The sequence below is a fragment of the Podarcis gaigeae genome (genome assembly GCF_964106915.1).
Source record: "Podarcis gaigeae genome assembly, chromosome: 7".
Classification (NCBI taxonomy): Eukaryota; Metazoa; Chordata; class Lepidosauria; order Squamata; family Lacertidae; genus Podarcis; species Podarcis gaigeae.
Window position 1 is genome coordinate 60361018 of NC_139683.1, and position 510640 is coordinate 60871657.

Genomic DNA, 510640 nt, shown 5'->3' on the forward strand with positions numbered 1-510640 from the left:
ACTGAGTAAAAAAATATATACAGTAGTGCCTCAAAGAATTCCTGATTTCAGGCTAGAATTAACAGTTTGTATTAGGAGTAGTAATAAATTAATACAGCCCTAGGAAAATTTAATGCCACTGCCACAGTATCGCTCATTTGGTTCTAAATGGAACTCCAGATAACCTACTTTGAGTAGTAATGTGTTCTCAGCATGTGGGAATTAGCTGCTCAGTATAATAAGTACTATTGACTGTCCCATTGCTGTACAGAGAAAGAGCAACTGTCACTAATAAAAAGAAAGGAAGAAGGAAGGGAAGGAAACAACAACACCCCAGCAGTAACATTAACAAAATGTGTGTATGGATTTTTTTTAAAAGTAAACAAACCTGCTTTTCATTACATCCATTAAATGTTATAGGTTAAAATAATCTTAAAGGGCTTAAAAATAGCAATTAAATCTTTCCATGCCTGCTTTCCAAGACTACAGCTGAGAAAAACGAAAGCAGGCCTAAGTGCCACACCGCGCTAGTCTCGCTAATAACTCTCTGTGAAAAATCTCATTAATTCAGTCTGGCTCCTCAGATCAGCCGCTAAGGCCTTGTATTGTCAGTCATCCTCTGGCCTTTTCAGAATTTCCATAGCCTAACTAGCAGTGTCTCCATGGAAACCAAGCAGCTATGCTTTGCACATCCTTGGAACTTTTTTGTTCTTGACAAAGCTTGAAAAATCATATGCAGCAAGGAGAGTTTAACATAGTGAACTAGATCCTGACCTGCACTTATAAAATGATAAACCCCAGCATTCCAGCTTTATTAGAAATGATTTCCTTACAAGATACTTGGTTAAGCTGGCAAATGCTGTAACCAGACAACATCTCAGGAACGCAGCTCTAGGCTAGAGAGAGGGGATGTAAGTAAGCAAATCAAGAAAGGAAAGGCACACCACTGGAAACTCAAACTTCTGGCTTTGACGAAGATGCCGAAGCACAGAGGAGAGCGAGTGAAAATGTGAACAGCCACATTTTCCTGGAAGTGCCGTCCTCTTACAGATCCCACTGTAAATCTCCTAAACTGCACGAGATGCCAGTTTGTGTATCTGGAATGCAGGCCTTCCTTCCCCTGCCAAGCCTGGCAGGCAGTAAAAGCAAGTAAAAGGGTCAGCCACTGATTTCATGCCAGGCACCATCCATTTCCAAGGCCTGGCAAGATGGCACGTTGCTGTTTGACTGGAGAGTTGCTCTTCAAAAATCTAAAGCCAGTGGCTACACCCTGTTGGACATCTTTCCTATATGGTGGTGGAATAACCATAGCTGAAATACCACCCTCATGTTAAACACCTTCATGGAAAACAAAACAAAAACACATTTGTTTGTTGTTTGTTTGTTTGTTTGTTTGTTTGACAAAAAACCTGAAAACTGTCATAGCTCAGCCTCTTCCTTATATATAAAATGGATTATGAATAGCAGGCGCTGGAAGCTACGGTCGTGGCCCATGCGTTGCGGCAGAGCTTCCCTCTCCAAAGCAGCATGGCTTCAGCTTACGTGGATGGGTGTCATGGACTGGCTGGAGGCAGAGGAATGGTGGGAGGAACCAGGTGGGGGACCCCCAAGGGAAGAAGGCTCAGAGCCAGGGGATTGGTGGGTGGGACAGTGATGAGTGGTTGGAGGGACAAGAGGGAAAAGGCTGGGAAGCAGAGGTGCCAGAAGCTGAAGAGATAACAGGGCTTAGTGAGCTGGGAGAGCCTGTGGCAGAGAGAAGTGCAGAATCAGAGGTAGAAGCTGAAACAGAAGAGGAGGGAAGCCAAGAGGGGAGAGACTTCATCAGGCAAGGCGTTCTTCCACCTGTCTTGCCCCACCCTCCGGTCTCTGCTTCTCAATTTGTATTGTATTATTTTATGCACTGTGACTTGCCATTGTTTTTGTTGATTATAGTTTAGAAATTATTTATTATAATTGTTAAGAGTGGATTTTTAATTTTTATATGCTGACACTTACTATTATTCTATACTATTCTAATAGATCAGGCATGGGCAAACTTAGCCCTCCAGATGTTTTGAGACTACAGTTCCCATCATCCCTGACCACTGGTCCTCTTAGCTAGGGATGGTGGGAGATGTAGTCTCAAAACATCTGGAGGGCCGAGTTTGCCTATGCCCGTAATAGATTGTTGAATATTACTTTATTTGATATAGGTAAAGGTAAAGGTACCCCTGGAGGGACGCAGGTGGCGCTGTGGGTTAAAGCCTCAGCGCCTAGGACTTGCCGATCGAAAGGTCGGCGGTTCGAATCCCTGCGGCGGGGCGCGCTCCCGCTGCTCGGTCCCAGCGCCTGCCAACCTAGCAGTTCGAAAGCACCTCCGGGTGCAAGTAGATAAATAGGGACTGCTTACCAGCGGGAAGGTAAACGGCGTTTCCGTGTGCAGCTCTGGCTCGCCAGATGCAGCTTTGTCACGCTGGCCACGTGACCCGGAAGTGTCTCCAGACAGCGCTGGCCCCTGGCCTCTTAAGTGAGATGGGCGCACAACCCCAGAGTCTGTCAAGACTGGCCCGTACGGGCAGGGGTACCTTTACCTTTACCTTTAAAGGTACCCCTGCCCGTATGGGCCAGTCTTGCCAGACTCTGGGGTTGTGCGCCCATCTCACTCAAGAGGCCAGGGGCCAGCGCTGTCCGAAGACACTTCCGGGTCACGTGGCCAGCGTGACATCGCTGCTCTGGCAAGCCAGAGCTGCACACGGAAACGCCGTTTACCTTCCCGCTAGAAAGCGGTCCCTATTTATCTACTTGCACCCGAGGGTGCTTTCGAACTGCTAGGTTGGCAGGCGCTGGGACCGAGCAACGGGAGTGCACCCCGCTGCGGGGATTCGAACCGCCGACCTTTCGATCGGCAAGCCCTAGGCGCTGAGGCTTTTACCCACAGCGCCACCCGCGTCCCCTGTTATTTGATATAAGTTGCTTATTTTAAAGTTATGTTTTATTTTCACATTTTTGTATTGGATTAGATTGTTATAAGGTGTACATTCTTTGTTTCTTCTGCTTGTAAACTGCTTTGGGTATTGTAAAATAGAAAGACGGTATACAAATTAAAAGTGAAATGAAAAAACGAAGAGGCAAAGATGAGTCAGACTGATGAAGAGTCCCAGGTGTCTCCCCTTGCTGCTGCAACAAGCTCCCCTACTCCCTGGTTTCCCAGGATCAGGAGGCATGAAACGGGAGGAGCAAAGCCAGGCACGCAGGTGCAAGTCTCTGATTGCTTGGGGAAAACCCTGGAGAGGAGGGGACTTAGTCAGCTGCTTCATGGGGGCAAGACCTGCCGGAAATGAGTTGCTGTGCTTATTAGGCCTGACACTCCTGGGCAGATCATGATCTTGATAATAAAGAGTTAACTCCAACTTGCTCGGTGTGATTTATGCCTGGCTCACGCCTGACAATGGGCATGAGGCAGGGCAGCGGAACAGTCAGAGCTGTGCAGGCACGCCAGTGGTAGCATCGGACAGACCATTGGAATGGCTCTGCTGGTGTGCTCATGGAGCCCTAACCTTACCACTGTCCCACCATGCTCCAGCTCTATCCAGATCAGTTGCAGTGATGCAAGTCAGCCTCTGCATTCATCTACCCCAGTATTTTCTATCCTGACTAGCAGCGGCTCTCCAGGGTTTCAGGACGAGGTCTTGCCCCATCATATGCTTCTTGGTCCTTCTCACTGGAGATTCCAATGGGAGCAGCCTTGGGACACAATCTGCCTGCAGAGCATGTGTGTTATCGGTGTTAGCAAGGGTAAGAGGAGAACCCATCTATAGATGATCAACACACAGTCCTGTTTTGAAGCCAGCAGCTTGTTTTTTAGAATTTGACCCTCCATAAATTTGTTTTGTTATTTATGGGTGGAAACAATTCCTCCTGATAGATTTTCACACTTGGGAACTTCCTTTAGTCACCAATAACAGCCCCGACTATAGCTATCTTTTCTACAAAAAGATTTCCTCAAGAACAATCTCATTTCGCCTGTCCTTTTTACAGTGGTACCTTGGGTTACAGACGCTTCAGGTTACAGACCCTTAAGGTTACAGACTCCGCTAACCCAGAAATAGTACCTCGGGTTAAGAACTTTTCTTCAGGATGAGAACAGAAATCGTGTTGTGGCGGTGTGGTGGCAGCGGGAGGCCCCATTAGCTAAAGTGGTGCTTCAGGTTAAGAGCAGTTTCAGGTTAAGAACAGACCTCCAGAACGATTAAGTTCTTAACCCGAGGTACCACTGTACTCACTTCAGCTGCAGGCATATTTTACTTGATCTCCCATTTCTGCCTTCAACCAGTTGCTCACTTAATGCTCTCCATACTCCTGTTAGTAAGCCCTTGGGGGCTGTTGCCTTTACCCCCAACTCAACCACTGTTTTCACCTGGGTCTCTAAGGCCAGTTTCTTACAGATATAGGAAAGCTGCATCTTGACAATTCTACTCAGGCATAAAAAATATCACCCCTTATATAGCTTCCTGCAGAGACATCTTATCAGGAGGAATTGTGCCTTTAGTATATTGGCACCTCCCCTTTGGAATTCCCTCTCCTTGAATATTAGACAGACGCCATCCCTATTATCATTTTGGTGCCTACTGAAGCCCTCCCCGATTCAACAAGCCTTTTAAGTTGAACTCTTTCCTTGAATGCATCTGAAGATGTTTCAAACTCTTGCCAAAACTCTCATTGATAGGTGTACAATTATGTGAACAACAAAGCCAGCTGCAATGTAGTTGATTACTGTTAAACTCTTTACCCTTGCTGAAATTCTAGTTGATTAATGTGAAACTACATGGACTACAAAGCCAGCTGCTTTGTAGGCAGATGTGCAAAAGTTCTTTAATGTTAAGTTCTCGCTCCAGCTGAAACTCCCCTTAATTGCCGTGAACCATGAGACCAGATCACCGGATCAAGCAGCCTTTTATCTGGCAAGTATTCTCTCTGTTGGGGTCAACAGTCTTGATTGCCTCTTGCAAACCTCTTATACGGTTGCTGCCCCTCATCCAGATCCGAAACCTCTCTTTTGTTCCTTTGTATGTTTGTTCAGAGGGGTGGTGGTGGAATTTCCAATCAACTCTCCACTGTTGGATGCTACAAGCTAAAATTTGCAGGGGGTAGTGTGATAAAATGCATTTGTGTGCAAAAAAAAAAATCACTAGAATTCAAAGAAATATATATTTTTCCAATCATTCTGCTGATGTTCATAAACGTTGACCAAATTCTGAATGCAGCTGAGAGGACTGGAGTTTGCCCCTTACAATATATTTCTTCAATATTAAGAATATGAAGGAGGGAGGGAGGGGGAGAGGGCGAGATTGTTAGTGTTCAGCTGAAGGAGCCAGGCCAGAGTAAGCATCTCAGCAGTGCTTGATGAGACTCTATTGGCGTCTTCTGTCACTTTTTACTACAGTACTGGGAGTTGCAGTACCGTACTTTGGCCATCTGCAGTGATGCTGCTGCAGCACAGCCAAGATGAGACCAGAAAATCTGTCTGTTAGTAAGGGGTTATGGTGGCGTAAGGGGTAGGATGCCTGGGCCCCACGACCACAGTATGTGGTTTGATATCCTGCTATTAAAAGGAGGTGTCCTGATTTAAGCTTAAATAATGGCATTATGACACAGGATCTTGAGACTAAGTGGGTGAAAGAATTGCTGATGATCGTGGTGACAGCAGCAGAAGGGAGCATGGTAAAATACTGGAGCTACTTATAGGGTTTTGAGCGGAGGAAGAAGGGGTTTTTAATTAATTTTTTTTTAATGCATTCTATATGTGTCACACATAAAAACAAATTTCTTATAAATTTCAGCATGGTATTCTTTCCAAGGCACTGTAGACATGTTTGTGCCTAGAAATCAAAACACAGCTGGCAGATCTAATTTTAGGCCTACCAGATCTGGCAGTGTCCATTTAGCAACTCCAGTGTGTATGATTTCCAAGAGGTAAAATCCTACAACAGTAACATACAATCAGGTAGTGTTGGCTGGAAGCCAGGGGAGAGTTGCGTGGTTATTATTGATCACATTTATCCCATGCTTACTCCAGTGTGATGGCCACTCACACACTGCCAAAAAAAGAGGAAACACACCCACAAAAAAGAGCACAAAAGGGTACAGATTTGTAGATGCTAATTCAGAGGTAGGTAGGTAGAGCCGGGAATCCCAGGCAATGTTTCCAGCATCTGATTGCTGCTGAGAGCTCTGCTTAAGAAGGTTGAAGCCAGCTGGTTCTCATCAGTGTCTTCTCCTCTGAGTCCTTGAAGGCAGATCAGCTGCAGGGGAGTCATTCCGCCTTTGTCCCCTTCAGGCTGCTGTTCAACAGGTGAAGCTGATTCCTGACCCATGACACTCAGTCCTCCCCGCCCCCCGGTGGTCTTCATTCTCTAGCCACTGAGCATCCTAAATCATCATTGGGCCATTTGGGTTTGTTTGTTTTCCCTTTCTCCTTTTCATGCTTGGTGCCATTTTGGCTACAGAAAGGCTGGCAGTCTAAGACAGAGTCTGCTGGTTAGTACATATATATAATTTATTACACAGCTGACAACCAGGATACTTCATTTAATACAACAAATTTAACAAATACCAGTACAGAAAAAATAAAGTAAAATAAAATGGTAAGCCAAATTGAAGACCTGGTAATTGAAAAGAGAGATAAACGCATTGCAGGGAGTTGAACCAGATGACCCTCAGGGTCCCTTCCAACTTTTACAATTCTATGATTCTATGACAAATGGGTCTATGTGGATCCAATCGGTAAGAGAAACTGACGTATTTTGTACATGTAATATAAAGAGGCTGCAACTACAGTATTTATTTTCATATTGAAAATTATGGATTGTGTCCAGTGCTGTGAGAGCAAAACTCACACAATGGGACTTCTTCTTACTCTCCCCTTCTTATGCCTTCTCCAGTACACCCACCCACCCACCCCGTATTTTTCCATCTATAAGATGCCCCCATGTATAAGATGCCCCCTCTTATTGGGGACTCCAAATTGAGAAAATGGGGGGAAATTGTCCCCTATGTAGAAGACGACCCCCATTTTTAAGCTTAATTTTTCAAGAAAATAACCTAGTCTTATACACAGAAAAATACGGTATTTTCCAGAGGGTTCCTCAACTCTCTGGAGCAGAGCAGATATTCATTGTGTGCAGGGGGCTGAAGGGGTGGGGAGAGGAAGAAGAAAGCACCATTGCGCAAGTGGAAGCCTGTTTCCCGAGTGGGACAGCATTGGCTACAATGCCTCACCTTTATGCTATGCTGTGGACAACATGAGTGGGTCTTGTGTGTAACTTTGCAGGCTATGTCTGACTTGCCTTAAACGTGTGTAACAGATGCTTTTCTTGCCAGTACTTAGCCTGCCAGTTGACAACTTGCACGACCCTAGAGATAATCGCTAATATATCACTCCCCTTTTGTTTTCTTGATTGCTGGAGTCATCCGATTGAATCACACATGTGAGAAACAGTCTGGGTAATTTATGGAAATAAAAATATCTACAGCGCTGAAATAAAAGACGTCGATGTGTGGCAACAGTAATGAAAGAAATTCATTTTCTGTCAGCACGTTGGCATTCTTCAGTTGTTTTTTAACCAAGACATCCTGAGTGCGTAAAAACATTAATTCTGCACACTAAAAGCAAATAAACCAAGAACACATGTACCCAGGCTCACCCAGATATTCCTGGAAGATTTCAAGGTCAAGTCATGTCTCTAGTCTATGAAACATAATGTTTTGTAATTCAGTTCTGTCCCGTACAGTTATTTCATATAATACAGTGAGTCAGCGGGCAAAACAATACCTAATAATTTGCTGGGGTTTGTTGCATTTCAGCTTTTTTCAGCATACATAAATAAAAAATGCCTAGAAATGATTTAATACTCCTTTTCAGCAGCTGTGGTTGTAAAACTTAAAAATCTGCCAGCCAACAGCTAGTAATGAAAAAATATTTCTTATTCTTTCTATTTCCCCCAAGGAGCCATCTCCCAAGCCCGACACAGCTTGTTGAAATCTATAAACAGTGGTGGTTCAGAAAGATGACTGGGGCAGGGTTGAGATGTAAGTTGTTTAGGCCTATTAATAGGACAATTAATGGTGGGGGTTTTTTTTAAGCTGTTCTTTGTCTCACACATGCAGGAATTGATGAAGAATGCAAATATACAAAGGCACAAATATTTTCACAGTTAAGAGCAGCTGTTTGTCAAAGGCTGGGCACTGTAGGTTTAGAATAGTATAAAGCCAAGCTGATGAAGTTTACCTGGGAGGAAAGTGGAAGCTAGCCATATAAGCAAACGAATTTTCGCACAGTTGCAGAAGAAAATGTGAACTGCTTTAGAAACATGGCCTTAAATTTGGCCGTGGGTTTTGAGCACATAATGATACATTTGCTTTTAATTGGGAACATGTACTTCTGAATGTTAACTTGTCGGTTCACAATGATGCAATGTCACCAAGACGGGGCTTGCAGTAATGGAGCATGCCAGGAACTGCCGCTATACAGCTGTGGGCCTGGCTACATACAGTGCAGCTTCCATTGTTGGTACTGTCCAATTATCCAACTTCATGTGCCAGTATACCTGATCTGGCAGCTATCTAAATAGTTTGTAATGAACTGGAGGGTACCAAAGGGAAGGGCTGTCTTCTTAACATATGTGGGTCAGAGCCCCTATATTCATACACCAGGAGGCCAGTCTTGTATATATACTAACTGTATCAGGGAGCAGAGATGAGCATGGGAGGGGGTTTGCTCTCCCCTGTCTGTACCTACCTGTTTATTTGGTACAGCACCAAAGTAGGCTGTAGGATTAGGGAAGGGTGATGGCTGTGGTTTATAGGAATTTTGGTTCATCTCCAGGCTTCCCACCCAGACTCCAGCTGTGTACGAAACTGGAATGCTTGTGCCTTACATTGTGCAAACAGGACAGATTGTGGATCAGTGGCACCCATACTTTGTTTTGGGCTCTTGTGCATTATACATTTGCGGGCAGGATTTCTCAATATAGTTTGATTGTATGCAATCCAGGGCTGCAAGGGCGCACTGGACGGAGCAGCAGATTGACTTTGCTGGCGCGCCCATTCAGCTCCAACCTTGCCAATGCTCTACACCATCCCAGTATATGACAATGACACCAGCATCAATAGAGTTGCTTGGTGGCCCTGCTGCACTGTGCTGGCCACTCCTGCTTTTCAAGTTAGCAAAGGAGAGGAATACATACCTTAAGCAATATACCCATTGGCCAAATCCATCCCGTTCACAGTACAATGAGAACTATGTGTTGGCTGTATACCTTTCCCTCCCTTCACAGTGACCAGTGGTATGTGGTCAGAGGACATAGGTAAGTTCCCTGGGTAGAACAATGAAGGCATTCTTGGCTATGAAGTCTTTGCATGCAGGTAAGCAGCCATCATGCACAAGGGAGGTGGTTATAAGTTGCTGCACAATTTAGGCTATACATTAGACTACAGGACACCTAAACAGCAACAACAAGAAGAAGAGTGGCAGGATTCTCCCTTGGAGAATGGAAATAGATGTGTGTGTAGAAACCTCTGACTTTAGCATGGCAGGAATGCATCCTACTCTACAAAGATACAGGTTATTTTTGGTCATTGGTCCAACTTATTTGGCCTCTGGCCCTGTTCACCACTGGCATGTTGCCCTCCAGAAAGTTGCCCTATGGGGCAATTTGGTCCTTGATCTGCAAAAGATTTTCCACCCTTGCTTTTTTCCGTTTCTTGTTTACCTTCCTCTGACTACACCTTCTTAATGTGTCTTCTCTTTGCCATCTCTAGAATAAGTAATATTTGTTGTGAGATATATAGATGAGACTGACTTTGACCACCGTTCCAGCAATGCAAGCATCAAAGAAAGATACAGTTCTGCTATTAGAAAACAAACACTCTTTTTATCAGGCAATTGTGTTGCTTTGCTGTTGTAGGAGCCACTGGTTTCCATTTGCAGAGAATCACACTGTTAAAATTACATCATTCATTGCTGTACCAGGATAATCTAAAAGGGGTGGGGAGAACAAATGCAGAAACCCCCTTAGAAATATTGGGTTTATACCTTTTATCAACGTCACTCTGCAGAACCAGCCTTTCTTATTTCCAGAACAATCAGCAACTGCAACATGAAGAATCCATGTGGCTATGTGTTATATAGCAGGGGGAAGAGAATTCCTGTCTATAAATCTCCCCCCCCCCCATGCCAATCCTCCTTTCTGTTCTGTTGTTAACAAGGCAGGAATCTGAACAGATGCATACAAGTTGTCTGTCTGTCCATCTGCCTGTCTGTCTGCCTGTCTTGAGTTGGCAATCTTGATAAGAGGTTCATTATAACCCAACACTGTCAGAAATCATTCTGGGATGCTCAGCAAAGAGGGGAAACATCACTGATGGTTTCAGGAGGGGTGTGTGTGTGTGTGTGTGTGTGTGTGTGTGTTAATTAAATGGGAAAAGTGTCAAGAAACTTTCTTCAAAGGTGCTAGGCAACTGTTTCTTCTGAGGCATGTTCATTCCCCTTTTTCTTTTCTCTCTTTAAGGCCTTGAATCTTTTGATAACAGCCCTCTAAGTGCTTTCCAGGTTAGGAGGATGAGAGAGAATAGATGGCAATCATGATGCCGCTGGATGATAAAGGCAGAGCGCAGACTAAACCCTCAGATCAATAGGAATGCAGACAGCTGTAACCATAGACTGCCTGGTGTCTGCTCCAATTTGACTCCCTCTTTTGGGCTGCGTGCAATAACATCAGGCTTTTGAGCCACAGGAAGTTTCTGCATGTCCTACAGCTAAGTGCCAGAGAGGGTCTGTGGAGGAAGCCTGCTACTTAAACCAATGTTGTCATTGGTGTTCTCCCTCCCCCCCCCTCAAATGAGGAAACTGAAGGAAGGGGGGCAGAGACACCCAGTCACATCAATGCAGTATTTTAGTTCTCTAGATTTTTTCAAAGAGCACTTTGACGCTGAAGAAAGCAGCATTTCGAAACAGTGATTGACACTCAATATGGCCAGAATGCAAGAGAATGGAAGTACAGGCATATATATATATATATATATATATATATATATATATATGCAGGTTTTGGTGTCCTCGGGTGTCTTCCCGTGTAAAAGTTGGGGTGTCTAGGCGACGTTTCGACGAGGTCTCACTCGTCATCTTCAGGCTGGTGCTTTCGGCTTCTTGTTACTGGAACAGAGCGGGATCTCAATGTTTGAGTTCCTATAAATACTGTAGAGGGGGTGTGGTGTCTAGCCTCCAATGTTCTGGGCAGAGAGGAAGTTCCCAGGCTAGTGTGCCTTTTCTTCTCTGCCCAGAACATTGGAGGCTAGACACCACACCCCCTCTACAGTATTTATAGGAACTCAAACATTGAGATCCCGCTCTGTTCCAGTAACAAGAAGCCGAAAGCACCAGCCTGAAGATGACGAGAGAGACCTCGTCGAAACGTCGCCTAGACACCCCAACTTTTACACGGGAAGACACCCGAGGACACCAAAACCTGCATTCCTGTACCCGTGAAAATCTACGAAAGCATATATATATATATATATATATATGTATATATGGCCTTAAACAAAAACAAAAACAGCTAAAGCTCTTTCCGCTGCTGAGATAAACTACTGCTCAGTTTTAAAAGATAAACTGTTATTTCACCAATGGCAATTCCTGCAGTTAAAATACCAGGCAAACCTACAGATGCACCTCTTTCCCACATGTGCATTTGATTTGATTTGTTTATCATTTAATCATATTCAACTCTTCAGCGGCTGCATGGATGGAGGTAAGATACATGCTCCAAGCTACCCAGGAAGCTTCATAGCCACTGCTCTGGTCAAATTTGGAGCCCTTTGCATTGCATTAAAATGAAAACAAAAATCAACATGTGATCCAATCATGGACCCTCATGTAATATGCAGTCTGAATAATGTCCAAGGAACGATTCTTAATGAGATGAGCCAAAGAGCAATGGGTGTAGACTACACAAAGATCTATTTAGAAAAAAAACCTTCCAAATCTGTAGGAAAAACAAAAGCAATGTAGCAATATGTTTCTGGAGGTTCTATGGTCTTGTTCTTTTCAATGAAGGATAATAGCATCTGACAGAAAAGCTTAGGGATGAGATAGAGGAGCCCAACTCTGGTTCAGAAGATGCCTATAGCCTCAGGCAACCAGAGCCATTTTCATCTTGTACTATGTGTGAAAACATCTGACAGTTGTTAATGTGGAAGAAAGTTGTTTGCCAAGCAAATGAGCATCCTGATTAGTAATGTGTGCCTTACATTCCTACTGCAAGCTAACTCCAGCAAGAACTGTTTTATGAGTGAAAATGCCCCCCCCCCAATTGCCTGCTGGGAATTTTTTTAAAATGTGAACTTGTGACTTGGGGCTTGTCTACACCAGTCTTTATTGTGTGTTGGCAGCTGTTTGCATTTCCATTTAATGAACACCAATCCCAATGCTTTCTTCCTGTAAATTTGGGTTTACCCAATACAGGGATAATCTGATATATTTGGGGAAACCAGGCTTCAAAACCACTCCACTCAAGATCATGAATGGGTGGATCAGTAGTAACTGCCTGCTATTCCCCTTTCCATACCCACTACTTCCTCAGTGCTTTCATTTATTTTCCGGCTGGGCTCATAACTATTTCCGGTGCAGTCGGGAATGGAAGATTCTTTTCCCCTTTAGATTCCTCAGATTTGCACAAAACCAGAAAACTGCACAAGCAAATTTATGATTGTCTGTGTACTTTCAGACACTTCTTAAGTAGGGACTTAATTAAAAAAAAACACACGAAAAAAACCCAAGGTGTGTTGTGTGCAGAGCTCTCTATCGGCAAGCCATATTATTGTGCCAATTAACAAATTAGAATACAGCTGCCTCAATACAGCTGCACACTTCCTTTGCTGGACTCCAATGAAAATGGCTTCTCCATGCAAACCAGGAAGTGATGAATGGAACTACTCTTCTTTTCTTATCTCTGTGGCTGCGATCTCCTGGGTGACATGAACACTGTTAGGCAGTTGAATGTGCATGTATACTCCTCCCTCCCACTTACCCATCCACATGGCCCTGGGCACTGGCAACCCACACTACACCACTGACTACTCTGGCCTAATTCAGATGTGGGGGAAGTGGATTAACAGCTAACAAGCGCATGGACTTGCCCTTGACAACCCTCCATCCTCTCTCCCACTCACATGCTTGGACAAATGAGTCTGAATAAAGAGAAACTGATTAACACCTCAAGTGATGGTCCCCTAGAGTAGGGCATTTCCATGGGATCAGTGTCCAGAACTGAGAAGCAAAAGTAAGTTAGCTGGAGGTGTGTGAAACAAGGTACAAATGGAATTTGTTGACAGAACTGAGAAAGGGGTACTCAGAAATGAGTACTGAATACTCTGCTTATGCAAGTGTGAACACATGCATTTTTTAGAAGGCTTAATACAGGGGTGGGTAGCTAGAGGCTGCTAGGCTGGACTTGGTCTGTTGAACCTCAGGAAATGGCTAACAGAATGGCTTTTGCTCCTGATCTGATCTTTAGAGAAGGATTTCTAAAAAGAAGACAGAGCGTTTTATCTCCCAGTTGGGGAGATGATTATTATTTTTATTCTTATTATTTACATCATTTCTATACCACTTGATATTGCCAAAGGAATCTCTCAGTGGTTTACAACCTCTTTGTAGGACATTACAAAATCTCAAAACGAAATGTCACAAATGGGAATCAGGTAGAAATGCAATAATGCTTCACATGTAAAGCAACATAATTAGCAGGAAAACAAAATATTCTCTTAAATAACCCCATTAGAAAGAAAAACTATGTATAAACATAGTTAATGACAAAACAGATGAAATGGAAGTTGTTCCCACCGTTCAATCCCTCTCCACTCCACAAAGACCCCAGCAGTATTAAACATAATTTACAACCAACACATTTGGAAATCTGGCCCATTCTGTGTGTCGCAGTTTGACAACACCTGGAATCCTCTGGTATGAAACCAGTTCACATCCTTGCAGAGCCATATGAGAGCCTGAACTACTGCCTCTGTTGCATTAAAAATGCTAATACTGTATTCCCCCCCCCTCCCCATGTCCATAACACAGGGATAATTAATATTGTGCATGTCTCTCTCCATGCAGCTGCTCTGTGTGCTCATTTTTTATTTTTATTTTTGCAAAACTCTCCAGCTGCTTTCAAGCTGTTCCTTTGAATCGGCCACAATACTGGCATTCCCTTCCCCCATGACAGATTTGTTTCTTAGGCTGCATACACTCACTTTTCTTTGGGGAGAGGAGAGGGGACTAGAGGGACTTCCTTCTTCCTGCTCAGCAGCACTATATTTTTATTATTTTGTTATTTATTAAATTTGTATTCTGCAGGTCTCAGGGCAGTTCACAGGATAAAGCCCTGATTCTACCAAGAGGAAGAAGATAATTTGGTGTCCAATCTTCTTACAGCTTCCTTTCCTCCTGTTTAAAAAAATATGGAATAAAAACTAGGCCTAAATACAGTGGTGCTAAGCAGCACTCACTGGTGCCATTTCCCTCTCCATGAGGGTACAAAGGAGCTTCCTGGGAATAAAGTGGGATTTCTTCCATCTTGAGATGCAGTTGTTTATCTTGCTCAGGGTGACTTGAGCAAACCTCACTTACGTTTTCCCTGCCTACTGATGAAGGAAATATTATCTTTGGCTGAAGTGAGTCCCATTGAGTTCAGTAGGACGTATTTCCAGGTAGGTGGCTATAGGATTCTAACCTTAGATTTCCATTCATTCCTCATATCAAGAAGCTGTCAATGAGCCAAGTCAACCACAGGGAAGGCACACACACACACACACAGCAGGCAGGGAATGCAATTAGCTCTTTATTAACAGAAAATAACAACACAGCAGAGTCCTCTGGTTCACCTTAATCCAGCTGAGACATTGCTGAAACTGACCACTGGCCCCACCCTTCCCCCTCTAGCCTTTCACTGGATCCCTCCCAAGCTGACAAAAGGGGTATCGAGAGGGGTGAGCTCCTCCTCTGGGCCTATCTGACTGTTGCTCAGCAATGTGCAGGAATCTCCTCGATCAAGGTGGTAGAGAGGGAGGCAAGCCAGTAAGACTGGGACTGTCCTGCTGCCATGTAGCAGGGGCAACTTCTGACTCCTCTCTGAGTCTGTGATTGTACTGTGACTCTCAGTCTCTAACCCTGTCCTGGAAGGGCCTTCTTCTCCTGACAACTCCCCCATCACTCAAACCCCTCGCTTCTAGCACCTCCCAGCTCGTCCCTTCTGCAGACTGCTCTTCAGTGTCCCACCACCAGGATCTGGGATTGTCTTCTCCTGTGCCCTCCCTGGGGGGTTCTTGGGCCAGCGGCTTCTACCACTCTTCCTTGACACCTCGGTAACTTAGAAGGAACCCTGAGGCCCCCAAACCAATGGGAGAATGAAAGCGACCCAACACCTTTCCCATTGGGCTTCTCTCTGTTGTAGAGTGGACACTATTCCTAGGGATGCACGAGGGCTAGCTTAATAGCCAGCTTCATCACCCATGGTTTGCCTTATTTGAATCTGATCAGTATTTGTTTCAATTTAGAATTTCTGGTTTGTTCATAAAGAGATTCAGAGAATTCAGGGAAGTAATATTGGCAGCTCTCTTCCTTCTAGCCATGCAGAAGGAGGGGAGGGAAAGACAAATGAGTCCAGCACTTCATTGAGGCTTGTTGGGGGTCATCTATGTAGCACTTAACTCTGGTTTAGCATTGCATGCAAGTACAGCCATAGACTTTTCAGGCTTTATAAATCCAGAATGCTGAAAAGGCCAACTTTAACCAAAGAGCCAGTCCTATAGCTAGAGACTATTCGGAATCTATTCAGAATATTTTATTTCAAAACATTTTATATCTGATTGTTATTCATATTGCAGTGGATTCTTTATTTGTCATTGCACTGTTGTTCTGTACTTCCTCCAAGGAGCTCAAGATGACATATATGGTTGTCCTCTGCTTTTATCCTGACAACAACCCTGTATAGCTGCTTAAGATGGCAGGCAGATGGCTGACCCAAAACTACCCAAGTAAGTTTCATGTCTGAGCAAGAATTTGAACCCCAAGAATTTGAGCATGAATGGCTGAAGTCCTGCTCTTTGTCCACTACTGTCTATATTCACTCTCTTCTAGACCCATTCCGTGCTTATAATTTTAGGAATGTATACTTTGCATAGGTTTTGTGAATGCAAATTGGCTGAAATGATATTTGAGAGAGCTTATTAAAAGCAATAGATCATTTCGCTCTTACTGGAATGTGTCCTTTTTGCTCCAGTACAGCTCACCACAACTCATTGTGATGGGTAACATGGATGAGCGCTGTGAGCAAGATATTTTGAAAGTTATTGATTATCCGCTATGAAAATGTCAATAAATAAACTGCCCATGGACTCTGCATGTGTTGGAGTCAGAATATTAACGAGGGCAAGATAAAGGTGCAGCTTGATCTATAGACAGGAAAAATTAATTTTTGTTGTGCAGACAACACTACACAAAAACTAATGGAAAGGGTAGAGAAGGGTAGAGGTCTTCTTCTTTGTCTGTCCTCTATTATTTACACAGGGTACAAACATATTGCCACGCCGGTCAACTTGCATTTTGTTTCTGTTCCTTCTCTCCCCATTAAGTTATAGACCTTTAAAGGCTAGCTATACATTGAAGATGGTGGTGATGCTGATAATGTAACATGAACATATGACTGGACTTGCCAACAACCCTTGGGGTTTTGTGAACATACTCACTGAGCGCCTGAAAAATCCCATGAGGTTTTACAGATGCTTGCAGGACATGGTGATAGAATGCAAGGAGAGCCCTCCTAGGTCAGGTCAAAGACCCATCTTGTCCACTATTCTGTTCTCATAGTGGCCAAACATGTGCATATGAGAAGCCCGTAAGCAGGACCTGAATGCGCCAGTGCTGTCACCACTTGTGATTCCCAGCAAAGCCATTTCCTGTTCCCAGGGAGATGTCATTGTGGGCTGGGAGCAAGCCCTCCCCATGCGTGCAGGGCGGGATCACCCCTGCACCATTGAATGGTCCTCGGCCACGTCACCCTTAGGCTGTCCAATTCGGACAGTCCGGGGGCGTGGCGCAGGCTATTAAACAGCCCACAGCCGAGGAATCACCCCTAGTTTTCTCCCTGCTTGGCCAGTTCTCCTTCCCTCTCCCCCTTAGGTTAGGCTCTTTTATTTCTTGACCTTGCTATGGAACTCGGTTGGTTGCCTTGGTTGTCCAAGGCACCTGGTAGGTATTTTTCCACTTGTCAAATTGGCACTGCCCATTTGGGGTTTTTTGCCTACCTTGTAGCAAATCGTCACAACTTTGTAAGGTTTGGCGGTTAGGCATTGGAGTATTAGGTTGAATGGGAGGAGAGGTAGTGGCCATCACCTACCCCTCCTAATTCAAGGGTATTCCGTTAAAGGAATCCAGGGGGCATGGGCCATGGCACGACCCCTAGCGGTGACTCTGGGGGAGTCCCTAGTTGATGTGCATCAGCAGGGCTCCTCCGACTGGTGGTTAACCCTTCCAAGACTCCTGCAGACGGGCAGGAGTCAGATATAGTCATGTGATTTCCAATGCCTAAGCCAATACCACTCACATTCTGAAATCAATAAAGTTGTGGCCTTTTTCACCCATTAACCAAAAATACTGTTTCATGTCTTTATTCCACTTCCCGGGAGGGTGACAGAGACATACTGTCTCCAGGAGAACATCATCATTGTGACTAGTAGCCACTGTGTTAGCCTTATCCTCCAGGAATTTGCCTAATGCTCTTTTAAAGCCAGTCAAGTTTGTGGTTACCACAACTGGTGTTTGTGAGCCTTCCCTTCCTCTCCCTGTTCCCCCTTCACAGTTAAAAGGGGCAGATGGTAGTGCAGCTCCCATTTTTGCTACTTCCTTCCCCAATGATGACAACCAAGTATTATCTGGGAAAAGTGGGAATACAGCAACCACAAGAAGTTCCAGAAAGTGTCCAGTGGCTACCAAAGGCTGTAAAGGGTGTCTCTTCCCCACTCATCAGACGCATGACTATAGAGAGACCTGTGGAGAGGAGTGAGGAGGGCCTGCTGGGGCAAGACACTGTGCCACCCCTCTAGGACTTGCACTTTAACATTCAAAGAGAGATTTTTTTCCTCGTCCAGCGGTGAGAAAACTATGGCCCTCCAGACTACAGCTCCCCTCATCAACTACCACTGGCCATTCTTGCTAGTGTTGATGGGAGCTGGAGTCCACCAACATTTGGAGGGCCACAGGATTCCCACCCCTATCCTAGTCTGTGGTGCAGGGTAGCCACGTAGGCATCACCAAAGAAGAAGGCACAGATTGGCATATATGCTGCAAATGGCAATTGATATGTTCGGATGGAAGTTTGAAGTAATTACTGTGATTTAAACAGAAAAATATCTCACTATAGTGGAGTAGACTGTGACCATGTGGCCTGTCCAGTTCCTAAATGTTGGCAGGCAAATTCATGTCCTCTGCTTGCCTTTCTTAGGGCTCACTGTCTTTAAATCAGACTTGGAACGAACAGTCCTCCAGACAGAGGATGCCTTCGGACAGAGAATTGTCCTCCGGCAGCCCTTTTGATAGAGCACTGTCCTCTGTGAAGCAGGACACCCTGCTGTAGTAGCCTATGCATGACAACCCATTCACACATGCCAGCTACCTCCAGATTCTGTATTCAGGTAAACACGCATGTGTGAACTTGCCATACGCTTGCCATTCCAACATTGCAAAGGCACAGATCTTCAGCTATTCAGGAACACTTACGTTATCTGGCTAGCTAGACAGAGAGCAGCTCTTTCCCCATCCAATAGACTTCATGATTAGCTGATACCCCACAATGCACATGCCTCCAACCTAGCATTCCTTTAACACAGATACCACATTGCCTCCCATATGCCAAATAGCTGCTGGATTCTGGGCTGCTCTGCAAGACAAGATTCCAATCATAATGCCACAGCATGACTCGTAGCATGAGATTTTGCAGAGCTTTCACACAACAGCAATCTTGCCACGAGCTCTCTCCCACCCATCAGTTTTGCAATCCTGGTTGTTGCTGTTGTTGTTTATAAAGCCTCCACACGCTGTTGTTTCCCCTCTGCTTTTTAAATTTTGTGTTGTTGTTGTTTTCCCCCTTTCCCCTGCCAGCAGTGTCTTTTGTATATTAGCAGCTATTAATCCCACTGCATCAGGCCACTTAATTGGGTTCTGCCAGCCCTGATTCCCAACCTCTCTTCTCCTGCCCTCCCTTTCTCCTGCCCTCCTTTCTCCCCATGACGTTTATAGGGATGTACCAAATCCATGGCATTTCTGCATTTGAATGGAGAAGATAAAAGCTACTGCTTCAGGTTTGGTTAATTGGAAAGGGCTTGTGATTTTGAACTAAGGGGCAAGCCTAATCAGGGATAAGGAGGGGAACAGTGGGGAGAGGGGGATTCTTTTCTTTATGTAAAATGTGGACCTCCCCACAGTAATTCCTCCTCAGCTGCTGCCTCACAGATGGACCTTTTAATTGAATTTTCTTACAGGCCTGAGGGAGGGAGTTCAGTTCAGGTCAGGTGAGACAACTGAAGTGAATCTAATGGCTGTAGTTTCTTTTCAGCCAGGAGGTGGGGGGCGGGTGTGAGTTGGGGGGGGGGAGTGTGTTGTTTTGTTTGGCCCTTTTCCATTTTGTTGAAAAAAAATCAATTAAAATAAAAATAAACACACACAAGTGCAGTGATTTCTAAGTGGCCATGTTGTCCTCCTTTCCTGCATAAGGGACATCAAGGTCATTTGATGGAGAGATACTAATCGGTTTGCATGTTCCCTGCTGCTGGTCTTCCTGGACACAAGCAAAGGTGCGAGATATGTACATTCATCAACATTGAGCTGTGAACAAATCTGGACGCTGGGTGATGATACAGCCAGGAAGCTTCTCAAGCTGAGGCTGTGTAGGGATTGTCAAGGCTTGTGGGGCCATTTGGATTTATGAGTGAGTGTTATGGGTATCACCTGTTCAGTTTCCCCACCAAGAGAGAGAGAGAGAGAGAGAGAGAGAGAGCGCATGCATATACATCCACTTTGCTTTCCCAAGGGATCTAGGTAAAAGCTGACTCTGGAAGAACTGATCTGAGCCTCAGAAGTGACCATATTAGCAACAAAGATGACTAAGGACCAGTTCACACATAGACTCATAGAATCATATAATTCTAGAGTTTGAAAGGATATTGAGGGTCATCTAGTCCAACCCCCTGCAATGCATTGGTTTCTCATCCCTTGATTGTTCAAGCCTAGTTGGCTCACAGCTGAACTTGTGAACTGACTTCATTGAAAAACACTGAAATGGAGCCAGTTTGGATGGCTCTCACCATTTGCCCAATTGACTATTTAATTTTAGGTGACACATTGGCAAATGCCACAGGAAGGAAAAGCAGCTTTGCAGAATCATGTTCTAAAGAAGTGAATTTAAATTCTATACAGATTTAATCCTGTCAAGGCACTGTGACCTCCTTTCTAGGTGAAGGCAGATCCCCATTTTGACAACGTTTTCTACATGTAGATTTAATCCAAAAAACAAGAGTAGCACAATGACTTTATTGCAACCAACTGAATTATCATAAAACGGAGAGCATTTCCCCCCCAGTTCCCAACCCCTCCTCATTAGGCAGGATGTAAATAAAAGAAAAAGAAAAGGGAGGGGGAGAGGACGCAGGGTTTCATGATGGAAAAGCCTAGACTCTGGTTTGTAATGCTCTTAAAACAGAATAGAGAAGGTGCTTTGAGTATTTAGCTCGTGCAAAACGTTTTAGGGTAACAGCAGTGCATTTTGGATTGCCAGTTTGTTTCCGGGCCCAATTAGTGCTCAAAGTCCTAAATGACTTAGGCCCCAGATATCTGAAAGATTCCCCTCATCCCTACAGACCAAAGACAGCCAACATGGTGCCCTCCAAGTGATATAGACTACAATTCCCATCACTCCTGTCCTTTGGCCATGCTGGATGTAGTCCAAAACACTTTGACAGCACCATGCTATAGACCCTCACTGTGAGCCTGGTCTCCCTCACCTACACCACACAATAGGCAGGGTGTCTGTCTTAGCTCTTCCTTCAAGCAGAAACAGATGAAACATCCCCAACAGACAGCTGTTTAGTATCTGCTTGATGACCTCTGGCAGAGAGGAACCCACCACCCCTCTAGATAATCGGTCCCATTGTCTAATTGCTCTTTCCATCAATAGCAATTAGAGGCCTCTCATAATGTTCATCCAAACTCTAGTCTCCTGTAACTGAAGCCCACTAGATACAGTCCTGCCCTATGTTACAGAAGAAATCAAGCATTTGCCCTATTTTATGTGAAGCCCTTGCAATATTTGAACAGTGCTATCATCACGACCCCCAGTTCCTTTTGCCCGCAGAGTCACATTGACAGGGCAATCCAGTAGTAGCGGGTTGGTGACATCACTGCTATTCTAGCCAATGTGCTGGGCCCAGGGGTAGCCTGAGCCATGTGGTCCAGGTCCAGTCCTGAACCCAAGGGGTCCAGTCCAGCAGGGCCAAGGAAGGAAACCAGACAAGGTCAGGCACAGGATCTCAGGCAGGTTCTGGCAAGCAGCAATGTTGCTCTCGCAACCTGGGATGGGGTCCGACAGCCTTTTATCTTTGTCGGAGTAACAGCTGGTCCTGATCCCCCAGTGACTCATCTCCCCGTCTTGCCCAAAGGCGAGCACTCCTTCTGCAAGTACTCAGGTCTCTCCTTCTCTCAGACCTTAGTCTCTGCAGCTTGGGAGATGTTGGTGGGTTACTAGACCCAGAGGCCTCCTCAGCCTCTCCTGACCCAACTGGTAGTGGAGCAGCTGTCAGGGATTGCCCAGCTGAAGGCAACGAGGTAATCCCCGCATCTGGAGCCGGGGCAGGCTCAGGCCCCTGACTCAGTCCAGCTGGTGCTTGTTGCAGGGGAACCTGTGCAGACTGGGGCTCTTCAGAATCAGCCCCCGACTTGGTTCAGACACCGCCTGAGGCGAAAGATCCGGTGCAGACTGAGATTCCTCTGGTTCCGAGTCTGAGCCCAAATCTCAGGCCATCACAGCCAATCATACACCATCAGCTCTCCCCTGGCCTTGATCCTAGGGAGAATTGTATCCATGTTTACAAATGGTGATGAGTACCCTGCTAAGCAGCCTAACCAACCAGAGCCATGTACCTTCCGCCACTAATTTATGATGGATACTTCCAAATCTTAGGTTGAAAAACCCACCATGACTCTTTCCTTGGTTCATCAAACACATTCAGTTTCCAGGCCTATTTCCAACTTGCCAGAACGCCAGTAAGCAATACTACCAAAATAGTTTTGTGGGCAGAGCTGTACACCTGTGGAGACAACCTTTTAATTGGTTTTATCTGCTTCAGTGAAAGGGCTGCGGAGGATGCTCTTTAGCTCTCCTTTTATGACTGCCGCCTTTGTTCACCCACTTTTTAGAGACCCAGATAGAAACAAACAAAGGTAACAAGCCGTTGGCCTCCTGCTGTGAGCCCAAAGAACAGGCTGCCTGGAGGGTCTGGCGTCAGATGCATCCAGTCATCCATGGCAAGGAGACTGATGGGCAGATGCTGTCCTGTGGAAGGAGGGGCAAAGGGTATCTGACCTGAAAATTTCGTCAGAGAGATATTCTGTTTGAGAGCGGAAACATATATTCCACGCCACACTCTTTCAAAGCATGAGAAATAAATAACTGGAGAAATCTGAAGACACACTTCTATAAAACTGGTGAGGATAATGCTCAGCATTCTAAGTTCTTATTAGGTAATGAAAACTGTTAATTTTTTCTCTTTCGTTGATTTCAAGATGCCGCCTTTGAGTATCATCAAAACATGCAATAGCAAGCCCAGGTTCTGATCCAAAATTGCATAGAATAGACCCACTAAAATCAATGTGACCTACGTTAGTCATGAGTCCTACTGGTTTCCATGGATCTACTGTAACCATAACTAAGTCAAGATCCAACCCAACAGGAATATGAATTATGTACTTGAGTGCAATTCTGGAGTCAATATTCCACATTTTAATTTTTGTATTCTTAGAAAATGTTTATTTAAAAAACAAACAAAAAAGATACCCTCTAGTGCCACTGTGTGGGTCAGAAAAAAATGCTTACCAGCTTTCACTTACATGACAGGAGTGATAATAAAGCAGGATTACATGTCATCCATGAAAAAACTGTATTTATGTGTCGTAATCCATTCATTGGTTTATGGATCAAGAGTCCCAGAGGGAGTGTCAGAAATCCCAACAATGTCTCCAAGCACTGATTTTGCATTTGGAATGCTGCTGTAGTTGACAGATGTGCAAAATCCCTTTGCATCACGGCAGCTCCCCTGAAACCAGACAGCTGAGGCTGTAAAACAGCAACTTTTCCACAGCTAAGTTAAGAGACATTCAGATATACTACTGTTACATCCCCATTCTGCAGCAATATGCTGCTCAGCAACAATATTTTCGAGTGGTTTTCAGTTAGCAATAACCGTACCTCGGATTAACTTCATTGGCTACAATGGTTTCCGGGCACAATTCAAAGTGTTGCTGCTGACCTTTAGAGCCCTAAATAGCCTCAGCCCAGTATAGCTGAAGGAGTGTCTCCACTCCCACTGTTCAGCCCGGACACTGAGGTCCAGTTCCAAGGGCCTTCTGGCTGTTCCCTCACTGTGAGAAGTGAGGTTACAGGGAACCAGGCAGAGGGCCTTTTCAGTAGTGGCGCCCGCCCTGTGGAATGCCCTCCCATCAGATATCGAGGAAATAAACAGCAACCTGACTTTTAGAAAACATCTGAAGGCAGCCCTGTTTAGGGAAGTTTTTAATGTTTGATGTTTTATCGTGTTTTTAATATTCTATTGGGAGCCTCCCAGGGTGGCTGGGGAAACCCAGCCAGATGGGCGGGGTATAAATAATAAATTAATAGTATTATTATTATTACTGTGCAGCATATACTGAATATGCTGTCTTAGTACCAGTGGCAAACCTTCCCATAAATGGAGGCCAAGTCAGAATGATACTGAAGGAAGAGACGAGGTTACAATTTGGCTGCCTCACCATTCCAGGCAAGGTGCAGAGACTCATGTCATGGAATCCAGCACCCAAGGCCCACACAAAATGATGCCATACCTCTACGTGTGGAAGAGCTTGTGTGCAGACCCCTCCCATACAAGAAAATAGGATTGTGCCCTAAGACGTTTGGATTCTCCAGGATTATAAAAGCAACCTTTCACTTTAACATACTTTGTGAGATGTTTTGAAAATTTATTCCATGAAAGAGAGACCTAGGTTCAATTGCTCACCTGGCCATGACATTCAGTGAGTGACTCTGGGGTTTCTTAGCTTTGATTTTATTACATGGTTCTTGGGAAGATGTAATGGGATAACTTCCAGCTTTACAATTCTATGAGCTCTATTAACTTTTTGGAGGAAGGGCAGGATACAAGCTAGATAAATGAACAAACAGCATCTAGTGATTTGATGGCATCTAATCTTATGACACTTAAATATTCATTGATTTTGAAAGTTATGCCCCACTTTTCTCGATGTGTTTTAAGTATTTTAGGATTTTATATATTGTAAGCCACTTTGAGTTTAAGTGGCTTACAATATATAAAATCATAAAATACTCAAAACAAATCAAATGCTTAAACAAAATGGATGTTTTTAAAAATGAGAGCTGAGATTCTCACGATTCCAAGAATAAGTTATGGGCTGCCAAATAACTTAATGTGTGTATATCTGACAGTCCCTGTATTTCTAGTGAACACTAAATCTTTCACTTCGGGATGATAGCCTTCCAAAATGTATGTCAAATAGTACCGTAATTCAATTTGGCAGCCAAATTTCAACCATGCAGTCTTCTTCAGTGGCATAAATGATGCAAATAGAGACTTCTTAGGAGAAATCCTCCTCTCCTCAAACATTCAAAATCTGAGTAAAAGAGGTCTAGCTGCAATTATAAATGGTCATGTGCAAGTAGGGATGGCTGAGGAGCTTGATTTCTATGATGGCCAAGGCGGGCGGGCTTGATCTGTGCCTCCTGAACTGATGTGCAAACTGGAACATAATTATCCTTTGAATTCTGCACTTCTCTGAATATTATGATATAGGTCTCACCTCAAAAAAACTACCAACAGGCATTAAAATGTGTGTTTTAGGATAAGATGTGTTTATAAATGCGTATGTTGAGATAAAACACATTTCTAAACTCAATTTTTCATAAAGTGGGTGTCCAAATAGAAATTTTCAAGCAGACTTCTTTTTTTAAAAAAATTGCAGATGGATGCAGAAATAGGACGGATTTATGAATGGACACATACAAATAACTGACACAGACCAGAAGCAGACTGATCTGTCTATCAGATTACAGATCAAACAAGTGGTTTTTCTTATGCCTCATGTGCACAGCATAGTAGGTATGTGTGGCCTTTACGCTGTTGTGCCATTTTTTTAGAAGGATAATGCACACAAATATACACAATCTTTGGATGGCAAATTCTACTCATAGCTAAGAAGATTGCTTAGATGAGTGGTGTGGGATGGAGCCTTGATGCCATTTTCCTCAGCTCTGCAGAAGGTGAACATTGTCACAATCTCACAACTGTTCATGACCTTTGCAGAATAATCTGCTGTTTTTATGTCCCCCTCCTGGGGTTTGAAGTTTTCATGTTGGCCTTGTCAAGTATGTTCAGCCAATAAAAGCTTATCCGTTTACTTTCTTTGTGTTTCTTTTCCTACCCTGGCTTCCTAGAAGTTAAAAGTGTGTATCATAAAACAAAGCTGACACAATTGACATCTTAAAATGTTTTTTCCTTAAGCCAGAAAAAGTTCTCTTTACTCACCACACCTGTACTGAGACTCTAGGCATACATGTTAATAATTTTAATGGCTGAAACCACACAATCAATGGGGAGGGGTTTCAAGGGGTGGGGTTTTCAGTGTTGTTTCAAAGCATTCATTTTTTATTCTTTAACATATGAGAACAATGGAACATTGTACACAACCTGCGCAATGAGCAGGAGGCCAAATGGCCCCACAGGCCGGGTATTTAAGCTTCCCCTGGTTGCGGTGTCAAGCACTGCTACTGGCCAGCTGGCACCATGTCCAGTGGACCTCCCTCTAAATTCCTGCTGCCACTGGCCACTTTGGTAGCAGGAAGACGATCCAGCCTGCTAGATGTCAGTTCACAGGGGGGACCTGGGGCCCACATGCAAACCGCACACCCAGTGGCGTAGCGTGGGGGGTGCAAGGGGTGCCAGCCGCACCGGGCGCAACATTTTTGGGGGCGCACTCGGAGCTCTCTGCCCCTACCTGGTCCTGGCTCACTCTCTCTCTCACAGTGCTGGCTGTGCGAATCTGATCCGAGCTGCCGGGTCGCCGCCCACTGTGGAGGGGGAGGGTGCCAGGCGTGCGTTGCGGAGCGGAGAGAGAGCGAGGGAGGGACTATCTGGGGGAGGGAAAATGCAGCGGCCGCCCAGCGCAGAGCTGAGCGCGGGAGAGAACTACATCCGACCAGCCCAGTTTTGGAGGGAAGGTGTTAGTTGCGGCGGAGCCCTGGCGCCCCGGGAGGCTGGCCGGGCCGGTAATGGGGCTGGCCGGTGGCGCCGCTGCCATCCTGCGGACAAAAGGGCTGCCGCCCCCGGCCGACCCCCCCCCCCGCCGCGAAACCAGGAGCAGCTCTCTGGTGCTCGAGGGCTTCGCAGGCCCTTCATCTCCCCTCCATTGGCGCCTCAGCCCCCAGCCCTGCCTGCGCGGCTCCTGCGTCTGGGGGCGCGCTCGCGCGGATGGGGTGCCGCTCCCCGCTTGCAAATGGTGCCCGTAAGGCCACATCAGAGACGCCCCCGGGACCCAGTTGCTGCCTTCTTCCCCGCCATGTGATTAAGCCTTGCACTACTTTGTGGCAGTGGTGTAGCGTGGGGGGTGCAGGGGGGGCCGGCCGCACCGGCCACAACATCTGGGGGTTAGGGTTAGGGGGCGCAAATCCACGGGTTAGGGGGCGCAAATTACTTGCCTTGCCCCGGGTGCTGACAACCCACGCTACACCACTGCGCACACCCAAGGAGTGCAAACAGACTTGTTAAAAGTCCTCTTCCAAAGAGCAGGAATGCAGTGCTAATGAAAATGGTGGGTATTCGCCATGGATTGAAAATGAATGACATACTCTCCAACATTTCTCTGATCAAAATAGGGACGTCCTTAGGAAAAGCGGGACATTCCTGATGAAATCAGAAACCAAGACAGCCTTTGTAAATCCGAGACTGTTCCTGGGAAATAAGGACACTTGGAGGGTCTATGATTGTTGATGAGAAGATTCATGTAGAAGGCCACCTGATTACGTGGAATAGGACCACATCGGCTATCACCTCAGAAGCAAACAAGAAGCCATTTACAATGCCACAGCCCTTGAGTGAGCCCCATTTTGTGGAAGCAATTTTCCGTGGCAATTTTGCCACATAGGAAGCAAAGACCCCTTTGTGGGGTTTGAGCGCTCCTCTTTAGAATACACTTCCAGTTCCTTATAATTACACCACACCAATTCACTGAAAGTCCACACTGCTTTTCTTTCGTCAGCAACCAATCAGCAGAACTGGAATAACGGCATTTGCTTTGCCTGCCTTGTCTAATCACTGTGACACGTACTTCAGTGCTCCGATGCCTGAACATGAATGAACCACAAAGGCCAGCCAGTGGCCTTTAAAGCTTCTCCTTGTACTAATGAGCAATGCAAGATGCTTCCTGCTAAACAGAACTCCCAGTCCCTGCTGTCCTGAGAACAGGAAATCAAGCCCAAAGCTCAGTTCCTTGACATAACAGTAAGAGCAGCTCCTTTTATTTCAGTCCAGCTCTACATTTTTCCAGTAGTCCATATTTTACGGGCCTCCACTGATATTGTTCTCACTCTGGTTTGCTGTAAAATGGTTTCTCTTAAAGTATACGCATTACAGTGGCAATGTTTATGTCTCCTGCAAGGGATCTATTCAAATCAGGATCAGCACAAGAGCTTGGATAACATGAGGCAGGTGAACCACCCTACTTCCTCCTCTTCCACCACCAACTGCCACCTCCTTCTCCTCCTTTCTTAATGCCTTTGTTTCGCAGCTCTTGCTTGAAGAGTTGGCAGTGATGGTAGTCTGCTGACCCACCCAGAAAGCTTTTATGATCAGCTTCTGAGTCCTGAATTAGCATTTGGGTGATCTCTCCTTTAAAAAAAATCCCAGCAGATACAAGAAAGCAATAACATAATTCAAACTAGAGTATCCTTGACATCTCTGTAATGGTGTTTTTAAAAATGATGTGAATGGACGAGTCAGTGGGCTCTAGCATGGGAACAGCGTCTGTTCTTTAAAATGAACAATAGAAGATGTGGACTTCCTCTCATGCACACATATAAGTTTTACAGTTGCATGAGATCAGATGATACAAAGGGAGAGGAATCACTGGAAGACGGGGAAAGCAGCTGGAGAAACTGAAATAACCCCTGCTTTACCCTCAGCTCCAGTCCCATGGCCTGATTTCCTATAAGTCGGTTTCCTACCTCTCTATGACTAGATAGGTCTTGGTCTAATTCAGGAATGGGGACTCTGTGAGTGGAATTTAACATCATGCAAATTCATTCATTCCACCAGCACACTTTCCAGACAGAAATTTTTTTCCTCTGCTCTCTGAATCCTCCAGAGCACATTTTGGGGTAGATATGAGGGAGGGGAGCAGGATGGCTCTGTTGTCCTTATCGGAGTCCTTGCACTGGCTTCTACTAGCATACTGGGTTAGCTGAATCCAGCCCTGTAGCTCTCCAGATGTTTGACTCTAGCTCCTGTCTGCCCCCCAACAACAAGGCCAATGGTCAGGGATGATGGGAATTGTAGTTCAACAATACCTGAAGGATTGGCGGTTCCCATCCCTGCAATTCTTCTATTCTTAAACTGGGGTAATATGAGACACACCACAACCTTCATAATATAAGCACAAAACAAACTTTTGCAGAAGAAAGGCTGCTTTGGGGGTATTCAGATTCCCCAAAACTGTCTAAAATCAGTCTAGCCCTTTTGTATAAACAGGGCAGGTGAAGTATGTATAGGGATGTTGCAAGGGGGATTAGATTTTCAATTAAGCTTAGGGGAAATTCTCAGGGACTTCATCATGAAAGAGGATTCAGAGTCGGTCATGCCAGAATCTGACAAGTGGGCAGATCAGGCTGGTATGACTAACAGAGCAGAAACGAACAAGGACAGGGAAGTTCAGTAGGCTGAGTCATGTGTGGGTCTGAAGGGAAGCATGAGAGTCCTGCGTTGATTACAGATGGAGATTGATTTGGACAGACTCAAGGACGAGGGAGGCAGAACGCTAGGCACAGAAGACAGCCATGGCAACAGCCAGGTTTCCAGGTGGACTGGCATGGGGCAAAGGTGGAGTGCAGAACATCCCCAAGGGCTCTGTGGGTCTTTCCAGGTGACCCTTTTGTTCAGCATTCTTCCTGATTTGTTTGCAAGGAAACTAGGAGAATTTGGCTATTTAAAGAGATTTGCTCTGATTTGTTTGCAATGGGACTACATGACATTGCATCAAAGCACACTTTCTGCTGCATTTCCCTGCCACCTTTATTTAAAAAAAGAGCCTAATCTTTTGGGGAACACCAGCACAAGACCGCCTGATCAACTATAATTGCGCAACCTGGATTTTCTGGTATGCAATTGAATACCATCCAAAACTAATGACAGTGCAGAGGCACCTTTTGAGTCAAGATGAGAAGCTGACAAAGTCCTCAAGGCAGGTTTTAGGGTACTTTCATGGATTGGCCGGGGGGCGTGATTTGGTGGAAGAAGGAGGAAGCTTAGGGCGTGCTGCTGAAATTTAAAACTTACAAACAACCACCATGAACTTTACTAAATGAAATTTCCTCCTCTAAAATCAAGACTAAAAGGTATCACTAAGCATACAATTTAAAATATACACCTAAATGCAAAAAACCAACATAACCAAAGCAAAACTAATGACTACATAATAGGAAAATTACTTTTTTTTACCATGCAAGTGTTGTTAATTGATTGAGGCAGGGGAAGGAGGAGGAGAGAATGTCAATTACGCTAACCCTAACAAGTTTAAAATATTCACCTTTCTATTTTAGGAAGTGAACTCTCAATTGGGGGAAAAGCTTTTATAAATGTGTTTGTGGGAGGTGGGTTATTGGTTTGTTTTTGTTTTCATTTTATTTTATTATGTATTTTGTATTCTCATTTTGTATTTTTCTGTTGTGATCTTCAGATGAAGGGTGATATACAAATTTAATAAATAATACTAATAAATAATAATTGGCCTTGTGCTGATATGCAGAGTGTGGGTTTCCTACCCTGCCTAACTTGAATTGACATTTGCAAAACCAGCACTCCTGGCATGCCAACACCTTTTGGGTCAAAATGGGGCCACTAAATGAGAAGGTGGAGCTTACAACATGCTTGATGAATCTCTAGGCATGCACAGGTACAAATTCCTCAAAAGGGGCTTTGTCTAAAACTGCCCATGTAGTATGTAGTATAGCAAACAGAGCAGACTAAACCCTTTCTCCCTTAGCTTTTCATTCTGTTCTGATGAGGGTTTCAGAATCCATTGCAAGTCTTGGAGAGGAGGAGGAATGTGAAAAGCACAGGACCCTGCTAGCCAGGCCAGGAGAGGAGCTGGGCTGAAGGAGGAGAAAGTGCTTGGACTTAGAATGAGGCTGGGGTGCTTCCTGGGCTGACTCACCACTCACAGCTCCATAGACATCAACAAGAAACAGCTCTAACATGAATGAAAGGGGGTTATTTTTGTTTGTTTCTGCTCAGAACTGTTTTCTGTGCTTGAATGCCTTAACATTATTAATTTTTTGTTTTATTTGCTTATATATATTTTTCACACTGTTGTTGTTTCATTTGCTTTAGCTTTATTTTGGTTTTTAATGATATCGTGTGTGTTTTTAATTGCACACTGTGGAGAGATTTTTAAAAAACATTAAGTGGTTTATAAATGCTCTTAAATAAATATTGCACCAAAATCAGAAGAATGCAAAATGTGTCTTCATTGCCCTGCTGCTTTATGATAGCTGTAGTTACAACAGCAGAATAAACGGGAAATGGATTGAGCTCTCCTCTCCCCATTTACACCTTCTTATTGCATCTTTGCCTCATGCCACTCCTTCCTGCTATATGTCCCATCCTGACCCCTACCAGCTGTAGATTTCTCACACTGTTATTGCAATAACTTCTACGTGGCCATGTTTCTTTATGTCTCGCCATCTGCCACCACAGCGGCACGACAGCCTTTGCTTTTGCTACGCCATATTCACTCCCACTTGATCAATGCCGTCTCCAGGCCTTAATTTTTCCTTCTCCCTCCCTCCTTCCCCTACCCTCTGTGTCTCTCTTATATGCCTGGGTGCTTGAAAAAGAAACAGAAAATGTGATTGCAACAAGTGCAATGCACTTTCATCTTTCTACTTCCTATCCATCTTCAGGTGTCTCAGATGACTTTTGAATCTCCTACGGAGGCTGCTTAAATTTCGGAACTCTGCTGTTGTACAATTATCACTTGAGAGCAAACCATCAACCAGCGGGTATCGTAGGCGTTGCTTCTCTGGGCATACCAGAAATAAAATTGTCATTGTTGTTGTCACTGGGGTAGTTGCTATTTGAGTGAATAAATAAATAAATAAATAAATTTGTATACAGTGGTACCTCGGGTTACAGATACTTCAGGTTACAGATGCTTCAGGTTACAGACTCCGCTAACCCAGAAATAGTACCTCAGGTTAAGAACTTTGCTTCAGGATGAGAACAGAAATCATGCAGTGGCAGAGGGAGGCCCCATTAGCTAAAATGGTACATCAGGTTAAGAACAGTTTCAGGTTAAGAACGGACCTCCAGAACGAATTAAGTTTTTAACCCGAGGTACCACTGTACTGCCCTTCATCTGAAGATCCCAGGGCAGTTCATACCAGAAAAATACAAAATGAGAATACAAATACATAACAGAACAAAAACAAACCAATACCCCGCCACACAAAAACACATTTTAAATTCTGTAGAATGTTAATCAGCTGAACATTTGGTTGAAGAGAAACATTTTCACCTGGCGCCTAAAGAGATGTAATGAAAGTGCCAGGTGGGTCTCCCTGGGGAGAGCATTCCACACATGGGGAGCCACCACAGAGAAGGCCTGTTCTCATGTTGCCACCGTCCAGACCTCTCATGGAGGAAGCACATGAAGAAGGGCCTCAGATGACAATCTGCTCCAGTGGGTGTAGCCCATTGTGCTGGGGGCAGGACAAAAGGCCCTGCTCTGTGGCAGCACTTCTTGTATCTTTGGGGTTGTGAATAACTCTGTCACTACCCAGCTTTTGGCACCACTTTAAAAATCACCTCTTCATCCAGGTCTTTGGGGGGAAACTGATGCAGCAAACTGATGCAGCAATGACTGCTGTGTTTATTATTGTTTGCTATTCCAATTGGTTTTTAATATGGGTCTTATTATTTTAGGGTCTTATTATTTTAATGTAATTGTTGGAAACCGCTCTGGGATCTTAATGGATGAAGGGCAGTTTAGAAACTGACTGAACAAATAATAAAAATGAATTCACAAAGAACATATATTTTTGGTGGTAGCAGGATATTGTGTTATTTCAAGGCAGCATTGTTTGATAAACACACTGGGTGGGATGATGATGGCAGAATGTTACTGCTGCTTCTGCTGCCACAGCTAGTAAAATGCTATCAAAAATAAAGGACCACGTGCTTGTTAATCATTCAAAAGCTTCAGTAGTCTCTGGCCAGACCACTGAAAGACTCCTTCTTTTTTAAAAAATGGGGAAGGGGCCTGCACAGACCTCCACAGGCCCGGCCCACCTAAGCAGAGCCCTATTTGTGGGTATCTGTCTGTGGAAAGCACTGGGGCCATGTGTCTTTTATCCAGTGCTCCTCTGAAATGTCTCCATTTTTGTTATGTGTGCCAGGGGGCGCTGTGAGTCAAAGTGAATGCTTTGGGGACTCTTGTTCTTCTTCTTGCTGGAGTGACTCATAGGTGGAGTTTATTTCAGACCTCCGAGGTAGCAATCAAGTGCCTTTGTGCTGCACTTGAAAAGGCCCGCTTGATCTCCGCCTGTTCTGCTATCCAGCAATGGAAGAGAACATGGCTGACGCAGCCTTCTCCCATGCAGCAGGGGAGACAATTCCACACAATTTTTCTACCAGCTAGCCCATCTGTTTCTCATAAACACACTACGTCAGTGGCTCCCAAACTTATTTTCCTCCACCTGAAAACTTCAGAAGGTCTTGGTGAACGACCTAATTGTTTTATCTGCTTGTTGCAGCAATTGTAAGGTGCTGTGATATGGCACTGTATGGTTTTTAGTTGTATTTTTATTGGTTCTTTTGTTTCTTATATTGGTATTTTATTGTATGGCCATTGGTACCTAACAGACGTCAGAATACAAAAAATAGTTAAAAGTCACTGAATATTTAATGCGGACAACGGGAATTAAGCTCACGGGCCACTGGTGGTTTACAGACCACAGACTGGGACCACTGCACTCCATTGTTGCTCTTCTGCCTTGCATTGTTATGTCCAGCGCTCTTTCCCTTCAGATGTAAATAAATAATTTGAAATAGCTACAATCCTGTTTATCAGTAACAAAATCAAGAGCTGGAACTCCTCCACTGTAATTGTTGATGAAAACATTCACTTGGCCTTATAACTCAGTCACCCCCATCTTTTCCTCAAAAAAGTAAATTGTTCACATTAGTGACTAATCATTTCCATCATGTAGGTTTCAAACAAGAGCAGTTTTGATTTTCTGGTTGCTTTTTAAAAATAATCAGGTCTACCAGCTTGCTTTTGAGGTTCTTAAATGCGCATTTTGCAAAAATTAAAAGGTCCTCATTTTTGCTAGGGGAGAATGCTTGCTTTTAAGTTGAGAAATTTTCACAGCAAAGTTCCAACCCAATCCATTAAAAAAATAAAAAAAAAGTCTGTTTCAAAGCTTTCCCAGACGGCTGTTATCAAATGCCATGGTATGATGCATTTTATTATGGCAGCAACAGCCCTGTGTTTTAAAGGTCATCTTACCCTCTGTCGCAGAGATGGAGATAGGTAGAAGCATGGCTTTATAAGTTCAGATCAATTTATTTGTTTTAAACCAATATACATCAAAAGGGAAACAGCAGCCCAGTAAACTCCTTGGACGTGAAACAGTATTAAAATAACCTAGTAGCAGATGGCTGAGATCCCAGTTACCTTTCTTCTCCTCCGCCACTCTTTTCCATTATGCCGCCTCTGCAGTTTTGAATGCAAGCCAGCTTATATAATCAGCAGAATCACCACACAGCACAGGACATTGCCACAGTTCCAGCTTTAAGTAGGAAACAATATGTAATATCTGCGTGACCACATATCCTTTTCCTAACAGGGCAAACAAGAACTTATGAAAGGAAATTATACATATGGGCAGTGCTATTTTTCCAGAGAAAGAGGTGCTGGAACTCACCATGAATGCCTTGTTCTCTTATAACGGCACATGGATCCTGATATGCATTTCACTGAGGTTCCAGAATTGAGATCCAGTGAGTTCTGGCTGAAAAAAAGCCCTGGATATGGGGAAGGAAGACTAAACTCCACTCTCACTTCACACTAGGATCCCAATTCAGATCAACACACACACATCCATTAGCTGTCCAAAAGCAGTACAGTGGTACCTCGGGTTAAGTACTTAATTCATTCTGGAGGTCCGTTCTTAACCTGAAACTGTTCTTAACCTGAAGCACCACTTTAGCTAATGGGGCCTCCTGCTGCCGCCGCGCCGCAGCTGCACGATTTCTGTTCTCATCTTGAAGCAAAGTTCTTAACCTGAGGTAATATTTCTGGGTTAGCAGAGTCTGTAACCTGAAGCGTATGTAACCCGAGGTACCACTGCAATCCAAAGGAGTTGTTGGCTGGCTAGCCTACCAGTGTACAGGGAAGAGAAGAGACAAACAGACAGGGGCACAAGCAGAAAGGCAGTGAAGTGCAAGGAGGTTTTATTAGAGTGGTGACTTTCATTTCACCCCAAAAAAGAGGACACAAATTTTGCATTAAATGTGGATGGGACTAGATGCCAATTTAGAAATAGTGAGCTGGATACAACATGACTTTTCCTCTCTTCTCCTCTGTGCCCCTCCCCCAAATTGGCTCAGGGGTGGGTGGGTTAGGAGAACCCCCAGAACAGGGGGGAAGCATCTGGCAAGCTGAAATGCTTGTGGTAACAGAACAATTCTAACAGCTCAAGGTTGCATTCCATCCATAAACTATACATTAAACAGAAATACAGTACAGAGACTGTTACAGATAGGTAGCTGTGTTGGTCTGCCATAGTCAAAACAAAAAAAATTTTTCCTTCCAGTAGCACCTTAAAGACCATATCTGAAGAAGTGTGCATGCACACGAAAGCTCATACCAAGAACTAACTTAGTTGGTCTTTAAGGTGCTACTGGAAGGGAAAAAAAAATTGTTTTGAGTACAGAGACTGTGAGCAGATGACCTGGGTGCCTCTGCTCTCCTTTCTTATGGTTTTCTAATACTAACTGGACTTGAAGTGAGAGCTGGACCATAAAGAAGGCTGATCGCCAAAGAATTGATGCTTTTGAATTATGGTGCTGGAGGAGACTCTTGAGAGTCCCATGGACTGCAAGAAGATCAAACCTATCCATTCTTAAAGGAAATCAGCCCTGAGTGCTCACTGGAAGGACAGACACTGAAGCTGAGGCTCCAATATTTTGGCCACCTCATGAGAAGAGAAGACTCCCTGGAAAAGACCCTGATGTTGGGAAAGATTGAGGGCACAAGGAGAAGGGGACGACAGAGGACGAGATGGTTGGACAGTGTTCTCGAAGCTACTAACATGAGTTAGACCAAGCTGCGGGAGGCAGTGGAAGACAGGAGTGATCCATGGGGTCATGAAGAGTCAGACACGACTAAACGACTAAACAACAACAACAACAAACTAGACTTGGAATGAACAGCCCTTCAAATAGAGGACTGTAAAGTAGGACATGTGGCCAACCGGGAAGCGTGATAGATGATCAAGACTTGAACAAAGGGATGGAATAAAGTTGGACTCCACACAGCTTGAAGTCCCAGTATTGAAATGAAAGTCAGGATTGCCCGTGGAAGTCATGTGGCATTGATCTGCCCTATGTCAACTCTATGGTGAAAGCTGTATAGACTTTGTAGTGGAAAACAGAGTAGAAAAGTAGTTTGGTTTTGTACTTAAGATGCCAGTAAGAGCAGTGCTAGGATTCTACTGCCTTGGGCCTCAACCTCCCTTCCTGGGCAAAGAAACAAATCTGGCCTAGAAGCATTTAGCCATGCTGGACTTTACCCACCTCAAAACCCTACATAGCCTAGAGTCGCTCTTCACAAGACCCATTCAGAGCCTACCTGATCCTGATATGCATCTCACTTACAGTGCTGCAAGTCACCATTTGTACCATCTAGCTATTCAACTTTGCATATTGTCTCAGTCTTAAGTACTAAAGCAATTGTTTTCCTTGTCTCAGTCTTAAGTTATTATGTAATAAAGCAATTTTTTTCCTTCACTCAGCCTCATGGCTCTTCAGTGATCACCTCCATTTCCAGAGTACAGTATCTATAAGTTAAGTCTTAGAGTGGGGAGTAGAGGCCCCATCTCTAGTGTCAACACATGTGCTGGAATACAAAGGCAGCAGGCAGTGCATAGCCTGCCAATTCACAAGGTACAAGTGGTCAGGTTGTACTATCATCATATCATCATATCATATCATATCATATCATATCATATCATATCATCATGCTGATATGATTGATAACAGATTTGAAACAACTATGCTTCTCTGGTGCATCTTTACCATTTTTGACAGTGTCAGTGCTGACCTTGTTGTCGTTTAGTCGTGTCCGACTCTTTGTGACCCCATGGATCAGAGCATGCCAGGCACTCCTGTCTTCCACTGCCTCCCACAGTTTGGTCAAACTCATGCTACCTTTTGAGCAATTAATTCAATATCTGTTGATTGCTGCATGTCTAGTGATCTCTCAAGGGTGGAACAGAATAATAGAATTGTAGAGTTGGAAGGGATTGTGAGAGTCATCTAGTCCAACCCCCTGTAACGCAGGATTTTTTTGCCCAAGATGGGGCTCAAACCCACAACCCTGAATCTCATGCTATACTGAGCTATCCCAGGACACAACTTGTTATTCTACAAATTTGTGGTTTAACCAAGTCATGTTCGTTGCCTTTTCTGAAAAATGGACGCATAAAATAGTATGTTCTGCCAGGGATGATGCAGACCCCTCCAACTTTGCTTCTGCCTAGGGGCCATTTGTGATTTATATGACTAAACAATCTCATGGTTGGCACACTCTCACTAAATGTGAGTTTAACATTCATGAATATTTGATATGTTTCGTATAAATAGGAACCACTATGGGAAATATTTTGTCATTCATTCTTTTTAAGCTTGCTATGATGATTATTTTATTATCTTGTAATTTTATTCTTCCTGATTTTTAAGTACAGGGAGAGTAAACCTAATGAATTGGCAGCTTGCTGTAATCAGCTGTTTGGAAGTTCCTTCTCTATTAAGGCCGCTTACTTTTAAGGAAAGAGCTGGTGTTTTTATTGTAAGAATCTGTATGTGATATGTGTATATATTGTATATGTGCATGTGTGTGTGTGCGTGCATGCACGTGTGCACACGCACACACACGTATATATTTTAATTGTTTCAAAATAATAATAATGATAATAAACCATAACATACAAAAAAAAAAGGTATGGGGAGGATGTGACCTATGAGTTCTTGTGAGGATAGAATGTGTGGGACAGACACCCAAGAACTGACCCCATAGGCTTGTAAATGAGGCGACCCCAGTTATTAGTTCCCCATAGTTTTGACAAGTCTGTTGACATTATTTATTTATGACACACCAGCATTAAATAAGACCAGCTCTCCCCCAGTTTACCCAAACTTTCCTGTCTAGTCTCCTGGAGACAACTCCTCTCGCCACAGGTGCCTAGGTGTGTGTCTATGAGCAAGCCTGAACCTGAAGACTTCGAGCACCAGCAAGCAAATTGAAGCTTTATGCCACAAACTGCAGTTTTCATGAGAAACACATTCTCAAATACACCTTTTTATATGTACCGGACTAGCTGAGGATATTAATTCAGGGGTTTTTTTCCTAACTCAATAAACCATCAACAATACGTTTCATCAGAGGTGTTTCCTCCTTACGCTCTCCCTGCCTTCTTGAGGGATTTTCAGGTCACCTTTGTTTACAATGAGCTTTGCATTCTTCCCACCTGTATATACCAGAGATAAAACTTGCCTCCTGTTTATAATGATCACTTCTTTTAAGAAGAAAGAGAGGTCAGTCAAGAGCCCTTGTTTTACCAGAGATTCTTCTTGCCCCTTTCAACTCACTTTGACCTCTGATCCTTTTATTGAACGTATAAACAAATCAGAAGCTGAAGCTAATCAAGTGGTTGCTATTCCAGAATAATAGCCAACCACATAGGAAAATGCTGTTTGAGGTCACCTTAAAGGTGAGGGAATGAAAACAGCATTTTCCTTTCAAACACAGTCTGTGTATGCAGAGATTTCATCAGCATGTTTTGTTAGCAAAACCACACCTGAATTCTCCCTCCCCCCATAAAGAAATATTTTTTGGTGTTTTTTTTAAGTGTACTGCTGAATTGTATCCCACCTACCCCAATGGCAGAATAATAATAATGGGCTCAGGGCAGCTAACAAGCAATAATAAATACAAGTTGAATGAATACAACTTAAAAACAACATTAAAATACAACATTAAAATACAGAAACGTTAAAATATTAAAATGTAGCCTCGTTGCAGGAGGAGAAAGGAAAAGAAAAAAGAAAGAGGGGGAGGGAATTAAATTGGCTCCAAGCCAAAGGCCCGGCAGAACAACTCTGTCTTACAGGCCCTGCAGAAAGAAGTAAGTAGTAATAATAATAATAATAATAAGCAGTAATAAATCCCATATGGCCTTGCCTGTGCAACCCACCGTTCCTTATCTGCATGATAGTCATCCAAGCAACACAACTGGAGTTACAGATCCCCGGATGAACCTGATAGGTGCTCAATCTATTTTAGTTGCAGACTGGACATGTCTGATACATCAACAGAAGAGAAAGAAACATAGAATCTAAGTATATTTTTAGACAACTGCTCTGATCCAGCAAGTCTACCTACATGGAGCCACAGGGTTAGCATTGGATAGCTCAGTTCTTTAGAGCATGGTGCTAATAACACGAAGGTTACAGGTTCATTTCCTGTATGGGACAGCTGCATATTCCTGCATTGCAGGGGGTTGAACTAGATTTGGATCGGCAAACTCCAGCCCACAGGCCGGATATGGCCCAAGGAGATTCGTTAAACCAGCCCCCGCCCACTCAGTCAGTCCCCGCTCGCAGCTAAACCACCGTGGTGTGCCGGTTTAGCTCTGCGCGGGGACTGACTTCTGGGATGCAGCCACGGCTTCCTATTGGCTGCAGGAAGCTCCTGTAGCCAATAGGAAGCCACAGACACCTACCCCCCCATGGCTCCGAAAGCCGGGGGGGGGGGAAGAGTGGCAGACATGTGTGCATGTGCATGGCTGTGCACGCTCCCGCACGCAGGTGACCTGGCCTGTCAGTGGGAAAGTTTGCTGACCCCTGAACTAGATGGACCTCCAGGTCCCTTCCAAGTCTACAATTCTGTGATTGCCAATGGCCCTGTATTGTTTCTTAGCTTGGCCAGGTCGCTTTGCACAGGCTAGCTCAAGAATTCCTCTGCAGCTTGTATTTCTCCCTTCACCTCCCAAATAATAAAAATCCTACCGTTTATTAATTTCTAGGGTTTAGGGTGTCCTGTTTTAAATTATTGTTATAAGAGTTTAGAATTTGGTTAATCTCTGGGACTTTCAGTCGGTGACAGAGAACTCAGACTGTACCTTTTTTACAGTCATTCCTCTGCCCATCGATCGAGGTACAGATGGGACTTCACTGTGATTCTAAGTGCTAACGTCTAATTATGACTGACACATCCGCCGGCCACCCGGCCATTGTTACGTATGGCTGAAATACAGCAATTCCTGGTGACACTTTGATTGTGCAGTGCAGTCAGCTCCCATCATCCTTTTGTGTCTCATATGTCTGACATGTGGATCAAACCCTCTCCATTGTGCTTCGCTTTTCTAAAGAGAACAAAGAGAAAATGACAATGAAGTGGCTGCCAGCCCATTGCCATAGTCCATATATCTACCCACCTGTCATTACATAATCAAAGCAGCCCTGCTAGCCGAAGGGAATATAAATGGCCCATCTGAGATGTGAGCGATTTTACTTATATAAAAAAAAAAGTTTCCTTTTTTATTATATCTGCAAGCGCATATACAGAAACTCAATAGCTGCAGGAGGCTTTCAAATGCACTTTGTAACCAAAGCATCCAAGTTTGGAGGAAATTCCCTTAACAAGAACAATGCTGAGTAGGCACTTAACCCTTCACCCGGAAGAGAGGGGGAAAGCATGCAGCACAACCACTGAACAAACGTATTCATTTATTACATTATAAAAGGCAGATATCCTGCTAAGGGCCAACAAAATACATTGTGGGGGGGGGGAGCAGAGAGAGCATCTAGATCACACACAGAAAGAGACACCAAAAGAAAACGTACTGAACATTCTGTTAATTGTGAGAGGGAAATACGTGGTCTCTGGTATCTCGGAGGGCATGGGAAGCATCAGTTCTTCCTCTTTGAGGGTGGAGAGAGAAGTCTTCATCTTAACTTCATCCATCACCCGCCGGCCTTCTCCAATCCTTCTCCAAAAATGGGTCTTTAAGAATGGTAAATCAGATTTTAGTTCTGTTTATTGAAATGACAACAAAAACTTTTTTTATATAAAAAAAGTTCTGGACTTAACAGCACAATCATAGTCATGATGGCACCCGTGGTGAACCACAAAATGGCTTCCCCCCCCCACACACACACTGCCAGGGAAGAAAGGGTGAGTGAAGACCTACACTGGGAAGAATTGGGGGGGGGGGAGGCATCAATTCAACCTTACCTGATAGTTGAAGTGGGAATCAAAGGGCATCGGAAGGGGTGGGGGGAAGAGGCCACTGTAAAGGCTGAGGAGGAGGCAGATCCAGCCACCAAGGAGCATGTCACAGCTGTCACTGCCACCCTCACAGCAGCAGTGGGTGATGCATTCCTTGGCAAATGGATTTGCTATCCCTGTGGATTCTGCCACCTAAGGCGGTTGCCTCATCTTGCCTCATGGGTGGGCTGGCCCTGCTCAGAAATGCAGATGCTACAATGTGATTTTATGAATGTTTGTTAAAAGAAACCAATAAAGATGAACTGCAAGAAGAAGAAGAGGAAGAGGAAGAGGAGGAAGAGGAAGAGGAAGAGGAAGAAGAAGAAGAAGAAGAAGAAGAAGAAGAAGAAGAAGAAGAAGAAGAAATAATAATGGAGATGAAAGGATCTGTCCATTTCAGTTCTCTCCATTTCCCCCCCAATCTTAAATTGAGTTCTCCAAATTCCTGCAGTAATTTTTGAATGTTTTCTTTCTTTAATCTTCATGAAAATTCATCAGCATTTTAGTGTGAACTTCACTAAAAGGTACATTTCTGTATGCAGTTTTGGCAAATGTCCACTTATTTACAAGCGATTTCTCCTATTAGAATGCATTTTTATGTTATTTTCATTAATATATTCATTTCTGTGCACACGTGTCCCTAATATATGCATCTTAGTAAACCCTGGTGGTTGGAGAACTGCATCACAACATTTGGATAAGTGTGAATTTCCAAAGGTGTTTCAGCTCACATATTATTTTGGACAGTGCAGATTTGATAGATTCTACCTCTAAATGCAAACTGAGTCAAATTTCTCCCTCATCTCTACTCAGAAGTAAGTCCAAGTGAGTTAAATGGGGCTCACCCACATGCAATTGGGTATAGGATTGCAGCCTGAATATTTGATTTAGAACCAATAGTCAAGAAATTGTTTTTTTTTGGTACTGTTATCATCCCGGCTGTGGTGTTGCAGCAGATTGTGTCAATTTTGTAGATAACAAAACCCTTTTGTAATTCTAATGCTTTAAAACAATGCATTGCCTAGCAAGGAGGGGGGTCATAGATAATTTATCATCTCTTATTGCCAGGGAGCAATATTACAAAAAAAACCACTGTAATAAAAAATTAAAATATCTACAAAAGCAAATGTTGCCACAAATCACAAAGGAGCTTTCCCTTTTTTCCTATATTGTCAAAGGTATGAAGGGGAGAGACAGATGGCGAACTGGAATCAGAAAACCAAATCTTGAACTTTTTCAATTATGACTCTTAACCCACAGCTGGTAAAAGTGCTGCTTTGTGGCAGACCTTTTGGTAGCTAGATCAAACCTAAAACACTGAAACAACAGTATGAGCCACACTGGGGGTGGGGGATATATTATTTCCTAATAAAACTACAAAGAGATGAATGATAACTTTGCAATGCTGACACGTATTGATGCCTTGCATCAAAATCTCTTTATAAAGCTGTTTGAAGAACAGAGCTGCTCAGTTCTTTGAAAGCCCTTGTTCAAAGAACTTTACAAACAGCTCTCACCATTGATAAGAGAGTGGAAGGGGGGACAAAGGAGGCTGAAACACAGGGGAAAATGATTTGCAAATACATTCCTTCGTACTACCCCCACATTATTTCTCAAGAATTCTTTTTTTCTGGAAAGAACACAAAACCAGTCGCAACCCACTATATGTTTGAATACCAATTTAAAGCAATCTGGATAATATTGGTATTCCTTGATATTCCTCCATCAACCTCCCCAAAGAAATGGTCTTAGGTATTTCCTCTGGTGATTGATCCCAACGCACTGCTACACCACTTTTGCAGTGAAGTCTGCATGGGAGAACTTTCAGATCACCATTTCACCAAACTCACTTTCAATCTATCCTGACACAAAATCAGCACAAACCGATAAAAATCCTGCAAAGATGATAGGGTCGTGATTTGCTTGCATAAATAAATTCTGCCTTTGCTCAGAACCCACTTGCTGTCTCATCCAATGCCCTGGAAGTCCTGGGAGTTGCACTGGCCTGGTCCATATGCCAAATCATGATATAGCAATAGTGAGCTCCCAGGGGGCTCCTTCCCCATCCCTCCACCATCTTATGCCCTTCTCTGCTTTACTGATTTGTTCAAGCCATAGTTTGCTGGGCCATCCAAATCAAATAAACTATGGCTAGTGCTGACCAGAAACTGTGCTTTGAAGTGGGTGGGTTTAAGTATCATAGTTGGGGAGTTTCCTAGTTAAAACTAGTTGCCTGATTCTGATGTTTCAGCAAACTATGATCTGAATTAATCAAGGAAAAGAAAGAAGGAATTGGCTTGTAAGAAGGGAGAAAGAATGGGGAGAGACCATGTCAGCCTGTGATACTATCACAAAACCATAGTTTGGCCATTACATTTTAACTGGGTCACCATTTTTACCATCCACTGTCACTCTTTGATGTGCAAGAGCAGTCTGTAGTTACTCTGAAAGGTGGCCATGAGATCCTGTGCATGATCAAAGATTCTTTGTTCTTTATGACTACTTTGCATTCCAGTGCTCAGTTGACCTCAGCACATCCTTTCCAAAGAAGGCTATCAGTGAGATCCTGCTCAGATCATTTTGCTCACCACTGGAAAATCTAAAGGTTTCTGACAGTAGATATGGCAAATTTATCACAGGCGTTCTGTTTAGGGTTCTGCTACCTTTCTCTCCATCTACCACTCAAAGCTTTCAGTGTAATTGCCATTCGACTGCAAGTCAGGCTTGTCCACAACAGAGTATGGTTGCACCCCACCCCAATCTCCGAGTGGCAAGAGATTATCGAGAATGTTTCCTTCTGGAATGAGGCACAGTGGAGTCTGTGGTGTCTTTATGAGATACGGTTTATTTACACATATATACAACCTGAGCCTATGATGGAGGGGTTCACAGCATTAAAATCCCAAAAGGGTCTTGTTTCTCCCCTAGCAGCCTTGGATTCAGACACCCAGCATTGCTCTGTCTTTCTCTTGGATCTGAGTTTCCTGCTTTGCTTCTAGTCCACATCCCTCCAACTCTCTGCTCTAAACTCTGGCTCTGTTTTTCTAATTAACCACAAGTTGAGGGAGCCAACTGCTAGGGGCTTCGGCCCCCACAATAAAATATTTGAGGGGGCTGGGCCATTCCCATTCAAATGTTGTGTGTGCAGTGCATCATGTGATCAATTATGTGGGGTGGGGCTTACCTGGGCCCCCACAATATTTTATTCAAGCACTGAAGCCTTGCTGGATCCAGGGAGTAGAAGGGTCTCAGCATACAGCCTAACACCATGAACGCATAATAACAGTATAACGTAGATTCAACATTGCTTGTGTTTTCATTAATTTTGCATTGTCCACATGATGTCCACTGTAAAGAACCGTGATCTTGCCCACTCTGGGCAGTGGCTGCTGCTCTGCACCGGGGGGAGGGATTTCCTATAGGTAGATTAACCCTTGGCTCATGTTACTACCCTTTTCATGCCCTGTTCTTTCCCCTACATTCATTTCTTTTCCAGCGGTGCTTATGTTTACTTCCAGAAGCCTCCCCTCAGTTGTGAGCACCTGGATTATTGTGATTGTTTTATTAAAATAACATTCAGATGTGTGCAAATAGGAGCATTTAAAAATAAAAATAAAATTGCCTTTGCGGGTATAGGAAGCAGGAAAGGAAAAGAAGTGGCAACCTTTTATGGGAGCGACTCCAAATACTTGCCTAGCCTAAAACATTTTTAGTTTTTGACTACTCTTTCATGCAAATCTGGAATATCAGAAAACTAGTATTCAAAAACTGATTTTTAGAAAATATACAAAGTTGTACATGCCCAGGTAAACAAATCTCTACATGCATGTCCACAATAAACCTCAGGTTCCTTGGCTTGGGCACACACACATTTCTAATTACTATTATTTAGAACTCTTCTTTGCCAATTTGGTACATTGGAAAACATGGGTAAAAAGAAAAATTAAGGTTCCCCATGCAGCTAAACAAATACCTGTGTACATGCCCACAGCTCATCCTCAGGTTTTTGAAATTTATGGTGGATGGGGAAGTCCTAAGCGAGGGAGAACAACACACAGTGTGGGCATCCCTCCAAGCACCACCCACTAGTGCAGACAGAGAATATCAGCATAGATTTTGGAGGCATTAAATTGAAAGTGTTCATGTGTGGATGAAGGCACACAACTGCACACATGAAAACAGTGACCCACATATCCATGGGTGTTGTCCTTTCTGGTTTGTGACATATACATGGTTAGACAGACACAGCGAATGGTGCTGGTTTTATGATTGGGACTGTCTGGTGCAATACACATTTAATGTGTGCCCTTTCCCATCAGGGTTCAACCAAGGACTGGCCTGAAGATGAAAGACTAGTTCAGTTCTCCCTGCGCAAGCCGTTTTGCTCTTCATTCCTCCTCTCAATTTTCATTCCCCCCTCCACGCACACCTCCTCTTCTGCTGGGGCATTTTATGTCCAATTATTTTTTGCGGCTCAGCTTCCCTTTTGCAGCCGTTTGAAAGCATCACTAATGAATTGATGCAAATGAAAGTTCATTGGTATCTGAACCGAGCATGTGTTTCAACTTTACAGCTGTGTCTGGCTATCAAAGGTATCTTTTTTTGTCAGGTAGGAGATGCTCCGGCTTCCTTGCAGCTGGGCAAAAGAGATAGAGCTGGGTTTTTGAAGAGAGACACAACAAGAGACAAGTTGGGGGCGGGGGAGGGAGAGAAAGGCCTGTTGTGTTTCCTGAAGAACAGACGTTGGCGACTGGAATATTGCTAATGCCAATGCAAAAGGGGGGAGAGGAGGGGGGGACAGAGAAAGCAATATCAAGCCCAGCGTCTACATGCTGGCACAGCAGCACGGCAGACCTTGTCAATGAAAATTAAAAAGGGATGTATTTTCTTCTTTCTGCAATTAGAAACGGCCCCCTTAAAAATCAAAGAAACTCAAAAACTAAGTTCCTTGGGATGGTCTTGCAAATTTCATCATGCCGTTCTCATGTTTCTTTTTGCTGCTAACAAAATCCATGAGAAAACACACACACATTCTCTTATTTTACATTCCACAAGCCAGAATGTTTCCCCCTGATAACAGCATCCGAATCATATTGTCTACCTTTTCTTCCATTTCTCAGTTTTGTACGTGGGCAGAATAAGCCGGATACCAATGCATGTGTGTGAAGGGGGGTTGAGGTGGTAGTAGTATCATTTAATTTCTATCTGATTCCAGAGCACAGAATGGTCGCCCACAGGGTTGGGGGAATCTCCAGCCCAGGAGCCAGATGTGGCCCTTCAGGCATCACTGTCTGGTCCTCGGTCTCTCCTAGGACATGTCAGGGACTGGCAGGGCTCTGAGGAGCATATGGCAGAGACATGGAAATGCATGCTTTTGTCAATAAAGAATTAGCTATCAGAAGTGTGCCTTACTTGGCTGGAGGTGCCTAAGACAGGACACACCCTTCACTGGCCCTGTTTTGCTAATTCCTTGAAGTTTTTTGCCCAACTGGAATGTGTCCTTGATCTTCGCTAACTGTTCTTGCCTTCCTGGGTGGAGGTTAGAGAAGGGTTGTATGGATGTATATAGAAGCCATCCTACTGTATACAGGCAAATGTCACCATCATTGCCCACCACTTTTGCCCCTGGCCCCATCCACCACTGCCATGTGGCCCCTGGAAGGTTACCCAGAAGCGAATGTGACCCTCAGCCTGAAAAAGTATCCTCACTGCTATTGGCTTCCAGACCAACCAATGGGCCCCACCTTAGCAAAATTAGTTTATTTGGAAGAAGAGCTAGAGATCTGGAGTGCGGTTATTTTTTTAATTATTAAAAAACAACACCTTCTTGCTAAAGTACATGCAGAAAAATATTTAGAGAAGGATGTAGTAACAAGCCTAGGCAGCACAGATTCCAAAATGGAAGAGCTTATGAAGTGTGGGGCCTAAATATTTTGGAATAGTTCAAGCCCCAGATTTTGTAAGTTCTGAGCAGCTAAAAAAAAGCCTCTGCAGACCTCTCTCTAGAATTCCACTCAGCCAGCAGTCTCCCTGAGCCTGAGTCGCCACATCTCCCAAGTCAACATGACTTCTAGAGCAATATATGAATTTCAGAATAGAAGCACAGCCAACTGAATGAAGAAATGGCTCCACACTGGTTTGGTCAGTAACATACAAAGATATTTGAAGATAACATTAATTATATGAAAAGGAATATTTTTTCCCCTAGCTCACTAAATATATATGGCTTTTTCATGCAGGGTATTCAGAGAATGATCAGGAAGATGCCCTTACACAGAATTGCCCACAAATACCGTATTTTTCCGTCTATAAGATGCCCCTTGTATAAGACGCCCCCTATTTTGGGGGCCTCAAAATTTAGAAAATAGGGGGATTGAGCTTTTGGGGAGGATTATTTGGGGGGAATGCAGAAAATTGCTCACCCGCCAGAACGCAGCACACAACCGCTCGCGCAACTTACAATCTCAGGCTCGGGTGAACAATTTTCAGCATCTCCCCACCCCCACCCCCAACAATCAAGCAGCCATTTGCCGCTTAAAAACTCAGGCTCGCACTTCGTTCTGGTGGGTGAGTGATTTTCGGCATTGGCCGTTTGATTTTTTTTGGGGGGGGGGGATACCGAAAATCACTCACCTGCCAGAATGTAGCACACAGTCGCTTGCGCTGCAGCTGCCTGGTCGCCACCATTGATCACACTGGCGGCAATCAGGGAACTGATAGGTGCTTTCTGTCTGAAGGGACACATGATTTTCTTCTTCTCACTTTCTGAGAGAGAATTGCCCAAGATAATGCATGTGCTCAGAAGACATATATGATCCATGGCTTGAGATTCATCTACTGACATTGTTGGCATCGTATTTACATTATCTGTAGGGATCTGTACATATACTTGGCTACATCAAAATGAAAAATAATAGGAACTGGATCTTGATGCGAAAATCTATATGTCAGAAAAATAATTAGGAGCATTAAATTATGGTGACCAAGGAGACTCAAGCTAATTTTACAAATTAAGGCCTAATAAATGTTGTCTACTTCCTACATATCTCTTTTTTAAAAAATGTTATGGAGGAGGGTGAGTGAGATAATATATGGGTTTATGGCATGAATCAACCAGAGAAATGAAAATGTACTGCACCATTAAAGAGTAATTTATTGTAAAAAGGAAATTTTAAAAAAGTAAATTATGAAAAGCCATGCTAAAGTAACACATTATTTTCTAGAAAGTGTTCAGCTACCATGGAACAACACTCTTTGGTATCTTATTTTAGATAACATCAACATATATAGAGAGAGCTCTGTCAGCCTGAAATTTGAAGGAGGACAACCATGCACATTTCTTAATTTCTACAATTATTTTTATTTATTTACATAGTACTGGGGAGTGTCTGGCACTGCCTGAGTGTTTTTTTTAGAAACCCCAAAATATTGTGTGTGTTTTAATGGATAGTGTAATTTGTGAGTTTGAGCCCAGCAAACCAAAAATCAGGTGAAGTCACACCAGTCACATTCGGTTCCGCCATCTTGATTCAAAATAGCAGCCAGCAGACAAACATCAAGAAGAGCTCCGCCCCCACAACAGGAACTCTTGTTCCAAGTTTGATGATCTCTCAGGAGACATCTGAATGTTTAGAGAGCAGACAGACAGACAACCCACTCTCCAAAATATATAGTAGGTTATTATTACATTTACATTTTAATCCTGACCTTTTTTCAAAGTTTAAGGTGGCCTCTATAGACTTTTCCTTCCCTCTTTTTATTCTCATATCCATTCTGTGAGATAGGCCAAGCTGAGAGACAGTGATTGGTTCAAGGTCACCCAATGAGCTTTCTAGATGAGCAGAGACTGGAATTTGGGTCTTATGGCAATACTTTAATCACTGCACCACCTTAGCTAATTTGAACTTGTTTACTGAACACATGATGACTGGTGATATCTGAATAAGTAACTTAGATCCAACAAAAAGGATCATGTTTGAGGTGACAACAGGTCTCTGCTGTCTCACATCTGTGGCAGCCTACTCGCACATGCAAGATATCTCTTGGCACTGCAGCTATCAAGATATTATTACCTATTCATGAACGAACCAGATCTTAGAGCATAGAAGAACCAATGAAGTTGCCGTATGCCAGGTCAGACTGTATGCCAAATTAGCTCAGTACTGTCTGCTCATACTGGCAGCAGTAAGAGGGTCTGAGCCAGTGGCCTTTCACATGACCTGCTACTTGAGCCTTTTACTTGAAGATGCCAGAGATTGAACTTCTGTCTTTCTGCATGCAGAGCATGTGCTCTACCATGCCCTTCTAAAAAAATTAAAAAGCTAATATCATTCAGCAGATAGCACTAACCTTCTTAGAGCAAAGACAAGTTTGCACATGCAAATATAGAATTTGATTTATCTCTGATGATGATCAGCTGAGTGTGTGCACAGTGCGTACTGAATAGCATTGTGTTTACAGTGATATCAGTTATGTATACCATTGCTATTTACACATGTTGCAAGCCAGTGCATGATCTTACAAGTAGCACATAAGAATGAGGGGGGGGGTCCAATTCAGTTTTATTTAATGAAAAATATGCCTAATCTGCACATTCTGAAACAAAATGAGAACTGAAAGGCAGCAGTCCTTCAAAATTCGTGGACCTCCAAATTTCTCAATGCAATTCTCCAGCCAAGTAATGTACAAAACAATGCATATTCTGGAGTGATGTGCGCCTTAAAATGTGTATCAGTGAAAATAACCTACTAAAATGCATTATATTAGGCAAAATTGCATACAAAACATGAATGTTAAGAGGAATTCACACTTAAATGCTTATGAATTTTCATGAGTCCCCCCCCCCTTTTAATTGCAAACAGATGTGCAAATGTGAATTTACATTTGGGGGGGGGAAGAATCTTGAGTGAAAAATGAAATGGACAGATGCACCCATTTCTATTAGCGGTTACCCAAGTTTCTAATCTTTGGTCAACCAATGGAAGGTTCAATATGGGTTCAACAAGGTTAAGGCAAGTTAATCTCCTGCAGTCTTTGGATCCTGCTATCTAACAGGGGAATGACGGACAGACAGAGAGCTGCATTGTCATGAGGACTAACTGGTCAAGATTCAGAAGAGCAGTTTGCACATTTCCAATTGCTACATTAATAATCATGGCTAGCTTTTAGCCATCTAATAAACATTTGCAGTGTCAATTGCTTTACAGGAGGCAGTACCATCTTCAGAAAAACAGAAAGTGGGAACAAAAGCACACCGGGAAGTATGTCTGAACTAAGAAGGTGAAAGGGAGGGGGGATTCTGAGAAGACTATCATAGGAAGGATTAGGGGAAGAAGAGGGATTAGAGGAGAAGGAGAAAAGTGATTGATGCACAAAAGACATGCCAGCTATTGCACACACCGGAGATAATATGAAAGAGGGTCACCTAAAGCAGCTTTCCCCATCCTGGTGTCCTCCAGATGTTTTAGACTCCAACTCCCATCAACCCGAGCCAGTGATTCCTTTGTTACGTCATTGTCTGGACATAATGTATTAAAAGAATACTGATGGCAGAGGCAGAATTGGGCTGAAGGCCATCAATATGCACTGGGATGGATCTAATTGGGTGCAGGGATACCGGGGGTGGACTTTGGTAATCTTTGGTAGTGTGGCACCAAAATCTGGCACCCCCAAACGAATCTTCTCAGTTATGGATCTTCTCAGTGCCTTGTGAGGGGGAACTGCCCTAAATCTGGTGTTGGGACTGCAGCCTAGTATGAAAACAAAACAAAAACAAAAACAAATGGAAGATTACCTAATCCTATTGGGATCTGGGATTATTATTATAATTACAAATTTTAATCATTGTTTTATGATCTTTGGATCATATTTTAAGAATGCCTGTAAGATACCCTGAACTGCAGCAGAAAGAAGGGTGGGGTAGAAGAAAAATAAAGAAATAGAATAAAATAACACAGAAAACAGCTGCACTGCTTAGAAAACACTAGTTAATATTAATAAAATGAATGTGTGCTTCATATTGTCAGCTTGATCAAGTTTTGGAAGCAGATGTCATTTTCAGTAGATTCCTCTGCTTTCCTTGCAATGTTAATTGAGGGAATTGTTTGCATTTTAATAACTAGTGAATTAGTTCATGCGAGGACAGCTGGCCATCACTGAGAGAAATCAGAAAATCATGCCAGACATGCTTGATGTTAAGATGTCTCCCCTCAGTGTTGTGCATCAAAGGAGAATGCTTATTAGAAATTGTGCCTGCTCCAAAGCTTTGCCAGTGACGAACAGAGCCACTGTTCGGAGGACTCACCTCTCAAAAGAAAAAGTGGTCTTTTTATTTTGTTTATGTTTTGTTTTTTTAAAAAAATTATAAGCAAGGGTTAGTGCTCTGGAGATATTCTCAAAAGCTTGGATGGCTTAGGAAAGACCTTGTGCTTCCTATGTTCCAATTGTCCCTATCTCCTTAAATGAGCCTTGTACATTAAATGCTGACCTCATTTTGGAAGGCAAGCTGAGCATGGGCTGGAAAGCTCTCAGCCAAGAGAAAAGCCCCTGGGCCAGCTTCCATGTACAGATGATCAGGGTGTCTCGGGACAAATGAAGAGTACTGCGTGCTGGATGCCGACTAACTGCTTCCTCGGAAAAGAACACTCTGTAATCTCTGCGCCTGCAGCCAGCTAGGGTTGTGTAAAAGGCACTGAACCCACTTTCATAATATCGACAATGCCGGTTGTATTTTTAGTTTCTGCCCAAGGGTATCTACTGAAAGGCTGTGTGGTACAGTACAGGAATCACATTTTTCAAGTTAAAAAAAGCAGCAGCAAAGAGTGAGAAGCGCATAAGACTCCAGTATTTTCTCTCTGAAATTTTTTTTAGTAGCAAATGTACATGAAAGGTATGTTAGCTACTTAGCTAGTCAGCCTTATCCCGAAACAATAGGAAGTCATCTGCTTCAGGTGCCAGATTCTTCCTCTGCATATCATTACAAAAATGAGCTCAAGGTGGGGTTGTAGGTCACATGGAATTTTTGCTTCGGGTTGAAAAATGTCAAAAGCTATCAAGAATTTAGCCTTGATCCAGGTAGGAGCACGTATGATGCAGGGCCTTGTCTGCATATGTGTCCCCTACTCTGTGAACATGATGCAGTACAGTATATAATGCAGCCTGTACACTGCTATGCGCAATGACGCAATGACGCCACCTTGCAAGAAAAGCAGAAGTTGAGGATACCCGCGTGACTGTCCCCAGGTCCACACTGTATGACGTGATGGTCAAAAGGGTCAGATTCAGCACCAGTTTAATCTGGCTGAATCGGGGTCAGCTGTCTTGGTGCACAGGTTGATCACATTTCCCATGTTATAAAAAAATTTGCATGGGTAATATAGTCAGAGAATGCGGTAGTAAGATTTGAACATGCACTGTAAGCAAGTTAATGAAATGATAACACTGGAAATGAAGTGAGTGGTACTTTATCCAGTTGTGTCAATCTGCTTCTGAAAGGCTGTTTGCTGCAGCGGGGGGCATCTGTGAACAGAATGAAGAGGGAGGCAACTTTGGTGGGGGGGCATGTGAATGCTCCCTTTCTCCTCCAGTCCCCTGCATGACCTTTTATGCTGTTCCAAAGAGTAAGAAACCCAGGAGTTGATCTGTGTGTGTGTGTGCGCGCACGCGCACGCGCGCAGAAACTGAAGCAGGAAGGGAGAATCAGCAAAAATCACACACACACCATGCTTCCATTCACAGAAGCCTCCGTTGGAAGCTTCTGTGAGCAGAGCAACATAACTGGGTACAACCCAGGATTTTTATTTGTTTTTGTTTTAATTAAGCACCTTTGGTTAAAAGTTTCCGAAATCAGGGCAACCCATTCCTATTCTAAGGAGTTTTCATAGTAAGTATTTCCAAAAGCTTTCTCTATAAGGATAGCAAACGGGAGCGAATTACACCCATCGTTTAAAAGACCTAGCGCATTATCTTCAATCTGCAGCTATTAACAAAGTAGGTCAGCTATGCGCAGGGCTCACAGGTGTCTATAGCAATGTAGCAGTTTCTATGCAGGCCTTTTTGCTGAGAACATGAGGACAGAGAGATTGGACCCCAAGAAGCACATTTAAGACTACTAAAGCCTATTAGGCGAAGGAGGAAATTTTTCAAAATTCTGATGAGCACTCTAGTAGTGCGGGTATTCATTGAGCAGATCATAATGCTATGCTTTTATTGCAGAATGGTACTGAACTTTCAACAAAACACTGAGAGGCCTAACATTAAAGGTAAAGGTAAAGGAACCCCTGCCCGCACGGGCCAGTCTTGCCAGACTCTGGGGTTGTGCGCCCATCTCACTCAAGAGGCCAGGGGCCAGCGCTGTCCGGAGACACTTCCGGGTCACGTGGCCAGCGTGACATCGCTGCTCTGGCGAGCCAGAGCTGCACACGGAAACGCCGTTTACCTTCCCGCTGGTAAGCGGTCCCTATTTATCTACTTGCACCCGGAGGTGCTTTCGAACTGCTATGTTTCCATGCACCTTATTCTCGCTTTCTGTCAGTAGTATCTTTCTTTGGTTGACGGATATTTTCTCTCTTCTTTTTGACCAAGGTCTCAAGAGGAGATGATCTTAAATGAGCGACAACAGGGGAGGCCTGTAAAATCTCAGTTTCGGCTTGTGCAAAGAAATGGAAAGATGTGGGGAGAGGGAGCAAGAGATTTGGGAGGGTGGTGGTTGGCGCAAAGGGGAAAAAGCAGGAGCAGGGAGAGAATAATGAAAGAGTGAGGACCTTCCAAGAGAGCAGGAGGAAGGAGAGGAGAAACAGAGAATGGAACCTAACTTTGCCAGTTAGGTCATAATTCCTTTTTCAAGAACTTGAGCAAATGGAAGAGCAAATTCACCCCAACTTGCTTGAGTTGCAGGAAATAAAAATTGCTGCCAACCTTTCAAATTATGTTTCTGGTTTCAAGGAAACCATATCTACATCTATATTTCTCTACACCAGATCCATGGACCTTGCCAGAAATGAGCCAGAAATGAGCCTGTCATAATGATAACTGCAGATCACTGAAGAGCTGAGGATAACATTTTTTGTTAAAGCATTTTTGTTAAACTTTGTGATAGACACTGCAAATAGAAAAACCCCAAAACAAACAAACGGAGTCCACAGTCCGCTTGCGTCCACATTCTATTTAACATTCACAATAGCAATGGCAGCACTGAACATTTTCCCACCACTATATCGTGCTTTGAGGCTGGGGGATTGTCCTATCACCACAGTATAAGTGCTAACCAGAAGGTAGATACCTAGACCCCTTACAGTACCAATTTTACATTGATTGTGGAGACCCAACCAAATGACCTTGAAGTTATCATATTCCACTCTATTTGACGTGTTGCTTCATTTCCATAAAATGGTACAGCCACAAACCTTTACAATAACTCATATAACTAAAAGAATAAGCTTAGTGCTATTCTTTTTCTCTTTTTTTGCTTTCTTCTTCTTTAAAAGGAAAGTTGTGCTGCTATTCAAATAATCTTTTTGAACGGCAGAGAAATCCAGTGTGTCCTTCCTTGTTTTTTATTGGCATGTGACCATGTATTCACTGCTGCATGGGTCCAACCTGTCCAATGTTTTTTAGCAACTGTAAAAAACAATCAAATGTTAGCTCCTTTAATAACTAGTTATTCTTTCCCTCTCTCTTTTTTAACTGCCTAAGGCCAGGATGAACCTGGCGAGTTCCAAAGAGTAATTAGCAAGGGAAGCCTTTTCCAATCATTTGTTTAAACAGAACTCAGAGAGAGAGAGAGAGAGAGAGAGAGAGAGAGAGAGAGAGAGAGAAACCAGAAGCGGAATGAGCATAAACTCTTGTCATAACTATTTGAACAAGATAAAAGGTTAGATCAAGTGCCTCTTGGTCAAATGGCCATAAAGAGGGATCATAACCCAGTGAATCCACCTCCTGCTTCCTGCTGCTGCTGCTACTGCTGCTACTTTGTTCCTGGCTTTTTCCCGGCTGCCACTTTTCATGTGGTTAGCCACAGCCACACAGAAAGCTGTCTTATTTTTTATGCCCTTCTTGATTTGCAACAGAAACAACCATAAATCAAACCTCCTGCTTTTTAGTACTTTGGAGAACAAATTGGTAGTTTAGTTTAGTTTAAAAGTTCAGCTGTACAGAGCAAAGCAACAAATACTGGGGTGGGTGGGAATAATGTTTTCCATGCTATCAGATATTTCTTCCAGGACAAGAGTACTCCTTGTCTTACTGCTCTCAATCTAAAAGCAAAACTGGGAAGCCACTGGAAGAACTCTACCACTTTGCCTTTTAGAATGTCAAATGTCAGTGTGTTAAGCAGGTTAGAGAATTGCACTGAGCCAATTGGCTTATTTATTAGGATCTTCGTATGGGGTCAAATTCAATTTAGTTGTGTCAGCTAGTTTCTGAGAATATGCTGTGCTTTAGAGTACGTTTTGCAGCACAAGCAAGGAGCACAGGAGGACCAGCCATAAACATTGCTATTGTTAAGCATTTAAGCATCTGAAGACCCACCAAAACAATTGGTGGAGTGTTACCGATCCAGTAACAAAGAAGGAAAACTCTGATTCTAAACCATCACTGCCTTGCTACTACAGTGGAACCTCGGGTTGCAAACATGATCCGTGCAGGAGGCACGTTCATAACCCGCAGCGTTCACAACCCGCAGCGCCACGTCTGCACATGCACGGGTCGCAATTCGGCACTTCTGCGCATGCACAAAGCGTGATTTAGTAGTTCTGCGCATGCATGAGCGCCGAAACCCGGAAGTAACCTGTTCCAGTACTTCCAGGTTCAGCGCAGTGCACAACCTGAAAACGCGTAACCTGAAGCGTCTATAACCCGAGGTACCACTGTATACTCATTTGTGAGAAAGGCTTTGGGAGTAAACCCCAAGGAAAAATCTGTACCCACTGCCTTGGGGGACATCTTCAGGAACAGAAAAGGCCACATATCCAGAGTGGAGTACCTAAGACGGTTGGATGGTGTCTTGTACACCTCCTTCTGGCATCTCCTGCAGCCAAGCTGGTGCCACAGGTATTGCTCTGCTTTCCTTTGGACCACATCAGCAAGGTCAAGGGAGGGGTGTATGTCTTGTCATCTGTGCAGCCTAGGACCTCCATACCAGGGGTATGCGCCCCAGAGAGGTAACTTTGGTGCTGCTATCACAGCAAAAAAAAAAAAAAAACGCACAGGAGGCAGCAGTTAGGAGTTACCAGTCTCTACAGCCACAGCAGGTGCTGTGATTCTCCAACAGTTTGACTTCACCCCCAGAGGCATATATGTCCTGCAAGCCTCAGTTCAGGTACTGCTACCCAGAGCTCCAGCCTGACTCTGACACACAAGCCCTAAAGTAGGAACAACACTGTGGATATCCTAAGGAGCTTGCTGCATTTCAAAGAGATCATCTGCTCCATTTGTCTTCAATTGCTGGCCTGGGTCACAGTAGCAGCAGCCACACCATACAAATATAAGGTTATATAATTAAGAAATGGGTCCCTTCTTAAGTGTTTGGACTAAAAAGTGTATCCCATGAGTGGGCAACTTGTAACCCACTAAGCCTAGTCAATTGTTTGGTGAGCAATTATAACACTTCTGAATCTAGAAACACTTGCAGTGTGCCCTGTTAATGCTCTTTCTTGAAACTACTCGCAGATCTTCCAGTGCAAACTCCCTGCAGAGGAAGCGGGGGAGACTTGCAGCGGTAAATCGCCAGTAAAGTACAAGTGTGCATGGCACTATAATATGCGTCCTTTGTAGCAGAATTAGTTTTCAAGTTTAAATCATTGTTATTACACAATTAAAGTTAACCTGCATTCCAAGACAATAATATTCTTTTTAAAAATGTAATTACCTTCTCATTTTCCAATAAACGGCAACAATTGCCTAAGGCCAAATAGAAATGTTAAATAATTCCCTTTTCAAGGGTTCTTCCCATTGGTTATTGTTCATGGGGAATGAACAATTGTAATACATGTAATGAGTGAACTATGGGAAAGGGGAAAGGCTTTGTTGTTTAATGCATCTGTTAAATAATTTGTTGTATGTGGAAATTCTTTTGTACCCATCAAATTATATTAATTCATCCCACTGAAAACATTTTCCATTTACAGTGTTTAGCACTAAGTTCCGTCATACTTCCACCATGTACTATTTTCTTAAGTGTAAAAAACCTGTATCATGGACAGCATTCATCAAAACCTTGATGACCTTGTATCTTTTCACTGATGCTACACTGATGATCCATTCAGTAAACATGGGAAATGTAGAGCTACACTAAACCAGAAAGACAAGAAACAGCATAGCTAGCCAATTAATAGAAACAAACCATTCTATGACAAAACACACATGCACACCAAAATGTGGGCATAAATCCCAGGGAAATGAATGGGCTCCTTCCCAATGCCAGTGTATTTCAATGTGTCTCACAAAGAATTCCCAGAGGATTGAGCCCAAACTGAAATATGAAAAAATCTGTAGCTCTAGGGGCAAGTTGTATGTGGAAATATGAACACATTATATCTGTGGTTCCGTGGACAGTGTGTTTGAATTATATCCCTACTACTCTGCCAAAGCCCGTGGTCTGTTGATTTGTGTTCCGTCACAGAGGAGCATTAACATTTCCCCTCCTCACTGCTGTTTCGCTGGTGACCCTGCAGGTATGCAAACAGAAGATGACTTATGCCTGTGATCACAGAAACACACAAATGGGAATGTGTTTCCTACATACCAATCAGTTTTGCTCTTGTCAACAGACAAGGTGTTGAAATTTTCATAACTCTCATTTTCACTTACGTTGCCAAGTTAGGTTTTTATCCTGTTTGCATCCATGCCCCCCATGCCCCAGCTTCAGTGAGTATCTTGATCAAATTGCAGATATATATAGGTGTGTGTGTGTGTGTGTGTGTGTGTGTGTGTATGCATCTATGTATTTTCACTTCCCCGATACGGTTTAGCTTAGCTTTCTGTTGCCTAAGGAGAAGCTCACTAGGATCAAGAGAATTTGGATGTGTAAGTTAGGGAGCCAAACCATAGGCAGAAAACATCTATGTATCTGTATTTAATTGGAATGTGAGCAGAAGCTTGAAGAATTTCCTTGAATAAAGGGTTAACTGGTGCTGTGTCATTTATTGCTTTACTGCTCCTGACACCCACTCCTGAAATTGACAGGTAGAGCTAATTCTAATTTTGTCCCTAACCTCTTGCCCACTGCATTCTTCAAAAGGCAATGCTGAGACTAAGTAGGAGACCTTGCCACCCCTGGGCTGGCTGTTAAGTAAGAAGGCAGGCAGATGGTGGCTGGTTGGGGGTAGACTGATGTTGGTGGGCAGTACTCTGTTTGCCCTAATGAACCATCCTCTACTACCTAGAACTCATTGCCTCCTCAGACAAATGTAGTTCTTCTGTCATATCTGGGTGGCTGCCCTCCCCCATGCAAGCCTGAAAATCCTTATTAGCTCTGGGGATGAAGTACACATGCAGGCATCATTGTCTTTCATATGCTTCCCCCATTTAACTGGTGTGGTTTAACTAAGCCGGATTGGGTGGTATACATGGGTGGAAGCCTAACTTTGGGGTTCGTAGATATCTGAGTGCAAGTTACGATAAATCGGGTCCTCCTCACAGAGGGCACGTGTTGTGATGAGATCAGGACTGACCTCATTGTTGGGTGGGTGGGAGCGACTGGATAGCCACAAAACCCTGATTGGAGGTCCCTTGCTTGTTGGGCAAATCTGGCCAATGAGAATTTTGTGTATTAACTGAGGGACCTTTATATACTGCTGCACATTGTGTTGAGCTTCCTCTTTGCACTTTGTGCACCAGATCACCCGCCCACCCTTCCCTATATTTAGGGTCTTGCTCTGACCTTGCTATGCCGTCCTTGGTCGTCTGCTGTTGGGGCAGGGGCCCGGTAGGAATTTTCCCATTTGGGAGATTGGCTGGTGGGTTTCGCCTGCTGCGTACCAAATCGTCACAATTTTGTAAGGTTTGGCCGTTAGGCATTGGTTAAATGGTGGTGTGGAGGGGAGGTCAGAGAACCTGGCCCCTCCAATGGCAAGAGGTATTCCGTTAAAGGAATCCAGGAACTCACCATGCTTTTGTCGACCCCTTTTGGGGGGTAGGACTACGCAAGAGTCCCTGCACTGACGATATGATGGGGCCCAGTTGTTTACCTGCACTGATGCTATAGTGCGGCCCAGTTGTCAGTGTTGTATCCTAGTCAAACCAACGCCTAAACAAACCACTCACTATCTGTAATCAATAAAATTGTGGCCAAAATTATGCCAATAACCTAAAACTAAATTCTGTGTCATGTGTGTAATTATTTATGGGGTAGCTCCTGGGATCTTCACACACAAAGACAAACTTGAATGTGAATTCAGTCAAAACTAACACTTCTTCAATTAAATTGTAGAAACAAATGTACAAGTCTAGTCCTTGGAGATTGTTTTATTGAATTTTATGTATTTTGTATTTTATTGTTGAAAAATTGCTTTGGGGTGCTTCTGGATGTGTTAAGTGATATATAAATCTAAGTAATAAACCGACTTAGCCTCTGCCAAGAATTATCCCCACAACATTCATTAAGATATTCATGCTTCAAAAAGAAGTCTTGTCCTTTTCAGAGGAAGATTATCACCATCCAACACCAAGCATTTTTTAAGTTAGTACTTTAACCAATCCTCATTTCAGCATCTCAAGAGGTTGAAGAACAGGTCGTTTCCTTTATTATGAGAAAGGACTGAAGAATTCTTAAACTTGATGAAGCCAATAATGTTGTAAAGAATTAAGCTTTCTTTACAAATGCCTATACTAACCTATAATGAGTAGGATCCTTAGTTAAGAATTCTTAAACAGTTCTCTATAGAATTCTGGGTTGAATACAAACACAGGTTGGCTTAAAATTCTATGGAAACACTTTTGTCCTTTGTCCAATTCAGTAATTCCAAAACAATTCCATGCTGGCTCCTGGCTCATTAGTGCAACTTTTGTGTGAAGGCATATACACTCATGCCACACACATATACAGACCTGGAGAAATAGGGTACAACAAGTGTTCAGTTTTAGCATTCCTTCCCACAATTCACAAAGCTTTATAGCGTCATCAGACAAGACAATAAGAATTAATGTGTTGCAGATCTGTTCCTGACATCAATTTTGGTGTTGTTCAGTGTAATGTTTATAAAGGGGGGGGGGGGGATTTTGCTTATATATAAATTCCAAATTAGTCCATCCCAGGTATTACAGGAAATATGGGGATAACAGGCCAATCACATTCAGGGGAATCTGACAGTTTGACTCTATTGTATTACAGCTTTACACAGTTTTAACAGTCATTATTACAAATGGTCAGCTTTACTCTAATTGAAAGTTGGGTGATTAAGGAATTAACTTACGATTACAAGCTAATTATAGTCACCACTTTGCACTGCTGTACAAAACCCCCCATAAATTTGAAATAAGTGATGTTTTATAGGATAGTTGCAAATGCTTAGAAGAGGCAAAGGCAATGAAGTGAGAGAGACTGAATAAACCAGCTATTATTATTATTATTATTATTATTATTATTATTATTAAAAAGGATTTGGAAGATGAGCTATTTGAAATTTCAGGAACCAAGAAAGGACAATGGCTTAAGAAATCACCGAAACCCAACACTTGGAATTTCTAGCACGTGGAAGCGCAAACAAGGGACATTCATAGCAATAAAATCACTGGGCTGCAGATCATGTAAATGTACTACAGCAGCTTGTCTGACCATATGACAGTCACTTGAATAGATTGGAATTTGGTTTTATAGAGTTCCTTTGATAATGGGGGCATCTCACGGCACTTACAGAACAATGGGTTGAGCAAGCTGATCCTATTATGCACTTAGGGATAGCACCCAGACAAATCTGAATAGTTAAGAATGTGGATTTCATCAAAAACTGATGGGCAGGGCTATGTCCTGTCTCAGTCTTAAAGACCGCTGGTTAAAAGCCCATCAGGGGACTCTTGAGGCTTTGACAAAACAACTTAGGACCAGTTAATGCAATACATTTTTCATCTGCGCAAGCAACCCCAGCAGTCAAAAGGTTGACGTTTGCTCGGGCAATGTAATCTATCAACTGAGTGGTCAGCAACAATCTGCAATCACAATGAAAGTCTACACACACACTGCCACCCAATTATGGTCTCAGGTATTGTTGCTGACCATATCTGTGACTACCAATTCTGCAAGGATGTAGTTGGGAAACATCTGGATGAATCACACAAATGAGACGTTTATTTTAAAATTAGCCCTCTATGAGAAGGGTATAATTCTTCTTACACAGTTATGAGTCTGTATACCATATCTGTGGCCAAATGAATTTGCCTCCTGATGCCAGAGAACTAACACAAGTTATATGAGCTGGACAGTTCGCTCCCTGGTGTAAGTCCAGGGAAAATGTATCTGCCTTTACGTGGTATACCACCTGCAGTCCTTTTTAAGGTGGCCATGTACCCCACTTTAGAGAGGACAGTCCTCTATTTGGAGAAGACTTCTATTTGAAGGGCTGCCATTCCATTTTTTTAAAAAAAATGTTTTTATTAAAGATTTCTTAGTTTACAAAAATACGTGCATTGTCTTTTTTTTCAAGTTGTGTTTTCTACAGATCACTTCCATTTGTTGTGAGACATTAGTGTTGCATACAGTGTTAAGTTAGGAAGAATAGAGGGGGAAAGAGAGGGAGGGGGAATGGTGAGTGTGGTGGAGTCGGGTGGCAATGGTTCTATTCTACTTAGTGTATATGTGGGGTTTTGTGTCAGCATCACTTGTGTGGGATCTCTTACTATTCGCTTGTTGTATTTCCTTGGTGGTGAAATAGGTTGGGGTGGCCTAGGATGTGGTTGGTTGTCTTTGGTTGCCTGTAGTGAGATTTGTTTTCATGTGTGAGTGGGGTATGTGTGTGCGGTTTCCTTGGATCAGGTTGGCCAGATTGATTCGTATGCTGTTGGCAGATTCTTGTTGTTGTCTTGTTGGCTGTGTATGTGATAAAGGGGAACCATACAGGGGTGAAGGAGTCTTCTTCTATTTGTCCCCATGTCAGTTTCAGTTTATTGGTTAGTTTTTCTAATAAGTCTGTTTTCCATACCATTGGTCCATGCTTACTCCTGACTGGTCTCTCCAATGTCTGGCTATGATGCTTCTGGCTGCTGAGAGTAGGTGGGTTATGTGCTCTTTATGGTGTGAGTGGGCATTATTATCTTGGAAGATGCTGGGCCGTCTTAAGCATGTCTGGCGCCGTGGTGCAAAGCTCCCTCTGGCAGCCTAGCACCCCACCCCCGTTGTCCACCTTTTTTTAGGGAGGATAGTGCTGCCGGCGGGGTTGGAGGAGGCGGGCAGCGGCTGGAGGGCAGCTCCTCTGGCAGGGAAGAGGCAGAGGCTGGACACAGCGTCTCCCGGCTCAGCTGGCTGCTTCGTGCCACAGTGGCCACGGCAGACGGAGGCTCTGGGTGCAGCGTTGCTTTGGCGCAGCATGGCAGCAGCACTCGTGGGCGGCGAGCTGATGCTGGGAGGCGCCGCGTCTAGCCTCCACCTCTTCCCCGGCGCCTTCCAGAACTTGGCTCCCTGGCGCCCTGTGCTACTAGCCTCTATGGGTAAGTCGCCCCAGGGAAGATGTTTAGTAGGGCCAGTTCTGGGGTGACTTCTAATACTTGCTTAGTTATTTTGCATATTTATTGTATGATTGATGTCCAGAAGAGTTGGACTGTGGGACATTCCCACCAAATGTGGAGGTATGTTCCTGTGGAGGTGCATCCTCTCCAGCATTTTGGTGAGGTTCCTGGGCGTATTAGTGCTAGTTTCCGTGGTGTTAGGTACCATCTGTAAGTGAGTTTCAGAGCGAGTTCTTTTCTTTTCACTGATATGGATTTAAAGGGAGGTTTTGACCACATTCTGGTCCATTGGGTGGGGTTAATCTCATAGCCTATGTCGTCCTCCCATTGTTTTTTGAGTCCATTTAAAGGTAAGAAGGGAGAGCAGGAGACCTGAAATTGCCTGTCAACAGTAGGCTTAGCAGATCCCCAGTTTGCTTTATCTCAGTCTTCACTACAGTGAGATGTGTAACATTTCTATTTAAATTATTGTTTTTATTTCTAAATGTTCAGCTATGCAAGTTAGCATATGCAAATTGTATGCAGATTTCTGCACTCTTTTGTACCCCTCCCTTTTTAGTAATGCATAAGTGGCCCACTCTGTATGGCTGGAAATGCCTATAAAATGCAGGTTGACAAGCTGTCCCCATCTATCCCATTTAAGAGTCACATAACAGTTTTTGACTATGCTGTTCATGGTGTATCTGACAAAAGTAGCTGTTCCCATGTGATGTGACAATAGTTCACCCTGATCAGATAGCACCTGATTCTAGGGCTCTTAACAAAGCTGGTGCCATGCCATTGAGTGTGCATTACCAGCACACTGGACAAAGAATCAGGTCATAAGTAAAGTGCCTCAGATGTGATATGTATGAAATAAAATAAAACAGATCTCAGCTACTTCATATGAGAAACAGACACAATGCAATAGGGCTATTTTTAGTGCGATATATGCTAGTGCCAGAACTTTTTGGACTAATTCCAGACTAGATAATTATAGTTTGCTGGCCTAAATTCCTCCTTCAGTTTCTATATTTGGATACAGAATTTCCTCCCACTGGTACTGCACACTGAATCATTCACCAGTTTAGAGTATTTTCACAAGATCATTAATTTACATGAGCCGATAAACTTCCTTCCCATCCTCCTCCTCTTTTTTTCCTTCTAATTTTTATCCACCAAAATTAGGGGGGTTACAAAGTGATGAGATGTGTATACCCCCAGTCATCCAAAAGGCATCTTAGGAGCAGCATGGCTAGTCTCATTCATGTCAACGATACATGGCGGTTAATACATACAGCCTCCCCATTGCACACGTTCATGCGCAGAAGTTGCCTAAAGCTTATTTTTGGGATGCAGGAGCTTGTAGACTTCTGCTCTTTATTTATCCTGCTTGTGTAGTGTTGAGTCAAGTAAAGAACTGGGAATTAGAATTAAGGAACTAATTTATTTATTCAATTTGTATACTGCCCTTCATCTGTAGATCTCAGAGTGGTTCCGATTCCTTACTTGGAGTGTGCTCAAGTATCTGGTTTATTAACACATACCCTTGAACTCAAACTAGCTGAAGACCTGGCAGGTTTGGCTGGAGATAGATGGAAGGAAAGTCCATCTCCTTTCCTAACTCCCTCCCCAGTTATACATCACAGAGGCCAGTGCCTCTGACACCAATGAAGAGACATTGGCTGTACACATCCAATGTGCTCCCATTGCTGATTCTGAAGTGATGTACACACAGCATCACCCACAATCCATATCCATCCTGCCTCTGCCCTGTTGTTTCTTATGAAACTCTTTTTCTTCAAACCTGCTTTGATCCAAATTGAGAAAAAGAACCAGACGGCTTTTGAGCCGGCAAGGTGTGCATCGCCATTAAGAACCAAATCAGCCCTGCCCCCAGTTCCAATTCTTAGGCTCCGTCTGCACTATACATTTAAAGTAGCATCTTTACCACTTTAAATAATCATGGCTTCCCCCAAAGGATTATGGGAGCTCTAGTTTGATATGGGTGCTGAGAGTTTTAGGAGGCCCCTATTCCCCTCACAGAGCTATGAATGCTGGTAAAACAACAACAGCCTCAAAGCAGTACACAGCTATCATGGACTAGTTTCCATTGATAGCCTTGTCCTCCATGAATTTCTCTAATCTCCTTTTAAAGGCCACCCAAGTTTGTGGACCTCACTGCTTCCTGTGGAAGTGGGTTCCAAAGTTTAACTATGTGCACTCGGATAGTTAGAAGGACAAAGCCTGAGTATGAGGACAGAGATTGTGCTTCAGGTGCCAAAACAGGACTGGCCACCCCTGCTGACTGAGAAATGGGGGGGATGGACTGGAATGGAACATCATACTCCTGGCCTGAGATTCTCCACCACTGTACAGAATGCTGGGATTGTGCAGAGAGATGGAATATTTGAAACTGTCAAAATGTTATTTGCATTGGGTTCTATCTCCACCAAGTCAATTTGCAAAGGAGAAATGTTTTCATTCAAGATAACACATAAATAGCTATAAATTTATTTGTGTCATGCAGGCTTAGGAATCTATTGCTGCGCTAGCTTTTTTTGTATGTCTTTCTGTTCATGCTCTCTCCTTTTTAATGTCATCACGTGGCTTGCAAAGACTACATTGCTTCATCACATCCAGCTCTACTAAAACTTTTATGGCTCCCCACGCTCATGAAAATGTGAATTGAAGTGCACTCGTGTTCAACCACTTTCTTGGTGCTGTATATATATAGAGAGAGAGAAAACCTGCACTGGAACAGATTATTTTAGGCTCTTTCATGCTATTTGTCTGCAGACAGGCTTTGCTGGGTTATGCTGAGCACTCTTTATTTCCCCACCCCCTTTGCAAAATGGGTCATCAAAACAGCTTTTCAATTTGTCAGCAGATGCTGTGCATGTTTCATAACCAATGGACTGTACCCTTGGGAAGATAAGATCAGATTCTCTAGCTTAAAAATGGACCTGTCTCGTAAACTCACACGAACAGAATCACACTGATTCCTACAGGCTGCAAACATGTTTATTGCTTTATTAATCATCTCTATAGCACCTTTAATGTGAGCTATACTAAGCCATCTTGATCTCATGCTTTCCCACAGCACCCCTTTCAGACAGGATTCAATGCCCCCACCCAATGGGTACTCAAGGGAAGCCCCTTCACACATACCTCAGAGGATTCAGGAACAAGCAGAGGAACAAGCAGAGAAGAGGCATCCTTTCCCTGGGCACCCAAGATATGTGAACTAACAGTAAGTTATGGCTGCGCCAATGCAGACCAAAGTAAACATGGCATGAGAGACATCAGAGCAATGATTATGTGTTTATTACTGAGTTTAAATCCAACCTTGCCTTTCCTCCTCTCTGTTTTATCCTCACAAAACCCCTGTGAGGGAGGCTAAGCTGAGAAGCAGTGGACCCTGTGAGGTTGTGGCTGGGTGGAGATCAAACCCTGGTACCCCAGGTCCTAGTCTGACACCCTGATCACTACTCCACCTTAGCTCCACAGTGATGGGCTGCAGGCTCCTTGCCTACAGGCACTTTCTGCTTTTAAAAAAATGCTTTTGTCACATATTCTGGCCCAGCAAAGTCACAGGAAGTAGCTTGCTAGCCCCCACAGCTTTATTTCCTCATTTTAGTGTTGCAGTGCTTGGCTCTGAGATAGGGAGATAAAATCCCACTGCCTGCTCTTTAGAGATGAAGAGTAAAGGGCAGCCTTTCCAACTCCCCCACCCCCACGACTGCGTAGGAAGACTGGCCCTGGAAGCACTGCCTTATGCTCTTCTTTCTGTGAAGGGTAAAAATGCAGCCACTCCCTCACACCACAATGCACCTTGTTTGCAAAAGAGTATATATAAACCTACAACTGTGTGCATGCAAGGGGAGGGACACAGGCTGTGTGCTTTATATGTGGACTTGGGTTATATGTATGTGCAGTGAGAGAGAGTGAATGAGAGTGCTGTGTGGTTTATGTTTGTGTGGCTTGTACGTGAAGTATGTGTTTGCACACATATGAATACACGGAATAAGTATACATTGGCCATGTCTACTGCTAATATGTGGCCCTCAGGGTGATTGCTAACCACCAGCACAACCCTCAAGCCAAAGTATTTTTTAGCCACCACTGGTGTGGAAGATTGCAGCCTAAGAGTCAGCAAAAATAAGTAGAGCTTGTTGCTATTTGAGCATTTTATAACTGAAAGGGATTCTGTGCTTATCTGGGCAGGATAGGTTTGCTTCTAAACTGCCTAGATACAGGTAGTCCAACTTTTCATACCAAGTGAGCTGCAAGAGTACTTTGACACAGAAGCTGTGGGCCACACACTGCCTTGTCGCATTGGGGACTGGGAAAGCGAGGCAACCTCCGCCCCCGCAACAGCCCTCATGTTGCCTTCCCAAAGTCAGATAAGCAAGACACCATGCTTTAGGAAAGAGGGATGAGGCTCTGACAGCGTCCTAGAGCCTTTCCATCTTCTTTCCAAAGCTGGGAAAGTACTAACTAGGCTTTGGGAAGAAGGTGGGAGGACTCTAGGATCCTGTCAGAGCCTCACGCCTCCTTCCCAAAGCCCAGAGCCTTGCTTACCTGACTTTGGGATGGCAGCATAAGTGCTGCAGGGCACGGCATCTCATGTTGCCGAGGGCTGCCAAGCAAAGGCCTTGTGTTGGACTACCCTGGCCTAGAACCAGCAGAAGACAATGCTACGGGCAGGATATTTTTTGCTGGGAGAGTACTACCCTAAGGCCAGTGGGAAATTTAACATTAGCTTAAACTGCTGAGATGGGCTGCTTCTTGGGAAAGAGTCCTCCCCATCCATTATCAGTAAGCCTTACAAGAATCTGCTAAGATTGGCCAGCTTTATTATACTGAAGGGTTGATACTGAGGGATAGTAGCCGAGATTCAGGGAGTTCTGAATCAAGAGCTTCAGAGATTTCTGGTGAAGCACATAAAACAGCAAAAGATGAGTGTTTGTCTAATTGTAAACTCTGGTTAACCTGCCTATCTAGTCTTGTTTCCAGCTAATATAGATGTCTTTCACAGATTGATTTGGCTCCACTTTTCTTTGCACAGCTCTGTGAAAGGCAGAACCAGAACCGCACTTCCAGTTTCCCACAGTACTGATGTCATTCACCCAAGCCTGGATGGTCAGTTTCTCCATCCCAGCATTTCTACAGGGGTTCCAGAATAACATGGCCTCTTAGTAACCTCTGCGGAACAAAAGCGTTTTCCCAAACTGCATGAAAGCTCATGAGGTTGGACCATTTGCTGTACTCTTCACATTAAATCCCCTGGCTCATATGAACTACTTGTATTCCAAGAAATATGACTATCATTTTGTTCAGAACATAGGGTTTGGGGGAGATTTATTGAGATATCGGGAAATTGTTGATTAAACAGATCACATTTGGTATCTCCTTCAAATTAAATTTATGCCCTAGAAAATTAACTCTCTTGAGTCATAAGAACTAGTCCAGGATCCTGTTCTCACAGTGGCCAACCAGATGCCTGTGGGAAGTCTTAAAACGGGCTTCCGCCCAACCTTAGCTCAACAGTAAAATGAAGGAATAGTCAAAGACTTTTATAGATTGCAGTGTATTTTTTTAAAAAAAGTATTTTCTGAGAATATGACCAAATAAATCTGTGGGTGGGTTTGTGCTTAGCTTTTTCTGGTAGGAAGTTTGTAATGCATTTTCGGAATCGGAAGTAATCTGGAATTGCTGCTATATGCTGCTGCTCTCCTCCACGCTACAAATCAAATCTCAAAAGAAGTGTCTCGGGGCCTTTGTTTCCCCCCAGTGATGTATCCTACTAGCACACTTAACCAGTATGCAGCCATAACAGGATAAAGTGAACCCAGGCAAGCAGAGAGGTTTAACAACACAGGCCAAATGTTTCTTTTAGCTGGTGTGACTCAACTCTCATAGGTAGGAGGGAAGCTTGGTTCCCTAGAATGATGATTCCTCAAAAAATGAGGCGGAAATTATGTTATATATGATAACACTTTTTGAGGACACATTCCGAGAAATATTTTGCAAATGAATAAGCATCTACATATTGGATGCTTGCAGAAACACAGGGACAATGTGATTCTATTGTTTCTTTTATTTAAACAAAATATCTATATCCCACATTTTAATTTAAAAGGCTATACAAGGGAACTCCCCCAGCCCGCCACAACAAACCTTTAAAATACAATAAAATGCACAAAATGCTGAAACAACAACAAAAACACAGCAGTAATATTTCAAAGTAGCACACAAGTCAAGGAATTTTTCACTAAAAGTCCAGACAAATAAAACAGCTTTGGCCTAATGCCCCAAACTGAACAGGTGAACATTTCTGGAAAGCCTGTTCTACAGCTGGGTGCCACGACCAAAAGGCCATCTCTCCATTTTCTGCTCACCTAACCTAACAGGGCACTCCTCCAAAGAAGGCCTCGAAAGGTCTTCAGAACCTGGCGGGTTCATATGGGTCACCGATGGAGATTAGGCCACTAGGTCTATTGGGCACAGCCCACCCAAGGAGGACGGCAAGCAATACTTAGCAGGGAGCAATCCCCATGGAATTCAGTGGGGCTAACCTAATGCAGTTCTTGTAGAATGAACCCACATTAGAAATTGTGGTAGCAGTAACCCCTTCTTTCCCCTTGGAAGGTGGTGGGCTCCCTTTTCTTTGGAGATTTTTAAACAGAGGTTGGATGGTCATCTGTCAGGGATTCTTTAATTGTGATTCCTGCATTGATGAGGGTTGGACTAGATGACCCTTGGGGTCCCTTCCAACGCTACAGTTCTATGATTCTATAAACCAAGGTGAGACACTTGGGTGCTAAGGACTGACAGAAAATAAATGTTTAAGTGTCCACTGTTTCTTCACAAAAAAGGAAGACAAGGAGAGAATCAGAACAGGTGGGGGCCACACAATTTCCCCCCAGCAGAGAAGCAACTGTGACAGAAGGGCCCATTCTGAGCCAAAGTAAGACAAAATAAAATTTAAAATTTCCTTCCAGTAGCACCCTAGAGATCAGCTAAGTTTGTTATTCATATGAGCTTTCGTGTGCATGCACACTTCTTCAGATACCAAAGTAAGACACTTCAGTTTGGTTAGGGGCTGAGTATTCATATAGCTGCAGTGCTTAAGCTCCCACAGTATCTTTGCAAAGGAGAAGGATGGGTAAGAACCTACAGCAACTTGGCCCCAGGGCCTCACATCAGCCATGCCCTTATGATCCTCTTGGAGCCCCACCAGGTTGAATGGGCTACCACTCACAGTGGGCCACAGTGTGAAGCAGTATCTTGACAAAAACTACAATCTGGGAATGGTGGTTAAAAAATTATGGAAATGCTAGAGGAAACATCCACAGTTCCTTACAAGGATATATAAATGTGACTCAGAACAGCCAAATCATGAACCAGACAGATAGCAGGATGAGGCGTAGGCACTGCATATGAATCAATCTCTTGAGCAAAACATATGAGTCTACAGGGAATAGCACATTATAATTAGATTTAATATAGGGTATGATCATCAAAGCCACTGCTACTCCACAAGCATCTCTTCTTATTCGTATCTTCTAAGAAACCTAGATAGGTACTAAGGAAAACAAAACGAGGAGGGTGTTTATACTGCCTGGTTTTGTAGATACTTACATTGCAATGGTTTGGGGCAAGGGTGGGAGGTCTGAAATTGTGGATGTTGATTGGAGAGAGCAGGGGGGAGGCACCTCAGACCCAGGCCTTGGGGTTCTCTCCAGACCATGCCCACTGTCCCTGGCCATGGCCTCCTTCTGTGTTTTTATCTGGGTGGACTGTGTCCCTGAATTGTGATAACTCCTCTTGATTGTCTGTATGAAAAGTGTGTGTAGAAGCTTTTGGTATTTGAGTGGCCAGAGTGTTGTCTGTTGTGCAGAGCTAAGAGTTCTATTCCTTCTCTCTAGCCTCACCTACATTATGCTTCTGTCCCTGCCCACCACTGGCCTGCAGGCTGCCCCCCTTGGTGTGGGAGATGCCCTTGAAGAAATGCAGACCTCAGACTGAAAAACAAACATATCAGGCAGGAATGATCCTCAGTTAGGAGAAGGGCAAATGTCGGTAAAATCCCCTTGCACCAAAGCAAGGGGAGCCAATGTGATGTCCTGCAGGTGTTGGCCTGATCATTGGCCGATTGGTTGAGGCTGATGGGACTTGTAGTCCAACATCATTTGGAAGGCACCAAATGGGGTGTCCCTAGTCTAGAGGAATTTAAACCCATTTTTCTATTATGCAAAACAGACAACTACAAGACATTTGACACAATCAAGACTGTTTTAGTGCAGCTTCACTTTTCCAGCAAGAACCACCCCGCCGTTTATTTCTTTCTGCAGCAAGAGTTAGACCCTAGCCACAGAAATAGACTTCGACTGGCTTAGTCGTTATTCCCAAGATGTTTCAAGATAAACTCTTTTTCAAGAGAAGCTGTATTGACAATTAAGTCAACACAGTAGTGTTGCTGAAAGCCACTTCAAAAATGATGATATATTTGAAGTGGGTTTGAGCAGCTCCACTGCCTTGACTTAATTGTAAAGACAGCTTCCCTTTTTACAGCTTATCTCAAAAGGCATCAGAAACTACGGATACTGGTATTTCCTTCCCCAATACAGCTGTTTACCCGTGTGTGTGTGTGTGTGTGTGTGTGTGTGTGTGTGTGCTCGCATGCACGTACACGTGTGCATGCGAGAAAGCAATGTTTCTAATTTACAGTTACCTGGGAACCCAAGAAACTGTAATACCTCTTCCACTGGGAATCCTGGGAACTGAGAATAAATTGAGGATTACTGCCAGAGAATTCAGAGCACCCGCACCAAACAACAATTCCCAGCTTTCAATGGTGGACTGAGAGAGGAAAATAAATACCACTAAGATGAAGTGCATAAAATCATCATAAATTTATGACAAATTTTCTAATCTGCACACACTATTCCAGTGTGGAATGTCTAGCCTTAGATTGTGTGTCTGAATCTGTGCTGCATTCTGGAAAGAAACACACACACACACCAAGAAAACTCCAAGGAATGGACTCTGCATGCACAGGACGGTAGCATAAGGCTTCAATCTAGATTATACAGAGCTCTTTAAAATGGGGACTTCCTGTGTGTGTCCCAAGCGTAATGTGTGCAGCTGCTTATCCCCTATTGAACTGAAGGACAAGTCTTTTTGTGCCCAGGGTGTTCCATACATGTGCTGGAATCTCCAAACTGGAATGGGGCTTAACACAAGAGCATGGAGCAGAAAACAGTGTTGCTCTAACTGGGGTTTTCTTAAATGTGCCCTCTAAGCATATACACAGCTATTTGAAATACATGAGAAGAGTGTAGCTTGCAGCTTTGGTCTGAACTCTATCCTGAGAGAGCCCTTTCTCATAAAACTCCCAGCTTTTCCACTTACGGCTTGGCAAGAAGTTGCATGAGAGCAACCTCCCTTGTGGTTCTTTGGCATTCTGGTTCCACTCCTCATTGCCAGAAAAACCACATAAGGAAACATATTTCAACTTGTACATTATCTGGACATTAGTTTACTAATATGGTTGTTTGTTTGTTTTTTGCTCCTCCAACAAGATTTCTGATGGGAGCAGCAGAAATGTGCAAAACACACAGTTCATGCATTTCAAATTAAGCAGCTGAGTTTCCACAGCAGTGTACGCCACTGTAAAGTCAAACTAACATTTTAGCAGGCCCCTGGGTCTCTGTGAAATCCAATCAATGCCACAAGACTGTTTCCCTACATTTAAGTTTGCTGGTTTTAGGACAATGTGTCTTTTTAATTCACAGGCATATATAATGTAAAACAAGCAACTGTTCACAATTTGAAATGTATAGCCCTCCATATAAGTCACCAAGCTAAATACATCACATTTATCAAAATAGGGAAGCTGAACCACAATGACAAATGCATACAGGAAATGGATTGTGGTCTCTTATTGGGAAAGGGAGACCCTGCCTCTCTCATTCACTAGCGAGGAGGATGAGCTCCTTGTAGGGTTCCATAGGCATCTGGTTGACCAGTATGAGAACAGAATGCTGGTTGGATCTCCTTGTGTTACAGCAGGTTACATTTGCAAGCTAAAGAAATTGTCATGGTAAGGGAGCCAAACACACACCACAACCTGTTCTATTGGCTAAAATAGTATGTTTCCTTCAAGGCTAATTTCAGGAAGGGGAGAGAGCCTGTGTAGCTATGGGCACCATGTTGGCAAGCCCTGCCTTATGATATTGGAAGGGAGAGTTCAAACAAGCTCCAGCAGCAGCTGGAGTGAGCTCTGATCCTCTGCTTTCCGTCTGGCATACAAACTTTGGGTGGAATCTTTTTTTCCATGTTCTGTTTACCAGTCTGTCCCCCACATGCTGGAGGTGAGCTGTCTATTGTGGGCAGGGAGGTGAGATGCCTAGCATATTTCCAGTTTCAGCTGCAAATAGGTTCCACTTGCTCTGATTCAGGTGAGAAGGCGTTTTGTGTGCCTCAGTTGTAAGGCTCTCACCACTGAAGCCACACAGCCCCAATGCATCTCAGGGCAGCCACAGTTGAGGCTCCTGTTTGCATGATCACCGTCCAAGCTCCCTTTAGAAAATAACAGCTGGAAAACACTCCTGCGAAGAACAATGAGAGCTATCCCACCAGAGCAGCAAGCAGGAGGATCAGGTCTTGGATACCCATCATGCTTACAATACAGCAGGAGCAGGAAGACACGGAGGATGTGTCACAGTTCAGTGGTGGAACATGTGCTCTGCATGCAGACAGTTCCTCCCTGGCATCTCCAGGTAGGAATGGGAGAGAACCCCGTGTGAAATCACCAAGAATTGCTGCCAGTCAGTGCAGAGACAATGCTGAGCTCAATGGACCAATTCAGCATAAGGCCAACTCTTTCTATGTTTCTTCCTATGCTGCTTCCTATTACAGGTGGTAGAGGAGGAAGTCAAGGGATGCCTACTAAGGCTGCTGTATGGTGTGCATTTCCTTGGGAGTAAGCCCCATTGCATTCATACCATTGCGTTCAAATGTGGCATCTAGTTGAAAACAGTGGCTGTGCTGGTCCTGGGGGCTAACCGGGAGGTGAGGTCTGAGTCCGGTCCGAGGTCGATGGTGCGGTATGGAGGCTGTCCATCAAAGCTGTAGCTGGGTCCAAGGCAGAGGGTCGGGTGGGGTCAGGAACTCTGGCAGAAGAGCAGGACAGGGTGCAGACAGGAACAGGCTACCAACAATGTTGCTCCCGCAACCTGGGACTGGGGCTGACTAGCTTTTATCTGCCCCAAGGCATAGGGCGGCCTCGGTCCACAGGAGACTCGCATCTCCTGGCACTCCTCCTGCAGGAACTTAATTCCCTCCACCTCTCTGCCCTGAGCCTCTGCAGCTCAGGAGAGGCTGGAGGGTTACCGGACCCAGAGGCAACCTCCTCTTCCCCTGATGGGGCAGAGAGTGGAGCACCTGCAGGCAATGGGTCCTCCATCACCTCAGGGGCCAGAGCAGACTCAGCTGGTGCCTGCACCTGAGGATCCAGCACAGCTGAGGACCCTTCAGGCTCAGGCCCCAGCCCCGGCTCAGCTGGTTCTGGAGGCGGGGACTCCTGTGCAGGCTGGGATTCCTCAGGTTCAGCCTCTGAGTCCAGATCCCAGGCCATCACACTAGCAAAGTCAGCTGGCTCCAGAGAACAAACTTGAGCTAGCCATCTGACTTCCCAGTACAGGGTGACCATGCCACACCCAAATGGCCTCCTCCAGCTGTGGATAAATCCCAAAACCAGGTCCTGCCTTTTCATCACAAAGAAATGCTAGTGTTGATGTGCTTCTGCTCTGATACTTGATATATGAAGCTGTCACCCTGCTGTGCTCATGTGGTTCTCATTTTCTGTCATTTTCCAAAGTCTTTCCTTGTACCCCCTGCAGTTCGCAGCTAATATCCATGACCATGTGGCTTTTCTTAAAGAATCCTTTCAATTTTAAGCCTTAATCTCCCTTTCCCCCGCCCTTTAGATTTGTATAATCAAGGTCTCTCTCCCACCCCCATCCCACGCCACCTCCAATTGCATATTGTCTTTCTGTCATCTCCTAGTTGAGGAACAAAAATACAAGAAAGATCCGACTGCCTTGGGATTGGGACTGCATATGACATATCCACTTTGATCAGTAGCTGTGATTTCGCAAGCTGCTGCAAGCCTTTCAGAAGTGTGGGTGGAGTGGTGGGATGCAAAAACAGCAGATCCTTTTGCTTCTGGCAAATGAATCAGATGATCCAGTCACCACGAGTGGGAAGAGGGAGCTTGGCCACCATGCACCAGTTTCGTATATATCAGTCTGCGTAGGTCCGACCCTGAGAGAAACTGAACTACTAGTGGTCGGCATTGCCCCTCTCCCTCGTGTGTCGGAATATACGTAGCACAGAGCCATCCTATTGTCTCTTGTTGCCAGTCTTTCATTTACACCCCTTGCTCTCTCCCAAACTTCTTTCGGGTCCAGAGTGGGAAGGCTGGTTCACACATGCATGCACGATGCTTGATTTCTCATCAATTGATTACTCAGCTCATCGCTATTTAATAACGGATTAGTCTACAGGAAGCATGTGCTCTGGAGGACTAGCAATTTGATGATTCACAGATGAATGCATGAACTGTCTCCGCTGAAAAGCATTGTGTTTGAAATGATTGATTTACAGGGATTCATTCACATATGTACGTCACCATTTGATGCTGCCTGAATCATATCTTGTAAATCAGTTCAGCCCCTGTGAATTAAGTTTAGCTCTATATTGATGCATTTATTTTGCTACAATTGGGGTTCTGTCACTAAATTTTACTCGGTTCAGTCTTGTCTTCTTTGATCATGGGCAGCGCAATCCAAACCCTGATCCACCACCCTGGTGAGAGTCTAGATGAAGCAGAAATGTCCTTTCATCCTCTGTTGGTGGGGTGGGGGGGATAGCTCCACCATCAGTAGGGAAGTTCTGCTGGCAAGGAGCACCTCAGTGTGCCCACCCAAACGACAGGCAGGTGAAAGCTACTGGTGCTGACATCCCTGCTGACAGTAGCCAATGGAACATCCTTTTATGCGATATTTCATGAATGGGGAGCACAGCATCCATTGGGGAGCACAGGATCCTGTTCCCAACTACTGTGCTGGTCAGTGCAAGATATGGGGCTGTGGGTACCTTACTAATGCCTGAAGGCTGGACCACCTTAAATAGACTTTAAATTGAACTCATCTGGATTAACAATTCCTTCATACAATAAATGCATGTTTTTAAAAAGTGAAATGACCTAAGTTTTTCCAAGTCATGTGATAAACTGCCAGAACATAAGTACATGGGAACACGAGAAGACCCTGCTGGATAACCAAAAGCCTATCTAGTCCATCTTTCTGTCTCCCGCAGTGGCCAACCAGATGCTTTTGAGAAGCCCAAACTGGACATTAGGGCGATATAGTCCACTCCCACTATAATGCCCCAGTGACTGGTGTTCAGAGGCTCTGAATCTGAAGGTAGTAAGCAGCCCCTTTTAATTCTGTCTAAGTTGGTGACCATCACCACAGGTTGTGGCAACAAATTCCACACTTCAACTATGTGGCTTTGTCCTTCCTAAACTTCTACCACACAGCTTCATTGGATGTTCCCAGGTACTATGGTGTTCATTTTCTCCACACCCTGCCCTGCATAACTGTATACACTCGATCACATTTCCTTACTCACCATTTTTCTAAACAAAAAAGCTCTCAAATGTTGTAACCTTTCCTCAGAGAGAAGTTCCAGCCCCTTGATCATTGTGGCTGCTCTTTTCTGCAAAACTAACTGCAACGAGGAAAGTCTCTAAAACACATTCCATATATGTTTACTCAGAAATCGCTTCTACTTAAATCAATGGGTGCTTACTCCCTAGTAACTAGGCATTATAATGCATCCAAAACAAAATAGGAAAAGGCAAAGTGTTATTGCCTGAAATTGCAAAAGGTTTAAATCATATCCTAGATATTTAATTTCTTATTATATGACAGTTAAAACATACAACCACCCCCAAGTAATATTGTTCATGGCAGAAATCTGTCTTTTTGTGTTATGGATGTCACAAGCAACCACAGGCTTATGAATGTCTTCCTGTCAGTTGTCACTCCCATAGTCAGATCAGAGAAAATTGCAAAAGCTCAGATCATGAAAGAGTCGAAAGACAAGCCCATACTCCAGCCATTCCCAGTTCTGATTAGAATACATATTCAACTTTTCCAGAGGACATATTTCATGGCTATTTCCAAACGATGCTATATCCTTTCACAACAGTACATGCCTACTAACCTTTGTTACAACACTTATTTCTAAGAAGATAAAATCTGAGCAAACTAGCAAGCCATTTATCTTCATTAAAAAGAGAGAGAGAAACCACACCTTAACAGGCTTGCACACACAACTTGTGATCCTTGATACTTAGTAAGCCTCCTTTTTGCTTGCCTGATGACCTGTAGTCAGGCTGATGGGTCACACAACAAGGGCACCACCACCAGACTGACAGTATTTTGTGAGGACACAATGGGAAATTTAGGTTTGTACAAGCAAAGTGGATTAAAGTACTCCGTTACCCTAGTACAACAAATCCACTTTAAAAAAGACATTTTTTAAAGCAGATGTTTCACAAGTAGGAAAGTAACAGGGAAGTGTATTGAAAACTATGGAATGAATGAGTGATTAACAGGAAGACATATAAATACCCCGCAAGCAAATCAGGATGAATGCAAACAGAGCAGAAGGAACATTCAAGGAAGACCAGATATAATCTAACTTCTGTGTAAGCTTTGTGTGAGCAAATCAGGATGACTGCTCAGTAAACAAGCCATCTGGAGGAGGCCTATACCAAAAGAGCGTTAAAAGAGCAACCACCCAACAGCTATTCAAGCACAGCATTTGGCTCCTCTTTGTGCCACTGGACAGTCTTGGTAGGAAGATTGCCAAATGTTGGGGAATTGTCAAAGGATGGGGAAGTAAGATGGATCAAAAGCATTGAGAACAGCCACAATGACCGAATGAGAACTGAGCTGGTGTGGCCAAGGAGACAGGATACCCCAGAGCAGAGGTTTTCAACCTTTTCTAGTCCATGTCTCCCTTGATCAACTATAGTCTTTCTGCAGCTCCCCTGTGGGGAAAGGCGCTATCAACCTCAGGATGGAAGCGCCTGCATCCCTCGCCTGCAGAGCCAGCAGCTCCTCACCCCTTTTCCAACCTTACTCACCTAAGGAAGCAACAGTGGCAGCCGCTGGACCTGCATGGTGGAAAGGCTCCCCTTTGATGTTGGGCACTCAGCTCCCAGGCAGGCATAGCACACAGAAAGCACAAGAAAAGACCAGTGTGGTGCCTGCCTGCCTGCCTGCCTGCCCAGCCTCCCATTTGTCTGTCCATTCCCAACAGCAAAGGACTGGCTGGCTGGGCTCCCTCACCCACTTGCTTGCTTGCCTATTCCAAGGCCACCTCAGCTCCTGGCAACCAGCACCCCCATTCGCCTGGGGAGATTGTGGTCAGGGCCACTGCAACAAACAGCCTCACAAGCCTTTGGGAGGCAGAGACGCGAGAAGGCATCAGAGGAGGGAGGGAAGGAAAGAGGGACAGAGGCTAGAGTTGCCTGTGGCACCCCGACCATCCTTCAAGGCACCCCAGGGTGAAATAACACACTGGTTGTAAACCACTGCACTAGAGGAATTTTTTGAATTGGAGGGTATGGAAGGAGTCCTAATATAATGTAAGCAGCCCTGGATAGAACTCAAATCGCTCCCTGGGGCTCAGACCAGGTTTCAGCCCTGCAAGAAACAGGAGGAGAACACTTACATCATGCTTTTATTTTCACAAAGGAGTAAACACAGACAGTCCCCATGCATATTTGATGAGCAGACAGGTCAGAGGATGAGACTTGCAGGCAGACTTGAGGCACGGCACCTTTAACTTTAGAAATTAAGTACTGAGTGCAAGCCAAGAGCTTCCCAGAATATAACTATGCTAACACCCAGTTCCAGGAAGGCCCTCACAAAAATAGCTGATGGCTATGCCTTGCCTTTGGTGGTGTTCGCCACCAGGAAAGGCAACTGGTAGGAGGTGTCACCACAACCCATCTCTAATTACTGTTCATTATTCCCTCTGGCTGCTTCTGAACGTGTTGTGTGAGCTTCCGCAGACTTTGGCGGAAGTCTGGCTAACATGTCTCATGACCCGAATTTACTGTTGCTTCAAGGCCCACATTAAATTAGTCTGGGCTATTCTGCATGCAGCCTAATTTCAGTTTGCCACAGTGGCCTAACACACTGTAATATGGCAGAGCCTCAGAAAAGCACCAGATTTAGCAGGGCACAAGGAGGTGTTTTGACAGAGCTACACTGTATTTCCAGTCCAATTCTGCTGTTCCCTGTTTCAGACACATACAGAGGTCATTGTGGTACCCTCCTACCCTTTCCCATATGTTTACTCTGCCATTCATTCTAATTACAGTTCTGTGCTGCAGAGGAAGTGCTCCAACGGTTGTGGAGGTAGAAGCTGCTCATCGCCTCTGCCAAATGCACCATCCTGGCACTAACCTGTTTCCCTTCTGACAATGCCAGCCGAGTGTCAACACTGCTGTTGATTTATATAGCACAGAGCATAGCAGGGTTTTATCAGAAAGAGTTTCAATTTGGTGGAGCTGCTGGGTGCAGGGGACAAAGACACAGCAATTTCAGAAACACTCATCAGCACGGTGGCGAAGCAACAACTCCAGCAACAAGGAACTAGATGGGCAGTCATTTTAAACAGTATAATTATTTCAGATACTTAAAGTAATGGAAAATCCTCAGTTTGACCACAGCATACTTAACGTAATGGTTATTTTATTAATATACTGACAGTGCAATCTGATGCATGCCCACCCAACAGCAGGTCCCATTGAGTTCAATGGGGTTTACTTCCAAGTAAAGTGGGTCTAGGATTGCAGCCTTAGGGATTGATACCCTGCCTTCCCACATATGCTTCATGGTGGCTAACAAAACCAATTAACACACACACACACACACACACACACACACATAAACAAAAACAGCAAAAACAGTATATAAAATCGAATATAATAGTAGGCTGGAATTTTTTTTTTAAAAAGGGTTAATATTATCATCCAATTTAAACGGAGACACCAGATATCATAAAAGGCAATCAAATGTAATGAAAAACACAAGTTTGCTGGCAGTTTTGTAAGAGAAACACTAGGTAGACAAGCCTAGGAAGGGAGCACCATCACTTGAAAATTATGAGCACCATCACTTACAAGGGTCTTCCTCCAGTAACCAACTGATAAGCCTTAGCATGCAGAGGTACCGAGAGAAGGGTCCCTAACACCCAACCCTGAAAAATCATTTGTTCAATTATATGGAATGCTGCTGGGAAGTCCAGGAGAATCCACAGGATTGTTGCTCTCCTATTACAGCTCATTCACCAGGGCAACCAAAATCATTTCTATCCCAAACCTGCCCCAGAAGTCAGACTGAAATATATTTAGAAAAACAGTGTCATCCTGTAGGGAAAATTCAATTTTTAAAACAAATAATAATTTATTTCCTCCACTGCACAGTATCAAAAAGAAATTTACCAGAGAAATATTACCAAAGTGTGGAATGGATAACAGGGCAATAAACTAGACTGACTCTTAAAATTGGCAGTTAGGTGCTTGAACGGGCCCTGCTTATTCCTCTCTTGGGGGATTCCTTCAGCAGTCCAAAATCAACTTAAGTTGGAATGGATAATTGGTTTTGGACTCCTTCCCTGAAAACCTTTCCTTGTCTAGTTCTTTGGCAAGGAAATATGGCCATTTCTTTCACTGGAAACCTACTTGTAAAGGTCATTTGTGAAACAAAATGGAAACCGGCGTGATAAGGACTCGATTTTATGGCAATCTGAACAACATCCAATCAAGATGGTTACGACGACGGCCTGCTAGAACAGAATTGCAATCTTACATTAATAGGCCAAGATGAATAGACGAGCGCCCGAACCCTGAGGAGACAGAGACAGAGGTCAGTGCTTAAGGCTTTGAACATGAATGCCTCTCTTCCTCCTGTCCCTTTTCACATGTGGCACCGTAACAGTAGCAGACAGATGCTACATAAAGGCAGACACACCTGATTAACCATGAATACAACAGCTGCCGTTTCCCCACTGCCCCCTCTATCCACCGCAAGGCTGTTTCCGTTTTGTTTTTCCCTTTCATGAGGAAATTAAGCCCACCATTAAAACCCAAAGTTAGTGGGAGGGTGTCAGCGTTGCGGGTCTTTGTTTCCTTCCTTGCAAATGTGTAATGGCTACCTTCTGATTTTCCCTTTCATCTGAGGCGTGGGCAAGGCCTACAGCAGGCAGAGCAGTCAACACCCAACCTCAAGCACAGGAAGAAAGGAGAGCAAGGGGCAAAAGGCTGGCGATCAGTCCAGGAAGGGAGATAAAGGACGTTTACACAAACCAGCAGCACCTGATTCCCCCACTGCCCTTTAAAATATTCACTCCATGAGCCAATGGCTTCTAATTCTTCCATATGATGCTCCTGCAGAGCTCCAAGTACAGTGGTACCTCGGGTTACATACGCTTCAGGTTACATACGCTTCAGGTTACAGACTCCGCTAACCCAGAAATGGTGCTTCAGGTTAAGAACTTTGCTTCAGGATGAGAACAGAAATTGTGCTCCGGCGGCGCAGCGGCAGCAGGAGGCCCCATTAGCTAAAGTGGTGCTTCAGGTTAAGAACAGTTTCAGGTTAAGTACGGACCTCCGGGACGAATTAAGTACTTAACCCGAGGTACCACTGTATAAGGATAATACTTTGTAAACAGCAATAGCAAGTGTGTCCCTTGCTAACAGCCTTCTAAAACATACTGCAAAATATCCCCTCCCACTGTTAATTAGATGTTACAAATCACTTTGGTAGGCAGGTACAAACAACAGTAATCACATCATCAGCTGACAGCTTAACTAGCTAGCAATAGCTCTTGCCCAGTACCAGATATGAAGGTCTTAGGAAAATGCTGGCTGCTCTAAGGAGAGGTGGTAGATACAAGAAGTGATGCCGGGTTTCAACAAGGTTAATTGTATTTTGCAGTTCTTGCTACAGTTACCGTATAGATATGCCATTCTTTGCTAACCATTCATGCGTTTGAGCACCTTCTGCTCTCTTACCCTTTAGACTTGTAGCTGTATACAATGGGGAATCGCCTCTTCTCTTTTTAGCCAGTCTAGGGCAGTTTCTTTCTTTGAAACTAAAGTGCATTGCACTCTTCACTTTCCCCTTCAAATGGGAGTAAATAGGCTGTGGCTTGCAAATTTGTTTTAAAGGGCGATAAGCATTTTACAGAGGGAAGTCCCTACACCATTCTGCGGTCACGGGTGACATACTATTCTAAGGAGCTGTTTCACAGATTACCATTTCCCTACACAAAGATAATCTCCATGAGCGAAAATGTGCTTAGCATAAATGTGTGAAGAGAGGTGTGTTTCCTGTGCTGTTTGAGCAAATGGGTCCGGCAGCCATTGCCTTCAGTGGATGCCTGGTCCATGTTCTTACAGCATGAAAACCAATTATGCCACACTTCACACATTATGGTAAACACATTTCCCTACATATGTTTCCTACATTATCTTTATGCAGAGAAATAGTAATGTGTGAAACACCCCTAAGGCTAACGCTGTGCAGAACTTTGAAATGGCGATATTACCCCAAGATTTAGAATCAAACATCAATGCACATGCAAAAAATAAAATAAATCTTATTTCAGGTGTAGCTTTAGTTCTTTATTTATATCTGTTACTCTTGGAAATAGCTCCAACAAAAAGAGATAAGAGGCTGATTCTGTATCTAAATAAGAACCTGCCTTCTCAAGATCAAAGGTCCAGCAGCAATAAGTAGTTTCCAATTTTATCCTAGGCATATTTGTTTCCAAAAAAAGTCCCTTCTCTTAAACGGTGCTTACGCCCAGATAAGCATGCACAGGATTGCAGCCTTATTTTCAGCGTTAAGCATAGGAGTGCATAGAACTGCAGCCTTCATTTATGAAATGAGGAATACACACAGGCTTTAAAATGTGGATAAAGATTTGTACACAAACTGATTTAAAAACCTAGAAGCATAAGGGTAAGCACTGACAACTCAGAGGATGAACAGTGACAGGGAACAGTTTGGGGGTTGGGGGTGATGCTGAGTAAACAGAGGAACAGTCACAAACAGGCAACTTGACAGCCGAAATTGTTTGGATTTTAAATGAGTTCAGTGAACAAAAAAGGGGAGAGATCATTGAACTGTTGCCCATAAATGACAAGCAGTGCAGTAGGAAAAAGAAGACATCCGTTCTGTTTGGCAGCAATAACTTTTAGGAGACTCTCTGAGAAGGACATAGTGCTGGCAAGCAACCGATACTGCTTGGACTATGACATATATCAAAGAAAGAGGGGAAAGGATGTCTGGAAAAGCGCCTGACCTAGGAAGAAAGATAGAGATACAAGAAGCAGTGGAGAAGTCAGTAAGGCCAGAGAAGATGAGAAGTTAAGCCCGTGGGCAACAGCAGAAAGTGCTAATGCAGCATTTAATGATGAGTTTGTGATTGCAAAGTCCTTTTGTTATATCAACTCAACAGGCAAGACAGGAAGGTCAGGGCATCACAGAGGAAAATGTCAAAGCAAATCTCTAGGAGAGCCAAATCCACAGAGTGGGTATGCCCAGATTGGGGGTGATGGAGAATTCAATTAGAAATGGAAACGGGAGAATAAGTTGCTATACTCTACATACTGGTCAGAAATCAGGCCAGTGGACATGAACACTGTATGCTGTCATCTTCTTCTTTTGTCTGCAAATGTAACATAAACAATTACATTACTTTCCCTGTTGTTTTTGACGTTCCCCTTGTACTGAAATTACTTGTGGGATTAATAGCATCATTAATTGCATTTATTTAGGTCGTAGCAGGTAGTGAGACGAATAGTGTAGGTTTTAGCAGAAGCCAAAATGTAGCAGAATGGAAACATTTCTGACTGCGACTAACACTGGAAGGGATGGAAATTGCTGTCTCCTTAACATCTTTAGAGCACATGCCACAAAACTATCATTGTCTATTGCTGAGGGAGGAATGCAAAGGGCCCTCAATGAAATACACAATACCCATCCTAGATTTTCCCCAGTTTTAGCCAAATGATGACTGTCTTGTAGCCTTCTAAAAATAGTGGCTATGGGAAGCATCATAAAAGGGGGCAAACCGTCCCCCCATTCAAGTTGTTGTTGTTGTTGTTGTTAATTATGTTTATATCCTGCCTTTCTTCTAAGGAGCTCAAAGGGGGGTACATAATTCTCTCCCTCCCCCTTTTCTCTCTGTGAAGTAGGCCAGGCTAAGAGAAAGTGACAGACTCCATTTCACCCAGTGAGCTTCATGGCTGGTCCACCAAGGTCCAAGTCCAACACTCTAACTGCTACACCACACTGCCTCTATCTGAATCTAGCATCTAACTATCACAAACGCTTGATAGAAAAAAAAATAAAATGTGTTTCCTGCTCCTCTAGCATAGTATCCCTTCTGATTTATAGCACTAGTATCTCATAACATTTTGTGCTGCTAATTTAAAGAGAATTGGGGAAGCAGAGGCTGACATTGTGGTATGAAGTCACAGGTGCTGATGAGTTAGCTCCTTTGCAATGGTTTCTTGGCCATGAAGAGAGTTCTGTCATTTGAGTGGAGTGTGACATTTGAAACCCCATTCATAGGGGCAAAGGATAGAAGAAGACAGAGTATGCGGAACCCAATGCACTAGCAGCAGAGCACCGCAAAGCAAAAGATTCATAAACATTCAGCCCACAATTTACTTTGATGTTTCTATTTCCAAAAGGATTCCATACATCAAACACTTCATTTACGAAGAAGTGACCTTAAAGGTGCATCGCCAGCTCTTAGACTTTTATTTTACACTATCCCATGCTGTTAACAAAGATCCTATGAAGGGTCTTTGTCCCAGCTGCATAGGCCAGCTCCTTTTCCTTTTTAAGCCAAAGCAATGATATTAAAGGACTATCAACATCCTGTTGTTCTGCTAAAAGCCAATATGCTTTTGCTGTGTTACCAAATCATTCTGTAATTGCAACCGACTGAAATGCCATATAAAAGAGATGATTGTAGTACTGGATATTCATCTCTCTTTTTCAATTATTTGGTTTACTACCCAATGTGCAATTCTTGTTCTCCTTCCCCTTTTTGGAAATAGTGACATTTGGAAACAATTTGGTTTTACAAGGATAATTCACATTCGTAGGAATTCGTGAAACGTTACAGTGTAAGGAAATCTGCAATAGTATATGATGATAAAGCCCATTTTTCTATTGCTACTCCTAGATAAGACATTTTATTTTATACACTACAAAGCAATCTGAATTAAATAGGCCTTAACTTTCTTTTAAAATATTCCTTTAAATGTATTGTAAAGCTCATTTAAAAAAAAAAACACCCACCAACTTTCTAGTCTTTTAAAAAACCATTTTATCACATTTTAGTTTTTCCTCCATTTATAGTTCTGTTGTTTTCCTTTCCTTTTTTGCAGTTATTGAACTAATGGCAAAATAGTGCTGAAATTAAAAAAGCCCTTTAGCACCCATTTTAACACGATTTTCAAAACTGAGTGGGGGGAAATGGTTTAAAAATGATGTGCTATAATAAGTCTTAGTTTCCCACAGATACATTTGTACTCAGAGTAGTTTACAGAAAATAAACAATCTCACTACAATCACCATTGTACATAAAAAAAATGGCGAGTGGTATCCAACAAAATTATTCCATTAGCGCCATGACTTTTGTCTGTGCAATGGGACTTCCTCTCCCTACAGACCATCTTAGCCCCCCAAATCTGCTCATTAAAATCGTCTACATATATGAAACACTATATATATATATATATATATATATATATATATGCAGGTTTTGGTGTCCTCGGGTGTCTTCCCGTGTAAAAGTTGGGGTGTCTAGGCGACGTTTCGACGAGGTCTCACTCGTCATCTTCAGGCTGGTGCTTTCGGCTTCTTGTTACTGGAACAGAGCGGGATCTCAATGTTTGAGTTCCTATAAATACTGTAGAGGGGGTGTGGTGTCTAGCCTCCAATGTTCTGGGCAGAGAGGAAGTTCCCAGGCTAGTGTGCCTTTTCTTCTTTTGTTCCTTAATTACTTGAGAGATACCTTGAGTGATTTCTTGAGTGATATCCTGAGTACCACTTAGGTGGGTCATTAGGTGTGGATTAGTTGCTAAAGTCTTTGTGTCTTGACCTCTTGAACTTTGTGAAGAGTTTTCCTGAGAAGATGGCTGTATTGCACTTAGTTGTGCTTTGGCTTGGCTTCGTGTATAGGGGCGAGCTGTGGTTTTGTGGCTTGTGTCAGCCAGATCTGTGTAGGGATTGCAGGGGGGTGCAGCATCCGGAGGTGCCACCATGGATTGGCTACTGGATGGTGTCAGTAATTCATCTGTGGAGAGGGTCTGGGTTTGGGTCTGGTGTGGTTGATTGGTGTTGGCGTTCTGTGTGCCTCTGGATCTGGTGTCAGTTTTTGTGGGGAGGGCTAATTTCCAGATGTCTGGCAAGCGGGATGTGTCGTCACGCTTGTTCATGTTGTGAGGGTGTTTCTCTATCTCGATGGCTTCCATGATTATTCTCTTGTGGTGATGTTCCGTGTTAAAGAGCAATTTGGAATCTGCAAAATTAATTTCGTGTCCTGTTTCTTTCATGTGTTGGAAAAGAGAGGAAGTTTTTTCTTCTTTTTTGACGGCATTCTTGTGTTCTGCGATACGTGCATTTATTCGTCTGTTTGTTTGTCCAATGTACGTGGCTGGGCAGACTTTGCAGGGTATTTCATAGATCCCTTGGTTTTCCAACTGGATTTTATCCTTGGGGTTTCTGAGGATATTGGCTATTTTTTGGTTGGTGCAAAAGGCTGTTTTGATATTGTGTTTATGGAGGATTTTGCTAATTTTATCTGTAGTGCCCTTGATATAAGGAAGGAGGGCCATGCCATTGTTTTCTTCTGTGTCTTGGTTTTTGGGGGGTGTATCCTTTTGGATTAGCTTCGTAATCCTGTTTTGCTGGTATCCATTGGCAATTAACACATTTGAGAGATTCTGTAACTCAGTTGTCAAGTGGTCTTTGTCAGCCAGGCGTTTGGTTCTGGAGATGAGAGTCTTGGCTACGGAGTTTATTTGTGCAGGGTGGTGGTGTGATTGTGCATGTAAGTAGCGGTTGGTGTGTGTTTTTTTCCGGTAGATAGTGTGTCCTAGGGAGCCATCAGGTTTTTTGTAGATTAGGACGTCAAGGAAGGGAAGTTGGTTGTTGGCTTCTATTTCCATAGTGAATTGTATTTTGGGGTGTAAGTTGTTGAGATGTGTGAGGAAGCTATCCAGTTTTTCCTTCCCGTGTGGCCAAATTACAAAGGTGTCGTCAACATATCTGAGCCAAAGTTTGGGTTTGTGTTCTGACTTGTCTAAAGCATTGGTTTCAAAGTGTTCCATGTACAGGTTTGCGATGACCGGTGAGAGGGGTGATCCCATAGGTGCTCCTTCTATCTGTTTGTATCTTTGTCCATTGTGGATGAAGTACGTGTTGGTTAGGCAGTGGTTGGTCAGGTCCAAGATGTATTCGGGGGGATTGTATTTGTTTTGAATAGCTGTCAAGGCTTCATTAATGGGCACTTGTGTGAAGAGAGATACAACATCGAAGCTCACAAGTAGGTCATTAGGATGTAGGTTTTGCTTCTTTATTGTTTCTATGAACTGGAAGGAGTTTGGTACGTGTGAAGAGATGGATTCTGCATAGGGCTGAAGTTGCTTGGCGAGAAATTTAGCGAGATTTTGTAGAGGTGAGCCTATGGAGCTGACTATTGGTCTGAGTGGTGTTCCTTCTTTGTGTATCTTGGGGAGGCCGTAGAGTTTGGGGCATCTGGATGATTTTTCTCTGGGGATGATTCTTAGCTGGATTTCTTCACTGATAGGAGAGGCTTTTATTTTGGATTTGGTGGTTTTTTCCAGATAGGTGGTGGGATCTGTTTTTATAGGTTTGTAGGCAGGATCTTGGAGTAGCTTTGATAGTTTTGCTTGGTAGTCCGATGTGTTCATCACCACTGTGGCATTACCTTTGTCTGCTGGGAGAATGATTATGTTGTTGTCTTTCCTCAGGTTGGTGGAAACAAGCGTGACGACACATCCCGCTTGCCAGACATCTGGAAATTAGCCCTCCCCACAAAAACTGACACCAGATCCAGAGGCACACAGAACGCCAACACCAATCAACCACACCAGACCCAAACCCAGACCCTCTCCACAGATGAATTACTGACACCATCCAGTAGCCAATCCATGGTGGCACCTCCGGATGCTGCACCCCCCTGCAATCCCTACACAGATCTGGCTGACACAAGCCACAAAACCACAGCTCGCCCCTATACACGAAGCCAAGCCAAAGCACAACTAAGTGCAATACAGCCATCTTCTCAGGAAAACTCTTCACAAAGTTCAAGAGGTCAAGACACAAAGACTTTAGCAACTAATCCACACCTAATGACCCACCTAAGTGGTACTCAGGATATCACTCAAGAAATCACTCAAGGTATCTCTCAAGTAATTAAGGAACAAAAGAAGAAAAGGCACACTAGCCTGGGAACTTCCTCTCTGCCCAGAACATTGGAGGCTAGACACCACACCCCCTCTACAGTATTTATAGGAACTCAAACATTGAGATCCCGCTCTGTTCCAGTAACAAGAAGCCGAAAGCACCAGCCTGAAGATGACGAGTGAGACCTCGTCGAAACGTCGCCTAGACACCCCAACTTTTACACGGGAAGACACCCGAGGACACCAAAACCTGCATTCCTGTACCCGTGAAAATCTACGAAAGCATATATATATATATATATATATCCTTGTTACCTGATCCTCAGGTGATAAGGAGGGCAAAATATGATTCATCACTTCAATCACCTCTCTTTGCACTTACATGCTTCTCAGAAACAGAAAACATTATTCCATCCTTACAAAGCAAGATCTAATAATAATAATAATAATAATAATAATAATAATAATAATAATTTATTTGTACCCCGCCCATCTGGCTGGGTTTCCCCAGCCACTCTGGGCAGCTTCCAACAAAGATGAAAGATACACTAAAATGTCACATATTAAAAACCTCCCTGAACAGGGCTGCCTTCAGATGTCTACTGAATGTCAGGTAGATGTTTATCGCTTTGACATCTGATGGGAGGGCGTTCCACAGGGCGGGCGCCACTACCGGGAAGGCCCTCTGCCTGGTTCCCTGTAACTTGGCCTCTCGCAGTGAGGGAACTGCCAGAAGGCCCTCAGCGCTGGACCTCAGTGTCTGGGCAGAACGATGGGGGAGGAAACACTCCTTCAGATATACTGGACCGAGGCCGTTTAGGGCTTTAAAGGTCAGCACCAACACTTTGAATTGTGCTCGGAAACATACTGGGAGCCAATGTAGGTCTTTCAAGACCGGTGTTATATGGTCTCGGTGGCCGCTCCCAGTCACCAGTCTAGCTGCCGCATTCTGGATTAGTTGTAGTTTCCGGGTCACCTTCAAAGGTAGCCCCACGTAGAGCGCATTGCAGTAGTCCAAGCGGGAGATAACCAGAGCATAATACAACTATCATTTGCTTTTCATTCTGGCACTTGCTTACATAATATAACTCCACGTGGAATATGAGTCTCCTGTTTATTCTTTGCCCACAAACAATTCTAATAGTTAAGGATATCCTCAACACTTCTCAAAAGCCCTTATCCCTAATGTTTAAAAGACATTTATATAGCCAGTTCTTCCTACCAACTCATTAACACCAGAGTGTGCGTTCCATTTCCTAACAAATGTCACTCCCAGAGCACCTTGGGAGAATCTCCTCCTTTCTTTTCTAAGCTTAAACACTCTCCATCCCTGAAAGTGGTCACCTTTTCCCCTCCCTCTTTTTAACAGGCACTCTTAACCTTCTTAGGAGATTAAGTATCCCAAGATGCCGTGCATGAAGAGAGCACTGGAGAACAGCAAGATGCTACTGTATTGTATTAATGTCACTTAATGGTAACTGTCAGTGATAGTGATGGAATAAATATGGAAAAGGAAATTGCTGTAATTGATTGACAGTCTGCAATCCTCCACATGGAGTTTAATGAGAGGGAGTTGTAAAAAGCTGCCTCTATGCAGGCTATTAATGCAAATCATGTGCACCGGGCCTACTTTCTGAATTATGCAATGCTATGCGAATGTCTGTGTCTAATCCATTTCAGCAACCTTGTCTTTATTCAGAAAAAATAGCCTACTGACATGCTGATTACTGTATTACAGGAGTATCAGAAGTTTGGAGCAAAAAGTGAGTTCCAAGAGCCATGTTATAAATTTTGCTCAGAACAAGAGAAGTGTTTTAACACTGCCCTTACGTTCACCACACAGTTCTACAAGGTACGTTTGTCAGAGCTGACAGGGATTTACGGGATGAGGGTGGTGAACCTTTGATATGTAGTAAGAATGATCAAAAATTGCTTTTGTTAGAAAACTAGGTAGTTAAACCACCATCTTGCTTTGGTGAAGTAACTAAATGTAATCTTTGTAATAATATCCTGCATTTCCAGGGAGAATATCATAAAAACTAGAATGGAAGTTTGGAAATTATGAGCCTAAATGACTTAATCATCACTATTATAATAATTTTAATAACACTTTAGAACATTTTGCTGACATTTTGGCAAAAAGATTAAAGAAGGTGTTGGTGGAAGAGATTCATAAGGACCAGGCTGGCTTTCTCCCAGGGAGACATTTGTCAGATAATGTGAGAAATATAATTGACATTATGGAATTGCTAGAAGTCAACATTAATACGAAGGCGGTATTAATATTTGTGGATGCAGAGAAAGCTTTTGATAACATTTCCTGGAATTTTATGAAGAAGAATCTCCATGGGATGGGGGTAGGCCAAAGGTTTGAAAATGGTATAGGTGCAATATATTCTGAACAAAAAGCAAAATTAATTGTGAACAATGTGGTTACTGAAGAACTTCCTATAGAAAAAGGGACACGTTAGGGGTGCTCAATATCCCCACTACTTTTTATATCTGTCCTGGAGGTTTTGTTAAATATGATCAGGGGGGACCAGCTGGTTAAAGGAATTCAGGTCGGAGTTAAACAATACAAATTAAGGGCCTTTGCAGATGACTTAGTTTTAACTTTACAACAGCCAGACACTAGTACGAAAAGAGTTCTAGAACTAATTCAAGTTTTTGGTCATGTAGCAGGATTTAAGTTGAATAAGCAAAAGACTAAAGTTTTGGAGAAAAACTTAACAAATGCTGAAAAAGAGAGATTTCAAAGTGAAACTGGATTAATGGTGGCAAAGAAAGTGAAATACTTGGGGATTAACATGACATCTAAGAATGTGAACCTATTTAAAGATAACTATGATAAATGTTAGACAGAGATAAAGAAAGATCTAGAAATATGGTCAAGTTTGAGACTTTCCTTGTTAGGCCGAATTGCTGTAATTAAGATGAATGTATTACCTAGAATGTTATTCTTGTTCCAAACATTACAGATTGTTGATAGAATGGACTGTTTCAAGAAGTGGCAGAAAGATATATCTAAATTTGTCTGGCAGGGCAAAAAGCCCAGAATAAAATTTAAGATATTAACTGATGCAAAAGATAGAGGGGGGTTTGCCTTGCCGGACTTAAAACTGTACTATGAATCGGCAGCTTTCTGCTGGCTGAAAGACTGGCTACTTCTTGAGAATACAGACATTTTGGATTGGAAGGGTTTGATAATAGATTTGGTTGGCATGCATATATATGGTATGACAAGGTAAAAACTCATAAAGGATTTAAAAACCATATTGTTAGGAAAGCACTATATAATGTTTGGATTCGATATAAAGATTTGTTGGAACATAAAACCCCTAGGTGGCTGTCACCAATGGAAGCTAAGGAGGTGAAAAAACTTAATATGGAATCGAAATGGCCAAAATATTGTGAAATATTGGAGCAAGAGAGTGGAAAAATCAAATTACAGAATTTTGAGAAAATGAAGTCCAAGGTACGAGATTGGCTTCATTACTATCAAATAATGGAAGTGTTTAAACAAGACAGGAAAATTGGCTTCCAGGTGGAGAGATCAAAATTAGAAACAGAACTGTTAGAACCCAATACTAAGAATTTGTCAAGAATGTATAACCTGCTGTTGAAATGGAATACACTAGATGAGACAGTTAAACCAGCTATGATTAAGTGGGCACAAGACATTGGTCATGATATTATGCTTGCTGACTGGGAACAGTTATGGACCACCGGTATAAAATTTACGGCATGTAATGCCTTAAGAGAAAATATTATGAAAATGATTTACAGGTGGTACATGACCCCAGTCAAGCTTGCAAAAATTTATCATCTGCCCAATAATAAATGTTGGAAATGTAATGAGACTGAAGGTACCTTCTACCACCTTTGGTGGACTTGCCCGAGGATTAAGGCCTTCTGGGAAATGATTTATAACGAAATTAAGAAGGTGCTTAAATGCACTTTTCATAAGAAACCAGAGGCATTTCTCCTGGGCATTGTTGGCCAACTGGTGCCTAAGAAGGACAGGACGTTTTTTATGTATGCCACTACAGCAGCAAGGATTCTCTTAGCAAAGTACTGGAAGACACAAGAACTACCCACATTGGAAGAATGGCAGACGAAGGTGATTGACTATATGGGACTTGCGGAGATGACCGGCAGAATCCATGACCAAGAAAAAGAGACGGTGGAAGAAGATTGGAAGAAATTTAAAGTATACCTTAAGAACTGTTGTAAAATTGAAGAGTGCTAAAATGTCAAGGGAAAAGAAAATATTGAATTATAGCTACAATTGATTAAGTATGAGAAGAAGCTAAAAAAAGAAAATAAGTAATTAGACAATTGGTGTAAGGAGCTGTTGAAAAATCTTAAAATAGGGATGCAGAAAAGGGGAGGTAAGGGGAAGTCTGGGAAGTAAGGTTTATGAAAATGAGGTTTGAAATTATACATGTTTATATGTTTTGTTTGTTTATGTATGGTGTCTTGTTTTGTCTTTAAATTTGTGTTGAAAAAAACAATAAAAAATTATATATAAAAAAATTAGAACATTTTGCAGCATTTCATATACATTCATCATCATCATCATCATTTCTTATCACCAAAATTTTTCTAATTTCTAGAGGGGTAGCCATTGGAAGAAAAAGAACAAAGAATTTTGTGGCACTTTGAAGACTAACACATTTATTAATACACAAGCTTTCTGGGCGACAGTCCACTTCATCAGATTGGTTGGCCTTTCCACTGCTGTGATATTCTTCCTGGGTGGCAAGAAGTGAAGCTTCTGAGTGGGCTACCTCTCCATGAACTGGCTGGTAGCAGAGTCGGTACTAGTGGTTCCTAAAGTGGGCTGTGATAGATAGATTAGATAGATAGATAGATAGATAGATAGATAGATAGATAGATGATAGATAGATAGATAGATAGATAGATGATAGATAGATAGATAGATAGATAGATAGATAGATAGATAGATAGATAGATGATAGATAGATGATAGATGATAGATAGATAGATAGATAGATAGATAGAGAGAGAGAGAGAGAGAGATAGATAGATAGATGATAGATAGATGATAGATGATAGATAGATAGATAGATAGATAGAGAGAGAGAGAGAGAGAGAGATAGATGATAGATAGATAGATAGATAGATAGATAGATAGATAGATATTGGTGTATATATATATATATATTTGGTCTATATAAGCTGCACCAACGGACTGCATTGTTGCAAAGAGCAGTGTGTAGGATTGCCCTAGAGGTTGATCCAGAAGCTGTAGTTGATGCAGAATGCAGCAGCTAGACTACTAACTGGAGCAGCCTTCCACCAGCATATAACATATCTATTGAGAAAGTTGGACAGGTTTCCAGTATGCTACCCAGCCACATTTAAGGCTTGGATACTTGCGTACAAGGCCCTAAACAACTCAGGACTAAGTTACTTGAAAGATCCCCTGCATCCCTGTTCAGCCACTGCATGATGGTACCTAGGTAATCTGAGGCCCACTCCATTACAGTTCAATGAAGAGCCTTCCGTGTCACAGCACCAGTGGCTGATATGGGAGGGCTGTAGCACTCACCTGACCTTCCAACAACTGAGTTGCTGCTGCTTATCGGGAGGGAGAGTTGGACAGGTGAGGTGACCAAATGTTTTGGCAGAGCCAATCCAGCACACTTGATGGTATGTTTGCACAGCACTAACCTCCTTGTCGCTTCATGTCTCCAACTCTCTCTCCTGGTATGTAGCAGCTGCTGTGCTGCTTAGAGGTCAGGTGAGCACTACTGCCTATCGCACCATCTGCTACTTCACAACACCAAAAATATGGAATTGCCTCCCTGTACAAATTAGGCACCATACTTGCTGGTTTTTCAGACCATGGTGGAAAGATTCTTCTGTAGACAAGCTTCCTCAGAGGGGTGAGAACTCAGCCGTACTGAATCATCAGGTTGAAAATATTGTTTGCCTTTTTACATTGCTTATTGTTGAATGCAAGGCTTTTTATACATTGCTTTGAATTTCTTTCTCAGATACAAAGCAGTTCACAAATTGTGTAAATATGTAAGAAAAGATGTGGCAGAGATTGGAGAGAAGGCACAATTACTCTTATATAAGATAAGGGCAATAGATGTAAAGCACGGCGATTGTAAATCATGTGCTATTTTAGAATACAGTTAACAGAGTTTTGTAATGAGGGATTGCTGTATTTAACATTCCAGTCAAAACATAATCAGGAGGAGGAGGAGAACTTATGTTTCTGGTGTCAGATTCAATTAGGACGGACAGAAGCCACAGATGAGAAATAAAAAGCATCTGTATATGGAAGTATGTTAAGCTTTGAAGCTGGTGTGGAAATATTGGCTTAGTTCTTATTTTCCCCCAAGTGTTATGCTGTTTTATGTATGATGTTCACACTTACAAGGATTCCTTGTTAAATAATTCCTCTGCACAAACAACAGGGAATAAACTCCGGCCTTTGATATCGGCAGATTAGGATCTTACAAGCTATCATCGAGATCATATAGCTTTAGATGAGCAGAAGGCATTCTCAGCCAAGGGGAGGAACAACATAAATGCAAAGTACAGAAAATAAGCCATATGATCAACAAAGAGAAACTCGTGACCACAGGAGATCTTCAGTTTGCGATGAACACACTGCAAATCACACATAAATTTCCCATTTAGGAAAAGAGAAAATAGCTTGTTTTGTGACCATTACAAAGGGTGGTTTCATCTATTTAAGCCATTAAATAAGCTTATTCGTTATGGCTATTTTACACTGTTTAAATCAGTGCAATCTTTAATGGGGCCACCTGGAAGGTTATTTTGGTGGGAAGGCAAGATAAAAATCATGTACAGTGCAATCCTACACATTGGATTGTGTTAAATGTTTTAACCGGAAGCAGGCAGCTACCAGCAGGAGCAGAAAGAGCCCAGCTGACCTCTCCTCTGTAAGTAGCAGTGACTCAGCTGCTGGGAGTTGATATGAGTGCTGTCCCTCCACCCCACCACCCACTCCTGATTTCAGTTGTACTTCAATGTAATGCTTATTGTGTTTCAAATTGTTGTGATACACCCTGAGATCATCTGTAATAAAAGGCAGGAATAAATATAACCATAATGTCTTACTCAGAAGTAAATCCCACTTGGTTCAGCTGCAACGCTCTACAGCAGCTGCAGCTTCTGCAACAATTTCAAGGGAAGCACCACATACAGCATGTTGCAGAAGTCAAATTGTGAGGCTACCAACACATGCATCGCAGTGACTAAACTATCCCTCTCCACGAAAGGGCACAGTTTGCGTAGTAACCTAAGCTACTTGCCGTTAACTTTGAAAATTGTTCAAATGCAAACAATTGTGGGTGGATGCTCAGTCACAAACATGAGGTACACGCCTCCCCAAACTCCGGGAATCTCTTGGGCAGCAAATATCTGTACTCACATCTGACTACCATTATTAAGAGGCAAGTAACAAACTCCCACAATGTTCGAGAAGCTAAAATCCAGAGTCAATGTGTTTGATGTCAGAGAAAACCCTGAGATTTAAGATACGCAGTCATTTTTCTCTCTGATTCATAACCATCTTTCCCCTCTGACTCATAACAATCTGGTACGTTGTTGGTTCAGATTTACTTCTGCCACCCTCTTGACTTCAGGAACAGGAACCAGTGCCAGCAGTTTCTCTCTCTTGTGTTTCATTAGACGCTCAAACGTCTTCTTTGCTCAAACTTCTTCTTTTTAACTTACGCCTTTCTGAGCATCTACTATGAAAATAATGGCGTCTTTAAAAAGAAATGTAGGAGGACCATAACAAAAGGGGGAAAATTTGGTGGTGCCAAATGAGCCACTGCTACTGAAAATGCCACGAGATATTGCTCTTCTATAATATTTATTTGAATCCATAACCATGAGGAAATACTTCCTTCGTACCCTCACATGGTATTGTAAAATAATTAGGTAGCTTGGATGGGAAATCCTGCAGTCTTGTCTGTTCAGACAATCAAGCTGATTGTATGATGGCAATAGCAGAACAGATCCAACAGCCACAAATCTCATTCAGGTCCTATATATGTGGCCTGTGGTGAAGAAACAGAATGCTGTTTTTACTTCACTGGTTACGTATCTGCTTCCAGATTGCACACTGCATAAGGGAAAGACGGCTGGCTCTGCCCCTTACATTACAGTAACTGAATGCAGGAATGGAGCCCACACATACAGCTACACATGTGGGGTTGGCCTATGCAATCAGGGACCTGTTTGCTGTCAGGATTCCTGGTAGCCTGGGCTGAGGCCTCAGTGAGTATAAGCATTCAGTGGAGGTGAGGGGCTGAGCAGCCCCCACTCCCCAGACACACATTAATTCAGGTCACTACCTGAATAGGGGGACGCGGGTGGCACTGTGGGTTAAACCACAGAGCCTAGGACTTGCCAATCAGAAGGTCGGTGGTTCGAATCCCTGAGACAGGGTGAGCTCCCGTTGCTCAGTCCCTGCTCCTGCCAACCTAGCAGTTCGAAAGCACGTCAAAGTGCAAGTAGATAAATAGGTACCACTCTGGTGGGAAGGTAAATAGCGTTTCTGTGTGCTGCTCTGGTTCACCAGAAGCAGCTTAGTCATGCTGGTCACATGACCCAGAAGCTGTATGCCGGCTCCCTTGGCCAATAAAGCAAGATGAGCGCCACAACCCCAGAGTCGGTCACGACTGGACCTAATGGTCAGGGGTCCCTTTACCTTTACCTGAATAGGGCAGTTGGATGGTTAGAGGGATAGTTTACAAGGGGACAACTAGAGGACAAGGGGAGTTAGCATGATTGGAAGGCACAGCAGTTTGAAAGATGAGTGGAAGCTCAAGTAAAAAGGGGGCAAGGATGACCTTCCTCACAAGCTGTCATCCTCAGTGCTAAACATAGAACATGGCAGGCAGAGCACCAACCAAGTGTGTTTTGAGGTCAGAAGCAGGAAAAGCCTGACTAGATTAGCGAGCAGGGGAGGCAGACAGAAAGGCAGGAATGGCAAGCTTTGCAGCAGCAGACTGAACAATCTACTGGTGGTAGTCAGGGCAATCTGTCAGCAGCAGAGGCAAAATTGGAGACTGCCACCAAAGCAGCAGCAAAATCAGCAGTGGCTGCAACAGTGGGAGGTTACATGGAGGACAGATGAGGGCCACATGTGGCTTGCGGATTGTCCATGTTGAAGCCAACCCAAGCTTTCAGAAGTGAGACGGGGCTATGCATATATGTATATATATATATATATATATGCCCCTCTACAGTATTTATAGGAACTCAAACATTGAGATCCCGCTCTGTTCCAGTAACAAGAAGCCGAAAGCACCAGCCTGAAGATGACGAGTGAGACCTCGTCGAAACGTCGCCTAGACACCCCAACTTTTACACGGGAAGACACCCGAGGACACCAAAACCTGCATTCCTGTACCCGTGAAAATCTACGAAAGCATATATATATATATATATATATATATGAATATATAAATAAGTGAGCCAATCAGTACCTATACGTTCTCTAAGCACCCAGACACCCAGAGAGCATTTTCTAAGCCTTGAGAGACCAGCCCCTTTCCTACCACCAACAATGCTACTCTGTCACTGACATAAATAAAAATGTCACAAGGCAGTTTCGTGAAGCCATACCATGAATGCCGGGTATTGAGCCGCAGCAGCTGCGTGGAGACTTTGTGGTTTCTCCTCCGAGACTTTCGCTGCTACTGCTGGCTCCCACTCAAGTCACTACATGCCCTGCCTCCTTGCTGCTGCTAAATTTAATCACATCCTTTTCTATATCATGTCTTCACTTCCTTGTGCTCCAAGATGGGTTAAAATTTGACCCTAGACTAAACTACCTAAACCAAAGTGTAGTAGTAATAATAGTAGTAGTAGCAGTGGTAGTAGTAATGTATCTATAAAGAGCCTAGCTTCACTAAAGCAGGGGGGTGAGAGCCTGTGGCTCTCCAGATGTTTTGGACTACAATTCCCATCACCCCTGACTTTCAACCATGCTGGCTGGGGCTGATGGGAGTTGGAGTCCTGCAACATCTGGAGGGCCACTACTGAATCACAGTTCAGTTCATAGAGTGAAATGCATGTGATCAGGCTGGTGGGTACACAACTGGCTTGGACCTGCTGGGAGCCACCAGCTCACCTGATCATATTTAACTCCGCATTTCCCCAACTATGGATTGCAAGCCACAAGTGGGTTGTGAAGTCTGTGCAAGTGGATCGTGTGCTTACAAGTAATTTTCATTTTTACCATTTCTTTTTAAATAACAAAGAGGACATTTTGCTCTCTCTCTCTTTTTTAAGGAACTCGATTTCCCTCCATCCTAGGGGAGCTGAAACTGGGGCAATTCAAAGAGGCTGTTTAGGCGGCAAATAAGAGACAACTCAGCATCAATTCCAAAGCCAAGAAAAACAAGAAGCAAGAAAATGGGCTGAACCTGCAAAGAGGAAGTGTTTAATTTAAAGGCATAGGAACCCTGTATGGCCTTAATGATTCCGTACTTTGTTGGTGACATTGGATAGGGAAGTACAACAACTGCATTTTATTACATCCCTCCCCCACTACCACCCCCAAAAACCCAACGACAAATTAGATCTGGCGGAAATGTACAAGGATAGCAGAGGGAACACTGGACTGCAATGAATTTAGAAGCTTTGTAAAAAGTAAATGAAAAAAAATATGGCAATTCCTGAGAAAAGGGGTCATGCTTGCCTCTACTCTGGTATATTTTGCTTTCCTTGATGTTTCTTGAACAAAATTATTAGTGTGTTGCCTACTGAACCTTGGAAGAGCTAAGGCTACAGTACAGGCAGGACAATACCCCAACCATCAATAATTGAACTTGGATAAAATTAAAGCAAAATTTTGGAAAATAAACTTTGGCTTGTTTTTATTTCATTTTGCTTTATTTTGTTATTGAACAGAACAATATTTAGCTTTCAGTTTGTAACTGAGTAGAGCCTTAAGCCCACGATACTTTGCCTTATTTTATTTATTTGTAAAAATGTTTATATACAGCTAAATCATTTTAAAAGAAATATCAAAGTGGTTTGCAACATAAAAGCGTAAAAAGGTTTGCAGTGAAGATAGGCAGAAGACCGAGACAAGCCCAAACGGTATTATGGTAGCGTTAATGCCCCACTCCTCTACTATAAAATTACATATGGCACAAATAGAGAAAGGTTTTCTCCCTTTCTTATAGCACTAGACTAGAACTTGTGGGCATCCATGAAGCTGAATGGTGGCTAAAGGAAGGACCTCTTCATGCAGCACAAAGCTGAACTGTGGAACCCATTCCCATAGGAGGCAGCAATGGCCACCAGCTTAGACGGCTTTAAAAGAGGATTAGACAAATTCATGGAGGATCAGTGGCTGCTAACCATGATTGCTGTCCTCTGCTTCCACAGTCAAAGGCAGTATGCTTCTGAATACCATTTGCTGGAAACCTCAGGAGGGGAGAGTGCTCTTACATTCAGGTCCTGCTTGCAGGTTTCTCATGGGCTTCTGGTTCACCCCTGTAAGAACAGGGTGCTGGACGAGATGGGCCATTGCCTGACCCAACAGGCTTTTTTTATGTTCTTATATTTTTACTTGGTGGATCACCAGCACAGGCTGGGGTGTTGGGAAGATCACCACCATCCATTGACCTTTTTCTCGCTAGGAGACCCACCTACCTGGAAACCAGATGTGAAGGATTTTACCTGATGTGGGGCTAGAGAGACGGAACATGTTTGCACTAAAATCTTGATAGATTTTTATGAGTTTTGTTTTTAGTTTTTTTTACAAGGGAGGCTGATTGCAAATTGCTGAAGAAATGTGAAGAACTTGATTTAAGCTTGGAAAAATGAGAAACTGGGAGAATCAAAATTAACAGATTTTGCCATCCCTGAAAACATATATTTTGATTAGAGTTTATGGGGTGGCTTTTTAATAACTGAAATATGCTATATAAATTTTATTTGTTTACAGAACTTTTAGACCATACTAAAGGTAGTCACAAGGCAGTTTCTGGCACAGTACATAAAAACAACATATTAGACATAAGAAAACATTGCTACAATTAAAACCACTTAGAAACCAACAACCAGAAATGACAGCAGCTGAGAATAATACTTAGACCTTGGCTAACACAGTTGTTTATTATGCAAACAGGCTGAATGTACATGCTTATCTTTACCGTACCCAGACCCGCTGAAAATATGTGCACGCTGAAAAGATAAAAACACCTAGCTGTTGAAGATGTGTTGTCTGCGCCAAACAAAGAGGACTTTGGGTGGCCTTCTGTCAATCAGCCAGGAATGTTTGGATTCCTGGTAGCAACTACTGTTTTGTTCTTGAAATGGACTACTTTCTAAAACATGCAGGCAGCATGGGAAGGGGGGGGGGCAGGCAGCAAATCCATGCTCAGGCACTCCAGCAGCATGCAAGAGAGATCTCTGAGTGGGATTTGGCATAATGGGTGGGAATACAATCAAGGGCAAGACAGGATTTTCTTCTCCCTTTTCCATCTCCAATCTTCTGTTCCACCTGACAATGTTTTCGCCCGGAGCGTACCTCAGGGCTACAGTGGAAGGTGTCCAAGTGGGGGAAGGCAACATAAAAGGCATTATTGTCTTATTAGGCTACAGTCTGTGCTAATGTCCTTTCCATATTCCATAGGAGAATGTAAGTGTCTAGAAAAGAAATGATTTTTGAAAGGAAGGGGAATTTGGGCCTGGATTTAGACCACCTGTCATCCTTCTCTCCCTCTCCACTAGTAAAAAAGAGGGAGGGAGGGATCCTTCCACAATTCTAATGCCAACCTTTCAGCAACAGCAGCAGTCACATTTTTTTTTAATGAGTCCTCCCCAAAAAGGAGAGCCACTTTTTGTTCATGTAGTAGGCTGGGGAATAGACAAGGATGAGTGAGAGGGGAGAAGATTTGGGGATCCTTCCCATACAAATGGAGAGGCATGTGAATGTGGAACTATTGTAAAGTACCCAGATGGACCTTGAAGAAAACAAACACAAAGTTCCTGCCACACGGGACTGAAGGAAGCTGACTTGCTGGCTGAGAATCTGTAGGTATCAGTAGACAGTGCAGAACAAGAGAGAGAGCAGTTGCCAAAACACAGGGAAAGGGATGGAGAAAACCCGTAGAGAAAGGTTTAAATTAATCAGTCACTCAGTCAATAGGGGAGAGGGTTAACAAACATAGGAAAACATATTTGTTGGGGGGGGGCAGTCTATGATATCTATTGCCGCAGGAAAAGAGACAGCTATTTTATACCAAGCCAGTCAATTGGTCCATGGGGCTCTCTGGGATTTCAGATGCTCTGCAACTCTGCAATGGCTGATCCGAAGGAACATAGGAAGCTACCTTATACCCAGTCAGTCCACTGGTCCTTCTTGCTCAGTACTCTAAGCTATACTGATGGGCAGCGGCTCTCCATGGTTTCAGACACATTCCTGCATTGCAGGGGGTCGGACTAGATGATCCTCAGGATCCCTTCCAACTCTACAATTCTATGATTCTAAGCTTCTCTCCCCGTCTTACTTGGAGATGATGAGGCTTGATCCTGAGGACTCTGCATGCAAAGTAGATGCTTTGCCACTGAGCTATAGGCCTTCACCCCTGTTCCTCAAGACACCAGTATTGTGGACTTCCTTCAGACCACCAGTGGCCACACTCTCCTCAAAACTCTGCAGTATATAAAAAGTCCATATAAACACCCTGCAGCTTAGGATAAGGAGCGTTTGATTGGTATTTGGCAAATGTTGAAGGAACCGCAGTCTGAATGCTAAATTGCCAGCATTTCCCTAAATAGAAAATGTCTACCACCCTTTAATTTAGGGATGCCAGATCTCTAGGAAGATGGGCAGGGTAGAGGCCTCCTCTGCATATGTTAATTCATATATAAATGTATGTTTATTACCTAGCACTGAAGCCGAGTTGTTAAACACACACACACACACACAAACACACACGTATAAGTGCACACCAGGAGTCAGAGGCAAAAGAAAACTGACCATGTGGCAATCCCACTTCCATTTACCCGTCTCAGCTGTGGGGCTTTTTGCTTAGGCAGAATTTTACACCATATGCAGGAGGAAATACATTCAGAAGCCGCAAGGAGCCTTATGAATACATTATTAATCATTAGGCACATCGGGGATATTATCATGTTATCAGCAGAACCGTGAACAAGTTTTCCCCTGCTGAGAGTGAGAAAATAGACATGTGACACCTAAATAATCTACTCTACGGGCCAATTGTACCAATCTGTTGCATTAATGACAAGGTTTTCTCCGGGAAGAGGCGTGGGAGGGGAGAGCGAGAATGGGGAAAGGATTTGCACTGCTTTCTTCATGCCTGTCACACAGACGTCTTTCCAAAAGAAAGATCCTTGCATTAAAATTGCACAGGTTCAGTCCTCTCATATCTTACTGTTGTCTGGTATTGAAGCATAGGAAATCTTTTTTTAAATGCTGTCATACCATCTATGTATTAAGCATCAATATACACACAGCTTTGGCACCTCCATTCTCTAGGCAGCAACAGAGGGGAGCATGTCTGGAATTCACTTTGTGTGCAGTTATTGTTTAGGGTTCCCACCTGCATCCCTAAGAAAGCCCCAGGTTGCCGGCCACCTAATTTTGGCCCTGCTCCTGTGCCTTTAGCAGCAGCTTGACATGCAGATATCAAGCCGGTGAAGTGTTTGCCACTACCATTATTATTTATGCAATCCTTAATCCTGGGGCAATATCATAAATATAACCTCAGTGTCGTTAAAAGAATTACATTAACACACACACACACACACACACACACACACGCCTCCAGAAGAAGCGTTTCCTACTTTTAATGTTGATATGTCGGGCTGCTGGTTAAAAGCATGGAAGAATAGCCAATAAAAATGATGGCAACTCTATACAATGCATTTCATACAAAAGAAGGAGACAAGGAAGAATTCAGGAACAGGCACCAGTTCACACTGAGTGTGATGCTCATGGAGGGGAGTGTCATGCTGCCAAACACCTTCAGCTTTTTGATCATCATGGATGATCTTGGCGGAGTGGGAGACAGGGAAAAACACAACACATACACACACAGCAACATGTCCAGAGCTGCCACTCACAGCAGACAATACTGAACTAAGGAGACCAAAATTCAGGTAGGTAGACGTGTTGGCCTGACATATATTAGTCCAGTAGCACCTTAGAGACCAACTAAGTTTGTTCTTGGTACTCTGAAGAAGTGTGCATGCACACGAAAGCTCATACCAAGAACAAACTTAGTTGGTCTCTAAGGTGCTACTGGACAATTTTTAAATTATATATATATATATATATATTTCTAAGGAGACCAACTCAGTAGAAGGCAGCCTCTTGTGTTCCCAAGACCTTTATTAGAATATATGAATGGCCACAGTGATATGCATTATTTGAGGGCAAAGTGATTCCACATTTTGTGGTTAGTTCATCAAAATTTACTGTCTCCTACCAAAACATTTTGGGCTCCTGTGTTCGAATCCTGTTTGCAGGATTCTCACAGGTACATCTTTGGCCACAGTGACTAGAGGGGCTATTGGCCAGATCCAGCAGACCCTTCATATGTTTTTATGGCATTTTGCTTTTGAAGCCTTCAGTTTTTTGAATATCATTTGGAGATGAAGGCCTTCATGGAGAAGAGTGACTGACCCTAGAAGTTCCTACTCTCCCATCAGCCATGGACTCATGGCTCTGGTGAGGCCATCTCCAATCTCATCTGCATTATGGAGAAAATAATCCCAGCCTGTCTTGTGGGACTGCTGTAGGGTATAGTAACACTTTATCAATTTTAAATAAGACGTTTTATAGGAGACAATTAATAGTATAGAGAGGGGGGAACGCAGGTGCGGCGCTATGGGTTAAACCACAGAGACTAAGGCTTGCCGATCAGAAGGTCGGCGGTTTGAATCCCTGCGATGGGGTGAGCTCCTGTTGCTCGGTCCCTGCTCCTGCCAACCTAGCAGTTTGAAAGCACGTCAAAGTGCAAGTAGATAAATAGGTACCGCTCTGGCAGGAAGGTAAACGGTGTTTCCGTGCACTGCTCTGGTTTGCCAGAAGCGGCTTAGTCATGCTGGCCACATGACCCGGAAGCTGTACGCCAGCTCCCTTGGCCAATAAAGCGAGATGAGCACCGCAACCCCAGAGTCAGTCACGACTGGACCTAATGGTCAGGGTCCCTTTACCTTTACCTATAGAGAGAGAGAGAACTTAGGCACCAGAGCCTAGCCTAAGCTGGCCCTACACCGTGTGTGGAAGGAAGGGGCCAAGCTAGGGTAGCCATGTGCCCTTCCTTAGGGAGGGCAGTTCTCTATTTGAGGAACTGCCCCATTTAAAAATAAGGATCTATAAACACAGGGACCTTGGCACTGGGACACCAGGCAAGTCACATTTATTCAGTCAGTCTTGCTCCCCACTGCAGTGAGATGTGTTAGAGACCATTTCATTAAGTTGCTGAAATAATATTGTTGAATTAAATTAGTATTCTATTTAAATTACAGTAATTGTTTCTATATGTGCATGTATAGCTTCTCTGTACTGGGCAAATATTTTAGAGTGACTGAAGCCTGAGGTTGCCTTTTCTCTCACCTGAACCTTCTCTTTCATCCATTGTACATTGGAATATTTATTGCAGGGCCCCTGCTTTAACTCAAGTGAATCCCACTCAGCTCTGCCTGACCAGATTCCTCCCCGATTGTCCCGCTGCCATCCATCCTTCCACTTTTCTTTGAGCAGACTGACCTCAAGAGCACTTTTTTGTGCTTTAAAACACCCCACACAAAATGAGAGCACAAGTTAAACAAAAGCCCACAACTGCCTTGTTTACTGGGAAGAATGATCAATGAGCTTAAATGAAAGGACAGGAAGCCAATGTTTTCGCTGTAATTTGTTAGTTAAAGAGTGGCTAGTCCAATTGTTGCTGACAAGAGATTTCCCCCTCTCCCCTTCTTTTTCAAATGAAGGTTCTGGTAGGAGGGGGGAAGCAAAGGTGTCAACAGCCCGTGAAATGGGTGACATCAGCAAGCTTATTCACCTCTTTTGTTTGTTCTGGGAGGCTGAGTTATACTGAAACTGAGTGAATGTCCAACTGAGTGAATGTCTCCTTTCCACCAAGAGAACCGACTATGAAAATTAGGAAGAAATAAGCACCACGAGAACCAAAACCGTTTCTCTCTGTTTTGTCGTAATCACTGCCATTATTATAACATCAACGTTGATATATTTGAAGATGTATGGGAGTAACTATTTTTGTTGTCAAAAAAATACTAAGAAATTAGGATTATGTGGTATGTTCACATTAGCATCCAGCGCACACTCCCACTGCTAATTTTTGAATCTTCGTTCGCATGACATTAGCCGTAATCCATATTGATCCTGCAATCTCTTGGCAAATACAGCTGTTGGATGTGTGTGTGTTTTGCGTGTTCAGACCCAGAAACCTCCCCCCTAAATAAATTCACACTTGACTCAAATTTTAGTTTTGGTTTTTGGCAGAATTTAGGCCATAACTTTATTGATTACAGAAAGTGAGTGGTCGCATAGGCTCTGGTTCAACTAGCTCCCTGCCATGCAGGTAGCACTGACCCAGGGTTCCAGCATAGGTCAGCCAAGGGTGAACACCTGGATAAGCAAAAAGTCAGGAACGGACTATGTCTGCCACCCAGATGTCCCCCTGGACTCTGGCATGGGGCACATTTGAGTCCCTGGATTCCTTTAACGAAATACCCTCCACACAGGGATGGTGAGAGCATTCTCCCATCCCTATCACCTGAACCAGAACCTATCTGCCACACAAGCACCCACGCTCACCGCCAACCACTCACATCTGTAACCAGTTCCTTAACCCCACTGACACGGAGGTCAGCCACAAATCATCCCCAGTCACAGACAGATGAACCCCATCAAGCCTGTAAAGGGACGCATCTCAGAAGGTAATGCCCAGGCGGATCACCATCCTGCCCCAGGCCAGAACCTTCTTGGCCACTGTGCTCTGGACACGCCTCCTGGCCCTCTCAGTGGCAGCTGGGCATCAGCTACCTCGCCACACACATCGCTGAAGCAGCTGCGACCAAACGATTTTGAGTCCGGGAAGAGCTACCTTCGACTCTTCCAAGTCCTCCTGCATGCGAGTCCGCAGGCTCAAGCCAGGAGCTTCCAGAAAATCGTTCTTGCCCAGCTCCACCACCATCGCCACAAGCGTGCCTTCCGCAGACACCTTCGCCCACACCGTCGGGAGAAGTTCCTTCCAACGCATTCCTTGTCTGGATATCCAGGAGGCGCACACGTGGTCGGGGAGTCCGAGCCTGCGTCCGAATCCAGACTCTGCCACCCTCCTGCTGGCCCAGTGGACTTTGCTGTTCCTGACTATCCAGATGTGCAGGGTAGGCAGACTGGGAATGAACAAAATAACATTAGCAACTGGACCTCAGCGCTATGTCCGAACATAACCCCAGTGTGCTCCAGATTTCCAGCGGCCCAGATCCTTAATCCTGTCAACGGACAGGCCCCAATGCACAGCGGTGGTAGCTGCCCCAATGCGAAAGGAATGAGGGGCAACCTCACTGGCCAACAGGCCACATGCTGCCAGCGCCTTGCGCATTACTGCAGCAAACTGATGCCTTCTTAACAGGGACCCATCCTCGTGGACCAGGAAGGGACCATCCTCAGGCGGGCAAAGTGACAAATATTTCTTGGCATCCTTCACTGGACAAGGGTCGGGCTTACCAGTGGTAGGCAGCCTCATCAAGGCGCCTCTGCCCAACTGGTCCATTTTGGAATTAAGAATAGGGAGCACTAGCTCCGCATTGGACAACTGCATGTCCTGCAAAAGCAAGCCCCTGGGAGCCCTTCCCTGCGCTGATTCCAGCACCACTTCACCAACACGCAGTGCACCAAAAAATGCAATTGAAAAGGCCACCAAAAAGAGTCTCACCTCATAAATAGACCAGCAAACTAGCCTCAGCACATAAAATGTCGAAAGTGACAGGCCTCCTACCTGGCGACTCAGGTGGCTGCAGCCTGGCCCAGCCCTCAAGAGCCTTGTGCACCACAAACTTTGTGCAAGGGTCTCTAGAATAAAGGGACTTACAGAAAAATGAAATGGCAGAATATTGAATTCGGATGGACTTCACAGCATGACTCATAAACCGCAGGTGAGCCAAATACTGCAACACCTGATGTGTGGATGGCGACTCTGTACTGTCGCTTGTCGAATGCTGTGCTCTGAAAGTTAAAAAGTCCACCCAGGCCTTCTCATAAGACCTCAGTGTAGAAGGAGAAACGAATGCCACTACTCCCTGAAGGACTAGCTGTTGCCAAGGTTTTCTTAAACTAGCTGCAATCCGCTTCAAAAACTGGATGCAATGTAAGGGGTAATGTGAACATACCCTAATAGCTGTGTGCTGGTGCAGGCACAGGTGTGCAGCTTAATAAGAGTTCTAGTGGGGTTGCAGGGGCGGGGAAACCAAAAAGGTCATGCACGTCTGGTGAACACATCACCATCCCCTCTCTAATGTGAACTGCTCCTGCAAAGGCAGCTTAAATGCAGTGGAGGTCACTGCATCTGAAGCCACAATTGTGAGCATACCCTCCAAAGGCAGTTGTGGAATAACTGGGGATTGATGAAAAATTACTTATGTATCAATCCAAGAGGCGAATCTAGTTTTTTCACAGAATTGCTTTAGGATGTGAAACCAAGGTTTATTTTTAGGGAATGGTTGTAGCAAACACTTGGTTGCGGGCAAGTCAGCTTCTTATATTCCAGTGAAAATATCAGAAGGATCCCTAAAAACAGCAGAGATTGGGTTCAAGTTTGCCTACATTTCCTGCTTCTTAAATCACAGCAGGCTACCACTTAATAACTTGGGTTACTGAAATGCACTCTATTATTGAGCTAATCTTGCACATCACATTAAGCCATAGAAGAGTTTACTATGAACGCACCTACCTGAGCTGTTTGTTGGAGCCAACCAAACTACAATGCTTGGTTCAGACATAGTGCTAAGCCAGGGATCATGGCTTGTTCCCTCTCATCGTGGGCATGGAGGAGCAAATCAGGCACTGCTCACTTGCGCATGAAAGGCCACCGTTTGTGGCATATGAAATATCTCCTTCTTGTTTCCAGATGGGAGCAGCAAAAACAACAAAAGAGTCTTCTGGCATCTTAAAGACTAACAAATTTATTATGGCATAAGCTTTCGCGAACCAGAGTCCCTTTATCAGACGCATGAAGTGTAATCCTAAATTGGCAGGCTTCCTTTGCACCAGAAGATAAGTTATTCTTATCAAGAAGCATTTGGGATGCAACTCCTTTGTGTCCATTATAACTTTCTAAAGGCTAGAGCCACAAAGCTCTGAGGACTTAAATCTGTAAGGGCCTTGGAAATACCCATATGCAGATAGACACTTGACACATTTTAATGTGGGAGGCTTAAATCATCTTTCAACTTCAGTCACATAATGCATGTCAAATGTGTCCTTGACATTAATGCAGACAGAAAAAGCAGAAGGGGAGATCTTTATAATGTGAATGAGCATTCTGGCAACATTTGCATTACAAATGCAAGGATGGCCTAATACGCATGAAAATGCCCTTCCTTCATCTTGTTTTGTGTAGGTGTTCTTGACTGCTACATTAACCCAGGTGAGCTCCAACCACTTCTCCCCATATCTCACCTTGATAGTTTATGGCTGCTGCACAGCAGATCCTTTGATTACTTCAGCTTCTGGGAGAGGCAGTGGAAAGTGTTAAATGTATTGATAAATGAACAAAGCAAGTTCCTTTCTTAGTCTGAAGGTACAGAAGAAGAATTACTAAGGATTAAGCAAACTTTAGGGATCAGCAGAGGTTCACAGCATATTGGTGTGACAGGAGAGCTCAAACACCAAAATACAGAGCGTGGTTCAAATCCAGAGCCCAAATATTGAAAGAGGGGAGGGACCCAGGTGAGAATCACCTTGCACACAGGAGGGCCCAGGTCCACCCCACCCCCCCCCAGTTCCTCTGTGTGTATAGTGAACTCCCCTTTGTTCAATAGGACTGTGTACCTCTTTCAATGAAAGGACGTCTGTGCAAAGCTCCCCCAAACTATAGCAATGGACTCTGTGCATGAACGTGGTGGGCACAAGGATACACAACAAGCCCATTGGATTCAAGCCCTCTCCATGAGTGAGTGAGCAAGTGAGTGTTTGTGTGTGCTCATCTTGCATGTTCTGCACATTAGGGATACAGTTCTGTTTTGCACGCGGAGGCCGTGTGCCGCTGACAGAAATTAAAGCGCTGTCCTACAAATAAAGCCTAGTATTTTGCAAACATGAAAAGCTTAAATCTTTTGATCTCCCGAGCCTCCCCGCCAACGTCCTACTCATAAAATTTCAGATTTCAAATCTATCGTGAGGCTTAACACAGGGGAAATGGTGATTTTTTTTTCCTAGGCGGCTCAAAGCGGAATTCAGGATTATATTAAAGGCACGAGGAAAGTTATTAGTAGCGCTGTTCTTCAAAGAATGACGGGATCTTGGGAGGATTGATGTCATGGGAAAGCACAGTAATCCGAGAAAGTGATTTAAAGAATTAACCCTTTCTTTTCTTTCTTCCTGTTCAAAAACAGGAAGGGAAAAGTGCTGTCAAATACCTCAGACTAACCAATGCGATGGTTCAACATATTGGCCTCCCCACAGTCTAGCTGCAGCAAATGTGCATGCTTTGGTGTAATCTTTCAAGTTCTCAAAACCTCATGGGTCCATGTTGGTTTTAGGTATGGTTCTGCCTCTACAATACAGAATTTTTTTTTTAAAGTCCCACCTGTTTTTGCAGGGTTTGCACTAATACAGAACTTTCAGTGTGATGCATCCCTTGATAGTTGTTTATGTCACAGAAGGTCCACTTTAGGGCCTTCTCTTTGAAGGGCTGTACAGTCCAAGAATGGCTTAAACCATAAGAAGGAAGAGGAGGGGTCCTGAAGTTGCCCACCAACCTCTGGCCACAGACTGCCACCCTCCCAGCACACCCTCCATACAGGCAGATGTACTGCATTTTTATTTGAATTATAGTAACGATATAATGAATTTGAGGCAAACCTACTAGAGTTCAGCATACATTTTATATAACCTTTGTGGTAGTCACCATTTTATAAGCTCAGGTTTTTCGCGTGTGTTTGTTTAATGATAATCCGACTGCACCAGCTACCAATTAGTTTCTGGACCCAATTCAAAGTGCTGGTTTTAACTTATAAAGCAGCAAACTTTTTCAGCAGGGGGCCGGACCACTGTTCCTCAGACTTTGTGGTGGGCCGGACTATATTTTTTTTTGGAGGGGGGGGGAATGAACCAATTCCTATGCCCCACAAATAACCCAGAGATGCCTTTTAAATAAAAGGACACATTCTACTCATGTAAAAAGACACTGATTCCCGGACCGTCTGCAGGCCAGATTGAGAAGGCGATTGGGCCATATCCACTCCACGGGCCTTAGGTTGCCTACTCATGCTATAAAGCCTTATACGGCTCAGGACTGCAATACCCCAAGGACCACCTCTTTCCATTTGAACCTACCCCCGGAACCTGAGATCATCCAAGGCCCTCCTTCATGTGCCTCCTCCTCAAGAGGTCTGGAGGGTGGCAACACGAGAACGGGCCTTCTCTGCAGTGGCTCCCCATCTGTGGAACGCTCTCCCCAGGGAGGCTCACCTGGCACTTTCATTATGCACCTTTAGGCTCCAGGCAAAAACGTTCCTTTTTAACCAGGCCTCTGCTTGATCTGATTTGCATCCTATGCCCTTTTAAAATGTGTTTTTTTGGTGGGGGGCTATTGGGTTGTTGTTTTTGTTTTTATTATGCATTTTGTGGTTTTCTATCTTGATTTTATTCTGTGAACCGCCCTGAGACCCCCAGGTATATATATTTATATATTTATATTCAATAAATAATAATAATTTAATCAGTACCAAAGTGCAGGGCTTTTTTTCAGCAGCACCCTCCCCATTAAACAGATCCACTGTACACAAGTGTTGAATACGTTGATTTATACATAAATGTTTCATGGGTAGACGTGGCCAATCACGTTTAAATGAATAAGCACTTAATAGTAAATAAATAATTGTTTTTTTAAAAGGATTGTTTGGATAGTTTTTTCTTCTTCTAACCCCCACTGAAGTGAATTGGTCCCCAGCTGCATCAGCTATCAAACCCACTAGTGTGGACAGACCATAGCTGGATGAATAGACAGGGGAGGTGCAGCATCCCCCATAGTACGGAAAGTCAATCGCAATTCTGCTTTTACCTTACAGCACAAGCGCAATGATTTATTAGCATTAGGAGCCATCCGTCTGGGAGCTGCCTTGGTCACGGGTGAAACAGTGGCACGGAGATTAGAGGAGTGAAACAAGAGTTGGGCAGGAGAAGGGGAGAGGAAAGAGTCCAGTCTTTTGCAGAATCCCAGCTGGTTTTTATGAATGACTGAGTTTATTACAACAAAATAATTATGAGTCAAGTTGAATCAGACGTTCCAGCTGTCACCACAATCCACTATTCCTTGCATCAAAAGGCAAGGTTGCTAGATTTTGTTTATTTTTGAAAAAATAATAATTTACACAGTTGTGAAAATTCAACCCCTACAACCTTCAGGATAAAAAAAATAAAAATCCCAGCAAATATATTAACAGGCAAGATTGCTACAAACACATATACTGAGCCTGCAGGAGATTAAAAGGGATTAGGGGGAGGACCTAAAAGGAATATGAAACCATACCATGCTCACATATCCCTAGGGTTAACCTATTTTCCCCAGAACAATGCAACATATGCACATTGCTAAATATGCGTTTAAAACAGGAGTGCTACACAGAAGAGGAAATTCAGTAACACTGAATCCAAAGTAGTCCAGAAGAGCCTTGCAGATTCAGAATAAAGAGTCATAGGAAGTATAATGATCCACATCTTTACTCAGATGTAAATGGGCTTGGGGTAACGAGCTTAGCCTAGTACAGCCTATCTGTTTCTGGGGATGGCAGCAAGTTAACTCTCAGTGCAGCAACAATAGAAATAGCCCTGGGTTCAAGAAAACCCACAAACCAACCAGCCAAGCAACCAGCCCCACATTTTGCTTCTTTCTGAGACTGATGCAGCCCTCCATTTTGTTTCCTAACCTTGGGTCACTCAAACTGTGGGGTCAATAATGTTTTGTAAATGCTTCTTACATCCCCACATTCTCACAAACATCCATAATCCTCTCTCTAGGCCAGCCGTCGGGAAGCATATTTGGCAATATACTTAATGGAAACTTAATAGTATCAATAGTACCACTGAACACTACAAATGTGAAGAAAGCATGAAGGACAAAGACAAAAACTCTGAGATAGAATTTGCACCATTTAATCATATATGGGTTTTGAAATATATATTGTAATTACACAAGGATAAGTGGTGCAAGCAAGCAAGCAAGCAAGCAAGCAAGCAAGCAGAGATGTTGGTGACCTTTTTGTGTCAATGGGCAAGATCCAATACAGTGCAGTTGGCCACTAGCACAACCAGAATTCTCTGGCCTCCTGGCATCTCCCCAATGGCTGCTCCCCCCAAATGTGCTCCAGGGGATTGAGGGAAACCCTCCAGATTAAATTTTGGGGTGGTGAGGAGGAGAAACCCAAAACCCTGTTCTACTGCTGCAGTCTCTGCAGGCAGACATAATTGGATCTCACGCAATACATTTATTTATTTATTTATTTTATTAAAAAATATGTGTATCCTTCCTTTCTGTTATAATCTCCAAGCTGCCTCGCAGCACGGTGCTATCATAAAACCAGGCAATGACAACAATATAACATAAAACAGAAGATAAAAAATGGTAGATAAAATTCAGCACCTAATAACACAGAGAACATTTTATGGAACTCATAGTTATTTGTTTTTGCTGTATTAACATAGCGACATCTGTTAACTTTTCACTGTACTTTCCAGAGAGTAGTTCTTGTGTGATTTTTGTTGTACTTCTTAGTCTCTGGAACCTACTTTTGTTTAAATTCTGTTGAGTTTTAAGTTCTGTTGTGTTTTAAGTTATTTATTTGTATGCTTCTGTGGATGAAATTTATATATGTGAAAAAGAAAGGTCAACAACTCAGCAGGTAAAATGCCTGCTTGGAGGATTGAGGTTGGACATAAAGCCTTCATCTGCTGATGGAATGGTCAAACTTCCTGAGGGTGGGAATTCCAAAGCCAGAAGGTGACAACCAAGAAAGCCCTCTCCATCTCTTGCATCCTCAAGGAGATGCATCTCAGATGATGGTGATGATGGAGATGCAAAGAATATTTTCTCCAGGAGATATTTAAGACCGGACAGGCTCTTATAGGGAAAGACAATCATCCAGATATGAAGCAAAGAGTCTTTTCTATATCTAACATTATGTTACTGCTGGGTTTACTGATTTATTTTGGAAGAGGCAGGATTTGTGTGATACCTTTCCTCCCCATTAGAATGGCATGCTTTCCCTATTCATGTTGTCTCTTAAATCAATAAATGTATTGTGCTAGTGAAGAGGTTTTTGCAACTCACCTTAATCTATTTGCCAGTGTAGGCCAGATATCTCCAAGCTTTTCAGACCCAAGACCCCACTCTTAACCCAAACATGCACTTGGGGACCTGTTTCTTAATCTATTGCCATATTTTTGCATGGTGGTAGTGCTCTCATTGCAACCTACTTTGGATCAAGCCACAATCCACTAGTGAGTCTTGACCCACCAGTTGCACACCAGGGACTGTAGGTGACACAGGCTGGTCCATAGCATATAAGCTGAATGAACTCTCATCTGCATTTAAAGAGAATGCTGGTACTCAGATTAACCTTCCATTTCTTTTGCAGAATGGCTGGATGACATTAGATCACACCACACCACTAGCTTGCTGGCCCACAAAAGGCCCCCTGAAAGTGTATTACCGTCAGATAGATTCATCTCCTGTAGCACAGGAGCACACATGCTTAGCACATGCCTCCCATATGCTCTATGGTTCAGCAGAATAAAACAGTGCAGATTGCAGTCTCCTTGGTACTAAGAGAAAGCAGGATTCATAAAGCAGCACTGTCTCTTTTGGGCTAGAAGGCAGAAAATAAAGTGGCTAGCTAGGTTGCATTTACGTAATTCTTAAATACAGCAAACAAGAGTTTTTTAAGGGAGATGGTATTGGCCAGTGGAACATTCCAGGGAATACACGTAGAGCCAGCACACTGAATCCAAGCAAAGTGTTTAGCTTGGTGCTGAAAGAACAGTGAATCACATGCACGGTGTTGATTGTCTAGCAGCAGTTTTAAGAAAACAAATGCTAGTGCTGCCAATTTGAAACTTTCACAGCCATCCCCCAGTTGTGCCTTTGAAGTTTCCTAACTTTAAAAAGGGACAGAGCAAAAGCAAGATGCAATTTTTAACCATCAAACAAGATACAAACAATTTAGAATTAAGTCACTTCCAGACATTCCTCCCAGCAACAGCAGTAGTGGAAGGAAGGCCTAGCTCCCCAAAGTAACCCATTAAAGGAAGTAATTCCTGTTGCAGAAGCTTTGTTCAGATGCAGCAATAGCCCACATTCCCATTGCAGACCCCGCACTAGTCCATAAGCAATAGCATCATCAGAGCAGGAAGCTCTTCCCTTCCTCCCACCCCTCCTGAATGTGTGATTCATGGGGTGGCAAGTGCTCTAATTCAGAGAGCTGATCGCTTGCAAATTGTGAGCACTCTTATCTAACCTTGCCTGATTACTATCTGCAGGGTTCAGCAGAAACAAGCACCAGCGAATCTTCAAAATGGTAAATTCCTGCTCGTTTTTGGTCATAGTTTTATACTTTTCCTGTTTTCCTTTGAATGCTGCTTTCTGTGCAGCTGGAACAGAACTGCTACTAGTTCCTAATGCAGGAGGATACATTGACCCCCACAAACATGTTCAAGGCTATAAAGTCATTAATTCCGCCAACACTGTATTACAGCAAGCTGAAATGCACTGATAAGAATTTTCAAATAAAGAGTGAACTCAGGCTTTATGGGGCATTGGCTCCTTTTACTCTGATAATTTACCTGTTATGAGTCAACTTATATAAGGTAAGTTCTCGTTAGGGCACAATTACATAAGAAGAGGCCTGCTGGATCAGTCCAGTGGCCCATCTAGTTCAGCATCACTGTTCCTCACAGTGCCAACCCAGATGCCTATGGACGGTCTATAACCAGGATCTCAGCACAATGGCACACTTATTTATGACACCCTTGTAAATAAGCCCACAAACCCTAGTCTGTCTGTGTTTCTATGCTGGCCATGGATGACTGAAAGCCCTTCTTCCATACCCAGGATGGAAACATGGCTGCTAACCCTTCAGGCTAGTAAAAAGTATTGACTTCTGTGAAGCAGAACTTCTACTAAACAGAACTATGCCACTTTCCCCACCACCATCAGCTTGCTGTAGGAAGAGACTTTCTTTCCTCCATGGCTAGCCCAGAAACCTTGTTGGGTGGGAAAAGAGGAAGAGAGTCACCCATCCTTCCTTCTCCCGCTCATTCACTCACCTGCTTGGTCCTGGGCACCAAGCAGTCATTTAAAACCAGTCTGGTTTAGGGCCACCTGCTGACCTGCAGATTATGCCTGACTATTTAAGGGTTCCGGGGCAGACATTGGTTGCTTCAAGATCTTCTTGTTTCCCTGTAAGGAAAAAGGAGTAGATACATGGAATGCTTTTATAGAGTGCTACTTTCCTAGAGTTTAGCAGGGCAGGGCAGGGCCACTACATTTGACATCGATACGGGACCTACTTGTCATTGTTTTTAAATTTAATTGTCCCACATTTGTTGGTTTTGTTTGTTATTATCATTGTTCTGCTTGTTCCACTTTTATGTACCTTAAACCTGATTTAAAAACTTAATAAATAATATTTTTAAAAAAGAATAGCTTTACAGTACTTTGCTGTGCTATACACACCTCTCAGAGTCAAGCTGCAAGCAGGCTGAGGCACACATCTGCCCAAGTCAGTGTGTTTGCTCATTCAGGAATCCCTTGAGGCTCCTCTGCCAAAATCTACATGGTTGGGTGAGTCAGACATAAAACAATTTCAGTTGCCCCAAGTGAATTTTTACACAAAAGAATAAAGCAAGTTTGTTGATGCAAGTATGGACCACCCAGTACAATGCCCTTCCTTATTAATCCATCCAGAGGCTTCAATGTCAAAAAGGAATATGAATCCACAAGCTCTCAGTTATTGGGTGGTAGCCAACTAAGCTCTGCTCAGAGTAGACCCACTGAAATTAACAAACCTAAGTTGGCCATGCCCTTTTTATTTCCAGGGGTCTATTCTGAGTATAACTAACATTGACTACAACTCACAGCAATTTTATCCCTTCAAAAAAGCCACATGGTGACCTTATGTTGTGCGTATTTGCACATGCAGAAACTGATATAGAATTTCCTGAGAATCCCTATTTGTTTTTTGTTTGTTTTTTTAAGCTAGCTTGTAGCCCCTGTGGTTGAAAATAAAAGATTGAAAACATTCATGAGAAGTAAATATAGAGTGCTGTCAGGTATTGGTAGACAGCCCTTCTCCTGCTCATGATTCTTGTCTCTACTCCTACTGACTTTAGGATCATCACATACCCTTATTGCTATGCAATATCTCCCAAGACTTTGCTGACATGCCTCCATTTTTATTTTTATTTTTTAAACATGTGACAGTGGATGGGATTCACCTAACAAGACCAATCAGTGGAAGCCCTGTGCAAGAGGGCATTCCGCCTTCTTCACCCCCTGCATACTCCCATTCCCCACACAATTGGCTTTGGTGGGTGGGTGGGGGATCAGGTGGATCCTCAGAACAGCATGTGGGAGAGGAGAGGGGGGAATCATTCTACCTGGCAAGCTGAAATGCTTGTGCAGACAGAACATTTGTCATAGAGCAACACTGAATTCCACTCAGTACCTTAGAATTCCCAAGACTAGTGGCAGAGAAATTGAGACAGTAAAGAGAGTGTAGCTCTGTCTATTCTGATAAGGCTTTCAGGGGGGTGGGAAAGAGAAATTGACCTGGCTTAGATATCACAGTCTTAAGCTAAGAAACCATTGTCCATGGACCCAAAAATGGGCTGTGTTCCTGTGTCCCCCACTTCTCCCTTCATGTACCTGTCTTGGGCACTTGTATCCTAGCTACTTAAACCACAATATCCCATAGTCAGGAACCTGTGTCTTAAGCGCTACCAAAAATCTTGGTTTGTAAGCTGTGCTACCAAAAATCTTGGTTTGTAAGCTGTGCTTAAGGCAAGTTTCCTAGTTATGAGACATAAGCCAAGACACAAATATCAAAGCCAGACATTTTGAGGGAAAGGAGAGAGATGAAGAGAAAATGCAGAGCCATACAACTCATTTTGGACAGATAGGTCATCAGCCTGATACCATTACATCTCAGCCAGCAATATGATGGGAAAGGTAGTCAGCAATACACTGAGGAACTGAGGATTTTTTTGTTAAGATTAGAAAGGAAAAGTTACTTTGCAGGCATTCTATAAATGTGCCATCAGAGAGGGCGTAGTACAATTAAAGGGGATTGCTTTAAAACATGGTGAGAAATAAAATCAAAGCCCCTTTTTATTTCCTGAAATATTTATAGTGGACAAATGTGATTTAATGTTTACTAATTTTGCGCTATGTTTATTAACTGGCAGCACAATCCTATGTATTGTGCATGTTTGTTAGAAACAAGTTCCATTGCATTTAATAGGGGGATTAAGAGTGTTTGGAATTGCAGAATTCTTAATCTTTTTTCTTAGGCATTCAATTTAAATTTTACTGATAGGCTACTGTAACATTTTAGCTATTAATTTCTGATACTGGTTGATTTTATATAAATATTAATGTTTTTGTTTTGCATTTTACTAATAGATGCTTTAAACTCTAGAAAGAAGAAAAGGTGGAATACAAACAATGAAATGAAATAAAAAAAAATCCTAAGTAGAGTGTTAAGTTTAGAAAAGCATGCATTTTTTATATACAATTGAAACATCCTGCTCATTTGTGCAAAAAGGAGCTGGGAAATTATTCAAAATGGTTATTAAAAAAACAACCCTCCCAAAATCAACTCGAGTTTCTGTTACATGAGCTCTAAATCCTATTTTCTCCCAGCTTTAATATAGGAGATTTAGTTTATGGAAGCTACAGAACATACTTGAAGAGCAGGTGTCAAGAATGTAAATTGTTTAAAAACTAACGACTTGTAGCTTCTAAGAGAAAGCAAATGAGATGTATGAGATTCACAAGGAATGCGTACCAGCTATAAGTCACACTTTTGCTTTTAAAAAACTGTTTGAGAACTCAACAGCAAAACACCTTTCACAGAAAATTGTTTGTTACTTACAAAATGTATTTAGAACTGTAATTTAAATCAGGGATGGGGAATCTGTGGCACTCCAGATGCTGTTGACCTACAGGTCCCATCCTATCTGACCACTTGCCATGCTGTGTGGGGCTCACAGGAGTCCAACATCTGGAGGTCAACAGGTTCCCCATCCCTGATTTAAATGAGAGAGAGAAAAAACTAATATGAGATTGCCACACATAAAATCCTGACATAAACATATAGTGGTTACCAGTCAGGTAGCTGTGGCCAGTTCCACCTTCCCAGAACATGCCTAGGGATGAATGTCTCTACATCACGCTTAAAGACGAAAATACAGGGGGGTGTAAACAGGGAAGCATCCCACATACACCACCAGGGCCAGCCCACTCATGAGGCAAGGGGAAGTGACTGCCTTGGGTGGCAGGATCCACAGGGGCAGGAATGTATTGCTTCCTGCAGCTGCTGTGGTGGAAGGAATTGTTGTGGCGCACTCCTTTGCAGGGGAATTGCTTTTGTTTTTATTATGAGTTTACTGGTTTTTTGTATTGTGGTTTTATGTTGTAAATCGCCCTGAGATCTATGGGTATTGGGCAGTATACAAATGGAACTAATTAATCATAATGATAATAATGATCTCATTGGCAGTGCCCCCCCCAAACACCACCTCTACAATGGCCTCTTAGCAAATAGGAATCACTGCTGGTATCCTCCCACCTTTGTACTCAATGTAGATCCTTATTCCCCCTCTTGTTTTTTTTTTGGGGGGGGCAACATTTTGTGGTTCGCCTCAGGTGTCAAAATGTCTTGGGCTGGCCCTGCACACCGTCCACATACAAACAAGCTGTTTTAGTCTGTGGCAGCTCCCTGCTTCACTCTGCACATCTGACTTCCGGCTCTGAGGGGGGCGAGGAGGTGGTATATACAGTGGTACCTCGGGTTAAGTACTTAATTTGTTCCGGAGGCCCGTTCTTAACCTGAAACTGTTCTTAACCTGAAGCACCCCTTTAGCTGATGGGGCCTCCTGCTGCCGCCACGCCGCCAGAGCACGATTTCTGTTCTCATCCTGAAGCAAAGTTCTTAACCTGAAGCACCATTTCTGGGTTAGCGGAGTCTGTAACCTGAAGCGCATGTAACCCGAGGTACCACTGTACATGGTGGGGCTTCTGCACTATGATGCGGAACAGGGTGTATCAGAAGCTGCCATCCGGGTATGATTAAGATTTAATTCAATTGAAAAGCACAATTCTAAGACACAGTTACGAAAAATATAGCTATGCCATTTCCAGATCAAAATGGTAATAATGGCAGATCCTGGACTCGGGGCAGGGGGTGGAGTGGGAGAGAGCAGGCAATAACCAGCACTGTAAAAGAATTTCAGCCCACAAATGTGATGATTGGGGGAGGAGATTGAATAAAGAAAGAGTATGTAACTAGGACTGCACTGCCTTCATGTAATCTGGATATTTACAGAACAGTTGATGCTTTATTCCATCCCTTTGCTTTGCATTCAGTTCAGTTACTAGTCAATTCGACCATGTGAGTGAAGAATTTTATCATTTTTCCTCCCTGTGTTCAGGCGCGTGTCGCCATTGTTATTTAATTAACACCACAATTACACTAGGGCCACCATTTTCAGTTAATTAGAGCTCAGTTACATCAGCTTGTTTTCTGCAATTAGCTCTCTTCTTAAATGTGTATTAATCTTGTAATGGAAAAGAGCACCACAATCAAGAAAAAGAGATGTAACTTTGCGGAAACGATATCTTTAATAACTTGTCAATCAGGCACGTTACACTTGGGTTATTTGTCCCATCAATACACTCCTGTTAGAAATATTTGCAGGATGAGATTGCAATTTAATTGATAGTCCTATCTTTATTCATGTGGGCACTTTTAGAGAGCCAGTGAGGTGTAGTGGTTAAGAGCAGTGGACTTGTAATCTGAGGAACTGGGTTCGCATCTCCGTTCCTCCACATGCAGCTGCTGGGTGACCTTGGGCTAGTCACAATTCTTTGAAGTCTCTCAGCCCCACTCACCTCACAGAATGTTTGTTGTGGGGGAGGAAGGGAAATTTTGTGACGTTTTAGTTGGCCTAACAAAGGCATTGCTGTAATATGTGACTTGCATAAGGCCAGTTAATAAGTAGGCGGCTGTGATGACATTTCAGTTCTTCATAGCCTCTTGACCACTGCGCTGTACCAGAACTCCGATCTTACCTCTGGCAATTACCATCTCAAAGGCTTAAGCTGAAGGCAGTGGGGACAGCAAAGCTCGCTCCTGATTTTTATGGAGCTGGTATTTCACCCATGATGTCTGATGCCTCTCTGTGCTTCACGCACCTTAATACTGGTATGACTCCAGCAGAGTCGAGTTGCTCTGAAGTAATAAAATGGGTGTAACATAGTGGTGAGGCAGGTTCCCAGTCCTGGTCCATTAAGCATTTACAATCTGTATTACACAAGACACTTCACTGCAAGAGACAGCAACAGGCAAGGGGATAAGAACAGCCGAGAGATTTATGCAGGGAAAGGTCATAAGGTGACATGTTTCCACATTGTCCCATTTAATGTACTGTTTAAAGGCTATCGCCGAAAAAAAGCAAACAGCGTCATGCTGATTTTTATTTACGGCAGGTGGGATGGCTCTTTGGATCAAGGGTCTACCCCTAAATATTTTCTGTTGACTTTGGTCAACTCAGAGTCAGTTAACACAAACGACAATCAAGCCAATGCTGGCAAAACCCCACAGGAACCTTTCACTTGTCACCCGTAGTCCCAGTTAACCCTCCAGGCTAGGGCAACTGACACATTCCACTTCAGGGGACACCATCTCTCCTCAACCCAAAGCAGCTCTGCAAAAGTTCACAGTTACGCTACCGGGGAGCAATGGGAGTTCTAGTCCAAAACATCTGGAAGGCACCAGACTGGGGAAGACTGAATTAGAAAACTGTAAAGACTTCAAAAGGATTGACCACAGCAGATGCTGATACTGGCCACCTATCAACATGCTTCTACTCTCTGGTTAATTCAAGCTGTTTCAACAGAAAATTTTATGTTATTTTTTAAAAAAACAGGGATGAAAGTCTTAAAGAATGAACCCAAGTGTTAATATTCAGCAAGTGAATGTAGATGGGAATGATCCATTTCCTGTTAGCAACACCATCTGGTTCTTCTTGTTGAACGTCTTCTCCACTAATTACAGTTCAGAGTGTGAAATACTGCTGTGTGGTGTTAGACATTATATAATTAATTTGGGTGGGGGGGAGAGAAGGAATGTCTATGCACTTCATTTGTTGCTTTAAAAAAAAAATCCCAAAGAACCTCACTCCCACAAAAAAGCAAGGAAATTCAAGCTGAGCCACCAGCTTGTTTGCATGGTGACTACTGCACATTACAGACGTCACTGTGGCTCAAGCACAATACCAATTCGAAGACACACGCACAATTGTATATTTACACGATGCCTTCCCAGCTAGCACACTAAGGCCAAAATCCAATGCAGTTACATAAGTGCATTTACGCCCATATATTTTAATAGAACAGATGAAGCGGCTCTATACTGAGTAAAACCACTGGTTCATTTAGCTCAGTATTGACAACTCTGGCTGACAGGATGTCAGACATGGCCCTCCTGGGGATGCTCAAGATTGAACCTGGAACCTTTTACATTCAATGCCTGTGCTCCATCACTGAGCTACAGAACGTCCCCAGTGGGTTTAAAGATGTTGCAGTTTATGTTGGATTACAGCCTTAATTGTCTCAGCAGTCATATATACGTACATATATAATTTTATTTGCATTCCGCCTTTCCACAATTCAAACCATGCTCAAGGCGGCTTACAACATGGAAGAGAATGCATAACTACCACATAAAAGCAATAAATGAAACAAGTTCCACATAAATAAAAGCAAAATCTAAAATAAGGATACATAAAACCTACGATAGCAACAACTACCACACCCCACAACAAAAAACCTCCAGCAATACCCCAGTCCAAGAGTCTGTTCAACAACCTCAGCTTTTGTAGCTGGAGTCAGTCATGGCCTGGTGGGGGAAAGCATGCAATGCAGAGAGCAGGTCTTCCAGGGCTCACAACAAAGATGGTCAGCGGAACAGTATTGCAGTTTAAGAGTTGCCAGGCCACAATCACTGTAGAAGCACTGTACTGGCTAACTTATAGCTCCCCCACTGCAGATTCTCTCACCCTATACCCCTCCCTGACCCCTTCACCCATCTTCCCTCCCACCTGTAACATGTAAGACTCTCAGGATCACATTGCACATAGCCCTGAGGCAGTTGTAGGAGGCTGCCATCTTGAGCAGAAGACTGCTGCAGGGATGTGCAGAGAGAGGCTGCCTATGGCCTTCTCATGCTGCTTTTCTGCCAGTGTGGGAAAAGATAACAGCCTCCTGCAAGCCTCTGTTAATTAAAAACAAAACAAAACACAGAGCAAAGTTACACGCAGAACTGAGTTCCAAGATTCCTTTGGTCCTTAATTTCCCTCCCAGCAGGTGGGAGCAGAGGAAGATCTGAGTCACACAAAATTCTTCAGCAACCATACTGGAAAGACAACTGTGTGGAAAGATCATGGTCTACTCAGAATGTATAATTCAGACTGTTCGGATTACGTTAGAAACATCAAACCACCAAACTGCCATGCAGGAATTGAAAAGAAAATACCACGGTTATATATATGTGACCCCACCCTCATGAATGCAAAACAAGATTATCTGATTTTATTCATCTAATCATGGGAGGGCACATTGCTGGGCACTGTTGTAATAGCCTAGCCTACTAAATACAGTGGTACCTCAGGTTAAGTACTTAATTCGTTCCGGAGATCCGTTCTTAACCTGAAACTGTTCTTAACCTGAAGCACCACTTTAGCTAATGGGGCCTCCTGCTCCCGCTGCGCCGCTGGAGCACAATTTCTGTTCTCATCCTGAAGCAAAGTTCTCATCCTGAAGCATTATTTCTGGGTTAGTGGAGTCTGTAACCTGAAGAGTATGTAACCTGAAGCATATGTAACCTGAGGTACCACTACTCTACTTCTACCTAGACTTCGAGTTAAAGACTCCGAACAGAGGTTAGTAAACTGTGTTAATCTCAATTCAATACATTTACCATTTGTTCTTAAATGCAGTTGTCTTGGTATCATTCTCTGATAGTGGAGGCTGGTCCATCAGGGTAAGTGGAGCATTTGCCCCACCAAGCACAGTCTGCCTTCAGCCAGCTCGCACCTTTCTTACAACCAGTCTAGGGGTGGCGGTGCCAGCTGTCAGTCTCCCCCTCCTCAGTCTCAGTCTTGCCTCAACAAAAGTAGAATTAGAGAGCTGTGTCTATCATTGCCTCTAGGTCCAGCAGCCATTTGCTCTGGCGCCACCTACTGTTGGCCTCCTTGCCTTCAGCCCTACCACTCCTAATGAGTACCAGCCTCCTCTGACTAACGTAAAGGTGAAAAATAAAATAAAACTAACCATAAATCAATGGAATTACAGCCACTGAAGCCAAAATATACTTTGGAATGGTAACTCCTATGAAATTTATTGCCTGTTTTTATTAAACAGAAATACATTATAATTCCCCCCTTAGGATATATTACCATGCCCACCCATAGTGATTCCATACCTATTTCAGGAACAGAACATTCTTTTTTTCACATTTTCATTAAGGTTGCACACTTAACTGGGAGAAAGCTCCTGTCTCAACAATGGCATTTACTTCTGAGTAGACATACATAGGATTGCACTGTCAGGCTGCAGTCCTAGACACACCTATTTGGTTGTAAGTCCTACTGAGTAAACATGCATAGGATTGAGCTGTTTCAAGGAATATTTTGCCTTTTGCAAGTTCCCGGCTAATAAATAGGTGAGTGATTGGGAAAAGGAAAAGGAAAAGGTATTCATTGGCTCCCACATGAACAGATTAATGTCTATGTAAATCTTAATAAACCGCCAGCTGCTTCCCATCATGCCTGTGGGAAAGCCCCACCACCACTACCAAAAAAGGCCGAAGGGGCCACCACTTCTCTCTGGTGGCCCAGACCACAAAGGACAGGAGACCAAGCACAATGTGGGAGGCAGAAGCAGGACGAAATTATATACGTCTCAAGAAAATGAACTTGGAGCTGAGATAGTGTAATGCATTTAACATGTGTGGCAATTGAGGTGTGTGCTTGCAAGGGCATGTGGGGGGCAGTGGGAGGCAGTCAACAGGAATTTGGGTAATCGCTGGTGATCTTCAGCATGCCAAAGCATAACAAGCTATGAATCAGCAAACAAATCCATTAAAGAATGGTAGAGATTAACTGCGGCTGTCAGAGATGACTGGTTAACATGCAAATGGCCGTTTTATTTAATTGAACAGGGTAGTACTTTATGTCTATTCAAAGTCAACCCAGATAATAAATGTAGGTTGAAGCAATGAATGGAAAAAATGACCGACTGCCAGCTAACAAGTGGGCATTGATTTTGAGTTCCAGCAATGAAACTGGTACATCGTTGACCCGGACAATTCGATGGAGAAAGGTCAGGGTGAAACTAGCTGTGTGTGGAAGGAAGCAGAAGCAGCCAGCAGTGATTCCTACAACAGCAAACTGGGGGAAAGTACAGCCAGGATTCTGAAAATTGCTGTCAGCCAGCGTGTGCCATATATGTGTAAATATACAGCCTGGTTCACAGTCACATCACATGGTCTTTAATACAATCTGAGGGGCTACAAGAGAGAAAAAGTTGTACTGCTTGCATATGTAGGCTGGGCCCAGATAGAAAGGCAGAGAGATTTACTACCAGAATGGTAGGTCAACATAGTACGCATGTGCCCACAACTTCCTGGCACCTAAGGTGTGCCACCCCCTCCAAAGTACCCAAAATAAGGCTATTTTTCCATCCTAATTGTTGTGGCATGGTGGCCATTTGGAGAAAGGCAGCCCAAACCCTCCAACCTTTCTCCAACAAAAAATATTATTATTGTTGTTGTTGTTGTTGTTACCACCCCACACCCACCTGACTGGGTTGCCCCAGCCACTCTGGGCAGCTTTCAACAAATATAAACACATAAAAAATCCCTATACAGTGGATGCTCGGGTTGTGAACGTGATCCGTGTGGGAAGCATGTTCGCAACCTGCAGCATCCGCAACCCGCAGAGTCTGGGCACGTGCGGGTTGCGATTCAGTGCTTCTGCGCATGCACAAGCGCCTAAACCTGGAAGTAACCCATTCCGGTACTTCCAGGTTGGCCCAGTGGGCAACCCGAAATTGCAAAACCCAAAGCGTCTGTAACCTGAGGTATGACTGTACAGGGCTCTTCAGATGTTTTCTAAAGGTTGTGTCGCCACTTACCTCCTTGGCTGGGGGGGGGGGGGTGTATGTCTGTGTGTGTTTGCATAATCTGATGAAAATAGGGATGTCCTAAGGAAAAGTGGAACATTCCAGGATCAAATCAGAAACCGGGATGGCTTCTGTAAATCTGGGACTGTCCCTGGAAAATAGGGACACTTGGAGGGTCTGACAGTCACAGCTGGGGAAGGAGATGCCCTCACATCACAGTTAAACTGGAATTATCTCTTCCATTGACAGCATTTTTCAAGCCTAAATTGCAGCAGGGGAGGGGCAAGAAAGCTCTCTTGAAACTGTAGCTGGGGAGGGTTAACCATTTCTTCTCCAGCTGCACTCTTCAGGAAGACCACCAATCCTCTCTCCACTTCACCCTGATTCTTTCCTTAGTCTTAAAACAAGTAAAAACCATGTCAGTCTAATTGCTGGCAGGGGACAGAGTAAGCGAGAGGTGTGCATGTGTGTGTGGTGCCCATGCCAGGTTCTCCGGTTTCCTAACTTGTGCGTGGCCCCCAAAAGGTTGGCGACCCCTGCAGCGGGGAATCCACACATGCAGCCTGCTGCCATTAATCAGGACTGTGTCTGAGATCTTAGCAGGAAAATACGCTAACAGGAAGACTCGAGAGGATAAACTCCTCAAAAAGCCGGTAATTTGATGGTTCTCAGCATGGTTTGTGCAAAACAAGAATGTTTAAATGGCACACTGGTTACAAATGCCTGCACTCACATTCAGCACAGCTTGCACTGCTAGGAATTAATTGGCAAAATGAAGGCTAACCACACCTTCTAGTGCAGCAATGCCCTAGTTTGAACATGTTCCCTCTGAGCCTCTATCAGAGTTTGACCAAATTTACCTTCGTGAACCTTTCAGGCGTTTTCAATGTCAATTGAGGGATGCCTGTAACTGAAAAGCACTTCTCCAATTGTCCATTCTTTCCACAGAGCAAAGGCTTTGAGAGGCTCCCCAGAGTGCCCTCATTTTATAATACTTTTGGGATTAAGAAATTCCAGACACATTTCCCCTCAGGCTGGGTCTCCTTTCAATTTGGCACAGAGAACAAGCAGCTGCACTATTTCTCTACTCAAGGGAGAGGGCTTTTAACCATCTCCCGACCATGAAGAGAATCTTATTGACAAGCAATTGGATTTCCATTCTCAAGAAAACCCACCGGGCAGGCTGGTCATTAGCTGGATTGGTCCGGCTTGAATACCACAGGACAACCACCTCATAATATGCTGGGGCTGCAAAGCCAAGAGCCACTTTGCAACTTATGCAGACAAGCAGATGTTCCAGTGGACCCCACATTTCTGATCTCCACCACTAGTTGCAAAAGGGGAGCCTCTGTGCCAGTGGGCAAACCACAAATTTTTCCTAGCTTGGGAGCAGGAATCCATTTCTGCTTTTGTTTGTCCTTGCAGGCTGTGCTGTGTGAAGCAGCCTTAGCGCTGCTTCCAGACAAATGCACTCTAGCAAACATGTAAGGTCCTTCAGGGACCCAGAAAAACCCAGAGGGCAAAGTAGGGTTTTAATAAAATAATTTTAGTACAGTGGTACCTCGGGTTAAGTACGTATTTCGTTCTGGAGGTCCGTTCTTAACCTGAAACTGTTCTTAACCTGAAGCACCACTTTAGCTAATGGGGCCTCCTGTTGCTGCCGCGCCACTGGAGCACGATTTCTGTTCTCACCCTGAAGCAAAGTTCTTAACCCGAGGTACTATTTCTGGGTTAGTGGAGTCTGTAACCTGAAGCGTAGGTAACCTGAAGCGTATGTAACCTGAGGCACCACTCTACTAAAGAGCACTAAAGAGCAGGTTTTCATGGGAAAAGGCCTGGAGAAAGAAAGAAAGAAAGAAAGAAAGAAAGAAAGAAAGAAAGAAAGAAGCACTCGAACACAGAGCATTAAAGTGCGGACCATGTCTGATAAGAGCTGAGGAAAGGTAAGTGTGGATAAGCCCTTAGACCTGCTTAACTTCAGCAAGCTGACTTCTTCATGTGCCTACAGATCTCATGTGCCTAGAACTCATTGCAAAGAAAGAACCTGAGTCCTGAATGAAACCTGGGCTGGAGCTGATCCAGATTCTGTATGTCAGAACTATGAGAGAAGCATACAAGTGGTTTTCCAAACTTTACAATACAGTATTGAGAATTCAACATGCGGCAGGAGAAACTAAATAGGCACATTTTTGTGTCATGTTTAGAAGCGACACATACAAATGAAATTATCCTCATCTTCAAAGTCCAGGAATGATGCTACTTAGAAGATATAATATTGGAAAAGGAAGAGACCATAATATGCATTTAGAAGTTTGATCATGGGTCAAGTAATGAGTGTAGGTTCTGCAGTGTACTTCAGGATTGGGGGAAGAGTCTGAAATCCCCTTTTGAAATTTCAAATATCTGCAAGAATAATAACTACATTTGTACTTCCATATATTTGGAACTTAGATTACATGGTTGTATTCTAAAAAAATAAAATATCTCAGGACATTTCAAGTTGGTTTTGCTTTGTCCCTTTTTTCAGTTCAAATAATTTGGCACTGAAATACAGATTGCCCTGACAACAGGACACCTACGTCAGAACATGTACAAGGAACAGAAAAATGGGAAAAGGTTCCTTATATATTTGGAACTCAATAGCAAAGTGGAGAGGTGACTGAATGGTATTAATAGCTCACTTTCATTCTCTCACGGGACTTCTAGCCGTACCATTCTGCTAATCTATTTTTGTATCTTTTGTGTGTGTGTTGGTTTCACTTGAAAAACCACTATCTCCAGCAGTCAGACCAAGATGCTCATTGCTTTGTTCATGTCTGGAACAAGATAAATTTATTTTTCCCACTTTGACATTGTACTGTGGAGAAAGTGGAGCTTTAAAAGCTGATGCTTATCTCTCTTCAGAATCCAGGATACTTTATGTGGCTATCCTACGGTTTCGGGGACAAGTTCCAGAAAAGTAGTAATGGTAACTCAGTCAGACAAAGAATCTCATGGCACTATAATGGACTAAGAAATATTATTGTGTCATAAGAGCCCAGTGCATCAGGAACAAGATTTAAGGATTTCCTGTTTCCACAGAGAACCATCGTATGGCATTCTGTATTTTCAAGGATGCTTTGCACCCAGCCCAACTATTCTCTTCTATCTTTGTGCCATTATTAGGGAGCTAAGTTTGAAGTCTGAAAACAGGGTATTGTTGCTTTAATGCATCACTGAGTTAAATATATAGCTAGTTTGCTCTTCTCGACTTTAATAATAGTTAGCAGTCAGTCAATCCAGCCTACACATGTTTTCAGAGGAAATTCAGGAAGAGGGAGCAGATGCTGCCTGAAAAGGTGGTCTCAACAAGCAAGCTTATTTCTCAACAGCAGATGGTCAAAGACAGACATTTTGTGCTACTTGTGTTCTTAGCCAATGTTATTTTATTGGGCCATGCATTGAAGAGGCATTTACAAAACATCTCTGTAATCTACATGGCAATAAAGTAACATTGAAAGTTCCTATATGAAGAAAAAGCATGAAGGTGGAGGTAAATGCTATATGTCACAACTCCATTTGGCAGCATACTCATGTCAAGGTAAGTCATAGTCATAGTTAATGGCTTGCCATGAACACCCAGAAGGCTCCTGACTGGCTCCTTTCCTCTATCCAATGGGAGCCTGGCTTAGCATTTTACATCCAAACCAGGGATTGTGGTTTGTTCTGCTCATGGTTTGTTGAGCAAAACAAACCACAACCCCAGGTTGGGATATAATGCTAAATCAGTGATCATGGTTTGTTGCTCCTGCTTGATAGAGGTGAGGAGCAAAGCAGGATCAATCTCTTCATTCACAGAGAGCCATTAACTATAGTTAGGCGACACGCGAACTGGGCTGTTAAGTCAATTTCCATTCATTTATCAGCAAGCCTCAGCTGCAAGTCACAAAACGATAAGATACTGAGTGATAAATATATGCATGCATGAATCATCCCCTGGCTGAGGAGGTGGAAACCATAATAGGGAACAGGCAGTGTATGGAGAGAGATGGCAAAGAAAATGGCAGAATGGAGGGTGCGAAAATACACGAATCAGCAGGCCTGACTCTAAGGTGCCTGGATGGGAAGCTGCCTGGAAAACATATGTAAACGGCTCTGAACAGGATACAAATGTAAACAAATACAAAAATCCAGATGTAGGCCCTGAGAAGAAGCACAAGCTCTAGCACAAGCATATATATATATATATATACCCCAAGGAGCAAAGTTTATACCTCCAAACCACTGAGCCCAATCTCCAGGGTTCTTTGACTTCTGTCTCCTTTCCTTAGCTCCTCGGATAAACAATACAATATAGTTAGGGAAACCCTTGGAGGTGAGGGATATGAATTATCCTGCACCTTTGAGCCTTTTGCCCCCAAAGTCTAGCATGGGGCTAAGAGGTATGTGCCCTGCCCACATTCCTTTGCAGAATATTTCCTTCCCTTCCTTAATATTTTTTTGTACTGAATTAGGTGGCAATCAGGAAAACTCTCCAGGAGGAAACAAGCTGAGATTCAGGCCAGTGGCAAAGAAATAATTTTCAGGCTAGGGCAGCAACAAAATTCCTGGAGCCTGCCCTGTATTTCATTCAGCTCTCCCTCCAGCCTCCGCAGAAGAGCAAATATGTGAGATATTATCTCCCAATTCCATGTACTTTTGTTATTTTAGTAATGATTCAGATTAAAGCTTTTGATTGGGCTTATTGAGCAGATATAGTCCTATGTGACCAAAGTCTGTAGTAGCAAAGGATTGTACATATGTAGTAGGACTTTTGTTGCTTTCTAAATAACAGTGATTAAAAAGCACCTTGCTGTTTAATCATAGTTACTATGGACCAAATTTTCTCAATCTGTTCAGAAATAGTAGGAGATATGCTTAACTATGATTAAGCTAACTTATGATAATATATATAAACCAGCCTAACAGGTTTACGGAAAAACTGGTGGTTTTTGTTATGTTTTGGAACAACAAGTTCAATAGTAATGTACAACCTTGTGCTGATTTCAGCCTGCTGTAACATAATTTCTTTAAGCTCTTTATCTTTGGTTTATTTTATTTAGTAATAAAATAAAGTATTTTTAAGCACCTTGCAGCGTTGTACTAGGGAAGAGGAAATCCAGTTGTTCAGAAAAAAGTTAAAAATAAAATAAAATCCATTGCACATAAATACAGACCTTTCTTTTATTAAAATAATAAAATTTATAAATATAAAATAAAATTTATAAAATAATAATTTTAACATCAATTTTGTACTTAGGTCTGCTTATGAAAGTGCTATCCCACTAATAACGAAAACCCATTAATAGTAACAACCTCATTTGAAAATGGAGGAAGCAGTAAATTAGATTACTGCAGTCCCCTGTTAGAGGTGGACTTGAGAAGACAAGAACCTTCCCCAACCAATTTAGTCTGTAAAGGCCAATTAAAATGAAGACAGGAGGAGCGAAACTGTGTCTACAAAGAAAACTTTCACAAATTAATATTGTACTTAGATCCATTATTTCTCCGCCAAGAATCACTCTGTCGCCTTGTCTGAGATGTTCATTATTATCAACTTTCATCAGTTTAAGGGAGAGTCTATCTCTCCCCTCCCCCTGATCTGTTCTTTTGGAAAACGTAGCAATTAGTTCAATAGTGGTGCCAAAGCATTGCTGCTGATTAACCACTTAAAACGCCCATAAGCCCTGGGAATGGGGAAATGACCTAAAGGGGGCAAGAAGCAGTGTTGCTCTGACTGCCAGTTGTTAGGATTCACAAATGGGGAGAGTGCTCTTGCACCCATGCCCTGTTTTCAGTCTTCCCATAGGTATCTGGGTGGACACTGCCAGAACAGGATGCTGGACTAGATAGGCATTTGGCCTGATCCACCAGAGCTCTTCTTACGTTACTACAAATCTCTCTGTCTGGCTGTTACCGGTGAGCGGAGATTCTAAGAATTATTCATTTGCAGTGTTGGACTGCCAACCCCAGAAACACCCGTCAAGCTTCTGCTTTTATCAGTGGCATAACTGTAAATAAGCCAATAGACACTTTTCCAGGCTCTCCTCCCATCACTTTACCTATATCACCTATATGGGAGGAAATGCAACACTGGACCTGTGACAAAAAAATGTTCTGTTAATGTTCTCTTGTGTACCATAGCCACCTGCATCTTATCCTGAATTGCTTATCTGCCCATTGCTTCCATAGGTTTATGTGATTGAAACAACATGTTACAGGGAGATGTACGTGGGTCACCGACCCACATCTCCTTACCCCACTCTGCATCTTCCCAGTAACAGGTAGCTGGAAAACTCTGTGATGAGATGACTCAGAGCAATTTGCAAGGGGCAGTAAAATGCTAACATAGAAACACTGCTGGCACCCATACATCATCTTGGTAGGGTCTTCTCGGTAGTGGCACCCACCCTGTAGAATGCCCTCTCATCAGGTGTCAAGGAGATAAGTAACTATGCAACCTTTAGGAGACATCTGAAGACAGGGAAGTCTTTTAATGTGTAGTGTTTTATTATGTTGTTATGTATGTTGTAAGCCGCCCAGAGTTAGATGGGTGAAATACTACTACTACTACTACTACTACTACTATCTCCCTACAATGTGCAGTGTGAGCCTGCGTGAGATGCATGAATCTCAGATTAATGAGATGTAACATTTATCAAGTGCCCACAACAGTAGCTGTACATAGATCATTGTAAGTAGAAGCTTTTATAATCGAAGGTCAATGCTGTCAGCTTTGACAGAGCTGATTATTTGTTTTGGGAGGGCACCAAATCCAAGCCACAAGAAAAAGTGGGTTGGGATTCAACCCTGCCCCCCAAATTGGTCATCAGCATTGTCAGAACTGATCTCACCTATCAGGGGGTTGGAACTAAGGCACATTCAGAGCACTGTCACACATTTGAGCAGGACCAGTCCAGGATTTGGCTTTCTGTTTCAGTCGAGAGATCTTTTCATGCCACGTTTGGTAGGAGCCGTTTCATAAATAAGTGCATGCCCATACGCACACAGTTTGAGAAACTGATGTGAAACAGGAGAGCTAATGATTAAAAAGAGAAAGTGCAAAGCCCCACTGTATCTTCCTGCTCATCTTTCTGGAACGCAGGCTGAGATTGTGTAGATGATGTAAGGAGATGAGAAGTAGAGACTGCATGAATGCAAGAAAGGCATCCCTGGTAGCCAAAGTGCTCAACACAAGCATGGAACATTAATCAAATGTGCTCATAAAATTAGTGGAGGGTGGGGGGAGTCGAAGATCAGATTGCAGTCTTCTGTTTTCTAGTAACGTGATGGAAACCTGAAAATATATGAAACTGTATATGGAGTGATAAATTCTATAGTCTGAAGTGATGGGGTTGTGATGGGGGGACTAGTTAAAGCTAGTTTTTTTGACAGATTAGTCACAGATACAAAGTCACATAATTATGGTAACTGTAGAATTTACCAAAAAGAGAGAGAGTACACTTCAAAATGAGTATAGTTTGCCATAAAGTCTCCTGTGAATCATTTCCTACTGTTTGTATGTATGCCTGGGAGAAGCACATTAGTAGTACATGCTATCCCCATTTAGTACAAATAGGACTTCAGTCTTCATATCACTGGGCTGATGGATATGACAAATAATAATAATAATAGAAGAAGAAGAATTTATTATTTCTACCCCGCCCATCTTGTGTTGATTGACAAGAAATGTGTTGATTGTGAACTGCAACGTTAGTTGCTGTGAAAACTGTTCTCTATTTATTATGAAATAGACGGAGGCCAATAGATGGTATCATGTGGGTCAACAACCAAGACCAGCTTTAAGCTGTTACTGACCTGGTTTGTAGAATAAATGCTGGCCTACAGTGAAAGGTATCTTCTATTCCTTTACCAGTTGTTTATAACCAACATTTTATGAAAGAGTCATAAATTAATTAAGGCAACTTCCCTGTCCTTTGCAGCATGCAGAAAATCATAATCCATAGAACATCCGAAAGGCAAATCCTGCATGCATTTTCCCTGGAATATTTCTAAAGTGTAAAACCCTGCAGCATTTCATATGCCTTTTTGTGCAGGGATACTTCAGGTTATGGATATTTTACCGCCTTAAATCCTAAGAGTTACAAGGAATGCTTTTCCGAACATTTTTCTGTGCCTTTGTGTGCAAAGTTCAGAAGTCTGATTGAAGTTGTATCCTGATAATGCTCTCGTCTAGATCTTGTGCTTTTACAATTGCTGCTAAGTAACTGGCCCTGGGTTAATGTTGCCAACTACACTGGTACATTGGTTTTCAGTGGAAGCTTTTGTGTTCCTGAAGAAGGCAGAATAGGCTTCTGTGATGTGTAAGCTTTACGGCGACAGCCGTAGCTGCTGGTGGTGGTAGAGAGTCTCAGCGCGTGTGTCGCCTGAATCCTGGCTGAAGAACAGCTCTTCATCTGCCAGGCACCCTCCTATCTATGCCAAAAGCCCAAACTCTTGTCTCTCCACGTGACAGTCTGATGCGGTGTGGGGGGGGGGGGAATGGAATTGAAGGCTTCCAGCCAGCACCGTAATGCTGGGGAATAACAGACTTGTTTGTTTGTGGCGAAGCAACAGGTGCTATCTGTGGGTGTCCTACTTTAGCCATATATTACTCTGATTTAATTTGGGAGGTAGACAGCAGTGCCCTCTCTTCACCCTGCTGGTACAGAGGGTGAGATTGTGCTTTCTTCTCTCTTCCAACCATGCCACAAGTGTAATTCCTGCCTCTCCACAGTTAAAATGTCTGAGCCATACATGTGCATTTGTGAGAGCTCAGAGATATCATGGATCATCCATCTGAGGACCTTCTGTGACACATGCATAGATATCACAGTCAGAATGTCCTGGGAAATAATAGGGCTGTTCTTTCTTTCCCTTCCTTCCTTCCTTCCTTCCTTTCCAACTATTTGGGGTGGGTAAGAAAAGCTTTCAAACAAAAGTGCTCTAAACTGGTTATTTTTTATAAATATCCAAGGTAGATAAGGCAAGCTTGGAAGGCAATTATATTAACAAGTAATTGAGTGATGAAAAACTGTTCTGAAAAAAAGTTTATAGTGGTGTTTTAATTGCTGCATTTTTATCTTCTCTTATTTTATTTTATTGCATTGTTATGATGTAGATCAGGGGTCAGCAAACTTTTTCAGCAGAGGGCCAGTCCACTGTCCCTCAGATTTTGTGGTTGGCCAGACTATATATTTTTTTTTTTGGGGGGGGGGGGGGTTGAACGGATTCCTATGCCCCACAAATAACCAAGAGATGCATTTTAAATAAAAGCACACATTCTACTCATGTAAAAACACGCTGATTCCTGGACCGTCCGTGGGCTGGATTTAGAAGGCAATTGGGCCAGATCCGGCCCCCAGGCCTTAGTTTGCCTACACATGATGTAGATGCTCTAGCCACCCCCATCCGCCTGGAACTGGAAACGATGAAGGTAGTATAGAAAGGTTTTTAATAAAACACTTCATACTGTCCCCCTTGCACTCTATCCTTCTTACACACACACACACACACACACACCCTCAGTAGACCCAGGGCCATAGTTTGCAAGGCCTGGCAGATTTCATCTCCCCTTGACAGGGCCTATCAGCCCAGAACTTCACATATGTGAATTTCGATTGCATTTAGAAAATGTTTTAAAACTTGCCATTAGCGGGCTATTCTAGTTTCACCATTAAATCACTCTGCCAGAATTTGACAAATTAGTTTTCAAATAGGTTCTCTCAAAATAAACTGACCTCACCTTCCCTACAATCCTGCTAGTTGAGTGCTCTTGGGCGACTTAGGAGAAATATAGCAGGACCACCCAGTTTTTTTCTCTTTGCCTGGGACTGAGAATGTACATTCAGTTAACTGTTTGGCTTGCGATGGTTTTCAGTAATAAATTTTTTCCTGCCAGGCACGGGCTCACCATCATATTGTTTAACAACCCCAGCTGTCAAATTTTAGCATATGTACCGGAGAGGTGGATACTGTTCTAGGTGTGAGGTCCTGACATAGAGCAATTTCTGGCTACCCACGGGAGTGGTATAAGTGTGTCTTATATTGCTTTGCTATGGCAATGGAAAGTAAGAATATGTACAGGTAGAAGTCAGGCTTTGTATGAAGAAAGTGATAGATTTCTACTACAGTGGGACCAGAGAGGCAAACAGCATTGTAGATGGTCTTCTTCTTTATTATTTATGGGCATTTATACACTGCTAATACAAAAGTTTCAAAGTGGCCTACAGCATGTTAAAAAACGAAGTAAAATATACATTCAAGACAACATGCCAGGCTGGCACTACCTCTTATCTTTTTGTCCCCTACTGAAGACCTTCCATTTTCAGCCAGCCATTTATAGTGAAGAATTTTTTTTATCCCAGTCTGCATCTGTACTGGACTTGAAATTGTTTCGATATACATTTTTATTGTTGATGTTTTTTATTGTTAAATCACGAAAGAAATAAAAGAGAACACGCATCAGCTGTGACTTTGGCATTGTATGCAAGTGCAGCACATGGGGAAAGTATCTTTGAATAGCAACTGCGTTCAGGCTGCTGTATCATCGGTTTTCTTTTTCTTGGGGATTTTAGCTCTCTCTCTTTTTTTCTTCCATACCTCAGCACAATTGTTCTTGGGAGCAGAATCTAGATGCAAAACGGTGCATCCTTTTGTGCTGATGAAATGTCCATTTCAGTTTATTCATGTGGGAGCAAATTAGGACAAAAATTCTGCTGCCATTGCAGATACATGAGCCATTTATAAAACTGAGCTGGAAGTTCCTGGAATACTGCTGCAAGAAGAGGTGGGCAAACTGTAATTAAGAAGAGATTCACTTGACTAAGTTTGCCTGCTTCATCCCTTTGTTTACATAAATGTGGGGTGATAAAATAACAGGCACCATCCACCTGGAATTCCTCCTCCGCCATTACAAGCACATGTCACTTCCACAAACTAGGTATCCTTGGCGCACTAATAACCCCATCTCATGATTTATGGGTTGTTGTTTTTAAGGCTTCATTTCTTTTAGTTTCCATTTAAAATGTGGTCACATTTAAATCTGAATGTTTATATTAATAAACTTGAAAGATATCCATCTGTCTTTATTTTCATTGTTTTCAAGCCTCTTTTCTGATGCTCAGGAAGCCTGGCTCATCATATCTGAGTGATTGGATTCAGCAAAGTACATCTTAGTGAGAGGTGAGTCTTATCCTGGCAGGTCTCCACATTGCAGTAGGGCCGTTGCGGGAAAGAAAAACTAGAGAGCAGACCTCACAGAAAGTAGAACTCGGCACAAATATTAGGCAGAATAGGCCAAATGAGGGTGTGACACTGTTTTAATCCAGCACCTTTTTACAAAAGCTACCTTGACCCCAAAAAATGAAAGCTGCTCCCAATCTGAAGCAAAAAAAAAAAAAAAAAAAAGTGGCAGCAATGCTGCCCCAGGGCTTCTTCAGGGCTAGTGCAAAAATATAAAGCAAAAGAACAACAATGCACTACTCTTAATGATTCAGCAAACCTCATTCTGCGTTTCTGGTGTTCATTGGAAGTAACATATACTTCTTCATAGTTAATACATAAAACACAGGCGCTTCCAGAATGTCACAGCTTTGGGGTGGGATTCAATCACATTCTGGCAAATTAAGGGTTTGCACAATTAAAGTTGATTGAGCACTTCTGCAACAAACCTGCTGTCTTTCCTCCCACCCCACCCCGCAAAACGGACTTCTCAAAAAGTAATGGGAAAATGCACTGGAGAGTGTGGAGTAACATTTGTACAATGAAACAAACTACAGACAAACCGGAATGAATGATTGATAACCACTTTCCTTCCTCCTCATCCTCCTCCTCCCCAAGCTCTCCTCTCTCCACACACAACTACAGCAAACAGACCTTAACTTTCATGAGTTCATTTCATTGGGAATGGTGTTAAGTGCATGCTCAATTGCTACAGCTGGCAACTGGATAAGCTCAATTGGTTAGAACATGGTGCTGATAACACCAGGGTTGCAGGTCTGATCCCCATATGGAACAGCTGCATCGCAGGGGGTTGGACTAGATGATCCTCAGGGTCCCTTACAGCTCTACGATTCTATGCTTCTGGTTCATATCATGATGTAAGAAAGTACAAAGTTAACTGCTCGTGGATCAATGTGCTTTAATCTATCATTTCCTTGCTATCCAGAATAATTCCATACCAACCTTGGACCTTAAGCCCCAGTTAGGAATCAAGAAAGTGGAGAGGGAGAGAAAGAATGAAGGGGGAAAGCAGCAGCAGTGTGCCCCAATACGTATTGGGGGAAGGGACATGCAGGTGCAGAGAAATGGGAACTGTTGCCCTACCACCTCCAGTATACTTAACCACGAGACTCCTCACCTCATGACATCTCCTGACCCTTTCAGGAAAGCCTGTTTGGTATCATTAAGTGGTGTCTTTTAGCAAAACAATTAGAACACGTTCCTAATATCAAGGCTTAGATAGAAATATATTAAAATATAGCAAAGAAAACTCCTCTCATGTACATGCTACATTTGCTCCTCAGTTGAGCTCATGTTAAACAGTTAAATGGCAGGCAAAATTGAACTATAGCACAGAGCAGCACAAATGAAGAGCAGTTCCTCTGTTGCCCTGCTCTCCAGAGTCTCCTTTCTCTCACCTTTACAGAATAAGCAACGCACTCACTTTACAGGAGTCTAATCTGGTTGAAGGAAAAAAACAGGGTGGGGATGACACTGGAAGCAAGATGTAAACTTGAAAACTCCCTGTACCGAATATCAAGAATGTTTCCAACACTGGACTTTATACCCCTGTGCCTTTCTTTCCTACAAAATGAATATTAAATAAACCCTCCAACAGGTAGTTATACTCAGCAGCCAAACTTATCTAATAACTTGAAAGTGTCTGTATAGCAACATCCCTGTCCCCGGAGCATATGACTGATGCAAATATTAGCACATTTCCCAAAGAAACAGCCTGTTGCTGATTAAGAGGAAGGAAGCCCCACAAGGGTCCAGCCATTAGTGAACAAATAAGATTTCATCACTTTCTCAGAATAAAGGACAAGCAACAGCAGGAATACAGGCAGAAGACATTGGAAATGAGAAGAATGGGCCATGCTTTTCTTCCAGCACAGTTTCCCTCTAGTTTTGGAGCTCAGCTGAAGAAAACCAACTGGTGGAGGGGTTGGGGGGGAATGTGGGAGCGTAAGCCATGAATGTGGGGAAAGTTTTACACACTTCATTTACTCACTCCTTATGTTGTTGAAGTCAGCACAAGGTATATGCACAAGGTATATGCATGACTGTGGCAGATCCAAGTTTAAACAAAATACCGGTAGGTCCATCATCACACCATTGTATCTAGTTTGGCCTGAGCAATCAATTACTAGTCCGAAACCCATATGGATGACTGACATCCACCCTCACACTTTTCTTCATTAACAGGCTTACTCTAGTTCCAAACTGTGAACAACACATTATTTTATAAATAATTGAATTCCAGATTTGAAGTAGTGCTTTTAAATATATAGATATACATACGGTATATATATTTTAAAAACCTCATCATGTGCCAGACAAACTGTAAGATTGCTTTTCAGGCTCATCAGACAAAGGTACTTTCATTGATAGGGAACATCAAAGAATGTTACCCTGACAAATATCCACTGAATGTCGCTTTGAGTAAATCGTCAGTATGATGATTTGAGATATAGAACTAATATTAGAACTGCTTAGACAAATGGCCACATGTGTTCAATGAATTCATGGAGTGGGGGAGTGGGATTGCAACAACAATTGCCTTTCAGAAAATTGTCAAGGTGATTTATGTAAGTTTTGTGTGGGCATTCCCCCCCCCCCCCCCGAGTTTCAGAGTAAGTACTGTCCTGTCTCATTTGTGCAAAGCAGATGCAGGCAACAAAATGTTTTCGGAGAGCTAGTAAGGAGAGCTGCAGTCAGGGGTGCACAAGTAATTTTAGACTCTAGGCTTAATAGTGCTACTACCCCCACCCCCAAAAACTACTCCATTATTACAATTAAAGAACCAAGACCATGAACTAGTTTGAGGTCATGTTGCCATGATGGCAATAGATGCAACAGCGCTAGGGGGAAGAGGACTCTGCACAGCCTCAGTTTAGTTGATATAGCCACTGCTTGCCTATTCAGAGCCATATAGTAGGCTCCAGTGTGACATACAAAACGAGGGACCTGCTGCACCAGACCTGTGGCCCATCAAAGTCCAGCATCCTGTTCTCATGGTGGCCAACCAGATGCCTGTCAGAAGCGGATGCCTGTAGGAACCCTGTTCAGTTTTGCCCCTGGCCACCCTAGCTTCAGATCCGAAATCAATGCATTCTCAATAACAAGATAATCATATGGAAAATGAAAAGATTCCATATCGCTATCTGCTTGAAACTGGTAAAGGTAAAGGGACCCCTGACCGTTAGGTCCAGTCGTGGCCGACTCTGACGTTGCGGCGCTCATCCCGCTTTATTAGCCAAGGGAGCCGGTGTACAGCTTCCAGGTCATGTGGCCAGCATGCCTAAGCCGCTTCTGGCGAACCAGAGCAGCGCACGGAAACGCCATTTACCTTCCTGCCAGAGCGGTCCCTATTTATCTACTTGCACTTTGACATGCTTTCTGACTGCTAGGTTGACAGGAGCAGGGACCAAGCAACGGCAGCTTACCCCATCGCGGGATTCGAACCGCTGACCTTCTGATCGTCAAGCCCTAGGCTCAGTGGTTTAGACCACAGCGCCACCCGCATCCCTGGAAACTGGTACATGACTGTAAATTAACCTCAACTGTGTTTCTTATTAAGAAGAGAATGAATGAGAACGTGGCACTATTAAGAGGAGGGGGAAAATAATTTTTGACCCGGGGAAGTATTTACTGATTTGTTCTCAAATCACTGGAATAGTTTTACTAATATTACAAGAGCAATAACAAAGAAATTGGTGTTGCTCCTGTAGCATGTAAGCCACGGACAGCGACAATAAAACTGCAGCTAATTGGTAGTTACAAAGAAGGACAAAGGCGCAAGGTGGCTGGCTTTTTATTACCGTATCATTCTTTGTGTGCTATTTGAGGAAGCCCTTGTAAACTGGAACCCCTGGGCCTGTTTTACCATCTGTCCCCTCCTCTACTGGGCAGGGATCCTGAACAGTCATTGTATAGGGAGAATTCAGCAATGCTCTGTTGCCCTAAACAAATATTGCAGAAAGGGGTGGGGAATGTACCAACAGGCCTGCTTTTTAGAGAGCACCTGTTATCACTGGAGAACCCTTATCGATAAAAGACAAATAGAACCATCTGCACCTAAGCCTAGACAGTAAATCAAACATCCCCTGCAATTAAATGGATCACATGGTGAGATAACCCTTGTAGACCTCCTTCATAAACAAACCTTAAAACAGGAGTCACCACAGAGAGGGTAAATAATATAAAACATCTCCGAGCCTTCCGTACACATATATACCTTTTCAAAATGCCTGTTGAAACACTTGTCTATATCCTGCCATGGTCTTTAATGACCTTGGTAAAAGCTGGGCTGGGGGGCTATGTATGCCACACGTTATCCTTAGCTCACTGGAAGAAGAGAATAAAAGTGTAATAAATTAATGGTATCTATGCCTTCACAATTTTCTATTTGGAGGAGAAAATATCTTCTGAAAATCCACACAATAAATAAGGCTGGACTCCAAGATGCATTTGAAAGGGATTAGGAAATAAGTACCATTGAATTCAGTGAGAATTAGGGTACTTTATATAGGGGCTGAATACTGGAAATGGTTCAGATGTTGCCAAAAAGAAATTAGCAACAGGTTATTATTTTTTAACTACCTTTACTATTATGGAATTTATATACCACTTAATGCCAAAGTAGATGTCTAAGCCATTTAGAAGTCTACAACACATACACACATTCACACAAACAAACTTAACCTGCTGGATTTTCTGCAGAAAAGAGAAATCTGGATTAAAGGGGAGAATATGGGCTGGCCTTTTAATGTTAATGATGTAATGCAGATGCTGTGAAAAGCTTTTATGCATAAGCAGTGCCAATCCCACAATAAACTCCTACCTGAAAGCATCATTACTTCTGAATAAACATGCACAAGACTGAACTGTAAATCCCAGATTGGCTAAATGTGAGCAGGACAATCTTGAAATTGCTTGAAGAAGACATGTTTTAATGTTTCTCTTTCTGCTTCTTTCTCGCCGGCTACCTTCTCACATACACTCTGTTATGTATTGAAGTGCTCACTCTGGCTACCAGGGGTATTGTGTATATACTTTTCACTCAGGTCCACGTCAGTTAATTTAGGCAGAAAACCCTGGGTTGTTGTTGTTACAAAGTTGACAGTCGGCTGCCTATGAAAGCAATCCGGCGTTTGACAAAGTATCATGGAAATTTCTAAAAATATTACTAGACCAGATGGACATGGGAGACCAAATCACAAGAGGGTTAAAAGCAATTTATGAACAACAAGAAGCAAATATAATAATAAATAACGACACAACTGATTATTTTAAAATACAGAAGGGCACCAGGCAAGGGTGCCCACTTTCACCTTTGCTATTCATTTTGGTTTTGGAAATATTAAATCAAGAAATCAGATTGGATCAAGAAATAAATGGAATATCCCTAGGAGAGAAAATATATAAAATAAGGGCATTTGCGGATGATTTAGTTTTAATGGTGGAAAATCCAAAGGAAAGCATAGCAAAGGCTCTAGAAAAAATGGAAAACTTTGGATGGGTATCAGGTTTTGCTTTGAATAAAGAAAAAACGAAACTAATGGTAAAAAATATGGGAGATCAAGAGAAAAAGGAACTGGTAGAAAAATTTGGATTACAAATTGTAAAAAAAGTGAAATATTTAGGCATACAAATAACAATGAAAAATATAAATTTGTTTGAAGATAATTATAAAAAAATTTGGGAAGAAACAAAAAGAGAAATGGAAACTTGGACAAGACTGAAATTAACACTCTGGGGTAGAATTTCGGCTATTAAAATGAATATCTTACCAAAACTTCTGTTCCTTTTTCAAATGATTCCCATAATAGGTAAAGATGATTGTTTTAAGAAATGGAAAATGGACTTAACAAAATTTATATGGCAAGGCAAAAAGCCACGGATTAAATATAAATTATTAACTGACATAAAAGAGCGGGGAGGTTTTGGACTCCCAGACCTGAGACTATATTACGATGCAGCATGCTTTACTTGGATCAAGGATTGGATCAAATTGGATAACAGCGACATTTTGGATTTGGAGGGATGGAACAACAGATATGGTTGGCATGCCTATCTAATTTATAACAAAGTGGCAGTCCATAAAGAATTTCTAAGCCATGTAATTAGAAATGCATTATACAAGGTCTGGGTGAGACATAGAAGGTTGTTAGAACCAAAAACTCCATGGTGGGTCTCACCGCTAGAAGTAATATCAGTTAAAAAGAAAAATACTACAGGAAGAATGGCAACTTACCAGCAGCTCCTAAAGGAAGAACAGGGCCAATTAAAACTAAGACCATATGACGAGGTGACCCAATACTGTACCACATGGCTTCAATATCACCAAATTGCACAAATATTTAACCAGGATAAAGTAATAGGATTTGAAAAAGAAGAATCAAAATTACAAAAAGTATTATTACAAAACTCAAAAAAATATATATCCAGAATGTATAATTTATTATTAGAATGGGAATTAAAGGATGAAGAAATAAAAGAAGTTATGATCAAATGGGCATGTGATATAGGATATGTAATTCGGCTGGATCAATGGGAGAAATTATGGAAATATGACATCAAATTCACGGCATGTTATACAATAAGAGAAAATTTTATGAAAATGGTGTACCAATGGTACTTAACTCCAGTAAAATTGGCAAAAATTTACAAATTAAAATCGAATACCTGTTGGAGATGTAAAAAAGAAATAGGAACAATGTTCCACATGTGGTGGGAATGCCGACCCATTAAACAATTCTGGAATGAAATCTATGAAGAACTCAAAAGGATGTTTAAAATATCTTTTAGTAAAAAACCGGAGGCATTCCTTTTAGGTTTAATTACAAATGATATCCCCGAAAATCAAAGGAAAATATTCCTTTATGCAACAACAGCTGCCAGGATGCTTATAGCTAAAAACTGGAAAAGCAGAAAAATTCCATCAGTGAAAGATTGGCAAATTAAATTTTGTGAATACATAAATCTGGCAAGACTTACAGCTTACATAAGGGGACAATCGGACCAGAAACTATTAAAAGAATGGGGTTGTGCTAAAGAGTATATGAAAAAACATTGTTCTGGAGTCAGTATATTGGTATGTAATGAGTGATGCTTTACAGGGTTAAAGAACAAGAAAAATGATGTAAAAAAGCATAAAGATGGAAGTAATCTAATTAGACACAACAATACAGTAAGAGTAAATATCTTTGGAGGTCTTAGAACAAAGGAAGGAAGTCAATTTATGTTTATGTATGTTATGACATGGTTTTGCTTTGTAGATGTGTGTTTTTTCGTTTTTGTGTATTCAATGTTTGTAATTTTTGTTACGATTTTGCATTGAAAATAAAAGCTTAAAAAAAAAAAAAAAAGAAAGAAAGAAAGCAATCCGGCTGAGCTGCTCAGTTCAGTTCCAGCTTACCGTACTTATAAAGAACTACTTGGAGAGATCTCTGTCCGCTTTGTCAACCCACTACTTAATACATACATACATACATACATACATACATACATACATACATGTTGTTGTTGTTTAGTCGTGTCCGACTATTCGTGACCCCATGGACCAGAGAACCCCAGGCACTTCTGTCTTCCACTGCCTCCCGCAGTTTGGTCAAACTCATACTAGTAGCTTCGAGAACACTGTCCAACCATCTCATCCTCTTTCGTCCCCTTCTCCTTGTGCCCTCCATCTTTCCCAACATCAGGGTCTTTCCCAGGGAGTCTTCTCTTCTCATGAGGTGGCCAAAGTATTGGAGCCTCAGCTTCACAATCTGTCCTTCCAGTGAGCACTCAGGGCTAATTTCCTTAAGAATGGATGCGTTTGATCTTCTTGCAGTCCATGGGACTCTCAAGAGTCTCCTCCAGCACCATAATTCAAAAGCATCAATTCTTCGGCGATCAGCCTTCTTTATGGTCCAGCTCTCACTTCCATACATCACTACTGGGAAAACCATGGCTTTAACTATGCGGACCTTTGTTGGCAAGGTGATGTCTCTGCTTTTTAAGATGCTGTCTAGGTTTGCCATCGCCTTTCTCCCAAGAAGCAGACATCTATTAATTTCGTGACTGCTGTCACCATCTGCAGTGATCATGGAGCCCAAGAAAGTAAAATCTCTCACTGCCTCCATTTCTTCCCCTTCTATTTGCCAGGAAGTGATGGGCCCAGTGACCATGATCTTCGTTTTTTTGATGTTGAGCTTCAGACCATATTTTGCGCTCTCCTCTTTCACCCTCATTAAAAAGTTCTTACATACATACATAAATATATATACATACATACATGGAATCAGTTCACACATTAATTTGCTAGTAACCATAACATTTGTAAGCTGGTCAGATGTTTGAATATACATACATTCACTTGCTACAGCTTTGGGCAGCAGCATTCAAACATCTGACCAGCTTACAAATGTTATGGTTACTAGCAAATTAATGTGTGAACTGATTCCATTTAAAAGTATTGCACTGGGAATTAGCTGAAGCACTATATGTGGGATTAGGTCTATGATAATTCCTTCACAAATGTCACCTTTTGATATTATAGCCATGCATGAATTTTTACAATATACTGTATAAAAAAAAAAGCTTAACATAGTAACAAAGAATGATCCCCACAAATAATCCAACAAAGAAACTGGTTTGACCACTTCAGCAGTTCCTTCTACAAAATAATGCAGTTTTACAGATAGCAAACCACAAGCTTGGATGGGAACCAAAAATGGCATCCAAACCAATGCACAAATCCTGCAAATCCTTGGATAAATCTTTTCTTATTTTATACTGGATTCTCAGGCCTGTTTTTCTTCATGTAAATTTTGGAATGGTCCGTGCAGCATATAAACACACTTGGCAGAGACCAAGTTACTGAGATGCAACAGAGAACTATAACCCATTCCTTGTTTATTGTTTGCATCACCGCTCCTAGTTAATGATAATACAACCATGCTGTTCAATATTTTTCTCCTATTAATCTGGTTGCCTCTAGCTTGCCATTAGGATTACTTATTAATAAGCATCTCAGATACCACAGAGAAGAACTTGAAAAACTTGCTAGAAGTGATGCAACTTTGGAAAGTATTGCAAGGCATGCCAGTTCAAACCCTCTGGGACTCAAAATTACTCCCACAGAGCTTGGTGGATATAGGAAACCTACCGTAACTCCTTACATCTCTTTCCTCAGACGAAAGCAAAGCAAGAAAGCAATCTCCTCTGACTGTCTACCCAGCCCCTGAAAAGGTTAATACTCTTCATCTGCAGAACTGCATTCAAAAACATAAAATAATACCCATTACAGCATCACTTGTGTGCTAATTGGCAAGACACACACAGCGATTTGATTGAACGTGTAGAATAATACTGATGTATATCATTCCCAAATTACCATTAGAGATTTGCAGACTTCTGCACCCATAAAACATTCACAAAAGTGTCACTGATTCAAATCAGTGTGGTTTCTGAAAAAGCCTGATAACAGTTAACATAAAGTACACTATTCTACAGCACCTCTTTTCATAGCTGATAGGGTTTTAACAGGATGCAGTTAAACAGAGTGACAACAAGAGTGCCAGATTTTGCTGACCTTGTTTAGGTGGCTAGCTCCAACCTACGTGAACCCTGATGCCAATCAGCTTCAATAAGTCCTCAAAACTTATTTTTCTTTCCAGTCTGAATTCCTGGTGTTTTCATAAAGCTCCTGTGAAATATGTGAAATGATCACTTCCGATTATAGTTTAGTAAAACAATCAGAATTTTGTCATGTAACAGAGAACTGGGAGAAAGTTCTCTGGGGGCAGAACGAGTGTGGAAATTAAAGATGGTACAACTTAAGGGGAAACGGTTGAATTTGAATCCAAATACAAATACTGAGCCTTGTGGATACAATTCAGATGTTGGGTTTTGAATACCAAATTAACCTCACAAAACCTGAAGCTGAACATTTATGTTAAATTCATATTAAAATGTTAAGCTTCACTTGGTTTCTGGGCCTGTTTGTAAAATATTGCCTTGTTCTGTTTATATTCACAATTTGCAAAACTACATTAAAAAAAACAAGTTTGTTAAATCAGTTTCTACTAGAAAGAAAGAGAAATTATAATGTTGCTAGGCAGTCGTGCCAAGACAAACTTTGTTCCCAATCTCAAAGAAGACAATGAAGCATTTCATTTAAATACACATGCAGTACCTTGAATCTGACACATATTGAAAACATTAAACACACATTGCACCACAATTTGACTTTTTTTAAAATAGAGTCCAACTTGCAAAATATACATTTTTCCGTGTCCAATTTTGTCATTGTAGCATATTCATAAATTATTTCATGGTTGGTGTATCTGCCGATCTCCTATACTGAAATTAGTTTTGATAATGAACTCTCACTAACATGACCATGTATGACATCATCTCATTCAGCCTTCACAAAGTTGGTGCCCTCCAGATGTTTTCAACTACATCTTCCATCAGTCCTCAACAACAAAGGCTGTTTTAGATCCCCCTCCCCATAAGTATATTTAAGAACAACAAATCGCTCAAAACCAACAAATGGTCCAACTTTAGATCCAAACCAGGGGTTCATATTGCCTTCCATAGCATGTACTGTCCTCCTGGTAGACTGGTAGACTAGCTGCGGCCCCTCCTAGACAGAGATAGCCTGGTCGTAGCAGGCATGTAGCAGTAAAAACACTTTTGCTGGCTGGGAGGTGAATACCTACATTCACCTCCCAGTGCTTTCTGCTACAAATGGAGAAGAGCAGCCTGTTGCAGAAACCAGGAGGCTTGGGCAGCTAGTTCCACCCGTAAAGAACAAGAGTAAGAAATATGCCACACCTGTAGTTGCTTTCCAAGGGTAGGAAAGAGGGTCTTTCTCTTTTAGCCACCTGCAGGACCTCACTAGGTGGGATTGCCACAAAGATCACCCCTTTGAGGTGTGATGAGGGCAAAGGCACTTCCCTGGGTGACTGTTGAGAGCCTTGAGAGGTGAGGAGGGAACAGGGACATAAATTAACCTAGCTTTTAAGTGAGGAATGTGATGAGAACATGAATGCAGCTCACCAGTGTATAGCCAGTGTATTCATAGCAAGTATTTAGCAATTTTGCTATTTTATATTATTCTGATGGATTGATTGGTTGTATTGGTTGTACTTTTATTGTATATGTTTCCTTTGCATTAATATTCTGGGAGCCTTTGTTCTAAAGAGTGGTGTATAAATAAAGCGTAACATAAAACGAAGTGATCCGTGATCTGATAACATCCCGTTTGGAGTTCTGTAATGCACTTTATATGGGGCAACCTTTGTAGGTGGCTGGAGATGAGGCCTTCTGATTTGTGGAGTCGTGATTTTAGACCTTTTTCATTTCCCCAGGCATTTAAAGAATTTTTGGACCGATTGAGAGTATAGTTCTGGTTTTATGACAGCCTCAATTTTTGCTTATTTCAATATTTTATGGAATGAGACCTTATTGTATTTAAACTTGAATGCTACTCTGAGCTACTCTGTAGCTGAATTATTAAATTTCTGCAATCAGCCAGTATAATGAAAAGACAGTGTGCCCCAATGTATGGAGATTCCTCCTAAAATGTAAGGATTTGTTTGTCTAAAGTAGCCAGTCTGTTTCTGGGCTCAGCTGAAAGTGCTGCTGTTATTATGATTGATTAACTGATGTTAATGTGAAAATTAATAAGATATACTCCAGAACCAGCACTAAAGTGAATTTCACAACTATGCAGGGCTCCAGAGAGCCCGGCTTAAGAATCCCCCATTTCTGTTCTGTCTCATATACAATGCAGCTATTCTTTCCTGCTCCCTGCAGAGAGTCTTTGATCTACCCTATGACATTTCATGCGCAGCCCACAAAGTTCCCTTCAGTTAAGGAATATTGCTCCCTCTTGTCCCCCGCCCCACTGCTGCACACCCTATTATGGCAACAGAGGACACACTGAACATGCTCAGTGACCCCTGATACCATCCCCGTGAGCCTAATTAATTACCATTTATGTGGGCCAGCTAGAGCACCTAGAAAATTAAATGGCCTTTGAAATTAAAACATGCACTGCTGATGAGCAATTAACACAGTGTGGAAAATAAAAGTAGTACAAGAGCACACCTAAACTAAAAGTGCAGGACATTGAATCTGCTTAATCAGATTCAATAAAAGTACAAGAGAAAACAAGGAGTGGATCCTCTTTCTGAGGAATTCTAAGACTAGTACTGTCAACAATCTTAAAGCAGCCCAAATGGTCTGTGACATCTTACAGCTGACAACATGCAAACCAGTCTTGGTGCCCTTCACAGCCTCCCTGTCTTGTTTATTCAGTGTGGGCTGCAACACTAGGTAATCCCATTAAGTTTCAGCTGCTACACTATTCACAGTGATTTACTATCACACAGCAGTGGGGTTGTTTTAAAACAAGTTAAACCCAAATTTAAACTTGGGACTTGGCACTGGACCCAGTTTGTGTCACACAGCCCAAAAGGGTGGGGTGGGGGAGCCAAGTTGCTTATAAAAGATGGATTCATTTCATTTGTCCTCTGAGCCAAACAGTCTCAATTCCTTAGGCCTTGTGGTAATAGAACAGCATGGAATATGTTTTGCTCCAGCTAACCAGCCCTGAAACAAAAATCAGAAGCAATTTTGCATGTATCTTGCCAACATCTGAAAGCCAAAAACAGGGTAGATTTATAGACTTATCCTACCATCTGCTGTGCAAGGAAAAAGCAGAGGTCGTTTTCACAAGGAAGGATAGAACCCATTTTAGTCTGAGATGTGTCACTCCTGCTTTCAGTCTTTCATTAGCAAAATTAAGAAGAGAGTCGCTTTTAAAATCAGATGTACATTGTAATCAAATCCTCCCCAACCCAACCCACATCTGAATGACAAAAGCAGGAAGTGAAAAAAACAGTTTCCTGTGATAATCCTTTGTACACCTACCTGGGAGGGAGCCTGAGCCCAAGTGAACTCAGTGAAGCTTACTTCTGAGTAGGAAGGAACAGAGTAACATCTCTTTAAGGGATATTGCAACTATAAAAATAAATGAACAAACATCAGATCACATTGCAGATTAGTAGCCAAAGGGGAATAAACTTTATATCTTACTGGTCTGAAGGGAAATGAGAAGAGGAAAGAAGTAGAAGATTTCTGAGAAGGGAGAAAATTATAATCATGTGGTGTGTAACAGAGTGGTGGAAGATCTAAATAATTAAAATCCAAAATTAGCCATAGAGCCACTATGCAATTCCAGTGCTGTTTCCCATGGTGTATCCTGGGCAGTGGGGAAATGTCCCTCTGGATTATAAATTTTCAGCCACTCTTTACTGGTGGTTTTCTGGTGGCTTCAGACCTTTAACCAGGTCTGGGTTCAGACATCATGCTAAGCTACGCTTAACAGAAACCAATGTTTATAAAAATATATATAACATTGGTTAGTGAGTGCCTATTAACCATTGTCAGTAAACCATAGTTAGTGCACAGCTTCAGACAATTGTTTTTAACTGGGGTTAACAAATGCATAAATCATGATTTAGGAAACCAGAAAAGATTGTCTGAATCAGGTCTAAGTTATACTCAAAGCTCTAATGAATGAAGTAGCTAGAAGAATTTATTTAACACAGTATTCAAATTAGGAGCATCATCATAAGGTTAGGTGTATGGTTCTGCTTTTGAATGTCACACAGTACTTAAATATCCCCCTGCATTTAACTTGAAATGTTAGATAGCAACATTACTAGTCTGGCATTCATTCACTTCTTCATCCACAGTTTCCATTCTATATTCCATATACAGTGCATGAGTGTTTTTAATGTTTTGGAAATTACTGATTTGCTAACCACCATGTTAACACATTATGGAGGGAGGAGAAATATATTAAAAATACTCTTTTCACACACTCACACATCTTGTTTTGATTGCCTTTAGAAAAATACTTTGCTTCACATACAGACATTCATGTTATCTCACTCTCCAACATTTCTCTAATGAAAATAGGGATTTCCCCCCATTATTATTATTATTATTATTATTTCCCTGCCTATCTCACTGAGTTGCCCCAGCCACTCTGAGTGACTTCCAAAATATATAAAAACATAATAAAACATTAAACATTAAAAAAAAACTTCTGTATACAGGGCTCCCTTCAGGTATCTTCTAAAGATTATATACTGTGGTTACTTATTTCCTTGACTCGGGGGTCACATAACTCCATGCCCTTCAACATTTCTCTTATGAAGACAGGGACATCCTAAGGAAAAGCAGGACATTCTGGGATCAAAACAGAAACTGGGATGGCTTCTGTAAATCTGGGACTGTCCCTGGAAAATAGGGACACTTGGAAGGTCTGTTATCTTACTGTTTGTGGCAGAATCATTTTTATATTTGACCCTCAGTCTAACAGGATGACCAAGTGCACTGGAGGGAAGTCTCCTATACCAGAAGAGGGAATTTTGGCAGGTACAGCTTGCCATGGTGTAAGACTCTTAAAAGGTACAGCAGCCCTGCCTTCCCACTGCCCAGCTTCACCTACTCTGTTCCACAGCAATCTCAAAGCTCCCCTTTTGTGTTTGTGGGCTACATCACTCCTAATGCTTTGGCAAGGCATTTGCTGCCTAACAAAGAATGAAAAGTAGGGAGCTTCACTCATACATTAAACACTGTGCCCACCAAGCTGCAGTCATGGTTTGGTAGGTGCTTGCTGTTCAACTAAAGCAATTTGCTTTTTTTAAAAAACAAAAAACTAAAACCCTGCAGGTTAGATGCAAAGGCACATTTAGCATTTAACTTCACACATAGTTTGGCCCTCAATGTCAATACAGCGGACGCTCAGGTTGCGAACGTGATCCGTGTGGGAGGCACTTTTGCAACCCGCAGCGTTCGCAACCCACAGCGCCGCATCTGCGCACACGTGGTTTGCAATTCGGCGCTTCTGCGCATGCGCCAAAACCCAGAAGTAACCAGTTCCAGTACTTCCAGGTTCGGCGCGGTGTGCAACCCGAAAACACGCAACCTGAAGCGTCTGTAACCCGAGGTATGACTGTATAAAGGAAAAGCAGCAAGACCAGTAACTTAGCTTGCTAGCATTATTCTTGCAGACAAGAAGTTGGAGGGGCTTATCCACTTTTCACTTTGGATATCTGGCTAAACTGGTAATGTCTTTTTAAAAAGTAAGATTTCCTTTAAGCAGGGGTTGTTCAACAAGAGCAATGTAATTCTCTATCCCACCTTCATTATGCACTCAAGCTTTTAAAGCCAGGAAATGAATTGCTAATGCCCCTCATAAATCTCACACTGCCCAAATACTCCAGGTGACCCCCGGGACAAGCGATTCCTTTACTTCCTCACGCTTCTCATGTCTGTCTGCCGCAGCTTCTCATCCACCTTCAGGCTTGAGAAGTTTTCTGTGAAAAGGAATGGTAGCACATAGTTCCCCAGTTCTCTCAAGAAAGGATTAGAGAGCCTACAAAAGTTAAAGTTAGGCTGCAATGCTGTCCCCTGGCTTATCTGGAAGAAGTCTTCATAGGAAAGAGTGGGACTGATGTCTAAGGAAACAAGGATAGGTGGTAAGGGTATGCTTGCTTCCAGATTTGAAGGATGCTTAGTTCTTTCAGATCAAACAAGTGACCCTCAGGAAGAACTCAATAAACTGTAAAAGGTGCCCATCATTTAAGTATTTCTATTCTGTGCATATAGGATTGCAAACCCAACTAGTCTCCCCACTACAAAACTGGTGGCAATGGGCCTTGTGAACAAGACTGTAAGAAGCACATGTGTTTACTTCCTAGAATTCAGTAAGATCTAGATTTAGGAGGGATGTGCAAGGAGGGGTGTTCATCAGAAAATATATGAAAGAAGGGGAATCAAGTGGGAAAACCAGAGGAAGAAGAAAATAAATGGTCAGGGTCTTCAGGGTCAGGAGGAGAGAGGAGCAGGTGGTGGAGCAAATCAGGGAGGTTTAATGAACTGAGTGGCTTGTCCCTAACAATGGAGGGAGAACCTAATCTTACACTTGGATCTGTACACATATGGACTTACAATAACAAATAAGTGCCACAATGGAAATCAATCCATCAGCGCCATCTAACAGGGTGGACAGGAAAGAAAAGAACCAGACTGCAAGTTTGCCTTCCTTCTCGTAAAGAAAAGAAAAGAAAAGAAAAGAGAACTCAGATAAAAGTAAATCTGTTTGCATGTATCCATTTCAGTACTTTTTTACTTTTTTGCATCTGATGGCCTTTTCACTATAATTTCTTGCTTTAATCAGTCTCACTAATAGCACCATTAGGAAGTCTCAATGGACAATAAAAACCACCAGCTTTTTTCTGGAATGAATCCTGCTTGTTTACCATTTCTTTTCTTCTTTTTAAAGTAAATTTTTAAATTAGTTTTTCAACATACTCCCAATAATAGCCAAATTATAACAACAATTAATTCCCAAAATATACAATTATCAAAGTGCCAATCAACTTCCAATTAATACATTTTAGTTAAAGTGGCTCCCCACATGGTGGATTGGGTGCATTTCCAATCTTATATCACTGTGTTCCATAATCTTTAATTAATGTCAGTTACATTTCAGTTATAATAATAACCCCTTAGTCAACAGCTACATAATTATTTCCATTCATGATGTTACAATATATAAATGTATAAAGCTTCAAATGAGAAACTCAAACTATTATCTTTATTTTGTCCTGCGTGTGAAAACTGTTATATCCATGGAGATTCCTTCTGTCCATATATGGTGTTGTCTCTTTCCCTTCTCAGCTGTCATTTTCTCCCATCGTGGTTTGGGGTGGAAGCCACAGAACTGAATCTTGAAGTTTCTCAGAGGTCTTATCCATGTGTCGGTAAACTAAGGCCTGGGGGCCGGATCCAGCCCACAGACGGTCCAGGAATCGCTGCGTGGATTGGCGTGGGGATTCTGTTTGTTTGGGCTGTGCCATATTTTTTTCCTGCACCATTTCAATTCCCACACACACACACACAATGTGGTAGTGCCTCCTCCCTCCCTCCTCCTGGCTTTCCCCTGCCCTGCCTAGAGGAGGAAGGGGGTGGGTTTTGTTGAGCCGCGGTTGGCTGAGCGCCATTTTAAGCTGCCCCTCTCCAGAGCCAGCCCTTTCGTGCCGCTCATCATCCTGCCGCCGCTGCCAGCCCCTGCTGCTCGCAACACACAGGGGCTCGTCCGGTGCTTTGGAGAAGGGAGGGGAGAGTCGGGGGGATTTTATTTCTCTTCAAAATATAGTCTGACCCCCCCCCCCAAGGTCTGAGGGACAGTGAACTGGCCCCCTGCGAACAAAGTTTGCTGACCCCTGGTCTTATCTCTCCATTCCTTGCTTTAATGTCTCAGAACAGGTGACAGTGTGCTAGAAACCATTCTGTCTCACTAGTAAAAACATGTCGCAGATCTTCACCATTTCCCCCTCAGCCTAGGAAATGATGGGCAGATGTAATACTCCTTTCCAACTCCCAGAATCTCTGCAACATTCTTATCACAGCCCCAAAATTCTTTTCCTTCCAGCAAGAGATTTATGGCCCATTTAACTTTATCTCAGATTACATTCAGTCAGTAGCACATACAAATCTCAGTCTCTCTTTTCTTGTCTGTTGTTTTTAAACGGAGGTGAGGGGAATTACTCTGCCTTTCCAACACAGCCATACTTGAGCTTCCCCTCCCCCTCCTTTCTTCATTTCAGATCACATGCAGTTTAGCTTAGCTCTGAGGAGTTTTATCCATAACCAGCACCTGGTGTGAAGTCTGGAGCCAGAGTCAGGAATGTAGCAGGGGATGAGCCAGGAAGATTTCCCACACTAGAGATTGATGAGTTCAAAAGGTGGTATGAACCTGCCAAAGGCCAGTTGGAGACTTATATAGCTAGCTGTTCTGCTACTAGATTATGTGTTAGATTAATGTTTGCAGGCAGGTTTTTGTCTTCTCCCAATCAGACCCAGGTAGACCCAGGTAGGCCATTTCTACTGAGTAGACCCCTGACAAGAGAGACATCTGGCAGCGAAACAGGCACTTCTCTGGTAACTCTTGGCTTCCTCTAGGGTCCATTGCTGTCTTTACTCTTGACATCTGCAAGAAGATGGGGGAGAATTGGGGATCAAGACAGTGTTCAGGATGGGGGAGGGCTTGGAGACCCCAGGCAAGGCACTCCAGAGATGGGTCGCTTCAGGCTACTACTGTGAGTTCCTTCTGGTCTTCTATAGGATTGGGGTTCTCTGTAGGTCCTTAAACTTTTTCATCAGAAGAGGTCTCTCCATGGTCTGGGTTAGACTGAATCCTGACAAATTTTATCCCTCTGCCTTCTATTTTAAATTGATTTGCCTCTGTGGTTTTACTTATTTGCTCTTGGCTTTGGCTTAACTGTTATGATCTTATTGTACTGTTTTTATTTGTTGCTTACATTGCCTTTTTATTCTAATGGTGTGCTTTTTTATGTTGTCAGCCCCCAGAGAACTTTTGTTATAGTGTGGCATATAAATCAGGCATATAAATCAGGTTTTTCTTAAGAAATACATTATTTGTTACCCTTTTCTTTAACTGTAGATTACTAACAAATGTGTGACATGCCCGGTATCAATCTACTCTATTAGGGACTCGGATTGGGCCTCTGCCTCTCTCTAAATTTACCTCACAGCTCAAGTCCAGATTGAATATTAGAAAGCAGCAGAAAAATTTCAGTCTTGCACTGTTCTGATGAATCAACTAAATTATGCTTTGAGCCTATGGTAAGCCATGCCTGGGCTGACAGTAATGGATAATGGATAGAAGTCTCACTGGTTATGATAAGTCAGCACAGGTTGACTGAAAAAACAATGCTGCCATGTGCTCTAAAGGTTGTATGAAATTAGTCAGGCAACATTAAATGTTGAAGCTGTAACTAAGTCTAGATGAATGTGAATAGGCCAGAAGAATCAAATGACCAACAAGTCAGTCAACATCCATGTAAAAAGTCTACTTATGCTGACTATGCGAAGAGTCGATGTAGTCCACTGGGCAAAAGGATACAAGTGAATCAGAACTCCACACCTGTTCCGATCAACTACCTGTGTTCCTATGGCAAAACTCTGAGTTTCAATATACCATCTGAAAAACAGCACACTAATCCCATTTAGAAGTTATCCTTGGGTATCTGTGATCAAGTGCAATGTAGAGTTCCATAAATCCTTGGCTATTAATATAGCAGCTGAAGCTACATAAAGAGAAGAGCCATTATTGTTTGGATACATAAATGAAAGAGCTGTTTCGGCCGAACTCAGGTGTTTGAACAAGTAGTTGCCAATTAAAGTAATTCAAACAAATCTCTTGTTCCTTTAGGAAAGAGCAGCAGAAGGGCACATGCAAAAGAATTCTGTGTAGGCACCATCACATCAAATAAGAAGAGAACAAAAGGGAGAACATTCTAGCTGTAGAGTAACCGAAGAAGCTAAATAGCAGAGCTATAAAAAAACACAAGCAAGGAGTCACTAGTATATTTGCAAATTTTTAGCAAACAGTAATATAAATGATAAAGTTGATTGATAAAGTTCACTAAGCAATTAAACAAGACCCTTTTCATATCAAAGTCATTTTAGCTAACCAAACTGAAGAAGGAATCATCTCCCATTTTTCCCATATCAGATACATTTCTTTGATGCTGTATTCAAACTTCTTCTCAAGCCAAATGGGTGTTTAGCATGGTCAGTATGAAAAGCGTTATCCCCAGTGGGAATGGGATGTCTGAATTAAGTCTTTCCACACTTGAAACAATGGCAATAATGTGATTGGTAGGACGCGGGTGGTGCTGTGGGTTAAACCACAGAGCCTAGGACTTGCCAATCAGAAGGTTGGTGGTTCGAATCCCTGCGACGGGGTGAGCTCCTGTTGCTCGATCCCTGCTCCTGCCCACCTAGCAGTTCGAAAGCACATCAAAGTGCAAGTAGATAAATAGGTACTGCTCCGGCAGGAAGGTAAACAGCGTTTCCGTGCGCTGCTCTGGTTCGCCAGAAGCAGCTTAGTCATACTGGCCGCATGACTTGGAAGCTGTACACCGGCTCCCTCAGCCAATAAAGTGAGATAAGCGCCGCAATCCCAGAGTCAGTCACGACTGGACCTAATGGTCAGGGGCCCCTTTACCTTTAAGACAGATGTGGTGCAAGAGCCTGTGTGATGTAGCAGTTAGAGTAGGATAGGGAAGTAGGTTCAAATATTCACTCAGCCACGAAATTCATTGGGTGACCTTGGGACAGTGATGTTCTCTCAGGAAAATCTATGCTGAGGTAGCCTGAGTGATGCTCTTCAGATCTTTTGGACTCTCATCAGCATCTGCAAGGATGGCCAATGTTCAGAAATTATGGGACTTCGAACCCATAACTTCTGATTAGCATTACATTGACCATCCCTGACCTACATCACTGGGCAGTTGTGAGGCAAAGAAGCTTGTATTCTGTCCTGGAAGGGCGAGATACAGATGTAATAGTACCTGAATACTATCAGCTTGAAATTCACAAGGCATATCCTGTCAGAATAGCCCATTTGATTTACTGTTCTGTGCTGTAGGGATGTAAAACATGTGACCTTCTATATTTTGTTTTGGACTCCAGTTCCCTCCAGCATCAGCCAAGATGACTAACGATCAGGAGCATGGGTAGGCAAACTAAAGCCCGGATACTGGATCTGGCCCAATCGCCTTCTAAATTCGGCCCGTGCATGGTCCGGGAATCAGCGTGATGTTACATGAGTAGAATGTGTCCTTTTATTTAAAATGCATCTCTGGGTTATTTGTGGGGCATAGGAATTTGTTCGTCCCCCCCAAAAAAAAATATTGTCCAGCCCCCCACAAGGTCTGAGGGACAGTGGACCAGCCCCCTGCTGAAAAAGTTTACTGACCAGGAGCAACAGGAGTTGTAGTCTAACATCTGAAAGGTTCCACATCCCTTGCCATACACAAAGCTCCTGCTTGTCTCTGATATTTCCCTTCCCTTTCTGTAAAACAAAACTGTTTTAAGTCTCCCCGCCCCAGCTACCATTTTCTGACAGGAAGTAGAGCCATATCATCTTTCTGCATTACATTTAACTGTGATTCAGCAGCCAATTGGGACTTGCCAACTTAATCCAGCCCTAAGAATATACTACAGGGCACTACAGGGCAAAAGAGGACACTGATTTGCAAAAAAATGTACACATGCTAATTTATATCTGGAGATGTGTGGTGATGGTTTTAACTATAATTTAAATAGAAATACTACATATCACTAGAGCAGGGAAGACTGTGACTAACTAGGTGGACAATGTGCCTGCTCTTCAGGTACTGTTGACTTTGGTACTTTTGCTCTTCCTTCTCAGGGTTTTTTTAGCTTTAAACCAAACTTGGATTGGATAGTCATTCAAACAGATGGTTCTCCTCTGCAAAATAAGACACTTTGCCACCCTAGTTTCTGGCCAAACATCCACAAACAAGAATTGTCACAACACCACATTGAATTCAAGAAACATTTTGGAACTGTGAAATAAAGGACAGTTTATGTTGGGCTTGTCCAGATTTGAGCATTATTTATCTATTAATCCACTTTTCACCCATTTGAATTAGACCAGAATAGCACACACACACGCGCACACACACACTTGAATTTGTATAGGTCTTTCCTGTTCATACCAGTAGGTGTTCCCTTTTGTGTTTGTCCCCACTTTCTAATCTGTGGGTTCTATTATGCTCATCAAGTACTGACAGGGCATGCAAACAGATAGCTGCATGCACACCTTGTTGTTGTTTTAAAAAATCCCCACCCAGGAAGTGTGCAAAATCATAGTTAGGCAATTATAATTTTTCAGCACACAGTTTTTAATATGGGTTGCTTGTGCAGTTTTCTAGTTTTGTGCAAATCAAAGGGATCAAAAGAAAATATGTAAAAGGCTTTGCTCTGGTCAGGAGCGTGCCAAAACAGTTAAAAGCATGGCCAGAAAAGAAATGAAAGCATTGAGGCAGTGGACATGGAAAGAGGAGTAGCAGAAAGTGATGATTGTTCCACCCATCCCAAAACACTAAAACAAATTGCCTGCTACCCAAAGTGGAGCAGATTGGAACCTGATTTCCCACAGTTTATCAGATTATCCTCATATCAGTAAACCTGAATTTACAGCAGGAAAGCACTGAGATTCATGGCTGAGGATAATGTCATGTGGACTGTGCAAATTAGATGGGAACGCAAACAGCTGCAAACACACAGTAAACTCGGGTGTGGACAAGTCCATTCTGTGAAAATGTTCTTACACACAAGGAATAAAAAATGAAGGCACCAGTTATATTCTATGGATATTACATGTTCAGCTCTTCAGAACACAAGCCCCCTCAAGCAAGCTCATTTCTCCTTAACGGGGTGCAAGCTTACAACTTTCAAGCAGATCTTTTAATTGCAGTACGGCTTTAGCTGAGTTATAGCAATGGAACATTTAAAAAAAAAAATCAGCAAGTAAGGCAGAATGACTTTGGAAGCACAAGTAAGAGATGCATGGATGACTCTGTGCATTAAACATTCCTCTTCTCCCCCCCCCCCCCGCAAAAGAATCTGGGTTACCAAAAAAAAAAAAAACCAGAAAAGGAAAGGGAGCTAATGTAGGAGGGGGGAGAGAGATGGGAAGCTTAACTTTTATTTATTTTTGTGTGATCATTTAGATTACGGTGGGGAGTGGGGGGGTGGGGGAAGTATTAATGTATAATCTTTTCCCTGTGCTATACAACACTGCCTGCTTTTAATTTGGTATTAAATTGAAACACTCATTTTGAGTGGCTTTGAACGGCAGCCAAAGCCTCTGCTTGCATTGTGTTGGCAGCTGGGTAGCCTTCTCAGCCTTTTATTCCCCCCTCCCTCCTCTCCTTCTTCATCTACCATGCCTTTTTCAGACCACTGAATGCACTTGTCACAATTCCAGGGTTTTAAGCTTTGCCTTGTCTTCAAGTTGACATACCAACTGACTGACAACACAGGTGAATTGGAGGGCTGCCCTGACTGCTGAAGTTTGCACACTCTTTATACAAATGCCACACTAATTCCTAACAAAATGCCAAAGCCATGAACATCTTGGCTCAGTTGTCAAGGCGGCACAAGAAGTAGAAAACCTGAAATGTAAATAGCAGAGGCACATTTGGGGTAGGGGGAACCCTGGCTTTAGTCGTTCGCTATCTTGACAGGTTTTTGGAAGCTTTCGTGCAAGTTCACATGAGGGGAAGGCACCCCAAAGAGGCATACGGTACAGGCCAAACTCTGTTGGAAGAAGCAAACATCCACTTCAATTAGCTGGTCATTCCCTTTTTATTGTATTATAAACTTTCTCTGTAGGCTACTCACAAAACAGTTGAGGTAGAGGCTTGGGGGGGGGGTGCCTTTATTTTAGACCATCAAAACACAAAGTTTTGTGAAGCTAAAGAATTCATCTCAGCTTCGACCCTTTCTCTTAATTATTAGCATTCACAAAACAGCGAGAGTGGGGGGGGGGGGAGTGGCCTCTTTTCAACTGGGCTGTGAAGGGAGCTCTGCTTATCACAACAGGTGCACAGGCCACTCACAAAACCAGAAGCAGCCCAACATTGAAATGCTAAGAAATTACTTGTTCTCTTTGTCAGCTGCTCACACAAGCAGTGTAAAGCCTACTTGGAAGGAGATATTGTGTCCTTGTAAAGGACAGAAGGTGGGAGGGGTGTGTGAAAGGTTACGATTGAAAAGGGGTGGTGAAGGCTAGAGGGAAGGGAGGAGAAGATGACAGGCAAAACTCAGCAGGCTGTTTTCAGAGGACATTTGAAATACAAAATAGGGAAGATGGTAGATTAAAATTGGGCTGGGCTGGTGCAGGAATATTTGAGCTTCCAAGCAATACCAGATTCTGGTTAGCCTGATGTAGGGTGCTGCATATTCCTATACCAACAGATAGTCTCCTAATTAAAGGTAACATCTTTCCTAATTTTGTATACAGTACCTTCTTGCAAAACTACAACAGCAGCTGTCTATTGCAAAAAGAAATTGGAAGATCTTCGCTTTTAAAAAATGCACACCAGCATGTACAAGATCAGAAGGGTAATGATTTTATAAAATATCAACCCATTGGCTGCCTTAAATAGCCAATTAAAAACTGATGAAGTTCCAAAATTCAGCTACAATATATACATAGGAAAAAACACACTAGTTGAGGTCTCTCTCAAATGACCACCTCTTCATACAGGATATGTGCACTTCAACCCACATACAGCATACCCTCCGACATTTCTCCGATGAAAATAGGCACATCCCATTCCATAATGACAATTTTACTATTTATACCCCACCAATCTGACTGGGTTGCACCAGCCACTCTGGGCAGCTTCCAACATATATTCAAAAATAATAAAACATTTTTTAAGAACTTCCCCATATAGGATTGTCTTCAGATGGGGGGTACCCCCATACCCTCCAACATTTCTCCAGTGAAAATAGGGCCGTCCTAAGGAAAAGCGGGACATTCTGGGATCAAATCAGAAACTGGGACGGCTTCTTTAAATCAGAGACGTTTCTGGGGGGAAACAGGACCCTTGGAGGGTCTGATACAGCTGGTTAACAAGGAATACCTGCTCTGCTAGGAAAGGAATACACCCATAGCCTACAACAAGGAAATGCAAGTGAATGCCGCAGACTTTTAATAGCTGAGGATATTATAATGGAGAGAGTTGAACTGCATGGCACAAGGGGGTCACAAGTATCCATTCCCGTTCTAGGGCAGTGTTACTCAATGGTGGGCCGGGCCAAACCGGTGGACCACTTTCAGGTAGGCCTCAGGGCCTCCTCCCTTGCCTTGCCCCTCAGCTGCACCACAACCTTTTGCTTAGACTAACAGCAGCACCAACAAACTCCTTGCAATCTGAGGAAAGGTGGGCAGGAGACGGGGAAGTTCAGGGGAGTGGGAACAGAAGAAAAGTTTCTCCCTTCTGAGGGGAAAGGGCCATAGCAGGTATCGAAGGAAATTAGAAAGAGAGGTGAAAGGTTAATATTAATTATCATCAATAAATATGGTTGTTGTTTTTAAAATTTGTGGAATAGAAAGGAATGGGGTTATAGGAGGAATAAGTGACATTATTATTATTATTATTACTTGTAGTAGTACAATATTTATATCCCACCTTTCCAAGATCTTCATGGCTTGAGTGGGTATTTGAACCCAGGAAGGAAGGAAGACACTGGCAGCTTTTCTTTTTTCTTTTTCTTTTCTTTTCTTTTCTTTTCTGGGTGGAGGAGATGAGGTACAAGCTGAGTGTGAAAGGAGAGTGGGAGAAGAAGTTGCAGGAAATGTGTGACAGTCCTCTGAGAGGAAAAAAATATACGTAAAAGGAAATACAGTAAAGTCTTCTTCAGTTAGAGACTCTACGCCAGCAAATTCAATACCTCCAGAGCAAATGGACTTAACTCGAGGAAAGCTGAAATATGGAATTCATTGCCACAAGGAAAAAAACAGCGGCAAAAAACCTTACCTAAGTCGTCCTTGGAAACGGCTATCAGTAGACAGCAGTGTCAGCCTGCTGGTTATGCCATCTCTGCTTCCGTTTTTGCGACTGGCTCTGTGTCTGCATCACCATTTTGCGGTGATAACAGAAGGTAACAGCTTGCTTCTCTTCCTCATAAGATTTGTATTACTTTCCAGTATCCCAGGCCTTGAAAAAGTTGTGCTTCATCCCTATTGCCTCACTTCCTGAGAGAGAAACCAGGCCCCTTCTCAACTCTGATCCCTCAGTCGCCTCACAAATTCCAAGCTTCAATCGATAAGGTAAGTTACGTTACAGATATTGTTATTGTCAATATTTAGAGCATTTGGGGATGTCCTAACATTGTGGCATAGACTACCATTTAACTACAGCTATGTTTGGCCAGTAGGATATTTCTGACAAGACACAAACGACGTATCAGTGGAACTACACACACTGTCCATAAATGATTATGTATGTGCCTCCTGCTGATGAGCCTAATATCTGACGTATTGTTTGCCTTGCACTTTTCTGTCCTCTAAGAATAAAACATCAGAAGTGCCTCCAAAGTGATGTTTTCAATCTGCAGCCTCCTCCTCCCTGGATTCTCTCTTGAGTGCTGCATAAATTTTGTTATGTCTTTCCAGAGCCTGACATTGCTTTACATCTGTTGAATCTTAATTTCCGAAGGATTATGTCCCTGTTTATTTTAAACCAGCTATGGAATTGTGTGCAAACCAGTCAGCCTCTCAGATAGCAGCAGTTGTTCCTGGAACAACTCTCTTAGAAGGCATACCATGAAAATACCCCACCACCACAACAAAACAAAACAAAACAAACAACAGCAGCAACAATAACAACAACAACAGCCCCATAGTGGGAGAAAATGCTTTTTTCTTGGCATTATGAAAACAGAACTAATATTTTATGGGCCAATATTAAATTGAGGCAAGAAGAAATTCAGGCAGAAATTCCTAGCATCAGGAGAAGGGACTCATAGGAAATCACTTCTCTTTTGCAATATGAAAATCACACTGAGGAGGCCAGCACTGACATGGAGAGTTTATTTGGCGACTTGGATTGATCCATAGGCCCAGAATATATTTCCTGGTGTGCCAATAGGATTATCAAACAATCCTTAATCATGGCTACTGTGAGGCCAGAACACTAGGTCATATCCAGCTGTGTTGTTCTGCTGTTGGAAGGCTCTTGTTGGATGCTGGAGGCCAGGGAGCAGGAATGTTTCTTAACTGTTTATTATTAAATACTTATTGCATCTTTGCTGAAAGGGCATATGCTCAGATAATCTTAATTAAGGACTACTGAGAGTCCTATTGATACTATATGTTATTGTCAATATTTTCTCTTCTAGTTAAATCATTGACAACTATTACATCCTGTGTTCCTAGAAGTTGCATTTGTATTTTAGAATGAGAATCCCAGAGTGATGCAAAATTAGATACGTACTAATTTTAGCAAAAATAGCTCTGCATAAAATGTGTGGTTCATTTCATTATTGTGCCCTGTGTGCTTTTTTCTTTTTAACTCCCATGATTCTGGAGCATGCCACCTAATATTTGTTTGCAATTGAAAGCATTTCGTTTAGAATAGCATCACTGTTAACAACTGCCACTACAAATATATCAGTTTTAAGGCATGTCTTCCCTTTGCCCATCAAATCCTGAAAATGTAGTCTGGTGGGGATACAGAGAAATTCTGTTAGAGATCATTAGACGACATCACAGAACCAGGGTTCCTTAGCAGCCAGTTTAAATCTCTAGTGTGGATAGTCTTTTGTGGAGGAAGACCACAATCCAATAAGCAAGCATAATTCTGTGCTGGATTGTGGCCAAAAAAATAATTACATGGAAATGGTTGATGATGTTGGTGTAAGCAATTTGCTAAGCTAATGACACACCCAGTTTAATAGATTAATAACTAGTGGTTGAAAATTAAAAAACAAAAGTCAGAAAAGAAATTGCAGCAGTTTAAGAGACTCATCCTGAATAAATACAATGTTTGAATATCTGACCACAGGTATAAAGACTGTTATACAAGAAGAGCCCTTTTAAAATTGGCTAACTTTTAGCAAACATTCAGTAATCTCGGTGAAATGAATGGAGAGCTTTGTCGCTGCTAAGGGTTGATGCAAAATACAGGTTTAGAATCACATATCCTGCATCTTTCTTTGGATGATAAATTTTCTAAAATAAGACCGGCTGTTGGGCAACAAAACTGAAGTTTTATTGTTGAACATCAAAGCAAAATGAATGCATTGTTCTATGTTTTACAGTTCCCTTATGGTGCTTAAACAGTGCTAAGGGGCTACCCCCTCATTTGGCTAGGTTTTCATACTAAAATAATCAAGCCAAAACTTTTCTATTTATATTTTAAAGAACTTGGAATTAAGTAAAATTCGGAAATCATACACACACTTGGCAAGAGAAGTCTGCACTGCAGTCCTTCAAGTCTTATATGTAACAGCCTTCTGCAGAAATGCCATCCATAGATGTTTACTGAATCAAGTGCTATGTCTTAAAGATTTACAGCTTTAATGGAAACCCAAATTTTTCACTGTAAAATATAAATATAAATATGCCTAGATTATATATTCCATTTTATAGGTAATGTTTTGGGTGTTCACATAATTCACATACGGTAATTCACATATGGGTTTACACATATGAGAAGTTCTCCAACCTCTCTCACCACCAAGGAAACATAACAAGCAAATAGAAAGAGAACCTACCCAAGTGACGCTGACACAAAACCCCCACACATACACTAGGTGAAAGAACATAAGCTTTAGCACCCCCCCCCCATTTGCCCTCTTTTCTTCCCAACCCTATACTGCATATAACACCAATGTCTCACAACAAATGTAACTGATCTGTAGAAAACACAACCTGGAAGAAAGAGACAATGCATGTGCAAGGAAACAAGGAAATCAAGTAAACAAGGAAAATCTTTAATAAAAATTATTTAAACATAAAAAACATGGGAAGTTCTTAAGGCATCTTACAACACCTTTAAAACACAAATAGGCGATGGTAGACTAAAGGGGAGTGAATATGTATATACATCTGCCCCTAATTCTCCAATGTTCCAACAAGTGTCACTCTGCAGCTGAATTCATGGCCTGGAACTGACTGTGCTGATCTGAAGTTGCTGAAGTCCATTAAAAATCCAAAGGTGCAATGTATGGAGCTTACAAACTGTGCCAAAGAGCTCCTGCAGGTAATTAGGAGCAGCTTTGCTCATTGGATGGGCTGGAGCATCACTTTCCTTCACTGGCAGCAGTATATTCCATTTCTTAATGCTTTTACCTTGAGCAGTGCTGATGTAACAGGAAAGGCTGCCTCAAGCCTCCTCCTCCTTCCTTACCTACTCCCCATCTGACATTTGGGAACTTTACTAAGACTTCCTCCTGGCATTTGAGACACTAGGAAAGAAGGATCATAGCCTGTTTCATGTTATCGTATTCAGAGGTGGAGATAGCTGCTCCGGCACCTGAAGCGGTGCACATTTGGGGGCAGGGCGAGCATCCCAGGGGGGCGCCGCATGCAGTGAGCATCTGACGGGGGTGCTGCCCACAGCGAGCATCTTGGGGGCAGGGAGGCGATGTCAACCCCCCTAAGGGATGACACCCGGGGCGGGCCGCACCCACCACATCCTGCTTCCTCCGCCAGTGATCATATTTATATCTTTGGTTTCCTCTGAGGAATTCAGTGCCTCGGTAATGGGAAACTGCAGGTTGTTCAAACTGCAAATGGAAGCTTTCAACTTCTGCCCATTGTGCAAGAAGGAGGGAAGGAAAAGTTGAGCATGCAACTCTCAGCACACTCTCGTAACAGGAAACTACAGTGGTACCTTGATTTCATGACAGCTTAGTTTATGAACAACTTGATTAAGAACGCTGCAAACCTGGAAGTAGGTGTTTTGGTTTGTGAACTTTGCCTTGGAATAAGAACATGTTTTGCTTCCTGTTGAGTGTGTTCCATTTGTAAATTGAGTCCCCTGCTGCCATGGGAAAGCACGGCTTGGTTTAATAACACTTTGGTTTAAGAACAGACCTCCGGAATGGATTAAGTTCGTAAACCACGGTACCAATGTATGGTTTCTCATTATCATCTCTGCTGTCTTTACTGTACATGCTTTTGTTTTAATTGTGTGTCATATAATTTTGGAGTTTTACTTTGCAAACCACTCCAAAATTAGCATTAACTCCAAGTTGCGAAATAATGTGTAAGAAATAAATAAATCATAACGTACACCATTTCTACACTACTGTTTCCAGATTACTTAATATGACTCTCAGGTTGCCACCATTATTTCTGCAGGACTTTTTCCTAATTTAACCACTGCATAACAGGTAAAGCTTTCTTAACCTGGGGCTGCAGTAATGGAAAAATATTACCTGTGATTTCTGCCTGTCAGAAGTTAGTAAAAGTCACAAAGGACATTCTTTAATTTGTTATTCTTTAATTTGTCTTAAGACATTATGGCAGGCTTCCTCAAACTCGGACCTCCAGATGTTTTTGGCCTACAACTCCCATGATCCCTAGGTTGCAGGACTAGTGGTCAGGGATGGTGGGAATTGTAGTCTCAAAACATCTGGAGGGCCAAGTTTGAGGAAGGCTGCATTATGGGATCCAGATTCCCTTGATAAACTCACTATTGGAGCAATTACTTATTGTTGTTGTTGTTGTTTACTCGTTTAGTCATGTCCGACTCTTCGTGATCCCATGGACCAGAGCACGCCAGGCACTTCTGTCTTCCACTGCCTCCTGCAGTTTGGTCAAACTCATGCTGGTAGCTTCGAGAACATTGTCCAACCATCTTGTCCTCTGTCGTCCCCTTCTCCTTGTGCCCTCCATCTTTCCCAACATCAGGGTCTTTTCCAGGGAGTCTTGTCTTCTCATGAGGTGGCCAAAGTATTGGAGCCTCATCTTCATGATCTGTCCTTCCAATTACTTATTAGCTAATGCTAATTGTCAGAAGAGGGGCCTTCAGGTTGTGTTGCAGAGGTTTGGGTGTATGTATGTGAAACTTCTGGCAGACGTGTTCTCTTGTTCCTTTTCTATAAAGAACTCTGAAAATAATCACATTTTAAAGCACAACCAGATGAAGGGGAAACTTCTCATGATGTCATTATTTTGATACCTCCATCCATTCCTTTTATGGAAGCCACAAATGGTGCTCAGTCTGCCCTTGATGCATCCCGTGTGTTCATCTTGCCCAATATGGCAGAAAAATCTGATGTCATCTGCAGCTGTTGCACTATATTTCAAAGCAGTCATTAACCATCCCCAGTAAAATCAGCTACTCAAAGAAAAGGAAGGATTTATGAAGGCAGCTTCTGCTGCTATACTATATTCTTTTCCAGTCACACATACCACACACAGATATGATGCCAATTAGATATTGCTACCAGTCCAGGCCTGGTTCTTGTGCTAATTGGCAAAGCCCTAAACAGCTTTGGCCCAATGTATTGTAATGACATCCCAATTCATAGAATCATAGAATTGTAGAGTTGGAAGGGACCACAAGCGTCATCTAGTCCACCCCCTGGCAATGCAGGAATATTTTGCCCAACATGGGGCTTGAACCCACAACCCTGAGATTAAGAGTCCCCTGCTCTACCAAGTGAGCTATCCCAGACTTCCTTTTGCTCCCCCTTGCCCCTTAGTTTCGCCCAGCCTTCACCAGGGAATGAGCCCCTAATGTGGCATTTCCTCTCCTTTGGAACTTCTTCCCAACAGAAGTCTAGCAGGAGTCATCCCTGCTTTCTTTTGGACATCTTTTTAAAATTTCAGAAGACCTTTGGGACTTGAGGTTGTTGTTGGTTTTTTTAACCAACCAGTTTTATTTATTTATATGTCATTGTTGCTTCTGCTGATGGTATTATTGTAATGCTATGTTTTTATGTTGTACCCCACCTTTTTACATTTCCTCTGAAAGTGCAGTTTGTAAATAGTTTTTTTAATGCCCAACTTTTTTTAGAAAAAAGGAGAGGGTTGTCTGAAATTGTTGTGTGGATATAAGACAATTAAGCACTGCCTCTTATAACAAGGAAAAAGAGCCTTTATTTCTCTAGACAGGGTCAGACATTTGGTGTATCAGAAGCATTTCTCCACAGGAAAGAGAATCCTGGAAGTATATGGCCTCCATAAAGAGAACATTAACCATTAACTTAGTAATCAAAGAACGTTACAGCAGTGTCAAGGTTAATTACTTAGATTGCTTTTAAGTACAAAGCACTGGAAATCCGTGCTTGGTTTCATTTTAAGAGGGTGTTTTGCTCTTCACATACTTTTGTGGGAATGAGGAACAATTCTGTGATAGCAGTGAAATTCCCTTCCCTCCCCCTACCACCGCCACCCCAGATTTTCACTAATATAATTATTTGTTTTGCTGTGATTTCGTGTGTGTGTGTGATTTGCTTGCTGTAAGCGGTTAGTCCCTCTGCAAAAAAATCAACGAACTCTTGCTCTCTCTATCATTGTCCTCTTCTTGTTGAACCTCAAAAGGACATACCCTCATCCTGCATTCATTGCTTAACAGAACTCCAAACGAAGTAAGAGACTGAAAGCTTATTTATATTGTATAATCTTAGAAGGGAGTGTTACAGAAAAATCTAGGTGCGAGGCTGCTCAGTCACCCAGCTTGTCAGGCAGAGTCTGCGGGTCCCTGCGGAATAAAGGAAGGAGTCCAGCCACCAACCAGAGCAAATAGCTATAGACCAAAGTTTATTGTGCAACAGGTTCAAAGAGGAATTTTGAACCCCGAGGATGGGGTGACAATGACTTTTAAAACTTTCCCACCATATCCCAGAATACAGTTCATACAGCATCATTGATACAGCATTGCTACATCACTGACATGTCACAAAAGGGGAGGGGTATACAGGGGTTAAAGGTAAAGGTAAAGGTACCCCTGCCCGTACGGGCCAGTCTTGACAGACTCTGGGGTTGTGCGCCCATCTCACTTAAGAGGCCAGGGGCCAGCGCTGTCCGAAGACACTTCCGGGTCACGTGGCCAGCGTGACATCGCTGCTCTGGTGAGCCAGAGCCGCACACGGAAACGCCGTTTACCTTCCCGCTAGAAAACGGTCCCTATTTATCTACTTGCACCCGGAGGTGCTTTCGAACTGCTAGGTTGGCAGGCGCTGGGACCGAGCAGCGGGAGCGCACCCCGCCGCACACTAGTTTAACCTTGGCAAACATGTCCAGACAAGTCCTTGGTACAAGATTAGCATAAGCAGACATGTCAGGGCAAGACCCAGGTATAAGATTAGCATAGGCAAACACCTCTGAAGTTCCACCATCCAAAGTATAATAGAACTTCCTTTGCATGTCTGGACCCCTGGGCAAGTCTGGTTATGGGGTTAGGCTTTCCTTGGCCAACAATCAGCTCAGCAATTGTCACCTCTAGGCACTTCCTGGAGTCCCTTTTTCAAGGGCAAAATAGCATTAGAATGAAGGAAACTGGCAAAGGAGTTATTTTATATGATTGTTAAAGCTAGGTAACTTCCCTGAGCTGTCAAGTCGAAAGGATACATTTATGCATAATATTTGTAACATGTAACAACTTTTAAGATGTGCCCCCCCCCCCCGTAATTTCCATAACAGGGGTGTGGTGTGACTATCATGAAGGAACCCAACACTTCTGAATTTGCCCCTAACAACACTTTTGCTGGGCAAAACACAGAGTTTGGATCCTAGACCAACATTTGAAAGGGCTGCTTTTAAAAAATAAAAATAAAAAGCTCAGAATGTTCCAAAGGGCTACCCTGACCACCACGCTCTGTGCGTGTGCAGAAATTCCTACCTACCAGACTCCCTCCCTTCAACAGCAGCGACGTTTTCTGGTGATGTTGGTGGCATGGAATGAGAGGTTTGGGAGAACGTAGACAGAGGCAGAAGGCCAGGCCACCACCTTTCGCAATCTTCAAAGCAGTCCTATGAGACTGCTAATTAACAAAACCTGATGGAGGATCTCCTGTGGCCCCAAATCATTTGTGTTTAGCTAAAGTAGGTGTGCAGGCTTTTAAGCCCGAGAAACAGCAGAAATGGAAAATACTATCAGTAGAGTTTCTTTCCTTTACAAAGAGAAAATATTTACAGCTGTTGGGTGGGTGGTGTTTTTTCTTTTTTTCCAAGTTAGCTGTTTTTTCCAAGTTACTGTTTTGATCTCATGCAGTTAATTACCTTCAAACTTACACTTCACAAATTCTCAAGGGAAGTGATGAATGATGCAAATTCTCCCTTCTCTTTGCAACCTGGGCTTTTGAAACCTGTACCTGCTACAGACTCAGCAAAGTGGTAATAAGCAGGCTTCTTTGTTCAGCAAACACCCCAAGTGATATAACTTTAATTGGAAATAACAATCAAGAATGTCAACTCAGGAAACATTGTAAAGCTGAAGTTCATCAGAAAACAAATGTAGCCAATTCTGGAAAATTCTGCCATTTAGTATCTATGAGTTGGGAATACAGGCTATTACTACTAATTAGAGGTCAGGAGAAAATTCCTTTTTGTCCCACAAAAGAACAAACCTTGTTAGCAGCTACTAATTAATGTGCAAATGTAGAACTGGAGATATTCAGGTGCCCCAGCCATTTCATACTGGGTATATAAGGCATGGGATATAGCATTTATGCAATGACATAACTAAGCAAGTTTGAACAGCAAAAGGCCTAAAGCAGGGTAACAACTTTTTGGATGTGTGGGCCCGATTTGTACCATGAAATGACCATCCAGTTATTGGACCAGAACTATATAAAAGTGTGTGTGTGTTTTAAGATAGTTAAGGAAAGATAACCATATATGATTGCAGTACGTCTCTTTCTCCATAATACTTTAAAGCCTTGCTAGTTTGTTAAATCAGATATGTTTAGTCCTAGTGGACTTTAGTTGGGGCAACTACTCACTCATTCAGCATCCCTAGCGAGCCCCTGGGTGCCAGGTTAAACAAAGAGATAAGGATTCTCTGAAGACCATCAGGGATGACAGTATTCCTAAAGGAAGGTCTCCAATAATCTTGACTTCACATCTTGACAAAATGATGAATGAAATCAAAACTGCAAATCAGTTGTAGTGTCATCCTAAGTGGGGTATATCCTTTCTCAAGTAAACCAGAACCGCTTTTCATTTCACCACATCTATTTTTCCCTTTAACCAAACCAACAAAATACTAGTACATTGGTCATTTGCCATCTGAAGTTGGGAGGAGCTGGGCTAGCTCTGTGGAAATGACTCATGTTTTCAAATACGTAAGTATGTTGCAGTCCGTATATAAGTTGAATGGTGCTTGTACACACCATGAGTCCTGTGGGCAGTTCACATCATCTTAAATAGCCTGCAGCAGAATGGGGAAAATGTGAAGAGAAGCTATCAGTCCTGGCATGTCTTCCATCCAAAGAAAGGCTTGAAAGATTAGGACTTGAGATGATAAATATCACTTATCCAGAGATACAATGGCACTATGTAGAATTTAAGTAATAGTTTCATGATTTGTTTGTTTTCCACCCCAGCTGTTGCATAAGATCACATTATGGTGAAATAAGGCAGCAATTTGTTTGCAGAGGTGTCAGGGAGCACGTATGTGTGTTGTTACTCCAGCTTGCGCATTACATGGACTGAATTTCTAACATTTATTTCTACATCTTCAAAGACTTGGCTAGAGATTTTATCATGTGCTTTTCATTAACATCAGCCGCGGGGGGGGGGGGTATCACATGTTAAACCCTTCAACTACTTTGGAAAATGTCCCTCCCTCTCTCCTATTCTGAAGGGGGTGGAATGCAACTTTCGTAAACTCATTTCAAATATAATAGTTTTTTATACAGAATAAATTGAATATTTTCTTAGAACAGTTTATTTTTTTTATTTAAAAAACAACAACTCAAACACAACATTTCTTAGCCTGAGCAAAATAACCCTTGGATTGCTTGCAGCACAACCACAAACATGTCTGCTTGGAAGTAAATTCTATGTTTGTCTTACTTTCAGTTAAAATGGTACTGTAAAATTTAGCAGGTAAATGGATATAGGATTGCAGCTTTAAGGATAGAGTGAACATGTGTCCTGTTTTAGAGAAGACAGTATTCTGTTTGAAATTTTTTATATCTGAAGGGCTATCCTGTCCAAATCCTGGTTAAAAGGTTTAAACCATCAGAAGAGAGAGCAAGGGCCTTGAAATTGCCCTTCAAGAATTAGTACCAGGACAGCACACAAGCCACCTGTTCAGTCTTTCCTGCTATGAGGGTTGGATTGTATTTCTTCTTAAATTATAGCTATTCCATATAAATTTGCATATATACATATAAATTAGTATGTTCAAATATTATGCAAATCTGTACCCTCTTTTGCTGGTGATGCAATTCTTTTTTCTTTTCTTTTTTGGCAATACGTATGTAGCAACCCAACCCTCTGCAGTGGGCCTTCTCCCATCCTGGTACGTTAAAAGCAAACAAAAAAAGGTAGAAATAAAATAAGCTAAAGAAGCACATTAAACCACCACAGGGCTGGAGTGGGGAATTGCATTGCCATTACAAGGGAATTGCTATTTAGTGCAACAATCTCTATGTGTCCGTTCTGCAATTAAGAATGGATGGGAATAATATTCTATGCACACGACTGATCTAATTTTGATAGGTTTAGGCCTAGTTTGTACAAAACAGCAGATAAGATGACATACCTACTGCCTGAATGTCAGAATGCCAATGGGAGGTCACTCATAACTGATTGATCCTACATATCCCCAGAAATCTCCCCTGGAATATAGGAAACTAGGTGTCGGGAAGATGGGTTCTAAGCCAGGCGTGCCAGTTACAGGGATTGCTTGATCTCGCTCGCTCTTTCTGTTTGGAGAAATGTTCAGTAATATGGAGTCCCCAATTTCTATCTGAAGCAGCACTATCCAGAAACAGGTTTAACCAATGGTAGCTGGTGCACAATGGGGCTGGTGGTGCAGCAGGCAGGGAGACCAGCAGTAGATGAAGCCACAGCCAAGGATAAGCAGAACCATTGCCTGAGTGGTTCTAAATATGAAGGTAGGCAGGTGGGGGCTGGGTGTGGACAAAGTGAAGTTGGTGGCCCAATGTCCCCTAATGGACCAGCGTCCACTGCCTCTGCCAGCCTTCCTGCTGTCTAAGTGAACTAAGCCAAAGTCTACATTTGGAGTGTTCAGACTAAGAGCAATTTATGCTCTGTGTTGTTCCCCACATTTACAGCTATTTTGCAGTCTACAACTGACCTAGACTATCTGAACAATTGAGGATGGATTAATTATTTCATTAATCGGGGACAGCTGCAGCCATTAGGAAGATAATAAGATGGTTCCTCTTGCATCTGTCATCCATTCACTCTTCGTACTGTTGAAAATCCTGGACTGGAGCCTTAATTCGCTTGGTTTGAGCTGTCACTATTTTTTCAAATAGGTATATGTAAAAATAAACACCCTTCATTGCAGCTCCAAAAATTGCACTTTAGTCTTGTAAAAAATTAAAATCAACATCCCAAAGCATGCATATTGCCTTAGGCAACTTTCCTGTGTAGAAATTTTACATTAAAACCCCCCACAATACAATGAAATGAGGTTCAACTTGATTTTAAAAATGACAATAGATATGAAAACTGAACTTTGCTTTCCAAAGGCAAGCTGTTGCAAGAACCTGACAGGAAAAGTGTTCTTGCTTCTAGCTGCTTCACAATAATCCTGTCAGAATAAAAGAGAAATGAAGTCTGCATTACAGGAAGTACTGTTGGTTGACTAGCCAACTGGACATGGGTGCTTGAGGAAACCAGAATAATATATATGTGCATATATGTATAGAAAGAGAGACAGACAGACTGCCAAGGAAAGAAAAGGGGTAGAATTGGAGCCTCTCTTTATTTTAAGGTGAAAGGAGGATTATCTTACCTGAAAATGTTCCAAAAAGATGACAACATGTCTTAATCAACGAATAAGTGTCAACCATATCTTGGCCAACATCACAAGTATCCTCCTATTTTTTATTTTACACACATAGACAAATGCTGTATAAGAGGTGAACGATATAATGAATGGACTTCATTGCAATCAGTAGGATGTGATCTTGAGCTTGATTTCGCAAGCATTAAGTTAAAAGGCTTAGGCCCTTTGTTTGTTGCTGTTGCTGTTTTAAACTGCCACTCCAGAAGACCCAAGCTGGTCTGTAATTACTGCCAATTCATTCTGGAAAGCTACAGTTCATCACAGACTAGTTCTGGTCTAGCTGCCACGACTCATCCTTGAGATTTGCCAGTGAAGGCAACCAGTCCTTTGATCCTCCTAATGGAGAAAATTGGAGAGCATGCAATTAACTTTGCGTCTTAAAAGGGCCGGTTCTGTCTGCAATCGATTCTGATTTGTCTGCAACCAGAGTCATCTGTGTAATGAGGAGGAATGAGAGTCACCATTTAGAGCAGGAGTCATTTCCAATTTTGCTTGAACAAAATTATAAGTATATATGTTCATTGTTTTGTCCATACTTCCCAAGCATACAGAACAGGGTTGGGGATCCTAAGACCCTCAAAATGTTACTCCCATCATCTTTGACCATTAGCTACACTGGCTGGGACTGATGGGAGCTGGAGTCTGACAATATCTGGGAGGCTACAGGCTCCCTATCCCTGATACAGAGCATTTACCAAGGTAGAAATATCTTAAAGGTAAAAGGAATAAACTAGGCTGCCTCCTTCTGAATGACAATTTCCCTCCTAGTGGTGGTCAGACCTGCCTGCTTGTTATGTTGAGTTGTTGGACATGAACAGAAATCAATTTTGCACACAACCCCCATTCAGTAGTTTGTGGCAGTGAGCCAATTGTGCTAGATGTTTATGACACAAACATGCAGGCACAAAGAGTGGTTACAAGCGATAGATAAGATCTAGATTAATGTAATCACTCTTTGCTATCCTCGTGAGAAGTTCAATGAGTCCCTATTGAATCCCATTTATTTAAATGGGAACTAAGTATGCCTAACTCAGGGTCAACCCAAGGCATTTCACTGCAAGAGGCAAAGGACAAGATGGTGTTGTTCCATCCTCATTTCATCTGTACATGGTGACTAGATGGCAGTTGAATTTTACTTCAACATTAGTGATGATGAGGCAGCACTGCCCACCTGAGGGCAGCATGCTAACAAGGCAGGGGTGTCTATCCTGTGCCCCACAACATGTTGTTGGACTCCCATCAGTCCCAGTTAGCATGGCCAGTGATCAGGAATTATGTAGTCCAGCAACATCTGGCAGGCCATAGGCTAGCCATCTCTGGTTTAGAGAATGCAGGGCCGGCTGCGTGGCACACTATTCCGTCCTCCGATTCTGTTGCTTCCTGCCCTCAAGTACATGCTGCCAAACTGCCTAACAGTAGGGCCAGCTGCGTTACCCAGTGTGCTCAGTGGTAGAGCAAATACTTTCTACAGTATACAAAAAGTCCCAGGTTTCCCAGCGCCCTTCGGTAGAACTGGCAAAAATTCATGTCTGAACCCTTGGAGAGCACTCCAAGTCAACGTAGACATTTTTGAGCTAGACAGAACCAATGGTGTGACCTGAGATAAGGCAGCTTCCTGTGTTCCTGTATCTGAGATTTTTATAGCTTTTAAGGTTGGATAATTGCTGACTTCAGTCAACAGTTTGTAAAGCAATTTAGATTACTTAGGCATACATTAGCATTCATCAGAGTATTGTAATTAAAATTCACTTGCCTATTTTTGTTTTGGTCATTTGGATTATTATTATTATTAGTGGGGGAAATATAACTGCATTATAGTTTATGACTTTGGAAATTTTTTTACCAAGCATTGAATTTAAAAAGGAAGGCATTAAACTCAATTTGAAAAACCGTAAGTTCAGAACCTCTATTTTATGTGCCCAGTAATCACCCATATCATGGATGGAGACTAAACATGCAAAAGCAAATATCCTTAAAAAAATTAACCTGATTTTTGGTCATTAAGTGCCATTAAAGCAAACACAAAGGAGCCTCTTTGGCCTATTTACAGGTGAATAGGGTAAGCAAGAAAGAAGATAGGCCTTAATTGTCAGGTGGTCTTATGGTATTTCAGGAGCATTATTGTGCTGAAACATGTATCAATGAAATCAATTCAGAAAGGTGGGAGGGATGTGCATTTGCATTATCATTGAAATTCACTGTGTGTGCCTTGTCATTTGGTTTGACATTCTTCTTTAGGTTACATTCCTGTCAGCAAGCTGCCAAAGAATCCCCTCAAGTAGAATGTCTGCCTCTCCCACGCTGACTGACTATAGTGCAGCCAAGCTGCTGCAATCCCAGAGAAACAGGAACTTATAATCAATTTTAAGTATTGAGTTCCTCTTCTGAGCCAGCTGTGCCATCCAATTCCATGAAGATGTATTTGCAAATAATAAAAGACTGGCAAGCTATTGTGTTACTGAATGGTGTTAGAAATGAAACAACAATGCAACTTTCATATAAATATTCAGAGAGAAGTGAACTGAAGCACTTTGTGTGTTCTGGTGGTGCACATTAATCTACTTCTTCTTGGAACACTAGATATTGGCAGCTCTTTCTATAACATTTATTAATTGCATTGCAAATCCAGACTCAATCTATGTTCACATCTGGAAGAAGAGCATTCTTAAAGAGACTTGCTACATCAGTTAAGAGCTGCAGTGATACCCAAGTATCTCAGGAGCTTGAATAAGCAACAGTTAATAAACCTAAGCCTAAATATAACCTATGTAGTTGAGACTCCATTCACATTACCCAGGCTATGTGTTTGCTCTCCACACTGCTTGGTTTCCAAGGAAGGGCAGTATATAGACTCACTGTTAAATTTATGTCACATTTCTATGCAACAAGGGCCCTCAAGACATCTCCATATAAAAATACTGCATGGAAGAACTGGCATGCAGTCACATCAATACTGAGATGAGAAAGAAGACTAGCTGAACAGTGTCAACAATGCTAAAAGCTTGGGTCTTTTACGTTACCTACAGTGCCTTCTATTCTGCTTTTCCTCTAACAAACGCAGGAAAGATTGAATAGAATGATCCTATTTTAATCCTCAGTTAGATAGGGAAACAGTGATTTTCCCAGTGGGTTCTCTAGCAATAGGAACCAGAGCAAGCCACTATTGGCCTTCCCAGTGCTATGTTTCCACCCACCACTGCTGGGAGCTGGAGGGTAGCATTACCACTACCAGCTCAGCAAGTCAGGTAGCCCAAGGGGCCAACATAATTCTACCTGTTCCTATAAAGTTATTGATTCTGGGCCTGTTCTTAAAACTGAGGGCTTATTCACACTTGCCTTCAGCCCTATTCTTTCCAAGCACAGGTCTGTGCTCTCAAGCTCTGTGTCCAGGCACCCTGGTTGTTGCTTTTCTGCAGATTGCCATTTGCTCCAATTCAGCTTTAAAGAGCGGGTTTTCGTGGGGAAAGCTCTAGAGCCAAAATAAATAAATAAATGCTTGGACATGGAGCTTTAAGGTACGGACCATACCTTTGCTTATCTTATGCTGATGCAGAGCTTTCCATAGGTTCCTGGATATTTTTAATCAACTTGACTGAATGCCTCCTGCACTAATTTCTCCTATACTTGCTAACCATGAAGCATTCATCCAGAATACTTATTTAAAAGATACCACTTTACCTGTTCAAAAATCAAGATGTCTCATCCCCTCCAGTTACTACCCAATGTAAAGATGCATCAAGCTGGCAGAGATACTTGGGGTACACACACACACACACACACACACACACACACACACACACCAGGATTTTGTGCTTTTCCTCCTACAAGTGTCTCTGGCTTCTGCTTGCCTTTCATAAAATCTTTGATGGATATACTGTCAGTTGTTATGCAGCTTCCTCATGTTTTAAGATTGCTCACTTTTTATTTTTAAAGTATTATTTGCACATTTATTCAAATAGATACACATTATCACATATTTTGTTTGTATTTAAAGCAGAATCAACAACTGTTTACAGAACAGGTTACTGATGTTACCAGTTACAGCCAATCAGCATTGCACATTTGGCTTGTGCTGCAAATATGCAGAACTGATCCCCCCTCACACACACATCAGACTTGATCCAGGGGAAACTGTGGTATGGCTGAACGATATGAAGTGAGTACAGTTCCACAGCAGGCTCATCACTCAAATTATGTATATTTGTGCATAGCCTTCAAATACTTTTCTTCCTCTGGGGAAGACAGTTTGCTGCCTGCTTTAAGTCAACTAGAAATAAATTATACAGCAAATAGTAAGTCCCCCCCCCACATTACTACATCAGGATCATATCATGAAAAAATAAATACAATGATCCTGCTCTCTTATTAGAATAAAAATGATAATAAAACTGACATCCAGTTTTCTGTAATAATTGAAGCATAACATTTATATGAGAACATAAAATACAAAACAGCTGTAAGTAAAACATGATGTGTGTTCCTGAATAATAAGAAAAGAGCTTGCCAATAAGAATATATTTTAACTAAATGAAAGATGACCTGAGATTGACTCTGGAGTTACAACCCAATTACCTATAGAACTCGGAAAAAGGAGTTCAGGGAGTACAGAGGAAAACTGATTATATGGCATTTTGATGCCTTTACACTAGAAATTTTTATCTTTGGATGAGTAATGAAACAGTGCCAGAACTACTTTTGTTCCAAGAAGGAAGATTGTCAAGGGATTTTGCATCTACCATTTCTCTGTCCACCAATTTGCTAAGCATTAGCAAGAAACATTTTAAGCCCACAAAAGAATAGAAAAAATAAAGACAGACCTTCGGCAAAGGAGCAGGGAGTTGTAATGCTGAAAAGCAAGTCCAGATGTAGTGGACATGTTGTTTCTATAAGCTCTGCAACGTTCACAAAACTGAGCACCAGTTAGGTCTTTACAGTGAAACAAATTAGGGTTGTAACTCTTCTATACATTCTTATTCAAAATCTCAAAACGACATAGGAAGGGCCAAACCAAACACCAATCTAGTTTAGCAACCTGTTCTCACAGTGGTCAGCCTCATATCTATGGGAAGTCAGAAAGCTATGCTCTCACCTCTTGTGATATCCAGCAGCTGACATTCGAAAGCAAGACTGCCTCTGAGAGTGGAAGTAGAACAAAGCCATCATGGTGAATAGCCGCTAAAAACCTATCCTCCATGAGTTTGTCTTAATTTTCTTTTAAAGGGCGCCCAATGAATGGACTCCTGACTCCCATCACCCCTAGTCAATATGAACAATAGTCAAGGATGATGGGAAGTGCACCATGTTGGCTAACCATGTGATAAGCCCTATCCTGAACCCTGCATTGCTCCAGAAAGGAGAAGTGGGAAACAATATTAAAACCACTGTCGGAATTGGTTCAGGCTTTCACTGTTGACTGCTACACAACGAAAAAGGCATTCCTGTTTAGAACTATGTCTAGAAGGCAAGGATCCTGGCCTCTGGTAGCTGGACCACAGACCTGAAAGAAAGATCTCTGTTGGATACGATACAGTGAAATATTTAATACCATGAATCTAAGCAGCATTCCACCATCTTGAGAAATGGTGTTCGTGTTTTCAGCTGCATTTTCTGTTTCAATATTTTTAAGACATGTCATGTTTGCAATGGCATCCTGTCAGCTTGTGCTCAGCTTTCGGCTTCACTTTCACAGCAGGAATGCTTCACAGGAAATTGAGGGGCCGAGGCCTACTCAAACTCAAAGCAGCACTTTGCAGTTTTATTTTCTTTGACTATGTCAATAAAAAGTCAAAGAGGGAGAGATACAAGGCGCCAATGCAGAGGTGATGTACAGAATTAAGCAGCTTCAAATATCTTAGTTGGGAAGCATTGAAGTTTCTTGAAGGGCTATAACCTTTCGGGCTGTGAGGGTTGATAAAGGGACACAATGTTTAAAAGGGGAAGATGAAATGGCCAACGTCAGATAGCAACAGACAGCTAAAACAGCATCAGGTAGCTGTATCACACAGCAAGTGCAAAGGAATCTTCATCACAGTACCACTAACAGGTTATCCTCCATGGTGACTAATTGTAGCTGCCTTCCAACCACTCCATCAGTCCATCACTATCTTTTCTTTTCTTTTCTTTTCTTTTCTTTTCTTTTCTTTTCTTTTCTTTTCTTTTCTTTGGTGCAGAGAAAGCTGCTTTCTAATAGCGAATAATAGCGAATAATCAAGAACACGGTTGAATATAGTTCCATTCCAATTTTTGAAATTGGGCAATCTGTTCTGTCCCTGAAATAAATGGAGTTCATAGGGGAGTAGATAAAGCAAAAGGGTTTAAAAGAGACAGTGGGGTGAGGGGAGCAGAATGGACATTGAAGAAAAGATACAGCTCTCATATGTCCAGACATCATCAAGGTTTGCAGGTCAGGTTCACCAGAACTCAGCAAAGCATCTGGGACACAAAATTACTGATACTGTCCAGCAAGACCTACCAGTACATTTTTGTTGTTGTTGTTTTGTTTTAATTGTGAAACCTTTCTAGATCCCCACAAGGGCCATCCTACAGCAACCTAAAGCAGGGATGGCCCTTCAGATTTTGCTGCACTAAAACTCTCACCATCTCTGACCATTTGCCATGCTGGTGGGACTTATAGGAGTTAGGAGTCCAACAACAGTTTAGCAGCTGGGAAAGCTCAGTCAGGGTTTGAGTCCCACTCTGAGAATTGTAGCTCTATGAGGGGAATAAAGGTCTCCTTACAACTCACTTAGAAGAATGGCGGCTGAGTCTACTTACTATCCATATTTTGTAAATCTAGTAGGGTAGTCAGGTACAGAAAGAGGCCAGGGCTCCTGCCAGAGGCACCAACTTGCACCCAAGATTGAGGGGGCCCAGTGCGTGTTGTGCGTGTGTGACGTGCACGCACCACGTGTGTGTGATGTCATGCACCCGGCATGCATGTGACACGCTCATGATGCACACACAACATCACATTATCGGGAGGAGGCTGAGTGCAGAGCCTAGCGTGTCATGGCTTCAATGGCCGGCAGCTTCTCTTCTTGCACTCAGGAGGAGCAGGCCACTGAAGCCGTGCCACTCTTGTTTCTGTACTCAGCCTCATCCACCCCCTCAACATGGAGGGCCCCTCCCAACAGATATTGAGGGGGATGAAGACACCTTGGCCCCGTAGAGTTGGCACACCTGGTTCCTGCATCATTATTATTTGTCTAGAAGAGGGGCTTGGGGATATTTCCTTCTTTCAGTTATTCTTCCTCGGTGGTACATCCAAGTGACCCTTGGCCTCTTTTGCACCTGGGCACCCTCCAACAACTATTTTCAATTGGTCCCACATTTACCAAAAACTCGCACCTAACAAAACTAATCCGTGCAGTGTCCATATTTTACCAGTCTAACTCATATTAACAGCAGGCGAAACTGTCAGTTGCTGTATTGGCCTGAATATAAGCTGCACCCGAATATAAACCACACTTTTAAAACTGGAGGGGGCAGGGAAGAAAAAAAAAAAGAAAAAATACCTGAATATAAGCCGCTCCCTTCCTTTCTGCTCCTGGCTGCCCCTTCCTCACTCTCTCCCTTCCCTGTCTTGGGGGAGAGGACAGGGGACTGTGCACAGGGTGGGTGCCACTTTGCTGCTCTCCTGCCGCTGTTTGCCCCACGCTCCTGGCTGCATACCATAAGGTCACAAATATAAGCCGCACTTTAATTTTTCACGGTCGGAATTTGGGAAAAAGTGAGGCTTATATTCAGGCCAATACGGTAAAACAGGGCAGCAGTTCTCATGACACAGAAATAATATTTATTAAGGCACAAAAATTTCATTGGAGAAAACATGATCTGATCTCCAGAACTGACTTATTTTCAAATCACAGAGCCTACCTATCTGATGTTCAGCCTCATTTTGTTTCTATACCAACATATATATATTTTTTTAAAAAGAAGAAATTTAATTCCCTTGTAATCCATTCCGGAAGGCATCTGCAGCAGGCCTCCTGGCAGGGGAAGAGATCACCGAGTACAATGAATCCTCTCCCAGCAGCGCTCTCTTGATGTCATGTGAGGTTCCAATAGAACAAACCTCTTTGGATTAAAAACCCATTTTTCCTTGTCCAACCCCATGGCGTGTCAGCTGTCCTCACATAGGAAAATCTGGTTTTAGAGAAGCAACACAAGGAGCTTCAGTACTTTGATCCAACAGAGAAGGCATACTGCAATTTTTATTTTTGGTCCCTCATTGCTGGAGACAGGCACGTTTTAAAACACGGCATTTCAAGCAGCACCCCACATGGAACAGATTGGCATTCACTGTGAATGTGAATAGCCCATACTAGTCTGGCTATTGAAACACAAAATTTCTTCCAGATACTTTGACCATAAAATACCAAGAGAATCCTTAAAGGTATTTGTGCTGCTGTTCAGCTAGCTCTGGAAAACTTGCAGTTCTCTATTTGTGTTTCTATTTGCCAGATGGGCGGGGTATGAATTAATAATAATAATAATAATAATAATAATAATAATAATAATAATAATAATTACTATTGATGAAGATTATTCCAGGGCACAAGAGTACAACATGAAAGTTAATTTCTGAAGACAGATCCCCTACATAACCTACCCTGAAGCCCCTTCTTGGAGAAGATTTATGAGCAGCTGGTGACAGGCCAGGTCCAGGGTGTCTTGGATAAAACCATTTTTTTTTTATCCATCGTAATCAGGTTTAGAACAGAAACTGCTTTAGTAGCCCTGTATGAGGACTTCTGTCAGGAGAGAAACAGGGTGTATGTGTCCCTGCTAATTCTCCTTGATCTCTCAGCAGCTTACAGTACCATTGACCATGGTGTTCTGGAGCAGCTCTCCAAGTTGGTGGGGCATGGCATCACTCTGACCCAGCAATTGTCATCTGAAGTGCTTCTCTGTTTACCCTCTCCAAGGAAGAGTAGCAACGTGAGAACAGGCCTTTTCAGTGGTGGCTCCCTGCTTGTGGAATGTTTTACCCAGAGGAGCTTGCCTGACACCATCTTTATCTCATTTGAGGCACCAGGCAACACTTTTTCTTTTTACCTAGGCTTTTGACCCTTTGCTTGAAGGGTTTTATAGTATTTGAGACATCTTGTCTTTTATTTGTATAAATATGAGTGTTTTGTCATAGGTTTCTATTGACTGGGTTTATTGTAATTGCTTTTAGTATTTCTATTGTGTCTATTAGTCACTTTGAGTCATTTCTGTGAGCAAAGTGACAAATACAAATAGGAATAGCCAGACCCCCCCTCCCCAAAAGCAAATTCCAATTATTTAAAAATAATTTTATTTAATAATACGTTGGCTCATAATTAAAGGGCTGGGTGATGACACATTTACTGGAACACAATTGTATCTTGAAAAAAGGAGAAATGAACAGAGTTGACATCTTTAAGTTATGAACTGGGAAACACACAAAGTGTGGCATAGAGGAGCAGGAGGGCTTACAGTCATTGCAGGAAATGAGACCCAACAGCTACACTGCTACATCACAAGGTAGCCACTGAACACTTTGATATGATAATTGATTATTGTTCATTGATTAAAGCTGACAAAGCAGCAGACACTATCCAGAGGAGTTTTGAATTACAAAGCTGCAGACTTCAAAAGCATGCTTAGGGCTTTGGATTCACACAATAAGCTAAAGTTTTTACTATTTACAATGTAAAACAGTCAACCCTGATGTATTAAGCAAGGACAGCAGGCAGCATTCTTTTTAAAAGGTACAACACAGAAATAAGGAACTAATCAATTCTGTAAAAAATGGCTTCAATCTAACCCAAGGGCTGTGATCATTTCCAGATGATAACATGGGACTGATTGGCTATGTCTGGCAGCAGTTCTTATCGGCTTGATTACGGCAACTACATCACTAAGAGAAAAATTGTCCAAGACAGGATGGACAAAACCTGAATTTTCCGCACACAGGCTGCTTTGAGCAAGCCAGCATTGTGTGCTTGGAAAAATAAGCCTAGGTCTCAGCTGTATTGCAAAGGCACAGTCATTACCTTTAGGACCAATATGCTCTCCATCCCTGTGAAGCATTTGCAAGGAGAGCCACTCCAGTCTATCCAACAAGCAGTAGCGCTTTGCCTTTCATTGACTTTGAGTATTAGGAGGATGCAGGCAGATGTCAAAAAGAGCACGGGATATGGAACTACAACCATAAGCAGCTATGTATATTACGGATATGGAATGATACTCTGATACATTTCCATGTGGTAACTTGTATATTACCCCTAAGTTTTAAATCCCTTGTTTTTTTCACTAATATTTCCAGAATTAGACCTTCCACCAGTAAGTGTAGACAATGCTGAGCTAGATAGACCAATGGTCTGACCTCATAGAAGTTAGTTTCCTTTGGGACATCATCACTATGTTGGGAATTTTTGTGCTTTTACTCAACACTCCATCTGGCCCAAAGCAAGAGATTCACAACACAGTGCTGGTGCCCTTTATGTCAAGCACCTCTGAATGTTGTGTGTTGCTGGTAGGGTGCCCACCAAAATATTTTTTTCAGTGGCATCCCTCATGGTAAATATAATCCAGCACCGAGTGAGATATTTGGGGACATGGTGACAAGGTTTATGGAAGGAAACAGGAAAGGAATCATGGAAATTAATGGTTGGCAAGATACTACCAATGCTCCCTGAACTGCAAAGTAAAACTAAAAAACCTCAAAAAAACGAATCAAGTTCCATCTAGAATAAAAGATCATCCGTTAATCTGGGTCTAACTGCTTTATTCCTGAGATGGGTCTTTTCCACATTAAAAAATCTAAGGGAATATACTCAAGTTAGAATTAGTTATCACAAGGAGTGCCAAGATGAACATAGGATCTGGAACATGTAGACAGAAAGAAAGAAGCATGATATGCTCCCCCAAGAGACATGTGTGTGAATGTGTGATGGTAGGTGTTTTCCATGGGTTAGAAAAGAAGCAACCTGTGTTCTGGAGTGGATGGGAGCACTTAAGTATGCTTCATAGTTGCCCTAGCAATAGTGCAATACATTGGAAATGAACATCAATATAGATACGCAGAAGCACTGTATTTATACAGAGTTGAATTGATATGGTTCCCACTTTTAACTTCCATGGAGAACTCCCAGCTGATGATCCTTGTCATTGCCCTGTTCAGTTCACAGTGTGGTAAAATGCCTCTAAGCAACACAATATCTCCCCTCACCCTAGATACTGATCAAGGGATCTAGATCACAAAGTCAAATCGAAATCACTAAAATCAGGCTGGGCAGAGGCTGTGAGTCAGAGCAGTGGAAGGCTGCTCAATCCTTCACACTCCAATAGTTTTTTAACTCTGAATCCCAAGCTGTTTTCTCACCGAGGGATGGAGGAAGATACAAACGCCTCAATGATTAAAAGGCAGCTTGGGGACAGTTTATGTGAGCTGCAAAATGACACCATGGACCCACGCAGTGCTTTTTTTCTTTAAAAAAATGTTTTGGGGTACTCCAATTTTGACTCAAGAAAATCACCATTTTATAGTTCAAATCAGGAAAAATAAATACATAAATGGACATGGTTAAAGCTATGGTTTTCCCAGTAGTGATGTATGGAAGTGAGAGATGGACCATAAAGAAGGCTGATCGCTGAAGAATTGATGCTTTTGAATTATGGTGCTGGAGGAGACTCTTGAGAGTCCCATGGACTGCAAGAAGATCCAACCTATCCATTCTTAAGGAAATCAGCCCTGAGTGCTCACTGGAAGGACAGATCGTGAAGCTGAGGCTCCAGTACTTTGGCCACCTCATGAGAAGAGAAGACTCCCTGGAAAAGACCCCGATGATAGGAAAGTTTGAGGGCACAAGGAGACGAGGACGAGATGGTTGGCCAGTGTTCCCGAAGCTACCAACATGAGTCTGACCAAACTGCAGGATGCAGTGGAAGACAGGAGTGCCTGGCGTGTTCTGGTCCATGGGGTCACGAAGAGTCGGACACGACTAAACAACAACAACAAAATGGACAAAAGTACAAAGATTCACAAAATGTTTAGGGGTACCCCCAGAAAAAAGGCACTGGATCCTCCCCAATGTCAGACTGGTGGGCTTTAGGAATCTAGTATCAGCTCAATTGAATGAAGCTCCAGAGCTGCCATATATTAAGCAACCTTACTCCCAAGAGGAGGCTTATGTAAGGGGAGGCACCTTATAAGCAGTAGGGAGTATGAACCTTTAAATCTGCAATCCTATAACCACTGAACTCAAAGTTTGCATTGTAAATCTTCCACCGAAGTGAGAGAGAAAAGCAGCTATAGCTCATCCCACCTGTTCCTATCTTTCACTCTCTTCACCCGCCTTTGGTTAGCACACCTGTGGACAAACTCAACAGAGGCACAGAGAGGTGAATTAAATGACAGGGTGGCAAACAGGTGGAAGAGCCATAGGCATCTTAGGTTATAAGGCAGAAGTCCTAGTGAGAGTGGGACGCGGGTGGTGCTGTGGGTTAAACCACAGAGCCTAGGACTTGCCGATCAGAAGGTCGGCGGTTCGAATCCCCACAATGGGGTGAGCTCCCATTGCTCGGTCCCTGCTCCTGCCCACCTAGCAGTTCAAAAACACGTCAAAGTGCAAGTAGATAAATAGGTACCACTCTGGCGGGAAGATAAACGGCGTTTCCGTGCACTGCTCTGGTTCGCCAGAAGCGGCTTAGTCATGCTGGCCATATGAGCCGGAAGCTGTACATCGGCTCCCTCGGCCAATAAAGCAAGATGAGCGCCATAACCCCAGAGTCTGTCACGACTGGACCTAATGGTCAGGGGTCCCTTTACCTTTACCTAGTGAGAGTGGGAACTGAGAAGAAGTTGATTAGAAAATGAACATGAATAGTTGCTTTCTTGAACTCCTTATTATAGCCAGAGACTGTAGAATCAAAATTACCAAGAAAACAGACTTGTATCTTTTTCTGTAACTCAAATACAAGTTGATGGAAAAAATAAAACAGCTTTCAAACAGAGCAAATAAGAACCCGAGTACTGAATTTTATCACTTGCAGATGGTGCGCCCAAAGACAATGTTGAAGACACCCAGTATCCATAAACTTAAGGATTTAAATATTTTTGCCTCTCTTGTCAATCAGGGAACAAAAAAAGTTGTAAGAGTTGCAAACTCTACTGTGCCTCTTTACAGAACTGGAACAACAAAGTGGAGGACTACGTTTTGAAAGAACTTCCCTAAAGTTGCACAGATCATTTTTTTTAAAAAGAACGACCTGTTGCCTTTGAGCATCACCTCATCTAGTGAATGTCCTTATAAACCTATAGGAATATGTAAAATGAGCTGCAAAATTCTGCCGCTGCTCCAGTCTTCAATGCAGAAATACTATTAACATCATGAATGCAACTAACTTGTACATTAGGATGAAGGCCAAAGAGAGAGTTAATTAATGCAACTCGATTTGGAAGGACAAAGGAAATTGATGTACTGCTATAATCTATGTTCATTGATCTGTCTCTAATTAGTATTTTTTAAATGGTCTCTTAAAGCACTGTACTACATATTTTATGGCTTTAGTGTCGTTTGACTTTAGAATCTATTGCTTAACATTTTACATTTTTGCTTCAAAATGTTCAAAATATTTGAACAAATTTATTTGCATCCTTAAAAACAATCAACAAGTTGAATTCAACCAACAAGAACACAACTTGCAATTTTTTAAAAGAACGTGGTTTATAGTTCACACAAAACCTTTTCTTTCTGACAAACTTTTATGCAGATGCTGTAGTTTGCATATTACAAATAATCTGTCAATAGCTTTATTTAAAGTTTAAAACTAGACTTTTATGTTTATTCAACAGACATGTTACTTTATCTTTGGTTTTCTAAGCTACGAAAGAAAAGTGCAACTATGTCCAGATGGATTTCTGTTGCCTTATAAGCAATATATATCCTGTTCCAGCAACTGGTTCCTTCAGCAGAGAAGGGCTGTGTTTGTGTGCAGAAGAGTGATTCTTATGGGTGCAAACTCACACTGGGAGCACAGGGGCAAAAAGTCACAATTTGAAAGATGTGTCTTTTTCATGCCTAAATCAAATAACATGTATGAATACAGGTGTGAACCCATTGAGGGCACTTTGCATACACACCGATGTGTACAGCTAACTGGTACAATGTGGTCTTCAACATTGTTCAGCATAATGCACATGAATGTGTACCTGTACTGGTCCTACATGCCTGCTTCCATGTATAGTATCTAGACCAGCATTGTAATCATATTTTGTATGTAAATCTGCATTAAAATATGATGATGCTTTCCTATTTAAACCTCAGTAGTGCTCAACTAGTGCTACAGGATATGTCCGAATTAAAAGTTCGTTAAAAGCTTCCACCAAAAGCCTCCTGTTCTTTTATATAAGAATAGAACTTTCAAATGGTTCCACTCAATATTGTATTTTTTTTAAAAGACAGTGGCTGATTGTTGACAAAATAGTGTCAGCTTTTATTTCTTAGTACAGAAAGTATTGATCTGATGTGTAGATCTCTTTCCTATTCTAATTAATTCAAGAGGGTTCTGGAAGCTTCTCTGTGTGAAACAAACAAACAGAAGGTTCATGATGTTTGGGTTATTCCTTCAGAGAAGCTGAGTACAGCTGGCTTAAACTGGTTCTGTTATATCTTCTTTCAAGGTCATTCTGACTATAATGGTAAGGCCCAAAAGAGCCTGGGTTTCACTTTTTCTCTCTGTCTTTCTTTCCTTCTGGTGTGGTGTTCTGTATATAGTGTAAAGTTTAGACATTATAAGTTATTGTGAGTTTTAGTTAAGTTGGCTGCAACTGGATTTCTTATGGACAGCGCCAATCCTGAATGTATGAGATTTGTGACCTTCAGCAGCAGTAAAGCTCTGCTGGATGAAATACAATTGCCTCTGGTCTATTTTGGGGGGAATCCTGCAACATGTTTAAGTTTTTACTCTGCTAACTACACATTGGAATCTGCTCTGGATCCATACAGTGGTACCTCGGGTTACAGACGCTTCAGGTTACAGACTCCGCTAACCCAGATATAGTACCTTGGGTTAAGAACTTTGCTTCAGGATGAGAACAGAGATCGCATGGTGGCAGTGCAGCAGCAGTGGGAGGCCCCATTAGCTAAAGTGGCACCTCAGGTTAAGAACAGTTTCAGGTTAAGAACGGACCTCCAGAACGAATTAAGTTCGTAACCCGAGGTATTACTGTATTGAGTAGAATTCCATGACAAATAGGAAGTCCTAGAAGAGCATTGGCTCTTTTCTGTAGTTGGAGAGGACATTGTAAAGGAACAATAAAGGTGCTATAGCCTGGACTGTTGCATTAAGCCTGTGTTTAAGCAAGCTGACTGGAAGGAGAAACAAATCTAAATGCTCCGAGTTCCTCATAAGGGTCTAGGGCAGTCCTTCCCTGCCACCTCAATTTCAGAATAAATATGAAAGTTTTGGACGTGTTATATTCCTATCCTATGTCCAATGCACCAAATTACAACCCTCCCCCCCCCCCCAGGAAATGGCACCCCTGCATAAAACAAGAATAAGAGAAGCAGCATATAGTATGCATGTTCATATATGAAGCTGTGAAGAGAAAAGTTTCCTAAAGAATTCCTTTTGATGGTTTAGCATAATCTACACTAAAATGTCATGAATTGAATTGCACATTTCCAATTGGATGAATAGCAGCCATCCAATTGCAACAATTTGCATTTACAAAGGTTTCAGTTTGTGAAACTGACACACAATTAAAAATATTGTCAGTGACGTTGCCCTAACAATAGGTAAGAAATTCTCATAAGGCACAGGTGTTCCTTTCATGTGCCCTTTTAACACAAATACTCCCAAGGTGTTCAAGTGTGTCTGTGTGAATATTAATATTTTTCCAGATTTTATGCTTTGAATGAGGATTAAAGTAATAAAAAGACTCTGGTTTCTGATTCTCTGAACTGATTAAATGAAGTTTGGGCAGTCATATGACCACAGCCCTGAGCCATATAAAGGGAACACCTACCCTGCTTCATGCCGTGAGGATAAGATGAAAGGAGATTGCAGCTTGAGAGCAGGATGGAGAACAGCAAGGGGCAAAGCTCTTAATATCTAGACTGTATAATTAAACCTAGTAATATCATGTATTTTATTAGGATTATATTAGTAAGCACCAAACTGCAGTGTGGAATTGCAGGTAGGCACAGAACCTTCGGTATGTGTATTGCTGCTATAAGAGGATAATGTGAAAATCAGTGCTAATTGTCAGGATATTATTATACATATAGCAAAAACTAGGCACCTTTATCTCCTAGCTACATGGAACAACATTTAGTTATTTATTATACAGCGTTGTCTGAGTTTTTAGCATGTTTCATATACTGGTACATTATTTCAGCAGTCCCTTACAGAAACCCTGAAGGGTAGGTAAATATTATTAGCCCATATAGGAGATAAAATCTGGAGGGTACGGCTGTTGTTAACTCCACGTTTTCTTCTGCTCCAGGGACCAATGGCTTCAACTTATAAGTAAGGAGATTCCAATTAAGAATCAGGAAGAATTTTTCTGATAATAGAAACTGTTCAACAGTGAAACAAACCCCCTCTGAAGGTGGTGGACTCTCCTTCATTGGAGATTTTTAAGTCCAGGTTGGAGGGTCTCTTTCATGGATGCTTTCATTGAGATTACTCCATAGCAGGGGGTTGGACTAGATCAGGCACCCCCAAACTCAGCCCTCCAGCTGTTTTGGGACTACAACTCCCACCATCCCTGGCTAACAGGACCAGTGGTCAGGGATTATGGGAATTATAGCCAAGGGCCGAGTTTGGGGGTGCCTGGACTAGATGACCCTCAAGGTGCCTTCCAGCTCTACAGTTCTATTATTCTAAGTCACTGTACAGTGGTACCTCGGGTTACATACGCTTCAGGTTACGTACGCTTCAGGTTACAGACTCCGCTAACCCAGAAATAGTACCTCGGGTTAAGAACTTTGCTTCAGGATGAGAACAGAAATTGTGCTCCGGCAACGCAGCAGCAGCAGCAGGAGGCCCCATTAGCTAAAGTTGTGCTTCAGGTTAAGAACAGTTTCAAGTTAAGAACGGACCTCTGGAACAAATTAAGTACTTAACCCAAGGTACCATTATACTATGCTAGCAAAAATTGTATAATACCAAACTCAAAAGCTTTTTCATTACTCTATGACATCTTAATTGGTCCTAACAAAAGGTTGCTTTTGGATTTATACTGTATTAGGTAAGAACATCATCGATCTAATACTTAAGGGGCACAGGGCTTTACATTCAACTCGTTCATTTTCACAGTACACCTTGTTCTTCTAAATTCCCATTTTAGAGATTAACGGAGGATGAGCTCAACCCAGCTCTCCTGGATCCAAGAGGTTCAATATGCTATTCACTGGATCACACAGGTGTTCTAATGTAACACTATATACAGATATTAAACACTGCTCATCTTTTAAAACAGGACAGTTGTGGACCAAAGCTTTATTTGAACTAAGTAACTGTTAAGAGTAAAACAGAAATCTGACAGTCCGTATGTTAGATGGGCCTTCCTCTGAGCCACTTCCTCCAACTGCGGTAGTTTTGCTACATTATGCCCCAGAATGTCCAGTTCCTTCCCCTAGGCTGCACAGAGCAGTGTAAGCAGATCTATCCTGTCTCCATGATCAAAAGGAGTTATGTCAACAATTCCAGTATACTTCTCCAGCCTTCCCCAAGTGGTTACTGTTAAACAGGAGGTACTGTGGTAGGAAATCCATGGGTATTTTATGGGCATATTTTCTGATGTCAAGTGGTAGCAAAAGAATTATAATTCTCTTCATAAGTTATGAATTCATTGTACGCTCTTTTGTAAATTGTGATCTTTCTGTTCATAAGTCACATACTGCCTATGACAGTTACCAACAGCACTAGATTAATAGGATTAGGTAGGTATCTCACTTCTACCACTGAGTGTTGCAAGCATGGTATATTTTCAGTGCCAAGTGCGTGGGTTGATTATTATTGATGCTTTTCACTGTCAGATGTGATGCTTTAACAGAAATGCTGCTTATTCTTCCTTCTAGAGAGAGGCTGTGGTATATTGCAATTCATTTCCCCCTCTGTTAGACTAGCTACCAAACTGCATTCAAATGCTTGATGATTAAGTTATTGTGCCAGGGTGTAGCCACATGGTGCAAGGATGCTTGATGCTGTGTGCCACAAAGCACACACTGTGTGCCTGGCAACAACACCTCAAAAGGCTAAGGTGATTAGCCAGGAAGCTGCCTCCATCCCTAAATTTTATTCCACATTGATGTCCTGGCTCTTGGGAGATTAGTAGGGAAAGTGGATTAGAGATCACAGAAGTGACCAAGTTGAGGACTTTTGCTGGGGGGGTATTCCTAGGCCTAGGGGCCTAAAAAGACCTACAACCTGGCACAGAACCACAGGGCTGGAAGAGGGTTGGAGCAGGATCTTTTAAATATGATTCCCAATTTAGTGCATAAGCCTATTATTTCCTGTGGATTGTGACCAACCCAGGTAGCATCCCAATCAGTCCCAGACTTGGAGCTTTCATTAAAAAAAAACAAAAAAACAAGTCTCTAGCCCTCCTCGAAAGGAATTTACATAGCAAAATGTGCAGATACCCTTCTTTTTTGCTTTCACAAGTTATTTATTGGAGATCTTATGTATTTCTACAAAAACATTCAATAACCTATTAGTCGTATTCACCAATTTACAGATAAGTAATGCAACCTGGATTCTATCCAAAAGTAAGATGTATTACAAAATAAACACAGGGGAGAAATGCTCTCCAATTTTCTAAACTCTCAGATACCCTTCTAGGTGATTTCTGGGAAATGAGTGAGCTTGGCTGCACCTGCCTGCCAGCGTTTTTGCCAGTTCTGAATAAAGTCAGAACTGTAACTGATAAGTGAGTTGTTTAGAAACCAGCCAATAAGAATCCCTGGACTGCTAAAGAGCCAGGGTTTTTCTCTACACTTTTAGTGTACTTTTTCTGCTTCTGTCTTATTTTTTAGTCCTTGGAATCTCTCTGTCCTTTTTTTACCCCCTAGCAACCAGGATGCATCTTTCCTTGATAATATCCTGCCTGGTGAGAGGCAACAAGCTCAATCCAGATAAGAATGAGACACTGTTAGTGGGTGGTTCCCTAGGCCAGGTGGGTGGGAGGTTGCCTGCTCTTCATGGGGTTACACCAAATCTGAAGGAGCGAGTATACTTCTGTATCCTTTGCTGTTGCCTGAAGCCCAGGTGGTTCGCATTTAGTGAACATAAATGGTGCCTGTTTCAGTTGTAGTTCATCCTTCTTATTCTTGCTTTCTGGAAGTCAGGGGTTAAATCTCACTTGGGGCGGCCAGTGCAAATTAGTATGGTGTAGTCACCATCCTACTCCTTTTAACACATTTGTCTGCCTTGAGATCAGAGTACATATCTGCTGAAAAGTGTGTGGAGGGGAGACTACCACCGCCTGTGCAGTGTCTGACTTTAGCAGCAGACAACAGCACTCTCTCAAGAGAACCTAATGTATTTTTAAAGAGCACTTTAACAAAGCGTAACAACATTACCACACATCTTGCTCAAGCAAAGAATTTTCCCAATCTATATTCAGTGCCAGATAGAGTGACTGCAGAAATGAGTTAGTTACTGTACCTGAGCCCTCTCACGCCTTGGCTGCCAGTGATAGAAAGTTAATTAGACAAACTTGAACAGTATCTTCCAGAATTCAGTTCACATTACTTAAAAGGAAGAAAATTATCTGCTTGTGTAGGAGTTATTGCTCCTGGAGCCAGTCAATGCAAAACAAATGAGGAATGAAGTAAAGATTATGGTCACAAAAGGGACTTTAAATCAAGGTAAAGAAAAACAGATCTAGTTCAGCTTACTCTCAACATAATTCTCTTAGCAAGGAACACTGCTACCAACCTAAAATGCACAAAACTACACCTCCTGGTTCTGCCCCAAGGTAACTCAGCACCTCTATGTTGGCCATGATCTCCAGTCTTAATACAAAAGGCCCTATTTATTTATGGGTGTAGATCTTCATAAACATGGATAGGAACCTGAGTTCAGAACGCATTAGAAGAAATTGGGCAGGAGAAATCTGTGCTGCCCAACAAGGTCAGTCTCCCTCAGTCTGAGGGTCTGCACTGTTACAAATATGCAAATGACTTTGAGAAAGATGCTTAGCAGGCAATATTCTTCCTGAGTAACACTGTCCTATCTTCATAGCCACGGAAGGCCCGCCTCCCTTCAAACAGCCAGGCCAGCTGGAGGGGCTAGGAGGATAAATCCATTAATGTTTCTGAAGCCGTAGAAGGAGAGCCATATAAGTAGCAACACAGAGAGAAGTGATTACTCCTGATTGAATGTGAAAGTAGCTGCTGACACGCTGTGTTTTGAAAATCTGGATTTACAGGTTACAAGAGGGGAAAACAGGCACTTAAGAGTCCCCTGTACTCTTCTGACCTGGAATTTCACATAAGCTCTTTCTGCTATTTTTTTTTTTTTTTTGTGTGTGTGTGTGTGTGTGTGTGTGTGTGTATAAAGTATTTTGATAAAGGGATACAGCATGTTAGTTCTATACTATCTGAGGAGAAAAGATAAACACAATAAGAAGAATGAATGGGACGATTCATTTCAGTTTCTCCGCTGGGTTATATCAACCTGCCCGGCTTTCAGTTTCAGGCATTAAGCCACTATTCTCTGTAGGATTGTAAACGTCAGGATTAACCTGAAGAGGGTGGACTGTGTATAGAAAGACAGAATTCAAAGGACAGTAATGTTGCTCCTTTCACCTCATCTTAAGAGGAAAATAGGAAAAAGTGAAGGGCCAAACAGAACTGCCTTTCTGAACATATCTGAAGGTGTTGAAGGAAACAAATTCAACCTATTTTTTTTCTTCTGCTGAGAGCAGGGAGGAAGGGAGCCTTTTCACAGTTCAGTAGCCAAGGCTGGAAGCTATTTGGACTGAAGAAGAAATTCCAGAAACAGCTCTCAAATAAGAGTGTTCTTGTGTTCCTGCGTGAAACTAGCTTGGGTTTAAAAAGAACAAATTACCTATTATAATGTCCCAGCAAAGCTTAATTCTAAGGGCATATTTACACAAACATAGCTACATTTCCCTGCTTAAGTACTGCATCCTTAGACAGGAATATAAATAGTTCATTTGTGTTTGTGTGTTGCCCTGCACTAAAAAGTATTCGTCAACTCATTCAAAGCAACAATATGAATAAAACTGGTAAGACACAGATAGCTTTGATGTTCATCAGACAATTATATAGCTCTTTCCTTCCCCTCCTGCTCCCCTGCCAGAAAGGTAGGCCTTTAAGTTTCCTAAGGAATTCAAAGGAATTCAGCAAGGCTCCATAGGCCTGAATTTTTCTTTTAGAATCAAGGAATATGCAGTTTATTACAAAAACAAGGGAATCAGTTGTTACAAAGACAGTACTCAGATTGACCTGATGATTCTTTGGTTAAAATCAAAGAGCAATAAAGCAAGAGGGAGATAGATGTCAGGCAGATTACATGGAGATCCTAATTGAGTTAAAGGAAAAACTCAGAATATGGATGCTGCCTGGAAAGAAGTAGTGTGACTTTTTTTGCAGAGCAGAGAGGATGGAGAGATGTAGGAGGAGATCAGGAGAAAGATTAGGTGGGGTGGAGGCAGCGGTGGCATCAGGGCAGGTGGGGTGGCAGAGTGGCCTCAAGCGGCAAAACAGGACATTCTGCCCCTGCACCTCCTCCACCCATCCATACCATCCATTTAAAGGACGCTTACATCACATTAACAATTATGGCTTCCCCATACACTGAAATTCAACCAGGGGGATACAAGGAATCACCTAACAATGTTATGAAGTTTGTTTCAGTTATGGTGGAGATGTATGTATGTTTGTTTTTTGTTCGTTTGTTTAAAAAAAATTCTGGGAAATTAATTAAAAAAAATGGGGGGGGACCAGTTATGGCTTCCCCAAAGATCCCTGGGAACTGTAATTTGTTAAGAGTGCTGAGAGTTGATAGGAGACACACGCACCCCTCACAGAGGTGGAATGCCCAGGACCTTTAAAAACTAAACTTCTCAGGATTCTTTAGGAGAAGCCATGACTCTTAAAGAGTTATGAGAGTGCACGGTGTGGGTGTGAGCCATGTCTTTTTGCTTGTTGTTCCTTAACGTCTACTCCAACACAACTTGTGATGCGATATCATTGCATTATGCATGTCTGATTAATATCACGTGTAGTTGGGCCTGGAGATGGGCATCAACCAACTAATAGCTGAAGTTCCACTGTAAAAGCAGAGAGGTCAAGAAGACTGATGTCAGAGCTTAATCCAGCTGCTTGAAATTAAGTGCTCCTTTTCTCTGAAGAAAAACCCAAAAGGAAAGATTAGTGTCACATTTAAAGGGATAGTTTAAGGTGCCCATCCTAAGTCTATGCCCCTTTACCTGCAAGTAATTGCCTACTGAACTCAACCTGGCTTGCTTCCAAGTAGATAGGGTTGCATTGCAAGAGTAATTATTTTCTTTTAATTCTTAAGTGTAAGAAAGCCTTGCCAGTTCCTCCTTGCACATTTTAAAATCCTGCATTTCTCTTGCTCTCCAAGTAAGCTAAAATGGACTTCCTCAGACCTGTATCAGATCCCTTTTCAACATGTTGCTCTTCAAAGCCATTGCAGAGGTACAGCTGAAACCCATTAAATTCAATTGAGCCCAAATGGCCCATAAGTCATGTGGAAACTTGTTTTCTCCTGGGATAGTTAACTACAGAGCCTTTCTTGAGCTTCCAAGTTTATCCCCCTTTTAATGATTCTGTTTAATTTTCCTGGGGAAAGTTATGAAGACTTAGACACAAGAAGAACAACATTCATGAGTCCTAAGATAAGCGAGCACCAATCTTTTAGTTGAGGTTAAAGGATTTGAAGTACTCTTTTGTTACATTCTAAAATGTCAGTCTTTAATAACCTGGAGAAATATTTTCTTAAGCCTTGAAATAAAGAGACCTTCCATACTGTAATTGAAGGCATAAATTGCTACCAACAACCCTTGCCAAAAATAAAGAAATATTATTAGCCCTTAAAACCAATATGATTCATGGATATAAAGGCATTAAGTATGTATTCAATTGTTCATCTGATCTGGTACTGTTCAAGCAGACACACTGAAATATTAACAACTCTAAATATACAGCCTTTCAGATAACTGTATATAGTCCAATAGGAACAAATCTTAAATATTGGATGGAGGAATTGAAACGAAGTAGTAATTACACAGAATTATTAGGGCTGCTTCAGCTATAATGATGGTTATAAGGAAGGTATACATGTCAAGTAAAATGAGCTATAGGAACATAAGCTTTACCTTTCTGGATTAGACAAGGGAAATATCTTGTTCAATCCCCACCCCCCACCCCAGCAGCCAACCAGGTACCTTTGGAAGTTTACAGACAGGCCACAAAGCTAATGGCTTTCCCAAGGGCCCTACAATCCAGCCAAATGAGGCAGTTGCCTCAGGTGGCAGATTCTGGGGTACAGGAACTGGTGGCAAGGTATTGGAGGATAGAGCTGTGAGTGCCATTTTGGCCTGGCAAGCACCCTCTAAGCCATGGGTGGAGCCAGGGGGGCAGCTGCCCCCCAATCAATCAATAAAAATACTTAACTAACTGACAAATTGCGTTGCAGATAACTTGGTTCTGCTCCCCCCAACATAAAGCCTGCTCCCCCTAAAATAAATCATGGCTATGCCCATGCTCTAAGCTAACCTGCCATCCTCTGGTGCATTGCAGTGTTTCCCAACCTTGTGCCTCCAGATGTTTTTGGCCTACAACTCCCATCATCCCTGACCACTGGTCTTGCTAGCTAGGGATGATGGGAGTTGTAGGCCAAAAACATCTGGAGGCACAAGGTTGGGAAACACTGCATTAGAGGATAGTATTACATTGCCGGTTGGCTTTTGTATATGGAATGTGGAAAGGTGCCATCTTGTCCCTCTGCTTCAGGCAAGCCCTGGCCTTCTTGTTTATCTCTTGTTCTTGTACATCAGGTACTCAGTAGACATTTCCTATTACTATGCTTCTGTTTCTGTTTAGCTGTCATGGCTGGTATGTGTATCCTCCAACTGTTGGAGTGGCCATTACTAGGTGACCGCATACAAAAGAGGACAGAACTCCTGTACCTTAATAGTTTATCATTTTTATATTAAGTTTATATCCTTCCCTTCCTCCCAAAGGAGCCCAAGGCGGTAAACAACAAATAATAAAAACTAAACCATTTATTTAAAAAAAAAAATTCAATACAGATGCAGACTGGAAAATATTTCAACTTGAAAAGGACTGTTGAAAGAGAAGGGTATTCAGTAGGCACTAAAAAGACAAGAGAGATGGTGCCTGTCCAATATCCAAGGGGTAGACTTTCCAAAAGGTAGGTGCCGCAACACTAAAGGCCTGATTCCTGCTTTGTATGGAATGGGCCTCCTAAGATGGTCTCTGCAAGAGGCCCTCAGCCCTCACCAGCTGAAACAAATGATCAATTAGGTATATAAGAGATGAGGTGACCATTCAGGTATTTTGGTCTCAAGTGATAACACTAAAGGTCTGATTCCTACTTTGTATGGAATGGGCCTCCTCAGATGGTCTCTGCAAGAGGTCCTCAGCCCTCACCAGCAGAAACAAATGATCAATTAGGTATATAAGGGGTGAGGTGACCATTCAGGTATTCTGGTCTCAAGTGATATAATTGTACACGTAAAAAGTGCAGAAGCCCTCTCCTCCTTTGCATCTTGCCATCCTATGCATCTAGCTGGTTAAAATATTCCTAGTTTTAATTTACACTACTTCTTAGATGGGATTTAGATAGTCAGTTACCATTGAAAGTCTGTAAAAGCAAGGGGAAACAGTTGAGCACTCGTAGTGTTAAACCCAGTTTCAACTTCAGTGTACAAACATTTGGCGAGCTGGGGGACAATGGGCTTTACTCCTCTGTCAGAAGCGTTCGGGAAAATCCAGATGTATGGCAGCCCAGCTCAACAACTTGTCTGGATTTTCACTGTTTGAAATACGGCAACCCTAGTCTGTAGCTACATGTGACCAACTCTCCATGTGGTTACAGCAGCCACAGAGTAAAGATTTAGGTAACTGCCATGTGATTACTAGTTGTCCAAATTCTATACTAAACTGCTTTCATGTCAGAATTAGCAATATGTCCAACATTATAATGGGAAGTCTTGCAAGGTCCCATAAGGAGACCAGGGCAACTCTGTGGACCTTTACAAGAGACATGTAGCATATTCTCCATTCTGAAGGATGGATCTCCCAATACTAGGGATCAAGAGCAAGGTTTGACCTCATCACAATGGTATTCCCAAGTGCAGTGCTTTCCTCTATAGGAATGAATGAACCATTCACTTACATGGAAGGAATTTAAATGATCCTGTTTGTGACTCTGTTAGAGTCCTCTCTGCTCCAGTGATCCCTGGCAAACCTGCTCCCTCATTTACATAGCCCTTTCCTAGTTCTGCTTCTTGATCTTAGTACACTGTGATGGAATGTCAAGAGAGTGAAAGTTGAAATATACTAGCAAAATATATTATGATGGGAGGGGGTATGTGCATGGCCTGTCTATTGCAAGGACCCCGGGCAGGTTCAATTAATCCCTGTCTGATTTTGCCTGTTTCCTTCGCCCAGTGTCCAGAGTGGAGGCTTTGACCTCATGACACTGAATTTTGAGTATACTGTTGTCATGAGGGCAAAACCTGCTGTCTGCTGCTGACACCAGGATTTCTGCTGTATGCATGCTATTTTTCAAACACACCTCATCTGTCATAATGACAAGCAGTTCCCTACACTGGGGTGCCAACTTGAATAAAATATTGGGGGGGGGCAGATAAGCCCCACCCCACATCATGAATCACATGATGCAGTGCACACACACCATTTTAATGGTAATGCGCATCAACTTTGGAGGGGCCCAGTACCTTTACCTTATAACAGAGGAGTTTGGTTCATTACATGCAGGAAAAGAGAGCATATTGTATAGAACTGGATCACTCAGTAGTCCTGGTCGCCATATACAGACATTTTACCCATGTGTTGTCCCAATGTGGGGCTACACCACATGCCTACTGGCTCTGCCCCCTGGCAGCATGAATATCTGCCCCTCACATATACAGTGACATATGTTTTATGTCTCTTTTGTATAGAATGTATACTTCTGTGTGTGTTCTGCAATCTCCACATATACAGTGCTGTATGTGAAGTAAAGGGATGCGGGTGGCACTGTGGGTTAAACCCCAGAGCCTAGGACTTGCCGATCAGAAGGTCGTCGGTTCGAATCCCCGTGACGGGGTGAGATCCCGTTGCTCGATCCCTGCTCCTGCCAACCTAGCAGTTCGAAAGCACACAAAAAAGTGCAAGTAGATAAATAGGTACCTCTCCGGCGGGAAGGGAAACACCATTTCCTTGTGCTGCTCTGGTTTGCCAGAAGCGGCTTAGTCATGCTGGCCACATGACCCAGAAGCTGTACGCCGGCTCCCTTGGCCAATAAAGCGAGATGAGTGCCACAACCCCAGAGTCAGCCACGGCTGGACCTAACCGTCAGGGGTCCCTTTACCTTTATGTGAAGTAAAACCTGTGCATAGCCCATTTGAAAGCTCTGCCTGTGGGTTTTGATAGGTTCTCACATGCTAGTCTTCACTTGACATTGTCATTACTGTATCAAGAATTCAAGGGGTAAACTAGCATGTATGGGGAAACTTCAGCCAGCATCCCTCTGGTATCCTGGAAGGGGCAGAAGACACAGCTGCTCTTTGATCTGCAATTAACTATTGCTTAATTCTAAGGCAGCAATTAGTAATAAAGCTCAAACTGTTCATGCATTATGTAGATTACCTTTATCACACTACACACTATGCACTTCACAAGATACATTGCGTCGTGAGAGCAATAACATATTTGCATGTTAAGAGCCGTCTATGGTAATTACAATGTTATAAAGGCAAAATTAGTATTTTTTCAGAGTGTCATAAAATGTTACAAATGTGCATGGATTGCCTGAGATCTAAATGCAAGGGTTGGAGCTCATCCTCATGCTAGAAGATCAATAACTGGCTTTTTCTAAGTTAAAGTATGTGAAACACTTTGAACACTAAACTCCAAAAGCACTATGTAAATGCTCAGATTATGCTCTAACATTACAACTACGTATAAAAATACATACGACAAAATCAGTGATTACTGCTGATTCATGTATATAGTGTACTTATCGTTTTTGTGTACTTGTTCCATTTTGTATCCATAATTATACAGCATAATATACAACACTGACCTGTACCTAAATATCCACAATAATTTCCTATCCTTGGTCTACATACTATAGTTCTATGAAATTAATAGCTCACTTGTGATATAAAAAAGGCCATCAATCTGGATTCCATGAGTCGTATACAATGTTCATCTCACAGATACAGGAAACCACTCTCTCAGGCTATCTGAACATACTAGCTCAACATTTGAACTGATAAGCAAGCATACATGAGAGCTAGGCAAATATTTGGATTTATATCTGATTAGATTTATTCCACATTTCACCCAGTCTCTATATTCTTGTGCTTGATAAATTAGGTTTCATGAGAAAAAAATAATATTAATTAAATTCACCTGCCAAATTTGTTCTCTCTGTGTCCAAGGCTTCAGCAATGACATTGCGTATGGATGCTAGACCCCTGGTAATGTCTAAACAAATTTGTTTATATGTACTTTTTAGCTAAACATCTTACTGTTTTGCACATATCTTGTCCTCTACAGATACTTTTGGAAAATCTGTTTTGTAACTAAAAGGTTTACTTTCCTGAATGGAAGCTCACATCATGATGGATTCCATGTGCTAAAATGTCTTTCATCTACTTGAGAATTGGATCATATGTGATTCATGGTGTTGGTTTTGATGTATAAAGCCCCTCTTGGTCCCAGCATATGAAAGAGATTGCTACCTCGTCTTTTGAGCCCTATTGTGATTTTTCAAACAAATTGAGGATACCCTCTTATAAACACCATCTGTGTGTCAGGGTAAACCATCAAAAACATGGAGGGCCTCATTCTTCGTGGTTCTCTTAAAATTGCAGAGACTCTTCCCGCAGAGACCCTAAGCTCAATTCTAATTATCTGTCAACTTTTTTTTTAAAGGTAGCAATTAGTTTGTGTGTGTGTTAATGTTTGAGATATATTACTGGTTTTCAAAATGCTTCTTTTATATATGATTAATTCATCTGCCACCTTCTTGGACAGATATGCTAGATGCACACCTATATGTTAACATCATCTCTTAACTTGAAGCACTTAGAAATGGAAAATCATATGCCACTTCTGGTTCTGTATGTCTGTTGCCACACTGTCAATTTCTCCTGGAATTGCCATCCTTTCTTCACTTACTTTTTACATAGCGTATGGATTACATGTTTGTTGCAGTCGATATGTTGTTATTACACTTTATATCCCACCTTTTTTCAAAGGATCTCAAAGTGGCATACATTGTTCTCCCTCTCCCCATTTTATCTTTGCAACAACCTTGTGAAGTAGGCTTGGCAGATTCTCCTAAGGTCACCCAGTGAGCTTTATAGGTAAATGGGGATTTGAACCCTTGCCTCCTGGGACCTGGTCAAATACTCTAAGTGCTACACCTCACTGACTGTGTATTGTGCTAGTGGGAGCTTTTCCCCTAAGCTTCATAGCCACACAAGGGGTGTTTTTCATCAGAATCACAGCTGGAGAGGTCAGGGTTAAACCTCACCCTGTTGCTTTGGTCCTGATTAAAACTGAGGGAAGGGGAACATTGCAAATATTAAGTTTTTTAAAACTCCTGGCATAGTAGCTAACTGTGCATTAAAAGTCACATTGAACTTGGCCCTCAATTTCTGTGGGAGGCTTTAGTTACAGAGTTCCTTATTTTTTCATACACACACACACACAGCAAAATAGCCTGTGCATATCAGGAAGCAATAAAAGAGGCTGAGACTATGAGGGGGGAGCTTCTAATAAACATTTCTGGAAAGCTTTGCTGAATGAAATTTATCCGCGAGCAAACATTTAAAGGCAGCTCTTCCCACAAGAGGCAGTGATCACCATCAGCTTGGATGTTTTTAAGACAAGAGTTGGCAAGTTCATGGAGGAAATGGCTATCACAACCTCCACCGGCAGAGGCAATGTGCCTTGGGATTACTAGTTGCTAGTAATCGTAGGCATGTAGTTGTTCACTATAATAACTAGATGCTGGACTGAATTGGCCTTTGGCCTGATTCAGCTGGCACTTTATGCTCTTAGACATGGGAAAGGGAATATTAGGCTAATATGGCACTATATTAAATTCTTGTGTGGAATCTCTGTTTTAATTGAGCTTCCCACTAATTGTGGGCAACTAATGCCTCAGCAGCAGTAAAGGGCTTTATTGTAGAAGCCACCTAAATTAAAGCCTCATTCCATTTTTATGCGTCAACTTCTTCAAATAAACAAGCTTTTATAAGGATGAGAAATCCATTAATATGTCTGTCTTGCTTGGTTGCTCAACATGATCATCCTCACGTAGTCAGTTTTATACCCACAGTACAGATTATACCCACAGTACAGGCTCTACTCTTCCTTTTAGATTGCATGCTACTGTGCTTTTCTGTCCTAGCTTTGCCAGATCTTTATCAGGAATGGCAGCTATACCTTTAAATACACAAAGTCCTGCAGCCTAATCCTTCACCAGTCTCTCTCACACCCTCCTGCTTGCAGTGGCCAACAGGATTCTAGTTTCTCCCTGCAGCAGGCAGAGGAGGAGGGTGAGTAAGAAGACTGATGAAAGAACAAGGTGTGGGAGACCTATTTAAAGGTGTAGGTGTCAACTCAGGGCAAGGCCTTGGCAAGCCGAACTGAGAATTCGTTGAGAAAAGTATGATTGGACCAAACAACAGTATAAGCTGCAGGTGCACGTGTCTCACAGAAGGCAAGTGCATCTTTGATGATCTTGCCCTAAAAAGCTTAAAAGGTTTCAAAGATTACTCTGGATAACTCTCTACCATGGCTTGCTATTGATTAGATGCTTAGGCTGTAGTCCCATAAACACTCACATCGGAGCTCACAGCCCTGTTGAGGGAAGTTTTTAATGGCTGATGTTTTAATGTATTTTTAATCTTTTGTTGGAAGCCACCCAGAGTGGCTGGGGAGACCCAGTCAGGTGGGTGGGAAATGAATGAATGAATAAACAAATAAAAGTAAGTCACATTGGGTTCCCTTGGAGCAGGCTTGCACTGGAAATGTATTGTTTTAACTTTCTATTGCTCAATAGGCATACCCTCCAACATTTACCCGATGCAAATAGGGACATCCTATTCCGTCACCATCATTATTTTATTATTTATATCCCACCCATCTGGCTGGGTTGCCCCAGCCACTTTGGGCAGCTTCCAGCATATATAAAAAACATAATGAAACATTAAACATTACAAACAAAACTTCCCTATACAGAGCTGCCTTCAGATGTCTTCTAGAGGTTGTACTGTATAGTTACTTACCTCCTTGGCTCGCATAACTCCATACCCTCCATTTATCCAATGAAAATGGGAAGGCTTCTGTGAATCTGGGACTATCCCTGGAAAATAGGGACACTTGGAGGGTCTGGGATTGCTTGCACTAGCAATTGTTTCTTAGAGATGCCTGTATATCTGCATTTCTAGTTAAAATGCGGCCATTCATATGTAAGCACTGGTTTTGCCACAGATCTTGCTTTTTCCATAAAAAGTTGTAAGAAGATCTTAAACATGATTCACTCCCCAATAAAGGTTGTTATAGGAAATTCACTAGTCTTCTTTACTCACCACTGCCACATCACAGACAAATTCTACTCTGGAATCAAATAAAGACCTTAAAATATTTATGGCGTTCTCCAATAAAGTCTATTTCATCTCAGCTTGGCTATTACTTGCTAACTCTGTTATGCATGGAAGCTGACCCTGTAGACATTCCCATCAGAAAAAGGGGTGGGAAGTGAATTTTGCCAGTTCCCTTTTTCTCTCACAAGCCACAGCTGCACTTTCCATGCTGTTGCAGAGGGACTCCCCAACCCTGTGTGGCAAAACAGGCTTCCTCCCTGCCCCATCCCCCTTCCTCGAGTGCACAACACTGCTTCACTGGATGTCTGGATCTAGCATATCCTATATGTGTGTTGTAAGTTGCATTGACTTAAAGGGTGCTGACTTTTAAGCAAGAGTGCATAGGAACTGGATTTTTCTAGTCTTTCAGACTTGCTTTTAAGCCTACGCTACTACTTTTCACAAGTACATGATTTCATTATTATTTTCCCTCCTAAAAAGTAAGGGGAGATTTGTGTGCGTCTTATAGAGCAAATGCAGGCTGTGCAGCTATCCTAGAAGTCACAACAGCAAGAGGGATCACTGCTTTCGCTGCACAGCGATCCCTCTTGTTCTGGCTTCTGAGATTCAGAATATTTTTTCCTTGTTTTCCTCCTCCAAAAACTAGGTGTGTCTTATGGTCTGGTGCGTCTTATAGAGCGAAAGTACGGTATATTTTTAATCCGTTTTACATAACAAATTTAAATTCAAACAAATCAGCCACGACGTTATTTAGAATTCTCTGAATCCTTTGACTTCCCTCCACCCTTCCATGGTTACTGTTAACAATTTTTCCAACTGTTTATCTTATTTTCTCTAATTTTTTTAAAGAATAGTAATCCATTTTTCCATAGTTTTTTGTACATTACAAGCATTACTCAAATCCTGCCAAAGTTTTTAGTTGTTTACAGTGTTCTCTTAAATACATTATAATTTTTTTCCATTCCTTCTTAAAATTCTTCTGTTCCTGGTTACAAGTACATTATTTCAAGTCAACACAAGATAAATTATTTAGTACTACAGGAATGTAGAGGGGAAAACTGCTACAGGAAGTAAGGCCTTATTGATACCAATTGATAATGCCAGGTTTAAATGAAGAGCTTACAAGAAATTTTGATGTAGACCAAGTGGACCCAAACTGTGGTTCGTGGACCACCAATGGTCCACAAGCTTCATTGAGGTGCCCTGTGGCAATGTTTTGTGAAGAATTCAAACTGTAAGCCAATAGTAAGAAATAAAAGCGATTAAAATACAATTAAAAATAATGCAGCACCTCACGCAGCTGATTGTAATTGCTACAACAGGAAGGAAAATCATTAAGTGGTCTGCCAAAACCCTCACCAATGTCAAGTGGTTTGTTGCAAGCGGGTGGGGTGGGAACCCCTGATGCAGACCAATTATTAGGCTTTTATTTTCTGTGAAATGTGGCATCAGCAGTCATGTTTACACAGTCTCAATTTTATTATGAACACCTCCACACAGTTTTTCAGGTTTTAGTAGCTGTGTTGGTTCCTGTGCATGTACAACCATCATTAGCAAAAACTTAGCAGTTGCATTGGCCCCATTGATGAGGGCAAATGAGATGGTGCTAGCATTAACAATGTGGGGTGGATGCTTTCTTGCTATTTTCAACTTATTTGTTAGTAAAAGTAATTTTCGGTACAATCGAACTGAAATTGTGCACTATTAAATCCCATTGATTTCAAAAGCAGAGAGTCAGGTCTCCCACTATAATCAATGGAACACAAGATTTGTTTTGTCTAAATTGGGCCCAAAGTCCTTAGATTAACTTATTTTGTTAGCATTTGGGGATGATTCCAGGAAAAAAATATAAGCCCTTTCTTCTGAGTATATATACATAAGTCAATGACTTTTTCATTCAGACACTGGCTGCAATCATATATACCTTTATCTGGGAATAAGCCCCACTGAATACAGAATGACTTGCTTTTGATTTTTTTTTTTTACTTGCTTTTGAATTAACATGTATAGGATTTGAGTGGTTGTCTTGCATATTCCGCATAGTAATGTATCACTACACATATATCCCTCATCATTGCCATGTGTTCTGTGGTGGTGATGTTTTTTAAAAAAAATATTGTTTCTACTGGGTTTCATTCTAGACGCATGCCATGAAGTAGGATTAATCCAATCCTAAATTATCAAATAGACAATTCTGCAATATTATTTCTGATTTCTTATGAGTAAAAAGAACCAGGCTTCAACATTCGATGTAAATGTTAAGAAGCAACTAAGCTTTTTTGTTGTTGTAGACCAGTAAGCCAAGGTAAATCAGGCAGGGAGATTGATAAAGAATTCCATTAAACGAAATCATCTTTTAAAAGCAAAAGTCTTTTAAAACTGATTGTACTTATTCAACATCTGGATGCTTTCTTTCATACCATACCCACTTGAAATTGGGTAGTTATGCTCAGTAGATGGCATCACCAAACCTTTAAAAAGATAGTAGCCATCATTACTCTGTGCAATTTGGGACAAAAGTACATTTCTTTCTTCATTCCATTACGATTCCCGGATACTCCATTGCTAGCTACCACATTGATTATTTTGTAAAGTATCACAGAATAATAGTAATAAGAGGAGAGAAAAGAGCAAGTAAATTACTTGTCCTTCTGTCTGTAAATGGAAGATTACTTCTCTCAGTCATTTTCCTGAATTTGTCCTGTCTGGGGGATCCAGGCTACAACGCTATTCTGATTTACCTGGGTGTAAGCCCTACTGGACTTAATGGGACTTACTTCTGAGTAGACACATATAGGATTGTGCTGTCAGATGCTTGATGCCCCACTTTCCCCCTTGGATTATTCTGCAGTTTCATAGATCTTGCTAGCAAGTCCTTCCCCTGCCCCCAAGGTTCAGTTTCCCAGTGCTTGTGTTTTCTATTGTGCTTGCTGCTGATGTAAATGTTGCCATGCACATATGGTGCCCAAATTAACACATCTATGCAATAAAAATAAAATGGCAATGTCTGGAGAATGAAGAGAGGCTGGATAAAATAGCTGTCGTAATTTGCATGTTTAGATTTGTGACTCTGTGGTGCGTTTTACAGCCATCCCGTGACAAGCTGATTTTCCCGGCCTGCCTTATCTGTGTTATGCCATGATAGTCTTGCCTAGCTGTGTTCTTTTCTACCAGTCCTCAACTGAAAAAGAAAGGGTCAGGGAAGGTAATACATCCTGCCCACAGGGCTGAATAAAGCCAGGCTGACAGAACCAGAAATGGCCCAGGATATTCCGCCAACTGAGGCAGAAAATCCAAATAAGCCCTCCTTCTCCTTCAACACACCACTAATATAAGGATCAATCCCCTGTGTAAACTTACTTTAAATCAACTGTGTTCCTGTTCAATTTTTTACTTCAAATATTTCTTAGTTGCCTTGGAGGCAAGCCTTTCCAAGGGGGCATGCAATACAACATTTAACAATAATACAGTAAGACTGAGTAATAATGACTAAACAGCAGCAAAGGAACAACACAGCTACTGAATGTTTTTAGGCACCCCAATATATAGGACATCACTTGTTTCCATGGCACTGTAATCATAGTCGTTTGCTATAAGGTTTATTTATTTATTCCCTGTTTCATACTCGGGCAAATCTTCACAGGTTTATCAGGAACATTTTTTTAATTAAAAAAATTAGCATTTCCAACCCTGGGCTAAGCTCACTTAGAATGTGTGACATCATATGGTGTGTTTTTCCCCAATTGGCAATGTAAATCAATGATGAATGTAGTTATATAATAGCAAAACTGAGGAGGGGGAACCTTGATTCTACCAGAGGTAGAACATACAGGGACACTCCCTGCCAAACTCCAAAGCAGATCAGATGTACATTAACTGTTGCTGCATATGAAACTTACAACATCTGAAATAATAATAATAATAATAATAATAATAATAATAAAAAAAAAAAAAATCTTGTTATTTAGACCCCCCAATCTGGCTGGGTTTCCACAGTGACTCTGGGCAGCTCACAGCATATATCAGAACAAACTAAAACATCAAACACCCAAACTTCCCAATACAAGGCTGCCTTCAGATATCTTCTGAAAGGTATATGGTTGTTTATTTCCTTGACATCTGATGGGAGGGTGTTCCACAGGGAGGGCGCCACTACCAAAAAGGCCCTCTGCCTGGTTCCCTGTAACCTCACTTTTCGTAGTGAGGGAAATAGGGAGCTGGACCTCAGTGTTGAGGCTGAACAATGGGAGTGGAGACGCTCCTTCAGGTATACTGGGCCAAGGCTGTTTAGGGCTTTCAAGGTCAGCACCAGCACTTAGGATTGTGCTTGGAAACATACTGGGAGCCAATGTAGGTCTTTCAGGACCGATGTTATATTGTCCCGGCGGCCACTCCCAGTCACCAGTCCAGCTGCCACATTCTGGATTAGTTCTAGTTTCTGGGTCACCTTCAAAGGTAGCCCCATGTAGAGCATATTGCAGTAGTCCAAGCGGGAGATAACCAGAGCATGCACCACTCTGGCAAGACAGTCAGCGGGCAGGTAGGGTCTTAGCCTGCGTACCAGGTGGAGCTGGTAGACAGCCGCCCTGGACACAGAATTAACCTCCATGGACAGCTGTGAGTCCAAAATGACTCCCAGGCTGCGCACCTGGTCCTTCAGGGGCACAGTTGCCCCATTCAAGACCAGGGAGTCCCTAGGGAGTCATATAACAACAGCAAATCAAGCCCTGGGGGCTGTCATTACCTGAATTAAAGACTGTATGATACAGCGTAGTGTTTCTGTTACATCAAAACACGTGTAGGAACACAAAAGCTGCTGTAATCGGATCTCTGAAGACCTTGATGACTGTTCTGGTAAGTAAAGGAAAGTGACATTTTAAACAGACAAATACAGTGGGAGACTTCAGTTTCCCTCAAGACTCCTGAAGCAGCATTTGTGTGTGTTTACATTGGAAGCACTACATATGCTATTTTAATAGTGGAATAACAGGAATGGTGGGAATGATCTTCAGTGTGCCAACTGTGACAGAAGCAGGAGGCTAGGAGAACTTGCTTATGCTCTTCCTTGCAGAACTGCCTTGCAAGGTAGGCCAGTTGTGACTCACTATCTGATAATGCTGCCATTACACTCCCTAGTAACTCCTACAACTCCCAGGCAGGGTGAATTCTTTGAAATGAAAGCAATTGCTTCTAAAGAGACTCTGAAATAGTGCACCCTGCACTTCTCAGCCAAATCCCTCTAGGTTTATCAGGAACATCAGGGCTTGTATCCAGCTGCCTTTCGCACTGGGATGTTCAGTGCACACACGGGAGATTATGAGAATCCTAGAGTTTAAACACACTTCAGATGCCAACAGCAAAATTATATGAAGTTTTATGAAGAGTAAAAGAGAGAGAGAGAGAGAGAGAGAGAGAGAGAGAGAGAGAAGAGAAGGCAGATTACAAAGCTGGATTTGGAAAATAAAAGGAACCTGTAGGTTTAAACATATCTAACCTTACCTTAGTTAAATATAGGATTCTGATCTCCCCATGAGCAATGCAGCCTGCGTGGTCAGTTGCAGTTTTCTGATGGCCAAGAAGGGGTGAGGGACCCTGATGTATGGGATGAGGACTGCATGACAACAGCCCACTTTTAAGGGTTTCCTGCCCACATTAGGTTGAGTGATAGGCAGCAGCTTTTCACCCAGATGACTTTTGCCAGGTACTCAGTACACACCTTCAGGGAAGTTGGAGGGCTGCCATGGCTGACCCCTTTTGGGATCTGGGGAGATGATTATCCGTGGTGTAAATTGCTATTGAGATTCCTTCCTCTTCCCATCATACAGAACCTAGGCTGTGTTTATGGGTTGGGAACTTTGTGGGAGGACGTACCTGACTCCTTCAGGTGAAATGGACAGCAAGATGACACAACCAGTTACTTAGATTTCAACATCTACAATAAAAGGGTGTTACAGAGCATCCTGTCTGAACTCTATAAAGCATTTGTAATAGCATTTGGCAATAAAGCTCTACTAGGACATTAGTGGGAAGGGGTGTAGCTCAGCGGTAGAGGAACTGCTCTGCATGCAGAAGCTCCAGAGTTCAATCCCTGGCATCTCTAGGTAGGGCCAGGAATGTCCGCTGACTGAAACGCTGGAGAACTGCTGCCAGTCAGTGTAGACAAAGCTGAGCTAAATGGAGCAATGGTTTAACTCTTTCTGAGGCAGTTTCTTGTGTAGCTCCTGTTCTTCAGTGGTTGAACATTAGGGTTTATTTGTGATTGGAAGCTGGGACAGGGATCTTCTAGCTGTAATCTGTATCTTCCTTATTTTCCCCATTCCCTTTTTTGTGACAAACCTTGTGGCTCTTTTTAGGAAACACTGCACTTTGGTAGGACACACTTCTACAAACTGAACCATCTAAAAGGTACAGGGCTTTACTCAGAAACTCTGGAAACTCTGAAGAAAAACATCCCAACAGAGGATGCTGGCACATCTATCTGAGACAGAGTTCTGCATAACTTGAAAATAACATTTTTATCATGGACTGACTCAAAGGATGGTATTCAGCTATGTTTTACTCAGGGTAGACCCACTGAAATAAATAAAGATGACTAAGGTCATTTAAATGGGTCTACTCAGAGTAAGGCTTAAATAACTACCACTCTAATAAAGGAAATATTTTTTCTGAACCTATATATGTTTAATAATATTAATACTAGGCCTACAGCTATAAAACATGGAGCAAACGCTTGACAACATGGGCACAATTGTTTTATTTCTCATCTTCAAGACTGGTTCAAGACTTGGAGAGCCAGTGTGGTGTAGTGGTGTAGTGGTTAAGAGCGGTGGACTTGTAATCTGGTGAACCGGGTTCGTGTCTCTGCTCCTCCACATGCAGCTGCTGGGTGACCTTGGGCTAGTCACACTTCTCTGAAGTCTCTCAGCCTCACTCACCTCACAGAGTGTTTGTTGTGGGGGGAGGAAGGGAAAGGAGATTGCTGGCCGCTTTGAGACTTCTTAGGGTAGCGATAAAGTGGAATATCAAATCCAAACTCTTCTTCTTCTCCCTTCTGCCACACTAGCCAGGTTATGGCTTCCCCCCACATGAATGAAGGGTGTAGCCACAAAATTTGCTACACCTTTGTAAAGCCTTCTGGGCCAACTTCTTAGTTTGTATAAGGAAGAAGGCATGCCAGAAGCAACACATAGATGATGGCCTAAGATATTTTGTTGTCTAAATCAGAGCCCAATTCCCTGGCCAGAATCAGAATGTTTGGTCTTCACTTCACTAGGTAAAGGTAAAGGTACCCCTGCCCGTACGGGCCAGTCTTGCCAGACTCTGGGGTTGTGCGCCCATCTCACTCAAGAGGCCAGGGGCCAGCGCTGTCCGAAGACACTTCCGGGTCACGTGGCCAGCGTGACATCGCTGCTCTGGCGAGCCAGAGCTGCACACGGAAACGCCGTTTACCTTCCCGCTAGAAAGCGGTCCCTATTTATCTACTTGCACCCGAGGGTGCTTTCGAACTGCTAGGTTGGCAGGCGCTGGGACTGAGCAACGGGAGCGCACCCCGCCGCGGGGATTCGAACCGCCGACCTTTCGATCGGCAAGCCCTAGGCGCTGAGGCATTTACCCACAGCGCCACCCGCATCCCTTCTTCACTAGGCAGACATAAACTTCACTAGGCAGACATAAGTTCCTGCCTTCATCCATCCTCCCAACCCGTTCCAATTGCATGGTGCCATCAGAAGCATGTCTCTACACCCTGCTATGTGGCAAGGGTAGCCTTGGCAATATGAACACCTGACCTGCGTCTTCTAATATGGCATGCACCGTTTGGATTTGCTACCCTGGCAACTGCCCAGTCTCTGCCTTTGTGCTTTTCTTATCTTCAGTACGAATTATATCATGATGTACACTAATACTGCACAAAGAAGAAGGACAGACTTCCCTATTCCCTGACATATCTCTCTCTCTCTCTCTCTCTCTCTCTCTCTCTCTCTCTCTCTCCCTTTCGTGTGTGTGTGTGTGTGTGTGTGTGTGTGTGTGTATGTATTAGACAAAGAGGGATCCAGAATCAACATACATTACTTCACTCTAACAGAGATGCTTGTTTCTCCTTTGGAAAGCAGAACCAGAAAACGAAAACGAATGGCATAGCTATGGACTTGCAAAGTCAACTTATTGATTTTTATATGAGTCTCTAGAGACATTAGACTGGCAGAAAGATGTCATATCAAACACAATGCTCATAAGTCTCTTAGAGTGGCGTGTTTCCACACTTCTTTATGTAAATGGCATGGCTGTGCTGTGGTTTTGCTCTGACCTAAAACGTAAGGCAGCGTTTTCTGAATAGAGGCATTTTTGTATTGTGCTTGGTGTGGATTCAAGGAGTTAAGGAATAACACATGGACTAGGTATAAATTGGGTCAGTTCCAGTATCTGCAGTGTTATTCCCGAATAACACTCTTTGTAAGACAGTTAAAATTGTTATTATTGTTTATTATTTCTAGGGTCTGCCCATACTGAGCTTTTTAAAATTAATTAAATGGGAAAACCTTCTATAGATAAAGGTTCGGCACACCAAATCAGCTGGACTTGTGCCGCCACAAGGCAACTTGTGATAGATGACATGTTTACAGTTAGGCGGATTTCTCCCACTGGAGAGCCTGATTGCTCAGAAAATGTAGCCAGCAGGGCTTAAATGCTATGTTATGCAGGTCTTTTAATGACCCATCAGGTGGGTCTATTCAGAAAAGAGCCCAAGGAAGTGAAACAGTCTTAAGAATTTCAAATCCAAGACTACAACATCTGCTTTCAATCCTAGATCCCCCCCTTTCTCTCTGAAGAAAGGCCTTATGCAACTCTAGCTATTGCTCATGAAAAAGTAGCTGCAACAGAAGTGGAGAAAGAATATTCTTGCCATTACATAAGTTGCATGGTCTCTACTGGATTGCATTAGTAGTCATAGTTATATGTCTTCTTATGTCCTCTTAAGGCAGGTGTGGGAAGCCTTTGGGCCTCCAGATGCTGATGAACTACAACTCCTATCGATCCCAGCAAGCATGGCCAATGGCCAGAGATGATGGGAGTTGTAGCTGTAGCAGCTTCAGAAGGGCCAAAGATTCCCCACACCCGTCCTAGGCATTAAAACCAATGAAGCAAAATGGGTTTGCACCACAGAAGCTCTTGGAAATACGTAACACAGCAGTTATGCCCCATTATGCAGCACTGCCTCAAAACTTAAGAATGTAAGGAAAGCCCTGCTGGATCAGACCAAAGACCTACGTAGTCCAGCTTCCTGCTTCCCGCAATGGCCCACCAGGTGCATCTGTGAAGCCCAAAGCATGGCGCAAAGGCAACATTCCTGTCCTCCCCACTTGCGATTCGCAGCAGCTGCTACACAGAGGCATAGTGCTTCTGACAGGGTAGGTACAAGATAGCTATTGTGGCTAGTAGCCGCTGATAGCTTCATCTTCCCTAAACTTCTATAACCCCTCTTTTGGTGTGCTCCACGTTGGAGGCCATCCCTGCATCTTGTGGGAGCAAATTTCTTAGTTTAACCACATTATGGTCACCAACTTGGATCGCTTTAAAAGAGGATTTGACAAATTCACGGAGGGTAAGGCTCCCAATGGCTACTAGTCATGATGGAGGCTAAGCCTCTGAAGACTGGTTGCTGGAGACAGAGGCAGGTTTAGGGCAGCGTAACTGGTTCCACCACATTGGGATTCCTGCATTGCAGGGAGTTGGGACTAGATGACCCTGGGGGTGCCTTCTAACTCTACAATTCTATGATAATGTTTGGATTATTGTTCAGGATTAGCACGGCTTAACCGGAGGCAGAACAACTGGTAAATCCGCTTGATGAGTAAGAGGGATTTCAGCACCCCCATCTCTCACCCCTGTTAGAAAGAGGTTACTGCAATTCAATCTATAAAACGTGTATGCTCTGCAGGAATTATTATCATTATTCATTATTATCAACACCACCACGCCTCTGCTCCCATAAAGGTCTCAAGCACACAGTGAAAATGTATGACTTCAAGTTTAAGAGTTCATTTCTGAAGATACTGTGTCCCAAACATACCCTCTAAATTGAAACGAAGGAAGCAATTTATGTTTGGGTTATGTTCTGGGGGTTCGCACATAGAGGAAATTACATGGAGGTAAATATGTTTATTTATTATTGTTCCATTTCTATCCCACCTTTAATTCAAGGTGCTCAAGGTGACAGGTATATATGGTGCTTCCTCTCCCTCTGAGACGGGTTAGGCTGAGAGACTCTGACTGGCCCAAAGTCACCCAGCGAGCTTCATGGTTGAGTGGGATCAAAACCCCATTCTTCCAGGTCTTAGTCCAAGATTCTAACCACTACACCACACAGGCAATGTGCATGTTCCTCTCCCACACTCTCACCAGAACCATGTTTAAATAAACTGCCTTGTCAAGTTTGGCCTTGTGCTGCTGCTATCTGCACAGGAAGCCAATGCAAGGGTTCTGAGCCCAGGGTTCTTCCTGTTCAGAGAGAGCTCATTCTTGCAGGCCTTCCTACAGGCTCACGGCAGGGAAGGTGGATGCGTGCTTTAAGACAAGGCACTGCTTGTGATCAGTGCTGTACATAAGCTGTGCTAAAAAGTGTCTACAAAATTTTATTTTTGCCTGTCTGTCCTAGGCATAAAGTACTCAGCTCAAAGCTTCAAGGCCCTAGATGGTTCTGTTTCCAGGTTTGCACCCAGCAGACAGAGACGGGTAGGTTCCTAAGTAGATTCCTTTTTATTATGAATAACACCTATAGAAACACAACTGTTCCCCAGCCATTGCCTAGCAGCAGCTATTCCATTAGGCTGCAGAGCAGAAGGAAGGAATGGATGCAGACCTATTCTATTGCCTCTGTTGAGATTACCAGCTGCCTTTGGCCCTCCATCAACTGTTTCATAACAGCTGATCTGGCTACCTGATCTGTTTCCATCCCACTTCACAATCTGGTGCCTGAGCTTGCCTTTGTTTTCACCTTGTCCTCCCTCCCGGTCCCCTTTTCCTCATTTGCCATGTCTTCTGGATTGCAAACATGAGGGAAGGGACTTCCTACAGATTTGTAACGCCCCTCAGGAGCCTTTTCTAGTCCTTCCCACTAAACCCTTGTCATATGTTGTCACTCCAATCCCTGCCAAAATATTATGAATGTTGCATGCACACACAAAATTAGTCTGGAATTAATTGAGAACATATGCTAATTTGCGCAATATATTATTCATCGTGTATCATTTGCCATTATAATATAGCATTTTTGTGCACATAGCCAAATTTGATCCATAAAACCTAGCTGAGAATATATGGAATCTTTCTATCTTGGGTTTTGAGTCAAACCCTTAATATCCTTTTAATACAGTTTTAGGTGAATTATTTATTACGCTGATACTTTCATTGATGATCCCAGGCAACTTCCTCCAAAGTCAGTGGGGCTTTTGAGTGCAAATCAATAGCAGCATTTAAAGGTAATACTGTCATCCTTTGATGCATTGCATGTAAATCAATTCAAAACTAATTTAGATATAATTTAGATACTACAGCCTTTAAACTTTGTGTAAAACAGTTTTGTGTTTTTTTTAAAAAGAAAAGGAAATTGCAGTAGGTTGCTGAGGTTTGAGCATAATGGTGTTCAAGAATATACCTAGGGAAATGCTATTTTTGTCAATGTAGAAATTAGATTTCTGTACAATTTTCTGTAGAGAATACAATCTTGGCATTTTTTTGGTCATTTTTGTTTTCTTCCTTATGGGGATACAGTTATGAGCCATACTTTAGAGCAAATGTATGGAACAGCATTCAAGGAATTGTACAGTAACCAACAGCATTACATGGACCAAATCCTATGCCTAGCTATTAAGGCTCTTTGAAAGTCAGTTAATTTATTAAGAAACTGAATTATTTTCACCAAGAAAAAATACACCTAAAAACAACGGGTAGTCATGAATTGGCAGAACCTCTGCATTCGAACTGATGAGGTTAAACAAATGCTAACATCTGTCAGGTATAAATTTATGTGGCATTTTAAGGGCCAAGGTTCTGCAAGTTTCTTCTCCTCCCCCTGCACCATACATTTCCCCCTCTTTCAGCTAAACCTTGGGTCTAGTGACTGGGAAGTGGGTTTAGAAAGAAAGATGTTACTATGCTTGGCCTAAATCCAGCACACAGCTAAGTGTTTCAGGCTTAAAGCCATGAAATCAATGGCTTTAAGTATGCCCAGCCCTCTGTTAGATTAGGACATAGTTTTCTATGAGATCTTCATTAATGCTAAAATTCAGTGCATTTGTGCTGGGGGAAAATAGTTGTGGCTTTTGTAAGATGGCATTGAAAACCAAACATACTATTTCTCTCTATATAACTCTCACAGTTATCATGTAACCGTTGTAGGATTGCTGCTTTTCCCAAAAAGGACAGGGGTATCGTGTGATATCAATTGCTCTTTTATGCATGTTAATTCAGAGATGTGGAAACTTGCACTATTACTACAAGTCCCCTCACACTATTTATACTGTATATTGTACCTCCTAGATCCTCTTGATCCAAATACAGTTCCAGCCTTTTAAACGTCAATATAAAAGGAAGCGCATCTGCCTTTTTCACGATGAAAAAAGACTTAACATTGAGTAATGTACAATCCTGAAATAATAGTACACACTTTGCTGAGATGGGAGATTTTAGGATAAATTTGTGGATTCGATTACAGTATTTCCGATTTTATCTAGCAGATTTTATTTTCACTTCCTTGTGAGGTGAGCTTTCCTGTCCTTTAATGAACCAGGACATATAACAAAGAAGCCACCAAATTTTATGGGCACTGTCATATAAGACTGAAATCTGTCATACTAATTGCTAACATATGTCCTTTTAAATGTGTTTGTGGGAGGATGTTATTGGTTTGGTTTGTTTTGGTTTGGTTCTTGTTCTTATTCCTATTATGCATTTTGTGTTCTCATTTTGTGTTTTTATGTTGTTAACCACCCTGTGATCTTCGGATGAAGGGCGGTATACAAATTTAATAAACAACAACAGATTCTGATTACTTCTGTCCTCTAACATTACTGTTGCAATCCTATACTCACTTACCAGGAATAAGTCCCATTGAACTTGGTAGGGCTCAGCTTCCAAGTAAACATATAGGATTGCAGATCAGTAGAAATCCATGATAGTAAAGGAAACTGTTTTCCATGGTCAATCCATCTGCTCTAGCCTATGTGGCTAAAGTAGCTGAGGCTGATGACAGCACCAGGTTAACAAAGGCTGAGATAAAGTATAGTACCTTCTAAGTTAAAACAAAAAACTTGAAGCATCCAAACCCTGTAAAATGTTAACAGTCCTAGAAATATTATTTTAATATTTGCCACCTTTATGCCTTTGAAATCTAGCCAGTGTCCAAGCAATGTCTTGTTGTTTGCAATCACTCTCATTAAACTAATAAAACAATGTTTTCTCAATAGCTAGTCTGAGTGATCAAAAATAAAAGAGCGAAGCAATAAGGTTAACAAGTCAACGAGCCACTTCATGTTTGCAATCTGTAGCTCCCTACATACTGTGTGCAAGAAGATTTAAGAATGTATTTCTTTTCCCCTCCCGCCCACCTTACAGTGCCCTAGGCACAAATGGTTCGTTTACAAGAATCATATCAATTTTAATAAGCCATTGTCTTATTTTATTGTGAGTCAGGGAGAAGGTCAACACAGCAAAAATGTGGATGGGTGGGTTGGAATCTCCCGGTATAAAATCTTAAGGACATTAACTTACAGCAGAGGAGTTTATCTTATTTATTATTCAAGGTCATTGACCAAGATTTACCTCCAAATAGAAACTGCTTCTAGCAGGGTTGGCCTATCCATGAGGTGGACTGAGGCAGCTACCGAGGGCATCCTGCCTGTCCCCACTGGAGAAGCGAGAAGTGGCAGCTTCTGGGTTCCGGTGAGCCCTTGCAAGATTTTGATGGAAGCCACTGCTGCTTCTCCTTACTACTCTGGTCGCACCATGGGCGCTGCCATGCCACCACTGGAAAAGAAAAGTGGCTGCAGCAGCGGCTTCTAGCGAGATTTTGCAGGGCTCTCGCAAGAGTTGATGCAGAATCCTTGCATATATTGTCTCACATCTTATCTGCAGCATCATAGGACAATTGCAGTAAGTAAACTGTAACAGGACACTGACTTTCTGAAAACCGAATCTGTGTTTGGTACAAAAAGGGTTTCAAACACCTAATCTGCACACCTCAACTACTGTTCCTGCTAACCTGCTCTGTTTCAAAATACAACACTGATGAACAGAAATTCAGCCCTAGTCACCCCCAAGTTAGGATGTAGACACATAAAAATAATTTTACAGTTGAAAGAGAATTTAGGAGTTGGGTGGAAACCAAATTACATCAGTACAGAGGCCCCAATAAAACAAACTGCATAAGCCTCTGGGTACAAAAACACAGAAGAGGCTTACGATCAGATAAGAGTCAATCCCACTGTTATCATTTCTCCATCCCTTTTCAGTGTAGAAAAGCCCTTCATAATTCTTCTTTCTTTTCACAGAAATCCAGTAAAATAGGTTGAGATACAGTGATGCCAATGCCCCAAACTATCCATTAAGATTCATAGCTGAATCTTGCCCTGGCAAGTGGCAGAAGAAATATACCCGCATCTCTTTTTTTCCTCACCAGGTGCAGATTCCTCCCTGGGGGTGGTTGAAGAGACCTTTATTATATCAATTTGGCTAGCCTCAAGATGACTTTACTCATGATTTATTTAATGAAGCGAATACCTTTATCTCAACTCAAGAGAAGCCTCAATATTAATAAATGAGAGGCTAACTGAGCACACTGTAGCCAATGTCCATCAGTGCAGTTCGCTACCAGATGGATCCCAGCTTAGCTTTCAGTTAGGTAAAATGAGGACACAACAGAATTGAATTAGGAATCATGCACGCAGCCCTAATCACAACCAGGGCAGTGGCAGCTTATGAGATCAGCCCTGGCTGGCCAGATGCCCAAAGTGTCATGACCCTCCTATGGTCCCTGTGAAAGAAGAGCATCTTCTGGGCCTGTCTGGCATCATGGGGGAGGAGAGGGGAGGCCACAAAGACTGACAGCTTTCCTTTTGAACTATAATTGTTTCATTATAACTGTTAAACATCTTCCCTATGACAAATTAAATTGCTGCATGAAACGGTGCCAATCAGCATAAGTAAATTACATTTTCAATTATTATGCTCCAAGAGTTGTGCTACACAGAAGCTGCTTATCGGGAGATTATGCTTCCCCTTTGCTCCTTGTTGTGGCAGAGGGGCCGTTTCATCAATATCCACTGGGAGACCACTGGTGTCAATGGAAACAAGGAGCATGGTATTCACGCCAACCATGCTCAAGTTTGTGGTGACTTCCAGCGCCTTTTTCTAGAAAAATAGCACTGGTTACTAGGGGTTCAGATGCCTGATGGAAGTTGAAATGGCATAATGGTGTGTTTTGAACTGGAAGAAAGATTCATTGGAGGAAAAGGACAAAGAAAGGAGCTAAAGGCACTCTGACAACTTTTGTTAAATATCTGGTGCCCCATCTTTGTCTCAACCTTACTGAAATAAGGTTGTATTCCTGAGATGAAAAATGTACTACAGTGCAAAAAAGGGTACTGTGTTATAATACACTGGAAATATAACCCCCAGGTCAAGTTTACAGTGGGTGGCATTGTAGTATTCAAATGCATTCATTGAAGGTATGTTTGCTAGTTCAGGGCTCCCAAGGCTAATATTGGCTTACCAGCTAGAGCACAGCAAGTAAAAGGTACTGGTCTAAAGCCAAATCAGAATGCAAATCTTCCAGTATCTATTCCAGGCTTGACTAATCCAAAGGTGTCATACAACTTCCCAATTACTGGAGCTAGTATTGCCCATCCCTACACAGGCAAGATCTCACCCTAATATTAATTTGCATGGAAGAAAGTCTCATTCAGCAAAAGTCCCACTTACCCTGGCTACCAGTCCTTTAATTAGTTGCTTCCTTCTCTTACTTAAATCAGACTTGTAATTAGTCAATTCCTGTTTCTTGCTGGGGTCTGTGTACAGCTTTAATTACTTATTTCCTCTTTACAGCCAAAGCAACTATTTGGTTTTTTTAAATAATGATTGCACTTGTGGAACTACAATAATAACAAATAAAATTTAGAAACTAACAAGGAATTGGCCTGGCTGCAATAATGATTAAAGGGCTGATTCATGAATGCCATGGTCACAAGTGAAAGGAAACAGCTACTTAAAAAGTCAGTAGCTTCTGCTATTTTTATTGTTGTTTTGGTTGCATTGTATTTCTTATATTTAACTTATTGTGAGCCACCTTAAGTTAGGATATGCCTGTAAAGTTGAGATATAAATTTCATAATAAACATTGAAAACACTGGAATGCTAAGTTTGGGCATCAACAATGTTCATATTGTTGGTAAAAATTATTCCATGTGTATGATGGATACAGTATCTGATTTGTGCAATCCATTGTCCCTATGGTTCCTTACTGTTTCTGTTTCTCCAGTCTCTTTTTCTTTGTGTAATACTGTTTGTTTTGTCATAAAATCAATAAGAAACAAACCCTCAATGTGCCACCAGGGCACTGTTCTGGCAGTGACTTTTTAGCTCAGCATAAGCCCACATGGTGCCCTCCATGTTGTTGGATTTCAGCTCCCATCAGCCCCAGCTAGCATGCCCAAGTCATGAATGATGGGAGTTGTAGTTAACAACATCTGAAAGGTTATCCCAATCTCAGCTGTGCTGCACCACCACCATTGCTCTTATGGTCAGTGATGGTTCTATGCTTTGTCTGTCCAGATGACCAGAGGCTGGGCTACTATATATACCCATCTCACCTGCTCCAGAATCTGTTTGCAGAACCTGACCGCACCACTTGCCTCTGGGCCTTGACAACAAGCCATTCATCATTGAGGAACATTTCACCTCCCATGACCCCCAAACAATTCTTGGCAGTGCTACTGTCTATAGTCACCATTAGGATCACTTCCATGTGTTTGCTTTACAACAGAATATGAAATGATATGCCATGTGTGACATACAAAGCTTACAATGTTAATTTATAAGATCCATAATGAAAACCTGGCTTTTGAAGTAGCTACAGCTCTCCCTTTCCTCAAGATTCCCAAATATAAAAGCAAAAAAAAGTTATTTCTCAGCAAGTTTTGAACATGTGTGCTTGTGAGGTGCTATTAATCGTGATTCATTTTAAAATAGCCATGGGCTAGTCATCTTCACCCCCAAGGTAACTTCTCACATCCTCTACGATGATAAAGCATTTCATCAGTTTGGTGGGGAAAGCAAAACACTACCCACAGACTTGCAACCTCATATCATCCTTGCCTTGTGGAACAGTGAAAATCCCACAACATCCTTATCCACAATGTGTTACGCAAAGCAACATTAAAAGTCATTGAAGTGTCAGTTGGTGATTTCATCATGTGTCAAGCCTCCTACTTGTGAATGATTCATCTTACTTGTCGCAAAAAGGGGAAGGGAGGAGGAAAAGTAAGAAACTTCAGATTTGGTTAGCATTGTTCCGATAGCTTAACGTTCTAAACAAATGAGCATACAGAACCAGTGATGGTTTGTGAAGTGAAGTTTTAATACATAGTAACATTTAAAAGCAAAAAGCATTTTAAAGCAGTTTTTTTAATAAATGCAAGCGACAATACAATGCTAAGGTTGGTTTGCACTATAGCAAAAGCACAGAGGCCAAATGTTATCAGTCTGAATGTTGTAATTCAGGCGTTCCCGTCTCCCGCACTTAAGCGGGGGTTACGTTCCCAGACTCTGTACATATATGTGAAATTGCATAAAGTGGGGAGGGTGCTGTTGAGAGAGGCTGGGAAGTGGCTCTCTTGGCAGATCCCATCCAACCCACCCACCTTCCCGGGGGGGGGGGGGATGCACCCTTGCGTGTGCACACATACCCTGCCTGCCTCCAGTAGCCATTAAGTTGAGCTGGGGATCAATGGGTTGGTGGCTCCTAGTGCCCAGAGCTGCTGTGGACCTCTTGGCACTCTCCTTGTTGGTCCTGGAAATCAATGGTGGTGGTTTCTTTTTATCTAGTTTCTCCCCCACTACCCCCAAATAATGTTGTTGCCTGCTTGTAAAGCAGCAAGGGAGAGGGCAATGGCAATCAGAGGGACTCTCAGAACCTTCCCCAGGAGCAAAACTGACATTCGAGCGAACGAGGGACGGGCAGGAGGGCAGAGGCATGGAGCACTCCCTACACAACAGCTCTGAAAACATTGTGGACCAAAGAAAAAACTTTAGGGCTTTTTAGAGTAATCGGTTGTGCTTGCTGAAATTAAACATATGATGCGGTTTATGGCTATCCTTACATTTAGGAATCCTATACTCACAAATGTGAACTGAGAAAGATTGTCATGCTGAGCACTGAAATCTATGGGTCAAATAATGCACTCAGGATAATGATGTTAGTTCCATTTACCAGTCAGCAGATTCTGCTTAAGATACTTCAGAGCCCCACTCATGTAGTTCACATAATGCACAGCACTGCAGAAATGTACTGTATCTTGGTCGAGATGACATCTATGTATCCCAAGGCTGTAGTGTTGCTCGTTTACATTTCTTGGCCATGCATCTTTAAAAAACATCTGGTGGATAGGTTTTAGTGGAATTGTGCAATTGGGTCAATAGCACAAGAGAAAAGATTTTATCAATCTTGAAACTGAAACTGAATCTCTTGAGCTTGTGATCTTTCACCTTTAAACCTAAGTGAGAGTAAAGATTAGCAGGTGAGACAAAAATAAAACATAATTATTTGTCAACAGATAAGCATGTTAATAGCTTACAGTTGGTGCACATTCCATTTCTTTACATGACTTTAGAGTTTATAACAACCCAGTCAGCTGTAAAATTCAACCTTTGAGGTCTACGAAGCTGTGACAAAAGGAAGACAAATAACAGGACAATGAAATCTTGCTCTTTGTCCCTTTTTCCAGAGAAAGAGATGAGGTTAAGAAAATAATTCTTTTCTAAATTTGGTCTTGTCAGCTGGAGCGATGGCCTTGGAACTGCAACAGCTAGAAGAAAAAGATACTTGCCATACACCTTTGGCCTATCTTTTGGTTAAACAAGAACACCAAAGGTGTTGGCAACAGCCAATGAAAATACAGTGGCACACTGACTGAGCAGATACTATTTATTCAGAGAGTAGCTGCACTGAAGGTCACAATCCTAGAAACCTGTTCATAATGTTGACGCTGCACTGACATGGTCAAAGCACCATATCAGGTACCTGTTTGCTCTAGTTGTTTAAATAGAGCTTACTCTAACGTAAATCCTATGTAAAACATTTAGGCCTGGGAGTAAGTCTCACTGTGTTCAGTGGGATTTACCTCTGAGTAAAACAGGGTCAGCATTGGATATTTTACTGCAGAAGGTGGAACAGCAGATGCTGACCTCCCAACAGCTCCCAAGAGGGAGCAGGGAAGGCAGAGGGAGGGTTATCACAGTGCGAACTTACTAGCAAGAATGCCAGATTGACTCCACTAGTGTATTTGTACCTGGTGTATTTGTACCACACTGACCTCACCACCTTGCCTCTCCCCACCCTGTGAGCAGCAGTGACTAAAGTGTTTGGAGGTTAGGTAAGCACTGCTTATCATGCAATCGGTTACTGGCTACATACTACCAAAGACCACTCACGCTCTCCTGTTACCTGAGGCAGGAAATCCCAGCAATGCTTCCTGCCTCTTGAGAAGTAAAAATACAATATTAATAAATTAATGAACAGTTTGCTGTCATATCGTTTTAGGCTGGTAGTAGGATCTATTTCCAAAACACCTCACACTTAAGGTTGTTTCTCCCTTGCAATCCAGTCTTTGTTCTGGAAGTGACGTAGCTGCACCTGCAAGTTGCAGAATATTAGCTACAACTGAAGATTTATACTTGGGGATGCATGCATGACTTTGTGAGACAAGGAAAGAAATGATTGGAAATAAAATACATTGGAAGCTTAGCAGAGCAATCCCAACCATGTCTACTCAGAAGTAAGTCCTGTTGAAGTGAATGGGACTTACTCTCAGGCAAGTGGATTTAGGGTTGCAACCTTAAAAGAACTTATATCACAACCCCCCCCCCTGTGTTAAATCAGTAATGATAAAGCCTGGTATAATTTAAATATGTTTCTTTTAATCTACACATTTGTCGCATTAATCACTTATGCTTGCCCTGCTTCACAATTTAATTTGTTATGAGAAACAGAACAATCTGTGCACATTTTTGTTGACACCTAGAAAGTGCTAGATTCAGTAGGCACAGTAAATATATCAAGTTGCCTTACACTGAGTCATACCTGTGATCCTGTCTTCACCAATGAGGGGGAACATTTTTTTCTGCTATGGTGCTGCAGTCCCTTGACAGTAATCTGTCAGGGGGTGCATGTGGGCAGGGGCATGGAGGGGTGAAATACAACAGTGGTCTGGTCTTACCTCTTTTCCCCAACTTCTCCCTTTCTCTCCTCACCCAGTGGACTGCTGGGAGAAGGTAAAGATCCTTCTTGCCAGAGGTCTGACAACTTTCAGAAGGTCTCATTACTCCTCCTCCCATCATTCCTCCATCTGCTTTGGTTCCTCAGGGCACTCTCCATGGGACTCCTTAAACTGCAAGGCATGAGGCATGTGAACCCAGAATTCTCACATGTTGCTTCCAACCATTTCATGTGTCATGTGCAAATTGAAAATAGTGGCCTTACTGGTGAGATAGGCTCTTTGTCATTTTATGGTGTAGGCAAAACCTGCACACCAGCCCTGGCAGGTTATGGGTACCAACCCCTATGAACGGAAAACTCTATGGACAGCCTTCTCCCTGCAATACACATGCCCTTTATTCTGCACACCCTCTAGTGCAAAATTAAAATAAGTTAAGAATAAATGTGGAAGAGGTAGCAGAAATAGTATGAAGGTGGGGAGGATAATTTACACAAAATCACCTAGTAAAGGCATTCCTAAACTAGGCAGCAGATGCAGTATAGCATTTATGAATATTTTGATGGAAGCTTCTTGCACATAAATAACAAAAATAATGAAGGAAAAGCTAGAAGGTTTTTTTACTTGATGTGTTAGTTTTCCACATGCAAGGAAGTTGTTGCTGTTGATTTTTAATTGGAGTTAACGAAAAAACACACAGACCATACTTCCCCACCTGTCACTGTATAAACTAGGAAGGACTCTACCACATGAATTTACTAACTATGTTATCTGGCTAAAAGATGGGAAGAATACACAAGAAAACAGGTATTTTCAGGGGCACTGTTTAAAGCTTGCCGCAGCAGACACAACATACCAGGAAGTCAATTGACTCAGCACCTTTCAAATGGGATGCCAGCCAACTTGCGCAATGCCTTTTGCTGTCCAATAGAGGAACAAATAAGTTATCTTTCAGACAAGACCATTTGCATCCTTTCAAGACCACATGAATGGATCGCCTTCCCAGCAGCAAGTACATGTTCTATTCCTCCTCTATACTTTGTTCATTAGAATAAACTTGCTAACTCACTTTTGAGGCCTACCACAATTAGTCTCTCTAATTGGCTTATGGAGAGTGCTGCATGAATGTATCAGGCTTTTTACTTAAATTGTTTGTTTTATTAAAGTCTTCATATGGATGACTGATCACAAGAGAAACGTGTTTTTCCAAGTCTGCTTATTAGGAAGAGAGGAGTGTAGAATACTGATCAGATCATTCCCGAAACAGAGCGCTAGTGCCTGCCTCTTCCAAAGTATAAAGCTGGGATCAAGAGGGTATACATACACCAATTTTTTTCCATGCATCATGGACAAAGCTAACCTTCTTACATGTTAAAAGCACTTTACTATTCCACTGACCTAGCTCAAATAGATTTCAATTAAATCACAGCTTTTTATTAAAGACAACAGTAAGATGCATTTGACAATGTCGCCAGCTTAATCCAAAAGCAATCAAATGTTAAAATGGTAGCATAAAAATCTCGTAAAATTAGAAGGCCTGGGGGAAATAAAGTTAAGAAGCCTTTTAAGAAGACAAATGAAGGTGCCAGGCCTACATTCTTCAGGGGAAACTGGGGTGTCCCAAACAAGAAGGCCCAGTCGCTGTCTGATGATGGGATACTTGGTATTTGGTATCTGAAGGTATTTAATTTGGAAGTAGGTATCCCTTTCCAAGGTTGCGGACAACTTTTAAAGCAAGCCTCAGTGCGCGGAATTGTGTCTGAAATTGGCCTGCGAGTTAGTGTAGCTCTTTAAGCATCACTGAAATGTCTTCTCAATGACTAGACCCTGAAGCTAATTGCAGTTTGAGAGCAGTCTTCAAAGGTAGTCCCTCATATAACTTACAGCTTAGAAAACTCCTTAACAGTTTTCTGTAGCAATTAATACCTTAATCATTTCTAGACCGGAGTATTGGAATGCTCTCTCTCTTTGGGGCTGCTTCTGAATAGCCTGGAAACTGCAACAGGTAAAAAATGTGGCTGCTGGGGGATTGACTGCTGCAGGGCAAATAAAGCATATAACAAGGGTTGCCATATGTCCAGAATTCCCCGAACGTAGCTGGGATTCGGTTGTCAGAAACGGGGATTCAGTTGCCAGAAAAATCTGGACGTATAGATTTTGCAGATTTTAAAAAGGACACATTCTACTCATGTAAAAACACGTTGATTCCTGGACCGTCTGCGGGCTGGATTTAGAAGGCGATTGGGCCAGATCCGGCCCCCGGGCCTTAGTTTGCCTACCCATGCTTTAAGTCCTAAATGGTCTAGAGACGCAGGATATCTGAAAGAACACCTACCACCCTATGATACTAATCACATGGTGAAATCTTAATTGGATACCTGGCTTAGTGTGTACCCACTGTTTAAAGTGTGGCTGGTGGTAATGTGAGACAGGGCCTTCTTTGTGGTGATGCTGAAGCTGTGATATTCCTTCCCTATGGAAGTTCTGAGTAGATGTGCATAGGATTGATTTGTTTGGAACAAGCCCTATAAATGGACCCACAAGATGAATTAGACCATGATAAAGAAAGCAAGAGGCCAAGTAAGTGCCAAACTTACAGTTTATAGCAGGAAGAGACTAAAACGATCCTTTACTGTCCTGTGCCATATTTATTAAAGGTGTTTTTGCTATCCATACCAATTTTATTTAATTTTTTTATCTGAGATTGCTACTGGTAGCAAAAAGCCCTGGAAACTTATACATAAATACATTCATTAAAATATGCCCTTTGCACTGGGCTGCCTGATGCTATATACAAGCTAAACACACACACACAATATGATACAGCAGGGTTTCCTACAGCATTAGAGAAAGGCGGAGGGGTATGACCTTAGAATACCTTGGAGACATGTTGAGCAAGTTTTCTATAAACCAGGCTTATTGTCCTGAGGTAACACTGGCTGGAAACCCAAGCTGTAGTCTCCCAACGACTACTTAGCAACCAGCAAGAGGTATTTTCTGTCCAGCTTGTAATTTAGATAAATGCTCTTTTTATTGCTGCTTTTTAAAAGGCAATGTAATCCTTATTTTCCCAAGAAAAAGCCTGCCTCTAGAATGTGGCCCTTTTGAGTATTCCCCTTCTAGGAAAAGCGCATCCTTCTCAGACGATTTTCTCTCTCCTCCTCCAGTCAAATAAGACCCATTCTCTGCATGGGCCACGGTGTGATCCTATGCATGCTTCGTTGCAACTGGAGAGATGAGGGATGGGGGCTCAGGCTGCATGGCAACCCCATGGCAACTCCTTACCAACGTCCCCCACCCCACCCCACCCCATTATGAACTTTTCCACTTTTTCCTCAGTTCCTCCATATGCTATCGATGATTCTTAGGTTGCATTTCCTGCCCTTGACCTCCTCATCCGCGCCGGCCTGGCCTCCTCTTTTTTCCATAGCCGTCCAATCGAACAGCCCACAACTCCCTCACCCTCTTCTGTCTCCAGCATCCCCTTTACTTAAACCGCATGGACGCAGTACTAAATATAAAACGAGAGAGAGATATATACACACACAAACACATACATATGCATATACATATATATACATACATATGCATATACACACACACACACACACACACACACACATATATGCATATATATTTGCATATGCATTATGTATATTAACCAGGCAGCCCCGTCTCCCCCTTGGCTGACGCCTCCTCGCCGAAGCCACGACCTCGCTGCCAGCGCAGCCGGACTCGTCACGGCGCCGCACGCGCGCAAGAGCCGCCTCCGCTTGCGCCCAGGCTTGGCACCGAAAGGGGGCGGGGCGGGAGGTGAAAGAAAGGTGCCTCGAGGACAATCCCTCTCCCGGCGCCCAATCAGGCCATCCCTGCCGCAGCTGCGCGCGCCGCCCAGCCTGGGACTTGTAGTTTCTCCCTGCAATTATTGTAGCCATTTTGTGGTGAGGGGACTACAACTTTTCCGGAGACCAAGGGCGATTCGAACGCACCCGTGCGCCGAGCTGCTGCTGTTGCTGCTGCTTCTCCTGCTTCTCCCCCTCCTCTTTCTCCTTCTCCCTCTCCTCCTCCTCCTCCTCCTCCTTGCTTCCTCCCCTCCCGGGCACGCGAGGCAGAGCCCCCCCCCCCCAGGACCGCGACCCGGGCCCTTTGCGCACGGAGAGCGGGAGATGTAGCCGGGCGAGGAGGTCGCGTTTGCTCGCCAGGCGAAGGGGGAGGGAGGGCAAGGGAGGACAATTAAAGAGCTTTGCAGACACAGAAAGGAGAAGAGCTGGCGGCGGAGCGTGTCGCGGGCGCAGGGATTGTCCTCAAATTCTGCACCGGGATTCCTCGCCCCGGCGGCGTCAGCTGCGCTCGGCGCCTTCGGCTGGAGAGCGGCCCCCGGGCGGGTGAGGGCGGAAGGACGACCGGGGCACGGCTGTCCAGCGGCACGGCACGGCTGGGCTTGCAGCTGCGGGGATGCAGCCGGAGTGATCTCTTTGCGGCTGGGACCACGTTAAGAATTGAGGCGAAGCCCTAACCCTTCTCTCTCCTCTCTCTCTCTGCCGCCCCCTCTCCCTCATCCCCTCCCGCCCCCCCCTCACTCCGGTCTGCCTGCCTGCCTGCCTGTCTATCTATATACATATTATAATATTTTTAAAAAATCGGGCCATTTAAAGTTGCTGCTGGAGAGCTAGCTGCTCTCATTGGTGGGGCGGAGGGGGAAACTGAAGAAGCAGACTCCTACGGGGTGTGTGTGCGTGCGTGTGTGTGAGTGCAGCCTTCAGTGCTGCTGGAGTTGTCTGTGCTGCAGCAGTAGAAACGTGACTTCCAACATTAAAAAAAATACCTTCCCCTTTCAAATCTTTTCTCTGCTCTTCAAGATGTAAACTACGCCTCGGACACTACGGGCCTACGGATCGCTTTGGTGGCCTGGGAAAAAGAAAAAGAGGACATCAAGGGCGGTTTTGTGTGTCTGTAGGGTGTAAAATTTACATTATGAATCTCTAAAGTGATTTTTCTTTTTTGGTGGTTTGCTCTACATTTGTATTTTTTCTTCTTTTTTGACCCCGCCACCCAACATATTGGATTTATTGCAAGGAGGATTGTATTGTGTGCGAAGAAAATCGGATTACAAGAAACCACTACAAACAAGAAACAAAAAAAAGGGATTTTTTTTCCTGCAAATTGGTTGCGGCTTTTAATTCATGAAGCAATTTCCCCCATTTGCAATCAGAATCTGGATATCAGAATGAGCAAAGAAAGACCCAAGAGGAATATAATTCAAAAGAAATACGTAAGTGGTTATACCGGATCATTTATCTCTTTGATTTTTTTGGAAATGTTCATGAATGTCAAGTTTACAGCTAGCGGTGGCTTTAAAGAATATCTAGAAATGTTGGCTTTTCGTCCGCTGGGAATGGGGGGGGGGCGGGAATTCTCAAAAGCCTCTTTTAACTGTAAAGCGGGTTTAAAAACGAGATTCGTGTAGCGATACCTCAAGTGAATAAATGTATTGACCTCAAATGACACAATCATAATCTAGTTTTAGAAGATGAAAGACACGGTGCTTGGGGGGCTGCTGCGATAATGCAACTAAACTGCTTTCTCAAGCGGATTTACTAATATTTCACTTTGCATGCAAATGATCACATTATTATAACATATATTTAGGGGTTTGAGAAGGCATTGTGGTTGTTCGGCGAGACTGTTAACTTGAAATCTAATACCTGGTTATGGCGTGCTTGCTTCTTCTACTCCCCCATCAAATCTCGTGTATGTGATCGTTGGCTTATCTAGCTTGCAATAGAACCAAGCCAGTTGGGGATCCTGTTACAAGGAATGTATTTGCAAGGCCTGACTTTAATATTCGGGGAAATGGTTTGGAGTTTTGTTAATTTGGTGTGGGCTCACGGAGAAATTGGTTTACCGTTCAGAAAGATGCTTTGAAATTTGAAGAGCCAACGATCTAGCTAATGGTGTGTGCCTTCGTATCGTGTAGTCAGTCACGGGATAACCTTTTCCAATTGTAGAAATGTGTAGAAATTGCTGAGGCCGTGCCTTTTTTTCTTGGCTCTAGCCATGGTTTGATTGGGATGGGGGAGTTATTTTCAGTTTGCAGCAACAGAGTGGATTAGTCAGATGTGCAGGCAGTCCTAATGGTGGTTTAAAAACAAAAACAAATGCAGCTTTTGCTATGGTTAGAATACCTTTCTTGAATATAAGTGGCTCAAGATGACAAAAAGTTGCTTACAGTATAGTGTGTTTGTCGTTTGTAAGCAGAACATTTGTTATGGGGCGCCTGTGTCCTGATGGTGGGGGTATTCTTCTGACTTCCCCATTGATTTTAATAAATACTTCATAAAGTCACAGTAGACTTCGACAGAGTTTTTCCTCCTATTTTTGACGTCTGGAAATGTATTTTTTTGAGAAACGTGACTCCAGATAACAATGGGTAACTTTTAAGAAAATTCGCCAACGAACTTGCGAATTAGAAATACATCCGCATTGCAGAGGAACTGAGAATCTGAAGCAAAAGTATTTTTGTCCAAAAGGGATTGTTTCTGTAGGAAGCCCCCTGATGAACACGCGACTTGTGACTTATGCCTTGCGCACGTTTCCAGTGCAGCGAAACAAAGCAGGAAAAGGGGTGGGGAATTCGCGGCGTGTTTTCCTTTTTCCAAGCCAAAATCTGTTTTTAGATACTCTTACGTCTGCACGACTGAACAATGCAACTCTATCGCGTTCATGAGGCTTGCTGTGGAAAAAGAAGAGAAGTGATGCCACTCCTCTCTCTCCAGGACCTGTTTGGAAAGACACGCTATACTGGAAAAGCCAGACAGCGTTTCGTGTGTTCACACAAGTTTCAGGATTGTCATGTTACGAGAGGGGGGGCGGCGGAGGGAGAGAGAGAGAGAAGAGGGCAGGCTGGTGGGGAAAGCGAGACCCGGGAGGCTCTTTTGGCCATGGCAGTGAATCGCGGCCGCAGACAGCAGGCATGGCTGCTGTTGCTCCGGCCCTCGGCGGCGCGTGCTGCTCCTGGTTGCATCCGTCCTCTCTCCGGCGGCAGCAACAGGTTAAGCGGGATGTCAGCGCGAGCCCCCGGGTTTCCGGCCACTCAGCTCAGCCCAGCCGGGGCCAGGTTCTTGTTGTGCTCGTGACGTCACAAAAGGAAGGGCCTGGGCTCGCCGAAAAAAATCTCCCGTCTCCTCAGCGTCCCGAATGCCCCGCCCACCGGTCTGACGTCATGCGCGAGACCCGGTGCGGGCGGACGGATGAGGGAAAGCGGGCTGCTGAGGGGACGGGCCGCTTTGCCGGGGGCGGCGGGGGCGGCAGCAGCAGCGAAGGGCGGCTGCGGAGCCCATGGTGCCACCGCTGGCTTAGGCCTCCCTGGCGAGGTGAGCAGGTGTAGCAAGTATTCACATACCTCTGACGTGTCCCTCCGCCTCACCTGCCTACCAGGCTGTCTGAACTGGGCAGTTATTCTGCTTCCTCCTTGCAGACTTTCTGGTGAAGGGAGGATGGCTGGCCCCATTTCCGTTTGCACAGATGCTGTGAAGAAAGCCCACTCTCCTTTCTCAAAAGTAAGGTGTTTGCACCTTCTGCTATCACATAAATAGCATGTAGTGGCAGAAGCTGATTCTTCCTTCTGAGTTATGGGCCTGCTGGAATTTTTTGGGTGCGCAATCCTACCATTTTTATTAGGTGCCCCCCGGGGCTGATTGAAGTGCCAGTTCACCTGGCTGGCTTTCAACCTCCCATCTCAGTCAGCCTTTTCCTGTGGCCTTCTTGTCCCAAACACTTAACATTGAGTCCTTCCGTTGCTAGGCCACTGAAAGGGAGAAATTCATGGAGGACTGTATGCCAAACAGAATGCTTGAAAAGCATTATGAAAGACTGCTAAAATGTTTTGCCCACATCCACTCCACAGTTCAAGAATTCTAAAAACACATGTAACTCATTTGCATCACTGTCTCGAACATCATAATATTCCTGTGTAACCAGTGTGTGGATTGTGTCTAGTCATTTAGTTGATCTTTCAGTGGGAGAAATCACTGATGAGGAATTCCAGTATAGAATTAATGTATTTCAGCTTGAACAATGGTCCACCTAGTGTCTATATTGCCTCTGTTACTGGCTGGCTCATGACATTTTACACAGTAAGTATAGATTTGAAGTGGAAGTTTAATGTATCAGTGACTCAAATTCTGTAAGGCTAGATAGTGCTGGAACTCACCAGAGCTATTTTGTCAAATGAAAATGTTTCCTGCTGATGCAGAAATTAGAAAGTACCGTATAGCTGTGTACTGTATAGAGATTGTCACCATTCATCAAGAGCCTTTTGAAAAATGCTGTATAGTGATCCCCCCACCCTTAGCATGTATTTTAAATGTGAATACAGGCATCAACAAAGATGCTTCTCACATGATTTGCTGGTTTTACAATGGCAATAAGCAGTATGTTTCAATTTGTAGTGCATTAATAGATTTGTAATTACCCATAAACACAATACATGGGTGTATTTCACTTTTGTTATTTTTTCTGTCAAATTTCTCTTGAATTAATTAGCTATATTAATTAGTTCATTATGGTGGTCTGCTGTGCTCTATTTCCTAAGTATTTTCCCACATGAAGTAGTCTAATTTTGGCTTAAACTTGAGGGAACCAATATCCTCGCTTGCATACAGAGAACTTTGTAGTTCTTCAACAATATTGAAGTTCTAAACCTGACTTTCATAGATGCCAATTCCTGTATTGTTCTTGAAGGTGATTAACCAACTGTTTTAAATTCACCATAGTACCTACAGCTGAAGAAAGCATCTTCTCTCACCTGCTCTGGGAAGTCAGCACATTGTAGTGAAGAAGGCACTGGACTCTTCCCTGGGAGGCCTCTGTTCAAATGACAGTTCAGCCATGAAGCTCACTATGCAACTTTAGGTTGCAATATATCAGTCAAACCTACTTCACGAAGTTGTGGATTTGGAGGAGAGCTGTGAGCTCCTTGGATGAAAGACAAGCTTACTGATGTTTTAAAAATAATTAATAAATTAAAATGCACACAGTTGGCTGATCCTATGAGCCATTGTGCCAGCAAATATGTAATATTAGTGCTGTAACTCAATGGATGTAGCCATTAGAGTTGTTGCAGGGCTATGTATGTTACAAATGGGATGCAGGTACAGAGGACTCATTTTAAAATTATGTCTGCGGCAGAATTTGAAGCCATGGTCCGCTAAACGGAACATGTTCTTGTATTGTATGATAGTTTCTTGCCTCTGCAGAGGTGGTTGTGGAGGATCCATCTGTGTACAGTGATGGTCAAATCCTGAGTATCTGGGGTTTATGACACTGTTCAGGTTCAGTAGAGTTCTTAAAATATTTTATAAATCTTGTTAATTTAATGTGGTGTTATTTAATGGCATGGGAGCAGAAGACGTTTCCCATGAGAGTAGCATGTCTTGTAGAATGTTAAAGCACTAAAGAAATGTACTGGAATGTGCTTTGAATTTAGCCTAGAAGAGTGGAATTCATCTCTTGTTGGCACTTGAGCTACTCCTGCTAAGTGAGATCAAGGTTATTTTCCTTATTGTGGTGGCATCCATTGAGGAAGGAGAATTGTTCAGTCTTTGGCTACTGAATGTTATTTATGTCCGTTTATGAGGACTAAGCTGTCTTTTTTATTGTTTGGAAACTAAGCCTAGTGTTTCACCATTTGAAGGGGCTGGACTTCTGAGAATATACCCATGCTCCAGGGCTTGTACTGTATTCTAGTAGCATTCCTGGTACAAATTGATGTGCTTAGCAAATCCCTAAATAGCTTGAGCCATACATAACTTGTAACTACTTATTATATCCTATTGCAATTCCTAAGATTGCCAGGAGTATTTTCTTTAGTATACCATCATTGCCTTGGGCTTGAACATCAAAGACAGCCTTCTCCAACTTGGTGTAGTGGCTGGAGTGGTGGATTTAGCCTGAGTTCAAATCCTCATTCAGCTGTGGCATTTGATAATCACTCTTTCTCAGCATCATTCTCCTCCTCTGTGTAATGGAAATAACAAAAGCCTAAAAGAGATCTGCACATCCAACATAGATCTTCCCATTTATTTATGTAGAGTAGTCCTTCCAAAGATGCTCGCTGCTTCACTTTTGACTTTTACAAAATCATTTCTGGTGCAAATGTGGGACAGGGTGCCGTATCCATATCTAAGTAGTAGAGAATTCTCCAGATTGGGAAGTGACCATACTAAGTTCTAGTTCAGTGGTTTTCAGCTATGTTTCAGAGGCTTATTGGGGGTTCAGGGTTCCTCAATAAGCAAATATGAATTGGTAAACTCGGGGGGGGGGGCAAACTCACCCTGAACAGCTAAAAGAGGCTCTTGGGAGGCCGGAGGGACATTGCTGTTGCCTGAGTGCTGGAAGAAAGATCTGATCGCTGCTGCAAGGCCCATTTTCACTTGGCCTAGGGGCAGGGCCCAGACTCACCGTCTACAGCTAAAAGAGGCTTCTGGGAGGCCACTGGGACATTGCTAGAACAGCTCTTGGTTTGCTGTGGTCAGTGGGCACTGGCTAAAATGTTTTAAAACATTTTACATGGTTCTCATTTTGGTCCCTCTGTTTAGTTTTTGTTGAGTTGCTGTTGGTTAAATGTTTAGTTGGAGTTGGTGGTTACTGTATTTTAATTTGAGTATAACTGTAAACTGTTTATTGTTGTTGTTGATTTCTATTTATTTATTGGTCTGTTTGTTGCTTGTATAGGATATCCCCCCCCCAAAAAAAAGTTTGGTTGTATTTTTATATATGTTGCAAGCCACTCGGAGTGGCTGGAGAAACCCAGCCAGATGTGTGGGTTATAGATTAAAATTATTGTTAGACAAACCTCTGAGAGCTTGCCTGCTACTGCTCATCTTCCCTTTGCTTGTGCACTAGGCCCAGGAGAGTGTTGGATGCATTCTAGGTTGCACTGTTGATTCTCGTAGGACAGTGGTGAGGCCCAGCAGGCTTTGAAAGCATCCTGTCACAGGCAACTCCCCCCTCCCCCAAACACTTTCCAGAAACTTCTATAACATACAGGAATTCCTTAACAGACATGTTTGTATGGAAAAGGGTTCCTTGAAGCGAGAATGTTTTGAATGCCACAGCTGCAAAAAACTGACGGATCATTCCTTTTGTTAGAAATTACCCCCCTCACACACTCCGCAACTGGAAATGTTGCCATTTAGGAATCAAGCTATTCCTTTAGCTGGCCATTTCAAAATCTCAGTCAGTGGCAGCAAGTCAAAAGTACTATAAATGGGTCATATTTTTTTTTAGTGTTTTTGTGGCCTCCTTGCTGCTTCCATTGGTCACAGTCCAACACAAAGGCACACTTTATGCATGCCTAACTCAGCATTGAATTGTAGCCCATAAGTTTTGCTGGTCTACTGATTTCTTCAAATGTAAACAGGCTTTTCCCTAGCAGATAAGAATCTGCAGTACATTTTGAACTGCAAAAACCAGACAATTCTTTCCTTTGTTATACAGACTTAATATATATATTACAGTGCTACCTGTATGGCATAGAATTTCCATTAGCTTTACAGGCCGTCCTACACCGTGCAAAAGTTTGTTTTTCTGCCTTTCAAGATGTGCAGTACATTCCTATACATGTTTACATAGAAGTAAATTGCACTGAGTTCAGTAAGCTTTACTCCCAGGAAAGTGTGCTTAGTATTACAGTTTAAGGCAAAAGATTTTGCTGTCAGGTATCTGTCTTTAAATCAGGCAAACTGTTCTTTTAAATTCAACAAGAGTTCTGACATTAACAATATTTGTCATATGCACCTGGTGGTACAAAAACTGCCTGAGAAGGGAAGGAGTTTTGTAGCCAACTCCACCTCTATTATCTTGAGCAGGCATCAAATCGGGTGCTATTTAATTCTGGGAACTGCTCCTAATTTTAATTGACCCATCTGCTGGCATCTTCTTAAAACTGTAATGAAATTTCCCAGGCTGTATTTTTGAGGAGGAGCTGAACTTTGCTTTAAACAATCTAACCTGCATCTATTTTGAAGGTACTTTTGATGGTCAGAATTTGGACTTCTATATATATTGGTGTTGAGCTACATCATGTATTGAATTTGGCATTGGAAGTTGAGGCTCTCAGATGTGCAAAGCAGCAAACATAACTTTTCAGTCCAATGTATGTGCCAAGACAATTAACTTTGTTGAACTGCAGCTGAGGAAAATTTTTTAGGACTGCTCATATTTCTGTGTCAGAAATACAGGCTTCCAAGCCAAGTTTCAGTTCAAAAAATTCCTACTCAAATTAGGACAATCCTCTCTGTAGTTTTGAGGTTGTTCAACAGTTAGGCCCAGAACGTTCAAGTGCTTTTTGGAGTGGCATTGAATAATTATGAAAATGTATATTACTTTTTACCTCAGAAGGAAGATAATACTTGTATTTGTGAAGCTGAAGCTGTAGTTGTCTGGGGATCAATGGTATTCATTCTACATAAGCTGCGATGGTGAAAGTTTCATTGTTTCTGAGAGGCATTGAGACAGTAATTTGTTGCCCAAAATGTGATTTAGGTGTGATTTAGAGCAGGGTTTCCCAAACTTGGGTCTCCAGTTGTTTTTGGACTACAATTCCCATCATCCCTGACCATTGGTCCTGCTAGCTATGGATGATGGGAGTTGTGGTCCCAAAAAAGCTGGAGACCCAAGTTTGGGAAACCCTGATTTAGAGCAATCTTATCTAATATTTGGTGGTTAGCTTGTTTTTAATCTATATCTTGCAAGTATATCTTGCTGAATTGCAGCTTGCTTCTTTGTGGCCTGTGTTACACAATCAAATGAAGTGAGGAAAGATCTAGAATGACTACTTAATGATTGGCTTAAAAATAAATGCGAGTTAGATATAGATAAGAGAGACAGGGCCAGAAAGTGACCTTGCTGCTCCATCCTGCCCCATAACCCCTTGAGCTCCCTCTCCAAATGTTTCTTCTTGAGGGTAGGGAGACTCTGCTGAAGGCACTGAGGGGGAATTGCTGAAAAACTAGGCCAGAGGCACCTTATGCACCTCAACACTTAAGCTATAACGATGTTGCTTTAATATACGTTTTTTGCTATTTAAGTTACACTTGTATATAGCGCCCTTTAGCACTTGGGAAATGCAGCTCATATTTTATGAATAGATAGTATCTCATTAGGACTTTGCGATCCATCTGTATAAAATGCACCTAGCTAGTAAGTTTGATGTTGCTCTGTGTTGCTTACTGTCTCACAGTTCAGTCCTACACATATCTACTGAGAAGCAAGTCCTGTTGAGTTCAGTGGGGCTTGCTCCCACATGTGTGAGGTGCAATATTGTGGTCTACATTGACAATGTTTACAAAGGAAAGTTACATCAGAAAGGCAGGGATGCAATGTGACTTAATCAGTTTCTGTGACACCTTAAAATAATCACTACCATTTTTATTGTGGCATAAGCTTTCTTGGACTAGAACTCACCAACCTGTAACTGCACCAAAATTGTTACTTTATAGTGTCAGGACTCATGTCGAGCTTCCTGCAGTGAGTTAACATGGCTACCTGCCTATGACTTGGTGTTTGTCAGCCAGTATACCAGGGCTAGCCACTGTAGTATCCTCCACATGCTGTTGGACTCCAACTCCAACTACATCAGCTGGGGCTGATGGGAATTATAGTCCAACAGCATCTGGAGGGCACTGCCTGGATTACAAATTCAGCTATATAGATCATATCAGGCATGGCCAAACTTAGCCCTCTAGCTGTTTTGGGACTACAATTCCCATCATCCCTCATTACTGGCCCTGTTAGTTGGGGATGATGGGAGTTGTAGTCCCCAAACACCTGGAGGGCCAAGTTTGGTCATGCCTGGGTTACATGGTCTCTTTTAAATCATTGCGTTGGAGCCAGAGATCCTATGATTGACTTACTCATGAAGCGTCCTGTGAATGAAAGTGGGTGGGGGTGATTTTAACTGATTCCCCCCTTGATCCATTGGAATTTCCAGAAATCTGCTCTGAACAGTTGGAGAGCCCTCTGGGAAGAGTATGGAAGCTAGCATAGGAGAAGGGGAAATTGGCAAAACTTGCCTCTCCTCCATGAATGGATGAAGCCACTGTTATTTTTGCTACATTTCCCAGACATGCTAATTCACATATTTTATAGTAATTGAATATAAAATTATTTTTCCAGGAATGTCTGGTGATTACTGTTGAAGGCTTCATATTAAGTTTAATTATCTGAGTTTTCTCAGTTTAATTTTTATAAACTTGTTATAGCAAAAATTCTTCACTTGTTGATTTTATATGGGAAGGAAGGACTGGAAATCAGAGTTTGATATTGCATGTTGGTGGAACTCTGATTTATAGTTCTGAATTTCCCCCCTACAAACCATAGTTTGCCAGTTCAGAAGTAACTGTTGCAAATCAAGAGTTGCACAAAAAACAAGAAACAAGGACATTGTTAATCCATACAGGCAGGGAGTGGCAGGGTGAGTGCATAAACACAGGACTCATGGTGCTTCTGAACTGACTTGAATGAGGTCATAGCGACTATAGCATCAAGTGACAACTTGAATGTGTGCAAAATGCTGTTGCAGATCAAGCACAGCTGACAATATGGTGGAGAGCCTACCCCCCCACCCCTTTGTCTTTTTTACAGGCCAGTTGCCTATTCTCATCCTGTGCTTTCCGTAGAATGCAAGACAACAGTTTTTTTTTCTATGATAGGCAGAAAGGGAACCAGTGGACCACAAAGCAGAAGGTGTGGTTACTGCATCATTTTGTGCTACCTCAGAACTCCTAAAGAATAAGGCTGGATCTCTGGTCTATTGGCAAACTCGAAAACACAGCTTTTTGCTGGTTGCTGTTAACACACTCAGCACACAATCCATCAAGAGATGTTCATGCATGTGCAAATCGGTTCACAGTCTGAGTAATGGATTGCTTTTGAGTAACGGAGTGCTTTTTTCCCTAAAAAGATATTTAGGGGTACTGTCATTTTGACTCAAGAAAATCACTGGGAAAGGAAATGAAGCCACCATTGGATTCACAAAAGGTTTAGGGGTATGCGTCCCCCTGCATCCCCCCAGAAAAAAGCACTGCCTATATAATTGCCTATATTTCCATTTATTTATTTTTAATCCTGTAGTTTCCCTCCCCCTGCTTGGGTCAGTTTCATTTATAGTGCTGTAAATGTAGCAGTCTGTTGTTTGCATGGCTTGTGTTCCAATGCAATTTCAGCTCTAAATCCTTCACTGGTCTCCTGTGGGTTTTGGAACCTAGTGGTCAGGGATTCTTAAATTGCGGTGACCAGAAATGGACACAGTACTCCAGGTATGGTCTGACCAAGGCAGAGAGGTATTACTACTTCCATCGATTTGGACAATATACTTCTGTTGGTTCAGCCTAGACTAGCATTAATTTTTTTTATTTTTTTTTTGCTGCTGCTGCTGCATCACAGTGTTGACTCATGTTATGCTAGGGGTCTACTGAGACCCCTAGATTCTCTTCACATTTACTACTGGCAAGCCTAAGAACACCTAAAGCCAGCCTGCTGCTTTGCAATGATGGGGCATAAATGGAACAAAACAATCATTTTACCAGAAATGGCAACACTGATTTTTTTAACCCACGTTCTTCAGAGGCAAAAAAAAAGAAAAAAAAGTCTCTCCTGGCATGCTTGTTGTAGAGGCAAAAGCATTCAGTAATTGAATGTTTTGAGACGTTTTGTATTCTTATATCGGGAATTAACTGTATTTCCTCTCTTCATAAGATATATTTCTCTTTGAATTTCCCTTTAAAGAGTATGTCCAGACAAGGAATATCCTGACCACAATCCCTGGTTTACCCGGTGTCTTTTAAAGTTATAGCTAAATTACAAAGATATCTCAGATGTGGGTTTGAACTTCCTTCCATCTGCTACAAGCCTCCCTATTTTGTGGCTCTTTGCCTTGTTTTTCCCCTCGCCACCCCCAGCCAAGAAAGAAAAAAAGGTAAAGAAAAGTTGTATCTGAAAAAAGCTCTGGAAGATTAGCAGATCTAATAGCTTAAATATTAAAATCTTTATTCATAATACCACTGCATTTATGTTTCATGTGTGCCTCAGATCCTGTTAATAAAGGAAGGTCCCCTGAGTCCATAGTTCCTAGGAGATTCAGCAGAATTCAAACTCTGCATGTAGTACATCTGGATGTTATAGAAAACAGGTTGATGGATAACCCAGCAGGGTTGCTCTTGCCTTATTGCCTGCTAGATATCCTAATGATGCTAAAGCTTTCCCTTCTCTCTTCCACTCTCCGAAACATGCACATAAGACTAACATAATGCCAATAATGTATTAGTTAAATGGCAGTTTAGTCTTAAATACACTTACCAGGGAGTAGGCCTCTTTGAGCATAGTGACCCTTGCTTCTAAGTAAATATGCCTAGGATTGTGCTGTCATAGTATTTTTCTGGGTTGCAGGAAGTTCATGCAGAGTCTGAGGCTCCACATACAAACAATTGAAGTTTACTTCTTAGCAACATAAAAATTGCAGCAGTTGCTAGATAACCTGAAGGCGTGAAATGGCTAGAATTGGTCACCATGCTGTGAATTGACATGGAGATTGCCTCTTTTTGCAGTTTCAGGCAGAAACCCCAAATTGTGAGCCAAGCTGAGGTGCTTTTAAGACATTTCCTTACCAAGAGGAGACTAGTGCTAGCCATTTAAATTTTTTAATTGACTCCTCAAGCAAGTTACAGTCCACAGAGTGTACATTACGTTAGGGATATAATATAGGTGAAAGGTGGTTGTTGTTTTTTAGTTCTTTGCCTTCTGGTTACCGACAGTTGATGTCTGATCCCGGTTCCAGTCTCTTCCACAGGGAGGAGGAAACTGCAGGTGGACTCATTGACTGGCTGATGTCAAAAGATGCCAACCCACAGAAAAAAGCCTTGAGATCTCCAGTGCAATTGCCTGAACTTGCTCTAAGCCTGCCTTTATAAGCACAGAGGGTTCCATTAAGCCATTGCCGCGTGATTTCTCAGGACCAAGTGCATTTAGATTTAATGTACCTGGCTCAGGACACTTCTCTGTTTAATCAAGCGGCTGCTTATTTTGGCTGATTTTTAAGGTGCTATTTGTTAATTGTGACATTTACTCAGCCCCACGTGGGTTAGCCAGCTCCTGATTATCATTCCATGTTAAAACTGTTGAAGTAGCCGCTGCGACTCCTAGCAGAGACTCCAGAGGCGGAAACCTTAGTGTGAACAGGCTGCAGCAGGCTAAGGGCCCAGCTATGCATTACATGCACATGTGTGTTAACCAAAACCTGACAGCTGCTTCCTTGGAAAGCGCTTATGGGGCTGGATGTGTTTTGAGTTGAGAGAGTAATCTTTTGGGGCCAGAGGAAGGCTGAGCTGCTTAACCCATATGCATCTGGAAGGAAAGTGTTTCTTAAACGCATTGGCGCAAGCCATGCAGTTCTCCCTTCAATTGCTTGTTGCAGCCCCTCTCCGCAAGAAGCAAAACGTTTTGTTTATTCATTCATGGCAACCTACATCCATCCCTCCATCTCTGCACAAGGGAGAGTTTTGGCAAGTAGTGATATTTCAGGTATAATGGAGAATAAGATGGAAGATTTGGCTGCAGAAGCCTTAAACATGCTGGGAATCCCTTGTCAACCCTTTCCATGTATGCCAAGAATGGAAATTTCTTACTTATATACCACACTAAATGATAATCTTTCTTGCTGAATGCTGCTGCTTGGCTTTTGGGGGTGACAGTGGTGATGGGGGGTAGGAACATCTTGGAAATCTGTTTCATATAGAAGTGACCTTTATTAAGAGTCTTTCCGGCCTGCTTTTTCATTTTTCTTGTGTTCAGTAAACTGGGATCTGTCTATCTATACCTCTCTTTTCAGTTGATCACTCTGCTGAGATGGCCAGCTTTGTCTTTCATATCCTTGCAACGTGAAACTTGTAATCAGCCCAGGCTGTGCTATCAAATTTGTTTTTAAATATATTAAAAATGCTTACAAGAGCTAATTTTGTAGGGTGTAGTTCTCACACTGAATGTCATGTGGAATATTTTGCAATAATGCCTAGGTTAACAATGATAGTCTTGCTGTATTGTGGAGAAAAAAGAAGGCTTCTGTTCAAACCCAGCTGGATTTCAGGCTTAATTCATTGCTCTATGGTGGGATCACCACAGCTGCTATGGGGGCCTTTACAAATGCAAAAAAGCTGTCAATGTTCGTTTTATCCAATGCATAAGCGATGAGGCCAAGTTGAGGAATCCATTCCAACATGCAGTGTACATGCTGTAGGCGTTGTTTTTACAGCATTGCTGTTTTATTTTGAACTTTAAAATAACTTGACACACAAGGGGCTTGAGGGTGGGTGGGGGGAAACAGTCTTGGGATGGGGAAAAATACAATTTAAACAACTTCTGTCGTGTTCTCTCTCTTTTTTTTTTTAGGATAACCACCAAGCACAATTGATTTTCTGTTAATGGTTGTAAGCGGCCATAAAATTATTTGGGAAGATTCCGAAATTAGTATCATGCTTGAAATCAGTGAAGGGCTGTTTTTCTGTTTTTAGTCATATATTGGTTTCCCTCATTTTATTAGTCTTCCTAATGTGGGTGTGGGGGAGAGAGAGAGAGAGAGAGAGAGAGAGAGAGAGAGAGAAAGAGCCTAAAGTGATGAAGCTGTCATAGCTTGCTCCTCCTCCAGGAATCCTGGGACTTCTGTGAGCAGGTTAATTTACCTCTAGCAGAATTATTAGTGCCTTCAAAAACGTTATAATCCCTTGAGAAAATTGAAGATGGTGAAAGATTTTTAGGGCACGTATGCCTTGAGCTGTAGTAGTTCTTTCTATAGTAGTGACTAAGGCCACACAGACAGAAGCAACAGATGTGTATTGGCACTTTTATTTTTTGGTTGTACAGTTAAAAAATCTCTCTGTAAAATAAAACTGAATGCAGTTTTTTTAGTTTCAAGTGGATACAATACTTCATCCCAGTGACATTGGTGTCGACGTTGTTTTTTCTTTTAGAAATCCATCTGACCACTTCATTCTCTACTTTCCCTTCTGTTTGCCAAATACTAAGTAGAACTCCTTCCAGCCAATTAAAGAATAACATTGATTCATTTCACACATTGCTGCTTATCAATGCAAGTCATGGCATTTCACTTGGGGCTGAGAATTTTTTTTTGCCTCCGTGTGACATCCAGTTCTTTTTAGCTCCAAAAATACTGGGACTCTTGCCTGGAGTTCTCTGCACCATGTGCCAGGCTAATGTGTCATATATTTACAATATCATTCTTTGCCCATTTCCTAGGTTTCCCCCCATCAGTCTTTCTCCAGCTATTAATATATATCAGTTTTTATTTTTAATTTGCACCTACAGTGGTAACTGCAGGCCATGGTCCAGGTGTGGACAATCACGTGGTATTTCCCCCATCCATAGCTTATCACAGTTTTGGATTTCATTGCCTATAATCCTGTCTTTAAAACTGGATCATAGTTTTGACATAGTTTGTAGGTTGTAAAATGGAAAATAAGCCTCCAGATGTTGAAAATTACAGCCCGAGAGTGCAGTCCAGGGAAAGTAAGATACATCTAAGTGTGCAATCCTGCATCCTATTACATGGCTTAAATCCCATTGAAATTTTAAGCAACCTACCTCTGTGTGTAGGATTGCAGCTTCCAAATCCACTGAAGTCTGAGTGGGTCAAGTATTGAAATGTATACGCCTGTTTTCTCTGGGTTGTACCACCAGCCTCAGCTATTCATGTTTCTTCAAATCCCAATAAAATCAATACATGTCGGGATAATTTTATCTTTACTTTGGGGTGGAAACTGTGTGGTGTGGGTTTATGGTTTAGGAAAAATGTTTGCAGCTTCTGCCCAAGGGAAAGTTACCTCCATATGAATTTCCTCAAGGGTAACTGGAATGGTGTGGGCAAATCGCTGTGAACTTGGACTAGTAAGGAATGGTGTTCCTTGCAAAATGATCACTGGCACAATCTGAGTAACATCATATGTGACAGAGTCTCATAATGACTCTGGGAGACTTTAAAAACAACAACATAGGATCTGACATAAGTTTCGTTTTAATGTTTATGCTCAATGAAGGCAATGTAGTTCAAGGATTCTGTTGATTTCTAAGAATTTCTAACTAGTCTTCTCCACCTCCACCCTTGAAAATGGCTGAAAGGTGTGGGAACACATTGTTCAGTAGTGACTGACTTGTACTACGTGGTGCTTAATTTCTTTTTGTGTTGACATTTTAAAAACAACAACAGTGTTTTAAAAATGCATTTGTGGATACAGTACAGACAATTGACGAAGTGCTTACTTGACACCTACTCCTGCTGGCTAGAATGGGAATTTTGCTTGATTTCCAGGAATATACTTCTGCCGCAGCCACTTCTGTCCTCTTACCTTGTGGCTTTTCGTGGTGCCATCTGTGATATTAATGGTTTGAAGGGGGTGTGAAGTGCTTGTTCAATCAGGAGTCAGTGGGAGTTATTTACAGGGAAGCTGGAATCTACAAAAATGGCTGGTTTCCTTACGAGATGTTTGCCTTTATGGGACCCCCCCCCCAATCCCCACTCAGGGAGCTGACCAGTTCATTTAGGCGTACCTGTGACTGATGGTTTCAAAGTCAAATATTACAAGGATGTGAACTGAACACGCTCATTGTTTTTGTTTCACTTCTGAGTTTTATCACTAAGTTGAAGAGATCAGGATTTCCCCGTTTGGGTTATTGTGGGCAGATGGAGCCCGTTTCAAAATTTCCATATAAATTTGTGGCATTTAGGGCAGCCCCTTGAACTGGGGAATAATCAAAACATAGGTTTTGTATGTCTGGAAAGACAGGCTGGACATCTGGTAACATTAGTGTATTACAGTTGTTAGACTTAGAAGTATATTTGTTCTAGAGCAGCTGGTGACTGCAATAAAGACTCTCACCAGTTTTAAAGGGTTTGCAATGTTGAGGCTCTGCTGGTGCAACAGGGTTCCTCTCCTGACCCCTCTGGGTGCCCTCAAAAAGGGGGAGGAGAGGAAACGGAAGTCCTGTTGTGCCAACAAAACTAAGTGCATGGAACCTTGGATGCAACTCTAGATGTATGTCCTGCCCTTCCTCCCTAGGGAGTCCATGATGGCGGACAGCACAAACAACAACAACAACAACCCTTTTAAACTAAAAACGTTTTTATGCTTCTGCTTTTCTAAAATCCCTAATGACAGAAATATTGATATGTTTCTGGAACTATGTCTTCAGTAGGACACAGTTTCTTTACCTTGTCCCATCTTGGCATCTGTTGGAAGTATCCCTACTTCTTGTGCAGGTTGAGAAAGTTGCCTTCCACCAGCAAGAGGAGGAAGACAAGCCTCTTTAAATTAACACATGGGTAAGAAAGGGCATGACACACCCTGCTTTGTCCTTGCATGCATCAGGGTGTGTCAGCAGATACTAGAGGTGTGCTGTCTTGTGGGCAGGTGAAGTGCAAGGAGTGAAAGGTAAGCAAGAGGTGGAAGGCAAGGCTTGGCAACACCTACTTTATTCACGCCCCAGAAACTAAGCTATATAGCAGTGGAGTTAAAAGAGCAGAACATGGTGAATTTGGATAATTATGGTTTTTATATCCTGCGGTGGTTTCTGTAACTCCTAGTTTATTGCAAATGTGCAGGGACTTCCAAGAGGTATGTGGACTGTGCTCTTGATTGTAACAAAAACACATTTTCATTCCTTTTCATGCCTTCTTCAAATAAGCCACAAACAAGTAAAATTAATTTAATTAACCACTTAATTCTGACAGTCATATGTTTCAGCTGAATCTCCCTCTGATTGCAGGTCTGCCTTTTATGCTTTCAAAGCACTGGATGAAAAACTGATTTTTGTTTCATGTGGCATTAAAAATTCCTAACAAAGTTAGATCTAAATTTGGATGAAAAATGGATATACTTCCTGTTGGGGGGGGGGGAGGCACAAAAAAGGACTTATCTTTTCATCTTTAAAGAGATAGTCATAGCAATAGATTTCTACTGTTTCTGAACTACTTTTAATGGCATGTCTTTTATGTTTACTCCCGATTTATTTTTGTTCATGTGTGCTAACTCAGAAGGTCGGTTACACCTCAAAAAAACACACACTATTTTGAGATAACAGTGATATTTTCTTAACCAACTCTTTCAAAAATATTAAAGTTCACAATTGACTAACTGTATTTGTAATTGCTCTGCATGCGTTTAGATTGTTAGGAGGAATGGCAGCCAAGGTTAGTTTCCATTAGTACAAGGAGGGAGAAGCCAGTGGCAATGAGGGACTGGAATGAACACAGGCCTTACTGAAGGGACAAGTTTAACATTAGTCTCAGCCACTCAGCTGCAAGCTCCTTTTGGTGAACCTTGTTCATTGGTCCCAATAGAGCATTGGGCACTGGCAGGAAGCTGCCTTGTATCAAATCAGACCATGGGTCAATCTAACTCAAAGTCAGTCTATTCCATGCTTTCTGGCTGCAGTTCTCCAGGGTTTCAGATGGGAGTCTTTCCCAGCTAAACCTGGAGATGCCAGAAATTGAAGTTGGGACCCTTTTGCATACAAGGGTTTGCATACAGTGTTCTGTCACTGAGCTATGACTCTTCTCCAAGATGCTTGCCTTTTTGCTGCCCATCTCTGACTCTTCTGTACAGGGGGACCAAAATTGGGCCCAGCCTAGCTTCTTTCTCTAGTCTAGAGGAAGGATTGTGTGACTATATTGTGTGAGTGAGTTGAAGAGGAGAGTAGACTGTGCCTCTTCTTACTTTTTAAAAGCATTAATAGAACCACAAAACAGAAATGGAAAGGTAGAGACTTTCAGAACTTGGAGCCAAGTATAATTAAAAGCTAAGGAAGTTCTGGTTAAGGGTGCTTCATCTTTTTTGTATGTTTTTTTTGGGGGGGAGGACATCCTCTTCAAACATGAAATTTAGCTGTTTAGACTCTCAGATGAAAAATGCAAGCAGTTGTGTACATGCATCAAATAAGTCTTTAATTTTGGCGTGTCCACCTGTATTAGTCCACAGGCTGCCTTAATGAGCTCAGTCTGGAGGTGTGTGCTGATGTCTTCAGTTGACAGTTCTGCTACAAGGGAGAGAACATTAACTTCGGTTGTGTGATCCCCGCCTCCAAATGTCATGTTATGACAAATGAAGTAATGCTCATAACTAAGCACCCAAAAGTTCAAAGGAACACAAAGGGTCTGAATTAAGCCATGAGTACCGGACGGACAGCATCTACAACAAAACTAAATAAAGGCAAGAATCCATTCACTTTTGTCGCTGGAGTCAGTCAGCGCCCCCCCCCCCCCCCCGCCAGGTGGGGAAAGGACTGCAAGGCAGATACCAGGTCCCTCAGGGCTTACAGCAATCCTGCTGCAGATCTACTCTTATGTTTCAATCACATGAAATCTCTTTCCATTTTACTGCATGCTAAAAGCAGCATCGGTTTTTAAAATTATTTTTGTTTTATTAGGAGCTGTTGCTTTTTGTGTAAGCATTAGATGATAGTCAGTGGGTTTGTTTTCCTCAGCATATGTGTCCTCCCCCTTTTCTTTTTGGAAAGTCTTTACCCGTCATGCTGGCTTCTGTTCTCTCTCCTTTTTTTGTTTGCTCGTGTTCTTTTTGTTAATGGAATGTGTTTTCTGCCCCCACCCTTGAATACCGTATGTGGGGTGTCATTTTGAATTCGTTTTACAAAGTGATTATACAGAAACTTTTCAAATAAGAAAAGCACATGTTTTTAGAAAGCAGCAGCAGCACCTGTCCTGTTTCATTGCTCAAGCAATCTAGCCAGCAAGATGCCATTTGATGCCTGTGATATCCAAGCTCTATTGATGTGACTTAATTACATGGGCGTTTGAGTTCCAATTTTCAGGTCTCCCATGTCCTCCTTAGCACCCTGGCTTAAGGCTGCCCAAGCCACACTGTCCCATCAGAGCAAGTAACCTAATGACAGCCAAAGGCGTTATGCACCCCTGTCTGACTGTGATATCAGAGGAAATCATCCAGTGGTAGGGCAGGCAGACAAGACAAGGCTGAGGCTGAAGGGGCTGTTGCAGGAGTGGATACATCAGAGGAAGGGGTCTTTGGGGAGAATGGAAAATGCAGTACTTATGGGTCCTTGGCTAGTATCTAAATAAACTGTCCTGCTCTTTTTACTTTTAAACTGCATTTATTGAATTGAATTATAAATGCTGTCTTTTGACAGAATATCTAGAGCAGCTCATGAGACTCTTTTAATCTGAGGGTTGGGGTTTGAGTCCTACGTTGGGGGGTTGAACTAGATGAGCCCTGTGACCCCTTTCAACGCTATGATTCTAAAACTAAGAGTGCTTAAGTAGGACTACGACACCATTTTAATAAGATGTAAGGCGTGCCTGTTTCAGAAGCCAACTATACTGCCAAAATTGTTCATCAACATGTAATTTCACTGTGTTTCTCTCCTTCCTAAACAAACAAACAAAAAATCTAAACTGTCACATCACCTGCATTTTACTCTTCTGTATGATACATACTAAATGTACTTTCTTAAGTAATAACCTTTTCCGTTTTATCTTTGACTGTTGGCTTTTATGAGCTGATGTGAACATGGTGTTTTGCATGGTCAGTTTCATTATGCAGAACTATGTGGGACTGGCATTTTCTAAAAGGCTGTCATTTCCAGAGGACGATGGCTCTGTTCATGCATTAAGCCAGATGATAATAATAAAAATCAGTTAGCATGCCAAATCATGGCTTGCTGAACTCATAATTTAGAACCCAGACAGTGGTTTGAGTTTATTAACAAACAGGCAAACCATGGTTTGTCTCATGTTTTAATGGTTTCTTATTCTATTTGTCTAATTTCATTTTCTGTTGAGTTAGCACCCTAGTTTTTAGCTATGATGTCCCCCAAAGGTGGTACAGCAGCTACAACTGGCTAAATGACTATATGTACCTTTTGTTTTGGGAGTGTTTTTTTAAAAAAAGATCATTAAATCTGAACTATTCCGGCTATTAAACCATGATTTCGTACACGGAGAATGAATGTTGTATTTTTTTCTTGGGTACCTTAATGAAAGACAGCTAGTGTTTTGTTAAACCAAGGTCAGAATTCAACACTCAAACCCTGATCAATGAAGCTCCTTTGCACCAGTCACTGTCTTTCAGCCTAACCTACCTCTCAAAGTTGTTGTGAGGATAAATGGTGAGCAGAGGAACCATGAATACCATCTTGAACTTTGGCCTTGAGGAAAGTTGGGATAGAAATGTAATAATAAGCAAAATTGGGGAAAGGACGGAATGGGAGACTGTGGTTGAATGAACCATGACTGATGTGCTGAAGCAAGATTTGTAGTCGGAAGTGGAAATATAAAGCAGCATAGAAATTCAACCCTCTTCTGTTTGTGACCCGCAGCAGTTGCTATTTGGAGGCAGTGGTTCTGATTTATTAGACTCCTTATACAGTATCTGAATCAGGCTAGTGAACATTCTGTTGTCATCCAGAGCTGATACACTGCTGCTGTAGAATTCCAGTTTTCCATTTGTATCACTGCCTTTGGATCGTGTGACTGGTACCAGAGAGAGAGAGAGTTTGACTTTCTGCTCTGTAGTGTGAGGTTCTAGAAGTCAAATAACATAATGCAGTCAATTTCTCTTATTACTTCTCTCAGCTTCAGAGAAAGAAAAGTCTATTGTGCTTCATGTATTTAACATTGCATCACATCTGTCAGCAATTTAGACTTAGACAGTGGCAGCACCATCTTCCTGACATCAGCTTACTTAATACTGCTTAGAAAAGAAAAATACAGAACTAGGTTATTTCTGGTGAAATGCAAAACACACCTTTAAAGCATGCTATGTGCACATTAGGCTGTGTGCAAATAAGGTGGGATGTCGACAGCTACACCGAGGAGAATAAATAACTGACTAAAAGGAAGCCTTTGGGATTTTCATTTTTGTTTTTCTGTCCATAGTGACATGGAACGGTTTGCAAGTAACAGTGCTGTGGCGTTGGCTGTTGCTACAACTTACCTGCTCCCAGATAGGCCTATTCTCATTGTGCAGGTTGGGCTTCTGAGGGGTAAATCTGGCAATGCAGGTTGGTTCAGCGATTTTTTGCATGGAAGTCAGTGCAGCTTAAGTCAGTGTAGAGTTGTTGAGCTGTCGACTTTATTATCCACTTAATCCCAACCTTCACTTTCCGACAGTGTTCAAAATTTGTCAGGCGCCAGGCCCATTTTGCACTTGGCTATAGACCATTTGTGACCAAGTGAAGGTGCCCAGTCGCCAGGATGGCACCTGACATCCCTACCATCTGGAGGGGCATGCCTGAGGATCCTTGGATCTTGCCTGTTTTCACATACAAACAGCACATCTTGTAGAATTCTCTCTGTGATATTTTATCTGTACAATGTAAACGAATTTCAGGAATGAAAAGGTCGTATTCAAAAATATCACTTTTGAACCGTCTGGCTCTAAAATGGTGACCAGACATTCCGTTTGGGTGACTGTAACCCTGGTTTAAGGAGCCATTTGGCACCTAGTTTATATATCTGAGTTTCTAATACTGCTTTCCAACATCAGTGCTAGGTAGAAGTGTGGCTGCATGACAGTGCATCTTTGTGTTAAGAGCAGCACACCAGAAGTTTTCAGTGTATGGGTTTATTGGGATTTATCTAATGATTCATGCAGTGCTGAATCATGGGTTCACCTTTTGGATTCTGGCCGAGTCCTGTGGGTATGTGTGTTTATGTATGCACAAGTAAGCTTGTTGCTGCACAATCATTTAAAAAGTTTTCTATGCATCCTGAGGGTGTAGCGGGGTAATAAACCGACAGCGCTGTTTTATCAAAACAAGAGCGATTACGTTTGGCAGCAGATGTTTTTTGAAGCCAACTTTTGTATTTTTATGGTGTGTCACCTCCCTTTGTAAAAACATATTTTCCTATCCTGACGATTGTGTAAGGGTTCTTTGTTCTACCACCAGGCATAAAGGCCAGCCCAAGGATTTTGGATAGGATTTAGTGAGATGATGATTGATTTATACCCACTGTTAAGCATGACTAGTTTTCACTTCATTTCTTAATTTACCCTACCCTGCTTAGCACCTTTTGGGCTTTGTGCATTTCCATTATCAAGAACATACCATAACAGACACTGACAGCTTGCTTCAGTGGTGTAGACCTCACTGAAAACGTGCCAAAGGGCAACAGCTAATGTGCATCTTATCAGTGCATGTACTCAAGGGCCAGAGGGGCACAGCTAACTTCAATATTATGAACAGAACTGCTTCTTGCTTCCATTAACTTGCACAAGGGCATACTATGGTTGCTGAATACATTAGCTACTGTAAATGTTCTCAGTTCAATGTACTATCCTTGAAATATTCAAACCTTGACTCAAGCTGGAAATATTTGTTGTTGTCGTTAATAAATAAATAGCAACAGCCACCAAGAAGAACCCCTTGTCTCCTGGGTATTTTCTGAAAGGTGCCAATGGCAGCCTGAGATAACATTTCATTTGCCCAGCAGCCAAGCTAGCTTGTCCGGTCATGGACAAGAGCAGGGTGGGGAAGCCATGTGATTAGGTCTGGGTATATCACACTAGAGATTCTACTGTGTGTTCTGAAGTGTAACACACTGGATCAATATGATTAGCCCCTAGATCAAAGTGCTTAGATCAGCCTTGCCCAACCCGATTCCCTCAACATGTTTTTTTAACAATAGCTCCCATCTTTTCTGACTGTTAGATATGCTGGCTGGGACTGATGGGAGTGTTATAGTCCCAATGTGGGAACCAGTTGGGTGAAGGCTGCCTTATCGCATGGTTGTTGTGAAGATAAAATGCAGGAGCAGGGTAGAATCATGTACAGCCAACTCTCCAGAACGTGTAAGTTGAAAGTCAACTGTATACCAGCTTGAGCTCCTTGGAGAGAAGGCAGTCCACAAATGTGACAAACATAAACAAGTGGGACTGCCGGGGGCAAGAGAGGCAGTCTTGCTGTAATCTCTTAAATATGCAGCCGCTGCCTGGCCCTCGTGTTTTAATCCAGCCTTTTCATTTTGTATTATGGAATAATAGAATAATGTGCTGTTGCTCCTGCTAGCACTTTAGCTGTAATAAAAAGAGAGTAAAAAATCAATGACTAGGGTATGAACTGCCAGAATTAATATTAGCATCATATCAAAAGTGATAATGTAGCTGTTCCCTAGATTTGTTTGCATTTAAGCTAAAGCTGGGCCAAGCCGAGAGATTGATTTCTCATCACTGCTAACTCCAGTTCCAAAAACGCTGTTTCCCTTTTCCTCTCATGCTATTGTAATAGCACATTGAGTTCAAAGAGTCTGGGGAGAGCCGTGTCTGGTGAGAAAGGCCTGTGACTCAGTGAGGTGCCCTTGGGGGGGATGTTAGTGAGGTTTAGCATCCTTTTTGGTGGCATGATCTGGTGGTGGTGACAAAGCCTGGAATGCTTTGACCTGAGATTGTGCTGCAGTTTTGAGTGGCGATGCAGGGGAAAGGCAAGAACCTTTGGAGCAACTCTTTGGTGGGAAGAATCTGGCCTGCCATCTGTAGCTGGTTAACTCTGCTGCCTGACATCTGGATTTGTTTCAGGATTTGTAGACATGATTTTGGAATGTACTGGATTTGTGTCTAGGACGCTGCTGCATTAAAATGATAAATTCAGAAATATTTAATGGCTTGTGTCATATGGGAACCAGGCAGGGGGATGCGGTATATAAATTTGTAAGCGCACACGTAGATAAAAGGATATATTTGGAAGCGGTTTGGTGTTGCTTCTCCAAATAATAATATTTGGAGAGGCCACGCTAGTCAGTACTTTAAAGGGAACCTTTACTGTGTGTAATAAAGAAGCCTGCAGCAGTCGTGATCTCCATTACAGTTGTGATCAATATGCATGCTTTTTCTTCCCAATGCACTGTATCCTGTTTTGGCTCATCTAGTCCCTAGCCTCTCTCTGAAGTGTCCTGGGTGGGAGACTAGATAATAGTCTCTGAACCCTGTCTTGTGAAGCAGAAATAACCTGTTGTAATTTGTAAAAATGTGCACTATTTCTCCAGACGCATAAAATGTGTTTGAGCTGTAAGGCTCTATAAACATCAAGTCAGTCAGCCTTTCCCCCTTGTGGTTTGTGTGCCATCATCAAGAATTGCTCAATCTCTTCAGAGCCTACAAATGTTTGCATAGCCTTGTTGCTCAGGTATGTATTTTTTTTTATCTATCTCATGGAAGCCTTAAGCGAGAAGAATGCTTTCTAGAAATCCTCGATTACAGTAGACTGCTGCCCAATATCTTGTATTAGGGTCTGATTAGGTGGCCTTCTGTTCCTCTGTTTCCAATATTTCCTAACTGAGCAAATATCCAAGGTGCAGGGAAGATGTGGTGACAGACTGCGTGCTTATATATGTTATGAATTCAGTCACCAATGAGTGCCCTCCCCTATCTAGCAAGAACCCAAGTACAGTGCTTGCTTTGGGAACAGAAGACACCCCCCACACATCTTTTTCTCTGTTTTCCTGCGGGATTTTTGCATTAGGCAACAGCAGCAAGATGTTTCGTGCATGCTCTGCTGAGGCCTGGTGCCAAGGGTAAATGTATCTCCCTTTTCCAAGTTCTCTGCACGTGCTGCGGACAATGGGTCTGTGTCTACTGCAGATAATGGATTATATAGCAGAGTTCATGCTAGTGCACTTGGCTTCATTTAAAATGCAAAACAGCTTTGGGAAGTGCTAGAGAGGAGATGTGGCCCAGGATGAATCCATTCAGGATGCACATGAACACTCTCTGCACCTACATGCAGCCCATCTGCTGCTGCTTTGTTCTTTGCTTCATGTGAGTGGTCAAACAAGCCACAGTTAACCATAGTTTTCTGTTATGTGTGAACTGGGAACTGTGGTTAATGGCTTCCAAACAAGCCAGGATTTGAACGCCAACTTTTAAAATCAGGATTCAATTCTGCAAACATAGTTAGCTTGTGTGGCTTGTTTTGTTTGTTTATGGCTTTCTCCCTTCCAGCCAGCTCTCCCCCTCCCCGCCCCCTCCGCAAATAAAATCACCTTTCTTTTTTGCACCTTGGAGTTCCAGTTGCATGAACATGAGAGTGAAGCATCACCACCTATGCCCTGAAAACTTCAGCCTTCCGAGACTGCTTTGCATTAAAAAAAAAAAAATACCCCAAAGGAACTTGAATAATGACAAATTCACTGTTTCCTGGTAAATTACAATGTTGGGTTTTGTTGATGCTGGGAAATTGTTGTTTGGGGGCTGTGTACATTTAATAAGCCAGGCCTTTATAGAATAGGTAATTAGCAAGATAGTTTGGGCTAGTTTTAGTCCTTCCTACAATATATTCAGTATACCTTTGTTGATGTGTATATGTAAATGCCTGGAAGTTGTATGTGAGCATGTGAGTCAGCTCTCTCCAAAGCTGATACCTGGGACATCATGTGAAAGTTCTCTAGCCAGGATGGTTATGTAAATTAAATATTATATATGTGCCTCATAGTCCTTTGGCAATTAAATATAAACAGATGGGGCTGTATAACTATGAAGGAATACATTATTGCCTCTGCTAGATTTTGCCCTTAAGTCTGGTTGACAAAAAAGGCTACCTTTAAATAAACAATGGATTTGAAATCTTACGAACCTTTCTGGCATAAGGTAATGTACCTTGCTACACAATGGACCAGTTTTCTTCCCTCCCCTTCATAGACGTTCTTCTCTCTGCCAAGAAGCAAAACTTTTGCATCTCTTTCAGACTAGGCAGTTAAATGAAGGTGGTACGCTTGGGAGGAAGTGGCTACAGGAAGATTGTGTGTGGTGGTGTGTGAGAATCTGCCAAAGGTGACCCAGCTGTACTGCTATTTTTGGCTAATTCGATGCACTTAGTTGGAGCCTGCGTTTTAATTAAAGGGGAAAGGTATATTTAATGATCATTAAAGCTCCCGTTAAAAAGTCTGCTCCTTGCTTTAAGTAATGGGAATGGTGGTGGAAAAAGGAAGACAAGAGGTGGCCAACTAATCCTGACTTTTGTCTTTTTACCCAGAATGCACGGGGGTACCCTTGGCTTTGTTCTTTTGAGGATTTAATGCGCACTTTGAGTAAGTTGGGTGTGTTATTACAGTCCACCTACCCCATTAGTTTTGGCTTTTGTGCTCTGTGATAGAAGATGGTGCTAGCAGAAGTATTCAGTTGAAGCAGGGGTGAGCAAGAATCTGTAGATGTACACAGAGAGGCCGTGTATATGATAACCAGGTGCAGTTAGCTGGCATTTATATGGGCACATTCTACGGTATACAGCTACCTTCCACAACCCTGTTTCCTTCAAGATTTTTTTCTGGACTATGTAATGCTGCTCTGTAGTATTGTAATTAGAGCTGAGTCACAATGACTTCTGGCATCAGTTCACAGACTGTAAATTTGGAGAGAAAGCATCTTGGTGTTTTTTGGGGGGGGCACAAATTGCTGGGGAGGAGGGGAGATTTGACCAGAAGTGAAGTTTCCCCTTCAGTGTCAGTGGTGATCGCACCTGCTGCTTCAAGCTGCCATTTTCCCCATTTCCTTGCCTATTGGATGCCAGTGTGAGGGCAGAAAATATTTTTCCTTGGTCAGCTTTTACCAAAACAGTCAAAATCTGTTTTCTTCATCGTGACGAAGCCAAATCCAAGGGCCGGGCAATGTTTCTGCTGTCAGGATAGTCTGAGAAAACTTTTCATCTGAGCCTTAACTGTAATATGTTCACTTGCACCACAAAAGGACTGAGGATAGCATTTGCTGAAATTTAAAGTGGAGTGTAACATTTGATTAGAATGTCGTTGTTTTTCAGAGCTTCCTTCCATTCAAACTTGGCATGCATTGGGAACTGATTGGGTCCCTCAGTATGGGGATCAGTAATTGCTTTGAATGACAGTTTGGCAACTACTTGGTGGTCTTCCCCTTGTGTTGTGCAGCCACAGGAGTTGAGTGTGTGTTTTCAGCAAAGCCCAACAGACCTGGCCAGAGGATGAGTCAATGCGAAATGGGTTTCCTGGAGCTGGAAAGTTTAGAAAACTACTGGATTAGAACATGAGCTTTGGCTGCAAAACAAGCTGGGAAAATGTAGAGCTTGCTTTTTTTTTTTTTTAAGAAAAAAAGGGCTAGTAAATATTGCCTGCCTATCCTCCTTATTACTGTACTGTTCCGTCAGTTGCCCTCGGATTACAAACTCCCTTTTTTTGAATTAGGTGATTTGGCAAACATTCTTATGCCCTCTGACATGAGGATAGACAACTCAAAGCACACAGAGTAACACTGTTAAAAGCTTATTTTTTATTTTATTTAAAAAAGGGGCCATTAACAGCTTAAGCAAATAAACAAACTAAACTGGTCTGTCTGTCTGGCAGACAAGGCTATTCATAGAATCCTAATCCCCCTTAATTAAGTAATATACTTTCGAAAACGGTCCTCATAAGGCCCCTTTTCTCTGTGGAATCGAATGCCTCTGGTCTCTGAGGGAATGAAACGAAAAGCAAGAATAATTCAATTTTGGAAAACGACTAACGAGAGTAAAACTTGATAGCCTTAGTTGAACATGAAACGCAAACTAGTGCAGAATGTTTACTTTTAAATATTACAGTTAAATGACTGGAATTGTATTCTGATAAATAACTTGCTCTAGGGCTGAATTGTATTTGAGCAGCTTCCTCATCAACAGAAGGATGAGGTTATTCGTTCAGTAGCCCACCGAATGCTACAATTCCAAGAAAGCAATGCTTTCTGGGAGACTTTAAAAAGCCCACAGTGTGCTGTGGGAGGATTGTTTGCCTGAGCCATCTGCACATTATATTATTGACCTCTACCCATATGGAACCTGAAACAAAGACTAATGGATTTCCTGGCATCCCCCCCTTTTCTATTTTTCCTCTTTTTTTATTAATAAAAAGAGAGGGGAGAGACTGCTTTCATGTGATAGCTGGGGTGCTAACCAGACGTTTACTTCCTGGCACAAGAGTGTCTTTTTTTAAAAGAAACAACAACAGCCCAAACTCTAGTTACAGATAGGTAACCGTGTTGGTCTGCCATAGTCAAAACAAAAAAAAATTCCTTCCAGTAGCACCTTAAAGACCAACTAAGTTAGTTCTTGGTATGAGCTTTCGTGTGCATGCACACTTCTTCAGATACACTGTATCTGAAGAAGCCCAAACTCTAGGTACTTTCAGCAGTTGGGGGACTCTTTCTGACGTTCACCAGGATTACATTTGCGACTGTTGCTTCTTCTGATGGATTCCTAGAAATTAGCTCAGAATTCATTACATTAGCTTTCTGCACAGTTCTTTGTTGGTGGTGGCACTTCTCGGGGGCATGTTTTCTGCTTCAGTGGCCAAATTTGCGTGTGATGCTAAACCATGTGCATGATCCTCAGGCTCACATGCTCCTCCTCACAGCACTTTGAATTGGCCACAAGCTTTTGCTTCCATCTTCAACTAACTACAATTTCTCATTGGCTCCAAACCCAAACTGTGGTTAGGATTAAAAGGTAAAGGTAAAGGACCCCTGACAGTTTAGTCCAGCCGCAGACGACTCTGGGGTTGCAACAATCATCTTGCTTTACAGGCCGAGGGAGCCAGCATTTGTCTGCAGACAGTTTTTCCGGGTCATGTGGCCAGCATAACAAAGCCGCTTCTGGTGAAACCAGAACAGCACACGGAAACGCTGTTTATCTTCCTGCTGGAGTGGTACCTATTTATCTGCTTGCACTTTTGGGCATGCTTTCGAACTGTTAGGATGGCAGGAGCTGGAACTGAGCAACGGGAGCCAACCCCGTCACACGGATTAAAACTGCCGACCTTCTGATTGGCAAGCTCAGGAGGCTCAGTGGTTTAGACCACAGCGCCACCCGCGTCCTACATGTTTAGGGTTAGTTCCCAGTTTAGACATAACTAATAACCACAGTTAGTTCAAAATGGGAGTAAGATCTTCTGATTTCTTCCAGAGGAGAAGAAGAGGGGCGTGCAGAAGCCTGAGATTTGTAACCGTAATACAGAAATGATGCTTTATTACTATCTGTTAATGTAGACAAATGTACATTTCGGGCCTATGTTAGAAGCAAATAACAGTTTGCTGCCCTAAGCAAGGCAGCTTTTTTTTTTTTAAGCACTCTGACCAAAATGTCACCATGTAAATTAGAAATGTCATTAAAACGGCAGTTGGTTGTTAACAGCATTTATTTAAAAAGTTTTACTTCTGCTGGACTCCAGCCATCAGTTCTAGCTATTTATCTCCAAGATCAATATAGGAACTGTATGAACTTTTTCGGGTTGAAATTTAGCCCACGAACAAAATTAATGGTCAGCTGCATTTTGTCGCATGCTGAAAATTAACAGAGACAAGCTCTCAAAAATAAGTATCAGTAGTGAAGTCAGATTGGTTAACCCTTTTAACAACTTTGAATTTAGGAGAAGTCAAACACTGTTATGACTGATAACAATCTGGGTTCTTCCTCCACATTATGTGCATTATTATTGCTTAAAGATAGAAACAGTTGAGATTGTGGAAATGGAACTGGGGCAAAATAGCTGTAATAGATTACACGCTGAAAAATCCCTGGTGATTTTTTAAAAAAATAAATAAACATAAAGTACGGAAGCATAGCTTTCTCAGAGATACAGCACAGCACAGCACTGGGTACTTAATTGGCGGGTTAAGGTGTTAATTGGAGCTGTTTTTCCTTCAGGCCTCATCCCTAAAATCTGTTTTCAGCATGGTGGCTAAAATCTAGAAGTAGGTGATCAATAAAGAAATACTTCTGAGCTTGTGCAGAGTGCTTTCTCCCTTCTCTATTGCAACAAATCAGGATAACGGAGCACCTTGGGCATCTTCTCTTCAATAGTGTTGCTCCCAGACAGATTTGAGTCTCAGGCTGCCACCTCTTTTGAAATTATGTGGTTGATGTGATGTTCTGGCCTCTTCCTAGTTGCTCAGAAGGGATTCATGTGTGGGAGTGAGTGTGGCAATTCTCAGTGAAGTCTTGCACATTTCCCCTCTTTGCTCTATCCTCCCTTTCATCTTCCACCTTCTCATTTGCACTGCAATTTCAAGTGGCTTCCACAACCACCCCTCCTCTCCTCATAGGTCTCTCTCAATTTTCTTGCCATCCTGTCCCCCCCCCCCCTGTCTTGCCTCTCCATTTCTGCTTCCTGACTTTTTCTTGCTTGCTTTGGATTGATTCCTTTTTTTTTAACTTCAAAGGAACATGCTCTTTCCCACCCCTCCTCTGACTGCCTTCTGATTCTTCCTCATCCTCAGAGCTCAACTCGCTCAGCAGGAAATGAGTTTGATGGATACTGAGGTTGCACTGCTTAGTGTTCCATTCTTGTTAAAAAAAGAAAATGCCCCTCTCTTTCAGCTCTGCTTGATGTGAGAGTTGTTGATTAGTTGGTTTTTAAAAGGGGGTGGGACTGGGGAAGGACGATTTTAAAAACCTGCCAGCTTTTAATGGTGGCTTAAAATATTTGCGCTCTGGAGTCTAGCAAGTGCAGGCTTATAAGCCAGGAAGTTTACTTCTTTTACATGCAGGAAATGCACAGAACATGCATCAACAGTCCTTTCCCTTCTAACTTTTGAACCTGGAATGCTGGCCTACCAGATGATGGCTTCTCAGTGGTACAGCATCCACAGAAGATCCCTAGTTCATTCTGTGGCATTTCCAGGAACGGCTGGGAATGTTCCCTATCTGAAAACCTGAAGACCCAACAATGGATGGGGCAGACTATATAAACCAGATACCTATGCTTGTGTGCAGATGAAAGATGCATGGTGGGCAATGGCTGTCTTAGAAGTGGTATTCACACACACACACACACACACACACACACACACACACACTTGTCTTAGGCTTTTGCTGCCAAGCACAGGGTGCTATCCCCCCCCCTTCAACTTGCAGAAAGGAAAGTGGGGTGGGCAGCTCCCAAGAACTTGTGTTCTTGTAATAGTGAGGCAGCCTGCTCTATCATACTTCCTGGTAAAGCCTGCCAAAGCGTAAATGTGCTGTGTTTAGATTTGGCCCTTGCATTCAGTCTGCGTTGGTATGGGCTGGGTTTTTTCTGCTGCAGGAGTGTTCTGTTTAAATTTAATGGGGATTGATATGCCCTTCAGCATAATAAGAACTGAGTAATTTGCATGGAGAGCAATCATGACTGTAATCTGAAACAGGTGTTTTCTCTGGCCTTGCAACTACAACTCAGAGCTTGTATTTTTGATTATCTGGAAGCTTCTCCAATATCTCCTATGTCTGTGGTGAGATAGCCAAAAGTGGTTGTGTACTTTGTTTCTGATTATTGGATCTTTACATGGTTTCTGCACTGTTTCAATTTAGTATTTAAATCAGTAGTGTTGGAACACAAAACTAGTCTCTCCCCCCCCCACTGCTTTATGCAAAAATAGAAATGAAATTAACTTCATGTTAATGTGCTTTTCCTCCTATCTCTCTGCATTTCCAGAACAAACTCCTCATTTCTGCTTACAACTGCTGGCATTTCCATTTATAAATGTGGTAGCAAATGTGCTGTGTTGTTGTTGTTGTTTTAAAAAAACAACACACTTTTGTGTAAACTTTCAAAAACTTCTGAATGTTTTCCGCAATAGCTAAAAGCACATATGAAGACCTTTCAGTTTAATTACTACATTTTCCTTTGGTTTTTTTTGTCCCAAAAGAATTTGACAGAGTCCAGAAACCATTATAATTTGATATTAATGCATAACAGCAAAGTAAATGCATGAGTATTAATGATTACATGATATTTTATGTTCCGGTTTTTGTGTGTAGCAAAGAGTGGTGTTTCAATTAATGTTTTGTGAATGTGTTTCCTTGTTTCCCCCCTCCCCCGCCCAGCTTTTTGGCTTCCACTCATTTGCTTTCTAATAATGAAAGTTTCCCTTTCAAGTCCCACAGAATTGTCTAAATGAGCTGAACGAAAGCCATGCGCGGAATTCCTTTTGACAATAACGCTGTGCCTGTAAGATAGTTTTGATCCCTGCTCACTGAGCAAGAATTGGGGCAGGTGTTGGGGATGGGGATGCACTGAGGGAGGTGGAGGGGACTGTGTGGCTTGGCCAAGTGGCTTGCAAATCCTGGATTGCCTGCAAATTGTGTCACTTTTGATTAACTGACCCATTGGTCGCAGAACTCTGGATTCAGCAGTCGTCTCCGGAGAGGTTTTGGTTCTACTTGGGGCTTGTGGAGGTATAAAATTAAATACACCAGTGATTCGAGCACTCAATACACCAGACTCTCTCCTCTTCTGAAACTGCTTGCCGAACAGGAGAGTAATGACAAATATTTTACAAAGGCAGATAGTTCATTTTAACCCCGTTCCATTTCAACTTATGAGTGAAATTTATGAGCCAATTATGAGATGGTGGAGTCTGTTTGAACGGCTAATCAGCCCCATGTTCTCCTCATAGCAACATCCCCCTTTAAACTGGGGAAAAACAGGCCCCCTTCTAGCTCCCTTGTTCAAAGGTTACATAGGATCATATAACCACATGGGAGTCTAGCAGTGCCTCCTGTAATTAACAGCACAAGGTCCACATTCTCAGCCTGGAGACTGTTTTAAGCAAAGGTTAATGCTGCCCAGGCCTGCTAGGAAATGTACTGCTTAATAAACTCTTCTGCAAATGACAGAAATGCATAGGCATAACAAACAGAACAGGGGTGATTTAAAAACAAACAAACCCTAGTATTCATTATGCTGTATGCAGTTTCCAGATCTGCGGGACTACCATCAACTTGGTCTACACTATTCCTAGCAGTTGCTGGACTGTAACAAGAATTGAATTTTCATGATGGGGGCAGGGAAAGGAGGGTGTGAAATTGGATTAAAGCCTATAAATGTAGATTGCATTTTGAATGCTGCCTTTCTTACACCCCACCCAACTTCCCTTTCTGAACTTTTGTGAACACATGGAGCTCTAATTGCAAGGAGGCAAGAACAGAAACGTTTTGTGCTGCTGGTATGGCAGATATGTTCTGTTGGTGCCCAAATAAGATAATTTTAATTGTCTCGCTCCAGTCACGACTTCAAGGCTATCACTTTCATAATAAGCTTTCAGATGGAGAGGAAAGCATCACCTTCAACCTCTTAAACGAATGCAACCTTAGATTGCTGATGTGCAGTTGTTCAGGAACAGAGAAGTTTGGTCTCGGTCTTACCTCACTGTGTGCCTCTTATTTAATGGCATTTTGGTGGCATGCCAAGTTGCAGAGTATTTAATCTTTGTACTAGAAGTTTCATCCATACTGTGTACTATAGGCTTGTAAGGGCAGAGCTAAGTCTGCTATAGGAAATTTCGGTGTAATTATCCCAATGACTATGAGACTTGGCATTGATACCAAGGCTACGCATTTTTAGTTTAATGTAGCTACTTGGTCCTCTCCAAATATTACATTTTAAACAGTATATGTGTTGGAAGCTGCCCAGAGTGACTGGGGCAACCCAGCCAGATGGATGCGGGTATAAATAATTAAATGATATTGTTATCATTAGTGGTGATGGGGAAATGGGGAAAACTTCCAGTTGAGATTGCATAGGGGTTAAATGGAGGCTAACTTTGATGTTTCTTATGTAAAAATAGCTATGGAATTTTGTTGCACCAGGCAAGATGTTGGCCACCAGTTTAGAAGGCTTTAAAAGGGAGTTACCCAAATTCATGGAGGATAAGCCTCTCTGTGGCTACTATGCCTGTGTTCCACCTCTGGCTTTCGCTTGCTGAGGATCACAAGTGGAGAGTGCCATTATGCTCACACCTTGCTTAGTGGACGACTTATATGGAATCTAGTTGGCCACAAGAAACTGGGCTGGAAAGGCTTTTCCTCTGATCTAGCAGGGCTCGTTTATGTTCTAGACTGTTTTAGATGCTTTCAACCGGAACTTGTTTCCTGTGGGCTGTATTAACCTCTTGGCCTCATTACAGGCAGCTCATTGATATGGGGTGATGCACACAGAAGGGAAATAGAGTGGGAGAGAGAAAGTTATGCAGTATTGCAAACTCTGTCCGTTTTCAGCTCTGGACCCCCCTCCCCCACCAGTTACTTTGGCCCCTGATTTGACCATAGGTCACCCCAGGTGTCCATAGGGAAAAGCTTATTCACCCTCACTTGAAATCCTTCATTGCCTTATATATGGAGGAAGCAACACGGCCATGCTGATGCCAAGTCCTGCTGCTGGTTCCTATAAGCGCGCCCTCTCTTTACTTTTTTTACATTTGTATTTGTCTCCCCGCTAGAAAAACAAAAACTAATACTGTAGCATCTTAAAAGATGGAAATTTTATTATGGAGTCTGCTCTGTCACATGTGTTGAATGGTCACTGCTCATGGGTTTATATATGCAGGAAGTGGTGCTTATCAGCCGGGTTGCGCATGACTTGTGTCACGTTTCGTGTCTATGGGGATGCTCTGGGAAGAGGGTGTATGAGTGATGGAGCCAGCTCATAAAGAGTCTGAACTTGTAAGGGAAACAGGTGTGTGGGGTGGTGATTGCCAGATTGTATCTGCATAGAGGAGACAAAGTAATTATGAAGTTTGTGTGGTTAGCATTAAAAAAGTGTAGATTAGCATCTTCACACTTCACAGTAGGAAACCACCTTAAGGCAAGAGACCAGAGAACACCATTTCCTTATGATGCAGTCATCTTGGGACTCTTGCTCCACAATCCATCTTTGTCTAATCTTCTTTTAAAGTCATCCAAGTTGGTGGCTATCTCTGCCTCCTGTGGGAGTCAGTGCCATTATTTTAATAATGTGCTGTATGAAGAAGTCCTTTATTTTATCCATCCTGAATCTCCCAGTGTTCTACTTCATTGGATATCCACAATATTATGATGGGGGTAGAAAAACTTCCCTATCGACTTTCTCCATACCATGAATACCATATTTACCCAAATCTAATGCTCACCTTTTTTGGCAAAATTATGTTGCAGAAATTAAGGTGCACATTAGATGTAATGGGACATTTATACGTTCACCAGTAAATACTTTTTTTGGTTTCAAGGTTCTGAAAATTGAGCTGCGTATTAGATTCGCGATGGAACATTAGACTCAAGTAAATACGGTAATTTTATAAATATAAATCTCACCTCTGACATCTCTTACTAGTAAATTCCTGAGACAGGGCTTGCCCTTACAGAAACCATGCTGCTCTGCTTCAGCAAGGCCTGTTCTTCTATATGTTAGGTTGTTTTGTCTTTAACAATACTTTCCACCAATTTTCTAGGGACTGATGTTAAGCTTCTAATCCCCTTATCTCTGCTGGCATAAGCATTTCATAAGAACTGGCAAGGTTATGTCTTTGAAATTTCCAGAAATGTGTTTCTGTTTTGCTCCGCTGCTGAGGATGCATTGCTTGTATGATGCATTGTTTTTGTTTTGTGTAATTTTAAAAAGATCTTGTTGTTATGTGATGTTAGCTGATCTGAGGAACCATTTTTGTTGGCACACACATTTAAAACAAAAATGATGATTATGTGATTAAGGAATACATGGTGATTCTCTCCCCCACCCCCCGTGAAAACTGTGGCTTCAGCTTATTAGTTTTCCCTCTTATATACATCTTATATACACAGTTATCCAGTGGAAAGCCTGAAGGAAATCCAGCTTCAACTTTGCATATGCTGTGGTGTAACAATCAAGGGGTTGAATACAGTTGAAAGAGAGGCATACAAGTTTTTAATTAGGAACTGTTTCTAAGTTTCTTGATTATGTTTAAGGCATGTTGTTCTCACAGTCGCACATGCTACACAGTGTTCGAAATTCTCAAGGCACATTTTGCTACTGGCGCAGGTCCAATTGCAACTACTTGGAGATTTCTGGGCTCTACATTGGCGACCACAGTTTAAAAACCTCTGCCTTAGTCCATAGTTAATACCATTTCCATTTCTACTGTGTGTGCATCTCCTTCTTGCGTATTGGGACAAGTGATTTCTAGTTAGAGCAAGCTATAGCCAAGCAGTATAGTTGAGATCATAGAATTGGAGAATTGTAGCATTGGAAGGGACACCGAGGGCCATCTAGTCCAACCCCCTGGCGAAAAGGCATCCCATTGTGGCAGCCATAACCTAGATCTAAGGTGCCATCTGGTGCCTAGCTTATATATGTAAGTTTCCAACCCTGATGCTGCGTTTCCCACGGAAAGTTATGGATGCATCATCTAGGGTTGCTTAGGCAGAATATGTTAACTAGCCTGTGGTCAGAATAGGAGGTGGGTGGGGGACCTCAAGCCCAAATGGAGCTGGCTCTCAGATCTGTCCCCTCTCCAGGCCCCACACCTTGCGGTCCCTGCTTCATATCCTCAATGTTTTTGCCTGGCTGGAATGTATCTTTGAACTCTGGATAATGTATCTTGGTTGTCTGAATGATGGATAGGGGAATGTGTGTTTGTGCATGTATATAAAAACTACCCTGCCAATTTTTTTTTTTTTTGCCTCTGGCCCTATGTACACTCACTGGCATGTGCCCCTTGGAAGATTGTTCAGAAAAGAACACAGCCCTTGGGTTCTGTATCTTTGAATTATGGACTACTTCTGTTGGGTAAAGTACATATGATCTGTGTGGGTAATTGCAGAATTGACTGATGATAGCCATTCCAAATTATTGCTGTTTAGAACCTGATGCAGGACTGTATGAACAAGACCAAGGCGTTTGGGGTTATAACTTCAGTTTAATAACTCAAAAAACAACAACAACTTTGGTATCTTCTTTTATTTTTGAACAGACTCTTAAGATTCTTATGCTGCTGCTTGCATTTCTAGATTTATCTTCATTTGTTAAAACAAAAATGTCTGAGGCTGATTGGTTATACAACTTATTTCATAATTTTTATAGAGGATGAATGTTCTTAAAATGAGGATCAGGAAGGTGCTGTGAAATGAGCTTAAAGGTCACAAGGTTGGATAGTGGAAGAAGAAATCAGATTTTCTTTCTGAAAGAAAGTGGCGCTGTGGGACGCGGGTGGCGCTGTGGGTAAAACCTCAGCGCCTAGGACTTGCCAATCGCATGGTCGGCGGTTCGAATCCCCGCGGCGGGGTGTGCTCCCGTCGTTCGGTCCCAGCGCCTGCCAACCTAGCAGTTCGAAAGCACCTCCAGGTGCAAGTAGATAAATAGGGGCCGCTTACCAGCGGGAAGGACAAACGGCGTTCTGTGTGCTGCGCTGGCTCACCAGATGCAGCTTGTCACGCTGGCCACGTGACCCGGAAGTGTCTGCGAACAGCACTGGCTCCCGGCCTATAGAGTGAGATGAGCGCACAACCCTAGAGTCTGGCAAGACTGGCCTGTACGGGCAGGGGTACCTTTACCTTTACCTTTAGAACATCATTTGTGTGTGGGAAGTGGTGGTTTCTTGAGGAAGCTCACAATTTTAAGTTTGTTTTGCTGGAAACCTGGGGTACTCAAGGACACGGGATTGCCTTCTTTTTTTTTGTCTCTTGCAACAGCTCTGTGATGTTTGCTGGCATGAATTCTGCTTGAGACTGAGCAGCAACTGGGTACTGTTTTAAATGTAGTGCTCTGTGTACTCCACCACACTGCTAAAAACTCCCTTTTTTCTCTGCACCCCCTTTCCCTCTCAACCCCTGCCCATGGACTCGTGGCACATTTTGTTATGTAAACTGCTTTTTGACTGAAGAGCAGGGTAAAAATGCTTAAAATAAAATAAAACTTAAGCTTGCAGTTCCACTGAAGTCAGTGGAACAGTAGGATTCTGATTTAAGTGTGGTTGTAGCCTTATCCCATTTCCCATGTAGGGAATTGCCACTTATTCCAGATGTATTTTCTTGTGAATCATCATGAACAGAATTCATCCCAATATATCATTTGAAGAAATATCTAAAATAAGTATTCATACAATGCAGATTCTTTATATGCCTTCTGCGTTCTCTTGTTGTTTGCTCTGTATTTGTATGACACATTTCCTTGTATTGTTTATAACAATTATTATTTCCTTACAAGTACTACAATTCCTTGGAGATTTGCCTAGTCAACTATTGTGCTCTTTTAACCCAGCTACTGAAAAATGCAAGTTGAGTTGACCATGAAATTAGCAGGTCATTTTGGGAATTTAAATGAAGGCTACTAGCAGCCTGCAAATGACTGTTCTAGCCAGTTTGGGATCTTCAGCTTTTCCTGCCACAGGCTGCATTTATTGCCCTTTCCTTCTTTTCTAAGGATTAACTCATAATAAAATTCAGGCTTTCCATGTGAATGAGTACCAGAGAATGAATATATATTCGCAAGCTTGTATATCTAGTTTGCTGAAATGTCATTCTTATTATTGCCCTTTCAACACACATTTTACGATAGTGCTAATACCAAAGAAGATTGTGGTTACCTTTTATATATGCCATGATTAGTAGAAGTTTGTATATAAAATTGCATGGATGGCTTTTTTAAAAAGCAGAGTCTTATGCCACTTTAAAATCTAACAAGTTTATTGTTGCATAAGTTGTTACCAGCTAGTGTCAGCTTCTATCAAATGCATGAGGATACCAGAGAGTTTTCCTATGTTAAGGCAGCTTTATGGATCTGTGCCTCTTGGGCCTTTTCATCAAGACAATTCACAAACAGATTTTTGTGTCTGTCTTGAAACCTGCATCTGGGTGTTAACTCCTGATTTTGAAGTAAACTCTCCTGGCTCTTTGCGGTCTATTTAACAGAGAGAGGCTGCAGTTCTCTGCATCCTTACTTGGGAGTAAGCGTCATTAAACTTAGTTGTACTTACAAGCAAGCATGCAAAGGATTGCCCTGTTAACCTTATGCTTTGGTGCCAAAAGGTGCAGGGGGACACAAATTTTACTTGACAATAGACCAGACTTTCACAACCTGGTGCCCTCCATATGTTTTGAACTACAGCCCTTATCATCCATGACTATATTGGCCATGCTGGCTGGGGCTGATGGGAGTTGGAGGCCAGTGACATCTGCAAGGAACCATTCTGGGAAAGTCTCATGAAAAAAAATCTATCTCTGAATTTTGTCCATATTTTGTGACAGACCACAGAAAGGGATGTATGCAAACTTTGATGTTTTGTGTTTGCCTTGTTTCTTTTCTGCACTTTTGATGCCACTGATTTGGAAGCTGTTTTGGATTACCAGTGTTAGAAACTCAGGTATAGAAGCCAGGATCCAAAAGGCTCCTTAAACCAGGGTTACAGTCACTGAAAGTGAATGCCTAGTTCCCATTTTGGGGCCAGATGTCTCGAAAATCATATTTTTCAATATGACTTTTTGGTTCCTGAAGTTCATTCTGATTTTGCGGATAAAATATAATGGATAGAATTCTACAGGACGTGTTGCTAGTGTGTGAAAACAGTCGAGATCCAAGGATCCCCAGGTATGCATCTCCAGATTGTGTTGACGTCATGTGCCATTCTGGTGCCCAGGTATCTTCACTTGGTTGCACGTGGCTGATAGCCAGGTGCAAAATGTGCTTGGCAAATTTTGAATGCTTGATTGATATAGTGGTTTTGCCCATTTATAAATATTATTCCTCTTCAAATCCTAGGGTACTTTTGGGAATGGGTAGGTGAGGATTACTCTACTTCCACAATTCAATAAAAAAATGTACAAACTAAGAAGCAGGAAACATCCCTCAATACACCATGTGTAATTATGGACTGGCAATAGTTGGCTAGCATATAAAAAACTTTTTTTTTCACATTGTGGAAGGCAAATGAAAACAGACAATAAATGAAACAACACTATTTTTTCCTAGCTGGCAAATCATGATTTTTACACCAATATAGTGTGTCATTTTTATTGGGTGTATGGCTGCACTTTGAATCAAAATGTATGCATGGTCTTTCTGGTTGCAGGGTGTTCTTTAACAAATTGAGTTTTGTGTTTCTATCCCTTGCAAATTTCTCTCCAAATAAGTTGAAAGATTGGAGAAAACACGAACATTTTCTTCCTTTATTTTATGTTATTTTAAATGGTATACAGTCATTCCTTTCCTGGTTTGCTGGAACTGCTCTATATGTTTGTATTCTCATTTGTACATTTGGTTTTTTAAAAAAATCGGAATCTATCTTTTTTAAAAAAAAAGGGGGAGGAGGGGAGCTGGGAAACAATAAACTTTGGAGCAAAAGCAGTTGCTAGTCAGAGCTGCATCAGCATATACACTACATTTTGCCTCTCACTGCTGTGTTTAAACACATCTGAAAATATTCTGCAAACCTCATAGTTACTGATATAAACTTTTGGGTCTGGGGCAGATATTTCTTAAAATGCTTTTTCTTTTGGCGGTCAACGTTTATTGCTTTTTCTGTGGATGTTAATTATTATATATTGTGGGGTTTTTTTAAAAAAAAATCCTTGCTTGTAAGGTACTCGCAGACTATTTCTTGATATTTAGAAAATAAATAAAATAGAGCGAAAACCGGTATTCCTAAGTTGTGTAAAGTTGCTGTCTCCCCACTTAAAAAAAATGAATTCTAGGCTTCTTTTAAAGGAGAGCTCGTGCTTATTGAGCATCCCAGGGCCGAGGAAAAGCAATATTGCTCTTCCCCTGCTTTGCAAACATTAATAGCCATTTGATAAGGTCAGTGCAGAGTAAAGTGGCTATTTGTTCTGTTTGTTTTTTAAAGCTTCAAGAATGAGACAAGTGTCGAAAGGTCAAATGTAACAAACAAAAGTAGTCCCTGGTGGGATGAGCAAATTGTGTAACCACTCATTTTATGCCCTTTTGGAAACGTCTCCCTCAGATATGTTAGCGTGGTTTTTTTCCTGGCAGTGTTGATTTCTCCAGACTATTCGTCTTTCAAAGATTTCTGGTGGTCTTCAGGATCTCTGGAATCAGGGTGGCATTGCTAAAAGTTTCCTGTCTTAACTACGTACAGAAGGGTTTGGGGTGGGCAGTTCGACGTTCCTGTTGACCATAAAGCTTTTTCTTAGTCAGGCCGTCCTTCAAATGATAGAAGACACAACACAGCTTGACGCATATCAGAATTGATATGGGTCATCCTCATGAGCCTCTCTGGTGAATATGAAACTGATAATGGTTGGGTCGGTTCTTACGTCAATTATGTAGCAAAATATGTTATCTGGGATCCAGAGTGCAGTGTTAGATAAATTCAAGGACTTGGGAATGCCAGAAGTGAGTTCTCTAGACTTCAATTGCATTGTAAAAATCGTGGCTGAACTTTGTCTTTTTCTTTTAATGCTTTCTTTTTGGATGTCCTCACTGCATGTTTATAAATCAGCTCTTTTTAAGCAAAGATGCTAATTAGGGTTCCATAAGTAATTGGTTCTCCTTGTAACTTCCTTCTGATGTTGGGAAACGAAAGGTTTACGCCTCTCCTACCTTTTCAGCCTTTGCTTTTAACTAATTTCATATACAGTTGATGTGGGATCAAGTGGCTAGAACTTACTACCAAATAAAAAATAAATTAGATATAAGGACTTGCCGTGAATTTTGTCAGTTCATGCAGTAGTCAAGTAGTTGAACCAGCTGGTGTTGCCTTGCTAGTGGGGAGTGAATTTGAGTGAGAGTTAGGGCCCCTTTTGAGCATTAAATCCTCCAAAGGAAAACAAGAAACATTGAGCATTTAGAGCATACCACTGGGCCTCAACTCTGGGCAAAACGACTCTTCCAAAAGCTGTTCTCATTGATCATTAGCCACCAGGTGGCTTAATTGACACTTAGAGAGAAATTGGAGATCACATTTCTTCTTGAAACTGTTTGCTTCCATTGGTTTAAGAATTCCAGCCTCCTTGTTCTTTCTTCTACAAGGAAACTCCCTATCTTCCCCATGTTTTCTCCCCACTGTCTGTCTGTCTAACTAGCCAAATTTTGATGTCATAATATGCTTAGAACAGTTTGAGCCTACTAATACGAATATTGCTCATTTCTTGAGAAACTTCTGTTCCTTTTTCTGATAACTTGCAAGTCCTTGTTTCTAACTAAAATTGTTGATAGTAGGCTCTATGAGTTTGGCTCTACATTTATTATGTGGTGTATGGAACTGGTTGAAGCAAAAGCTGGAGAGGTTGGCCCAATAGCTTTCTTGAGAAGGAAAGTTTTTGTAATATGCAGAGAACGGAGAGCAAGTATAGGACTTGGTGAAGGCATCTAGAATAGGATATGTGAAATAACTCTGATGTACTTTGTTGTTGCTGCTGAAACTACCCAGCTAAAGTGTACTTCTGTCAAAGGCATTCTTAGTAATAGGATTTATTTAACAAATTTCCTCCACTGTGTAAACTTTTTAAATGTCGTTAAATATTTTACTCTAGGAGTCTAGGAATTTCTTCCTTCTTAAAAATGTATTGTGGCTGGACTCCGAGGAACAATAAATGGAGCTCTTTTCATTTCAGTCTGGTAGATAGTCTGAAGAAGCCTTCCTAATCCTCTTTCTCTTTATTATACACGGCTATGTCTAGAAATATAAATGCTTTTGAGATGGCCTGTCATCCAAAGGAACATTAAACATTTTGTGTCTTTGTTTCCCTCCTGAAATGTATTTACCTCACTTCTGGAATAATAAGGAACAAAGACTACTCAAGTGTGCTTTGGCATTTCACAGGGATGCTGTAGGAACATAAATAGTACGTAAGGGGTATGCAAGGAGGTCAGGGATAGGAGATGGCGGAAGAGCATAAAGCTGCAGGCCTAAACTCTCAGAAGGGCTTTGCCAGATTGATTTCATTGAGAGCAGAGGTATAAGATTGGTTCTGAATCCGCATCTAGCACAGTAATGTGGGGTTGGCAACTTCTTCAAACGGTTCTGCTCTTGTGCCTAAAACACACAAGTTGGTTTAGCAAAGCTGTTCCTGGAATGGAGGTAAAGCGATGGGAAATGCTTCACCACCCTAATTTTTTCATCTGCTTGCTTTCATAAGGCACACAAGAGCGTGTCCAATAGAAAAACTGGCCACCCAGCTATCAAGCAAATCTGTGCACATTTACAACTTCATGTTACCAAGCGGCAACAGTGTTAACCGACAACTTAATGATTATATAAAACATTTTACTCTTTTAATTCTTATTTGTGACAGAATACTGCAGGTATAGGGAACCTTTGGCCCTCCAGATGTTGCTCAGCGACTCCCATCATGTGCTAGAAGCATCTGATGGGCAAGAGGTTCCCTACTCATGGGAATTGACTTAAAAATAATATGCCACCCCCTCAGAGTTGTTGGAAAATAAAAAAGTTTATAACAGAAAATATTACGGTGTAGCCATTATCAGGACTAAGTAAAATTTTAAATGTCACAAAGAAAACAAGATTTCTTGTTTCCTACAAAAAAGTAAAAGAGACTTTCGATGATGAATATTAAATAACTATCTCAGTATTGGATGCCACACTAATACTGCTAATAGTTATTTTAATCTTATTTGTCACATTAGCGACAGATTAATATAACTTAGAAATGTCTTTTTAAGGGTAGAATTCCTTTGCTTCCCCTCCACATGTGTTACATAACTTGAGCACTGTTTGCAGGTCACATGATGGCTTTTAATAAAATGCTTAGCAAGCAACAACCCAAACAAGAAGACTTAGTACCACTGCAAATAAAGCTGCTATTCCTCACCCATTCCTGCTATATTTATGTAAAAGGGAGCGGGGCAGATTAAATGGTTCCTCATGCATGTATTTCATTGTGCAACACAATATACAAACCAGTGCTTGTTAAAGCTAGTGATTCGCCATAGTTTTCCAAAATGGATGCTCTCCAAGTGATACGGACTAGCAAAAAGGACAGGCCTGTTTGCTAATGTTACAAAAGCAATGGAAAATTTTACAATTGTACCATTCTGTAATACAGTTTACTACTGTTTCTTTATAAATTATTACATGCTTTGCAAAGTATAACATCAATAATAATAATAATAATAATAATAATAATAATAATAATAATAATAATGTTAATAATAATGTATGTCAGAACCAAATGGGAGAATACCATTCAGACCTCAGCCCTACCACAAAACCATTTAAGCAGGAATGACCAGTATAAGTTTCCTCAGTGTGTGGTCTGCGGAGTTATAGTAGCTTTTGTTTAACTTATGCCGCACACACACTATTCAGAGCACCCTTTTAAAAATGCCCTGTTGAAAGAGGATTGGAAGCAAACGGACAGTCTGTTTATTACACAGTTTGTAATGTACCCAAACAACTTCATTTCTCTCTCTTTGCGGTTGTGACTTGTCATTTCTATTTGGCAAATCCTAATAATGACAAGACAGAAAGCAGCTATTATTGGCTTTTTTCTGAGCCTGATCAACGATAGCATAAATTAGGTGTCTGTTCTTTATGCTGGCACTGCATAAATCAATTTTTGCTTAATTAGGGACTGGCTGTATTGGTTTATCTTCAGAAATGTTGGAACCTTCTGTACAGTCTTATCTTTACCCATTTTGATGTGAGGAGTAAGGTGCATTTTCAGTAGACTTTTTTTCCCTTTTATCGCCAGGGGAGTCACAGAAGCACAAGTATTTTTCTGTTCATGCACTTACAAAAACAACAATTGTTTTGTTGAAAATATTATTTTTTTTGCCTGTGTTTCAGTCAGAAAGACTCTCAAGGCAGCTGACGGCAAAATATAATAAAACAGCAATTAGAAACATGAAAACCCGCATCAAGTATAAAACTATAAAGAATAAAGATCTGATAAAGAAGCAGATCCATTAGCAAGAAACCAAAATGCATGCTAAAATAATCACTTATTCTCTGCATGCTGACAGGAAAGTAGAGATGGTGTTGGATGAACTCCTTTGGGAGGGTTCTCCAGAGGTAAGTTATGGTAGATGAAAATGCCTTGGGGTCAGCAACCTTTTTCAGCCGTGGGCTGGTCCACCGTCCCCCAGACTATGTGGTGGGCCAGACTATATTTTTTTTTTGGGGGGGGAAATGAACTCCTATGCCCCACAAATAACCCAGAGATGCATTTTAAATACAAACGCACATTCTACTCATATAAAAACACCAGGGAGGCCCCACAAATAACCCAAAGATGCATTTTAAATAAAAGCACACATTCTACTCATGTAGAAACATGCTGATTCCCAGACCATCCACAGGCCAGATTGAGAAGGCGATTGGGCCACATCCGGCCCCTGGGCCTTAGGTTGCCTACCCCTGCATGTACATGCATGCTGCACCTGAGATGCTGGGGGGTACGCAGGTCAGGCCATCTGATAGGGTCATAGGGAAGGAGGTAGTCCCAGACCACTTAGAGCAGGATTGGGACCCTATATCTCCCCCGCTGTTTCCCTCGATGATACAGTTCCCATTATTCCTGACCATTGACTAAGCTGGCTGAAACTCATGGCTGAAACACCTTATTTTAAAGTGGTTGTTGCTGCCCACAGTGTTAATGAATACTTGTATTTTAACTTTTAATCAAGCTGCAGATTTATTAAAAATTGATTTATTTTAGAATAATTGCCCAATAGCACAAGCTTTTAAACCTGAAATGCTTCTTTCCATTGTAGCACCTCGGTGGGTTGATAAATATCCCAACTAGATTATATTCTGATCTGCCATATATGGTGTTATTTAAATTTAAAGGAATGTTTATTTCTGTCCCTCTGAACAGTATCCAATTTTTCTTATTCAGGCTCCTGGAATCGGCAGCTATTGTTAATTAAAAGACCTAGTTAGTTATTTAAAGGGTGGTGTTTGGGGGCACTTTATCCATGTACTGCTGAAAATGTTAAGAATATTATTGCCACAATACTATGACATCCACACGTTATCTTAGTTTTCATTTTTCAGGAAGGTGGGGCACAGAACCCAATGGAAAAGCTTCATATTTTAAAATTGCACCCTTCTTTTAGGTTTTGATTTTGACGTGCATTTCACAAGTTTGTAAAGCTATGCCTGAGCTCATTTGCTCCTTGACTATGAAGCCTTTACCGTTAACAAGGTCCCAATGCCCTTGGCCCTCAAAACACTGTGGCAGCAAAAACATACTAGCTGGTAATTTGCGATTTAGGTAAATATGACCTTTCTTTGTCTTACTGTCATTGCATTTCCATGCGTTACCAGTTCAGATCTCATTGCGGGCATCCAAGGGCATTACTAGGTCCTACCTAAAAGACTTTGGGCACAAGGCCATGATGATACATGGGCAAACAAAGCTGATGGGTGGCAGGAGGTCTGGGGCTGGACAGTGCAAAAGGTGTGGGGCTCTGGCCCCATAGGCCACCCTTTTAACAGTGTCCCTAGTGGGAAGAGTCAATTTCAAGTACTCAGGGGCATAATTCACAGCAGTGTCCAAAGACCTGCTTTTGTGTGTTCAAAATATTAAATAAGGGGCGGGGGGAGAGACTGCTTGTGTGTATGCTGAGAGCCATTTATTGTGGTTACACTTTTATGCCTCATAACAGTGTTATCAAAACAGGTCAAAACAGTCACCCGTTCCCCGCCCTCTTTTGTAAACTGCACTTGTAAAATAGTTTTATGGGTGAGAATTTCCCAGACAGCAGGCAGTGAGATAATGGAGTCCTACCCCAATTTTTACAAGCTCTAGCTACTATCTCATGTTAAGTCTTTAGGAGACACTTCCTTTTGCCAGACTTGGTTGAGTATTTTTCTTCCTGGCCATTACTTTGGCAAGAGAACTCCCCCTTTTTAAAAGCTTGTTGAATTCCCTTATTTCTGCTTCCAAGCAAATGTTTTCTCTTTTGCCCTTGTAAAAAACACTAGAGCTGCATTTGGACATCTTTCTGCCTGAACTGTAAATATCCTGCCAGTTTTATGTAATGGGTTTTTACATTGTATGAGCTAAAGACTGTTGAGTTATAATTTTTGCTCGTAAGTGAATGGAAAAAATATTTATTTGCACAATGCTACAGCTTTCATTATCCTCCTAGCAAAAAGTTCTTAAGCAGATCTGTGTGCTAACTAGATTAATCCAAAAGACATCAAAGTATATTTATCTTGCTGTAAGCAGCAGGGAGTATCTGTATGAATGAAGCTATGTACATAGGTGTTAACTTTGCTTTCCTGTTTTTACTCCCATCAGCTGAATGGTGTAAGTAGAAGTGGAGATGGCTTTACTGTGCGAGCACCATTTCTGGTCTATCAGGTTTATTTAATGGAACGTCAGTTTAAAGATGTGTGTGCTCTATAAAATTGTTGCTATTATAAAGCAATGGAATAAACGTGGGTCACATGCCAGCTATTTACTGATTCTCCCATTCCTAGCAGAAAATAAGGTGCGGCAGGTCAAAATGTCAAAAACAAAAGGAGATTATGAAGTCTTGAGTTCCTTTCAGCCGAGTGTCTGGAAATGCAGCACTGTGAAACAAGACTCTGAATTATAGCAACAAGACTCTCTTTGATGACCAGTTGGAAACACAACACAAAAAAGCAGAATACCATACCCTACAAATTCACACTCTTGGTCCTGGTGGATTGAGTTCTATATCATCCGGCATAAGTTCTCACTGAAAGAAATTGGGAATTGTGGAAGAGATGTTTGGGTTCCCATGGGTCAGATTTCTTTGTCTCTCACTTCATTACCTTTAATGCCATCCCAAATATTCTGCCTGAGGCCATCATTGCCTTCCCTCTGCTGGTCCATATTTTCCCATACATGTGTGCCTGAGAAGGTGGAATGTTGTTGTTGTTGTTTAGTCGTTTAGTCGTGTCCGACCCTTCGTGACCCTATGGATCAGAGCACGCCAGGCACTTCTGTCTTCCACTGCCTCCCGCAGTTTGGTCAGACTCATGTTTGTAGCTTCGAAGACACTATCCAACCATCTCGTCCTCTGTCGTCCCCTTCTCCTTGTGCCCTCCATCTTTCCCAACATCAGGGTCTTTTCCAGGGAGTCTTCTCTTCTCATGAGGTGGCCAAAGTATTGGAGCCTCAGCTTCACGATCTGTCCTTTCAGTGATCTGAAGGTGGAATAGTTAGTAGCAAATCCGGTGTTTTCATTCCACTTCAGTGACTACTTGGCATAATTTAAATAGGTTTCACTGACAATGGCAACAATCCATGTCCTATTTGAAAATAATATAAAATACATTAATAAATGTGTAAACTGGAGTGGGATAGAATATGCAGGCTTTAATCAAGCAAAATGTAAGCACATTGATCCTATTGACTGGACAGGTTTTACACATGTGCACTCTCTTTCTCTCTCTCTCTCACCCCCCACCCGATACTGCTAGCATTTAAAGTGCTTAATTTTAGCTGAATCAAGTTCATAGTGTAATTTGTTTTGATATTTACCTGCTCCCCATTGCTGCTCATGTGAGAAAATCAGAAATGCAGTGTTAGAGATTTGGGGTAGACCCTAAAATTAATAAATACTAGGATGTTGGGTGATAGGAAGGGGATTCCTGGGTTGCCTTAGGCAAGCCAGTCTGGCTGGCTGAGGGAAGAGCAGAGCTGTCAGCATTGCAATAGAGAGCCATTGAGGGTCCTCAGCAAATCTTTCTCCCAGGTGTGACCAGAGACTGGAGATTTGGAAGGTTGCCAGGGTAACTGCTTGGGGGAAGGGCATAGGGCTTTTGAGAAGAAGAAAGGGGGAGATCCATCTTGTCTAAAGAAAGGACTGCCTGCACTGCTGTGGACCATGCTGCAAGATCTTGACTGCCTCCATGCAGATGGAAGGTGTAAATAGGTGAATAAACCCTATTTCTTAAAGCATGACAGCCTCCAATGCGGCTTCTATTCTCAAAAGGGACACAGATCCTTTGTGGGCACCTGAGATCCCATGCGCTATTGCCACGGTTTGGCAGAGAGAGGGACAGGTGCCAGGCTTTTGTAACAGCAGCTTTTGTGAAGGACCTACAATTCCAAATCTAATTGGGGAGGGTGTGGGTGTGTGTGGATTGTGAAGGATGAGAACAATGGTGACATTTCCGGTAGCAACAGTAAGTTTAGTTTTTGTGACTCATACCACAATAATTGCTAACTAAACCTACAATTTGTGGTGATTGCTGATTTAGCTTTGCCCAATGTGAGCACTCTTAAAGTCTACAAGGCATAGATATTTCTGTATGTGTGCCTGTCTGGATGATATAAAAATCCATACATACACCAGTAATCAGTTGACTTGACAATATTTTGTGCTGAGAAGTTGGTGAGAAATCTAAGCAATTGGAATGAGTATGCTGCAGTTTTGCTTCTCATTTTAAAGAGATGCTATTTGTGATTATCAACTTGGCTTTTTGGTATTTCTGAGTAAGAAAGAGGAAAAGCTGGGGGAGTCCAACAAAATGAGGCCCTCTAATAATAGTTTGTGGTATTTTATGCATTGTGATTTGCTGTTATTTTTATTGATTGTAGATTAGCAATTCTTTATTGTAATTGATAGGTATAAACTGTTTAATTATTATTTGCTGATGTTTAATTTTACTGTTTTCTATTGGATTCTAATGGATTATTGAATGTTGCTTTTTTGATATAAGTTATTTATTTTAAAGTTATTGCGACTTTTTAATATTGGATCAGATTGTTACTATTAATGTTTATTATTATTATTATTATTATTATTATTATTATTATTATTATTTATTATTATTATTAGTGTTGGAAGCTGCCCACTGTGGCTGGGGCAACCCAACCAGATGGGTGGGGTATAAATAATAAAAATTATTATTATTAGTCAAGGGTAGATAAATGGTCTGGAGGTACATAGTTCTATAACATCATTGGGGCTAAGCTGGTGTGAAAGCTCATTGGGGATAAGTAGTTAATAATGGGGAAATGGTGAGCCAAGAAAGAGTGAAGGACCACCTTTCCTTGCTGCTTTTCTGTGCCCAGTCTTCACCAGAAGTAGCCTTTTAAAATCCAGAATAGCTGTTGGACCACCATTGCATGCATCTGCATATACAGTGGAACCTTGGTTGTCGAACATAATCCATTCTGGAAGACTGTTCAACTTCTGAAACATTTGACAACTGAGGCGCAATCGCCAATTGGCAAAACTCATTGCAAAAATGGAGAAACGTGCCTCGAAAGCCGTTCGACTTCTGAGGCGTGTTTGAAAATGGAAGCATTTACTTCCAGGTTCGACTTTCAAAGGTTTCAACAACCAAGGTTCCACTGTAATGGGTATGGGGTGGCCAATCACATCACCAAGAAAGAGGAAATGCACCTCCAAAGGGGAGGTAGATTTGCATAAAATTTGGACATGCTAATTTATAAGTATGAATGCAAATTTAGAAAGAATTACTCTCAGAAATACAAGACTCTTAAAAATACAAGACTGATTTGTGAGAGACTCGTGCGCTTGCTCAGTTTGTTATCCAGATGTACTTACTGCTGATGGGCAACTTCAAGACTCCTGCTCTTGTCTTACAATTCTTTGTGTTTTAACTGGATTTGGACCAGACAAACATTCAAATAAGAGACTGTCCTCTATAACACAGGGCATATGGCAACTCTAAATATGTTGATTGGCCTAAATCCAAGAGCTAGTTCTTTAATTCTAAGAGAAAAGTAACTTCTTTCTAGTTTTAGAGCAAGAAGAGTTCTGGTACTGATGTCAATAAACTTCAAAACAAATAGGTTTCTCTTTTTTTGGCTAGGGTTGCCTTACATTTGTGAGAGCCATTAGCAAAACAAATGTTTCCTATGTACATAGGAAGCATACCTTTAAAATTAAATACAGCCCTTGCTCCTGGCTTTTTCAGACTTGGGGGAAAATTGTATGTAGAGATAATGTTCAGTTCAAGGTATCTGATTCGGCGCTACAGTTTGCACTTTTAGGGACATTTTCTGAAAGCATATTGTTACAAGCTCGCCAAATACAGCAGAGATCCACAAAGCAGTTAAGGGGGATTGAGAGAAGCTGTTTTGCAGAAAAAGCTGTGCTTAATAGGTTTGGGAATCAGTCTGTACGTGCATGTTAAGATGTCTTCTTATATCTTTCTGCTGTATCGAAGTGTTTCTGAGGTGTCAGTAAAATACGTTGTTATTTCACAGGCAAAAATAATACAGTGAAAAATTCACACAGATCATTTTGGTATTTTGCTTTTGCTCTGGGTTCTGTTGCGGCATTGACAATGAATTTATAGTGGAAATGGAGGTGCATGTTTGGAATAAGCATGTTGTTTGTGGTGTTTTTGTTGTTGCTAATGTTGTTCCCAGAGGAAACTCAAGAACACTGAGAAATCAGTTTGGCACCCCAGTATTTAGGCCAGCATCTTGCATTGGCAGGCTAATGTCATGTTTTGTGGTGCTGTGCTGGCACAGCAGTTGGCATGCCCTGGCCTATCCATTTATTTACTGGCACAGTAGGTGTGAAGATCAAGCCTTTAGTATATTGTATTTGAACTGGCTTTTTCTATATGCAGTCCTGCTGTTTAGATAATGGCTTGGATTTTTAAATGTCTGAGGAAGAAATGAAACCATGCATATGGCTATAAATATGCGCATCTAGGAAATGAGTGGTGAAAACCATCACAGGAGAGTTCCCTGTAAACATGAAGGTTTGCACCTTGAACATTTTAGCATTCAAGACCAAAAGGATTGCTGCACTTCTTTGGTTTTGTTCTGCAGGATTGACAGAACGATTAAGATTTTGACTTGTATTATTATGTGTTCTCACATAGGACATCCACAAGATCACTAATAGATAAAGAAATATGAATTTACATCCCACAGCAGTTTGTAGGAAATTGGAAATTGCTACTGTACTCTATATGGTCATTTACTTCACTAATACTAATAAGTAATAATATAAAAGCCACTGTTTTGCTGTCATGCATGAATTCAGTTTCTAAGCTCTCTGAACATGTGTGTCTGCCATAAATACAGCTAGGTTTCGTGGCACTTTTAAGACGTAACACATTTATTTTACCATGAGCATTCATGGACTAGTCCACATGTAGTTTTTTTTTAAAAAAACAATCTTGGGAACAATTTGCTGTAATTGCATTTTCTTCTACTAAATGCAAAATAAAAGCTGCTGAGTTTGTGACATAAATGAAAGTGACCGTAAATGTCAGACAGCAGAATTGAAAGACATGGGAGGGAAACTTCATATAGAGCAAGTTCTTGGAACATCCGCTGCACTTAGCAAATACTCATGTTTTGAGTCTTCCTCCTTCCCAAAAGTGACTTAAAATTAGAATATCTGACTTCGAAAAACTCTGTCCTAGTGTACTTCTGGGAAGTAGAGAATGGTTACAGGAACCACAGCCTCATGAATGTAGGTGTAAACAAACCTTTCCTTTCAACAGAAGGCTTTTTGAATAAATTACTTGAAGAACTGGGAAGGCGGAAGCACTTGGTCCTCTCAGTGCATTTAAATCGCCTTCTGCAAGCAAGCCTGACTCCTGATTATAAACTCATAAACTTGTAGTACCTTCATTAGAAGCAATAGACTTTAAAAGGGGAGCTAAGGAGGAAGCAATGTCTGCTGGGATTCCTAAATTGCTCAGGATGTTGTAAACACAAGTGCCTTTGTTTGATCTTGTGCTGGTTGGGGAATGAGAGATGCAGCAAGTTTGACCAGAGGATGTTAAGAGGCAAGTAGCTAAAATCAGCAAGCCTCCAACTCCTCTTCTGTTCCCTGGCCCCTTTGCTTCCCTCCACCCACAGCCTCCTGTTTCCACTTCTTCTTGCTTGCAGCTGGCCTCATTAAGAAGGTGTAAGGAAGCAACCCAGACAGGGCTTCCCTTTTAGCTTTTATGGGCTAACTAGAAAAATGCTTTTTTTAAAAAAAAAGTCTGTAATTAAAGAAAAAAGCTTATTTTCATCACAAGGCAGAGTTAGACAACTCTTAGAGGATTTTCTTTCAGTGCATATGCTTTTCAGTTGCAAAAGTCATGGAGGCCACCCATATTCAATAGTAAAGAGGGGAAGGCTGCAGTTCTAAGCATATTTAGTTAGAAGCAAGGTCTATATTGAAACCAGTGGGGAGTGCAAGAAAATCAATGTACAATGTTAGGTTACAGGAAGCATTCCCCCCTCCTGTTGTCACATTGGCCCAGTATGCATATGATAGTAAATCATAGTTAACCTTGGCTGCAGACCATTATTTGTTAGGAATGAAACAAACCACAACATCCCAGTTTGGATGTAATGCTAATTGTGGCTTGTTTCTCCAGCATGCTAGGGATGAGGAGCAAATCAGGCAAGACCAGCCCATTCATGGTATGCCATCAACTATGGTTTATTTTAACATGCAAATGAGGCAACTGTTGGAACAGTTAGAACAAGCGTCCCTCAAACTAAGGGCCACGGGCTGGATCCGGCCTGCCAGGGTCCTGAACCCGGCCCACCCGGGGTCAGGAGCGGATTGCGGAGGAGAGAGGCGCCCCACATGCTTCAGACCCCGTGCGCCCCGTCTCCCGCTCATGGCCTCCTTGCCCACCTGTGAATGTGCTGTCTGGGCAGCCCGGGCCTCTCCCTGCCTCCCGGGGTGCCTGCCTGCCCTCCCCAGGGCCCGGGGCTGGCTCCAATCCCCCGATCTGGTGCGCCTGCAATACCGTGACGTGGAGTTTGTGGTGTGCCAGAGGAGCTGCCCCCGCAGTAAGTCGGAAATCGTGGGGACAGGTGACATACGGGCAGGCTGCACCATGGGGATTGGGGGTAGGGAGAGGCTGGTGTGTGGGGATTTGGGGTTAGAGGACAGGTGTGCAAGCTGGGGGCAGTGGATGGGGGTTAGGGTAAGGTTACCAGATGTCCCCGTTTCCCCGGGTCAGTCCCCGGATTTACAAATCAGTCACTGTACAAAATCCATTGAAGTTGAAAAGTGTGCCCGGATTCATTGAAAAAAATCTGGTAACCTTAGGTTAGGGAGACACACGGGCAAGTTGGGTCATGAGGATGTGGCTTAAGGAGAAATGGGTGTGGGCTGGGTCGTGAGTATCTCGGTTAGGGAAGCACATGCATAGGCTGGGTCGTGGGGATGGGGACATGGAAGGCCTGCATGTAGACTGGGCCATGGGGGTGAGGGAGATCCATGTGTAGACTGGGTTGTAGGGACGAGCATTAGCGATATTAACCATCTCATTAGCCAAAAGCAGGCCCATATTTCCCATTGAAATACTTATAAGTTTATGCTGATTAAAATTGTTATTCATTTTAAATATTGTATTGCTTTCATGTTTTTTGTGCACTACAAATAAAATACATGCAGTGTGCATAGGAATTCGTTGATATTTTTTTCAAATTATAGTCCGGCCCCTGACATTGCCGGAGGGACAGTGAACCGGCCCCCTGTTTAAAAAGTTTGGGGGCCTCTGAGTTAAAATATAACATGCTTTAAAAATGCTGTTCTGGTTATACCCAGCAGTTTTACATTAGGCATTTTTATTATGCTCACTTGTATAATAATCTAGGTTAGGGGTTATTACTAGGTGAGTCAGAGACCAAATCCTTTGCTGTTTGGGCCTCTGGCATGTACCCAATCCCGTTGTAGGAAAAGTAACATGAGAGGGGTGGATGCAAGACGCTGGAGTATACCCTAAACCCCTCTGTGCTGCACCAACTTAATGCAATGCAGTAGCATCAGATGAATCGAAAGCAGCATAGTAGAGCCTTGTGTGCTGCTTCTGAAACGGCCCACTGTCCCTGCCTGGCGCTCTTGTCTTCTACTACCCATGCAGAGTAAGCCAGGGTCACATCTAGGTGTTGGCATGCAGATCTAACTCTTTCCTGTTCCTTAACTCTGACTCTGGAGTGTCTCAAGGGGTTGTGTGCTCTGTTGCATCTTTTCCTTATGGCTATTTCCTCAATACTGCTAGTAAGGGTTACCAAGTGTTTGAAGCTGGTTTCAAATTGTAATAAAAAAATATGCACTTATTCCCTTATGGGGGACACAAGAGCCCTTATAGAGTCCTTTGTAGGTTCTCCATTGGTAGGAGAAAATAACAGAGGCCAACCAGAGAATATTGAGAAGCAAAGCAGCTAGTAAGCCTGATCTTTATTGAACTGTTGCAACAGGGTGCTCCCCTCACATGCAGGAAAGGAGGAGGACCCAGAACAAAGGTGTGCGTGCCCTTATATAGATATTTTAAATTGCCTGCCCTGGAGTCCGAGACCACCACTAGGAACATCATACATACATCACAGAAAAGGTGGTCTACAACAGAAATCTGAGTGCGTTGTTTATCTCCTGTCTGGCAGGTTACCTGTTAATGGTCACTTGATTGGATACCCTGGGGAGCCTGGCTAGTCTTTTGTAATGATAAACACTTAGTTCCTGAGCCAGGTCACAGGCTCACTCTATTCATACACAGACATACTCTTAAGACAGGATTTGTGAACAAAAAGACAATGAGGAGGCTTTTCCATTTTCCTTCGACCTTGCAGAGAAATATTTGAGGTCAATTTGGGAGGGACAAAATGGTTTCAGGACTTTTTCTGTGGGGTTTCAGACATGTGGTCCACATATCTATGTAAGTGCTTGGTTGGTACATTTATTATATATATAAGACCTTAATTTTTTTATTTGAAAATCCTGGATGAGGAACCAAAGCTTATTAGCTAAAGGCTAATATTGATGCAGATGTAGGGAAAGATGGGGAAAATTCACTCCAAAAGGAACATCAATCTCATGGCCTGCTCAGTGTTCCTTTAACTGTGAGAAGTAATATATCTGTATTGGATGAAGTCCAAAGGGATATCTGTGACAGTGAGTGTTCATGTGAGAGATGTTTTATGTAGTGGATGACAATTAGCTGGCTTCTGAGAGGAGAAGAGTGGATCTCTATTTAAGTTCTTAGAGCATAATTAATTAATTCCCATTACATGCTAAGTCTGCATAGTTCAAAATTATCTTTCCTTAAAGGAGTGTGATAAATAATAAAAGAACAAAAAAAGAATAAAACATGCATTTTGGTCACTTTTGTCGCATTTAACGTTTTCCAACCTTGTAAAGAAGGAAAAGAACCGATCCTAAGTGAAATTGGGGATATGAAGGGAATGTTACAAAACTGTGAAAAAATACTTTTGAACCATTAAGCAGAAAATATATAATGGATGTTTATTTTATTTTTAATGGTGGTGCTTGTGTTTTATAGCTGTTGAATTTTCTCCCCAATGGCCTGCATTATGGTGCAGTTACTAAACGAGATACAATCATGTAGCTAACATTTCCTGCTTTAGTTTAATCAGAATTCCATCTTGAGTTCCTGGTTTAAACCACCACACCGAAGAAAATGCTGGAAACAGCCACTGATTTATTTATTTTTCCTTTTGGCAATTGGCCATGTGAATGCTTTCATTTCCTAGTTTCTCTGGATAAAAGTCCTAGTGGTATTTTTTTTTTTTAAAGATTAGATCTCAAGTGCAGAATATACCCATTAAATGTATCATAGAAAGTATGTGAAAAATCTTCCTTTCCTTGTTATCTAGGTGTTTTGGACAAAAAGAGTAGAAACTGGTGATATTTTGCTGATTTGGGATATACTGTCCTGCATTTTGCAGTAGATGGGCAATGGTTAAAGCTTAGCAAAGAAGAAATACATTTTTTCCTTTTCCAAAAAGCATATAAAAGAAGTAGGAGAAGTCTCCCAATCCTTGTGAGCGATGGCAAGAATACTTGAAAGCACAATTAGGTGGGGAACCTCGGTTCCAGACATCAAACTTGGTCCCCCAAACCCTCTCTGTCTGGCCCCCAGGACTCTTTCCAAGCCAGACCCCCCTCCTCTGGTGTTTTACCCTGTATGGAATATGTCCTTGTTCCTGGTTGGAAGATAGAGAGGTATATGTGTAAAAACTAGCCTACTGTACAAAGGTAAGATTTAAACACATTGCTCTGACCACTTTTGCCCCTGGAAGGTTGATTCTTCCTAGATTGAAAGAAAGTACACAGACTCATATGGAGTGGAGGAACAAGTGGAAAATGGAAATGGTTTTGTCACCTAAAGCATTAATGGAAAAGTTTCAATTATTTTATCCTAAAAATGTGCATGTTAGCGGTCTAAATTGTGTACTTGACGACTTTTGTGTATAGAGTCAGCGGTGATATTAATTTTAGAATAAAAAGGAGGGGTGGTGGTGTTTTTTTGAAGGCCCTCTGAAGCCAGGCAGAAAGTACCCTTGTGGATTTCCTTTAATCTGATTAAAGTGATGTGAAATGAATGCCTTGTGAGGAAATGATGTTTATTTCCGTCGCTTGTGCTCTTTGTTTCCATAACTTACGACGTTTGACTGGAACCTTGACAGAGGAGGGGAGCGGGGACTCTGCCAACCATATCCTCTTGGTAAACTGATCCTCTGTCTCAAACCCCCACCCCCGGCAGCAAATGCTGAGGAAAATCTTACCACATGTTTCCACCTGGTCAGAAAATCTGGAGAAGCCGAGGCATTATAGCAGATTTCCTCGCCGCATGGCAGGATGTTACCAAGTATAGGGAAATGGCTGTTCTCATTTTTATTTTGTCGACGTATTCCCCCCCTACTCACCCATTCCCCATTTCTGCCTTGTTGTTGTATCTGCCTGCAACCTCTGATTTATAGGTCTGGCTGCTTACAGTTACTGCAGGGAGGGCAGAGAAATCTCTGCGGGGCATATCAGCTGGCGGTGACCGCGCAGCAAAACTGTAGTGTGGGAGCCGTTCCGAGGCCCAGCGATGTCGGCCGTAACGGTTTTGTGGAGCGCTTTCTTTTTCTTTCAGAAGCCGAAGAGCTAAGCATGATGTGCTGAAATAAATTCTGTTATGATGATGACAGCACATTCTTGAAGGACTTAACTGAAAACCACAGTTATGTGTCTGTGTGTCTCTCTCTCCCCCCCTCCACCCCTTTTTTGTATAAGCAGATTAGTTAATGGCTGCCTTCTCCTCAGCGGAGGCTTTTCATCCTTTTAAATACCAGGGCTAAACTGAATTTAATCTGTCCAGATTCTGTGAAGGTCAGGCTATATAATTTTAACTTGCTCTTGCGCTCGGAAAGTCTGCCTGACCTTGTGGGGTAGCGGTGTGAACTGAGATCATCTTTTTGCAGAGAGCAGAGGTTTGTTCCCATTATTCTCTCCCTCTCTCCCCCCCCTTCCCTTTAGAGGCTTATTGTGCCGCATTGTAGTTGGCGCTTGCCTCCCTCCTCCTGCTCAGCCAACCGCCCACCTTCCATTTGATGATATTAGCGCTTTTATGCACCTCATTAAATATTCAAGTTTGAAAGTGGCAATGTGGAAGGGGAAGTAGGATATGTGCACTTTCTGTTCCCAGTTAAGATACCATGGAGCGACTTAAATGGGCAATAAAACCCTTCTCTTGTCAGGTCTTGGTGAAAGGGGATGCAGTGAAATTTAATCTCAATACCCTCTTATTCCAGGACTCTTACTATAAAGGAGAATTTGAGCAAGAACCCCCGCCCCCCGCCAGTCAAGCATTAAACTGATTGTATTACGAGTAGATAATCTTTTTTCCCTTTTCCTCTTTCCTTTATAGTAGCCTCTTCCTCCTCGATACGTCCAAGTAATGTTGCGCCCCATTGTGACTGGCTAAACTGAACCTTTGTCTGTTACTTATTTCAAATTTTTTTTTAAGTTCACCATCTGGTTTTGAACCCAATTTAGACTGGAGTGTTTTTTCAATTATTTTCCGCTTGTGTGGTCAGAAGGTAATTTGGTCTATCGAGAAGTACATTTTGAAAGGTTTTCTTTCCTTAATGCCACTTGGTGCAAAATGGGCATGAGGACTAGAATAGTTCATTGATCCACTTGTGTGGCCATCTGTTGATAAGGCACCACGGCCGGAATGCAGACTAGGCCGCTACAGTGTAGTACGCAAAGTACACAAGGCTTGTGTTGCGTTTCGTTCTTCCAGTACTCACTGTTTATATATGCATTTTGAGGCTTGGCTCAAACTGCAAGTCTAAGTATATATTTAAAAGCAAGCATGTTTGCTAGGTTTTCCCCCTTGCACTCCACAATTTTTGTAAGGCTGCAAGCAAATTGAAAAAAAAAGTTAAGTGATTTAAGCTATTGAGTAAATGGTAGCCATTTACCATATATGTATGATAAATAGATTTCTCAACCAATAAGCTTTTTTGTTTTTGTTTTGATATGATGCCATAGCAGGCATGTTGTGTATGTGAGACGAGGGAAATGTGTCTTTTAAAGGTAGTGGCTCTTTTAAGAAGCTGGATGTTTATCCGTAGTTCTTATGAACCCAGTATTTTTTTAAAAACCGATTTTAAAAACCTGCTTTCTGGTTAATCCAATACACTTCTTTAGTCATTAAGTAATAGATTATAAAAATGTGTGTGTGTGTGTGTGTGTGTGTGTGTGTGTGTGTGTGTGTAGATTAATTAATTTACCATAGCTAGTAGCTGTGCCGGCTGTGAGCAACTTTCAGTGTTGGAGGCAGTTTGCCTTTGTATTCCAGTTGGTGGGGAGAGTGCTGTTATGCTCATGTGCTGCTTGCGGACTTCCCCAACGCATCTGGTTGAACACTGCGAAAATGGGATACTAGACTTTTGCAAAACCATAGTTCTGATTTTATTGTTCTTAAAAACCCTTCGCTTAACAGCAAGCAATGGAAGGATTGAAGGAGATTTTGACAGGTACATTGAGGGGAACAAGGGGATGTATGGCAGGTGACTTGACAGTATGAGAGGTTTCACTATGGAAGAGGTCATCATCCCTGTTCATTGGCTGTGCTTGCTGGGCCTGGTTGGAGTAGTGGCATGTCTCCTGTAATAAAGTAAACCTTCTGGCATCATACTGATATTGATGCAAGGGGAGGTGTTGGCTTGGTTTTGTAGCTATAAATTTGCTTTGATTGCTGGAAGAGTGGCAGATCCTCCTCTTTCCCTCTCTGTCTTTAGTTAAGTCACAAAACAGCATATTCTGTGAGGCAGCTGAAGCAAGCTGCCAAAATAGGCAGAAGCGTCAGCCTTGTCTGGTGGCCCTGGGCCACTACCCTAATGATCACCACAGGGCTACCTTGCTTGCTATTGAAGCTATTATTTTCCAACATCTCTTTCTCTCTCTTCACTTCTACTTCTTTACTACTTGTTTACAGATGCCATTTTGGAATCTGGATACAGTGTGAGCTCCACCTTTAAACAAGGAGGTCTGGCTGGAAGGAATATGGATATTATAGAGAGAGTGCCCCTCCGAGACTTGGTGTTAAATATAAGGGACTTTCAAAGAAACCGGCAGAGAGGGACTGAGAGAGATTTAAGGGCCTCGGACGTGAGGCTGCCAGGCTGATAGTAGATGGACTAATGGACTATGGCTCTGGGATCAAAACCGGGGAAGGGAGGGTGGGGTTAGGAAATCTAAAGGGTGTTTGACTTTTTCCATTCTGTTTTTAATTTTGTGTTGTTATTAGTATAAGAATGGGGAATTCGTGGAAGGGAAACAGGGTCGACCTTAGAAAAAGTTTTCAAGCATAAATGATTTAGGGTTAGAAGTTAAAAGTTGATATATAAATTGAACTAAATATAATAACAAATTAAGGTTAAAAATATAACATAAATAAATATAATAACAAATTAAGGTTAAAAAACTAGGGATAAGAACTTGTTGGATAAATATTTGGACATGGAATACAAGAAGGGGAGGTGAGGGGAAGTCGCGGAAAAAAGTTATTGAAAATGGGATTGTAAAGGATGAATCTTTTTTTTCTTTTTTTTCTTTTTTCTCTTTTTTGTTTTTTGTATTATTTGAAACTCTAATAAAATATTATTTAAAAAAAAGAATCTGGATACAGTGGTTGTATTGAAGATTATATTTCTGCTATTCTGAACCCGATTCCATTTTATAGAGAAAGCAGTACAAAGAAACACATCCTCTGACATAATGAAAACAACACAGACCAACCTGAAAACTGAAAACAGGATATGGGCGGGGGGCGGGGCGGGGTGTAATTCACACCAGAAAAATGGCACGGGGGGGGGGGGGCAGCTGCCTCCACCTCCGCTAAAGCCACAGTCCAGACCAAATTGTGCTCCGCTTAAACCAGGTTATCTCCATTTTAATTCACATTACCTTGCATCGACTAGAACTGTGCGCAAATGGCCTCTTGAAATTCTCTACCCTATTAGTGGGCAGAGAAGTTTGGAGGACCATCTCACCAAACATATCCAAAGCGGGTAGGAATTTATATATCACTAAGGCAGCAGAGCTACTACCATTGGTATTCGCTTAGTTCCAAACGTTAGACTCAGTCTGTTGAAGCTCAGATAGCTTTAAAAATAATACTTCTCTATTTCTCTCACTGCCCATCAGAATTTCTTTTTCAGAATTAAATTTTACTCAATTTTCCTGCAAAATTGCCAGTGTGAGTTATGTGCAATTATACTAGGAGTGAGGGTGGGGAGCCGGGACTGGAAAAAAATCCCACATGGACATTTAAATATTTTGATGATGGTGCCTAGGAATTTGAAAAGCAGGCATGCCTCCGAGATATTGCATGTTCAGTTCCAGACCACCAACAATAAAGCAAATATCTCAGTAAAGCAAGTCACACAAATGTTTTGGTTTCTCGGTGCATATAAAAGTTATGTTTACACTATACTGTTGTAGTCTATTAAGCCAGGTCCCCCTGGCTTCAGGGGTGGGAGAGGGAAAAAACCCAGCTTCAGCCCTAGCCAGCTCCCATTTCCGTAGCCAGAAGATGAGCAGGGAAAGAGGACTTCCTTTCCCTGAAAGTGGCTGAGCTGCCTGCAGCTGCACCCAGGTTCCCATAAGGAGCAATATCTGTGGAGCGCAATAAAGTGAGGTATGTCTGTACTTCTTCACTGCCAGATTGGCACATCAGAATGTGATTTTTCTTTTCTAGATGTGTGAAGCTCATGTATTGGATCTAAAACATGTGTCTGCCTCCCCCCCAAAGATAGCACATTGTATGTTTTATGTGAGGGAAATTCTTTTTGAAAATTTTGGATTTCTGCATTAAAGGTGTTCTTACCGTTTTTAAAATTCAGCTCCATTGTGTAGCAGTGGCTGTCTCCAGTGTGATTTATTTTTCTTGGCCTTCGTTACATGAGCACTTATAAAGCACTGCTAGATGGAAAGGGAGAGAAAAAAGTGTGTGTTGGAGGAAGAGATTAACAGTGTCCAGATGGCAATTAAATTTACAACTGAGTTTTGGGGAACACAAACTTGGAGGAATGAGCTAATTGGAATAATGTAAACATGGATAAAAGAACAAAGCCTGGATTCTAGAAACAAAATCTCTAGGATGGCTCATTTGTGTTCAAATTGTAGTTGAGCGAGAGTTGACTGTTACATTTTCATAATGTAAGTTTCATGTTGTGTAATGGTCCAGATGTAGTGATGGTTTGAAGATTGTGCAATTTAAAAACCAGTAAGAATCCCTTAAAAAAAGGTAAAGGACCCCTGACAGTTAAGTCCAGTCACAAACGATTCTGGGGTTGTGACGCTCATCTTGCTTTACTGGCCGAGGGAGCCAGCGTTTGTCCACAGACAGTTTTTTCGGGTCATGCGGCCAGCATGACTAAGCCGCTTCTGGCGAACCAGAGCAGCACACGGAAACGCCGTTTACCTTCCAGCCAAAGCAGTACCTATTTATCTACTTGCACTTTGACGTGCTTTTGAACTGCTAGATTGACAGGAGGGACCGAGCAACGGGAGCTCACCCCGTCGCAGGGATTCGCACCGCCGACCTTCCAATTGTTAAGCCCTAGTCTCAGTGGTTTAGACCACAGTGCCACCCGCGTCCCTATAAGAATCCTTTATGATGGCATTTATTCCTTTGTGTAGGTTTAGAAGGCAAAGTGAGGTTACTGGCCTGTTTGTTGTTTTAATCAGTAAGTGGAGTTTCGGGTGAATTATGAATTAAATTTTGAGGAGTTATGTAACTTTTTACAAAATGTGTGGGTTTTGTCTTTTTTTTTGTCCATTAGGTAGCAGATGTTTCTCCGTGGTGTTGGTTTTCACTATCTCTGTCAGGAGCAGGATCTGCTTAACATCAGAGGTTTAGATTAATGTACATTGATCTTGGCAGGAACAATATAAACTCTTCGTGCCTACTAATGCACTAACAGAACTGCAAATTGTTGAATTCACAAAGCGATTAATTAATAAGTCAGAACTTGGCATAACCCCTGAGGCAGTTTGCAACACTACTGTAGTCTCGTGTGTACAAAATGGGTACTGCTTTCATATCGGACAAAAAGATACTTGTTTTTAAACAAGAAATATTTAAAAGTGTCCATTTTTCAACCTCAGGTGCTTGATCTGATGTGACAGTTGTCAGTAGTAGAGACAAGAGAGACTTCCTCTTGCATTTTGACCCTGATAATGATGTTGCTTTCATAACTAGTGTGGGATTTTCAGAAATAGGTTAAAGGCTTCTCTGTGCCAGAAGGCTACTGCAGGGCTTCTGCCAAGGTGAAGCAGTTCTTGATGTGTATCTGACTTGAATGCTCTGCTGTGAAGACATCTGGGAACGAATTGGCATTGGTGTGCTATAAATCTGGCTTGGCACTTTTGAATGGCAGACTTCCTTTCTTTGGCCTATCGTAATACTAGGCTATGCATAGTTTTGAGACCAACAATCAAACGTCAACCCCAAGACTCTGATATCGTGGTTCTTCTGTTTAGGAAAAGCCAGATAGTCACTGTGCTTGTCTTGTTTGTCTGCTGTAGTTCTCCATCCTATTCCCACCACCCTCAAAAAAGCATAATAGATGATCTGTAAAAAGCAAAAACTGGTAGCTTGTGCAGTTGCAGCAGGGGATTGTTGGGTTGTTGTGGTTTTGGAAATACAAATCCGCATTTATTCAAGGAGAATTAGAAGATGAAATAATCTAGGAAGGCATTCAACAAATAAAGCCTGTCTTCAGGGCTACACAGGAGTAGCAAGGGTGCCAGCTACCAGTTACTTAGCTATTCTGCCCTCTGTGTCTCCTGGCTTCATTTGCAGACGTGTGTGTGTGTGTGTGTGTGTGTGTGTGTGTGTGTGTGTTCTAGTCCAAACCCCTGCAATGCAATGTCCTGTACAGGAATCAAACCTGCAACCTTGGTATTATGAGCACCTGGCTCCAACCAGCAGAGCTATTCATATTTTGCCAAACACTGGTACTTTTGTATCTTTGTGTCCTTTTGGGTGTCCTTTGTGTCCTATTTTGGGTCTGTCTTTGCCTTATCACAAAAAAATTCCTTCCAGTAGCACCTTAAAGACCAACTAAGTCAGTTCTTGGTATGAGCTTTCGTGTGCATGCACACTTCTTCAGATACACTTCTTCGTATCTGAAGAAGTGTGCATGCACACGAAAGCTCATACCAAGAACTGACTTAGTTGGTCTTTAAGGTGCTACTGGAAGGAATTTTTTTTGTTTTGACTATGGCAGACCAACACGGCTACCTATCTGTAACTTTGCCTTATCACCTGAGATGTTACAGCAGGCCTTTGGCTGCCTGATGTTGTGATTTGCCACTCCATATTTTCTTGTTAATAAGTAATAGAACATGGAGGATGCTGTGTTTAGTAACAACTACATGGTTCTAGTCAATTACTTAGGAATTCTGGCTCTGCCTAGATCATTGGAAGTGAATCTTCTTGCAGGGGTCACCAACTTGTTTTAGCTCATTGGCACATGTGGATTTTTGTTCAGGTGCTGTGGGGGCCTCTCCCTCTGCCCCCTACCCCAGATCAGATTGCCCCCTAAGAGACAGAGAGTGGACATGCCCACATACACTTCACTTTTCCAAGGAATCTTGAGTAAATGTCAGATTCAGTAGAATTAATCTTGTTTTGCAGAACACACAGAGGTGAAAGAGGAAGTGAGAGAAAGTGTCACAATGTCAGCTTCCTCCTCCTGCTGCTTTATGCACTCTATGTACCACATGACCAAGGGGGCATTGTGTGTGCATGGGGGGGGGGGGAGAGATAAACCACAGATTTGTGGGTACTAGGGGAAGACCTCAAGAAGAATTTTCCAACAGAATATATTTGAGTTTCCAAACTTATGAATTTTCTGTTGTAATGGAAACTAACAGAAAAGAAGAAAATATTTTTATTCAAATTTATATTAGCATCAACATAATAAAAAACAAAAACCATGATATCCATAAATGAATTCCAATATGAAAGCAATTGTCTAAATAGCAATAAACTGCAACACTGTAAATGCAGGGTCTAAATCACTAGGTAGGCAGGCATCTAAATACTATAACATTTGACTTAACTGTGATAAAATGTTTGACTTGTGCATTAAAAGTTATTTATTCTAATTTCTGCTCTATTATTTTTCAAACGGGTAGTGGAAGGTCATTAAATCACTTTTTGTGTTGCTTTGTTGTAAGTACTTGCATCTCTGCTCTTTGTAGCTTTCGGAATCTGGTTCCAATTAGAGTGATGATGGCATGGCAAGCAGATTAACATGCTTTTGTTGCAGCCAGCCCCCCTCCCCTTACTCCTTTGCTAGCCTGCTTCCTGACAGATTTTTTTTTTTTTTTGCTGCACCTGTATAGACTATAGAGCATGGTGTGAAAAGGCTGCGAGTCTCTGCTTTGTAATGTTGAATTAAATCTTTTAAAGTTGAAGGTGCAATGTGAACCCGGGTGAGTTCCTTGTGAATTCCATTTCCAATATTTATTCTTGGGAGCATTGGGCCAAACTTTCATCGCCTGTGGTTGCTTTAGATACTTAATATATCTTGCTACCACATTATGATTATTAACCTTTTTCTCACAAGTGGGGACCAACCTCAGTGGTGTTGGGATTATCCAGTGTATGTTTCCATCACAAGCTAGGTATAGACCTGATTCTGTCTCACCGCTTTGCGTCCTGGTCCTTACAACTCCTTCCTGTGGCGCAGTGCTCATAGTTTTCTTCTCAATGGAATATTGGGGGGGGGGGTTGTGGAGATAATTGCTGTTTTTGGTCATGTGAATGAGTAGTGGGCAGTGCTTTAGTCTAAGGTTTTGTACCTGAGGTGAAACAACAAAGACTCCCCTCTCACACTTACACACCCTCCACCATTCAGAAATGAAGGTGGTTTGGAAATCTTCTTTTCTGTATGGCTGCTCCATGGCTTTCTCTAGCATTGCTGTCATCTATTCTTCTGAAAGTTTATTAAAGACAAGCGAAGGGGAACTTGAACCATTGCTTTCCCTTTATTGGTGTTTTTGTTCATGTATATGAGTTCTGAAAATGAGGTGATCAAGTGGACTGGTAAAGAACATGGAAGGTATTTATTTGCTAGGGAATAAATTCCTATTAACTTAGTGGATCTTTCTTCTGAGTAAATGTGCATATGGTTGCGCTGTAAGACTTATGATCATGCTGTGTGTTATATTCATTCGTTCATTTAATTTTCCTTTCAGTGAGAGCGGAGTTGGGATTAAAGCTATTCTGGAGCTTGCTGTATTGAGCAACTGTAGCAGTGGTTAAAAGAGTGTGAGTTCCAATTAAGAACTCCCATTGCAAACTCCCCCCTCCCGCCATATAAGGAACTCTATAGATAGCTTTAGGAAAGCCACTGTCTTTTAGACCCTGCCTCTGATTAGTAGTATGTATGCATATATACATGTGAGTGTGTGTGTGTGTGTGTGTGTGTGTGTGTGTGTGTGTGTCACAAAATTTATACACCACTTGACTGTAAAAAAATAAACTTCTTCAAAACATATTAAAACACATCAACGCCTACATATCTGGAGGGGCTTTCCTGAGCAAAAACATTTTTAGCAGGCACCAGAAAGAGTTCAGTGAAGGCACCTGCCTGATGTCAGTAGTTCCAAAGTGTGGATGCTTCCCACATTTTGTGTAGTCTTATCTGTCTTGCAGGGCTGAGAATAGCTTGGATCCTGAGAAGTTCCTTCTCATTGCAGCCCATTCTGTTCTCTAAAAGCCACTCCCAGCACGATTGGGGGACCCGCCAATGTGGAATGTAGCTTGCAGTAGTGGTGGCGTTGCAGCTGGAGGGGGGCAATGGTTGGAAACTTGCACCACTGCCAGTGCCTTTCTGATTATTCAACGGGCTTCCTATATTGAAAGTGGTCCAATATGTACAAAGCCTTTTTAAACCCTCAAAAATGTTGTATAAAGCTTTAAGTAATATTATATGATACTAGGTAAGTTAGCATTGTAAGACTATGATAAAGCTAAAGGTCTTACAAAATGAGGTTGAAGAAATTGCTGTTTAAGCACAGATGAAGCCAGTTTCATAACACTTACGTTCTCCAGTGGCTTTGCTTTTTAAAGAAACCAAGCACAATCACACACTCTTATTTTCATGGCCTAACAAAGCAATGCCAACAGCTTGCATAGAATTGAGGTTTACAAAGGAAGACCTCCAGAGCTACAGGATATTTGGTACATTATTTTCTGAATTGTCCACCTCATAGAGTGGCTTGTTTTATTAGGAGTGCTTTAGGGAGGAATGCTTTTGATATTGCTTTGTCAGATCATTATAAATATCCTGCTACTTTGAGTCACATTTGTTTGCTTGCTTATTTGTTTGTTACTTCTATAATCCGCCTTTCCATAAAACGCCTCAGGTGGCTAACGGCAATAAAATCCACAATGGAGAATGATTAATGCACATAACTTAGTAAGCAATAATACAATGAAAACGGTATGAAATCAGATAAGAGCAGATAAAATGGTTTTAAAAGAAAGTTTTAAACACAAATTTAAAATACAGATTAAAACAGGGTAGCAATGAACAAATTAGCTCAGTAGGCCAAATGCTTGTTTAAATAAGGTTTTTGCCTGCCAGTGAACTGCCATCAAAGGCCTCCCTTTTTGCTGGAAGGATGATCAGATTTAAGGTTGTACGGACTGATATGCCCTGCTGTGGAGATAATGTTCACATTATTGATAATTTAAATTTTATTTTCTCTGTTTATATGCCATCTTTCCTCCAAGGAGCTCAAGGGAGCATACATGGTTCTCCTCAACATCTCTATATTAACCCCACAACAACCTCTGTAAGCTGGGCTAGGCTGAAAGATGGTGAGTGACCCAACTTAACCCTGTGAGCTTCATGGCCAAATTGAGATTTGAACCTAGGTCTCCCTGTCTCCAGGGTAACTCTAACCTCTGCATCACATGGGCTTTCTAGTTTATCTTGATGAAGGCCATCTGTTTAAAACTTAGTTATTCTGAGAATCCAAAAACTAGGAATCTCACACTCACTTTCATCAAAACACCAAGTTCCAACATCAGTTTACTAGAGGGATGGAATGAAAGCATGCCTCTCTCTTTAAAATCATTACCAATATGAATAATATTATCACTTAACTTGCCCAAAATTATGTATTTGTTTCCAATTCAAATTCCAGCATGCTAATTCTTATGGCAGTGCTGCATATATAACTTTCCCAGTACTAAAGGGCTGGATTGGCAGTTTGCCAGGAGCCTTAGGCTTTCATTGAATTTGCATATAAATTTACACAGGATTTTAATTGGAGATAAATGCACGTCTTTTATTTATAGAGCACATAAGTGTACATAGTTCCATACATGGGGTGGGGTGGGGAGAAGGGAAGGCAAAAACCTGCTTTTAAGTACCAATGGATTAATAGTAAAGGAGGCCCTAACCAATACAATCTGATTCAAACAAAGGGTCTTGACAAACCAAATATTTTCCTTTTTGTAAAAATTGATTGTTTACCTAGCTTTTGCTTTTGTAATTTGGATGGTGGCCCTCCACTCTCCAGTGAAGAACGGACAATTTGAGCCAGGAATCTCAGATCCTGGCAAAAATAATATAGGCTGAACTCGGTCTGCGAACTGTGTTGCAGAGCAAGATTGCTTGTTAATGCAAACTTTTCTGTTTATTGTATGAAGCAGGACTGGTGCTAAATTTCATGGGCCCTTGGCAGGATGCGACCAACGCAACACTACTCTCCCCCGTCTCCTGGACATGGGGGGTTGTTGGTGTCACTTTAGAATGGGAGCCAAGCTCAGCTCCTATCCATAGTCATCTCCCACCATCTTAACTTACCCAAAATGCAATGCCCCAGCCTATAGATCAATGAAATCACTAGATTTTGTAGGTACATATAGATCTATAGGCCGGGGTACTGCATCAATGTCCATGGCAGGCAGTCACTTCAAATGTGGGCTCATTTACCACCCACCCACCACTACAGAGGCCATCTAGGGGTCCAGCAGGGAGAGTGGCCAGTGGCAGCATGGCTGGGTCAAGCCTGTGAGGGGCCTTTCTGAGCCCCGCGGCCCTTTAGCCAGTGCCTGATTTGGTCAACCATTGGCACTGGGCCTTGAATGCAGATACTTTGTGCTGAGAGATGGACCTTGCTTCAGTTTCTCAAGCACTTATTACATCCAGCCCAGATTGACACAATGCTTTCTACATAGGGCTGCACTTGAAGACTGCTGGGAGACTTAGAATGGTACAAAATGCAGCCACTAGGATCCTTGTAAGAGCAAGGTTGTCAGCTCGTATAATGCTGATTCTGTACCAGGGTAGCTTACAGGATATACTTGGCTGACCTAAAGCATTTTAGCAGGAAATCTCCCTGTCCCCAGGAGTCAGCTTGCATAATACCTAAGACTTGTCAAGTTATTCTTTCACCTGTAGCAAAAAAAATCCTGCTGGCTCCGGTCTCCATCCTCCTGGCAGCAAAAATACAATACATTAAGTGGCTAACAACATCCTGCTCTTTTCATGACACTCAAAACCACCATCTCACTCTGTGTGTATACCGTATTTTTCGCTCTATAAGACACACCAGACCACAAGACGCACCTAGTTTTTGGAGAAGGAAAACAAGAAAAAAAAAATATTCTGAATCTCAGAAGCCAGAACAGCAAGAGGGATCGCTGCGCAGTGATAGCAGCAATCCCTCTTGCTGTTCTGGCTTCTGGGATAGCCGCGCAGGCTGCATTCGCTCTATAAGACGCACACACATTTCCCCTTACTTTTTAGGAGGGAAAAAAGTGAGTCTTATAGAGCAAAAAAATACGGTAGGTAGGGTTGTTCCTGGCTCTGCTTTGCATGTTGACAAACACCAGGCTGGTGGTTTAGCTCTAACCAGACTAATCAAAGTTTGTCTTATGGTTTATGACTCATGGTTTGTGTGCGGCAGAAACCATGAGGCTGGATTTAGGCAACATTCTAAGGCAATTCATGGCTTAACTTAGTGCTGTGCACCAGCAGAACAATCGGGAAGAACTGAAGCAGCCAAAATCTCCTCTCTGAAAGCCTGCACACTCATGCTAAACCATGATTTGGCTCAGCGTAATGTTCAAGCCAACCAGACCTGCATAAAACAGATTCCTGCACAGCTATGATCATAACGCTGTTGTATTTGGTGTTTTCAGAAGGCAGTATCAGCTAGTCTGACATTCTCTGTAGATATGTACCTGCAGCTTGAAAGAACACTTCTGATGAGGTGCAGTCTGCAAAAGCTTGTTCCATAATAAATGTGTTAGTCTAGAAATTGCTACAAGACTTTTTTAAAAAAATAAGTAAACTGTAATGCCTTCTTATTTTATGTTGCCTTGTTCATGTCCAGATTAGATGAAGGTGCAACTCTTTTCTTTTAGTGGTAGTGGTTAAATAATTATCACAAGTTATCTACATTTAACTTATTATATGTAACATATTGGACCCTCTGAGTAATAAACCAGACAGTACATTTTATCTTGTAGTTACTGTTTATCCTTTCATCTTTTATTATTACATTAATCACTGCACCAATAAAATGATTACATATAATCCATATAATGGATTTTTGGAATATTGGCGTTTTAAGCTAATTTTGTTTAACTGGATTTGACATGAAACAAGTCTTCAATCTTGCATGTCAGTTTGGCAGTCAGAGGCTTATTTATCCTGATTAGGGGGACATCTCAGATGAATTTTTTCTATAAATAAAAAGTATTGAACAGGAGACTCTAAATTTAGATGAGGGCTTATGTTCTGGGGAAAGTTCATAAAGCCAAAATTGTGTATAGTCAAAACACATTGGGTTCAGCAATGGGTGGGATTGCCAAAGTTTTTTCCAGAACACCCTCCCAATTTCCGGCCCCCCTTAATTTTTTAAAAAAGAATTTTTTTGCCAAGCGTGTAATGCTCAGTGCACACAATTTAAAGGCACGTAAGTTGTGTGTTACTGTATAGGTACAATATCAGTCCTAAATGTCTGTGAGCTAGGTCCTCAATTGTTTGCTATCAGCACAAAGAATAATAATTAATTATTTGCAAGCTCTGGATACTTGAAAATAACAGTTTGCACTCTTGATGTGGTATGCCATTTTCAACCACATTCTCAAATTTGTCAGTAGCTAGCACTTAACAGTTGTGCTTTAGGGACTCTGTATTCAAGTTCAAAATATTCATGGGTTAGGTCAGGTTGTTCAGATTAGAAGCTATGATGCTGAAGCCCATCCACCTGCCAGTATGTTATTTAGTTATAATTTTATTTGTTTAATAAGCTTTAAAGGCAAAATTCCCTCCCAAAGTGGTTTACAGCCATATGCAAATACAGATCAATAAAATTCAACAGTAAATTCATTTAACACTATAAAAATATCCATTTTCTTCCATGAAATATGCCATTTCCATTTTAGTAGTGTCTTGCAAGGTGCTTTGAAGCCCCAACCAACAGCGCATTGCACCAGTTGTCATTTGATTGACAGATGGGTAGCCCAGACCACCTGTCCAGTTTTGCCCATGAGGCTGATGCAATAAGGATCTGATCCATGAATCCAAAAGAGTTTCCCAGCCCTAATATTAGTATAGTAGTTACTACTAACAGTAGACTCATTGAAATTTATGAGCATGACTGAGGTCCATTAATTTCAGTAGGTCTGCTCTGAGCAGTTGAATACAGACCTTGGTTTCTTCCAAATATGTCCAAGCCCTCTATTCCCAAAGTGTTATTGGGTGGGGCGAGGAAAAAACTTTAACAGAGTAATGCCAGTTCTGCTGGATGGTGGTGGGAATCTCTCTCACTTACATTTTTTTTTTAATACAGCAAATACTATTTAAGCTTATACAGAAATCTTTTAATTGTCATAATGTTTTCCAGTTGGAGACTGTAAGCATGCCAGCTGCAGAATTCAGGACAGAGCACCAAATCCCGAGTCCTGTACACTGTTACCTGGGAGCCTAGCACTATTGAGCATAATAGGACCTGGTTCTGAACAAACACAAGCAGGATTGCACAGCTGATGACACATTTTTTTCCACCTTACTTGCCTGGATGGGTCAGCAACACCATCTTTAACCCTCACATACAAGAGAGGTTGCCCACAGTGTGTGCAATCCATGAATCTGTAGTTTTTATGGATAAGCCCTGTGTGTTTGGGAGGGATAGCCCAAACGCTTCCCAGCTACCTAGTTTCCACCTACCTAGTACTCGAGATCTAAAAGTGTTTTGTCCTTTTTGTTATCTTTGATCTTTTCTAACACAGAAGTATTAGCATTTCAGATTGCTCAGGTTGTTGAGATGCCTGGATGTTGCTAGGACCTGTTTTGGCAAAATATTTTGCCATACCTGGTGTTCAGCATTTATTGTGTGTGCTTTCAGTATTCTACTAGTTCCGCTGTGGCTAGCACAGTGCTTCACGTTTGGAAAGATATCTCATATGCCTCAGGGAGGCCTCTTTTTTCCTTTTCCCCTTGACTTCACGTGTGCGTGTGTGTGTTTTCCATAATGTTGCCACTTACTGAACAATTTTATGTACAGTTCAGAAATGTGTACTGCAAGTTTGTTTTAAAAAAATGCAATTCATTCCAGAAGTGGAAAGAAATAGCTAGAAATACATTAAAGTTAAAGTATTCTTTCCCCAAGGGGCTTTAATAGCTGTTGATGTAATTATTTCTCTATTTTGCCTCTGTATTACATGTATCTTTTGTCACAAGGCAGATTGCTTCCATTATGTACCAGATTCCTGAAATGTTTTTGTCTTTCGCCCTATGCTAAATGATCTAATGTTTCTGTAACCTTATACACTGTTATTTTCAAGGGGCTATTTTTAGCTTCTCATTATTGGATCTCACCAGTGTATCATAGTGGAGCTATATTGTGGTGGAGCTTAATAAAAAAAAAAGTCTATTCCCTAGTCAGAGGTGGGGGTTTTAGATTTTCTTTCTTTCTTTTGAAAGGCACAGGAGCTAAATCTTAGAAAGATATGTTGGTGCTAAACCATATATTAGTGAGAATTGTTAAATAAAATGATTTAAGGATTGCATTTCTGTGGCCTAAGTTACAGCAGAGGGCCAAGAAAATGCTTTAAAAAACCCCCATCCTTTTTATTTTAATATTTCTGTAGATTGAAATAAATTCTTGAGCTCTTTAAATCCTCTGAGATTCTGAAGAAATTGCAGCTGCATAAAGATGAGAAGCAGCTGTTGATGGAAAGAAAAACAGACTTAAAAGTCTAAAGTAGTTAATCAGATCACTTTCCATATTTTGAATTTCGACTTTCAGGAAATTACCCCCTAGTACACCCTCCTCCTTTCAGGTTGGCTGTATAGTAATATAAATATGATACTAATCAACATGGGCTCCATCCCTGGAGATAGCCATGAAAATATAGATCTCACCAAAAGAATGTAACCATTTGAAGAAGAAAACAAACTACCCCAAAACTTGCCACTAAACAGATAGACAGTTCAAATAATTCTAGTGAGCCAGTCTCTGGGTCTATATTCTTAATACTCTACCAGCACAGGACTTGATAACATTCTCACACCTGAAAGTTATGCTCCTTCTTGGTTCTTTTGTGATAACCCATAGAGAGTTATTCTCCTCATTTTGTAGCAACCCATAGATTTGGAGATTGAAAGCAGGAAAACATCCCCCTTCTTGAATTTACTCTCATGTCTCATTGTAGAGTTGCCTATTTTACTTGCATCTTTTTTCTCTCTCCCAGTACATACCCTTTCTAAAATATGTGTGCATTTCAAATATCCCTCCCCATTTTTCCAGAGTTTTGCACTGGGGCACCCAAGCTGTTGCGCCAACCCAATCACAAATTCAGGAATGTTGTAACATTGTTTGTTGACAGTTGTACTGTTTCATTGCAACTAAGGATTGAAAAGGTAGCTTGCCCTGCCCTTTGATAGTCTCCCCCCCCACCCCCCCCAACATGCAGTGTCTTTAGAACCAAGAAGCATGTTTTGTCAACGAGTGGTGTGTGCAAGCTTAATATGATTTATTTTGTATATTTACATACTGCTTAATACTAAGACCATCTCTTAGCAGTTAAATAACACACACACACACACACACACACACACACAGCCATGTAACTGAAAAATGGGGGGGGGGAGGGATAAAGTCCCAAAAGCAAAAAAGAGAGAGAGAGAAAACACCACACATAGCAGCACATTTGAAAAGCATCTTAAGAGGGATCCCTTCTCCCTTTACCCTTCTTCTTGCAAAGGCACACCCTGACTCGCACTCACACAGACAAATCACCCCCCAGATTCCCTGGCTACATAAACACAAACCATGCACTGTCCACTGCTCATTCAACACTGGGAGATGGGGAAGAAGAGGGCACTGTGTGTGAAGCCAAAATAACAGTGCAGCATCGCGTGACTTTCTTTATGGCCCTTCTGCCCTTTAAAAGACAAGGGAGAATGGAGACAGCTGTGTTTGCAGCCACATGCTGTGCAGTGTTTCCAGGTTTGCCAGTCCTAGGTTATTGGGGGGGGGGGTCGGAGGAGGTCAACACTCTGTAATTTTTATTGGTTTCAATCAGCAAGGCCATAATCAAACTGTCACGATATATGTTGACAATCTTCAGGAGATGTTAAAACACAAGTACAGGGAAGCTGCCAATTCACATTAATATCTCTGCAGTTAGCCCCCCTTGTTGTCAACATACTTCTTTCTCTGCTTCCGAACTGTTGCTACAAATTTGTCAGCTGTATGTATGATACACTTCCCTTGATAAGAGGCGTGTGTGGGACCATCAGCATTAGGCATGCCTAGCAGCAAGTTCAAAATAAAGGTTTTTTGTCGTCTTCATTGGTTCGCATGCCACCTTTCCATAGCTAAACCATGCTCAAGGCGGCTTGCAACATCAAAAGAATCTGTACAATGTAACGAAATGTAACAAAATTTAAGTAGTTTTGACAGATAAATGGAAATGTCACAATAGGGATACAATAATCCCCTCATCATTCATAGTAAGGTCTATCAGTAAAGATTCAGAAACGTAACGTACCAACAATTAAACCTCTCCAAAATTAAATCTTGAGCTCAACAAATTGTTGTTGTGTTGTTGCTTAGTTGTTTAGTCGTGTCCGACTCTTCGTGACCCCATGGACCAGAGCACGCCAGGCCCTCCTGTCTTCCACTGCCTCCCACAGTTTGGTCAAACTCATGCTGGTAGCTTCGAGAACACTTTCCAGCCATCTTGTCCTCTGTCGTCCCCTTCTCCTTGTGCCCTCCATCTTTCCCAACATCAGGGTCTTTTCCAGGGAGTCTTCTCTTATCATGAGGTGGCCAAAGCCTCAGCTCCACAGCCCAACAAATACTCCTAAGCAATATCCCACTCTCATAGTTTCTAGGCACCCTGAGCAGCAGGTTCTGCAGAATTCAGAGTAGAACCAGCATTTCAGCAGCTCCTCTGAAAGGCCAGCTCCATCTGTCCTCCTCTTCCCTCATCTGTCGCATGGCAGCAGTCATTCCATCAGGCTGTGTCAGTGGCAGAGATGGGAAGCAGCACTCATTCCATCAGCTCTGCGTAAAGACGAACACTTCTCCCCCTGAACTCTTTGTTGCAGCTTGTCATTATAAGAGCTACTATTTAAGTTTAAGAATCGGTGCCTGCGTTTGCATTTTTCCTCTGCCTTCCTTATCCTCTCCCCCCCTTTTGTGTTGTGTCTGTTGGCAAGGACATATTTTGTTTTGACTGATTGTATGTTAGCTCTTTGGGCTGAAAAGTGGCTTGCAAATGCTCCAAATAAATAAAAAGTAACTCATAACTGTTGACTTCAGGGCAAATGGCACTCACCACTGCGAACTGGATAAATGGCAAATTGCAAGGTTAAGGTATGTGCTTTGCAGCACTGTGACAGTCAAGAAAGCATAATTGTGCAGTAGGGAGGAACTTATTATTAGTTGTTAGTTATTAATCTGCCCTTCAGCAGGTTCCAGCATGGATTACAATATTTTAAAATTCAGAATTAAAAACAGTTACCTGTGAAGTTGCTTATCAATCCTCTAGAAAACACATTTTAAACTTCTGATGACCTTTTAAAGATAAAAACCCGATTTTAAATAAAACTATATAGGTTATAAGGGATGCGGGTGGTGCTGTGGGTTAAACCACAGAGCCTAGGACTTGCCGATCAGAAAGTCGGCGGTTCAAATCCCTGCGACGGGGTGAGCGCTTGTTGCTCGGTCCCTGCTCCTGCCAACCTTTTTTGATGTGTTCAAAAGCACATCAAAGTGCAAGTAGATAAATAGTTACTGCTCTGGCGGGAAGGTAAACGGCATTTCCGTGCACTGCTGTGGTTCCCCAGAAGCGGCTTAGTCATGCTGGCCACATGATCCGGAAGCTGTACGCCGGCTCCCTCAGCCAATAAAGCGAGATGAGCGCCGCAACCCCAGAGTCGTCTGCAACTGGACCTAATGGTCAGGGGTCCCTTTACCTATATAGGCTATTATTGTAATATTATATATCTCAGCATTAAGTTATCCCTGAGCAGGAAGCAGATTGTCAGCATTTAGATATGTTTTAACCTAGTTTTGGAGGAGAAGTCTATCAATGTCTTCAGTGTTACAATGGTTACATGCTACCTCTAGGATTTGCCTTGCTGGAGAACAACAGTGCAATGAAACTATTGCCCTCATGTCTGCTTCTGGATGTCCCCAGAGACATTTGGTTGACCGTTAAGGAAGAACAGGATGCTGTACAATCATGATGATTGTGGAAAAGAGTTGCCTAAGCAGTTTTTAATGGTTTTAGTGTAAAAGGAGCCAAAGTCATGAGAATGTCACATGGCTCCTTTGCTTATAGGAAAAGGAAAGGACAATAAATTAGGAAGTTCTAGGGTCTGCTGTTAAACCTTTTTTGAGCACAGCAGATTTGGAGTATTTATTCTCTTTCTTGTAAAGCAACACTCCCAAGTTTTGAAGCAGTAATGTTTTGGACACTGACCAGTTTACTGATAGGAAGAGAGTTCTTTTCTATTTCTAGCAAAGTAAGCAAGGCTGGGATTTGGCACTGTCAACTATATAGTTTTGCCAAACATTTATGTATTGCTTTTGGCATCCCCTTCTGATATAGTAGGAGTTCTGGAGGAGAAGTGAACAAGAGGAAGGATACCATGAAAGGAAATTGAACACCCCCTGCCCCCGGTTCATATTGTCTGTATAAAATGCACAAAGGAACAAAAGAAATCAAATGGTCAACAGTCTTCTACTTCCACTCTGGTTTTCATCTCCACTTTCCTCCCCCTTCCTTAAGTCTCTTTTTTCCTTTGTGTTTATCTGTCAACAGAATGAAGTTTATAAAGTGTATCCCTATCAGCAATAATTCATTTCCATTTACTGATATATTTTAAGAGACCCAGGAAGTCTCTCTCTTTTGTATCCAGAAATAATGCCCACTGTTCTGAGTGGGGTTATTTGTTGTTTAGTCGTTTAGTTGTGTCCGACTCTTCGTGACCCCATGGACCAGAGCAAGCCAGGCACTCCTGTCTTCCACTGCCTCCTGCAGTTTGGTCAAACTCATGTTAGTAGCTTCGAGTGGGGTTATATGGGGGTTTAATTACACAGGTATTAACTTTGATGGGTATCAGGTAATCACACAGTTTATCAGAAATTTAGAATTGTGAGGTGACTCTTGACATAAGAAATTTGTTGAGCATCTGGTCAAATATATGCCAAATATAGCATATACATAGCATATGCATACCATTTGTGCTGCCATATAGTTCACCAAACATCAGGACTGTTTTTAAAATTGCACTCCTACTGTACCTATATTCAAGCAAGTAAATCAGTTTATGAATGCTCTCCACATTTACTTTATTTTCAAACCAAATACAGTACAAAATCAAGCTCACATTGTAAGAATGTTAACACCCTCTGGCCAGCAGCATAGCAAGCCACTAGGGTGCCCGTGGCGGGTGGGCGAGCCTTGTGTGTGTGCCCTGCCCATGGAGGCAGACGTCCTTCCTGGCGCATCACCCCATGCTCCATTTTCCAGCAGCACTGGGCCCACTGGAGGGAGGCCATGGCCGAGCGGCAGGTGGTGGCTGGGGCGCCCTGCAAGCCACACGGCACCCGTGTTCCGCCGTTGGGCCACCCTCTGGAAGCTGCCGCCCAGTGTGGATTGCCCTCCCCACTCCCTTAACTATGCTACCGCCTCTGGCAGCTTATCACTTTGAGAAAGTTTATGTTTTAAATGCTTCTAGAACTTGATTGCCTCTGGAACAGCTAATAGTTTAAATTTGTTTTTTAATAATATGTTTTTAGGATGGTTCCCTGTTTTAGTGCCAATCATGTAGGGTAGCTTGGTAGCCCTAAGGAATCTGCCCTAGTCCTTTCTCTTTGCAGCTACCAGCTGTGTATGACTCACCTTGGGCCAGTGGCACAGGGCTCCTACAGCCTTACAGTGGTCTCCTCAAGAGTAGGGGAAGAACCAGCTGAATTCCAATGGTCAAATTCAACTAAATAGTTGCACTAGCAGCTAGCTCTTTCTGCCAGGTAGTGTGGGATAGCAGCCATGGCATCTTGATGGCCTTGTAAACACAACACAAGCATAAATGGGCCTGGTTTGTTAACAGCTGAACAAGAGGTGTCTGGGTACTTCAGAACTGGGATAGCCAATGCCAAAAGTGTTGGAGCGTAGAATTGGGAATAAAGACAGGTGTACATGACTATGGCCCGAATAAATGTGAAGGGTTGAGTAGATTTATCTTTCTGCAAGCTTCTTGTAATGTTCTAGTAGGAAGTGAAGAAGCCATAACTGTGGATCTTTATATAACTTTATTATTTAGAACGGAGGGGGAGGAAGTGGTGTATTTCAGTGAAATATGGACATGTTTCCCCTTTTAGTGAATTATGAAAGGATATTGAGAAACATGTGTCTCTGAGGAGTGGGGGTCCCCCCTACACTTCTGGAAACTTGATGTATGCAGCATGAGTGTTGGGGTTTTTTTCCAGATGGGAGGAAAGTGCCCTGTCCTTAGTGAGGCTTGTTTTGTCTTCAGCCTATTCAGGCAGCATTCTTTCTCCCCCTTTAGGGATTTCCTGCTGTGATTCCCCCCCCCCCCCTGAAAACCTGCACTTCTGTCCAAAATAGATTCTGAAGACTGCCAGGAAGAGTTTGTGTGCTGTGATGTAGCAGGATTGCCAGAGCGTTCAGGTTTAGCAGTGTTTCATATTTAGGGTGTTTTCTCCTGCAAAGTGATGAAGACTCGCTGTTGCAATATGTACCAAAAAGAAGAATTAAAATAAAGCTATTACACTAATACTGCAGTGGTTTGGAAACTGCAAATGTGGCTATAATGGCACTCTTAAACCATTACGCCATGGTTGCCTCTTGAGCTTCTTCAAATGCCTCCTTAGATTACTCTGGGAGATTGTGGGGACCAGGGGCTATTTAAATGAAATGTTAAACACATAGCCGTTTCTCTTAGGTTGCTCTTTTACTTTGAAATAACAGCCGCAAGGAGGTCCTGAATTGGCACAGAAGATAGCTATCTATATATTGACCTGCTTATGAACTTCCCTGGAGCATCTGCCTGCCTTCCTAATATAGGGCGATGGAGTCCTGGGCTCATTGGATCCTTGGTCTAATCTAGTGTGGCAGTTCATCTCTTGATATGTAGGCACCTATTTCAATTCTTTCCCCCATTTTAACAGTGTTTAAATACATCCAGCATTGGTCTGGATTGCAGCCCAAGGGTGACTGCTTTGCAAAGTTATTTAAAAACGTTGTGACCTAATTGGCATTTGGTCAACATGCTATGTATGCCATATGATATTGTTGTTACCTAGCAGACACCCTAAGTATTAAGTGACACTGTGGGCCACTGGATAAGATGGTTGGACTTCAACCCAAGACATCATGGTTTTAGTCCTAGTTCACCACAGAGTGAGGGAATGATTTTCACTGCTTGAACAAACTGAAAATAAAACGGAAGAGCCATCTCTCTCCGAGCTAGAGTGAGGTTTAACACTCAAGGTAGAGAGAGTAACCATGTGGTACTTTTGCAAGATTGAAGCTTCCTGTTCATTGGGTACATTGTCAGAATTCATAAGCTCTGAAGTATATGATTTTTATGAAATGCAGCATTCTCTAATTTATAAACACACACTAAAAAATGGGGAAGGCTTGTAGTTTTCCAAGAACACTAATATCAAAATTGAAGGCAACATTGTGTTCTTCACAGCCGGTTTAAACTTGTTTGCAGTTGCTTCTTGTTTTCAGACTACGTGTCATACAGGTTTGGAATAAGACGTACTATTATGTTGGTTCTTCAACACACTCAAAATTAGTACATTTTAAGTCTAATTTAAGCCTACTTTCTAATTAGTCTAATTTTGTGTGCAGTTGAGAAGTTTGTCAATATGCGAGGAAAGCTTATAAATATGCAGTCGTAACACAATATCATATCGCCATTTTAAAAACTTTAGTACAAGCCTGCTGTCAACATGAGGTTGAATGAATTCCCTTACATCATCTTGTATTTGCTGTCTCCTCACATACAGCACAGTCAATTGATGGCGTGCCTCTTGAAAGGTAGCATACACCTTCCACTCTTTTCTTTTTGTACTTCCGGTGACATCAGATTGTTTGGGGCAAGGTCTTCCAGGAAACAGTAGAAGAGTAGATATTGTTCACAGAATTCCTCTTGCCAAGTTATTCTACGTTCTGTGGTAAAATGTCATACTCACCACTGAATGTCGTTAGACTTGTACCATCAAGTACAAAAAGAAAAGAGTGGAAGGATCTGTGTTGAGGCTGGAATTAGGGGTGAATAGCAACAACATTCAGTGTTGAGTATGACAACCTCAGCTTTAGTAGCTGGAGTCAGTTCCTTCTAGGCCAGGTGGGGAAAGGCCTGCAAGGCAGGAAGCAGGTCTTCCACGTCTCACAGCCAAGATTAAAACTAAATGAGACAGAAGCCACTTTCTGATACCTGCAAGGCTGTTCAAAGTATGTTTAGTGGATTACTCACCCTTATTAATTGATCCTGCTTGCATTGTTGCCACGGACTACCGTTTTATGATTTGGTTGGTGGGGGGAAGTGCTTTGAGAAGGGGTGCTAACTTGAATTAAATGTTGGGGCAGCCAGGTAAGCCCCACCCCACATAATTGATCACGTTATGCAGCACACACACACCATTTGAATGGCAATGCCCATTAACTTGGAGGGCCCTCAATTTGGAGGTGGCGGCAGCAAAGGAACCTTGGTCCCTAGGAGTTGGCTCTTATGGTTTTGAGAATCTAATTTATCCACTCTTACGAGTTTAATTTTGAATACCCAAAGGCAATGACCACTTAGAAGTAAAATGTTTGATTTTGACCACACAACTTTAAAGACTTTGAAGAAAATGTTTGCACTATAAACTTCCAGCTTATGAACTTGTAGTTGGATAAGATGTGCCTTGTGTAAGTACTTTACACAGTAAAATCTATTATGCTTCCTATCTGAGAACAAAACTGCATGCACACTAGAACCTTAACACAAAGGTTCTAACACAAAGCATTTTCTCTCTTGCTGGCTAACCTAAATCTCTTTTTGCCCAACTAATGGTGTTCCATTCGTGTTGACCATCACTGTGCTTAATCCACAGAATTGTGTTTTTCTATTCTGGAAAATATAAAACAGGGCACAGATAGTACAAAATCCTCCTTTTACTGTGAAGTTACAATCCCAGGGTATTTTTGTTCAATTCCTACCTTAATAGCACCAGTCTTTTCTTCTGTCAGGTTATTTAGCAGCACACTGTACTTTGGCATGTTAGTAAAATACCGTTGTCTTGCAGTGCGATCTGTGAGCTCCTCATGGCATAATTTTCAACTGCTTTGATGTTTCAAAGGTTCTGTTAAATAGAAATTAAATGATGCTGTCCTACTTGCCCCACACTTTACTATTGCCATGGTCTTGCAAGTTTTGTTTTCAAAGGTGCAGCCATGTCTTCTTCAAACAACAGCGACTGCAAAATTCAAGACTGCAGCATTTTTGGCTATCCAAAGTAGACTTAGAAAACTGTGACGTGAGATACCTGTGATTAGCAAAAATACCTTTGGAGAGATGATGTTAAAGTGGCTCACTAGTATAGGAGATGTGGTTTGTATGCCGTTGGTTCCAGGTTCAATGCCTGGCATTTCCAGGTAAGACTGAGAAGAGCTGTGCTTAAAACCTTGAAAAGCCACTTCCAGTCAGTGTAGCTAGCAGTGAGCCAGATGGATCAGTGATCTGACATTGTATAAAGCAGTATCGTCTGTTGCTAGGGGAGACTGCATCTGAGGAGAAGGTTGAGAAGAGAGTGTAGACCAAACAGTCTGCTGCTGATTCAACTGATCATTGTTATCAGGGGGGAACCAAGGAAGAGAAACCTGAAAACAGAAAAACTAAACCACGTGAAAGGAAAGCATTAAGTGCAATATTATGACCTAGGACAATAAAGCAAGATGATGCAGCCATCCATAAAATAACAGTTATATTGGAAATAGCACATTAATGAAACCCCCCATTAATAGCAAATTAAATTCAAATACAGGAAGAAAAGTCCACTTAGTGGGACAGCCATGCAGATAACCTATTACTCTAAAAATCTTACGAGTTCTCGGTGGGCCAAATTATTGCAAGCAGTATTTTTATCAAGGACAGGGGACACACAGTGTTGCATGTGATAACCTCTATGCAGTGTCATAATAAAAAGTAGTGCATAATAGCCGTGAAATAGCTTAATCAATGGTGGTGTCAAAATAATGTCAAGGAACATTTACTTAAAAACAGTGGGTGGTATTCTACTAACTTGTTCCTTCAGTGCAAAGATTTCCTCTTGCATAATGGAACTCCCCCTCCCCAAACCACTTCTGCAAGATTGGGTGAACCCCCAAAACCGATTTAAGGGGTGCGTGGGGAGAGTAGGGAGAAAGTTCCATTGCACAGACAAAAATACTTGCACTGATGGAATGAGTTAGCTAGCTGCTGCTTGGTGAACACATGCTTTGATGTGAGCAGCACTGAAATGAATAAAGAATTATTTGTTTAGCATACATGGCGACAGATACTTTGGGGAAAGTGTTGAAACCAGAGTTAGATTAGCAATCTTTAGAAAAGTCGGTGATACTGTGGGTGATAGTATTGCTAAATGCTGCATTACTCATTTGAAGTTACTGAAAATACTTGTGTTGCTCTATTACAATCCATCCGTTTCAAGTATTTCTGCTTGCTAGACGGAACCACCTCCCCTGTCCTGCTCCCATGCTGCTCTGGGGAGGGAGAGGTGTGTTCTCTCTCTCTCTCTCTCTCTCTCTCTCTCTCTCTCTCTCTCACACACACACACACAGAGAGAGAGAGAGAGAGAGAGAGAGAGAGAGAGAGAGAGAGAATTTCAGAGAGAGGCACAGATGCCCCATTGGTCTAACAGGACGTTGCACTTGTTGTCACTAGGGCATGTATTTAGTTGAATCTAGCCCTCTGTCCAGATGCACAATAAAGAAATGTTGCACAGGGTCTTGATTATCCTCAGAGTAATAAAAGCCCTTCAGTCAGCAATGGAATGAAGCATTGCCTCTATATTTTAACAGATCTTATAGATCTACATTGTGCCACAAACATGAATGCCATACAGCACATGTGCATATGTTGACTATTATATTAGATGTGTGACATAACCCCACCCTTAAAGAGCAGACTTGGCAGCTGTTCAGTTGATTTTGTTTGGCTAAAGCCTCTGTAAGTGACTAGATACCCAGACGGTCAGGACTGTGCTTTGTAGTAATTGTGGGGGTTTTTTGCTGCATTTTTAAAGAAACAAAGGTTGCCATTTTCAAGGTATGTTGGCAGTATTCAATCTTAAGATATAGAAATTCACATGAATTTTTTAATTCAATTTATTTATTTAGATGATCAGGCCCACTTGATTATTTTTAGTGTGGCTCGATTGGCGGATTTACACCTAGGTTTTCATCTCTATGGCATAGGATGGTTTGGAGGCAGGTTATCTTGCCGGCATTTGTAAAATAGAGCATTGTGGACACACACTAAATATTTTGAAATGCTTTGCATGCATTCCAGGTTGCTTAAGGATGGGGGCGATGGGGCTTATAAATAAGCGTATCTGCAAACGCAATCTTCACAGGGATTGTGCCAATTTTCCTGAAGATCACTAGCTTGACCCAAAGTGGCAGACCAATTGTGGTGCAAAACCCCCAGCAATGATGGCAACATCTCCCCCCACCTTTCTATTTGCATCTTCTCTGGGAAATGCTCCCCACCTCCCTTAACACTTCATGTTCAGTGCTGTTATAGAGAAAACAGTTACTTGGCATACCCTCAAAATGTGTAAAAGGTAGGACCTTTCAGTTACTGTGCTTTTATTTTTGTGGACAAACCAGGCCTGATTCAAATCCTTGTGCACAGCAGTTTCCTTTTCCTTTTGTTTGAAATGAAACGTATGCTTGGAGATTCCCTGTTGTGGAGGTAGAAAGGAATGGGAAAGCCCCTGTAGGTGTGGGACTCTGCTTCTGAAACACATTTGGTGTGGGTGTGTATTATCTATATCTACACACACACTCGCTCACAGAGCTGCTTTCTTTCTGGATGATTAATTCATTAGATTTCAAAATAACAATTCAATTAGCTGGTGCATTAGGGAAGTTGCTGAACTCAAGCTACTGTCTCCAGAGGAGAAACCTTTCAATTTTAATCCTTTTCCCTTGATGAATGGGGAAATGTCAACACCAGTTAGTCTGGATTTACTGTTTGGGTTAAGGATTTTTTTTTTTTTTACAGTAACTCGCTTGAAAAACCTACAAGAAAACCACTGGCATTGTGTGCCTTATTTTATAAGTATCAGGTGCACATTAACTAAAGCAGCCTCTTCACCTAAGCCTCATTCTGAAGAGCTGCATGTACTTGGATATGCAGTCTGCCCTTTTATTTGAATAGAGGGTTCCAGTCTGCTCATGTAGGTACATATAAAGATGCCTTATTCCGAGTGAGACCAAGTTATTAAATACATGCTGTCGATTCCTGACTGACAGCTGCTGTTCATGTTCTTAGGCAGCGCTTTTTCCCAGCCTTGCTACTTAAGCTCTTTTAACTGGAGGGCCCCGACACTGGAGGAAATTTTATACATGCAGAGGATGTACTTGACCTATAAGATTCTTCCCACATGTTTCTCTGTGTGTATGGATTAGGAGTGTCTGTTGAAATGAATGAACAAGCTTCTATAGTTGTGCTTCTCCCGGTGTTCTTCATATGCACCAGGATGTGGTTCTACAGCTGTAAAACTAATTATAGTAACAGTTGAGCATGGGTAGGACAACCGTGTTTCTTCTCCAGCAAATACAAGGTTTAAGTTCCACTCCTAGTGTCAAAACGAACGGCACAAGACCTTTTGACTGCATTGTAAACATTTATATCACTGTATTCTGCAAATGTTAAGGAACTGGTTTCTTCTTGCTATAAATAACAGTATATAACAGAGGAGCTAAAGACCATGTGAGAAAGGGATTTGGGAGACTTCTCAAAGTCCTTGTATTTGGTCATCTACCTAGAGTAAACATCCTTTAATGTCAGTAGTTGTGAAAATAAAGGAAATTCATTTAAGACCTTACATTTATATAGTGCTTTACACCACCACAACTAAAACCATATATAAAAAACCCACCTCCCCTAAGATGGAGAAACTATGAGGTTATTTGGTACCCACATACATATGTGGTGGACCTGCCCAATCCAGCAGAGTTTCTGGAATCAAATATTTGCAAACTGCAGTGCAGTCGTAGGGTGGACTGTGAATGCTGTGCTGGAAATTGCTTCATTGTCAGAGGCCCACTTTGCACATAACACTAATTTAAACCGTGTCTCAGTGTTAGCTAATAAAACAGCAGTATAGAAAAATATTCAAGGAAATTTAACAGAAATTCAGAAATTACTGAAACATGTAGGGCAGGGTCCAGTCTTTTGCATCAGGGAAAGCTGGTGCAAAAATATATGCCTTCACAAGACATCTGAAGCAATGGATGGTTGCTGCTTTATGCAGGGCAGAGTTGAGGGCATCCCACAGTACAGAGGCAACAACAGGAAATGCTTGTTTTTGGGTCACCACCCTCTGATACTGTCTAGGGTGCAGTGCCACAAGTAACATTTCTGCAAATGATCTAATGATAGAGGGGGATGTGTGTGTAGTAGCTAGCCTACTGTACAACAGGTAGATTTCAGAATGGCATAGCTGGAGAACAACAGCAAAGAGGAGCAAAGAGGCCATGATCCAGTCTCCCAAAACCTGGTCGTTTGTTTGCTTAGTGTGGTGTGTGAACCATTCCGATGTAAATTACGTACTCTGAGTACGCTAAAAAGCATTGCACAAATTCTAAGTATTCTTTTTAGAAGTGGTAGTGAGAATAAGGGGAGGGGGGAAATCCCACTGGGCACATGCAAGACCATGGGCATTCCTGAGCAGCACTGCAGATTTCAGCCATGATACATCCATTCATCTACGGAAAGGCAGCAACTGCTTTAGGCATGTCCAAAATGTGTGTGACTGCACACACATCCTTTGCACCAAACCCAGTAGTGACCCAAAAACATCACCAAAAGGCGGGGCGGGGTGTCTGCAGGCTTTCAATGGGTGTTCCGATTATATGCGACTTCAATAAGCACACAGTGCCTCAAAATGTAATCCCTGCACAAATAGGTCACTGCCTGTAATGTAGCTTTTGAATGCAGATTCTCCCTTTTGTTCCAGCTGTGGATGTACTCTCACCCACAGGTAAGAGACTCCAGTTACATTTAAAAATGGCTTTGTGGGAGGGGAGCAGTGCTTGTTCTTCTTTAATCCCAAAGGTTAGGTTTTTCACATGCAGTGCAGCTTTTCCTATCAGGTTTAGCATGGAAGGCTGGAAGCATTTTTCCTCTCTGGTACTTCCAGTTCAGTGTGTGGGAGGGCCCTTTGGAGACTGCACTCATATAAATGCTCATTTATTCAGTAAGCGCTGTGCTCAACCTATTCAGAGAGGTGATTACAAACGCTCATTTTATTTTTGTTTAATTTTTGTCGGGGGTGGTTCTGCTGTCTGAAGACCTGGCACGAGAAATGGGTCAGGAGGTGTTTGCTTGGGAAGTCTCTAGGAACAGAACTGGAAACTTGCCAGACAACACTGAGTCATAATATACATGCTCCAAGCTATCGCAGTACCTTATGAACTCACTCTTCAAATAAAATAATCACTGTTGTCAAGCTGTATACATACAATAAAACAAATAGCCTAGCTGCTTCTCTAGAGGTTCTTTGCTACATTGGACTCTGGCTCCTGTTTGCTGAAGGCTAGTCTTAACCTAAAATCTGCTGACATGTTTAACAGGAGGAAACTAAGGCAGAAACTCATGGTCTTTTAAGTCAAGTTAGCGCAATACAGAAGCATGGTGCCAGAACAACATACGAAGTTTAAAATACATTGTCACCAGCCTGATTTCTGGCATGCACAACAGAACACCACCTTGAAGATCTCAACTGGCAGACAGTATCATGCAACTGGAGAATTGTAGAGTTGGAAGTGACCACGAGGGTCATCTAGTCCAAACCCCCTGCAATGCAGGAATCTTTTCCCAAACATGAGGCACGGACCCACAACTCTGAGATTCAGAGTCTCGTGCACTACTGACTCAGCCATTTAGGTTTTAGAAGTCAGAACCAGCACTTTGAATCGGGCTGGACACGAATCAGAAGTCAGGGCAAGAATGATGTGAAGAGTGCAAATGATGTGAAGATGCCTGGCAGAAATATGGGAATGAACTCTGCTTAACAGTACTTGAGTGTGAAAACATACTATTAGAAGTGTGTGTGTGTGTGTGTGTGTGTGTGTGTGTGTGTGTGTGTGAAAATAGTAGGTGTTTGGTTGGTGGTGTTAATTAAAATTACATTTAAATATATAAGGGTTTCAAAGTGACTTACAGGAAAACAAAGCAAAATGAAAACACACACCACAATCCTCCCCCCCCCCCCCAAAAAAAAAAACCTCAGTGATAAAACAGGAAAATTGCATTTCGGATCTAGAGTGGGAGCTAGATTAGCTGAACTTGCTTGTATTTTCCAGATCTGATATTACATAGATTTACACCACCAGGAATTATATCAGTTTAGCAGCTGTATTTTCCAGTATCTACAGAAGGGGAACCAGAAATAATCTCCTTCTAATTCTACTTTTAAATGACAAGTTGTCCACAACCAAGGCAAACGGTATGTCAGAAGTACCTTTCACTTGAGTCTCCTTTTCAGTGTCCTCTGTGTTAGACTGATGACGGCGATGTCCCAGAAGATGGATTGTACCTTTGGTAGGTCACTAGCTCTGCTGCTCAGTGTGTGCCAGGAATAATTTAAAAATTAATCCTATCAGCAGAATTCACTCTGTCAGTGAAACAATACAAACGGCTGCGTTTTCTCTCTTCACGTCCTAATTAATTAGATTTTAGGCTAGTTAATTAAATTGTAGGTTCCTTGCTTTCTGCTAGAATTCTACGTGAAACACATCTTAGATAAGCATGCATTCTTTTTTCAGATACCCCCCCCCCAAAAAAAATCGCTTTCACTGATGTGTAATCGTGATTGCAAACTTTTATGAAGACCCTGTCCAAATAACGTTGCTAATCTCCCTTTGCTTCGTCCTCATCTCCCTGTGCCTCTGTAATATTTAGATTGTAAGCATGTGAGCAGGGTCTTGTTAGTTTTCATTTTTGTGTGTGAAGCGCCTAAAGCATTACACAGCTTTAATAGGAACAGAGATGTGCATTTTGCAGGGGGGGCAGGGACAGGACGACTCATCTTTGAGCTTATTTCATGTTAATAGCAAAAGTGGTGTGTTGTGCTCTTTCAGCAGAGAAGTAGAAATTATGAAACGTATTGTGTATGTTTTGTTTTCATTGTTTTGATTTTGCATGTGGTGTGTATATCTGTGCGTACACACATACAAACAAGCAAGCAGTAGTTGCACACTGGGTCAAACAAGGTGCACCTCATGTTTCCGATTTCTTAACCGTGAATAAGGGATTGGGAGCAAGTTCCAGCATCATATATCGCCCTTCCTTGGCCTTTCGCTGACTTAATCATGTCAAGCATTTCCTAACAGAAATGGATATTTCCTATTTTGATTGACTTATATAAGTGCTAACTTTAATTATTAGTTAACACTAAGACTTACTGGCGTGGTTCGCATAACTTGGTTAGCCAAGCTCTGACTTCAGACTACTGGCCATCTGCTCCTCTACTTATCCCCAGTCTTTTTTTTTTACTTCTGTGCACACTAACCACCTCAAAATTAGCGAGGAGAGAGTTTAACCAGACGCCTGGGTTTGGACAACACACACAATTTGACTTAGCTCAGTGCAGCAATAAAATATGTGAAATACCCCATTAACATGTCTCATGTGGATGTGACCAAGTTGTGACTCTGATTATCATTAGATTTTGAAACCTTAGGCCTGACACTTAGGTTACTTCAACAACAAGGCAACCACTGCAACAACAAACCTTCCAATTCTGTGACTCTTGACACTGAGCAGCTTTAATCCACTTTCCCAAGGACTGATGTGATGCGGGGTGGAACTGCAAGGTGGGCTTCTCGTGTGGTGCTCTGGGGCTTCTTCTACGCCACCACTGTAATAGAAGTTGCTCTATAGCCCAGTGGTTAGAGCACAGGCCTTGTAAGCCAGGGGTGTCAAGTTCGATCCTTGCTGGGACCTGAGTGGTTTTTCCCCTTCCTCTTTTGGGAACACCTGGGATAGCTCAATCAGTAGAGTGAAAGACTCTTAATCTCAGTCATGGGTTCAAGAGCCACGCTGGGCAGAAAATTCCTGCATTGTAGGGGTTGGACTAGATCACCCTCATGGTCCCTTGCAGCTCTACAATTCTCTGATTCTAAGTAGTGGGCATTTGTGATTTTAATTCTTTAGTTTTTGCTGGGAAGGGATTGTCTTTCAGATATCATTTTTGTCGTTATTTTCCCCATTTCCATGCTTGTGATGAACCTACTGGTGGGGGCTGGCTGTGTGCAAGAAAATAAGAAAGGTTCTAAGTTTTGTTTGGGCATGCTTGCCTTGAGAACTCTTCCACAGATGCTGTCGTTCTGGCTCAAATGTGCATATGCTTCATGTTCAAAGGAATCTAGGCATAATTTTCTCCTGTTACTGTGCAGTAGTGTTTCCCCAGTGTATAATGATCGTCTTCTGCCAAATTGCTAACTTGCTTTGCTATCACTACTATTTTGCTGCCTGTTTTCCTTTTCAGGCAGTCAAGTAATCTGTCACAGAACTGAAAGCAAACATTTGGGCTCAGTGATCAGAGGATTGCTTTCAGCCTTAAGTATCCAGGATGTATCTCGCTCAAAATAGGTTTTTGTTTTTGTTAAAAAAATGTTGCAGTCTTATTGACCATACTTGTCATGCAGCGTGTAAACTTTCTTACCCTCTGGAATGGATTATTGATACTGGTGTTTGGATTTCTTACTGAACTGTGTTAGTGAGTTGGCTCATGTTTTCCGAAATGAAGGTCATCCAAAAAACTCTAATTTTCTCACTTGGCTGTGGTGCAGCCCTTGAGAAACTCTAGGGCAAAGAACTGTTTTCAAAAAACATGTTGGCAGAATGGGGAAATTGGAACATAGGAAACATGATAACAAAAGATTAGTATTTTATATGGGTTGTATCCAGCTAAATTCAGTTCCGAATATACCTATTGAAGTTAATGCCCTGTTAGTCCACTCCCGTCCCCCCATTTTTAAAATTTATTTAATAATTCTGCTCCAAAAAATACTTTGCATCACAATATTATGCAAGTACGTATGAATTAACATAAAATTACAGCCTTATTCTTACAAAACCTAGAGACCTATCTGAACTTGCTTTTGTAGACATAATTATTGGCAATATTGTAGAAGGCAAGCAGTTTCCCCAGAATTTATGTCTGCATTCACTTGCAGTTGTTATTAGATAAGAAGGTTTTTTTGCCATCATAGCCAAATCCCCAAGTTTGTTAAACCATTCTTTCCAGGGAGGCAGTAATGTAACCCGTTTTCAGCCAATAACATCCTTGCAGCTGTTAACAAATAGGGTGGAATTCAGTGTTGCGCTACAGTGGTACCTCCGGTTACATACGCTTCAGGTTACATACGCTTCAGGTTACATACTCTTCAGGTTACAGACTCTGCTAACCCAGAAATAGTGCTTCAGGTTAAGAACTTTGCTTCAGAATGAGTACAGAAATCGTGCTCCGTGGGCGCGGCGGCAGCAGGAGGCCCCATTAGCTAAAGTGGTGCTTCAGGTTAAGAACAGTTTCAGGTTAAGTACGGACCTCCGGAACGAATTAAGTACCGTATTTTTCTCTCTATAACACGCACCAGACCATAACACGCACGTGGTTTTTAGAGGAAAACAAGAAAAAAAAATATTCTAAACGAAATAGTGGATATATGATTTTTGTGGTTCATGCTGTGGCCACAGACATGTGATCTGACAGTGAGTTTGGAGTAGCCCAATGCAAAAATCCTGAGGATCCATGTGGATGTGGATCCATGCTTTGTAACCACGGAGGAGGGAAGGAAGGGGAACCCTGGATCCTCTGCTCACGACTGCAGCAGATCCCCCCCCGCCACCCACAGGCACTCACTCCATAACACACACAGACATTTTCCCTTACTTTCTAGGAGGAAAAAAGTGAGTGTTATGGTGCAAAAAATATGGTACTTAACCCGAGGTACCACTGTATTACAATTGTTCTGTCTACGCAAGCATTGCAGTTTGCCAGATAGATTGACCCCCCTCCCCCATGTGCTGTTCCAGGGGTTCTCCCACACAAACCCAGCCATTTTCAGGAGGTGCAGGAACACGTGGGGGGGCAGAAGGGGGGGAGGCCCCATCGCGCAAGAGGGTGTTCTTGGCAGGGCTGCCACTGATGGGGTTCATTGGGTGAATTCCGCTCCGCCCATAGGGTTTAAGTTTGCTATCTTCCTTCTTTTTCGTGATGATACATAGTTCAGCGATATCAATACGGGATCTAAGGGAACTTCATATTTTAATATTTCTGTAATTATTCTAATAATCATCTTCCAGTATTTTTGTAATGTCATTAAGTAAATGTCTGCCACATATGGCAAAATGTTCCATTCTCCTTTTTGCACCTCCAGTACATTTTTGAATATGACGTATTAAAAATTAAAGCCAAGAAAACAGATGTCTTACGTTTTCGTGCGTTTCATTTTATTTGCTTATTTCTTCAAAAGAATGTTTTTTAATCCAATCCATTATCCTATAAACCTTACAGCGGTATTTTGTCTTCACAACAACCCCCAAAGTTGCGTTTTTTGAAAAAGCTGAAAACTCATTGTGGCAGCAAGAATAATTTATATGTGCATGTTTTGAAATACTAAGTAAAATGTCTGATTTCTTTTTTTCTTGTCCTATTAGGATGATAGTGATGGGATTCCATGGTCGGAGGAGAGGGTGGTACGAAAAGTCCTTTACTTATCCCTAAAGGAATTCAAGAATGCGCAGAAGAGGCAGCATGGGGATGGCATCAACGGGAGTCTCAAAGGCGTGAATGGTAAGTCTCTTGGCGGATCGGCTTTGTTCCAGCTCTGTGTGCTATGTTTGGGAGTCACAGCAGAAGTTTCTTGGAGCCAGCTTTCCCCCTTCTGTTTCCCTGTTATGTGTCACATCATACAACTGTGTGAGCAGTCAGTTCATTGAGGGGGAAGGAACTTGCTTTCCATGTTTCTGGCAATCTCTTTTGAAAGCCTGTTTCTTCCTGAGCAAGATCAAGTCTACGTAGTCTAGCATTGCAGTCTCTCACCATGATCGAAAGACTAATGGAGAATTGATGTACCAGTTTTATGATGAAGAGAAGTTTACTACAAGTGCACCCGTTTGGAAACTCATGGAAGCAGCGGAGTGGTAAAATTGTTTTTGTTGCATGGAGAAGTGATACAGATGACTGTCTTCTTGCTGCAGTGGTCATGCATTTGCATAACTTAAATAACTTGCATAACTAAAATGCCCGTCTATATTTGCTCATGTTTGTGTATTGCATAGGCAATCGTTAAAAAATTACCCTTTTCAAATTAGTTGAGCCTCATGCAGAATATTCTGGAGCATTCTTTTAACAAATATTTTCACTAAATGAAAGGAGGAGAAATGTCACTGTATACTTTCTTATTTAGCTTTCATTTGACAACCACAGCAGTTACTTCCAACATATCTAGAGCATTTTCCAAATGTCTGCATAATTGCATGCCTACTAGCATCTTACAACAGCAGCTGGCTGCTTGTGTAGTTTTCCTTGTGCTTGTACGTTGCATCATTTCTGATGCGTCATATTTCAGCACTTACTCATTGAGAACTTGGGTGTTTGTTAATAAAGATACAAGGATGTGAGCTGTTTATCTACAGAAGATCTACTGCACGGTCAATTTATAGCATCTCACATCTGAAAAAGAAACTCCCTCAGTTTTCTCAGCTTAGTAATAAATACCAATCTGAAAGATAGTCACGTTTTAGCAGCAAACCATACCAATTTTCCTGGACAAGTACACACAACAGCTTCAGCTTTCTATATGGCTCTGCTTCGTTGATCTTCCGTCAAACAGTTTCTTTAAGGAAGGTTTCTTATTCCATTGTGTGTGTTTTTACTCTGTAGTCTACAGGGAGCAGAAAAGGCCTTGAAGGCGTAATGCACAACAACTGTATGTTGGGAAGCTTTGAGGGAGTGCCAGGTTACAGAGCATGACTGAGATTTTATAGTGTCTGGTTTCTTCCAAGTAAACTTGATGAAAAGCGGGTTAACCCAGTTTTCATTCTCAGAACAGCTCACACACAAGGGAGCACATCTACATCAAGCACTGCACTCTGAAAATACAAACTGCACCAGTGAAACACAATGTGTCTGGCCTTGAAGTGTTACAAACTGACAAAATGTAGGAAGGTTTTCTTAATTTGCATAACTTTCCTAATTCTGCATGATTTCAGCTACAATCCTGTACTCACTTAACATGAGAATATGTTCTATTGAACTCAGTGGTGTTTACATCTAAAAAGACATACATAGATTGCAGAGTTAGAATTACTTTAAAGGTAAAGGTAAAGGACCCCTGACAGTTAAATCCAGTTGCAGACAACTCTGGGGTTGTGGCTCTCATCTCGCTTTACAGGCCGAGGGAGCTGGCGTTTGTTCGCAGACAGTTTTTCTGGGTCATGTGGCCAGTATGACTAAGCCGCTTCTGGCACAACGGAACACCCAAACCAGAGCAGTGCACAGAAACGCCATTTACCTTCCCACCAGAGTGGTACCTATTTATCTACTTGCACTTTTTTTTGGCGTGCTTTCGAACTGCTAGGTTGGCAGGAGCTGGGACCAAGCAAGGGGAGCTCACCCTGTCACGGGGTTTCGAACCGCCAACCCTTCTGATCGGCAAGCCCAAGAGGCCCAGTGGTTTAGACCACGGTGCCACCTGTGTCCCTATAGAATTACTTTAGACTTATGTGAATAGAATTGCACTATCAGTCTGAACCCTTATGAAGCAGAGGGTTTTTTTAAGGAATAGTATTGTGGGGAAAATTTGATGAGTGAGGTAGAGTATGTGTTGCTTTATGTCTAGAGGAATGTGATACAAAGCCTTGAACAGCAACATAACACACAATCTATTTACCCCATGGCAGAACAGTGGAGCCTTTGACAGACACTGGCTGAAATCCTGTGCACAGAATCTCAGGACTGTAAACACATATATTAAAATCATTTGCTCCCAACTTCCCAATGCCTAATGAAAGAATAACATGTTCACTTTGTGACGAAAAGCTAGCAGTGAGGAGGCGCAGTCATATTTCTAGTGGGAAGGAATTGTATAACCAGGGTGCCACAGCAGAGCAGGCCCTATCTTGGGTCACTGCATATTGCACTCATAGGAAGGACCATGAGGAAGACCACTCTCACAGATCTTAAGGGTCCAAGGTACCAAATATTGAGAGAGGTACTCCTTTGATTATGCGTGTCCCAAACCATATAGCACTTTATAAACTAATGTCAAGATTTTAATTGAGCCCAGTAGCAAATCAGCAGCTGGTCCAGTTCCTCAGGAATTGCTGCCATTTGAGTTCACAATGCCGCTCAATAGCCTGGTGGCCACATTCTACGCCAATTTCAGTTCTTCACGATCTTCAAGGGTAGCTTCATGTAGAGCACATAAATCTACAAGGTGCTCAGTGTAGATTTTGCCAGTTTCTTTCGACAACAGAAACTTGAGATTGATTAATTAAAAACAAGGAAATAGGCCCTTGACGAAGGCATTTTGGGCCAAAACATGTTGGGGCCATTGTATAAATAATTGTATAAACTCATCAGTTTTTTGGTGTATGTGAGATTCATTTCTCTTTTTTAAACTTCAAACCATGGTCTGGCATTATGTCTCAACAAAACCCATGTCATCTGTAGTGATTTAGAAGGATGAAATTTAATAAACAGATGAGTTAAGTTATCTACATATTTTCTTTACTAGGTATCTGCTTTGTTGCCTCTGGATATTCACAGGGTATAGAATGACCACTGTCCTGTTTCTACAATGTGCCTTTGTTCGTTTTGTTTCTGTTCCACCATGTGGGAACACTAAAATCAGAAGGGGATATTTTTGTGTGATGTCAGGAAACCCTTTGTAGCATTCAGTGGGAGTCTTTCTCACTCTGGGAAACAGGATAACACATCAGCAAGCCCAAGGGAACATGTGCCGTAATTTTGAATGTTACTATCTGGTATTTCAGCAACGGTTTTAATAAGCCTAGGCCTTGGGTTTGAGATCGTGATAATCAGTTTTTCAGAGGTCTCTTTGAAAGAGAGAATCTCATTCTCACGGGAAATAGCTTTCTTTCTAATACTGCTTTAGACATGAAATAGACTGCTGTAAAATTGAAGTATAGAATGTAACCACCCTTGGCTTTTATTCATGAGGCTGTATTTTGTATCCTTCAGCAAAGTAGCATATAAAACAAGGCATTTTTCCTTAAAATGAAAAGCCACGAAAAACTGCTCTTGAAAACACATGGGCATCACTTGAGTAAACAACAAAAATACTTAGATAATGGACATAGATATTACCCACATTAATTTCCTTGTGCTCTCTACGTTCATCTTATGAAAGACATTGGACATTGACAAACCATGGTTTGTAGAAGCCATGGTTTTATTTCGCAACCCATGACTTGAGCTTTCAAATAATTGGCAAACTGCAAGCCATGGTTTAAAGTTGGCTAGCTGGGGTTTTTTTGTTTTGTTTTTTTGGCCTGTTTAGTTCTCCTTTCTGTAGATTTAGTGGCACCTAGAAGTGGGATAACAGCTGCAGCTATGCTTTGCTAATTCAGGCATTTGGCCAAAATCGAAGTTAATAGAAACTGTAGTTTGCAGACCACTTCAAACCATAGTTTCTGAGGGTTTCACATAAAGGATATGTTTTGGTTTTTCTTTGTTGTGCTCAACATCTAACCTTATGGAGCTGGATATATCTGTCCCATTCTCCTCTATATACCGGTAATTTGTGAGAAAACAATTGTGTTCCCATTTGTTAAATTCTCATTAGCCTTATGAGGTCCAGTGTTGTGATCTGTCATTTGGTGTCGCAGTTTGGCCCTATAGGTAGAGGGCCATTTTGTGACAATACTAAAGCTGTGCTCTGCAGTACTTCAAACCTCTGGCTAGCAGCTAGTGAATAATTTATTTTAATTTAATTTATTTTGTCATGGGGGTACTGTCAGCCTACTATAAGCCTACTTATGCTAGCAAGACATTTTGACATGGAGACAATGATGACTGGCAAAATAATTTCAAAGTGACTCCACTACTGTATTCGTATTATTATTATTATTTTATTATTTATTAAATTTGTTACTTACTTTATCTTGCCCAAGGCAACTCAAAGTGACTTACAACTACCCTCCACTATCCTCCTTCACCTCCCAGAAAGATCTTACACCAACATTTTTCTCAAATTGGCAATAGTAAAAATGCTGACATGTAATGTGAGGCACTTAGCATTTTGTCTTGTAATCTCGCTGAATTTTTCCATGCAGAGAAAAGGTAGCATATAAAAGTCATGGTTGAATTTCTGGGTGGCCACCATACGAATGATTACAAACAACTTCTGAGTGTGCTTGTGGGGTTCTTGGTTATGTGCAAACATGCCATAATATGGTACTTAAACCCCAGGAACCATCTGTGCTGCTTTGAAAACTTACAGTTAAATATTATCCATTTTTCTATATACCAGTTTTCATTCAGGGTACTTTGTTTCCTGAAAGGATATTAAAATGTAATTATTTGGAGAGCGTTTCATTTATTTTTAAGATGAGCTAGTGGGATATAAAAATACTCAAAGGCTTAAGCAATAATACTACCCACATTTCAAACTTTCAATCTCAAGTTTATGACCTAAAGCCAGGGATAAAAGATTTCACACAAGTCTTCACTTTTTATTAAATGGGAACAACCATAGATAGACTATTCCAGTTTTGAAATGAAAGCTTTTAAATGTATAGAATTCTAACATAAGTCTCATTTACCTTAGTTTTTAATTACTGTATCTAGGAAATTCAGGAATAATAAACATCCATTTAGAAATGTGGGTTTTATAGCAAGCCTCTAAGGGATGTTATCACAGGTTTTTGGTTTCTGATCTTTTCTTTTTCTTTTTGTGGGTAATATGCAGGCTGAATGCACACCTCCAAGCCACTTTCAGAAGATTGCTGCACTAAGCAGCAGTGAATATAGTACTATGGTGGTCCAGGAAAGGGTTTTAAGAAGCACATTTAACATAACAGAAGGGAGAGACTTACTGGATAAAGACTGGGGGAGACTTACTGAAGCATATAGAAACTGCATGACAGAAGCCAGAGGAAGAAGTGGGAACAGGGGACAGAATGAATGATATACGGGCTGGCCTGAACCAGAAAGAAAGATTGTGTAGATTCATATTCCGTTAATTAAATAAACAATCTTATTACAGTGTTAGAATTTTTTACAATTCTAGCCCACCCTCCTTCAGTTTAGGGCAGCATCCATTGTGTTACTTCATGAGGAAAAAGTGGCAGGACAACAAAGTGACTTCTTCCTGTCACCTAAAGGTATATATCCATATGTACCCCTCGGGTTGTGAATGTTCAGGTAATGGTATAGGGACCCCTGACCATTAGGTCCAGACGCGAATGACTCTGGGGTTGCGGCGCTCATCTCGCTTTAAAGGCCGAGGGAGCCGGCGTCTGTTCGCTTCTGTAGACAGTTTTTCCAGGTCATGTGGCCAGCATGACTAAGCCGCTTCTGGCGAACCAGATCAGCGCACGGAAACGCTGTTTACCTTCCTGCCAGAGCGGTACCTATTTATCTACTTGCAGTTTGATGTGCTTTCAAACTGAATGTTCAGATTTCTTCTCAAACTAATTGCAGGAACATTTGTGTCACTTTGTAGTGAGCGAAAAGCTGTGGCGTTCCTCTCCTCCCTCCTTTTAAAAGCAATCAGTCAGTTCTCTAATTGTACCCCACCCCTTAAAACTAAGTTTTAGTGAATTCTAGTAGATTAACTATTAATATGTAACTTCATATCAGGGGCCTGGGATAACAGAGAAAAAGATGGGCCAGACCCCCTTTCCAAAAAAAACCACTTCAGCCCTGGGCTACAAGGTTAGTGCCTAGGTTAACTTTAATGCAGGAGAAGGAAGGAGACAGACTGTGAGCCTCTCTCATGCTCATCATCTCCTAACCATGATGAGGACATTGGAAACCTTAAAAGTAAATCTTCATTGTTGCACTATGGGTGTTGGATAGTACCACATAAGGTCCACATGACCTTTCACCCACCACTAGGCAGCCTGTGAACCATTCCCACCTGCCACAGTTACCTCACCACCAAACAGAGATGCATGCTTACGTTGACTAAGATGACAACTCTTTTTATCATGATGGCCACATTTGCTCTTGGGCAACCATCTGGGGGCCACATGACCATTGTGGGTGAGGCCAGAATGGAATGTGGATGACACAACAGATGTGACTCTTCTTTTTGTAAGAGACTCTAGATGTGTGATGAGAGATAAGGACTAAGGAGAATTCTGAGGGCTGCATGGAGGGAGCTTGAAGGCCACACAAGGCCCTTCTTCCTGAAGTTCCCCACCGCATGGACAAAACAATTCCTGACAAGCATACCGATCAATAAAGGCCAAAGATGCTCAGAGTGAGGGTTAGAGAGAGTGGTTCGATTCCTAGCCACTTGGAATGTGGACTCATCTCTTCACCCTGCTTATTATCTCCTCTTGCCTACTGGCCTGATGCAGAGGAACAACCGGAAGAGTGCAACAGCTTGGGACAGATGATGGGCTGCATTGACAGAGTGCAAAGCGGCTGTTCTTTTCTGTGTGCAAGGAAGACTCACATTTTGCAGCTGAGTAGGGATGATAATGTACTCAGCAGCATCTGCAGATCTTTATGGTTCTGTTTTCTTGCTTGTACTCTCTGACATATGTACTTGTATCTCTTATTGCAGGAAGAGTCCCAAGGTAACCTTGATTCAAAAAGAACAGGTGCGGGAATGAGAAGTCTAGACTCTAAATGCATAATTTTGTTGACTTTTATGGTTTTTGGCTGCCTTCCATTCTCTTTATCCTGACAGTGACTTCTATAAGCTTATCAGGTTCTGGTGCTTTTTGGGCAGATTTAAAATAATCTTTGGTACCCCATTTACTGGAGAACACATTCATAGCTCTCCATTTCCCTATAAGGAATTTGCTTTCCTGACTAGTCTCAGCAAGAGGAGTTTATGGACCTTTGCTTGACATGTGATGCTTATTTTCAAGCTTGGCTCTTTGTCTTAGAACCCTAATATAAGGAAGCACCTGGACCCTAATGTTGTAGCTTGTTGAGTGGAAGGACCCTAACAAATTGACTCTGCCTGCCCAGCATCTGACTGAGTCCCAGGTTTGTAGCTGAAAACCTTAACACTAGGCTGGGGACAAAAGTTGTCTGGTTGCTGTTCTGAGAAAGAGTCACCTGACTGTGATGTTTCTCATTATTGCTAACATTGGCTCCTCTTATTTGAATATTCGCTCTTTGCAGACCACAGCGAACCAGCTTGCTTTCAGATGAAAATACTAATAGCAAGCGAGGAAACCAGTCATAGCAAACTTTCACCCCACTTTGTAGTCCACATGAATGTCTAGTCTCAAAAAGGAAGTCTCCTCATTGCTGTTCAATGACTGTAGTGCCAGCTGTCACTTTTGGTTGGACTAAACTTAATTTGGGTTCTGCTTGTTTTGATAGTAAGGCTCTGCTGCTTTTTCTTAATGGAAGGACCAGTGGTTGGTGTTTTAGTCTAATCTAGTGTTTCCCATTTGCGTCTTCAACTGATTTCAGACTATAATTCCCATCACCACTGGTCTTGCTAGCTAGGGATGATGAGACTTGTAGTCCAAAAACACCAGGAAACCCCAGTTTGGGAAACACTGGTCTAATCTGTGCCCCATAAGGGAATAAGCACACTTTTATGTGTCCGTCTTAACAGTGTTCTAGAGTTGTAGCTCCAGGGTTTTTAATAATGCTAGAAATAAACAGTGGTGGCGGTAGTGGCAGCAGTGTGATGTAGTGGACAGAGTAAGTGTCAAAACCCTTCTCAGCTACGCTGCTCACTGGTGATGTGGGGCCAGCTGCTCCCTCTCAGCCTAACCTACCTCACAAACATTTGGGTGAAGCCTGATTTCCACATTGCTAGCCTTTGGGAAAGTCCATATTCACATTACACGAACACCGATCGTGTTTTAAGTTCAGCTGCCATGTGTGTGCCTCAAGTTATAGTTGTGAGAAAGATCACTGATATCATCTTGAAAGAAGTGCTGCTAAGTGTATGGAAATATGTGCACATGTGAGGAATGGCAGCTATTGATGTGAGAAATGCTGCTGTTTTACATAATTTAACTGCAAACAGTAATCTAGGGATTCACTCTTCTCAATATCTAAGTTGCATGTACTGAATCTCTCGTATGACAGGCAGGCTCAGATTTCTTTCCTATTGCTTTATTGTGTTTAAGAGCTTTTCCTTTCTGCTCCTTCTCCTCATTTTGACGTCCATGACCAGCATTCCTGATGCGTGCAGTTCCACCATCTTTGATTGTTCCAAGTATGCAGCACAACATGGAATTTGACATATTGGGCAGGAAATGGTTGCTCAGTCTTTTGCTGCAGGAATAACTCTCTCTGGCAGTAGCTTGGTGGGATCCCTTCTTCCTGTAGAAAGTATCATTTTTCAGGTTTAAGATCCTTCCTTGCTTCTGAAGTTAGGAAGTATAAATGAAAGCAAATGGCGTAAATGGTCAGAACTTGGGTTTTATGTGTATTCATTTTACTTACTTGAGTTTATATGTATCCCACATCCTCTCTGCTGGATAAAGCCCCCTTAAGCATCTCCCAAAATGCACATGAACATAAAATTATATCTAAACCAATAAAAAGGCAAGACAATAAAAACTAATAGATCATGCTTAATTTTTAACATTTGGGAACAACATTCCTGACTCTTTACTCTTGGGTCAATTTATATTTTATTGAAAATAAATTTTACTCTGACCTCTAAAGTTAGGGTGAAATCTGTGCAATTTCACACATTTATATTTTGAGGCATTCAGAGTGAGAGCATCAAGGAAGCACATAAGGTTTTCTTCTTAAATACTGTAAGTTAAGTGTTTTTGTTTGGGGTGTAAATAAATTATTCATTAGGCTTTCAATTTGGTCTGATTTTTCCTTTGTCTTTCATTGTCAGCAGATTATTCCATGTGTTATACAGTGTAATTTCCCCCAAGATGTTTATATTTTGAAGTAAAATTAATTACTCTCGATCGGAGTTCTGCAGGCAATTACGAAGGTGCTTTTGTATAAGCCAAGCAGAGCTTGTAGGAGTAGAATGTATCTGGATACAGCTGGGAGGGGGGGGGGAGAGAGTGTTTGGTTTTTGTTTTGAATTGCTGTGCTTAGCAGAGGATTAAATCTATTGTCAGATAATGCTTGCTCTGGAGGGTCAGCACCCCATTACTGGGTCATGTGTTACCGCTGTAAGAGGCCTCTTCAGAGCATGTGTCACATTGGAAAAAAATATTTCTTGAGTCTGTCTGGAGGGCTGCCCACGCTTCAGGCAAAAGCCATGAAGGGCTGTTCTGAATGACATGCATTACAATATCAAATGAGGATGCACAATTGGAAATATGCCACAGCTTTTTGCTTTCCATAGTCAAATATTTGAGCTCCCTGCAGGAACATCTATGCAGCCATGCTGCTACGCATAGAGACATGCAGGCCTCTCAGTGAAGGGAAGCATTTTCTGTTTCCCGGCCATCTTAATTCATTCAAAACACTTACCAGCTATCTTGCAGTCGCTTCTCTCTCTGATTCTAGGTTTGCGTTTTCTTTTCTTCTTAAAAAAATAGCTTTCAGATTTGCTTTACTGTTCCTTTATTTCATTTACGCTGAATTCTTCAAGTCATTGATTCCAAAATGGTATCTTTTACTTCAGTTGAAATTGTTTATTGTCATATTTTGTTTTCAAAGCTGTAAAAGGTAACTGCTTCAAACCAGTTTTGGATGATACATTGTCCTATATGTTTGACGCCCCTTGTTCTTTTCCCCAAAGCGATCTTGTGCGTTTTGCCTGTTGTGCTAAATCTGCCCTCCTTGGTACAGGCATGCCTCAGAGATATTGTGGGTTTGGTTCCAGACCACCGTAAATCAAATATCGCAATGGAGCGAGTCACACATTCTTTTTTGTTTCTCAGTGCATATAAAAGTTTTGTTTGCACTATACTGTAGTCCATTAAGTGTGCCAATGGCATCATCTTTTTAAAAACAAAAAACATTTGCACCCACATCCTCTTAAGGAACCTCAGGAGCTGCTATGTGGTGGAGACAGGCCCCTTTAGCCTCATCTCCAACCCAGCAGCAGCAGTTCCTCCAGTCCTTCAATTTGTAAAAATCACAGTATCTGTGACGCACAATAAAGCAAGGTATGCCTGTACTTACCAGTATGCTGCACAGCCCAAACAGAGAATTGTGTACAATACTATATGCTTAACTCCTGGTGAGAGCAACCTCAGAAGATCCCAGCCTCTATTACAGAGGTCTTTTCATTGATGTTGATATCTGAGGCCTACTTTAGAGGGTGGCTGAGGATACAGTGTGCCTGAATGAATGAATTTATTGAAAATACTACCCACAGTGAATTTCTAGAAGACAAATACAGCACCCCATTGCCTCTGACATATCAAAGCTTTTTAGGCTGTCCATGAGGCTTTAGAGTGCAATATGAAATCATAGTAAGAAACGATTATTTCACAGTTTTGCTGTTTTCCAGATGGAACTGGGGGTGGCAACCTAGCTCTACATAAAAATGATTGTTGATTTCTTTCTCTTTATTTTATTCATTTCTGTAGTATTTGAAATGGGATTTTCTCACTTCATTCCTCTTCCCAGGGGAGGAGGGGACAAAGTAATACATATTACCATATTGGTGTGGGAACTGCTTGCCTCTTACCAGTCTGGTAACGTGTGCATGAAGGAGGCCATATGTGTGGGTCAGTGACGTGGTTCTTTAGCATATACGTTCCTGGAGTGGTGTGAGAAGAAGCCACAAAAGATCCATCTTTCATGCATTGAATGCATTAATACATTGAAAAAAACAACCTTAGTCTATTTATCTAAGAGATGAAACTTTAAAAAAGAAATTAACACAAAGGCTGTCTTAAAGAGAACTGAGCTTGAAAGGCTAAATTAATTTATAGATACAGATAGGTAGCCGTGTTGGTCTGCCATAGTCAAAACAAAACAAAATTCCTTCCAGTAGCACCTTGAAGACCAACTAAGTCAGTTCTTGGTATGAGCTTTCGTGTGCATGCACACTTCTTCAGATACCTGAAGAAGTGTGCATGCACACGAAAGCTCATACCAAGAACTGACTTAGTTGGTCTTTAAGGTGCTACTGGAAGGAATTATTTTTGTTTTAATTTATAGAGTTCATCAGGTCATTGATAATTAGGACAGTTTTTAGGAAAAGAGAAGGCTAAGGGGTAAACCCTGCACAAATCTGACCTGGAGTCCCTAAGATGGTTTGATAGCGCTTTATACACCTCCATCCAGCCAAGCTGGTGCCAAACATAGTGCTCTACTTTCCTTTGGACCACGTCAGTGAGGCCGAGAGGGGGATCTCGTCATACTTCGTAGGCTTGTGCTGCTAAGACAGTGATTTGACTTCATCCCCAAAGTCCACTGCCTCTTGAGACAGACAGATGCCAACAATCAAAATAGTGTGTTCTGGAGCTGGCTCTGGAGATGTGGTTTGTGCAAGATTCATTTAAACGAATGGGAAATGTATAGCCTTTTCTGTTTTAGTGGGGCTTATTCAGAAGAAGTACTTTAACGCACTTTCATTAATTTAAGTAGTGCTCCACCAACTGATCTCTACATTACCCTTTAATTAATAGTTTACTTAATTGTAGCTTAAGGGCTGGCCCTATCATTAGGCAGAGTGAGCCAGCCATCTCAGGTGGCAAATGCTGGGGGCAAGAAGCAATAGGTAACCCCTAGCATTTGTCACTTGAGTTGGCCAGCACAGTCTGCCTAATGTGCCTTGAATCCTGCTTTGTACCTCCCATTTCAAACTTGAGAATCCTGCGCTTTCCCTTAGGTACGATGGACAACACTGTCCCATTTTCACTGTGGAATTAATATTCGGTTGCCAGTACACTCATCTGTATGTGGAATGTGTGTACCATCTTGTTCTCCATCTCAGGAAACAAAATGTCTCAGGCTAGACTTGCGAGGCTGAGAGGCCAGATACTGTGGCACTGTGCTTTGATAATAATAGTGATAATTTTTAAAAGGCCCGCTGGACACAAAATGGCTGCTTGGAACGGTATCATTGCAGCAGCTGCTGTGTGGGGAACTGTTCCTATGGAGCAGCTTGCCATGAGAACTGGCCCTCAATGTGTGTCGTTTGTACTCATACCACTGCTCAAAATTCCCGTTCGTGTTCAATAGCCGCACAGAGAAAACTGCACGGCAGCAGCTCATTCATGTCTCAAGCCAGTACACACAAAAGAAGCATTGCACAAAGTGACCAAGCTGTGATGGTTATTCCAAGTGAAATGGGCCTCAAAGATCTGGACAAAATGTTAATTTTCAGGCTGAGACAGGAAAAGGAGGAATTGGTTTAGCAAATGTACCTATCAGTGTTCAGTTGGAGCTTATGCACCGAAGTAATGCGAAATGAAACAGGCCCGGTTGCTTGACTTTGTAACAATTTTGGATCAGGATGAATGTAATCAGAAGGGCAATGTAGGTTTCCTTCAACTGCATGATTAAGCCAATTCCGTTTTGCTGATCTCTTCCTTTTGACAGCCTCACAAAACCAGCCTGTGCTGTAATGTCATGCATGCTTAGCTTCCATAGTAATGATGTGTATCTACATATATAAAATCACTCTTCTGTCCATTTACAAAGACTGTAAAAGCTATGGACTAATACTTTTTGGCGTGACAGCAACAGAAAAGCATATGCATGTGCTAGGATTATCAATTTAATGCCCAGTAGCTTGTCATATGTAAAAGCCAGTGGTTACTCATGTGATGGCCACAAGGACAGTCACATTTGTGACAGCCACATTTCTTTTTTTAAAAGAAAACCAGTCCATTTTAAAATAATTTTAGACTACTGTCCTAAATTGGAATCCTTTACAACTTCAAGCCTTTTCCCCACTGTACTCAAGATAGTGCATGAGTACAACAAATAAGGACTGAGCATAGCAGATATCACATCACAATGAAAGACTCTAAAATATGAGACAGGTTAAGCTTTTAAGTCCTCTTCAGGAACTCCGGTTAAACAAACACATGAGGGGGAGCTGCAGGAACAAATGGTTTTGCTTCACCCCACACCGTCATTCTTTCCCCCCAAAAAAACTTGGAGGTCGCTTGTCTGAAGCAGGGAGGTTTCTGCACTCATGGAAGTTCCCTGAGTATTTGTCCCTCTCTTCGTTATCAGCACAAAGGTAACAGAAGACTACATGAGAAATAGGTACTTTGGTTGACATTGTTGCAGACCAAATAAGAGGTTGAGATTTTGGCACAGATCATTGTGTTGTCTTCTCAAAATGGCTTTCTAGAAAAGCTTCTTGCTGACCAGGGTTGTGATGTTAGGGGTTGAAATGCTTTTGTCAGGTAGACCGATTTGATTTTTTTTAATGGTTGTTAAAATGGTGTGAAGCTGAGGTCCAGAAATACGCCCTTGTAAAGAACAATGGAGCGCTACATATACTATTGCAGTGCAATTCAGCAGAGGAGCTACAGTCTGCCTGGCTGGTGTTACACAAATTGGTGTAAGCTATTCACATTATGTTGAAGGTTGTTAATATAATATATTATATTATGTATCTGGCATACAATTAAGTCATTTAACTATGTTTGACTTGTATGCACTGATCAGTATTAATGGTACATAGCAGTAACTCTTGTCTGCTCCTTGTGAACTAGATAACAGAGGTGAAAACATTGGCGCATCTATTTCCCTCTTCCTATCTCATCGCAGCCTGATAAATTGAAGTGTGCAGAAATCATTACTGAGTTTCTTCCATTATCTAAGAGAGAATAGAAACCCTCCTGCATTTTGTGAGCTGTACGATGAATATATGTAGTGATTTCTTTTCTGAAAGGCCTCTTTGTGGGGGGGGGGTGTTCCATTTTCAAAAGGAACTTCTTTTAACTATTATTTTGAATTCTCTTGCATTGTGCCCCTTAGTCAGATTGTTCCACTGATGGGGTCCCAAAGGTTATCTTTTAGCTGTTAAGTTCATTTTCCCCCTTTAAATCCTCAGCATCCCATGCCATAGAAATTATATCTTATGAGTTATATCAGCATAAATCTTGCCCTTTTGTGTACTGAAAAAGGAAATGTAAAACTAAAGTAATTGTAAAAGCTGCTCTTTAAATATATTGTCCTTTGCATATATTTGTAGCATAGACTTAATTAGCCTGCAATGGCTTTATTTTTATTGTATGAGACTATGACACATGATATTTGGGGGGGGACTGTGTGTGGTACTATGGCATGTAAGATGGGTGTGACTGCCTCTGTATGTGTGTATGTGGCTGCGTGTGTGAGAGGCAAGAGCATCCATTAGTACAATACAGTAAAAGCACATTTTTAAAAATATGCACATTGGAAGCATCTGAAGATTGACAGTGCAATCCTAAATGGGGCTGAAGGAGTGTGAAGTGGTGGTTCATCTGCCACTTCCAAAACCCTGCTGGCTCATGCCTGTGCAGACTTAGAGCGCGCGCACACACACACACACACACACACTCTTTGTATTTTTGAATTTCCAATGGAGGGAACTTAGTTGCACTGCTGACAGGCTGTCATAAAAGGGGAGCCTTATCCTGGTGCCTTCCCAATGAACAAAGGGGCCTTGGCTCTAGTAGGACCAAGGCTGTCTCTATCGCACCTGTCGAACTCCCTGTTTGGGTGCATTTTGCCAGTGAGACATCCATTAGTGGTAGCTCTATGCCCACAGAGCTACTGTGGGCATAGTGAGACTCCCTATAGTGGTCATGCTCCTCTTTTCACTGGCAGAGAACCACACCTGCACAGTGTTCTAACCCTCTCCAGCCAGTAGATCTGTAAGTTAGGTTTGCTCTGCCCAGATGAGTTTTCATTTATTTGGTAGAACCAAATGATAAAAGTATTCTGGGACTGTATTATTTCAGGCTGCAGAGGGAGGAGTTTCATGCCATGTGGCTGCTTGTGTCATAGTGCGGCTTTGTCATGACAGGATAGGCCAGGTGTCAGCAACTTTTTTCAGCTGTGAGCCAGTCTACCGGGGAATGAATGAATTCCTATGCGCCACAAATAACCCAGAGATGCATTTTAAATAAAAGGACACATTCTACTCTTGTAAAAACACGCTGATTCCCTGACCGTCCGCAGGCTGGATTGAGAAGGCGATTGGGCCACATCTGGCTCCTGGGCCTTAGGTTGCCTACCCCTGGGATAGGCTACACACAAGTACTTGACTTATGATCCATGCAACTATTAACACCCAGTAGCCCTCTTTCGATGACCCAGCTATGGCATTTCCTTCCTAGAGAGACATGCCAGAACACTTTCCCCTGTCCCATGTGAAAAGCTCAGTTGCCAAAGCAGCTGTATGGTTTAATCCAGAGGTTTTCAACCTTTTTGAGTCCACGGCTCCCTTGACCAACTACATTCTTTCTGCGGCATACTTGTGGGGCTCAGGAGCCCAGTTATGTCACCCCTTGCCTGCAGAGTTGGCAGCCTCTCACCCTTTTTCAAACACCCTCCTTTGTGGAGTGTTCCCTCAGCCCCCTCTCTCCTCTCCTTGGGAGTCCTCTGGGCAGCTGCTGCTGCTATTCCTGGTCTCTGAGCTGCCCGCCCCAAAGAAAAATGCCTCCTCACACTGTCTCACAGGGGCCTAGGACTGGTCTGACCATTGCCAACAGCAAGGTCTGGTGGACTGGCTGGGCTCCCTCACCTGCTTGCTCCTGGCAACCAGCACCCCCTGGCCAGCCCCAGCGGCACCATTCACCTGCGGAGCCTGTAGCCAGGGCTGCTGCAGCAAACAGCTGTGCAAGCCTTTGGGAAGCAGAGACACGTGATACGGCATCAGAAGAGGGAAGAAAGGAAAGAGGGACAGAGGCCAATGTTGCCCGCAGCACCCCTGACCCATCATTCAAGGCAGCTCAGGGTGCCACGGTTGAAAAGCCACTGGTTTAATCTGCCATGAACCTCCTTTTAAGAAGAAAGGCAGGATATAAATTCATAAGTATAATACACCCAACTCGAGATAAAATTTGAATTCTGGGTCTCAGGTTGCTTTTAATAGTGAGATGCAAGAATGTTTTTATTTTGCAGACTGACGTGAGCGAAAAATGAGAATAGCTGCTTGTCACAGGATTATTTTTACCACATAGCTATCTGTATGGAGGAGTATATTTGGTACCTTCATTTTCTTGAGACACCCCCCCCCCCCCCAATCCTCTTGCTATAACTCTTGCACTTTCCTACAAAGTCAGCATTCCCTTCTGTGTCTGTGGAGGTGAGGAAGAGAGAAGTAGTCGTTCAAACTGACTTCTTTTCAAGGTTGTTTTGTTTAACGTTGGCTACTTTGCACGGGCTACCTTTTAAAAACAACAAAAAACAACAACCATCTCCTCTTAGTTTTGTTTCGTTTTTTTGGCATGAATTATAACCTGCATGTAAATCACAAGAGGGGCATGTACAGAGCATGTGAAGCAGTATAATTGAATGACCAGAGAATCTTTTTTAATATATTGAAAGCAAGCATCCTCCTTCAGACCTGGATGCTCAAAGGAAATAATAAAAGCAGATGCTTGCTGCGCAGCCTCATTCTGCAGACACCATGCTAATTAAATTATGGCTAGGCAATGCTGAGGGATTCGAGTTACAGAGTTCCTCTAGAGACAAAGCAGTAAATGAGAAGTTTATGTTGCCTCTGGCAATAGAACAATGGGGCAAGCAAGGCATTTTCTACGCTTTGGTAACATTTGGGTCTCACCCTAGGAAGACCTACAACAAAACACAAATAGTTAACTTTTCTGAGATGGAAATCCTCATTCAGTGGTTTCTAAGTGACAAATTTGTTTGATTTACTGAGGATACGAATTTGAAGTGGAGAGAAAGCTGTTTTCTAAACACAAGTGAGTCAGAAGGCAACAGGACTCTTTCCTTGACTTCATACACTTCACATGGCTGGGTTTCGAGTGTGGCAGTTCTCCAGAACAAATATTACTCTTGAAAAATATATATGCAGTTCTGTCATAATAGTTACCTAACTAACTAGAGCTCCTCAGTTATATGCTTGATCTAGACTTCCCTGGAGTTTGGTAATTCTAAATTTAATCAACAGCATTAAAAAACAAATCACCCTGCACATAATACAAAAGGAAATAATTAGTTAATGTCAAATGTCTATGTAGGATACTGCCAGGAAGACAAAATTAACTTTTTAGGTTCACTGAAGATATTTCCAAATATTACTCTGCTTCATGAAGAGTTTGGTGTAATGGGCTACAGTGGGTTTGGTGTAATTTTTAAATGTTGAGCAAGATAAGTTTTAGTGAAAGGGGAGGGGCTTTGAATATGGGGCAGTTGATTTATTTCCATTATGAATCCACTTTACAGTCCAGTTAGCGAAGACAAATCAAAATTACTTTTGTGCAAAACTTGGCTCTTTTTATTTTTGCTTTGCAGCTCTTTACACCGCAGAGTATCAATCTTCCTTTATTTTTCTTAGTAGGGAAATTTGTTTCTTTTTTTAGAAGGGTTTTTAAAATGGGTTTGTAGCCAATATGCATGAGCTTTCACTCAGAAAGAACTGTACTCTACTGTCTTCTAAAATAAATGACTTGCAAGTATAAACTTTGAGGGAAAAGTAGGTAGTTGGATAGAGCCTTTGAGTTAGGTTACTTGCTAGACTATAGCCAGAAGTTTCAAAATACCCAAATTGAATAAGAAATAATGTTTTCTCTGGTTACTCAGAATTGATAAGTGATACTGAATTAATTGAAAATGGCAGCCGCCCCCCAAACCGTATTTGGTGGGTAAAATTTAACTTTTGAATTTATTTACATTGTGGGAGGATTCACAGGTTATAATCCTATTTATGATTAAATACTACTTTACAAAACTCAGAATAATATCTCACCAGTTGCAGATTGTGGGTTAAAATCTTAAACGTTGCTTGTGAAGGAAACAATGGAGAGAGCTTCATTTAGCTTTATATCAGTCTGTAAATGCACCCTAATTGTGATCCCATTGATCCACCTGGTGTGTACTGGGCAAATGTTGTAGCTGCCTAAAAGCTGGCAGGCCTACATTTTTTGTGCCTCACCCTCTTTCAACAGAAACTTAACCATATTGCCAAACAGGATGGCATCATTTGTAATATAGTGTTGGCAAAATTTCATCCACTTGCCACATTGTAATGCTGTATCTTTCTCAATATTTTTGTGTGTGCACGTGCGCAAGCACTTCATTGTGTATGTTGGAACTGTGGAGAACAGGATGGTATTTTCCAAGATCTGAATCTAATTGCAAGGATTACGTATTCAAAAATTCTGTTAAATTAAGTATGTCATTTCTTAGACTGGTGGTGGTGGTTGTTTTTTAAAAAGATCTTTGGTGCAGTCTCTGCCACAAGTTTAATATGCCCATAAATGTTTAATGGTTTTAATGTGACTTAGCAAACTGTTATTTAACTGCTATTCACTAAGTCCAGAGTCAAATCTTACACTGTTACTTCTGCGTGAGAGCACAATCTTTTGTTCATGCCATGGTTAAGGTTGCTACCCAGCTGGTTTGTTTTATGCCCTGGCCTCATTTATTTTTAATAGCCTATTATTTAAGGACTAGTTAAAACAGAGAGGGAGAGAGACAGGACAATTTAAAATCCATGTGATACTTGATCTATAAAACTTAATTGTGTCTTTAACCCTAAATAGATCCAACTAAGTCCCACTATAAAACCCAGAGATGTATTTCACAATGACTTCAATGTATTGTAAAATATGAACTTTTATTAAGAATTAATGCAGGGGGACAATAATTAAGAAATGCCATATAGGGTCTTTAACAGCTTTAGCTCCCAATATAGTACCAGAGAAGCCTGCGGTACTTTAACTCTACACTCTTTTCAGTACAAAAATAGACAAAAGGTTAAAACTTCCTTATCTTAAGTTCTGCATCAACATAAATATGAGCGCCTCCCTCCCCCCCCCGCCCGGCTGCTAAATGGTTTAAGGTCATTTGGTTCCTCAGCACCTTGGATATGCAGTAACCTGGTTCATTTTGTTTACAGTATTGTTGTTCATAGTTAATCCATTTTGTCCTTCTTAATTACAGGACTGCTTAGTAATGGCCAGTCTAAAGGATTACGACCTGGGTCTGAGCACCTAGAGAACGAGAAGGACGATGCGTCGCAAGTGTCCTCAACTAGCAACGATATTGGTTCTTCAGATTTTGAAGAAGGACCATCAAGGAAAAGGTAAGATTCTCTTAAATTCCAATATAGCAGAATATAGTCTGATAAATGAAGTCTGAAAAAAGGTGCAGTTCATGCTAAAGTATCTTAGTATGCCAGTGTAGTGCGGTGGATGCTATATGTAAGGATGTAGACTTGTCAGAAGTTGGTTCAAATCCCTGCTTAGCCATAGTCTCATTGCATGGCCTTGAGAAACTCATTAACCTCACAACCTTGCTTTCTCAGACATAAAAAAGGGATCTGTCTGAAAGAGTTGTTGTGAAAACAGACAAGATCAAGACCAAAGAGGACTCGGGTTGTTAACATTGTTGTATGTTTCTTTATTATCTTCTTTCCCTTTCTTTTTTACAAAGGATGCATCTTACATTTCATACGGTTGTGAAAACAGTCCCCATGTCCTGATCTCATCAGCTTAAGATCCATTTGAAGCAATTGCCCCTTGTAAGGCTTTCTGTGGTTAGGTTTCATTTTTGCAGCGGTTGATTGGTTAAACGAAACATTCAGTCATACTATTTATTCAGATCTGTAAAGGTAATTGTCCTTGTCACTGTATAGTTTACATACAAATAATGTAATTTCACGAGAGAGAACCGTTAGTGTCAACACGTTTGATTTACATGGAATGGAGCCAAAGGACAATAGTTTAAAAGGCATAGATAATCAGAAAGTGATGCCTGTATTCTGGGGGCTCATTATAGAGATGCTGGTTATTGTCAGTAGGGGGGCTACTCTGATATAATAGTGTAACGATTTTGCTCCTGTCTCATAGAAGTCTGTAAAGAAATCCCTGTTGACTCTCATTACACTGGAGTCTGAACCACTCCCTATCCTTTCAACAATGTGAACTAAAATGGAGCACCTTTCCCCACCAATTTCTTGTAGAAAATATGCCGAAAGTGTGGAGTGGGTTATGAGGATTTTGTTTCTTGTATTAAATTGCATGACTGGGAAGAGATGAATTACTTTTAAAAAGAAAGTAAGTAAAAGCTATGCTGCAGCCTTAAAGCAAGATTACTTGAAAACACAAAGAATTTTCTGAAGGATTTTCTTAGGTTTTCCATATTGCCCTCATTCAGTTTCTTAAGACTAGGTCTGTTCTTCTTTTTTAATATTTATATTTTATTTAACCTTTTCAGTGAGGAAAGAAATGAATGAAAGAAAGAAAACAAAATACTTGAAATGGTGATACGTTATGGGTGTATAAGTAATACAATTATTCCAACAAATGTGACATTATTAACAAGACATACTTTTTATAAATGGAATCCAAATATCCTTTTATTTATCCATACACAATCTGCATCTAAAAGCAATCCGTTCGTATGGTGCAGGAGTGGTCATGCTTTCTATCCATTGATTGAAGGGGGCCATGGTATTATCTTTCCAATGAATCAATATCAAGTCTTTTGGCAGAAGTAAAGGCGCAAAGTGTCGATCTATGCTGACACATTGTCAAACCCAATATAGTCGGTATATAGTTTAACATAATATTACCATCTGAAAAAAATTAAATTTCCCCCCAAAGTAGTATTTATGTATCCTGGTACTTTCCCCCCAAAATTTGTAAGCATCAAACATTTCATAAACGTAAGTTTCAAAGAAGCATTTTCCTTATTACATCTCCAGCAACATGTTGTCATAGACAGTCCCTTTCTGTACAAACATAGCAGAGTCCAATAAATTCTAATTATTATTATTGTATAAAACATATTTTATAATCTAATGACATATTTGTTACAGAAGCTAAAACGTTGTCCCACTACTTAGGTAAAATAGAAACCTCAAATTCTTTATATTCCATTCGCTTCTCAGATATGGTACATTTCATTCATTTCTCTAGCTGTAGGAACCCAAATACACTTGTAGTTGTGTATAGTAGGGTGTGTGCATGCACGCATGTGAGTGTGTATGACAGAGATAGAAATTACCAAACATGATGCTACAAAGCATTTAAACACACAAAAGAGGCTTGATACATTAAAACACCAGATACATCTAAAATAAAAAAAATTATCTAAAATGGTAAAATATACCTTCCAAGCTTATTTACTCATTCCCATACCATTTCCTTTTTAGTCAATTCTTTCTGCATTTCCATTCAGCAGTTCACTTTCCCTGAGGCTTGTTGGTGCTATCAGTTGTTAAGATAAATAGTTGTTAACTCACACAGAAAGTCAAGGTTGCTGTATTGGCCCATAAGAAAAAGAAAACCACATTTGTGCAGTTCCCTTTTAGGCCAACTAAATATTACAAAATGGTGTGCAAACCTTTGAGTTCTCCAGACCCCTTCATCAGACTAGATAGTAAACAAAGCAATTTTACCAACAGCCAATATTATATCTCCAGTTCTGTTGTGTAAGTGGTTCTTTATTAACAGAGCCCTTGCTACTAGGGAAACCCATTTTTTGTTGCTAGTGCTTGAGTTCTTAAGAAGGGAATTAGCAGTGTGGCAAAATGCTTTTCCAGGCCCAAAACTGCTGTTTGGAAAACAGGATTGATATATATAACAACCTCAAAAACCAAATCAGCATCAGATAAGTTGGGAAAGATTTCTCAACTCATGTGCAACTGAATATATCGAATGTTATAACCACAAAATACCAAAACCAAAAACATTAAAAAATAGATAAATAAATGTTTATATATAATAAACACCTATTCATAACAAATGCCAAACACATTTAAACGAAATAGACTGAATTTGTGTCTTTAAGTGTTCTTTTGAATTTAGATTGGGTATTATGTAAAGATTTTTAGTGCTGCTCAATCTTGCCTTCTGCATGGGTATAGTTTTTCTGTGGTCACACCACTTTTCCTTGTTGTATTATTTGGCACATTATGAGAGTCTTGGTTTATTTTGTCCATATGTGTATATGATAATTTGTGCTTGATTCCATTGCACCACTGAAGAAGGCCAATGTTTGGTCGAAACAGGTGTGGTATCTGTTATACATGAGTGTCTATCACATATAAACATTATTATGAAGTTTATTTTTTATTCATCTAAGTATTTGCTTTTAAATTGTTTGGTTATAAAGCTTCATATATTCAGTTGCACGGTATTTCAGAAGCCCTTTTACATAGTTGATTTGTGTTTGCTGCTGTTTTAAAAAACAGCAGGGCCCCAAATAAAGCAAAACCTGACCATCTCACTTTTAATCTCTAATGGGTTCAGAACCTGTACACTGTACTGAGATAGTGAACAAGGGAATGTGCCTAAAACACTCTGGAAATCCTGCTTCAACCCCCCCCCTTTTTTTTTTTACACACCAGTGGCATTTCTCATCAAGTATATACGATTTTGCTTTTGAATATCTTCCCTTCCTTCTCAAATGTCATGAGTGACCCCCCCCCCCCTTTGGTACATTTGTGTGCATCCAAAAATATGGTATGGGCATATTTTGTTTTATTGCCCTTTGCTTTATTGCGCTTCGCAGATATTGCTTCTTACAAGGACCCGGGTGCAGCTGCAGGAGAAGGCAACCTTCCAGGAGAAGGCAACCCCGTCCCCCCGCCACCTCTGCCCATCTTCCGGCCACAGGATTGAAGCTGGCTAGCTTTCCCCTTCCCACCCCTGCAGCCAGTGGGGCCTGGCTTAATAGACCTACAGTATAGTGTAAACATAACTTTTATATGGGAAACAAAACAAAAAAATTGTGTGACTTGTTTTCTTGTGACATTCGCTTTATTGAGTTGGTCTGGAAACGAACCCGCAGTATCTCTGAGGTGTGCCTGTATATAGATTTTGTAATGTTATTCTCAAGATTGCCTGTATTTTATATTTATCTACATTTTAGGAAGTTTTGCCCCCTAGTGGTTAAAATTTTCCTGTTCATCTCTGAAGCAAGGCTGGATGGCGTGCTGCCAGTTGAAATATGCATTTAATCAAGAGCATGCCAAACTTAGGCTATCAATGATTCTCTCACTCCCATAACTAGCATATGCATTGGTTTTGGTTTTCTACTAATGCCACATGTGCTGTATGTCTTGTTGCTATGCACACTGGAACAAATCATAAGCTTTGTGCAGATAATGAAGCAAAGACCTTTGAGGTCCTTGTTGAGTAGTAAATCAGGCTTGGGAGACGATAGAATCTTGCTCCTAATTAAATTGGCACCTAACTTCAGCCGCTGGAGGCTATTTCATATACTTCAGTGCTACTCCATAGGACTTCTCCTACAAACCAATCCCCTGAAGAGAATAGTTATGCTGGAAATAGTTACATCCATGTCTGCTCAGGAGATTGTAAGTTGCATATGCATTGCATGCTAACATCCAGGAGTGAAAAATAATGTCAGCAGCATTAGTCTGGGATGAAAATAGTGGACTGTCTTACAGGATTGTTGTAAGGATAACTATGTATGTGATGTGCTTTTTGAGCTTTTTGAAAAGCTGTGCCCAAACAGTAATAATTCTTAAGAAAATTATGTTCTGGGCATTGGAAATATTAAGCGTTTTATTTGCCTTCTATGTTAGACTGACACACAGCACTTAATGAGTTTTTGGATAGCTACTCATTTTACAGGGCAGGTGTTTAGTTGTTTGAATCGGTGTTTCAAGGGAAATTGGATTCCTGCACCAAAAGCTTTGTTGGGTGGTATAAAGGTTTCACTCCACTTGCTCTCTTCTAGGAGAGGTCAGTACACAGGAATTAGTTCCTGGTCCACCAGAAAGAGCAGGAACATCAGAGCAGAGCTTGTCCCTGTCTCAGAAGGACCTTCATTCGATCATGGGGCAGGCATTTAGAGGACTGCTTTCAGCCATTTGGTATTTCAATATCAGACTTCATCCGGTTAAAAGATGGTCTCCTGATTCACAAGTCCTGCTCTGTTCCCAAGTAGAAAACAAATGTTATTTTAAGTGACCTCTCTGGTCAGCAAACCATTCCAGGTGGCTCTTGCATGGCGGTAATGATCATCCCTGCACAGTAGCACCTCTGATCGGTGGCAAAATATTGGAGGAAAATATAGTTCCATTTTGTTGATGTAGGCCAGGCATGTCCAAACTCCATTTTGGGGGCCTAATCTGGCCCACCGGTCGGTTTAATCTGGCTCTTGTGGCAGTTTATTTCCTGGGGTAAAATCATTAAAAAAGCTCAACAACTTCAGTCTTTAAAAAAGGTCAACAACTTTGGTCGGCCCTCACGGCCCTTCACTTCATCAAATCTGGCCCTCTTGAAAAAAGTTTGGACACCACTGATGTAGGCTGATTTGGGAATATCTAAATGCTATGAAGCAGGCCTGTAACATAATATGGACACAGGACAGTCCTGTAGATAAGTGCTAATAATATTTTCAGCGCCTCCCTCACATCTTCTATTTATCCTGTGGCAGCTTGCCCAGAAGAAATTACTACTAGCAGTGGGTGAATGGCTTAGTCAGGTGCAATGATGGAGGCAGGCCATTCCTGGGAGTTTGGTTTCCTTCATTTCCTTGCAGCTTAATGTTGTCCACCAGTAGAACATCTTTATTTTCCGGATATCAAAGTACTTTATGAGCTGTTAAACCTCACCATAAACCCTGTAGGGATTACATATACAACCGAGGGATTGTTCTATCAAATCTTCAAATGTCAGTCTTCAGCTGTGCAGGTATGGTGCTTAGAAAATATTCAAACTCAAAAGACTTCTCTACAGTCAAAATAATGATTAGGAGTCTTCCTCGAGGACAATTTGTCTTTGTAGTTGAACAAAGAACGCTCACTTCAGCACTTTGAATACCTACAGCATGAGCTATAAAGTGGTTTAATCCTTTATAAGTGTTTGTCTGGCATTGTTGACCAGGAGTGTAGCAAATTATATTCAACCAAGTGTGTAAATAATAGGCCTTCATTCATTTGGTTTGTAGGGTGGATAAGGCTACATAAAATATCTCGTGTAATGTTGAAAATCACCCCCTCTCTCCGTTTGTGTTTTTTTGGGGGGAGGAAGGATGTACAGTTGATCACATTTTCATTAGGAGTCACTTAAATTTAAAACTTAGATTTAATTGGTTTTAACATGCCTGGGGCATTATTACTGAATTACTAGACAGTAATTCATAATAATTTTTCCCATCAAAAGATGGAAACTCCATGCAGAAATGGGGCCATTTAGGCACTGTACTGAATTCTTCTCCTCAAAGTACAGTACTTTCCTGTTTCATTCCAGCCAACAAAACTCTCTCTCTCTCTCTCTCTCTCTCTCTCTCTCTCTCTCTCTCTTTCTCTCTCTCTCTCTCTCTCTCTCTCTCTCTCTCTCTCTCTCCCTCCCTCTCCATCCCCCTCCCCCTCCCCCTGGAAACTATATTAGCACTTTTAAAATGCATTTAATATTTGCATATCAATTAGAAATGTGCTACTGATTAAAAACAGCAATAAAGCATTTTCCAGCAACGTTACATGAATTACTAAAAATAAAAGCAGCTAAAACTAAAAGCACACATCTTCAAGACAGGCCCAAGCTTATTTGTTTATTTGAAATCTTTTAATAAAATAAAAGCTATGCCTTAAAGTAAGAGCATGGGTAAATCATACCTGAGAAATATTTGTGGTATGTGAATATTAGATTAGGTTGAGATCTCTAAAAATCTTGTAGCAAACCATTTAATCTTAAATAAATAAATGATAAGAGATTGTCAAGGACCAGGATCCAGCATATCATTATATTTAACAGTTGGTGCCCTTCTTACCATGAACAATGAATCCCTAAGTTAGGGATGGGGAACCTGTGGTCCTCCAGATGTTGTTGGACTCAAAGTCCCATCTTCCTCACCCTGCATGGCCAGTGGTCAGGAATGATGAGAGACGTAGTCCAACAACATCTGCAGAGCTAAACGTTCCCCATCTCTGCCCTAAGTGAATAACTCTTCCATGGCTAAACAGATTGCATAATGACAAACACTAGTGCTACACAGTTGTGAGTTGTTGAGCTGAACGCAATGTGAAGGTTGCATACAGCAGCCCACCAGGAGCTTGATGGGTCTCTAGTTTGGAAGCCTGACCAGGACTGCAAAGCTGGGGTGGGGAATGTTGAAGCACCTAGCATACTGCACTGAATGGCTGGTTGCCCACATCTGCAGCTCGGTAGGATACAACTTAGTTGTGTGTTGTTGTTTAGTCGTCTTAGTCGTGTTTGACTCTCTGTGACCCCATGAACCAGAGCATGCCTTGGAAACTCTCACTTTCTTCTCAGAGCTTCTCCTTTTTATGTCCATCGAATTTTCTTGGCAAAATACTGGAGTGGTTTGCCAGTTCCTTCTCCAGCTTAGTTGTGTAGCCCTCACTTAATCATGTATGAAAAGAGCATTTCAGTCCAACACTGTGCTTCTGCACCCAAAGGTCAGACCATCTGTAGTACCCATATGCAGCTAAATTACAGGGTCCAAATCACAGCATGACAGAAAAAGAGAGCAGAGTAGCAGCCACATTTGGACTCAAACTTGCCAGTGTTGGATATCTGATGTGTTTCAGGAGGTGGTACCTTCATGCACTACTAAATGTTTTCTCCACATCTGTAAAGAAGCGGAAGATCAGGAGTGCCTTTAAGCAACAGCACCATTCCCTCAGAAATGTGCCGTCCTCCACATTTCTGGGTCATGAATAACAACTCCCAGACATCTCTGTTTACAAATTAAGCGCTGAAAGCAGAGTGTAATACTTCATACTCTCATTAGCTGAGTCAGCTTGGCAGGGAGCCTCCACTCCTGTTTTTTTGTCTTCAAAGTCTGCAGTTCTTTTCATCAGTCTCACTTTACTTGTAGATGTCTACAGTGGACTCGGCCATACAGCTGCAAATTAAATGTTTTAAGTGTGTTGGAAAGTGCACTATACAAATGTGACACTAGATGGCAATGGTGAGCTATGGCAAATTCAATATTTTTTTCAAAACATTTTTAAAAATGCATTTTCACATCGTTTTCTAATATGTTTGCAGATTCCACCAGTGCTCATAGTTAGCAAAGAAGTACTACTTTTGACCTTTAGCTGTAGTGTCCATCTGTCCTCACTATGATGTTGTTGTTTATTAAACTTTCTATACCGCCCTTCATCTGAGGATCCCACGCCAGTTTACAATCTAAAATCCCCAAAATACATACCATATTAACCTAAAGATATGTGACAAAGGCGTCAAGCGCCTCCCTGGGGAGGGCATTCCACAAGCAGGGAGCCACTGCAGAAAAGGCCCAATCTCAGAAGGGCCTCGGATAATGATTGCAGAGTCTGGGTCAGTTCATATGGGGAGAGGCAGTCCTTTTACAATATTGTAAAAGTCCAACATTTCACAGCAGGAGTAGGCAGCCTAAGGCCCGTGGGCTGGATGCGGCCCAATCACCTTCTCAATTCCACCTGCGGACGGTCCGGGAATCAGCGTGTTTTTATATGAGTAGAATGTGTCTTTTTATTTAAAACGCATCTCTGGGTTATTTGAGGGGCATAGGAATTCGTTCATCCGCCCCCCCCCCAATATAGTCCAGCCCACCATATGGTCTGAGAGATGGTGGACTGGCCCATGGCTGGAAAAGGTTGCTGACCCCTGTTTTACAGTATTGTTAAGAACTATATAGTCTAATCATAGCTGCATCTCCCTGAGAATTGAAAGTGTTTAGACTACTTTGTTATATCCAGATGAGTTGCTAATTTATGTGTTGTCCAAGACAATTGTTGTACTCCCAATAGTAATGGGCAGGAAGAGGTTTCTGAGTCCATTTTCGGAGATTGGATTGAGCTGTTGAATATGTGAGTCCAATTCAGAAGCTGTAAGCCACAAAAGCATAGTTTTGAGTCCTTTCTGTTCTTTCAGAAGCATAACTTCACTTAGCATGGGTCTCCCTGGCTGAGCGCTCTGACCATTGCACCACACTGCCTATTTACTTGGAGGCTTGAGTCTCACCTTTAAAAGTAGCTTAGTTCTGCAATTCAGCATTCTCCCTACAGTATTTAAGGATATACATGCATAAATATGCTTAGCCTCACATGAGAATAGGAGTCTGGATTATTCTCCAGTTACATTGCTATAGCATATGTTTTGCTCTATGCAGAATGCTCTATATTAATAATCCTTCACAGGAAAGTAGCAGTTTATGACTATGCAGTAGATATTCTAGATTGTGACCTTGATTATACCATAACAGGTCTGTACAAATCTAGAATTACTCCATGTAGGATTGTTGCCTTTTTCTCCGTAACTTTATAGGAAATACTGTTTGAGGGTGCCTTCATATTTTGTAAATAAAATGGAAGGAGCATAAATATAAATATTTTACCAGCATTTAGTCACTGCTGGAGTTTTCTATGGAAGCACTAAAATGGCACTTAATCAGAATAAAAGGTATATTTAAACAAAGGTCAACATTTTTTTAAAACGGCATTTGAATCATGGTCTTAGTTTATTTGCGAGTAGTTGTTTGCACAAGTAAATGGGAAGCGTAATTTCCTGAAGTGGCAAAACTTTTATGCGAGACATTTATTACTAATAAGATGGTTTTATTGCCAAAATGAGTCCAAATTGGATCTGATGATGGGATTTTAGGAAAGCTTGTTGAAGCCATTCTTCCGTGGTTTGTTCAGAAGCTGCTTTGACAAACAATTTTATGGTTGGCATTTGCTTTCATATTGAAAAAGAGGCGGGAACATTCTGAAGTTGAATCATGAAAATAAAAGAACACTCAAGTAATGTTTTTGTGCCTATTGTATGTCCAAAGCATTTGAGCACCAACACTGTAGAGGCTTTTAAGAACATAATTTATTTTGCTCCTGAATCTGCATTAATATGAGAGGTTGGATACTGACTGTTGCTCAGATTGAAGGTTTTGGATTATACCGTGCCAATAACTGTTGGAATACTTGTACATTGAAATTTAGTTTTCAAACTGGAATTAGAATGCAAACACCATCGTTTTAATTCAAAGTTTCTGCTATTTAATGATTACTTGAAAGTTTAACAAAAATGGCTGAGTCTCAGCAGATGTAATATTCCTTCCTGTTTAAAATTCTATCAAAATAGTCAGGAATTGATTTCTGCAGGATTGGAATCTTTCAGATAAATATTTTTTCTCTTCCCCCATTTCCCTGAGAATACTAACACAGCTAACCAGTGGCAGTAAGGGAGATGGGCTTGCATCAACTGACATTGGCTATGAGAGATTCAGTATGAAATGGAGCTACTTACACCTTTATAATAGTTGTATAAAATGGCAAATTTTGGCTGGTGCAATTTCTCCTTCAATGGCAACACTATGAAAGCAGTGCCTAAAATGTGTACTTAGCTCAGTGTTTCATCAAATTGGGGGTGCGGTCTTGGCACAGTCATAGTCACTGCTGTCATTTGCAGTTACTGCATCCGCACTGTCTTGGCCACTTTTGTGAGTCTGAACATCCGTGAATGAGTTGGAGTTGGGGATGAGCACTGAAGTCACCAGGTTTGTGGATAATTCCCAATTCCTCAGAATGGTGAGAATTTAAGTAAGCTACAGCCCTCCAAGTTGTTATTGTTGTAGCTGTTTAGTCGTGTCTAACTCTTCGTGGCCCCGTGGACTAGAGCTCTCCTGTCTTCTACTGCCTCCCAGAGTTTCATGTTGGTAGTTTTGAGAACACTGTCCAACCATCTCATCCCCTGTCATCTCCTTCTCCTTGTGCACTCAGTCTTTCCCAACATCAGGGTCTTAAAGGTAAAGGGTAAAGGGAACCCTGACCATTAGGTCCAGTCGTGACCGACTCTGGGGTTGCGGCGCTCATCTCGCTTTATTGGCCAAGGGAGCCAGCGTACAGCTTCCGGGTCATTTGGCCAGCATGACTAAGCCGCTTCTGGCGAACCAGAGCAGCGCCCGGAAATGCTGCTTACCTTCCTGCCGGAGCGGTACCTATTTATCTACTTGCACTTTGACGTGCTTTCGAACTGCTAGGTTGGCAGGAGCAGGGACTGAGCAACGGGAGCTCACCCCGTCACGAGGATTTGAACTGCCGACCTTCTGATCGGCAAGTCCTAGGCTCTGTGGTTTAACCCACAGCGCCACCCGCAGGGTCTTAGGGTCTTAGGATGCCCCTATTCCCTCAATCCCAATCTTCCTCTCCTGAGCAGAAAGTCTGAAGGGAGGTTGTAAACATACTGTTCTCCCCATTATCAGGAAACCGTGATCAGTGTTCTCAATAGTGGGAAGACTTGTAAGCATGTTCGCCCCCAAAACATTTTGGGATCCTGCCCCTCACCCTTGGGATCCTTGAGGATGTGGATTTGGCATTAATGTTTAGGATTAAACATTAGATTAGATTGTTTAGATTAATGTTTAGATTAAACATTAGCATAAAATTTCTTAAAATATGTGTATGCTGCAGCAGAGGCTTGGCGTGAGATATTTAGTTTTATTTATGTATGTTTGTATCCTGCCTTTTATATCCTGCCTTTCTTCCTAGAAGCTATAGATAACTGTCCAGCATTTCCTTGGAAACATTAAAGGAAGGAGATTTCCAGAGGTTAGGCAGGTTACTTCATTGTCTTACATGTATAGGAAGGCTTTCCTAATATTTAATCTACCTTCCTGTAGCTGAGAGTGGTTGCTTTTGTTTGAGCTCTTTAGGTTTCAAACAGCAATTCTCTAACTGGTGGAACCAGAATACTTTGATTTGGGGTATATTAGACTTGAATCATTTTGTTTGACCTTTTGTTAAACATTACCTTGTGGATGCCAAGTACCTTTTACTGCTTACTTTAAAGGAGTTACTCTCAAAAGCCAATAAATTAATAATTGTAGCTCCCACTCCTATCAGGAGAGTTTAGTTTTAGGGAAGTAAAATTTCTTCAAATGCTCTTATTGGTATTGCTGTGACTCCCTTAGATAAAATGGAATTATGAACATTCCTACTGATTAATGTATTTTTTATACTCCAGAGTCTTCCGTATTATGTTCCATTATTTTGGAAAAGCAAAATTATGACAATTGAGGTTACAGTCTAGAGAATCTGGAAACAATTCATTCAGATGTTTGCATGCTTTTGAAGGACTAAACACAGCACTTTGCACAGTGATGTAATAGGCTGTTACCAGGCCATGGCAAAATGTATGTCTGCTAGTCTGGATTGTCCTTTTGTTTTGTGCAAAGTTGAGTAATTCCTGTGTAGTCATGTGTTCTCATATCTATCCACTGCTATATAAAGACCCTCAAATGCCGATTTGCCCTTATCCCCATCTCATTGTGCTGCCACATCTAGTTCTGGCTTTCGCATGCTGTGAAACCACAGCCAGTCATAACCGTTAAAACTATATTTATATGATGCAGACTAACTTTGCTATGCTTTTTTGTTTTATCAGTTGTGTACTACACTATATGACCGCTAGTGCTAGGGTTTTTTCTGGTTTTAATACATGTTTTGGAAAAGCATATTTATTAAGTTCCTTTGTTAATCTGCAGAGGCAAATTAACAGGGGTTGCAGCCTTTTGTTTCTTGACCATGATTGCCATACAGTTTTGCCTTCCTTTTCTGATGGAATGTGAAGAAATAACTAGGACCCAGATGGTGGGAACCTATTAAAAGGACCAATGAGCTGCTGCAGATATCTGGTTTCTAGTATGCTGAGACTGCAGACAGTAACCTTCAGGAGAGGTTAAGCTGCCCTGAAGCAAACTGACCTTGTGACTTTTATCACTTCCTGTTGGCAGACAGGGAAAATTTACTCAAACGGATAGGAATTAATGAAGGAATTAATTGAACAGGAAGTCTTTCAACCCTGGAGAGGATGGATGTAATAATGTATACAGCATTGCTGTTATTGTTGATCTCTGGCAGACTTGGGGGGGTGCATGTGCACATTCATATGTCTGTGTTTTGGGGAGCTGATACATGACAAGATTTATCTGTGCTTGCTGAAATTGAAAGCAGGCATAATAGAAGGGATGGAAATCCTCTTGTGGAAACCCAGCCCTGGTGTTTGTCTGTGCTTCTGTTTATGCTTTTTAGCCCTGCTGTTTTGCTAGAAAAAGAGGTGCTGGAACTCACCATGAACACTTCCTTCATTCTCTAAGAATGACAATGGCACCCACCTGAGATGTGCTGTAACTGAGTTCTGGCTCTAAAAAAACTCTGCTTTTTAGTAATGGGGTTTGCAAGAAGGTCATGCACCTATTTTATATTTATAAATAAATAAAAATTAAAAAAAACCTTCTTTTATCCCACCTTTCTCTGGCAAGCAGGCACAAGGCGGTTTACATCTACCAACTAAAAACCATCTAAGAACAGAATAATTTAAAATGACAGTGGAATACCAGCTGTTTAAAACTACGACGAACAGACAGTAGCAATAAAATGAGTCTTACAAGGTTTCAACTTACGGTAAAAATGCCCACTTAAACAAAACTGCCTCTGGGAGCAAAAATACCTTTCTGGGGAGATAATTTCATAATTTGGTTCCCACAATCCAAGAGTTGCGCTTTCTCTTTCTTGTTTTGTACCAAGCAAAACTCTGCTACTGGCGGATCGATGAGTAGGTCACAGAAACTGAGCCAAGTTCTTAAAGAGAGGTGGATGGAGGTGATTCCTGAGATAACCTGGGCCCAGAACATTTAGACTTTGGAAGACCAAAGCCAGTGCCTCAAATTGAACATGGAAACAAAGAGATAGGCAGCCGCAGCTGACACAAAATTACCATAAAATGTTAGATCCAGATAACAGTCTAGCTCCCACATTCTGGACCCATTGGCATTTTTGGACTCTATTTCATGGCCCCACTCATAGGTAGGCTAAGAGCAGGACAACAGTTGACTTGTACCTAGTGCCTGACTAGTGCCCTTATATGATTTCACCTGATATCCCTTCCTGAAAATGCTCTACTACCCATGCTGAGCAGACATAATTGTAGCAGAAAAGTATGAACCCTTCACTGCCATCCACCACCAACGAGATGGACTGTAACCTGTGTTTGAATGAATTAGGTCTCTCTCTTTGAGTCTTCTGCCATTTGCACTTTAGCCATCTCCCAGCTTAATTTTCAGCCAGCTCCTCAAAAAATCAAGGAGAGGGTCCTTTGCTACAAGACAGGCGAAGGATGTCTTAAGAGTAATTGAGTTAATTGTCCAGGTCACATCCAAATTCCAGAGGTCAAGCAGGCTATCAACAGGCCCACAGGTCATATCAGATGGAAAACCCCCAAGAAACCTCAGGAAACTATCTGCCTCTATCAGCCTCCAGATGCAGACCATTCTGATAGGCCAGGGTCAGTCCGTTTCTGCTCCCAAGCAATTCCCCTCTTTTGTAGGCTTAGCAGTCCCCCTTTCATATGCTGAAGTGCACCTTGGGAGGAAAGGGGAAAGGGAGTAAAGACTGTTTCAGTCATATTAACTCAATAAATGGTTGAGATTTCCATGGCGATGCTTTGGGAACATAATAAAGCTATAGCAATTCTCTTTATTAAAGATTTCTTAGTTCACAAAAATATGTGCATTGTCTCTTTTTTCAAGTTGTGTTTTTCTACAGATCAGTTTCATTTGTTGTGAGACATTAGTGCTGCATGCAGTATTAGGCTGGGAAGAAAAGAGGGGGAAAGAGGGGAAGTGGGAACGGTGGGTGGGATGGGATGGTAATGCTTCTATTCTTCTGCTTAGTGTATGTGTGGGGTTTTGTGTCAGCATCACTTGCATGGCTTCTCTTACTATTCGCTTGATGTATTTCCTTGGTGGTGAGAGAGGTGGTATAGTGGTTAGCATAGCTATAGCAATTCTGACTTTAGTTATATTTAGCTTCCCCAGGTTAAGATGAAACTGTTTAAAGTGGGCAGGCTTCTCAGACAACTGTGAGTACTTCAGTTGAAACCTGATGCTGTGTCTCAACTGGTGTTAGAGTAATTAAGTGAAACAAAATTCAATAAAGTCATTTTTCACAGTAGGTTCTCTCCTTGCTTTCCCCCCATCTCTTTTACTGCCTCCCATCATGCACATGTTTCACAATGTGCCATTTACCAGACTAAGTTTCAGGTCTTGTATTTCTATCAGGCTAAGCAATTTGTGTCCATCTACCATGGGTGCAGTCACGAAATTAAAAGATGCCTGCTTCTTGGGAGAAAAGTGATGACAAACCTAGACAGCATTTTAAAAAGCAGAGATATCACCTTGCTGACAAAGGCCCCATATAGTTAAAGCTATGGTTTTCCCAGTAGTGATATATGGAAGTGAGAGCTAGACCATAAAGAAGGATGATCACTGAAGAATTGATGCTTTTGAATTATGGTGCTGGAGGAGACTTTTGAGAGTCCCATGGACTGCAAGAAGAGCAAACCTCTCCATTCTTAAGGAAATCAGCCCTGAGTGCTCACCGGAAGGAAAGATCCTGAAGCTGAGGCTCCAATACTTTGGCTACCTCATGAGAAGAGAAGACTCGCTGGAAAAGACCCTGATGTTGGGAAAGATGGAGGGCACAAGGAGAAGGAGACGACAGAGTACAAGATGGTTGGAGAGTGTTTTCAAAGCTACCAACATGAGCTTGACCAAACTGTGGGAGGCAGTGGAAGACAGGAGTACCTGGCGTGCTCTGGTCCATGGGGTCTCAAAGAGTCGGACACGACTAAACAACAACAACCATGGGTGCAAACTGTGGCCTTCCAGGTATTGTTGTATTACAACATCCATCATCCCTGACCCATTGGCTATGCTGGCCAGGCTGATTGGAGTTGGGAGTCCAACAGCACCGGGAGCGCCACAGGTTCATCACCCCTGCTTTAAACAATATTATTAAGCTTGCAAGTTCTGTTATTTCTGTCACAGTGAAAGCACTCCAGGCCTCTGCTAAAACCTTGGTTGATCAGTGGTTTGTTGTGTAAATGTTCAGGCTGCTCTTTGCCATCACCTTTGTGGCTGACATGAGTTACAATTCAGCAGTATAAAAGCACATTCTGAATGTTTTATCGCACTGAATGCAACCCAGAAACGGAACCCAGGATTGATCTGTGCAGACAGAACCAGGCTCAGCTTTCAGTGACTAGGCGTGGACTACAGGGTGTTACGAGGAATATCTTTACTTTCCATTATGGACAATCATCATTATTCCATCCCCAACGGACAGCCTTTTTTGATTCCCTGCTTCTGTCAGTTGTCTGTATTATCAGGTAATAAAGGGGAAACATTACTGGAAGAAATGAAAAGAAAGTAGGTAGCAGACTCTTCAGCTACTTCTTAGAATATTTTTATAGTTCATTGCAAGTAACCATTGCGCTTTAAGCTATTCTGTGGTACAAGGTTGGAGAGAATGGTAAAAATGTACTAAATGTTTGTGAGTATACCCATTCCAAATTGAAAAATAGCTTTCACACTGCCACATTTAGAAACAACACAATATAGCCTAACTGTCAAATGACAAAGCAGCTAGTGGGGTCTTTACTAGGAGATTGAAACTCTGCCTAAGCTCCATTACTAACCACTTACGTCCTGACCCTTTGAACTACATTGCTAGATGGCTGCCACCTTTCTTCATCCTGTGTATATGTAGGTGTGGATGCTGGTCAGTTTCTGCACTGTAGTCAGCAGAAGCTGTGTGCTACTCCGGCGAATGGGTGCCCACTAGTGACTAAACCATTTATGTTGTTATACGCTATAAATATCTTCATGGTACGAGAGCAGAGCTGATCCTGCAGCCTGATATAATTTCATAGTCCGAAGGCCACCAAAGAGGCCATTTTAATCATCCAAGCTAACCTCCTGTGCAGAATATATATTGGCTGAATTAGATCATCTATTTTAAATCATATTGTCTTGATAATTCCAGACTGTTGCAAAGGCTGTCCATATTTTCCGTCTGCATAGGATCTTGACTCTGGCATTGAATCTGACTTCTTGAAAACATTGGTTTATATTTTTAATATGTTCATAACACTTTTCATAAACTAGGCTGTGTCTCTCAATCATTCAGAAAGCAAATGTTTAAGGAAAGGATTTTCTATTTCCATAGTTTCACGGCCCCATTTTCATTTCTCCAAGGATTTATTGATTTAAAGGGATACATAATTATAATGTAGGTGATTTTATAATGAGGATTTTTCAGAGTTTTGGTTCTGTGATGAGAAACTAGTGTGCTGGATGAGATTAATTGGTTTACATTACGCTTAGTAGAAGTGTAGGATTACTGTTTAAAGGTATGATTTGTGCATTATAAAGTTTTTTAAAAAAACGGAATTGTTTAATAATTACTGATCATATATAATAAAAAATATTATGGTTTGTTTATATGATGGTTATTGTTTCAGTGCCTCTGGAAAAGGTATTATTAAAATTTATTTTCAGTACCATTTTGAGTTCTTAATTTCTGTATTTTTGCATACTTTCCTAATCATTAAATTCTCCTGAAATTATTATACTCCTGCTTCATTGCTACCTGCTGCTTTCAACAGAAATTTATTGATAGTCCACAGGCCTTCAAAGTCCAAAAACAACCCGGGGGGAGGGGAGGCCTGCATGCCAGTGGGTAGGTGGTTCCAGAGGCAAAATGTGGGTTAGCAGCAGATGTAATTTGTACCCTTTTAACATAGGCTACATTCCAGGCACAAAAGTCAAGCATTTGTACACCCTCCTTCACACATCTCCACACAGACAACCAAGAGGTATTATCCTAGTTCAAGGATACATGTCAGCAAGTCAGTAGCCCTCGGAGGGGGGTGGGCACAGAGTAGGGCTGGTGAGCCGTGTGGCCTTGGGAAAAGGTGTGGTTTGGTTTAGGACCAAGGTATCTGAAGACCCATTTTCTGCGTTATGAGCCTCCCAGCCAGCATTCCCTGAAATATTCTTGGATGGGACCAATGAGGAGCCTTTTCTGTAGCTGTGCCTAAGTTCTGGAACTGCCAGAGGAATGTTGCCTCAGCAGTTCGAAAGCACGTCAAAGTGCAAGTAGATAAATAGGTACCACTCCGGCAGAAAGGTAAACAGCGTTTCCGTGCACTCCTGGTTTGCCAGAAGCGGCTTAGTCATGCTGGCCACATGACCTGGAAGCTGTACGCTGGTTCCCTCGGCCAATAAAGCGAGATGAGCACCGCAACCCCAGAGTCGTCTGCAACTGGTTAGGGGTCCCTTTACCTTTACCTTAGAAGCTAATAAAAACTTTTCAGCGGGCTTTTGTTTTTAGATGGCTGTTTCATTGTATTTGTTTTCATAGGCTTATTTGGAGGTGGAGACGTTTTTCTGCTGCTGTTTTCCTTTTTAGAGTGTTAATGTTTTTGTAATTGATACTTTCAATTTTATGTTTGCAGCCCCCTTGGGCTTCTTATGAGGAAAGGAGGGTACAAATGAAGGAATACCTCTCCCTGTACCAGCCTGTTCTGATCCTTAAGGGGAAATTAATCAGGTGGTGACATAAGATCAGGCCTTCTCCGTGGTGGTGCCCTGATCATGGAACACCCTCTTGCTTGAAGTTTGACTAGTCCTGACATTGCCCATTTGCTTTGCCCTGTACCCAGACCTCTCTGGCTCCATCACCGTGGCACATTCTTTATGCTGGCAGGGTTGAGCTCTGATTGTGCTGTAATTCCTGGTAGGATTGAAGCTTTTGCCCTTCCCTTTCTCAATAGCCAATGTTTTACCTCTGTTATTCTTAGGTCTCTCTAGCACAAAACCAAAAGCACAAACCATAACCTTCCCAGATTCATCATCTGCTTAATCTCCAGATGTTTGTGGGAAGGGAACACAAAACATTATGTCTTAAATGGGAAACAGCTAGGGCATATTTTGTGCCCTAAGAACCTTTCATTTCCCCCACCCTTTCTGTCCCCCTACCCTCCTGGCCTTTATCCTCCTGTGCCAGGGGAACCTTGCATGTGTACTTGTGAGAAAATTGGTTATGCTGTGGAGAACTGTGGTTGATGCTTGATATAAAATGTAGTATTATGGGAAGGGGAAAAATGTGAATAAGCATGTGTTAATTCTCACTAAGGGTGTATGAAGGGACAATCTGGGAGTGTTTATGCAAATGACAGCAGCTTGGCGAGAAACCAGCAGAGCGTTCATTTTCGGCTGTTGAAATGACAAGAACTTGGCATTGGTTTCAGAGATGCCGCAACTCTTACAAAACCAAAAGTGTTAGCTAGTTGAGGAGCGTGGACTCTGCAGTCATCCTGTAGCAAAGCAGGGACACATAATCCAATTGAATTGGGTGAGCTGCAAAGGGAATCTAGTTTGAAGGAAGGTCTTCTGTGGGCCAAAGGTGGCACAGAGGACATCGCCAAATTACCTGTGTTTCTACCAGGATCTAATTATTCATATTCTGGATCAGTTCAAATGCATGGCAATATTTATCCATCATTAATGAACTGTCTTCCTGGGAACTTAACAAGATTGCCCCACTGTGAAGGTTCTGTGTCACTGTCATAGATAGGAACAGTTCTTGCATTACTTGAGTGACATAGTTGCTGCTTCTATGTGGCCATATCCTTGCTGCTCTGGTAATGTTCAAATAGGCAGTGCATTCAGTATGCCTGAATGATGTGGTATGGAAAGAAACCATGTTGTATGCCCTTCCAGAGTGGTCTCTGCATTTCAGATGATGCCACACTTTCACAGAATGCAGCCACATGGAATTATAGAAGATACAACCATGTGCTTTGAGCAGCTTGTCTTGTTAAGAGAGGTGTGATTTTCTTCTTCTTCTTATTGCTGCTCATGTGTATTTGAAAGGGACAAGAGCCTAAAAGAGCATATGTTCACAGTGCAAATATAATGTGCAGCTCATGAATTTTGTACGTGCCCATTGTCTCAGAGTACAAAGAAAAAAATTGAAGGGGCTCTCAAAGGAGTTTATGAATCAGTTTCCTATTCAGTGAAAGGCAGTGCTGCTATTGCTAAAAAAAATGGAAAAGCCCATGCCATATTATTATTATTATTATTATTATTATTATTATTATTATTATTATTATTATCATCATCATCATCATCTAAAGAAAGTTTACTTTTTAAAGATATATAACTATTGCATGTGTTCTGCTTTTGCCTAATAGTTCTCATCTTTCTGACTTTTTTCATTTGTTTCCAAGCATTAAAAAATTATGAGTTTTATATCTTCTCCATATAAAAATGGGTGTGATATTCACAAAGTATTAAAAATTGCTGTTTATTTGCAGTTTTAATTCTCCTTCTCCTAATGAAACCTCCCTTGGTTATTGTAGAAGCTGTTTTACAGGGGGGTTTTTTTCTTTAAAGCAACCTGATATTTCTGTGAGATTTATAACCAATTACAGTGCTCAAAAATATACAGAGTTGGCATGTTTATGAGACAGCTATATTGGCATTAGCTTAAAATCTTGCCTTTCACATTGACTTAATTTTTGCTTCTCTTCAGCTGTCTTTCCTTCCTAATTGCATTTGTTTTCCTCTGTTTTTCTTAGGCCAAGGCTGCAAGCACAAAGAAAGTTTGCTCAGTCTCAGCCAAACAGTCCCAGCACAACTCCAATAAAGATAGTGGAGCCATTATTGCCCCCTCCAGCTACACAGATTTCTGACCTCTCCAAAAGGAAGCCCAAGACAGAAGATTTCCTTACATTTCTCTGCCTTCGAGGTAAGTGTGTCCCCTATCCCAGCATACCAATGTAGGGGGAAAAATGAACTTTTAAGATTTACACTTCAGGTACTCATTTCTTCCCCATTACATAGTTCCAAAAGTGTTCGAAAATAGGATTTTGGAAGAAGGGAAAGTTGGGGACAGGGAAGAGGAAGAAGGTGGGGAAAATCCGTATTCCTCACTGCAGAGTGCACCTTCTCTGCTTCTGATTGGAAGCAGTACAGTCATACCTCATGTTACGTTTGCTTCATGTTACATTTTTTTCAGGTTGCGTCCCGTGGCGACCCGGAAGTACCAGAAAGGGTTACTTCCGGGTTTCGCTGCTCACACATACGCAGAAGTGCTAAATCGTGCTTCGTGCATGTGCACAAGTGCCAAATCACGCCGTGCACCTGCACAGATAACGGCGCTTCAGGCTGCAGGCTTTTCATGTTGCGAACAGGCCTCCGGAACGGATCCTGTTCACAACCAGAGGTACCACCGTATTATCTCATAGAATGTTTTCTGCAAATAATTTGATGAATTTTGCCCAAAATTTTCTCTAGGCCTCTAAATTCTGTCCAATGGCTGAGGACAGAATTCCATGTCATGTGCGTATCCGTGGAAAAAATCCTGACAGCTGCATTTCCTAATTCCACTCAAGGAATTTTGAGTGAAGATGTGCAAGGTTGAGGTTTTTTAACTTCCCTCCTGCTACAGATTGCCCCTGTTCCACATTTATCTTTCACTGACTGCATCCCAAGTGTGAGGTTCTCAACATGTATTGGAGGCACAGAGGTTAAATTATGATACCTCCAAAAGGCATCTTTAAAATAAAGATTAAAAACCCATGGGGACTCTAAATCTGTTTTTGAGGGCAAATATATATTTGGAACTTTTTTAGTTGGAGCAGAGAAAGATCTAAATGTTGGGGTTAAAGCATAAAAACCTACAATTTTCTTGCTGCTAAAGCTGCTTTTTTACACAGAGTTTAGTTAGCTAAGTGTACAACCCTCCAAAATACAGTGGTACCTCAGGTTAAGTACTTAATTCGTTCCAGAGGTCCGTACTTAACCTGAAACTGTTCTTAACCTGAAGCACCACTTTAGCTAATGGGGCCTCCTGCTGCCGCCGCGCCCACGGAGCACGATTTCTGTACTCATTCTGAAGCAAAGTTCTTAACCTGAAGCACTATTTCTGGGTTAGCGGATTCTTTAACCTGAAGCGTATGTAACCTGAAGCGTATGTAACCTGAGGTACCACTGTAAGCATAAACATGCCCTATAGCTATAGGGTTGGATCCAGACTTTAGTTAGTCATTTATGTTCCATGATTTCAGTGGGTCTACTTGAAGCATGACTAAGTCTAAAATCCATCTCATAGTCTTTCCTACTACATAGTTGATCAAGACATTTTGCTAGGAGCAGTGGCGTAGCGTGGGGGGTGCCAGGGGTGCCGGCCGCACCGGGCGCAACATCTGGGGGGGCGCGAGTCCAGAGGGAAGGGACAAGTTCCTTCCTCCGCCGGGCTCCCCGCCGCCACCGCCAGCCTTGTGCCCTAGCGCGCGCGTGCCCCCTGCCGCCGCCACTGCGGCTGCGCTCCACTCACTGCTTGCAGGAGGAGCAGCCGCTGCAGCAGCGCTGCCGCCGCCACCAATGCCTGGCCGGGCACGGGCAGCCTCCGCACCCCGCCGCCGCCGCCATCCCCTCGGCCCAGCCACAGGCGGCGGCTGCTTCTGCCGACTGGGAGGGAGGAGAGCTCCGAGGGGCCTCGCCGCGAGGAAGCCGGCGGGCGGCGAAGGTCCCCCGGCGGGCGAGGGTCTCCCACTGGCTCCGGCTCTCAGCGCAAGTCTCAGCCACGGGGGGGGGGGGTCGGGCGAGGACGGAGCGCGGCTGGAAGCCCCCGGACCAGGCCAGGGGGAGGAGAGGCGCTCGCCAAGCCCGGATCTGGAGCGCCTCGGAGCGCGGGCTCCACCTACAGCCCAAGGAGAGGAGGGGGCGGGGAGGCGCCCGAGGGGAGGGGGCTTCGGCTGCCTTGGCCCGCGGGGGCTCCGCAAATAATAAATTTAATAAATTCCTGCTGAGCCTTAAGGGGGGGTCCTTGGCTCCTTTGCTCGCCCCCAGCCCCAGTGGCGTAGCGTGGGGGGGTGCAGGGGGGGCCGGCCGCAACATCTGGGGGGGGCGCTCGCACTCGAGTGCTAAAATCCAGGGGTTAGGGGGCGCAAATTACTTGCCTTGCCTCGGGTGCTGACAACCCACGCTACGCCACTGGCTAGGAGTGGGATTATAGTTGATGGATTATATAGTAAAGGTAAAGGTACCCCTGCCCGTACGGGCCAGTCTTGACAGACTCTGGGGTTGTGCGCCCATCTCACTCAAGAGGCCAGGGGCCAGAGCTGTCTGGAGACACTTCCGGGTCACGTGGCCAGCGTGACAAAGCTGCATCTGGCGAGCCAGCGCAGCACACGGAAACGCTGTTTACCTTCCCGCCAGTAAGCGGTCCCTATTTATCTACTTGCACCCGGAGGTGCTTTCGAACTGCTAGGTTGGCAGGCGCTGGGACCGAGCAGCGGGAGCGCACCCCGCCGCAGGGATTCGAACCGCCAACCTTTTGATCGGCAAGTCCTAGGCGCTGAGGCTTTAACCCACAGCGCCACCTGCGTCCCGGATTATATAGTAGACACGCCTAAAACTTCCTTTACTGTACTAGCTAAATAGCAACTGGATCCCCTCTTATCAGAATAGAATTTAACTTCTAGATCCTTTTTCATTCAAGTTGGTTAACCCCAAAGAGTGCTGTCTTTCCTGAGTTGTGTATCACACAGATAGAGGATGTTTTGAGAATGGCAGCTAGTGCTACCCAGCCACTGCTCTTCCTATGTAAACTACATGAAGAATTACAATTGACTTTCAACACTTCACGGAATATAGAAGTGTGTGTGTGTGTGTGTGTGTGTGTGTGTGTGTGTTTTCTAACCATAATAACAAACAGGATGTAGCCAAATGGGTGGGGAATTCCGAGCACATCACTTTTAGAAAATCAATCTTTAAAATGGATTATTTAATTTACACTGAAGCACTTTTTTTATTTAGGTACGTTTGCATGCTTACTTTAACTTTAAAAATAGCCACAAAAGTATGTTAGACTCATTTTTAAAATAGCATTTTTAAAGAACACAGTGACAGCCAGAAAGCAGCATGGTTTTTTCCAGTCTTTTTTTTTTTAATGTGCTAAGATACTTTGTCCTAAAAAGAGATAGCAGAGTTTGTTAATATATCATAGTAAAGTTTTTTTTAGTGTTTGTTGTTCTTATATTTATAAGATTTGTTTTAACGTAATCACATGTTACAATCTAAAAGCTCTAGAGTGAGAAATCTTTGGCCCTCCAGATATTACTGAACTACAACTCCAGTTATCTCTAGTTATTGGCATATGGAGGGGGCAAAAGTTCCCCACATCCGGTCTGGACTGTTTGATACTGGGTAAAACAAGGGCTGCACAGTGTTAGTGTGTGACCTAATTGAGAAGAGGAAGTTCCCCTGTGACAACACCATTTCTTCTGTTGCAGCCAAATGCAGAAGTCCCTCACCATCCCTTCTTAGTGTAAAGCAGAAGGGTAGAGACAAAAGCTCCAGTGCAGAATCAGGTTCCTCCTAGATAATGGTAGTGGTTAAATTCGTGTCCAAGATTTGTAAAAATTGGGGCAAATATGAGCTACAATATGATGAGCTATTTATTAATATGAGCTATTTACTTATTTATTCATTCATTCATTCATTCATTCATTCATTCATTCATAAAATGTATTATTGCCTGTCTTTCACTATGAGGTCCAGGTTGGGTTACAACAAACAACTTTAAAACAAATAAATATAAATATAAAATAAACATAAAACGGTTCCAAAATGGAACAGAGGAGTGTAAATTGAGCAAAGGAGGCAGGTCGCAAAAACCCCCTAAGCAGATAGTAGTGCTGAATCGTGGGTTGCTGGGGTTCAGAAAGGCAAACTGAAGAGTTCCTTTCCCCAGGCCCTTTCCAAATCAGGCCAAACCTCCTTGAAGTTGAGGCCTGGTTTCAGAAGGTGCCTCATTCAGTGACCTTGCCAGTTCCCTTTCTTGCCAGGCTCAGACTTACCAAGGCAGAATGGCTGGAGTGTTTTGCGTAACATTTGCATATGCTAGATGTAAATGCATATTTATAGACGCAAATTTAGAAGTAATCACTATAATTTAAATAGTAATAAAACTCATCTCCCTATAGTGAGAAAGACTATGATCAGGTGACCTATCTGGCTGCACAGACTAACAGGTGCTAACAGTTGATGAGTAACTTCAAGGCGACTGCTCGTTTTTCTTACATTAAACTGGGTTTGGACCAGATAGAGTGCTGTCCTCTGTAAAATAGGACATTAAGTTAAGCCTCATTAGTTACTTTTCAAATGAACATTAAAACTATATTAAGCACTTTGATTTCCAAGGATGTTAACAGTTTAATTCTGTGCTTATTTGACAACCCAACTGCCCTAAAACTTGGATGGCCCTCCTACCTTGCTTAACCTCTGAAAGGTCATGCAGCTTAAAGCATTGTATCCAAGCACTGTACACAAAGAATTTCTCAAGCCCATCCACTCCCCATTCCTGTCCCCAATGGGCCATAATAATAGCCTCCTTAGTAACACTAGGGTCTCTCTTAAGCTGCATTCATTTTGGGCACAGGTTAAACAAAGCTGAATAAGCACATTCCAAAGCAAACTACATGTTTACTGATGTGATCATGAAAAGGCTCCTTGAAAATGCAATCCGGGAGGAGAGGAATGGGCTCCTGCTTGCTTCATGGCCTCAGTTTGTCTGTGTGATATGTACCGGGGGGGGGGGGGAGCTGACCCCACACTACATAATCCTAATTCTCTCCCCCACCCCAAATGGGCAATATTTGAAGTTCAAAAATGCCTCAAAATTTCCCATATTCAAAAGGAACGAGGTGTGCATTTAACAGCACGAAGCAGTCTCTTCCTCTCAATAGTAATAAATTTTGACACGTTTCAGCTACTCGAATCTTCAGATAGGCAGCCTGCCTGTAGTTATTTGATTCAGGATTTGCCTTTGATGATTTTCGCCACAATAAATCATCAGCCTTTGGTAGGTAGCAGAGAAAAACTGGTATTCGAACAGAAGATTCAAACTTTAATCTGCATTAAAATACTGTGTAGTAACAATTGGCTAATTATGTAGTTAAATAGGTTTATTGATTGACCCTAAGCTTTTGATAGCTCTAAGTTTCAAACCTCTTGAATCAAGAATTCAGTCCTTGGATATATGTAATAATAAGAGTAGCTCTGTGCATAGTCAGAGTGGCCTCTTCAAGTATTAATTTTAAATTTAGTTTTAGTAATTGCAGCCAGTTTCTGTTCTTCTGGGAGCTGGACACCATTTATTTATTTAATTAATGAATATACAGAGTTGCTTAACATACAGAACTAATTGAATTCATTAATTTTTGTATTTGCGTCAGCAGATTTATTTGTTTGTTTAAATTGTAGACCGCCCTTTATCCAAAGATCTCAGGGCGGTTCACAGCATAAAAATGCAAAATAAAAACACAAAATGCATAATATGAATAAGACACCCATAAACCACCCACCCCTCCAACAAACACACTTAAAAGGACATGGAATGTTAATCAGCCAAAGGCCTGGTTGAAGAGGAATATTTTTTCCTAGTACCTAAATATGTCTAATGGGGTGAGTGTTTAAAAGTTTGGTCGCTATCTGGTAGGCTAACCCCAGGCAAATGACACACTGTATAATGGGGTCATTAGGAAGAAATTTCTAGCAGGAATTCATTTATTGACTTGTGCATGTTTTTTACTTCATCCATCTGCTTTTTATCTACTGATCTTTCCACGCTCCACCTTCTCAATCGTTCCTCTCCCCCCTCTGGCCTCATCTGATAGTGTCCCCATTTTCATCTCTATAAATTGCTTGAGGGTGGAAAGTTTACTGATTTGTGGGTGCTGCAAGGTTTGTGCTCACGTGCAGTTTTTCTGCAATCATATCACCAGTATATTTACAAGCAATGCAGGAACCAAGTGCGTGAGACTTTAAGCATATAATCCACATTGGCTAGGAACACTTTTATTATGAAAAGAGATTATTAACACGCACACACCTTTCTTCTAAATTTGTTTGCACAGTGACAATAGTTCTGGAATTCAGAAATGAAAGAAAAATTGGCTCTGTGTGTTCCCAGATTATTGTTCAGTTAAATAGATCGAGGTGCTTTGATCTTATCCAGACTAAATGTCTCTTCCCACCCTGCTTCACCTGATGATGATGATAATTTCAAACTTGTTTAGAAGAAGAAGAAGAAGAGTTTGGATTTGATATCCCGCCTTTCACTCCCCTTCAGGAGTCTCAAAGCGGCTAACATTCTCCTTTCCCTTCCTCCCCCACAACAAACACTCTGTGAGGTGAGTGGGGCTGAGAGACTTCGGAGAAGTGTGACTAGCCCAAGGTCACCCAGCAGCTGCATGTGGAGGAGCGGAGACTCGAACCCGGTTCCCCAGATTACAAGACTACCGCTCTTAACCACTGCAGCACACTGGCTCTCAGTTTAAAGTTTTAATTTTACTTTCTTCATGATAATGCCATTCACCCCCTTGTCCCCTCTGTGAAGAGGGGTCAGGGGTCAGGAATTGGGTCTTTTAGTGCAAGACTTTTGCCAATCAATTACTCCACTCCCCATCTCCAACAAAGAATAAACAGGGTCTTAAGTTTTTCCCCAATTTCTTTCCCATAGGATAAACAATTGTCCCATGCTCCACTGCTTTCACTAGAGCTTTAAAGGACGGGGGGGGGGTGTTTAAGAAGATTGGGCTGTATGTCACAGCCGTAATACCAGGCTGTTCATGGTCCACTAGTGATGGAGGGCACATGCGTTGAAGGGCAGTCTGTCTTTCTGCTCCTCACTTTGCATGCAGACTTTTAAATTGACCCAACCACCCGCTTCTCCTGTTTATTGAGGCACCAGCAAACTCTGCCCTATGTGATTACTTCTCAGAGAGTAACAGTCTATGTACAGTTGTTCTTTTCCCTTGGAGGCTACAGACTAGAATCTCACTTACACTACGGGTCCTTTGCATCATGCTGGCAAGTATAAAACCAGCCTTTAAATAGATCACATTCTATTTACACTGAGGCCTTGGTGCCAACATAAATGTGAGTCAGTCTTTATATCCTGAGTGCTGAGGTGCAGGCAATGCAGCTTATGCAGGATTTTCCACCTATATATGTACTCATGAAATGGACCCTCCTGTCAAAAGGCACGTGTGTGTGTGTGTAAGGGGACCCTAATTCTTCAGAAATGTAGCATTTGGCATACCATGTGTTTACTCGGCCAGGCTTAAGGCCCACATACCTTGACCTGACTTCATCCCTAAATCACTGTGACGGCTTAAATTGTTTTAGTGTTTTTCAAGTGCACAGCTGGGCTGTGTTTAATTGCAAGGAGAAAGAGTATCAGAAAAGGGAAAAGGAGAGAACCACATGATTTGCAGAGAAGAATCCAGTTTTTCCAGAAACCCACAGCCCAAATTACACAGAACACTCTTGGGCTGAAATGGTTTCTGTGGAGGTTTAACGTCCTAGTTTGATTTCTGTGCAGATGAAAACATTTAGTTTTCACTTCAGTAAACAGTGTAGACACTCTGCCAGGTAATCCTGGAAAGCAGTGAAACGCTGCTTTTGGCAAAACAGATGCTGCCTGTACTGCTGATGGGCTTGAGGCAGTTTTCTTTTTTAAATAACAACCTATATCAAGCCGAGAGGAAACAAAATTATTCTGGAGGCCCTGAAATGTTGTGGTATTTGTGATTTTCTGTTAAAGTTGCCAGTAACAGCATCACTTCTTAACATACCTGCTTACATTTCCCCTTTTGTTTTATATTTACCTGCCTTCCCAGTCAGCCTGATAAAGAATTCTGTTTGACTTGAAAGCTTGCCCAAAGCTCTTTCATTACATAGTTCAGTCGAATGTTCAGCGACCTACTTAATGTGCTGTCTCTGCCATGCTGAGTGTTGAGATGTTGCATTTGATTTGTCTCTGTTGTCTGAATAACGCTGTGGGTAATTGTTTAGACCAGAGTTGGGGGAACCTGTATGTTCTTGAACTCTTTACTCAGCTGCCCCAGCCAACATTTAAATTGTTTAATCTACTCTTGGATAACTTTTAATGGTGGTTACGAATTTCCACAACACGTTGGAATTTGTATTATGACACCTCTCCCCCCACCTCTCCTGTAAGCTATCTGATGAATGTGTTCCAGACTGAAAAGCAGGGTAAAAAAAAAAATGGTTCAAGTTGCATTTCAGCTATAATTAAATTGAAATCCACAAAGATAAAAGAGCACCCATCATAATTTGGTTCACAGAAGCCAAGAGCTGCCATATCTAACTACAACCGTACTTTGGAAGTCGAACAGAATCCATTCCAGAAGTCCATTCAACCTCCAAAACGTTTGGAAACAAAACACGGCTTCTGATTGGCTGCAGAAAGCTCCTGCAGCCAATTGGAAGCCACAGGTGCCCCATCAGACGTTCGGCTTCCAAAAATAGTTTGCAAACCGGAACAGTCACTTCTGGGTTTGTGGCGTTCTGGAGCCAAAACATTCAAGAACTAAGCTGTTTGAAAACCAATGTACTATTGTATTATTAATGGAGTAGCCTGCAACCACCTGGGTCTTTAATGTTGTTGTTTTCATCCTGCATTTATGAAAAATTTAAGGAAGCAAGTTCTAAGCTAGAGACTTCCTCAGAGAAAAAACTTGTTCTCTCCCCATAGATGATATTGGGGTCAAGCCTAGGTGTGATGGGGCAGTCATTCAGTTATCTGTCCTGTTCCCATATAAAGCAGTGTCTCGTTAAGGGTTAAGAAGGGAGCACACAGAATGTGGGCTGGTTGTGTGAAAGAGAGCCTGCCACTCTCACATGTAATTTGGCTTTTAGCTGCATTTGTGGGCAGGCACCATTATCCACAAACAGAAAGGGCTAAGCTGCCAAAGTGCCACTTAAAATGGGTTTAGCAAACACACCCAGTGGTTTATGTGAGCAAACCAGTGCTACATGAGAAAAGAGATTCCCAAACGAAATAGGCATCTTTAATAGGTAATTGGCTCCCACCAGTTAAAAGAGCGGAAGCTGTAAATTTCCCCTGCTGAATGTTGTGTGCCGCGCTGCTATTTATGAAACAGGTGGGAAGAGACGGGGAAAGTGGCACCCTAAACCCCCAATGTGCTCATCAGCCGTCACCCACCCACCACAAGTCCTAACTGATTGCTCATAGCCCATGTTTTAACTGAGGTTAGTAGTTGTGTGCAATCAGATGATATTTAATGCATTTGTCTTGGTATCAGGTTCTCCTGCCCTGCCCAGCAACATGGTATATTTTGGAAGCTCTCAGGATGAGGAGGAAGAGGAAGAAGAAGATGAAGAAGCAGAGGACACGAAGCTGACCACAAACAATGCTTCGTCTTCATGCCAGTCGACCCCCAGGAAAGGGAAAACACAGAAGCACGTTCCAAATGGGCATGGTAGGTCCTTAAATATAGAACTTCATTTGACAGTGATGAGTCACTGATGTGTGCTTAAAGATGGCATCTGAAGGCTGAACTGAGTTCTCCTCCAGTCACTTTGTACTTGTGCAAATAGTATGAAGATTAAATATTATCATCTTGCATTGTATTCCCACCCCCACCCCCTCTTATCTCTTGGGGAATGGAGCAAATATCAAGCTGTTTAAACACTCATGGTGATGACTGGCATGCAGGTACAATTTATTTAGAGCCAGTGTGATGTACTGGACTAGGACGTGGGAGACCAGGGTCCAGATCCCTCCTTGGGCCAGCCACTACTTTTCAGACTAGCTTAACCTTCAGGGTTGTTGCCAGGCTAAAATGAAGATGGGTAGCACCTTGTTCCACTTGGAGAAATGGTGGAATTATAAATGCAATTAATAAATAATATTTTCTTAAGAGTATTGAAGTTAATCAGCATGATGACCAAGTTAGACCCATTGATTCCATTGTGTTTACTCTGAGTAAAACGTAGCTGAGTTACTCTCTAATGAATTTAGTTTCATAGGAAGCTGCTGTATGTCAGATTGTTAGCCCATCTAGCTCAGTATTGTCAACTCTTGACTGGCAACTCCAACTGCAGTATTTCAGACAGGGGTCTCTCACATCTGGAGTTGTGAGGCATTGGAGTGGTGGCCCTTTGGAAGAAAAGCTGGTGCTGTGCGGCTGAGCTTTGCCCCTTCCCCATAGGCCCCCAAATCCTTTGGCTAATTCTGTTGGCTTCAGCCCACACTTAATGTTTTCCCTATGTGTCTTCTTTCCTTTCTTTTCTGTTAAAAACAAAACCCACAGTGTGAAGCCAGTGGCAGCAAGACGTGTGTCCTGTAAACAGGATTATTTTTCCTCTCTCTTATTTGGGATCCTGTTTTCCTAGTTGCTAGGTTAATACATTAGCACTGTCACTAATGCGGCATTTTTGTTCCTGTAGGATCACATCAATTACTTTCTTGCAAATCAGCAGAGCTGCCTGAGTCACAATGTATTTTCTTCACACGGCCTTCATGTCATATCCAGATAAATTGATCAGCGCCTTGTCAGTAGAGCCTGAAAAATGTATTCAGCACTGAGTAGCTTGAAGCCCTAAGCTCTGATAGCCAGGATGAAAAAATACCTGGGCTCCCATACCCCCACCAAAGTCATACATATTCTATTGACATTGGCAGCACCTTCACAGTAAATCAGTTCTACTTTCTTTCCCTGGGACTCAGTGATAAATTCTCCTGCCATTCACACCCCCTTCTCCCTTTGCTGTGTCCTGTAGGGGATGCCTGGTCAGCGTCTCTCGGCAGAGGGAAACGTTTCGCTTTTTGCAACTCCTTTTGCATGGAGGCAAACACTTTCTCTGACTGAAGTAAATTAAAGTAGCAGGTGAAAGCTAAACCTCTTCCCAGTTTCATTCTGCAAAGGAGGGTGGGGTTCACCCTGCCCCTGTGAAGAACTGCTGCCAATAACCACTCTTTTCATATATCCAAATGCTTCCCTCAGTTAATTGAGACTATAACAGGAGATCTGCCTTGCCCTATCTTGTAACAGGATATTTCCAGTTGGAAGGAAGAGGGCAGTTGCATCCATGACCTGCCTTTTATTTAAATAGTATTATTTTAACATTACATGTTAATATTTAATATTTGAATACTTGAAGAATATTTGTTTACACTATATCTATCCATCTGTAGTCATAGACATACATACATTTATACTTAAATGCCTCCTCCTTTCTCTCTCCTTTTTCTTTTATCTGAGAGCTTTGGCTCTGACTCATTTCATTTCAGGTTCAAGCCTGATTTTGACACTGAAACAGGTTTGATCCCTGCCAGGAGATGTGGGACGTGTGTACACAATTCAGTTTTCTTTTATTTCTTAGCAGTGTTTAATACCATTGACTATGTTTAGCCTAGTGGATGAGCTCAGTTGGATGGGTGTACAGGACACATTTCTATGGTCCCACTCTTACCTGCAGTATTGGTTCCAGAAGCTGGCATTGACGGGGCTCTACTTGACACCATGGCATATAAAGCCACTGAGAGGTGGGATCATTCAATGAATTGGAGCGAAGTGTTATCTCAGTGCTGATGATACTCAGCTGTCATAGACTGGCTAGAGGCAGAGGAGTGGTGGGAGACACCAGCTGGGGAGCCCCCAAAGGAAGAAGGCTCAGAGCCAGGGATTGGTGATGGGACAACAATGAGTGGTCAGAGAGAGAAGACTGGGAGGAGGAGGTGTCAGGAGCTGAAGACATAGCAGGGTTTAGTGAGCAAGAAGAGTCTGTGGCAGAGTTCAGTCCAGAACCGGAGGCTGGAGAGAAGTGGAGCCAACAGGCAAAGATGAGGCAGGCTGCTGAAGAAGCCAGGGGGCCTCCCCCTCCTGCTGCGACCAGCTCCCTCTCCCCGGTCTCCGAGAACCCAAAGTGGTATGAAGAGGGCAGAGCAAAAACAGGCAAGATGACGGAGCCTTTCATTGCTTAGGAAGGAACCAGTAGAGGAGGAGCCTTAGGGAGTTGTGGGAACTGGGAAGGCGAGGACCTTCAGTCCCCACAACTGCCTCATAGGGGCAAGATCTACCAAGAAGAATTGCTGTGCTCTCTAGGCCTGGCCTCCTGAGCTGTCTTGTTTCTTTGACTAAAGAGTTAATTTCACTGACGCCCATAGGCGCCGACTCCATGGGGCCTGAGGGGGCCCGAGCCCCCTCAAAAATTCGTTTGGGGGGGCTCTGCCCCCCCCCAATAATTTAAGAAAATTATTAGTTATATTATGCTTTGTAAAATCACAAAATTATGTTGGTATTTTTTATTTTCCTTGTTTGACGATAGTTACCTTTTAAAATACATTCAGTAATGAGTTAAAACAAAGCCACTCCCGATCTAGAGAGGGGGTGGGGTTGCGGGGTGGGGTTGCGGGCTCTCGACCCATCAACAATCTCGCGGGGCTGGCGTCAGCCCCGGGAGAAGCGGGAATTCCCCCTAGCTCATTAATATTCACCGCCCACGGCGGCAGCCAATCGGCTGCCGCAAAGGGCAGGCCCTCACAGGTTCACTTAAGGTCGGGGCAGCCCGGGGCTCGCCCCTTTCGTTCCCCCAGCAGCAGCGGTTTGGAGGTCTTGGGCCTCCCCAATATTTTTTATAAGTCGGTGTGGACCCCCGCCCCCCCCCCAATATTTTTTATAAGTCGGCGCCCCTGCTGACGCCGTGTGAGTTATTGCTGGCCTGCTCCTGGCACCGGCTCTTGATTGTCTCTGCCATTTTAGTCAGATGAAACTGTGCAGATTCTGAATTGGTGCCTGGCCTGGATGAGTGCCAGTGAACTGAAGCTGGATCTTGGCAAGGCACAGGCACTGTGGGTAGATGGTTCCTGGATTCCTGTAATTTTTTAACCTGTTCTGTGCACAGTTGCACTCCCTGTAAAAGAGCAGGTTTGCCGCTTGGGAATGCTCCTAGCTCCAGCTTTGTCATTAGAAGCCCAAGGGTTCTTTGAGGCATTAGCTTTGGCTGGTTGCCAGTTGTGACCATTGCTGTACAAGGTATTCTTGGCCATGGTGATTCATGCTCTTGTAACCTCCCAGTTGGACTACTGTGATGTGTTCTATGTGGGGATGCCCTTGAAGGCAACATAGAAGTTTCAACTAATGTAGAAAATGGCTGCCAGAATTTTAACTGGGATCTAGGCATATCCATACTACACTAGTCATATTATACTAATCAAGAACTACGAGGGTTGCCTATTTATCTCAAAACCCAATTTAAGTTGCTGATACCCAAATACTGGAAGGAGCACCCCTTCCTATACTACCCTGCCTTTGTTTTGAGATCTGCTGCTGAAGCTCTACCCTAACTGCCTATTTAATTGGAAGTGCTGGAAATAACAATAAAGGAGACGGCAGGCACCTTGGTTATGCAATCCCCTCCCTTTAAGAATTGTGCCTGGCCCAGACAGACATTACAACTTTTTCAGTGCCAGGTAAAGACACTTCAGTTTTTCCCATTTATTTTTACTTCTGTGATGCCCTAGACTTCTATATGTTTTAGCTGCAGCTTCAATATTGTGTTTTTATTGCATATTTTACTGTTTGTGATAAATATAACAGTGCTTTTTGTTCACTGCTCTGGAATCTGTTGGTAGTAAAAAAGCACTTTAATTAAATAAATAAAACCAAGAAATGTGCATAACATTCACTGCAGTTGACATCTGGCTAAAAGGAAAAGGGAGGGAAATAGTTAACCACCGTATTATTGTTGCATGATTATTGCTCAACCGAAAGTGCACTGTTTGGGAGCCTGGGAGCAGGACTGATCTATATTGCAACATGAATAAGACCCAAATGCAGGGTATGATAATTTTCGTGGTTAAACTGTTTTCTGAGATAATGCTGTGGTTACCATGTTGGGAAAGTGGTGGGGCAGGTTTGTTTTTTTTAAAAAAAAATTCCCATGTGACATTGCCTTGTTGTATTTGACTAGCTCATTAGTTGGCCTGGGCCAGGGTAATGACAGTGTTGAAGTGTTTTCATTTGTTTTTAATCTTTAGAGCTCAGAAGCTGCAAGGCATACACAGTGAGCCTGAAACGTTAATTGTTTGTTTTTGGCCTTGTTTTTTAATATTTAGAAATTCCATACACAAACATTACAATACATTTTTCCAGTGCTTTTTTTTCTAGAAAAAGAGGTGTCGGAACTCACCATGGACTCCTCCCTCGTTCTCTTATAATTTCAATGGCACCCACCTGCGAGTTCTGGCTGAAAAAAAAAAAAGCCTGCATTTTTCCAGTCCATAATCATTCAAAGCATTTTTGATATCTTACTTCCTGCATACCTTTCCGCAAAAAGATACTGTTGTGGAATGAGCATGTACTTGCTGTGTGACATCTTTGTAGAAACTACTGCTGCTACTCAAAACGTCGTTCCTTGTCATTGCATCATGTCGAGTAGGAAACAGTTGGCAGGCTTCTGGCAAGTGCCACTAGCTTTGTGTCCTCATGAGTGCTCCATGAAACCATTGGCGTTCCACCTCCCTCCATGCCCAGCTCTGCTTTAACAGTGTGGACTGGAAAAGGATAGTCAGTTGAATTTGTGGTGGGTTTCAGCAAATCTTCTCTTGTCCTCCTCTTATCAGTGTGAAATGCTTTGATACTTCATGTTCTCCTACAGCTGCAGAGCTAAAGTCCCTGATGAGTGTTTGTGTCCACAGACCAGAAGTGGCGTCACTAAAAGCATGAGAGTTCTACTCTTGTCCTTGTGCCCCCTGTGGTTCTGCTGTCCTTAGGACATTAAGCAATCTGTTGTTTGAGAAAATGTTTTTCTTGGTGTCTGTCACACACTTGAAAGTGCCCCATAAATGCTAAACATTATAACCACTACCACCATTATCCACATTATCTCAGAGAAAGGATAGTGGCCTGTGGGTTGAGGTGGCTTGACCAGTAACCGACCCTTGCGTATGTATGCTACTTGCTTCTTGGTAGTGATGGTCCACCCATTGGTCCTGTGAGGCCGCTCTGGCCAAGCTTTGTGACATCAGGTATGGGGCAAGTAGGAACACAACGGGGCCAAATAGAGGGTTGTGCCTACAAAACCCTGCCCATAGTACCCTGCAAAATAAAGAAATTCCTTCCAGTAGCACCTTAGAGACCAAGTTTTCGTGTGCATGCACACTTCTTTCACACGAAAGCTCATACCAATAACAAACTTGTTTTGTCTCTAAGGTGCTACTGGAAGGAATTTTGTTAATTTTGTTTCAACTATGGCAGACCAACATGGCTACCTACCTGTAACATAGTACCCTGCCTTAGTCTTCTGTACATTGAGGGCTGCAGAGAACAGTAAACAGATCTTTGAAGCTGATTGTTGGGATTTCAAAACACCACATGGGATGAAAATGGGCCACCTGATACCACTGCCCACCTGTCAAACTTGGCGCAGAGACGGATGGGGAGAGAAGGATTTGGTGCCCACCAGTCAGATCCTCAGATTCCCCAGCCTTGTTTTGTGGGATTGTATTCTCCTCTCCCCTGCAGCTCCCCAGATTTGCTCTGAAGGATTGGGGGAACCATTCAGATCAGATTTGACATTGGGAAGGAGTGGTGACTTTGGATATCACCCAAAAGTATCAGCTTGTCACTGCTGCTGCTTTTGTATTGTTGTTTTCAAAAGGAGTCTGAACTGGAATCTGTGCTTGTCTTGTTCTTTTCCACTGCTTCTTCTGCTCACAAATGTTTCTTCTCCCTTCACAGTCTTCAACGGATCCAGCAAATCAACAAAAGAGAGAGAACATGTTCAGAAACACAGAGTCAAAGACACAACGCCAGGAAAGGATAGAAATGGCGAACACAGGACTGAGAGTCGCAAAGACCAGGCTGCTGCTAATCACCATTCTTCAACAAACATGGGCTTTTCCACAAAAGGGCTCAATTCTAACAACCACCACAACCTTCATCGATCGGCTCAGGATTTAAGGAAACAGGTAGTGTGTGGTGCACCAGTTGGGACTAAACTGTCCAAATTTATCTTGAGATGTTTTGAGGTATATTTAATGCTAGTTCTACTTAGGTCGCCTGTTATGTTGTTGTATTGTAAGGAGAAACACACTTTATTACCGTACCTTAGTTGCATGAGGGTTCTTCTTATACAGTTTTAAAACCTCTGTCTGATTGGTTGTAAGAACGAATTCACATGACCGTGTTATTCTGTGCGACCAGGATAGCCCAGTCTTGGAAACCTGAATTCCATATAGGTTTCCTTGAGGACAGGGTCTTTTAAAAAACCTATTTATTTAACAAATAAAAGAGAGAAAAGAATTCTTAAAACAACAACAGTACATTACATGGCACATGATACTTACAGAAGATTCACTTCCTACCCCAAATACATTATAAGCAAAACCTATTTCTGGGAGGCAAGCTCAGCCATGATTAACATATCACACCCCCAGTTGACAGCAAAAGATTGAATGGCTACAGTTAATAAACACATCCTCAGTTTATTTCAAATTTACCGAAGAGGTTCTGTAGGAAAACTGCTGTGTCTGCACTAAATTTCAGCACCTCAGAGTTTAGAGGCCCCTATCTATACAGTGTCCCCCCGCCTTTTGTTGTGCTCTCAATATCTATTTCTCTCTCTCTCTCTCCTTATGGTAATGATTCTTAGATATAGTGCCAGAAATCTCTAGTACCTCCATGAACCAACAGAGCCTAAAGCAAGGCTTTGTTTGGCTGATGTTTATTCAGCTGGAGAAGGCTTGGAAAGACCTGAATGCTTTTGGCTGTTTGCCTATTGGCACTCCTTGAGGTAACTTCCCTATCCATATTTAGCAGTTAGGTCAGGAACCCCCAAGCCATGATTTGCCAATATGTGCCTGCCTGATTTAGATCTTTGTAAATGTAAACCAATAGACACCCTCTTGAGATTTGCATGCAGAACCAGAAGGGCTAACACAGGTGAGATTGACTTATAGATCAGGGTCAGATGATCTCTCTCAGCACTAAACATGGTTTATGAAGCCAGAAGTGAGTGTTGAGACTGAGTGGCCCTGCTTTGCCTCCCCACCTCCTCTCCTTAGGCATCAGTTTCAGTGCTCTGCTACTGACTTTCATTAAGCCAAGAGTTTCCTGTTATGTCTAAACTAGAGAACTGTGGCTTAATGTTAAGTTAACAAACCAGGATAATAAACCAGGGTCAGGTCTTGGCTTTTTACCATGGTTAATTAAGAGATATTAAGTTCCCCAGTTTGGACATTACAGGAAACCTCTGGCTTAATATAGGCCTGTGAATGAGGTGGTGGAGCTAGCATGAAAGTTGAGGGGGGGTGGGAAGAGGTGCTGGACAAGACGGCTGGCCCCTGTGCTCATGGTTTATGAAGCTAGGAAAGATCTACCAAACCTGACCATAGTAGTAATATCACCATTTATTCCATTTGCTTCCTAAAATTTATACACCGTTTGATTGTAGAAAAAAACAACTCAGCTTTCCCTGTGTTCATTTGAACAAGTAGACTGAGCAGAATCTGAAGATGGAGGTTCTTCAACATCCCAGAATGAGACAGCATTAGCAATATGATCAGAAATTCCTTATATACACACATATGTTTTCTGGATGGTCCAGAAAAGCACAGGAGATGTGACTCGACACAGGTATTGGTATGCTGTTAAAAACAGCAACAGGAATAGGGCCAGCATTGTAGTGCAAACAGGGTGGAAGCGTAAGAAAAAAACAGGAAAATTATTCCAGTACTTCTTCCCTCCACGTGCCCCCTCAGTTTCTTGCAGATAATCTTGCAAGCCACCTGTGTGAAAAGGTTTTGATGGCACTTCTAAAGGTGTACTCTTCCCCCTTAACTCTTAGTCTTCGCATACAATTGTATCTCTCTGAGATAGCGACATCAGCACATGCTAAACATAAACAGAACACTCACAAGCATAATACTGTAATGAAATAGTGGGGCAGACAGAGAATTAAAAACCCTTTCCCAGGCCAGACAAATTTGGCTAATGTTGCTATATTAAAGGGATGAAATATCTTCTGCAATTTCCCCAAGTCAATCCTAGAAGTAACCTCCTTGGTCACTCTTCTTATGAGAGTCTATAGATAAATTCACTGTAGCGGTGAACTCCTGTAATGAAAATCCTGTTTTCCCAGTATAAAGTAGAAATAGTCATATAGAAAGATTTACAACTCAGCATTAGATCACAGCATTATATTTTATGTTCTTAGGATGAATGTCAAATTATTAGTTGTGCCCGAAAGGAAGACATTTGTTGCCCGAGTCATCGCTCCATCCCCCTTTCTACTTTTCTATAATGTCTTTCCTGTTTTGTAGATCTACACATTTCCCTCTGCTGTGTGTGCTCTGCTCTTTCCCTGCTTTTTCTGCTTTGCTCTCTAGCTCCTTTCTCAGTTACTTGAAAGGAGAGGAAACCTAACTCAAGGAGGCCCTCTATTGATTATGCAAGAGAAGGTCATACAATTGGTGCAAGCTGGCCCCTTATATTAAGGGTTCTTTTCTTTCTTTCTTTTTAAAAAAAAGGTTTAAGAGAACGCTTAGCTTTTACATTCAAGTGTGAGAGTTGTGTGAAGACAGAATGTGTTCCACTTGTCTGGTTGGAGAAAACAAAAAAGATCAGTTGTGTGTGTGCGTGCATGTGCTTCTGATTAGTTTAGTCTGTGTAACAAGTGACAAAGCCTAATGATTGATCACTGTTACTTCTTCTTAAAATTAAATTGACTTCTTTCTTGTGTGATCAGTGTAAGCACTGCCTCGTGATGGAACTCTGGGACTAGAACCTCTATGGTGATGCTCCGCAGCCAGCAGTGCAGACATTTAATAGCTGACTCACAAAGGTTGTGTGTTTTTGGTTAATGGGGGGAGACATGTCAACAGTAGAAAGGTAAGAAACTGCGTACCGCAATTTCTTTTGCTCTCTTCTGCACCTGGGACCCGGAAGGCTCTTTCTTCTAAGGCAATTTTATGCAAAATAAAGACCATGTTAACTGTGTGAAATCTAGAAACTAGACTAATATTTTTCTTCCTTAATATTGATATGCAATGGACTTCATTTTTGGAGAGAGAGTAAAGTATCTGAAAAAAAAATTCCATAGTAAGCAGATGGGGAAAATCACCAGCTGCTAAGTTGGTCCCAGTATTGTCTCCTTCTAACGTCACCACTTGGTTGAGGGGAACGTTCTGTTTGGAAGCAGAGATGGAAAATTGAGAATGCACAATGTGCTCTCAGATACTGTTGTAGAATCACAGAATTGTAGAAATGGAAGGGACCATGATGGTCCTCTGCAATGAATTATATCTTTTTGCCCAACGTGGGGCTCAAACCCACAACCCTGAGATTAAGAATCTCATTCTCTACCGACTGAGCTATCCCCACAGTCTTCCTATGTACTGTTTTAGAAGCTTGAAAAGTGTGTATTTGTAAAACATATGCACCCATGCAGTTTCTTAGCTGGCTCAGAAGGATCTCATTTGAGGTTTTATTGAAGTACTTTTCTGCACCTAAGTGGTCATGATGGTTTGCCATTTCTAAAATTCTCTATGTAATATCAGAAGTTTCTGTCTTGGCAGTTTTTATTAGAGTTTACAGCTGGCAAAGAAATTAAGTTGTGAGAGAATGTTTAGGTATGTGTGCATGTGTATGAGAGAGAGAGAGACAGCTTTCCAAGTGTCCAAACTAGTTATGGAGATTCTCTCACTATATAATATTACCCTATCCAGAAGTCTTTTCTTGAGGCTATAGCTGGGTTGTTGTTTTTTTTGAGACTTCTACGCCTACTTTCATGTAAATCCCTTAGAGGTTTTTGATTATTAAGCAGCATATATATCCTTTTAAAATTTTAAAAACATGTACTTTGCATTTGTTTCAGTCATAGACCAGTTAAGATAGACACAAAATTTGTTTCAAAGGAACCAGTTTGCAGTCCTCCTGAGAGTTTTAATCCCTCCATTTCAAAAGCAAGATTTTTTTTTTTAAGGGGGACCTACCTCCTTGTTCACAATTTAGAAAATTTAATTCCCTTTACTTCACAACTGGTTGCTTGCCTCTCTCCTTTTCAGTTTTTCCAAAATCATGTGCAGTATGCTGCTTGCTTGCCTGCCTGCCTCCTTCCCTCCTTCCCGTCTTCTAATGTTGCTCTGACACAACCTTTCTCTGAGATTAAGCCCTTTGCTCTTTTCCTTCAAGGTGCTTACCAAGATCTTCGTTTCCGCAACTTACCTTCCTGATCCAGCCTCGTTTCACCACTGCTGTTGCTTGATTCTCTGCTGAGTGCTGACCCTTCTCCCCTGACCTTGTTCTTCCCCTCTTGAACTGTCTGTCTCTTCTTGTAACCCCCTTAGATAAGAGCAGCATCACCTCTGACTCTAAATATGTGTCAAATGTTTGTCGGAGTGTGTTTTTAAAACGTGTGTTTCTGTGGTCATGTCACCAAAATGAAGAAATGGAGGGGGGAGCCTGAAACAATAGTATTTCATTAGGGGGAAAGTTATGTTTCCCAACTGCTGAAGCTCTGTGAGAAGCAAACTGTGTTTATAAGGTTATTGGATCAAGCTGCCAGGGGTAAAGAGGGAATTTTTATAGAAATGCTGTGTGTGCAGCCGTACGTGGGAGTGAGGATGTGTCTTTTTAGGAGCTGAGGCTGGTGAGTTTTTAAGCCTTCAGTTCTGGCACTGGTTTATAGAATCATAGACTTGTACAGTTGAAAGGGACCAACCCCCTGCAGTGCAGGAATATGCAGCTGTCCCACACAGGGATTGAACCTGCATCCTTATAGCGTTATCAGCACCCCGCTGTATCCAACTGAGCTATCCAGGCTCATGTTGATGTGGGGTAAAATATGCTTGAGTCGCGGGAGCATTGGAAGCTGTCTTATACTGAGCCCAGGTCATTGGTTTTCCCAGCCCTACTTGGAGAAATGCTGGGGGGTGAACCTGGGACCTTCTGCACTCAGAGCAGATGACCTGCCACTGAGCCACAGTCATTCCGAAGCTATGGAATGTTCTGTGACATCACATGAAGTCTTCCTATGCCATCGTATCATGCACCCCACATTTAACATATGTGCCGAATACAGACTGTTCCTTATATTTTAGCAAAACCTGACCACACTTTCATGAAAGATAGCTGTGCTAAGGTTCCTGCTTAAACCATTTGCATCTCGTAGGAGATAATGAAATCATGACTTTAGCACATCCAATGTAAAGGGCATGAATACTAGGTGCCTGTGTGGTATTAGGTGTAGTAAAGCTTACAGAGGGGGACCAAATACAGAATTGTAAAGCAGTGTTAATTTAAAATCTTTTTGATTAGTTGTGGCTTCCCCTTTCTTCTATAAATACAGTGGTACCCCCGGTTGCGAACAGGATCTGTTCCGGAGGTCTGGCCGCATCCTGAGGAATTCGCAACCGGAGGACCGCTTCTGCACATGCGTGCGCGGCAAAACCCAGAAAAATACTTCTGGGTTTGCCACGTTTGCATCCCAGTTTACGTATCCAGAAGGATATGTGCGGAGGTATGACTGTAGTCAGTTTGCTTTAACTGTTGTACATTGTGTTCTAACAAGTATCCTATCACCTGACTCTTTGAAGCAAGCAAACTTGCTGTGTTTTAAGAGTGCCTTAACAGCGTGTTTCAATCCCTTCTACATTCTAGGAATACATTCTAGGCCTTTGTGTCCTAATGTGCTGTTCCTCATTGGCTGGAAAGCAGAGTTTTATGCATTTACAGATGTCTGCTTCTTCCTAGGTAGCCCTTTCCTTGCTGAACAGCATCCTATTCCAAATAAACATAAGTGAACTATGTGATTAGGATTGCAAACCACTCCCTCAGAGACAGGGGGGTAGGAAGGGAGGTGGGGGGGCGGTTCATCTCGGGTGCCATCCCGGGGGGCGGGTTGACAAAAAAAAACCCTGGGCGGATTGCCACTGCAGCAATCGCCCCCCCCCCCCCCGGTGGGCGGACTGCTGCCGTGCTGATCAGCCCACTCCCTGGGCAGATTTCCCCCATGGGTGGATTGCCCTGCCCCCGGGTGCACGGCATGTGTGCCGCTCCGGGTGCCCGAGCAGCTAGCTCCGCTGCTGCTCAGAGAAGGTTTCTGCATCCTCTGTAGCTGCATGGCAGGAAGAAATTTGGCAGATGTGGCTTCTCATTGCCGCGGAGGTGCTGTAGCTTCCACACAGCTTCCTGCCACTGAACCTTTTGGGAGGCACTGGGTTGCCTTTCTTAGAGCTGGCAACAGTAGGAAAGAGAAACACAGTCTTTGGAGAATAAAGGTTCAGGTTTATGGTTCCTGGTGCCACTAAACAAGAAATAGTACTTGAGGCTAAACATTGCACGTGCTCGCTCACATTAATTCTTGCACACTCATTCAGCTTGGTGCTCTATTGGCCAAATAATAAGCACAGTTGGAAATATATGTTGCATGGTTGCTGTGTAATGTTTATTTCACCACTGCATTTTTTGGGATATCTGTTTGCTGTCTCTTAACAAGTACTGGGCTTCAGCAGTTATATAACACAAAGTCGAAACATGTAAACCTGGTTTTTCTCCCCCCATAATAAATCCATACATTTACAAATTCATAATTAATAAATTATACAGTTAATAAATATTTGGGGAAATTCAACAAATGATAAATTGCAACAAATTCCCATTGAAATCAATAAAACTAGCTGTGGGTCCTGTCATTTGCAACTAACTATTTCAGGAACTTGCTGTTGAATAAAAACAAAACTGCCTAGACATCAAACTTCTTGTGGGGGCGGATATAGAATCTGCACATAACTACTGAATTACATTTTGTACCTCCTGGCTATAATATAATTCTGGAAGTGGGATTCTTCAGAGCCATGCTAATCTCTTGGGTGCATATTGGATATAATTGTGTGCACACTTGTGAATCTTACTATTTTATGGCAGTAAAATAGTGAGAGATTCTGGTAATTTTCCGTTATTAGTGGTTATTAGGTTTGCTTGTGTTTAAGTTCAAATAAGTTTAGAAGGCAAATGAGTAGACACCTTGGTAGATGGGAATTGGGTGGGGAAAGGGGGTTAATATTGGAAAAGGAGGATTGGTTGAAATGAGAAGCGAGGAGCATCAGTTCCCATTGGGTCACCCAGTGGGGCTGTGTGCATGTGGCTCAAATAGACATAGACTGGAATAATTCTAATATGGAATATGGAAACCTTTGCCCCAAAACAGATTTGAGAATTTGGATCCTTCCAGTTGTTGTATCGTTTGCTGCTGCCAGGCATCCTTACTTTTGGCCCTGCCATATTTTCAAGCTGTGCGTAATTCTGAACAGTGACAGTTTTAAGACCCCATCTGCACTATACATTGAAAGCAGTATCATATAACTTTAAGCAGTTGCGGGTCCCCCCCAAAGAATCCTGGGAACTGTAGCTGGGAATTGTCCTGAGACTCCTGTTCCATTCACAGAGCTACAATTCCCAGAGTTCCCTAGGAAGAGGGATGGACTGTTGAACCACACTGAGAATTGTCGTTCTGGTGAATAGGGGTCTCTTAACAACTCTCAGCGCTTTTAACAAACTGCAAGTGGCAATGATTTTTTGGAGGAAGCTCTGGCTGTTTAAAGTGGTATGACTGATTTTAAATATATAGTGCAGATGGGGTCTTATGCATCAGCAAGCACGCACAATGCATCTACAGAGCCAGAAAAGTTCAGAAATGGGAAGCAGTGACAGAAGTGAGGCATGGCAGCAGCAAGTCCAGGGCCCCGGGAGAGGGCGGCAGGCCCCTCCCAGAGGCAAACCACAGAACAAGCCATCATGCACAGCCTCATTATGAAGCAGAGACTGGGTATAGATGCACTCTCACTCAGAGTAGACAGCATCAGATGGCTAAAGATACACCCATACTTCAAAGCCTTGTTTTATATTTCTGTCTTGATTTGCTTTAAAAAGAGACTGATTCTGCTCTCCACTGAGTGAAGTCCAATACATTGTATAATGTGACTTAATGTTGTTGAAAGGCTGCAAGGCATATATTTCCCTCTCTTTTTAGAGGGCCTGAGGCTTATTGTGAATTTTTACTAATTGGTTTCCCCCCTCCTGTTTTGTCTCTTCTTCCTCCTGATGGTCCTGGCATCCCTAGGTTTCAAAGGTCAATGGTGTCACTCGAATGTCATCTCCGAGTGCAAACACAGCCAGTGCCAAAAAGATGAGAGAAGTCAGACCTTCACCGTCCAAAACTGTGAAGTACACTGCAACAGTGACAAAAGGAACTGTCACATACACCAAAGCCAAGAAAGAACTGGTCAAGGAAACCAAACTAAATCACCACAAGCCCAGTTCACCTGTCAACCATACAATCTCAGGGAAAACGGAAAGTAGCAATGCAAAAACCCGCAAACAGGTGCTATCTCTTGGAGTGGCCAAGCCCAACAATACCGCTGTTAACGGTGTCAAGGTCAATGGCAAGTTGAACCAAAAGACATGCACTAAGGAGGTAGGGAGGCAGTTGAGGGAGGGGCTGCGCAATTCAAAAAGGAGACTGGAAGAGGCAAACCACATAGACAAAACACAGTCGCCGACCAAGAAGCTAAAGGGGCCAGTCAGCGTGGCTGAAGCCCCAAGCAAAAAGGCGCCTGCGGAGAAGCCTTTGCTGAATGGCCACGTGAAGAAGCCTGGAAGTCAGGAAGTGCCACAGAAAAGTCTGGAAAGAAACAGGCCGAAGAGAGCTGCTGCTGGGAAGAACATGCCAGGGAAACAAGCACATAGCAAAACTGAAAATGCCTCCTGTGAAAATCATTCTACCTCTCAAACCGAGTCCTTGCACAAGCCACATGACTCAACGGGGAAGCACGAGAAGGTCAGCGTCAAGTCTGGGTGGGCCATGATGGAGGAGATCCCTATCTTCAAGCCTTCCCCAAAGGAGTTCCATGACCCGTTGATATACATCGAGTCGATCCGTGCTCAGGTTGAGAAGTATGGGATGTGCAGGGTGATCCCTCCTCCCGACTGGAGGCCCGAGTGCAAGCTGAATGAAGAAATGCGCTTTGTGACGCAAATACAACACATTCACAAGCTGAGCAGGCGCTGGGGGCCCAATGTGCAGCGGCTGGCCTGTATCAAGAAGCACCTCAAATCTCAGGGCATTACAATGGATGAGCTTCCACTCATAGGTGAGTCCTTTGTTGTGTTCTGTTCTTTTCCCAATTTATAGTAGGTCCCTATTTTGAGCATCAGTTCCTTCTCAGATTGACAGGCCTCCTGTGAAAACTGCAGGACACTAGGCTTCATTCATAGCTGATTCATAAGCCAGGTCTGGTGCAGGTGCATACTGAGCTGTTTCCCTGTTATGCTTCACTTAAACATGTTGATCCTTCTTTGCTGGCTATAGAGAAATGTTGTTTTATTTCTCCTAGAGCAAAAGAGGCATATCTGCTCATGTTTCAAGGCTACTTCACGTTACGCCTAAAGAAAATGGTGTAGTCATACTCATTGAAGTGTCCCCAGTCTTCATTACTGTAGGGTTTCCTGGTGTTTTCCTAGCAAGGTGTGTGTACCAGTGACACACAGCGGTGCAAACAAGTTAACAATTTGGTTTAATAACTCTCTTTTCCTTAAACATTCCTCACACGCCACCCCAGTCAACTTTGATTAAGTGATTTCAATTTGAATACCTAAATCACCAAAATTACAAATTTTCAACAATCTTCAGGCATTTAACAAATCTTGGATGACAAGCATTGAAGTGGAGTTTGTAGCAAAACGGCACTTTTGTAAACTTACGCAGCAGGTTTGATTATTTAATTGAATTGGTGGCTTGCTTTCTGCCATCAAATAGGATGCACATGGTAGTATGTTTTTAAAAGTGGCATACTAGTTGGTGAAACAACAATTCCCTTTAGAATACCCTTTATTATTTGGAAGAAGGTCCCTTTTAATCTGTTCTTCCTAAGCAATGTTAAAATTTAATAAATTTGCTAGAGCTCCTGTTACACTTGCAAGCTTTAATCAGTGTGATTGCGGAGGTCAGTTTTAATTGATGAGGTCAAATTTTAATTGCTAGGGCTGAAAGATGGCCACAGTTGTTTTATTTTTGAAGCTGATTTTCATTCTGGAAATTAAAAAGAAAATAGTGAAGATGGGTATTTTCTTCCAGGAATAAGAAATAGTGTTTTAAATTAACTGGCAAGTTGTAGTAAAAATAAATTGTAATTGGCAGCCTTTGACTTCAGTGGAATATAAGCAGCCTAATGATAAGTAGGATTCCAGCCTTTATGATACAACATTTCCTTTAGTAACTCCTTTAGCATATTGATATTTTGGTTGTATGAAACATTTATTAAAGCTAATCAATAAGATAATTTGTTAAAAGGCAATAGATGATAGTTGATGTGAAACGCTTTAGTTGTGAAACTGTCCTTGTGTGTCTGATTAAAACTGTATGCATGTGTATATTTAGCCACACTACAGATGATTTAATGTTAGAAGAATGAGTGAGTCTTGGGCTCACACTTTCTTCATCCTTCTCTAGCACAGCTGTGAGAAGGAGCTTGGAAAGTGTTGCTTCTCTTTTACAGTATCTGTCACTTGATATGTAGTCTGAGACGAGATAAACTGAAGTTATTCTTAATTACCGATTCTTGAAACAAGCAAACTTCAAACCATAGTTTGTGAAGCCAGTTTGTTTCTGCTAACAGTGATTAAGATTAACCTTAGTTTGTCCCAAGTTCTGCTATTAATTTCAGATGGAAATGGAAGCTTCTGATGTTCTGTAAGGGAGCATGTGAGCCCAAGACTTACTGAGCGTGTTCTATATCCAACCACTGAGTTAATATAAGGATTCTATAGCATTAGTATTTGAAATGCTGTGTAAATGCCATTCATTCTGACAGTTTTTATTTTATCTAGGTTCAAAAGAGGGTTCTTCCCCCCTTCCTTGCAAAGTTGAACTCAAAATAAACTTCCATTCCATATCGTTATGGTTCATATATAGCAAGCATGTTATGAAAGAAATCCAGTCTTACAAAGTAGAGCTGTATTAATGTCATGAGTCAAAGAACTGTAGTAAATGCCAAATTTAAGAGAATGATCTCTTTAGTGCTTTTATATACTGAGCAGCCTGACACTGTTTGAAGCTTCCCTCATTGCAAGGACCAATGAAAACAAATTAAAATCTTGAAATCATTGACAGTGAAATATCAGTTTGCTCATTTCTTTGTCAAATAATCCGCATTCCACCAAATCTCATAATTGGATGACTAGAAGAACCAGCTTTCTTCAATGAGTTCTGAAAGGATGCATAAGTTTTGGATTTTTCTGTGTAAAACTAACAAAAAAACCACTGTCAGAAAACAGTTGGCAAAGGCTAGCCCTGGAAATTGTAAGCACATGTGTCAAGTGTTTAAGGACTCTGTGCATGTAGAAGTTTGCTGAGGATGTCCTTCAGAAGCTGCTTTCAAATGTTTTCCTGGTTCATGCATTTGCCAAACTGGTGATAGCTTATATATATGGAGGGCACCAGGCTTGGCCAAATGCCCCACGTATAGAATACATTCATATACACCCTAGGATGATGAATTTAATAGCTTACCGTATTTTTCGCCCTATAGGACGCACCGTCCCATAAGGCGCACCTAGTTTTTTTTGGGGGGGGAATAAAAGGGGAAAAAAATATTTCCCCCACAGGCACAGGGCTAGGGCGGGAGCCCAGCGCCGGGCTCCCGCGCCTTACGGAGAGCTGCACCAAGCCTGGGCACGCTGAGCTCAGTGCGCGCGGGCTTCAGCATGCAGGCAACTCTCCGCAAGCTGCGGGAGCCTGGCGCCGGGCTCCCGCGCCTTGCGGAGAGCTACCTGAAGCCCCGGCGCAACTGCTCAGCGCGCCGGGGCTTCGGGATAAGATGCAGCTCTGAGCAAGCCGGGGGAGCCCTCCTGCGGCTTGCGCACAGCTACCCGAAGCCCGGGCGAGAGTGCTCAGAGCGCCTGGGCTTCGGGGTGCAGGCAGCTCTGCGCAAGCTGGGGGAGCCTGGGGGGAACTCCCGCGGGCTCCCAAAGCTTGCGGATAGCTTCCTGAAGCCTGGAGAGGGAGAGGGGTCAGTGCGCACCGACCCCTCTCGCTCTCCAGGCTTCAGCAAAAGCCTGCATTCACCCCATAGGATGCACACACATTTCCCCTTCATTTTTGGAGGGGGGGAAGTGTGTCCTATAGGGCGAAAAATACGGTAATTGCAGTATAATTGTACACATGGCCCTGATGCTCCACTGCATGTGGTTTCGATGAGCTTGGGAACCAGCCCTTGCAGTAAACACTTGCCTCTAGGTGTGCAACATAGCTTACAAACGGGCTGCTTAGCCAGCATGCACATACATTGCACTGGATATTTGCAGTAACTTTAAACTGGGGCTTATACTTCAGTTTGTAATTCTAAAGACTGCTTGGTATGTGTTCCCTGGTACAGAGTTATCTAAGCTGCAGTCTTCATACATATTTCCCAAAGCGACCTTTTATCCTTAGCTTTTAACTACGTAAAACCTGCAGAATTGAAAGGGCAGCTAGCAGGCCTTCAGCAGCAATTTATGCAGCATGGTGTCTTCTTTTTGTGTGTGGAAAACTAAAACTCAAAACAATTATTATTTATTTCATTTTATTTTTTGGCCAAGGGATGCCTTGGCCTTCATTCTCGCTTCAGGCAAGGTGGTGTATCTGTCTGTTTAGGAATCATGACTAGGTAGCAGTACAGACCTTTTGTGAACTATGATGTTCATCAGATTCTTGTAAAAAGTGCTACCTGTTTTTAATTAAAACTAGAAGCTCAAGCGTTAGATTGGACATTTGTAGTTTTCCATCATATCATTTGACTAATGAAATGGTGCTGGAAGGGACTTTCTTTCCCCCTTTTCATACAAAACCTTCAGGAAGGTTTCTCAGATTTTTTCCTATAGAATACAGTGATTAGCTAACATGAAATAAACACTTCCATTACTCTTTTTATCCCAGCCTACCTCTGTATAAGATGAAACTTAATAGATAGTGAGGTTTTAAACAAATTATGGCTGCAATAAATCCTTCACCACCACCTTAAAATGTAAACAAACTTCAAGCAAGATCCATAATAAAATAAAATAAATTCTCACAGCTTTCCGTGTACTTCATACCTGAGGAACAGTTCTGTATACTGCATTGCTCCCTTTGTTTAGTCTAAATAAAATGCTACTTTGCTGATGGCACACCAAATTTCATAAATGTGTGATAGGTTTGTAACCCATGTTTCTTTTAAAAATCCTTTAGCGATGTCCTAATTAAATATGAGTTTTCATCAGTTTATTATCTCAAATACTGTCCTCCTGAGATGTCCTTTGGTTTTCTGTAATCTTTATGGCAGGTAGAACGCTATGTATTTGTCTACCCCTTGCCAGCAGATAAATGGGGTTTTATGTAGAGTGTGTGTGTGTGTGTGTGTGTGTGTGTGTGTGTGTTTCTCCTTGGCTCATTCCCCTGGGAAAAAAGGCTTTACCATATTGCTGATCTTGAACATTTTACAACGAGCACAAAATCCGTAGCAGTCGCCTCCTTTTCTTAAGGATCAAATCTCATAAAATTGCTCAAGAAAAGCTACCAAGCCTCATTAAACCCAGAGTTGGTTTGGCCCTGTTTTTGTGTTGCCTGAAAGCACTCACTCCTACTTTCACCTGCAGCAATCACACCACTCTCTGTGCCTCCCCTCCCTGCAATGACTTGCCAAAGTTGAAGCATTATTCCATGATCATTTTTTGTCAGTAAGAGATTTTGTCAGCTTTGCAAAGGCACTTTGACATCAGATAATGAGCACAAATTAATTACTCCAGGGGTGGGCAGAAGATAGGTCTGCAGGATCTGTCGCTGAATGACTCGCTGTTAAATAGATCACCAGCTAAGTAGATCTTGCAAACAATTGACTCCCAAATGTTTAACAATAGCAGCAACAAAATGATGCCTCCCCCACCCCCGGCACCAAAATCCCCTAAACTATGCTGCAGAAATTAAGATAGCTTGGAGTAACCAGAAGTGGATTTTTGTGTGGAAGAACTGCAAACTCTTATTTTAGCTGCGGTACTCAAAACAAATTTGGAGGCTCAGAACTCTTTAATTCTGAGTGTATGTTTTGTACCAAGCTCCTGTTTGTGCATCTTCCAGCACCACTTAAACGCAAAATAGAACCCACTAACCTGCAGTCCACCAACCTATGAATTAACCTTTTGATAAATCTGAGCTTCTATGGAGGTTTTGGGCTGGTGTTTGCATCACATGGCTGCTTGATAAATGCAGTAACTACAGATCGATCCTGGATATTGCATAAATGCTGATCAAGAAACCGTAATATCTTTAGATAGGAAACAGGGGGCACAAAGTACATTCTGTAGAGTGTGTAGCACAATATTAATAGTTACCACAACAGTGACCTCAAATCCAGTTTGAAGCAGATCTGTGTGGTGCAGTGGGGGCATTAATTTGACTGCAGACGTTTGTAATGGTATTTGCAAAAAAGAACAACTCTCTCCTTTTTTTAGCTTTAAAGTGCCTTTAAGGCTAGGAGAGAAAGAAAGCAATATTCACATGATGGGGGGGGGGGGGGAGAGCATCCTATGTGGCACAGTTTGCCATTTAGAAAGCTACCCAAAGGCAGTTGAAACTTGATGCAGGTGGGGTGGCAAATCACAAGGCAAGTGCAGTGAATACTACAAAAGCCCAGTGATTTTGCAGTGGCTTTTCTTCCGATTCCCTTTTTTTAAAGACGGATGGTCCAGAAATAACACTGACATCTGATTTTCTATATTGAGGGGCTTTATTCTTCATTCGTTTGCACAGATGAGTTTTCAGTCTTGCTCCTATTTACAGTCCAAAGTGATGCAGCCACTTCCACAATAAGTAGGCCTGGATTGTATGCAGTCTGCTGTCAGTTTTCCTAACCATGTTTTTTCTTCCCCCTGTATGTCCTCCTTTTCCCTTCCTGTCATTCCACTTCACTGACACCCAGGAGGATGTGAGCTGGATTTGGCCTGCTTTTTCCAACTGATCAACGAAATGGGGGGCATGCAGCAAGTGACTGACCTCAAGAAATGGAACAAGCTTGCAGACCTGCTGCGGATCCCCAAAACTGCACAGGACAGGTTAGCAAAGCTGCAGGAGGCGTACTGCCAGTACTTACTCTCCTATGACTCCCTCTCTGCCGAGGAGCACAAGAGACTGGAGAAGGAAGTCCTCTTTGAAAAGGAGGTCCTAGAAAAGAGGAAAGGCCCCCTGGAGGTACATTCGGAGAACAACTATGAATTCCAGTCTCTCCCCCGGTATGAGCCCAAAAACGGACTCATCAATGGCGTGGTTCATAAAAACGGCTTCCGGAACAAGGTGAAGGAAGTCGAAGTCCCACAGAAAACGGGCCGGCGGCGACTCTTCTCTCAGGAAAAAGAGACCGTGAAGGAAGAGGAGGAAGACAAAGGCGTTCTCAGTGACCTCCACAAGTGTGTATATAAGGTAAGCAGAAGCCTTGCCGTTGGCCCTGCTTAGAACGTGGAACTCAAAATGCAAACAGTATTTTTGTCCGCAGTTGCCAGCTCTGATTTAGTGCAAACAGTGGTTTGGAAGGCTTATTCCTCCTGACGCTGAGCACATCCATTTGCAGAGGAATGTTGACTCCCCCACTCAATTTGATTTGGCAGCCTCCCCACTATTAAGCAGGAGCTGGCAACCGCTGCTTGCTGTGTAATTGTTAGTGAGGTTGGATTTAGTGAGTGAAGCTGAGCTGCTAAGAGAGAAAGAAATATGGTGTTTATTACGCTGGTGCCTGTGCCCGGCACATACTGCTTTTTCCATCACTGCTCTTTCTCCTCTCGCTGCAAAACAGGAATCAGGTGCTGCCTGAAATTGGCAACTTCTGGTGCCTCTGTGCAGAGGCTGTCAGTCTTCAAGAATGGAGGCCTATCTGTGCATTCCTGTGCCAGATTCTGTTTACTTCTATATTAACCGCATTTGTATTCCTGCCTTTTTTCCTCAAGAGGTCTGGGCAAAGGATTAATTTACTTTATCTTCTCTACAACCCTGGGAGTGAGGTGAGCCTGTGTGGCTGTGACTTGTGCAAGGCCACCCAGCGAGTTTAATGTCTGAGTGGGGAATGGGCTTGGCTTTCCCATGTCCAAACACAACACTCCAGCCACAACACCACACTGTAGGCTCTTGACATTTGCCTGCCTATGATCAGCTCAAGCAGTCTAATTTCCAGGGCTTGCGATAGCGAGCAATGGAGTTAAAAACCGCGAGAGTTCAGACCTTGGAAGAATCTGCCCCCTCACCCCATGACAGCTTTATAAACTTAAATACCAGGTTAAAATATACACTCAATTACCACTTGGAATGTATTCATTATGATTTAATGTCATTTGATAGCTCTTGCTGTAATATGTTTATCCGTGAAACAAATTGGCCTGTTGCTTTTCTCAACACCTTCTTCCTGACACCCTGTAGTCGGTCAGGCCTAGAAATTAGCTGGGTCATTGGACGCCCTCACCCCATCACCTGCGACCTGACAGTCCTCATGCCTGGCAGCTGCATTTCACAGGACTAGAGTGTGTGGAATAAGTCAGCAGAGGTTAAGGCTACTTAACTAAGCCTATGCTTCCTCTTACAGAATCATTTATCGCCACTGAATATTCATGCAACACCTTTATTATACCAAGGGATGTTACAGGAGTGTTCCCAAGTCTATAAAAAATTACATCGTGAAAGTAAAAGTACTGTAAGAATGAACACAATGAGCACCGCCCTTTTATCAAATTTGTACAGTAAGAGTAGACCCATTAAAATTAATGGACCTAAGTTTGATAAAACCTTAGGTTTGGGGGAGGTTTTTTATTTGTGAAGCCTTTTCCTTCAGATCTCTTCAGTTCCCTTGTGGATGTCTAATTGAGACTGAGGGTTGTTGTTTTTTAATTGAATTAAAGCCTTTTAGTCCACAATCAGTTTGACAGTATATCTTATATACTTAAGCTATGATCTTCTACTTCTGTTTGAAAGTGCATATTTTTAATGCCAGCCAGAAGTGCTGCCACTGTCAGCAAATTCCATAGGAAACTAATACTGCAATTGGAGTCAGTCTTTCACTTCTGCTAGAGGTAAAAGAAAATCTGCTCGGTCAAATTGTTTGTAGTCAGACTACAATAGCTTTGTTTTGTTTTGCTAAACTCATGCAGAAAAAGAGAGAAATGAACTAAATACGTGGTATTAAAAATCCTTTGTACATTTACCTGGTAGTAAGTCAGGTATTACTTATGAGTAACCACACAAAATTGCACTGCAAATCATGATCAAGCCATATGCTTGGCTTCCCATGTAAAGAATTTTTATTGTGTCACAAAATAAAGGGGATTCATTATTCTATCTGGCAATATATATATATATATTTTAATGGGGGTAGGCTCCCAGTTTTCCTAATTCTCCTAAAGTCATGGGTTGGATCCCAGACTAAGTTAGTTGAGCTTAGGTCACATGAAATAAGTGAGACAGTGTATGCAAAGAATCTGTAACCTGCATATATCAACTAGGAGAAATGTGAAGTTAAAGTCTCCTATATAGATTCCTCCTGTTGCCCATCACTCCTCTCACATTACCTTTTGCCTTTGGGTTATAGTTGGGATGGGAGTCAAGCATCACCCCTTAAGGGACCAGATTTGGCCCAGGAGGTTCCAGTTGCTAAGTTATTTAGAGGAAATTCTCCGACAATGACTCTTCCAAACAAACTATGGGCAGTAAGTCCAAGAACAAACCTTAGTTTCCACCCTGGGTTTTGGAGAGAAACAACCCACGAGGACTGGCTTGCACTTAACGCTAAGCAAAAGCTGTGGTTTGTTTCCTCCCAACTCAGGGCAGGGTGGAGCATAGTAGAAGCAATTCTTCAGTGTGCCATCGCACATTCCTAACTATGGTTTGTTTCTTACTGTGGCTTAACATTACATGTGAACTGGGACGGGTATTTGGGTTTCACTTGGGGAATTCTTTAAATAAGTGTGCAAATGTTTTGAGATGGAATCAAGGAAGAGAAGAAATATTTTGCACTGAAACGATGACTATTGCAAATCTCCTTCACAACGATGTGTTCTTTTGAACCAAATAGATAAAATCAAAGTGAGAAAAATTTCTCCCAAATGAATGTAATTTCAGACAAAGGCTGGAAAGTGAGAGTTTCCCCTGGATGATGCTTTATGCCCAGAGGAAAAATTTAAGAACTAATAAATCGGATCAATTATGACTAATATTTTTTATTAAAAAAAGTTGAGAAAACTTCTGCCCTGAGGTAGGGTTGCCACCTTTCTCCGATAGTAACCAGTTCTTGATGATAATTTCTGCCTTTATTTGTCTGGCAAAAAAACCCAAACCCCACAGCAAGCACTCCTTAAATCTAGACAGCTGTTTCTCTGTGCTTGTGAGCAGTCTTTGTAAACCCTGAATTACAGACGCAAATTTGATGGCTGTTGAATAGCACTTTTGAAGGATGTTTTTTTTGTTAGACTACCCCAATAAATGGTTCACATGGGCAGTAAAAGAGGAAGGAAATTGCTCATTTTATTTACAAGCATGCAGCTCTGACATTTAAGAGTGTCTTAGCTCTCCTCCCCTGATGGGCACTTGTAATAGCTTAATTGCCTTGTGTTCATTTCGCATTTTATTTTTTATGGGGCAGTTCAACATTTTTGTGTAGTCAGTGGGCCTGAGCTAAGACTTTGATTGGGGGGAAATATTCGGTAGTGTCTGTTTTTGCTCTGGGAGAAGGAAGCAGAAAACTACTGAAAGTTTGACTCTGTAGTTTGAACTAATTAACTTAAAACTTTTGGTAACACATGAGCCTTCTCTTTACCCCCACAAAGCGTGTTTTCCATCCCCCAACATGCACCATTAACAGGTTGGGGTCTGGGATCCAGCCAAGTGTTGAAAATCAGGGAAAACCTTTATTGCAGAAGTGCATTGTAACTGAAAGCACCTTAAGTCTTTATGTTCTCAATGAATTGTGGAAAATATCTGTAATCATCAAAACAAAATAGTGGTCTTCATAGTCAGAGAGAAAATGAAGATGAATTTTAAGACAAATAGCTAGCTTCCATTTGTGCATGTTAAAGCACTGTGAGACTGCAAGTTTTAATGTTAAGCTCACAGTGTGATTATTACTCCCCTTACTGAATGGAAAACCATACATGATCACTGCACCTTTGCTTGGGGGAAAAGGCACAGTTGAGTTATATTGATGTACTTCTAGTTTATGAATTGGAAATGTTTTTTCATGATTCTTTATTGTGTTTGTGTGGGTTTTTTAAAAAAAAAATCTGATTGAAATATTTACATTTTAGTATTGTACTGGCCTATGACGTTGATCAACTTTTTCAATTTTGTTTTGGACCTCTGGGGTTAGTCTTTCTTTGGCTACCTAGTTTGAAAGTTCATCTGGTGAAATATATTTTATTTTCTAAATGTCTGCAGTTGTTTCCTACAGCTGATTCCAGCCAGTCTGTGAGCAAGCATCAACACTACGCCCTTTAAAAATAAGCCTAAATTGGCATCTCAGTTAGCCGCTGGTCCTTAAAATGAGTCATTCTGATTTCTCTTCCTTCCCTAGGCAGTAGTCTTACATATAGAGGACAACTTTCTCAGGCAATGTGAAGTTAGAACAGAATGCAGGACAAAATGTATCTGAGCAAGCCCATTTAGAGCATTTACAGTTTCAGTCTGCAGTTAGTGATGGACAACTTCAGTGTCTCATTTTTCTAATCTTAAGCTCAGTTTGCCCCATTTCCACACCAGTTTGTGATTTTCTTTCTAAAGCCAACTCTAAAAATGTGCATTTTTGTTCACAATTCTGCCTCATATACATATTTTGCAGCAATTCCCCCCATATATTATGCATTTCCCCCACTTTTTCTTAATAATGTTGTGTCTATTTTTTATTGGTGCTGCCCATGCAATAGATGAGAGAAATTGCAATCTGGAATATTGTTGGTGTAATAACCCTGTGTCATGATGTATCTATATTTCCAGCCACTCATATCTGCTCTTCCTTTATTCATTATTATTTTCATTATTACTATTACTAATGATGGAAAACCACAACCACAATTTCTCCCTTTTTATGCTTTGGTTCACAGGGAAGGTCTGTTTCTTTAACAACCTTCTACCGAACAGCAAGAAACATCATGAACATGTGCTTCAGCAAAGAGCCTACGGCAGCTGAAATAGAGGTGAGGGGTTCCGTAAATGCAGGGTAGTTCATTAAACTAGCCACTAGAAGATGATTCCCCCCCCCCCCCCGTACACACAAGAGATCCAAACCATTCACAAACGTTCATTTCCCTGGGTGATGTAACATGAGAACTCAGCAGCCCTGTAACAATTCCCATGATTACAGCAGGTGTGTGTTGTGTTGTGTTGTGTTGTGTTGTGTTGTGTTGTGTTGTGTTGTGTTGTGTTGGGGGATTGCTGCTGGGATCCAAGAAGTCAAGGAAGAAAAAGAGGGCAGCTGCAAGAAGCACACAGAAATGCAGATTTTAAAACGGAATTGTGAAACAGTTTATTAGAAAGAAGAACAAGGCTTGCTGAGGAAGAATCAGCATGGCTTCTGCCAAAGAAAGTCCTACCTCAAGAACATCAATGCTTCACTGCACTATCTTACCTCATATGTGAACCAGCACTTTATTCCAAAGGCTTTCTTTTTCATGCGAGGAATAACCATCCTTGGGCACCTGCCAACCCACCACATAAACCAGGCTATCCTAGATACAGCCATTGGTTCAGTGGCAACAGTTCATGGTATATCCTTAGCAGAAGTTATGCTGGTTGACACAAAGGTATTTTATAAATCATTGCCCCTTTGGAGGACCACTTACTCTCTGAATGGACCAAGCAGCAATTTCTAAATGGGTAGTAATATCATTTTTAATAATGCAAGCATTGACACTTATCAGGGCTTAGTAATAACACCAGCTAAGAAATTATTATTTGTCGGAAGAGCTATACAAAGCTTGCTTTTGGTGTATTTTGAAATATCAGGCGCCCAGTTTCCAAGGAATGAGAATTTGCCTAGATTAAACTCAGGGAAATGGAACTGCACTCTCCTCTAATCTTAATACAAAAACTTTATTTTCCTACAGCAAGAGTACTGGAGGTTAGTGGAACAGAAGGACTGCCATGTAGCAGTGCATTGTGGGAAAGTGGATACCAACACCCACGGCAGTGGCTTTCCTGTGGGAAAATCAGAACCGTTTTCAAGGTAATGGGAGTTCCGAGACATGTTTCCTGTAGTCCATAGAGCACTGGCTCCTCTTAATTTGTTCACTAAGTTGCAGATTTCATCACCATTATTGGGTATAATGTTGTTTCATGCTCAGTGTATTTGTAGCTGCTTGTGTTACCGCGCCCCAGTTAGCAGCAAAACAGCCAGCTGCAGAATAAGGGTTGTTACTGACAGGTAAGGTGGGGGGTGGACTTCGGCTGCTAGAATTATGGCTCATTCCAGGTCCAACACGTTTTGGAAAGTTCCTTCCTTGGGGGCATATGAGCTGCGAACATAGGAAAAGGGCTAGCAAGGACAAAATATATCATTGAAAACTGCCCCAAAGCACCTTCAGCCTTACCAATCATGCTTTTGACAGCTTTCCATTTTTAGGGGTTGTCTCATTGGTAGAAAGTCTGGTTTTAATGTCGTTTTGTTAGATACGTTTGCATTAATATATACGTTGATACATTTTTCAGCTTTTCTGTATTCTCTTTTGCAGAATGCACCTTGATAGCTATTATTCATTTAATGTGAGATTATGAAGTTTTGTGTTTTATTATTGTGTTTTATTACGTATTGTGTTTTATCATATTCTGTAATTATTATCCCTTTTCTTAGTTATGCTGCTCATATATTTATAGCGTCCCCAGAAGGAAGAGTTTTGTGAAATGGTCATGGCTGGAGTAAACCAGAAATGTAGCCCTGGCTGTTTCCCTCCCTCTTTTTGCACCCCCTGCATTAGCACAAAGGATTTCTAAAACTGTACAATTGCACATTCATTACACCTTTTGCATTTCTTTTTAAGTTCCAAGGGATGCAGGCAGTTGCTACAGAATCCTACCATTCCTCCTTTAACTTTTCCGTCCAGTTCCAGTTAGTTGCTTGAAGGAGCCAGAGCATTAACATTTTCCCAACCAACCGGTTCAGCATAAGCATCTTAATGGGTTGTGTGAATGCTGCAACCTCTTATTTGGTGGGCAAGGACTTTTTCTGAATCCACACGATGCCTTCTTTATGCTGTGCACCCGGATGCATGTACGTTTCCCTTAATGTTCACCTTGTCTGTTTCTGAGTGAGCAAGTTAATGACGATGCGTTTAATGAATTAACCACAACTTAGTTTGGATGGAAACAGATGGCTAGGAACCATACAGTAGCTGCTAAAATGTGTCAGCTATGATCCCATGGAAAGACGGTCATCAGTTCCTGCCACACTTCTTCCCACATAGCTATAAAGGTTTCATTGGATTGGGAGCCAGTCAATTACTGGGTTTTTTGTTTGCTTGCTTTTGCAAGGCACCTAATTGAAACAATAACATGGTGCATCTTTGTGAAGCAGCAAAAAAGAAAGAAAAATAAGTAGTTTAATGTTTTCACCGTTTCAATTTATTAATCGTGTTTATAAAAAAAAATTACATCAATAAATTTAAACAAGAAGTCTCAAGTTCTTGTCAGTCACTAGTACCTTTGCAAGTTTAGCCAGAACACAAAGGCAAGAGCAAGTGTATTGAACAACCGGGTCTAGAATGCTGCTTACACATTTGTTAACATAAAGGAAAGAGCTAGAAATTTCATTTTTAAGCAGAATTTTACTTTTAAAACAAAATCTGGAATTGCAGCAAAGAGGCCTACAGCATTCCTCCTTTGGCTGCAGTCCTACACAACAATGCAGAACCCCTAGCAAGTACGTAAATAAAAGAATGACTAATGTGACATTTGATGTTTTCTTATCACGATGTGCACCACTTAATTTGAACAGGCATGGGTGGAACCTAACAGTCCTTCCTAATAACACAGGATCCATCCTGCGACATCTTGGTGCTGTGCCTGGTAAGTCCATTTATATTCTCCATGTTTAAGAGACATACTCTTTTGTGGAATTCACACAGAGTGTTGAATAAATCATGTTTTTGCCACCTCCCTGGAGCCGGGCACCTCTACCTGCTGTTTAAAAATGAATTAATATTCAGTAAGCTTCCCATCATGGTGGCATTTATAATCCTGTTTGTGTCTCTGCTGCCCATTGACCCCTCAATCTGTTCAGCACAGATGGACACACTTCTATCCTAGAGAGCCTGAGAAAGGTGCGTTTTGTATCTTAACAAGCCAAACGTAGCAGTTAAGCTCTGTGTCTTGTATTACTGAATTTTTTAAAAAGGAAAGAAAGAAAGGTGAGAGTGAGACGGAGGGGTACGCATGTAGTGCAGACCATCTCTACCTTGGGCCATTTACTTCTCCCAGTTGTTCATCATTATTCAGTAGGCTCATGATAATGTTTTAGTGTCAATATGGTGAGCGATCAGCACATGTAACTTCATTATTTGCAGTCTCCAGGGAGCAGTGCTGTGCCAATAAATTTGCAGAAATTCCTCTGGTTCTTCATTAAGGCTCTTCAGTGATTTCTACCTGATAATGGCTGGGGGTTAGATAATCATTTTACAAAGAGCTGAAAGTGACTGCTGTTGCTCACTCATTTCTTCTAAACTCCCCCCCCCCCCCCATGATCTCTGGTCAAACAGGTCTGGCAGGATTTTGAAGCATTTTTACATTTTACCTATAAATAGAGATGATAATGAGATACCTATGCTTACCTGCACCATTTTCAACTTTCTGGGGGGAAATGTTTTCTGGCTGCAACCAGTGTTCATGAGCCACACTTGTCCAAGCAATTCACCATTTAGAGCTTGCCCATGTTAATACAAGTGTGCACCCAGAATATTTGCAGAAAGCAAAATTTATATGCATGTGTGATCGGCAGCATAGTGATGCCGTGAAAAAATAGGAGCTTGGGTGAAAAAATGTATCCAAATAATCAGATGAAAGACATCTCTTTTGTTAACTATGTAATCTTATTTCTGGTAGAAATCAAAAGATTTAAATTTTCAAGTATCAGCACAAATTACATGTGTGGTTTTCAACATACCTTTTCCCTATTAATTGTGTTTTGCTTCTGATCTAAACTGCTTTAGGAGTGACAATTCCTTGGCTAAATATTGGCATGGTCTTTTCTACCTCATGCTGGTCTCGAGACCAAAATCACCTTCCATATATAGACTACTTACACACTGGTGCTGACTGCATTTGGTAAGTGAATCCCAAGTGAACCTCTCTGCTCTTCTGCACTGTTGCTTTCAGGAAGTTACACATCAGCTTCTATGGTGATCCTGATGCAGTGTCTTACTCTTTACTGCCTCAACACCATCGCGGTTCATGGCACCTCAACCTGCCCAACTACAACCTTCTTCTATAAATATTGTTTTCCTAAAGATTCTAAAACTCTAAAAAGCCAGAAAATACCAAGTTAAGCAGAAAAAGATCAAGTTGACCCTTGTTCAGCACACGCAACCTAGAAATGTGGCAAAAAATCCATTTGGTGCAAATGCCGTGCAAATAAGCCTCCAAAGTTAGGTAAAGGTAAAGGAACCCCTGACCATTAGGTCCATTTGTGGCCGACTCTGGGGTTGCGGCGCTCATCTCGCTTTATTGGCCAAGGGAGCCAGCGTACAGCTTCTGGGTCATGTGGCCAGCATGACTAAGCCGCTTCTGGCGAACCAGAGCAGCGCACGGAAACGCCATTTACCTTCCGGCCGGAGCGGTACCTATTTATCTACTTGCACTTTGATGTGCTTTCGAACCGCTAGGTTGGCAGGAGCAGGGACCGAGCAATGGGAGCTCACCCCGTCGCAGGGATTCGAACCGCCGACCTTCTGATCGGCAAGTCCTAGGCTCTGTGGTTTAACCCACAGCGTCACCCGCGTCCTCCAAAGTTACTAGGCCGTAAAAAATGTTTCCAGCGTGCACTCCCTATATGTAATCTCTTGGATCCAAAAATCCTGTTCAAAGAGTAGAATGTGTTCTCTCGTACTTGGGTAAGGAGGCACCAATCCTGCCCCCCTCCATCTTCTTCCCCTCTGCCAAACTGGCTTGAGAAGATCAAGAACACCCTAAAGAGCTTTTCAGAGGGTTAAGAGGGGTTCCAGATGCAGTGCAGATTTGTAACATGTGGTATTCCCTATGTGAGAGGCAGCATTCTTCTATTGTACCATAAAAACTTACACCTAACTTTTCTAGCCTAAATGGAAAATAAACGTGTTGGGGGGGGACCTCCTGTCTCATCACTAGGAGGCAGTTCTTTTTTCCCATAGGCAAGGGAGGGAGTGGTAGTTTGTACAAGCCTCAGCTTTAAGATGTACTTCATACATACATTATCTCAGTAATTACAAGGATGTTGTATTATTGTTGCAGTGATACAGTTGGAAGGCTGAGTGTGGCTTGCCCAAGTGCGAAGTGCATTCAGGGACGACATGAGATTTGAACCAAGGGCTACCCAGCTAATGGCTTCTGCCAGCTCAAATAAAAGAGTTTCAAATGTCCTCTGGAAAAAGTCCAAAATGTTGCACAGCTTTAGGAGAGCAGAGGCCTGCAGTTTGGAGTGGCCACGAAGAATACTCCTGAATGTGTCTTTGCTATTCAGACATGGTTTACAGATATTTGTCAAAAAGGAGCCTTTGATATTGGGGCCCCACCACACATTCATCTTTTAGGTTTACATTGGGGTTTTTTTAGCATACCCTTGCAAGTTGGTCATACAAATGATAAAATCCAGTCTTTGGAAATGTGTGCCACGCAGGTATTCTCTTCCAAAGAGCCAGGATCAGCTACAAATCCCTATCTGTTCTTGGGTACTTCAGCAGCATGCCCAAGTTTGCTGACATGGGATGTGTGGGACAGCTCTTATTGGTGGTTATGGGATGTTAAAAAGCAGTCAGGTGTCAGCGTTAGGTTCAACCAACAGAGGATATGTTGGTTGTAGTTTCATTAGGTGAGAGCTTCAAAATATTGTGAGTTCAAACTCGGTTCTATTTCTCCTTTTCCTCACGCCCAATATTTGAGAGAAATGGAGTCAGATACATGTAGAGATGGCAAATCTTTTAATGCTCCAATCTTTGATAAAATATTCAGTGGTTGTAGCGCCACAATTATTCCTTGCTGTGTTATTTTGAAGTTTGATCTTGTTTTCAAATTTGCAAACTCTTGGTATATTTTGCACATATATGTTGCACTTGGTATATGTTGCACTCAGGTCCAGGCTTCCTATATGTACCTGAGACCGGATGCTGGACCAGAGGGGCCTTTGATCTGATCCAGCAGGGCTCTTTGTATGTTCTCATGTTGCTCTCAGCTTTGGTGATGTCAATTTTGGCAGCATGGAATAAATACTCCCTTTGTTTCCCCCTTCTGTGTCAAAAATGAACAGGTATTGCATTCCTGCTGCAGAGGAGAAAAAACTTGACAAAGTGGTACACACCCTGCTGCAAGCCAATGGCACTCCAGGGCTGGAAATGCTTGAAAGTAACGTCATGGTGAGTTGCTTTATGGTTTGTTACTAGGCAGTTTCTTTCGTGGTGTCATGAACAGCAATACATTTTATTGTGTAAGCCAGGGGTAGATTTCCTTTCTAGATCCAAGGGCCAAACCTTGGTTAACCATCAGGGAACTGCATGCCCCTGGTAGATGTCCACACACACTCCTTGTGCCAAACGCACAAGGGCAAACACAGGCACACAGCTCCCCCTCAACTGACCTATGCGTATTAAGGGTGGAGATGGAGGATTATTGTCCAGCTTTGGGTTTTTTTCTTACTGCTGTCACTGCTAAAATTGGTAGGAGCTTCCAGCCAGAGTGGAAGCTCAGATTTATTGTTTAAGCAATACTTAGAGGGACTGATGTGGATTCATATGTTCTTAAAGGGAACCCAGTCCTATATGACACAAGGAGATATGTCTCCCCACCCCAAGGCTCCTTGGTCCTGCTGAGGTTTGTTTCCCTTTAAGCCAAGCTTAAAAGTTGGTTGGTTTTACGTAGTTGGCAGCAGAAGGATCTGCTCTGGGGTTTGTTTCTGTAGAAGTATTTAGAGATTCAATATGACTTTTGCATGTTCTCCATGGCAAGTAGTAAGAGGTAAGCAAATGGAGCTGCCAAGAAAGGCACCTGCTCTAGATTTCCCCTGCTTCTTTCTCTCTCCCTAGATCTCCCCAGAGGTGCTGTGTAAAGAGGGGATCAAGGTGCACCGTACTGTACAGCAGAGTGGGCAGTTTGTTGTCTGCTTCCCAGGATCTTTTGTGTCTAAAGTGTGCTGCGGCTACAACGTTTCTGAAACTGTGCACTTTGCTACCACCCAGTGGACAAGCATGGGTTTTAAAACTGCCAAGGTAGGAGCTTGTGTTCTTAAAAACCCACCTCTGCAAACAGAACACCTCTGGTCACAGCGTGTGTAGTGCTGCTTGATGCATTCATTAAACCTTTTGGGATATGGGTGGGGTTTTTTTCATACATAAAGCATCTAGACTTTGCCTTTTACCACTCAGAACTTGAGAAATCTCCATTTCAATGAAGACTGCATGGACTGTGCCACATATAACCATTCATAGGACATGTCCTGACTCAACTGTGATGTGCATCAGTAACTCCTTTTATGTATGACTCGGTTGAATTTGTTGCTAGGACAGCAGCAACAGTGCCTACTAGTACCAGTTGGGTTGTGTTTTGCAGGGGAAAGTCTTGGGGAGGTGAGTTGCACTTTGCATTTACTTGCACTTGTGCCCAGGGCTTGATTGAGAAGTTAAGGGACGGCAGGAATTGCACACTGACACCTGAAGGGCCAATATGAAGTGACTGAGAAGAGATTGCTCAGGAAAATTTTGTGTTTCACACATACACTCTTTTGGTCAGGAAATCTTTGTCCCCAAGGATGATGCGTTAATGGGGTATGTTCATTTTTCTTTGCAAAACGAGTTATTTCATTGTATGTGTACTAACACTCTGGAATTTGTCGACGCAGGAGATGAAGCAACGACGTATACCCAAGCCATTTTCAATGGAAAAGCTGCTCTATCAGATCGCAACAGCAGAAGCAAAGAAAGAAAATGGGTCTTCTCTTAGTACAATATCGGCACTTCTAGGAGAGCTCAGGTAGCTAGAGTCTCTTTTGTTTTATCCTACTTGCTTCCAGAGTAGCTCTCGCGGAAAGTATAGAGAGTGTTGTGAGACGTCCAAGAGCATTGCTGGCAGCTGCTGAGCCAGCCAACCTGCTTGAACACTGCCACACATGGGAGAATAAACTTCCATGGATGGTTTGCTGTCAAAGCACTAGAGGACAGAGCAAAATACTCCATACTACTAGCATTAGGTGATGACTTTTTTCTCACCAAACAAATGAATCCATGTTTCCCAGTGTGCCTAATAATGTCAAGAGTTTTAAAATCACTGGCTAAGCCAGGAGTTCCTGTGCTTTCGGAAGCAGACAGTGTAATCTGTCTGTAGCATGAGGACAACTACACACCTTGTCTAAAGACACTGAAAGACCTGTTTTTAAATGCTCCCCAGCCCCTGTCCAAGGCAGGTTTGAAAAGCAGGGAAAGCTGCCATGTTTCATATGTAATGCTGTTCTCTTTTATTCTCCTACTATGTAGCACTGCTACCCACAACAAGTGTGAGACAGTCTGGGTAGTGCTGGTCGGTAACACCTCGAATAGATCAAGAGAAAATCTGATGGCTGGAATCTACAAATTGTATTTAACAAAATTACTGTGTTAATGTGCAAAGAATGGTTAGAGTCTTCTCCACTATATGTCTGCCCTCTAAGTGGAAGACTTTTGAGGCTCTGCATGGAGCTTCTTCCTTTTTGGAGAGTTGATATGCACTTTTCCCTTTAACAAAGGAAAATTTGCAAATATCGAAAGAGCTGGTATTTTTACATCCATCCACCCAAGTGGTTCTCAAGCTTGTTCACATTTAGGTTGCTTCTTTTAAGAGGGAGATCTTCCAAAGGATATTTCTCCTTCTAAAGCCTGATCTTTGCTGCTGGAATAACTATGTTTTTTAACTGCAAATGTCAGCCTACTCTTTCTAATTTTCCTTTGCTTGATATGTGGTACCACCTTTTCCTTTCCTGAGCTCAGTTCTCATTTACTCACTGCTTTGGTACATGATGTTCCATCTCTCTTCCTGTCTGCTCAATGTTTGGCTCAGTTCCCTTTTAAGTGTCATAGCAAGTCAAGTCTTGCCAACTGAAGGAGGGCCTACCGTAGGACAATGGTTTTTGTCCCACTTCTATCTCCTCCTGTTTCCCTCCTTGGCTATTGGGTATGTTTAGCCTGGAGAGAAGATTGTTAAGGAGAGACATGGCAGCAGTCTTCAAATTTCTGAAGGGTTGTCATATGGAAGATGAAGAAGGCTTGTTCTCTGCTGTATCAGAGGGCAGGACTAGAACCAGTGTGTGGAAATGGTGGTGCAACAGATTTGGGCTAAACATTGGAAGAAACTTTCTAATGTGTAGAGCTGTTCAACAAAGGAAGAGACTGTTTTGGTAGGTGACGGGCTCTCCTTCACTGAAAGTTTCTAAGCAGAGGCTAGATAGCCATCTGTCAGGGCTTCTGCATCCTGGATTGTTGATCCTGCATTGAGCAGGGTGTTAGACGAGATGACGTTCCAAGTCCCTTCCAACTCAATAATTCTTTTTTTCTACAGCGAGTGGGGCTGCTTAAAATGGTGCTTGGTCTCCATAGGTAGTAATATCTCCTGGCAAATCATTGGCAGCCATGTTTGCCAAATAATTTGATCTGGCCCAAGGTTTTTCTGTATCAGATTCTCTGTCTGGAAAACTCCCAATTTGTATACAGTGGTCAGACAAAACCTTAGATGGGATTTAGCCCATCATAGCATGGCAATTGTTATTAAAATCTCAGGCCTACATCGAAATGTTTGCCTGCTGCTTCATGGCGTTCCTGTGAGAGGTTGCTGTTTTCTAATTACTCCTCATGTCCACAGGGAGACAGAGCTGAGGCAGCGGCGGCAGCTGTATGAGGCAGGCCTCCATTCGTCAGCTCGCTATGGGAGCCATGATAGCAGCAGCAGTTCGGGAGTGGATGGGAAGAAAAAGCCTCGAAAGTGGCAGCTAGAGACGTCTGAGAGGAGGTGTCAGATTTGCCAGCACCTGTGTTACCTATCTATGGTATGGAAAATCCCTAGAAGCTGGGAGTTCTCACTATGTTCTCTCCCCGCCCCCCCCCCCCCGGCAAAAAAAAAAAATCTCAATTACTGCAGTGCTAAAAGGCCAAAATGCATTTGGCCAAAGCAGTGTATGTATTTCAATAAAATACAGGTTGAAATCTCTTGTGAAGCACTAGTGTGTAGGAGACTCAGGATAGTTGACGGTTAAGGAACATTAGTGTTAGTGCTTTTTAAGCAATATTGGACTGAAACATAAAACAGGAGAACTAAAAGCTTGATGATTTGTTTTGAAATTTTTATTGTCATTTCATAGTTTTCAAATCTTATTCTGACGCCTGTCAAGGAAACTTGACAAGCTCTAGATAATTTCTGATATGTTCTAGGATGTACCATTCAGTTCAAGTGAGGCCAGCTGTGCTTCATATCATCAGTTCAAAGAGGACAACAACTGATGTACAAAATATTCCAGATTCTCCAGCAGTTTGCACATTGCACTGGATGATTGACAGTGGTGGGCAGGGGCTCTGCCAGAGAAGATTCTCTGGTATTTTCTCATGGGAGAACTCCAGAATTACCTGGAACACCATTTGAAAATTGCTATTGTACTACAGTATGTCAGTTGTAAGCAGAAGCTGGTGATTTTTCACTTAAAAGAATGTGTGCCTCACTTCAGCTGTCTTCAGATATTCACTTTGGGGCCTGCAGGAACCTGCGGCTTACCTCCACTCCCTCATGAGATCACGCATGCCGGCAATATTCCAAATCCAACATGCAGTATGCTGAGTCTGAAGGAGGCCACTTCCACCCTATGTAGAAAATCCTATGCACAGTGAAGGTGTCTTCCTTCTGATTCAGTCAATCACAAGTCAAATCAAGAGTCATGTCATTGAGGGGGAGGAGCTAGAGCCACACTTTCCACAGGCCCCTTCGCATATTCAGAATAAGGGAAGAGGGTTTTCTGGTTTTCAAGATTTGTCAAGGAGGTAGTTAAAACGGTTCAGTAAAAGGGAGCCTATTACTAGAAGAACTTTAGTAATAAACTATAAGACTTCTCATTGCAGACTAGCAAGAGGTTGCAGAAAATAGTGCATAAATAGTGAATAAAGCTCTCTTTAGAATTTAGTACCAAAATAATTGGCTTATGGGACTAATAAATTAAAATCATGACTGAAAATGCATTTTCCTGACACAGTATAAAAGCTTTTCTGCCATTTCAAGCCCAAGCCTAGTGCATATATGAAGGCCACTTTTGAATGTCAGCGTGGGATAAGCCATTTATGTAGAATTACTCATTTACAAATAGAGTGGTTTTTCTGCACACCACTGCAAACTACCAATACATTTTGAAAAGGTCTGCAGTGGCAAAGAAAATGTGCCGTCAGTGAACCATGCCACATACCCATCTCACCAGATGGTAGCATCTGCCACATGAACAGGCCTTGATGTTTACATCATTCCTTAGCCTCTATGGAAGAAAAAGTTCACCTTGGCTCAGTTTTGCTTGGAAGAGTATATATATCAATTACATATATCAATTAACGGTCTCACCATGATTATTACATTTGCCACACCAACAGTAATAACGAGTGGTTTCAACGTTTGAATTTTAAAAGTGAATTCACCCACAGGTTTAACAAACAGGGATCACGGTTGTGTGAGACTTCCAGGTTAAGCTTCCATATAGAATCAGGCTGTTCAGGAAATACTGATCTGTGGGTTATTAATGCTCTTGACCTTTGAAAAAATGTTTGCAGGTTGTACAGGAAAACGAAAACGTTGTCTTCTGCCTCGAATGTGCCCTGCGACACGTAGAAAAACAGAAGTCTTGTCGAGGACTAAAACTAATGTATCGCTATGATGAGGTTTGTATAATAACTAATAGCTCTTAGGTTGGAAAAGTTTACATTTTTGAAAATTCTAATTTGATCTTACAAATAATTTCAGCTATATTGGAAACCTGCTTTGGAGTTTCAATTTTATGGGCGTTTATTCTTGCATTTAAAAGGCGTCCTTAAACATGTACCGTATTTTTCGCCCCATTAGACGCAACGCCCCATAGGACGCACCTAGTTTTTATGGGGGGAAATAAAGGGGGAAAAAATTATTTCCCCCCCGGGGCTGGCGCGGGGGAAGCCCAAGCTTCCCCCGACCCCAGCCCCCCAGAACAGCCTGCTATCCGCAAGCCTAGGGAGCCACGCTGTCTCCCCAGGCTTGCAGAGAGCTGCGTGAAGCCCGAGCTCGCTCTTCAGCGCGCCCCAGGCTTCGGAATGCAGGCAGCTCTGCGCGACCCTTCGGAGCCCGTGCGTCTTCGAGCCGGTCTCCCAAGGGTTGCGCAGAGCTTCCTGAAGCCTGGAGAGCGAGAGGGGTCGGTGCGCACTGACCCCTCTTGCTCTCCAGGCTTCAACAAAAGCCTGCATTCGCCCCATAGGACGCACACACATTTCCCCTTCATTTTTGGAGGGGAAAAAGTGCATCCTATAGGGTGAAAAATACGGTAGTTTTTGTCCTGTATTCCATCATTATATGAAGACTAGTAGGTATGTAGAAATTTCAATAACGTGGTTTGAAATAGTTATAAATAGCTCCTTTTTTAAAAAAGCAAAGTAAATGTTAACCATAGACACAAGGTTTAAGTGAGGACTTTTTGTAATTAGCAGAATGCAAATAATCTGTGGTTCAGCATATATGAGCTCTGGGTTCATGTGCTCTCCCTTATTTCTAATTTAGATTAGTTTGAACAGCATGTCAAATTGTGATTAAACAGGTGGGTTGTTTTTAAAAAAAGCCAAACTTCATAAAGCACGGATTCAACAAGTTAGTTAAACAGAATTGTTCTATTCCTCACAGTTGTGCTGGACAATGTGAGAGGAGTGTTATATCTAGTGCATGGCCATTGTTGGAGCTTATTTGGCACATTCTGTTAAGGCTTCTGCTATCTAAACTCATTTTTCTTTTCCTTCTGAAATAGGAACAAATTATCAGTTTAGTCAATCAAATCTGTGGAAAAGTATCTGGCAAAAATGGCACCATTGAGAACTGTATCAGCAAGCCTACACCAAAAAGAGGACCTCGGAAGAGAGCAACAGTCGACGTGCCATCATCAAGACTTTCATCCTCCAGTTCATCCAAAAGTGCTTCAAGTTAATCATGAAGATGCCAACACACACTCTCATTTTTGTCAATTTTATATATATTTTTTTGTAATTATTATATCATAGTTTGGAGTACTTGCTGTAGAATACAAGCTGTCTTTGCACTAGCTCTAAAGAAGATTTTCTTCTGGTTTTAGAGAACTAATTTTGTTTTAGCATTAAACTGTTGAATTTTATTTTATTTTTATTTTTTACTTAGGGTAGTTAGATTACAGCAGGATTTTTTTTTAACTGCTGTACATTCAGTTTTGAAAGCAGCAAGGGGCTGATGAAATTCATTTGTATTTGTCCCTCTGTCTGAAGCTACAAAGCCTTTTTTCTTTTTTTGGTAACTGTGAAAAGGCTTTTAAACTCTTTTTTTGATAGGTTGAAGTTTGGCGTTTTATAATTTGTTCTCCAAGTCATGTCAACAGATTTTTTTCTAGAGAGAAAAGGGATAGGAGACAAAACTTGAAAGAAATTGCTATACTTTTGGCTTGTATTCTGTAACAGGCAGGATGAGTTTTGTACCTTTTAAAATTGGAGAATACACACTTTTCTTTGAGAGGTTATGGCAGCTGAAGATGGACTTAGTTTTCTAACTGTAGGCAAAATGGGAGATTTGGAGAAATTGTTCTCTGTTACCAGCACTTCACTATGCATCTGTTCGAGGAGGAGAAGAAAGAGAAGAAAAAGACTGCCTGCCTTGAGGAGTCATGTGAGCGAAAACTGTGCCTGATTTCATTAGGAAATCCATTCTGTTATGTTTTGGTGCTGTTGGCTACTTTATCAAAAACCCTTCAATAGCATCCTTTTAAAATGATTGAAGCCATAAGTGCTTCTTGTCATAGACGTGCAATCTTTAACATTCCATTTCCATTCCACTGCTGTTTTTCATACCTTTTCACAGTCAGCATTAATTTTGTTTTGAATTTTGTTTTGTTGTTTGATCACATTTAGAGCCACTAGCAGATTTGCATATTTCTTTTGAATGTGAAAAATGCATTTGCTCTCATCTTGTCTATTTTTTTCCTTCATGTTGTAACAAAAAAGAAATCATACCTTTTGTACATAAGCCTGTAAATTGTTTTAAATACTTGAGCCTTTTCTTGGGAGGGTGGGGAAGGGTGGCAAAGAGACAAGATGAAGAAAAGCCTTACGTTTCACTTTCTTCATCGGATGGATTTGGATGCTTACAGGGTTTTTCTTGTAACATTTATAAGTGCTGCTTACATCACTGAACAACAACAAAAATAATAATGGAGTAGTTGTTGCCCTTTTCCAGTTGTGTGTACAGTATGTGTGGAATAAAAAAGGGAAAATGTTTTCACAAACTCTTTTGTTTCATAATTGAATTCAAGACCGTAGAGCTACCCATATTGCACTGAGCTTGCCAGTGGTGACTGTCAGGAAAAGTCTTATAAAATACATATTGTCGGTTGTTGCAGAAGACGAATTGTTTTGGAATATTTAACAATAACATACAGAGTCGAGTGTTTTCCAATGTGGTTGTCCGGTTTTTATGGCCTTGCTGTGTACTTTTTCCTTCTTGACAGTAAACTTCTGACTATGGCTTACAGTTTGACATTTAATTTATTAGCGCTGCTCTGCTCTCTTTCCTTGTAAGGAAAGACTTCATGTTTATTGCCAGTTTTGTTTACTTTTCAGGTTTGTAATACAAGGTTTAATAAAAAAACCACACTTTTTGGACACTTTGTCTTTCTTCTGAAAGAGCAGTAGAGATTAAACTTCAAAAGTGAGGACCATTCTTGTTAGGAAAGATGCAACACATATAGCAGATATTCCCAACTTTCATTTATAGGTACATTATTCCACTGAACACAAAGAGAAATGGGCTTCTGAGACTTATTTTGAGTAGTCAACTGTTTGGGAATAGCTGCTCATTTAGAACATGCCCATAATCTCTTTCATAGGGATAGCACAAGCATGTTGGCCTGATGCTGTGTGCTACAGGTAGTAAGTAGAAAGCTTCAACAGTCTTAAAGTTAGAATAGTGCACTTCATCAGTCTTTCGGTATCTATTGTGAAGTGAACAAAGCAGCATGCTTCTGCATCCCTTATCACAAATGAGGCTTATCCCACTAAATGTAGGACAAAGCAACAACAGGACAGGAGCATGGAATCAAAGTTCACATACTTTTTCAACTATTCAAGTAGTTGCTGATCTTTTTCTGCTCGTTATTTATAGGTATGTAAAACATCAGTAAGAAAGCATATAGATTTGTTTCTTACATCTGGAAGGTCACATAATTGGAGGCTATTCTTCTGTCTAAACAACAAACATTTACCAGTCTTTAGCCACAACAATTAAGACATGCACACTGGGACAACAAACATGGCTTCTGTGTTATGTTCCTATGGAGGATTTTAAAAGGAACCCTTACCACAACTTGTTCATTGGATAACCCTTTATATACAAGTTTTACTGTTCCAAAGCCAACACTTTATTGCTAATGGTGTGCTTCAAGAAATTTTTAATAAAAATCAGTATTTTCATGACTGTCAAACTCAAGTTTTATATATGGTAATATTTTTCCTGATAAGATCGGAGTAACAAAAGCAAGCTCAAAATACTTCTTTACTCACTCATTCATTCCAGGGTCCTAATTCCTTTACAGCACCATGATAACTCAATTTGTTTGCGAATCACTCTCATCACTAACATCAGAAGGGCCTTTCATTTCAGTATTTACAGCAACAAGGGCAGTGTCTACTTGCACATCTTCCTCATCAGACTGGATCACAGGCGATTCTCCTTCACTGGCATCTTGGCTGGCAGAATCAGTCCAGGCTGAAGTTGAGGAGGACAACTCTCTCAACGCTGACTGGGTGGGAACTTGAAGACTGATTTCATTTTGACCAGTACTGTTGTCTGATCCTTCAAAATAACAAGAGAAGTCAGTGAGCTAGGCTTATTCATTTGTTAGAAACCCATTATATTACAACAATTGGGACACTATATGCTTTCGGTGTTTTGTACAAAATAGCTGAGAGAAACTAAGAAAGCATTTGAATACGTGCTCCAGAACTGAGTTTCTCAGGGTGAAAAAGAAAGTGAAGAATAGTTGCATACTAAAGCATAAAAAGCTGTGTGCACCACTCCTTGTAATGCCTGACTAATAATCCAGAACAAATGGAGCACATAAACCTCAGTCTAAGACATAAGATGTCAGGAAAGTAGCCACAATAAGAATCTCTGTTTTATGAAAGTATCCTTGAACTAGGGCTCTAGTTCAAATTAAGCCTCCAATTTTTTGTGAAATGAAAGATGTGGGCTTCTTGCTGAATCCTGCATCTTAGTGAACCTGGCTGGTGATATGTATATTTGTTCAGAAAACAAATGGGAAATGTGATTGAAATCAACAATTAATGGTAGATCTTTTTTGTTGGTGATTTAAATCACCTAAATTTAATACGTATCCACCCAGCTCGAAAACATCAATAAGTACTATTTCTTTTTATGCCAGTGCAACCAGATCAAGAATGCAAGAGTTCATTTTATACCTATCATAGGAGATGACATAGTACTGTCCTCTCCTCCTGAATTAAGGAAGACATCTAAGGCTTCTTGGTCAGACATATCCACAAGGTCCATTTGTTCCAACATGTCCACATTTACTTCCATAGAAGACATGCTTCCAATCGGCTCTGCCATAAGAAAAAAGTAAACAAGTAAACTTGAAAATCTAACCCATATATGATCAACTTTTGGAGAAAACTATGGCATGAATTAAGCATACTGGAAGATAACATTTATGGTTAGTGAATAGGCATCCTTTTACCTTTATTTTTTTAAAAAAATACTTACACTGGATTTACAGCTTTATTTTCTGAAATTCATGTAATGGAACTACTTCGGACTTCATACCCAAACTCAGGATGATGCAACTTACTTTTTTTAAAAGATTTTATCATTATGAGACAGGTAAGTAAAACTAATCATAACTGCCATTACAAGAAGCTAACATCCCAATCTCAAACTGCTATTAAGAGGTGGCTTAATTTCTCCAGAATTAACCCGGAGACTAACAGAATGTGCTAAGTTGTGATAGAAGCCCCAGAAATTTCAGGCATTGTAAAAGTCCTTTGTACATGTGTAGGAAATCCTACTGTGACAACGAAGGTGCTGGAACCAGGGCACTTGAACTGTGGAAGATCAACAGAATCCAGCTGGAAAACTCTTAAACCATTAAACTTACTTCAGAACCTACAGCTTTCATACATCTATACAGTTGCTATACCACAGGCCTTCGGATTCGGCTGTGTTTTCTTCCATACAATTCATCATTGTGGAGGAAAACTGCAATCTGTCACTTGTTCATGTGGAGCAAGCAACTGCAATATTAGAATTTATCAGCCCTCATCCCACCCACTGGTGCCATGCTATTTCCAGCTGCAGCGCCTCAATCGCAGTCCTGCATATAGGACAGTCCTTTGCCTGCTGTTACATTCTTAGAAGCTAAGTGGGTCTCATTCTGCTCACTGGTTGAAGAAGAGAATGCTCAAACAAGCCAATATGAACTTATACATGAAAGAACAGGATAGAGATGTACTGAAGGAACTAAAATCCTGCTTCCTATTGGAATCTAGCTTAAAATTTACACAGAACCTTTTCAGTACTTGCCTCGTCTTTCAGTTATTTGCAGATAGCCTGTGGAGAGATACTGTTCCATGTCCTGCTGAAAAGCTTCTTCAAAGAACTTTTGCCGCTCCTTTAGCTTCATTTGCTGGGTATGCTCCATAGCCAACACCTTCTGTGCATGCTCTGCATCAAGCTCAGCTGCAGTAGAGAAATATGCATTAAGCCTGAAAGATTCTCATTTCAGTGTTTTCAGAAGCATTTATGTTTTATGCATCCTGCTTCCCAAGGAAGTAAACTCTGCAAAAAAACTAAACCCAGTTGACCACTCATCTTTAAAGTTATTTCCTTAGGCATTTAAGACTAGTATTTTTTTCCATTAAAAAGAAATACTGAAGAGCACTTGCTTGGCGAGGAGCTTCTGAAGAACACAAATGCGCATCCCAATATATTATCTGTCTGTGGCTGTAAGGCAAATGAGTTAAGGACTTCAGAAATTAGGGACAAGCCATTTTGTAGAAAGAGTAAAACTGAGAAGTAAACACACTCTTTTTTGCCATTGTCTTATATAAGCCAGTAGTGTCTGTATTATTTTACGTAGACTAAAAACCACAGAGCTTGTCCCATGTAATGAGCAAATGTTAGTTCTGCTATGATGCAGAAAGGCAATTCTATTGTAATAATAGGCCAGGAGCTATTACTAAGTATAGAAATCTATTTATTTGCCCCTAATATTGCCTGGCAGTTTTGAATTTTAATGGCAACATCCATTTTCTTCTATCCCCAAAATAGACATAGCAGCTAAGCAACAAATGGAGTTTATGTAATATTTTACCAAGCCTCTCTCCACTCCCAGTTAGCCTTTTATGTTTAAATTGATAAAGAAGGTTGCTGTCAACTTTGCAAGTCTGTTGTTGTAATCGATTCTATAGATTGGTGCCTATGGCATTTATAGATATATTCTTTCCGAAGTGTGTTATGAGGACACACAGTTCACTTGTGTATTCCCCCAATGTGATCTTTGGAATGTTTTGATTGTTTTATATTGGTTTGTTTTAATGTTTCATCTATAATAAAATATTTTTTAAAAAGCAACTGCTAAAGTGTCAACAGTATTCTAAAATGTAATATACAAAGCCTACACAAACAGTATGTGGGATTTACCTGACTTTACCATTTCAAAAACATTTAAAATGATATTGTGCCATTTACATACATATAACGTAATTATAAAAGTTGCACAACTAAAACAGTATAATAATCATGAGTTGCAAATACCACCAATCAACCAACAAAACCTGCTGCTCACTAACTGAGCAGCCTATGCACAGCCACCACATTTCAGAACTACATGAGTAGGAAAGAAATAGTTACATGAAATACTTCATTACTGCAATTTTCTCTCACGAGAGACTGTTTTGTCACCAGATACACCTTTGCCTTGTCTTGGTGTCAAGGAACTCTGAGGAAATTTTCTGGTTTGGTTTTTAGAGTCAGCTTTTTCTTAGCTAATTCTCTGTGGCACACTCATTCAACTTATTCATGTTATATTCCAGAGTCCTATAGCTGTCTACGTTTCAAGTTGCTGAGGCAACTTCTTCCTTCCCCACATATAAGTCTGCATCATAAAATATGATTATTTAGAATTGCAACACAGCCAGAAATATATGTAGGCTCAGATGGCATATACTGCCTCACTGACACTCCTTTGAATAACACCAGATAATTGGACATTATCAAATAGCACTGGGGAAGACAACTACTTTCCACCAGTTTTCCAAGGACAGGCTTTCAGCTAATTAGCCTGCAATTTTCAGGATCCTCTGATGAACCCTTTTAAAAAATTGGTGTTAACACTGGTCACTTTCCAGTCCTCCGGTATGGAGGTTTATACTGGGGAGAAGTTACATATATCCATTAGAATATCAGCAATTTCACAGCCAAGAACTCTCAGGATGATGCCATCCGGAATCAGTTATTATCAGTTTTTATTTTATCTATTAGGCCTAGAATGTCATATTTCATCAATATTTTGCCTCAATTCTTCAGACTACCTTCCTTCACGGGTTAGTGCAGGAATGCAAATAATTTGTTCAGCTTCTCTGCAATTTCCTACTTTAGCACACCTTTGACCCCCTTTCTCATCCAAGGGTCCAAGCCTCCCTAGACTATCTCCTGTTACCAATATATTTAAAGATTTTTTTGTTGTTGGCCTTAGCGTGCTCAGATTCTTTTCTAGTGTCCTGTATTGTTTGCTTTTGCCAAGGTTTGTTCTTCTCATTTGGGCATTTTTTGAGGGAAGCCTTTTTCTAAGAGCTTCCTTGAAAGTGAATCATGCTGCTATCCTGGTGCCTCTGGAGGTACATTCCAATATATAGCATGAACAAGTCTAACCAGTCAGTTCTCTATGTTCTTTGCGTATTAAATCTTTTCTATAGGTTAAAATGAAAAGTGTCAAGCTGAATCGGTATTGCCTAATATTTTCTCCATTAATTTTCTTCCAATATCCTTCTGCACAGAGGTATGTCTACCACATACAGCAGAGATCTCATTTAAAAAAATGTTTCCAGCAAATAAAAATGCAGTTACTGGTTTTACTCATGGTTACTAAAGTAACATACCATCTAGTTGCCATTTTATATCAATTTCCCATTCTGTTCACAAATATTCCAAAAGCTCCTACTTGGATATTATCTCCTACATCTTGCGCCTATCTAATCTTCAAGTCTGCAGCTTATTCCATTTCACACTCCATTTTTAATAGAATTGTGCACATTTTAGACAGTAACAGTGAAATCCTGTATATGCCTAGTCAGAAGCAAGTCCCATTGAGTTCCATGGGGTTTATTTCCAAGTAAGTGTGCAAAGGACTGCAGCCTCTGGGTGAATTCCAACTGTGGCCACCACTGGTGTAACAGAACTTCCTATGCTCCCCTCTGCAGCTACCCCACCATGCACCAAAGTCTGCTCCAAAGACTTGGAAGACTCTTCAGAGTAAATTGTGGGAGGGGAGGGAATGGAGAGGAGAAATATTGTTGTATGAGCAGAGGTCCACTCCTGTAATGTTGAATATCACTCTAAATGGTTTTTTCATATTACCACTGTTTCCCATACTGTGTCTTTTTTTTCAAATGATTGAGAAAATCATCTGATATAAGAACTCTACGTTTAAAGTACTTAAATTATTGTAAGATATTTTACCAAATGCATTTTTACCCTGCTCTTCAGCCAAAAATGTTCCCAGAGCTACTTACAGAACAATAAAAATCAAAAAGGTCCCTGTACTCAGGCATATAATCTAACAGACAGAACACAAAAAAGGGGGAAAGATGAGGGAGGAAGCAGCAAACCTAGCACCAGTTCTTAACACAACAGAGTTCTTATGTAATGACCAATGTGGATAGGAACTGCATAGCTGCAAGAAGAGCCAAAAGGATATGCTCTCTTAGCACTGCCGATGAAAGCTCACATCTATTTTTAATTTCATTACAACTTAGCACTCTCTTGTATATTATTAGATATTTATATCTGTTTGTATCTCTGTGCCAATGATATCTAACTGAGCTTGTTTTTAATGGTGAGTGCAACAGTTTCAGTTAAACAGACAAAATTAAGAATTTGGACAACTGCCGCCATTAGTTGTCTGACAGAAGAGAAGACCAAGAAAGCATGATGCTAGAAAGCAGCCATACAAGAATTAGCAGCCAAGCAAAAGGATCACCCCAACCCAATTTCCCCTGATTCTCTGAATATTTAAAATAAAATAGGACACGCTGTAACAGATGCATTATTGCTTTTCCGTAGTTAATCCCATTTTTTCATCTGTACAGAGGTGAAACAGTTCTGATTTTTTAAGTGCACCATGATCTTACTCCTATAGAATTTCCTTTACACACAGAGAGTGGACTTGTCACTGTCCTGTGATTTGATCCTACTATAAATAGGAATGTGTTTGCAATAGCAGGGTACTGATCAGGCAGAAAAGATCCATGCAAGTGTGTGCATTAAGAACCAGACAGGAACTTGATTCCTCATTGATTAAGCTTTCCCTGACCAGTAAGAATGGGCTGCTTTGTGTGTCTGAATTCCTGAAGGTATTGTGGTGTTTTTAATATGCTTTTATACTACAGTTTTATTAGTTTTATGTACAATATGGTATATTTTATATTGTACACCACCTAGGTTTTTTTTTTTAAAAAAAGCACTTTATAAGCACTTTTAAACAAGCAAATAGAGAAAACAAGGGACGCAGGTGGCGCTGTGGGTAAAACCTCAGCGCCTAGGGCTTGCCGATCGAAAGGTCGGCGGTTCGAATCCCTGCGGCGGGGTGCGCTCCCGCCGTTCGGTCCCAGCGCCTGCCAACCTAGCAGTTCGAAAGCACCCCTGGGTGCAAGTAGATAAATAGGGACCGCTTACTAGCGGGAAGGTAAACGGCCTTTCCGTGTGCGGCTCTGGCTCTGGCTCTGGCCAGAGCAGCGATGTCACGCTGGCCACGTGACCCGGAAGTGTCTCCGGACAGCGCTGGCCCCTGGCCTCTTGAGTGAGATGGGCGCACCAACCCCAGAGTCTGGCAAGACTGGCCCGTACGGGCAGGGGTACCTTTACCTTTATGTAGTTGCCTAATTCAATAATTCAGGTGACTGAGAAATGGGCTCATACCACAACCTCAATAGTGAGTAGGCTGAGCAAGTGTGTGTTATGACAAACTTGTTGTATACTAAGAGACAACTTGAACATGTTGAGCATCATATGAAACAGCTGCCATCTCACAACTACAGTTACAACCTTGGGAAATGTTTTAACACCTAGCAGGTTTCTTTGATGCATAACGATCTGCACTGCCCATCCAAAATTGACTGTTCAATCATTTTAAGTACAGAAAAATAAACTATGCAACATACATATTTAAATCATTCTCCTTCCACCAAGCCCCATGACTGGGCTGTTTGTTCTGCTCTAGAAATTAGCAGTTGGGCTGAACTCCTGCTGATTCAGGGAATCATTTTCATACAAAACTGAACTGTTCTGTTCTGTGGCAAGTTGCAATGAAGCAAAAATATCTTGATTAAGTGAGCAGGTATTGGTGGTACAGCAATTGAAACAGCACAGGCAGCTATACACATTAAAAAAAGACTAATGTGTAAGAATGTCATTAAGGCCTTTTGCCCAAAGCACAATGAACTGCTTGCTTGTTTGTTTGGTGGTGGGAAGTAAAGACAAGTTGATTATTTAGCTGAAGCTGTACAAGTAATAAATGCAAGTATGCTGTCAAAATATTGGTGCAGGTATGAACAAACAATTCTCCAAGACTTGTTAATATCTGGCAGTATAATGCCAACTGTAAAACATTATGAAAGAGCATTCAACTTCAATCTCACTTCATTTGTTTATGACATCTGTATGCTACCCCTTAATATAAAGTTCTCTCAGTGGTTTCATTCTCATGCCTTTTCATGGAGAAAGTCATCAATCATTAGAGAGATAATAAGAACAAGACCAACTGATACTCTGTTCCAGCACTGCCTGGACAGTATGTTAGGCAGTTGTCTCTTTTGAAGCAAACCGTCTTCTGTCAACCAGCAATCAGGTACAATTAATGTCCCTAAGGTCAGTGCTGCCAGGCTGCAATCTGGCAATCTTATTCAGCAGGCAATCACACTCAATTTCCTCTTCCATGTATATTTAAAGAAAGCTTTCCTCCTTAACAAATTTTACTCTCTCCGACATGAAAATAGTTGCTCATTCCCATTCTCCAAGAAAGCAATTTCATCCAAACACAACTTCTCTGTGTGAGTTCTCTCAACATGTCACTATAACCTTTATTAAGCTTATCTGGGGACAATGGAAGGTCCTGCAACATGGGCATAGCCCAGAGGGGTTGGGGAGCAGCTGCACCCCCAGATCAAGTAACTCAATCGAAATACTTAACTAATTGACCAATAATGTCAGTTCTGCTCCCCTAACGAAGTCCGGCCACCCCCCTAAAAAAAAACCTGCCTATGCCCAAGTCCTCCAACTTAGTATATAGGGAAATTCCTTGCACACAGACTGTAAACCTTACTAATTGAACTTCTATGTAGCATCAATGGGCTACATCAGTTTAAGTCAGGAGGCAGATGAAATTTACCTGCTTCAAACTCCAAACATTGTTTGAATGAGAATTAGAGTTTTTAGCGGGAATCATCCAAAATAATTACAACATGATAGCACTGAACCATACCCAACCAAAAACACTAATATTTATAGCCATCCTATTTCTTGAACACAACACACAAAACACAAAGTTCAAACTCAAAATTGCTTTTCAACACAACACAGCTTTTCCCATGAAACTAACTGTAACAAAATAGCAAGCACTATTTCCACCTGAAAGCAGTCACGACTCATACCACATCTGTGAAACTTACCCTCTGTGACATTACTGTTCAAGATATGAAACAAAAACAATGCAATTGCAAAGAAGTTCTCCTTGTAGTAAACATACTACTTTTAGGTAGTTCCCTACACACCTATTTACTTACCTATACTAATAGCATCAAAATGTTTTACGTTGCTGCAGACCACCAGAATCAACACCACCAGTGAGCACATCTAGATACTTTACTTTGCTTTGTAAAAGCAGCTGGAAGAAGCCCATCATTCCAAATGCACTACCGGAAATATTACTATAGTCAAGCGGAAACAAAGCAGTCAAGAACTAAAGACACTAAAAAAATGTAGAAAGTGCAGAGATCAAAAAAAGCATCTAGGGAAAGAAATTAAATTCAATACATTTAACTTTAAAGTATCAAAGCTCATATGTACTTTAGATATACTGGTAGGTTAATAATCCAGTGCTATATTTAAAATCTGAGACATTTCCATGAATTCTGTCTTTGTTTTTGCAGGATGGGGACAAAAAAAATCACATAACTTTAAAGTCGCAGCTGGTCTACAAATTTATGTTTCAGCAGCTGCTCTCTGCTCCCAATGACCTCACAGATATTTTGTATTGTTCATCCAAATGACAAAAGGAAAACCTGCAGTTCCTAGAATTTGAGACTTCCTTCCCCCACATTAAAATATATCTTCTATTTTATTGAACTGAAATTGAATATATTTATATATATATATTTATATAATATATAATATACAACTAAAGGCTCTGTGGTAAATGTAGACGGGCCCCAATCTTCTAGGCTTCGGCATCAAAACACTTTGACAGGTGTTATGGTGTCAGTTAGAGGGAGTGGGCAGAACACAAGGGAACAACTTCAATCAGAATTACTCACAGGACATCTCCCACTTGATTTTTTCCTAGTTGGTTGTAATTCTGCACAGGAATAGATATGAACTGAACTTGGCCACTGGTTCATAGGATTGGAATCAAACTGTTGCTGAGTTCTTGAAATGGGGGGCGGGGGCTTCTTCATAAATGTTTTGAAGAAACATTGTATGGTGTTAAATGTCTTTATCATACTGGTTCATGTGGGATAACCAGCCCTATATAACGAACATGCTTAATTCTAATTAATGCATAAAAGGTTTAATACCAGTAAACTGTCCTGTCAAGCTTAGCTAAGTCAATTCAATCAAGCCTATTATTGTTCTTCTCCAATCTACCTGGGAGCATGTGAAGAGGTTTGAGCTGGTTGCTCAAGCTCAACCGCATGGCTCTCACAATCCGTTCCTGAGTTCCTATAAACAATAATTTAAGAACTTTCACCACTTTGGAACTAAACTAAGTTTTATTGCCTGTGGAACTTTTCTGAATGCTGGATTGAAAAGCACATGAATCAGACCTTTGGAGAGTTTGTAAGTAAACCATTATTATCTTCCCAGACATGGTATTCTTCTATGCTAGGGACAGAAGGAAACTTTGGAAAGCAACATTTTAAGGGGACATTTTGGAACTCACTTGGAGGGGCATAGTTTAAAGGTCTAACCACCCTATATTTCCATGCTGTTGCATATTCTGTGACTTTAAATCTTTAAATTCATATGTTCATACATTAAGCAAAGACTCTGGAACAAGCAGAATGGTACACTTGCAACCCTAAAGATGACAGGATCTAATGCTACTACCTCAGTGGATTTGACTACGTGGAAAATCATCAACTGACAACGGCCTCTTTCTTGGGCCAGTTTGCTCCCAGTCAGCTGCACAGTAACTGCTATGATTTTCTGTTTCCTATCTATTTATTAAAATTTTTCAACAGTTTTTAACAACTGCATTTTCTCCCCAAGTCTCTCCCAGGTTCTATTGTTGAGGTACAAATTTAATTACTGTGATGCATTACAACCTCCCCAGAGCTTTCAAAATGATTTTGTACATGTCTTTCCATCACTCCCTCTAGTGCTGCTACTGCCACTACCACCAATGAAAATCTACAAAATCCCAAGTTTTTGAATATATTTTTCTAAAAAGAAGCAAAAAGACTCTTGGCAGAGCTGTCATTAAAGCCATTTAAGTCTGCAATAATGTTTCACTATCCTTAAACTGTGGCGGCCATTAAAGTGAGATGAGCACTGCAACCCCAGAGTCGTCCGCGACTGGACTGAATGGTCAGGGGTCCCTTTACCTTTAAACTTTAAACTACATCAGTTATTCAACAACAAAAAGTACATAAATTATATATTTGCCAACATATTGCTTTCTGGAATGATATTTTTGAACAAGATAGCATTTGAACTAGATAGCATTAGCTGAGGCAAGAACACACACACAAATTCTAAGCTGCATCTGTACACCTATTTTGCCTTAGGGTATACAGTGTACCATATGTCATAGCATAAAGAAGCCACAATCACAGCTGCTTCTTAGCAGTGATATAAACTCTTTCCACATTTCTTACTGACCTATATCTAGAGAACTATGTCCAGTTCTATGCCCTCACTTTTCTCAGAATCATCTAGATTAAATGGATTTTGTATCCAATTCACTTATTGTAAAACTAGCATTTCAGTTCTTTAGAATAGCATTGGTATTTTCCTCCACTGATGATTCATTGTTATTTATCATTTCAAGAGTTTGTAGACTGCAAGCACTTTGGGCTGCAATTGATAATTGACCACACAAATGGCAAAGAAAACAAAAATATAGTGGATTAAGAGTTCAGGTGTAAGTTTCTCTCTGACTGCATGGAAAACAGAGATAAAGCAGAAGATAGGCTACATCTTAGGCACTCCCCTGTAAAAGGCATCAACTTGCAAAAGAATCAGCCAGCCATGAGATTTCAAAGCTTTACCTACTGACTCATAACAAACACATTCATCTAGCTACTATTCAGCAGCACTCCATTCTGTCAAAGAACTACAAGTTCTTTCCTAATCAATACAAACAAGCCTTGCACAATCTTGTTAAGATGGGGTTTTCTCCACAGTCCATTTGAAAAGATGATCTGTCTGTAAAATCTGTAAAGAATAGTAATTAAAGTCAACTAAAAGTGTCAACCTACACTTTCCAAGTCCGCATTTATAAGCTATCTTACTGTGAGAAGTGTTACTGTGAAACAAACCTGTGTCGTAAGCAGTGTCTGTTAAATGTGAGTGTTAGTAAGATTTTAGCTGTCTTCCACATGCTTCTCATTCCCCTTCTTTTTCCCTTCTGTTAAAATACCTTAATACATAAATTCCCTTCAGCATTTGGGTACCTCTAGTGAACTGGGCTACAACCCCAAGCACTCTTATTAGGGAGCAAGCTCAATAAACATATTTTGGATGTTGCTGTTGATCATTCCTCTGACATCCCCTTCAGTCACAGTATAACAGACAACAAAGAATACCCTTTAGTATTCTTATGTTGTAGTAGTTTAACTTAAGGCAATGAACACATCCATGCAAGTGGCTATGCTGAAGAGGCACCCCTCTACCCTAGCTCTTGACATCTGAGATATGTTTTCTCAGGACCCACCCTATTCATGTGACTGCAATTTGTTTTAACTGTTTTTATTATTGAATTTTAAATTGTTGTAACCTGCTCTGGGACCTGCTGATGAAAATGAGACAATAAACTGAATCATAATCACCATCCTATAAAGAAAGGATGGAAGTCACTCACATTGTGTTAGTTGCAGATTAATTTTTGAGGCTCTTTGGTTCTATTAAAATTAATTTCTAGTCAGGTTGCAGAAAGAAATTAGAGTATGTGTTCACAAAACTCAAGTAATCATTTGGAAGATCAAATTTATTCATTTTCACGAATTCATTATGTTTCACTAATTTTAAGAGTCTGATGTTAAGTTTTCACATTTATGGCTAATGATTCCATAGCACTCATCACAGAATACTCATTTACAATACAAGTGATGTCAACTCCATGAAATAAAATAAAATTTAACCATGGCCCTCTGGGTCAAGGTGTATTAACAACACAACCTCCTGTTCTTAACAATTTGTACATTCCTACTGTCACCCTCATCAGGCAGATGAGAGAAATAAGAACCCATTTCTGAAGAACAACACTAGGATTTACTATCAGTAATGGGACAGAATACACTTTTTTAAATGACACACTTTAGAGAAGGATTAAAGCAAGCTATTATTAACAGAAATATAATTTGAATTAACAAAAAGCTTTCCAGAGAAACCAGAACTAAAGAAACATAAAAGATGTATAGGTGATGATCTGTCAACATAATAAAGATTCTATTTGAGAAACTTACTTTCCTATTTCAGTTAAACCTCACCTGGTTATCTGCATCCAATTCACTTATTGTAAAACTAGCATTTCAGTTCTTTAGAATAACATAATAATATGATGTACACAGCTACATTTGTATTTATAAATAATTTCCCCAGATAAACAATTCTACCAATTATTCTCAAGAGTAGAACTCATTTCTTCCATCACAGCTCAAATGAGGTGACCTACAGAGCACACCGTAAGCTACGTCTGGTCTCCAAGCCTTTTCATGGGAGTCGGGACTCAGGAGAACTAATTTGATACTAGAGCTTTTTAAAGATAAAGTACTATGAATGTTGAGATTTTCATATATGTGTTATATTCTTAACTGATAACAAAAAAAACAAAGAGGATTCACAACAAAACTGTTCAATGTAATGAACTAAAAATATATCAATACATTTATAGTAATTGGAGATTTTCAAAGTCACAAGAAAAATATCAAAAGAGCATACTTTTGCTCAAGCAACAAGGACCACCAGCCTTCCACAGCAGATTGTGGGAGTACACAGGAAGTGCAAAGGTGAGGAAGGGGAAGTCCCATTCCCTAAGTGAAGTCTGTTCCACTCATGGAAATCCCATCAGATGTCAAGGAAATAAGCAACTATCTGACTTTTAGAAGACATCTGAAGGCAGCCCTGTTTAGGGAAGTTTTTAATGTTTGACCTTTTATTGTTTTTAATATCCTTTTGGAAGCCGCCCAGAGTGGCTGGGAACGCCTGACCAAATGGGTGGGGTATAAGTAATAAATAAATTATTATTATTATTATTATTATTATTATTATTATTATTATTATTGACAAAACTGGATGTCCAAATGGAAATTAATATTAACTTCAATTTTATCAAGCATTACACAAAAGGAATTATGACAACTTTGGCAGTGTGTATCTCAAATGATTCCGAAGCACACAGTTGCCTTACTATACAAAATTGAGCAGTATTCACAACTTAAATAGTTATACTTGTTCTAAAGCTAATAGGCTAGAATTCTCAATCCTCTGTCTTGCATTTTTGTTAGATACTTTGTTACCCTAACAAGGCGGCTTCAAGCCAGGTGGCAAACCATATAGAACACAGCCAAAATTTAATAAAATTACACAGAAGGCTATCACCCCTCTATCTATGTGCTTATGCATGGTGAAGAAGAGAAGGCAACTGAACTGACTACTTAGATCAGTTACTGAAATGAAGTTGAACTAGTGAATAAAATATGTCCTTATTATGCTGGATTTCACTAGTCAAAGATTACCGCTCTGAGCAAGGTAGTCTGTTTAACTTCAAGAATGGCTCTGCAAATATCACACCTGTCTGGAGTTACAGTAATGTGTAGAAGGCACAGACCAGGTTTCAACATCTGGAAGCAGATCATTAAGAAAAAAGGAATTACCGAAATTACCATGAAGGGAGACATCTTTGTTAACAATGATAAACTTGAAAACCACTGAGGAAACCATGGTAGTTCTGAAACTATTGTGAGTGGGAGGAGAAAACACACTAGGAACTGTGGGAACTGCGTAAAGCCATGCTGGGGGGGCAGATAGGAGGAATGAGGTCAGGACATATTAAGTGTCTGCTAATGAGTGTACTTTGTTGTGAAAGGAACTGGCAGTTGATGGTTATGATGGTGGTGCTATCAGTTTCCCCTCTGGAGCCATGAGACCTCTCAAAAACCAAGTTGGGAGATAAGTGGGTGTGGAAATTCTGAAAGCTGAGAATATCTGCTGCACAATGAACTTGTAAGCAATACCTACCCTTGTTTCATCTTTGCAGTCTAGTCAAATATTTACAGGTTAGTTTTGTCAATGCATTAGTTAAGCTATTTGATTCTGCCTTCAATAGCTCACCCTTAAGGCTATATGAAAGCTCTCTGTAGGGAATCATCTTGATACAGAAACTAGCTTTGACAGGACTATATTTGATACTTCAACTGTCATGCCACATTTCAAATCAAAAGGAAGTCACAAGGTACTGTAGGATTTACATTATATCAAATAGACTCTGCCTTAAGAGTTCCGAAACAAATAGCCCTTACTTTAAGCAAGTATTTCCTTTTGAAGGACCATTTCATGTCCAAAAAAAGAGACAGCAATTTCAAACATTGTAAGTTCCCTTGTTTGGGAAGCATTGACCTGGAAATTTTCAGATAGTTGAGTGTTTTTCTTTTTTACAGAACTAGCGCCTTCAGTCTTTCTGAAAACCAGTAAGATAGCGTGAATGGCTTGTATCAAACTAAGTTTGACTCAGTGTAAAACTACCAAAATTAATAAACCCAAGTTAGTCACATTCATTAATTTCAATGGGTGGGATTCACCTAAACAGTCCTGTTAGAAGTCCTACACAAGGATTTCAACTTGCACAATGGGTTTCCTCCTTTTCTCACCCTCCTCCTCCCAAAGCTGCCTGAGCAGGTCGGAAGAACAGTCTGCAGGGAGAGGAGAGGTGAGATCATTCTATCTGGCAAGCTGCAATGCTTGCAACAGATGGAAAAACTGAAAATTGCAACGTTGAATAAGTCTGCTCTAAGGAAGACCACCACTGGATACATCCCAATCACCCAGTTATCTTGATAAAATTACATTATTTTATGTAACTTCTCTTGTAAAATAATAAGTAGGCTTGAGCTAATGTTCTAGTTGCAGAGAGCAAGGTATTTTCTATTTGAGTCCAGAAGATAAAAGCAGATCCAGACTTAGTCTGAGCAGTCTTCATAATTATTTATTTTGCATTTAATGCATTACTCTTATATGGAATGTATTCATTTGAAACTTAACTTGTCAGTGCATCTCTTTCAACCTTAGGTTGAGGCTGGTAGGGGGAAAGACCACAGAGATCTCAAGTGTAGGGCTGGGCAAGGTACTACTCCCAGACAGGGAAACTAGGGCTTTCTTCTTATCTCAAATACAAAAATGAGCACCCAGCAACCAAGCTGGCTGTCAGGCACTTTGGAAACACTGAAAAAGGGACTTTGAAAGGTAGGCAAGGCAATGCACCTATCAATCATCTAAAATCATAATGATGTCAGATGACTCACAAGTGAGTTGTCCAAAAGGTCTGTCTGCAGGGGTGGGGACAGTTAAGAATCTGACCTGCTGAGCCAAAAAGATTCCCCATCCCTGCTAATAAAGTAATGTGGCAACCCATCTAAAACCAGAAACACACCACCCAACACCACCAGGGAAAAACATTTAGTCCAACATACACCCTACTGTGCTTGTCTTCTACTGGTAGGAAGATTACACATGAGCACATGCGTGTTCAAAACATTATGGCACAGTGGCCTATTAAAATGGCAATTCCAGAGCTGAGAGAGTTCCAGGAATGATCAGATCTATAGTCCATCAGGGGTCAAGACAAGGTAAACAGGAGTGAGATAGACTGAACCGGAAGGAAAGCTGTCCAGAGACATCTATTGTGAGCTGTTGAACAGCCAACTCACCCCCTTCCTACTTACTGGGAGCCAGTGTGGTGTAGTGGTTAAAAGCAGTGGACTCGTAATCTGGGTAACCGGGTTCGTGTCCCCGCTCCTCCACATGCAGCTGCTGGGTAACCTTGGGCTAGTCACACTTCTCTGAAGTCTCTCAGCCCCACTCACCCCAGAGAGTGTTTGTTGTGGGGGAGGAAGGGAAAGGAGAATGTTAGCCGCTTTGAGACTCCTTCGGGTAGTGATAAAGCGGGATATCAAATCCAAACTCTTCTTCTTCTTCTCTTCTTACCAGATGCACTTGGGGAAGCCTCCTATTGAGTAGGCTCCTCCTGCTCAGTAGACCCCTGCTTTCCTTAAAGCCAGGCAAGCATTTCTCATCCATTATCTGTCTCACACCAGGTCTGCCTCTGTCTTAGCTCCTGGGGGCTACAGGAAAGAGGGAGAAGCTCGATCCATGGTGTGGTGTAGGGAATTAGACTGATGAGTTAGACTGCTTAACAGATTCTTCAAGGCATTCCATGAGGACAAAATTCCTTGGACAAAATGCCTCCAGTGTCTAGGTCAGACTAACTCTTGACAATATGTTTACATACACCAACTCTAGTCTGACTCATGTTTTACTTTTATTCAGGATCCATACAATACTTCCTTGCAGCCCTGTTTAGGGAAGTTTTTAACGTTTGGTGTTTTGTTGCTTTTCTACATATTCTGTTGAGAGCCGCCCAGAGTTGCTGGAGAAACCCGGGGAGGTGGGCAGGTTATAAATAATAATTATTATTATTTCTGTATCAGGTTACGAATCACTCACTTCTACTTCAAAGCTATTTGCATCTGTTCACTATTTCAGATGCACTGTAGGAAACAATCCCTTATGCTAAATCTTCCAGCAAGTTTTATATTAAGCTTTCAGCCTCCATTTATAGTGGATTCTACATAAGCATTTCCAAGTCTAGACTAAAATCAAAGTTCTAATGCGAACACATCCCAAGCACTCAGAATACTCAGCTTTATTTAGCTCTCTGATGTATGACCATCTATTTTCTAATCATCCAGCTCTAAGCATATGGAAACAAGCTGTTCTATAAACCATTTGCGGGCAGAGGTCGAAGAGAGTTTGACTCTCTGTATCAACTTTCATTTTAAAGTAACATCTTTTGTATCTTGTTTATTGATATCAACATGGCCCTTCCATGTTACTAGGGTCTAATTTGGATTTTGACCTACAGTACTGAGGCTGCTTTCTGGGCCAGATTCAACCAAGTTGTTGCCCTAGCAGAAGCCAGCAAATAAGCCCCCCCGAACCCTCCCAAAATGTGTTCACTCTTAGTTTCTTCCTACCTTCAGTCAGATATCCACCAAGCACTTCAAAACCAAACTAAGAATTCAAAGTTAGTTGTAAAAGCCACATAAGTTCATTTATATTATTGTTACCAAGCACTCTGAACACTCAAACCTGACTGCTCAATCTATTGTTTAAACCCACACTATCATCTATATTGTTGCATGAGAGTATGGATGTAGATCACTCATGAAGATTAGCATAAACAACTCGAGTGCTAGAATATTGTCTGGCTAGCTCAAGTAATAGTCAGCTTTTCATAAGAACATCTAAATGTACTGATTTTCAGTACAAATATGTGCTGGAACAAAATCTTCACTGTGATATCTGTGCTGCCAATCTCTTTCAGATTATCATTCCTTTATTCACCACCATCACCATTTAGGTGCTTTCCCAATGGAGCAATTGACAACAACAAATGTATTTTGTTTCATTATTTAGCCATACATCATGGCACAATCTTATTCAGAAAATTTGCCAGTTAAGGATCTATAAGATTCAGCAGAAGACTTGCTATATTGGTAGAATACCAGGTATGATACTGCCATGACAGATTCACCCATTTATCTGGCATCTTCCACCAGTATAATATCTAAAGGAGAACACATGCTGTATCCTATATAAGTTCCAACAGTGGAACTTCATATCAGCCCCAGACCAAGTGCCAAGAAATTTCTCTCATTGACTTCAATGGGGGTGTTGTTAAAAACTGCTGCCTCTCTACTGAAAACCACCCTACCCATGTCCCACAACAGAGTGTAACATATGGTATAACGGTAAAGGACCCTGGATGGTTAAGTCCAGTCAAAATCGACTATTGCATGTGGTGCTCATTTCTGCTTTCAAGCCAAGGGAGCCACCATTTGTCTGAAGACAGCTTTCTGGGTCATGTGGCCAGCTTGACTAAACCGCTTCTGGCGCACAGGACACTGCGACAGAAGACAGAGCACACGGAAGCATCATTTACCTTCCTGCTGTAGCAGTACCTATTTATCAGGGAAGTTCAGGGAAGTTTTTAATGTGTGACATTTTACTGTATTTTTAATCTTTGTTGGAAGCCGCCCAAAGTGGCTGGGGAAACCCAGCCAGATGGGCGGGGTACAAATAAAAAATTATTATTATTAAATTATTATCATCTACTCACGCGGGTATGCTAGGTTGGCAGGAGCTAGGAAAAAGCAACGAGAGCTCACCCTATCACACAGATTCAAACTGCTGACCTCACGATCCATAAGCCCACCTGCGTCTCATAACATATGGTGTAACTCAATGCCAAACCACAGCATATCATCACCAATATATTCACCATACGCAGGGAGACCACAACTCAAGGTAACAGGGCATGCTACATACTGCTACATTTCTCTGGTCCCACGCCAGGTATATTATCTTTAGAATCCAGATACAAATATCCAACAGCAAACCTCACTCCAACAATGAGGGTGCCAGGATGGAGCACCCCATACAGGTAAGCAAGAGATCAGGGACAACCATGACACAATGCAGAATTGTTCCAAATGCTTCCCTTGTCTCCCATCCCTACATCAGCCATACATGAACACTGTGTCTTCCCTGAACCGCATTGTTGTTAACAGTAAAATGTACTTTCAGCAGAAAGTAATACTTTCCACATTAAGGTGAAGCACTCATCCCAACACTGCAGGTAAGCTATTAGCAAAGGCCAAGCACTCAAATTCAACTACTGCTATTGAACCCCATTATCCCTAATGCATTGCAAGAGCACACTCAGACTTCCACTGCAACCCCCAAGGATGAAAAAGGGGTGTGTACTCACAGTCACTGCAGGAGGAACACATGAGCACTTGGGTGGTACCACTCTCCCTTGTCTCTTTCTGCCTTTCTACCTATTCTGCATCCAGATTCAGCTATAATCCAGCTGCTGCCTACTACTCATTACTCTTGGTCTCCTCAGGCTGACTGTTCCGCAGCTACCACTGTAAGCTCCATGGCATACAGTTTTGCAACAAGTGAAGATACTCCTAACATGAAGCAGGTATGGCTGGTGCAAAGAACAGGACAAGCACCCTGTTGGAGTGGCATCTTGCCAATCCCAAATGTTTGCCTTTTCCTTGCAGGATTTACTGAGTTCTACCCCACCCCAGATGCTGATCAATCAGGGCTATAACTGCCACATGTGTTGTTTCCTTATTCCCAGAGATTGATAGATAAGGATTGCTTTTCCACACTCTAGCATGATCTGGCTTCAGCTGGCCTCAGGATGGAAATCACAGAGGCTGAGAGCTTGAAGGGTTTAGGAGTGGCCCTTCACACCTGTTCAGTCAAGGATCCTTTACCATGAGGTTAGAATGCCTCTTAGGATGTACAGCAGGGAATGAAAATAAAAGCAGGCAGTGAGCCCTGCACAGTGCTATCCAGTAGAACCAACCTATCAGGCAAAATAGCAGGGTATGTAATGGATTGATCACATAGGTTGCCAGGAGTGAGGCAAACGAAAAGGACTGTTGGCCCATACACAGGCTGAGTTATTGGTACCATGCAGCACTCTTCTGATTAGCTCAGGTGTGCCTGGTATGGAGTAATACTCAGATTGAAACTTGGGTCCCTTGCATGTAAAATGTGAGCTGTTTCACCCAGCTAGGATTCCTTCTGCATTCCTGGCATCTATGCAGGTGTTGAGGTTGGCAGAAGAAAAGACAAATGGCTCATTATGTGCTTGATTGTTGTCAGCTGTTATAGTATATGGTTTCAGGCACTGCTCCATGGTGTTTGCAGCATGACTTCAAGCATGACTGAAATCACATTCTCTTTTGCCTGACATGACTTTAACCAGGCATACAAAAGGGGGGGGGGCTACATTGGCCCTTTTTTCTGGTGGACCTGAAACTGCCACGTCCTGCTTCCCAGTCCAATATTGTATACAGTGAGCCTCTGGAGGTTGATGCTGTCAATGCCTTTTGCTGCATGTGCTGACCCCTGGGCTGTGGGGCAAGAGTCTTTGTGTCACCAGATGATATTGAACCTTTATCCCAGTAGGGCTGCATGTACTCTCTGCCCATATAGCTATGATGGTAACATACTGTGCAAGCTTTCCTTCTTCCATTGAGACTGTATGTTGTGCTCATACAATAGTAGGTGTACGACACAAAGGGATTTGAACCCCTGGCCTATAGGTATGCCTACAGACTGGCAGGGTCATTGCATGCTGTGCCTGGAGCTGATGGAGATGCAATTGGGGTTGTGCTCCTCTCATGCATTAATTGTCAATGTCTGTACAGGTCAGGAGAGGCCAGCTCACAACAGAATGACTATGTGAAGCTCTACCTTGGGCCTCCAAAACAAACCCTAAACAGGGGAAGCATGTGGGCATTGTCACTGGAACAGTTTCCCCATGGTAGTGTGATGGGGGCAGTAATCTAACAACATCTGGGAACTCAGTACTGGAAAAGGCTCTTTTAGACTTCAGAGAGGCTTCAGTGTTGGCTTAACTAAAACACACACACACAAACATGCTAACATGTAACACAGGACAAAACAAAGCAACGAAAAGACACCACAAGAAGAGTGAAGACTATAAAGAATAACACACAAAATTCTGAGTGCCAACTTGCAGAAATGTGAGTTTATGCCTTTTTTTAAAAAGCAAGAACTGTAAAATGGAATTATCACTTTGGATAATAATTTCTGCCATTTTTGAATTAGTACATCATTTATTTATTTTTAATAGTGGAAATAGAGTAAAGTAATAACATTTTTTTGATAACACTAATCTGGAAACATTGCCCAACTGCATGAAAACATATTCTACACTAGGATTTATACCAAGCATATATCTTATAGCAAGCATATAGTTTAATCATGCATAGACTATGTATTTGAAACATTAAAAAAATCAAAACTGCATCTTTCATATGAAATTTTAGTCAAAACTTTTAAAAAATTAAAAGTGATTTGGATTGTTTTATTCTTCACATATGTGGGGAAATGCTCTTTTAAAAACATGGCTTTGCAATGACTGCTTTAAAAGCAAAAAGGAACACATCAGAAACCAACCTCTCATTTAAACATTACTAGCAGAAAAAAAGATTCTGAATTGGTATACCACTCTTTTTCTCCAATCTACCAAATATGAAACAACCTGCTTCATGTTAAAGCATGCTTGTACTAAAGGATGCCAGCAGTCAACATTACAGAAATGATTCAACAGAAATGGATTCCTGACTACTGTTCTCTAATATCATATTTAATTTCAATGATTTCTTTTTTAAAGAAAGAAGTGTGTACTAGGCAAATTTTATCCAATGCCTGGCAATGTACATTTCTATGAACTCTTACATAATTACAGACCTAGATCATCATCAGCTTAGATTCATGCCTGCAAAATTTCATTTTATAATCAAGGCAAAGGAATAACAATGCCTGCTATAAATATGCAGGGATATTTTTTGTCATTTACTCTTCTCAGCTACATAAATAAGATCTCTAGCTATTCCACTATCAGAATACACAGTACAAGTCAAGCAAAACAAAAGCTCAAAAAATAGCTTACAAATTACTTTAACTGGCATTTTAATACAATAAGAGCTTTAAAAATGAAAACCATTAATAAACTTTCACCTACAAGAATTCTTCCGATTATTCTCAGTGGTTCCTGGAGAAGACATGGCAGAGAGAAACAGGCAAGTAAACAGAAGCACAGTGCTGATCAAGTGAAACCTCCAATTACTAAGCAGCTCTAGTGATGTACATCTTTCCCGTCGTAAAAGAATGATACTACACATCCATTCCCCCACTCGAGAACTACACAGGACAGACCACATCAATTGGTCATTCACATAAAACTGAAACAAACAAGGACAAATTCTTCCACTGTTGCTCCATAAACTGAACATAAGCTGTCAGGAGATGTGGTATTCCAGAATGCATGCCTATATCTGGGAGCTACCACATGCCGTTTGAAAAAGGGGTGGTAAGTGGTCATAAGGAATACACTAACAGCTAATACTTGATTGTCTAACAAAATGCAATACATTATTCAATTAAGCCACTGATGAACAGATTTCAGTTTAAATAGGAACAGTTTATTTGGCTCTCCCCTCCCAAAATTACCAATTATGATTGTGTTTAATAACCCTTCAGAACAGATTATGTACTAGTCTTGCTAGAAATGCATTTCCCCCCTTTTGCATGTGTGTGGTGTGCGCACACACGTGCATATACACACAGAGAGAGAGACTGAACTTGAAAACACTGTGCTAATGTGTGATACACACATCACACAAATTATTCAATCACAGCTTATTATGATTTGCTCTGTTAAGCCAAATACTCATTAACATTCCTGTGCCTGATAATCTCAACAATGTGAGTTTTCACAATTTAGAAATGCTTTCTCAAGCAAAAAACAAAAAACTTGATTTAAATGCAAGCATACAGTTAAACCTGTTTGTGCACAGTGGGAGAAAAAAGGGGGTGCAAAGTGTTCTCTCCCAGATTTTAACTACTCTTTTTATACCTCATCTAGTTGTACATTCTGAGCTACCCAGTATTATACATGCAACATTGTAACTGTGGGAGCATCATACGTTTACACAGGAGCATTATGTTCCCTCTTTTTAAGGCTGCAATTTGAAGCTAGTTTCATTAACAGAAACATCACCTGCATACCCTCGCTCGTCATTATCTGCTCAACAGGCAACAGTAACGAATACACTGCGTATCTCAGTAAAGACATACGGAATAATTCAACATCATGCTATGCCAATCGTTCTGTTAGGGCATGCATTTCTACTTGTGATATGGAATAGCACTCCTCCCCCCCCCCTCCCCGTTCTAGGAGTTCTCCCAACTCCCCACCCCAAAACAATTTCAAGGGGCAAAGAGGGCAAGGGGGAAACTCCATTGTGCAAGACACAAAGTTCTTGTTGAAGCTTCTACTGATGTGTCTCACTTGCTGAATCCCTGCCATACAGTATATAACTTGCAAAGTTCAGAAAGAGGTTAACATTAAAATTGTCATTAAAATTATCCAAGATATCCCTACCTCCCACCACCAACCTAGAAAAAAAAACACACTAGAAGTACAGTTGAAGGCTCATATCACTAGAAATGGAGGATATAAAACAGAACTAATCAATTCATATATATCTCAAGGCAATTATATCTGATCTTATAGCCACCAAGACCATATAACACTCGTCCTGAAAGACCTACATTGGCTCCCAGTATGTTTCAGAGCACAATTCAAAGCGCTGATGCGAACCTTTAAAGCACTAAACGGCCTCAACCCAGTATACCTGAAGGAGTGTCTCCACCCCCATCGTTCAGCGCAGACACTGAGGTCCAGCACTGAGGGCCTTCTGGTGGTTCCCTCTCTGCAAGAAGTGAGGTTACAGGGAACCAGGCAGAGGACCTTCTCAGTAGTGGCACCTGCCCCGTGGAACGCCCTCCCATCAGATGTCAGAGAAATAAACAACTACAGTGGTGCCTCGCAAAACAAAATTAATTCGTTCCGCAAGTTTTTTCGTCTTGCGAGTTTTTCGTCTTGCGAAGCACGGTTTCCCATAGGAATGCATTGAAAATCAATCAATGCGTTCCTATGGAAACCGCCTTCAGACCAGGTCCGGGGACAGTCTGTCCCCCGACCTCTTCTGAAGGCTGGGGGGGGGGACAAGGGCTTTTTCCCCCACCGCCAGCCTTCAGAAGGCTGTTCTGAAGGCTGGCGGTGGGAAGAAAAGCCCTTCTCCCCACCTCCCGCCCCGCAAGCTCCGGGGACAGGAGGGCTTTGCTATCGACCGCCAGCATTTTAAAAGCCCCCGGGACAGCAGATTTTAAAATGCTGGCGGGCGGCAGACTTCTCCGCTGTCCCGGGCGATCTTAAAATGCTGGCGGGCGACAGCGAAGCGTTCGCTGCCAACCCCCAGCATTTTAAAAGTCCCCAGGACAGCGGAGACTTCTCTGCCGTTTCTCCGCTATCCCGACGGCTTTTGAAGGCAGGCGGGGGGGAGCAAAGACTTTCGCCCTCCGCCGGCCTTCAGAAGAGGTCCTGGACCTCTTCTGAAGGCCTGCGGGGGGCGAAAGTCTTTGCTCCCCCCCCGCCTGCCTTCCCGGGACTTCTCCGCTGTCCCGGCCGATCTTAAAATGCTGGCAGGCGGCAAAGAACGTCCAAAGAACGTTCGCAAACCGGAACACTCACTTCCGGGTTTCTGGTGTTCAGGAGCCAAAACGTTCGAGTCACAAGGCGTTCGACTTCTGAAGTATGACTGTACTCTGTACTGATTTTTGTTGCTGACAATTAAATTTTATGCAAACAGCTCAAACAGAGCTGCAGCTAATAGCCCCCAAATACTTGAGTGAATAGCCAGGTCTTAACTTGGTGCCAAAATGAAACCAATCGCAGTGCCAATCAGGCCTCCAAGTGGGCGGGGGAATTCCACAACTGGGGTGTCATAACAAATAGGCCATCTCCCACAACTCCACATAATGCCCAGCTTTTAGAGGTGGGATGCAGAAAAAAGACCTCATTCCCAATAGACCTCTCTAGGCCGAAGGGTATAAAGAGAGCACACTCCAGGAAGCATCAAGGTCCGAAGTTCTTTAGAACTTTGATGCCATCACTAACACCTCGAAATCAAACGGAAAACATACCAGGTCCTAGGACAAATAATTAAACAGTCAGCCTAGGGGCACTTAGAAAAGGATGCTGTAATTACTAACAGCAAGAATGGCTTTACCAAAAAAAAGTCATTCCAGACTAATCTTATTTCTTTTTTGTTTGGATGGAGTTACTTGCTTGATGGATTAGGAGAATGCTGTGGAGGTAAAGCCTATTGATTTCAAGTAAGGCTTTCAACAAAGTCCCCCAAGATATTCTTTTGTAGGAGCTGGTAAAATGTGGGCTAGACAATATTACTGCTAGGTGGATTTGTAGCTGGTAGACTGACTGAATACAAGACTGCTCACCAATGATTCTCCGTCATTCTGCAGAAAAAGGGGACAAGTGGGGTGCTGCAGGGTTCTGACCTGTGGCCAGTGGTTGTTACAACATCTTTATCAATGGCTCAAATAAATAGAGGAAATCTGCAGGTGGCACCAAGCTGTGAGGGGTTGTTGAGAGAATCTTTATTGCAGTCCAAAGACCCATAGAGTGATTTCAGAACAAAATACAGTTAAAATAGCCAGCCACACAAGAGAAACTGAGGCGGTCATTTTGTTTTGTCTTAAGCATGATAATCTTTGTTTCTTATAACTTCTGAAAGAAACTTTGCCACAGCCAGTGTAATATCATTAGACCTGTCATCCAAAAGATTTAATATGGGAGGCTAGTAGGGGTTTAATCAGTTGGTCTCTTGCTTCCTTGTACTGCCCACAATGCAGTAAGATATGCTTCATACAATCAACGTCCTGAGAACATAAAGCCTATTCTGATAAGGGATGCTTCTCAGTCTACCATTTAGCACTTCCGATAGAAATACATTTAGTCTGGCTTTGGTAAATAAACGCTGATAGGTTGGTACAGACATGAGGATATCTGAAAGGCGTACCCATATTGGATTCCTGAGGGGTAGCTAATGCCTCAGAAATAGAATCAGGATTCAATGTGAGCTTAACAAATTAAAGAACTGGACTCAAACTAACAAAATGAATTTCAATACTCAGTCCTGGGATCCTCCAGCACTAACTCCAAAACTACCTTGTTCAGGAGTGAATTCTAGGCAGCAGGATGGATGGTGCTGCAACAGTATCCCTATTATCTCTCTATAGTTCAACGTGAGGTACAGACACACATAACCCTTAGCAGAATGGATATGTCTCCTCACAAGAAAGATAGACTCACTGTGGATTCCTGTGACACACACCCTGACTAACCCTCCAATCTGTTTTGAGGCTGAATTGGGTACCCAGGTAGAAAGAGCTGAGCTGGATCAATTCCATCCAGCCTGTCCATCCAGTTCTGAATAATACATGTCAGGTCAGCCCCCAATGGACAGACCTGACATTTAGCTGCAGCACTAGATCAGAGGGCAGGTTGAATATATAAACACGCTAAATTCTATGCATCAGAAGACAGCTATGATAAATGACACTGACTTTCAAAACTCAAACCTAGATGATTATTTTTTAAACATAGTTTATATTGTTCACTCTACAATGCAAATATTAATAATAGCGCAGAATTATATTTACCTACTCTTTGGCCATCTACTAATGGAGCCTGAGTTTAAAGCTGTCATGACAAACAAGACATTTTCAATACCAAGCTAAAGCAATGTGGCATTTTATATAACGTGCCACTTGTTATCTGTTGAAGTTAATTGACTGTGTTATGCAATAATAAAATCACCCACTTAGCTAAGCAAAATCACACATTGGCAATTGCTAACAATTTTTAAAATGGCAGGTTAATATTTTGTGCCTCACACATTTTTGTCTCAACAGGTTATGCATCATAAGTGCCCACAACAGCAGGAAACACACTGCCACACTATGGGCTAGCAGTCATCCACCATAGGCATAATGCCCACATGCAACATATGCTTAACAGCATTCAACACCTCAGGCCAGTTGGGAGGATGAAAAGTCTGTACACACCTCCTATATCCCTTTCCAGCCTCCCCTTTTCACTCAGTCAAGGAGTTCAAACTTCAGGCTCACTGTTTATTAACTTTACTACCAGCATATCAGCACAACAGAGCATTACTTATTTACTTCAACAAGAAACATATATAGCCAGGAAGACAAAGTAAGACACTTGTTTGCATTATGGTAGCTAAAGCTGATCTGCAGAACTGGTCTGCCAGAAGTTAAGCAGTGCAATACAGAAACAAAAGTGAAATAGATATCTTTTGTTACATTTGATTTTGTAAAAGTTGTCCTAAGGGGTAGGGGGAGGATTTGAATTACCTTTGAAGATCTCAAGTTCTTTCCTGTAAAAGGGGGGAAGGAAACAAAACAAAATGCATGATCACAAGTTTAGCTGCACAAAACTTTTTGTCAGCAACAGGAAAAGAATATAAGGTTGTGTGATTTTTATAAATACAGTGGTACCTCGGGATGCGAACGGAATCTGTTCCGGAGCCCCGTTCGCATCCTGAAGCGAATGTAACCCATGTCCACACGTCACGTTTTGGAGCTTCTGCGCATGACATAATTTTTGCGCAGCAAAACCCGGAAGTAAAACGCTCCGTTAATTCCAGGTCGCCACGGAGCACAACCCGAAAATGCCTAACCCGAAGCGTATTCATCCCAAGGTATGACTGTATGTTAAGTATGTAAGACTGCTTCTCATAATCAGGGTGTGTAAAACAGCATTATTACACACAATAAATTAATCTCAAGTCAATCAACAGTTGATATATTTTATTCCCACTGACTGCAAAAACAGCTTTGAATGAACAGTATAACCAATTAATCTGTGCAAGAATTTAAAAGCAAGTAATTTGAAATTGTTTAAGTATGTTTATCAAGTTCTAAAAAGTGCTTTCAATTATTGGCATTATTAATTCGGAGACAACGGAAGTCATATATCCAATCATATTAATAAAATAAGTATAAAGACTACTCTAAATGAACTTCAGAGTTGAAGGATTTAGTGTAATTCTACATTTTAGCATTTATTACTTGTAGAAAATTGTATGCATGATAAAACTGTAACAGAAATTGCTTGGGGGAAAGATGAAGTTCTATAATATAAAGAACGGTAAAATACACAGTATCTTGGAGCCAAATGTACCTGGATGGCTACATTCAGAGAGATGGAGAAGCAATAGTCTATAAGGGTGCCGATTTCTACAAACATCTACCAAAGAAATCATTCTTCTCAAACCAAGATCAATATTAGCAATGCTTAATCAAGGGCACGGTGCTCATTTCTACATAATAAGGTAAACCTTTTCCAGTGCACCCCTTCTCATTAAATAATAATTCCAGCCTGCTTCAAGTCAATATATAACATACAACATTCTTTGACAGAAGTAATCTGGGGAGCATCCATTCTTTCAAGAGAAATCGCAAAGGAGTTACTGGCAATTAGATTATATAAAAAAACAAGGCTGTGTCTTTCAACAAGCTGGAATTCCTATATTTAGTGCAACACTGAAAACTAGCATATATTGACTCTGGAGCAATGTCAAATCATGAATGTTGCCAATAGGCACAGCTGGCATTAGCAAATGTCATCTTCAGGGGAATGGTAGTTTTTTAAGCAAGGAAAAAGGGTTCAAGTCAGAAATGAATATTGAAATGAATTTAGCTATGTGGTATATTTAAATTCTTTTGTTTCACATGTACAGTTAATATAACAGGACAGAGGAACAGTGATAGGTGGTTTAGATTTAGGGGGACTCAGGTTCTAAACCCTGATTATTCACAAAGGAAATGAATTAAGTATCTCTCAACCTAATCATAGTATTGTGGTGAAGGTTGGATGAAAGTCCAATATAAATCACTCTTAGGCGGGGAATTAGGTCCCTTGAACTCATGTGTGGCTTCAAGGACACTTACTTTCTCCTTGCCTTGAGCACTTCTGCTAAGGATAGCTTCTCTCCTTTGAGTAACTCACATGGATAATGAACACCAGATAAGGATTATATACTCCTGCTCAGTCACCCTAAACTGGTGCTGCTACCTTTCAATTTCTTTAAATAACATACATTCTCCTGAGTAGAGGGATGGGCCCTCCTCATACCCACAGCCTGCTGATTAAGAAGGACAAATTTTAATCAGTTATGCCACCTCAAATTTATTATGGCATAACTTTTTGTACACCACTTCATCATGTGCATGGAATAGCACAAAATTCTCTTTGGTTTTTGCTGCAACAGACCCCTCTGGAAATGGTGAAACTACAGTTTCCCTGCAATGTTCAAACCTGAAAACTGTGATTTAAGCACACCGTACCAACTAGGATTGATCATGGTTCGTATGCAGTACTTGGCAGACTTTGGACTGTAGGGAATGCTTATATCAGTTTCCTAGTGTAGACTTTATAGGGAAACTGTGGTTTAACAAACCATAAAGTTTTCTAGCAGATGGTGCATAAGGAGGTGGTAGCCTGTGAATATATCCCTGCTAGAAGGGGAAACTAGAGTTTGTTGAGTTGAGAATGTTACACCTGAACTGGGTAGGTGAGTCACCTTAGAAAAAAGCCTCATTTGTCTGGTATCTGAATAGGTGCTGCAATGAGGGATATAAAGCAACTACATCTTCCTCTGTTATAATACAAGCATCTCAAGAAACATTCTAAAAGGGAAGATTTGTGTATACTATATTCTTTCTTGAATGGCAGTTGTTAATAACATTCTGACAATAATGTATCCCATTAATTGAGTTCTCTCTCTCAAATTATTAGAACAGAAATTGGTTGGTAAGTCTTTGACAATAAAAGGCCTTCCTTGTTCTGTACAGTAGTACCTCGGTTTAAGAACAGCCCTGTTTATGAACTATTTGGTTTACAAACTCCGCAAAACCGGAAGTAGTATCTTAGTTTGCGAACTTTACCTCGGTTTAAGAATGGAATCCAAACAGTGGAAGGGCACTGGTGGTGGGAGGCCTCATTAGGGAAAGTTCGCCTCGGTTTAAGAACGGTTTCGGTTTAAGAACGGGCTTCCGGAATGGATTAAGTTTGTAAACCAAGTTACCACTGTATAAGTAATTTTTCACTCTGTTATCCTCCAATTTTGTTCATCTGGTTGCATCTTCAGATTTTTTCCTCCAAAAGAGTTCACCATCTTACTTGGTGTAAATTTAATGCATAATTCCAGCTCTTTTCTTCAAGGGTATAAGCCCTACGATGCAAATCACCTCACTAATATGTCTCCAGAGTATGTCAAAATATGTCCTTTAGAAATCAAATAGCTTGGCTGCAATTCTAAATCCAACTGGCCTGCTAATTAAATCAAACCAGACTAAGTCATGATCACTTGATCCAAGTTTATTCCTAACACCATTTATCTTATCCTCACTATATGTCAGCAGCAAACCAGACACTACCTTTTCTCCCAAGAGGTGAGTGACAACTTGATGAACCAATTTATCATTTAGCTCACCCAGAAATAGCTGGTCCCTGCCATTGCTAGAAGCATTTATTTTTCATCTGTACCAAAGAAATGGAGTCCACAATTACTATGCAATGCCCTTTACTATGAATCAGAGCAATGTTGACAGAAGATGACTAATAAGGCAGATCAAGTCACTGCAATTAGTAGAAGACTGAAGGCCTAAAATACCCAAAGTGAAACTTTTTCTAGCACATATTCAGCACAATCTTAAGCATGCTTACTCCATTCCACATTCAATGGGGCATAAGACTACAACCTGAATTTGAAAGCCAACTGCAAGCAGATAATTCCTTTCCATGAAGGATTCTGGGACCTCAAGTTTCCATTCTCAGACAAGAAGATATTTAAGATGAACATATATTTGCACAGAAAGAAGGAATTCACAGTCAATAGCACCAAAAATAAATCTTTAAAATCATAATAAACTCACCGTTTAGTCTTTTTGTAATTTTCAAGCTGTAGTACTTGCATATGCTTGTATCTTTCCAATTCACACTGTCCACAGAGGTCTTCAAGATAAAGTAAATGATTTTCCATTTCCTTAAAATTTGCTTCCAGTTGGACTGTGTAACAAGATATTCAAATATCAAAATAGGCAAACCATTAGGAACATAATTTGTGGTGATTTTAAAGAAAATTTTGCTTATCTTGGCAAACAAGTGATGTCTCAAAACTAATCACACTGACTGGGGATACGTCCAATGAGGAAAGAAGGTTCTTCTTCCCTCCTTTTCCCTTCCCACCAACACTCTCCCTCAATACCGGCCTAGGCTTCACTGAACAATCACTACATGAAAGAAGATCCATGTAGAAAAATCTAGTGACTTTATTCCATAAACTTCCTAAGGTGCAATATCCTATGGAGCACACACAGAAGGACCCAGTAGCCACCCATCACAGGGAGAAATCCCTTTCCACTCCACAACACTGATCAAGATGTTGTACGGAGAAAGAAGCAACACAGACTATCTGTGTCCACACACACACACCAACAGCATTAAACAAAATTTAGTGCTCCGTTATTGCCTGCCCTACTCATGTGGTTGTGAAATATAATGAGTGATCACAGGCTCTTTACAGCATGTTACAGCTGTATGGTCTATGATGATCATCATTGTTTTTACCAACAATTCACAACTCCTGATTATTGCATTGTTTTACTTGCACAACTGTTAAACTTTATATGTATGTTAATTGTACAATATGTTTTTGTCTATTTAAGGAACTGAGGAATCATTTAAACCCCACATACTGTTTGAGTAGGTTTTTGTACTTACAATGTAGGGTATTTGATTGTTTACATTAAACTATACCATTCAACAGGAAACAAGCAGTCTCAATAAAGGCAGGATCTTCTAAACTTGCATGCTCCACATATGCTGTGACACACACAGCCCAACACACACCATGGTTGAAAAAAACCACTTCAATAGGTTCCAATGAAATGAAATCCAAGCAATTCCAAGCAAATGAAACCAGTTGGTTAGGTTGTTTTTAATCTTAGTTGCTGGGGGGAGGACACAATATTCATGGAGAGTGCAGTTTGGGGGGGGGTGTTAACCATACAAGCCCAATTGTTTTTGGATGGGGTGAATAAAAGCTGGCCTTTATGTGGTATGTGCTGATGAGTCACACTGTATGCATATAATATATGCAATGGTGCGAGGGGGTACATGCAATATCAATTCTGGCCAAGCGAACTCTTGTTTTGGCCCCACCCACCACTGGCATGCAGTCCCAGATGATTGGCCAAGAGGGAACGTGGTCCTCAATTCTCCCCTCTTCCTCATTCTAGATAGTGATTTCTGGAAAAGTAGCCATTGAGCACCCCCTAGTGGAGACTTTACAAAACTCCAGATAGTTTACATGACCAGGGGTCCCTATTTTCTTACTACCTACAATGAACTTTGCAAATGCCAAGCATCTGCCAATTTACTTTTACTCTTTTTTTTTTTTTCAATTGTGCTTTAGAGAGCTTTCCAAATAGTAGAATAACAACTTCTCAAATACTAAAATAATGGCACCAGAGAAGATATCTTATATGATAAAAATTAACAAATGTACATCAATTAACTCCAAGAAGGTAGCAGAAACTTGGAATCAGTGTCTTTAGGGAATACTGAATGAGAGGAAGATCAACAGACTGAAGCTTAATCCAGACAACACAGACATGCTGTTAGTTGGGAATCTATCTGATTTGGATGGAGATATATAACCTGCTCCAGATGGGGCTGCACACTTCCTGAAGAATGAAGTAGACAGCTTGATGTAGGAGAAGTGGTTCTCCTGTATCCAATTTTAACAATAGAAGCCTATGTGGCATTTGCAGCCAAGACTAGCTCTCTACATTAGACTTCCCTTAAAGACAGTTTAGAAATTGAAATAGCGTGACCACATATTTGAATCTAACACTGGTTATCAATTTGTGTCTGGACTCAATTGAAGAAGCTCATGCTCTGGGACACGACTATTTAAAGAAACACCTTTGCCCACATTCATACATGGGACTAAATATAATCTTCCAAGATAATCTTTTATCTCCCAGGGTACCAGAGACAGGACCTTTCTGCAGCAACACCTCAATCATGGAACACTCTCTCTAGGGAAATCTGGCAATCCTCCTCCTTCTGTGCCTTCAAACATTCCTTAAAAGCATTATTATGAATAGTTTTAATTTTTGTATGCCAATCCTTATTATTATCCCTTTAATATACCATTATTAAATTTTTAACTGTGATGTTTTAACATTTGTATATTCATAATTTTCAAGCTGCTTAGCGGAAAGCTTCCTAAAAGGTGGGACAAACCTTTAAATAAATAAAGCAGAACACACACACTTACTCAAGCTAGTGGTTGTAGATTCCAAATCTGCTAAAAAACCTGGAATTTGCTGGAGCTGTTCCTGAAGGTCTAGGAGACTGCTTCTCTTCTTCTCCCAGTGAGCAGAAAGCATCACAACTTCACTATCCACCAGCTGCAAAGTTTAAAGCCAAGGATAAAACTAACATTATTAAATTTATTTTAACTCTCCAAACCTCTGATAGGGCTCATGAGTCAGCTGCCAAAGCCTTAAATAGCTACATATTTCAATTCACAATATTTTCAGTGCAAAATACAGATAAAACAGAGATTTCAAATAAAACAGACACACACACACATACTTTTGCCTTCCATTCCAGCAAGCAAGAGTCATTATCACAGTACAAAATACAGCCAGGCAAAAGCACTTAAGGAGATGCAAAGAAGGGCCAGTGAGATACATGACCCAGGGGAAGGGGGTGTGAATGTCGGGGGGGGGGGTTCAAGAGCCACATTTGGCACCTAGGCCTGAGGTGCCCATTAACATATTCATGTCTTTCCTTTTAACAAGGCAAACCTTTGCAGCTGTACAAGTTGAAACACAATTTTTTTTTAGAAAAATATTGGAACATAGATTTTAACTGAGAATACAATTGTAAATTCAGGTATCAAATCAAAGTTTATGCCAATTCAGCAATTATTTCTGCTACACATTTTAAAGTTTAAAGTTTATAAAAACTTCTGCTGAAATTTCAGTTAGATATTTGGTATTCTGTAAGTATCCAAGGCATGCCACAGCTTAGAAAGCCAGCAAATCATGAACATGGAACTCCTTGACGTTGTCATCAATACTGTAAGTTAGGTTTAATTCTATAATATATTTTGACATTTGAAGCGTAATATATTTAACAGGAATATGCCAAAGAAAAGTATATTTATGTACGGTGTATGTGTTTTACTTACAGAAACAATATATAATGAAGCACAACTAGTTTCTATTTGCAAGTAGTCAGATTGATTTGAGTTCTGATTTGATGACATGTGGCTATATTTCTATTGCTCTTAAACCAGTTCAGGAAGCAAATGTATATGAATAATTTTAATTTTGTTGGTGATCATCTTGAGTTTTGCAAAGGTTTTTAATTATTACATTAGAATCCTACCCTTCCTCCAAAGCTCCCTATTAGTATTAGTTATATGAATTTAGAAGCATGCTGAAGATTTACAGCTATGTAGCCCACATGCTCCCCAGAAATACAGACATATCAATTTGCAGGAACCTGTACAACCCCATTATTCTGTGAGTAGCATGCCACTTCAATTTTCCTGCCATGTACATTTGTGTGAACATAGCCAAGCACTTCAGTTGAACATCCATCAAAGTCAAGTAAGTGAAGAGAGAACATTTAACTCAAGTGAAGGTGTGGAAGTGCTGGATGGTTGCCTGCAATTAATAATGTACTGGATGTGGGGGGTGAATAAACTAAGGCTCCTCTAGGTAAGGCATGCATGTTGCAAGCACGTGGTTTGTCTGGGCCAGCAGAGAGGTAGGGGTAGCTGGATGGGTGGGTGATTTTCAGCTGACATGGATGGAGCTGCATTCTACATAAAATACCAGGTTCCCAGTTAAGTAATGCTGATCAACGTTCAGGATTCTTTCAAACAGATGTTACATGGTGAATTCTCATTTATATGAGAGAGATGTGTACCTTCCTAAATGCAAAATACCTAAACAACTGCAAAGTAGTTTTTAAACAAAATGTTTGTATGTTAGTTAGTTAGTTAATGTTTTACCTCTCCAGCTTTTGCACATTCTTTTGCTCCTCTGTGAAGAGTTGCCCAAGTATCTTCATATCTTCACAAAAGAAAACAGTGATATCATTGGACTTATACTTAAGGTTATGGCCACAAGCTCACCTAGCTGTCCTGAACTAAAGTGCTTATTTGCTGTAAGAAAATATATATATAGCTACCAAGAAAAACGGTTTATAATGTATTAAGTCAAACAATCTTGAACTCAAAGCACTCAGGATGTCAAGGCTTAGAAAGCAAGCATTTTTTCAGAATTTTGCAGAGATTAATTGCACAGTTCTATGCACATCTATTTGGTAGCAAGTATTGTGGAGGATTCTGCAGGATTGCAGCTTAAGATCACAATATGAAAACATGTTTATATTTAAAAACTCCCGTTAGCACTGGAGCCTTATCCAGATTCACATTTCTTAAGCTCTTAGAAACCACAAGGTCTAAAACCTGGGCCAATAACACAACTTTTAAATGTAAGCCAAATTTCTTAGATAAGCAGTTACCCTACACAGCTAAACAAGGCTTAGAGGGGTTCGAGACTGCTGAAGAATTGCCAGAAACAAACCACACATTCACAAATAAAACATGGAAGAATGAAAAATCCTTAATTATCCTTAAAAACAAGGGTATGGTTTCCCTATCTTCATCTTAGCCATGCTTAACCAGGCTGCCCTACCAATAGTGTTTGTGCTCAAGCCCCACTGAACTCAATGGGACTTATGTTTTTAGAAATGCATACTAAGTTTTTTGTTCTACTTTAGCTCCATATAAGTAACCAAATGCTAACCATACTAAGGTATCAATAGGATCAATGAAAACACTTTTAAAAAGAATTATTTTTTTGCTACTGAATATTGAAGTAAACAAGGGGAGCAAGGCAAAGTGCTACAGTACAGTACAGTCCTTACTAACTACATCCATGCCTCTAGAAAAATAAACAAGAATTATAAATAACTGAAATTCAACAGGAGTTTAAATGACAGAATTTACTTGCTCAATAAGAGTAATCCAGCAGAAAACTCTGGTGAACACTGTATAGTCCTGTAATAAAAAATAACAGAATGTGTTAGTTAAGTGTTGAAGTCCTACAGTACTTTTCTAATTAATATTTAGATCACAAAGCTACCTTTTTTACATTGCTGTTGCAAATATTAACAATTATACAACAACTTATACTGAAAATTTTCAAAAAAATAAATAAACAGAAAACCTGCTAATATAAGCTTCTTAATGTTATTCAATAGAACAGACTACAGTATTTGTTATGCCATGTAAACGTCATGCAATAAATTGAATTTTGCTTATGCAATTTTTATAAAGCATGATTTAAGAATATCCAACAGTACCTCTGCTTGCTTATTTTAGCCTCCCTTGATTTGTCGCTCAAGGTCTTCAGCCTAAAACACACACAAAGGAAAAGCAGTGAGACTCAAAATAAGGCAATTTATTAAGGTTTATTAAGTGTTTCCCCCCTCTTCTGCATTTCTCCTGCCACCTATAAACCTCACTGGATAGATCAGTCCAGCTCCTCCACCTATTTTGATACTTCTCCAGCCCCCCATTTCTCTGGTATCATATAACTCCATGCCACTTAGTCAGCTTAAACCATGGAACAGGGAAGGACTGTAAATAATTTAAAGTAAATAAATAAAAATGCTTAACTGCCAAATAATATCACAGATAACTCAGTTCTGCCCTACCTAACATAAAGCTTGTCCCCCATCCTGGCTACGCCCATGAAAGAGGGCCTGTCACATTATAAGCTTGGTGAAAATACTCATGCTAGCCATTAGTGAATCAATCATTGTAATGTACCCAGGCACACTAATGACTCAGGCCTGGGTATACTAGCAGGCATACTCCAACTTTCTCATTATACTTCAAAGTCAACAAGAACATACAGCTTGATTCCACATATGAACAAGAAGAGTGGTAGCTGGTGGTGCTCACTGGTTCTGGTAAGGCAGAGATCAGGAGACCAGAGGCATGGCGTGGGGGGAGTCCATGGGGGCCATGGCCCCAGGTGTAATTTTGTGAGGGGATGCAAACAGGTATCCCCACAGCAGTCCCCTTTGAGTGAGAAGCTGAGCCTGGCCGTAGTTCCACTCCTGGGTCAGGTCTGACCCAGGGAAGGAAAGCATGAGAATGGGTGGCAATGCTGCCGCCTAGCTTCCTTGGCCACGGTGCACCTTGCACCTGGCCGCTGCAGCTCTGCCACTGGGTCATGTCTGACCCAGCAACAGAGAGCTATGACAGGGCGCGTCCAGCCACAGCGACTCTGCCACCAGGTCATATCTGACCCGTCGGCAAAGAGCAGGAGAGTGGGCAGCAACGATGCCACTCACCCTTCTCAGCTGCAGAGCACCTTGCGCCCAGCCACAGCAGCTCCACTGCCAGGTCAGGCTTGATCAGGCAGCAGAGAGCAGGAGTGTAGGTGGCAATGATGCTGCCCACCCTCCTCGGCCAAAGCGCACCTTGTGCCTGGTTGTGGCAGCTCTGCCGCCTGGATAGGCCTAAACCCAGTGGTGAAGAGCAGGAGGAGAGTGGGCGGCAGCTTCCCCAGCCCTATCCTTCCTTGGACCATGGCGCCTGTAGGGCACCCTCTGCCCCCCACAGAGGTGCACTCCCGCACCTGCCCAGGGCAGTGCAGGCATACACTCTGCCACTGCAGGAGACCAACAGTAGGTGGAACTACAGTCAATGCCTGGCAGAGCCTATTAACAATATCCTCCCCCCCCCCATGCGTTCCCCAAGGGCAACACTGAGACTGCAGAGGAAGAAGCTGACAGGCAGTGCTACCCCTTGGCCTGATTGGAAGTAAGAGGGAGACAGGTGGGAACAAGGACAAACTGAGATTGGTGGTGCAGTGCCCCATTCGTCCAAATGAACAGGGGCTCCCCTGGTAACATCGAAAACAGCCCTTATAAGCAGCACAATTGGAAACTAGTACTGTATCTTCTATCAGTGTTTTTAAAAAGCAGGCCAATAAAATCACACGAACTGGGGACTGGAAGGTGGAGGAGTACAAAGTGTGAGTCCCAAACCCTTATCATTAACTTTTATATACTGTGTGTGTGTGTGTGTGTGTGTGTGTGTGTGTGTGTGTAAAATGCATTTTTTAAAAAAGGAAAGGGGTCCTATTGGTTGGGCTCTTGTTCCAAAACGAGCTTACCTTACAGGTAATTTACTCTGATAGGATAGCAATCAGCTGCAACCTAGCAAAAGCTCCAATCCCTTTTTTTATTTTAAAAAAAAAAACCACCGCACGATCAGGTGATAAGCAGCCTGAGTGATTTATTTATTTTTAACAACACCGTATTACCAAGTCCAAAGTTCATTTAGCAACATTGGGAAGGAAGGCGGGACATGGGAAGTGACTCTTATTCAGCACTAAAGTAGCCAAGAACTAATTGACAGCGCGTGGTTTTCGTGCAGCACCCCTGGTGCTATTTGCGGCAGCGTATTCGAAAGAAGAAAACCCGAGGCGGGACACGCCACTCGCCCCATCCTCACAACACGCATCTGGTGCCGGTAGTTACCAGGCAATCTGCCCACAAACGCAAACGCACTTCTTACACCGCCACACGACGCGCGTTTACTCCGAAGTAAAGCTCCAGTGAATTCCACCACGGGGCTCGTTCCCAAAGTACCTCAAAAGTCGCCTCCTTCCTAGGGAGCTTTTTAACCGCAACTTTCCGCGGCAAACCCTCAACGCCCCACGGCGCGTCCCTCGTCAGCGGAGCCCCGAAGGGCAGCCCCTTACTCCGCCAGCAACCCGCCCCGCACGCCGGCTCTCCTTTCCCTCAGCACCTCAGGGACTTTCAGGAACTTTATCGCGGCAGCGGAGGCGGCAGCTAACTCACCCCGAGGTCAAATCCTGCTGGACGCTCAGCAGCCGCTCGCGCAGGCTCTCGAACATCTTCTCCCCCACCCGACCAACCTCCCCCTCTCGGCCCGCGCGACACGACAAGCGGGAAGGAGGACTCCTCGGAGCCCCCCCCCCCCACTGCGGCACCCGGAGAAGCGCGGGACACGGCGGGGAGGGGAGAGAGGCGGGGCTTCCCGCGAAGGGGCCCAACGGCCACACAGCCCAACCGTCGGCGGTTCCTCCTCGCGCTGTGCCTGTCAAGAGAAGCCCCGCCCACCCGAGCCGCCCAAACCAACCGCTCGCCGGGGAGAAAAGGGAGGAAACGAAGGCCCGCTCGGGTCGCAGAGAGATATACATAGGTATATATACTGTATGTATCTATGAAAGAAAAATAGAGAGTGAAGCGTCGCCTTGTCAGAATAGGGAGTTTCCGGGTTTCCATCAGAGAAGTCGTCTTCCCCGGGACGGAAGTGAGAACTGCCCTCCCCCCATCTATGGACAAGTTTAGAATCAGGAGTGATGTTATGTTGCTCTGAATGGATGTGTACTTTATATTTTCTTTTCTTTGTAATCCCCCCCCCTGGCTATTTTATTTGATGTTTCAATGTAAACCGCTTTGAGGCTTTCCCCCCCTTAAAATATAAAGTGGCATAGAGGAGATATTAGTAGTATTATCATTGCTGCTAATAATAATAATCATCATCATATTGCACGAGCTTTCACGGGGCCCCACTGCATAGGGTGGTTCTCTCCGATCTCGTCCCCCCCCCAAAAAAAAGCAGTCGAAGAGTGAAGTTTCTGCTGTTTCAAATTCAGCTCTTCTTTGTGTGGGAAATCTTGTTCGCTTGTTTATGCGAATATTCCAGTCCCAATAATACGTTTCAGCTCTGTCTCAGCGAAGGGGTGGGGGGACGGACACCAGTACATAATTCAGAAGTTGATGCTACGTGTCACTCAACAGTTTTTATAGCTCTGTCGGCGAAATAGAGCGATCTTTTTCACATCACGCGCGCGGTGACGTCAGCACGTGACTCGGTCTTACTTTAACCCGCAGCGTCTCGGTATTTATCGCAATTGAATGAACAGGCGCGCGTGACTGAGTCGTTTTAGGCGTGCGCATAGAAAATCGACGTCGTAGGACTGTTGCTAGGATTGGCTGAAAGGGTGTAAACGGTGCCAGATGCTATTAATTAGAGCCGTTTGATGGGGAGGCGTTACTGGTTTGGTTTTTATGTCTAGCCTAAATATTCGGTTGTATTCATCTTGTTGCAGCTCTCTGACAGATTAAAACGAAACCACGGAAATGATTAGATGAGAAAACTGCCTTCCTTTGGCCGCTTGCTCTCCAGGGTTTCAGGCATAAGTTTCCCAGCCCATATAGCAGAGGAGAGTATCAGACTATTTGATACCCTTCATCAACGTGGAGGGTGGAATATATGGGTTTGCACAAACATACAGTTTTGAAGAATATTTGGCATATAAGCACAGTATAACAATAATAATTCTAATAATACTGTAATACTCTGCTTTCATGAACTACCCTCAGCTGTTCAAAGTTTTATTTATTTCACATACTTTATCTCAGAAGTCATTAAATTACTTTTATGAAATAAACCAGTTTTATCCTATATTACAGGCCAGAGGATTAGGGTGTAATCCACACTGCAGCACCTTTCATTTGTGAGGCAGCATTGTGCTGGGTTTTTGTTTTTTGCTAATGCAACTGCAGCTAATGTGGCACATTGGAATACAATGTTGCATCTTCTCAGTTTATAATAGCTTTCCAGAGTGTGTGCCATTGTAAAGTGCAATAAAAAGTATTAGTGTCTTAAGTCACTTGTACTGCATCTTGTATCACGCAATGTGAGAAGTGCTTGAAATGTCAATTTAAAAACTAACACCTGCGTGAAATGTGCACAAGCAGTTAATGCAAGTTAATGGAGAAAGCGATCTAGCCACCAAAGAAAGAATCTGGTCTTCAGAAATCTGGTGGGGATAAGAAATAACACTTACACCCTGCCAGCAAGGGTTGTCTTACCTCAAAAATAATATTGTAGAGATGACAAGTGTTCAGAAAAGCGACAACCAATGTGATCAAGAGGCTAGAGCATTCTTCTATAGGAAAGTTTACAACATTTAGAGCTCTTGATTAAAAAAAAAAAGCAAGTGAGGGAAAACCTGATGGAGGTTTCAACAATTATGCAAAGCCTAAAGGCTAGAGAGAGAATTTTCTCCCTCTTATAATACTAGAACCCAGGGATACCCAGTTAACCTTAATGTTGGAAAATTCAGGTCAAATAATAGGAGGGACTTCTGCACATTGCACACTACCACAAGATGCAGTGATGGCCACCAACTTGGATAGCTTTAAAAGGGGGAGAGCAGACAAATTTATAATGAATAAGGCTATTAATGGCTAATAGTGACAGTGGCTAATTATCTAGGTATCTGGTTAATTGGCACACAAATGTCAGTGTTACAGTGTTCTGTAAATGGGTCCTAATACAGTGGTACATCAGGTTAAGTACTTAATTCGTTCCGGAGGTCCGTACTTATCCTGAAACTGTTTTTAACCTGAAGCACCACTTTAGCTAATGGGGCTTCCTGCTGCACCTGCGCCGCCAGAGCCCGATTTCTGTTCTCATCCTGAAGCAAAGTTCTTAACCTGAATCACTATTTCTGGGTTAGTGGAGTCTGTAACCTGAACTGTATGTAACCTGAAGTGTATGTAACCCGAGGTACCACTGTATCTGCTTTCACAATAAAACAGGCAAGTCCCTCTGGAGAGGTATAGTAATAGCAAAAACCACTAGAGGGCAGAGCAGAATCAGGAAAATACCTGATCTTAAGGAAAACGAAGCTCCCTGTGGCTCGAAGTGCGGGGCAGCGGTCCTAGTTTTGATTACTATAAACTGACTTTAAACTACTTGGAATTAATGTGCTTCTAAACCCTGATTTATATTGGTAATGTTTATTGCTGATTTTCACTAATAAATGCTGCAGAACACTGAGCTGGTACTGAATCATGCATTCGGAGGGCACTATGCAGTTTAAATATTTCTTCATTTGGTTTCGGCCAGCTATGAAGACTGGACTTCAAAAGCTTCTGCTTTAGCCCCTTGTGAGCTGAATATTTTTATATCTATCAGAGTTCACATTTTCAAGATATTGCTGCAGTGTAAAACTAGAGTAGAATCCAGTGTTTGTTTGTTTTAAATTGAGATCCTGTGACAGAATCTGTGTGCACATGTTCTGCTAAATTCCTCTTATTGTTGCTTGAGATTATAGGCCACTTGCACTTCTCTAAACTCAGATATAAAGAAAAGCTAACAATGCTCATCTTTTGTTTTTCTTCTTTTGTATCACTGAATTCTTTCTGATTTTGGATAGCCATATTTCAAATAAATCCACTGAAAATGAGTATGACTTAGTTGACTGTTACCCTTTTTTATTTGGCATTAACCTTCTTCTCTTGTTTCGTTGTTCTCCAGGCAATCCCTTGCAATTTACACAGAGCATAAAGCCAGCTCTCCAAGCCTCTGCTTCCCCCTGAGAATAGGGCAAATCCCTGTCTTTACTATTCTGGGCTTAGACTTCCAAGAGCATGGAAGCCAGAACAAAGTAGCTGCATGGGGATTCCTGAATTCCGAGGGTGGCAATCACACACTGACTAATGCAGTTGTGAAACTTTAAAAAGAAAACTGGATTCAATATCACCAAATTAACTCCATGTGGACGGAAGATAAAAAGATTGGGATAAATGAGAAGAAATCTAGATTTCAGATTGAAATAATAGAAGGAAGAACAAAATTACTATCAAAAATGTATAACCAGTTACTTGAGTGGGACACCAAAGATGAGGAAGTGAAGGAGGTGATGGTGAAGTGGGCAGTGGACTTGGGTTATAATATAGAGTTTGATAAATGGAAGGCTTTATGGTGTAAAGGTATGAACTTCACGGCATGTACAACACTCAAGGAGAACATGTATAAGATGATGTACAGATGGTACATGACGCCGGTAAAATTGGATAAAATTTATAAAACAGGTGATAAAATGTGTTGGAAATGCAAGAGTAAGGAGGGCGACTTTATAGATATGTGGTGGTCATGTGAGACACTTTAAAAAAATTGGGAATCTATCTATAATGAATTTAAAAAAGTCCTCAAATACGCCTTTAGCAAAAAACCTGAAGCTTTCCTCCTGGGGATAATTGGCGAAGAAATCAAAAAAGAAGATAAAACATTTTTTCAATACGCAACAGTGGCTGCCAGAACCCTCATAGCACAGTATTGGAAAACGTCTAAAATCCCAACGATAATAGAGTGGCAATCTAAACTATTTGACTATTTAGAACTGGCAAAATTGACACAGAAAATAAGAAATCAAAAAAGTACAAAATTTAATAATGAATGGGATAAATTTAAGTTATATATGGAAACAGAATTAAAAGGAAAATAAAAATGTTGATAAAAAACAAATATATATTTGAAAAATCACAGTAGGTATGAGATAACGCTTACTACGTAAAAATTGCTTGAAAAATGAGACACTGCGGATAAAAAATATGATAACTTTATTCCGAAATCGAGATAAAGGGAAGTCGATGAGTGTTTGTCAATGTAAGTTGAGTTGTCTATGTTTTTATGTATTACATGTTTCGTTTTTCTTTTCTTTTTTTCCCTTTTTTCTTGGCTGTGTAAGTATGTTTGTGATATGTATGATATGTATGTATGTTAAAAAGCAATAAAAAATATTTTAAAAAATAAATAAATAAAAAGAAAACTTTAAAAGCTTTAAAAAGCAAAGAGATGTCTAACATTTTTCCTGCATTCAGGACACTTCCAGAGTCCCACAGTCAGTTTAGTTCCAAAGTACCCTTCTACTCCAATATTGAGCTCAAAAGGAGTGGGGGAATCTTCAGGTTTCAAGCAGAAGTCACAGCACTAATTGGTCTTCAAGCAGAAGACACAGCACTAATTGGCCAGCTCCCATGATGTCACCAGTAAAGCTTCCTGCACCAAACGCCAGAGCAGTTTTGAAAAAAAATTCCTTTCATTAATCCTTGGCTTATTCTAAAGAATGCTACGTGTGTCTTATGAGCTATGCTGTCTTGTTCTTTCAAGACAAAGCTCTTTAGCTTTGGCATAGTTTTTAGACACTAGCAAGGAATGCTAATTAATGAGCAGTCAAGGCCAGCTTGAAATGCAGATCACACTTGAGCTCTGCCAATGTGGGAACGAACTAGTGTGGCAAAGAGGGCTGAAATAAACAGTTTTGCCCTTTGAATACGGAGAATAGAGTGAGAAAATGGTCTGGGTTTGGAGCATGTTGGGGAAACATTGCCAAGAGGTTTCTGGCTATTGTAGCAATTCATGGGGCTATGGAAGAGCTGGGCTGATTTGCTCAGGGATCAGGGATATTTCCACCCTAGGCAATTACTGTAAACTAGTACTTCTCAAACTTTTTGCAGTGGCATAAGCCTTCACATCAAACAAAATGTCAGGGCAACCCTTCCAGCAAATTCTTTTAAAAATAACTTTTAAAATGCCTACTACTAACGGCACCGAACAACATAATGCTGATTTAAAATAGTGTTTTCAGATCAATTTTATTCTGAATTTAACAATATTACAAACACCTTCTGTAGTGAGAGTAATTAATGAAATTAATACTGAATGAAAATTGGGGAGGGAGTTGACCACTAGAAGAGCCCGCAAAGGAGAGTGGCGACCTTTAAAAGCAGCAACTCTGGCAGCAAAGTTATTGAAAGTTTATGTCTCCTGGTCTCTGATGGAAAATGCCTTTGTTTTGTTATGTTTGTGATCTTTAAGACCTAGGCTCATATCAGCGATACTTCTTCACCTAAAGGAGCAGCATGTTTAACCCCTGCCATCAAGCTGCAGCCCAGTGGAAGGTGCTAAGAGGAGGGACAATATATTCCCATGAAGAGGGTTTGAACAGCACATTTAACCCAGTAGAGGGGTGGTGCAGTCAGGCAGCATTGCTTACCTGGCTTTCCAGCACTTTATGTTACTGCCAGATGCTGAGAGGGAGAGGTAGTGGTCACAGCGCAAGGTGTATCAGATTGGCCCTGCTGCTGTGCTCTCACCATGCTAAGCACCCAGCAGCCTCACCTCTGCCCCTCTTGTAACCAGCAATGAAACATGGCCTTCATTGGCCAGGTAACCAATGCCACCCCACTGGCCGCTAGTGATACAGCCCTTGGAAAGCACAGTGGGGGCGGAGGGAAAGGGAAGGGATCCCCAGGGCAATGGCTTGAGTGGTGCATTTAATCCCCATGACTGCAGCTCAATGGAAATCGCACATTGTGCATGGTTGTCTGCCATTACAGCTGCATTCTCTGCAGATCCACTTGGACTGCTTTGTGGAACTCCCGGGTTCTGCAGAAAATAGCTTGAGAAATGCCGTTGTATACTATCCATGCTTTGTTCATTCACTTTTTACATCATGTGATAAAACCATTGTCTTGCTTTCCACGTGCTTGTTTCTCCTTCAGACCACAAAAAATTCTGACTTTTTGTTGTTGAAAGAGTATAATATGTAGTTGTGTTTTCTTCACAGGTGTAAATTTCCATAGTGTTTATATACATATATGCTGTTCTGATTGTTCTACAAGTGCCAGCCAGAATGATAACCCCTCTCCTAACCTTGCATGCTGCTCTGGGAGTTCCCCTGACACACACACACACAGGAAATTGTGAGGAGCACAAAGAGGGAGGAAAGGGACGATTGTCTCACTGTAGTCTCATAATAATAATAATAATAATAATAATAATATTTATACCCCACCCATCTGACTCTGGGTGGCTTCCAACAGAATATTAAAATACAATAACCTATTAAACATTAAAAGCTTCCCTAAACAGGGCTGCCTTCAGAGGTCTTTTAAAATCTGGTAGTTTTTCTCTTTGACATCTAGTGGGAGGGCATTCCACAGGGCAGGTGCCACTACCAAGAAGGCCCTCTGCCTGGTTCCCTGTAACTTGGCTACTCACAGCAAGGGAACCGCCAGAAGGTCCTCGGCACTGGACCTCACAAGAAGACCTTGTGCTGGCTTCTGCTGACAGGACTCATTAAGTGAATCCCGTCCATAATAAAGATTATTCTAAACAAATAAATATATAATGGATTCATAGATAAAATAATCATATTTACTTACAAACCCACATAATTTTTTTGAAGAAGAATCTAATAGTTCATCAGAAATTATATGGAACACTTTGATTGTTCTACTTTTTTGAGTACAATCGTATTCAGATAATGTAATGTTCTTCAGCTATACAAAGAGTGTTATCACACGATCTCTTGGGAGACCATATTTCTGTCAGAACAGATTCCCAAAAGGTCCTGACAGTTGGGCATGCCCATGTGACATGAAATATGTTTGCCTCAGGGGTCCTACAGTTTTAGCTTTGGTTCCTAGCCCCTGGGTACATTTTATTCAGTCTAGCAAGCGAAAGTCAGATTGTCCTCCTGTTTTCCCTGTTCGTCTTTCTTTTCAGAACATTAAAAAAATCTGACACACACACACACACTCTGACAGAATGCAACAGTACAATCTCCACAGGTGCAAATCACTAGAACACTACTCTTATGCCTTTTAAAAGAGGCCTAGGAGTTGCCAGTCCAGAACCACCTTAAGGTTTCTTATGTGTGTCCAGTTCTCTGCTTACTTATATCCACTTGTAAATTTTACAAAGGCATCCTAAGACTCAAACCTGGTGCTCAGTGCTAAAGTGAATGTTCCATCAATGCAAGGATTTCTGTTTGCGCAAGGGAACATTCTCTCCTACGCACCAGCACAACCAAAAATAAATAAACCTGTTGTAGGATTTTCCTTAACCTCCTGGAACAGATTTGGGGAGAGCACAGGGGGTGTGTGGAAGGAAGAGAGGAAGGGGAAATGCTTATTATTATTGGCTGCTGTCAACCTTCATCTCTCTTTGTTTCTGGGCTCATGTTCTGCTTCATTAGCTGCTGCTTGTGAAATGGAGAGGAAATTGAGCAAGATAGCATCTCATCATGTGCCCTTTCTTTACATGGCAAATGACCCTCTTGAGAGTGTCTTGCTCAAGGAGGTGGGGTGTTTTAAACAGTGTTATGTAACCCATTTAAGTCGGGACTCGGGAGTCAAATGAGAGGTGGGGAGATGAATACTGGTTATGTATGGCAAATGTTCACTTTCCCAATAAATATATGCTTTTTAAACACTTGATTCTAACGTCTTTTAATTAGTATTCCTTTGATATTACTGGGCACTTGAGGAAAAGACCCCCTGGGCAGCTTTTCTCCATCAGGAAATGGCAGCTGGAAAGGGCTCCGCTAAAGTGTTGCCCTCACAGTTAATTGGGACTTAAGTCTTCATTTGTGCAATTAAATGCTGCATATATGCTAATAGTGTTTTTGAAGCCCTTCTATGCTTCAGGAAGAGGGTGATGAAAAAAGAAAAAGCTAGTGCTTTCTGCAACTTCCTACTGATTAAAAGAGCAGCCTCATTCAATTTAAGGCAATATATTGGGAAATTAGCATGGAACAAGGAACAGAATGAGCTTTCAGAAGTAACTGGAATCTGATTTTTATCATTCTACCCTACTTAGCTTCCATAAGACACCACTTCAACTATTGAACTTGATCCTCTGCTTATGCTGCAGTAGTTGAACTGAGGATTAGGATCAAATTCCTGGTGGAAATAATTTGTGGATACTGGGCAGCTGAAATACGGTACTTCCAGAACTTAAGCTTGACAGTATTCTCAAGGGAATCTTTTGTTCCTGTGATTTCCCCCCCTTAAGAAATAAGGATAGTGTGCTACAATTATGGCAAAAGTCCACACAGAGGTGGTAAAAAACTATTTTTAAACACAGTTACATAAAATGAAAACGTAGGTGAGAAATATATTAGTTCAGAACATTTATCAGTTTTCTGCCGCTTGCTCTTTGATTTGTTTCACATTAATCTTCGCCAGAATAGTTTTTGGTTCTCAGTTAATTGTTTTCAGCACTTCATTGATTTTATTTAAGAACCCTGCAATATCTGAACCCAAGCCACACATTTTTATTTATATGAATGCTCGCAGCAGTTTTATAACAGTTGCTTGTGTCAGTCCAAGTACTCTAGTTTCAGGTTCATCATTCCACCATGTCCTTAGATTACCTTTGGCAACCAGCTCATGAATGCTGCTGAGCTTATAAACAAAGGCCTCGTCTATGCTTCGCTAGATGCGGCCAAAAGGAGGTCCCATAGTTTCACTGAAATGTGCATGCTTTATATGCATACAGTCAAGGGTCCAGTTACTGGCACGGTCACTTAAAATAATTTCAGGAAAAGCCTGTGTCCTAAGACCATGGAGAGCTTTGGCTAATCAGCATAGACAGTATAGTATTGGACAAGATGGATCACAAATATTTAAAAAGTTGAAATGTCACTTTTGTTATATTGCCCTCTGTATTTAGAACTGCTTTAGTTTTCCCATTGTTGATCCTTTAGCAACTAATCAAGCCTTAGTACCTATTATCATGTTGGTTGTTCCTAAGCCAAATATCTAATGTCATTAAATAATTTCTCCTGAGGAAAAAAACCCCTCTCTCTGATCTTGTTTTTTACCACTGAGTTGTAACCTGAAGGCTCTGGCCTTGCAACTTCATCCATATGCCATCTCTTTGATCTCAGCCAGGTTCACCCTTCTTCTACAGCTAAATATTTATCATCAGCATTTCTGAGTTCTTTGGTGTTCAAGTTAATAAAGCTGAAGATCAATTTACATGGAGTGTGAGTTAGACAGGGATTTAGCTGACGGGATGGATACACTGCCTAATGTGTCTTGAGGTCAGGGCAGTCAGCCGTTTGGCCATCCTGGTGTACCTTTTCCTTCACATACATCCATGTTTAATTGAAGCTAAAGGTTAGCCGTATCAGTCACTTGTAATTAGGGTTCTGAGTGAAACGTGATCATTGGAAATCCATGCAATGAAGAACAATAATTTATGGAACATGAAAATTCTCTTTCCATAATGCACTCTGTATGTGATCTGTGGGGAATAGATCTCTCTATTGCTATTAGGGGTGGAAGGATCTGTCAATTTTGATTCATTCAGTTTGTAATTTTTTCCATCTTAAATTTGATTTTATACATTTCTGCGCAATTTGTGAATTTTCTTTTTTTTATCCTTATGAAAATTCACCAGCATTTTAGTGCGAATTTCTCTTAATAAACTCATTTTTTTACACAGCTTTAACTAACAGACACATTTTTACATGTTATTTTCATGAATATGTTAATTTTTATGTACACTTTTACTTAATATGTACTTTTTTGTAAAGATTGGTTAATTGGAGAATTGCATTGCAAAATCTGATGGAAGTATGGATTTCAAAGAATGACTGTTTTGGTTCTCTATTATTTGCGAAAGTACAAATTTGATAAATTCAGCTTCAAATGTAAATCTGAAACAAGTTTCTTTTTCTTCTGCTTTGATCACCTTTTGATTTGGAGCCATACATCTTGACATTTTGCCAAATATCCATATTACTTGTATTAAAAGCTGAAATAGATCTGGTTTGAAACATCTTGCTAATAAACAGTGCTTACTTCTTAAGCACTGCTGGGTCAAATTCAAAATAAATACAGCAGCATTTGCCAGCCAGAATTTGTCTGGGAAATGTTTCATTTGACCCTCCAGTTAGAATCTCTTCAAAGAATTGTTTTACCTACAATCAAGATCTCTGTATGTGCCATGGATACATTTCCTATGGGACAGAGCATTATTTCATGACAGACTTAAAAAATTCCCCAAGTCAAAACCTCCAATAAGAAAATGTATATCATTTCCTCAAATGGTGCTAATTTGCCCAACATGTTGCCCAACTAGCTTGACTGATAAGAGTTTTATCCTGTGTTATGTTACTCATAGTATCATAGAGTTGGAAGGGACCACAAGGATCATCTAGTCCAATGCAGGAATCTAACCCAATATGGGCATGAACCCATAACCTTGAAATTAAGAGTCTCATGCTCTACCAACTGAGCCATCCTCTCCTGAGTATTGCACTCTCCAAATATATCAGACTCTTCTAATACTATATGAGGTTTATTTTGTTGCTTAGTACACCAGTATTTTAATGGCAGATGTAACTGTTCTCTGTTCTTGTTGTTGTGAGAAACTGGGACATGCAGTGAACATTTCAAAATTTAATATTAGCTTGCACATTTTTTTTATAACCACTTTAATGTCTATCCTGGCTCCTGCCCCAAACACCATGACTGAGGCTCTTCTGTGTGGTGAAGAAGAAGAAGAAGAAGAAGAAGAAGAAGAAGAAGAAGAAGAAGAAGAAGAAGAAGAAGAGGAGGAGGAGGAGGAGGAGGAGGAGGAGTTTGGATTTATTGCTACCCGAAGGAGTCTCCTTTCCCTTCCTCCCCCACAACAAACACTCTGTGAGGTGAGTGGGGCTGAGAGACTTCAGAGAAGTGTGACTAGCCCAAGGTCACCCAGCAGCTGCATGTGGAGGAGTGGGGACGCGAACCCAGTTCACCAGATTAAGAGTCCACCACTTTAACCACTACACCACACTGCCTCTCACTCGTGACACTCCTCCTAAGAGTTTACTTGGAGGTGTGATTTTTGCCAAGGGACCTGGGTCTGTTCCCTAAAGCAGAGGCAGTGCTGCATTCTTGGTGGTGGAACGGAGGCCAGCCCCTCGGTTTGCTCCTCCACCTGTCTAGCCTTCCCTTCTGGCTGGTCAGCGTTCAGCCTCATCACTAGTGAATTTCTCTAACCCATGGAAGGGACAGCAAACCTGTCTCCCCCTCCCTAGCCTCTGCAGGCGAAGGGGCAGGACCTCTTTCCGTCCTCTTTCTCCCCACTCTCCCGTTAAAAGCCAGAAATAAAATATGGAAGGAGAAATGCTAACATGTGTTACCTACAACACAGTGTCCATCATTCTGTACAGTTTTTTTAGGCAAGTAGAAGGCATGCAGAAGGTGGTTTAATTCCCCGCACACACCTAACATGGACCCAGCCACCGACTATCTGCTATTGAATCTCTCCCAATAATGTAACTTCTCCATGTGCATTCCAGTTCTCACTAATTAACAGTTTCACACCCAGAATTCAACACATTTTCAGCTAGGTATTTTTAAAATAACGCCTCATGTGTTAAGCACTTTCAGTAAGGAAAAGTTTAATTTTTAAAGGGCTTGTTCCTTCCGCCTCCCGCATGCAAGACAGTTTTTTCCATGCAACATTGTGCTGCATCTCTTTAATCTAAGAAGGGGAATTCAGCAGAGGAAAAGAAAGTCCAAGAGGAGAGGAAAGGACTGGGCTCGATTGTGAAAACATACGTCATTAAAAGGTTGCGAAAATAAAAAATGGCAATCTCCTGAGTTCTAGGGTGGGGGAAACTATTACAAATGTTATAATTATTGTTTCCTCCTTCCCTTTTCAGACTTGGAAGGAGTCCTTTGGCATTCCTCTGCCAATCAGATTAGACAACACTGAATTAGTTGAGCAATGGTCTGACTCAATAGTCATAAATTTATTCTCCCTCCTAGGACTCTTCTTCAGTTTTCTCCTCCAGTTGCTCCCTGGCATGAGCATCTAGAAGGTACACCAGTGTTGTTGAGGTCATTCCTATATTCCAGCTACTTAGGCTGGAAGGAAGTTGATCATTGACTGGGAGATTTCATTCAAGGATGGCTACTTAGGCATCTCCAAAAGACAACAGGACATATTTGCAGAATTGCAGATCAAGAAATAATTGCTATCATTTAAACTAGAAATATAAGACATTTCATCATAGTGGAGACGATTGTAGCATGTAAAGGTAAAGATAAAGTAAAAGACCCCTGGACAGTTAAGTCCCGTCGAATTCAACTATGGGGTGCGGTGCTCATCTCTGCTTTCAGGCAGATGAAGCCGGCGTTTGTCCTCATACAGCTTTTCTGGGTCGTGGCCAGCATGACTAAACTGCTTCTGGCACACAACTCCATTCACCTTCCTGCCGCAGCGGTACCTATTTATCTACTCGTGCTGGTATGCTTTCAAACTGCTAGGTTGGCAGGAGCTGGGACAAAGCAATGGGAGCTCACCCCATCACACAAATTAGAAATGCTGACCTTCTGATTGGTGGTTTAAACCACCACGCCACCCACATAGCATGTAGGCCAAATCACTCTGCTGTCCTGGTGCTGAGTGGCAACTTTGAAGTCCCTGCTTTCCCTTGCCATGATTTCATATTTAAACTGGACTTGGACTGGGGAGCCCTTCCAAAAATGGACCCCTGCAAATACAAGACTGTCTTCTGACAGCCCTTCTAATGGAGAAAGGACTGCCTTCCGCAAAGTAGGGCAAATGACCACATTGCCCAGAATAATACTGCCCTCACCAAGGTTGGTCTTGTGGATTTCTGCCAATGCACTTGAAATTAAAAATTAAAACAAATCTAACTCTGGAGAAGGTAAACAGCACCCTCTCTGGAACCTGCTTTCTGATCCAATTGATTTACTTTGCTTCATACTGAGGCCTGTCCTGCAAGCCAATTTACTTTCACTCACATTCATTCTCTCTCTCTCTCTCTCTCTCTCTCTCTCTCTCTCTCACACACACACACACACACACACACACACACACCACCTCCTAGGAAACACTGTCATTCAGCCTTTCAAGCCATTCAACCTTTTACCCACCTTTGATATTTAATCTTCTCTTCACCTTCTTGAACAAATTCAAAGGTTTGTAAAGAGTGCAAATGACATTTCAGTAGACAAACTTAGGCTATCCTTGGCTGATATAAATTAAACAGGGAGGCCAAAAAAGGAAATGGTATACTGATTGAAGACTTGCCTTTTAATTTGTCCTCATCCTGCGGGTTTTTCAGACTGTACCTGCTAAACTACAATGTGCCCCCTTTATAACAATGGTGAATATAAACTGAAATCTGCCATCACTTTAGCTGATGTCTAGGCTGTTCCTTAAACGGTTAAATTTGTAAACTTGTGCTATAGATTAGGGAATAATCTTCTTTCAGTCTTTGTTCTTTCTGGATGATCTCTTACCTTCTGGGGCCAAATAAAAACCATTGTGACTAGGGAACAACCTATCCCCAAGTTAGCTGAGCCTATCAATGTGCATGGTGGGAATAATGTAACTATAAATTACTTATGTTTGTGGGTAGAGTGGAATCATCTACAGCAGAGGAGGAACCCGTGGCCTCCATGGACAACAACTCCATCATCCCATTGAACATGCTGGCTGGGGCTCATGAGGTGAATTGGAGTCACCTAGAAGGCCAGAGTTCCCCACCTTTGACCCACAGCGGAATTACTCCTAAATAAGCATGCATAGTACAGAACGCCCAGTCTTGCTCAGCCATTACCTTTTCTGCTACTTCATTGTGTGTTATAAACATCTGGAGTTCCATATCACATGAGTGATGGTTCACATCACTACTTCCAGCAGTTGATCTACCTGCTCAGAGGTGGTTGATAGTGGTGTGGGGAGCAGCCATGTGATTTGGGCAACCTGTGTTAATGCAGCTGTCCAGAAGTGGAAATGTGGAAATCAAACACATGGGAACAACAACTTTATTGCAAAGTTGACATTTGTCCAGGTTGAAGTGAAGACTGACCCAAATGTGTCAATTTCACAGGTAGGGTAACTATGGGTCAGTTTTTCTGAGGCAAAGAGACTTCTACCAGGTGTCAAGTTCTTGCCCTCTCCGCAAGGTTCAAATTCTCTCTCTCTCTCTCTCCAATTTGTAGTTAAAGAAAAACAGATCAGTACTCCACAGGAAATGGCACAATCTTCAGCCACAGGATTTCTTTCAAGAGGAATACTAGCTCAGTTGTAGAGCACATTCTTTGCATGCAAAAATAAGTCCCAGTTCAATCCAAGGTACCTCTAGGCAGGGCTGGAAAAAGGCTCTTGCCTGAAAGCTGAAGAGCTGCTGCATGTCGGTTTTGACAATGCTAAGCTAGATGGACCAATGATCTGACCTGGTACAAGGCAGCTTCCTCCTCTGTTTACTACTGAGCTGCCTTTCCTCATGGGAAAAAGCATGGAGAAAAGACAAACAAGCAGGCTGGACAGATGGGAAAAACCCTGAAGGCTGCAAAAGGCCCAGGAGCTGCTCAGCTACACTGTTGTAGATGAAAGCCTGGCTTTTCTCATCCCTGCTGTGCAGCTCTTACTCATTCAACCATCATTGGACTTAAATCAATGACATGTTAATCAATAGGAGATCAACACAGCACATTCAGCGCTAGAACAGATGTGTTCTGCTTGGCAGTACACCTAGCGGCAGGAGTTGTGTTTTTAAAAAAACTACAACAAAGGTGTTAGATCTTTGTGAAAAAGTTTAGGCTATGGGTTACATCAATGGAAATGTCACATTTTGCAAGCAACCACTCACACCAACCTTGCTACTCTTTATTATGCAAAAAGTAAAAATCTCCCCCCCCCCCCGTCTGCTTCAAAGTTATGCATTTAAAGCAGCCCAAATGTTTCCAGTACTTAGCAATAGGACTTGCTTTTGAGTAGACATGCAAAGGATTGTGCTGTCATTGCCTAGGATATGGTTTGGTGCTTCCCAATTCTCCAAGCAGGGACGCGGGTGGTGCTGTGGGTTAAACCACAGAGCCTAGGGCTTGCTGGGATCAGAAGGTCGGCGGTTCAAATCCCTGTGACCGGGTGAGCTCCTGTTGCTCAATCCTAGCTCCTGCCCACCTAGCAGTTCGAAAGAACGTCAAGTGCAAGTAGATAAATAGGTACCGCTCCGGCCGGAAGGTAAACGGCATTTCCGTGCACTGCTCTGGTTCGCCAGAAGCAGCTTAGTCATGCTGATCACATGACCCGGAAGCTGTACGCCGGCTCCCTCGGCCAATAAAGCGAGATGAACGCCGCAACCCCAGAGTCGGCCACGACTGGACCTAATGGTTAGGGGTCCCTTTACCTTTACCTAATTCTCCAAGCAGTGAAAAATTCCAGGGCAGCTTTTCCTAGATTTCCCAGCATTGGAAGAGACTGGTAGCATTTTATTTTACTTTTTGTCAATCTACAAATATACAACTAGAGCCTAGGTATGCATGTGCACTCTTGCCAGGCATACAATCTGTTATCTCACCTCAGATCTCAAGAAAGAGGAGAGGCATCTTCAGCTCCAGGTGCTTTTTGCCTTCAGACCAGGCTCTGCTGTCTCTCTGCAAAATAGAAAATAATAAACTAAGCAAAACACTTTAACACCAGTCCCCTTTATATGCAGGGAGGGGGAGTCAAGGGATGTAGCTCCTTCCAAGCCTCCCCCCATTTAAAGTGCTCAAAGCAAGATCTCTCAACTATTTCCTGACCATTAACTCCCATTGAGGAACTAGCTATCTAGGCCAGTCTCCATAACAAAGGAAGATTGTTCAGTCATATAACAGTTTTCAGGCCTTTACAAAGGCATGCCTAGGGGCAGCACTTGTCTGATGATGGTTTGTGAATGCAGCTCATCACCATTCCCAAAGGAAGCACAAGGGCATTAGGAAGTATAGGGAAATTGACTGCCGGATGAAGATCATCCTCTTTCCCAAGGCGTGTTCGGAATTTCTGCATATTCCAATTTTATTTTATTTTTTTAGATTTTCAGGTTTTTATTTGCCTCTTGTCATCTTGTGCTTTTATTAGTTTTAAAATATATGTTTTGTGATTAGTTGACATTTTTGTACACAGCCCTGGAATATTTTAATGAAGGGCAGTTAGGAAATACTTTCCAATAAATAAGCATAGCTGTCAAGTGTCCCTTATTTGAAGGGACAGTCCCTTATTCCAGCACCATGTCCCGCTGCTGTCCCTTATTGTTGGATGTCCCTTAAATGTCCCTTAAATGATGTCCCTTAAATTTCGAAGGAAGCAGCTCCTCTCCCTCCCTCCCTGCCGGTCAGGGAGGAGGGAGGCTCCAACTGTGTTGCTTGGCTGTGTTGCTCACCCAATAAGGAGTTTAAGAACGACGGGGGGTGGAGCTTGCATGCCTTGTGTTGATCAAATTGGCTGCATTTCCTGGGGACTCACCTTTGCTCAGCGCTTCCCAGCGGAGAGGTGACGGTGGTTTTCCTTGAGGCTTTGTTTGGCTGCTGGCTGGGCTTTCTGCCTTTGGCTCAGAGGCGCTCAGAAGTTGAACATACTGTGCTGAATGCTTGGATCGGAATCGGATGGATACGTCATCAACAGCCCACTCACCGTTGCTGGCGAAAAGGTCTGTCTGGAGCGGGGGCACATGGTGGGGGGGAAGGAAAGGAGATCTCGTGGGAGGGGGGAGGCTGTGTGTGTGTGGCTAGTTAATGCAAGCTGAGGGGTTTTTTGAATGCTGGACACCATTTTGTTGCACGTGCTGCTGCAAACTTTGCAGTGCAAAGCCAGGCCGGGGAGCCATCTTAAGTTGAGGCTGCATAGGCCTTGTGGTGCATGTGATTCAGATTCTATTCAGTTGAACCTCTGGTTACAAAGTTGGTTGGACAGTGTTCTCGAAGCTACCAGCACGAGTTTGACCAGACTGCAGGAGGACAGAAAGACTGGAGTGCCTGGAACAGGTGAGGCTGCAGGTCCCTTATTTTGGCTGCTGGTCCCTTATTTTCAAGGCTGCTGGTCCCTTATTTTCAAATCTGTGAGTTGACAGCTATGTAAATAAGTAATCTGTTCCTCCAAATCAAATATAATTTGTCCCCTTCTCTAAGCAGCCTATGCCTGATAGCTGCCAGTTCTTGGAGGCTGAGGCACTTTGGGGCCCCCAGCTGTTGTTTTTAGGGGGCAGCCCCCCTCAAAGTTCAGAAGGCGTTTGGCTCCGCCTCCTGGCTTCTCGCACATGCAACCTCAGAATGTCGCATCATCTTGAGAAGCTGGCCCCTCTGACTGATGTTGGTTTAGCATGTTGGATCAGGCCAAAGGCCCATCAAGTCCAGCATTCTGTTCTCACAGCAGCCAACCAAACATTTGTGAAAAGCTTACAAGCAAGATCAAAAAGCAACAGTGATCTCCTCATCTGCAAGTTCTCAGCAACTGGTGGAGGTAGAACAACATGACTAGTCATTATTGATACCCTTACCCACCTCAAATTTGCCTAATCTTCTCTTAAAGCCATCCGAGTTGGTAGCCATCACTACATCTTTTGGTAGAGTGTTTGTAAAGAGGTTTGCCTGTCCATAATCTACCAACATCCACTTCATAGGTTGGCCCCAAGCACATGTCCTTAACTACTTTCTCCACACTATGCATAAGCTTATAAACCTCTATCACCACCACTACCCTAAGCTCACCTTCTTTCTAAACTAAAAAGCCACAAGAGTTGGTTGCATTTTTCTTAACCTTTTCCAGCTCTGCAATAACATTTCTGAGTGAGGCAACCAGAGCTTTTTACAGAAATCCAAGTGTAGTGGCATCATAGATCGGTTTGATGGTGTTATGATGTCAACAGTTTTATTTTCAACCCCCTCTCTAATGGCATATGTGCTTTTGGGGAACCATGGGGCTCAGATACTAAGATTTGTATATAGGAGAGGTTGGGACACCTGTAGCCCCCAAGATGTGCTTGAGTTACATGTCCCATCTTCCCAAACCATCTGCCTTTTTGACTGGAGCTGGCTGAAGCTGGAGTCAAGAAACATCTGGAGGGTCACAGATTTCCCACCCTTGTTACATAGGCTGTAGAGCTCTGCATTGCTGGAGAATGTGAGATGATGATGATGATGACGATGATTGATTTATTACTTATACCCCAGCCATTCTGGGTGGCTTCCAACAGAATATTAAAAACAGGATAAAACATCAAACATTAAAAACTTCCCTAAACAGGGTTGCCTTCAGATATCTTCTAAAAGTCAGATAGTTGTTTATTTCCTTGACATCTGGCGGGAGGGTGTTCCACAGGATGGGCACCACTACCTAAAAGGCCCTCTACCTGGTTCCCTGTAACCTCATTTCTCACAGAGAGGGAACCGCCAGAAGGCCCTCGGCGCTGGACCTCAGTGTCTGGGCAGAACGATGGAGACGTTCCTTCAGGTATACTGGGCCGAGGCCGTTTAGGGCTTTAAAGGTCAGCACCAACACTTTGAATTGTGCTCGGACATGTACTGGGAGCTAGTGTAGGTCTTTCAGGACCTGTGTTATATGGTCTCAGCGACCACTCCCAGTCACCAGTCTAGCTGCCACATTCTAGATTAATGGTAGATGTATTAGTACTTTATTTTTGCTGTGATTTAGCTGGTATCAGATTTATTACAGCATAAAATGTTGTGTCTAGGTCAAATACATGAAGTGAGGTTCATTCATGATAGAATTTTTCATTTTCATTTATCTTTTTTTTTAAAAAAATAAGCTGCTTTCATAGTATTTTAGAGCTACTTTTTGCTCTTAAAATCCTGGGGTAAACATTTCAAGGGTGCATTAACATGTTGTTAATGCAGCTCAATTTTAACCTAATGCGATTTTTCAAATAGACTGGATCATACTGCGAAGAAGGTAAAAGGCATTTAGCAGACTACAGGCACCTGTAGTAATTGATGGAGTAGTGGGATAATTTTCCTTTTCATCTCATTAATGCCTTCATGTCAAAGGTGCATGAAGTAATCCGTTTGAACATGAGGCTGGGGCTATAACTCTTCTGGAGAACTGTATTTCGATCATGGGCCATCTGCTTATGAATGGAGTTCAGGTAAAACATAGTTTCATGTAGGTGGATGAAATGTTTTCTGCAAGATGCTATTTTCATTTATGTACTTTGGTGCACTCAGCTATTTTAGTTTCTACTATGAGCTCCCATGGATGACATGCTTCTGTTCCACCTATTATATGATTGGGCATGGGCCCCAAATAATTCATATAAAAACATAAATTTGGATCTTCATATTGGACCCTTTCTATATCATCATCATCATCATTGCCTCTATTATCATACACTACATATTCCCTCAGCACTTGCAAATATTTAAAATATTGTGCTTTAGCTGGGTACAATTGTTTGCCCCATACCAAACATAACTATGCTGTAGATGTGGTTGTTCTTTGGGTTACTTAACCATTTGGACTGTCAAGTCAAGAGACTCTATGGTGGTGGCATCATGGCACCTCAAAGGTCTTTACTGGTGCCTCTTAAATGCTTTCGGTGGGACCCGGGTGGTGCTGGGGATGTGGGTGGCACTGTGGTCTAAACCACAGAGCCTCCGGCTTGCCGATCAGAAGGTTGGCGGTTTGAATCCCCATGATGGGGTGAGCTCCCGTTCCTCGGTCCCTGATCCTGCCAACCTAGCAGTTCGAAAGCACGTCAAAGTGCAAGTAGATAAATAGGTACTGCTCCGGCGGGAAGGTAAATGGCGTTTCTGTGCGCTGCTCTGGTTTGCCAAAAGCGGCTTAGTCATGCTGGCCACATGACCTGAAAGCTGTGTGCCGGCTCCCTTGGCCAGTAAAGCGAGATGAGCGCTGCAGCCCCAAAGTCGTCCGTGACTGGACCTAGTGGTCAGGGGTCCCTTTACCTTTTTAAATGCTTTCAGTAGCTCCATTCCATAAACACAGCAGATAGCAAGCTTGTGTTCATATTAAATGCCACCCTCTTGCAATGCTATTTTGGAGAAATTAGTGGTACCCACAAATATGAAATGCATCACCAGGTGTTCAGAACATGCAAATTGGTTCAGGCTTCATACACAGGAGTTGGGTCACCGATTAATAGAGCTCAACGGCTACAGGCTGGCCACAAATTGAACACTGCTGTGTACTGGGTAAGCAATGCTAAGAAAGTAAGCCAAAGCATCACAATGATACAGAGGCATAACTGGCTCCACGTCTCCCACTATCCACACTAAGTTCCTATTCCTTAAATGGCAGCTTTCAATTGGATACTGCAGTCCAAAATTGTGACATGTGCTGTTTCAGTTTTTTCTTAGTTCTTTACTCACCAGTGTTGGCAGTTTTGCATTTAAAGGGCTTCGGAAATCAAGAACACCAATCCAGCTTCTGCAACTGTCCTGGAAAGTAAAAGCATGTTTTTTAGCCAGTCACTTAGTATACCCCCTGTTGCCACACACCCACAGTTAACTTTTCTCATTGACTTTTATCTTTCTTCAAGAAAAGCTTTGTGGATTGATGCCTGAGTAATTGTGGCCTTTATTGGCCTGGCATATTGTTAAGTTTGTGGCTAATGAATAGAAACGTAGAGCTGATCATTGTGAATCTTTCAAAGTGGTCAGCACAACAGCCTGGGGTCTGCAGCGATTATTACACTCAAGGAAATAAGTCCGCACAGTATTGATTTTCTGGAGAAGGGTTGTGGCTGGTTTTTTCAAACATGGCTATGCAATGCATTAGACAGGGAAGCAGATTTTTCATGGGTTGCTATTACCAGGCAGTATTGGATAGCTTTACATAATGCCATTCTACCAAGAGGCAAACACACTGAAGAAACTGTAATTTTTTTTAGAATGGTCTGTAATTATACTAGCTTTCATCTAGTGAACAGAGTCATAATTGCTTTGTGGGGAAAAAAGATGGTTGATCTTATTTAACTATAAATCAGGTTTTTTAAAATCATAATTATCATTCAGTTTTGAGGTCACACAAAGACCCTTTATCATGTTTTAAGATAATCAAATCTCAAGTGCTCGTCCAAGAAAAATTGTATTTCAGTACACATGCTTTGATCACTATAATTTCCTTCGTGTGTTTTTCCAGGCTAAATTGTAAATTTTGATTTTCTTTCATACCATGTTTTTGTTTCATGCACATAGCAAACCCAGCACCTCCGGATGTTAGGCAAATAGTACTTTTCAAGCTGGTTTCCTAGGAAACAAATATAAGTGGCAATAGTGCACCATTCATTAATACATCAAACAGTTAAATAATAATTCAGATTTATTCCTGTCTCGCCCTGTCCTGAACTGAGGGCAGTGAATACACTTTTAAATTATAAAAATGTGGCAGAGGTTTCTCAGTAGAAACAGACCATGTTTGTGGGATGAAGGGAGAGGGGAAAGAGGGCAAATGTAGACAAAACATAAATTATAATATTGATCTTAACAAAACGAAAATGAAAATATGGAGAACAGGTGACTTTTCTGAGGGAAGGGCGCTGTACATGGGATACCATTCAATCCATCCACCAGCAGGTCTATCTTAAAATGGTGGCTGTGGGTGTTTAGTTTGTTTTTGCTTCCTTATTTGATATTTTTTTATAAATATTTATATTGCTTATTTTGCTCATCAGTGATAAATGCTCAATGACAATTTTAAACATTAACAAGTAGAATTTGCAATTTACGTGAATGAGTGTATGTGATCATTAATTGCTACTGATAATTTAAAAACCCATTTCTAACTGCTCAGGTAAATAAATCCCTCCAGAAAGAGATGTGTGAGATTTGTGAGTTGCTGGGCAAAAGTGTTCCTTTATAACCATGCCTTTGGCTGATTAAACATCCTATGGACTTTAAATGATTTTGTGGTACAAATGATTATCGGTTTCTGTTGTGGTGATGGTGGCGGTGATGCATTTTGTGTTCTTATTTTGTATTTATACCCTGTAAACCACCCTGTGATCTTTGGATGAAGGTTGGTATAGAAATTTAGTAAAATAAGTAAGTAAATTGTGATGTTTCTCCATTGACATAGGTAAGAAAGGGAAACCAGGTTTCAAGAATTACAATTGCCAGTCTGCTCTGACGGGTAAGCCTTTCTGCCAAGCCTGGTTGCCAAATCATGGTAAACCATCTCTGTATCATGTAACCTTGGACTTCCAGTCCCTTGCTATTTTCCATCTTATTAAGAAGAGGATACCTATACATCTTTATGACACGTAATGAGTCTTTCTGAGGAACTTTAACACTTGGCAGCAGAGCTGGTTCAAATTAATAGGATACTTCATGGTATCTGATTTCCCCCTCCTCCTAAATATTTGTACCTTAAATGCAGGAACCGATAGCCACAGCCACTGCTTGTGATATAGGGCACTCCCCCTTTAATAAGAATTAAAGGAATTCATTACATGAGGGTTTTTGTGTGTGTTTTTAAATACTGTTCCAAAAAAAAATACAATAACACAAAAGATTTGGAGTGGCCATTGCTAAAGTTATGCTTAAATATGATATATGCGAACAAGGAGCTGACTTGATTTCTCTCCACTTACTAATGCGTTAATTACATTTAAGCTGGATCTTAGCTTTCATTAAACACTCATCTTCTTATTTGCTGCAGGGCAGATCTGTTCAACTGCTATGTCAGTATTTCAGTGGTTTGTTTTTCTACTTAAATGTGCTCTCTCCTTCTCTCTCCCCACCACTGCCTCACACAAAAAAAGAGTTGCACCATAGGTCCACTGACAAAATTTGAACAATCATTTCTATGCTGACCAAGTAAGGAGATACTGGAAGCAATCCATATCCATTCTGCTCTATAGCAGTAGTTGGACTTTTTTTCCGTGGGGCGTATATTGCATCCAATCAGCTTATTATGATCTCCTTGTGCTCCGCTGAAGAAGAGGCACTATCTTAGAAACCTTTCCACTTGGATGCTCTGTTAGTCCCCCTATGACCAGCCAAAAAAATGATGACCTTCCAATGCTGAGGCTGCGTTCTCCAGCGATACAGGTCATCTGTATATCTCTTTTTTTCACATCTATATAATCACCTCCTGACAGAAATTCCTCATGACAGGAGGCAAAGAAGCAGCAGCTACAATTAATTTTATCAAACTGAAATATTTGTCTTTAAAGAAAATAGGATTTCACTCTTCTTCATGGTTGGCCTCAGCAGTCGGGCAGAGGGGGGAGGGATGCTGAATTTTGAATGGAAGAAAGAACTACCCTCAGAAGTCAGTAGGAACATTTACTGTTTTACCATAGTGGGGATTGAGCACCACTGTGTCAACAACCACTCCCCAAAATCTCAAAGCTAAAGCGAAGAGTTCCTGCTCTAATTCAGTTCTCATTTATTGTGAAACATTTCAAACATAACCCTGCCTGTTATCATTATTATTCTAATTATTGTATAACTCCCCCCCCCATGTTATTTTCTAAGGAAACACAAAGAAGCTAACAAGTCAAATAACAATACAATACAGTATAAAACAAATTACCTTCAAATCATCTATCATCCAGGTGCTCATTTAATGATAGCATGTAGTACAATACACCCCAAGGATGAATTATTTTGAGAGAGTGTGCTTAAGAGGGGGGGAAACGAGCATCATCTACGCTATGATACTTTCCATTTGCAAGGAAGAAACTAAGATATATGGACTGTGCTGAGCATCCCTCCAGAGGAGTGGCTGTTTCGAGTGACAGACCACTACTTCTGCAGCATAGAAAAAAATCAGTTACATTTAGTATGAAATGCATGGAGTTATACAGACTCTTATTCATAGTTTTACAAAGTGCACACATTTAATGATGTGTATTGTAAAGGGTACTAAAATATTAACAGAGTAGAAAATCCATTTGGAGGCACTTTAGAGGGGCATTTAGCACATACCTTTTCCAGCTTGTGACAGGAAAGGTTTGTCAAAAGAATGTACGAGGAATTCTTAAACAAGCTCAGGGCCTCATCTAAAGCTGCACTTGACATGAGAAATAGTGGCAGATACTCCCCTGGGTTGCATGGATGCAAGCATGGCCTCTATTGGCTGATGCAAACAGATAACATCACTGCTGTGAGCCAGCATCTGTCCTATCATTGCCAGGTGGTAACAAACTGTGGGTACCATCGGATATGGAATGGCCGTTTAAGATGTTTGTTGTGTTTTATTCATTGTAATACCTCATGTACATTGCAAATCTAGACAGAGAACCAGAAATATTTTTAAAAAATCAATATCCATGACAGAAATTAGTTTACGGCTAATTTTGTATTTTTGTATTTTCAGGTCTGTGAGGAAACCTGGGATTCCATCAACTTGCAAAACAAGAAAGCAAGCAATTTTTTATTAATTAATGTAGAATGATATAAAACATATTAAAATATGTCACTTTGGTGTGGGTGGGTGTTATTTAACAATTATTCTTTTAAAAATAAAAACAAAGTTAAAAAATGTGCATCTGTCTTGCTGACCTTCAATTGAATTTTGCATAACCTTCAACAGAATTTTGCTTGAATCAGTTAGAAATTGTTGAAAGTGCGTCTCAGGTGAACAAAGTTGTTGCCTTTTCTGAACCTAGGAGTTGCATCACTGGAAAAATTCATCACTTTGATTCTAAGGCAAGTGTGAGATGCATAGCTGTCAACTTTCAGATTTGAAAATAAGGGATCAGCAGCCTCACGTGTCCCAGGGACAGTCTATGGGATATCTAACAATCCAGGATAGAAGCGGGAAGCAGCGAGAAACGGTGCTGGAATAAGGGAATTTCCCACAAAAAAGGAAAGGTTGACAGCTATGGTGAGATGTCTGACTCATTCTCCAGATCAGGTCTCTTTCATTTAAACTATGCCATCTTTCTACCTAAAGTCTCCAGCTCAGCCCGTCACCAGCCTGGTACCTTCCAGATTTTGGGGACCACAGTTCTCATCAGCCCCAGCCATCTGAGTTGTAGTCCAAAACATCTGATGTGAAAACAAATTTGGAAATACAATGTGTGAATGTGGAGAGCAGGGATTAGTGAGCTAGTTTTGTCTCCCTTGCATTGCTGTTTCTGTCTCCAATGAGTTGCGCAGACAACTGTCTGAAGTGGGGATTCTATGTCAGATACCTGGAGCTTCCATGAGCAGAAGCTGCTGCCTGCTTCAGAAAGTCTCCCTCCAACTTGTAGAGGGTGAATAAAGTCTATTTTGGAGTCTTGTAACCATGAAACAGATTTGTGGAGACACCCACCTGCCAATCACCTGCTGTAACATTTTTTGAGGTGCAATGCCAGATTCTCCGCCACCTCTGGGGTTTTTTTTAGCTGTACCCATTTAGTATAACAAACTCTAACACTTGGCTTCACTCTCATGGGACTCTTCCCAATGTCTCCATTATCAGATTTGCTTTGAGCTCTGTTGCCCTGACTTGTCTCCACCATCAAGCTTTCCCTCCATACCAGAAATGTTTAGTTCTAGAGTTAGCAATCCTAGTTTCAGAAACGACTCAAACAAAAACGAAAAACTCTCTAATATAAGAAAACAAAACCAACACCCCACAATTCAATCAAGCACATTAATCACTGTGAATAGAATTCTAACTATAATCTCTTAATTGGGATGATGCATTGTGACACAATGTATTCCATTCATGGTTTTCCATTAACTTCCACGCGACCTATTTCTCTACCTTGTGACAGGTTCGTATTTTGCTGTGAACCTAAGAGGATGCATTGCAGTTTGTTTTCCAATCTTCACGGATGAGAGCTTCATTAGAAGAATCTTTTCTCATTAACCACTAAAATAATTTATGTGCAGGGGGATGTGTTTTTCCCTTCTTGTCTTCCTTTGTTTTCCTGCCTTCTCTAGGTATTTGAAGAACTGTATCTTTGGAAAGTAAGGAAGGGACATGTAGTTTTTGGTCCTCAAAGTCGATTTAATATGACAAAGCATGAAAAAAAGAACAGTACGATTTTACTTCCACCTTCTGGGTTGCTGAAAGGTGACAACGGCCCCTCTCATATAATATGCATGTTGGATATGCCATTCCAAGTGTCAAAACTTTGCCTTAGAGGTGAGCCTGACTCCACATGGTCACACCTGATTGGTGTTGCTATTTGGGAAATCTAGTGCAACAGTACGCAGAAAGAAATACAACCAGCAGCAACCAGCAGCAGAAAGCTGCTGGTTGTAAAGACAAAGAAAACTTAAACTTCATTAAGGCAAACAAAGCCATTTGAAGTGTAGATTTTATACTTGGCCAAGCTAGAGCCAAGAAGTGAACACTAGCACATGCTAACTCGGACTAACTTGGAAAAGAAGCAGGAAATAGGAAATAGTTAAATAATACAGACAATTTTGGCTCAGAACTTATCTTCACTTTTAAATAATTATGGCCTAACGTATTTATGTGCAAGATTTTGGGTTTGTTTGTTTTAATATTTAAAATTTTAAAATATTATTAAAGGTGCAATCATTTTTGAGTTGCACTGCATACTGCCATTTCTTGTTGCTTCAGGAAAACACTGCCTGACAGACCATTTCGGAGGGAAGATTGTTGCTTAGCGTTCAGCATAGTAAGAGTGCCTAGCAAATTTTAATGCTGAGTGTGAGGATAGTTTCCACGAAGAAGCGGCCAGCAAGAAAAAGATTGAAGTCAGTGAATTTCTGATAAATATGACAGAAAAATTGACAGACTGCTTTAGGTCCCTATTGATCTGCTCTTTATTGAAATAAATTGAGCTAGATACTAACTGCTTTTGAATCATTTTCCAGCAGTTCTCAGTTTTCCTGCTCCCATTTCTTAAGATGTTTGGGCGAAGGTGAAAGATGTGGACTGGGTACATGTAATGACTGTTGGACTGGGTACATGTAAAGATGAGGGGGTTCTATATAGCATAATTGCTTCCATGTTCATATTGATTTATGTGCTTCCGTGCCCTACTGTAACTGGGGCTATAACTAAACCTAAGCATATGTAACTGAAACAACCACATATTGCTTCCCTATTTATACCTTCTGCCCCTCCTCCCCTTCCTCTGTTTTCTTTACGCTGAATTTTAAATAGTAAACTTCTCTGAGTAAGAACCTGCCCTCTTAAATGGTAACTCACTGTGTTATTTAGTTAGTTAGTTAGTTAGTTAGTTAGTTAGTTAGTGTGCATACACACAAAATGACAAAATAATACCCCACAGGTTGCCAGGAAAAAATATTTTAGCTCTTGATGAGGCAGCAGAAATGGTGGGCATTTGCCAGCAGAGTAGACCAATTTAGCTTTTGTTGCTTATCACTGATGCCAAGTCATTGATCAGCCTTATAGAATTGCCCTTGCATACCTTGTTGTCTAACCATTAATACCATTACATTTGCCCCAACTTTTCTGAGCAGTGAGAAGCTTGCAGAGCTGAAAGTTAATTATTTGCCTCTTTTTCTATGTCTCACTGAAACCAGCCCCCCTTTCACAGATAGAGAAAGAACTAGATTAGCGGGGTGAGGAAAGGATATGCAACCTGCCCACCTAAGAACTTAAATAAGACCATAATTAAGAAGAGGCCTGCTGACTCAGACCAAAGACCCATCTAGTTCAGCATCCTGTTTTCAGAGTGCCACAAGCAGGACCTGAGTGCAGCAGTACTCTCTCCCTATTTGTGATTCCCAGCATACTGTTTCCGACACTGAAGGCAGAACACAGCCACCATGACTACTGGCCATTGATAACCTTATCCTCCAGTAATTTGTCTCTTCTTCTAAACCTGTCCAAGTTGCTAGTCATCACTACATCTCGTGAGAGCGAACTATGCCTGGTAAGTGCCTTCTTTTGCCTGCCCTGAACCTACCACCATTTAGCTTCGTTGAATGGCCTTAAGTTCTAGTACTATAACAGAGGGAGGAAAACTGCCTATCAAGTCTGTCCACTTCCCTGACTGCATTTTCCAACTCAGATCGTTCCAGAGTGATCCTGTACGAGCCCTTGTGGAAAATTCTCAACAATACTAAGACCTGACCACGTTCCCCATCACTTCCTGCCACTCAGCACTGGACCATCTTGCTTCTGAACTCTCACCATGGCAGCACCTCTTGACCAAGCTATTGGCGTGCTGGTTGTCATCTTCCACAAATACGCCAGCAAGGATGGCGATAAGAACACCCTGAGCAAGAAGGAATTGAAGGAGCTGATACAGAAGGAGCTCACCATTGGACTGAAACGGCAAGAAGCAGAGATACAGGCATTAATGAAAGATCTGGACCGCAATGGGGACCAAGTGGTGAACTTCCAGGAATACGTCACTTTCCTGGGTGCCCTGGCAATGATTTACAACGAAGCTTTGAGTTCGTAAATGTACACCCCGGTGGGACGAGGTGTCATGGTTCAGGATTATACCTCTGTAGGTGGTTTCACATCCAATAAAATTTAAGTTTTGTAAATATATATATACAGTATATATACTAATACCTTCTTGGGGGTCCCCTAAGCCTCCACCTTATCACCTTCCTTGCCTTTGCTCCAGTGCTGGTTAGTGACCAGGCTCCCAAAATCTGGTTTTCTGCTGATGGCTCTCCCTCCTACTGTCCTCTTCTTCTGATGAACTGTTCCTGCCCGGTCCCCTTTGGGGCTTTCTCTCCCCACCAGCACCTCTCCTCTTTATGCAGTCATGAGTGACAGGTTACATGTCCAGAATCTGCTGCAAAACTCCACTTCCAGCCTGTTCACATCCACTGCCTTCATACATCCCTATCTGTACAGTTCTAATTATTGGGTTTGAGGTTCCAGCGCAAATTGAAGAAAGAAGCATTTTGTGGATATAAAGAACTGCAAGTCTCACTAGGAATAGAGTACTACTGATGGATTGATTCAATTTTCTAGTACATTTTAATCATTACGTTGGCAGGATTATAAAGTGCCTACTAGGTGACACCCATGGGGTTGACACAGTACCCATTATGCTGACAAATTATTTTTGTAGGTAAAGAATTATTGAAGACTAGAGTGAGGTCCCTTTACAATATCAAAAGCCTTTGTCCAACTCACAGTTACTTACACTGAACAATTTCCTGTGTGAAAGCTGCAGGAAATGAGAATTACATTGGAACCTACAAAGTACTGAAATTAATTTGTAATCAGGACAGCACTTACTTTTAATTTTTAAAGCCAGGATACAGCATTCACTTTCTATGCCACGCTTCCTCAACCTTGGCCCTCCAGATGTTTTGAGACTACAATTCCCAGCATCCCTGACCACTGGTCCTGCTAGCTAGGGATCATGGGAGTTGTAGGCCAAAAACATCTAGTGGGCAGAGATTGAGGAAGCCTGTTCTATGCAGACCACACATGTACGCCATCTCTGTGCTGAGGTTGGAACAGAAGGGGATAACCTCTGTCCCAGTTACCTAAACTCTATCAGTACAATAGCATTAGCATTTAATTCATTGTCTGCATTATGGGGTCACATTGTCTGCATTATGGGGTCACATACTAACAGTGCAATCCTGTTCAATGACTTATTTACGGAAAGGGTTCCCAACATTTCTGGGCCCAAGGAGCACATCTGGAAATCTAAGAAACTGTGGTAGACACTACAAAATATCAATTTTACAGAAGAAAAATTTGAGATGCGCAGAAGCCACCAATTCCAAACAGACCTACAACTACACCTACAGCTACCCCAAAATAAAGTAAACACACTCAAAAAAGCCAGTAACTCCTTCTCCTACAAAAAAGAACAACTTGTAAAAAAAGAGAGAGCCAAAACCACTAATTAAAAAAATAAATGAGAGGAGCTCTGACTGGTGTCTGAGAGTGCCACAGTACCCACCAGCACCACATTATGACCCCAGATTTAGGGTGTGTGTATTATACACAGCGGGTGGCGCTGTGGGTTAAACCACAGAACCTAGGGCTTGCCGATCAGAAGGTCGGTGGTTCGAATCTCCACGATGGGGTGAGCTCCCGTTGCTCAGTCCCTGCTCCTGCCAACCTAGCAGTTCGAAAGCACGTCAAAGTGCAAGTAGATAAATAGGTACCACTCCTGCGGGAATGTAAAGGGCGTTTCCGTGTGCTGCTCTGATTCACCAGAAGCGGCTTAGTCATGCTGGCCACATGACCCAGAAGCTCTACGCCAGCTCCCTCGGCCAGTAAAGCGAGATGAGCGCCTCAACCCCAGAGTCATCCACGACTGGACCTAATGGTCAGGGGTCCCTTTACCTTTACCTATTATACAAACAAAAGTTTCAAAGTGACTTAACAGCAGGGTAAAATATAAGTGAAATCAATTGCGAACCAAATAAAAAGAAAATAACATACAAAACAAAAATGTACAAACACACATATACCACCCAATCAACAATAGCTTCTTTGTTCTTCACAATTCAAAAACAATTAAAATATAACTACAGTAGATTTTTTTTAATCAGTACAAAAACAGACCAACACAGAAATTAGCCTGAAATCATAAGGAGGCAAAATAAAAACACTATAGCCCAACCAAGGGGAAGTACAACATAACTGAAAAATATTTCTCTGCTCAGAAGCAAGCTTCACTGAGTACAATGGGATTTACTCTTAGGAGAGAGCAGCGTAAGGTAGAAATCCTTAAATACCTGGGAGAACAGATGAAAGACCACGGGGTGCTGTGGGCCTCCCTTTCTGCCATCTGAGAAGTTGCTGCTGCTGCCGGTGGTGGGAGTCTGTCTTGCGTGGGAATGAAAATCTCCACCACCATTGTTGTTCCAATGCTGGAGGTTCTCCAATGGCAGTGTGGCCAGGAACAGGCACGTCAGTAAAGGCAATAGATCCATAGGATCCTATGCACACTCATTCCCCTCAGACACCCCTCCCCAAAGCTCTAAACCAATGCCAGCCCTGGAATTGTCATATATCATACTTCAGGGGGTGGGAGAGACATCAAAAGGTAAACTGACCACAGACAAGCACTTCCCACCTATCCAAACTGCTGGGAGCTGGCAGGGCTCTGGAGGTGGTGGCAGTGGCTGTAATGTGGAGCTCCCATCACCATAGATAGGATTGCTCTGTCAACCTGTCTGCCACATCACACTTTGCTCTCTGTAGCATTTATAATTAGCTACTTTTCTATACTACCTGCTGAAGAGTTCTGTATGGCCTAAAGATGATGCAAAAAAATAAAAAATGCTTTGCTTTTCAGAGACCAAAACAGCAATTGAACATTATACCAAACAGAATTAAGAGGAGATCTTTTGCAGAATAGATTGGTCATGCCCATATCATTTCAGATTTCAACTGTATCCACTATCATTCATCTAAGTATTATTGCAAGTATATGGAAATGCAAACACATTGCACAGGCAGAGAGGGTAAATCTCATTTGATAGAGCCTGTGAATATGAATTATTCAGTGCTGCTGTTGTATAGCTATCCCAGTTCTGTGTAACAAACCCTGCATTAGCACAGAGTTATATTTGGGGCAGGTTTTTAGGAACACAACTGTTTTCTCTTTTCATGGGAAAGGCTAGAACTTAAAGTGAAACAATACCAAAGCAAAGCTGCAGGCTGGTGCAGATGGTCCAGCCCAAAGGCAAATCTATTTGCAACAAAGAACCAAGCAGAATTTTTATTAATTGCTGCCAACACAATAATACCTTCTGTTGGAATGTCAAAGAATATGAGTTACTTTTTGAGTGGTTAAATATACATGGGTTTCTGGACCAGAGGTGGCATGCAAGTTCACTGGTTCAATGCAGCGAAACAGCAAGAGGCATTCTTATGAAATCCATTCCAGTAACAGATTGTTTTTCTGGTCCTATAGTTTACTTTCAGTACAGAATTCTAAAATGTCTATTTATATTGGCATACCCATATCCACAGTATACGAGTCTGTTCATAGAGTATGGGGACAATCCAAGTCCCGCATGGGAAGGGGCTTACAGTTCTGTTCAGTTAAGGAGACAGCTCTTTCCTGTTAATGCAAAACACAGAAAACATTATCAACTTCCCTGATGACTAGATGACCTTCTCCTGAATACACAGACCTCTTCATGTACTTCAGAACAAAAGCACCCTATAGACCTCTCTATCTGGTCCTCAGGACTCCTCCTCCTTATCCATACACCGCTCTCCCAAGGCCATACCTCTCCCTAGCCCTACTTTGCACTCCCTGAGTGTTTTTGCCTGGCTGGAATGTGTCCTTGAATGCCAATAATGCCTCTCGCTTGCCTGGACAAAGGACAGAGAAGTATGTGTGAGTATGTCTAAAACCAGCTTACTGTACACTTTTGCCACTGGCCCTGCTCAACACAGCCATGTGGCCCCCAGAAGGGTTTGCCATCTCTGCTATAAATGCTATGCAGAAACAAGTACCACTAAAATCAGTGGAACTGACGCAAGTAAGCACACATTAGTACTAATCACACACTGCAGTACTAATCATTTTATGAGGACATTAGTAGATAATTCCCCTTTTCCCATGATCCTCCCCCCCAATTCAAAACTTACCTGTACTCTTCTGTTTGACTTTTGACTACATACTTATGCAGATTTGTTGGCCCATATGTAGAGACCATGATGAGCTGCATTAAACATGACCCTTTCTCAATTGACAGCCCCATCTGCTCAACCTCAGCTCATATATATTTATGAGTGCCAGATGGGCGGGCTATAAATAATAAAATTATTATTATTATTATTATTATTATTATTATTATTATTATTTATTCTCTCTCTCTCTCTCTCTCCAGTAGGCTTCAGGTAGAAGACACAGAACTAAGGTCACACCGACCCTACAACATTATTATTTTTCATGCTCTGGAATTGTCCAATAATGTTTTGGGGACATGTATATAACAAAGTTTAAAATGGTTACCTAATGCTTATTTTTGCACACTGAGCCTCTAATCAGCTCAGCAGGAAATCACAGTGTATCTTTGGAGTCAGTTTTCCTGTCAAACAAAGGGAGGGAAGGCAAACATATGCATGAACCCATCTCTCTTGACTGCATTTAATGTCATTCCGAACAATTACTGCCTCTTGTGACAAGCCGCAAAAAGAAAGAGTGTGATTCGGCCACATTACCATGCCTCTTCAGTGAGGGTGCCAAAACGAGAATTAATTTTGTCCTGTTGTGTGTGATTCGCTCCCTATATCTGTGTAAATAACATCCAGGCTACAGAAGTTGTGTATATAAATGCACACCATTTAAGAATCCAATTGAGCCCCCCTGTAACCTCAGCTGGGGAACTGGATCTGTTCCATGGGCAAGATCCTTATCCATAAGTTCCAAGTTCATAAGTTTATTGTTCTGGCCAAATGCAATGACAAATTTGCATTAGGCAATAGAAATAGTACAGAACATCCATCCATAACATATAAAGACATAATATAAAAAATACACTGCCGAGTTCCTGAGCATTAAAACAGTTTCCCTTCTGCATCTTTGACAGTTCCAATTCTAGTATTATTTTGCCTTTCTAAAATCCAATTTGCCAACATCCATGATGCAAGAGAGAGAAGTTACCAGAGACACCAAAAAACTCAAATCCAGCTTGATTTCAGATTAAACCCCTGAATTTCTCTATGAAAACAAACAGACAATTCCTCTCTTTGAATTGCAACCCCTCACCTGTTGGCACTAGTTCATCCACCTTCCTTGGTGCTCTTTTTTATTTCAGTTCATTTTGTAATTCCAAAACTATGCAAACGTTGTAACAAACCAACCCAAGCCAAAATGCATGAGACCACTCATTTCCATTAGATGGCATTTACATTTCCAATGAATTTTGTATCACTCCACTCCTAAATTCTCAGCCTTACTGAAATGAAGCCTCCTTTAGGTTTCCATGCATTTGAGCACCCAAAAACATCTGTCTACACAGTCTGCAGACATACTAGTTTTCTACTACTTTATGTTTTTATTCTTTTTAGATCTCCCTTCAGCAAAACATGTAGGGCAGTGTATAATGAAGATATAAAATCACATATAAACAGACAACAGAGTAGAGCAGCAGCTGGTAAATTCAGCACTAAACTTTAGCAAAGCAGATAAAAATATCCTGTGTTACCTCTTGAAACATGGGCAAATAAGACAGCAAAGCAGGCACCCAGAAAACCTCCCTGGGGTAGGTACTTCAAAAATTAAACTATCAAATTGTTAATATTCTGCCCCCCCCCCAAGAATCCTAGGAATTCTTGAGGGCCTTGATTTTTCTCTTAAAGGTCTGTAGCCCCAGCCACAGAACTACAGTTTTCAGGGTTCTCTGGGAAACCAGTTTGCTTAAGTCTATAATATACCCTATGTCAAATATTTTGTACCTGGGAAAATACCATTGGCATTGTGATTGTTGTGCCATGTTTGAAGCCGCAAGTGTCACAGGTACTCAAGCAACCCTGTGCCAATTATTTACATGTTCAAAAGGATCCATGTGGAACATACCATACTAGATCTAACAGCAAAGTACAGAATTGCAGTGCTGGTGTACTAGTCTTGCAGGCAGCTGAGGTAACATGCAGGTCTGCTTACTGAGGAATGTAGGAAAATGTTTAGGCGGAAGTCAGGGCTGGTACCAGATTTCCAGCAGCCCTAAGCTCAGTGCCACTGAAAGGCCAAGACACATACCCATAGCAACAACTGCCCAGTATTATTTCTTCTTGTGTTGCTCCTGCAACAGAAAAACCACTCAACACCCTCTCTGCCTATAGATTCCATAGGTCTACAGGCTGGAGCATTGCATTTTGAGTCAATTAAGATGGCATGAAGTCACTGCAGGTGGGAGTTGAACTGTGCTTCCATTCAAAAGCAGAACTGTTGTTCTGCTGAAATAGTCATCGGCGAGGGTGGGGGTGGCAGCGGGGACAGCAGTGTGTGACAGCGTGAATGTGTCGGGCTTCTACTGGGCTCCTGGGGTCCTCAGCTAGTGCCCAACCTGACCCATTGGTGCCCACTAGTGCCCACTGGTGTTGGGCTTGCCTGTAATCTCCACCTGACAGTTCTTGCTCTCTATTCCAAAAGAAAGGATGCCACTGGCAGAGGCACCAAGGCACATTTGAGCTAGATTGCCTTTTTTAGGCCAGAGCACCAGACCTCTATTCTTTGAACAGGCTAAGTCAGAAGCATATAGGCACAATTTAGCTCCATTACAATCCGCCGACGTTCCTCCTTTGATTTCAGTCAGATTGCCCCCTTGTTTTGGCCTCCTGTAAAAACACAAATCTCATTTTGGTTGAAATATGATCCTGCTGGGTTTAAAAAATAATCACCGTAATTTAAAAACAACAGCACAACAACCCCTAGTTTCAACCTAATGGAATTTCTAAAAGGCCTAAACATTTTCCCTTCACCCAGAATAATAGCAGCCTCTGCTGTGCTATAATAGCCTGATGCTACTTCTGAAGTATCAATGTAATTGAATCAAATGTGTTTTCAGCAAGGAAAGTGAAGTACAAAGGGGCTTTAGCAGACTCTTTTTGGCTACAATGCATCCTTTGTTGCTAAGGAGAATGCTATCAGATTACTCACATATACAAAAGCCTACTCAACCTCTTTGATATCAGATGGCTCTGAAGGACGACTAATGGCTAGAGTCTCTTCTATTTATCAGACAAACCAGCTTTTGTTTTTGCTTCATTTTTATATGCTTTGCAGGGCCAGCTCAGGACATTTTGCTGCCTGAGGCAAAGGTCAAGGTGGTACTCTTTCCCAGGGCAGCTACAGAAGCCAATTGGACAGGAAGTTGAATGTTACTCCAATACCTTTGTAAGGACAGTGTCCTCCACTGTACTTGAAGGCAGCAGGCTACTGTAGGGGGTACAGGCCAAGTCACATGGCACACACAGCTCTGGCCACTCCCTCCCCCCTCAGCACCTGCTGCCTCAGGCAGCTACCTCAATCTGCCTCATCGTAGGGCCAGTCCTGGTGCTTTGAATTAAGATGAACTACTCATAAGTAGTGCAGGTAGTTGATTAACATGAATCTGCATGTCTTCTTAATACTCCAGTGAAACAGTCAACCAGCCTTGAATGAAAAGGCATTGACCCATGTCCTGGAGATCTAAATAACTCTAATCCATCTGTCAGACCTTTCTGACCTGTTTGCCAGCTGGAGTGGATGCAAAACAGCAAATTGCTTGGTGGTGCTCCTCCCACCCTCCATTTTGGAGTACCAATTTCCCCTGCTGGATTTAGTCATGGTTAACACTGGGAAGCAAAGTTAACAAGGGCTAGGGCCAGTGCTTTCTTTCTAGAAAAAAATGTTTAGGAGTAATTTTCCTACTCATATTGAAATACTGCCCCTCAATCAGTGCAAACTTAGATTCACAAAATGTTTAGGGGAATGCATCCCCCTGCGTCCCCCCAGAAAAAAAGCACTGGCAAGGGCTAACGTATATTTCCTCTTAACCTAGCATATGAAACCAAGGATTTGAACTTATTTCATATACAGTGGACGCTCGGGTTGCGAACGTGATCCGTGCGAGAGGCACGTTCACAACCTGCAGCGTTTGCAACCCACATCACCGTGTCTGCGCACATGCGGGTCGCGATTCAGTGCTTCTGCGCATGCGCAAAGCAAGATTTAGCGCTTCTGTGCATGTGTGAGTGTCAAAACCCAGAAGTAACCCATTCCGGTACTTCCGGGTTTGGCGCGGTGCACAATCCAAAAATGCACAACCTGAAGCGTCTGTAACCCGAAATATGAGTGTATTGATTTAAGCAATAATTCTGGTTAGCCCTAACTGTGGAATGCTGTTGCCAATGTAGCGCTGAACCAGGATTAAGTCCAGGAGTAGAATGGATGCTCCAGAAGGAAGCAGGTGGAGAGAAGGTGTGTGATCCTCAGCTGAATACCACCAGTGCTTTTTTCCTGGGGGGTACTCATGGGTATGCAGTACCGGCACCTTTATTTCTAGAAGAAAAGCACTGGTTAAAAGCGTGGCACTTACTGTAGCAACTCCATGCTGAGTACCAACACCTTTTTTCTAGAAGAAAAGCACTGAATACAACCCTTTATCAAACAAATTCAATCACCTGCATGGATAATGAATGAGATTATTTCACCTCCTCCTTCTTTGAAAAAATCATATTGACTTTTTTAAAAAAAGATTTAAATGTTATGTATTTCAGCACCAGTTAGATTCCTCTTCCTAACAACTCACCCATTATGACTGCAGTGACATTTATTACCTTGATTTATTTTCTAGCCAGGTATCTACCATTAGTTTCAAAAGCATGTAGCATACTTTATAGACAAAAAGCTGTGTTAAAATGGCACAGTGTAAAAATGATATTGTCAAAGGAGACAATGTGAGCCTTTTCTAGCATGAAAAATGAGGAATCAAAGGATGAGGGTGTTGTTCAGTAGGCTTTTGAATGAGCTTTTACAGTGGCTCATGCAACAGCTTCTTAGGAATCTCCTGAGATTCAGTGAATATGTCAATTCTGTTGCCATTAAAGTGTTTTGTTCTCATTTTCTGAATTTAATTGGGATACTTGTATCATGTTGTGTATTAGAAAGTGAGATTCCCTGTATATGTTAAAAACAAGGGGCATGTTTCTGCAAAGGAAGTATTTTCAATAAGATTGGAATCTTGGAAGAGAAAATGATTTTAAATGTTGGCTGCCTCTGGCCTGTGAGATGATTAACTCAGAGAGTTTGTGCTTTAATTAACGGCTGAAGTTCATCATGTGTAAATTGACAACCAGGGAACTGTTGCTGTCAGAGACTTCATCAGAAAAATTATTGCTTCATCCACATCAAAAAGGTTTGGTCCTGAGGGAACTGAACAGCTCTGGAAAAAAAGATCTAGTTGTTCAGATTCTCCTAGAATTCCAACATGACATTCATTTGTTTCTTTGCCACTTTGGTAAACCAATTGTTTATTGATAACAAGTGGAAATGGGGCCTTGCAGGCAGGATTCAATAACTGAACAGCATGTTATCTAGAAAAAGGCCATTAAGGCTCAAGTTATATATCCAAACATTAGTACATAAGGAAATGACAAAGTGCAATGTCCTGTAACACTACAATGATGCCACATAGTATGCTGGAGGCATTTAGAGACCCACATTTGACAATCACACGAGTCACTAGCCTTATGAAGGAATTACACAGGCCGTTATTTCATTCTTTTACAGATATCTATAGTAATAGCCTCAAAAATGTTAGCACTGCACTCCCCTTTCACCCAAATATAAAGGATTAAAAACTCTTGGTCCCGACTCTCATACTTTTCAGCCAGATAACACTTGAAGTTTAATAAGTTCTGGTTAGGGATGGGTGGATCAGTCAATTTAGTTTCTGTCAGCTTTCCAGTCTTAAATTTGGTTCTCCACATTTCCATGTCACCCTGGAGATGTTAGACAGACATTTCCCATACAAAAACATAAGAAGAGCCTGTTGGGTCAAGCCAATGGCCCATCTTGTCCAGCATCCTGTTCTTACAGTGGCAAACCAGAAGCCTGTGGGAAACCTGTAAGTGGCATTTGAACACAAGAGCACCTTCCCTTTCTGTGGTTTCCAGAAACTGGTATTCAGACACATCACTGCCTCCAAATGTAGAGGGAGAGCATAGCCATCACGACTAGTAGCCTTTGATAGTCCTCTCCTCCATGAATTTGTCAAAACCTATCTTAAAGCCATCTAGGTTGGTGGCCACCACTGCCTCCTGTGGGAACAGGTTCCATAGTTTACCTGTGCTGTGTGTAGAAGCACTTTCTGTTCTCTGTCCTGAATTTTCCAACATTTGACTTCATTGGATGTCCACGAGTTCTAGCATTAAAAGGAGGGACTTTTCTCTATCCACTTTAACCATGCATGCATAATTTTATAAACTTCTATCATTTCACCTTTTACTCGCCTTTTCTGTAAACTAAAAAAAAGACCTAAGCGCTGCAGTTAGGAAAAACAATAAATTTCTACAAAAAATGGAGCTCTTTTTTGCACCACAGGACCTAAACACTCTACCACTGCACTGCCTGCTGGAACACTCTGTCTTGTCTGAAGTGCAAACAATAAAAAGTGCAGATAGTGGACTCAAAACTGTGGCTTCCAGCTTCGCCTGCCTGTGATCCTTTCCCACTTCCTCTGGGATGTGATCTGACCCCAAGCAGTTGGTTGCTGAATCTCGAGGGCTATAGTGTCATGTTGTCAAAATGAGCATTAAAGAGAAGGGTTTTTTCCTCCCTAATGTTAATTGCATTGTTATCTTGATAACAACTCACCCTTCCCCATGCTTGCAATTTAATTTAAAACCACACAAACAGAATTCCTAATTACACCCTTGACAGGTGACTTTAGGTCCTCACCCTCTAAAGTCTATCCAGTACACTCTGCCCAAATCCCAGCACCTTTTGTACATTGTGCCAGGTACAGTGTGGTATTAAAACTTTTTTGCTGCAAGTATTTTCAATGTGCATTTTAAAACAGCTCCCAAATAAAATTTCTGATTACCCATTCATGGTACCAGATGTAAAAACAACAACAGCAGCTGCAAAACAGCTCCTGTGGTGTACAGGTGCTATTCTACAAAATTAGAAGCTTATCCACCCAGAAACATTGGTACTTTCCGCCTTGTGGCGGATTTAATTAGTCTTATCTCTCCCTTTTGACCGGTGAAGCTTGAGAGGCCTTGCCAATAGTATATGCTGCTGCCAGCAAACTCCTGAGGTCAAAGACTCTCACGAAGCCTGGATCTCCCAGATCCAATCCCAATGCTTCATCCACTGAATATTAGATAGGCTGTAAACAGAATGAGCTGAGCATTCAAGTTTTGTCTCCCACTCACATGCCATAGTACAATCAGATACACTTGAGACATACCGACACATCCTTTCCCTTGGCCTCTTCTTGCCCCTCTGAGATTATAAATGTTCCTCTGCAGCCTCTGTTTTATTTATTATTTTCAAGTTTGATTTTTATTTTGTGTTATCCAGGGAGGCAGATGTGCACAGTCTGACAGGAAACATTAAGCTCAATGAAGATTTTTCAGTTCACAGATTTCCTCCTTTTGGACTGAGCAAATTTCTGAAGGGAAAGGGTGAAATGGACAAGGACAGAGATGACCTTATGAGGCAAGCCATAGAAACCCAGGATGCAAGCATACTTTCTCTTATATCAAGAGCCCTGTCCATTAATAGAGATTAATATTGTTGTGAATACAAATGAGTTGCATGTTGCAAACTAAAAGTAGCACAGTAATTAATCACTGGCGTCATCATCGCCTTCGGGAAAAGAAGAGCCCCTTTGTTGTCTCTCCTGCCATGCAGTTCTGCCCTGCCATAACCTGCCCCTTTAAGATGGATTGGGAACCTCTTCTAGCCAGTGGGCCTGATCCTTATTTCCCCACTCTCGCAGTGCAAAAATTGGCAGACCAGCTACCTGTTAATCACTTGACATCAGGTGATGCTGCACTGTGAAGTCCCAGTTGTGGGAATTTCAAAGTGTCACACGGGCTGGTTTAAAGTACTTTTGCAAACAGTTTCATGCTTCTCTGTGAACCAGAAGTAAGGTTGTTGGGACAGGAACCAACCTTCTTTGCACATGTTACACTGTAAAGTACTGTGTGCATTGGCAATATGATACAAATAATACATTTCTAGTCCTTTAAGTCTTGCAGAATTAAAATCCCTTTCGTAAGCACCTTGTGGACTTTGAAGATCACCCACTGGCACATCAGAGTCAGCACATCACCTGCAATATGCACCAAGCAAGGTCCACTTCCTGTAGACACAGTAGCAAGGGAAAACTTCACCCGCTGAACTTCTGCTATTCGTACTGGACATTAAAGGCATGAGAGCTGTGCCAGACACTCCTACCCCTTAAGTCTTAATTATGGTCAAGCATTATTTTTTATTCCAGTATTGTGCAATTACTTTACTTCACAATGAACATGTAATCATAATTAAAAAGTTGATTTTATATGTCTTTGAAGTGAATTGACCCCCCTGCTCTCCAGTGACCTTCCCTTTTTTAAAAAATGTATCATTTCCCCCTTCGTGTTTAACAGACTTACCACATTTTACTTCATGCACCATTAATGCAGTCAGATTGCTAAATTGATTTTTACAATTCACTTTTGGCCTCTCAGGATAGAGGCAGTTAAGATGTGACCATTTTTTAACAAAATAGGAATTGTCTGAAAGCATAAAGCTCTGAGAGAAACATCAAAGCATTCAGAAGGGAATGGGCTACATTCACTTTTGGCGCCTTATGCCTGGGACGCTGCAAATTTCCCTCATCCAGTCATCCACTGTAAGTCGCACTTCATTACTTCTCACATTAACTGTCCATTACCTCTTCCTGAAGAGGAACTCTGTGAAATTGGAAAGCTTTACAAAATATGACCAGCACATGAGTCCAATAAAAGGCACATCATAACCAAGGGCCAGTTTACCTCTTCTAGGGGGAAATATGAAATATTAGAAGGGTGACCATTCTTTGTACCCCAGTTTGGAGATCCACCTCGTCTTTGAAGCCTGGACTTGTAATACACTGATCCCCCAAAAGCCACTTCTGCAACCTGTATTCCCATAGCATCCTTCCTTTCTTCAAGGTCACTCCCAGGTAACCTGCTTAAGCTTTAATAATTATTAATTTTTTGTACAAAGTTTGCACAGATGTTATACAACTTCAGCTGTTTATTGAGCATTCATTCTGATTTGTTTGTGAGGAGTTTGTACAATGTTGAATTAAGCAAGCAAATGTTATCCCACACTTCCAGTGTACTTTTCCTCCGCTTTCCTTATTGCAAAGTGTCTGGTTTTGCAGTAGGGGTTTGTTGCACAAGAGCACCAAAACAACTTTACTTGTGTAGCCTAAATTTGCCAAGATGTGATTGAATCCCATCCAAAAATAGCAGCAGCCTGTACGTGCCCAAAGTTTCTGACCTTTCCATTCCATCTTCCTTTTTGAATGGATGCTGTATTAATGGATGACGTGCATATCCACTTCCACTGGAAGCCTCAGTTTCCATGAGATGTAGACACATGTAGAAGACTTGTAGCATACATGTAACATGTGTGTTGTTACATATCAGTTGCTACATACCTGATACCTGTTTTCAAGTCTGCAGATGATACCCAGCTCCACCTCTCTTTCAAATCGGAACCAGTGAAGGTGGTGAAGGCCCTGTGTGAGTGCCTGGAGGCGGTTGGAGGATGGATGGTGGCTAATGGATTGAAGCTGAATCCTGACAAGACAGAAGTACTGTTTTGGGGGGGGGGGGGCTGGACTAGTGTGGCGGACTCCCTGGTCCAGAATGGGGTAACCTGAAGGACCAGGTGCACAGCCTGGGAATCATTTTGGACTCACAGCTGTCCATGGAGGCGCAGGTCAATTCTGTGCCCAGGGCAGCTGTCTACCAGCTCCATCTGGTACTCAGGCTGAGACCCTACCTGCCTGCGGACTGTCTTGCCAGAGTGGTGTATGCTCTGTTTATCTCTCGCTTGGACTACTGCAACGCACTCTACATGGGGCTACCTTTGAAGGTGACCTGGAAACTACAATTAATCCAGAATGCAGCAGCTAGACTGGTGACTGGGAGCTGAGACCACATAACACCAGTCTTGAAAGACCTACATTGGCTCCCAGTACTTTTCTGAACACAATTCAAAGTGTTGGTGCTGACCTTTAAAGCCCTAAAGGGCCTTGGCCCAGTATACCTGAAGGAGCATCTCCACCCCCATCATTCGAACTGGACACTGAGGTCCAGCGCTGAGGGCCTTCTGGCGGTTCCCTCACTGCAAATAGCAAAGTTACAGGGAACCAGGCAGAGGGCTTTCTCAGTAGTGGCAGGCCCTGTGGAATGCCCTCCCATCAGATGTCAAAGGAATAAACAACTATCTGACATTTAGAAGACATCTGAAGGAAACCCTTTTTAGGGAAGTTTTTAAATGACTGATGTTTTAATGCATTTTTAATCTCACTTCCAGCTTTTTTACTGTGGGAAATGGCTGCCTCCCACATGAACAGACTCCAGCCGTGCCAGTAACTCAGGACTAATATGGGAATAATTAACCCTGGCAGACTCCCCAGGGTGGGGGAGGACTGTCTCACAGACCCGCAAATCACCCGTGATCTGTCAGCTTGCATCAAGGTGCGAGCAGGGTGTGTGTGTGTGTGTGTGTTTGTGTGTGTGCTGGGTCAAAGAGCACAGCACTGCTGGCACTTTCCAGAGCCACTCCTACACGCAGGGGCACCTGTTCCTTAAAAAAATTAAATTTGGCCAAAAACAGGTGTATTCTGGACCGATGAAGAAAAAGGAAATAACCTGTGGAACTGCACAGTCACTGGTGTTTACGTTTGGACATAACCATGGTGTTTTGATTTAGGGAGGTGATCTGTACGTGACTATAATTTTCTTTCTATCTACACTTGCTTTTATGTGCTGAGCCTCATTAGAAAGATATAATTTTCAAATGGAGTACAGGTGGACTTCTATTTGTTGTTGTTGTTGTTTAGTCGTTTAGTTGTGTCTGACTCTTCGTGACCCCATGAACCAGAGAACACCAGGCACTAATGTCTTCCACTGCCTCCCCCAGTTTGGTCAGACTCATGTTCGTAGATTCGAGAACACTGTCCAACCATCTCGTCCTCTGTCGTCCCTTCTTCTTGTGCCCTTCATCTTTCCCAACATCAGGGTCTTTTCCAGGGAGTCTTCTCTTCTCATGAGGTGGCCAAAGTACTGGAGCCTCAGCTTCACGATCTGTCCTTCCAGTGAGCACTCAGGGCTGATTTCCTTAAGAATGGATAGGTTTGATCTTCTTGCAGTCCATGGGACTCTCAAGAGTCTCCTCCAGCACCATAATTCAAAAGCATCAATTCTTCGGCGATCAGCCTTCTGTATGGTCCAGCTCTCATTTCCATACATCACTACAGGGAAAACCATGACTTCTATTTACAATTAATTATTCAGCTGTGCAGTTTTAATTGGACTTGACAAAAGATAAAGGAGTGGCCATGATGGCGTTTGCCAGCTCTGATGCAGGACAAAAAAAGAGTGAATTCCTCCCTTTTTCAAGGGTGTGGAAAACATTTGGTGGCTGACTCCACAACAATCTGAGACAATAATTTGGGAAATATCCCACACTATATAGTACATCTGTTTGCAGGCTTTTCTTCATTATGGGTGAGAGAAAAGGTGAAGCGGGTATTTAGCAGCCCCCCTCCAGGGCCCGGGAGGGTTGTTCTGTGTGATCCCTGGAAAAGCTGATTAATTGGCTGATGATTTATATCTTCATTGTTGCATGTATCTGCAAACAGTATGTTTTAAGAATACAACAACTTTGGAATTTACTGCGTCATTAAACTTCAAATAGCAGGCTTTGACAACAGCCTAGACTGGGAGATAAGACCGGAGTGCAGCCAGGAAAAACTGTGCTGATAAATTGACAGAAGGGTGTGGGTTGGTGTGTATGTATGTATGTATGTATGTATGTGTGTGTGTGTATATATATATAACTGTACTTGGCAAATGAAAGGATATATGGCTGTCTAACATGATGAGAATTGATCAACCAGGGACTGAGGACTTTGAGAGTTTAAGATTGGAATGTGGAAAAAGAAAGCTGAAATTATAATTGTATGAGATGATCGCTTCAGAGGTCCAGAATTTGGAAAGTCCATTTGAAATTTAATAATTAATAATTTGGTTGTAATTTGCCCCCCCCCCTTGATTTGGATTAGGATTGGATTTGATTTGTTATTAATTGGATGTATTTAATGGAAAATTAAGAAAAATTATTTTAAATAATAATAATGTATTTTTAATCTCCTGTTGGAAGCCGCCCAGAGTGGCTGGGGAAACCCAGCCAGATGGGTGGGGTATAAGTAATAAATAATAATAATAATAATAATAATAATAATAATAATAATAATAATTTGGAAGCAGAGAATTTAGAATGGAAAAATGATAAGAGAAAGTGGCAACATTTGACCTTTCCACTGTCTGCTGTTTTTCTATTCCAAATTACACTGTGACTCACCGCTCTCTGCCCAGGTTTGAAATGCATTGAATATTAGCACAAAACACTAATACAAAAGAGAAGACAATGCCAAGATGGCGCCCTGACTACAATAATCCTGCAGTTGAATGTATGAAAGTGCTCATTTCAAGGAATAAAAACTGTTGATGCTTAGAAGCACTCCTCTCCCACACACAGAAGCAAAACACCTACACCCGTGTAAAAACAAAAAAACAATTCCCCAAAAGAGGAGAAATCCCCCTTCAAGCAATAACAAGCCCAACACCTCTTTGTTTTGTTTTAAAGAATTGGAGGTGCAGGAGGATTCAGCTAGCACCAAGAGAGACATCTATTGCACCGTGATGGCTGTGGACCACATTGCGGGAACCCCGAAGCAATTAGTGTGCACTGATGATAGCAATAGGAACTCTCCTGGGCTTAAAAGCAGCTTGGAGAGAGGTGTTGGGATCATAGCATCTTCCTCTACCCTGGCACACCACAGTTCCAATCCTGTTCGTTCCCAATCCTCTACAGTTATTTATATTAAAACAACAACAACCACAACCCTGCACTTTAATTGTTTGCTTGCAATGAATGACACATCTATTTTGGCCCTAATGCTTGTACTGCAGCCACTACAGTCCATTCATGGGATTGGACTGCTCACTGGCTTTCCTCCAATAGTACGAGCAATTTAATATGAAAAATTCATACTGGTACTGAGAAAGGTATAAATAGCCCTTCAAATGCTGTTTTGTAATCTTGACAATCCATTCAAGTTTCCACTAATAAGAATGACTTAGGCATGGCTTTGATGAAGTGTCTTAAGTGTTTTGCCTTGACTGAATGCATTGTGTTTTTCTCCCTCACCAGTTTCATACAAGGCTGATTATTCCACCTGAGGCTTTTCGAGAACAGCCACCAGGATATGTTTTTGAGCTTATTAAAGGGCTTTCTTTACGATGACATGTACAATCGCTGATCAATGAGTGTCTGGCAGCAACACTCTCAGCTGCTTTGTGTGGGGCATGATATTAATGCTGACTGCCTGCATGCTTACAACAGAGGAGGTCCTGGTTCATACACAAAACAACTAAGAATAGCACTCTGGGGAGCATTTCAGCGAGTAAGGGCTACACAAAAACAGCATGCAACAAATCTCCTAAGAGATTTGACACCATGTAAAGCTGCAAAGAGTTGTCAAAAAGACAAAAAATGAGCAGGTTGGTTATGAGCCTGTGAAAAATACAGGGGAAATTGTGAAACCGTATTTTTTGCTCTATAGGATGCACCCAACCATAAGACGCACTTTGTTTTAGAGGGGGAGAACAAGAAAAAAAATTATCCCCCTCTCTGCTCAGCGCCCCTTCAGCGAAGCGGCAGGAGAAACGGAGCCCCTTCCATTTCTCCTCCCGCTTTGCTGAAGGGGCGCTGCGCAGCTCTCCCTCTCTCCCAGGAGAGTCTTGCTATCCTGGCTTCAGCAAAAGGAACCCAAAGCCTGCGGAGTACACCGCCCCCTCTCGCTCTCCAGGCTTCAGCGAAAGCAACACGAAGCCTCCAGAGCATGGAGGGAGTGCTCCCTCTACTCTTCGGAGGCTACGCATTGCTATCGCTGAAGCCAAGGAGCCTGCATTCGTTCCATAGGATGCACACACAGTTCCGCTTAATTTTTGGAAGGGAAAAAGTACATCCTATAGAGCGAAAAATACAGTATGGTAAACATAGCTAGGTGAGTTTGGGAAGCATGGCTTGATTTTCATGACTTGATGTATCATGAAGGTTATTAGGGCTCAGTCCCAGGACCTGTTTTCATAGCCAAAGTTCTGCCTTCCAACATATAAAAATAAATAACCAAGTACCTCTAAGGACAGGCAGAGTTTTTGCAGCCTCTACTTACGTATGAGATATGTGTGGGACTTGGACATCAGAATTCTGTTCTGAAATGCAAAAAGATAATCCATGGCATTAAAATTCCTATCTTTATTGCATATAAAAAAAAATAGTGCCTGGAACAGAAATCTTCAGTTTGTAGGCCACTGAGCCTTATATTTTGCCTTCCATTGATGAATAGATCCCATTGTTTGAAGTATGAAAGATGGAGTGACTAGACCATGCCTGCAAGCTCTCCAATTGAAGAATAGCCTCTACCAAAGCTGTCATGGACTTTGAAGAAGCCCAAACTCAGGATGAAAGGGAGAAACAAGCTAAGAAGAAGGCACCTATGACAAATCCTCACCGTGATCAGTTTCTGCCCGGAAACCTACCATATTTTTCGCTCTACAGGACGCACTTTTTCCCCTCCAAAAATTAAGGGGAAATGTGTGTGCGTCCTATGGAGCGAATGCAGGCTCCTTGGCTTCAGCGATAGCAACGCGAAGCCTCCGAAGCACAGAAGGAGCACTCCCTCTGCGCTCCTTGGCTTCGCGTTGCTTTCGCTGAAGCCTGGAGAGCGGGAGAGGTCGGTGCGTACCGACCCCTCTCGCTCTCCAGGCTTCAGGGATAGCCGCCTGAAACCTCCGGAGTGCAGCGGAGCGCTGCGCTCCAGAGGCTTCAGGTTCCTGTTGCTGAAGCCAGGCAAGCAAGACTCTCCTGGCTTCAGCAGAGAGGGAGAGCTGCGCAGCGCCCCTTCAGATAAGCGGGAGGAGAAATGGAAGGGGCTCCATTTCTCCTGCTGCTTCACTGAAGGGGCGCTGAGCAGAGGGGGAGAATTTTTTTTTCTTGTTCTCCCCCTCTAAAACAAGTTGCGTCCTATGGTCGGGTGCGTCCTATAGAGCAAAAAATACGGTATGTCCCCACTGTGGAAGGATGTGTGGATCCAGAATTGGCCTCCACAGTCACAGACACACCATTAAGACCATATTCATGGAAGACAATCTTACTCAGCTACAAGTGATCACCAAAGAAGAAGAAGGTATCTGCAGTGATGCAAATATTGCAGGCATGACTTTTCCACTAATTGTGATGGTCTCCTTCTAGTTAGTTATTAAAGGCTTAGGAATTCTCCTTGGATCAGAATTATATGAGAGGGTGGAAGGTCACACTAAGACTTGCAATTTGGTCTAGAATGTCTCTCTTTCTCAAACTGGAGGTACCGGTATATACTATACTAGTATGTAGAGTGTGTGTGTGTGTGTGTGTCTTCCTATATTAAAAAAATGTAAGGCTATCATTGCATAGCCACCAATGCAGAATTTGTTGTTCTGCATCACAATCCTGGATTTGCATGAAGTCAGGGGAGGGGAGGGGAGGAAAAGAGAAGGCAGAAGATGGAGGGTCACAGGTTATAATGGCAGTTTCAAACAACAGCAGAAGTTAGAATAAATTAGGGTTAGAGAGAAACTGAGAGGGGGGAAGGAACAATTTTAAACTAAGGCAGAGGTCTGAGTAGAGCAAGCATAGGGGGACACTGAGGTTGGGGAAGTAGCAGTTTAAAACAAGGTTTGAGTACAGTAAGAAGGGAGTTACTATTTGTATCTTGCTTTTCCACACAGTAACTCAAAGTTGTGTTCATTTTCCACCCCTCCCCTTTCATATTTGCAACAGCCCTGTGAGGTAGGCTAGATTAAGTTAATATATATACACAAGCAGCAGTTCTTGGCAATATACTGCAGGGAGCCCAATCCAGATACAGTGTACCAGGCTCAGGAAATCCTGGTCACATCCCTGTTAACAGCAATAAGAATTGTGAAGATGGCATAGGGAAAGATGCCAACCCCCTCTCCCCAAGAACTGCCTCTCTCTGGTCCAAAGCTGTTACATTTAGTTGTTTTTCTTTCTCTTTCTTTCTTTTAAAGTGGGAGATCCAAAATGGATCTCTTACAATCACCGTTAGTTTGGCCTAGAAATCTTTTTTTATCTGTTAATTGCTTTGACCTTTTTTGTGTTTACTTCCAGCATGGAAATGTCTAAACTGTGTTCCCTGGGGACAGAATTTCAACAACAAACAAACGTTGACTTAACCTTTTCTGGTAACAATTGCCAATATTTCTAGTCTATCTCTGTTTGGAAACGTGACTTAATTCGCAGGCTGAACAGCCTTCGTTTGTTTGCTGGCATGCTGGGCATTATTGCAATACCCCTAATTTGATACCCTTAATTATGATTAGTTTGTTTCATTAGAATATAGTGGTGGTTTTAGGAAAAGTTTAGAATCAACTTCTTCAAAGGTGTCCCATTTAAAGAAGATTGGCAAGAGAAATTAATGGAATATCCTGAAATGGCAAAAGTGACTTTGAAATTAAAAGGAAGAGATGATGATGCATTTAAAGAAGATTGGAAGGACATTATTGCATATATACAGAAGCAATGTATACAGGTTAATACACTAGCACGATTTAAATACGATTTAAAAAATATAATGATTTTATAATTTAAAATGGACATCCAGTATGATGATAAACAATGCAACCAGGGAAGGGAACAGGGGGAAGTCAACTCTATATTTTTCTATGTTTGAATATGTATTGTTGTTTTCATTTTTTGTTTTTTTGGAAAATTAATAAAATAATATTCTCTCTCTCTCTCTCTCTCTCATACACACACACACACACACAAATAGAATCAGCTTCTTCATGTCTCTGATAGCATTCTTCTTTCATCTGTTATCTAGGACATCAGCTAAAAAAATGGACCTCTCTTATTGTCCCTAGCTAACTTTAGTGCTTCATGTATCATCACCAACATTTTCTGCAAACATCTTCCGTGCCACATGCCCATTTGCTAGCTTTCTTCAAAGACTTTTTGCTGTCAGGAAAGTGATGGAGATATGTTCCAAAAAATGTGAAATAAATGACTGATTAACAGCAAGACATATAACTTCCATGCAAGCAAAGTAGGATGAATGCTCAATGAAAAGCAAACACCATATAACTGCTGCATAAGCTTTGTGCAAGCTTTGTGCCACTCACATGAGTGACTGATGTTCCATACCAAAAATTCTATGCAGCTTGGAAACTAAACATGCTTCCAGACGGGGGTTTATTGTAGGATTGGTGCTTTTGACACAGGCAGGGTTGTTTGTTTGATTGTTTGTTTGTTGCTGCTGTTTGCAGAACCCACATGGCATATGTCAGGGAACTGCCATTGCAGCTAGCAGAGGAGGTGAGACTCAGCAGCGATGCTGGAGAGGGGCCAAGCAGGGAGAGAGGCGAGTCCCCGACTGGGGAAGATAATCAGCGCTACACCAGGGATAGAGGGGGGCTGATGGGGGAAGCGGAGAGGAGGCTCCAGGACTCTTCGCAGGAGACCAGCGAGAAGAGCACAAGTCCTCCACTGCCTATGCCCACCCTGCGCAGAAGACTTTCACGCAGGGAAAGTAGGCGGCGACTTGCCGTCAAAGAGCTTCTTTGCTGGAAGAGGTTCAAGAAACGCCCACTGACGGATTCTGCCAGCGACTGAACAGCCACGGAGTGGAGGGCTGTCCAGAGGGAAATGGCTTAACCAGGCAAACTAGCCCGGAAAGGCGGTAACTTACGCACAAGCAACCCTTAAAGCCATTACAGCATAGCTGTCATCAAGCTTGTTCATGCATGCAAGTTTCTCCTAGCATCCATACACCATGCCAGCCCATATTTCCAGGGTCTGCCTATTCTTCTAATTTATCCTTTTATATGGAAAATTTGTTAAGCAAAAAACCCCAAAACCCGCACCCCATTGCCACTAAAAAAAAATCCTAAGAGGGAATACATTACCAAAATAGAGGACACCAATTTGCATATGCTGATTTGTATGTATTGATGCCTATTTAGAGGTGGGAAATGCTATAAATTAGAAATACATCACCCCACAGGGGGTAAGATGACCATTATCAGGTGACCTGTGTGTCTGGCTTAGTCTGCCGTCTAGAGGACAGACCTGTACTTGAAGAAGTCCTCTGAAGGCTTTCTGGTCTAAGTGCAATATGAAGAAGCATAACAAGGAAGAGCAGAACCCCGGAAATTGCTTGTCAACTGCAGACTGAGCTGACAGATCACCTGCTCACAGTCTTCCTCACTATGGTGAGATCTTTCATATTTCTATTAAAATTATAGGGCGATATCTAACACTGCTGTTGAAATAGACTTGTGCATTGGAACTTCCCTTCCTCCCCATCCCCCCGCAGCCCTTCCCTCAAAGTCTGCTCCAAAGGGCTGGGCTTGAGATGTCCCTGATGTTCCTTTTCAATAGGTGTGATTGCCAAGAAAGCTGGAGCCCTGGCACACCTTGCAGTAGAAACCAAGCACTGCCTAGCTTGCAGCCCATCCCTTTAATAGAAGGTAATCTTCACAGTACAGTCAGGTGCACGTTTACACAGTCTTCTCTGCAAAACAGTCGGACTTACAGCTAAATAAAGATGTATTAGAGTACACTGTTAGTCAAGTGCAAATGAATAATGACTGAAATACCTATTCCCATGGAAGTAATTTAAATTGCATTGGGCTCCTCAGGTTTAGATGGTCCTAATTGTATACTAACAGGCAGCCACCGAGATCCATCTTGTGCCAAAACCAATGAATGTCATTAGAATAAGGTAACACTCTGAAGAGTAGGTTGTCCCAACCAAGAAAGGACTTCAGTTTCCATTAAATTATCTGCCATCTAGCTAGATGTTCATATATTAATCTCACATCACTTTTATTTTCTCCTTAACCTGCCTTCAAAGAGATTGTAACAATGGCCAAGAGATTTGTAGTGGTTCTAGGGGTTGTTCGTGCATAAATCAACGCCACACCTGGCTGGGTTACCTGGGTGAACCCTTTCTGTCCGGACAGCCACTCACCCGTGGCTGTCTCAATCGCTGGCAGAATCTGTCAGTGGGCGTTTCTTGAACTGCTTTTAGCAAAGAAGCTCTTTGACGCCTAGTCTCTGCCTACTCTCCCTGCGCGGAAGCCTTCTGCACAGGGAGGGTGTGGGCAGCGGAGGACCCGTGCTCTCCCCGCTGGTCTCCGGCGAGGAGTCATGGAGCCACCTCGCCGATTCCCCCATCTGCCCCCCTTCTCCACTGGTGCTACGCTGAATTCCTTCCCCAGAAGATGGGCTGCTTCTCTCCCTCCCGGGACACTCTCCGGAACCCCTCTGGAGCCCTCCCTCTCCCTCTGGCTCCGATGGCAGTTCCCTGACAAGATTATTCTGTGCTGATAGGCAATTTCTCAAGCTTCTGACCTCTAAAGAACATGACTCAATGTTTAAAATGTGTATATGTTAGTTTTAGATCTAGGCTTGGAATCATGAAATTGATGCTGAGCACACAGTGTAGGGAAGAATAAACGCAAACCTACCAGAACATAATCTGAGGTTCCCAGAAATGTTTTCGGTTGTTTAATGAGGGAGGGGGAACCGCTTCATAACATTAAAACAAGTTCTAAATGCCTAGTCCCTTTGCTTTCATTTCATTTCATTTCAGGATTAGGTAAAAGGTAAGGTAAAGGACCCCTGGACAGTTAAGTCCAGCCAAAGGTGACTAAGGGGTTGCTGAGGGAGCCACCATTTGTCCACAGACAGCTTTCCGTTTTAGGATTAGGTTGACTTCTTATGACCTGTCTATTGGTGGCTAGCAGTTGGCTGTTATTCAGTTACATAAGTTTGGTCTGAGCAAATCTGGGCTCTTTTAAATACTGATAGAGGGGATTGTAAAATTAGACTTCTGATTGGCTTACTGGGTGGAAATTCTTGGTCACTCATCGGATGGGAGAAGTGGTCTGAGGAGGAATTCTACATCACTCAGATCTAATTGGTTGTAAGGCTGGCTGGAGCATAAATAGATCTATTCTACTAGTGCTGGGGGAGATGAAGAAGAGGAAGACAAGAGCACAGAAAACAGAGTGAGACTGGATGAAGAGCTTGAAGGCTAGAGCCTGAAGCAAAAGCAAGTCAGCAGTATAGTCTGTCCCAAAAGAGCACGATCACTGGCTTAAACTGCAGGTGGGCAATGGGGTCATGTAAGAGCATTGAGCAGTGTTGAGAATTCAATAAGGATCTTCTGAAGCTGACTATACCAACCTGCCTTGCAATAAGATCTAAAGTTGGAGCCGCTTCTTGTTATCCTGGCATTAGGGTTTTCTCTCTCTCTCTCTCTCTAAAACATCTTGTTGGAGCCGCTTCTTTTCATACACGTCAACATTCACAATAAATAATTGAAATCCCTCAACATTCCACCATTGAACATGTATGCATAAACAAAAAGGAAAATAAAAATTGTGTTACTTTTCTACTTATTGTGTTCTTACTTTGTTTGCACCGGACTTCTTTCCACCTTTTACTTGGGTCCTTAGAATTCTATGTTCTATGCCTTTCCAAATTTATCTTCTATTAACCATCATTTCCACCGTTTCTATTAGTTTTTTCTACGAGTCATTCTAGCCCAGTCAAAATTGCCGCAGTAGTCTTTCAGATATTTTTTTAAAATTACTCCAATTATTGCTAATTTTTTGGTACTCTTGGTCTCTTAACTGCCTTGTCAGCTTATCCATCTCCGCATATTCCATCAGCTTCACTTGCCAGTCCCTTTTTGTTGGAATTTGGTCTCCTTTCCAGTTTTGTGCTATCAATACTCTCGCTGCTGTGGTGGCGTACATAAATAACTTCTTCATATCTTTGGGGATCTTCCCCCCCCCAATGAATCCTGAAAGGAAAGCTTCTGGCTTTTTGGGAAATGATAATTTAAACATATTTTTAAACTCATTGTAGATTGTGTCCCATAATTCTCCTATTTTTTTACATCTCCAGCATGCATGATACATTGTTCCTGCTGCTTTGTTACATTTCCAACACAGATTTGATTTTTTTCTATACATCATCACCAATTTCTTAGGTATTAAATACCAGCGGTAAAAGATCTTCATATAATTTTCTTTGAGGGTATAGCATGCCATGAATTTGAGATCTTCCTTCCACAGTTTTTCCCATGCTGAAAGTTGGATGTTGTGGCCTATATCCATAGCCCATTTTACCATGACTGACTTAACCTCCTCTTCCTTTACCAACCATTCTAACAAAATTTTGTACATTTTAGAAAGCGTTTTCTCCTCATTATAGATCACCTCCTTTTCAAATATCGAAAATTCTGTTGCAAAGCCTTTCTTTTTTATCTTGGCTAAAAGCCTCATGTAATTGGTGGTACTGTAACCAGCCTGTCAATCTGCCTCTAATTTCCTCAAAGATATTAAGTTTTAATTGGTTACCTTCTTCAATCAGTAAATCTTTATAGGTTCCCCAGTCATGCTCCATATTTATCTTTTTTAGTTGTCATAACCTCCAATGGCGACAACCACCAGCGTATTTTTTGTGCCAAAATGTCCTTATATTTCGCCCATACCAAATATAACGATCTTCTTGCCACATGATTCATGAACTCTTTGTGAACTTTCACCTTACCATAGTTTAGGTATGCATGTCACCCAAATCAATTGTTGAAACCTTCTAAATCTAGCATATTTGTATTTTTTCAAAATTATCCATTCTTTGATCCAAGAAAGGCATGCAGCTTTGTAATACAATTCCAAATTTGGCAGCGTGAAACCGCCGCTTTCTTTTATATCAGTTAATGTCTTGAAATTAATTCTATGCCTTTCCCCCTGCCAAATAAACCATAAAATGTCTTTCTGGCAACATACTCATTTTTATTATGGAAATCCTTCCCCAGAATGATAATTTTAGTCTGTCCCAGATTTCCAAATTTCTTTTAATCTCTTTCCATACTGTGTAATTGTCTTTGAACATATTAATATCTTTTTCTGATATCCAAATTCATATATATATATGTGTGTGTGTGTGTGTGTGTGTGTGTATAATCTTTATTAAACATATTTCACAAATTATACAATATACTATATTACAATTTATATCACATCTCATATAACAAAGAAATTAAAAAGAATACAAGAAATTTTAAAAAGACCTAAAGTAGACTTCCGAAAGTTCTCAAAAAGCTAAATTACACTTGTTATATTTTACACAGTGCCATATTATTATATTATTTTCATAAAACATTTTGATAAAGAAATCAAAAATAAAAAGAAAAGAAAAAATAAATAGAAACATTAAATTTACATATATTATCTGTACATTGCAAGACTCATTCAAGATCTGCCAGGAGGTTTTTGCTATCACAGTAATTTTTCAGATATTCCTTGAATATAATCAATTCTTGATTTACTTTTTGCACTGAATACCCTCTTACCCTCCCTGTCATTTTTGCCATTTGCAGATATTCTAATAATTTAACTTGCCATTCTGATTTTGTAGGTATAGTTTCATTTTTCCAATACATTGCAATTAAAATTCTGGCTGCGGATGTTGCATACATAAAGAGAGGTCTTACTTCTTTTTTTATTTCAGTTGACATTATCCCTA

At 41.9% G+C, this 510640-nt stretch overlaps 3 protein-coding genes, 7 long non-coding RNA genes and 1 pseudogene across 14 annotated transcripts; 5 read left to right on the forward strand and 6 right to left on the reverse strand.

Moving 5' to 3' along the window:
• Nucleotides 1-79284: 79284 nt before the first annotated feature.
• Nucleotides 79285-99300, forward strand: LOC310848473. Its single transcript, XR_014566435.1, has 3 exons — nucleotides 79285-79575; nucleotides 90154-90267; nucleotides 98727-99300. It is a non-coding gene; the product is annotated as an uncharacterized lncRNA (long non-coding RNA).
• Nucleotides 84745-88702, reverse strand: LOC310849382 (uncharacterized protein; the record flags this gene model as incomplete). The annotated part of the gene is made up of 3 exons (XM_083749547.1): nucleotides 88562-88702; nucleotides 86652-87925; nucleotides 84745-84813 (listed from the first exon to the last, which is right to left on the reverse strand). Exons 2-3 carry the CDS (start codon nucleotides 87918-87920, stop codon nucleotides 84745-84747), a joined length of 1338 nt encoding a protein of 445 aa, XP_083605673.1. The 5' UTR covers nucleotides 87921-87925; nucleotides 88562-88702.
• A 46864-nt stretch (nucleotides 99301-146164) lies between the features above and the next one.
• LOC310848468 lies at nucleotides 146165-162660 on the reverse strand. Its single transcript, XR_014566429.1, has 4 exons — nucleotides 162487-162660; nucleotides 150299-150388; nucleotides 146949-147062; nucleotides 146165-146628 (listed from the first exon to the last, which is right to left on the reverse strand). It is a non-coding gene; the product is annotated as an uncharacterized lncRNA (long non-coding RNA).
• Nucleotides 162282-164863, forward strand: LOC310848462. Its single transcript, XR_014566422.1, has 3 exons — nucleotides 162282-162342; nucleotides 163013-163127; nucleotides 163473-164863. It is a non-coding gene; the product is annotated as an uncharacterized lncRNA (long non-coding RNA).
• Nucleotides 164864-223279: 58416 nt separating this feature from the next.
• On the reverse strand, nucleotides 223280-229893 carry LOC310848489. The gene is made up of 3 exons (XR_014566450.1): nucleotides 229803-229893; nucleotides 226997-227060; nucleotides 223280-224421 (listed from the first exon to the last, which is right to left on the reverse strand). It is a non-coding gene; the product is annotated as an uncharacterized lncRNA (long non-coding RNA).
• A 33-nt stretch (nucleotides 229894-229926) lies between these two features.
• JARID2 (jumonji and AT-rich interaction domain containing 2) lies at nucleotides 229927-414599 on the forward strand. Of its 3 annotated transcripts, none has more exons than XM_083747150.1 (18): nucleotides 229927-231412; nucleotides 323605-323740; nucleotides 343136-343277; nucleotides 363598-363767; nucleotides 373159-373335; nucleotides 379600-379829; nucleotides 387980-389009; nucleotides 394848-395344; nucleotides 399997-400089; nucleotides 400999-401117; nucleotides 402882-402952; nucleotides 404092-404206; nucleotides 406380-406485; nucleotides 407152-407334; nucleotides 407964-408094; nucleotides 409952-410135; nucleotides 411889-411996; nucleotides 413103-414599. In XM_083747150.1, exons 1-18 carry the CDS (start codon nucleotides 231368-231370, stop codon nucleotides 413277-413279), a joined length of 3714 nt encoding a protein of 1237 aa, XP_083603276.1. In that variant the 5' UTR covers nucleotides 229927-231367; the 3' UTR covers nucleotides 413280-414599. The 3 variants fall into 3 exon arrangements, 2 of the variants coding, with proteins under 2 accessions (XP_083603276.1, XP_083603275.1); XR_014566286.1 differs by having other exon boundaries at nucleotides 230044-231412; nucleotides 408595-410135; XM_083747149.1 differs by lacking the exon at nucleotides 229927-231412 and adding an exon at nucleotides 233374-233513.
• LOC310848486 lies at nucleotides 262216-266635 on the reverse strand. The gene is made up of 2 exons (XR_014566447.1): nucleotides 265486-266635; nucleotides 262216-265233 (listed from the first exon to the last, which is right to left on the reverse strand). It is a non-coding gene; the product is annotated as an uncharacterized lncRNA (long non-coding RNA).
• Nucleotides 414600-414839: 240 nt separating the features above from the next.
• Nucleotides 414840-455765, reverse strand: DTNBP1 (dystrobrevin binding protein 1). Of its 2 annotated transcripts, none has more exons than XM_083747358.1 (10): nucleotides 454800-455765; nucleotides 452283-452333; nucleotides 451927-451977; nucleotides 450925-450985; nucleotides 449173-449305; nucleotides 446762-446894; nucleotides 443177-443199; nucleotides 417911-418066; nucleotides 416791-416934; nucleotides 414840-416164 (listed from the first exon to the last, which is right to left on the reverse strand). In XM_083747358.1, exons 1-10 carry the CDS (start codon nucleotides 455159-455161, stop codon nucleotides 415917-415919), a joined length of 1362 nt encoding a protein of 453 aa, XP_083603484.1. In that variant the 5' UTR covers nucleotides 455162-455765; the 3' UTR covers nucleotides 414840-415916. The 2 variants fall into 2 exon arrangements, with proteins under 2 accessions (XP_083603484.1, XP_083603485.1); XM_083747359.1 differs by having other exon boundaries at nucleotides 451931-451977; nucleotides 454800-454841.
• LOC310848464 lies at nucleotides 455080-480037 on the forward strand. Its single transcript, XR_014566424.1, has 3 exons — nucleotides 455080-455163; nucleotides 477454-477507; nucleotides 479701-480037. It is a non-coding gene; the product is annotated as an uncharacterized lncRNA (long non-coding RNA).
• On the reverse strand, nucleotides 467414-477445 carry LOC310848461. Its single transcript, XR_014566421.1, has 3 exons — nucleotides 475746-477445; nucleotides 470945-471020; nucleotides 467414-468701 (listed from the first exon to the last, which is right to left on the reverse strand). It is a non-coding gene; the product is annotated as an uncharacterized lncRNA (long non-coding RNA).
• A 3341-nt stretch (nucleotides 480038-483378) lies between the features above and the next one.
• Nucleotides 483379-483815, forward strand: LOC310848409 (protein S100-A6 pseudogene; annotated as a pseudogene). Its single transcript has one exon. The product of its transcript is annotated as a protein S100-A6 pseudogene (transcript).
• Nucleotides 483816-510640: the final 26825 nt, after the last annotated feature.

Excerpts from the sequence above, each read along its gene's own strand:
- JARID2 (XM_083747149.1), top strand. The coding sequence starts at position 233,391 with ATGAGGGAAAGCGGGCTGCTGAGGGGACGGGCCGCTTTGCCGGGGGCG. Across the intron at positions 406,486-407,151 it reads TGCTTGAAAGTAACGTCATG|ATCTCCCCAGAGGTGCTGTG; the intron begins GTGAGTTGCTTT and ends CTCTCTCCCTAG. Across the intron at positions 407,335-407,963 it reads TGGGTTTTAAAACTGCCAAG|GAGATGAAGCAACGACGTAT; the intron begins GTAGGAGCTTGT and ends TTGTCGACGCAG.
- DTNBP1 (XM_083747358.1), bottom strand. The coding sequence starts at position 455,161 with ATGTATATCTCTCTGCGACCCGAGCGGGCCTTCGTTTCCTCCCTTTTC. Across the intron at positions 449,306-450,924 it reads AATGTGCAAAAGCTGGAGAG|CTGGTGGATAGTGAAGTTGT; the intron begins GTAAAACATTAA and ends TAAACTTTGCAG. Across the intron at positions 416,935-417,910 it reads GCAAATAACTGAAAGACGAG|AGCCGATTGGAAGCATGTCT; the intron begins GCAAGTACTGAA and ends TTCTTATGGCAG.